General features: G+C 43.1%; 1 non-coding gene across 1 annotated transcript; it reads left to right on the plus strand.

Annotated features, from left to right (window-relative positions):
• Positions 1 to 273652: 273652 nt before the first annotated feature.
• Positions 273653 to 273836, plus strand: LOC130344159 (U2 spliceosomal RNA). The gene has a single exon (XR_008883209.1). It is a non-coding gene; the product is annotated as a U2 spliceosomal RNA (small nuclear RNA).
• The last annotated feature ends 302880 nt before the right edge of the window (positions 273837 to 576716 follow it).

The following is a 576716-nucleotide window of genomic DNA, read 5'->3' on the forward strand; positions in this document are numbered from 1 at the left end:
CTTCCTCAAGTCAATACGGTTTAGGTTTAAGGCACGTGTTTGCATCTTCTCTTGTCCCAATTTTTTCTATATACGTTTATTAAAAACTGTTATTGACATTTTTGGCAACAATATAGTGCATATCCTTATGAATTTGGTAGGTTTGGCCTTGTTTTCTCTACTATGAATGGGGTGTTAAGATAACATGACTTACTATGAAATCTATATACGAAATGAAAACAATTGTCTAGGCCTAAGCAAACAGGAAAGCCTGCCAAAAAGCACTAGTGGATGCAAAAATTCTGTAGACCTGTGAGGTTCAGGGGCTGGATAGGTTTGTCTAGTTTGGGTAAACAGTGCATTTTTACTTTAACGAAAAGCTTTACAATTTTTTTTTCATATTGTGCAAAGTCTTTTGGTTTGCCAAAGCCATTAATTTTATTCCTCTTGTTTAATATTTTGAACATGTTTTGTGTGTCAGCACTACTTCTGAAAATATCCACTCTTCTCACTCTACTGGTAGTCTTGAGTATCACATGACAAGTTATACAAGGACAAATGTTACCCTACAAGGATGTTATACCGGCTATCTTTCTAAAGATTATCACCTATTATAGCTGGTGGACATTGTTGTCTGTGAGGAATTATTCTTAGATTATGTATCCTAAAGAGTAAGTAACTAATTCCTCTTTTAATAGTGTTTGTTTGGCTATTGATCCTTTCTGTTAGTGCCTGGAAACAATCTACTATCAGTGTAATGCAGTAAAACTATGGTATATATATATGTATATGTAGCAAGATATACGATGCTTATAAGGAAAGTAATTTACACAAGTTCCTATGGTGCCCAGATATAGCATTGCCAGAAGCTTTGATAAATTGAACGCAGAGGGAGGCTGATTTGACTTGTAAGAATGTCAGACAATTGGAATTTATCAAGATATTCTCGTCAGCCACCACTAAGATTAGAATTAATCAACAAAGTATTGCCAAGAGCTCTGTAATTCCCCATGATACTAACCACAAATAGTCATGTTTTCCTTCTTCCACTCTTGGGTTTTTCTAACTTAAAATTAATGACTAGAATGGGCAAGGAAACCATTTATTCGTAATAATACTTTAAAAAGTACATTAGAGAAGTTATGGAACTTATGAATTAGAAACTTTTATTTATCATATGTAATAATAGTTGGTAGTTAAATTGAAATACAATGGGATTATATTTATAGGTGAGTAAGCGGCAAACTCAGTCTTGCTCAGAACTTGGTGTGACAATGACTCGCCGATCTTTCAAACTTTACCAGGCTTCGCTCATGCAAGCCTGACAGCAGCGATAATGATAGGAGAAGAGATGAGGAAACACATGGGGTTTTGGCAGCTGAAATAATCGAGGAACTGATGGAAACACTGAAATAACGTCGGGGTAGCCCAGCATACCTTGCAGCTATCAGGAAGATCACATGGCTCCAGGTTAGCCAATCATTATTTGCATTAGAGTATGTGATATGGCTCCCAGGTCAATCAGGAAAGAGCATAGGGTTGGGTTTAAAGGGGCACTCCTATGAAAATTTTTTTTTTCTAATTAACCATTGCCAGAAAATAAAACAGATTTGTAAATTACTTCTATTTAAAAATCTTAATCCTTCACGGGAAGTTGTGTAGCTTAGTTTGACACAGTGCTCTCTGCTGACATCTCTTTCTATGTCAGAAACTGTCCAAAGCAGGAGAGGTTTGCTATGTGGATTTGTTTGTACTGGAGATATCAGCAGAGAGCACTGTGGTCAGACTGAAAATAACTACACAACTTCCTCTGGAGCATACAGCAGCTGATAAGTACTGGAAGGATTAAGATTTTTAAATAGAAGTAATTTACAAATCTGTATAACTTTCTGGCACCAGTTGATTTGAAGAAAATTATTTTCCACTAGAGTACTCTTTTAAAAGGCTGATAAACTTCACAAATAATTGAACAGTGGACTGACCTTAGACAGTGAACTGTCACCTGCATTACTGTATCTAGTCTGATGAGGTGGCAAGAAAAGGGTGCATTTCCTTGGCTAACCCTGGAGAATCTCACCTGCTTCTTAATTAATGAGGCAGCAGGGAAGGGAGGTGTGTATATAAGATGGAGAGTCAGTCTAATCTGTGCTCTTCCAAGGAGACAGCAATTGGGCTGTAGGGGAGAGACAGAGCCTGCTGAGGAGTACACAGCCCAAGCTATGAGTGGCTCAAAGAGTGACATGAATTGTGAGTAGAAGGTTGCAGGGGACACATGTTTAACCGGCTGAGGGAAGCTCAGTGGTTGTTAGTCAGGACAAGCTGATCTGTTTAGTCAGTGACCAGAAGGTCTAGGATTTTGTTTGTTCCTGCTTTTTGTTTATTTTTTTCCCCTGCAACCTGTCTAATAAAACTGGCAAGGTGCCAGATTTGCATTATAAACATTTGTTTGCTGGTTTATTGAGAAGAAACGCATCCTGTGGCGAAGTCCAGGACGATCCCAGAGTGAATCCCCGAGGACGGTTCCTTACACTAGTGTGAGCAATACAAACTCCAGCAGTGTCACTGCAGAAAGAGCACATCAAAGTTATCACATTACAAAACAAAGCAAGCTGATTCAAGCATTCAGCAGTGGGCTGATTTCAAAAAGTGATCCATCACTTGCATTACTGTGTCCAGTTGGTGCACTACAAATCTCAGCAGTGTCACTGCAGACAGAGTGATCACATTACAATACTTAGTAATTTGAGCAAAGCAGTGGGCTTTCCCGTACTATACACAATAAAAGTGTTGAGATTAAACATGGAATAACCATCTAAGGTCAAGTTGCACATATTTTCTGGGTTTAATCAAACATATAGCTTTAACATAAATATGCATTGAAAGTGTTGAGAGTAAAAGATGACTGACAGATTCTCCACCACTTGACTAGTAGGTGAGTGACAAATCAACCCAAAGACGTAAAAATAAAATAATGAACAAAAATAAACTATTGATAAATACTCTGATAAACTATTTTTGGACAAGGACAGGGTAGAGGACAGAATACTGCAGCTCCATTTATTCATGGGGCAATGTACCTTTGTTCTCAGGAGCAGTGTTGGACCACCAATCAACTTGTTATGCCTTATCCTGGAGCTTTTCATATTGAAAATATTCTTTTAAGTAACCGAAAAATTTTTTCCTCAAGGGCTCAAGTAGAATAATTCATAAATAAGGGGGGGGGGGGTTAATTATTCACTGAAAGAGCAACTGAAATAAAAACATACAATTGTGAATATACCCCAGTTAGAAATAATTTGTAACAAATTTAATCATGTATAAAAATTATTTTATTATAATATATCTGTTTAAAAAAAAAATCATGTATATATATATATATATATATATATATATATATATATATATGTAGAAAACACAGAATCAATTCATAAAAGGAAATATCAGAATAAAAATACATATGTATAAAAAAGAATAAAAAAAGAATAAAATGTAAGGTGGATACTGGGGTGAGAAAAGCCTGTATGCCAATAGAAAAATTGAAGGATAAAAAATAATAATAATAAAATATAAATATAAAAAGTGCTTAGAGAGTCACAGAGCTGATAGTGAGCTGCAATTCATACATATAAATAAGTTAATATACACGGGGTTTTGCATGCACAAGATAAGGGAAAAGGGAAGGGGCGGGGCGTTGTGCAGGGTATACACAAGGAAAATGTGCAATACGTGTGGGAATCTAAATATCGCACAGTGGCCAATGAAAACAGAAAAAATGTGATATAAAATAAATATATATGTGTGAACCTTAATAACCAAGACGAGAACAAATCAAGTACAGCACTCAAGTGAGTTAAAAAATGCAAAGAATATATATATATATATATATATATATATATATATATATATATATATATATATAAATTGTGCAAGTGAATGGGCAAGGACATAAACATGCACCCCACAGGGAAAGAGGATATGTATATATGTATACTGCCTGGGTCACACAATATGGTACTAATAATAGACAGTGACAAACAACAGGCAGGTAGCAGCAATAGTATAGACAGCAAGAGTTGAATAGCAGCAAAGATAAACAGTGACTAGTAGCAAAAAGTAATATCCATAAAAGGAACGTTTAGGCTGGCACAGGACTCACCCCAGTCCACCTCCACAACTCCGACGCATTTCGCCGGAAGCGGCTTTCTCAATATTGTCAATATTCTTTTAAATAGAATTCAAGTAGAGAAAACAGACATGGTCGTATATCTATATTTTGTACTTTGATCTAATAGCTTCTCAGCATAAATTCAAAAACTAACAGGTTGTTGGTATACAAGCCCACTCGCCACATCAAAGCCACCTATTTAAAGTGGGTCCCTAACGTCCCCGTGCCAGAAATGAAAGGGCCCTGTGTAGCTACCTGCTACTATCTATAGGGTTGGGCTGAGGAGGTGGGGCAGAGTGCAGACCAAGTGAAAGCAACAAAAAAAGGAGGGGATAGAAAACACTATGTGAATTCAAATAGAGAAAACAGACATGGTCATACATCTACATTTTGTACTTTGATCTAACGGCTTCCCAGCATAAATTCAAAAACTAACCGGTTGTTAGCATACATTTTGATCAAAAGGTACAAGCCCACTTGCCACGTCAAGGCCACTGTAACACTCACTTTTCTGAAGACGGGAACCCCGGTGGATGTGGATCCGCTTGACCAGTGGATAGATGACTCGGACCATACCAGGGAGCGGAGTCTAAGGTGCCGCTGATTTTCACCAGAGCCCGCAGCAAAGCAGGAAGGACTTGCTGCGGCAGGCTGCAGCCAGGTCTCTACCCCTGGCACGGCTCGACCACACAGGCAGCTGAGGAGATGCAAGGCACAGGAGGGATAAGACAGCTCGTAGTCTGGATAGCAGAAGGTCAGGGCAGGTGGCAAGACAGCATAGTCAAATTGATGCAGGAGCTCAGTAGGCAGGTGACAGAGGAGCAAGGTCAAGTCACAAGAGCAAGAGATCTGATAAACGGCAAGGCAATACAGAGGAACGCTTTATCAAAGGCACAAGGCAACAAAGATTAGGCAGGGAACTCAGGAGGGTGGAGGAATTTATAAATGAGCCACAGGTGGATTACACTAATGAGCATACTGGCTCTTTAAATCTTAAAGCTCCGGCGCACGCGCGTCCTAGGGGACAGGGACTCGCATGCCGGAGCAGAGAGGTGGGAGAAACACCTGGAGAGTGACGGACTGGGGCTTGCATGCGGGTGCGTCCCGCAATGCGAGTCCCAGCCCCGTCTTCAGCAAAAGGTAAGGGGACCATGCGCTCACGGCCAGCGTGTGTGGCCAGGGCGCATAACGTAACAGCAACCTATTTAGAGTGGGTCCCTAACATCCCTGGCATAAAATAGCATAGCACTGGGCGGCGACACCAGTCGACCGCAACACCAGTGGCAACAGGGGAAACGACCCACTGACAGAGCGGCCCCAATGCCACTCAAACCAGTCCCTGGGCCGCATCTCCCCACAGACACAGTGCCACGGAAGCAATGGACGCCGCACAGCACTCTGCCCCACCCCCTCAGCCCAATCCTATATAAATTAGCAGGTAGCTACACAAGGCCCTTCCATTTTTGGCAGCCTCCCAGTCTGACTGGGAGCAGATGGTAAGTGAGCTTTTACACTTTGTTCACACTGGGGTGGTACTGTGCGGCGTCTGTTGCTGCCATGGCACTGTGTTTGTGGGGAGGTGCGGCTCAGGGACTGGTTTGAGTGACATTGGGGCCACTCTGCCAGTAGGTCGTTCCCCCTGTGGGCACTGGTGTTGCGGCGGTGGTGGTCGCCGCCCAGTGCTACGCCATTTTATGCTAGGGACGTAAGGGACCCACTCTAAATAGGTGGCCTCGCGTGGTGAGTGGGCTTGCACCTTTTGATCAAAATGTATACTAAAAACCTGTTAGTTTTTGAATTTATGCTGAGAAGTAATTAGATCAAAATACAAAATGTGGATGTCCGACCATGTCTGTTTTCTCTACTTGAATGCACATTCTTTGAAATAGCTCAAGAGCTCTTCCCTTTCTTCAATGCTCTTCTCAAGATGACTAGTTTAGAATAAAAACATGGTTTTGTTGGGAAATGTCTAATGTCTATAGGTCTATATATGTTCACCATTTGGTGTGAATTGTGGCCTGTTAAAGGTTTTGATTACAAAAAAGAGCGCATGCTAAATTCAGCAGATGCAGTTTAAAAGGACTTTTATTCACCTTGTGCAAACATTGTGCATAGGTGTAACTATGAAGGACGTTACTAATCCAGATGTTCAAGGGAAATATGTAAGGTTTTTAGTCAGAATTCAAGAAACAACATATTTGCCAAGTAATAATTTATTATAAAAACTGAAAATTATTGTACATATGTGGTAGATCAAACTCTACATACCAGGTAGATAATGTGAACATAACAAACAGCTATTGTACATATATACAAGGTGGACCAACAACCTTGGTACATGGGCTGAGAGGGTTTTGTAGAAGTAAGACAGTCCTACTCTTGCCCTCACTAAATATAGAGCCTGCCAAGTAACTGGGTGTCCCCTGCCCTTGTGACAGGAGCCTGCACTGGAACCTCCTGTCTGTGCCCTGGTGCTACGGGAGTCAGGTTAGTGGTTATGATGTTACACGTTACACCAAAGTTTCCTTTGTTTGGTAAAGACAGTAAGGCAGTTGAAGATCACACAATATTGTATCCCACACAATTAGATACTTGTAACAGACAAGATTGTCAACCAATTTACATGCAGTATACCATAGCGTTGGCTATAAAAGAGTATCCCAAAAAAGATTATAAGTCAACATCCACATAGGCCCAGAGGATCCACCACCTGCCGTGACCCGTTACATTCACATTATCTACCTGGTATGTAAAGTTTGATCTACCACATATGTACAATAATTTTGTGTGTTTATAATAAATTATCATTTGGCAAATATTCTTGTGCAAACATTACAAGAATCTAAAGACAGTCTTAACATGGGCACGTTTCTGGTGCCTAGGCACCTTTAGTCATAATAAGATATAGAGGTGGATGATTTACCAATTAAGATTTTAGGAAGGATTTCCATCACATCTCTCCATTCATCTTCTTTGGCTATACCTAAAGTAGGTCCACTTACCATTTGTTACTTATTAACAAAGTAGACATTCCTAATTTTAAGATATCTTATATATTAAATAAATGTGTAACATTTTACTTTAAATCAATGACTTTCATTTGGCCCCATCTACATCTCATCCTAGATTTTTGACCCCTTAGTTGCCACAATTAAATCCACATCTAAGTGGCTAGACACAGGGCTGTCTCTGTCATCTCATTGACTTTTATGCTATATCATTTTGGGGTGCAGATGGGTTTTTATTGCAACCAGTTCCAGAATGAAAGCCCCAGTATATTGCTGTGTATAGAGGGAAATATATTGTCCTGATTTACACTGACAGGCATAATTCACTTCCATGTTTTTATGAATAATAAAAAACATTCAATTAATTACATGGTCAAAAAGTTGGCAAAATGTTTAAGAAAATATTTAATCATAACAAAAAATACCCCAGTGGAGAAATGGGTAAGTTTTCAACTATAAACAACACAAAATCCCTAACCAGGGATGATTAATACCCATTCTTTATGTCCCCACCCTAAAACATAACTTTTATTTGTGTTTTAGAAAAAAGTACTGGTAGAATAATAATAATAATAATTTATTTATATAGCCCCTACAGATTCTGCAGTTGAACCAACAATAAAAAATAAAAAATAAAACAATAACTGTGGAATATCACTGCATTTTCTATCCTTTTTCATAAGAAAATGAAAAGGAAAAGGGAATAAAATATGAAGAGGGAAGGAAAAAAATGGAAAAATGAAGAACATATGAAAAAGAGAAAGGTAGAGAATAAAATGAAAAGGAAGAGTTAGGGGAAGAAGGGGAAATAAAGGAGGTAAATATGGAGAGAAACATGGTAGAAATACATAGTGAAGGGAAGAGAAAGAAAGAGAAGGTAAAAGATGAATAATATGAGGAAGAATAGAGAGAAAAAAGAAAAGGAGAGGAGGAGGCATGAGAAGGGGTGAAGTGGAATGGGGAAAAGTTAATGGAAAATAGAAGCATCAAAGGGAAGTAGAAAAAAATGGAAAAAGAGAGAAGAGGAATTAAAGGAATAATAAAAAGAAGAAACAGTTATTGTGAAAAAAAACATAGTAAAAAAAAAGGCAAAGAAGGTAAGAAGAAAATTAAATAAATGGAGCATAAAGTATGAGAAGGGTAGAAGGGGAAGTGATTTGGAAGAAGAAAGAAGAAGAGGAAGACGTGGAATAGGGACAAGAAAAATGAGAGGGAAGAAAAGATGGAGAGGGAATGGAAAAACTAAAAAAAAAAGATGGGAAACAAAGAGCAAAGGGGAAGACGAGAAAGATAAGATAAGAAATGTAAAGTAAAATATCTGGAGAGAAACAGAGTAGAAAAAGAAAATAAGAGAAAAAAGAGAAGAGTAGAAGAAGAGGAGGAGGACGAAGGGGTATAAAAAAAAAAGCCAAAGAAAAGAAAATGGAGAGAGAAAAGAAGATTAACAGTGAGGGGAGGTAAGAGACGATGAGAGATTGTATGGGGACAAGTGGATGGGGATTGAAAGCATCACAGGTGCCCTCTGACATGTCCAACAATCTGGTGTAAAAATTTAAACACTGGATAATTGTGAACTGTCTGATTCAAATGATTGGGATCAGGTCTAGCATCGGTGCACGCCAGAGGAACTCTATGCCGCATGCCAGACACATGTGAACACAGCCTTAGAAATAGATAAAAATAGTAGGAGAAAGTTCAGTAAGAAGAATTGCAAAGAAGGGAAGAAGAAGATAAAGGAAAAGGAAGGTAAAGTATGAAAAGAAGGCAAAAAAGGGAAGAGACTTGGAAGAATACAGAGTGGAAGGAAAACAGAGAGGGAGAGAAGAAAATGAGAAAGAAAAACAAAAAGCTAACATTATTTCCAGCAATACAAACTGTACAAGGAGATAAAGTATCCACTAACAAAAAAATATCTACAACAAATTTTTAATAGCGTTCTACTCATTGTTATCAATATGTAAAACAATTGTTCCATATAACTTTTTACTTTACCTTTTTCAGGCTTTCTGTCTATAAAAGATTAAATAGCATTATTTTAAAATCATCATTTTTTTTTTTTCCATCCCAATAATATATATTTATCACAAAGATCCCACAGTGTTTACAGCACTAGAAAGGAAGGCATTTATGTTATCTTATAACTTCAAACATTCTATGAATTTGAAAAAAGGTTGCGCACGGTAAAGGCAAATACTTGAAGGACATATTCAAACAGAACACCCAGCAAAGAGTTTTATTTGGCTATTTTATCTGGCAATGTGGACACACACAAAAAAATGTTAATTTACAAGGTAGTTCACCCACAACATTTAATTCTGGCAGGCTGCATGCAGAATCCATTAAAACTGTCATTCCTTTTGAAGGTAGCGCTCCATGAAAGACTTTGGAAAGTTTGTTTGTTTGCCACGTCCAGGTGCTATTTGCTGGCTTCAAACTCTGCCGAACGTGCTTGCAAAAGTAAATCATTTTGGGGCTGAAATAAGCTATTCCGTCGGGAAGGGGACTGAAAATTGTTTTCATTTGCATACATTGTATATACTTCTGGTACAGCATGCCAGTATATATTTTTTACATTATATAAGTGTTTTCCAACCCGAGTACCTCCAGCTGTTGCAGAACTACAACTAACGGACAGCCTTTGTTTATATGGACAAGAGATGACCATTAAAGGGGTACTCTACCCCCAGACATTTTATCCCATATCCAAAGGATAGGGGATAAGATGTCTGATCACAAGGGTCCCGGTGCTGGGAACCCCCGCAATCTCGCTTCGGCACCGCAGACATCCAGTGCACAGAGTGAACTTTGCTCCATGCCAGATGATTGGTGTTGCGGGATGGAGGCTCATGACATAAAAATAGGCTTGATTGTCTCCATTTGTAAGCAATCTGACTGTGATTGGTCTCTTTAGAGATGGTTTTGCAACTTTTTCCAACAACTCTTTTTGCTGAGGTTCTCAGAATTCTCCTTTGTACATGCCATGATACACGACCATGAATGTGTTGTTAATAGCAGACTTTGATAGATCCATCTCCTTTAATCCCTTAACCCCTTAAGGACTCAGGGTTTTTCCGTTTTTGCACTTTCGTTTTTTCCTCCTTACCTTTTAAAAATCATAACCCTTTCAATTTTCCACCTAAAAATCCATATTATGGCTTATTTTTTGCGTCGCCAATTCTACTTTGCAGTGACATTAGTCATTTTACCCAAAAATGCACGGCGAAACGGAAAAAAAAATCATTGTGCGACAAAATCGAAAAAAAAACGCCATTTTGTAACTTTTGGGGGCTTTCGTTTCTACGCAGTGCATATTTCGGTAAAAATTACACCTTATCTTTATTCTGTAGGTCCATACGGTTAAAATGATACCCTACTTATATAGGTTTGATTTTGTCGTACTTCTGGAAAAAATCATAACTACATGCAGGAAAATTTATACGTTTAAAAATGTCATCTTCCGACCCCTATAACTTTTTTATTTTTCCACGTACGGGGCGGTATGAGGGCTCATTTTTTGCGCCGTGATCTGAAGTTTTTATCGGTATGATTTTTGTTTTGATCGGACTTTTTGATCACTTTTTATTCATTTTTTAATGATATAAAAAGTGACCAAAATACGCTTTTTTGGACTTTGGAATTTTTTTGCGCGTACGCCATTGACCGTACGGCTTAATTAATGATATATTTTTATAGTTTGGACATTTACGCACGCGGCGATACCACATATGTTTATTTTTTATTTTTTTTACACTGTTTTATTTTTTTTATGGGAAAAGGGGGGTGATTCAAACTTTTATTAGGGAAGGGGTTAAATGACCTTTATTAACACTTTTTTTTTACATTTTTTTTGCAGTGTTATAGGTCCCATAGGGACCTATAACACTGCACACACTGATCTCTAATGCTGATCACTGGCGTGCATTAACACGCCTGTGATCAGCATTATCGGCGCTTGACTGCTCCTGCCTGGATCTCAGGCACGGAGCAGTCATTCGTCGATCGGACACCGGGGAGGCAGGTAAGAGCCCTCCCGGTGTCCGATCAGCTGTTCGGGACGCCGCGATTTCACCGCGGCGGTCCCGAACAGCCCGACTGAGCAGCCGGGTCACTTTCACTTTCACTTTAGAAGCGGCGGTCAGCTTTGACCGCCGCTTCTAAAGGGTTAATACCGCACATCGCCGCGATCGGCGATGTGTGGTATTAGCCGCGGGTCCCGGCCGTTGATTAGCGCCGGGACCGACGCGATATGATGCGGGATCGCGGCGCGATCCCGCTTCATATCGCAGGAGCCGGCGCAGGACGTAAATATACGTCCTGCGTCGTTAAGGGGTTAAAGGGGTCCTCCGGTGGAAAACTTTTTTTTTTTAAATCAACCAGTGCCAGAAAGTTAAACAGATTTGTAAATTACTTCTATTAAAAAATCTTAATCCTTCCAGAATGTATTAGCTGCTGAATACTACAGAGGAAATTGTTTTCTTTTTGGAACACAGTGATCTCTGCTGCCATTATGACCAGCCATTATGACCACAGTGCTCTCTGCTGACATCTCTGTCCATTTTAGGAACTGTCCAGAGCAGCATATGTTTTATGTGGGGATTTTCTCCTACTCTTGACAGTTCTTAAAATGTACACGGGTGTCAGCAGAGAGCACTGTGGTCATGATGTCAGCAGAGAGCTCTGTGTTCCAAAAATATTTCCTCTAGTATTCAGCAGCTAATAAGTACTGGAAGGATTAAGATTTTTTAGTAGAAGTAATTTACAAATCTGTTTAACTTTCTGGCACCAGTTGATAAAAAAAAAAAAAAGTTTTCCACCGAAGTACCCCTTTAAGGACACTGCTCATTTTGGCCTTAAAAGGTCACTCCGCCCTTAGTCATCTTATCCCCTATCCAAAGGGCATAAGATATCTGATCATGGGGACCCCCCGCGATCTCCATGCCCACACCTGGTGTTTTAAATAGTATGTTGAGGACACTGTGTTTGAGCGGCTGTGGTTGTGAAGTCACACCTTGACCCCTCCATTCAGTTACGACGGACATAACGCCCACTCCCATAAACATGAATGGGAGGAAGGGCATAGTGTGATATCACTAGGGGGCGTGACTTCATGACCACAGACATATTATGCCCTATCCTTTTGATAAGATGTCTAGGGGATAACATGTCGCAGGACAGAGCCAATTTTATTTTTACATTTTCGTTTTTCCCTCCTTTCTAAGAGCCATAACTTTTTTATATTTCCATCCACAGACTCAAATGAGGGCTTGTTTTTTTGCACGAACAATTGTAATTTGTAAAGACATCACTCATTTTATCATAAAATGTATGGCAAAACCAAAAAAATAAAATTTTGGAAATGTTTCCTTTTCACCTTGTACACTTTACGGTAAAAAAAAATGACGTTTTCTTTATTCTGTAGGTCAAAGGTTTATATACTTTCCTATAATTGTACTGCTTTTTTTTTTTTTTTTTTACAAAAAAAGCATGGTTGACATTGCCCTACTGTAACCCCTATAATGTGGTACCACTTTTGCGTATATGTGATTCTTTAATCGCTTTTTAAAAAATTTTTGGGGACTGTGACAAAAATACAGCAATTTTGTTTATGTCTTTTTTTTTTTTTTTTTATAAGTTTACGCTGTTCACCATACTGGACATTAACATTTTATTTTGATAGTTCAGACATTTAAGCATGCGCAATACCAGATATGTGTATAACATTTTTACGCATTTTGATGAAAATGAGAAAAAGGGGCCATTTAAATTTTTATTAAGGGAGGGTCTAATTTTAACCTTTTTTTTTTACTTTTTTTTTTTTTTAACACTTTTATGTCCCCACAGCAATCCATAAATTCCTAATACTATTCAGTGTTATGCATATGCATAACACCAATCTGTATTAAACGGTGATCTACTTCTATGCTCTACAGGCAGCAGAGAGTAGTTTAGCTCACTGTCGCTTAGTATGTGCCCAAGGTTACTGGTGTTGCATAAAACCCCAGTTTGGCCAAGGAATAATTTGAAAATTAGTGTATAATCAGATTATACACTATTTTTTGAATTACTTCTATGTTCTGCTGGAAGGCTCTGTGAGAGAAGTGGAGGCAGCCATCTGCTATCCTGGATGATTGGATCCACGCAGCCATGCCATGATCAATATAGCAGCCGGGATCTTCTGTGCATTAAGCAAGCACTGCTCTGGTGCTCTTGTCATGTGCAGGATGTAAATATACATCCTAGAGTGTTAAGTACCAGGACACCAGGATGTATATTTACGTCCTGTGTTGTTAAGTGGTTACATAAAACAGATCCTTCACTCATACCTGATCCTAAAGGTTCACATACTTTTGCAACTCACAGATATGTCACATTGGATAATTGTCAGCAATATAGAAATTACCAAGTGTAATATTTTTGACTCATCTGTTTGATTAGATTTTCATTATTTACTACCAAAGTCTTGAGGGAGACTACAGACTGGCCCCATATGTGGAGAAGCTAGAGGAAGATAGAGCTTTGCTATCATGTCTATCTTTTTGCCTATCTTTGGCTACAGTTTCATGGTTGTTTTAAATAAAATAAATATTAAACGGGGGGTGGCTTGGCACACTGGAGTCCGGACTTGCACTGTAGGTGCTCCTGCCTTGGCCGGCTGATTTTGGGCTGATTCACAGGACATGAGAGGCAGATACAAGTCCAAAAAGCTACAGCCGGCTCCTACACACCCTACGGAACACTCTGGCCCGATCCGGAATTTCTTGGTGCCGCTCAATGACGCCTACGGCCCCGCTCCTCTCGCCCTGCGGCTTACAACAACAGTGAGTCCGCAACTGCACAGCGCGCCGGCTAATAACAGCAGTGCTGCCTGGCCGTCTGCTTCTGAGACCAACCGCAACACACCTGCTCGTCTGCTGCATCCAGCTGTGGAGGTTCCCGTGTGGAGGTAGCTGTCGGCCTGCTCTCACACCCAGCCCCCGGCATCTTCTCTCCCTACCAGACCAGCAGGAATGCTTGTCAGACTTCCCTGCCCTACCACTGCCGGGAGCGCAGGAGAGTGCAGAAAGTGATCGGCACCCAACGCAGCACAGACACCACGGTGCTCACGCTGCACAGAATAATCCCAACCTGCCCACCATGTCTGCTCCGCAATCCTATGCCTCAGCAGCATCTGCAGCAGTGGTGATGGAGGTTTGTGACCCACTAGCTCTGCTACATTCCACATTGCCCTCAATGACACAGCACAGATTGGTCCTGACAGCTCCTCCTTCCATCCCATCCCGCTCCTCTTTCCACACCTTTAAAACATGCCCCCTTAGGACTATTCCTCTTCTGATGACTTGTGTGACTCTGCTGCGGGTGCTCCCCGCAGCTCTACTGCTTTAAAACCTCGTGGTGCAACTGACCATCCTCATGGTTTCACCCTGAATGCAGTTCAAGGAAGGCCACCTCCCAAAAATTAACACTAGATATTACTCGCAATGGCTACACTGTGTTAATCCGGAAGCCAGGACAAAAGGGGTCTCCCTAGCGTTCCACAGATCCCTCCCCATAACAATCCTCTCCTCCTCTTTTGACCCACACGCTAGGTTTGTGTTTGCTGATTGCGAACTGTCTGGCCATGCACTCATAGTAGCCTCTATTTATGCCCCCAATCACTGCCAGGTTCCCTTTCTACATAAGATGTTAGACACCTTTGCCTCCTTCGTAACAGATCCAATTTGGTTGTGCAGTGATTTTAACTTACCCCAATTCCCACTGCTTATACATCCCATGGACGATCCCATATCTCACACGCCAAATTACATTCCCTATGACTGAAATTGCACTCCCTCCAGCTCAGCGACGTATGGGGGCACACCATCCCCAAGGCCGCGACTATATGTTCTACTCGAACCCACGCCAGTCATTTAGACTATATTTTTTGCACGCACGGCCTCCTACCTTCGGTCCCATCTACGGAAATAGGAATCATGAACTTGTCCGGCCGTGGCCCTGTCAGCTGCTCTTTTTCACTTCCCTCTTTTGCCAAGCCATTCGATGTGGAAGTTAAATGATTCTCTATTGGATTCTGTCTGTCTACAAGACCTGAAAGACACCGTCTCTCAGTTTGTGGAAGACCACGTCTCTGACACCTCCTCCCGCCTAACCAAATGGGAAGCCCTGAAATGTGTGCTTCGGGGAGTTCTGATCAAACATGGGGCTCGTCTGAAGAGGGCAGCTACAACCAAAACAAATACTCTTCTCCTTAACCAAACACAAACACACCCAACAAGAGTCTGTATATTGGGATCTAATTAAAACACGCCATGATCGCACTTGGGGCTCTAGTACTGCCATTGTGTCTAGTAGTTTTCATATTACTCTCTCACAATTGTTGGTACCGATCCGGGGGTAGACTGTGCTGACTCGGCCTATGGGGTAAGTAATTGCACACGGAACCTGTTCTTGCTTTATCCTCTTCTCCCTTCTCTCAACCTGTCTTTCCCCACTTTTCTCTCTCTTTCTGCTCCAAGGTTTTCAGCCCACCGTATCTCTCCTCCCGTCGGTGCAACAAACCGGACACCTAGCTCTTCCACTGTACTCTATTAGGATAACAATTGTATATTCTGTTGACTCCCTTCCCCCTGTGATATATATACCTGGGTCCCCGATCCCCTTATCTTACAGTTGAGATCTTTGTTGCATTCTAAATGTAGATGTCCTACAAATGCCTAATAGGTTTTGTTCTGTTGTTTGCAGTGCAGGGCTGTGATCACATTATGCAGAGTCTATTTTCCTGTTGTTACTTGATATCTGTTACTGTATGTACCGTTTGTGAATTTTCACCTGTTTTCTGATGGAAAAACAATAAAAAACGTTATTTTGAAAAAAAAAAAAAAAAAAAACACGCCATGATCTTTTAGAATTCATGAACAAATGCCACCGCCATTAGAGACAGGTGACGTGGAGGTTGTTCTATGAATGGGGTAACAAGTCAGGCTGTTTTTTAGTGTCCGCACTTAGAGACAAGAAGTCCTTGCTATTTATCCCTTCTATCCGCTCCCCATCGGGAGTAATATCTCATCTCACTTCTGAAATCTTAGCTGTGTTCTGAAAATACTACTCAGATTTATATAATTTGCCCAGACCTCAGGCCCTATCTACTACCGGCTCGCCCATGCCCTCCCTATAAAGTTATATCACTGATACGGCGCTTCCCTGTCTCTCCTCTAAAGTTATACAAAATTTGGAGTCTTCATCGAGGAACTGGGAACTGCCATCTCTGCTATGCCATCTGGTAAGAGCCCCAGGCCTGATGGCTACAACTTTAGGCCCTGATTTGTCCCCTGTGTTGCTCACGGCTTTTAATTCAATCTCTTCTGAATCCCCCCCCCCCCCAGCCTTTTTGCGTCCTTTTATTACAGAAATTCCGAAAGAGGGAAAAGATCCTATGCTCTGCCCTAGCTACCTCCCGATTTTCCTGATTAATAATGATGCCAAGCTCTTTGCCAAACTCATAGTTAATAGATTGGCGACACACATGCCAAATAGGATTGGGTACTGTAATGAAGTCACGCATAATGGCTCTATACTCCCATCCTCAAGCCCAGATCCGCCTAAATGGCCAATTATCCTCCCCCTATGAAATCAGTAATGGCACGAGGCAAGGGTGCCCTCTCTACCCCCCCTCCTCTATGTGCTCTGCATGGAACATCTCCTCGTAGACATATGCCGTAACCCAAATATACAAGGTTTATCCTTGCCCTCTGGCAATTACAAATGTTTGGCTTAAGCAGTGTCACGATTCGGCTAGCTGGAGGTGGATCCTCTGTGCCAGAGAGGGATTGGCGTGGACCGTGTCGGTGGACCGGTTCTAAGTTGCTACTGGTATTCACCAGAGCCCGCCGCAAAGCGGGATGGTCTTGCAGCGGCGGTAGCAACCAGGTCGTATCCACCGGCAACGGCTCAACCTCTCTGACTGCTGAGATAAGCGCGGTACAAGGGAGTAGACAAAAGCAAGGTCGGACGTAGCAGAAGGTCAGGGCAGGCAGCAAGGATCGTAGTCAGGGGCAACTGCAGGAGGTCTGGAACAAAGGCTAGGAACACACAAGGAAACGCTTTCACTGGCACAATGGCAACAAGATCCGGCAAGGAAGTGCAGGGGAAGTGAGGTATAAGTAGGGAGTGCACAGGTGAGGATACTGATTAGGCCTGCTGCGCCAATCAGTGGCGCAGTGGCCGTTTAAATCGAAGAGACCCGGCGCGCGCGCGCCCTAAGGAGCGGGGCCGCGCGCACCAAGACAACACAGACGGGGAACGGGTCAGGTACGGGAACCGAGATGTGCATCGCGAGCGGGCGCGTCCCGCATCGCAAATCGCATCCCGGCTGGGAGTAATATCGCAGCGCACCCGGTCAGCAGGTCTGACCGGGGCGCTGCGAATGAGAGAACGCTGCGAGCGCTCCGGGGAGGAGCGGGGACCCGGAGCGCTCGGCGTAACAAGCAGATGACCTACTCCTTTTTCTTTCTTCTCTGATCACCTCCCTTTCACCCCTTGCCTCTTTTCCGCCTACAGCATTTATAAATTAAATCGCTCTAAGACTGAAGCTCTCAACATAACTTTACCGGACCAAGTAATGCAGACACTCTAGGCCTCTTACCCCTTCAAATGGCAATCAAAATCATTAAAATATCTGGAAGTCCTGGTTCCTGTGGACCCTGCAGACTCTTATCGAGTAAATTTTCCCCTACTACTCCAAACCTTTGGATCAGATCTGGATAGGTGGGAGCATGGAGATTTTTCCTGGTTGGACCCTCCTCACTAGGGTCCTAGACAGTTTCCACCATGGTCAAGATAAGCAATGGGTGTTTCTTGAAAGGAACATGACCGGCATAGTTCCCAGATCACTACTCCGGGTGCCCAATAATGCTCTTGCCTCCCGTAACTCCCTCCCCCAATAATGAATTCCATTTCCCAAGCCTGATTGATTTATTTAAACTGCTCATCCTTGTTCTTGTCTGATCTTCTTACCTGCATATACCTCTTCTTCTTTTCTTCCTTTTACCCGAACTGAAGGGACCTTATATCAGCACATTATTTGCACTTGTGCTGGATGATTTCTCCTCTCACCCTCTTCCTGTCCGCTCCTCCTGGGAAAGGGAATCAGGATGTTCTCTTCCAGATGAGGACTGTAAATGAGCCCTTTTTATGTGTCACCAGATGTCAATATCATGCAAAGCCCAGTAAACCAATTATAAAATACTGACAAGATGGTATAGGGTCCTGGCTTTATTGTCCCGCATCTTTCCAATGGTCCCGGATTTATGTTGGAGATGTGGAAACCCTGGTGGTATCATGCTCCACATCTGGCTGCACTTGACTTGTTCTGGTCCTGCACGCTTGATGTCATGTCCCGTCTAGTTTCCCACATAGTCCTGAAGACTCCTGAATTGATTCTCCTCTCCATCTTCCCTTCCCCGATCCTTAAACAACTCTCCCGAATGCTCTGCTTTCTTCTGAAGGTGGCCAGGTCGGTAATCCCCAGGTTATGGAAGTCCTCCTGCCCACCCACTGTCTTGTCCTGGCTTCGGGAGGTATCGCACTTACGTAGAATGGAACTCGAAACGCCAACTGGACAAAAATCAGGCTAATTGGGCTCCCTTGTTGGCTTTTGTACGTTTACACTCTGGGGTGTAGTTTACTTGAGCATATTCCTCCTCTCCCCAAGTCAATCTTTCCTGTGCTGCAGCTTGAGCCTGAGGGTCCCCAGACTGTGCTTACTCTGCAAGGTATGTTTACACTCCTCCTTCGCACATCTGCATTTCTCTACTTCCTTCCCTACATGCTCCCTTTTTTCTTTCCAACCCCTCCATCCTATCCTCCTTTCCTCCCTTCCCTCATATCCCTTCTCCCTCTTCTCTTAGTTTATATTCTCCCATCCGTTATAGGGGTTCTACCACATTCTAACTGCATATACTGCATAGTGATATTGTGGTTGTTTGTTTCTCCATTGCATTTGGCTTATGCTCCTCACTTGAATTGTGGTTTTTAGTTATGTACCTCTCTTTGATCCATACATTGCTGTAACCCTTTAACATTAATGGAGAAGAGCGTGTCTTGCTTTTTACATTGTGTTTATATCTGCATCTTGTAACGTATTTATGAATATTAATAAATACTTACTTTGAAAAAAAAATTAAACATCAGGCTTGAAAAAGACCAGGAGAGCTGGTTGAAATGTCGCTGTAACATTCACCTGTTTATGGAATACATTTTTTCATTTTTCCGCTTTAAATGGACTTGTGTGCTGCGGATTTATTCTAATTTGTTAGATAGATAGATAGATACAGCACAGGAGAAAGTAGAGCAGCACGTCCCACAATAATATGATAGCGGTGCAAGCAGCGAGTGGAGCCCCGGTCAAGGCAATTCAGACATCTAGGAAGGATGCCGCAGCACACTGAAGGTTCAAAAGTGTAAACAGTGGTTTATTCCATGATAATACAAGTTAGGCTAACTTGTATTATCATGGAATAAACCACTGTTTACAATTTTGAACCTTCCGTGTGCTGCGGCATCCTTCCTAGATAGATAGATAGATTTGAGATAAATAGATATGAGATAGATAGATAGATATGAGATAAATAGACATGAGATAGATGGATAAATAAATAGAAAAATACATATTAGATAGATAGATAGATAGGCATGAGGTATGTAGATATTATATATATATATATATATATATATATATATATATATATATATTTATATAGATAGATATGAGATAGATAGATTGATATGAGGTAGATAAATAGATAGATAGATAGATAAAAAATCGAAAAAAATGCAGCACACAAAGTAACTTCATTGCAAAAAAAGTAACTTGTTTATTCCATCATGAGCAAGAAAAGGTCCAACGTTTCAGTAATCTCACATTACCATCCTCAGGCATGCCCCCTCCATGCCCCCTCCCCATACAGTTATATGGGAGAGGCGGCAAGAAACGAACGCTGCCTCCCCACCTCTCCCATAGAACTATATGGAGAAGGCATGTTGGCCGCAACGTCATGCTGCAGCCGGCTCGCCTCCTGCTCTGGAGAACTGCTGCAGAGCCGTGGTCCTGTGCAGGAGATCGCAGGGGTGCCAGCATTCGGACCCTCCCACGATCAAACCCTTATTCCCTATCCTGCAGATAGGGAATAAATTGTTTTTCGGCCGCAGATGGCCTTTAATGCCCTGAGTCAATTGCAACTCAGGTGTGGTTATTTTAACCCGAGCTGTCCTGCACTCTGTGCTGGTTATTTGTGCATTAGTGCTACTCTGACTATTACTGTTTTAGACTGTCTGTTCAAGGGGTATTCCACGAAAAAAACTTTTTTATATATATATCAACTGGTTCCAGAAAGTTAAACAGATTTGTAAATTACTTCTATTAACTTACTTACTAACTTATTAACTAACTTATGAGATTCTGAAGTTAAGGTTGTTCTTTTCTGTCTAAATCCTCTCTGAAGACACCTGTCTCGGGAAACCCCCAGTTTAGAAGCAAATCCCCATAGCAAACCTCTTCTAAACTGGGCGTTTCCCGAGACAGGTGTCATCAGAGAGGATTTAGACAAAAAAGAACAACCTAAACTTCAGAAGCTCATAAGTACTGAACGGATTAAGATTTTTTAATAGAAGTAATTTACACACACACGCATATATATATATATATATATATATATATATATATATATATATATATTATAAATATATAAAAAAGTTTTTTCCTGGAATACCCCTTTAATATCTGAGTTTTACCATGGTTTAATATTCCTGCTTGATATAGATTTTAGTCTGCTTGTTTTTTAGGACATTTGTTGGTTTTTAGGATTATGTATGTCCGTTCTGCTTTACCTTCATATATCTTTGTCTGTGTTCACACAGAGTTGTGTACTAGAATTCCTGTTTAGAGTCCTGATCTGTATTCCTCTGAATTTGGCTTTTGTTCAGACTTATCCGGTTCTCTGTCTAGTGTTCTGTGTATTATATTTCTGTTTCCTACTAGGCCAGTATAATGATCACACGGTGGAGTATGCCCGCTGGCTAGTAGTCTATTTGGAGTTATTACGCTGTCTACTCCTTTTGTGGGGTATCCAGTTTGTTTCTGTTCTGTGTCCCAGTGTGAATAGTGTTCTATGTTCCTGATCAGTTTGGTGTTTAGCATTCAGTTCTTCCATTCATCCCCTGCATCTCCTGGATTCTGCTGTATATTTGCTCCATACCTATTCTAGTTCATTTATTCATATCTGCTGTTTATCTGGATTCCGGTTTCTCAACTACTAGTACACTGTATTCTGCTCGGTTTGCCTGTATATATTCTGTCTTGTATATCTGCTTGTTTGGTAGTGTCCCGTTATGTTTCTGGCCTGTGACCGACTATGTATATTATTTGTTTTTATGCCCACTGCTCTTTAACGCATGGAGGGATCGGCTCCAAGTTGTCAATCCACCGTTTAGGGTGGATGTTCAAGTAGGCAAGGAGAGTTTTACTAGGGTCAGTTTAGGGCTCACTCTCCCTGTCCATTGCCTGGTCATGACAAAAAGGTAATTTATTAATACCTTTTCCCCACAAAATAAATCACCAGATTTGCTTTGTTTTGTGTGTTGTTATCCTCTTACCAAAAACAAAATGTTATATATATATATATATATATATATATCATCTGAGTTCCTTTCGCCTCCAGCAATGAGGAGCTGTAATATTTCCATTAAACAATGCCTTTTGTAGCTCCTTGTTTTTGGAGAAGTGAATAACTATTAATTGTGTTTCATAAAGGAAGAAATCTGACTATTTAGAATGTAAAATTTGTACTGGATGAAAGCAACACTTAGCATATTCTCATAATCCTCCCAGCCTAGCAACAGCCATAGAGGAAGGTGTGAGGAGCATGCAATATTCATGAAATTAAGGAGACTTGAGATGAAAGGGAGTTCCATTAGAGAGACCAAGTGTGACAATATGACACATATTTGCATATTTTACACTTTAAATCTTTTCAGCACATCCAACTTGATATATGGATGTAAACATGTATTGCCAGTTTTTTAGCATATTATAAGCCCTCAAGACTTTGCATGCATTTTAATATGTTTCATTATTGCTGTGGATTTTATTTTCCAACCAGCAGACGCTTTGATGGAGGAAATCTGGAAGAAAAAGCATCTGGCCTGTGCTCCAGGCAAGCTAAGTCTTTTTTTTTTTTTTCCCTTGAATACTTTAGTGAAAAGTAGCCTAGTCATTCTCCGTGGAAAATTCAATATAGGAAAATACATTTGTTTTTACAGATACTGATTAAGAATTCATTTTCTTGACCTTGGAAAAAAGGTTTCAATTAAATCAAAGCGAGTCTAATAATTCATAAAGCAATATAAGAGGTGGAGGTAAAACTTAAAGAGTGTTGTTATATTTCTCTTATAAATTCATTTTCAGCTTTATTTATTATGCTGGTTATTTTTGTTGTTTATTTTTTTCTTTTAATCATCATTAAGCGGTGTTTATCACATTTTAGCCTTCTGTCAGAGGTATCTGTATCAGTAAAATTGCTCACATACTTTTTATTTTTTTTGCATGGCCTTAAAGGAAGAACATAGCAACTTTGATAAATGATAGTTTTGGATGAACTTACAGTAACATATAATGATGGAGAATGCCGGGCTGTGCTGAAATGTTTAATGGAAGTGTAAATGTTTGACATTCAGAAATCTGAATATATATATATATATATATATATATATATATATATATATATATATGTATATATATATATATATATATATATGTGTATATATATATATATATATATATATATATATATATATATATACATATGTATATATATATATATATATATATATATATATATATATATATACAGCAACAGGAGAATACAGCAGCACACTGCTAGCACGAAGATAAAGATAAAACATGAGACATGAGTATATAGATGAAACATGAGTTTATACATGAAACATGAAAAGCTATACAGCTGTAATGCAGTAAATGAAAATATGAAATTATGAAACAGTGAAGTACTTAGCTTGCAAATTTGGCGGCCAAATAGCTTGGACCGTCCCACCACAGTAAGGTGACCTCATTCTGGGATGGACCCTACACTGTGAATATTCCTCTGTGTGAACAGCTCAGCAGGCATTGCAGGCACTGAAACATCCAAGGCACCTTATATACACCTAATAGAGGTGGGTGGGGTGAAAGAGCCAACATGGAGGTAGCCACTCCCCCGTATATGTGTAATACAACCAAAGAATCAGTTGGCCAGCATTAATGATTCCAGACTATTATATGGACCTGGCTTACAGGTGCAGGCTGCTGGGCTAAATATACAGCACCAGGAGAATACCACCTCTATCAGGTGTATATAAGGTGCCTTGGATGTTTCAGATCCTGCAATGCCTGCTGAGCTGTTCACACAGAGGCATATTCATAGTGTGGGGTCCGTCCCAAAATGAGGTCACCTTACCGTGGTAGGACGGTCCAAGCTATTTGCCCGCCAAATTTGCAAGCTAAGTACCTCACTGTTTCATAATTTCATAATTTCATATTTTCATTTATTGCACTACAGCTGTATAGCTTTTCATGTTTTATCTGTATACTCAGGTTTTATCTATATCTTTGTGCTATATAACGATATATAAAGTCATTATGTATATGAGATAGATAGATAGACAGATATGAGATAGATAGATAGATGATAGATAGATATAAGATAGATAGATAGATAAATTAGTAGAAGTCCGCAGCACACAATCCAAATGAGTGAAAAAAAGTGAAATTTATTCCATAATCAGGTGAAAGTTACAGCGACGTTTCAACCAGCTCTCCTTGTCTTTCTCAAGCATCATGGTTGAGAAAGACCAGGAGAGCTGGTTGAAACATCGCTGTAACTTTCACCTGATTATGGAATAAATTTCACTTTTTTTCACTCATTTGGATTGTGTGCTGCGGACTTCTACTAATTTATATTACATATGGACCATTGACCGGGGTCCGGCTCTACGTGCACCGCTACATTTTTTTGGGGTGCTGCTTTCCTTGGATTACTGTTGTAGATAGATAGATAGATATGAGATAGATGGATAGATAGACATTAGATAGATATGAGATAGATAGATAGATAGATTAGAGATGACAGATAGATAGATATGAGATCGATAGATAGATATGAGATAGATAGATATATATGATATAGATAGATAGATATGAGATACATAGATAGACAGATAGATATGAGATAGATGACAGATAGATAGATATGAGATAGATAGATAGATATGATATAGATAGATAGATATGAGATACATAGATAGACAGATAGATATGAGATAGACAGATAGATATGAGATAGATATATAGATAGATATGAGATAGATAGATAGATAGATAGATACGAGATAGGTATATATGAGATAGATATATATTAGATAGATAGATATGAGATAGATAGATATGAGATAGATAGATAGATAAATAGATATGAGATAGATATGAGATAGATAGATAGATATGAGATAGATAGATAGATAGATAGATAGATATGAGATAGATAGATAGATATCAGATAGATAGACACCCTTTGCCTAGGGTAATAATGTTGAGGGGGGCAGCATTTCAGTGAGTAAAAATAAATAAATTATTAATACTATTGATGAAGCTACTGCCGCCATGCTATGACCCGGCTTAAAAAAAATGTATTTTCCGATTTTAAGGAATCCACATTGGTCAGAACTGCTGAAAATTGTACAAACAGATTTGCAGCCGCTAAGTATTATATTGTGGGTTTGTGAGTGATTTTATCCCTTTCTGTGTATAGAAGGCGAGGTCCCCGGCAATTCTGTAACAAAATCTGCATTTAACACATGCGGTTTTTGCTGCACATATGTGACAGATCTGCATGCAAAAAGTCTGACGAATGTGAAATCGCCCCAATGGGTTTTATTTAGTCAAAATTCCTCGGGCAGTACATTGTGTAAATACAGTCCTGCTGTCATGTAGTACTACAAATCCACACACCAAAGAGAAATATCTGCCTTGCCACATCTTCACATGTATTTTCATGGGGGACCATGTTAAAACCCTTTAGGTGGCTGAGTTTGGCCACCAAGCAGTATGGCCGCTTGAACAGAAAGCTCCTGCTGTAACACCCTGTTATATCGGCTTATTGCCGTCCAGCAGCTCCGGGTTTAATGATTTTTCTTTGACTTTATTATCATACTATGACTGAGAACAGTGGCCTCTGTGTAACATCACACACTGTAGTTTCCAATGGCCACACATGTTCCCTATGCCTTTTTCGGGCATATTCTTTCTTTCATTATGCTGCTATAATGGACAGCTTCTATATATTACTCCTTTGCATCTTAATTTATGCTATATGGCTGTTTCCATTTCTTTATGTGCTTTGTACCCAATTTCTGTATTTTATATGTTATGTGGCCATTTCTATTTGCCACATATTCTCATTTATGGTTCAGTCTCCCCTTGTTATTTTTTTTTGGCCACCGTTTTTTTTTGGTTTGTCTTACACTGTTGCCATTTTTATGCACATTTGGTCCCTGTGGACCAATTATGAACATGGTTTCATCTCCTTACCTCTAATGCTGCTATGAGCCTTGGATAACTTTAGTCTGACTTTTGGCACTCATGCACTTTATCTTGTGTGTTCTGACATATTTTCTCATAAGTCCTATTGCAATATTCAGAATGTTCTATTGCATCATTCTAACATACCACTGGTACTCTCACACTCCATTTCACATTTTTTACATCCATTTGTAACACAATTTTTCTTTAATTTCTCCTTATTGTTGCTTGATTATTTTTCTTTTTCTCTCTCTCATGCACACCACTCCTATTCACATAGATATTTTTTCATACACACTTCTCACATAAATCATTCTTCTGCACGCATTGTCCTTTATAATAGTTATTTGTAGTTTTTTCCATCACTTCCATATTTGTATCATTATGATTTTTTCCTTTGGTGGTGGTCTTCATTGTGTTCTGGGGCACAACACTTAGGGGGTTAATGTTGTGCACTTGTGTGTCACTGGGTGTCTTGTCATGTGTTTTTGTTTGTCTGTTCTTGTTTACATATACTTTGGTTGCCAATAGATACTCCTGGGAGGCCTCCTGAACATGTGGTTCTAATTGCATATAGGTACATTTGCCCCCCACTAATAGGCTCGGCTGCAATATCTCCTTCAGTATTCGGGATGGAGCCGATGCGGCCCCGCTCTCTAACGTGACCCCTACCTGGTCATCTGATTCAGTCAGATGACCGTCGGGGCGTTCTCCGCCCCCTGTCATTGCGTACCAGCTCCAATACAGATACTAATTCTCCCGTCATATCCGGAAGCGACGGGCGCTCCTGCATTACGTCACATGCCGGCATTTGGCACATGCGATAGACAGGGTACACACCTGATTATCATTATGATCTCAGTCCAGACTTTACCTTACTGTGACTGGAGGAACTGACTGTCAATGTGATGTGAGTGAGATTCTGATTGGCTGATGCTGGATATATATACCCACCTGTAAGGGGGTTTAGTCACGTCCCCTGATGAAGCACAACACGAAATGTTCGTTGGGGTTGGAGCTGGTAGGTGGCAACTTGCATGGCGGGTAGTTTCATATCTGTATGGCTGTTTTTTTTCAGTTTTTTGTTCCAGTCCTTAATGTCTACTATACTCCTTATGGTATAGACATCTCTCTGTTGTATTAGGTGGAATTATCCACATTCATGTCCAATATTTGTTAAGAGAGTCACCTTTTCTGCATTCATGACTCCCCCTGTATTCCATGTATTGCTGTGTCACCTGCATCATCTCCAGTCATCTGTTCTTGTCACCTTCAGTGCCTGTATTTTAATATTTCTCTTCATTTTTAAATGTATGTCTTTTTTATATATGTTCAATAAAATCTAATATTTTACACAACTGGTTCTTCTGTTGGTGTTAATTGGTTAAGTGGTGAACCAATTGTGGTTACACTATAGTGTCCAGCACTCTGTTGGTAGTATAGCTACTTCTAAAAGCCCTTGCAGACATCATGGCTACTTACGGAATTTTAGGAACTGTCCAGAGCAGCATATGTTTGCTATGGGGATTTTCTCCTACTTTGGACAGTTTAAAAGTGTAAAATGGACAGAGATGTCAGCAGAGAGCACTGTGCTCATGATGTCAACAGAGAGCTCTATGTTCCAAAAAGAGAATAATTTCCTCTGTAGTATTCAGCAGATAATAAGTACTGGAAGGAATCAGATTTTTAAATAGAAGTAATTTACAAATATATTTAACTTTCTGGCACCAGTTGATTTAAAGAAAAAAGTTTTCCACTGGAGTACCCATTTAACTTCATCAGTACGAGATGTGGAACGTAGAATGACCCATACTGAAACTAAAATTGTGTCATAATGAACTGGTTGATGCTCACAATAACCTGGAAGATAAAATGTGTTGCAGGCTAAGCTAATTGATTCAGAAGACAGGAATTGCCGCAACAATGTTAAGTCTAGAGGCATTTTAGAATCCGTTGCCGGTTCACGGCTTCTTACATATGGGAAGCAAATGACGCAAATGCCCCTTCCTGATCTTGAGCCATATGAGTATTGCATTGATTGAGCTCACCGGGTTAAGAAACTGAAGTCATTAACTGAGAATTTGCCACATGATGTTCTGGCGAGATTTACTTTCTTCCAAACGAAAGACAAACTCAGTATTCTCTGAAACATAATTTTCTACCCCAGCCATATGCTGATGTGAAGCTATTCTCAGCCATGTCTCTTCAAGCCAGATGCTCCTTTAACGAGTTAACAGGACTGCTCCGTGAACTAACTAACCCGTACAGATGGGTTTTCCAGCGAAGATCCTTATTCAGTGCCACGGAAAATTGTGCGCTCTCCTAACAGTTTATGAGGGTATGGAGCTTATTGAAAGTTGGGGCTGCCTAGATGACTCTCCTGCAAACTCTACTTTGCCTGATGACCCACAGCGAGGACCGTTACTGACCAGTGATCCTGCTCTCCCTGATGGCTGACTCCCAGGACCATCATCCGGTGTTATACGGCACTGAACTGTTCACTTAACTACCTGAGTTTCGGTGCGCCTAATTGTCTACGGTACACCGACTAGTTGAACTTTGATTATACTAGTTTATTGTATTTAGTTTTCTCTCCCTTGTATCCTTTTTTCTCTTATATTTTATTTGCTTTTGGTTGTGTGACATCCTCTTCTGGTGCCTTTCGGCATCAGTCAAGTTTTTAATTATCAGGGTACACTTGATATTACTTCTGCTGACACTCCCTGCAGTCCTACTCCCCTGGACACTGAGCCGTTTACAGTAAGGGGAGATGTTCTAAAGGCCTTGCAAGTGGCTGATGTGACTCTCACTGACACTGCAATGAAGGAGATAATTCTAGTGCAACGCAGATCCCTTCTTACAGACATCCAATCCCTCCTTCACCCCCTCCAGACGGAGCAAGGGGACTTGGGCTACAGAGTAGATCACCTGGAACACAAGTTTGAGGACTTTGCTAGTTCCCACAACGAACTGATTGATGCCCACACTAATTTGGAGGAAGATGTTTCCATGATAAAAGCAAAATTGGCTGACCTGGAGGACAGAGGGAGGAGAAATAATGTGAAGCTCGGGGGTATCCCGGAATCTGTGCTTCACAGGGAAATTCCACAATATCTCCAGGCCCTCCTTAAAGCAGCCTTGCCTGATTTACCTGCCTCTGATTTGGAAATCGACAGGGCGCATCGAGTTCCTAGACCTAAGCACCTGGCAGACACAACGCCGAGAGATGTGCTAGCCCGCATACACTTCTTTCGGGTGAAGGAACTTCTTATGTCAAGCTCACGGAAAAATGGGGGCCTACCAGCTCCGTTTCACAGGGTCCTTTTATTTGTGGACCTGTCCGCTGCCACCCTTCAACTGAGGAGAGCCTTATCCCCTATCACCTCAGCACTCCATCAAGCTGACATGCCATACCGCTGGGGATTCCCCGTCTGCTTACTGGTGTGACACGAAGATGACACACATGTGATCACGACTGTTGAAGAAGGCACGCTTCTACTGAAAAGATGGAACATTTCTATCCCTGAACCCTCGACTGCAGCTCCGGTGAAAACCCGGAATGAATGGTCCACACATCGCTGACGGCTGAATGAAGTATAGAGACTTACCTGATACGGGATGCCTTTTGTTGCTGTGTCGCTATGTTGTATGCGGGGAGAGGCTGCAGATGGGACTCTGACCTCTCATTGGTTGATGGATCTCCATCTATCGTTCCTAGATTGTGTATCCTTTACACTGTGTTTAGTTCTTGTTATCTGCTGTTTAACTTTCAAATCCATGCTAGCCGTCCTTGTTTTCTTGTACTGCACCTAAACTGTGTTGATGCTGGAGGGGAGCCCTCGCTGGGAGGCGACCCCTCTTCCTGCTGACATAGCATGAAAAAAACAAAAGGTATCTTTTTTTTATTAGTATATAATGGTCCTTAAAATTATTAGTATGAATGCCAATGGCCTTAACAGCCCGATGAGATGCTCCCATATGTGGAAACAAGCCATTGCCCTAGGGGGGGATATTCTTTGTATACAGGAGACCCATTTGCTTCCTAGGGACGCTCCTAGATTGTCCCACAGATTGTATCCCCATGTCTTCCACTCCCATTTTCATGCCAAGATGAGAGGCGTAGCGATAGCGGTTAGAGATACAGTGGCCCTCTCCATTACCAAACCAATTGATGACCCTTGGGTAGATTTGTCGAACTGGTATGCTTCCTGAATGATGTCCCATACACGTTAGTATCTCTTTATGCTCCTAACACCTTCCAACTACGTTTTTTGCGCTCCCTCATGTGTAAAATTCAATCTGTAAGAGAGGGCAAGTTGATTCTTTGCGGAGACTTCAATATCACGGTGGACCCTCATATTGACACTACATCTCCTCTCACCAGATCATCATCCTCCCTCACTAGCTGATCTCCTTTGGAGAGAAGACCTCTATGATATATGGCCAGCACATCATGCACTTGAGCGTGACTATACCTTTCACTCTGGGGTTCATAATGTGTACTCCAGAATAGACATGTTCCTTATAGACAGGGAAGTGCTCCCCTTAGCTGTCTCCTCCTCTGAAGTTATTCAATGGTCCGACCATGCAGCTATCACTCTCACGCTAGATGAACATTTGAGCTCCCCCCCCTACCTTCATATGGCATAGTAATCCTTTTCTCCTTTCCCACCCCCTTCCCAATCCCAAATTAAGAAAGGTCTATCTGAATACCTCACACTGAACGAATCCTCCCCAGTACCCCCGAGTATAGTGTGGAATGCACATAAGGCGTGCGTCAGGGGCTCATTCATCAAAAAGGGGGCTTTATTGAAAAAACAGAGAACTGACCAGTTGACAGCGACGCTCCTTACACTGCGCCAGGTAGAGAGGGACAACATGACTAACCCCTCTCCCAACTTAGCGGCACGACTGCAGTCCCTTAGACAGGACCTGAGAACCCTCCTTTTAGTTTCCTACGAGAAGTCACTTCGTAGAACCAAATCGACCTACTACTCACAGAGCAATAAGGCAGGGAAACTGCCGACAGCGTGCCTGAAAGCGCAACACACTAAATCCAGGATCCCTTCCATCTTCCATCCACGAACGGGTGCTAAACTGTATACTCCCTCTGACATTACGCTCTGATTTAGAGATTTCTACGCTAATTTATACAATTTACGTGACTCTGTCCCAACCCCTTCTAATATTGTGGACTTGACTGAAAATTTCCTGTCTTCCTTACACCTCCCTTCCCTGTCCTCTCCACAACTTCTCACCCTCAATGCTCCTATAACCCCTCCAGAAATATCTTTAGTGATTAAAAAACTCCCCAAAGATAAGGCCCCCGGACCAGATGGTTTTGCTAGCCATTATGATAAACAATTTAACAATGTTCTAGCCCCCCATCTCTGTAGAATTTTCCAGGAGGTACTAGATTCTGGTGCCTTTCCCGAGGAAAACATGCAAGCACTTATAGTTACCATCCCTAAACCAGGCAAACCCCCTACCTGCCCACAAAATTTTCGGCCCATCTCCCTTCTTAATTTGGACATAAAAATATTTGCTAAAATGATTGCCAATCGCATAGCTTTCCTGTTGCCCTCTCTGATCGCAGCAGATCAGGTTGGCTTTGTACCTAATAGACAAGCATATTATAATACCAGACAAGTGTTGGGTATTCTACACCATGCGGTTGCCCGGCACCTTCCAGTTCTAGCCCTCGCCCTTGACGACGAGAAGGCGTTCAATCGCCTTCGGTGGTCGTTCGCCTTCACGGTTTTGGAAAAAATGGGATTCGGCGGTCCAATCCTCACTGCAATTGCTGCCCTCTACAACAATCCCTCTGCCAAGACATATGTTAATGGAGCCCTCTCCCCTAGTTTCGCTCTCACTAATGGCATGAGACAGGTCTGCCCCTTGTCCCCCCTTATATTTATTTTAGCATTGGAGCCTTTAGCCCAGGCTATTCGGGAACACCCCCATATTACTGGAGTGGAGATAGGGGGGAAGCCCCACGTTATATCCCTTTATGCGGATGACGTATTCCTCATGCTCACCAACCCAGACCGTTCCTTACCGGCTGTAATGTCCACGCTTGAAAACTTTGGCATGCTCTCATACTACTATTTAAATTCTTCTAAGACCCAAACTCTTCCGATTAATATCTCTCCTGCATTGCTTTCCACACTGAAATCCACCTACACATTTGACTGTCAATCCAAGGGAATTCAATACTTAGGCATCACTTTAGCCCGCTCTCTCACTGTCCTGTGCAAATCCTTTCCGCTACACATACGGAACTAACCCGACTGATCAAACACGACATCTCCTTGACAGGACGGATAGCTACCTTTAAAATGCTACTGCTACCCAAATTTTTGTATATCTTTCGCACCCTGCCATTGCGTATACCTGATGACTATTTTTGCCACGCCCACTCTATGCTTACGAGCTTTTTTTGGGATCATGGGAAACCAAGGGTTGCCCGCAACATTATAACTAGAGACAGAGGGGTGGGGGGCTTAGCTTTACCTGACTTGAAATCGTATTATCCATCTACACTGGTGTCTTCCCTTTCAGGATGGTTCATGTTAACTGATTCTACCCTCTGGGTTCAGATAGAGAAATCCATGTCCTACCCATTTTCTTTACCTGATTTACCCCTAACACCATTCTGGAGCATACCGGTCCCTTTACACTTGGGCCCTGTAGTTTCAGCTTCCCTGGGTGCCTGGTCACTATTTCACTGCACTGCGGACTCTAATGTTTCCCATTTAAAACAAGCTTTGCCCTTCACTCTTTTACAAGCTATGTTGCCTGACACTGATCTTAGCCTTTGGGTAAACAAGAATGTATCCACAGTGGGGGACCTGATGGACTCCAATAATTTTCAGACTTTTCCCCATCTACTCTACACCTATTGCCTCCCCCTTCTGATTTTTTTAAATACCTACAACTCAGACACTTGGTAGCTTCTCTGACACACTCATCTCTGTGTAGGGACCCAATCACCTATTTACATGTCTCTAGAGGTAGGAAAGGTTTGAAACCCCTCTACAACATTCTCCAACAAACTGCACAATTTCGCAAATTTCATCTACTGAGGAGCTGGGAGAGAGACCTAGGATGTACCTTCATGTAGGAGGAGTGGTTGTTGACATTTAGAATGGCTAGGAAATATCTTAAATGCACTAATCATATTGAAGCTATCACAAAAACGACGCTCTGGTGGTACTACACGCCAGATAGGCTAGCCCATATATACCCCTTGACTTCTAGCGACTGTTTGGTGACAGAGGCACATTGTTTCACATACTGTGGTCGTGCCCCATGGTTCAGGTGCTCCTTCTGATGGGTATTGATCGGCTTCCACACAAGATCAGGGGTCTCCTATGCATTTTGTGTGCCATAACTAAGACTGTGTTAGTACGAGATTGGAAGTCCACAAAGGTCCCCACAATATTAGATGTAATAGCAGCCACCAATCTCACATGCTCCTACGAAAGAATAATTTCCCTTGGCAATTCCTCCTACAGACATTTTGAGTTTAAATGGTCCTCCTGGATATCCTCTCGGTTTTTCCACACCCCTTGACCCTTCTCCCCCTCTCTACCCCTCCCCCTCTTCTCTTTTAACCCTCCCTCCCTTCCCATCCCCCCTGCCTTCCACCCCTCCTCCTCCTACTAACGTCCTGCTCCAAATACTACCCCCTCTCCCCAACCACTCCATGACTCCCACTGACCCGTATCAAGTTTTGCTACATTGGCCTTGGACCCATTGGCTCTCAACTTTCATTTTTGTCCTACTATATGCATCATGCCTTGCATATTCTTTGCTTATTCACAGGTTGTGGACTTTGAGCACTATATGTCTATATCTTTCCAAAGGATGGATACCATGAGATGTTTCGGTATCAAGTTGTTTATTTGTTGTTTGTTTACTTTCTTATTTGTGTTTGACTTCTACCGGGTATGCCCGGTTTTATTTGTATTGTGAAACCCAATAAAAATTATTCTTGAAAAAAAAAAAAATAGACTACTATATGGCTTGCATACTTGATCAAACGAAACATTGGTGGACACAAAATCCAGACAAATTGTGGGTAGCTCTTGAGACCGCATGCACTGCTCCTCTCTCGCTGCACTCTCACATGATTCTTCCTCTTTGGGGAACTCGTCCACCCACTTCTTGCCTATCTGCTGTTAATGTCACTGACAGGACCTGGTCTCATGTCCATTGAAATACATTCCATTAGACTATGTTGAAAATCATATTGATGTGGATCTATCCTCCTGAAGATCCAAAGATATCCCCAATTTCAAAGACCTAATTAGCTCAGAAGGTGATGTTCACTTTCCCTCCCTTAGATTTAAATATGCCCTCCCACATTAAGACTTTTACAAAAGTCTACAAACCAGGAGTCAACTCACCACTGACTTTAGACTGAGTCATCAAATCTCTAAGGCTTTTCTCATATTCCTGAACAATACAGCTAATACATCTGGTGGCATAACTGTATTCTACAACTTGTTGGGGACAGGGGAAATCCTATTACACACCATTTTATGTCTAAATGGGAAGAGGACCTCAAGATTACTATTCCTATACCCAAATGGATTAAAGTGTTTTCTTACATAAGGTAACTTTTTAGATCAATCAACCATCAAGAGGTTATTGCTAAAACAATTTACAGATGGTTTTTTACTCCATCCAGATTACATTTTATAGATTATTCTATTTCTAACCAGTGTTGGAGGAATTGTGGCAATGTGGGCTCACTGCTTCATACCCTATGGGAATGTCCACTCATTCAACCTCTTTGGAAAGGTGTACAGAGGATAATTCAAAACCTTTCTAAATCTACTGTAATACACCCCAGAAACCTCACTCCTACTTATTGACATAGACCAATTCCCTCCAAAAGTGAGAACTCCTATTGCCCACCTTTTAATGTCAGCAAAGTTACTCTTGACCAGGAAGTGGAAGATGAAAGTGATCCCCTCTCTTTGTGAAGTAGTTAACTTGACCTGTGACTACGAAGAAGCTTACTCATTGGCACATCATACTCCCACCAAATACTTGCTGTCTTGGGAAACATGGATTGCAAGCCCACACTACCCCCATTGCATGCTCCTGCCATTCCTGCTCTGCTTGTTGCATGGGGATGTCTCGCGTATGTCCATGAATATGGAATAAAGATCAAAGCAAGAAATCCATGGTGAGCGCTCCAATTCTTTATTTTCTTTTGAAACTTTGCACTTTTGAATGTGATACCTCTTTAACTTTCTCATGGTTCTTCAACATAAAACATCCGATTTGGGCCAAACGCTGATGGAAGAATAAATAATATAATTCATACAGAAACACTTGTGTTTCCACAAAGCTAATTAAACCATATAAGAAGAATGATAAACAAAATAGACATAAAAGACATGAAACAATTCACATCCTAGTTTATACACTATCACTTCAATTTGTAGCTCAACCTAATATTGTTTATAGACAGATTATACCACGGGGCACTTACTTAGTTAATACAGGTCTAGAACTTTGAGCTTAATGAAAAATGTGCTTTTGAGAGTTTTGGCAGCAGCGTTGACAATTAAATTGTGTTAGCACACAAAACAGTATTAAAAATATATAAGCAAAACTTAATCCTTATATATTTCTCCTTTATTCACAACATTCCATCTGGCACAACATATTTTCAGTGCAGGTGGCAATTTAATAGGCTTAATCTCATAATCCCCCCTATGAAGCACAGAAACGTTGTGTGCACTGAAAAAAAAAAGTTATTTTTGATCTTTCTTAAAAACGCTTCCTCTGAAACATCTTGGCGCTTCAGAGATGTAAAACTGCAGACATTTTATTTGCCTTTTATCCCTAAAAACAGAATGATCTGGCATTGTAAGAGCAGATATCTTAACATGAAACATAACAAAAGACTGGTGAAACATTTTATACAACTATGTATATACAACTACTACTACTACTACTACTACTACTACTACTACTACTACTACTACTGCTACTGCTACTGCTGCTACTGCTACTGCTACTGCTGCTACTACTACTACTACTACTGCTACTACTTCTACTACTGCTACTACTACTTCTACTATTACTACTACTACTACTACTACTGCTACTACTACTGCTGCTACTACTACTGCTGCTTCTGCTGCTGCTACTACTCTTTCTACTGCTGCTGCTACTACTACCACTACAACTACTACTCCTACTCTTACTACTGCAGCTTCTACTGTTGCAACTTCTACTACTACTACTACTACTACTACTACTACTACTACTACTACTACACAACTACACAGCTGCATATCTTCTGCCTTGTTCATCATGTTCCATATTGTACTACTGGTTCTACTACTTTCACTACCACTAATACAAATACTCTTGCTGCTGCTACTACTACTACTATTACTACTACAGGGTGGGCCAATTATATAGATATACCTTAATAAAATGGGAATGGTTGGTGATATTAACTTCCTGTTTGTGGCACATTAGTATATGTGAGGGGGGAAACTTTTCAAGATGGGTGGTGACCATGGCGACCATTTTGAAGTCGGACATTTTTAATCCAACTTTTGTTTTTTCAATAGGAAGAGGGTCATGGGGCACATCAAACTAAGAATATGTAATTCAGTCCTAACTTCAGTACCTGAGGAAAGGGATTTAGGGGTCATTATTTAAGAAGACCTAAAGGAAGGCAGACAATGCCACAGAGCAGCAAGAAATTCTTGCAGATTGCTTGAGTGTATAGGGAGAAGTATTAGCAGTAAAAAGCGGGAAGTGCTCATGGGTGTAATAGGGACAGGTATTAGCTAGAGAGGAGAGAATCGAAGCCTACGAATCCGTATTTGTTACAAATTTCGTGAAAAATTCAATTTGCAATTAATGCAAATATCGCCGCGATTGTATAACGCAAATCGCTTTATTAAACTCCATTTAGTGCAGTCCAGGCTCCAGAGCATCTAAAATGTCAGACCCACATGTTAGGACATGGGGCAAGGTACTCTGGGAAGGCCGTAACAACGGTAGGCGGGATGACCCTGAATTACATGCAGGATGCAGCCTATCAGCAGCCAGTCACCCCTGTGATGTCACAGTCCTATATAATCGACAGCCATATTCCGGCTAGTAACTTCATTCATTACACTGCAGAGAGATAGAACGGACAGCCTGTGTGTATGTGTTATACAGAAAAGCTTTTTCCAACAGCGTTTCACCTCCTAGTCACATGAGTATTTTGGTAGACAGAGAGCAGTGCTTTTTTTCACTGAAAAGGATTTTTACTGAAGCCACTAACCTCCCAGTCACTTTCTACAGCAGTGTATAACAGAGAGGGGCAGAAAGCTGTGTGTTGCCTCATACATTTCAACAAGCTGCCTCAACTTCATAAACCTTATCAGAGGAGGCAGGAATACTTTTTCAGTGCAATTCTGTTTTTGTTCCACAACAAATCATCTGTTGGTTACACTAGTCTGTAGATGGTATAATACCCAGCAGTCTATTCCTAATAGTCTTTGACAGAGTGCAATTTTGGGTTTAGTACATAGCTTTTGTGTGCTGCAGCACTGTTGTGTACTGCTGGTGTACTCATAAGTGCACACCACATATCTACATCGAAGTAGTGTACTATTTTGTAGCTGTTAAAGGGGTACTCCGGTGAAAACCTTTTTTCTTTTAAATCAACTGGTGGCAGAAAGTTAAACATATTTGTAAATTGCTTCTATTAAAAAATCTTAATCCTTCCTGTACTTATTAGCTGCTTAATACTACAGAGGAAATTATTTTCTTTTTAGAATGCTCTCTGATGACATCACAAGCACCGTTCTCTCTGCTGACGTTATTATAATAATAATTACGCTTTATTTATTGTTGTCCTTAGTGGGATTTGAACCCAAGTCCCCAGCACTGCAAGGCAGCAGTGCTAACTACTGAGCCACCATGCTGCCCTTAGCATACATCTGCTATGCATGGTTGCTAAAATGGACAGAGATGTCAGCAGAGAGCACTGTGTTCGTGATGTCATCAGTGTTCCAAAAATAAAGGAATTTCCTCTGTAGCATTCAGCAGCTAATAAGTACTGGAAGGATTAAGATTTTTTAATAGAAGTAATTTACAAATATGTTTAACTTTCTGCCACCAGTTGATTTAAAAGAAAAAAGGTTTTCACCGGAGTACCCCTTTAATCTATCAAGGGCCTAGATACTGTGAAAGTCCAGGCAAAAGTAATCATCGGATGGTGTTTTACTCCAATACGTTTTTTTCAAGTGTACTGTAGCGCATTTTTCTGCCCTCTTTGTTCCACAACAAATGGTCTGCCGGTTATACTAGTCTGTAGACGGTATAATACATACCCAGCAGTCCATTCCTATTAGTCTGTGAGAGTGCAATTTTGGTCTTTGTATTGCATAAATACCTGGTGGTATTGGTGGTGCATGGTAATTTTTGCACACCTTTTCTCTTGTTAAATTAAAAAAAAAAAAATTTGGACTCCATATATTTTATCCTAAGAAAAGTTACATTTTATATAATGCATATCCTTAATACTTACTTGTGCAAACCAATACTTTGACAAAAAAGACAGTTTTCTTCTGCCTACCTTTCTGAGCTACTATTCTGATCCTTCCACCCGCCTGATGCCACACATCTGATGCCAAGTTTTCCTTCTTTAACCCACCGGGTACTAGTATTGCCACCCACCACACCACTCTGTCACCGGGTCACTTTCAGGACTCCTGATGCTGCTGCTGCCACATGCCAAGTCTCATTCAGCCACTATATGGTCTCCTTGCTTCAGCCACCTCCAAGCTGTGCCATTCAGCCACTATATGGTCTCCTCCTGCTTCAGCTACCTCCAGGCTGTGCCATTCAGCCACTATATGGTCTCCTTATGCTTCACGACCTCCAGGCTGTGCCATTCAGCCACTATAAGGTCTCCTCATGATTCAGCCAACTCTAGGCTGTGCCATTCAGCCATTATATGGTCTCCTCATGCGGCCACAAACTCCAGGCTGTGCCATTCATCCACTACATGTTCTACTCATGCTGCTGCCAAATCAAGGCTGTGCCATTCAGCCACTATATGGTCTCCTAATGCTTCACCACCTCCAGGCTGTGCAATTCAGCCACTATATGGTCTCCTCATGATTCAATCAACTCCTGGCTGTGCCATTCAGCTATTATATGGTCTCTTCATGCTGCCACAAACTCCAGGCTGTGCCATTCAGCCACTATATGTTCTACTCATGTTGACGCCAACTCCAGGTTGTGCCATTCGGCCACTATATGGTCTCTTCATGCTTCAGTAAACTTCAGGCTGTGCCATTCAGCCACTATATGGTCTCATCATGCTTCAGCCACCTCCAGGTTGTGCCATTCAGCCACTATAGGGTCTCCTTATGCTTCACCACCTCCATGCTGTGCCATTCAGCCTCTATTTGGTCTGCTCATGATTTACCCAACTCCAGGCTGTGCCATTCAGCCACTATATGGTTTCCTCATGCTGCCACAAACTTCAGGCTGTACCATTCAGCCACTATATGGTCTCCTCATGCTTAACACACTCCAGGCTGTGCCATTTGGCCACTATATGGTCTCTCCATGTTTCACCACCCCTTGGCTGTGCCATTCTGCTACAATATGGTCTCATCATGCTGCCACAAACTCCAGACTGTGCCATTCAGCCACTACATATTCTACTCATGCTGCCGCCAACTCCAGGCTGTGCCATTCAGACACTAAATGGTCTCCTCATGTTTCAGCCACTACCAGGCTGTGTCATTCAGACACTTTATGGTCTCCTCATGCTGCCACAAACTCCAGGCTGTGACATTCAGTTCCTATATGTTCTACTCATGCTGCTGCCAACTCCAGGCAGTGCAATTCAGCCACTATATGGTCTCCTCATGCTTCAACACACTCCAGGCTGTGCCATTAAGCCACTATATGGTCTCTCCATGCTTTACCACCCCTTGGCTATGCCATTTAGCCACAATATGGTCTCCTCATGCTGCCACAGACTCCAGAGGGTCATTCAGCCACTATATAGTCTCCTCATACTGATGCCACCTCCAGGCTGTGTCATTGTGCCACCATGTTACATGTGACTCCTTGTTAGATTTGGTCCTTTGTAACTACACACTGGGGCCTGGGACATTAAAACTTTTGAGTGTAAGCTTACATTTCAATTTCAAAATCTTAAATTTCAATTTCAAAATCTTTTTAAAAAAATCGATGTAATCTTTTTAAGACTGAAGCCCTAAGGTCGTTGGCATCATATAGTAGCTGTGGAATTACCCCAAGAACCCAATAAAACAGATTGGAGCGATCACAATGAACCATTACTGATTAAATGAAACGTTTGCAGTTCCACAAAAGAGTAAGACAGGTGGAGGTTGGGGGGCGGGGGCGGTGAGAGGCATGGGCTGGAACAGGTGATAGCTCACCTCGCGGCGAACCACTAGCTGGATGCCCACCAGAATGGGTACTCAAAAAATGTTAAATAAATTCAAAATAAATTAAATAAAAATTACATAAAAAATCTATTTACTTTCTTCAATTTTGATGCCATATGGTCTCCCTGCTGCCAAATTCAGATGCTCTGCCGCAGTGATTCTAATAGTGATGCCTGTAATCTGCATGTCATACTGAATAACAGTATTATTTCACTAACAACGCACACTCCCTATGCGTGTTAGAACAAAGCAAACTGTTCTACACCCCTATTGAGGCTCCCTTTAGGCCAGAAATGACAATTTTTAATACAGATTCACTGCAAATACATTTGGACCTAACCACATTTTTTTCAGAAAATTCAGCGAATCAGTTGAATCGAATTTTTCTAAAGTTCGCTCATCTCTAGTATTAGCACTAGAAAGAGGGAAGTGTTCATGCCGGTGTACAGAACATTGGTGAGACCTCACTTGGAGTATTGTGTGTAAAATTGGAGACCATATCTCCAGAAGGATATAAATATTTTAGAGAGAGTTCAGAGAAGAACCACTAAATTAGTACATGAGTTGCAGGGATATGATAGAAACTCTTAAATACATAAAGAAAATCAACACAGTAAAGGAAGAGAGGAGATTTAAAAGAAGAAAGACTACCAAAAGAGGACATCATTTAATATTAGAGGGGACATTTTTAAAAGTAATATCAGGAAGCATTACTTTACTGAGAGTGTAGTGGATGCATGGAATAGCCTTCCCATAGAAAAGGTAGCTTCAAATACAGTGAAGAAGTTTAAGCATGCATGGGATAGAGATAAGGCTTTCCATCATATAAGATAGAATCAGGGACTATTTATAGCATTCACAATATAGGGCAGACCAGATGGGCCAAATGGTTCTTTTATGCTGACACATTCTATGTTTCTATGCTTCTATGTCAAATATTGCAGGTACAAAGCCTAAGCTTTTCCCACCTTTTCTACACATAGCAGGGGATAAGTCTCACCTCCACTTCCTGTCTTCTATATTTGTCTCTCTGCTGCTAGAGACAGAATTCCCCTAACAACAGGAAGTGAACAGCAGATTTCAGAGAAGGGAGACACCTAGTGGCCAAGAGTTTAGAGCTTGTTTTATTGGCTGAGAAGTCCTTTTTAATAACTAAATCCATTTATACATATGTTACAACTTGCATATGCTATCAAATGTAGTAAAGTGGTTCAAAAAGACAGCGACAATTTAAAATCTTTAATTTTTTTATCTCCCTGCCATTTTTCAAAACGCTAAACATTTTAAAATAACATAAACAAAAAAATAAGTATATAATTATAATAAAAATAATATACTTCTGCTACTGCTACTAATGATGATAATAATAAGGTACTAATAATAATAAAAAAAATTATCAATATTATCGTAATCGTCACCTCCACATTTATAATTATCCGCCTGAAGCTAGGAAAGGAAATGAAAAACCTGCACAGTTCACAGCAAAATTGAAATTATCCCTGATCAGCTTTGAAAGAGTTTAATAATGTCACTATCCAAAAGCATGGGATATGTAATTAACGTATATTATATTACAGTAATGGTAATCTAATTATTTAAAGAGAACATTAATATAAACATGATATATGTCCTTTTCAATAAAGAATGCTACAATGCATTTAGATTCCTCTGCTGGAAATATTCTATCCCTCTTTATTAGATTCCTTATAACATAGGAGTCATATTCGACCGTTTAAGATAATTACATTTAATCAAAAAGAAAATATGTTAGATAAAAACAGGAAAGGGCAAGCGGAAGCTTATGGATATTGCAAATAGTAAGTTGAGTAGGAAAACAATTTTTACAATCCCTTTAAAATGTGCAACATGAAATCTTATTAAATATTAAGGAGAAATCTGGCTACAACATGAAATCTTTCTTGCCAATTTCCTGATGTTTCCTCATTAAAAATAGAAATGTAAAAATATGTGATAAATGGTTTAAAAAAAAAAAAAGTTACACACAGTAATTCAAATAATTTACATTGTAATTCTTTTAAACTCACCCTGTATACAGTGGTCCCTCAACATACGATGGTAATCCGTTCCAAATGGACCATCATTCGTTGAAACCATCGCATGTTGAGGGATCCGTGCAATGTAATGTATAGGACAGTGGTCTACAACCTGCGGACCTTCAGATGTTGCAAAACTACAACACCCAGCATGCCCGGACAGCCGTTGGCTGTCCGGGCATGCTGGGTGTTGTAGTTTTCCAACATCTAGATGTCCGCAGGTTGTAGACCACTATTAGAGGAAGTTGTACTCACGTGTCCCCGCCGCTCCGGACCGTCACCGCTGCCCGGGATATCGCCGTCCACCGCTGTCGCCGCATCCCTGAGGTGTCCCCGGCGCTCCGGCAAGGCCTCTGCTTCCCCAGCATCCGCGCTCTCCGTCACCGCCATCACATCGCTATGCACGCCGCTCCTATTGGATGACGGGACGGCGTGCGCAGCGACATGATGATGTCGATGGAGAGCGCCGACGATGCAGGGGATCCCGAAGAGGACGCGCCGGAGCCCTGAGGACAGGTAAGTGATCGTCAGCGGACCACACGGGGCACCGTAATCGGCTATCCGGCAGCGCAGACTGCTTCAGCTGCCGCCGGATAGCCGTTTAGCCGTTTATGCGATAGCCCCGACATACAAAACTATCGTATGTTGATGCTGCCTTCAACATGTGATGGCCTCTGAGAGGCCATCGCATGTTGAAATTATCGTATGTCGGGACCATCGTAGGTCGAGGGGTCACTGTAGTAGCAAAGTTTTTTTTTTTTATTGAGAAGATTTATCCCCATCTGAATCTTTTATGGCCTTTCCATAGGAAATATCATTAATGTCTGATAGATTCTATTCCCACTGCTGGGACCCACACCAATCTCCAGTAGAGGATTCTCCTGACCTCAGTCTGCAGGATAGGGGATAAGTGTCTGATTGTGGGGGGTCTGACTGCTGAGACCCCCCACAATCTCCTGTATGGGCCCCGGCTCTGCTCCCGGAAGTAACGTTTCGCACCCAGCACTGATGCTTGTCGAAACACGCCCCATCCATTCATTTCTATGGGAGAGGCGGAGACATGCGAACGCTGTGTCTCCGCCTCTCCCATAGAAATGAATGGTGTTCACCTGCACTATAACCCTGTGTATGGGGTTTAGAGGGGGTAAACCTGCTGTCAGATTTCCTTCCAACTGGAATCCTTAAAGAAGCACTCTGGCATGCTTATAGTACAGAATATAATGCAGTATAGGCTATTATTAGAGAATAATGTAGAGGTTCTTGTGTATGCCTTGTGATTCAATATTCTGAACATATAAAAACCTGTAATTCCACCTTTTACCTTTTGTTGGAGAATGACTTCACATTTCACATTTACTCATGGATGTAATTAATAAAGCTTTGCACACACATTTTCTGAGTGCACCTTCTCATGTTGAATTAGATTGGAAACACATGTCATTATGCTATGGCAATTATAAGAGAAGAAGGATCATGGAATGTGTAATGTCCCAGAACTTGTACAGTCAGGGAACTGCAAGAGGCAATACAATGAACATAGACAACAATGACATCCTTAGAAAGCAGAGCTCCCTTTAATCTGGGCTTTGATGCTGCACTTTACACCTGAGACAGCTGATCTTCCACGTCTGCTCAAGTGGTTAGCAGTCTATCACTAAGGTGCGAGAGATCCTGTGATACAATGATGTATTAACATAGGATAATCTCTTTATTTCTATTCTGACATTGATTGCCTAAAGCCTGAGACTGCACTACTAAGAGGAACCTCTTCTGATGTGTCTCGGAATCCTTATGTACAAGCAACTCACCAAATTGAACAATAACTGTATGCCAGCAAATTAACTCCTGGTGGAGAAAAATCCAACACTCCAGTAGGGAAAATGGTAAATGTTTCAACTTTATTATAAAAGGGGTTATCCAGCATAATGTGATTTTAGTACGTACTTGGCAGGCAGTAATGGACATGCTTAGGAATGATCTGCGCTTGTCTTGGGCTAAATGGCTATGCTGTGAGATTACCATAATACTGTGGCTAGCTTTTTGTGAACATGTATTTCCTGTTTTCAGTTTTCTTGTTTGCCTACAAATCCCATGATTCCATTTTCCTCCTTCCCACACATCAGCCACCCCACCCATTGAAACATAAATGAGCTGTAGAACTGTGGTTTTCAATCAGGGTGCCTCCAGCTGTTGCATTACATGCAGATTGCTCTCTCCACCCATTGAAGCAGACAGGCTCCCTGTCATCAGCTGACTAGTGAGTCAGGTCTCGACCGCATTGCAAGCTGGGAAAAATCTGAGACAGCAGTCATTATGTATGCTGTTAAAAATAAATAATGGGTTTAAAATCACATAAGAATTGTGAGCAAACTGTCACGCACAGGTAAAGACACTATATTATGAACTACACTAACTAAATCCTGGAATACCCCTTTAATTACAAATAGCAATTAAAACTAATGCATTTTTAGACATCTGGAAACTCAAGCCCTCCCCATACTCCCTTAACCTCTTAGGAACAAAGGGCGTACCTGTACGCCCTTAGCCCCCTCCCTTTCTATAATGCGGGGCCATGCTGTGGCCCCACGTCATAGTGGTTCGGGACTGGCCTCTAACAATGGCCAGAACCCGTGGCTAACGGCACACAGCACTGATCGCGGTGCCGTGCACTTTAACTCTATAGCCGCGGAGTTCAAAGCTGATCGCCACGGCTAAAGCAAAATTAAAATGCTCCCGGCAGCTCAGTCGGGCTGATCGGGACCATCGCAATGAAATTGAGAAGTCCCGATCAGCTAGGACGCAGCAGGAGGGCGCGTTACCTTCCTCCTGCGCGTCCAATCGCCGAATTACTTCTCCGTGCCTGAGATCCAGGCAGGAGCAGTCAAGCGCTGATAACACTGATCAATGCTATAACACTGCAAAAAAAATGTGAAAAAAAGTTAATAAAGATCATTTATCCCCTTCCTTAATAAAAGTTTGAATCACCCCCCTTGTAAATAAAAATAAACATATGTGGTATTGCTGCATGCGGAAATGTCTGAATTATAAAAATATATTGTTAGTTAATTCGCACGATCAATGGCATATGCGCAAAAAAATGCCAAAGTCCAAAATAGCGTATTTTTGGTCACTTTTTATATCATGAAAAAATTTATAAAGAGCGATCAAAAAGTCTGATCAATACAAAAATGGTACCGCAAAAAACTTCAGATCACGGTGCAAAAAATTAGCCCTCACACCGCCCTATATGCGGAAAAATAAAAAAGTTATAGGGGTCAGAAAAGGACCATTTTAAACATTAAAATTTTCGTGCATGTAGTTATGATTTTTTCCAGAAGTATGACAAAATCAAACCTATATAAGTAGGATATCATTTTGAACTTATGGGCCTACAGGATAAAGATAAGGTGTCATTTTTACCAAATGTACTACGTAGAAACGGAAGCCTCCAAAAGTTATAAAATGCATTTTTTTCTTAAATTTTGTTGCACAATGATTTTTTTTTTCGTTTTTTCGTAGATTTTCGGGTAAAATGACTGATGTCATTACAAAATAGAATTGGTGGTGCAAAAAAGGCCATCATATGGATTTTTAGGTGCAAAATCAAAAGGGTTATGATTTTTAAAAGATGAGAAGGAAAAAACGAAAGTGCAAAAATGGAAAAACCCTTGGTCCCCAAGGGGTTAAAGGGGGTACTCCACTTGCCAGTGTTCAGAACATTTAGTTCCGAACGTTGTGTGCGAGCTGCAGGGGCCGCCCCCCCTTGTGATGTCAGACCACGCCTCCTCAATGCAAGTCTATGGGAGAGGGCGTGACGGTCAGCACGCCCCCTCCCATAGACTTGCATTGAGGGGGCATTGCCTGATGTCATGAGGGGGCCTTGGCCGACTCCCGCAGTGCGCACACAGCATTCAGAACTAAATGTTCCAAACGCTGGCCAGTGGAGTACCCCCTTTAACCCCTTAAGGACCAGGCCCATTTTGGCCTTATGGACCAGGCCAATTTTATTTTAGCATTTTAGTTTTTTCCTCCTAACCTTCTAAAAATCATAACTCTTTCATATTTTCATACACAGACATATATGAAGGCTTCTTTTTTTGGTCAGCAATTTTAATTTGCAATGACATCACTCATTTAACCATAAAATGTATGCCACAAGCAAAAAAACATTATTTATGTAGGAAAATTGAAAAGAAAACCACTATTTATGAAATTTTGGAATGTTTTGTTTTCACGCTGTACACTTTACAGTAACAATTACATGTTTTCTTTATTTTGTGGGTCAATATGATTAAAATGATACCCATATTATATGCTTTTCGATTGTTGTACCACTTTAAAAAAATATCAAACTATTTTAACAAAATTTGTATGTATAAAATTGCCCCATTTTGACCTATAGCATTCTCATTTTTAAGAATATGGGGCGGTTTGAGGTCTAATTTTTGATCTTTACTTTTTATTAGTACCACTTTTGCTTATATTTTACTTTTTAATCACTTTTAATAAAACATTTTTGGAATAAAATGTGACAAAAAAGCAGCAATTTGGGGCTTTTTTTTCTCTTACATTTACGTTGTTCACCACACGGTATAATTAACATTATATTCTGATAGCTCGGACAGTTATGCACAAGGCAATACCAAATATGTTTATTTTAAAAAATTACTCTTTTTGGGGGTAAAATGGAAAAAGGGATGATTTAAATTTTTATTGGGAGAGGGGATTTTTTACTTTTTTTTATTTTTTACTTTTTTTTTTAATGTTTATGTCCCCATAGGGGACTATTTATAGCAATCAGTTGACTGCTAATACTGTTCAGTGATATGCATAGTCTAATCAATCTCACACCAGAGCAGAAGACCCCTGGAGACGGCCAGAGGCAGGTGAGGGGACCTCTGGCCGCCATGTTCGACGATCAGATCCCCGCGGCAGCGCTATGGGCAATCCGATCATCCATTTTAAGTTCTGCACTGCTGCAGATGCCTTGATCTGTATTGATCATGGCATCTGAGGGGTTAATGGCGGACATCAGCACGATCACTGATGTCCACCATTACCGGTTGGTCACTAGTTGCTGATAGCAGCTGGGACCTGCCGTGCATGATGCGAGCACCGGTGCCCGTGGTCATTACGGAGCGTAAATGTACATCATGGTGTAAATGTACATCATAGGTCAATGTGATTAAAAGATACTCAATTCATAGAGTTTTTTCCATTACTGTACTACTTAAAAAAAATTAAAAAGTCAAAATTTCCCTCTTGACGCCTCTAACTTTTTGATTTTTCCATATACGGGACTGTATGAGGGCTTTTTTTTTTTGCAGCGGGGGGGGGGGTTCATATAATTTTAAAAACAGTTTTTTTATTTACTGTGTATAGCATGTTCTAGCTTGGTAGACCCTGTTACCATTTGGTGGGAGTTTGACAAGCCTGACAGAGCTAGCTGGGATGTAAAACCTGAAACTTTAGACGCTGTGATGGTCATGATGTCTAAAGGGTTAATGATGGGCACCAGTGATTGGTGACCGTAATCAGTGGTAAGTGTCTGGCTACTGATGGCAGCTGACACTCACCACTCTGGTGCATGAAGTCCCGGGTGGCAAGCGCATAAATTTAAGCCCTGCATCCTTAACAGGTTAATTAAACCTCACCATGCCATAAAAAATAAATAGTGATAAAAATGTTCCCTCTAAACATATATGGTATAGATAAAAACTGCAGATCAGGGCACAAAAAATGAGCACTCATTCAGGCCCATTTACAAAAAAATTATAATATAATAGCTAAACGCTTAAAAAGAGAACATTTTTAAGCAGACTCATTTTCTTGCAAAAAGACAATAAAACAAATTATACATGAATTGGGAATCATATCACTTGTATTGACTTACAGAATAACAACGCCATATAATTTTAACTGTAAAGCGCACTGTGAAGAAACAAAAAAACTTTTTTGGGTTTTTGGGCTTTAATGTAGATTTTGTGTAAAATGAGTGATGCCATTACAAAGTACACTGGGTCCTGCATAAAACAAATCCTCATATGGCAATGGTAGGTGGAAAATCAGAAGATTTATGGCTATAAAAAGTAAATAAAATACAAAAGTGTAAAACAGTAGAATAAGGGGGGATGAGGAGCAACATGGAAAAATATTATTTTCTAAAAGAATAGTAGATAAAAGAAAAACTTCTAGTAGATGTGGTTGGTAAATCCACAGTAAGTGAATGCAAGTCTGTCTGGGATTAACCTACATCTACCCTAAGTTAAAAATATTTGGAAATAATAAAAGGGCAGCCTAAATGGACCAGGTGGGCTTTTTCTGCCAACTATTTTGTATGCTTCTAAAGTGAGTAGATTATTTTTGGTACTTTGATACATGATAGCAGATAGTTTAAAGGGGTACTCTGCCCCTAGACATCTTATCCTCTATCCAAAGCATAGTGGATAAGATGTCTGATCGCGGGTGTCACACCTCTGGGGACCCCCCGCAATCTCAGCTGTGGCACCCCAGAGATCCCTGTTGGATGACTGGCGATGTGGGGTGGAGGCTCGTGACATCACGGCCATGCCCCGCTCCTGACGTCACGGCCATGCCCCCTCAATGCAAGCCTATGGGAAGGGGCATGATGTTCATCACGCCCCCTCCCATAGACTTGCATTGAGGGGGCATGGCCATGACATCACGATCGGGGCATGGACGGGACACCACGAGCCTCAGGCGCTGCACCCGATGCTCTAAACGAACGCTGGGTGAAGCAGGGAGATTGCGGGGTCCCCAGCGGCATGAACCCCCGCGATCAGACATCTTACCCTCTATCCTTTGGATAGAGGATAAGATGTCTAGGGGTGGAGTACCCCTTTATTACCTCTTTAATGCTGTAACAGTCCAAAAATGATATTAAGAAGTCTGTGCCTTTAAATAAGTTTGGCTCAAATGTCTCTTTTTTAATTGGCCTTATTATACCACATTGGTAATAAATGTGAGCCATAGTGTTGTTGGTCCCTTAAAACACATTTCATTCATTTGTAAGGCTGGATGCTACTATGGAAAGACAAGGTTGGAGATAAATTCTCATCATGATGTTAGAATGTGTGTGTGGTCTTGAACATGAAATGAACGTTTCTCTGCCGCCTTTTGTTAGTGTGAACATTTGATTATTCCTTTGGGAAGATACAGAAAAGAACACATTATAAACCCTGTAATAGGAATACTATTGTTAATGGCTAGCTATTCAAATATCTCAATATAATCACCTTTCCCAATGTCTCCCCGTTGCCTACTTGCCGGAAGAACTCATCGCTCTGCCCTTATTTTATTGTAACAAATTTATTTTGCATTTGCTTAGTGAGAAATTAAGACCAGCAAGGTGATTCATGGGCGACCGCAACGTTTAAACTCACAAAGTTTGGGAAGACTACTGTATTGCATTTACAGGCCAGTAAAAAGGCTGATATTCAAGCAAGACAGTTTAAAGCATGAATTTCAGCAGAAAAACAAAAAAATCTTGGTATTTGCATATGGGACCATCGTTACCCTTTTGTAAATTTTGTTAAGGACAAGTTCAACATATCACCCCAACATGCTAGTAAAAATTCACATGACAACCACTGAGTGGATACATATTACATAAGCATCGCCTGACAGATTAAAGGAGTAAAAAAAAATTCAAATAAACTTGTGCCAAAAAGTTATACAGATTGGTAAATTACTTAAATAAAAAATAAAAAAAATCCCTTCCAGTACTTATTAGCTGCTGTATGCTCCAGAGGAAGTTGAGTAGTTCTTTCGAGTCCGGCCACAAAGCTCTCTGCTGACACCTCTGTCTGTGCCAGGAACTGTCCAGAGCTGGAAAGATCTGCTATAGGGATTTGCTTCTTCTCTGGACAGTTTCTGACATGGACAGAGGTGGCCGCAGAGAGCACTGTGGTCAGACTGCAAAGAAACTAAACAACTTCCTCTTCCTCTTCCCCCTCTTCCCCCTAGCTGATAAGCACTGGAAGGCTAACTATTTTTAAATAGAAGTAATTTACAAATCTGTTTAATTTTCTGGTACCAGTTTATTTAAAAGACATTTTTTCCACTTGTTTTGCTCTGGAGTACTCCTTTAAGTGGCATTACACATGATACACTTCAGGAATTGACAGGAGAGCAGACAAACCCTTTGGCAATTGAGGTCTGAGCATCTTAATGGTCCAACACATGTCTACAGCCCTACTACATTTACAGGTAAGAACATATATATAATTAGAATGATGGTAAATTGAAAAAGAAAATTTACAGGAAGTGACCAGTGTGGTCATATCACATGGGTTCTCCTATAGGTGTTAAAAAGGAGGGCATGTTCAGTTCACCATCACCCCAGACAAAGACAGACGTGACGAAATGTTGGATGTCGTAGTGTCCCTTTGATCCACTTGGTAAGATGTGTTATTCTATTGTACACATTGTGAGTATAAGTTTTTCAATGCGGTTGGACCAGTGATACTTTGTTGTATATAGGTTGCTCAGTTTTTTAACATATTGGTCTTCTCTGACTGATATATGATTGTTTGCTGACAATGCATTGCCTGACAGCTAAGGATATCCATGTAATTGGATTGTCACTAATCTCTCTCATTTTATGCAAACATTGAGTGCCCAGTTGCTGTGGATCTTTACCCCATAACTTCCACATCCTGGTCATTTATACATTATTGAGTAGATAGGGAGCCCACCAAGAGCCTACAGAGCATGATTACAAGCAAAATGCTTGTGCCCCAGTGTTACGGGCAGCTCAGGGACTCGCTGTGCGGGACGCTCCCACATGCGAGTTCCGTGTGTTGCTATGGGCTATGCTCCGGCCACTCATTCCAGCCGTGAGCGCTCCTCTCCTCTTGTTTCCAGCGGCTCCAGGACACGCTCTGCGAGACGTGCCCACATGCGAGTCCTGGGCTGCCCCTTGCTCCTTTCTGTATGTGTATCGCTGGTGCGTGCATTGTCGTTCCTTAGGGTGCGCGCGCTGGCACTATGTGATTTTAAGGGCCAGTGCACTCTTAATTATTCTGCTGTTGGGCAGACCTTATATAAGTCCTGTACCTCCCTATTCTTGTGCCAGATCTTGTGCCTTGAGCCTCTGAGAAAGCGTTACTTGTGTCTTGCCTAACATGTTCCAGACCTCCTTGCTAGTGACCTGACCTTGCTCCTTTGCTGCCTGCCTTCTGACATTTTCTTCGTCCTGACTATGCCTATTACCTTCAGTGCTGAATTACATCTGGGCAAACTGTGGGGACGGATCGTGCCAGGGGTAGTGACCTGGGTGCCGCCAGCCACAGCAAGACCATCTCGCTAAGTGGCGGGCTCTGGTGAAAACCAGCGGCACCTTAGACTCTGCTCCCTGGTACGGTTAAGTCATTGTCCACATAGGCCAGTGGATCCACTATCATCTGCGGCTTACAGTCGCATTACAGTAAGAGTCGGCCATGGATCCAGCACAAGTTCCTCTGCCAAGTGTCTCCAACCTCTCTTCCATTGTTGCGTGGCAGTCTGCGCAGATCGAACGACAAGCTCAGCAGTTGTTGCAGCTTTCTGTGCTTATGCAGCAGCTCCTTGCTGCAAAACGGCCTCAACCTTCACAGATGGGAAACTTCAGTGTCTTCTGGTCCTGTGGCTTCTGGTGGCTCCAAGATTTGCCTGTCTCTTCCCTCCAAGTATGATGGAGAACTGAAGTGGTGTAGAGGCTTCATGACTCAGTGTTCTATGCACCTTGAACTTCAAGCGGACCAGTTTCCTACAGAACGAGCTAAAGTGGTTTGCTAAAGTGGCTTTTATCATAAGTCTCCTGATGCTATCCCTTTGAGGGACCACAATGACCTGTTGTTTTCTAATCTTTGGACATTTCTTGCTAAATTCCGAAATGTTTTTGAAGAACCTGCAAGGGCTTCTTTGGCGGAGACAGCCTTACTGAATCTCTGTCAAGGAGACTCTTCCGTGGGTGAATACGTGGTACAGTTACGCATCCTAGCCTCTGAGCTAGCCTGGAACAACGATGCCTTGTGTGCAACTTTCAAAAAGGGTCTCTCAATTGGAATCAAGGATGCCTTGGCTGCACGAGATATTCCGTCCTTCCTGACTGACCTCATCAATTTAGTCACCCAAATTGATGTGCGGTTTTCTGAGAGACAGGAGGAGAGAGAGTCTGTCAGGCCACGGCGATTTCCTCGATTGGCTCTAGTGTTCCAACGTCCACCACAACCATCTCCAATTCCACCTGTTGAGGAGCCCACGCAGGTGGATCGCACTAGACATTCTTCACAAGAAAGAATCCATCGACACAATGAGAATTTGTGCCTCTATTGTGCTAGTTCGGAGTACTTTATCAAATACTTTACCTTACGTCCACAGCGTTCGGGAAACGCATGCACCTATGGCACGTAGGAGAGGCATCCCTGGGTGAGAATAGTACCTCTCCATGTTTGACCATACCTGTTCAAATCCATACCTCTACGAAAACTTCTTTCTCTGCCTTTGCCTTCTTGGATTCCGGCTCTGCAGGGACCTTGTTCACCTTGGTCCGAAAGCATCATCTCCCTGTGTCTTGGCTAGTCAAGCCTATATATATTTCTTCAGTCAAGGGAGAGAACTTGAATGGTATGGTCCTTTTCTGCAGTGAACCCCTCCTCATGCAAGTGGGAGTGTTAAATTAGGAGAAGATAGAATTCTTTGTACTTCCTCATTGTACCTCTGAACTTCTTCTTGGTCTGCCTTGGCTTCAGCGTCACTCTCTGCAACTTAACTGGAACACTGGAGAGGTTTCCCATTGGGAAACCTTCTGTCAAGGTCACTGTCTGGAGTCCACTCAGCCTAAGATAGTCCCTTCACCTCCTATCAAGTCGGGCCTACTTCCCCTTTTCGAAAATTTTCTGATGTTTTCTGCGAGAAACAGGCAGATATTCTTCCACCACATCGTCCTTATGATTGCCTCATTGATCTCCAACCTTGAACTACACCTCCCCGGGGAAGAATTTACCCACTGTCTGTACGTGAGACGCAAACTATGGCTAAATATATCCTGGAAAATCTATAAAAGGGTTTAATTCGGAAGTCCACTTCTCCAGCCGGGGCTGGATTCTTCTTTGTAGGAAAGAAGTAGAGATGAGCGAATTTTTGAAAAAATTCACAAAATAATTTGACTCGGGTTGAATTTATTTGCGGCAAATCTATATTAAAAACTGCTATTTCTGGCCTATAGAGAGCCTAAGAAGGGGTGTAGAACACTTTGCTTAGTTCTAACACGCATATGGATGGTGTGCTGAGGTAGTGAAATAATACTGTTATTCAGCATGACATGCAGATTACTGGCATCGCCATTAGAATCACTTCCAAAGAGCAGCACAATGACAGAGCCTAGAGGTGGCATCAGTTTGAGAAGACCAAAAAGTTTCTGAATGACAGAGCCTAGAGGTGGCATCAGTATGAGAAGACCAAAGAGTGGCAGAATGACACAGCGTAGATGCGTATGAAGCATGAGGAGACCATAAAGTGGCTAAATGACATAGCGTGGAGGTGTTGGCAGCATGAGGAGACCATAGAGTGGCTAAATGACACAGCGTGGAGGTGTTGGAAGCATGAGGAGACCATATAGTGGCTGAATGACTCAACGGGGAGGTGTTGGCAGCACGTGGAGACCATATAGTGGCTGAATGAACAGCTTGGAGGTGGCTGAAGCATGAGGAGACCATATAGTGGCTGAATGACAAAGCGTGGAGATGTTGGCAGCATGAGGAGACCATATAGTGGCTGAATGAACAGCTTGGAGGTGGCTGAAGCATGAGGAGACCATATAGTGGCTGAATGACACAGTGTGGGGGAGTTGGCAGCATGAGGAGACCATATAGTCGCTGAATGACACAGCTTGGATGTGGCTGAAGCATGAGGAGACCATATAGTGGATGAATGACACAGCGTGGAGGTGTTGGCAGCATGAGTAGACCATATAGTGGCTGAATGAAACAGCGTGGAGGTGTTGGCAGCATCAGGAGACCTTATAGTGGCTGAATGACACAGCTTGGATGTGGCTGAAGCATGAGGAGACCAAATAGTGGCTGAATGACACAGCGTGGAGGTGTTGGAAGCATGAGGAGACCATATAGTGGCTGAATGACAGTGTGGGGGTGTTGGCAGCATGAAGAGACCATATAGTGGCTAAATGATACAGCGTGGAGGTGTTGGCAGCATGAGGAGACCATATAGTGAATGAATGACACAGCGTGGAGGAGTTGGCAGCATCAGGAGACCTTATAGTGGCTGAATGACACAGCTTGGTTCACAATCCCTAAGATTAAAAGATGAATTTTGAATTTTTTTTCCAAGTGCTACTATAAATGTTTTTTAGGCCCAGGCCCAGCAACATCAGTAAACCATATATTGGCTGAATGACACAGCCTGGAGGTGGCTGAATCATGAGGAGACCCTATAGTGGCTTAATGGTACAGTCTAGAGGTGACTGAAGCATGAGGAGACTATAAAGTGGCAGAATGGCACAGCCTGGAGTGTGCTGAAGCATGAGGAGACCATACAGTGGCTGAATGGCACAGCCTGGAGTTTGTGGCAGCATGAGGAGACCATATAGTGTCTGAATGGCACAGCCTGGAGATGGCTGAAGCATGAGGATACCAAAATATTGGATGAATGGCACAGCCTGGAGGTGGTGAAGCAGACCATATAGTGGCTGAATGGCACAGCTTGTAGGTGGCAACTGCAGCATCAGGAGTCCTGAAAGTGACTCGTTGATAGAGTGGTGTGGTGGGTGGCAATACCAGTACTCGGTGACGAAGGTGCGTGAAAAAAGATACGGAGGAATGTTTGTTACTGGGGAGCAGCACCTTAAATCTGTTTGCCATTATCCATATTTGTGAAGTATTGGTGTGGCACCATGGTCAATCTACTCTGATGCATCAGGTATTGGTGGGTGGAAATCCTGGCTGATCCATGCCTCATTCATCTTAACAAAGGTCAGTCTCTCCACATTTTTTGTGGACAGACAAGTTCTGCTTGCAGTGATAATGGCCCCTGCCACACTAAACACCTGCTCTGATGACACACTACTGGCCGGGCTGGACTGCTTTTCCAGGGCAAACTCTGCTAGTTGAGGCCACAAATCAAGCTTGGCTGCCCGACCTGCCGATAAGAATATCAGAGCCAATGCACTTTCCAGGTCTTCAGATGTGGTTGGGCAAGATTCCGCTCCCCGTCATATTGTTCCTCCTGAGTGTTTGGTTCCAGTAGTATCTGCAGTCCTCTAGCAAGCTCCTTCTGGGAGATCTTTCGTACCACCCCAAATGAGACGCAGAGTGCTGAGCTGGGGTCATTCCTCTCTGGTGGCAGGCCATTCTGGTGAACAGAAGTCTTTTCAATTAATTTCTGTGCATAATTGGTGGCCATCCCTCAAACGGGATGTCATTGACTTTGTCAGTTCCTGTGTCATCTGTGCTCGTTACAGTCTCTTCCTATTCCGGATGCTCCTTGGTCACAAATTGCTATAGATTTATTCACCGATCTTCCCCCATCCAATAACAATACGGTCATCTGGGTGGTTGTTGATCGATTTTCCAAAATGGCTCATTTAATTTTTTTTGCCCAGTTTACCATCTGCTCCGCAACTGGATAAACTTCCTTCAGCATACCTTCTGCTTACATGGTCTTTCGTCTCACATCGTCTCGGATTGTGGGGTGCAATTTGTTTCTAGGTTCTGGCGAGATTTATGCACTCTTTTTAAGATCAAGTGGATTTCTCATCCTCCTATCACCTGCAATTTAATGGGCAAGTGGAGAGAGTAAATCAAGCTTTGGGAGAATATGTTCGTCATGTTGTTTCGGCCCAACAAGATGACTGGGTTGATCTTTTACCTTGGCCGGAGTTCTCCTACAACCATGGAGACTCTGTGCCACAAAGTATTCTCCTTTTTTTGTTGTATACGGTCTCCATCCTCGTCCCCCTCTTCCACTTCCATTCTCCTTGTGCGTGCCAGCCGTTGACGAACAATTTTGGGATGTCACCCCCATCTGGCAGCAGACTCGGCTCTCTCTGTTTCAAACCTCCTCTCGTATGAAATCTGAGGCGGATAAGAAGAAAAAACTTCCCCCGTCCTTCTTTCCCGGAGATAAGGTTTGGTTATCCTCCAAATATATTTGATTCAAGAATCCCAGTTACAAGTTGGGTCCTCGTTTCCTGGGACCATTTGAGGTGTTGCAAAGGATTAGTCTCCGATAAACTGTGTCTGCCTTCTTCACTAAGCATTCCTAATTCTTTCCATGTCTCTCTTCTCAAGCCTGTTGTGATCAATCAGTTATTTCCACACCAGTTTCTGGTTCTTCTGACGTCTTTGAGGTCAAAGAGATCTTAGCTACGAAAACTGTGAGAGGGAGATGGTAGACTGGACAGGATTCGGTCCAGAGGAGAGATCTTAGAAGTCAGAGGAGAATATCCTGGACCATGACTTGCTCCGGAACTTTTTAAGAGGGGGATACTGTTACAGGTGGCTCCAGGAGTCGCTGTGCGGGACGTGCCAACATGCGAGTTCTGGGCGTTGCTATGGGCTATGCTCCAGCCACTCATTCTGGCCGTGAGCGTTCCTCTCGTCTTGTCTCTGGCAGCTCTGGCACTCGCTCTGTGGGATGTGCCCACATGCGAGTCCCAGGCATCTCCTTACCTCTTGCTGCCCCTGGCTTCTCTCTGTATGCGCATCGCCATCCCTTAGGGCACACGCGCGCCAGTGCTATAGGATTTTAAGGGCCAGTGCACTCTTAATTGGTCTGCTGCTGGGCGGACCTTATATAAGTCCTGTACATTACTATTCTTGTGCCGGATCTTTGTGCCTTGAGCCTCTGAGAAAACATTACTTGTGTTTTGCCTACCATGTTCCTGACCTCCTTGCGATATTCGCAATTAAAATTCAAATTGTGAATATTCGCGAGCAACACTAATAAAGAGTTCCTGATTGTTTTTGCTGTGCAATTTGGGGTGAGTGGCTCCCTCTGTGGCCATGCATCCCCTCCCCTATTTCACAGGAGGTGGTTTTGGGTTGTTAGTGGATCCAGCATGTTACCCAGCCTGAGGTGAGTGAATTTTTAAGGTCCCATCCGATATGAGGCCACCTCCGCGTGATGGATGGGAGGGACACGTTTTGTTCAAAAAGTGCGCTAAGAGCCTCCATTTTGTTGACCAAGTGTGCTGCTGCCATTTTCTTTTTTTTTAAACATGTTTTGTACTTGCCACAGCAGCGTGCACCCGTGTGTTGGGTTAGGTGCTGGCTACATTTTTGTCTTTTTTTGTTTTTGCTATGCAATTTGGGGGGAGTGGCTCCCTCTGTAGCCATGTATCCCCTCCCTTATTTCACAGGAGGTGGTTTTGGGTTGTTAGTGGATCCAGCATGTCACCCAGCCTGAGGTGAGTGAATGTTAGGGTCCCATCCGATATGAGGCCACCTCCGCGGGGTGGATGGGTGGGCGTGTTTTGATGCTAAGCGCCTCCATTTTGTTGACCAAGTGTGCTGCTGCCATTTTCTTTTTTTTTTTTTTTTCAAAATAACTATAACATAATTCTTACCTCTTTCTATGTTCATTTACAGCACTAATCCCTTATAATATTTTCATTAGAGTTTGGAAACATGATATCACTTCTTGGAAGTCTTGGATAATTTTAGATATAGGTAAACAGATGTAGACTCCATTAACTTCAAGTAATTAAGCTCAAATAAATTCATCCCATCAAGTGTTCTTCAATGTGATTTCAGCAGATGGCTTAAGTTTCCAACTTTACAAGTGCCTTCACCTGCCAAATCTCTACCATCTTGAGATATCTTCTGCACAACTTAAAGCCCAAATAAACATTACTGAACTCTAACGCAATTTACTTTTTTAGAAACCCACATTTGCCAAGAGATTTCTAAAAGTAACTAATACATAATATTAGATGTCTTAAAAACAAATATGCAAATTAGCTTTTCCCTGAAGAAAGAAAAATATCTCATATTAGCTAAACCAGAGTCTCATCCCATGGAGTTTTCTTCCCTCTGGAGGGGCTTACTTGCATATTTTGTTCTCATTGTACACTTCCTAAAAAAAAAATCTCTATATACCAACTAAGTATCTTTAATGAAAAACAGTAACCCCTCCCCCAAAGTTTAGATAAATTCACAGTCCCGTTCCCTGTGTGCAGAGCTGTGATAAAGGCCCTATGGTAAGTGTTCTAAATATAATATGCATGCCATATTAATTTTATTATATTGTGTAGTATTATACAGACATTATACTTTACATAGTGCAGTAGATTATATTAAAGTAAATCTATCACTTATTCTATTTACGTACGTTTATTTTTACTGATTAGAGACAGGTACTAAAACATTATTTTTTCTAATCTGTTTCTATTTTCTCATTACAAATGTTTTATATAATTTATTGTGCATTATTAGGCATCTATCTTGCCTGTACTGTTTTTAGCATTACTTAGAAATTTGTTTTACTGCATAGGAATAATAGTCAGAAACAGATACCTGTTACTACAATTGGAGAGTTTTCTATTCAGTTTAAAGGGGTACTCCGGTTGAAAAAAATGTTTTGGCTCCAGAACGTTAAACAGATTTGTAAATTACTTCTATTCAAAAATCTTAATCCTTCTAGTACTTTTCAGCTGCTGTATGCTCCAGAGGAAGTTGTATAGTTCTTTTCTGTCCGACCACAGTGCTCTCTGCTTCCACCTCTGTCTGTGTCAGGAACTATCTAGAGTAGGAGCAAATCTCCATAGCAAACCTCTCCTTTTTTGGACAGTTGCTGACATGGTCAGAGATGTCATCAGAGAGAACTGTGGTTAGACAGAAAATAACAACTCAACTTCCTCTGTAGTATACAGCAGCTGCAAAGTACTGGAAGGATTACTATGTTTTAATAGAACTAATGTACAAATCTGTTTAACTTTCTTGCAGCAGGTAATAAAAAAAAAAAATATATGTTTTTTTACCCGAGTACCCTTATAAGGTCACAGCCAGTATGCAGTACCCAAGGAGGGACATGGAGAAGCAGACAATATTTGAAGACCAACTGCCGGGTAACAAGGGATACTTACAGGCGATGAGCAGGAGTATGATGGACCTGATGAAGAAGATAGGTCTTCTATGAAATGTGTTGTCCTATCAGTTCCTGATTTCTTTTATTATTTGATGTGCCTTTGACTTCTATTTGAATTCAGCACCTGCAAGTATCACTGCTGCATCTCATAGTTGGTCTTCAAATATTGTATTGTTGACAATTGCAGTACTGGTGGGTATGTGCACCTATAACTCTTTGTCCACTCTCTGAGTGTGAAACTTAAAGGGGCACTCAGCCCCTGGACATCTTATGATGTCTGAACTTCGCTCCCTGCAGGATGACTGGCAATGTGGGATGGAGGCTCGTGATGTCACGGTCATAGAAACATACAATGTGTTGACAGATAAGAACCATTCGGCCCATCTAGTCTGCCCAATAATCTGAATCCTATCAATAGTCCCTGGCCCTAACTTATATGAAGGATAGCCTTATGCTTATCCCATGCATGTTTAAACTCCTCCATTGTATTTGCAGCTACCACTTCTACAGAAAGGCTATTCCATGCATCCACTACTCTCTCAGTAAAGTAATACTTCCTGATATTACTGCAGAAACTTTTGCCCCTCCTCTAATTTAAATACGCTCACCTCCTTTACCGTGTTGATTCCTTTTATGTATTTAAAAGTTTCTATCATATCTCTTCTGTCTCTTCTTTCTTCCAATCTATACATGTTAAGGTCCTTTAACCTTTCCTGGTAAGTTTTATCCTGCAGTCCATGTACTAGTTTAGTGTCTTCTCTGAACTCTCTCTAGAGTATCTATATCCTTCTGGAGATATGGCTTCCAGTACTGCGCTCAATACTCCAAGTGAGGTCTCACCAGTGTTCTGTACAGCGGCATGAGCACTTCTCTTTTTCTACTGCTTATACCTCTCCCTATACATCCAAATTGTCTTCCTACCTTTAAGTCTTCTGAAATCATTACTCCTAAATCCCTTTCCTCAGATTCGGAGGTCAGGACTGTGTCAAATAGTCTATATTTTTCCCGAGGGTTTTTACACGTGTCATGCCCCCTCCCATATACTTGCATTGAGGGGGCACGGCAATGACATCACAAACCTCTGGCGCTGCACCCGACGCTCTAAACGAACGCTGGGTGCAGCAGGGAGATCGTAGGGGTCACGCCGTTGATGCACCCAGCATTCATTTGGATAGGGGATAAGATGTCTAGGGGCAGAGTACCCCTTTAAAGTAATATGAGCCATGATAGTAGCTACAACCATGACAATCTGACATGGCACTGGAGTTAGGTGACATATTTTTTGTAGAATACTGTTGGACATGATTTGACTCTTTGACCATAATTGTCATTGTACTGATGGAAGAAACAAAGGAAACCTATAACTAACTCGGATTTGCACCACTGAAGCTCCACTCTGCTACATCTGTATTGTAGTAATTAAAGGGGTTATCCACCATAAGGTGATTTTTATATGTACCTGGCAGACAGTAATGAGATTACCATAACACTGTGGCTAGCTTTTTGCGAACTTGTATTTCCTGTTTGACTGTTCTTTTTTTTACTACAAATCCCGCAATTCTATTTTCCTCCTTCCCACACATCAGCCACCCCATCCATTGAAACATAAATGAGCTGCAGACCTGTGGTTTTCAATCAGGGTACCTCCAGCTGTTGCATTAGTTGCAGATTGATCCCTCCACCCATTGAAGCAGACAGGCTTCCTGTCATCAGCTGACTAGTGAGCCAGGTCTTGGCCGCATTGCAAGCTGGGAAAAATCTGAGACAACAGTCATTTTGTATGCTGTTAAAAATAAATAGCGGGGTGAAAATCACATAAGAATTGTGAGAAAACCGTCACACACAGGTACAGACACTATATTATGAATTACACTAACTTTACAGCCCCTGTAGCATAGTCAAATAAAAATCCCGGAATACCCCTTTAATGTTAATACTAGTAGGAGTCTGGTAAATTTCCAATAACCCAGCATATTGAAGTCCCTAAATCTTTACCATTGTGTGTATTCAGTATGAATGTGATTCGAAAGCAGCTCAGGTGATATTTTCCTTCTCAGCATCCCCCTCACTCTGTCATGAATATGAGCTGCCCTTTTCAGGATCACTAAAAGAAGATGCTGTCAACATTATGTAATAAACATGGAGCACAAGATTAAAAATGTGACTGACAAAATTACAGTAGGTTGATGGATTTCACATTTCCTATTTAAATTTCTGAATTATGATATTCACGACACATGTGCTGCCAATGTTCAGCGCTGCCAATGGAACATCAAAAGGGCAGAAGCTCCGAGAAATATTATCAAAAAGACAACATTCACCTCCATTTTCATTTAATAACCTTATAAAGGCTTAACCCTATAAAGGGCTGTTTACAAGATGACAAACAAAAATGTGTGTTAAAGTTAAAGAAAATACACAGTAAAATGCACTCATTAAGATATCCTGGGCTGCATGGTTATGAGGATTCCTAACCTCTCCAGTGGATGGGGAGAGGGGTTGAGCATATGCTTCCTTCAACACCCATCTCAGTACATAGATGGAGAGAGCGAATGGGCATGTGTGCCCTCCAACACTCAGCTCAGTAGCTGGATGGGAAGACTGGCTGAACATGTGTGTCTTCCATCACTCAACTAAGCAGGTGAATGGGGAGAGTGTACAAGCATGTGTGCCCTCTAGCACTCAGCTCAGTACGTAGATGGGGAGAGTAGATGAGTATGTGTCCTCCAATATTCAGCTCCGTAGATGGATAGGGAGAGTAAATGAGGATGTGTGCTCTCCAACACTCAGCTCAGTAGGTGGATGGGAAGACTGGCTGAGCATGTGTGTCTTCCATCGCTCAACTAAGTATGTGGATGGGGAGAGTGCATGAGCATGTGTGCCCTCCATCACTCAGCTCAGTACGTAGATGGGGAGAGTAGCTGAGCATGTGTGTCCTCCAATATTCAGCTCATAAGGTGGATAGGTAGAATAGCTGAGCATGTGTACCCTCCAACACTCAGCTCGGTAGATGAATGGGGAGAGTGAATGACCATGTGTGCTCTCCAACACTCAGTTCAGTAGGTGGATGGGTAGAGCAGCCGAGCATGTGTGTCCTCCAACACTCAGCTAATTAGGTGGATGGGGAGGCTGAATGATAATATGTGTCTTTCAGCATTCAGCTCAGTACATGGATGTAGTGAGTAAATGAGCATATGTACCTCCAACATTAAGCTTAGTTGGTGGATGGGAAGAGTAACTGAGCATGTGTATCTTCCAGCATTCAGCTCATAAGGTGGATGGGGAGAGTAGATGACCATGTGTACTCTCCAGCACTCCTCCATACTATTTAAATAAATTTCATAACACTGGATAATTTCTTAACATAAGTCAATTGTTAAGTGTTAGGTAGCACTATACTCATGGGGCATAGTATGTGCCAGTACATTATTTATGGGGCACAGGATGTGGTAGTACAATACACAGGGGAAACATGATGTAGTACAATATTCAGGGAGCACTGTATGTGGTAGTACAATATTCAAAGGGGACAGTATGTGGTAGCACAATATTCAGGGAGCACAGTATGTGGTAGTACATTATTCAGGGGGCACAGGATGTGGTAGTACAATACTCAGGGGAAACAGGATGTAGTACAATATTCAGGGAGCACAGAATGTGGTAGTACAATATTCAGAGGGCACAGTATGTTGTAGTAAAATATTCAGGGGGCACAGTATGTGGTAGTACAATATTCAGGAGGCACAAGATGTGGTAGTACAATATTCAGGGGGCACAGTATGTGGTAGTACAATATTTAGAGGTTACAGTATGTGGTAGTACAATATTCAGAGGGCACAGTATGTGGTAGTACAATATTGGGGGGGCAAAGAATGTGGTAGTACAATATTCAAGGGGCACAGGATGTGGTAGCTCAATATTCAGAGGGCAAAGTATGTGGTAGTATAATATTCAGGTGGCACAGTATGTGGTAGTACAATAATCAGAGGGCACAGTATGTGGTAGTACAATATTCAGGGAGCACAGTATGTGGTAGTACAATATTCAGCGGACACAGGATGTGGCAGTACAATATTTAAGGGGCACAGTATGTGATAGTACTGTATTTATGATTTTTTTTTATTGCAGAAAGTGAGCCTCTACTGCAAATATGAGGTGACATTAGACAGCAATTTCTGCAGATTTAGCTGGAAGATATCATCATGGCAGTCTTCCTTGAACAGAAAGAAAATAGGGAAGAGAATGCCTACAACCATCAGCAGTGAATATATATATTCTTCCTGTGATTGTTTCTCATTAATACTGTATTTAGTACCATGGTATACAGAGAGTTCATGGGTGATAGCATTCTTCACCACATAGTAGGGGTAAAGATGAGAAAACCTCCAAAACATTAAATTGGGAGATTTCCCTTTAATCAGCCCCCAAGTTACTTTTGGATTCAACAGCTTGATCTGGTGCAAAATTCCCAGCCGATAAAATGTAAGGTGTTAAGTGGTGGTGTACAAACAGTAAGCAGGGATACACAGAGTGTTTCTGCTTACCATACAGGAGCCAAAACTTCTATGCTAGGGCCACAGTGGAAAATTATGGTCCAGGGCTTGTGTAAAGAAAGGGTTGGGTAGCAGTTGATCACTTTTAGGCTAGGTTCAGACTGAGGAACCTCCGAGCATAATTCCACTTGGAAATTTTGGTGCAGGAGAATCCCATTGCGGTCAATACACACTGCACATTCATTGCACAGTCCACACTACAGACTGTAATTCCGAACTTTCGCCACTGAAAGACTGATCTTGCTCATTCATTCGGTGGAATCTGTGCAGAATACATTGCGTCTATGAAAACAGCAATGACCTGGCTGTCCTATCACCGACTTATGCAGTCGGTGCAGGGTGTCCACAAACTCTATGGGCAGAATATTTCAGCAGGATAATCCACAATGTGAACCCAGCCTTACACTAATCATTTGTCAAGGGGCTGCTATGTATGCCTGGCTAATAGTTAAGTATGGAAACAGGGTATTCTGTCTTTGACAGGAGTCCATGCTCCTGTACCAGATATGCACAAAGTGAACCACACGAAAAAAATAATTTTCAAATGAGCCTAAGTGTCCTCCAACCACTTTAAATGCCACTTCCAGCTTCCTTTTAGGGTATTCCTAGTTCATTTCTCAACTCATAATTACTAGAGGGTTATAAAAATACATTACTGGGTACTTTAAAAAATATGTTATTGGAGAGCAAGTGGTCCACATACTGTTCTTGAGCCAGGGACCTTTACTGTCTGCGTCTATTCATTTCCAGATGTTAATCCATACACATTTCTATTTTAAATGAAATAATAGAATAAAAAAAAAAAAAAAAACATAAAAACTACTGTACGTATTTCCCTTGAAATATCATTAACCAGATTCCATGTATTTAACTCTAGTACAAACATACAATAGGCGATAGAATGCAGATATAGAAATATAATGACTTTTAGTTAATTATCTCTCTGCAAAATCAAAGGAATTCAAGGAAATCTTAATGTTTGGCACTTTACTTTTACAAGTTTGTGTTGATCATAGCCATTAGAAATTGGCCACATACTCCGTTGTTAATTAGATCTTAGTCTATTAGAGGGAATGTACATGCTGTGTAAGTTCATATCATTAATGCTTAAAAAATGCAATCTCATTATGTTTTAATGTTCAGCCATTTTTTTCTTGGGAAAACATGACTAAACTTACAAGTTTGACGAAAAAAAAGCCACTTGTAATGTGTTTGCTAATTTTGCCGTAAGCTCTTTTATTACAGTGATGTACGTAAGCTAAACACTTCCCATCAAGAGATAGAGAATTATGCTCCTAAAACCATTTTATAATGCCAATTGCAGCTATTTAACATTGGAGCAAATGAAGCTGATAAAAGCCGAGAATTGGTTAGTTTAAAGAAAACCTACCATTACAATTTCCTCTGAAGAAACCCGCGGCATAAATGATTCGGAGCACTGTTCTAAAATACTAGACATGGCTGCAGCGCTCAGGTCCCATAGAACAGAGTGCTTTTATGTTATTCTTACATACACATGCAAGAATAGCAGCTGTCTATTGCTGAACCTAGGGGTTTCAGCTGTATGAGATCTTTTCTGAGGTGAATAGGAGTATACAAATTGCTCCCGTAAAGGGGTACTCTGCCGCTAGACATGCTATCTCATAACATGTCTGATCGTGGGGTCTGGCCACTGGGGACCCGGAAAATCTCCACCACAGCACCCCAGTCATCTGGCACATCGATCGAACTCCACTCCGTGCCGGATGATTAGCGATCACAGCTGCCACGCCCCCTCCATTCATGTCTATGGGAGGAGGTGTGACGGCTGTATACTAGCTGTCACGCCTCCTCCCATAGACATGAATGGAGGGGGCATGGCATGACTTCACGATCACGGAAACTCCAGGCTCCGTGACCATAATTCCGCATCGCCGGAATAAAATGTCTAGAGGCAGTGTACCCCTTTAACAATAGTGACAAAAAGCTAACAGAGAGAGAGAGAAAGTCTGCTTGCTTAAGATGATCTGCATTTCTCAAAGGTAAATCAAGACTTCCCTCTCAGCTCTGATTCCCTGCAAATCTCAGGCATTTATTCCTTATGTAAATAGTGGTGTATCTACTGTTGTATGTCCACAGTGGTGCAGTGGTATCACTGTCTTGCCCTTTACTTTTAGTTTTTCATTATAAGTAGCTTTCCTTTCTGCTTACATAACATCTTGCAAACCCAGTGTAACAGTAACCCCATCTATCACCACATGCTACATTGTACTGTACTATGTGCAGTCTGTTCTGTCAGTGCACTTTCTATAGCACGTCATCATGGCATAGTAGAGAGTACACATCTGATTTTATTGCCACATAGAAGTCCATCTATGTAAATTACTAGCAAACAACCTAGTTCTGGTCATTCTACCTGTAAAAGAGAGAAAGAGCTCTTCACCATGGAGGGGACTCTCATAGTCTCAATAACAGCAGTGATGGCACAAAAAAAACCTATATAATATAAAATCTATTTTAAAATTACATAGTATAATTAGAAGAAAGGTGAGCTACAATTCCAGTAAATTTGTGAAACTGAGTAAATGCCTAAGCATTTTAATGAAAATTACTAAAAAAAAGAAAGCCTTTTTGTTGCATGTCAGGGACCGACCGGGAGGATGAGGAGAGTGAGCCCTAAACTGACCCTAAAACAACTCTCCCTGCCTACATGCCCATCCACCCTAAACTGGGGATCGACAGCTGGGTGCCGGTCCCTCTATGAGCTAAAGTGCAGTGGCCTTAAAAACACATACAAATAAATAGTTGGTCACAAGCCAGAAACATTACAGGAACATAGAAATCTATATTATTAAGTTCAGAGGACACTATAGACCAATGGTAAAGCACAGAGGAAAACACTAGCTTAGTGATCATGTACTCTATGATCAGTGCATGTACAAAAATGCCAAGGATCTGAAATCAAGAACTAATAAACAAACAGAGTTCAAAACACCAGATAAGGAAATGGATGAGTCAACATAGACTCCAGAAACAAACCAGGAATAGACAATCCCCCCGAAAACCTCCAGTAGGCATAGGAATGTCTTAGAAACACCTTTGACCCTGGAGAGCCCAAGGTCACTGATACCCTTATTAAATCCCACCCCTTGTGGAGTGGAGGTGGGGCGGTCCGAGAGGGGGTCACCAGATGGAGATATACTACACCTAAGGGAGGAAACAGTTGTAAGATTATTAAACCTAGGGATAAATATACTTTTTATCTAATATGACTGATCATCTATATATATGACTAAGAGCATGCCCCAATCGAATCCCCCTGGAATGTCACCTGGGGTGCACAGTGCTGTGATTGAGGCCATACCATGGTTAACATGTGGGTACACTGTGTACATGTGAGGGGAGGTACATGTAACATTTGTGGTTATTCACCTATCAATATAGATATCAGATATGATGGTAAACCTATACTAATAGATCTCATAAATACAACTGGGAATACCATATAATATTATTTCAATCTGGGCATTCTACAAATGATAGAGTCCTGAATATCCCTATGGTGAACATCTAATCCATCACCATCAAAATATCCCAACTCTAGATAATGGTCAGGTACCAATAAATGTGAAGAAGAGTGGCTCTGAAGTTGGATTAACATTGGAGTATGCGCAGTACCATCTGTGAATATCCGACTAACTCCTGCAAACAGGCTGATGCGCAGCCGCAGCCCCCGGGCATGCGCAGTGAACCATCGCGCCGATGTGGAGCGCAAACAATGGACGCATGGAACGCAAAGGAACTGTGACTGGCTGCCAGTAAACAGGTGACACTGACGTCATCGCCCGGCGCTCAGCGCTGAGTCGGCGAGGATGACGAGGCGGCGTTCCAGGATGGTGATAGGATGTACGGCGGCACAGGTAATATTGGTGAATAGGACCTGATTGGTCCAAATATTGGGCACACAGGTGCATTGCAACCTGTGAAGCCATGATAGGTGGAATGATATAAGTAGGTGGTCCTAATAGGTATAAATACTGAGATGGTGGATCAGAAAGTTGATGCCCATTTTCCCTCCTGAAGACGCTACAGATGTAGTGAAACATGTAGAGGGGGCATTTACAGCATTTTAACCAGCGGGAGTTGGTGTGCTATCTATGGTGGTACTGCAGCCCACCTGGGGTATTTGATACATACACAGTGGTGAACTGGATAAAATCTAAATACTATTATAAAGCACACCAACCCGTGTTTTTAAGTGAATACACTCATCATTTAATTAACATTTATTAATTATTAATTCTAATCTGAACACAAATAAAAGTTAAGTTTTAGGGGTGGGATTTAATAAGGGTATCAGTGACCCTGGGCTCTCCAGGGTCAAAGGTGTTTCTTGGTTATAATTACCCTGACCCACCCTGGGGTCGTTTTTGTTGTTCATAGGAATGTCTTGACACTAAAATTCAATCTCCCAGAGTCCAAGATGTAGCACGGAGATATCTTGTATAAATTCTCAATTCCCAGAGCCCCCATGGATAGGTAAACGGAATCTATTGCTAAACATGAATAATCACAATTCCTCATAAAACCTCCAGTAAGCACAGCAACATCCCCATGGAGCGGTAACAGGGATTCCTAGTTACAACTCAGAAAAACAGATACAACAGGAAATAATTATAGAACACTGTTCGCACTGAACGCAAGACAGGATATAATTATAGAACACTGTTCACACTGAACACAAGACAGGATATAATTATAGAACACTGTTCACACTGAACACCAGACAGGAAAACGGATGAGTCTGAACAGAATCCAGGAACAGACAGGAATATAGCATAATCCCCTAGAACCGACCATACAAACACAGTTTAAAATCTACTATGAGCATGCTACCTAACCATGGGTAAAATCCCAGAACATATCAAAGATAATGCAAGGTGCATGCTAAAACAGAGATAATAGATTAAAAGCTCAAACAAGGAGTGTTTCACCCAAAAGCGCTATAGCAGCATGTCAAGCATGTTAGCAGCAAGACAGGATGTCAGGAAGTCAAAATGTAATTACCAGCTCAGAGGCTAAACTGACCTGATCTTAAGTAACCACACCCTAAGAGCTATTGGATAGAAAGCCAAAGGCATTAACTATTCCCTGACCGGGAGACATAAAACTGTTAAAACACAATCAAATCCAATAGCTGTGTGTGAACACAGACCAAGACAGACATGACATCACAAATAAAAAAATGAAGAAAAAAAACACACATTTTTTTTAACTAAATAAACAGGTAATAGCAATAACTAGCATGCAGTACAATCAGCCAGACCTGAACCAGCTGAAGGATATTTGAACATCTTGCATTATCAATTTGCTTTTAACTCTATTCCTTTTATATATTTTTTATCCGTCGGAATTATAAGAAAAAAATAAATAAATATATATATATATATATATATATATATATATATATATATATATAAAATAGTTCTTACACATCCTTTATTCTTAATTTTTTTAATTAAAATTGACAAATCCACAATCTTTGTAGTGTCCTCCTCTATCGTTCCAAGCCTAGACTGGGTAATCATTTCTTTGCCTAGCCGCCCACTTTGATTTCTCGTCCTTTTAAATCTGTTGATTTCATCCAGCATGAAGCTGCCACAAATGATTACCTATGTGACAACAGCGACAACTGCAATGAATTATGTATTAAGGAGACTGATATCAAAAACATAAACTTCTGTATTTGGAAATAAAATGTGATTCAGAAAAAAAGAGTAAATAATTAATGATTGAATTATATTAGAAGTTGATAATAAAATAGTAGTTATTTTGTATATTTTGTTTAGAACAATAAAATGTGTAAGTTAAACAGTTGTAGAGTACCTGTCATGACCTTGTTAAATTTTATCATCATCATCCCAGTTCACTACCCCCATGATGATAAACCAACCCTAGCTTTATTATTATTATTTTTTCATTTTCTACCTTGATATTGCTCTGTATTTCCTGCTCATTCTCAGTCAGATTCACAGATCGGGAAGGGGTGTCACCCAGCAGGCGTGACATTATCCAAAGCCATACAGGGGAGAACTTCCTCCCTCACTCTGCTACACACAGCCCAGAGCAGTTCAGTGTAGGATGAGCTATGCACCTCCCCCCCCCCCCTCAGCACTCCAGATTGCATTTCCTGATTTTGGACTTCTGCCAAGCCAGCAGGAGTCCAAAGTCTGTGCAAGAGATAGGGGGAAATGTGCTCTGGACAAGTATGGTTACACCTAGTGGCAGCTTTTTTAAACACAAATAAAACAGAAAACTTCACAGGTCAAGAAAGTTCTGACCATCTTTTTCTAGGTTGAAATTTCCAGCCATTTTTTTCACAGGTTTTGGTCAGCTTGTGAGAACATACCTGTTACGCCGAGCGCTCCGGGTCCCTGTTCCTCCCCGGAGCGCTCACGGCGTCTCTCTCCCTGCAGCGCCCCGGTCAGACCCGCTGACCGGGAGCGCTGCACTGACATTGCCGGCGGGGATGCGATTCGCATAGCGGGACGCGCCCGCTCGCGAATCGCATCCCAAGTCACTTACCCGTCCCGGTCCCCGACTGTCATGTGCTGGTGCGCTCGGCTCCGCTCTCTAGGGCGCGCGCGCGCCAGCTCTCTAAGATTTAAATGGCCAGTGCACCAATGATTGGTGCCTGGCCCAATTAGCTTAATTAGCTTCCACCTGCTCCCTGGCTATATCTACTCACTTCCCCTGCACTCCCTTGCCGGATCTTGTTGCCTTGTGCCAGTGAAAGCGTTTAGTGTTGTCCAAGCCTGTGTTACCTGATCTCCTGCTATCCATATTGACTACGAACCTTGCCGCCTGCCCCGACCTTCTGCTACGTCTGACCTTGCCTCTGCCTAGTCCTTCTGTCCCACGCCTTCTCAGCAGTCAGCGAGGTTGAGCCGTTGCTAGTGGATACGACCTGGTTGCTACCGCCGCAGCAGGACCATCCCGCTTTGCGGCGGGTTCTGGTGAACACCAGTAGCCACTTAGAACCGGTCCACCAGCACGGTCCACGCCAATCCCTCGCTGACACAGTGGATCCACAACCTGTAGGCCGAATCGTGACAATGCCCCTTTTGGAGCAGACCATACCCCTTTTCGGGCAGTCAAGCCCTTTTTATCTGTAGTTTTATTTTGTTAAAATACGCCAAAATATCTGGCGCAGTCACAATTTGTGGTGCATTTCCCCAAATTGTAACGCACTGCGCCACATTTTGCCACACAACCTTACAAAAGCGGGTCAGGTTTACAATAGTAAATCAGAGTCAGTGTGTCACAAACGTACCCCATCCAGTTCCAACCCCATCTCCGGTCCTCCCGCAACTGACCCATACTTACTGATGGCCCTGTAGAGCCATTTGCAGAGCCATTTGTTACTGTGCCCAGATAATGAAGAGGTTTAAAGGGATACCCCAGTGGACCCCAGGGGATATGATAGAGACTTTTAAATACATAAAGGGAATCAACATGGTAAAGGAGGAGAGCATATTTAAAAGAAGAAAAACTACCACAAGAGGACATAGTTTTAAATTAGAGTGGAAAAGGTTTAAAAGTAATATCAAGAAGTATTACTTTACTGAGAGAGTAGTGGATGCAAGGAATAGCCTTCCTGCAGAGATGATCGCAGCAAATACAGTGAAGGAGATTATGCATGCATGGGATAAGCATAAGGCTATCTTACATATAAGATAGGACCAGGGACTATTGATAGGATTCTGATTATTGGGCAGACTAGATGGGCCAAATGGTTCTTATCTGCCGACACATTCTATGTTTCTATGTTTCTAAATCAACTGTTGCTGGAAAGTTAAACGAATTTGTAAATTACTTTTTGATCAAAAATGTATACTAACAACCTGTTAGTTTTTGATATTATGCTGAGAAGCAATCAGATCATTATGCAAGATTGTAGATGTGCACCATGTCTGTTTTTCTACCCGAATTCACACTGTGATTTCTATCCCCTCCTTTTTTTTTTGTTTTGTTTGAACATGTGCTGCACTCTTCCCCACCCCCTCAGCCCAAACCTATATAAGTAGTAGTTAGCTACACCTGGGCCATTTCTTTCCTAGCAGCCTCCCAGTCTGACTGGGAGAGCATGGTAAGTGAGCTATTACACCTTGTTCACACTGGTGTGGTGCTGTGCGGTGCCCGTTGCTGCCGTGGCGCCGTGTCTGCCGGGGGGTGCGGCCCATAGACTGGTTTGAGTGGCATTGGTGCCGCTCTGCCGGTGGGTCGTTCTCCCCTGTGGGCACTGGTGTCGCGGCGGTGGTGGTCGTCGCCCGGTGCTGCGCCATTTTATGCTAGGGACGTTAGGGACCCACTCTGGATAGGTGGCATTGACGTGGCGAGTGGGCTTGTACTTTTTGATCAAAAATGTATACTAACAACCTGTTAGTTTTTGATATTATGCTGAGAAGCAATCAGATCATTATGCAAGATTGTAGATGTGCACCATGTCTGTTTTTCTACCCGAATTCACACTGTGATTTCTATCCCCTCCTTTTTTTTTTGTTTTGTTTGAACATGTGCTGCACTCTTCCCCACCCCCTCAGCCCAAACCTATATAAGTAGTAGTTAGCTACACCTGGGCCATTTCTTTCCTAGCAGCCTCCCAGTCTGACTGGGAGAGCATGGTAAGTGAGCTATTACACCTTGTTCACACTGGTGTGGTGCTGTGCGGTGCCCGTTGCTGCCGTGGCGCCGTGTCTGCGGGGGGGGGGGGGTGCGGACCATAGACTGGTTTGAGTGGCATTGGGGCCGCTCTGCCGGTGGGTCGTTCCCCCCTGTGGGCACTGGTGTCGCGGCGGTGGTGGTCGCCGCCCGGTGCTGCGCCATTTTATGCTAGGGACGTTAGGGACCCACTCTGGATAGGTGGCCTTGACGTGGCGAGTGGGCTTGTACTTTTTGATCAAAAATGTATACTAACAACCTGTTAGTTTTTGATATTATGCTGAGAAGCAATCAGATCATTATGCAAGATTGTAGATGTGCACCATGTCTGTTTTTCTACCCGAATTCGAATTTGTAAATTACTTCTATTAAAAAAATCTTAAACCTTCCAGTACTTATCAACTTCTGTATGCTCCACAGGAAATTGTGTAGTTGTTTTCAGTCTGACTACAGTGCCCACTGCTGACACCTCTGCCCACAACAGGCACTGTTCAGAGTAGATGAGGTTTGCTATGGGCATTTGCTTCTACTCTGGACAGTGCCTGACACAGACAGAGGTGTCAGCAGAGAGCTGATAAGTATTGAAAGGATCAAGATTTTTTAATGGAAGTAATTTACAAATCTAGTGGAAAGGTTGGAGAGGCTCTTAGCACACTAATTACCTGCGACCTGAGCTACCCAAATGACACTTGTTTAGATCCATTATTAGGTATGGAGTCAACTGTCTCTTTAATAATACAGGAGCCAGGTTTGGCACGTACATCAGCGAGGATTTATTATAGAGATCTATGACATTGTAACCAACTAACATAAACCGGATACAAATTTGACACCATCAGCGTTGTAATGTCTATTATTGGATCTAAACAAATTTTGGTCAAGTCACCCATATTTTATATATTTTTATTGTGCTATTTTATTGTGGTTATTTCACGAATGCATATTCTATATTCCATCTACTATATTGATTTTTAATGCTATATATATTTTAAAATTTTTACACATAATATCTGTGGTATAGTTGACCTACAAGGGCCCTGTAGGTCACATACCACTAATTGTATTTTTATTGTTGAATAATCAATACATTTATATCCAGTATTCATTGACCTTGAGCCCCAATTTCTTTATTATTTAATTTGCAAATCTGTTTAACTTTCTGGCACCAATTGATATGAAGAAAAAAAAATTCACTCGAGTACCCCTTTAAGCATCAGATCACTCAGTTGCAGTGCCAGTACACATGCCTCCCAATGCTTACACTGCCCTATATGTACAGCCTGTGCCCATGTCAGTGTTTTGGACCACTGTATTCTCTGTATTTCTGATCTGAAATTATCTGCTGTGATCTGACCTCTGCTTGTGACCTGACCCTGCCTTGGCCCTTTTGATTTCTGGTCCTTGGTTTGATTCTTGATTGTTCTCACTCTGATTTCGGTTCTGATTCCATACCTAGCTTCCCTCCTGGATTTGACTTTCTTTCTTGTCCATAGTTAACCTCTAATTTGTGAATGTTCTGCATGTGCATTGTTGACCTGGTATATCTGTCTCCTGTATAAGCCTAGAATGACTGTTGGTATATAGAATGTCTGTACAAAGGGGGCTAGTTGTATCACTTTATATGTATTCTCTTTGTCCTTCCTCTGTGGCACAAAACTCGCATGGTCAGAATTTACCTAGACACTAAGGGGGACATTTATCAAAGCATTTAGTAGATTTGTTTGCTTAAAATTGTCCCAAAAAAAGTTGCAAGTGCGACTACTCTCTTTTTTCTGCTACTTTTTGATTGCGCAGTGCCCTAAGCAAAAAAAAAAGTGATTTTTGACTTGCAGTGGTTTCTCAAGTGCAGGAGATTTCTCAAGTGCGAAAGTCGCAAAAAAGTCGCATTACATGAAAAAAACTACTAAATTTACTCCAGCTCAGACATGGAGCAGAAAAAGCCACTACCAAAGCAAAAAAAATAATTGCTTAAGTAAAAGAAATTTGTCAACAGGCTGAAACCAGTTGATAAATACGTCGCACATAAGCAAAAAAATTGTAAGAAAAAAATAACTAAAAAAAGGAATACATAAGCAAACATTGATAAATGTCCCTCTAAAAGTTTAGCGAATAGTTTGAAGTCTGCATTATAGGGGTATTCTGGTTTATGCATCTTATCCCCTATACAAAGGATAGGGGATAAGATGTATGATCGCACGGGTCCCACCACTGGGGACCCCTGCGATCTCGGTGCAGCCCCTGACATTCTGTGAGGGGCACTGCCTCCGAGATGTGGATGTGATCTCACGGCCATGCCCCCTAGTGATGTCACGCCATGCCCCCTCAATTCATGTCCATGGGAGGGGGTTTGATGGCCGTCACACCCCCTCCCATAGGCATGAATTGAGGGGGCATGGCCATTTATCTCTGTATTGTAAGTCAGAAGTTTACCTGCCATTTTATATGTGTTAGACAGTCATTTTGGCTTTATCTATCTTCTTATTGTTTGCTACATTTATGCAGCCTGAGTTCCAGTGTTTGTGCGTCTTCTCCATGCATACTTTCCAGTATGTGTTCTGGTATTTTTTTATTTTATTTGTATTCTTATTTTTGATATATGTCTAATAAAGGTATATTGTGTTTATTTCAGTTGTGATTGTGCACTTATTTATGCTCTTTTGATGTTTTAATATTTTTAGTGTGCATATTGACCTACTGTCAATGGCAGTGTTGTTTTTTTGATGATGGTTTGTCATTATGCACATAGCATTAATATTGGGAAGAAAGACCAATTTTTGCCAAAATTAATTGAAATTCTTCAAGCTGTTGAGTAGTGGCTTCAGAGAATTCACTGATCCCTGTTTAAAGGGGTACTCCGCTGATAGACATTTTATTCCCTATCCAAAGGGCATCCAAAGGGCATAAAATGTCTGATCACAGGGGTCCCGCTTCTGGCCCCCAAGCTCTACATGTCCATCACAGCTCTACACTTTTATTTTTCCTACCCAATGCCATGGTCAGGATTGGCTACAGAATTTAGTGGATCTATGATTGGCAGCTTTGACGGCAGCACTAGAGATGAGCGAATTTCTGAACTTTTGTTTAATTCAGCAACTGACAGATCCCTTTCAGAGGCAGATTCAGAAGTGGCTTGGTTGTCCTGTGAATGACCATGCAAAGTATGTACAGGAGGAGGGACTCATGTCGAAAGCAGGAGTCCTTGCATCTATACAGCACATTGAGCACCTAGATCAGGTAAAGAGATCTTGGACCAGCAAATCTAGTAAGTTGGAGTTCCTATGTATCCAACATGGATGCCTACTTCCGAGTTGCTTAGTGTTCAGGAGCAGGGACAAAACAAATCCAAAATAAATAACAAAAAGTTTAAATTCTGAAGCTAATTTGTAAAAACAAAACAAAAAACTAACTATCTTATTTGTGTGGAACTGATTCGCTCATTTTTAGTCAGAACAATACTGGAGTGCTGCTTTGCTGGACCTCGCACCAATGATGCTGCATTTTGTTAACGCTATGCGCAAATATGTTGTGTATACTTTGAATTTTTACTGCCATTTTTTTTTATACTTGACTATTATTTAAAAAAAAAAAAAAAAAAAAAAGTATTTACGGGTTTCCTGAAAATAATGTATTACAATATGATGGTGGTTATAAATCATGTTCCTGAGAAACCACATAGAGGCAACGTTGGGAAATAACTCTATAACAACATATTTTACCTTTGAATGATCACCACAGAACATTAATCAAGCTGGCTATAGCTATACATTGTGTACTTTACTACAGAAATTAGTTTCCCACTGATACAGAAAAGATTCCTTAAGGATATTGACAAGGCTTTTCAGCATCTGTTTTAAACAATTCTACATCTGTATTTGATTTTTAGTGTTTGACAAACTATAGCTCCAAGGTTTATTTTAGATTTTAGAATGAATGTGTTAGCATTTGAATATGTGAGGAGGGGATGGGGATTCTAACAAGGCCGCCGCACATCGTTGTGAGCCCTTTTTTTTTTTAATCTTGCTTTAACCAAACTAATGTCATGTCCATATCTGCTGGGAGCCTCCATTGCAGAATCCATTAAATGGGCACTGTCAAAAATCAACATTTTTTTAAATATGTTTTTACATCTTGCCAAGACATTAAAGAGGTTATCTACCATAGGGTAATACTAATACTTAGGAAAGATCTGCGCTTGTCTTGAGGCTAAATGGCTATGTTGTGAAATTACCATAATGCTGTGGCTAGCTTTCTGTAAACTGGGTATTTCCTGTTGGAGTTTGTTCTTTTATACTACAAGTCCCATGATTTCTTGATTGTAATTGTGAGGTCACTTTTCTAAATCCCACACATCAGCCACACATCCTACACATTGAAGCACAGGTGAGCTGACTTCCGTGCTTTGCTGTAATCAATAGACCAGTCTTTTCTGATCAGGGTGCCTCCAGCTGTTGCAAAACTAAAATTCACTTCATAACGATCACCTACCCACCCATTGTTCGCTCCACCCATTGAAGCAGACTGGCTTCCTGATATCACCTGACTAGTGATGTATTGTCTCAGGCCGCACTGCAACCTGGGAAAACCTGATACAACAGTCATTTTGTATGCTGTTAAAAACTAATGATTTGTGGCAAAGATCACAGAAGAATTGCAAGACCACCATGAAACACAGGTGCAGACACTATATTAGGATCTACACTAACTTTAAAGCCCCCGTAGCACAGTCAAATAAAAAAAAAATCCTGAAATACCCCTTTAACCATTTTTGTGGATCTCCCTTGAATGTTAAATGTTGAATGTTGGTTCCTCCAGCCATCCCTGGCAAACAAACTTTTTTACAATGTGCTATGTCTATGGTTGTTTAATTTCCTCAGCACTGGTTTTGATGAATCTCCCCAATATCCCCAATGGGTGGAAAGTTGAAGCTAATTTGCATGTCCTTTTTATCACTGAAGCATAAATACCCTTTGTTGTTGTGCAACGCCGGAGGCTCGTGACATCACGGCCATGCCCCCTCAATGCAAGGGAGGGGGCGTCACGAGCCTCTGCCCTGCATCGTCAGCCATCAGGCACAGAGCAAAGTTCGCTCTGTGCACCGGATGTCTGGGGGTCCCCAGCAGCAGATAGGGGATAAGATGTCTAGGGGCGGAGGACCCCTTTAAGTCTACACATACCTATTGGAACTCTTTAAAAAAAAATCCTTATTGGGCAAGTAAGGTCAGAAATCCACCACCCCCCTGTTCAAAATTGTGCATTTGCTCCTGGGCACATGAAATGTTTGGTAGTTGGGTATTTATTTTTATTTTTCACAGTCCTGGCCATTGTCATTTGTTAACTGCACTAAACTGCAAGCCAATTCAAATAAACTGTAATATTCAACTATGATGCCATAAGATTACCTCAAGTTATAAAAAAAAAAAAAATAACATACATTTTCTTTGACGATAATGGAATAGAGAGATAGAGAGAATGGACAAATGTATAAGGCTTTGTGAATCAGAGTTTGCTGTAGGGACATTCATGTAAACACTTGAACTCTTTATATTCTAAGTAGAGATTCAGGTCACACATTGGATAAATGTAACCAGTTTTATATTGCAGCAGATGAAAGTCTAATCCCACCTGAATGATGGAACTGGTGGAGCATTACATGGGATTAAGCCTGAAAGAATGTATCCTGTAACAACGGCTCATGTCAACAATATAAGGTTGGATTTCAAGAGATTACCAATTTTGGAGGGTGCTGAATAAAATTTGAGGAATAACAGTTTTAGGTTTAAAAAACTTACAAACAGTTATACATGGTTACATTAATACTTATGTATTACAGGAGAATCAGCACCTTTCATGAGCAGTTCACATTGGCATCTCACACAGTTTATCTGTAGATGAGGATAAAGAACTACTGTCTACAGAATGATGTCTCTGGTTTGGCAGATTCAAGGCCCTTTATGGGTCCAACTTTGATTGATTTATAGAGTAGTCACCTGTAGATGGCAACAGATAAGTTTCTTTGTGTTCTTTTTGGTGGGTTCTTATCTCTTTTTCTCGGGGCAGATCCCCAGAAGATCTCTGCTTTTAAAAATGTCTATGTCTAAAGGACTCTCTAATCCCATAATGTCATCTTGTAGGCTGTAGACTGCTTTAGATCAGATTAGTTGTGTGACTCTGTCTTACGCAGCCTGGATCAGGTCCCTGGTTGGACTGGGTGGACGTATGTCTTTTTTCAACCATACTAACTAAGTAACTATATTCAGATGTGATTTAAGATATTACTATGTGTGGAGCATAACAAGACCATAATACTTGGTGGCCTGTAAGATAATACATATTTTTAAATATTAAGGGTCCAAAGGGGATAGGTTTCTCCTTGAGGTGAGATTCATAACAATGTGTGGAAACGTTGCTGTCAATGCTCTACTGGGAATTCTGGAAAAATATATATATTCAAACTGACTCTATCATGCCTTCTTTGTATGCAGCTTTTCCTTAAAGTGTTACTGTCATTAGTAAGAAAATTTAAAACAAAATGCTCAAGTCATTGCAGTAATGTGCCCTAAGACTTGTATGCATAATAATATGCATGTTTTGCATGTTATATGCACTGTACAGTATATGCAAAATACCTTTTGATCTATGAATTAGTATGCTCACTCTGCTTGCAGACCTCATGGAGGCTGGAGGGGCCCTTTCTTCAGAACCATGACAAACTTGCTCCTTTCCTCCCCCACATGAGGTCTACATGAACATTTGTATATTTGCAAAAGCTTTGTGCCCAAAGTGCATGCTCTATATAACTCTAATGCAGACATGTGGAACGTATATGGTGCAGGTACACAAGAAATAAGTTCATATAATGAACAAAATCATTTTGCATATAAAAAATTATTTAGCACCTTGTATTTCTTGTGAGTGTGCATGGAAATGATCCTCTTCTAAAAAGACTGCAAACTGTCTGGATCTGACAGGTGTTTAGCTCATACTGGTGAAAGCTGGATTATACACTGCACTGAGGCACAGCAGAGAAATAACCAAACCCCTCTCCCCTCCCCTCAGAAAAAATGATCCATAAGAGCTAGTTGATGGACCAAAAAAAAAAAAAGCTTGGTTTCCAGGGTACATTTGCAAAATTGAAGAGACAGAGACCCCTAGTGGCTGGTTTTTTTAAACCATTTTTTCACATCTTTAGCAATTACATTTCCATTAAGTTTTAATGAAGTATATTAGGCAAATATTTAGTTTTTAAGGAAGTATTACATTAAAAAAAGTTGGTTCTAACGACAGTAAAGCTCTAAAGTCTCTTAGATGTGTAAGACAGTGGACCATTAGGTGGTTGTTTTTTAGATTAAAATGTATTAGAATTTCATATAGCCATATAATTATCTAAGGTTTATGTCTTCTTTGTTTCATATCAATATATAGATATAGCAGAGTTGGCCGGTCACAATATGTTATCTGTGTCTTCCATAGGATATATCTTTGTGATTTATCACAAGGCACCCAAGAAACAAATTCAGGTCTGGTACATTTATGTTTTATACAGGCATTTTTTAAGATCGTCTAGGATCAATTTCTACTATAACTGAATTGGAGGAGAAGGTGGAAAGTGCCAAATAAAATATTTTACACAACATATTCTTCCTGTTCATAAATTAGGTTTGGTTTGAGCCCCAGTTGAATGTTCTTTCAAAACCTTCCATCTACAACGGGAGCATTAAATAATTTTATGAAACATTTCCATAAACTTTACTAGTAACTATTATTACAGCATTGCCCTGGCATCATTGAACTTTTAAACTGTAGCTGAAATTATTTTATTCTTTTTTATTCTTTTTTTTTTTTTCAAATTCACAAAAATAAAATAAAATAAAAAAATATATAGTAAAAGAACAGCTGTGAAGTGTGAGCTGGATTAACATGAAATCCCTCTGGGAAAATCTGAAACATGAAATGAAGGATCGTAAGTGACAAGATCTTTTCAGTATGCATTACAATTCAATAGCACTGTACATTTGGTGCAGCCTTTCCAGAACATCATATTCAAGATGTAGTTAGATTGTGTCAAATAGAAACATGGCTGTAATATGGAGATATCCACAAACTTTGAAAGCACGTCTAATTTCCAATAAGAAAAAAAGGCCGCATTGAAACAAGGGTGAATGTATTTTAACTGATTCATTGCCACACATTTTTATTTGTTCCAGCTCTAGGCAAAAGAAATAAAGCAATCACAATAGTGAAATATACAATGTAAAAAATAAATAAATACTTTTGTAATGAATTCTGGTTCACTTAAAGAAATTGTATTACAGATAGAGAGCAACTCCTGAGGCTGGAAAAGGATACAAGTTTTTTTATTTATTTGTATTGTTTCTTATTTTTTAAGGATGGCAAAAACATTCAATATATTTTTAAGGCGTAAAAATGTTAACATTATTACATTTTTAAATGTTCTTAATTGCCATTGACTAAATGTTAAAAGAGGATAATAGTGGATCTTAGGTCCAGATTTATTGTTGTTGTTTTTTTACATTTTCATTTTTTTTGCCTTTTCATTTTATTTCACAGATTATTATCTATTGGCATAATAATAATAATAATAATAATAATAATAATAATATTAACAACAAAAACTACTACTACTACTTTTATTACTACACCTACTATTATTATTATTATTATTATTATTATTATTTGGTAATAGATGTATCATAAGTATTATTATTAGTATTCAGTCTTAACCACTCCACGGCAAGATCAGGTGAATCTCCGATTGTATTTAATTAACCCTTTGATTGCCAGTCAAGAGTAACTGAAGCATCAAAGAAGACTGAAAACCCCTATGCAGGCATTCCTGTGGAATAAAGAAAGGACACCAGAGCTGTTTGCACACTTTTCAGATGTTGCTGTTTAGTTATGCAATCCAGCTGCACACGCTGGGCGTGAGCGCATGGTCCCGTTACCTGCTGCTTCTGGCGGGGCTGGGATTCGCATCGTGGGATGCCCCCACATGCGAATCCCAGCCCGTCACTCACCTGGTGCTTCTCCTGCCCCCGCCTCTGCCTCTCTGCTCCGGCGCACGTGTCCCCGTCCCCTAGGGCAAGTGCGAGCCAGAGCTTTAAGATTTAAAGGGCCAGTGCGCCCATTAGTGAAGTAACACCTGTGGCTCATTGATAAATTCCTCCACCTCCCACATTTCCCTGCTGGATCTTTGTTGTCCTAGTGTCTGAGAGTAAGTGTTTCTGAGAGTTGCCTTGCCATGTATCATACCCTTTGCTTGGTGGCCTGAACTTGCTCCTTTGCCGCCTGCCTACTGACCACATCCTGACCCCGAGTTGCCTTATCCCACATGTGCCTCGAATCTCCTCAGCCACCTGTGTGGTCGAGCTGTGTTAGGGGTAGAGACCTGGGTGCCGCGTGCCGCAGCAAGTCCATCCTGCTATGCAGCGGGATCTGGTGAAAACCAGCGGCAAACCAGCGACTCCGCTCCCTGGTACGGTCCAAGTCATCTACCACACAGGTCCAGCGGATCTACTATCATCAGTGTTCCAGTCTACTGAAACATGAGTGCTGCAGTTGCCTTGGTCTAAATGACATAAAGAGAATCATATTTACCACACAGAGGTATGGTATCACAACAGACATTTAAGGTAGAACAAGTGTATTGCAATGTAAGTCTAAGGGGCTTCTGGTAATTTGGTGGACTGCTCTCTTTAGCAGCAGACTACAGAGTTGCCTGAGCTAAATTCAGCTGATTACAACATTTTTTTAAATTTAATGTAATGAGATATATGGATTTAACTTTTTGTTCATTTTTCACTAAATAATTAAATAGGCGAGATCTTTATTTTAAAAAGGGGCATAAAAAAATTATGTGACAATTATATGTAAATGTTCCTTTGTTATATGTCTGGAAATAGTCCGAGCAGAGACAGGGGTGTATAATGAAGGTGCCACCTGTGTCTGGATGGTGGACAAGAAAACTGTGAGAGTGCCCTCACATAACCACTGTTGAAACAGACCTTCTTACATCTTGCTCAGAACAGCCTAGATGGTGGCAATTCATGCAGACTACCATTGTACTTCTCTCAGTTCAATGTTGTGCCTCTTATCAAAGTCTTTCAGCTGGGCAAAAGTATTTGAGTGCATTGTAGTGGCATGTCTAGCAGTCACCGTTCTCTTTTTCACCTTCTTGTGGCAAAACCCAGTGCCTAATTGGACCATATCTGCAATGATTTACATTTCTGCCCAAGACATACTGTAACTGTATGGCAAGTTTTTCCTCAATCCGATATTTTTGTCTGGGTGTGTTATTTTTATCTTGTTGTTGTTAAAGGGGTACTCCAGTGGATTTTATTTTTAAATCAACTGATGCCAGAAAGTACTTCTATTTAAAAATCTTAATCTTCCAGTACATATCAGCTGCTGTATACTACAGAGGAAGTTCTTTTCTTTTTGGATTTCTTTTCTGTCTGACCACAATGCTCTCTGCTGGCACCTCTGTCCATTTCAGAATCTGTCCAGTGCAGGAACAAATCTCCATAGTAAACCTACTCTGCTCTGGACAGTTCCTGACATGGACAGAGGTGTCAACAGAGAGCACTGTGATCAGACAGAAAATAAATTCGAAAATAACTTTCTCTGAAGTATTCAGCAGCTGATAAATTACAGTAAATAGAAGTAATTTACAAATCTGTTCAACTTTCTGGCACCAGTTGATATTTCTTTTCCCACTGGAGTACCCCTTTAATGAGTGTATATGCTGTTTTGTGAAGTTGTGATAATATATTTTTTTCTTATGGGGTGGGGTCTTGGTGGGTGCTAAATAGACCAATCCCAAACTGGGCACTAGCTTAAGTAATATATATGAAAGTGTGCGATTTCCCCCTAAATGAATTTGTTTGTATCAGCAAAAGCTTTCTTGTTTAGGACTCTTTTGTATGGCAGTGTAATGAACAGACCCCTTAAGCCCATATATATTCACTCTGTAGTTATTTGGCAGCAGGAGTCATTTCTGTTTTAGATAAGCCAGCTGTCTGCACTGAAGATTCAAAGTTTTATTAATGACACTTTTCTGCCTTTTCATTTTATTTTCACAGATTGAGGGCTTTTTATTTTAGGCACACCATTGAATCTATCGACCAAGAACTATACCAGTAATTTTGTGAGTCATTTATAATTTGCGCAGTTACAGAGAGGTCTATTTAGAAGACAATTAAGAATACATAAAATTGCTCCTAAGATGGAGCAGAGCTTTGGAGTATTTTCTTTTCTCCAGGCACAGTGAAAAGCTGTAAATACTTTATTTGATGGAGGTAGTTTAGTTGCTTATTTAAACTTTTTTTTTCTTTTTTCAATACAGAAAAATACCATTTCATGTTGTTTAGTTAATCCAAGCGTAAGCCTATTCAGGGTCATCTGATGATCAGGTGATCTGAATAGGAAATATACCCAAAACATGTTATTTTTGTGAACGTATTCTCCACTTGGAATTATCAACATTCAGTACTTTACTTAAAGAGGTATTCCAGGAAAAAAACTTTTTTTTATATCAACTTCCTCCAGAAAGTTAAACAGATTTGTAAATTACTTTTATTAAAAAAAATCTTAACCCTTACAATAATTATCAGCTGCTGAAGTTGAGTTGTTCTTTTCTGTCTTGCAACAGTGCTCTCTGCTGACATCTCTGCTTGTCTCACAAACTGCACAGAGTAGAAGATGTTTGCTATTGGAATTTGCTTTAACTCTGGACTTTTCTCGAGACAAGTTCCATCAGAGAGCACTTAGACAGAAAAGAAAACTCAACTTTGAAATTATTAAGATTTTTTAATAGAATTCATTTACAAATTTGTTTAACTTTTATATATATCGTTTTTTTTTTTTTTTTGTTTTTTTTTTACTGGATAACCCCTCTAAGTATTTATCCCCTTTGGACTTTTCTGCCTTTTGTCATGGTATAAGCACATATTTCAATTTTTTTAATTTTCTATTTTATTTAATAGACCAACAATAGAAAAGTGTTGCATGCATTTGTATTTAACCCCTTTACTGTGAAACCCTTAAGCAAGATCTGGTGAGACCAATTGCCTTCACATAATAAGTAAATAGGGTCCACCTGTCTGCAATGTAAACTCAGTACACATCCACCTGTAAAGGCCTCAGAGTTTGTTAGAGAGCATTACTGAACATGCAGCAGAATGAAGACCAAGGAGCTCACCAAAAAGATCAGGGAAAAACTTGTAGAAAAGTACAAAGCCTGGTTGAGCTATATAAAAAAGTACGATAAAATCCATGATCAGAAAATCTATAAATTATGGCACAACCACAAACCTACCAAATATATAAGCACATGTTTAAATGTATTTTATTTTCAATTTTATTTAATAGACCAACACAAAATAGTCCATTACTTGAAAATGGGGGAGAAATATTACATGGATTTCAAAATGATTTAGAAATAAAATTCTGAAAAGTGTTGCATGCATTTGTGTTTAACCCCTTTACTGTGAAACCCTTAAGCAAGATCTGGAGCGACCAATTGCCTTCACATAATAAGTAAATAGGGTCCACCTGTCTGCAATGTAAACTCAGTACACATCCACCTGTAAAGGCCTCAGAGTGTGTTAGAGAGCATTACTGAACATGCAGCAGAATGAAGACCAAGGAGCTCACCAAACAGATCAGGGACTATATAAAAAAAAAGTACCATACAATCCATAATCAGAAAATCAACAAATTATGGCACAGACACAAACCTACAATATATATATATATATATATATATATATATATATACACAAGCAGTGGAAACTTCATCTCAACCACACAAGGTGAGCACTATATTTTGTATATACAGTCCAGTTATAATTGGCTTACCCTATGTTGGTTTTTTGTTTGGTTGTTTGTCAGTACATTTCTTAATTTTTAATTATTAAAAAAAAGTGCTGTGCTAAACATATAATAGACTTTTGGAATAGGAAATTAATAGGTGATAACCACATTTCCCTTTAGACAGTTTAGTGTTTTACTTTAATATACAACGTATTTTGTATTGCCTGAAAGTCTTCTCATGCTTTAGAATGAATAAACTAACAATCCAGATGTGGCTTAATGTACGCTGATATTAGAAGTGTAAAACTCTGTTCTGCATCATTGCTTTTGTTTGCAGCATAAGGAACAATACTCTAACAGGTATATGTTGTTTTGACAGGAATGCTGCATACAGCTCCATCTTTTTTGCTGTCAAATATGATGTAATCTGCAAAGGAAGTACCTAATATTTCCACCAAAATCATGACCAAGCCAGACAGGGCTGCATTTGCCAAGAGGCAATATGAATATCTCGACTCAGTAGATAACATAGGTTCTAAGGGGGGAAATCTGGCCCCCTCTGCATAGTGACATCAGGACAGCTATCATGAAGATGAGTACCATCAGCCCTCTGCTCCATGACTTTCACTTTTTGGCCACAGGCTGGTGGCCTACAAGGGATCTGGAGCAGCTGTTGATGACTGCAGTAGGCAGCTTACAGAAGAAGACACAAGAGTGTAAGAGCAATATAAAATGGCACTGCTATAGGACGCCAAATATAATGGAAGTGTTAGAAGATCAATTATTGAAGCAAATAAGCAAGGCAGTAAATCACAATGATTCGGATTCGACCTGTACTTTCGGATTTCTCTGGCTTGGTGAACACTTGAGCTTTCACCGGTTTGGCTCCCGTGAGTCGGTAAAAAGCGAAAGCAGCAGATCACATGATAACCCAGGTCTATCATGTGATTTGCTTCTCACTGAGTCAATCAAGCACAAAGGCCAATAGGACACAGCCAGATACACAGATAAAAGGGCAGTTACGCCACCCACAGTGTTCAGAGCGCTCAGAACTTCTGTAGAGAGGAGACAGAGACAGGGGAGGGAGGGAGAGAGCCAGACATAGGTACAGTTAGAGGTTAGAAAGGTAGAGATACAGATTAGAGAGAGAGAAATATAGATACAAATTAGAAAGAGAAACCTTGTGTGTGCGTGAACAGTAGTCAAATCCATACAAGATATCTATAGGGGCTCTTGTAGAGCAGATAAGGTGACATCCTTCTCACAGCCTCTGAAGGGCTCATCTTTTGCTAACACAAATTCAAAGCCTTTCTCAAGGCTCATACCTGCACATACCTGAATTGAATAGTGTTCTTCAACCAGCTACAGTAGCCAGTAAAGTGCAGTGATCTGTATCTAAACTACACAAAAGAAATGTGGTCTCAAATGGCAGTAAATCTCAACCCCAAATGCAGTTGTGCATTTATGCTGGCGGAGCAGATCCTGTGCTTGTGGTCCGTTGCTAAGGGCAATCCCCAGCATAAAATGCATACAATGGGGGATGACAGCAGCAGACCACAAGTGCCACAATGGCATCCTACACCTGATGAAAAGTTTTGATGTGTAACATAGAATAATACATAAATTTAGGTGCACTACTGTGATAGATGTAGAAAGTAACATATGACTAACCCTCAAAATTATGTAAAAATTGAGACATTAGCCAGTATATCCTTAGATGAAGGACATACCTGAGCCCGCACACCAACGCCAAGGTTTCTCAAGTGGCACGGAACCTAACACTAAACCTACCTGTGCCATATGGGCAATACCAGGGGCCAGTGGGCAATTACAGTGGCATTAGGTCCGACTCACAGCCTGCACCCAGTTCACGCCAGTGTGGCTAAGCACACATACAATGGGAGGAAGGCTATGAGACCCACCCAAGTTGGCTCATATGTTGCCAGCCTCACAGGTGCACCAAACTGCTGCTGTAAAGACTCATGGCAGATGGCAGGAAACTCAGGAGGTAGTGGATCTGCTGGACCTGTGTGGCAGATAACGTGGGCCGTGCAAGGGAGCGGAGTCTAAGGTGCCGCTGATTTTCACCAGAGCCAGCCGCAAAGCGAGATGGTCTTGCTGCGGCAGGCGGCACCCAGGTCGCTACCCCTGGCATGACTCAACCACATGGGAGGCTGAGGTGATGCAAGGCACAGGAGGGATAGGCAAGGCGTGGTCTGGATAGCAGGAGGTCAGGGCATGGCGGCACAAGTGCGTAGTCATGGACTTAGCAGGAGGTCAATAGGCAGGCGGCAAGGAGCAAGGTCAGGTCACAGAATGCAAGGGTCTTAAACACGGCAAGGCTAAACAACAAACGCTTTCCTTTGGTCTCCCCCTCTTTTTTTTTACGGTTCAAAAAGTTCCTGAGAAGGTCACGGTCCAGGATATTTTCCTCCGCCTCCCAAGATCTTTCCTCTGGACCATAACTTTCCCAGTCAACCAGGAAGAATTGTCTCCCTCTCATGGTCTAAGAGATAAGCGAAGCGAATCTGATGAATCCGAATTTGTTAAAAATTTCATGAAAAATTAGATTTGCAACAAATGCGAATATCGCCGCGATTCTATCTCACGACTCCATTTAGTGCGATCCAGGGCATTTAAAATGGGGCAAGGAACTCTGGGAAGGCAGAAATGAGGGTAGGCGGGAAAACCCTGCAGCCAATCAGCAGCCAGTCACCCCCGTGACGTCACAGCCCTATATAATCGGCAGCCATATTCCGGCTAGTCACTTCATCCTTTCACTGCAGAGAGATAGGACAATGCTGTGTGTGTTACACAGACAAGCTTTTTCCAGTAGCATTTCACCTCATAGTCACGTCAGCGTTTTGGTGGACAGATATCAGTGCATTTTTTCACAGACATTTTTTTTTTATTGTAGCCATTAACCTCCCAGTCACTTCCTACAGCAGTGTATTACAGAGAGGGGCAGACAGCTGTGTATTGTATCATACATTTGAACAAGCTGGGTCAGCATGAGAAACAGCAGAGGATGAAGGAATATTTTTTCCTAGCAACTCTGTGTCTTTGCTCAACAACAAATGGTCTGCTGGTTACACTTGTCTGTAAACGGAATAATACCCAGCAGTCCATTCCCAATAGTTTTTGAAATTTTGGGTTTAGTACACAGCGACTGTGTACTGCAGCACTGTTGTGTACTACTGGTGTTGTGCAAAAATAAGTTTTTTAAGCATAGTGTAGTGAATTTTTCTGCACTCATTTAAGTAGTGTACTATTTTGTACCTGTTAACCTGTCAAGGGCCTAGATACTGTGAAAGGCCAGGCAGAAGTAATCACCGGCTGGTGTTTTGCTCCAATATGGTTTTAATCATACTGTAGCATTTTTCTGACCTCTTTGTTCCACAACAAATGGTCTGCTGGTTATACTAGTCTGTAGATGGTATAATACACACCCAGCAGTCCATTCCTGATAGTCTGTGAGAGAGTGCAATTTTGGGTTTAGTACACAGCAACTGTGTGCTGTAGCACTGTTGTGTACTGCTGGTGTTGTGCAAAAAAATTTTTTTTAAGTGTACTGTAGCACATTTTTCTGCCCTCATAAATGCATACCACATACGTACATCTAAGTAGTGTATGATTTCGTACCTGTTAATATGTCAAGGGCTTAGATACTGTGAAAGGCCAGACAAAACTAATCACCAGCTGGTGTTTTACTCCAATACATTTTTTTTGCGTACTGTAGCAAATTTTTCTGCCTCATCAAGAGGAGAGAGCTGCAGTTGGCCCGTGAGGCAACAGCTGAGCCAGCAAGGTGGTAGCATAGTCAGTACGGTGGCAGAAGTGGAAATTCTGGAGACAAACGTGCCTGGTGGAGACACCAGCTTGCTTTCCGGGAGGTAGTGGAACAGGGTTTCCTGGAGACAGCGGCAGTAGCAGTCAATTAGTGCAGACTGTTTTTGGGAAAATCAGCTACTCGGCGGTGTGGCAGTTATTCATCAAGCATCCGGAGAAGGTTAACATAGCCACATCCAAGATGTGTTGGCAGAAGATGAAGCGTGGCAGGAGTCTCAATGTTGGCACCACAGCCCTGCATCAACATATGCTGTGCCCCCATAAAGGTGCCTGGGAGAACCGTGACTCCAATGTATTGGTCCAACCTGCTGCAGTAGCCAGTGGCACGCTGCTCCCTCTTTCAGCAAGCCGAAGGGAGCTGTGTGTCATACCCTCTTTTTCTCGCTCCAGATGCTCATGCTCCTCCTACTTTTAGTCAGTCATACCGCTAACAATCGATCAGCTAAGACATGTCCAAGAGACAACAGTATGCGCCCACTCATTCAACGGCATAGAAGCTGATTGTGCTCCTGTCCAAGTTGCTGGTGCTGCAGTCCCTCCCTTTTCAAATGGTTGACTCTGCACCTTTCAGAGAACTGATGGCTTGTGCTGCGCCGAGGTGGAGAGTGCCAAGACGTAATTTTTTTGCGAAGAAGGCAGTACCAGCCCTGCACAATTTTGTGAAAGAGAAGGTGTACCAATCCAGTCCAAAGTTCACGGCAGTGCCTGCGTCTGGAGCTGTAACTATGGTCAGGGACAATACATGTCCTTTACGGCCCCCACTGGGTGAATGTGGTTCCCGCACAGCCACAAAACCAACTTGGACAGATCACGCCATTTCCTCCTCCATGCTTTCAGGCCGTTGGTCCTGTGACAGTGTGCGACTCCGCCTCCTCATCCTCCACCGTGTCCTAGGGCTCCACTGCACAGACAAGTCTCAGTGCCCCTTCAGCATACCATGTGTGCAGAGCACGGCGGTGTGGAACTGTTCTTCACATGGGTTTGCCTTGGCGAATGGAGTCACACAGGGGAGGAACTTCTAAAAGTAATTCATAAAGAAATTGGAGCATGGCTTACTCCATGAAAACTGGAAGTGGGAACCATGGTGACTGACAACGGGAAGGACATCTTGTCTGCGCTGCAACAAGGAAGGCTGTGCCATGCACCCTGTACGGCACACTTGTTCAATCTGGTTGTCAAGCTGTTCCTGAGGTGTTCCCTCTACATTGAAGACATACTAACAATGTGAAGGAAACTTTGCATGCACTTCAGCCACTAGTACACCGCAAAGCACACCCTCCTTGAGCTGCAGCATCAGAACGGTATCCCCCAACATAGTCTTATTTGCGACGTTGCCACACGTCGGAATTCCACCCTCCATATGTTGGGCTGTCTATACGAACAGAGAAAATCCATCACCGATTTCTTAATGATCCAAGCGGATAGGGGGACTCCCCTGTGTAACTTCAATGTGAACCAGTGGCAGCTCATACGTGACACCTGCCGTTTGCTCAGGTGATTTGAGGAAGCCACATTATTACTAAGTCTCTGGGATTACGGGATGAACTACGTCATTCCACTGCTTTGTTTCCTACAACACATGTTGGAAACGATGGATGGTAAGAGCAATGGAGACGTGGCGCCTACATTTCACGGCCATCCTCTGGGGGCTGAATTGGAGGAGGAGGGGGAGGAGCACAGTGGAGCACAGTTTAGGTTTGGCAAAATGGGCAGTTTTTCTAGTCATCTGACAGGAGAGGAGAAGTAGGAGCAGCCAGAGGAGCCGAGACAGAGGACCCAGACACACTGTGGCAGTATGCAGTGGAGATGGAATCAGGGAGTCCCTCCGAGTTGCTTGCACAAATTGCACAATGCATGCTCACTTGCTTGTGTAGTGACCACTGAATTGTCACCATTCGGCAGTGGGATGACTTCTGGCTCTCCACCCTCGCTACCGCCACAAAATGGGGGCCTTTTTTTTACATCCACTGAGAGGGGGAGACAAACTGACCTACTACAGAGACATCCTACATAGTCAGTTGGCCGATGCCTATCGATGCTAACGTCCATCCTCTTTCAGGTGTAACTCAGGGGCCCCCTGCGCTCACCTTCCATTGCCATGGCTGCTGGGGGGGGGGGTTGTCAGGAGCAGTACCAGCTCCATCAGCAGCAGCCTGAGTCTACAGTCGCTGATGAGTACCATTCTTCACTCGCATAGTGAAGCAACTCATCAGAAGCAGGTAATCCTGGAGCAGGACCTGAACCAGCAGGTGGTGGCATACCTTGACATGCCCATGCCAACACACCTTGAAGATCCGCTGGACTTCTGGACAGCCAAACTTGATTTGTGGCCGCAACTAGCAGAGTTTGCCCTGGAAAAGCTGTCCTGCCCAGCCAGTAGTGTGCCATCTGAGCGGGTGTTTAGTGTGGCGGGGGCTATAGTCCCCATAAGGAAAACTCGTCTGTCCACAAAAAATGTGGAGAGACTGACCTTTGTGAAAATGAATCAGGCATGGATCATCCAGGATTTCCCCCCACAAATACCTGATCATCAGAGTAGATTGACCATGGTGCCAAACAAATATGGATAGTGCCAAACAGATTTAAGGTGCTGCTCCCCAGTTACAAACATTACTCTGCATCAGACCTTTTTTCACTCACCTTCGTCACCTGGTACTGGTATTGCCACCCACTGCACCACTCTGTCACCGGGTCACTTTCAGAACTCCTGATGCTGCCACCTCCAGGCTGTCTCATTCTGCCACCATATGGTCTCCACATGCTTACCCCAACTCCAGACTGTGACATTCAGCCACTTTATGTTCTACTCATGCTGCCGCCAACTCCAGCCTGTAACATTCAGCCACTATATGGTCTACTCATCTGCCGCCAACTTCCGGCTGTACCATTCAGCCACTATATGTTGTACTCTTGCTGCCGCCAACTCCAGCCTGTACCATTCAGCTACTATATGTTTTACTCATGCTGCTGCCAACTCCAGGCTGTGCAATTCAGCCACTATATGTTCTACTCATGCTGCCGCCAACTCCAGGCTGTGCCATTCAGCCACTATATGTGAGGCCCTATGGTTGTCACTGTCATATTACCTGTGGAATTATCAAAAGAATCCAATTAAACAGCTTGGAGGGATAACAATGAACCATAACTGATTAAATGAAACATTTGCACTTTCACAGTCAGGGGGTCGCTGAGAGGCAGGGGTTGGAACAGGAGGCATCTCGCCTCGCGGAGGACCGCCAGCTCGATTTTAATATACAAGTACGAGCTTTTTCACTGCAGCCACTTCTAGTTTTATGCACCAATTTATCCAAGTGCACAGAAGCTGAATGTGCTCCTGTCCAAGTTGCTGGTACTGCAGTCCCTCCCTTTTAAAGTGGACACTCAGAGTATGGGGGTGCACTCGGAGGCAGGGGCTGGAACAGATGGTAGCTCACCTCGCGGTGCATCTCCAGCTCGATGCTCACCAGAATGGGTAATCAAAAAATGTAAATAAATTCAAATAAAATAAAAATTACATAAAAAACTGCCACATCCAGACGCTCTGCGGCAGTGATTCTAATAGTGTTGTCTGTAATCTGCATGTCATACTGAATAACAGTATTATTTCACTAAGACAGCACACTCCCTATACGTGTTAGGACAAAGCAAAATGTTCTACACCCCTATTGAGGCTCTCTGTAGGCCAGAAATAGCCGTTTTTAATAGTGATTCATCGAACAAATAGAGATAGAGCTGTGGTGGAAGTCCTCAATAGGAGCTTTTTCACCTTATTCACACTGGTGTGGTGCTGTGCGTCGTCCATTGCTGCCTTGGCACCGTGTCTGTGGGGAAGTGCGGCCCAGGGACTGGTTTGAGTGGCATTGGGGCTGTTCTGAAAGTGGTTTGTTCCCCTTGTGGGCACTGGTGTTGGGGCGTCATGGTCGCTGCCCAGTGCTATGCCATTTTAGGCTAGGGACGTTAGGGAACTACTCTAAATAGGTGGCCTTGTCGTGGCGAGTGGGCTTGTACCTTTTGATCAAATTGTATACTAACAACCTGTTAGTTTTTGAATTTATGCTGAGAAGCAATTAGATCAAAATACAAAATGTACATGTGCGACCATGTCTGTTTTCTCTACTTGAATGCACAAAGTCCTCAATAGGAAGTCCTTATAGATAGGGCCCTCTCCCCCTTTGTGTCAGTTGGCAAGTAAATCTGTAATGCTCAACGTTAGTGTTATGTACTGTTACCGTTATCATATGTATAGTGCCCTGGAACCAAGGGCGCTATATAAATAAATAAATAAATAAATAAATGAATGAATAAATAATAATAATAATGATAAATGGCTCAATTGATGGGAAAAAATACATTCAATTATGTTTATTTATTTATTTTTTTTTTTTTAAAGAGGAGGAAAAAACTAACATAAAAATTGTTTTGGTCCTAAAATAGCTAATTATTATTATTATTATTATTATTATTATTAGTAGTAGTAGTAGTAGTAGTAGTAGTAAAAGTGTGAAATTATTGTTATCATTAATAGTAGTAATTCGAAATGGGCGAAGTTACAGTGATTAGTCACGAACCTCGTGGCTCGGCAGTTGCTGACTTTAGCCTGCATAAATTAATTCAGCTTTCAGGTGCTCCGGTGGGCTGGAGACTCTCTCCTAGGACTGTATCCACCTTTTCCAGCCCTCCGGAGCACCTGAAAGCTGAACTAATTTATGCAGGCTAAAGTCAGCAACCACCAAGCCGAGAAGTTTGTGATGAATTGAATTACTGTAACTTCGCTCATTTCTAGTAGTAGTAGTGGTAGTAGTGAAAGTGTGAAATTATTAATATTATATTATTATTATTATTATTATTATTAATAGCAATAATTATAGGAGATGCTTTACTTTAGGACTATTATTCCTGCCATGATTTTTTTTTGTTTTCAACTATTAAAATGTATTTTCATGCACACAATTTATTTTGTTCCGATCAAGCCACATAACCAGTTTCCGCTTATCTCCTGACAAGACTTGTTTTGTGAGTGTGTAGAAAATGAACTGTTATATTTATCACATTTATGTGAATTATTCCGCATAAATAGTAAAAATACAATTTACGTGGAACAAAACTGAATTAGTTATAAGGACGATAGCAATGATTAAAAACCGCAGAGAGACCAATGTTCTGCATAAATTACCTTACAGGATACGTTTATTAAATTATGATAAAACATCATAAAGATGTTTAAAACTGCCCATGTTCATTACTTAATACACATTCCAAGTGCAGAGAGAAATAACTTTCTGCAAAAATAACATTTATATATAGTATTGTCTGATATTTTTTTACATAATTATGCAAACTATTTTTCTCCATTTTTTAGTTAAGTCTATTTGAAAAAAAAATTAAAAAAATAAACAACAACACCAACAAAAAATTATACTTTTCATATGCCTGTTGTAAAATAGCATTTGTATCTAAAGTACATATTCACAGGTTGACATTAGTTTAATCCCTATTTTTAATGGGAATATGTTGGCTTTATTTGCTGCTGTAATAGCTGCAGACACTATTGGATAGCTGTTAGGGTGCAAACTGTACATTTCTAGGAGTTGATGGTGGTTACCAAACGTTAAAAAAAAATGCATTTTTCTTTCTCAGCCAAGTGTCAAGGAGACAGAGCCGAGCTTCTTAAAGGGGTACTCCAGTGGAATAAAAACAAAAAAAATTAAATCAACTGGTGCCACATTTGTAAATTAATTCCATTTAAAAATCTTAAGCCTTTCAGTATTTATCAGCTGCTGTATACTCCACAGGAAGTTGTATTTCTTTCTGGAGTTCTTTTTAGTCTGACCACAGTGCTCTCTGCTGACACCTCTGTCTGTATCAGGAACTGTCCAGAGCAGTAGAGGTTTGCTATGGGGATTTGCTTCTACTTTGGACAGTTCCTGACATAGACAGAGGTGTCAGCAGAGAGCTCTGTGGTCTGATTGAAAATAATTCCAAAAAGAAGTGCAACTTTCTATGGAGCATACAGCAGCTGATTAACACAGGAAGGGTTAAGATTTTTAAATGGAAGTCATTTACAATTCTGTTTAGCTTTCTGGCACCTGTTGATGTTAAAAAAAAACAAACATTCCCACCGAAGTACCCATTTAAGGGCCATAGTTGGGCATGCCTCCTTACCCGCCCCTCACCTGCCAGCACCTCTTTTACTAAAGTGCAGGGCTCTATACATTAATCCAAGGAGACATGCCAGGCTGTGGCACTTGAATTCCGCCTCCATGACACCTGGCTAAGAAATAAAAACCACTATCAGCTCCAGGAAAGGTACAGTTTCATTTTTTACCCAGATATCTATCTGACAATAGCAAAGTTCACAGACACTTGTCCAGCTCACCAAAACCCCTCCAATGTGCACCAGAAAATTTCAACAAGAACTAAGTAAATTATTGGATGAAGGTGTAGCACTGGGTGTTATTTCAGAGAGGGATAGAGATTATTTATATGTAGATCAGCCAATCATCCCAGTATTATATACTCTCCCCAAAACCCAAAAGGGTGTTATTCCTCCACCCATGAGACCGATCGTGTCGGGCAATGGTTCATTACTGGAGCGATTGTCCACATGGGTGGATCGATTATTGCAACCTTTAGTTCAAAGAGTCCCAGGTTATTTAAAGGATTCCAGAGACGTTCTAAATGCATTTGAAAATATCAGGTGGGATCCGGGATTCGCGTGGCTTTCCTGTGATGTGGTGTCTTTATACACCTGCATCCCATGGACCGTTGCCATGCGTGCCTTGGATTACCACTTGATTACATATAGTGATTATTCTTTGGATTTATGTGAATACATCAAAATGGTCATTTGGTTTCTTATGTCCAGGAATTACTTCATTTTTGACAAGACCTTTTTTGTACAGGTCAGTGGTGTTTCCATGGGGGCGAGGCACTCACCTTCCCTAGCTAATTTAACCATGTCGTTCTGGGAGTCACAATTCATTTACAATACTGAGAATCCTTTTAGGGAAAACATACAGTGGTACGGTCGATTCATTGATGACCTCCTCCTAATTTGGAGGGGGAGCGTCATGGCCGTACCACTGTTTGTAGATTACCTGAATAATAATATGTTTAATCTTAAATTTACCTACCATGTGGATTCCACTAACATTACATTTTTAGACGTAGAGTTGAGTGGCTCCAGGGACCGAATAATTGAGACTTCAACATACAGAAAACCCATATCGGGTAATACGTTCCTAAGAGCCAATAGCAATCATCCCAGACATACCGTACAAGCGATTCCAGTAGGAGAACTAACTAGGTTAAAACGGAACTGCACAGATCCCGTAGTGTACAATACTCAAGCTGGTGAGTTAAAACAAAGATTAAAACAGAGAGGATATTCCTCGTACACTATCAAGAAAGCAGAACAGAAAGTGTCCAAAAAAGAAAGAAGTAACTTATTAAATCCAACACGTCAGGCGGTAACCCAAAATAAAACACCCGTACTAGCCATTACCTACTCACCATATTTCGGCCAGATTAAAAACATAGTGCAGAGACACATGCAATATCTAAGGCAGGATGAAACTCTGGCTGAAATATTAGGTGGAGGATGTCAGATAGTTTCTAAGCGGGCACCCACACTTGGTGATAAGTTATCCCCCAGTGTGGTTGTTTCACAAAAAAGAAATAATCAAAATTGGATAGAGAGAAAAGGTTTTTTCAAATGTGGGAATAAAGTATGCCGCACATGTCAGTATGTGAAACAGACCACCCAGTTTGAGAACTTTGATGGTACTAAAAAATATTCTATCTATAATTACATTAACTGTAATTACAGTAATGTGATTTATATGATAGAATGTACAGAGTGTAATTTAGAATATGTAGGATATACCACACGAAAACTGAAAACCAGAGCACTCGAACATCTAAATGATAGTACACTCACTGCGGTGAGACAACGATCTGCGGCATCTGTGCATTTTCGTTCTGTACACGCTGGTAAATTAAATTCTTTCAAAATCTTTGCCATTGAGCATGTGAAAATGGGAACAAGAGGTGGTTGTATTAGAAAAAAACTTGCAGATCGTGAGGCTTATTGGCAGTTCACATTGGGGACTCGTTCCCCGATGGGACTTAATGTCCGTCATGAACTGTTGTTCCAATATTAATATTCAATATTTAACATTATATATAGCATAAATTGCTAGGTAAAACATTACCAATTATAATTATAGTATTCTTATAAACCTCTTATTCCCATTTCTTTGATCCCACAATTGTATGAACAATATGGCAATATTTATTGCATGCATGTTCTTTATAGATTTTATATATCTTAAATCAATGTTTGTTTTTACTAATGTGAATTGTGTCACAGGTTCCCAGTGAGAGGTGGGGCTAGGAGTAAGTTCTTTCCCCCTCCCTAAGATGGAAAGGTATTTAACCTCACCTGGATTTACCTATGACAACACCGAAAAAGAGCGCATGCGCTCGAAACGCGTTTGATGTATTGGCTGATTTTATCTGAGCGCTGTGTTACAATAAAGCTGCTAAGAATAGTGCTGGATCTACTGCTTCTTTGTTCATCTATCTGACAATGTCTGCAGCTCTTAGCACTCCAATAATTTGGACCAGGGATTTTTGGTGCCATAAGACTTTATAAGGGTTAACAGGGCTTAGAGATCTTGTCATACTGGTGGAGGGGTGTATGGTGGTCCTTGTGGCTTTGGCACTGTGTTGGTGGGGAGAAATGGCCCAGGGCCAGGGTACTAGGTCTAGCAGTAGTGGGCATTGGGCACTGGCATTCGTGTTGCAGCAGCGACCCAGTGCCATGCCATTTAAGTTAGGTACTCTTTTAAGTCAGGTGGCCATGAAGTGGCAGTAAGCTTATACAGGTTGATTAAAATATATAATAACTACCTGATGTTAGTTGTTGAAATTGTGCTGAGAAGCAATAGATTAACATATAACATGTGGATGTGTGTTTATGTTTTTCTTTCAAATTTTGTAGTAAGGTTTGCTTTTATACCTTAACAGCTATCTAACTGTGTCTGCAGCTGTTAGCAGCATAAATACAGCTGATTCCCTTTAAAAGGGTTGTGCCACCAAGAACAGTTATGCTCTATCCCCAGGATATAGGGATTAATGTATGATCACTGGGGACCCAACTTCTGGAACCCCATTGATTTTGCTAGTGGGGTCCTGAGTCTCCAATTGAAATGGAGTGATGTTCAAGGGTGATCACTGCAGCCCCAGCAGTGTAAATACAATGCCAATGCTCATGTGTTACAATGGCTCCAAAGAGACAATCGGGTCCCAGTGGTAGGATCACCAGCAATTATACACTGACAACCTATCCTGAGGCTAGGAGATAGGTGTCTTTGGTGGCACAGCCCCTGTTAATGGTACACAACCCCATCAATGCAGGTATAATGGGGCCATTCAATGAAGCAGGATGGGGATTGCTGTGGACTGTCTTTTCCAGACTGCTTCTGCAGCTTTGCTGTATTTACTTTTATATTGTATCCATCATTCAAGCTGTTCTTTTGATGACATTTTCCAGTTCTTCACTGTGCTCTGCTCATTTCCTTCTATCTATTTGAGTTGAGCAGTTTTTAAACAAGCATGTTTTGACTCTGAAGAAAGCAGTGAGCACATTTAATTGGAAAAAGTACTCTTCTCTGCCTCTGGAGGGAGCAGTTTTTGCTTTTATCTGGATGCAGTACTCATCTCTACCTCTGGAGAAAACAGTGATCACTTTTGATTGGTTGATGTACTCCTGTCTACCTCTAGGGCTAGAGGGAGCAGTTATTGCTTTTGATTAGATGCAGTACTCCTCTCTGCCTCTGGAGGGACCAGTGTTCTCTTCTGATAGGATGCTGATTTTTTTTTTCTTCAGTGATCCTTTAAATTGATTTTATTCTGTGTTCTACAGGATGTATGTATGATCATTCACAATACAAAATGTGTCTTATTGGCAGCCCTATGTGGATTCCAGAGATTCCAATTTTTTGTTGCAAATTTTCTGATTTGAAGTCTTATTTAGTTTATAGTTCAGTTAATGGCTTATTTTGTTATTGCTACTACTGTTGCTATGTAATGTGTGAAATCCATGGTGCTTTAAAAACTAAAGCTAAATCTCTATATGTATTATGATTTCAGATCAACCAGTAGCAGAGGCATATAGTCTAAAAGAATGGCCACCTTCAAAATCAAAAATATATATCTGGTTTCTATGTTTTTTTAAATTACAGAAAAACGCAGCCTGTCAAAATTTTAAAAGCTTACTGCATTTTAATTTATTAAGTTATTTTTTGTTGTCACTGATGTTTGGTTATTTTTATGATTGTAAAACCAAAATGACATTAGTGTTGCTGAATTGGCTCTAGTTTTTGAGACACCCTTCAGCAAGTAACAATTATACCCCAATTTACCCAAACTGTTGTCACCTCAGTAATGTAATTGTGGTGTGCTTAATTGTTGTCATGGCAGCCAGAGGCCTTCTGAAGGTCTCCATGGCTGTCATGGTAGATCTACTAATACAGCCAGTGATAGGCAGATTTTACAGAATATTATCAGTCTTTTAATTGTGTATACAGTACACTGCAGTGATTTAGTATTGCAGTATACTGTATAAACAATTAAAAATAAGTAAAAAAAATAAATAATTATAAAATAAATCAGTCTATTAAGTCTATTAAAATATTATTTTATTGATCCTGCTCGATGAACACTGTAACTGAAAAAAAAAAAAAAAACACACACACCAGTTGGCAGAACTGAGGATTTTTGGTCACATCAAAATCCAGAAAAAAATGGAATAGGAAGCAATCAAAAAGTCCCATCTACCCCATAATGGTACTGATGAAAATTCAAGACCATGGGGCAAAAAACAAAAACCCAGTACTGATATATAAAAAAAAGGAAAAATAAAAGTTATACGGGGTCACAATGTATTTATGAATGTTTTTTTGTTAGTGAAACAAAGCCTCTGGACCTCAGTTTTTTTCTTTTTTTCTTTTTTTTTAATGGTGTTTAAAGGGGTACTACAGTGGAAAACATTTTTTCTTCATATCCACTGGTGCCAGAAAGTTAAACAGATTTGTAAATTGCTTCTATTAAAAAATCCTACCGCTTCCAGTACTTATCAGCTGCTGCTCCAGAGGAAGTTGAGGTGTTCTTTTCTGACTGACCACAGTGCTCTCTGCGGACTCCTCTGTCTGTGCAAGGAACTGTCCAAGGCAGAAGCAAATACCCATAGCAAACCTTTCCTGCTCTGGACAGTTCCTGACACAGATAGAGGTGGCAGCAGAGAGCACTGTTGTCAGACAGAAAAGAACTTTACAACTTCCTCTGGAGCATACAGCAGCTGATAAGTACAGGAAAGATTACAATTTTTAAATTGTCCTAAATAAGGAGTTGTCCTAATATAAGGAAATCTGTAAATCAGCTAATCAAATTTTCATATATTACTTATGTGCAGTTGAGAGTCCTCTGTAGCATAGGATTAATTCTGTTCTTTCCCCTTTTGGCTACTTTCTATTAGCATACTCTAGAGGAAGAAGTAAGACAGAATATATAGGGCCACACTGGATAAAGTACAGATAATGGATCATACTATAGTAACAGGAATATTCAAAAACATAGGAGAGATACATAAAAGGACCAACAATAAACTACTATCACTATTCTGTGACCCCCTGGTGCCCACACACAATATATCACTGACATGTTAGCATTTGATTAATAATCCCCTTATAATATCCCCCATTTTCCCATAAATTTGTTTTAGAATCAGAAGTAGTCTACTACTGGCGATGGTGAAGGGTCACATTATTAGTTATTTTATCTGAAATAAATATAAATTCATGTGGTTCTGCCTGATATAGAGCTGAGGCAGATAAAGTTTATGGAAGAACCAAAGGATGAGGCAACTATAAATCAAATGTAGACAATAAAGTACTGTACATTTACACTCACAGGGACTGGGGACTTTACGTGTGATGTATTAGCACAGTGTCCATCCATGTAGAAGGGATGTTATCTCACTTTTAGTGAAGTTTGACATATTGAGATCTCATAGTACCATTAAGTCAAAGTCAAAAGCTAAAGTGTAAAGTTAAACACCATGGTAAAGGCATTTTCTGAGTCCAGGGGGACATTTGACAAATCGTTTAATATAGTAGATATGGGGAAATGTACAGTTATGAAAAACACAGCTTTTAGCACAAAAGTTTGCTATTTTAGCCACTGCCAAACCCCTAGGTTGTTAAGTATGGTGCATTGTGATATCTCATTCTTATGGTGGCTTATCCTGATTTAAAGGGGTATTCCACTGCCCCAGTGTTCGGAACATTTTGTTCCGAACACTTGAAGCAGGCGGCAGGGGTCGTGATGTAACGTAATATCACTCGTCACATCACACCACGCCCCCCTTAATGCAAGTCTATGGGAGGGGGCATGGCACGTGACGTCACGACCACCGCTGCCTTGTCCTCAAATCGTGTCCCCATACCCCATCCCCATATCCCATCCTCATATCCTGTCCTCATATCTCATCCTCAAATCCCGTCCTCATATCCCGACCACATATCCCATCCTCATATCCCGTCTTAATATCCCAACTTCATATCCCAACTTCATGTCCCATCCTCATATCCTGTCCTTATATCCCAACCTCATATCCTGTCTTCATATCCTGTCCTCATATCCCGACCTCATATCGCGTCCTCATATCCCATCCTCATATCCTGACCCCATATGCCGTCCTCATATCCCCTCCTCATATCCTGTTCTCATATCCCAAACTTATATCCTGACCTTATATCCCGTCCTCATATCCTGTCCCCATATCCCATCCTCATATCCTGTCCTCCTATCTCGTCCTCATATCCCGTCCTCATATCCCGACCCCATATCCCGTCCTCATATCTCGTCCTCATATCTCGTCTTAACATCCCAACTTCATATCCCAACTTCATATCCCATCCTCCTATCCTGTCCTCATATCCCGATCTCATATCCTGTCTTCATATCCCGTCCTCATATCCCGACCTCATATCCCGTCCTCATATCCCATCCTCATATCCTGACTCCATATGCCGTCCTCATATCCCCTCCTCATATCCTGTTCTCATATCCCAAACTTATATCCTGACCTCATATCTCATCCTCATATCCCATCATCATGTCCCGTCCTCATATCTAATCCTCATTTCTAATCCTCATATCCTGTCCTCAGGTAGGGATGCGTTGTGGTAAAGATATTGTAAGCTGAAAATAAAAGGGGAGTTGTTTAAAAGGTGGGCGTGTCTTTGCAAGATGTGGCATGGAACGGGGGGAGGGTGTGGCTTGCCAGCTGGACTGACACATTCATTTGGAAATGCAGAGCAGAGTTTGTGGAGTAAGGCACCAAAAGTCCTATATACTTGCATGGGACTTAAAACAAAAACACCATCCTTCACATATGGGGGTTGGTTAGGGGTTAATTTAACTTTTATATATTTTTGTTTGACATGTAAGTAACATGTGACCAGGTATTATCAAAATATCTCCAGACGGACAAAAGCTATGCTGGCACATGCCAAAACCCCGACCCTTGCAAATAGAGGTGGGTAAGGTTTAAATTACCTATACTATGTTTGTTGTTGACATATAAGTAACATTTGTACCAAGTTTCATGTTACTATCTGGAACTGATGCTAGAACATACACACACACTGGAAGTGATGCTGGAACATACACACACGCACACACACACATACTAAACATACTAAACATACACACACACACATTGAGTTTGATTTATATAGATTACTATTCAGATAAAAGCTATGTCTTTATGGATTAGGGTTTTTTGAGGCTTTAGTGCCTTAGGGTACTTTGCTGACTAGAGGAGTGAGGACCCTATTCACAAGAGCATACAATCTATGAGGAATGAGGAGGACACAAGAGGAGTGAGAAACCCGATCACAAGAGTTTAAAGTCTATAAGGAAATAGGAGGAGACTAGAGAAGTGAGGACCCTGATCACAAGTAATAAGTGAAACAAGAAACAAAAATTAGCAGTTTTGTACAATTATTCAGATCTCTGAATATAAGGATCAGGTTAGATTAGGAAATATCACAGGCCTGCCTATAGAGAAAAGCAGGGACTCAAAGGACTGTCAAAGCTGAGAGGCATATGACATTGCCACTTATCTCAGTGTACAGGAGCAGGCAGTTCTGACATATAAATTAATCATCAGTAAAAAATCACAGATTCTAATACATCCAAATTATTTGTTAGGTTTGAACTAAATCAATTTGATCATCTCTTTATGGATGTTGGGAATGAGCTTGATATCTGGGATATTGCATCCTAGTGAACTGCTGCAGCACAAGAAAAATCTTACAGATGGGAATAAGAGGTTTAAATTATGGAGCATGTTAGTCTTAGATCATTGCAGAATCTAAAGATTGAGAAGGGTTATAGAGACAGAAGAGGGAGGAGACATAGTGAGGTGCAGCACTGGGGAGAGCTTTGTGGGTGACAGTGATGAGTGTAGATTGTATTCTATAGAGAATGGGCAGCTAATGGAGTTGTTTTTGCAGATGACATGAAGGTGTAATCGACTAAATATAGGGAGTGAAAAACAAATCTGACTCTAATACCTTCCCAAGACAGTGAGCATACTTCCTGAAAGTTATGTCACAGGCAGGCAGGGAATATGGTAGTCCTGAACTCAGCCACTTTCCCTGCCTACTTGATGATCTGCCCAAAATGACAGACCTTCAGCTGGATGGCGGTCCCTACTGAGAGTAAGGTGCAGGGCATAGCAATGGCAAAAACTGTTAAACGAACACAGTGCTGAAGTCAGGGAGAAGGTCAGGAGACAATGGGTAATACAGAGAACAAGAAGTAATCACAAAACACAGGGAACAAAATCAGGAAGACAGGCAGAACACAAACAAATATGCAGACGAGTCAAGGTCAAAACCAAGAGTGGTACAAGGTACTGAACAGCAGGCAAAGATTAGTCAATGTCACATAATACAAACAGGCAGGAACAAATGCTAGTAAAGAGGTATGGTATGCAATCACGAGAACGCCAGCGAAACAGCTGATTGGCCCAGTGCCTGCACTTCCTGAATGGCCAGAGTGCAGCATATGATGCCTATCCAGGTGCATTCCTTATAGCTTCTTTAAGAGGCCCCATTATAAGTCAATGGGACCATCCATAGAAGCTAGACATAGACTGAAGCAAACCCAGGAGTGAAGTGTTACTGCACGCTTCTCTCTGCTTGTTCTCTTGATCTTTGGGGGTCTTAACACCGAACTTTTGACATGTCTGTGGGAAAAAGTCAAACCAGCAAATGATCAACTGAAGGACCAGTCACATACATAGTAAGAAACACTTTTGCATGGAAATGTGTCCCCTCAAATTGTCAGGCTCTTAGCAACTGCCATGGCTGTTACCCTGATAGTGATTCCCATGCTGCCTCTCCAGGGCTTACTTCAGGTGGGCAGACTTCAGGGGGTTAAACACAGCTCTGACGTATCACAGAGTGTAATTTCATCAGCTATGTTCTTTTCTAATACATGCAGCTTGCCAACTTCATTTAGTTAAACCTTGTATCCAAATTAAAAAAAAAACACAGTAACTGTATTCTTTTGGTAATTAGATACCCTGTGCCGGTGAATATGGGAGAAATGAAAGCAGCTAATAAGTACCAGCCTTGTGTTTTTACCTCCTCTCTTTGTCCAGCAAAATGCAGTTTATTGATCACATGTCACTGAGGAACTTTCATCCCTGGCCACGAGAAGGGACAATAACATGAAAATACAATTACAAATTCAATTCTAATATTATGAGGAATGTTGTGAAATAAACTTTAGTTGTGCATCTTTGAAAAAAAAAATGTCCAGTATAAATGTATATATAAAATGTTATGATGATTTGCTTTCTAAAGAAATTCTGGTCATTGTCATCTTCGATTTAAAGGGCAGTGGTGCCACACAGCAGAAGAAAGTGGAACTGCAACTACAAAAATGCACCATGCAATGTATGAGCTCTGGAAGGTAAATTTCAGGCTGGAAATTATTCTATATTATGACAGAGCAAGGATGTTATTTTTGTAGATAACGAATAAATAAAAAATATATTTTTTGTTTATTTTATTCATTTATATAGCACTAACATATTTCACATATTTCAGATTTTTATGTCTCATATTTTTTCCTGCCCCACTTGGGCTCACAATCAAAATCCCAGTATAATCTATCAGTATGTTTATGCAAGGTGGGAGAAAGCCAAAGTACCCACAAGAAACACATGCAAACACTGGGACAACATAGAAACTCTTGAAGATGTTGCTTTTGGTCAGAATCAAATCCCGAACCCCAGTGCTACAAGGCAACAGTGCTAACCGCTGAGCCACTGTGCTGCCCTATGGCGCATCTTCCGGTCAATAAGACAACATAGTGTTCCAGACACCTCAAGCCACTGTCCAGCCCATACCAGACCCTACATTTACCGTAAGTTCCTAAGATGTTTATTTTGCCTAAATTACATGGAGAGTGCAGCTGCTGCCGAAAGACAAACTTTCAGAAGAAGGAATTAAGAAGCGTTGAAGGGGCTGTTCCATCAGAGGCATACTCTTTCTCAATGCGACCTAACAAATGGCAATCCATGTAATTCAAAGATGGCTAGATCAGGAGCCACTTATATAGTGCAGCTCTCTATTCTGAATCATTGGGGGAAGGGTTCTGAGCTAAGTGCCCAGCTCTGGAATGTCAATATGCCTTTTTCCTTATGAGACACCCTCTGTAACAGGGACAACATGTTTTGGAGTCTTCATATATTATATTAAGTCACATAGCTGATTTTCTATGCTAGGAACACACAATTCTAACAAAAGCCTAGATGGAATAAAGTATTGAGCGTTTTGCTATAGATTAGTTCACTATCAAGGAAAAGACTTATATCCCAGCAGTAAATCTTTTACTCTTTTCTCAAGTCAAAGGGAGGGGGGGGGGGGGGATAGGACATATAAGAGAATAATGGTTTTATTTTCACGAATTAATTGTAGACCATTACATTTAAATGGTGCTGTATTACAAATCATTATAACATAGATTTGTACTATAGCGTGTGTCTAAGCCATTTGTCCTCCATTTTCTTACACTGTTATGGAATTTAAACTTGTGTATATGTTTGTAAAAGATGAATAACACATAGTAAAAGAGTTTTAAAGAGTATAGGTGCACTATCATGCTGGCTTGGTCTTACCATCTGGGTTTCGGACAGTGAACCAATTCCATTGCTGTTTTATTGTCATCCATCAGATGCCAGCTAGAGAAGTGTGATCCGTCACTCCCCAGAACATGTGTCTGTCCAGTGATGGTGGCTTTATAACACTCCATCCGATGCTTGGAAAAGTCAGGCTTGTATGAAACTGCTTGTTCATGGAAACCCATGCCATGAAGCTCCTGGTATAATTTTTTGTACTGCTTTTAATGTCAGATAAGGTTTTGCAAATGCAGGTAGTAGATTGTTTGAGATTTTATGTGCTTGTGCCTCCAAGGCACGGATATGTCAGCAAAAAGCTCAAAATCAGCCACCAACATTTTTGTGCTTGGATCACCACAGGTCCTATTCAATTCAATAAACCAAACATAGTCAGCTAGTGACTGCTTTCAGGGTCAATTCCTGAGCACATACACGTTTTGGCTACAGGTACATTTGAGTGTCCAGTGGTAGGTTTTCAATCTCTCTATTTCAGTTTCAATTACATTTTTCCTTTTTTTTTTCTCATTCAAAGTTTTATTACATTTTTTGGCAATAAAATGGGATGGGTGAAAGAGAGTACAAAAAGGAAAAATGGGAGAAAGAGGAAACAGGATACAACAAAACAGTGAGGACCAGTACCTCAACAAAAACATCAGGGTCACAACAGTACTAAAGCGACATTAATGGTATCTACCCCAAACAAACAAATGTAATCATGTCAATCAAACATTAGCACAGTACGGTCCACCCGGCAATCCAAAATGTGGTTGGGAGAAAAGGTATGAAGTCAGAAAGCCAACAAATCCACCACAACACCTTGTACAATAAAGCCCGGGGGGGGGGGGGGTGGAGAGTATCGCAGAGCAGGGAAGGCCCCGGTTAGAAAGAAGACAACGTCCTGTATGAATCATAGTCAGTGAAATCAATTAAAGGTTTCCAGAGAAGCTCGTGCTGCACCAAGCATTTGTGGAAGTGTGTAAAAGTCTCTCCATGCAATATAATTGAGTTATAATCCCCACAAGTCACTCTGTGATACAGTGAGAATGTGTGTTCCTCCACAAGTGGGGTATCACCTGCCTAGTGGTCAGCAAAATAAACCAATACAATGACTAAGCAAAATATATTTTTCCTTTTTTAATAATGACACCACTTCCATGACAAAGTGAGATCAGTGGTGGAAAGTCTTCCCAGATAAAAGGAGGCAATGTACATATTAATATTCAAGGTTTTGGGTCTCCACATACTTTCGGCCATAGACCTAGGCAAAATACTAATATGTCAATGGAACATATAAGTAATATGCTAAAAAGCTCAGAAATCATTGCCAATAAATATAAGAACACCCAGTGTTTATTGAGTTGAGTTTGAACATATTGCTAATTTTTCTCTTTCGTTTTTTAAATCTGTTCCAGAGGAAACATGATGTCCTTCATTTCAGCTCAGTTTGCCATGGATAATTTATTTTAAGCTACTCAAGTGAATGACATGACAACATTTGCACAAATCTGTCATAATTATGCTGTCAATCATGAGGACGTTGTCAGCACGATGAAGGCAATTTAAGGATCTCTCATCCTGTAAGAAACACAGTAAGTATGGATCTGTCTCCTTCATTAATCCTGCCAGGAGAAATTTTTGTAGAAGCCATTATGAAAATAAATTGTATGAGAGACATTGTGAGCTAACAAGAATTTAGAGATATTTTTCATGTCAATTACTCGTAATTAACATAAGAAAAGAAACATATTTATAAATTAGAATTTGGTGTATTTCTTCCACTTCATAATATTTTCCCTAGGATAGGTCATGTATATTAGCTCGGTGAGATCTATCTCCCGTTAGTCCTTCTGATCAGCTGTTTTATCTAATAAAAGTTTGAAGCTGAACCTTATAACCAATGAAACAGGTTGGCAATTATTAGGCTGCCAATAGCCGAAAAAAATGGCTCTTGCTACCCTGGAAACACAAGGGTGCTTTTGTTTTTGTTTTGTATGTAGATTATTATGTAAAATAGGAGGGGGAACCCATTTTTTTCATAAAAAAATATAACTATAAATAAAAATTGATTATTTATGAAAAATGTTTATATAAAAAAAACTTATTTAGCATAACTAGCTTGGTGAGAAACCAGGCAGTAGCAGCTTGACATTACCAGGACCATTTATTTTGACTGCATTTTCTTGCAAATATACAGCTTGCTCATGTCTTGGGGCATCATTTTTTTGATGTTCTAGCTCTGAAGGTACCAGGCTCTTCCTAGTACTCCTGGAGCTGGTGGGTACCATGGTCATAATGGTGGATTAGTGCTAATGCTATGTTCCGGCTTAGTAATGGATGCCATCTGTTTGATGGCTTCCACGGTTAACACAAAAATAAGTACAAAAAAGTCACATATTGAAAGAAAAATAGTGTTTGTTCCTTGATCTGCTGTACTCGCTGCTCTATAAAATCGACTCTGCTGTATCCGTTCTATACAGTTGTAGCCAACTATATATGTCTACTTCATAAAAGAGTTATAAATGTATTTATTTATTTATTTTAATCTGTTGTCTGTGTCTTTTTTTGTACTTACTTTTGCCTCAGTAGAGAAAGCCGTTTGATAGACAGAATCCATTACTAAGCCTGGCCTGTAAAACTGATAGCACTAACCACCTATTATTACCCCAGTACCCATCTGCACCAGGGGTACCAGGAAGAACTGGGTACGGTCAGCCCAAGAATATTAAAATGAAAAAACAAACAAACAAACAAAATGCTTCAGGACTAGGCAGTATCAAGCTGATATTATAAGGCTGGCAATGGACAAGATAAACAGCTCTTGCCACCCTAGTAATATCAGGCCGCTACTGCTCGGTTTTGTAACTGGCTATGGAAAATAGGGGAGTGGCCACTCTGTAGTACAAGGGAATTGTCAGGATCTGGACTAGCGGCTGGTGAGGACACTGGAGATGGATCCTCTGTGCCAGAGAGGCGATGGCGCGGGTCGTACTGGGGGATCGGTTCTAAGTAGTTACTGGTCTTCACCAAAGCCCGCCGCAAAGCGGGATGGATTTGCTGCGGCGGTAACTACCAGGTCGTGTCCCCCAGTAGCGACTCGACCTCTCTGGCCGCTGAGACAGGCGTGGTACAAAGGACAAGGCAAAGGCAAGGTCAGACGTAGCAGAAGGTCGGGGCAGGCGGCAAGGGTTCGTAGTCAGGGGCAACATAAGAAGGTCAGAAACAAAGGCTAGGCAATACACAAAATGCTTTCTCAGGACACAAGGCAACAAGATCCGGCAAGGGGAGGAAGAGGAAGTGGGTATTTATGCATTTAAACTTGATTGGGCCAGGCACCAATTAATGGTGCACTGGCCCTTTAAATTTCAGTGAGTCAATGCGCGCGCCCTAGGGAGCGGGGCCGCGCTCGCCGGGAGGAAGACACAGCTGGACCCGACTGGTAGGTGACTTGGGATGCGACCCGCGGGCGGGGACGTCCTGCCACGCGGATCGCATCCCCGCCGCAGGCAGGGGGACAGCGCTCCCGGTCAGGGACAGTGACCGGAGCGCTGCTACAAGCAGAAGGGAAGCCGCGGGACCCGGAGCGCTCGGCGTTACAGTACCCCCCCTTAGGTCTCCCCCTCTTTTTGGAGCCCAGGAACCTATGGATGAGCTCCTTGTCAAGGATATTGTCCTCGGGCTCCCAAGACCTCTCTTTGAGGCCACAATTCTCCCAGTCAACAGCAGGCCTCTGGCGAGGAGTTTTGTCACGTGCACAGACAGTACAGGACCGTACGAACTCATTCACTTCTTTTTCAAAGGCAGGCCACCAATAGTGTCTGGCAATCAACTGAATGGATTTTTTTATTCCAGCGTGACCCGCCAAGTGGGAGGAATAACCCCATTTGAGAGTCCGGAGGCGAAGACGTGGAGGGACATAAGTTTTTCCTGGAGGAACTGACACCAGAGAAGCAGGAGCAGCAGAGATCAGACACTCAGAAGGGATGATGTGTTGAGGAGAGGCTTCAGCTTATGTGGCATCGGTGGAACGTGATAGGGCATCCGCCCTGACATTCTTGTCTGCAGGACGAAAATGGATCTGGAAATTGAAGCGGGCAAAGAACAACGACCACCTGGCCTGGCGAGGATTTAAGCGCTGGGCGGACTGTAGGTAGGACAGATTTTTGTGGTCAATGTAGATGGTGATAGGGTGAAGGGATCCACTCCTCTAGTGCCAACTTAATGGCCAACAATTCACGGTCACCGATAGCGTAGTTCCTTTCAGAAGGAGAAAAAGTTTTAGAGAAAAAAACACAAGTGACGTTTTTTCCTTTAGCGGTTTTTTGAAGAAGGAAGAGGCGTCTACCTCAAGGAAGAATGGTTTCAGAGGATCGGGCCTTAAGGCGAGTAAAAGCTTCTTCCGCTTGGGGAGGCCAGGATCTCGGATTCGCATCTTTCTTTGTTAGTGCCACAATAGGAGCCACGATAGTGGAGAAGTGGGCAATGAACTGACGGTAGTAATTAGCAAATCCAAGGAAACGCTGGATAGAGCGAAGTCCCGAGGGGCGTGGCCAATCTAAGAACGCGGAGAGCTTGTCGGGATCCATTTGAAGACCTTGTCCTTAGACCAGGTATCCCAGGAAAGGAAGACAGCTACGTTCAAAGAGGCACTTTTCAATTTTGGCGTAGAGATGGTTAACACAGAGGCGCTGGAGCACTTGACAAACATGGAGGCGGTGTTCCTCTAGGTTGGAAGAGAAGATTAGTATGTCATCAAGATAGACCACTACGCAGGTATACAATAAGTCCCGGAAGATTTCATTGACAAAGTCTTGAAAAATTGCAAAGACCAAATGGCATGACGAGGTATACGAAGTGGCCATCTCTGGTGTTAAAAGCAGCTTTCCACTCATCTCCTTCACGAATTCTGATGAGGTTATACGCGCCCCTGAGGTCAAGCTTAGTAAAAATCTTTGCTCCACACAGACGGCCAAAGAGTTCCGAGATGAGAGGCAGAGGGTAGCGGTTCTTTACAGTGATTTTATTGAGGTAGTCAATACAAGGGCGTAGTGACCCGTCCTTCTTGGCAACAAAGAAGAATCCTGCTCCGGCAAGAGAAGAAGACTTCCTGATGAAACCTTTCTTGAGGTTCTCCTGAATGTACTACTTCATGGCCTTAGTTTCTGGAGCGGAGAGAGGGTATATCCTGCCACGGGGAGGTGTGGTACCAGGGAGCAAGTCAATAGGACAGTCGTAGGGCCTATGTGGTGGTAAGGCCTCGGCCTGCTTCTTGCAAAAGACGTCAGAAAAGTCCTGATAGGCCTTCGGAAGGCAGAGCAATGGAGAAGTGATGGAGACTTGGCTAGTAGGTACCGACTTAAGGCAACGTGTGTGGCAGGAAGAGCCCCAGGATTTAATGTCCCCAGTGGTCCAGTCGAGGATAGGAGAGTGACGCTGGAGCCAGGGCAAGCCTAGAAGGATGTCAGAGGTGCAGTTTGGCAGAACAAAAAATTCAATCGTTTCTTGATGGAGAACCCCCATGGTCATGTGCACGGGTTCTGTGCGGTAACGTACGGTGCAATTCAGGTTTTCTCCTTTAACCGAAGAAATGAAGAATGGCTTGACGAGACGAATAACAGGGATGTTAAACCGGTTGATGAAGGAGGCTTTAATGAAGTTTCCTGCTGAACCAGAGTCCAAGAAGGCCTCCGCAGAGAAGGAGGCTTCAGTGGCTGGAGAAATCCCTACTGGAATAGTCAGGCGTGGAGAGGAAGAATTTACACCCAGTGACGCCTCTCCCACGTTCACTAGGTGCGAGTGTTTCCCTGATGCTGAGGACAAAGAGGACAGTCCTTTAAGAAATGTTCAGAGCTCGCACATTATAAGCATAAGTTCTCGTTCCTCCGGCGAGTCCTCTCTTGCTGGGTCAAGGGAGACCGTTCCACTTGCATGGCCTCCTCAGCGGAAGGCACAGTAACAGGCTGCAATGGATGCTGGAAGAGAGGAGCCAGGCGTGGGTTTCGCCTGGTGCGAACAAGATCTTTCTCCTGGCGGAGCTCCTAACGTCTTTCAATGTAGCGCATATCAATGCGGGTAGCCAAATGGATAAGTTCAGTCAGGGAGGAGGGTATCTCTCGTGCGGCCAGACAATCCTTAATGTGGCTGGATAAACCTTTTTTAAAGGTCGCGCAGAGAGCCTCATTGTTCCAGGACAACTCAGAGGCCAAAGTACAGAACTGTATGGCATATTCACCCACTGTAGAGTCTCCTTGGACAAGGTTCAACAAGGCTGTCTCCGCGGATGAGGCACGGGCAGGTTCCTCAAAGACACTGCGGACTTCAGAAAAGAAGGACAGGACGGAGGCAGTGGCAGGATCGTTGCGGTCCCAGAGCGGCGTGGCCCAGGCCAAGGCCTTCCCAGATAGAAAACTGACCACGAAAGCCACCTTAGACCGTTCTGTGGGGAACTGGTCCGACAACATCTCCAGGTACAGGGAACATTGGGACAGGAATCCCCGGCACCTCTTAGAGTCCCCGTCAAACTTACCCGGGAGAGACAAGCGGCAGCTCGGAGAGGAGGGGAAGCTGGAGCTGGCGGAGGAGATGGTTGAGGCTGTGGAGGCAGAAGCTGTTGAATCATGGCGGTCAACTGCGACAGCTGTTGTCCTTGTTGGGCAATCTGCTGGGACTGCTGGGCGACCACGGAAGTGAGGTCAGCGAGGCTTGGCAGTGGCACTTCAGCGGGATCCATGGCCGGATCTATTGTCAGGATTCGGACTAGCGGCTGGAGAGGACACTGGAGGTGGATCCTCTGTGCCAGAGAGGCGATGGCGCGGGTCGTACTGGGGGATCGGTTCTAAGTAGTTACTGGTCTTCACCAGAGCCTGCCGCAAAGCGGAATGGATTTGCTGCGGCGGTAACTACCAGGTTGAGTCCCCCAGTAGCGGCTCGACCTCTCTGGCCGCTGAGTCAGGCATGGTATAAAGGACAAGGCAAAGGCAAGGTCAGACGTAGCAGAAGGTCGGGGCAGGCGGTAAGGGTTCGTAATCAGGGGAAACGGAAGAAGGTCAGAAAAACAGGCTAGGCAATACACAAAACGCTTTCTCAGGGCACAAGGCAACAAGATCCGGCAAGGGGAGGAAGAGGAAGTGAGTATTTATGCATTTAAACTTGATTGGGCCAGGCACCAATTAGTGGTGCACTGGCCCTTTAAACTTCAGTGAGTCGGCGCGCGCGCCCTAGGGAGCGGGGCCGCGCACGCCGGGAGGAAGTCACAGCCGGACCCGACTGGTAGGTGACTTGGGATGCGACCCGCGGGCAGGGACGCCCCGCCACGCGGATCGCATCCCCGCCGCAGGCAGGGGAACAGTGCTCCCGGTCAGGGACAGTGACCGGAGCGCTGCTACAAGCCAAACGCCGCGAGCACTCTGGGGAAGCCACGGGACCCGGAGCGCTCGGTGTTACAGGAATATTGAGTACAATGCACCTGATTTAGAGAATTTTTTACAAGAATGCATAAAACACAGACCAAGGTTTGCTTTTGCAATGATGCCAGCACTTCCTTATGTTCTCACCGAGTTAATTTTGCTTTACATAAAGGCTATCAATAAAATTTAATAAATCACTTGAAACAAGTTCAAACTAAAGTTAGAAATATAGTGCACACTATATTGAAGGGGGTTGCCCAACTGGTTTACCAAGTGGTAAGAACCTACCAGAAGTGTTACAAGGAAGGACAACTGGTGAACCAATCACAAGGGTGCCCAAGGCTCATTGATGTCTGGAGAGGAGAGACTTGTCTGTCTGGTCCAATGCCACAGAAGAGCTGTTGTAGAGAAAATTGCTGAAAAAGTTCCTGTCAATATTATAGGAAGGTGTCAGGACATAGGAGCTTTGTAGTCACAGAGCAATCAAAGTGCCAATGTTGATCACTGTCCATCACTGAGAGCATCTACAATGGGCTTGTGAGCATCAGAACTGGATCATGAAGAAATGGAAATAGGTGGAATGATAAATCATGGTTTCTTTTTCAACACAATCACTTTTTCTGCTATTACCACCATTTATTCAAGAAAGAGCACCAGAAACATACCCACCATGCCTTGTAGATAAGAAGGATGCCATTAACACCAGTGCTGTGCCTACCATATAGTCATCTAAAGGAAATAACAAAGTCTATGAGTAAATACATTTAGGATTTCAGTTTCTGAGCTGAATTCTCATAGAGACAGTCAAACTTTTAGCTTACAAAGTAAAGCTATGGAATGAATATGATTAACTTAATACCTTATGCAAAGAATATAACCTAAAAGTCTCAGTTTCTAGTGAACGGCACCATCAAAAGAGATAATGAGACCTTTTCATGATAAATTTAACAAAGCGGAATCTAAGATGAGGGCACCAAACCTAATACAGGGTGTACCAGATATAAAAAAAAAAAAATTAAAAAAAAATAATATATATATTCTATGTCTGGGAGAAACTATAGGGGAGATAACATAATTTAACAATGTAGACACTGAAAAAATAGATTCATATATGTTAAAACTAGCTGGAGAAGCCCAGTCTTCCTACCTAAATCTTGTGGGAGAAGGAAAACAGAAATTAGGCTTTCGTCCTAATATCCTTTCCACCTATCCCATTTTCATATCCCAACTTACATCCGTATTTACATTCCATCCTTGTATGCCGACTTCATATCTCACCCTCATATCACATCTTCATATCTTGTTCTCATATCTCATATATTCTCACTAACTTTTCTCTAGTGATGCTTAACCCCTTCCCGCAAAAAGACGTGTATACACGTCCATTTTTTCTGTGACTTAACGCAAATGGACGTGTATACACGTCCAATACATTTTCTATCACCATGTGCGTTGGCATGGTGATAGAAACGTCATTTCAGCTGTCCTGGACAGCTGACCGATGACACTGTGCAGCAGGGGACCAATCAGACTGGTTTTGCAACATCTGGAGGCCCGCAGTTTGAAGACCACTGTGCAGTGGTGTCCAAACTGTGCTCTTACAGATGTTGCAAAACTACAACTCCCAGCATGCCCAGACAGTCCAGGAATGCTGGGAGTTGTAGTTCTGTAACATGTGGCCCTTCAGATGTTGCAGAACTACAACTCCAAGCATGCCTGGACAGTCTGGGCATGCTTGGAGTTGAAGTTTTGCAACATCTGGAGGGCTACAGCTTGGACACCACTGCACAGTGGTCACCAAACTGTGACCCTCCAGATATTGCAAAACTAACTCCCAACATGTCTTTCGGCGGTCTGGGCATGCAGGGAGTTGTAATTTTTCAACAGCTGGAGACACCCTTTTTGGGAAACACTGAGTTAAGTAACAAACTCAGTGTTTTGCAACTAGTGTGCCTCCAGCTGTTGCATAACTACAACCCCCAGCATGCACGGACAGCCAAAGGGCATGCTGGGAGTGTTAGTAGTATGCCTCCAGCTGTTGCATAACTACAAGTCCCCTGCATGCTGAGAGTTGTAGTTTTGCAACGGGTGAAGGCACACTGGTTGTGAAGTTTGTTACCTAACACAGTGTTTCGCAACCAGTGTGCCTCCAGCTGTTGCAAACTACAACTCCCAGCATGCACTGATAGACTGTACATGCAGGGAGTTGTAGTTTTGCAACAGCTGCAGGCACACTGGTTGCGAAACACTGAGTTAAGTAACAAATTCTGTGTTTTGCAACCAGTGTGCCTCCAGCTGTTGCATAACTTCAAACACCAGCATGCACAAACAGCCAAAGGGCATGCTGGTAGTGGTAGTTTAGCAACAGCTGGAGGTTTGCACCCCTCCCCCCCATGTGAATGTACGGGGTACATTCACACGGCCGGGGTCTACAGCGAGCTTCTTGCTACAAGTTTGAGATGCAGCAAGTTTTCCACCGCAGCTCAAACTCCCAGCGGGAAGCTCGCTGTAGACCCCGGCCGTATGAGTGTACCCTAAAAACACTACACTATACTACAATACACAAAAAATGTATGTGCTACATACACATACCCCTACAAAGACCCCCCTCCCCCCCTAAATAAAAAAAAGTCTCATATGACACTGTTTTCAAAACGGAGCCTCCAGCTGTTGCAAGACAACTCCCAGTATTGCCGACCAGCGATTGACTTTCCAGGCATGCTGGAAGTTTTGCAACAGGTGGAGGCACCCTGTTTGGGAAACACTGCCATAGGGTATTTTTGGTATCGGAGGCAAGTGTCATTCTTGCATCCAGTTCCGTCCTTATGTAAATCCCTTATTTAGTCCTCAAATGCACATGGTGCTCTCTCACTTCAGAGCCCTGTCGTATTTCAAGGCAACAGTTTAGGGCCACATATGGGGTATTTTCGTACTCAGGAGAAATTGCGTAACAAATTTTGGGGGGCTTTTTCTCCTATTACCCCTTGTAAAAATTTACACATCCAACTTTAACGAGAAGTCGTCAAAAACCTGTGGGGTGTTAAGGCTCACTGTACCCCTTGTTACCTTCCTTGAGGGGTGTAGTTGCCATAATAGTATGCCACACTGATTTTTTTTTGCTGTTCTGGCACCATAGGGGCTTCCTAAATTTGATATGCCCCCCAAAAACCATTTCAGAAAAATTCACTCTCCAAAATCCCATTGTCGCTCCTTCCCTTCTGAGCCCTATACTGCGTCTGCCGAACACTTGACATACACATATGAGGTAATTCCTTACTCAAGAGAAATTGGGTTAGAAATTTTGGGGGGATTTCTCTTCTTTTACCCCTTATAAAAATACAAAAACTGGGTCTACAAGAACATGCGAGTGTAAAAAATGCAGATTTTGAATTTTCTCCTTCACTTTCCTACTATTCCTGTGAAACACCTAAAGGGTAAGCACACTTACTGAATGTCATTTTGAATACGTTGAGGGGTGCAGTTTTTATAATGGGGTCATTTGTGGGGTATTTCTAATAGGAAGGCCCTTCAAATCCACTTCCAACCTGAACTGGTCCCTGAAAAATTCAGATTTAGAAAATTTTGTGAAAAATTTGAAAATTGCTGCTGAACTTTGAAGCCCTCTGATGTCTTCCAAAAGTAAAAACATGTCAACTTTATCATGCAAATATAAAGTAGATATGTTGTATATTTGAATCAGTATATGATTTATTTGGTATGTCTATGTTCCTTACAAGCAGAATGCTTCAAAGTTCGAAAATTGCAACATTTTCTAATTTTTTAAGAAATTTTTGAATTTTTCACCAAGAAAGGAAGCAAGTATCGTCGAAATTTTACTGCTATGTTAAAGTAGAATATGTCATGAAAAAACAATCTCAGAATCAAATCCATAAGTAAAAGCATCCCAGAGTTATTAATGCTTAAAGTGACAGTGGTCAGATGTGCAAAAAACGCTCTGGTCCTTAAGGTGAAAATGGGCTTGGTCCTTAAGGGGTTAAAAGTCCTGGGCAATCCCATAGACTTGCATGGGACTTCATAGAAAACTCTCCACCCTCACAGAAACTAGGGGGTATGTTAATTTAACTTGCTACAGCTTGTGTAGGCACTATAAGGCATACATTACATTGTTTATCCTGTACTAATCCCAAGTTACATCCTGTATTATACTCCAGAGCTGCATTCACTATACTGCTGGTGGATTTACTGTATACCTTCATCCTAATAAATGGTTGCACTGTATCAGCTACAATTAGTATCTTCTATCTGTACTGTGTGGTGCAGCCTGCACCATGGAGACTCACCGGAGGATGCAGGTCTTAAGCGGGCACAGGGACAGCGACAGCTTGGGGCTGTTGTTGTAGATGTCGCACACCTGCTCTAGGATGAACACATTACTGCGGATGCACACTGAGAAACAGCCTCACTGCCGGCTCCTACTTGGTGACCATAAGACAGAAGCTTGGATGCAGCTTCTGCTCTGCAAACTGTGGTTGCTGGGCTTCTTACATCTTCTCATGTTATTGACTTTACAGGGAGATGTCGTTAGAGTGCACCAAAAATACAGACAGATACTGCTCCTTTCCTGCCTCTGGATGAGAGGTGGATCCAGAGTCCCCCATGCCACTCTCTTTCATCCAGACCCCCTGTCCACAGACGCCTCTCATCAAGACCCCTGCATACAGACCCCTCTCCTCCAGACCCCTGCATACAGACCACTCTCCTGCAGACCCCTCTTTTCCAGATCCCTGCCTACAGACCACTCACCTATAGACCCCTCTGATCAAGAGAGGAACAAAACCACACCCAACCTGGAGACACATGTGGTGCAGTTTTTTGGAAAAAAAAAAGTGCTCTGGCTTTCTTATCCTGGATAACCCCTTTAACATGATTTTCAGACCCTTTGCAATAAAATTTAGCTCTGGGGGACCTACCATTTCTCTTTATCTGTGGTAAATTCAGGTGACAGGATGTATTTTGGAAAGACATATTCCTGTCTGTATCTCAAAGCTGGCAATGCATGTAAGAGCAATAACCAAGCCATGAGGCAAAAAAGAACTGCCTGTAGAGCACAAAACAAACCAAAAATTCCTATCTGCACTAAGGAACGCTCTTAATTTTTCAGATAGTATACTCTCAGATAGTATTCTGTGGAGGTCCAGATCTGTAAAAGGGCACCAAAAATTCTGTTGTACTGAAAATTACCAAAAGCACAGTGGCCTCCATAAGTCGTAAATGGAAGACGTTTGCAACAAACAGAACTCATCCTACAGCAAACCACCTTATCAAACTAAAAAATCAAGTTAGAAGGGCTTTGGTAAGAGAAGTGACCAAAATCCCAATGGTTACTCTGTCTGAGCTTTAAAGATTCAGTGGGCAGATGGGAGAAACTTCCAAAAGGTCAAATGTGACCACAGCCTCTACAGTCTGGGCACTGAGCGAGAAAGGAGATATTCTGAACACCTGATCCAGAGTACTCTGGATCTTGGATTGGACTGAAGGTTCACCTTCCAACAAGACAATGACCTTAAGCACATAGTCAAGACAACACAGGAGAAGCTTAGGGGAACTCTGTGAATGTCCTTGAGTGGTCCAGTCAAAACAGGGACTTGAACACAATCGAAAATCTCTGAAGAGACCTTAAAATGGCTTCCTTCGATGATCACATCCAAACTGACAGAGCTTCTGTAGAAAGGAATGGCAGAAAAATCCCCCAAAAATCCCCAAATACGGGTGTGAAAACATTGTGGCATCATCCCTGAGAAAACTGGATCACTGACAAAGAGGCTTTAAGTCCCAAAGGGTGTGAATACTTTTGTCACTGCAAGATTTAAGTTTTTCATTTTTCGTTAATTAACAACAATTTATAACATTCTGTTTTTAACTTTGTGATTATGGGGTAATAACTGAAGAATAATGGAGGAAACTTTATTTTTATTTTCAGCACAAGGAGCAACATGACAAAATGTGAAAAAAATGTAAGGGTTGAGGATTTTCTGAATGCAATAAATACACACATACACACATTGAGTTCGGGTGCTCAGCTCCAGGGTCCGACTCAGACACCACGTGAATTCAATAATAGAACAAAGAGAGCAGCACTCCAGTCTAGGTGAGGGTGTTTTATTCACACATCTGCAAAAGGCGCGACATTTCGGTTCATCTATAGAGCTTGAGAAAGGTTCTATTGATGAACCGAAACGTTGCGCCTTTTGCAGATGTGTGAATAAAAGACCCTCACTGAGTTTCACCTAGACTGGAGTGCCGCTCTCTTTGTTCTATTTGTTATATATATATATATATATATATATATATATATATATATATATATATATATAGCAACAGCAACTTATTCTTTGTCTATATATATATATATATATATATATATATATATATATATATATTGAATCTTTCTTGTTGGGGAGGAAAATCAACAAAGGAGGAAGCTTTTGACTTCATATCCCATCCCCATATATTGTTGTCATATCCCAACCCCATATCCCGTCCTCATACCCCGACCTCCTATCCCGTCCTCATATCCCCTCCTCCAATCCAGTCCTCCTATCTCATCCTCCTATACCATCCTATCTCGACCTCCTATCCTGACCTCCTATCCCAACCTCCCATCCCGTCTTCCTTTCCCGTCCTCCTATCCCGTCCTCCTATCCCGTCCTCCTATCTTGACCTCCTATCTTGACCTCCTATCCCGACCTCCTATCCCTTCCTCATAGCCCATCCTCCTATCTTGACCTCCTATCTCAACCTCCTATTTCAACCTCCTATCCCGACCTCCTATCCCATCCTCCTATCTTGACCTCCTATCTCGACCTCCTATTTCAACCTCCTATCCCGTCCTCCTATCCTGTCCTCCTATCTTGACCTCCTATCTCAACCTCCTATCCCATCCTCATATCTCGTCTTCCTATCCCGACCTCCTAACTCAACCTCCTATTTCGACCTCCTATCTCGACCTCCTATCCCGACCTCCTATCCCGACCTCCCATCCCGTCCTCATATCCCGACCCGTAATATGTGTACCGGGTATTGAAATATCTCAAGCCGCACAGAAGTTATGTGAGAACATACATTTCCCATTGATTTGCATGGGACTTTAAACAAATACCCTGACCCTCACAAATGTAGGTAGGTAGTTAAGGGTTAAATTAACTATCCTATATTTTAAGTGGACATATAAGTAACATTTGAAATGTCTTCTCATATTGAAATGTCTCCAGCCATTTGGAAGTTATGCAGTAACATATATTTCCCATAGACTTGTATGGGACTTTAAACAAAAACCCTGACCCTGGCAAATGGGGGTGAGCAAGAGTTAAATTATCTCTCCTATGTTTGTTGTTGACATATAAGTAACATGTGTGCCAAGTTTCATGTTAATATCTTTAGCCGTTTGGACGTTATTGTGGAAAATACATGCACACATACACACATTAGGGGGAATTTATCATTGTACTAGCTGTGTACCCGGCATTGCTCGTTTTTTCCTTCCTCATCCATGTTGGGGAGGAAAATCAACAAAGGAGGAAACTTTTGACTTCAAATCCCATCCCATATATTGTTGTCATATCCCAACCCCATATCCCATTCTCATACTCCGACCTCCTATCCCGACCTCCTATCCAGTCCTCCTATCCAGTCCTCCTATCCTGTCCTCCTATCCCATCCTCCTATCCCGTCCTCCTATCCCGACCTCCTATCTCGACCTCCTATCCTGATCCCCTATCCAGTCCTCCTATCCCGTCCTCCTATCCTGTCCTCCTATCTCATCCTCCTCTCTTGTCCTCCTATCCTGACCTCCTATCTTGACCTCCTATCTCATCCTCCTATCCCATCCTCCTATCTCGACCTCCTATCCCGACCTCCTATCCCGACCTCCTATCCCATCCTCCTATCTCGACCTATCTCAACCTCCTATCTCGACCTCCTATCCCATCCTTCTATCCCGTCCTCCTATTCCGTCCTCCTATCCCATACTCCTATCTCCACCTCCTATCCCGTCCTCATATCCCGACCTCCTAACTCGACCTCCTATCCCGACCATCCCGTCCTCCTATCTTGACCTGCTATCCCGACCATCCCATCCTCCTATTCCGACCTGTAATATGTGTACCAGGTATTGAAATATCTCTAGCCGTACTGAAGTTATGTGAAAACATACATTTCCCATTGATTTTCATGGGACTTTAAGCAAAAACCCTGACCCTCACAAATGGGGCTAGTTAAGGGTTAAATTAACTATCCTATATTTTAAGTGGACATGTAAGTAACATGTGACCAAGTATTATCGAAATATCTCCAGCCGTTTGGAAGTTATGCAGTAACATATACTTTCCATAGACTTGTAGGGGACTTTAAACATAAACACCGCCCCTGGCAAATGGGGGTGAGTAAGGGTTAAATCCCCTATCCTATGTTTGTTGTTGACATATAAGTAACATGTGTGCCAAGTTTCATGTTAATATCTTTAGCCGTTTGGAAGTTTTTGTGGTACATACACACATACACACACACACACACGTTGAGTTTTACATATAAGACTAGCTGAGTACCCGGCATTACCCGGTTTTTCCTTCCTAATCCTTGTTGGGGAGGAAAATAAACAAAGGAGGAAGCTTTTGACTTCATATCCCATCCTCATATATTGTTGTCATATCCCAACCCCATATCCCGTCCTCATATGCCGACCTCCTATCCCGACCTCCTATCCCGTCCTCCTATCCTGTCCTTCTATCCCGACCTCCTATCCCGTCCTCCTATCCCGCCCTCCCATCTCAACCTCCTATCCCGTCCTCCTATCCCGTCCTCCTATCCCGTCCTCCTATCCTGACCTCCTATCCTGACCTCCTATCCCGACCTCCTATCCCGACCTCCTATCCCGTCCTCCGATCCCGTCCTCCTATCCCGCCCTCCCATCTCAACCTTCTATCCCGTCCTCCTATCCCGACCTCCTATCCCATCCTCCTATCCAGACCTCCTATCCTGACCTCCTATCCCGTCCTCCTATCCCGACCTCCTATCCTGACCTCCTATCCCGTACTCCTATCCCGCCCTCCCATCTCGACCTCTTATCCCGACCTCCTATCCTGTCCTCCTATCCCATCCCCCTATCCCGTCCTTCTATCCCGCCCTCCCATCTCAACCTCCTATCCTGACCTCCTATCCCGACCTCCTATCCCGACCTCCTATCCCGTCCTCCGATCCCGTCCTCCTATCCCGCCCTCCCATCTAGACCTCCTATCCCGTCCTCCTATCCCGACCTCCTATCCCATCCTCCTATCCAGACCTCCTATCCTGACCTCCTATCCCGTCCTCCTATCCCGCCCTCCCTGACCTCCTATCCCGACCTCCTATCCCGCCCTCCCATCTATTCCATCCTCCTATCCTGTCCTCCTATCCCGACCTCCTATCCCGACCTTCTATCTTGACCTCCTATCCCAACCTCATATGCCATCCCGTAATATGTGTACCAGGTATTGAAATATCTCCAGCCGTACGGAAGTTATGTGGGAACATATATTTCCCATTGATTTGCATGGGACTTTAAACAAAAACCCCGACCCTCACAAATGGGGGTAGTTAAGGGTTAAATTAACTATCCTATATTTTAAGTGGACATATAAGTAACATGTGACCAAGTTTTATGGAAATATCTCCAGCCATTTGGAAGTTATGCTGTAACATGTATTTCCCATTGACTTGTATGGGACTTTAAACATAAACCCTGCCCCTGGCAAATGGGGGTGAGTAAGGGTTAAATCACCTATCCTATGTTTGATGTTGACATATAAGTAACATGTTAATATCTTAAGCCGTTTGGACTTGATGCTGGAACATACACACATACATACATACACACACGTTGAGTTTTATATATATAGATATAGAGCTGTTTTGTGTCTATTTTTTGCGCAAAAATGTGTGCAAGTGTTTTTTTTGCGCAAATTTAGAATTTTTCATCCCCTTGTCTACGGTTAAATTTACCATAGAGCACTTTCTACTGTAGAATCGAATTTACTAACTGCATATTTTTTGGGCGCCAAAAAAATGTGCAAACAGCATTTTCTTGCGCAAATATACACCACCTCGGAGGACACATACCAAAGTGTCTATTTTGACACAGTAAGGACTGCTACTCCCATCATGGACAGACTTTGCCCATGATGGGAGTTGTAGTCCAGGGGCTGAGGTGCAGATCGCAGTAGGTCATTATTCAGAGACATGCTGTGATCCGCATTTAATAACTGTAAAAGGTACGATATGGCAGTACATGCAGCTACACTGCGCTGCACGGTGCTCCTGTATACACTAATTCATAATCGCCGCCGCCGGAATACGGGAGCTCTGATTGGTGGATATCTATTGACCAATCAGAGCTCCCCTCTCCCAGCGGGGATTATGAATTATAAGAACTGTATATAGAAGCTGGCGGGCAGCGCAGTGTAGACGCATGTACCGCTGGCTTGTTTAGCTAAGAAATGCAGATAGCAGGAGAGTGATCTGTCCCTCTGCCTATGGACTACTACTCCTATCATGGGACAGAGTCTGTCCCATGATGGGAGTAGTTGTAGTACTGCAGCGCTGCTGAGGGATGGCACTTGCACATCTCCCGGCTGCGGGACATTTAGGACTACTACTCCCATCATTGACAGACTCTGTCCATGATGGTAGTTATAGTCCAGGGGCTGAGGTGCAGATCACACCGGGTCATTCTGCAGAGACCAGGTGCGATCCGCATTTATGAAGAAAACAAGCCGGCGGTACATGCGACAACACTGCGCTGCCAACGGCTTCTATATACACTGTAATAATTCATAATCGCCGCCGGGAGAGGAGAGCTCTGATTGGTCAGTAGCTATCCACCAATTAGAGCTTCTGTGTTCCGGTGGCGGCGATTATGAATTATGTCAGTGTATATAGGAGCACAGGATCGCATTGTAGCTGCATGTACCGCTGGCTTTTTAACTTAAATGTGGATTGCAGCAGATCATTCTCTGGAGATCTGTTGCGATCCGCATTTATTAACTATACAAGCTGGTCTCCACTGTGCTGCCGTCGGCTTCTTAATACACTGTAATAATTCATAATCCCCGCTCCCGGTGGCGATTATGAATTATTACAGTGTATATAGAAGTCGGGGGCAGCGCAGTGTAGACGAATGTACCGCCGGCTTCTTATCTTAATAAATGTGGATCGCACCTGGTCTCGGCAGAATGACCCGGTGCGATCTGCACTTCAGTCCCTGGACGATAACTCTCATCATGGGCAGAGTCTGTTAATGATGGGAGTAGTAGTCCTAAAAGTCCCGCAGCAGGGGGATGTGCAAGTGCCATCCCTCAGCAGCGCTGTGGTACTACAACTACTCCCATCATGGGTAAGACCCTGTCCCATGATAGGAGTAGTAATCCAAGGGCAGAGGGACAGATCTCTGTTCACATTAGGTGTTTTGCATAATGGGAACAGAGCCTTTCTGGCAGTGTGTTCCCAAACAGGGAGACTCCAGCTGTTGCTTAACTAGAGTTGATGGGAGTTGTAGCTTAGCAACAATTGGAGGCTCCCTGTTTGGGAACACGCTGCATTATGTGCGCTCTTCCCAGGGGAGAGCAAAAAAAAATTTACTAACCCATATTTCTTGTTTTTCTTTTTCTACTCATTTCAGATACGTGAATGCGGAAGACTACGTCAGATTTGGTGTACTGCGACGATGACCAGCGTTTTTTTATTTTATTTCAATAAAATGGTTAACGAGGGCTGTGGGGGAGTATTTCTTTTAATAATTTTTTTTTCAGTGTGTCTTGTTTTTTTATAATTGAATTTTCTGGGTTAGTAGTGGAAGCTGTTTCATAGACGGAATCCATTACTAAGCCGGGGCATAGTGCTAGCCACAAAATCAGCTAGCGATAACCTCCAGTTATTACCCCGGTACCCACCGCCACAGGGGTGCCGGGAAGAGCCGGTACCAACAGACCCGGAGCATCGAAAATGACGTTCCTGGGCCTAGGCGGCAACAGGCTGGCGTTATTTAGGCTGGGAAGGGCCAGTAACAATGGTCCTTTCCCACCCTGGTAACGTCAGGCTGTTGCTGCTTGGTTGGTATCTGGCTGATACTAAAAATAGGGGGAACCGTATGCGTTTTTTTTTTTTTTTTTTATAAATAAATAAAAAAAGTGTGTGTTTTTTTTCTTTCATCTTTTCAGTATCAGCCAGATACCAACCAAACAGCAGCAGCCTGACGTTACCAGAGTGGGCGAGGATCATTGTTACTTGCCCTCCCCAGCCTAAATAACGCCAGCCTGTTACTGCCTAGGCCCAGGAGCGCCATTTTTGATGCTCCGGGCCTGTTGGTACTGGCTCATGCCGGAACCCCTGTGGCAGTGGGTACGGGGGTAATAATTGGGGGTTAGCGCTAGCTGATTTGGGGGCTAACGTTAAGCCCCAGCTTAGTAATGGATTCTGTTTACATGACGCCTTCCACTACTAAGCCTGAAAATTCAATTATAAAAAAAACACAACACATTGAAAAAAACATTTTTATTTAAAAAACACTTGTTAAAAACAGCCCTCGCAAACCATTTTATTGGCATTTAAAAAAAAACGCTGTTCATCATCGCAATCCACCAAATCTGACATAGCCCTCCGCATTCACGTATCTAAATTTCAAAGAAAAAAAACAACTAAAAGTTTAGTACATTTTTTTATTTCCATACATCAGCAAAAACGCAAGAAAAAAATGCAAAAAAAACCTGACAAACGCAGGAAAAAGCTGGGACAGCTTTTCTGGCGTTTTTTATGATGAACAAAAAACCTCAATGGAATCCTGACCTCAAAGCAATAAAACAAAATCCTTATGTCCACTTTTCCTGTGAGGTAGAGTGTACGGTAGAGCGAGGGGGGGCGTTTCTATATTTGCACAAGATTTATCAAAGGACATGCACAGCCTTAGTAAAATTCTGAGCAAGAGTGTACAATAGACAAGAAGTAAGGCTGGGTTCACACTATGATTTGTAACTATGGTTCCCGTATACGGCTGGGAGGAGGGAGGCGGGGCTTAATCGCAGCGCCCGCACTCAGCTGTATACGGGAACCATATTTAATGCATGTCTATGAGCCGACCGGAGTGAACCGCAGCCTCCGGTCAGCTGCGTTTTCGGCCGTATGCGGTTTCCCGACCGCAGGAAAAAACGTGGTCGACCCTTAACTACCCCCATGTGTGAGGGTCAGGGTTTTTGTTTAAAGTCCCATGCAAAAACAACTTCTGTACAGCTGGAGATATTTCAATAATACCTGGTACACATGCTACTTATATATCAAATAAAAAAATATGATAGTTATATTAACCCTTACCTACACCCTTATATAAAAGATGGGTTTTTGTTTCAAGTCCCATGCAAGTTAATGGGACTTCCAGTACCTTACTCCACAAGCTCTGCTCTGCATCTCCTGGTGAATGTGTCAGTCCAGCTTGCAAGCCACACCCCATCCCACAAAAGCACGCCCACATTTTAAGCCCCGCCCTTTTTATTATCTACCCTTTTTTTTTGCATCGGTCTGGCTTGCAAATCACGCCCAGTCCCACAAAGCCATGTCCCCTTCTATTTTCAGCTCACAATATCTTCATCACAAATCAGTCTCACCTGAGGACAGGACATGAGGATGGGACATAAGGACGGGATATGAGGTCGGGATATCAGGACGGGATATGATGACCGGATATGAAGACGAGATGTGAGGACGGGATATGAAGACGAGATGTGAGGACAGGATATGAAGACGGGATATGAGGATGGGATATGAGGTCGAGATATGAGGATGGGATATGATGTTGACATGAGGACGAGATAGAAGGTCGGGATAGGAGGTCATGATAGGAGGACGGGATATGAGGTCAAGATAGGAGGACGGGATAGGAGGTCATGATATGAGGTTGAGATATGAGGACGGGATATGAGGAAGGGATATGAAGTTTAGATATGAGGACAGGATATGACAACAATATATGAGAATGGGATATGAAGTCAAAAGCTTCCTCCCTTGTTGATTTTCCTCCACAACAAGGTTTAGTACTCAGCTAATATATAGTACAGACCAAAAGTTTGGACACACCTTCTCATTCAAAGAGTTTTCTTTATTTTCATGACTATGAAAATTGTAGATTCACACTGAAGGCATCAAAACTATGAATTAACACATGTGGAATTATAGACATAACAAAAAAGTGTGAAACAACTGAAAATATGTCATATTCTAGGTTCTTCAAAGTAGTCACCTTTTGCTTTGATTACTGCTTTGCACACTCTTGGCATTCTCTTGATGAGCTTCAAGAGGTAGTCACCTGAAATGGTCTTCCAACAGTCTTGAAGGAGTTCCCAGAGATGCTTAGCACTTGTTGGCCCTTTTTGCCTTCACTCTGCTGTCCAGCTCACCCCAAACCATCTTGATTGGGTTCAGGTCCGGTGACTGTGGAGACCAGGTCATCTGGCGCAGCACTCCATCACTCTCCTTCTTGGTCAAATAGCCCTTACACAGCCTGGAGGTGTGTTTGGGGTCATTGTCCTGTTGAAAAATAAATGATGGTCCAACTAAACGCAAACGGGATGGAATAGCATGCCGCTGCAACATGCTGTGGTAGCCATGCTGGTTCAGTATGCCATTAATTTTGAATAAATCCCCAACAGTGTCACCAGCAAAGCACCCCCACACCATCACACTTCCTCCTCCATACTTCACCATGGGAACCAGGCATGTAGAGTCCATCCGTTCACCTTTTCTGCTTTGCACATATAACCAAACCCCATACCTGGGAGTGACTCCAGGTGGGGTGCAATACCCCATATGAAACACCCTCCCTTTAAAACTTAACTTTTATTACTTGTATTTATACTTAAGACTTATGAAAACCTAATAGTCAAAAACCCAGCAAGCAAGTAGTAGCCACATTAGTATTTGTATGTGCTCTCAACGGAGAGCATGTTATTGCCCTGTGCCTGCAGAACTACAGGGTCTGTTGAGTGGCTTTATAGCTGACTTTAAAAACACTGTAGCATAGTCTCCCCTACATGTTTTGTGCCACGTCATCAGGGGTATCTGAGGCATACTGTGATGTTCTGTAAGATGAGTGGGTGAAAATGTCACATGATCCTCCATTTGATGTGTCAATACGTCATTGGCCCTATCTTCTTAACAACAAATGCACATGACTTAAGTGTCATACTGTTACGCCTAGCGCTCCGGGTCCCCGCTCCTCCCCGGAGCGCTCACGGCGTCTTTTTCCCTGCAGCTCCCCGGTCAGTCCCGCTGACCGGGAGCGCTGCTCTGTCACGGCCGTTGGGGATGCGATTCGCACTGCGGGACGCGCCCGCTCGCGAATCGCATCCCAGGTCACTTACCCGTTCCCGTCTCCTGCTGTCATGTGCTGGCGCGCGCGGCTCCGCTCTCTAGGGCGCGCGCGCGCCAGCTCCCTGAGACTTAAAGGGCCAGTGCACCAATGATTGGTGCCTGGCCCAATTAGCTTAATTGGCTCCCACCTGTTCCCTGGCTATATCTGAGCTCCTCCCTTGCACTCCCCTGCCGGATCTTGTTGCCCTTGTGCCTAGTGAAAGCGTTTTGTGTGTTTATAGCCTGTGTACCAGAACTTCTGCTATCTCCCCTGACTACGAACCTTGCCGCCTGCCCCCGACCTTCTGCTACGTCCGACTTTGCTTCTGCCTACTCCCTTGTACCTCGCCTATCTTCAGCAGTCAGAGAGGTGAGCTGTTGCTAGTGGATACGACCTGGTCACTACCGCCGCAGCAAGACCATCCCGCTTTGCGGCGGGCTCTGGTGAAAACCTGTAGTGGCTTAGAACCGGTCCACTAGCGCGGTCCTCCCCATCCCTCTCTGGCACAGAGGATCCACTACCTGCCAGCCGGCATCGTGACAGTAGATCCGGCCATGGATCCCGCTGAGGTCCCTCTGCCTTATATCTCGGATATCACCACGGTGATCGCCCAGCAATCCCGACAGATCGCCCATCTAACCCACCAGCTGTCGGAAATGTCCACCATTGTGCGCCAACTTCAGTCGCAACTTCAGCAGCAATCATCTCCTCCGCCAGCTCCTGCACCCCCTCCGCAGCGAGTGGCCACTCCTAGCCTCCGCCTGTCCTTGCCGGACAAATTTAATGGGGACTCTAAGTTTTGCCTTGGCTTTCTTTCGCAATGTTCCCTGCACATGGAGATGATGTCGGACCAGTTTCCTACTGAAAGGTCTAAGGTGGCTTTCGTAGTCAGCCTTCTGTCTGGAAAAGCCCTGTCATGGGCCACACCGCTCTGGGACCGCAATGACCCCGTCACTGCCTCTGTACACTCCTTCTTCTCGGAAATTCGAAGTGTCTTTGAGGAACCTGCCCGAGCCTCTTCTGCTGAGACTGCCCTGCTGAACCTGGTCCAGGGTAATTCCTCCGTTGGCGAGTACGCCATACAATTCCGTACCCTTGCTTCTGAACTTTCCTGGAATAATGAGGCTCTCTGCGCGACCTTTAAAAAAGGCCTATCCAGCAACATTAAAGATGTTCTGGCCGCACGAGAGACTCCAGCTAACCTGCATGAACTCATTCATCTAGCCACTCGCATTGACATGCGTTTTTCTGAGAGGCATCAAGAGCTCCGCCAGGAAAAAGACTTAGATTTCTGGACACCTCTCCCACAGTCTCCATTGCAATCTGCGCCTAGGCCTCCCGCCGAGGAGGCCATGCAAGTGGATCGGTCTCGCCTGACCCTGGAAGAGAGGAATCGCCGTAAGGAAGAGAATCTTTGTCTGTACTGTGCCAGTACCGAGCATTTCTTGGTGGATTGCCCTATCCGTCCTCCACGCCTGGGAAACGCACGCACGCACCCAGCTCACGTGGGTGTGGCGTCTCTTGGTTCCAAGTCTGCTCCTCCACGTCTCACGGTACCCGTGCGGATTTCTACTTCAGCCAGCTCTTCCCTCTCAGCCGTGGCCTGCCTGGACTCTGGTGCCTCTGGGAATTTTGTTCGGGAGTCCTTAGTGAATAAATTCCGCATTCCGGTGACCCGTCTTGTCAAGCCACTCCACATTTCCGCGGTCAACGGAGCCAGGTTGGATTGCACCGTGCGTTTCCGCACGCAGCCCCTCCTAATGTGCATCGGACCTCATCAGGAGAAAATCGAATTTTTGGTCCTTCCCAATTGCACTTCTGAAATTCTCCTTGGACTTCCCTGGCTTCTACACCATTCCCCAACCCTGGACTGGTCCACTGGGGAGATCAAGAGTTGGGGTCCCTCTTGTTCCAAGGACTGCCTTCAACCGGTTCCCAGTAATCCCTGCCGTGACCCTGTGGTTCCTCCTGTATCCGGTCCCCCTAAGGTCATTAAGGACTCTGCCTGCCACAGGAAATGCCTCTCCCCCCCTCCCAGTCCCATCAGGCAAGCCTCTGTGTCCCCTCATGGCTCCCGTCCTTGTGTCTTCCTGCCCCGTGCCAAGCTTCACCCTCTGCCCTCCCTCCCCATTCCTACTCCTGCTGTACTGCCTGCCATTGAGGAAACCATCCATTCCTTCCCGGTGTCCTCATCCCAGGGGAGGCAGCCACCGGACAAAAAAAAGGGGAGACCTAAGGGGGGGGGTACTGTTACGCCTAGCGCTCCGGGTCCCCGCTCCTCCCCGGAGCGCTCACGGCGTCTTTTTCCCTGCAGCTCCCCGGTCAGTCCCGCTGACCGGGAGCGCTGCTCTGTCACGGCCGTTGGGGATGCGATTCGCACTGCGGGACGCGCCCGCTCGCGAATCGCATCCCAGGTCACTTACCCGTTCCCGTCTCCTGCTGTCATGTGCTGGCGCGCGCGGCTCCGCTCTCTAGGGCGCGCGCGCGCCAGCTCCCTGAGACTTAAAGGGCCAGTGCACCAATGATTGGTGCCTGGCCCAATTAGCTTAATTGGCTCCCACCTGTTCCCTGGCTATATCTGAGCTCCTCCCTTGCACTCCCCTGCCGGATCTTGTTGCCCTTGTGCCTAGTGAAAGCGTTTTGTGTGTTTATAGCCTGTGTACCAGAACTTCTGCTATCTCCCCTGACTACGAACCTTGCCGCCTGCCCCCGACCTTCTGCTACGTCCGACTTTGCTTCTGCCTACTCCCTTGTACCTCGCCTATCTTCAGCAGTCAGAGAGGTGAGCCGTTGCTAGTGGATACGACCTGGTCACTACCGCCGCAGCAAGACCATCCCGCTTTGCGGCGGGCTCTGGTGAAAACCTGTAGTGGCTTAGAACCGGTCCACTAGCGCGGTCCTCCCCATCCCTCTCTGGCACAGAGGATCCACTACCTGCCAGCCGGCATCGTGACACATACACAGTTCACACATGCGTGCAAACTTAGAAAATTGAGGATAGAGCATTCTCTATTTTATAAAGCCCCATTTCTTCAGCCAATGCTAAGAAGATTTTGCCATATAAGTTTCTTTATTTGTCTTATAATGTGACTATGTGATATATATTAGACTATGATGTTAGAATAAATGTCATATCCGAGATCATATATATATATATATATATATATATATATATATATATATATATATATATATATGCAGTTCAAAACGCTATTACACCAGATTTTTCCAGCGAAAAAAACACCTTCTTAATTAAATTGTTGACTCTTGTACTTGAAAATAATAATTTTACATTTAACGATCAAATGTATGCCCAGATCGCTGGAACTGCGATGGGCATGAACGTGGCGCCCACGTATGCAAATATTTACGTGGGCGCCATGGAGGAGACATCTATTTATTGCCCCACTTCGACCATGTGTTGAAGTGGTGACGGTACATAGATGATGTTTTCCTCATTTGGAGTGGCAATGAATCAGAACTACACATATTCCATAATTTCCTTAACTCCATCATTCCATGTATACACTTCACATTGGAGTACTCACAAGAATCAGTAAATTTTTTAGATACTACGGTATCCATCATTGACAACAATATCCATACTGACTTGTACACAAAAAGTACAGACAGCAATTCTGTTTTGAAATAAAATAGTCACCACCCAAGACACGTTGTTCGTTCCCTGCCGACTAGTCAGATGATGGGCGCTCTGCGCATAGTCAGCAGAGAACCCAACGTGCTACCAGTGTTAGATACTATGGCCAACAACTTTAAAAGTAGGGAATACCCTGCCTGTCTTGTGGAACAGAGCAAAACAGCCGTTTAGGACAGAGAGACTCTCCTACACTCAACAACACCCACTAAAACTATGACACCTATACCTTTTGTAACTACATACAATTGCAGTTCCAACAAACTGACAAAGACCATTCGAAAATATTGGCATGTCATCTAGAACAGTTACCCCGAAATAGAAGACTTCCAGACACCACCTCTAATGTCTTTTCATAGACCTCCATCTTTACGCAACAAACTAGTCAAAGCCGACATCTCTTCAAAGACATCCAGCAAACAATCTTTTTTGACTGTACACTCAAAGGGTTCCTATCAATGCAGAATTTGCATCAACTATCCCTACATGATTAAAGGGGTACTCTGCCCCTAGACATCTTATCCCCTATCCAAAGGATAGGGGATAAGATGTCAGATCGCCACGGTCCCACTGCTGGGGAGCCCCGGGATCCCCGCCGCGGCACTGCGCTATCATTATAGCACAGAGCGAGTTCGCTCTGTGCGTAATGACAGGCGATACAGGGGACGGAGCAGCGTGACTTCATGACTCCGCACCTCGTGACATCACGGCCCGTCCCCTTAATGCAAGTCTATGACGTGTATTGAAAGGGGTGGGCCATGACATCACGAGGGGTGGAGCCATGACGTAACAATGCTCCGGCCCCTGTATTGCCCGTCATTACGTGCAGAGCAAACTCGCTCTGTGCTGTAATGATAGCGCAGTGCCACAGCGGGGATCCCGGGGATCCCCAGCAGCGGGACCACGGCGATCTGAAATCTTATCCCCTATCCTTTGGATAGAGGATAAGATGTCTAGGGGCGGAGTACCCCTTTAAGGGACAGATATTCAAACATCTAGGGACAGGACAAGAATATGACATTCAATTCTATTTAACTTGTACTATGGACCATGTCATTTATGTACTCAGTTGCCCCTGCAACTTAATTTATGTCGGCGAAACCACTTTAATGTTTAAAAACCGCATCAATCAACATTGTTACTCGATACGCAAAAAACGCCCAGATTTGCCGGTCTCTAAGCATTTTCTGGAGGCCGGCCATACTGAGCGTGATCTAAAATTTACACTTTAGATCATATTCCCCCTCTTAAGTATGGGGGTGACCGTACCAGCATGTTAAAAAAATGAGAACTCCTTGAACTGACTTCGCCCACATGGGCTCAATGTAGAATTTACAGTCACCCCCAGTATTTTAAATGTATCTGGCTGAGTTTTCAATAGTATCTGTTACCTGTTTTAAACATCTAGTGGTATAATGTTTAACATCCTACAAGCCGATTTTAATCATGTTTTAATTTTTTTTCACTTTCACAGAATTACCTTCATGAGGAGGCAACATACAACTACCGGAAAGTAACGACAGACATCAAAGAAAAGGACGGTCTCTCACGTACAAGTATGTACATACATAACATAATTGACGCTATCCTGTTTTGGAAGCAGTCCCCCAGGTCATCTTGGGGTTCCGCTCCATCCAGGAGTGGGACTGCCTGTGTGCGATTTGCACATAGTGCAGACTCAGGCGCCGACTGGTTTCGCTTCACAGTGCTGCAACATATGGGCCATGTTCTAGCTACTTGCATTATATGCCAGTAAGTAAAATGGGGTCCGTGCCAGCAGACAACATGAGCGCATGCGCACAGATACCTCTGAGAGCCGTCTCTATGGCGACTGTGATGCCAGCTGACGATTGGCTCAGGTATCTGGTACGTCACAGGCGCTCAGACGCACTGACATACAGAATGGCGTGCACGCCGTGGAGCCCACAGCGGTATCGCACGCCATTACAGTGAACTGTCTTACCCGGGAAAAGTAAAGTATGTATGCTCCGCCTACCTCTTCACTATGAATATTCGTAATTATGCTATTTTATGTATTATTGTGCACTTTGAATCAGGGCATCCCACAATGTATGCACCTTATGTGCACCGACTGCCCTGATACGTCACCTGTATATGTTTACAGCACCTATGCACTTTATGATGTAAAGATTTTTATGTTAATTATGGACACTGATTTTATGTAATTAATTATCTCACTGCTGTTCAACCAATGTATAAATACTTTGTCAGTACCACTTATGTTAAGCTTGAGAAAGGCTGCAAGCGGGCAAAACTCAAAGTGGTATTTATTCACCCATGTGCAACGTTTCAATCCTCTCAGTGGGATCTTTCTCAAGCATATCACAAAGTATTCACACACAATATATATATGGTATTCAATTACAAAAAACAAGCCCGTTTGTGGGTGGTAACAGTGACATCATGTGTCAAAGCAAACATTATAAAGTGCATTTATAAAGAGATCAATCCAAGATCATAAACATACAGTGTACATTATACAAAGTGACAAAGTGCAATAATACAGTACGCGATTCTGAATATATATAAATGTAAACCTTATCATGAATCATACATATATAAAGGTAATTGGTAGGAGTTACCTAAAGTGCATGTCACTGCCTATATCACTCTTCACATGGATCCCCCGGCGTTTGTAAATAGACCCGGTGCGCAGGAGCGGAACTGCCCACTTCACCTGACCCCTCATGTGATGCGGCTATGTCCCCTGGGATACTTACGTAACGGACATACGCATAGTGAGTAGGATTAGTCTCGCTTACTTCCATACTGGCGTACCAGGCCGTTCAATTCACTTCCGGACCTGCGCACCCGGTCGCCGAATCCATACCTCACGGACCTGCGCTGTCAGTTACTAAGAATCCCGTGCGGCAATCTTATTTAAGGGCAACCTGCCCATAAGTAAGCTGCAACAGAATTCCACTTACATTAGTTAAATACGCCATTTTATAGAATGCGGCCATAATGTTGAAGACATGAGATTCAGTATAATTGACTCTATTTCACGTGCGAGGAGGGGAGGTGATAGAGAAAGAGCTCTGAGACAAAGAGAGACCGTGTGGATAAAGAGACTTAATACATTACAACCACACTGGTTGAATATAGATCTCTCATTCAGAGCCTTTCTCTAATTTTAAATTTACCACTTGAGTCCTCATAGTAAAGTATTTTATTATATTTTTTAATATATCTATAGCACAAGCACTTGGGTCACTTTATTGATTTTTTGCAATACAGACACATTAACACTTTAGAATTATAAACAGTACTATAAATAAACGGAAACATATGATGGGTTGCAATATTTTGTATATATGTATACTAATTTATTTTTATCTTGTCTTTCTAGATACTTACCTTTAAATGCATGGATACACTGCCGACATGGATCCAATTTTTTTACTGGTGGATGGGAGCGGTGGATGCCTTTTATTTCTTATGGTTTTTTTTTGTATAAACCTGAACACTGTGTAGTATGTGGTATATGTCCTACTGGGAAATTGATTAAAGTATTAAAATGATATAGTAATAGAGGTGTTTTTTTTTTACATTTACACTGGGGGACTTTTTCTGTGATGGTAGACAGTTATAGAGAGGATAGTGGGGCTATTTGGGAACTAGGGAGGTGTTATATACACCTGTTGGTCTCTGGCCCAATACTGTCCGTTGCCCTAGTCATATCACCGCTGCGATCTGCGGGGGTGTAAGAAATGACATGCTATAGAATACTGTCCGTCACTCTGGCTATATTTTACCCCCATAAGAGTGTTTGATTCAGAGATGGAAACATAATATGCCTTCTCTATAATAATTAAACCACCTTATTTAACTAATGTAAGTGGAATTCTGTTGCAGCCTACTTATGGGCAGGTTGCCCTTAAATAAGATGGCTGTGAGGTATGGATTCGGCGACCGGGTGCGCAGGTCCGGAAGTGAATTGAACAGCCTGGTATGCCAGTATGGAAGTAAGCGAGACTAATCCTACTCACTATGCGTATATCCGTTAAGTATCCCAGGGGACATAGCCGCATCACATGATGGGTCAGGTGACGTGGGCAGTTCCGCTCCTGCGCACCGGGTCTGTTTACAAATGCCGGGGGATCCATGTGAAGAGTGATATGGGCAGTGACATGCAACTCCTACCAATTACCTTTATATATGTATGATTCATAATAAGGTTTACATTTATATATATATTCAGAATTGCGTACTGTATTATTGCACTTTGTCACTTTGTATAATGTACACTGTATGTTTATGATCTTGGATTGATCTCTTTATAAATGCACTTTATAATGTTTGTTTTGACACATGATGTCACTGTTACCACCCACAAAGGGGCTTGTTTTTTGTAATTGAATACCATATACATATTGTGTGTGAATACTTTGTGATATGCTTGAGAAAGATCCCATTGAGAGGATTGAAACGTTGCACATGGGTGAATAAATACCACTTTGAGTTTTTCTACAAGCTGGAGTGCCGCCTGGTTGTCTTTTTCTTGGTTGGAGTTACAAGGTCTTTTGTCCGGACTCGGGCTACGGCTGAGCACCCGCACTTTAAATTTATTGGAATCTGTTATGGAATCTGTTATCCAAATAACCTTATATACACCTGATAGAGGTGGGTGGGTGCAAGAACCAACATGGAGGTAGCCACTCCTCCATATGTGTGATACAAACAAAGAATACGTTGGCCAGCACTATTGATTCCAAACTATTATACGGACCTGGCTTACAGGTGCAGGCTGCTGGGCTAAATAAACAGCAACTGGAGAATACAGCAGCACACTGCTAGCACTAAGATATAGATAAAACATGAATATATAGATACAACATGAGAAGCTATTCAGCTATGGTGCATTAATGAAATAGTGAGATACTTAGCTTGTAATTTGGTGGCCAAATAGCTTGCTGAATAGCTTCCAGATCCTGCAATGCCTGCTGATCTATTCACACAGAGGCATATTCATAGTGTAGGGTCCGTCCCAATGAGATCACCTTACCGTGGTGGTACGGTCCAAGCCATTTGGCCACCAAATTGCAAGCTAAGTATCTCACTATTTCATTACTGCACCATAGCTGAATAGCTTCTCATGTTGTATCTATATATTCATGTTTTATCTATATCTTAGTGCTAGCAGTGTGTTGCTGTATTCTCCTGTTGCTGTATATATATATATATATATATATATATATATATATATATATGACAATTAATAGTGGTACTGTCCATATGCCAGGGTGAGGTCTCCCACAATTATTGAAAAAATATATGAACAATAGGGAACCTTTAAAACATATTGATTTACTTTTAAAAAAATTGTAGAAAATTTTGTTTTATAAAGATAAATATAAATTTAACAATGACCTCCACCAGTGCTACGGAGTATACAACTCCACTGTCTTTTTAGTCAGTTACTTCCAACATTGTCCATAGATAGTCCACACATTGTGTTCCGTGCATGCTTGATGGTGTTGTCTAGGTAGAAAATTGAGTTAGCACACTATTCACATTGGTCCTTTGACTCATAGATAGCGTCCTCGATGCTCAGTGTTCAACATATTGTGGGATTACATCCAGATGGATACTTCTATATTGAGCAATGTCCTGGATTACTACATATTCTATCCTGGTCAGTCCATGTTAGGTTATGCAGCTGTTGCCAGTATAGATAGATTAAAGTAGAAAGAGTTAATGATTACATTTCTCATAGTGTCATGTTAACATGAGTTGTATTTTTCCTAGTCCTTGCTAGCAGTATTAGACGAGTTAATCAACACCTTTGTGCAATTTCTTCTAATGTTGGCACTGTGGTGCGTTTTTGTGTGCAATTTCACATTATATGCTTATTTGACATACACCATTGTTCAACATATTTTGTACCATCAAATAGTGAGTCTGCAGTCACACAACAATCTAGGCATCAGTGTAGACTATTTTTGCATTGTTATAGCATATTTAAATTGATAATTTACATAGCAGCCTTTTTGCTCTATTGGGGCTATATCATTTACATTCACGTAACCATGTATTCATTCACATACTGGAATGATTAAAGATTAAGTGGCACTGATCATGGTATAGAAACATTTGTATCATATCCACTGAACAGTGTCGCTGGTACTACTTAGATATTTTGGATTCTTAATGTAGCTGTATATAACCCTTTTATCAGCATTGATAACCGCTGTATCCTGGTATTATTATACACTATCAAGTAATTTTTGGCAAGCACTTACTCGTGCCTAGTTAACACATTCACTCAAGGTTGCCACAAATGTATCTAGTAATTATATTAGCATGATATTAATTTTAGATTAGGCTCCACCGTGAGGATTAAAATAGCCCCCAAGGTATTAGGGCTGTATTCAGATACCGATGTGTTTTATGTTATGTGTCGTGTTGTAGTCACTGACATTATATGGAATTTAGACAAATATATTGGACATTTATGGGATCCAGAGGTTGTTTAAACGATCCTCATTGAGTAACAGTAATACACAGTTGTCCCCTTTCTTGATCCCAACATATAATTTTCTGCGCTTGCTATGGGCATGTAAGATTACGTGCAGTGACCTGCTGCATCTCCACATTTAGGTCATACAGTGGTCCCTCAACATACGATGGTAATTCGTTCCAAACGAGCCATCGTTTATCGAATCCATCGTATGTTGAGGGATTCGTGCAATGTAAAGTATAGGAAGCTGTACTCACCTGTCCCCGTTGCTCGCGATGGTGTCCCCGCCGCTCCCGATGGTGACCCCGGGCCTCTGCTGGGCTCTCCACTGTCTTCTCCAGTCCTCTGCTGTCTTCTCCGGTCCTCTGCTGTCTTCCGCAAGGCCTTACTGGGCCTGGTAGCGACGTCTTTACGCCGCTGCGTACGCCATTCCTATTGGGTGACGTGCGCAGCAGCGTATTGACGTCATCGGAGAGGGCCGAGAAGACACCGGAAGATCAGCGCTGGACCCGGAGGGCACCCCAGAGCATCGTGGAGGGGTAAGTAATACTTACTGCACCACACGGGGAACATTAAGCTGCTATCCTGCAGCAGCTTAAGCATTTTGCGCTGCCGGATAGCACTTAATGCGATGGCCCCGACATAAAAAAGCATCGTATGTCAATGCTGACATCGACATGCGATGGCCTCTGAGAGGCCATCGTATGTCGATTTGATCATATGTCGGGGCCATCGTAGGTCCGGGGATCACTGTATACACAGGGAACTACAAGATTATTTAAGAATGGATGTAAGTCTTAAATCCACAATATATGGTCAAAAACACTGTGTTAATTGCTGAATCCCATTTTATTACCATATAGGATGCTGCATAGTTAATTCAAGTCCAACATTTTGGCACATTATGCGATTGTCATCATAATTTTTTGAAACTGAACCTGATATCGATCCCAGCTGAGTAATGGATCCTCTTTGTATTCTGGTTCAGATGGATGTTAGATCACTTTGTATATTCCTGTTCAACGTGTTTCCTTAGCCAGATCCTCAGGAACCATTTCCAGGCTGATGTTTAGGGATCTATTGAAGTTGATGTCCGACACTGATGGCGGTCAGCATCAAATGAACTCACTCCTACTTCCTTTTGAAGGACGCCTACCCAACCCTTACTGCAACTTCCACTGGCTCTCCCAATCCTACAGCTATACGTCAGTACTCTGACGCTCCCTTTCACAGGTATCAGGTTCCTTCTAGCTCAGGTGCTACTAAGTGGGCGGATGCAAAAATTTGACAGGAGAGGTAACTACGTTCTGTCTAGTCACTACAGGGAATTATATTTACAAGATATTTTAAACCTTAATTTGATGGTTAAACATATGTGGATTATTTAAGATACTAAAACAATTCTGGGGTATTAGCCTTATTCTATTATTAACAGTGGATATACAGACTACTAAGACTATTCCCTAGTTTAGAACGGGAATTCAATAATTGAAAGATACAGGAACCTATTTTTAGGAATTTAAAGGGATATGTCCGAAATGCACATTACGAAGCAGAGACCTAGTTTATAACATTTCCTCTTATTGTATGGATAACCTATACAATTAGTATAAGATAAAGCTGGAATAAGCAATAAATTCATTTATGCCTTTGGGTTTAACAGAGTCAATATAGAAAGTCCACCTTGCTTCTGTTTGCAAGAGTATTTTATCCCAGTTTCCACCTCTAATGGGTGGGGGGCCACTTCCAGACTTTGAGTCCTTCTGGGGTCCCTTCATGATGTTGGGAAAAGTGGTTACCCACTGGGGTGTCTCTTTGATGCCTAATGTCTGCAAAATGCTCCTGTATGCGATTCTTCAATGTTCTGTAAGTCTTACCGACATAGTTTACCGAGCAAGGGCACTTCAGCATGTAAACTACCCCCCTCGTGTTGCAATTGGAGAAATGTTTTACTGGAAAACTCTCTCCTGTACTTGCACTTACGGCAAACTGTCCCTTTTCAACAAATGGACATATGGAACATCTCCCACAGGGATAAGTTCCTTTAAGTCCCGTCCTGAGCCATGTATCTTGACTTTTTAGTGGCTCAAAATAGCTCTTAGCTAGTCTATCCTTAAGGTTCTTCCCCCTACGATAGGTTATTTGAGGGTTATTGATAAGATTGGAGATATTGTTTTATCTGCTTGCAAAATCGCCCAGTACTTTTGCAAGATATCTCTAACCTGGCTGGATTTCTCATCGAAGTTGCCTATGATACGGATGACTTCATCCTCCTCTGCTTTTAGTTTAGGCCTAAGTAGTTGGTCTCTTGAGCTTTGGAGGGCCCTATGGTACGCTCTTTTTAATACCTCGTTAGGGTACCCCCTTTCTCTCAGTCTCCCTCTAAGATCCTGTGCTTTTTCTTAAAACTCAGATAGGGTGGAACAGTTACGCCTCACCCTAAGATATTGGATAATACCTCTCCCACTGAAGAAGGGCATTTGTTGCCGTTTCTTTCCTATGCAGGGTGGTTTGGATTGTATAATCTGGCATCAATCTCACCTTGATGTCCAAAAACTCAATTTCCTGTGGATTGATGGTGTGTGTAAATTTCAGATTAAGAGTGTTATTGTTCAGAATGTTTACAAATTGTTCAAACCTTGCTTTGGACGATGTCCAAATAAGCAGGACATCGTCTATGTATCTGACCCAAAGACTAATGTACTGTGTCCATTCCATCATTTCATCAGTGAATACGGGTTGGTCCTCCCACCAGCCTAGATATAAATTAGCGTAACTGGGGGCACATGGGCTCCCCATGGCTGTTCCGCGCTGCTGGTGGAAGGACCTGCCCTCAAAGTCGAAAGGATTTCTGGTAAGGACAAAAGATAACAGATGAATAACAAATTTGTTATGTGCGCTATATTGCACCCCCTAGTTCTCAGGAAGTATTCCGTTGCTTTAAGCCCTAGATCGTGTGGGATACTAGAATATAGGGCCACCACGTCTAATGACGCCAAAAAGGAGCCTTCATCTAGTCTTAGATCTTCTAGTCTCCTAAGAACATCCATTGTATCCCTCACAAATGAGGGCAATGAATATGCAATGGGCCTCAAGACCTGATCCACATATTGGCTAGGGGCTTGTGTTAAATTGTCCACCCCTGAGACAATTGGGCGACCTTTTAATGGGGATTACCCCTTGTGCATCTTGGGGATAGCGTAAAAGCAAGCTGTCTTAGGCACATCAGGTTTAAGATATTCAAACTCAGCAAGGTTTATCAGTTTAGCACTTTTTGCCTCATTCAAAATGTGTAACAATTCTGCGCTATATTGTTTTCTAGGGTTCTCTACCATTTTTTGTAACACTCTGTGTCATCTAGCAGACGTATGCACATTTTCTTGTATTCCTCCCTGGCCATCAAAACAATGTTACCCCCTTTATCGGAGGGTTTGATGACCAGGGAGGAATCCTTTTCCAGGGATGTCAAGGCCTTACTTTCTGCTGCAGATACATTTTGTGGTTCTTGTATTGTAGTACTCAAGGACCTCAATTCTTTAGTAACTACCTCCAGGAATATATCAATATTGTTATAATCACTTATAGGGGCTGGCCTTGTACTTTTTTGTGTAGTTTTATAAAAGGACCTTGCCCTTCCGATATTTCAGCCTCTTCAGTCAGACCAACCATGTCATGGAACAATGAGATGTCCTCTGTGTCCAGACCCATTTCTCTAATTTGTCTCTCATCCTTCAATAGGAAGTATTTTTTCAATTTCAACTTCCTGGCGAAGACATCCTTGACCCATAGACATGGATTGAATCTAACTGTGGGAACAAATGTCAATCCGTTAAACCAGGATAGAATATATAGTAATCCAGGACATTGCTCAATATAGAAGTATCCATCTGGATGTAATCCCACAATATGTTGAACTCTGAGCATTGAGGACGCTATCTATGAGTCAAAGGACCAATGTGAATAGTGTGCTAACTCAATTTTCTACCTAGACAACACCATCAAGCACGCACGGAACACAATGTGTGGACTATCTATGGACAATGTTGGAAGTAACTGACTAAAAAGACAGTGGAGTTGTATACTCCGTAGCACTTGTGGCGGTCATTGTTAAATTTATATTTATCTTTATAAAACAAATTTTTCTACAATTTTTTTAAAGGAGCACATTCAGCTTCTGCGCAGTTGGATGAGTGGGCGCATACTGTTGTCTTTTGGACATGACTTTCCCCATGAATTGTTGGTAGAATGGCTGACTAAAAGATGGAGGAGGGTATGACACACAGCTCCCTTCGGCTGAGGGGGTGGAGCCTTGGCTGGCTGAAAGAGGGAGCGGCATGCCATTGGGTGATGCAGCAGGCTGGACCACTACATCAGAGCCACGGTTCTCCAAGACAGCTTTGTGGTGGCAAAGCATATGTTGATGCAGGACCGTGGTGCTATCATTGGGACCCTGTCCTGTCCATGCTTCACCTACTGCCGACATATCTTGCATGTGGCTATGTAAAACTCCTCCGGATGCCTGATGAAAAACTGCCACACCGCCGAGTAGCTGATTTTCCCACCAACAGTCCACACTAATTGACTGCTACTGTGGCCGTCTATATAGGTCAGTGTTTCCCACCCAGGGGGTACCTCCAGCTGTTGTTAACTACAACACCCATGATGGAGGAACATAACGTAGTATATAGTATAGATCAGTGTTTCCAACCAAAGAGATTTCTCCCACCATGTTGGACTAAAGTTTAAAAACTACTCCAGAGCACATGTCTGATTAGCAATAGTTAATAACAGCCATTTAATAAATTTACCTCACAAATCAGGACATTAAGATCCACCTGCATTTTCTTAGATGTTTTCTTTTTGGATATTTTGCACCATATTTCATTTGGAAATTTCACACAAAATCCGTGAGAATTTTGTGCGCATTCCGCGCATATTCCGCACACATTGCACGAAAATTCCACGTTCAAAGAAAAATCAATTCACGCATGGATTTTTTTCAGCGTACATTCCTCGTGAATTACCTTTATACGGAAAAATAAAAATGTTATAGGGGTCAGAAGAGGACAATTTTAAACATAATAATTTTGGTGCATGTAATTACAATTTTTTAAAAGTAGTAAAATAAAGAAAAACCTAAAATAAATTGGGTATCATTGTAACCATATGGACCTACAGAATAAATATATGGTGTCTTTTTTACTGAAAAGTAAGCCCCCAAAAGTTACAAAATGGTGTTTGTTTTCCAATTTTGGCCCACGAATATTTTTTTTTCTGGGTTCGCCGTCAATTTTGTGGTGAAATGATCAATGTAATTACAAAGTACAATTGGTGGTACAAAAAATAAGCCCTCACATGAGTCTGTAGGTGCAAAATTGAAAGCATCAGGATTTTTAAAAGGTGATGAGGAAAAAACGAAAGTGCAAAAACAGAAAAACCCATGGTCCTTAAGGGGTTAAGTTTTCCTTACCTATAGAAGAGGAGCAGGACCACTCGGAATTTCTTTATAAGAGCCCCATAGCAGCTACATAGCTTGACAAACTTGATATTATATATATGTTATTATCAATATATCTTTATATAACAAATAATAACCAAGAAATGTAGATTGTTCAATTATTATTTGTCTTCATTTATTTTTATTATTATTATCATTTTTTCTTTTTTATATATTTAGAATATTAGTATTTTATATCATTTTTATAGCTGAAAATATAAAAGTTGCAATAAATACTTCAGTGTATTCAATAAGTCACAAGTTCAAATGTATTAAACTAAATATTTACTAATGTTTAACTTTATACGGTAAATACTTATACGGTGTAAGTTTATACCTAAAAGAAGGTGACATACTCAGTAATGAGGTAGAAGGCAAAGCTTGTAATGAAACATAATTAGTGTTTTTTTTCTCCGACAAATCTTTATGGTTTGGATCGTACCCAGAAAGATAAGAAAATATTGTTTTTCAAACAATTAAATACTGCATCAGTCTTTGGTATAGTTAATTAGAATTTACATGGGAATACAAATGAACTGTACCCGTTCGCATAATAAGAGCCTCTTTTGCATTAAAGTATAAACATGTGTCAGTCAAATTAATGTATTCCATTTATATTCATTTTGTTTTTTTTAATTGATTCTGTGAAAAAAAAAATCTGAAAATACATTTTGGGTTTAATGGATAATAACCAAATTAGGTGAAGTTATGAACATTAGTACAGAGACATTTATTAACAAAAAGCTTTGTAGCGTTCCATATTTAAACCAAGAAAGAAATGTAAAAACAATTTATGTTTTCCTATTATTTGGAGTTTACCTGAATTAACCTAAACTAGAAAGCCTTTTATATGACACTGAAGAAAATTATTCGTATAAAGCTCTGTTCACATGTTAACAGCCTCTGTTTGACATATACAGTATCTCCTATAAGCATGTCCACCCCTCACATTATTTACAATATCTCCCATAAGTGAGTCCACCCCTCACATTATTTACAATATCTCTCATAAGTGAGTCCACCCCTCACATTATATATACAATATCTCTCATAAGTGAGTCCACCCCTCACATTATATATACAATATCTCTCATAAGTGAGTCCACCCCTCACATTATATATACAATATCTCTCATAAGTGAGTCCACCCCTCACATTATTTACAATATCTCCCATAAGTAAGTCCACCCCTCACATTATATATACAGTATCTCCCATAAGTGAGTCCACCCCTAACATTATATACAGTATCTCCCATAAGTGAGTCCACCCCTCACATTATATACAGTATCTCCCATACGTGAGTCCACCCCTCACATTATATACAGTATCTCCCATAAGTGAGTCCTCACCTCACATTATATACAGTATATCCCATAAGTGATTCCACCCCTCACATTATATACAGTATCTCCCATAAGTGAGTCCACCCCTCACATTATATATAATATCTCCCATAAGTGATTCCACCCCTCACATTATATATACAGTATCTCCTATAAGTGAGTACATCCCTCACATTATATACAGTATCTCCGATAAGTGAGTCCTCACCTCACATTATATATACAGTATCTCCCATAAGTGAGTCCACCCCTCACATTATATACAGTATCTCCCATACGTGAGTCCACCCCTCACATTATATACAGTATCTCCCATAAGTGAGTCCTCACCTCACATTATATACAGTATATCCCATAAGTGATTCCACCCCTCACATTATATACAGTATCTCCCATAAGTGAGTCCACCCCTCACATTATATATAATATCTCCCATAAGTGATTCCACCCCTCACATTATATATACAGTATCTCCTATAAGTGAGTACATCCCTCACATTATATACAGTATCTCCGATAAGTGAGTCCTCACCTCACATTATATATACAGTATCTCCCATAAGTGAGTCCACCCCTCACATTATATACAGTATCTCAGATAAGTGAGTCCACCCCTCACATTATATATACAGTATTTCCCATAAGTGAGTCCTCCCCTCACATTAGATACAGTATCTCCCATGCGTGAGTCCACCCCTCACATTATATACAGTATCTCCCATAAGTGAGTCCACCCCTCACATTATATATACAGTATCTCCCATAAGTGAGTCCTCCCCTCACATTATATACAGTATCTCCAATAAGTGAGTCCACCCCTCACATTATATATACAGTATCTCCCATAAGTGAGTCCACCCCTCACATTATATACAGTATCTCCCATAAGTGAGTCCACCCCTCACATTATATATAGTATCTCCCATAAGGGAGTCCACCCCTCACATTATATATACAGTATCTCCCATAAGTGAGTCCACCCCTCACATTATATACAGTATCCCCATAAGTGTGTCCACCCCTCACATTATATACCGTATCTTACATAAGTGAGTCAACCCCTCACATTATATACAGTATCTCCAATAAGTGAGTCCACTCCTCACATTATATACAGTATCTCCCATAAGTGAGTCCACCCCTCAAATTATTTACAGTATCTCCCATAAGTGAGTCCACCCCTCACATTATATATACAGTATCTCCCATAAGTGAGTCCACCCCCCACATTATATACAGTATCTCCCATAAGTGAGTCCACCCCTCACATTATATATACAGTATATCCCATGAGTCTTCCCCTCACATTATATATACAGTATCTCCCATAAGTGAGTCCACCCCTCACATTATATATACAGTATCTCCCATAAGTGAGTCCACCCTTCACATTATATACAGTACCTCCCATAATTGAGTCCACCCCTCACATTATATACAGTATCCCCATAAGTGAGTCCACCCCTCACATTATATACCGTATCTTACATAAGTGAGTCAACCCCTCACATTATATTCAGTATCTCCCATAAGTGAGTCCACCCCTCACATTATATACCGTATCTTCGATAAGTGAGTCCACCCCTCACATTATATACTGTGTCTCCCATAGGTGAGTCCACCCCTCACATTATATACAGTGTCTCCCATAAGTGAGTCCACCCCCCACATTATATACAGTATCTCCCATAAGTGAGTCCACCCCTCACTTTATATACAGTATCTCCCATAAGTGAGTTCACCCCCCATCTTATATATAGTATCTCCCATAACTGAGTCCACCCCTCACATTATATACAGTATCTCCCAGAAGTGAGTCCACCCCTCATATTGTATATAATATCTCCCATAAGTGAGTCCACCCCTCACATTATATACAGTATCTCCCATAAGTGAGTCCAACCCTCACATTATATCCAGTATCTTCGAAAAGTAAGTCAATCCCTCACATTATAAATACAGTATCTCATATAAGTAAGTCCACCCCTCACATTATATACAGTATCTCCTATTTGTGAGTCCACCCCTCAAATTATATATACAGTATCTCCCATGAGTCCAACCCTCACAATATATATATACAGTATCTCATATAAGTGAGTCCACCCCCCCAAATTATATACAGTATCTCCCATAAGTGAGTCCACCCCTCACATTATATACAGTATCTCCCATAAGTGAGTCCAACCCTCACATTATATCCAGTATCTTCGAAAAGTGAGTCAATCCCTCACATTATATATACAGTATCTCCTATAAGTAAGTCCACCCCTCACATTATATACAGTATCTCCTATTTGTGAGTCCACCCCTCAAATTATACATACAGTATCTCCCATGAGTCCAACCCTCACATTATATATACAGTTTCTCATATAAGTGAGTCCACCCCCCCCCAAATTATATACAGTATCTCCCATAATTGAGTCCAACCCTCACATTATATACATTGTCTTCGATTAGTGAGTCAACCCCTCACATTACTTATACAGTATCTCCTATAAGTAAGTCCACCCCTCACATTATATACAGTATCTCCTATTTGTGAGTCCAATCCTCACATTATATATACACTATCTCCCATAAGTGAATCCACCCCCCAAATTATATACAGTTTCTCCCATAAGTGAGTCCACCCCTCAAGTTATATATACAGTATCTCCCATAAGTGAGTCCACCCCCCAGATTATATACAGTATCTCCCATAAGTGAGTCCAACCCTCACATTATATATACAGTATCTCCCATATGTGAGGTCACCCCTCACATTATATATACAGTATAAGTGAGTCCACCCCTCACATTATATACAGTATCTCCTATGAGTGAGTCCACCCCTCACATTATATATAGTATCTCCGATAAGTGAGTCCACCCCTCACATTATATACAGTATCTCCCATAAGTGAGTCCACCGCTCACATGATATACAGAATCTCCCATAAGTGAGTCCAACCCTCACATTATATATACAGTATCTCCCATAAGTGAGTCCACCCCTTACATTATATATACAGTATCTCCCATAAATAAGTCCACCCCTCACATTATATACAGTATCTCCCATAAGTGAGTCCACCCCTCACATTATATATACAGTATCTCCCATAAGTGAGTCCACTCCTCACATTATATATACAGTATCTCCCATAAGTGAGTCCACCCCTCACATTATATATACAGTATCTCCCATAAGTGAGTCCACCCCTTACATTATATACAGTATCTCCCACAAGTGAGTCAATCCCTCACATTATATATACAGTATCTCCCATAAGTGAGTCCACCCCTCACATTATATATACGGTATCAACCATAAGTGAGTCCACCCCTCACATTATATACAGTATCTCCCATAAGTGAGTCCACCCCTTACATTATATACAGTATCTCCCACAAGTGAGTCCATCCCTGACATTATATATACAGTATCTCTCATAAGTGAGTTCACCCCTCACATTATATATACAGTATCTCCCACCCCTCACATTTTTTTTAATATTTTCTTCTATCTTTTGATGTGACAACACTGAAGAAATGATCCTTTGCTACAATGTAAAGTAGTGAGTCAGGGCTGGACTGGGAACAAAAATAGGCCCGGGCATTTTAGACTAACCAGCCCACTTTTGCCATGGGTGTGGCTATGTGAGAGTGGAGCCACAAAGGAGGAGGGGTCAAATGTTAGTTATAGTTGGGAATAATAGGGTATATATATACAGTAGGTAAGACAATTATCCATGATAAACACATGTACCTCTAAATAAATCATACAGTTACCAGATAAAACTGGTATATAAGGCGTATTATCACCAGTTATGTACAGTTATGGACCACATCCTGTAAACTAAGACCAATATTGCCAATAATACCAGTATACAAGGAGGAAATATTATCATCATACATATTACCATCATATTGTTACTGACCAAATCCTGTATACTGAGACCAATATTACAAATAACCAGTATTTACACCCCCAAGTGACAATATAGTGGTGACCCCTGCTCTACACAGGCTCCGCAGATTATTTAAGTAATTACATAAGTAATTAAATACAGTTACATCATTCACAGGTGACATCTTCTCTGAAAAGAGTCATTCATTTTCCTTTTTCTTCTCCATCTGACCCAGGCCAACATGACGATTTCTTTCAGACACATCTTGTCTCCGTACAACCTACCAGACAAACATTTTAGTGAAAAGGAAGAAAGAAAGGAAGACATGCACAGTGAAGTATTGTAAAACAGTTGGAGTAAAAAGGAAACAAGAATTCCACTGACCATATAGTGTTGCGCTGAGCGCACAACACATATATTCACCTGTAGAGTGGATATCAACGGTCCTGCAGCTTGCAATCCTTCCGATCACTGTCCTCAGTCATCAGTGGTAAATAGATGCAATGGGTAAAAAGGGGATATTTTCTGCAGCGCTGGACCAAGTGGATTAAAATAGACTAAGCTCTAATACATGGATAAAATGGCATTTATTTGGAGCACATACAATGCGTTTCTGGCCCAAATTGGGCCCTTCATCAGGATCAGCACCTTGTCCTGACGAAGGGCCCATTTCGTACCAGAAACGCATTGTATGTGCTACAAATAAATGCCATTTTATCCATGTATTAGAGATTAGTCTCTTTTAATCCACTTGGTCCAGCGCTGCAGAAAATATCAGTGATGTAACGTGATTGCATGTGCTGCCTCCCGGCAGCCTCAAATGTTTTAAAGTGGCTGTGGGTACATAGTGGAATGACCAGGACATCGCTGTGTCCTGAAAAGATCTTTCAGGACACAAGGATGTCCCTAGTGGGCGGCAAGGGACGGTGTCCCTACAGACACAACACACATACTGTGCACATTACGAACATGCATGCATCATACACACAACACACATACTGTAAATACATGCATTATACACACAACAAACATACTGTACACATTGGCCCTGGTTTATTTATTGCAAACCTGACATGTTTTGTTAGGCTGCGTGCCAGATTCTGGCACATTGTGCCAGAATTGAAAAGACCCGACTAACTCTCCATTTTACTGAGAAAACCCGAAAAAGAGGCTTAGTCAGTGGAAAAAGTAGGCGTGGCTGCCAAAAAAGGTGCGTGTCCCCGATATTTTCACAAAACAACAACATATTTACAAAGGTTTCCACATAAAATGTGGTGGATTTAAGCTGAGGAAAACCCGACAGATCAGAGCATGTGTAAAAAAAAGCAAAATGTAGGGAAAGGTGCAAAATGTAGGGAAACCTTAGTAAATACCGTGGAAAATAATGGAGGGAATTAAAACCCACAAAGAAAACTCCACTCCACTACATTCTTAGTAAAACATGCATGCATCATACACACAACCCACATACTGTACACATTACATAGTGTACATGCATGCATCATATACACACAACCCACATACTGTACACATTACATAGTGTACATGCATGCATCATATACACACCCAACACATACCTCGCCAAAGAAAGACAGTGCTAAGCATATAATATACGGTGAACTCCAAACTAAATGCAAAACCGAAAAAAACTAATGGAGTCACTTAGATCATAATATAAACAATATTTTTATTGGTATACATTAAAAACCAAATCACATGATAAAAAGGAGGGAATAAAATTTAAAAAAATGCGGCATCACTGGACACACTGCATAGGCATGATAGTAATATAGGGGTAATGGTTATGCTGCTATGATAGTTTAAGTAAACACAGTACACGGCATGTATAGAGCATAAATATATATCAATGCAGACAAGTAGAGCTGGGTGAATTTTTCAAAAATTCAATTCAGCCGATTCACAGAATTTTCCAAATTTTTTTTTCGATCCGAATATATTCGCTATTAAAAATGGCACTATTAAAAATGTCCAGGCTACAAAGAGTCTCAATAGGGGTGTAGAGCACTTTGCCTTGCCGTAACAAGCATAGGAAGTGTGCTGCGGTAGTGAAATAATACTGTTATTCAGTATGACATGCAGATTACAGACATTGCTATTAGAATCATTGCTGCAGAGCGGCACAATGACAGAGTCTGGATGTGGCAGCAGGGTCAGGAGAACATATGGTGGCACAATTGAAGAGATTTTTGAAATGTCCATTGAAGAGTTTAAAGAAATTAATGAGTGTTTAATGTGCCACCATCAGCATGAGATCATATGGCGTCACAATGACTCAGTCTGGAGGTGGCGGCAGCCTATGTAGGCCACAGAGCGGCACAATGACAGAGTAGTGTGTCAGTTTGTCCTCTCTCTCAGTGGTGCAGGCCTGACCCGGGAGGGCTACGTGGTAGGTCCTGCCAGTATCATATGCTTGTCTAAAATATTAAGCCATGCATGTGTAAGTAAACACGGCTGGTACAGTGAAACTGAATATGAAACAGCAAATGTGTCATTTAATCAATTATGGTTTATTTTTATCGCTCCAACCTGTTTCCTTGGATTCTTGTGATAATTCCAGAGCTAATATATGACAACGAGCATCTTAAGGAGGGTGTGCTTTGCGGTGTACCAGTGGCTGAAGTGCATGCAAAGTTTCCTGTCCATTTTTAGGATGTCTTGCAGATGAGTGGAAGACTTAAAGGGGTACTCTGCCCCTAGACATCTTATCCCCTATCAAAGGATAGGGGATAAGATGTCAGATCACCGCGGTCCTGCTGCTGGGGAGCCCCGGGATCCCCGCTGCGGCAAAGCGCTATCATTACAGCACAGAGCGATTTCGCTCTGCACGTAATGACGGGCAATACAGGGGCCGGAGCATCGTTACGTCACGGCTCCGCCCCTCGTGATGTCACGGCCCGCCCCTTTCAATACAAGTCTATGGGAGGGGGCGTGGCGGTCGTCACACCCCTTCCCATTGACTTGCATTAAGGGGACGGGCCGTGATGTCACGAGTGGCGGAGCCATGATGTCACGCTGCTCCGTCCCCTGTATCGCCCGTCATTATGCACAGAGCGAACTCTCTCTGTGCTGTAATGATAGCGGGGTGCCGCAGCGGGACCGCGGTGACCTGACATCTTATCCCCTATCCTTTGGATAGGGGATAAGATGTCTAGGGGCGGAGTACCCCTTTAAGGAACCGCTTGACAACCAGATTGAGCATGTGTGCGTTGTTATGGTTTATTTTTATCGTTCCAACCCGTTTGCTTGGAGCCATATTGTGGCAGCTGCCTGACGAGACCATAGGGCCTCACAATTGAAATGATTAAAGAGATTTTTAAATGTCAATTGAAGATTTTGAAGAGATTAACAAGTTTAATGTGCCAGCAGCATAAGGAGATCCCATGGCGGCACAATGACACCGCCTGGAGGTGGCAGTAGCCTATGTGGGCCGCAGAGAGGCACAAGAGCTTGAATGTGGCAGCAGCATGACAAGACCATAGGGCGGCACAATAACAGAGCCTGGAGTTGGCAACAGCATGAGGAGAGGTGGCACGTTTGGCTCCAGACTTCCCACTGCTGCTACCCTGCTGACTCCCAACCATGCTACCACCTTGCTTGCTCAGCTGCTGCCTCAAGGGCAACCTGCAACCATCAACCATATATATATATATCCCTGCTTTTACACTAACAGGCCACTTAAGAAAGAGAAATAGAAACACAAATATGCACACATACATCTATATTCACACACAGATATATATATATATATATATATATATATATATATATATAGGGACAGTTACTTAAAAAAAAAAAAAACTCTCTTTTCAGTCACCATGCTGTAAAGCCTTTGCAGGGCTTTCCCCTGCTTACAGTCACAGGCAGCACTGTGCTCTCTCCTCACCCCTCCCTTTCACACGGCAGCGGCCTGAGAGAAGAGTCCGGGGCAGAGGGAAGATACCAAATGCAGGGGGTCCTGGTAATCATAGTGTGGTAAAAATAATGCCCTTGCTGTCTTGCAAGGGGCCCATTCATTTTACCACAGAAAGCTGCAGGTAGTGCAGTGGGCGGACCCTATTTAGGAGTATTAAAAGAAAAGCAAGTAGCACGGCCAGCCACATCACATGGGGCACATCACCTGCAGCAGCCAGCTAGGGCAAATGGCCCAGCCCATATGACGGCCCACCAGGCAAATGCCAGTATGCACGATGGCCAGTCCAGCCCTGAAGTGAGTGCACAGCCAGTATAACAGTGTTTAATGTTGTGTCCCCTCAAAATAACTCATCGCACAGCCATAAATGTCTAAACTTTGGCAACAAAAGTGAGTACACCCGTAAGGCAAAATTTCCAAATTGGGCCCAAAGTGTCAACATTTTGTGTGGCCACAATTATTTTCCAGCACTGCCATAGCTTTACAGATTGCCAGTGGAGTCCTCTTCTACTCCGCTATGATGACATCACAAAGCTGGTGGATGTTTGACACCAAACCCTCCATTTGAGGATGCTCCAAAGATGCTCAATAGGGTTTAGATCTGGAGAAATGCTTGGCCAGCCCATAACTTTTACCCCAGCTTCTTATGCAAGGCAGTGATCAACTTGGAGGTGTGTCATGCTGAAATAATGTCCTGCGGCCCAGTCTCCAGAAGGAGGAGATCATGCTCTGTTTCAATATGTCACAGTACATGTTGACATTCATGGTTCCCTCAATGAACTGTAGCTCCTCTACCAACACCACCTATGAAGGCCCAGACATTGACACTTCACCACCATGCTTAAAGGGGTATTCCAGGCAAAAACTTTTTTTATATATATCAACTGGCTCCGGAAAGTTAAACAGATTAGTAAATTACAAAGTTAGACGAAGAGGAAAGAAGTCGCACTCACCACTGGAAGCAGTATAAAAAGTCTTGTCCTTTATTCACACCGGCAGAGTGGAAAGGTAAAATGCGGTCACACACGCGGGGAGTGAGAGCAGCCGCTCTCAAGATGTGGGGGCACACCACCAACGGCAACTAGTTTCGCGTCACAGACCTGACGCTTCTTCCGGCCAAACAAGGTGTACGCCTACCTGTCCAGGTGGGAAAGTATTTAAGCAGCTTACAATGGGGGATAGGATAGGGGAGATTTATTGGCCCCGAAAAAACAAGGGAAAACAAACAAGCACTATAGAAATAAAAATAATAAATGCATTGTTTTTTCTTTTGCTAACTCGCCAATTAATCAAGTTATAAAGAAGAGCATTTTTGATGATTGGTTTTATTTTGATAACGACGGAGAAATGGAAGAGGAAGCAAAAGAAAAACCCATTGTAACTTTTAGGAAATCTACCACCATTGGAGATTTAAATAAAAAATCTAAAAACAAGTCTCAGGTTGGAAGTGGCCACTGGTTGAATAAAATGACACCGAAGGGAAATTTTCCATGCAGGAACTGCAAGTTTTGCAAGTTTAATCTGTCCAAAAGAAATTTTTCTGTTGGAGGGGTCAATATATTTGTGAACCAGTTGATCACATGTCAATCAACTCACATCGTGTATTGCCTTATCTGTCCATGTAAAAGATACTATGTGGGCAAAACCAAGCGCAAATTAAATGTACGAGTGAGAGAGCACCTCTATTCTCTGCGATCGGGCAAGGGGTCTCCTCGCTTCACCGCTCATATGAATGAGTGTCATGGCGGTGCAAACGAGGGTCTCCGTTTTGCCGGAATCGAAAGAATAGAAGTTGTCCCCGTTGGTATTGATAAGCACTCCTTCCTCCTACGTCGGGAGGCGTTTTGGATTATTAGGTTGAAAGCCATGGGACCCACGGGGATGAATGACAAGCAAGATCTGTCAGCTTTTTTGTGAATCCTCTACCTTTGTTAGGTGGAGTTGTTTTAAGTACTATGTATGTTTGACATATTTTTACAATGGTCTGTGGTTTTTTTCTGTTTCACCTTTTTGTTATGTGTTACGGTCACCACGCCCCCTCCCCTCCCCCATTGTAAGCTGCTTAAATACTTACCCACCTGGACAGGTAGGCGTACACCTTGTTTGGCCGGAAGAAGCGTCAGGTCTGTGACGCGAAACTAGTTGCCGTTGGTGGTGTGCCCCCGCATCTTGAGAGCGGCTGCTCTCACTCCCCGCATGTGTGGCCGCATTTTACCTTTCCACTCTGCCGGTGTGAATAAAGGACAAGACTTTTTATATTGCTTCCAGTGGTGAGTGCGACTTCTTTCCTCTTTGTCTAACTTTGTTATTTGAACTACCTACCTGTTTGGTCTGCACCTCCACGTAGCTAGGAAGATCTGCCTTGAAGGTCACAGCAGTGCTTTTCACCCCATGCATTGAGGCTGTTATATTGGATTAGCAGTGCCTGGTGATATACTTGTTCTTGCAAACTTCACAGATTTGTAAATTACTTCTATTAAAAAATCTTAATCCTTCCAATAGTTATTAGCTTCTGAAGTCGAGGTGTTGTTTTCTGTCTAACTGCTCAATGATGACTCACGTCCCGGGAGCTGTGCAGTTCCTATGGGGAAATTTTCCCATCATGCACAGCTCCCGGGACGTGAAATCATCATAGAGCAGTTAGACAGAAAACTTCAGAAGCTAATAACTATTGGAAGGATTAAGATTTTTAATAGAAGTAATTTCCAAATCTGTTTAACTTTATGGAGCCAGTTGATATATATATATAAAAAAGTTTTTGCCTGGAATACCCCTTTAACTGTATGCAACGCATACTAGTCTTTCTACTCCTTACCTGCGTCACACCATTTGAACAAAATAACTTTATCTTGGTCTCATTGGACCACAGGAAATTGTTTTAGTAATCCATACCCTTAGTCTACTTGTCTTCAGCAAACTGTTTGTGGGGTATCTTGTGCTTCATCTTTAGAAAAGTCTTCCTCCGATGCCAGATCCATTTGATGCAGTGTGCAGAGTACGGTATAAGCACTGACAGGCTGACCCTCCATCCCTTCAAGCTCTGCAGCAATGCCGGCAGCACTCCATTTCCCCAAAACAACCTCTGGATATGAAAGTGAGTGTGTACACTCAACTTCTTTGGTCGACCATGCCAAGGCCTGTTCTGACAGGGATCTGTCCTGTGAAGACACTGTATGGTCTTGCCCACCGTGCCACAGCTCAGATTCAGGTTCTTGGCAATTATCTAATAGGCTAGAGAGCAATATTTCTTTTTTTCAGATCCTTAGAGAGTTCTTTGCCATGAGGTGCCGTGCTGGAGTTCCAGTGACAGATGTTAGAGAATGTGGGAGTGATAACACCAAATGTATGACACCTGCTCCCCGTTCAAACCTGAGAACTTGTAACATTAATGAGTCACATGAAACCAGGGAGGAAAAATGGCTAATTGGTCCCAATTTGGACATTTATCCTTGAGGGGTATACACCCTTTTATTGCCAAGGTTTGATATAATGGCTGTGTGTTGAGTTATTTTAAGGGGACACAGCATTAAACACTGTTATACATGCTGTTATACATGCTGTTCACTCATTACTTTGTAGCAGAGTGTCATTTCTTCAGTGTTGTCACATGAAAAGATATAAAATATTTAGTAAAATGTGAGGGGTGGGCTTATTTATGTGAAATACAGTCTGATACTCTTTTGGTCTCTGCCCAGACTAATGGTGTCCTATCAATACATTTAGGCTAGGTACACACTATAAAAGTTCTGAGGAATTCTGTTTTGAAAGTCCACTTGTAAATTCCAGTACAGTAAAGTCCCCATGCAGTCAATGGGATTAAATACACAGTGTACACTATGAAATTTCAGCAGTGGAGTTGAGGCCGTTGAAATTCCGCCACCGAAAGAATGTACTTGCTCATTATTTTGGCACTGTCCCACAATTTGCCAATTGATCTAATCCTTCTGGTAGCCCTTAAAGGGGTACTCAGGCCTGTAGACATCTTGTCCCCTATCCAAAGGATAGGGGATAAGATGTCTGATCGCAGGTGTCCCGCCGCTGGGAACCCCCGCTATCTTGCATGCAGCACCCACCACTGGGAGCTGTACACAGAGCTGCAGCCTCGGAGTGTCACGTCTACGGGGCCGGAGTATTGTGATGTCACGACTCCGCTCCATGTGACATCACGCCCCGCCCACGCAATGCAAGCCTATGGGAGGGGGCGTGAAGGAAATGTGTTTGGAGGTTTTGGGCCAAAATGCTTGAAGCTATTGGGCCCAAATGCAAAATTTCTTACAGCTGCCTCAGCTACTATGTACTGTTCATGACCCTGGTGTTTTCCAATTCAACTGAGGAGACTTTTGGCTCCCTCAGATACCAAGACCTATGGTCATCTGGTACCTCTGCATAATATATTTTTACATTCAATTCATAAAATAAGATGTGCTTTTGTTTTGCCCCTCTGATCAATATTTGTTTCTTAGCATATTTATATTCAGCTATAATGCATTGAAATAGTTATGTATTATGTATGCTTGTCTATGCCAACAAAAATTACATAAAAGTTATGTAATAGGCTATGTCCACACAATGTATTTTTAGGGTGTATTTTAATATTTTTTTAAAGTTTCTGTAAAAATGTTAAACCTTTGCATCCATTTTTTATTTCATTTTTACAAAATTTTGTGTGCTCTAGGTACTGTATGTATATGGGAAAGTGGTTGTGGATCTGCAGGCGTATTTTTTACATATGTAAAAATAAGCGACCAATGGGCCTCATTAACTAAGCTGAAACCAACCAGTTTTTGTGGTTCATTTTGGCGCAGAGTGTCTGCGACATGTCTACGCCAGTCTGCAGCAATGTGCGCCAGGAAAATCGGACATTGCACTGCGAAAAGCCAAAAAAAGGGCGTAGTCTGTCGCAAAGGGGATGTGGTCGGCCCAAAAAGGGGCATGGTTTCACAACCCAACCTATTTACTATTGAATTCACGGAAAATCCTGTGGATAAATGGCTGAAAATTTCCACCGAAAAAAAGCTGGTCAGAAAATGTCCCGTCTTGTAAATCTGTGATCCCCATAGTAAATAAGTTGGAATCCCGCAAGTATGAAACACTCTTAGTAAATCAGGCCCAGTATGTCTTTTTTTTCCAACTTTTTAGGTAGAAGATAGTGTCCAAAATTTTTATGAATGAGTTATGCTCAGTAAGTCTTGCCAATTTTCTCCAACAACAAAACACACAAAGTTTAACTATGCTGAGACATCAGTACAATGTGTCGCATAGTTTATTTTAAAAAATGAACCCATAGACACATCAGACTTGTCCTCAAGTTATTTGCCCTATAGCATTCACTACTGTATATATAATTGCATATCTCTGCATAATATCTATTTGTGCAGTTTTCACACCCTTCACGACTCATAGACTGTAGGCTTGACGTGTTTGTGTGGTGAAACAGTTGGATGACAGCTCTCTACTCAACCATAGTACTCAACTGTATCTGCATCCTCAGGACACATATGCAGTTGACAGTTTTATTTGCTCAGAGATAGGGACATTGGACCATAAATCTATGGTTTGCGTCCATTATGTTTGGTGCTAGCAATGCCCCTGTCATACATAAAGAAACATTGACCTCTGGCAGTGAATTAAGTGAATTTAATACATATCGATCCATGCAGCTTCTGAAAATTTCTATGAACTGAGAACCCTCTAGTGGCATCTAAAGAAAAATGCTTTATCCATCCATGTTTATGATGGTGTTCTTGAAGCCAACCTAAGTTTTAACATCCTAGAAGAAGTTCAATGTCAATGTCATTTACACCCATACACTATGGTTAGTGTACGATGGGCAGCTGCTTCTTTTTGAAGAAAAAATATGTTCATTACTTTCTGTCAATTCAGGTTACATTAGAGTCAAGTAACAAAAAAAATAAACAACCACAACAAAAAAATAGCCTTAAGGTTTAGAGCTTTAGCTGTAAAAAGGTGCAAAGCTGAATCAACAGCTTTGACTGAGCATCTGTTTTTACACATAAAATCTCTTTGCTGGAGCAGCATATGTTTATGTACTTTATGCAAATAGAGATTGACATATTCCATTTGCGGCTCTACCAGTGTACTGCTTTGGCAGCAGATTTTGAATGAACATGAGCTGGTCCACTGCTATAACTTCCTACATTTCACACATTGATGAAGGATTCTATTTCCAGGTTAGCTTGACTTCAATATGTACTCTTTAGAAAAGGAAAATGTGTTATATTTTAATGAACATTGTTTTCAGATACAATGCACCCACCATACCTTGTGTTTGCCCCTTCATAGAAACAGAATAATAATTTTACAATGAAACATTCTTCCATTTCCTTTTTAAAGTATTTTGAATTATGTTTTTTTACAGATGTAATCTGGTCAAAAGTGGCCAAAAAAAAAAAAATATATATATATATATATATTCACCCATCTGGTCAATACAAAGGTACAACGTGTCAACCTACTCAATGAGGTCTTTTTCAAAAAATACTTTTTTGAAAAAGACCTCATTGAGTATTTGAAACGTTGCATGCTTGTATTGACTGGATGGGTAAATAAATTCACATTTTTACATTTGGATCGCTGGAGTGCCCCCTGTTACTTTTGTTGGACATTGGAAATTTGGGGGGACCAATGGTCAGATCCTTTGAATGGCTGAGAACCTGCACTTGATCCTGGGGTCTGGAACCTGTCACTGTGCCACTTTCTTCGCTATATATATTACCATGACTCCACAAGGCATCCCAGTTGATTTGCTTTAAAATCAGCCCCCAATAGCTCCCATAAACAGCCTTTAACCCCTTAAGGACATAGCATTTTTCCGTTTTTGCACTTTCTTTTTTTCCTCCTTACCTTTTAAAAATCATAACTCTTTCAATTTTGCACCTAAAAATCCATATGATGGCTTATTTTTTGCTCCACCAATTCTACTTTGTAATGACATCAGTCATTTAACCCAAAAGCGAAATGGAAAAAAAAATAATTGTGCGACAAAATGGAAGAAAAAAGCCATTTTGTAAATTTTGGGGGCTTCTGTTTCTACGCAGTACGTTTTTCATTAAAAATGACACCTTATCTTTATTCTGTAGGTCCATACGATTAAAATGATACCCTACTTATATAGGTTTGATATTTTATTACTTCAGAAAAAAATGATAACTAGATGCAGGAAAATGTATATGTTTAAAATTGTCATCTTCTGACCCCATTAACTTTTTTATTGTTCCATGTATGGGGCGGTATCAGAGCTCATTTTTTGCGCCATAATCTGAAGTTTTTATTGGTACCATTTTTGTTTTGATCAGACTTTTTGATCACTTTTTATTCATTTTTTATGTTATACAAAGTGACCAAAAATATGCCATTTTGGAATTATATATTTTTATAGTTCGGGCATTTACGCACGCGGCAATACCACATATGTTTATTTTTATTGCCTCTGAGCACCCCATGCTGTCTTGAATTCCCTACCGGAGGAGCGGCCTGAGATGGGAGCCGAATAACCAGATTTTACGCGGTGAGTGCAGGACGCCTGTCCTTTTCTACCGTTTTCACATGTTTATTTTTATGTAAACATTTTTTTTTTTATGGGAAAAGGGGAGTGATTCAAACTTTTATTAGGGAAGGGGTTAAATTATCTTTATTAACTTTTTTTGTTCACTTTTTTTTTGCAGTGTTATAGCTCCCATAGGGGACTATAACACTGCACACACTGATCTTTTACACAGATCACTGCAAAGCCATAGTTTTGCATTGTTCAGTGTTATCGGCGGTTGATTGCTTAAGCCTGCATTTCAGGCTTGCAGCAATCAATCGCCATTCGGATGCGCAGAAGGCAGGCAAGGCACCCTCCTGCTGCATCCTAGCTGATTGGGACATTGTGATTTTATCGCGATGTCCCGATCAGCCCGACTGAGCTGCCGGGATGCTTTTACTTTCACTTTTAGATGCGGCAATCAACTTTGATCCCAGGGTCTAAATAGTTAATGCTGGACATCTGCCGGAACGGCGATGTCCGGCATTAGCCAAGGGTCCTGGCTGCTGATAGCAGCCGGGATCATGCGGGTTTGATGCAAGCTCAGCTCCTGAGCTTGCTTCATAACCCTCCCGTGCCGCAGCGACGGGTATACCCGTCGTTCTGCGGCAAGGGGTTAAAAAAAAAACATGTACTTCCTGGTTTATGCAGGGAGCTGGGACTTGCAGAAATCTACATTGAACATCAGCCCCTCCGCTTGGGCAAACTGCGGGAGGATCTGCCTTCAGAGAGCTGAGCAGGTCACATGGTTAGAAAAGCAGTGAATATAGATGAGGCGGTGTGTGAGCCTCAGCCAGTCAGGGACAATCTCACACTAAAGTGCTCTGTGTGGCAATGCAAAGTGACGTGTCATCATGTGTGATAAGAACTACTGGACTTTCTGCCTGGAGAAAAATCTGAGAGAAACAGGGTGTGTGCTCAGCAAAGATTACACGTGTACATTACAATGTTATATGACTTTAAAGGGGTATTCCGGCCATAGAAATCTTATCCCCTAGGGACCCCCGCGATCTCGGTGCAGCAGATGTCCGCGATCAGACATCTTATCCCCTATCCTTTGGATGGGGATAAGATGTCTACAGACAGAATACCCCTTTAACATGTGCAGCTATATAAAGGTAATTTTATTAGGCTGGAGTTTGGTGCCAGGGAGGTACAACTACAACCAACTACCTTGATAATTATGGTATTAAGGGGGTTTTCTATTTTGGACAATCCATGCTTGTTAGAAGGGGCTCTTGAAAATAAGCTGAGCACAAAGTGTCACCCTGTCGGGATCTGTGTAATTCAAATGTATTGTAATCTCTTAGGAAATTAGGTAATGCATGTTAATTTTATCTGCAGTGCCACCACAGGAGTAATAAATCATTACAGAATAATATCCTAAATAGAGGGCCTCCATTTAAAGGGGTTCTCCGGTGCTTACACATCTTATCCCCTATCCAAAGGATAGGGGATAAGATGCCTGATCGCGGGAGTCCCGCCGCTGGGTACACCCGTGATATTGCACGCAGCACCCCGTTTGTAATCAGTCCCCATGACGTGTTTGCTCCGGGTCTGATTACGGGCGACCACCGGGCTGGCGACGTGTGATGTCATGCCTCCGCCCCCGTGTGACATCACGCTCCGCCCCTCAAGCTATCACACCCCCTCCCGTAGGCTTGCATTGAGGGGCGGAGCGTGATGTCACACGCCACCGGCCCGGTGGTCGCCCGTAATCAGACCCGGAGCAAACATGCTCCGGGGACTGATTACAAATGGGGTGCCGCGTGCATGATCACGGGCGTCCTTTGGATAGGGGATAAGATGTGTAAGCACCGGAGTACCCCTTTAACCCCTTCCCGACCTATGACATACCTGTACGTCATGGGTGGCAAGGTGTTCCCGACCCATGACATACAGGTACGTCATGGACATTACTGCCGCTACTCGCGGCATCCCGCAGCGCCCGGAAAGATGGTGGCTATCACTGATAGCCAGCCATCTTACCGTGCGACCACGGGGGGTTTCGTCCCCCACCCCCCCCCCAGCGATCGCTGCTATCAGCTGGTCAAATCTGACTAGCTGATAGCAGCGTTTCGCTATCAGAATACTTAGCAGCGCGGTGTGTGAGTCCCGATCACGGGGATCGGGACACACACCGCTCTGCTAAGTGTCCCTGTCCCGTCCCCCGGCGTCACTTACCCGTCGGAGCGGTGTCCCGAGCGGTCCCGGCGTCCTCCGTGCGGTCCCGGCGTCCTCCGTGCGGTCCCGGCTGCGCTGCGTCCCGGAGGTGAGTTTCCGGCAGCAGTGCAGCATCTTCATTGGCAGCAGTGAGATCGCCGTAAAGCGATCTCACTGCTGCCTCTGAGAGTTTCAAAACTGCAACTCCCAGCATGCCCAGACAGCCTTTGGCTTTCTGGGCATGCTGGGAGTTGTAGTTTTGCAACATCTGGAGGTCCACAGTTTGGAGACCACTGTATAATGGTCTCCAATCTGTGCTCTTCCAGATGTTGCAAAACTACAAATCTCAGCATGCTCAGTCTGTCCAGGCATGCTGGAAGTTGTAGTTCTCTAACATCTGGAAGAGCACAGATTGGAGACCATTATACAGTGGTCTCCAAACTGTGGACCTCCAGATGTTGCAAAACTACAACTCCCAGCATGCCCAGACTGCCCAGGCATGCTGGAAGTTGTAGTTCGGCAACATCTGATCCTTCAGATATTGCCGAACTACAACTTCCAGCATGCCTTGGCAGTCTGGGCATGCTGGGAGTTGTAGTTTTGCAACAACTGGAGGCACACTAGTTGGGAAACATTGTCCGTTTCCTACCTCAGTGCCTCCAGCTGTTGCAATTGTTGCTAAACTATAACTCCCAGCATGCACTGACAGACCATGCATGCTGGGAGTTGTAGTTTTGCAACAGCTGGAGGCACACTGGTTTGGAAACACTAAGTTTGGTTGCAAAACACTTGAAAGTTTATTACTTAACTTAGTGTTTCCAAACCAGTGTTCCTCCAGCTGTTGCAAAACTACAACTCCCAGCATGCACGGACAGCCAAAGGGCATGCTCGGAGTTTGCAACAGCTGGATGTTTGCCCCCTCCCCCCAATGTGAATGTACAGGGTACACTCACATGAGCGGAGGTTTACAGGGAGTGCTGCAAGTTTGAGATGGCGCAAATTTTGCGCTGCAGCTCAAACTTCCAGCGGCAAACTTGCTGTGAACCTCTGCCCATGTGACTGTACCCTAAAAACACTACACTACACTGACACTAACCTAAAATAAAAAGTAAAAAACACTACATATACACATACCCCTACACAGCCCCCCTCCCCCCAAAAAATGAAAAACGTCTGGTACGCTACTGTTTCCAAAACGGAGCCTCCAGCTGTTGCAAAATAATAACTCCCAGTATTGCCGGACAGCCATTGACTGTCCAGGCATGCTGGGAGTTTTGCAACAGCTGGAGGCACCCTGTTTGGGAATCACTGGCGTAGAATACCCCTATGTCCACCCCTATGCAAATCCCTAATTCAGGCCTCAAATGCGCATGGCGCTCTCTCACTTTGGAGCCCTGTCGTATTTCAGGGCAACAGTTTTGGGACACATATGGGGTATCGCCGTACTCGGGAGAAATTGCCTTACAAATTTTGGGGGGTATTTTCTTCTTTAACCCCTTATGAAAAGGTGAAGTTGGGGTCTACACCAGCATGTTAGTGTAAAAAAATAAATTTTTTACACTGACATGCTGGTGTTGCCCTATACTTTTCATTTTCACAAGAGGTAAAAGGGAAAAAAGACCCTCTAAATTTGTAACGCAATTTCTCCCGACTACGGAGATACCCCATATGTGGGCGCAAAGTGCTCTGGGGGCGCACAACAAGGCCCAGAAGGGAGAGTGCACCATGTGCATTTGAGGCGATTTGCACAGGGGTGGCTGATTGTTACAGCAGTTCTGACAAACGCAAAACAATAAATATCCATATGTGACCCCATTTTGGAAACTACACCCCTCACGGAATGTAATAAGGGGTGCAGTGAGCATTTACACCCCACTGGCGTATGACAGATTTTTGGAACAGTGGTCTGTGAAAATGAAAAATAAAATTTTTGATTTGCACAGTCCACCGTTTCAAATATCTGTCAAACGCCAGTGGGGTGTAAATGCTCACTGCACCCCTTATTACATTCCATGAGGGGTATAGTTTCCAAAATGGGGTCACATGTGGGGGGGTCCACTGTTCTGGCACCATAGGGGCTTCCTAAATGGGACATGCCCCCCAAAAACCCTTTCAGAAAAACTCACTCTCCAAAATCCCATTGTCGCTCCTTCCCTTCTGAGCCCTCTACTGCGCCCGCCGAACACTTTACATACGCATATGAGGTATTTCCTTACTCTAGAGAAATTGGGTTACAAATTTTAGGGTGATTTCTCTCCTTTTACCCCTTGTAAAAATAAAAAAATTGGGTCTACAAGAAAATGCGAGTGTAAAAAATGAAGATTTAGAATTTTCTCCTTCACTTTGCTGCTATTCCTGTGAAACACCTAAAGGGTTAAAACACTTACTGAATGTCATTTTGAATACTTTGGTGGGTGCAGTTTTTATAATGGGGTCATTTATGGGGTATTTCTAATATGAAGATCCTTAAAATCCACTTCCAACCTGAACTGGGCCCTGAAAAATTAAGATTTTGAAAATCTTGAGAAAAATTGGAAAATTGCTGCGGAACTTTGAAGCCCTCTGATGTCTTCCAAAAGTAAAAACTTGTAAATTTTTTAATGCAAACACAAAGTAGACATATTTTATATGTGAATCAATATGTAATTTATTTGGAATATCCATTTTCCTTTCAAGCAGAGACTTTCAAAGTTAGAAAAATGCAAAATTTTCAAAATTTTCATGAAATTTTTAGATTTTTTACCAAGAAAGGATACAAATATCAGTGAAATTTTACCGATAAAATAAAGTAGAATATGTCACGAAAAAACAATCTCGGAATCAGAATGATAAGTAAAAGCATTCCAAAGTTATTAATGTTTAAAGTGACAGTGGTCAGATTTTCAAAAAATGCCCAGGTCATGAAGGTGAAAATGGGCTAGGTCATGAAGGGGTTAAATCAATGGAATGATTTGGTGATGCAGGACAGGACAGGTCCTCTAAAGTGAGAGATACTTTTGTATCCACTTTCCCCTCTTTTCAACGAGGAAGATGAGAAAGCCCAATAAGGGACTGCATCCTATTCACTTAAAATTCCATAATCTTGTGTAATGAAAATACACTGCTCAAAAAAATAAAGGGAACATTAAGGTAACACATCCTAGATCTGAATGAATTAACTAATCGTGTGAAATAATTTTGTCTTTACATTTACACTTTAAAAGTGCTGACAACAGAAATCACACAAAAATTATAAATGGAATCAAATGTATCAACCCATGGAGGTCTGGATATGGAGTCACACTCAAAATCAAAGTGGAAAACCACACTACAGGCTGATCCAACTTTGATGTAAAGTCCTTAAAACAAGTAAAAAGGAGGCTCAGTAGTGTGTGTGGCCTCCACGTGCCCGTATGACCTCCCTACAACGCCTGGGCATGCTCCTGATGAGGTGGCGGATGGTCTCCTGAGGGATGTCCTCCGAGACCTGGACTAAAGCATCCGTCAAGTCCTGGACAGTCTGTGGTGTAATGTGGCGTCAGTGGATGGAGCGAGACATGATGTCCCAGATGTGCTCAATAGGATTTAGGTCTGGGGAGCGGGCACGCCGGTCCATAGCATCAATGCCTTCCTCTTGCAGAAACTGCTGACACACTCCAGCCACATGAGGTCTAGTACTGTCTTGCATTAGGTGGAATACAGGGCCAAGCGCACTAGCATATGGTCTCACAAGGGGTCTGAGGATTTCATCTTGGTACGTAATGGCAGTCAGGCTACCTCTGGCAAGCACATGGAGGGCTGTGCTGCCCCCCTAGAATGCCACCCACACCATTACTGACCCACCGCCAAACCGGTCATGTTGGAGAATGTTGCAGGCAGCAGAATGTTCTCCGCGGCATCTCCAGACTCTGTCAAGTCTGTGACATATGCTCAGTGTGAACCTGCTTTCACACTGAGCACAGGGCGCCAGTGGTAAATTTGCCAATCTTGGTGTTCCCTGGCCAATGCCAAACATCCTGCACAGTGTTGGGCTGTAAGCACAACCCCCACCTGTGGACGTCGGGCCCTCATACCACCCTCATGGAGTCTGTTTCTGACTGTTTGAGCAGACACATGCACATTTGTGGCCTGCAGGAGGTAATTTTGCAGGGCTCTGGCAGTGCTCCTTCTTGCACAAAGGCGGGGGTAGCGGTTATGCTGCTGGGTTGTTGCCCTCATACAGCCTCCTCCACATCTCCTGATGTACTGGCATGTCTCCTGGTAGCGCCTGCATGCTCTGGACAATACGCTGACAGACAGCAAACCTTCTAGCTACAGCTCGCAGGGAGATCGCAGGGGTCCCCAGCCGTGGGCCCCTTGCGATCAGGCATCTTATCCCCTATCCTTTGGATACAATATATCCTACAAGTACAATATACATAGTACAGTACAAAAAAAAAAAAAAACAATGTAGTTACATTGTTATAAAAGCACAAATCCGTATTCTAGTACAATAAAACATTTCTGCATATTCACTTAAATAAATAGTTGATCCAACCCTACCCTCACCCACCCTCCACACCTTAAAGAGCAGAAAAAGAAGAAAAGAATATATATATATATATATATATATATATATATATATATATATATATATTATAAGGATTCCTCCTAGGGGATTAGCTCCGAGATCGTCCTGGACACTGCCACGGGACATGTTTCCACTCAATAAACCCGCAGACAACGGTTATTCATGCAAGCCTGGCACCTTGCCAGCTTTATTTAGACAGGTTGCAGGTAAAACAAAACATAACTCAGGAACAAACCAAAGTCCTAGACCGTCTGGTCACTGACTACACATATCAGCATGCCCTGACTACTAACTGGTGAGCTACCCTCAGCCAGCATAAAACATGTGCCCCTGCAACCTGTTACTCACAGTTCACACCACTTCTTCACTTCTTGGACCGCTCACAGTTCGCTGTGTGTTTCCTCAACAGGGTCCGTGTGTCTCCCCCTACAGCGACATGCTGTTACCCAGGGAGAGCCCCAACTATTCTGTTTCTTTTCCTTTTAAAAACACTTTCCCTTCCTGATACCTCATTAATCAGGCCACAGGTGGAGCATTCAGCAGAGTTAGCAAGGGAAATACACCCTTTCCCTGCCACACTGCCACAATATATATATATATATATATATATATATATATATACACACATTTTTATAAATGATTTTAACTACCATTCTCTCCATATGTCACAATACTTCTTAAAGGGGTACCATGCCCCTAGACATAGCACCAGAATGTCATTACCATAGACTTGTAGGGGGCAGGACGTGACGGCACGAGGGGCCGGAGCCATGAAGTCACGGTGCTCCGGCCCCTGTATCGCCCCATCATCACGCACAGAGACTTTCCTCTGTGCTGTGATGATGGCAGGATGCCTCTACTGAGAATGTGGGGGTCCCCAGAGGCAGGACACCCGCGATCAGACATCTTATCCCCTATCCTTTGGATAGGGGATAAAATGTCTAGGGGTGGAGAACCCCTTTAAAGGGGTATTCCGCCCCTAGACATCTTATCCCCTATCCAAAGGATAGGGGACAAGATGTCAGATCGCCGCGGTCCCGCTGCTGGGGACCCCCGGGATCCCCGCTGCGGCACCTCGCTCTAATTACAGCACAGAGCGAGTTCGCTCTGCACGTAATGATGGGCGGTACAAGGGCCGGAGCATCGTTACTTCACGGCTCCGCCCCTCGTGATGTCACGGCCCGCCCCTTTCAATACAAGTCTATGGGAGGGGGCGTGGCGTTCGTCACACCCCCTCCCATATACTTGCATTAAGGGGACGGGCCGTGATGTCACGAGGGGCGGCGCCATGATGTCACGCTGCTCCGTCCCCCGTATCGCCCGTCATTACGCACAGCAGCGGGGGTCCCCAGCAGCGGGACTGCGACGATCTGACATCTTATCCCCTATCCTTTGGATAGGGGATAAGATGTCTAGGGGCGGAATACCCCTTTAATGCCTTTTTTAGATCCTGAGACCGAAATATATACATATTTCTTTATATTTCCCATTATTTGTACCTGTGCTAAGTGGTCCGGAACAGTCTCTCCAATTCACTTGCGCAATATTAAAAGCTTGGCATAAAAAAAAAAGATTTGTAAAATCTGAAAACAAAGGGTTAACGTGTGAGGTTCCCCGAATGACCAGATTTAGAAATAGCTAAATGAGTCCAAATCTGATGCGTTATAAATACTAGTTTCAGGTACAGGACAAGTTCACTTGGTCCTTGGGTTTTGGATTTATTCCTTCCTAGGTCCCTAAAGTTTATTATAATAGTTGTCAGTCAAATGTTCTTTAACTTGCCCCCATGGGTCCTACTTTCCCTACTGATCCCTAACAATCTAATGTTTTTCATATATTATGTCTCCTACTGACACTTTATTCAGCAGCCATTTCAGCCCACTCTTTATACCAGGAACATAGGTCATTTTCTTCTTAAAAGACATTGTCCTGATATTCCATACGTGTTGTAGAGTACCTACTTCGGCCTTACCTCCACCAGCCCAATAAGTAATCCAACACTTTCCTGGGTTTTAAGAGTCTAAGGTGATCCCTATGATTCTTGCCACAAGGCAAAACGGATATGGCTTCAATGGAACAAGGTTGCAGCAAAAGGGGGCATAGATGTAGGTTGGAGGGGTGAAACCTACACAAGAACCCTCTAGGGAACAAAGGGGAAGTGCAGAGTCAACTAGATCAAAAACAGAGAGGTATGTCAGGTAAAGGGATTAAAGCTAAAAGTCCTGCCACTAGGTCAAAAGCCAGGTGGTTATGTCATGGACAAAGTCAGATACAAAGAGCAGTCGTAAGTACATTCCAAGATCTGAGGTCAGGAGGGAACATTAATAACAAGCCAAGGGTCCAGTATCTGAATATTCAAACAACAAGGAATGTGAGAGAGGCCTACAGAAGATATTAATGATAGGCATCTATGGTCAGTAGATGCCTTTTTAAATCTTGTGTGCTTTAGAATGCTTGGGACTAGAGATGAGCGAACTTTTGAAAAATTTGATTCAGCCAATTTGCCAATTCGAAAAATTTCTGTTCGATACAAATTTATTCGCAGCAAAACTATATTAAAAAACGCTATTTCTGGACTACAGAGAGCCTCAATAGGGATGTAGAACACTTTGCTTTGTTCTAACACGCATATGGAGTGTGCTGGGGTAGTGAAATAATACTGTTATTCAGTATGACATGCAGATTACAGGCATTGCTTTTAGAATCACTGCAGCAGAGCCTGGAGATGGCATCAGTATGAGGAGACCATATAGTGGCTGAATGACACAGCGTGGAGGAGTTGGCAGCATGAGGAGACCATATAGGGGCTAAATGACACAGTGTGGAGGTGTTAGCAGTATGAGGAGACCATATAGTAGCTGAATGACAAAGCTAGGATGTGGCTGAAGCATAAGGAGACCATATATTGGCTGAATGACACAGCGTGGAGGTGTTGGCAGCATGAGGAGACCATAGAGTGGCTGAATGACACAGAGTGGAAGTGTTGGCAGCATGAGGAGATCATATAGTTGCTGAATGACATAGCCTTGAGCTGGGAGCAGCATGAGTAGACACTAGGGCTTCACAATCCCTAAGATTAAAAGATTAATTTTGAAATTTTAATTGAAGATTTATGGCAGCTACTGCTAACATAAATTTTTTTTAGGCCCAGGCCCAGCAGCATCAGTAAACCATATATTGACTGAAGGATACAGCCTCGAGGTGGCAGAAGCATGAGGAGACTATATAGTGTCTGAATGGCACAGCCTGGAGGTGTTGGCAGCATGAGGAGACCATATAGTGGCTTAATGACACAGCTTGGATGTAGCTGAAGCATAAGGAGACCATATAGTGGCTGAATGACACAGTGTGGAGGTGTTGGCAGCATGAGGAGACCATATAGTGGCTGAATGACACAGAATGGGGGTATTGGCAGCATGAGGAGACCATATAGTTGCTTAATGACACAGCCTGGAGTTGGCAGCAGCATGAGTAGGCACTAGGGCTTCTCAATCCCTAAGATTAAAAGATGAATTTTGAAATTTAAATTGAAGATTCATGGAAGCTAGTGCTAACATAAATTTTTTTTGGCCCAGGCCCAGCTGCCTCCCTATACCATATACTGGATGAATGATACAGCCTGAAGGTGGCTGAAGCATGAAGAGACTATATAGTGTCTGAATGGCACAGCCTGGAGGTAGCTGAAGCATGAGGAGACCATAGAGTGTCTGAATGGCACAGCTTGGAGGTGGCTGAAGCATGAGGAGACCATATAGTGGCTGAATGGCACAGCCTGGAGTTTGTGGCCGCATGAAGAGACCATATAGTGGCTGAATGACACAGAGTAGAACTGGCAGCTGCATGAGGAGACAATAGGGCCTCACAATCTCTAAGAATAAAATATGAATTTTGAAATTTCCATTGAAGATGTATGGTAACTAGTGCTACCATAAACATATAAAGGTAATGTCCTAGGCCCAGCAGCATCACTAAAGCATGTAGTTGCTGAATGAAACAGACTGGAACTGGCTGAAGCATCAGTAAACCATATATTGGATGAATGGCACAGCCTGGAGGTGGCTGAAGCATCAGTAAAACATATATTGTATAAATGGCACAGCCTGGAGGTGGCTGAAGCATCTGTAAACCTTATATTGGATTAATGGCACAGCCTGGAGGTGGCAGAATAATCTGTTAATCATATATTGGATGAATGGCACAGCCTGGAGGTGGCTGAAGCATTAGTAAACCATATATTGGATGAATGACACAGCTTGGAGGTGTTGGCAGCATGAGTAGACACAAGGGCTTCACAATCCCTAAGATTTAAAGATGAATTTTGAAATTTAAATTGAAGATTTATGATAGCTAGTAGAGATGAGCGAACTTTTCAAAAATTTGATTCGGCTGATTCGCCGAATTTTCCCGAAAAGTTTGTTTCGATCCGAATTTATTTGCGGCGAATCGATGTTAAAAAAGGCTATTTCTAGCCTACATACAGCCTCTATAGGGGTATAGAACACTTTGCTGTGTCCTAAAATGCATATGGAGTGTGCTGGGGTAGTGAAATAATACTGTTATTCAGAATAGCATGCAGATTACCTGCATCGCTCTTAGAATCACTGTTGCACAGCAGCACAATGACAGAGCCTGGTGGTGGCATCAGTGTCAGGAGACCATATAGTGACTGAATGACATAGCGTGGACATAGCGTGGCAAGAGGAGACCATTTAGTGGCTGAATGGCACAGAGTGGAGTTGGCTGATGCACTAGTACACTACACACCAGGGCTTCACAATCCCCCCCCAAAAAACAACACAATATATTACATTTTTTACAAAGATTTCTCATTGGTAGCACCCGCTATCCAAAAATTAGAAATTTCCAGACCCAGGCCCCACCTCTGCGGCATCAGTAACCCATATATTGCCTGTAGGACACAGAGTGGAGTTGGCTGATGCACCAGTACACACAAGGGCTTCACAATCCCCCCTCCAAAATCAACACAATGAGAAATTTTTGTCAAAGATTTCTCATTGGTAGCACCCGCTATCCAAAAATTTGAAATTTCCAGAACCAGGTCCCACCCCTGTGGCATCAGTAACCCATATATTGCCTGCATGACACAGCCTGGAGTTGGCTGATGCAAGAGTACACACCAGGGCTTCACAATTCCCCCCCCCCCCCCCCTAAAAAAAAAACCAACACAATATATGACATTTTTGTCAAAGATTTCTCATTGGTAGCACCCGCTATCCAAACATTTTAAATTTCCAGAACCAGGCCCCACCCCTGCGGCATCACTAACCCATATATTGCCTGCATAACACAGCCTGGAGTTGGCTGATGCAAGAGTACACACCAGGGCTTCACAATCCCCCCCAAAAACCAACACAATATATGACATTTTTGTCAAAGATTTCTCATTGGTAGCACCCGCTATCCAAAAATGTGAATTTTCAAGACCCAGGCCCCACCTCTGCGGCATCAGGAACCCATATATTGCCTGAAGGACACAGCCTGGAGTTGGCTGATGCACCAGTACACACCCGGGCTTCACAATCCCCTCAAAAAAACAACAACATTTTAGAAAAAATTTTAAGAAATACCTTTGTGTAAGAACAAGCACATATCCAACAGTTCACAAGACTCTATAATGCAGGACGGTGGACCACCCAAAGACATTCTTCTCAAAAATAATAAACCACACAATGTTTGAATTTTTTTTACAAAAACTAATTCAATATGTGTGTAAGCGCATCTGTCTCCAAAAGATCAGATCACCAAAGGACTTTTTGCGCCCAAAATGATGAAGCAGAGTTAATCCCTGTCCGTATTTTTTATTTATTTTTTCATTAAAAAATCACACGCAACAAGCGTTCCGTTGTGTAACGATTAGCATTCTGGAAAATTAAATTTTATTACTGATAAAATTATCAGTAAATAAAAAAAAAAAAAACACTACCCAAGAGTGTTTAATTACCCCATACATTGCACCAGGAGCAGTCAAGAGTAGGCCTCAGCAGTGCCCAAGAGGCTTTAATAACCCCCTACCTTTGCACAATCAACTGTGAGATTGAGCAATACCAGGTGTGTTATGCCCTCTGATTTCCAGGGCCGCAGGCGTGCTCCACTGGACGGATTAGCGTGTCTCTATCTTTCATCGACCAGTGCTGGTAACCTGCTAACTCCCGGAAAGGTAAGCTGCCGCGAAGCAGGTGGTCTCCCCAGGGCACGTTTGGCTCCAGAATTTCCACTACTGCCACACCACGCTGACTGCCAATCGTGCTACCACCTTGCTGACTCAAGGGCAACCTGCAACTCTCTTCTCCCGATGATGAGCCCCCTTCTCCTGAGAACGAGCAATAACAGGTGTGTTATGCCCTCAGATGTCCGGGGCCGCAGGCGCGCTCCACTGAACGGATTAGGGTGTGTCCATCTTTTTTTGCAGCACCCGCAATCCAAAAATGTTAAATTCCCAGACCCAGGCCCCACCTCTGCGGCATCAGGAACCCATTTATTGCCTGAAGGACAAAGCCTGGAGTTGGCTGATGCACCAGTACACACAGGGCTTCACAATCTGCCCCAAAATCAACAAAATTGTATACATTTTTTTTTAAATTTACAACTTTGTGTAAGCACAAGCGCATATCCAACATTTCAGAAGACTCTATAAGGCAGGACGGTGGACCACCCAAAGACTTTCTTCTCAAAAATAATGAACCACACAATTGTTGAATTTTTTTTTTTTTTTTTAAATTGAAATTCCTAGACCCAGGCCCCACCTCAGCTGCATCAGTAACCCATAGATTGCCTGAAAGACACAGCCTGGAGTTGGCTGATGCATGAGTACACACCCGGGCTTCACATTCCACCCCAAAAAACCCGCACATTTTTTTGAAATTGTCTGACAAAATACCTTTTTGTTAAAACAAGTGCATATACAGCAGTTCAGAAGACTCTATAATGCAGGACGGTGGACCACCCAAAGACATTCTTCTATAATATAATAAACCACACAATATGTTCTATTTTTTTTTAAATAATTGAAATTCCAAGACCAAGGCCCCACCTCTGCTGCATCAGTAACCCATATATTGCCTAACGGACACAGACTGGAGTTGACTGATGCACGAGTACACACTACACACCCGTCACCCGGGCTTCACAATCCACCCCAAAAAAAACCAAAATGTTTTCGAAATTGTCTGACAAAATACCTTTTTGTTAAAACAAGTGCATATACAGCAGTTCAGAAGACTCTATAATGCAGGACGGTGGACCACCCAAAGACATTCTTCTATAATATAATAAACCACACAATATGTTCAAATTTTTTTAAATAATTGAAATTCCAAGACCAAGGGCCCACCTCTGCTGCATCAGTAACCCATATATTGCCTAACGGACACAGACTGGAGTTGACTGATGCACGAGTACACACTACACACCCGTTACCCAGGCTTCACAATCCCCCCCAAAAAAACGCAAAATTTTATCAAAATTGTCTGACAAAATACCTTTTTTTTTGAAAAAACAAGCGCATATACAGCAGTTTAGAAGACTCTATAATGCAGGACGGTGCACCACCCAAAGACATTCTTCTTTAATATAATAAACCACACAATATGTAAATTTTTTTTAAATAATTGAAATTCCAAGACCAAGGCCCCACCTCTGCTGCATCAGTAACCCATATATTGCCTAACGGACACAGACTGGAGTTGACTGATGCACGAGTACACACTACACACCTGTCACCTGGGCTTCACAATCCACCCCAAAAAAACACAACTTTTTATCGAAATTGTCTGACAAAATACCTTTTTTTTGAAAAAACAAGCGCATATACAGCAGTTCAGAAGACTCTATAATGCAGGACGGTGGACCACCCAAAGACATTCTTCTCAAAAGTAATAAACCACACAATGTTTGAAATTTGGTTAAAAATTTTTATTACATGTGTGTAAGTGCATCTGTCTCCAAAAAATAAGATGGCAAAAGGATTCCATTCGCCAAAAATGATTAAGCAGAGTTAATCCCTCTCCATCTATTTTTTTTTTCATTAAAAAATCACACGCAACAAGCGTTCCGTTGTGTAAGGGTTAGCATTCTGCAAAATTCTATTTTATTACTGATAAAATTACCAGTAAATTTAACAGTAACACTACCCAAGAGTGTTTAATTACCCCATACATTGCACCAGGAGCAGTCAGGAGTAGGCCTCAGCAGTATCCAAGAGGCTTTAATAACCCCTTACCTTGCCCGATCAATTGCGAGATCGAGCAATAACAGGTGTGTTATGGCCTCAGATGTCCTGGGCCGCACTAGCGCTCCACTGAACGGATTAGCGTCTCTCTATCTTTCAAGGACAGGTGCGTGCTGTAGGCTGAAACCAGTTCATGATAGGGATCTGTGATTGCAATTATTTAATCTTAAAACGAGAAATTACCAGTAAGTGAGGGTCATAAGCTGGCGTTTATTAAGTCCCTGCCCTTTGTACACACCGCCCGTCGCTATAAGCGATTGGATTAGTTAGTGAGTTGGTTAGTGAGGTCCTCGGATCGGCCCAGGCGGGGTAGGAGAAGGCCCTGGCAGAGCGCCGAGAATTTAACGATTATTGTAGAAATTTGCATTAAGTATGTATTTAGCTACTGCTAAACATCTAAAAAATGTAAGGCCAGAGGCACCAGGGAGGCAAGTCGTTCCTGAAAGACACAGAATGAGTCTGGAGCATGCATTTGCAGTACCCAAGAGGTTTTCATAACCCCTTTCATTTAAAGATCAATGTTTACATTTGCATTAAGCATGTATTTAGCTACTGCTAAACTTCAAAAAATTATAGGCCCAAGGCCTGAGGCACCAGGGAGGCAAGTAGTTTTTGAAAGACACAGAATGAGTCTGGAGCAGTCATTCGCAGCACCCAAGAGGGTTTCATAACCCCTTACATTTAAAGATCAATGTTGACATTTGCATTAAGCATGTATTTAGCTACTGCTAAACTTCAAAAAATTATAGGCCCAAGGCCAGAAGCTTCAGTTTTCCCCATATTAGGAGCATAGTTGTCCCCCAGAGTAGGCAGCATAGATGTCACCCAGATTAGGCAGCATAGATGTCCCCCAGATTAGGAGCATACTTGTCCCCCAGATTAGGCAGCATAGTTGTCCCCCAATCAGCACTGGCCGGTCAGAGCCAATCAAAGGGCCGTATGTGTCAAGCGGGCCGTACAATCCCTAGGTCTGCCCCAGAGGGTTTCATAACCAACCACAATAGAGAAAATGTTGTTGTAGGAGCATGGTCAATCTACTCAGACCCATCTGTCATTGGTGGCTGGAAATCCAGGCTGATCCATCCCTGATTCATCTTGACAAACGTCAGTCTCTCCACATTTTTAATGGATAGACGAATTCGCCTTGGGGTGACTATGGCCCCGGCGGCACTAAACACCCGCTCTGATGGCACACTACTGGCCGGGCAGGACAGCTTTTCCAGGGCAAACTCCGCTAGTTGCGGCCATAAATCGAGTTTGGCTGCCCAGAAGTCCAGTGGATCTTCAACGGTTGTTGGCAGGGTCATGTCGAGGTAAGCCATCACCCGTTGGTTCAGGTCCTGCTCCATGTCCACCTGCTGCTGATGAGTAGCTTCACTATGCGGCTGAAGGAAGCTACTCATCAGCGACTGTAGACTCAGGCTGCTGCTGATTGAGCCGGTACTGCTCCTGCCACCCCTCCCCAGCAGCTGTGGCAGTGGAAGGTGAGCGCAGAGGGCCCCCCGAGTCAGACCTGCGAGTGGATGGACCATGTGGCCAATAGGCATCGGTTAACCATCTACGTAGAAACTCCCTGAAGTAGGTCAGTTTGTCCTCCCTCTCAGTGGGTGTAAAAAAGGCCCCCATTCTGGGCCGGTAGCGAGGGTCTAATAAGGTGGAGATCCAGAAGTTATCGCGATGACGAATTTTGACAATTCGGGGGTCACTACGCAAGCAACTCAGCATGCATCGGGCCATTTGTGACAGTGACTCACTGGGACTACCTGCCTCCATCTCCACTGCATACTGCCACGGTGTGTCGGGGTCCTCTGTCTCGCCTCCCTCGTAATAACCCTCCAGCTCCTCTGGCTTCTCCTGCTTCTCCCCTCCTGTCCAATCACCAGAAACACCGGCCATCTCATCCACCGTAAACTGTGCTCTGCTCTGCCCCTCATCATCCTCCTCCAGTTCATCCCCCACAGGACTCATGTAGCCTTCTGATGTAGGCGCAACATCTCCATTGCCGTGACCAGCCATGTTTTCAATCATTTTTGGGAGTAAATGTAGGAGTGGAATTACGTCGTTCATGGCGTAATTCGAGCGACTAACAAAAAATATGGCTTCCTCAAAGGGCCTCAGCAAACGGCAGATGTCATGTATGAGCTGCCACTCGTTCACATTGAAGTTACACAGGGGAGTACTCCTATCTTCTTGTATCATCAAAAAATCTGTGATGGCTTTTCTTTGTTCGTATAGTCTGTCCAACATATGGAGGGTGGAATTCAAACGTGTGGCAACGTCACAAATGAGACTATGTTGTGGGATACCGTTCTGATGCTGCAGCTCAAGCAAAGTGTGCTTGGCGGTGTACGAGTGGCTGAAGTGCATGCACAGTTTCCTTGCCATTGTCAGGAAGTCTTGCAAATGGGGTGAAGACTTGATGAACTTCTTGACAAACAGATTCAACACATGTGCCATGCAGGGCGAATGGTTCACACTTCCTTGTCGCAGCGCGGCCACAATGTTCTTCCCATTGTCGGTCACCATGGTTCCCATTTAAAGATTTCGTGGAGTAAGCCATACTCGGATTTCTTCCCTAATGAACTTCAGCAGTTCCTCCCCAGGACCAACTGCCTGGGAGCGAGAGGAGGAAGCGGTGTGACCTGTCCAAGTTGTTGCTGTGGCTGTGCAGGAACAACATTTACCCAGTGGGCCGTAAAAGACATGTAGCAGGAGCGCAAGAAGGATAGTTTGACACAATGCTCCCTTCAGCTGAGGTGGTGGAGCCTTGGCTGGATGACGGAGGGAGCGGATGGCCACCTGGTGATGCGGCAGGCTGGACCACTACTTAGGAGCCACGGTTATCCCAGGCCGCTTTATAGTGGCGAATCATGTGTTGACGCAGGGCCGTGGTGCCGAGATTGGGACCCTGGCCAAGCTTCACTTTCTGCCCACAGATTTTGCATGTGACTACGCTAAGGTCCTCCGGATTCTTTATAAAGAACAACCACACCGCAGAGTAGCTGATTTTCCCACCCATAGTTCGCACTATTTCACTGCTATTGGCGCTGTCTCCAGGAACCCCTCCCTGAATGGTAGCTTGCCGCGAAGCAGGTGGTCTCCCCCTGGCACGTTTGGTTCCTGAATTTCCACTACTGCCACCACCACGCTGATTGCCAACCGTGCTACCGCCTTGCTACCTCATAGACAAATAGCAAATCTCTTCTCCTGATGATGATGAAGCCCCAGCTACTGCACCCGGCTCCCAATTGCGATCGGCTTCATCATCATCAAAACATGTGTGCACGTCACTGATGTCCTCCTCGTGTTCCACAACAGTGTCTGCCTCAGGACCCTGAGCAATTGAAACACCGCCTCCCACGCCACTCTCCGCATCACTACTTGGCAGCCTTGCGGAGCAAGGGACGCATGTCTCCTCACATTCTTGGCTGCCCATTAGATGCTGACTGTCCTCTATTACATCGTCCTCGCTAAATAGTGGAGCTGAACCCAAAGCATGAGATACTCCTTTGGGAGAGGGAACAGCATAGGACAAAGGCAATGGGATTACAGGGACTGCTCCAGGGCCATGCCAACTGAGGGTTGTGTCTGAGGAACCCACCGACTCTTGACTGGGGTTGTCACATGTCGCTTGTGATGATGGGGATGAGTGTGCAAACCAATTGACGAGGAGAGATGGGTCGACGACACGACCGCTGGGTGTTAACGGGAGCTCAGGCCCAGTGCTGCGACTCCTGCTGCCACTCGCCCCAAGTCTGCTGCCAACTCTGCCTGACGTATGTAGGCCTCTGCCCCTTCTCTGTGCACGTCCTGGCACTTCCCTGCCTGACATACTTAGTGCATTTATGAGGGTATAGAACAGCAACAGGCGATTACTTACGGCTGTCCTTTCAAAGTATATAGGCCCTAGACAGAATAACAGTTACTAAATAGTACACTCCTTTGTTGTATGTATGCCCTTTGCAATGATGAGCGCACTGTTAAGCATATTTATACGCAGAAAAAAACTATTTTTTTGTTGTATACACCAGCCAGTGTATACTAATGTATGGAATAGCACTGAATTTTGCACGGAGACAGAAATACAGGTACTAAATAGTACACTACTTGGTTGCATGTATGCCCTTTGCAATGATGAGCGCACTGTTAAGCGTATTTGTACGCAGGAATAACTTTTTTTTTCTTTAATACACCGGCAGGTGTATAACGTGTGGTATAACACTTAATTTAGCACAGAGACAGAAAAAAAGGTGGTATATGGTACACTATTTGCTTGTATGTAGGCCCTTTGCAATGATAAGGCCACTTTTAAGCGTATTTTTACGCAGGAAAACCTTTTTTTTCTTTAATACACCGACAGGTATATAACGTGTGGTATAACACTTAATTTAGCACAGAGACAGAAAAAAGGTAGTATATGGTACGCTATTTGCTTGTATTTAGGCCCTTTGCAATGATAAGGCCACTGTAAAGCGTATTTGTACTCAGGAAAAAAAATGTTTTTCTTTAATACACCGGTAGGTGTATAACGTGTGGTATAACACTGAATTTAGCACAGAGACAGAAAAAAAGGTGGTATATGGTACGCTATTTGCTTGTATGTAGGCCCTTTGCAATGATAAGGCCACTGAAAAAGCGTATTTGTACTCAGGAAAAACTTTTTTCTCTTTAATACACGGCAGGTGTATAATGTGTGGTATAACACTTAATTTAGCACAGAGACAGAAAAAAAGGTGGTATATGGTACGCTATTTGCTTGTATTTAGGCCCTTTGCAATGATAATGCCACTGTTAAGCGTATTTGTACTCAGGAAAAAAAAAATTTATTTTATACACCGCCAGGTGTATAACGTGTGGCATAACACTGAATTTAGCACAGAGACAGAGTAACAGGTGAAAAATGGTAAAAAGGCACTAAAGTCCACACTAATATGACTTATTTCTGAACAGCAGCAGGACCCAACAGTGCAGCACCACCAAAAAAAAAAAAAAATCCAGGGATTAAACCCTAAATTGCACTCTGTCACACAATTCTGAGCAGCAGAAGATTTGTGGAGAAAAAAAAACTCAATAGAGCTGAAAAATGAGGAGATAAGATGCTTCAGAAAGTTCAGGCAGCTTGGAGATCTGTATGATGCAGCTGACAGCTATCTGCCCCTCTCTGCTGCAATGCTCAATAACGTGAATAGGAGGTTTAGCTATCAATGATCCTTCTCAGTGTAACAGCACCGCACTCTGCACTCCTGTCTTTCCCTAATGCTGATGTGACTAGCAGTTGCAGTGTAACGCTGTGGTATAAGCTATTCACACACACACAGTCCCGTCCTCTCCATCTGAGTGCATAGATGAAATGAAGTGAGGCAAGATGGCCGCCGATTATGTAGGGGCTGTGACATCACAGGGGTCAGTGAACACTGATAGGCTGCATCTCACATGTGGTTCAGGGTCAGCCCGCCTACCTTTATTCCCACCACTGTTTCCCGCCCTCCCATAATCCCCTGCCCCATGTACTCACATGTGGATCCGCCATCTTAGCTCTACAATAGCCTGGAACGCTGTAAAATGGAGTTTAATGAAGCGATTCGTGCGATACAATCGCGGCAAAATTCGTATTCGTTGCAAATCGAATTTTTCATGAAATTTGTAACGAATTCCGGTTCGTCAAGTTCGATTCGCTCATCTCTAGTAGCTAGTGCTAACACAAACATTATTAGGGGGGGAGGCATGGCTAGGTGTGCTGGTGGGAAGACGTGCATAGAGTGAGCACCTGCTCAGGCCGGGTCTACACAGGCATTTTCTGTGCTATGGGAGGCAAAGACAATCCCAAGAAAACCCTCCCTGCTTTCACTAACTCCAGGGAATCTGCAGGCTCCCTTACAAGCTTCCTGGTGCTGCTACAACCTGCTGACAACACTCCCGCTGCAGCGCTGCAGTACCCAGACACGGGCCCACAGGACCTCTTGGAGACCTGCACGCACGCTACCCCGAGCTCCTCTTCTGAACAGTCTGCTTCGGAACCGAGGTGAGCAGGGAACGCCAGGAGGTCTCCCCCTCTGCTACAGAGTGGCGGCTCAGTGCTGCTGATTTCCCTGCCCTTCAGCCTTTATCCGCACAGATAAGCCCTACGGCCTCAAGTGTGCACACCACTGAATAAAGGACCCAGCAGGCTCAACCCTAGTTCAGTAGCTGTGCTATCCACAATGGCTGCTCCTAATTAATCTGTTGATACAGCTTCCCCCGTTGAGCACATGGACTCACACAATGCTAATCCTACTGCCACCCTGCATGACCCTCTATTAATAAGCCCCGCTACTTCTTCTGGGGCTGAACCCCAGACTTCCTCCCCTACCCTTCATTTAAAGGGACCAACCAGCCCAACTCCATGGCAACCTCTCAGGGACTAAATAATTCTTTTAACCACCGGGGTCCCTTTACCCACATCGCTAACCCTGCTTTGGCGAACCCTCCTCACCACCCTGCTCCCGTGTCTCGACCCCCTTCCCAAGACATCACAAACTGGGTGCCGACTAGAGACCCTGATGGTCGCCACTCCACTGCAGAGTCATATACATTATAAAGTTAACTTCCCGCCTCTGCTCCACACCCTAAAAACAAATCTAGCCAGATGGGAGCGGACAGACTTCTCGTTGCTGGGTAGGATCAACATCTTTAAGATGAACGTTCTCCCACGTCTCTTATACCTCTTTGCGGGTGTCCTAAGCACACCTGCCACGCTCCTTCTTCCGAGAGATCGCGAAACTCCAATTTGACTTTGTCTCGGCACGTAAAAAACCTTGCCTCGCTAGACACGTCCTACTGAGAAAGAAACGAGACGGTGGACTGCCTCTCCCTGACCCTCTTAATTATTTCTAGACTGCTTCCACCATAACAAAAAATAAACAATGGGTGGCCTTTGAAAGTGTTATGGCGGACCTGGACCCGAGGTCGATACTCTGGACTCCGCTACGCTCTCCTAACTCGAAGACCTTTGGCGCTCTCCCACTGATTATTCGCTCAATAGCCCACACCCGCTATAAATACCTTAAAGCGTACCCGTCAGATCTAACAAAAAAACATTTTTTTAAATATATCACTCGGTACCTAATCCTGACCATGTACATCTAATTTTTATGTGTCTATTTTTTTATTACACTTTTAATTTAGCTCACTAGTCTGAATTCCTCTCAAAGGGAGGGGGTGTGGTCTCACTGTGCAGGTCTCCGCCCCCTTCCTCAGTATGCTATCTGCTCACATCTCCCCTAGCATTAGCAAAACTACAACTCCCAGCTTGTCCTCACTGACAGTAGCGGGACACAAGCTGACAGTGGGAGGATGTTTCCTCCAGCAGTGAGCCCTGCGCTCACAGCTGTCAATCAAGGAAGTGTGCCCATGATATAGGTGATGACGCATGGACACAGCAGGACTAGTATGAGTCCAAGCAGGCAGGGGAGCAGCTGTTTGACTGGATTTTTCAGTGTGAAATACTAAAAACTTTCTAATGAAAGCAATTACAAAACCTATTGGTTTTACATGCTTTACAACATATCAAAAGTTTTTGTATCTGACAGTACCCATTTAAACGATCCAATTTTTTCTCCGCTGTTGGTCCACTAACCCCCCTTTTCAGTAACATGGCATTCCCTCCTGCCTTACATACTCCTACCTTTCTTTTGTTTTCACGCTGCGAGGGCACCACACTTCGCTTTGTGCTGACCGCGACTGACCTGAAACCCCTGCTAGACCTTTTGGGTGGGGCCTCTCCTTCTCTAACACACCTCTTCCAATACTCACAATTTCAACACTTCTATTACACTCACAAACAGAGGTCACTATTCCACTCATCCCAATTTGAACGCCTCAGTATTTCCCCCTCGTCCCTCTCTCACACGGTAGGCACCATATATTCTCTCTTAATTACAGATCTCTCCTCCCGCCCCCTGCCTTTTTGCTCTGTCTGGGAAAAAGAATTAGGTCACCTCCTCTCAGATGAAGACTGGAACAAAGCCCTCTGTTTGTGCCATCGCATATCCATGTCCTGCAAGGCACAGGAGACAAATTATTAAATTCTCACTAGGTGGTACAGGGTTCCCGCCCAGCTGGCACGCCTGTACCAAGCAGTACCAAATACCTGTTGGAGATGCGTTGAGGATACTGGCACCATACTACATATTTGGTTGACTTGCCCATCTCTTGATCGCTTTTGGTCACAAGTACTGGACATTGCCTCAAGCCTTGTCTCCTTTCCATCCTCCCCCCTCGATCCCGAAAAATCTGTCCAAACTTCTCCACTTCCTTCTCATAGCAGCTAGGACAGTAATCCTGCGGTTGTGGAACTCAAACTCACCCCCTTCTATCTCATCCTGGTTTCAGGAGGTTTCACATATTTACAGAATGGAGGAATTGTTTCATAGCATCTGGGGCTCTTGGTTACATTTTTTATTGTCGCCAGTCTTCACGATCCTACACACATCCAGCTGTTAACAAGGCTTGACAGCCATTGCTCATTTGTTCTTTGTCAGACTGGGGTCTGGAGGTACCGGGGGTCGACGGTAGATGTCCTGTTCACGAGGTAAGCCTCTCCTCACTTAGCCTGCTACCGCTAAGTTTCCTTCCTTCTTACTTTCTTCTCTTTCCCCTTGCTCTGTTGCTCCATCTTTCAGTTATTCCCTTATTACTCTTTCCCTTTCTTTCTACTGTTCCGTATCTCATCCCGCATCGTTCCACTGATCAATGCCTATATAAGTTATGTATAAGACTTCCTATTTTGTTTCCGATTACGTACTTTTGACACTCCATCTTCAGATTTGACTGCCGATTTTCCCCCATGATTCTTGCAAGATATTGAAGGGTGGTCTGGTTACGTACCTTCTTGTCATTTACTAGATATAAATGAGTACAGAGTGATTTTGTGGTCTTTGTATTGTTGTGCTATTCGCAAAATTTCTCTGAATATGTTTATAAAACCCAATAAACTTTACTTTGAAAAAAAAAAAAAAGTAGGCCAAGCAGCATTAGTAAACCATATATTGGCTGAATGACACAGCCTGGAGGTGGATGAAGCATGAGGAGACCATATAGTGGCTGAATGAGACAGCCTGGAGGTGACAGCAGCAGCATCAGGAGTCCTGAAAGTGACACGATGACAGAGTGGTGCGGTAGGTGGCAATACTAGTACCCGTGACAAAGGTGGGTGAAAAAAGGTCTGATGCGGAGGAATGTTTGTAACTGGGGAGCAGGGCCTTAAATCTGTTTGTCACTATCCATATTTGTGAAGTGTTATTGTGGCACCATGGTCAATCTACTTTCATGTATCAGGCATTTTTGGTTGGAAATCCTGGCTGATCCATGCCTGATTCATCTTCACAAAGGTCAGTCTCTCTACATTTTTTCGTGGACAGACGAACGCCGTACACCCGCTCTGATGGCACACTACTGGCCTGGAAGGACAGCTTTTACAGGGAAAACTCTGCTAGTTGCGGCCACAAATCAAGTTTAGCTTCCCAGAAGTCCAGCGGATCTTCAAGGTGTGTTGGCATGGGCATGTCAAGGTATGCCACCACCTGCTGGTTGAGGTCTTGCTCCAGGCCTTCCTGCTGCTGATGAGTTGCTTCACTATACGGGTGAAGAAAACTGCTCATCAGCGACTGTAGACTCAGGCTGCTGCTGATGGAGCTGTTACTGCTTTTGCCACCCCACCCCTCCTCAGCAGCCATGACAGTGGAAGGTGAGTGCAGGGGGCCCCCCCAATTCAGACCTGCAAGAGGATGGACGATGGTGCCGATAGGCATCGGCCAACTGACTACATAGGATACCTCTGTAGTAGGTCACTTTGTCCTCCCTCTCAGTGGGTGTAAAAAAGGCCCCTATTTTGTGGCGGTAGCGAGGGTCCAATTAGGTGGAGATCCAGAAGTCATCCCGCTGCTGAATGGTGACAATTCGGCTGTCACTATGGAAGCAAGTGAGCATGCATTGTGCCATTTGTGCAAGTGACTCCCTGCCTCTATCTCTACTGCATACTGCCACGGTGTGTCTGGGTCCTCTGTCTCACCTTCCTCATAACCCTCTAGCTCCTCTGGCTGCTCCTGCTCCTCCACTTCTGTCAGATTACTCGAAAAAGCTCCCATTTGTCGAAACCTAAACTGTGCTCCACTGTGCCCCTCCCCTCCTCCTTCTCCTCCAGTTCAGCCCCCACAGGGCTCATGTGGCCGTGAGATGTAGGCGCCATGTCTCCAGTGCCCTGACCAGCCATCGTTTCCAAAACGTGTTGTAAGAAATGAAACGGTGGAATGACGTTGTTCATCCCATTATCCTGGTGAGTGACTAATAATGTGGCTTCCTCAAAGGGCCTGAGCAAACGGCAGATGTCACATATGAGCTGCCACTGGTTCGCATTGAAGTTACACAGGGGAGTACCCCTATACACTTGGATCATTAAGAAATCGGTGATGGCTTTCCTCTGTTCGCACAGTCGGTCCGACATATGGAGGGTGGAATTCCAATGTGTGGCTACATCACAAATCAGACTATGTTGGGGGATACCGTTCTGATGCTGCAGCTCAAGGAGCGTGTGCTTAGCGGTGTACAAGTGGCTGAAGTGCTTGCAAATTTTCCTTCCCATTTTTATGATGTCTTGAAAATGGGGGGAACACTTCATTAACTGCTTCACAACCAGATTGAACATGTGTGCCATGCAAGGCGCATGGCTCAGCCTTCCCAGTCGGAGCACATGCAAGATGTTCTTCCCGTTGTCAGTCACCATGGTTCCCATTTCCGGTTTTCGTGGAGTAAGCCATGCTCCGATTTCTTTACGAATGACTTTTAGCAGTTCCTCCCCTGTGTGACTCCGTTCATCAAGGCAAACCATGTGAAGAACATTGTGACATCGCCGTGCCCTGCACACATGGAATGCTGAAGGGCCACTGAGACTTGCCTGGGCAGTGGAGGCTGAGGACATGGTGGAGAGGATGAGGAGGCGGAGTCGCACATTGCCACAGGACCAACAGCCTGAGAGCGTGGAGGAGGAAGCGACATGACCTGTCCAAGTTGGTGTTGTGGCTGTGCAGGAACCACATTCACCCAGTGAGCCGTAAAGGACATGTATTGTCCCTGACCATAGTTACAGCTCCAGACATCGGCACTGCCATGCACTTTAGCACACACCGACAGGCTCAAGGACTGGACTACCTTCTCTTCCACAAAATTGTGCAGGGCTGGTACTGCCTTCTTTGCAAAGAAATGACAGCTTGGCACTCTCCACCTCAGCTTGGCACAAGCCATCAGTTCTCTGAAAGGTGCAGAGTCCCCCACTTGAATAGGGAGGGACTGCAGCAACAGCAACTTGGAAAGGAGCACATTCAGCTTTTGTGCCATTGGATGAGTGGGCGCATACTGTTGTCTCTTGGACATGGCTTAGCCAAGGGATTGTTGGTGGAATGGCTGACTAAAAGTAGGAGGAGCAGGAACATCTGGAGCGACAGAAGGAGAGTATGACATACAGCTCCCTTCGGCTGGGGTGGTGGAGCCTTGGCTGGCTGAAAGAGGGGTGCTACTCACAGCAAAAATGGAAGCAAATACTATATACCAGAGAAAAAGTTAACTGCATATAGTGCACACCCAAAACACGTATGAATTATAAATAGGCTTTATTATGGAAACCACATATAAACAAGGGAGACACATACATCTAAAAGCATTTAAAAAGGCTCAATCATGAGCCTAACACAACCACTAGGGGAGGGGCCATGAACCCCCTAACCCCAACCCTGCCCTAAGTACAATAGAATAATAAAGCTGTTGCTCCAGAGATGTAGAAAAATGAACCACATGCAGCAATGATAATAATAGTCAGTGGAAAAATGTGCCATTCAAATAATACATTGTTAATACAAATAATAGAATAGACAAGCAAACCACAGACGGAGGAGCAATGGTGAAGATAACAAGAGGGCAGGGAGATCGGAACCCCACGTGTTCCGTCACTTTCAGGTGACTTCCTCAGGGGTGATGTGCGAAAGATTCCAAGTCTCCCTCTATATATACAGCACATTCTGCAATAATACCTGACAGGTGTGATGTCCATGCCTGTGCACGCTTGGCGCCGGGCGCACGCCACCTCACGGTGTGAACTTACGCCTCTGTGTGCGGACACTTCCACTCAGCCCATATGTGACATTAGATACATCACTGAGGTATGGATGTGCGAGTGCGCTGCTACTGACGTTCTTGGTGCTGCCAGCGCATGCGCACATCACATATGGGCTGAGCGGAAGTGTTCGCACACAGAGGCGGAAGTTCACGCCGTGAGGCGGCGTGCGCCCGGTGCCAAGCGTGCACAGGCATGGACATAACACCTGTCAGGTATTATTGCTGTTTATACAGAGGGAGACTTGGAATCTTTTGCACATCACCCCTGAGGAAGTCCCTTGAGAGTAACGGAACGCATGGGTTTTCGGTCTCCCTGCCCTCTTGCTATCTTCACCATTGCTCCTCTGTCTGTGGTTTGCTTGTCTATTCTATTATTTGTATTAACAATGTATCATTTGAATGGCACATTTTTCCACTGACTTATTATCATTGCTGCATTTGGTTCATTTTTCTACATCTCTGGAGCAACAGCTTTATTACTGTATTGTACTTAGGGCAGGGCTGGGGTTAGGGTGTTCATGGCCCCTCCCCTAGTGGTTGTGTTAGGCTCATGATTTTCCTTTAGATGTATATGATAACAGCGCTAGAGGTGCTGAAGGTGTATCTGGTTTATGATAGTTTGTAACAATGTCAAATAACTCTGTATTGACTCCTCGCTGATGCGTGTGTTGATCTTGGCTCCTATGGCAAGGAGCCTGCTGCAGGAGACTCGGCCGTCTCACAGTGGAGCGGCAGTGAATGTAATTCGGTAGACACAAAATGCAATACCAGAGTAAGCAAATAATCAAATAGAGTACATTACCGATAAGCACTGGTCTCGGTGAGGTCTCGGCTCCCTGGGCGGGGAGCGTGCCTCAGGTATACTGCAGCAGTGGTGGGCTCACTCGGGGTGGACTGCAGCGCTTCTTCTGTGAATGTTTAGATGGACAGGCAGTGTCCTTGTGGCAGGGTAATGAGCACCTGTCCCATATGAAACAGTTGTGGTAAAGGTTAGAAACGCTGTATCCTATGAAAAGGAACTTGGTATTGTGGTACTTGTGGTTATGGCTGTGGCTAGACGCGTTTCAGGTCCCCCATAGGATCTTACCTCACTTGAAGCTAGATCATGTCTAGCTGCTGAGGAAAGGTCCTATGGGGGACCTGAAACACGTCCAGCCACAGCCATAACCACAAGTACCACAATCCAAATTTATTTTCATAGGATACAGCGCTTCTAACCTTTACCACAGCTGTTTCAAATGGGACAGGTGCTCATTACCCTGCCACGAGGATGCTGCCTGTCCATAAAAACATCCACAGAAGAAGTGCTGCAGTCCACCCCGGGTGATCTCACCACTGCCGCAGTATACCTGAGACGGCTGAGTCTCTAGCGGCACACTCCCCAACTCAGGGAGCCGAGACCTCACCGAGACTTACCAGTAATATACTCTATTTGATTATTTGTTACTCCGGTATTGCATTTTGTGTCTACCGAATTCCGTTGACTGCTGCTCCACTGTGAGACGGCCGAGTCTCCTGCAGCAGGCTCCTTGCCATAGGAGCCAGGATCAACACACGCATTAGAAAGGAGTCAATAAAGAGTTATTTGACATTGTTACAAACTATCATAAGTCGGATTCACCTTCGGCACCTCTAGCGCTGTTATCATATACATCTAAAGGGAAAGTTTATTTTTTACCTGCATTACAATATACTCAGAACAGTTACCTAATACTGTCAGTTGCTTAATACTGTCAGATCAGTATCTATCTGAACATTTCTTCACATATCCAGGCTACCTAATTTTTTATTGTGGTTATTTCTTATCAAATTTATCTTCTATATGTCATTTTATTAATTATATCGATTTTTTAATTATTCATTGCTTTTATATACATATTATCTGTGGTACAGCTGATCTACAATGGCCCTGTAGGTCGCACACCACTATTTGCATTTTTTTTTATTGTTGATCATTCATTAAATAAATACATTTATCCAATATTCATCGACCTTGAGCCCCAATTTCTTTACTATTGCATTAATTGTTTGACACCGTAGGTATAGATGTTATTTGGGTAGCTCAGATCGCAGGTAACCAGTGTGGTAAGAGCCTCTCCAATCTTTTCACTTAACACAAAATCAAACCTATATAAGTAGGGTATCATTTTAATCGTATCTACCTACAGAATAAAGATAAGGTTTATTTTTTACCAAAAAATGTACCGCGTAGAAATGGAAGACCCCAAAAATTACATAATGGCGTTTTTTCTTCCATTTTGTCGCACAATGATTTTTTTTTCTGTTTCGCCATAGATTTTTGGGTAAAATGACTGATGTCATTACAAAGTAGAATTGGTGGCACAAAAAATAAGCCATCATATGGATTTTTAGGTGCAAAATTGTAAGGGTTATGATTTTTAAAAGGTAAGGAGGAAAAAAACGAAAGTGCAAAAATGGAAAAACGCTATGTCCTTAAGGGGTTAATAAATACCACCTTGAAGTGTCTTACTTTTACAAGCAATTTGACATTTGTCCAGGGTTTCTTATTGAGGCTATGGATTGAGGATACTGCATAAGAATCTGTGCGATGTAAATAGAGATCAAAGGAACATATATACATATTCTATGTCTGTACAAAATATTGAGCCGCATAAAAGAAAGCATAAAAAGTGTTCCACTAAACAATAGTATAAAAAAGCTCACCAGCCCAGACTCATCCCATCAAACATCTTTACGGCACAGCCTTAACGCACTCACTATTGATTCAGGGCATGTGCTATCACGGGAGTAAAAGGTTGCTCAAATTTACACCTTTGTTACTTTCTTCTCAAGACAGACATTATTCAGTGTAAAGTTCCCCTCAATGCAATGAAATGAATGTTGTTTCTAATACTGGTTTTATAGTCATTGATCTAAGTGATGAGGCCAAGAAACATTGGCTTTGAGTTTGACTGGAAGCCTGGCATACATTTTTTTGGCCATCTTCTAAAGACAAACAAATGGAACAGTGCCATAACCTTATCTAGACCTAACACAATACTAGTAACATATGGCTTTATGTATGGATATTTATATTACTTTAGGAAGTTAAAGGGGTACTCCAGTGGAAAACAGTATATTTTTTTTTTTTTATTAACTGGTGCTAGAAAGTTAAACAGATTTGTAAATAACTTCCATTAAAAAAATCTTAATCCCTTCAGTACTTAGCTGCTGTATGTGCCAGAGGAAGTTCTTTTCTTTCTGAATTTATTTTCTTTCTGACCACAGTGCTCTCTGCTGACACCTCTGTCCATGTCAGGAATAGTGTTGCTCGCGAATATATTTTATTCGCGAATATCGCATATTCGCGAATTCGCGAATATTCGCGAATATAGCACTATATATTCGTAATTACGAATATTCATATATATTTTTTTTTTCACAGTACACATCACAGTGATCACCCCTCTCTGCTTCCAGCTTTTGTGGTGTAAAGAAGGCTCTAATACTACTGTGTGAGACTGGCGTGCAAATTTTCGCATATGCGAATTTTCACTTATGCTAATTTTTGTATATGCTAATTTCCGCATATGTTAATTTTCGCATACGCGAATTTTCGCATATGCGAAAATAAAACGAGAATATTACGAATATGCAAATTTAGCGAATATATGACGAATATTAGTCCATATATTCGCGAATATTCACAAATTCGAATATGGCCTATGCCGCTCAACACTAGTTAGGAACTGTCCAGAGCAGGAGGAAATCTCCATAGCAGACCTTTCTTGCTCTGGACAGTTCCTGACATAGACAGAGGTGTTAGCAGACAGCACTGTGGTCCGAAAGAAAATAAATTCATGAAGAAAAGAACTTCCTGTGGAACATACAGCAGCTGATAAGTTCTAGAAGGATTAAGATTTTTAAAAGAATGAATTTACAAATTTGTTTAACTTTACCAGTTGATAAAAAAATAACAATTGTTTTCCACCGGAGTACCCCTTTAAGAGGTTTTCCGAGGTACCATTCTCACCTTTTAAAATGCCTATTAGGTCTGCATTACATGTTTCTAATCTTCCACTTTCCTTTCTTTATGTGCATGAGAAGATGACATCACTTTTCTGCACCAATGTTTCAGCACCTTCTGTATTACCACTCAGAGGGCTAGACATACAGTAGGCTATAAGATTTTGTGTAGGAGAGAAGAAACTCTACCATGGCATAAAAGTAACTAAGAACATGTGAGCACCAGAAAAACATGGCATTAGCATAATACGCTTTAAAAAAAATGTTTTACATGTCAGGCAGACAAGTCAAAAGTTTAGATATGTCGATGTCTCAGTGCTGAGACCCCCTCTGATCTCTAGGTGTATCCAGAGAAGTACGCAATAGTGCATTTCACTGCCCAACCCCTTCTCCATCTCATTGCAGGAGTCAGGCTCCATTATAAGGGCCCATTCACATTACGGAATTTATGAACTGAGAAATTCAGCAAAAAAACTTCCACAACGAAAATTCAACAGGATGCACACCCTTCGCCACCTACAGAAAAGACCGTCTACCTCTGTGCATGGAACGGCATTTTGGGAGCGTCGGAGATATACCAGTGCTGTACTTGGGTATTTCAGGTACTCCCATTGGCCAACACCACTCCATGCATAGAGGAGACAGGATCCTATTCTGGAGGGGTTCTGCAGGAGTCTAGGCAGTTAAGCTCCCCTATCTGCAGGATACATTTTAAAGTTCTGGAGTATCCCTTTAAAGTTAATTTAAATGGGCCCTGTCAAATACAAAAAGGTTTTATATTTTGTACATCTTGGCAAAAAAAAACTTTTCAAATATACTTCATGATAATATTTTATTTCTTTTTTATAGAAATCATGGCTCATAAAATCATGGCTTTGTCCAAGCTGAAGCACAGGCATGGACAAAGTCTAGGAAGTGAGGGTGGGGTAGCACTGCTCTATGCCTGATAGGAAAGGAGACAGGGAAGCACAGATGAGTACTATCAGACAGGAGAGAACACAGAGGAGTGCTATCAGACAGGATATAGCACAGAGGAGTGCTGTCAGACAGGAGAGTGCACATAGGAGTACTATCAGAAAGGAGAGAGCACAGAGGAGTACTATCAGACAGGAGAGAACACAGAGGAGTGCTATCAGACAGGATAGAGCACAGAGGAGTACTATTAGACAGGAGTGAGCACAGATGAGTACTATCAGACAGGGAGAGCACAGATGAGTACTATCAGACAGAAGAGAGCACAGAGGAGTACTATCAGACAGAAGAGAGCACAGAGGAGTGCTATCAGACAGGAGAGAGCACAGAGAAGTCCTATTAGACAGAAGAGAGCATAGAGAAGTCCTATCAGACAGGAGAGAGCACAGAGAAGTCCTATCCGACAGAAGAGATCACAGAGAAGTCCTATCAGACAGGAGAGAGCACAGAGAAGTCCTATCAGACAGGAGAGAGTACAGAGGAGTACTGTCAGACAGGAGAGAGCACAGATGAGTTCTATCAGACAGGAGAGAGCACAGAGGAGTAGTATCAGACAAGAGGGAGCACAGGGGAGTGCTATCGGACAAGAAAGAGCACAGAGGAGTCCTATGAGACAGGAGAGAGCACAGAGGAATGCTATCAGACAGGAGAGAGCACAGAGGTGTGCTATTAGACCGGATAGAACACAGAGAAGTCCTATCAGACAGGAGAGCACACAGAAGAATAGTATTAGACAGGAGAGAGCACAGAGGAATACTATCAGACAGGAGACAGCGCAGAGGAGTACTATCAGACAGGAGAGCGCACAGAGAAGTTCTATTAGACAGGAGAGAGCACAGATGAGTACTATCAGACAGGGAGAGCACAGATGAATACTATCAGACAGGAGAGAGCACAGAGGAGTACTATCAGATAGGAGAGAGCACAGAGAAGTCCTATCAGACAGAAGAAAGCACAGAGAAGTCCTATCAGACAGGAAAGAACACAAAGAAATCCTATCAGACAGGAGAGAGCACAGAGGTGTCCTATCAGACAGGAGAGAGCACAGATGTGTGTTCTCAGACAGGACAGAGCACAGAGGAGTACTATCAGACAGGAGAGAGCACAGAGGGGTACTATCAGACAGGAGAGAGCACAGAGGAGTACTATCAGACAGGAAAGAGCACAGAGTACTATCAGACAGGAAAGAGCACAGAGGAGTAGTATCAGACAGTAGGGAGCACAGAGGAGTATTTTCATACAGAAGAGAGCACAGAGGTGTCCTATCAGACAGGAGAGAGCACAGATGTGTGCTATCAGACAGGAGAGAGCACAGAGGAGTACTATCAGACAGGAGAGAGCACATAGGAGTACTATCAGACAGGAAAGAGCACCGAGGAGTAGTATCAGACAGGAGGGAGCACAGAGGAGTGCTATCAGACAAGAGAGGGCACGGAGGAGTGCTAGCCCACCCTCACTTACTTGACTTTGTCCATGCCTGTGCTTCACAAAGCCATGATTTTATAAGCCAGGATTCCTATAGAAAGGAAATACAATTTTCTTATAAAGTATATAAGAAAGGTTAATGTTTTTCCAAGATGTACAACTTATAAAAAGTTTTCGAATCCAACAGTGCCCATGTAAAGCTTTGGTGTTGTTCTATATGCAAAGAAGAAGAAAAAGCATACTCTGTCTGGATATGCAAGATTCCTTTATGTAAATAAACACATGACTAGAGATGTCGCGAATTGTTCACCGGCGAACAGTTCCCGGCGGATTTCGCATGTTCGCGTTTGCATCGCTGGGCGAACATATGTGAAGTTCGATCCGCCCCCTATACTTTAACATTGCAGTAAACTTTGACCCTGTGAGTCAGAGTCAGCAGACACATTACAGTCAATCAGCAGCAGTCCCTCCCTTCCAGACCCTCCTACCTCTTGCACGAACGCCATTTTAGCCTCATTCAGCATGCTGCAGGCTTAGGAAGTGGAGGGTCAGAGAAGCTGCTCCTGCTGTATAGGGAAAGCGATAGCTAGGTTGCTGCTAGGTGGTGTATTCAGGGAACAGTTTACTCCTAAAGCACTAGTGTAACATCTGCTTTAAGGACAGCACCCAAAAATGTCCTTTTTAGGGCTGAAAGATATCAGTCCTGGTTGGGAGGGAACCGCTTGTTAAAAGGGTTACTCCAGAATCAAACTTAAGTTCCTTCAAGCAACTATCTACTACAGTATTCAAAGGGCTGAAATATATCAGTCCGTGTGTTTTGCAACAGCTGGAGGCACCCTGGTTGGGGACCACTGCATAAATGGGGAACTCCGCTGGCAAAATTTTTGCTCATTGTCACACTAGTGCAAATCACATTAGGTGTGACAGTTGCGCAAATTTTAAAAAAATACCTTTTTGGCTGTTCAATAAAATCAGCCATCACTGTTAGTTCACGTCACAGTTGCCATTTTTCCTGCCTGCAGGGCAAATTGTGTCACCCTAGTGCAAATCACATAAGGTGCAACAGTTGCGCAAATTAAAAAAAAAAAAACCTTTTTTGGCTGTTAAATAAAATCAGCCTTCATTGTTAGTTCATGTCACAGTTGCCATTTTTCTTGCCTGCAGGGCAAATTGTGTCACCCTAGTGCAAATCACATTAGGTGTGACACTTGTGTAAATTTAACCAAAAAAATGACAGGCAGAGGAAGGCTACCCCACAGGGGCCGTCGTGGTGCTGGGATTCCCTTTGGCCCTAGAATGGCCAGTGTTCAGAGGCCACGTACACTGAACCCCCAAAGTTCTGAGGACTTAGTTGACTGGCTATCACAAGACACCCAATCTACTACTAAAGCTTCCGCTCGGAACCTTGACGCACCGTCCTTCCCCTTCTCTAGCTTAGCTTCGGGCACCTCTCATGCTACCACTTTCCCGCCTGCCGCCACCACCAACACTAGCACCACAGCAGCTTTACTTGATCCTTCAGAGGAGTTATTTACACATCAGTTTGAAGACATGAGTGATGCGCAACCATTATTGCCAGAGGATGTAGTTAACAGGGATATGTCTCAGTCAGGCAGCATTACACACATGGGCGTACGGTGTGATGATGATGTTGTACCCACTGCTGCTTCCTTTCTTGAGGTGTCAGATAGCGGTGAAGGTGTTGATGATGACAATGTGTCCGTGGATGTCACGTGGGTGCCCGCTAGAAGAGAAAAAGAGGGGGAAAGTTCAGATGGGGAGACAGAGAGGAGGAGGAGACGAGTTGGAAGCAGGGGGAGGTCGTCGCAAGTGGAACAGTCAGACAGCATGCATCTGCACCCGGGGTCAGCAAGACCGGACGCCAATCAACACATGTTGTTGCCACCACCAGAATGCCATTGCAGAGCTAAGCAGTGTGTCATTTTTTGTGTGTGTCTGCCTCTGACAACAGCGAGGCCATTTGCAACCTGTGCCAGAAGAAACTGAGTCGTGGGAAGTCCAACACCCACCTAGGCACAACTGCTTTGCAAAGGCACATGATGTCACATCACAAACGCCTATGGGATCCACACGTCAGTACAAGCAGCACACAAAGTCAAAGCCGCCATCCTCCTCCTGGTCCAGCATCTTCAGCCAGGTCAACCACTGCTGCCCTCCTTGCCCCCTCTCAACCATCCGCCTCCCTGTCTCTCGCCTTGAACAGTGTCTGTCAAGGAGATGTTTGAGCGCAAGAAGACAATGTCTCAAAGTCACCCCTTAGCCCGGCATCTGACAGCTGGCTTGTCGGAACTGCTAGCCCGCCAGCTTTTACCATACAAGCTGGTGGAGTCTGAGGCCTTTAAAAAATTTGTAGCCATTGGGACACCGCAGTGGAAGGTACCCGGATGAAATTTTTTTACACAAAAGGCAATCCCCAACCTTTACTCCATTGTGCAAAAGGAAATTATGGCATGTCTGGCACACAGTGTAGGGGCAAGGGTCCATCTGACCACTGATACCTGGTCTGCAAAGCATGGTCAGGGCAGGTATATCACCTACACTGCTCATTGGGTAAACCTGGTGACGGCTGCCAAGCATGGAATGCGTGGCTCTGCAGAGGAGTTGGTGACACCGCCACGACTTGCAGGCAGGCCTGCTGCCACCTCCTCTACTCCTCCTACTCCATCCTCTTCCATAGCATCCTCGGCCGAGTCCTGTTCCACTGCTGCGTCTTGCTCCACATCACCGGCACCCCCCAGCTCCCCAGGTGCTATTCCACATCCCGGATACGGCAGTGTCACGCCATCTTGGGGTTGACTTGCCTCAAAGCGGAGAGGCACACCGCACCAGTGCTCCCTGAACGCACAGGTGGACCAGTGGCTGACTCCGCACCAATTGGAGATCGGCAAGGTGGTTTGTGACAACAGAACAAATTTGTTGGCGGCATTGAGGCTGGGCAAGTTGACACATGTGCCGTGCATGGCACGTGTGTAATCTGATTGCACAACGCTTTGTGTTCAAGTACCCACTCTTACAGGATGTCCTGAAGCAGTCCAGGAAGGTGTATGGCCATTTCAGGCATTCCTACACGGCCATGGCACACTTGTCAGATATCCAGCGGCGAAACAACATGCCAGTGAGGCGCTTGATTTGCTACAGCCTGACAGGTTGGAATTCAACACTCCTAATGTTCGACCGCCCGCTCCAACAAGAAAAAGCTGTCAACGAATATTTGTATGACCGGGGTGCTAGGACATCATCTGCGGAGCTGGGAATTTTTTTGCCACATTACTGGAGGCTCATGCGCAATGCCTGTAGGCTCATGAGTCCTTTTGAGGAGGTGACAAACCTGGTCAGTCGCACCAAAGGCACCATCAGCGACATCATACCGTTTGTTTTCTTCCTGGAGCGTGCCCTGCGAAGAGTGCTGGATCAGGCAGTAGATGAGCGTGAAGAGGAAGAGTTGTGGACACCATCACCACCAGAAACAGCCTTATCAGCATCGCTTGCTGGACCTGCGGCAACGCTGGAAGAGGATTGTGAGGAAGAGGAGTCACAGGAGGAATGTGGCTTTGAAGAGGAGGAGGAAGACCAACCACAGCAGGCATCCCAGGGTGCTCCTTGTCACCTATCTGGTTCCCGTGGTGTTGTACGTGGCTGGGGGGAAGAAGATTATACCTTCCCTGACATCACTGAGGATGAGGAACAGGACATGAGTAGCTCGGCATCCGTCCTTGTACAAATTAGGTCTTTCATGCTGTTGTGCCTGTTGAAGGACCCTCGTATAAAAAGGATGAAGGAGAACGACCTGTACCCGGATGTCCACGCTACTAGACCCCCAGTATAAACATAAAGTGCCTGACATGTTACCGCATTAAAGCGGAAAGGATTCAGCAGGTCCAAAATAAATTAAGAAGTATGCTGTACACAGCGTATAAGGGTCATGTCACAGCACAACAGGGATCTAACAGGGGAAGAGGTGAAAGTAATCCTCCTCCCACGAACACGCCGGCAAGGACAGGAAGCTATACAGACATGCTGTTGATGGAGGACATGCAGAGCTTTTTAAGTCCTACGCATCGCCACAGCCCTTCGGGGTCCAACATCAGAGAATGACTTGACCGTCATGTAGCAGACTACCTGGACTTAACCGCAGATATCGACACTCTGAGGAGCAATGAACCCATTGACTACTGGGTGTGCCGGCTTGACCTGTGGCCTGAGCTATCCCAATTTGTGCTCAAACTTCTGGCCTGTCCCGCTTCAAGTGTCCTGTCAGAAAGGACCTTCAGTGCAGGAGGAGGTATTGTCACTGAGAAGAGGAGTCGCCTTGGTCAAAAAAGTCTGGATTACCTCACCTTTCTTAAGATGAATGAGGGATGGATCCCAAAGGGACTGACACTGGGCGATACATTTGACTGAACAAGGCCTGATCAGATGAGCAGCCTTGGCCTAAAAATGGTCCACACGCTGCTGTATTTGAACTCTGAATGCCGGATGACTTACGTGACTTATCCGCCACCAACTAGGGTTCAAGCTGCAATGTTTTAGGGCACTTTCTGCCTGGCAAAACAAACAGAAATTTTTCAGCAGCGGCTGCGACAATACCAAATTTTCCAGCCAGGTGTACATGCCTAATTTTCTGGCCTCTGCTGCTGCACTTGTTATGGTGCTGCAATTTTTCTGGCCGCTGCTACAGCTGCGGCTGCGACAATACCCAATTTTTCATCCATGTGTACATGCCTAATTTTTCTGGCCTCCGCTGCTGCACTTGTTATGGTGTTGCAATTTTTATGGCCGCTGCTACAGCTGCAACAATACCAAATTTTCCAGCCAGGTGTACACGCCTAATTTTTATGGCCTCTGCTACTGCACTTTTTCTGGTGCTGCAATTTTTCTGACTGCTGCTACAGATGCGGCTGTGACAATACCCAATTTTTCATCCATGTGTACACGCCTAATTTTTCTGGCCTCTGCTGCTGCAATTGTTATGGTGCTGCAATTTTTATGGCAGCTGCTACAGAAGCGGCTGCAACAATACCACATTTTTCAGGCATGTGTACATGCCTAATTTTTCAGGTACTCTCTGCTGATATCTCTGTCCATTTTTGCAACCATGGATATTAGATGTATGCTAAGGGTAGCATGGTGGCTCAGAGGTTAGCACTGCTGCCTTGCAGCGCTGGGGCCTTGTGTTCAAATCCCACTATGTGCTGCCTAATATGGGGGAATCTTATGTGCTGCCTAAAGGGGAAATCTAACTATGTGATGCCTAAAGGGGGGATCTAACTATGTGCTGCCTAAAGGGAGGCTCTATCTATGTGCTGCCTAATATGGGGGAACCTATGTGCTGTCTAAAGGGGGGAATCTAAATATGGGATGCCTAAAGGGGGCTAAAGCACGTTATTCCAAACCATTTAGGAATAATAGGTGATTTATGCCCTTTATGGATTAAAACCAGACTCTGCATCAAATATGTAATTTTTCATGGCAGTTTTGCCATGGATCCCACTCCTGCACGCCACAGTCCAGGTGTTAGTCCCCTTGAAACAACTTTTAAATCACTATTGTGGCCAGAAAGAGTCCCTGTGGGTTTTAAAATTCACCTGCCCATTGAAGTCAATGGCGGTTTGCCGGTTCGCAAACTTTTATGTTCGCGACATCACTAGTTATATACTATGATGTAAAATGCTCAGCACAAACTACAGTGGTTCTTTTTGTACCTCGTACATGGTGTTTTAATTATTGTGTCAATAAAATAATGTAGTTTTATACGAGTAGTTTAGCTTTTGGCTCTTTAGACTTTATTCTTTTTGACTATACAATGTTTGCAGAGTTTCCCTGCTGGTATTTAGGTCTGAGGATGATGGACATAGTATTTGTACAATGAAGCAGACATTATTTGGAGTAAAAGTGAATCTGGTGGGAATTTTTATTGTAACAGGCTACAGCTGCGCTCTAAAATAAAAACAATTATTATATGTTAATAAAAATGGAATTTCAGTGCTTCCTCGGCTGACTTGTTTCTAGAATAGTGCTCTCATCATGTAGTTAAAAACTATATATATATATATATATATATATATATATATATATATATACACTATTTTCTTACTGTGTTGAGTATTATGGTAAAAATAATTCTTTATTTCTTTATTGGTTTATTATTATTATTATTATCCTTTATTATTTCCACACAATAAAATAGGGATGTATTTTTTGTAGGTTGGGGAGTGAATTTTTCATTAAAGGGGTATTTCAGGAAAATTTAGATCAACTGGCTCCAGAAATTTTAACAGATTTGTAAATTACTTCATTACTTCTAATAAAAAAAATCGTAATCCTTTCAGTAGTTATCAGCTGCTGAAGTTGAGTTGTTCTTTTCAGTCTGACAACAGTGCTCTTTGCTGACACCTCTGTCTGTCTCAGGAACTGTCTGGAGCATAAAAGGTTTTCTATGGGAATTCGCTCCTACTATGGACAGCTCCTGAGACAGGTGTCATCAGAAAGCAGTTAGACAGAAAAGAACAACTCAACTTCAGCAGCTCATAAGTACTGGAAGGATTAAGATTTTTTAATAGAAGTAATTTACAAATCTGTTTAACTCTCTGGAGCCAGTTGATATAATTTTTTTTTTCCTGGAATACCCCTTTAAGTTTTTTTTGGTTTCTTTTTAATTTTTAATTTTTTTTTGTCTCATCTGACCACTAGTCAAAAGTACTATTGCCTATTTCATAATATATTGGACCATGCCAGATGCCTAAGGCAGACCGGGGGAGGGCATTTTAGACCCTTCTGACATGAAAACTTATCACTACCTTTCAATAACATTGCAGGGCTGCTGATGGGCTTAAAGACCCCCAACCCGCCCCCATATCAAGCACCCTAGATACCCTGATTTTGAATGCGACTACAGCGACTGAATTAGTCAATGCTAAGATCGCGTGTACATTGCCAATACCATAGATAGCAATGTATTACAGGGTATGTCGACAAAAAAAAATTAGAAAGATCATTCTTTCGGCAGTGAAATTTCAGAAGTGGAACATCCACTGCTGAAATGTCTTAGTGTGCACCATGCAGTAGAATCCCATTGCCAGCAATGGGATTCTGTATCACTGGAATTTCAGGTGGAATATGAAAGTTGAATTCCACTTGGAAATTCAGTAGTGTGAACCTAGCCTTAGCCTTTAAACCAGCCAGGCTCAGTATGGCCTCTTGGCTTGACAAATCCCCAAATGACCAGCTTTCACAATCATAACTTTGAGATACTCTGTCGAGTAATGTTTATGCCTTGCGTGTCCATATGCCAACCAATAGTTGTGAATTGTAGCCAGGTGAGGGTTTTGCTAGCTTCATATGACAAATAAGATTTTAACAATATTTGTGGAAAGATAAAGGTGGACAAATCAGTACCTAATGGATATTTACAGCCGTTTTCCATGACATGCATTTACACCAGGGTACACCTTGGGGCTAATATATCAAGGTAATATAAAATATTGTTTGAATTAACACACTAAGGAATTCATTTTAGGAATAGAACAGAAAAAACAGATTTTATTGCAGAGTTAAAAAAAAAAAAAAGAACATAAATAAAAAAGAAACGAGGAAGTTGCTGGTAGCACATAAAAATGAAAACCAACAAAGTAACAGCAAAAACTCTAAAAATTCATTTTTTTACTTTTTTCTTCTTGTCAACAGTATCCCTACCCAAAGGAAGAAAACTTCTAAGTATCTGCAACTTAACGGAACTTACAACATCAATTATTCATGGTGTGAAATCATGACTGACAATAACAGGCTCAGAAACAGCAAAAGGTACACATCAGCCATAAAATGTACTTGTATTCCAGAGTACAGCCTGTTACTAAATAATACAAAGAATCTGCCGGATACTGCTCGCACCTTTATAACAGAACACTGCATAGTACAAGAAGCAATAGATATGTAATTGCATGACCCCATACATTATAAACTGAAACCACCAGAAACTATACATAAGAGAAATATATATATATATATATATATATATATATATATATATATATATATATATATATATGTATATATATATACACACATTTTAATGATATAATAATAATAATAATAATAATAATAATAATGCATCTTAGGTAAATAAAAAAAATATTGGATTATATTAAAATGTACAAAACATTTGCTATATGTATTGTTTGTTTGATCTGTTGGAAGTTTGGGGTGCATAGTACTCATTGATAAATTCAGAGATTCTCCCATTTATATATAACCCATTCATTTTTTTCAATTATTTCATTTCTTTATACTTTAATTTATTTTTATTTTTTATTTTTTATTTCTTTATTTTATTTTTTTATTTATTCTTATTTTTCTATTTTCATCATTTGATTCTTATATATATATTTTCATTTTTTATAACTTTATTTTTTCAATTTTTAAATTTTTTTATTTTCTGCTGTTGCCAACAGCAACGGAGTGGGTCCCGGGTGGACGCAGTTCCACTAGGAGCATGTGAATAGTCCTTGCTTGAGCCTAAGACATAACAGGGAAGGTGCAATTGGGAGCTGGTGAAAGTGATGACCTCAGACCATGGTTGCCACTGGATACCGTGCTCCAGCAGATCTGGATCCGGACACGTCATTGTGTCCGTGATCTGGAACTGTAATAGCACGACTCCATGATAATATGTGACTTTGACTAAATCATGCCAGACTGGACCATTCCAGATGAACACTTTATTATTATTTTTGTATTTTTTATTTATTTTACTTTATTTACTTTATTTTTACACCATCTTTATGTTCCTTTAGTTAGGTCATGTGACATTATGCCATGGTGATTTGGAAACTCGGTAGCCTCAGAATGAGGCTTGGAGCGCAAACAGTATGTGTAGGTCCGGGGATGAGAGTGAGGCTTGGAACGCTGCGCGCGTGCGCAGAAGTATTGACACTCTTACCTTGTGTACTATCACCATGACTACAGGTCCTATGCGCCCTCAGACTTCCGTTACAGATCCCTGGCGCACATGCGCAGTTTGAATCTACCCACGCTTGCATTCTCCATTACTGTGGTGAGTTTTTCCCATTAGCGTTACTGCAGGTATCTTGTTTTTAATATTTTAATTCACATGTACACATCTGTTCTGAGTAATCATCAGGACCCTATTAGGGATTACTTAATAATTTTGGGATTGCACATATATATGATTCTGTGGAAACTTTTTGATATATTTGCATTTATACACTGTGCACTATCTGTTTAGTTTGGAGTGATATATACTTTGTTATACTATGATTTTGTACACTTTTGTATTAATTGTATTTGTAATTGTGTGGCCTATAAGAATGATGGCTTTATTCACTTGTGTTATGCTTGAGAAAGACCAGGAGAGCTGGTTGAAACGTCGCTGTAACTTTCACCAAGATATGGAATAAATTTCTTTTTTTGCACTTTTCATCATTTTGTGTGCTGCGGATTTTTACTAATTTATATATATATATATATATATATATATATATATATATATATATATATTATTTATCACCCCTACATTTAGTTCTAAAGTGCAATTTCTATTTTATAAAAGCTCCTATTTATATTCTCCACAACATATATTGTTTATTATTATTATTTATTTTTTTATTTTTTTTTGTGAATGGAAATTTTGTTTCAAAATTTCCAACCTGAAGAATGGCGTTGGTCATTCTTCAGGCGGAGCTACTTGCGAAACATATTGCAGTCTATTGGAGACTGCAGTGTCCGTGCAGTCCTAGCGCCGACTGATTCAGTCGGCGTTGGCCGCACTCGGAATCTCCGGGTGGAAATTTTCTGCCCAGAGATTATGTAGTGTGAACCTAGCCTTAGGGTCTATTCACACAGTAGAATTTCCTCCAGCGGAATTCCGCTTCAGGAATTCCTCCTCAAATGAAAGCCAGTCTGGCAGAATGACACAGCCTGGAGTTAGCGGCACCAAGAGGAGACCATATAGTGGCTGAATGACACATCCTGGAGTTGGCAGCAGCATGTGGAGACCATATAGTGGCTAAATGGCACAGCCTGGAGTTGGTGGCAGCATGTGGAGACCATATAGTGGCTGAATGACACAGCCTGGAGGTGGCATCAGCATGAGGAGAACGTATGGTGGCAGTATGAGACGACCTGCAGCTGGCATCAGCATAAGAAGAACATATGGTGGCAGAATGAGACAGCCTGGAGCTGGCATCAGCATGAATAGAACATATGGTGGCAGTATGAGACAGCCTGGAGCTGGCATCAGCATGAGGAGAACATATAGTGTCAGAATGAGACAGCAAGGAGCTGGCATTAGCATGAGGAGAACATATGGTGCCATAATGACACAGGCTGGAGCTGGCATCAGCATGAGAATATATGGTGGCAGAATGAGACAGCATAGAGTTGGCATCAGCATGAGTAGAACATATGGTGGCAGAATGAGACAGCCTGGAGCTGGCATCACCAGCATCAGGAGTCCTGAAAGTGACCCGGTGACAGACTGGGTAGTGGGTGGCAATACCAGTACCCAGTGATGAAGGTGGGTGAAAAAAGGAGAACTTGGCATCAGATGTGTGGCATCAGGCTGGTGGCAGGATCAGAATAGTAGCTTAGACAGGTAGGCAGAAGAAAACGGTTTCTTTTGTAAAAGTGTTAGTGTGCACAAGTAAGTATTGGGGATATGCATTACGTAAAACTTAACTTTTAATAATATTCTTTAAAAAAATATATGTACCCCAAAGTTTTATTTTTATTTAACAAATGGAAAGGTGTGCAAAAAACATCATGTGCCACCTACACCACCAAGTATTGATGTGATGCAAAGATCTCTAAAAAGGTGAAAGGGAACAACGTATGGTGGGGGTCAAAACTTCCCCTGTAAGGCCCTACTCTCGCCCTATTAATTCCCTTCTTGGCAAGTGTTACTAGCTCTAAAAAGGGCGGCCCCACACAGGAAACTCTCCCTATTTCCAGCTAAAAACCCTGGGAAATGGCAGTGTTTGTGGGTGGAAATAGGGAGAGGTTCCTGTGTGGGGCTGCCCTTTTTAGAGTGAGTAACACTTGCCAATAAGGGAATTAATAATGCGAGAGTAGGGCCTTACAGGGGAAGTTTTTATCAGGAGAAAGGCCAGTACATCCGGAGATGTGGAGAAGGCCATAGGAGAGCAACAACCCAGCAGCAGGACTGCTACCTCTGCCTTTGTGTAAGGAGGAGCAGGAGGAGCACTGCCAAAGCCCTGCAACATGAACTCCAGCAGGCCACAAATGTGCATGTGTCTACTCAAACAGTCAGAAACTGACTCCATGAGGGTGGTATGAGGGTCCGACGTCCACAGGTGGGGGTTGTGATTACAGCCCAACACCGTTCAGGAAGTTTGGCATTTGCCAGAGAACACCAAGATTGGCAAATTTGTCACTGGCTCCCAGTAATCTTTACAGATGAAAGCAGGTTCACACTAAGCACATGTGACAGACGTGACAGAGTCTGGAGATGCCGTGTAGAACTTTCTGCTGTTTGCAACATCCTCCAGCATGACATGACCGGTTTGGCGGTGGGTCAGTAATGGCATGGGGTGGCATTTCTTTGGAGGGCCTCACAGCCTTCCATGTGCTTGCCAGAGGTAGCATGACTGCCATTAGGTACTGAGATGAGATCCTTAGACCCCTAGTGAGATCATATGCTGGTGTGGTTTGCCCTGGGTTCCTCCTAATGCAAGACAATGCTAGACCTCATGTGGCTGGATTGTGTCAGAAGTTCCTGCAAGAGGAAGGCATTGATGCTGTGGACTGGCCCACCAGTTCCCCAGATCTGAATCCGATTGAGCACATCTGGGACATCATGTCTCACTCCATCCACCAATGCCACGTTGCACCACAGACTGTCCAGGAGTTGGCAGATGCTTCAGTCCAGGTCTGGGAGGACATTCCTCAGGAGACCATCCACCACCTCATCAGGAGCATGCCCAGGCATTCTAGGGAGGTCATATGGGCATGTGGAGGCCACCCACACTACTGAGCCTCATTTTGACTTGTTTTAAGGACATTACATCAAAAATGGATCAGCCTGTAGTTTAGTTTTCCACTTTGATGTTTAGTGTGATTCCATATCCAGACCTCCATGGGTTGATAAATTTGATTTCCATTGATAATTTTTGTGTGATTTTGTTGTCAGCACATTCAACAATCTAAAGACGAAAGTATTTGAAATGATTAGTTCATTCATTCAGATCTAGGATGTGCTTAGTGCTTACAGTTCCCTGTATTTTTTTAAGCAGTGTATTTTCTAAATTTAAGAAAAGTTAAGTTTTAGCTAATGCATATCCTCAATACATATTTGTGGTCTGATGTGGAGGAATTTCTGTAACTGGGGAGCAGCACTTTATATAAGTTTTGCACTATCCATATTTGTGAAGTGTTGGTGTGGCACCATGATCAATCTACTCTGATGCATCGGGTATCATTGGTGGGTGGAAATCCTGGCTGATCCATTTCTGATTCAAGACAAAGATCAGTCTCTCCACATTTTTCATGGACAGACGAGTTCTCCTTGGGGTTACTAAAGCCCCTGCCGCACTATACACCTACTCTGATGGCACACTACTGGCCGGGTAGGACAGCTTTTCCAGGGCAAACTATGCTAGTTGTTGTCACGATACCGGCTGGCAGGTAGTGGATCCTCTGTGCCAGAGAGGGATTGGCGAGGACCGCGCTAGTGGACCGGTTCTAAGTCACTACTGGTTTTCACCAGAGCCCGCCGCAAAGCGGGATGGTCTTGCTGCGGCGGTAGTGACCAGGTCGTATCCACTAGCAACGGCTCACCTCTCTGACTGCTGAAGATAGGCGTGGTACAAGGGAGTAGACAGAAGCAAGGTCGGACGTAGCAGAAGGTCGGGGCAGGCAGCAAGGATCGTAGTCAGGGGCAACGGCAGAAGGTCTGGAACACGGGCTAGGAACAAACAAGGGAACGCTTTCACTAGGCACAAGTGCAACAAGATCCGGCAAGGGAGTGCAAGGGAAGTGAGGTATAAGTAGGGAGTGCACAGGAGGAAACTAATCAAGGTAATTGGGAAGATTGGGCCAGGCACCATCATTGGTGCACTGGCCCTTTAAATCGCAGAGACCCGGCGCGCGCGCGCCCTAGGGAGCGGGGCCGCGCGCGCCGGGACAGGACCGATGGAGAGCGAGTCAGGTACGGGGACCGGGGTGCGCATCGCGAGCGGGCGCCACCCGCATCGCGAATCGCATCCCGGCTGGAGGCGGTACCGCAGCGCACCCGGTCAGTGGATCTGACCGGGGCGCTGCAGCAACGAGGATGAGGCGAGCGCTCCGGGGAGGAACGGGGACCCGGAGCGCTCGGCGTAACAGTACCCCCCCCCTTGGGTCTCCCCCTCTTCTTGGGGCCAAAGAACCTGAGGAAAAAAAACTCAATTTTTCCGTGATGAGGTCCGATGCACATTAGGAGGGGTTCTGTGCGGAAACGCACGAGACAGTCCAATCTTTTATTGTTAAAACAATAGATGTAGAGGGGTCTGGCGAGACTGGTCACAGGGACGTAGAACCTGTTGATAAGAAAGGCCAAAAAAAATTTTCCTGCAGATCCGGAATCCAAGAAGACCATAGTAGAGAAGGAGAAGGTAGAGGCAGATATCCGCACAGGCACAGTAAGGCGTGGAGAAGCAGAGTTGACCTCAAGAACTGTGTCACCTTTGTGCGGAGTCAGCGTACGTCTTTCCAGGCGGGGAGGACGGATAGGACAATCCTTCAGGAAGTGTTCGGTATCGGCATAGTACAGGCAAAGATTCTCCATGCGGCGTCGTGTCCTCTCTTGAGGTGTCAAGCAAGACCGGTCAACTTGCATAGCCTCCGCGGCGGGAAGCACAGGAACGGATTGCAGAGGACCAGAGGAGAGAGGAGCCGGGGAGAAAAAACGCCTCGTGCGAACAAAGTCCATATCCAGGCGGAGCTCCAGACGCCATCCGGAAGAACGCATGTCAATGCGAGTGGCAAGATGAATGAGTTCATGTAGGTCAGCAGGAGTCTCTCGTGCGGCCAGAACATCTTTAATGTTGCTGGATAGGCCTTTTTTAAAGGTCGCGCAGAGAACCTCACTATTCCAGGACAACTCGTAAGCAAGAGCACGGAACTGAATGGCGTACTCGCCAACGGAAGAAACACCCTGGGCCAGGTTCAGCAGGGCAATCTCGGCAGAAGAAGCTCGGGCAGGCTCCTCGAAGACACCACGGACCTCAGCGAAGAAGGACTGGACTGTGGCTGTGGCAGGATCATTGCGGTCCCCATCAAATTTGTCCGGCAGGGACAAGCAGGGGTTAAGAACGGCCGGTTGCTGCGGAGGAGTTGCAGGAGCCGGCGGAGGAGATGGTTGTTGCAGCTGTAGCTGTGACTGAAGTTGCTGTATCTGCGGCTGCAGCTGCTGTATCTGTGACTGAAGACGCAGTGTCTCGGAGGTCAAGTATGCCAGCTGTTGATCTCGTTGGGCGATCTTTACGCCAAATTTGTCCGGCAGGGACAAGCAGGGGTTAGGAACGGCCGGTTGCTGCGGAGGAGTTGCAGGAGCCGGCGGAGGAGATGGTTGTTGCAGCTGTAGCTGTGACTGAAGTTGCTGTATCTGCGGCTGCAGCTGCTGTATCTGTGACTGAAGACGCAGTGTCTCGGAGGTCAAGTATGCCAGCTGTTGATCTCGTTGGGCGATCTTTAGGGCTAGCTGGGCGACCAGTGTAGGATCTTCAGCGGGATCCATGGCCGGATCTACTGTCACGATACCGGCTGGCAGGTAGTGGATCCTCTGTGCCAGAGAGGGATTGGCGAGGACCGCGCTAGTGGACCGGTTCTAAGTCACTACTGGTTTTCACCAGAGCCCGCCGCAAAGCGGGATGGTCTTGCTGCGGCGGTAGTGACCAGGTCGTATCCACTAGCAACGGCTCACCTCTCTGACTGCTGAAGATAGGCGTGGTACAAGGGAGTAGACAGAAGCAAGGTCGGACGTAGCAGAAGGTCGGGGCAGGCAGCAAGGATCGTAGTCAGGGGCAACGGCAGAAGGTCTGGAACACGGGCTAGGAACAAACAAGGGAACGCTTTCACTAGGCACAAGTGCAACAAGATCCGGCAAGGGAGTGCAAGGGAAGTGAGGTATAAGTAGGGAGTGCACAGGAGGAAACTAATCAAGGTAATTGGGAAGATTGGGCCAGGCACCATCATTGGTGCACTGGCCCTTTAAATCGCAGAGACCCGGCGCGCGCGCGCCCTAGGGAGCGGGGCCGCGCGCGCCGGGACAGGACCGATGGAGAGCGAGTCAGGTACGGGGACCGGGGTGCGCATCGCGAGCGGGCGCCACCCGCATCGCGAATCGCATCCCGGCTGGAGGCGGTACCGCAGCGCACCCGGTCAGTGGATCTGACCGGGGCGCTGCAGCAACGAGGATGAGGCGAGCGCTCCGGGGAGGAACGGGGACCCGGAGCGCTCGGCGTAACAGTACCCCCCCCCTTGGGTCTCCCCCTCTTCTTGGGGCCAAAGAACCTGAGGAAAAAAAACTCAATTTTTCCGTGATGAGGTCCGATGCACATTAGGAGGGGTTCTGTGCGGAAACGCACGAGACAGTCCAATCTTTTATTGTTAAAACAATAGATGTAGAGGGGTCTGGCGAGACTGGTCACAGGGACGTAGAACCTGTTGATAAGAAAGGCCAAAAAAAATTTTCCTGCAGATCCGGAATCCAAGAAGACCATAGTAGAGAAGGAGAAGGTAGAGGCAGATATCCGCACAGGCACAGTAAGGCGTGGAGAAGCAGAGTTGACCTCAAGAACTGTGTCACCTTTGTGCGGAGTCAGCGTACGTCTTTCCAGGCGGGGAGGACGGATAGGACAATCCTTCAGGAAGTGTTCGGTATCGGCATAGTACAGGCAAAGATTCTCCATGCGGCGTCGTGTCCTCTCTTGAGGTGTCAAGCAAGACCGGTCAACTTGCATAGCCTCCGCGGCGGGAAGCACAGGAACGGATTGCAGAGGACCAGAGGAGAGAGGAGCCGGGGAGAAAAAACGCCTCGTGCGAACAAAGTCCATATCCAGGCGGAGCTCCAGACGCCATCCGGAAGAACGCATGTCAATGCGAGTGGCAAGATGAATGAGTTCATGTAGGTCAGCAGGAGTCTCTCGTGCGGCCAGAACATCTTTAATGTTGCTGGATAGGCCTTTTTTAAAGGTCGCGCAGAGAACCTCACTATTCCAGGACAACTCGTAAGCAAGAGCACGGAACTGAATGGCGTACTCGCCAACGGAAGAAACACCCTGGGCCAGGTTCAGCAGGGCAATCTCGGCAGAAGAAGCTCGGGCAGGCTCCTCGAAGACACCACGGACCTCAGCGAAGAAGGACTGGACTGTGGCTGTGGCAGGATCATTGCGGTCCCCATCAAATTTGTCCGGCAGGGACAAGCAGGGGTTAAGAACGGCCGGTTGCTGCGGAGGAGTTGCAGGAGCCGGCGGAGGAGATGGTTGTTGCAGCTGTAGCTGTGACTGAAGTTGCTGTATCTGCGGCTGCAGCTGCTGTATCTGTGACTGAAGACGCAGTGTCTCGGAGGTCAAGTATGCCAGCTGTTGATCTCGTTGGGCGATCTTTACGCCAAATTTGTCCGGCAGGGACAAGCAGGGGTTAGGAACGGCCGGTTGCTGCGGAGGAGTTGCAGGAGCCGGCGGAGGAGATGGTTGTTGCAGCTGTAGCTGTGACTGAAGTTGCTGTATCTGCGGCTGCAGCTGCTGTATCTGTGACTGAAGACGCAGTGTCTCGGAGGTCAAGTATGCCAGCTGTTGATCTCGTTGGGCGATCTTTAGGGCTAGCTGGGCGACCAGTGTAGGATCTTCAGCGGGATCCATGGCCGGATCTACTGTCACGATACCGGCTGGCAGGTAGTGGATCCTCTGTGCCAGAGAGGGATTGGCGAGGACCGCGCTAGTGGACCGGTTCTAAGTCACTACTGGTTTTCACCAGAGCCCGCCGCAAAGCGGGATGGTCTTGCTGCGGCGGTAGTGACCAGGTCGTATCCACTAGCAACGGCTCACCTCTCTGACTGCTGAAGATAGGCGTGGTACAAGGGAGTAGACAGAAGCAAGGTCGGACGTAGCAGAAGGTCGGGGCAGGCAGCAAGGATCGTAGTCAGGGGCAACGGCAGAAGGTCTGGAACACGGGCTAGGAACAAACAAGGGAACGCTTTCACTAGGCACAAGTGCAACAAGATCCGGCAAGGGAGTGCAAGGGAAGTGAGGTATAAGTAGGGAGTGCACAGGAGGAAACTAATCAAGGTAATTGGGAAGATTGGGCCAGGCACCATCATTGGTGCACTGGCCCTTTAAATCGCAGAGACCCGGCGCGCGCGCGCCCTAGGGAGCGGGGCCGCGCGCGCCGGGACAGGACCGACGGAGAGCGAGTCAGGTACGGGGACCGGGGTGCGCATCGCGAGCGGGCGCCACCCGCATCGCGAATCGCATCCCGGCTGGAGGCGGTACCGCAGCGCACCCGGTCAGTGGATCTGACCGGGGCGCTGCAGCAACGAGGATGAGGCGAGCGCTCCGGGGAGGAACGGGGACCCGGAGCGCTCGGCGTAACAGTACCCCCCCCCTTGGGTCTCCCCCTCTTCTTGGGGCCAAAGAACCTGAGGAAAAAAAACTCAATTTTTCCGTGATGAGGTCCGATGCACATTAGGAGGGGTTCTGTGCGGAAACGCACGAGACAGTCCAATCTTTTATTGTTAAAACAATAGATGTAGAGGGGTCTGGCGAGACTGGTCACAGGGACGTAGAACCTGTTGATAAGAAAGGCCAAAAAAAATTTTCCTGCAGATCCGGAATCCAAGAAGACCATAGTAGAGAAGGAGAAGGTAGAGGCAGATATCCGCACAGGCACAGTAAGGCGTGGAGAAGCAGAGTTGACCTCAAGAACTGTGTCACCTTTGTGCGGAGTCAGCGTACGTCTTTCCAGGCGGGGAGGACGGATAGGACAATCCTTCAGGAAGTGTTCGGTATCGGCATAGTACAGGCAAAGATTCTCCATGCGGCGTCGTGTCCTCTCTTGAGGTGTCAAGCAAGACCGGTCAACTTGCATAGCCTCCGCGGCGGGAAGCACAGGAACGGATTGCAGAGGACCAGAGGAGAGAGGAGCCGGGGAGAAAAAACGCCTCGTGCGAACAAAGTCCATATCCAGGCGGAGCTCCAGACGCCATCCGGAAGAACGCATGTCAATGCGAGTGGCAAGATGAATGAGTTCATGTAGGTCAGCAGGAGTCTCTCGTGCGGCCAGAACATCTTTAATGTTGCTGGATAGGCCTTTTTTAAAGGTCGCGCAGAGAACCTCACTATTCCAGGACAACTCGTAAGCAAGAGCACGGAACTGAATGGCGTACTCGCCAACGGAAGAAACACCCTGGGCCAGGTTCAGCAGGGCAATCTCGGCAGAAGAAGCTCGGGCAGGCTCCTCGAAGACACCACGGACCTCAGCGAAGAAGGACTGGACTGTGGCTGTGGCAGGATCATTGCGGTCCCCATCAAATTTGTCCGGCAGGGACAAGCAGGGGTTAAGAACGGCCGGTTGCTGCGGAGGAGTTGCAGGAGCCGGCGGAGGAGATGGTTGTTGCAGCTGTAGCTGTGACTGAAGTTGCTGTATCTGCGGCTGCAGCTGCTGTATCTGTGACTGAAGACGCAGTGTCTCGGAGGTCAAGTATGCCAGCTGTTGATCTCGTTGGGCGATCTTTACGCCAAATTTGTCCGGCAGGGACAAGCAGGGGTTAGGAACGGCCGGTTGCTGCGGAGGAGTTGCAGGAGCCGGCGGAGGAGATGGTTGTTGCAGCTGTAGCTGTGACTGAAGTTGCTGTATCTGCGGCTGCAGCTGCTGTATCTGTGACTGAAGACGCAGTGTCTCGGAGGTCAAGTATGCCAGCTGTTGATCTCGTTGGGCGATCTTTAGGGCTAGCTGGGCGACCAGTGTAGGATCTTCAGCGGGATCCATGGCCGGATCTACTGTCACGATACCGGCTGGCAGGTAGTGGATCCTCTGTGCCAGAGAGGGATTGGCGAGGACCGCGCTAGTGGACCGGTTCTAAGTCACTACTGGTTTTCACCAGAGCCCGCCGCAAAGCGGGATGGTCTTGCTGCGGCGGTAGTGACCAGGTCGTATCCACTAGCAACGGCTCACCTCTCTGACTGCTGAAGATAGGCGTGGTACAAGGGAGTAGACAGAAGCAAGGTCGGACGTAGCAGAAGGTCGGGGCAGGCAGCAAGGATCGTAGTCAGGGGCAACGGCAGAAGGTCTGGAACACGGGCTAGGAACAAACAAGGGAACGCTTTCACTAGGCACAAGTGCAACAAGATCCGGCAAGGGAGTGCAAGGGAAGTGAGGTATAAGTAGGGAGTGCACAGGAGGAAACTAATCAAGGTAATTGGGAAGATTGGGCCAGGCACCATCATTGGTGCACTGGCCCTTTAAATCGCAGAGACCCGGCGCGCGCGCGCCCTAGGGAGCGGGGCCGCGCGCGCCGGGACAGGACCGACGGAGAGCGAGTCAGGTACGGGGACCGGGGTGCGCATCGCGAGCGGGCGCCACCCGCATCGCGAATCGCATCCCGGCTGGAGGCGGTACCGCAGCGCACCCGGTCAGTGGATCTGACCGGGGCGCTGCAGCAACGAGGATGAGGCGAGCGCTCCGGGGAGGAACGGGGACCCGGAGCGCTCGGCGTAACAGTTGTGGTCACAAATCAAGTTTGGCTGCTCAGAAGTCCAGCAGATCTTCAAGGTGTATTGGCATGGGCATGTCAAGGTATGCCACCACCTGCTGGTTCAGGTCCTGCTCCAGGTCTACCTGCTGCTGATGAGTTGCTTCACTATGCGGGTGAAGAAAGCTACTCATCAGCTACTGTAGACTCAGGCTGCTGCTCATGGAGCTGGTATTGCTCCTGCCACCCCACCCCTCCCCAGCATCCATGACAGTGGAAGGGGAGTGCAGAGGGCCCCCCGAGTCAGACCTGCGAGAGGATGGACGATGGCACAGATAGGCATTGGCCAACTGACTACGTAGGATGTGTCTGTAGTAGATCAGCTTGTCCTCCCTCTCAGTGAGTGTAAAAATGACCCCCATTTTGTGCCGGTAGCGAGGGTCCAATAAGATGGAGAGCCAGAAGTCCTCCCGCTTCCGAATGGTGAATATTCGCGGTCACTACGCAAGCAAGTGAGCATGCATCGTGCCATTTGTGCAAGTGACTTGGAGGGGTCCCTGCCTCCATCTCCAATGAATACTGCCACGGTGTGTCTGGGTCCTCTGTCTCATCTTCCTCATAACGCTCTTTGCTCCACTGTCCCCCTCCTCTTCCAGTTCAGCCAGAACAGGGCTCATGTGGCCTTGAGATGCAGGCGCCACGTCTCCAGTGCCCTGACCAGCCATTGTTTCCAACACATGTTGTAGGAAATGAAGCAGTGGTATGACATTGTTCTTCCTGTAATCCTGGCGACTGACTAATAATGTGGCTTCCTCAAAGGGCCTGAGCAAATGGCAGGTGTCACGTATGAGCTGCCACTGGGTGACATAGAAGTTACACAGGGAAGTCCCCCTATCCGCTTGGATCATTAAGAAATCGTGATGGCTCAAGGAGGGTGTGCTTTGTGTACGAGTGGATGAAGTGCATGCAAAGTTACCTTCCCATTGTTATGATGTCTTGCAGATGGGGGAACACCACAGGAACCACTTGACAACCAGATTGAACACATGTGCCATGCAGGCCGCACGACTTAGGCTTCCTTGTCACAGCACAGAAAAGATGTTCTTCCCGTTTTCAGTCACCATGGTTCACATTTCCAGTTTTCGTGGCGTAAGCCATGATTCGATTTCTTGATGAATGACTTTTAGCAGTTCCTCCCCTGTGGGACTCAGTTCGCCAAGGCAAACCATGTGAAGAAAAGCGTGACATCGCCATGACATGGTATGCTGGAGGGGCACTGAGACTTGTCTGTACAGTGGAGGCTGGGGACACAGTGGAGGATGAGGAGGCGGAATCGCACACTGTCACAGGATCAACAGCCTGAGAGTGTGGAGGCAGATGTAGCGTGACCTGTCCAAATTGCTGTTGTGGCTGTGCAGAAACCACATTTACCCAGTGGGCCGTAAAGGACATGTATTGACCCTGACCATAGTTACAGCTCCCCACGTCGGCACTGCCGTGCACTTTGGTGCACACTGACAGGCTCAAGGACTGCAGCACCAGTAACTTGGACAGGATCACATTCAGCTTCTGCGCCGTTGGATGAGTGGACGCACACTGTTGTCTCTTGGACATGGCTTCGCCGAAGGATTTCTGGCAGAATGACTGACTCGAAGTAGGAGGTGCAGGAGCACCTGGAGCGACAGAAGAAGGGTATGACAGACAGCTCCCTTCGGATGAGGTGGTGGAGCCTTGGTTGGCTGAAACAGGGAGTGGTGTGCCACTGGATGATGCAGCAGGCTGGACCACTGCATTGGAGCCACGGTTCTCCCAGGCTGCTTTATGGTGATGCTACATATGCTGACGCAGGGCCGTGGTGCCAACATTGGGACCCTGGCCACGCTTCACCTTCTGCCAATATAATTTGCATGTGGCCAGTTCAACATCCTCCGGATGCTTGAAAAAAAACTGCCACACCGACGAGTAGCTGATTTTCCCACCAACAGTTCGCACTGATTGACTGCTACTGCCACTGACTCCAGGAACCCTTGTTCCACTACCTCCAGAGAAGGTAGGCTGCCGCAAAGCAGGTGGTCTCCCCTGGGCACGTTTGGCTCCGGACTTCCCACTTCTGCCACAATGCTGACTGCCAACCATGCTACCACCTTGCTGGCTCAGCTGCTGCCTCACAGGCAACCTGCAACTCTCTTCTTCTGATGATTATGAAGCCCCTTCTGCACCCGGCTATCAAGTGCTATCGGCTTCATCATCGAGTTGTGTCTGGATGTCACTGATGTCCTCCTCAGGTTCCTCAGCAGTCTCTGCTTCAGGAGCCTGCACACTCACAACACCACCTCCCACGCCATTCTCCTCATCACTACTTGTCCGAATAGCGGAGGAAGCGGCCGATGTCTCTTCCACTTCTTGGCTGGGCAGTAGCTGCTGACTGTTCTCTAGATTTGGGAAAATCCTGCGATTACCTGTCCGGTGACTGCGGCAGGGGCTTCCGTGGCAGCAGCGGCGGCGACTTCAGCGGAGGACCAGCATGGCTGTCGGGGCAGCTGTGCAGCGGGTGTATGAAGGTGTATGTAGGCTAATGCCGGACATCGACGATCAGCGTGATGTTAAGCATTAACCTTTTAGGCGCCACGATCAAAGTTAATTGTGGCGGCTGAAAATGCCTAAAACTAGTGCCAGTAGCTCAGTGGAGCTGATCGGTACACTCGCAGCAATACCCGCAGGGTCTCCATCAGTTGAGAGGATGGAGGTTCCCTTCCTTCGTCCGAATTGTCCGACCAGCGCTCCAATAATGCAGGCCCAGCAGCCTGTAGTAATGGAGCGCCGTTAACACTGATCAATGCTGTGCTATAGCACACCGTTGATTAGTGTCTGCAAGTAGTAGTACTCATAGAGCAGTATGTTCCAAACAGGGTGCCTCCAGTTGTTGTAGGCTTTGGCTGTCCGGGCATGCTTGGAGTTGTAGTTTTGCAAAAACTGGAGAGACACTGTTTAGAAAACATTGCCCTATGGGGAATAAAAATGAAAAAAAAAAAAAAAGTGAAACAAAAAGGTAATAAATGCATTATTATTAGCCCCTCCCCTAATACAAGTTTAAAGGTTTAAATCACCCTCTTTTACCCCATTTTTTAAATGTGTAAACAAAACAAAAAAACTAAAGAATACATGGCATCGCCACATGCTTAAATGTCTGGACTATTAAAGTAATTTTAATAAAGCCACTCGGTCAATGGCGGAAACATTAAAAAAAAAAAACAATAGCAAATTTTTAGACATGTGCAGAACCAAAAATGTTGTTTCTTTTCGTTTCGTTCGTTTTCGTTTTCAAAAATTTTCGGTTCTGTGAATATTCGGAATACTGTTAATTCATATATTCGGTTTTCGGATGCATAGGAATTTTTTTTTTGTTTTCGGATGTATTCGTTAATAACATTGAATGCATTCGTTAATTCGGATCTTTTGTTATATCTGTAAAATTCGTCAAATTTAGCATTCGTTACTAAACGAAATGCACATTAGTTTCACTTGCTGATCCTCTTTTGTAATAAATAGCAGGTGTTACCTTAGGATTCTTGTTGTTTTCACCTTTTTTTGCAGTTTTCTCTGTGTAGGAAAGTTTTCCTCAGGTAAACCCAATGAAAAAAATCTAATTAATCCCTTACATTCGGTTTACTGATAACGGATGCATTCCTTATTCGTTAACATGCATTATTCGTTATGTGTTATTTAACGAATGCATTCCATAACTGTATATTCATATTCGTATTCTTTTTCGGAAATATTCAATATTTTTTTCCGTTCATTCGGATTGTAACGAACACCCGAAAACGGGAAAATTCGTTAAGTTTAGTATCCGTTCCGAAACGAATTGCACATGTCTACAAATTTTTGGTCACTTCATATACCAGAAAAATTTTTATAACAAGTATACAAAAAGTCCCATCAAAACAAGAAGGAACCAATAAAAACTACAGATCACGGCGCACTGCACAATAGAGAAATACAACAACGCCAAAGAATGTGGAGACTATGCTATACCAGGCCAGGTACATTCGGAGGAGGAGGAATTAAAGGGGTACAGCCATCACGCCCCCTACCATAGACTTGCATTGAGGGGATGGGGTGTGAAGTGGTTCTTTGCGCCCTCGTAGATCCATGCGTCCGCTCCTCCCCCAGCTCTCCGAACATTTCCGAAGCTAGAGCTGGGGTAGGGCAGAGCAAGGGGAGGGAGGAGGTTCACGCCCCCTCCCTCCAGTATGTCCCCCTTAACACATAGAGCTCATTGGGAGCACTGCTCTAGGTCCTCAGGGAGGGGAGATGAGGGAGGGGACCTGCCGTGGAGATTTACGTCCTCAGGGAGGGGAGATGAGGGAGGGACCTGCCGTGGAGATCTATGTCCTCAGGGAGGGGGCGTGCCATGGAGATCTATGTCCTCAGGGAGGGGGCGTGCCATAGAGATCTGCGTCCAGCCGAGCTCAGGGAGGGGAGATGAGGGAGGGGGCGTGAACCTCCTCCCTCCCCTTGCTCTGCCCTCCCCCAGTTCTAGCTTCGGAAATGTTCGGAGAGCTGGGGGAGGAGCCGACGCATGGATCTACGGGGGCGCAAAAAAACACCTCACACCGGCTCCAGCGTTCAGAACAGTTTGTTCCAAACGCTGAGCAGCGGAGTACCCCTTTAAGCTAAATTCTCCCCATTTCATATCCAATCCCCTCCATTTAATGTTTAGTCAATGAACATGAAATTTGGGGGGTTTGGCTATATGAAATAATGATATTGGACATGAAATACAGGGATTTCACTATCTGCTTATAATATTGCAAATGCATATCGAAATCGCAATATTTACCTCCATAATCGCAATTGCACATTTTCCCCAGTCCTCCCAGCAGGTGAAAGTAAGACAGCAGTGATAGTGTATGTATCGCCTCTCCCAAGGTAGGATGAAAGGGGATTTTCTCAAGGATTAGGGTTTACTAGCATAAATCAATACCTCCATATCAAAAAGACATGTTACTACTACAGTAAAAAATAACAACAACTATACACAAGGTGGATACAGTCCTACGAGACTCTTTCCTAGGACTGTATCCACCTTTTCCAGCCCACCGGAGCACCTGAAAGCTGAACTAATTTATGCAGGAAAAGTCATCAACTGCCGAGCCGATAAGTTTGTGACGAATCAAATTTACTATAAGTTCACTCATCTCTAACCACCACTAAACAAGTGATGGCCCAAATAGAGTGATTTTTCTATAACGACCAATCACAGCTCAGCTTTCACTTTACCAGAGCTTGTTAGCTGAGCTGTGATTGGTTGCTGGGGGAAATTATCCACTCGATTTTTTTCTCTCACACAGTTTGATAAATCTGGGCCACTATGACCACTACAATTACCACCATATAGTGACAGGAAAATACTAACACACTGATGCTGAATAAAAGTACTATATACAGACCAATATCCCACATGCAGATCCTATATTAGTGTTTCCCAAGCAGGGTGACTGCAGCTGTTGCAAAACTACAACTCCCAGCATTCCCAGACAGCAAGCTGTGGTTTTGCAACAATTTGAGGCACCTCGGTTGGAAAACACTGGTCCATACAATGGTGACCCCAGGTCTACACAGGCTCTGCAGGTTTCTGGCTAGGTGCCTAACATTTTACTAGATAAAATAGCTCTGTATGCAGTGATGGAGGCCCTCAATGCAAGTGTAAACCCAGCCTGGCAATTATAGTACCATGGATGCCCAAATGACAAATACAGTGATCCCCCAATCTACAATGGCCCCGGCATACGATCATTTTAACATACGATGTTTTTATATGTCGGGGCCATCACATAAATGGCTATCCGGCAGCTCAGACTGCTTCAGCTGCTGCCGGATAACCGTTTAATGTGCCCTGTGTGCTCAAGTGAGTGTCACTCACCTGTCCCCGACATTCCGGACCATCCTCTTCATGCTCCGCTGCATGGCCGTCGCTCTCCTTCATCGTCATCACGTCGCCGTGCGCGCCGTCCAGTCATCCAATAGGAGTGGCGTGTGATGATGGCGATGAAGAGCGACGATCCCGGGCAGCGGCATTGGTCCGGAGCGGCAGGGACAACCCGGGGACGTGATGACGGCAATGGGGAGCGACAATCCAGGGCAGTGGTGACGGGCCGGAGCGATGGACACACGTGAGTATAGCATTCTATATTACTATTGCACGGATCTCTCAACATACGATGGATTCAAGTAACAATGGTTCATTGAAAGAATTACCATTGTATGTTGAGGGATCACTGTACATACACACTCAAAGACTCACACATCCACATATACAGTATAGATATACACACACATACACAAATATACACACACACAGATTCATCAATCTATATAGAGTAATTTAGGTGTATTTTCTTGCGCAAAATCTTGCGCAAGGATATTTCCTGCATTCTTTTTGTGCATCTTTTTTGGTGGAACTTTTTCTAAAGATGTCACCGTTCAGGTGTACCGTAGAGCCGTTTTGCCTGTAGACATGAATTTTCTAACTGGGTCTTTTTTTTTTGGCGCACAAAAAGAACGCAAGTGTCATTTTTTTGCGCAAATATACACCAGCTCCGAGCACACGTACAAGTCTGCCTTATATTTTTTTCAAGAGCTGAGATGGGCTGGATTCTATTACCGCACATGATTCACAAAGACCCGTGAGCAAGTTTAGCAAGTTTTGCGCCGCTAAATGACAAATACACGCAGCAGAAAGGCGTAAAAAAAAAGCTCTACCATACACTGATGTTGATGAATTCCCCCCACTAACTATAGACAACAGCACATACCCTAACTTTCAGTGATATATACAGGATCCTCACATGGCTTCTCCCTCTATCCTAGACAACAGTGCTGGAGGTCGGGAGTCAAGACCTCTGACCTCAGAATTGTTGCTGAGTCATGTTCTCTCACTTTTCATGGCTGCCGGATGCCTGCTCTGAGGATCCTCCCCCACCTTCAGGACCCACAGCAGGATGGTACTTAGTGGAGCATGTGCAGAGAAGTAATGCTGTGATTCCTATAGTGTGTGCGCTTTACCAGACAGCCAGAAAGCACTGACAATGGGGGAGATTTAGCAAAACCTGTGCAACCAATCAGATTGCTTATTTCATTTTGCAGAGGCCTTGTTAAAAATGAAAGAAGCGAGCTGATTGGTTGCTATGGGCAACTGGGCAACTTTTCCTCTGCACAGGTTTTGATAAATCTCCCCCATTGTGAGCAGTGTTACTATGTGCCCCCATCCACCCTCCTAGTTACGTTACACTGAGGCCTTCTACTGCACCAGTTCTTCTTGCTCCTTGCTCCTGCAGCCGCTCATCCAGTGAAAGGAGCAGAGCCAAGTAGCCAGAGCATGGTGGCCACAGTTCTTCAGGGCTCCTTCTGTGCGATGTACAGGAGCGCACAGTACAGGAACAGTTATTACCTGATGGTAGATTGGTACTGAACCTAAGAGTCTGCGAGGGTGGGGGCCTGAGTGAGGCCCCAATCAGCGCAAGGCCTTAGGCAGCGGCCTATGTCACCTAATAGAAGGGGAAAATATACAGATGCAAAAATGAAAAATGCTTTTAGAAAATTAGGGCCATTTTTTTCTCGTAATGCATCATTGACGTTTCAAATCTCTTTTCACTAATGTATTATGTCTTTGACTTTTTAGCATGGTTATCCAGAAAAAAACTTTTTTATATGTATCAACTGGCTCCAGAAAGTTAAACAGATTTGTAAATTATTCACATAGGAGGTAGTGCGACACTGCGTGAGTGTGCTGGATTAGGAATGGCAGGTGGGAGTTGGTGTAGCTGTAATGCCTCAGGTGGTGCTCAGATAATATAAGCAAAGCTCATGATATCCATGAAGAGAAATGAAAATATCGGCACTCACCAGTGTGGCTGCAGGGTCTTCTTTATTGAGACATACTCACATGCGGGGTACAGAAGAGAGGGGAGTGGGGGGACAAGTGGTGGCGACCGAGCTCTAGTTTCGCACACTTGGTGTGCTTCGTCCAGCCATGACCCATACTGCCTATGACTGCCTTATATACAAGTGAACCTAGTGTTTCACCTATCACGCACCTGAACATCTCTCACATGATCAGGTGACGTGGTAGGGGGGAGGTGTGTTAAAAGCAAAGATAGTTAGAAGCATGCTGAGAGTTCCGAGTTCAGCGACTGAGTTTTTGTCTCAATACTTAGACTGGGTTCTTACCCCATTACAAACATCTATATTGTCACATGTAAAGGACACTAAGCATCTTCTTCAAATTCTAAAAGAAGTTCATGTAGAAGGAGGGAGTAGTCTATGTTCGATAGATTTCACTAGCCTGTATACCCGTATCCCCCATGAGGCGGGTATACAGGCAGTGAAAGAGTCTCTCACACAAGCTAATGTTTCCGAGAATATGATTGAATTTGTGACAGAGGGCCTTGATTTTGTACTTCACAATAACACCTTCATGCATGGCGAACAATGGTACAAACAGAAGACCGGCACCCCTATGAGGACACCGGTCTCCTGTGCCTATGCAAATTTATTTTTGAGTAGTTTTGAAAATCGGTTTATATACAGTACCACTAATCTATATCTCCCTTTCATAAAAATGTATTATCGCTATGTTGACGATATCATCCTAATATGGACCGGGACGCAAGCTTTATTTAATGAGTTTACAACATACTTGAATAACAATAGCGAAAATACGCATTTCACCAATAACTATGGAGGCAAGACTTTAGAGTTTCTGGATCTAAAACTCCTTATTGAAGGGAACTGTATAGTTACTGAAAATTACAGGAAAACAGTAGCTAAAAACACACTGCTACATTTTAATAGCTCCCACAGATTTATGACAAAAAAGAACATTCCATATGGGCAATTTATTCGCCTAAAAAGAAATAACAGTAAAAATGATACTTATGTAATACAGGCTAATGAGTTAGCAACAAGGTAAAAAAAACGCAACTATCCTGATGATGTAATAAATTATGGTAGAAAAAAAGCAGAGATAACTAATAGGGAAGATCTACTTAAAAATAAAAATCCACTTAATAAATTGGAAAATCTAAAAGAAAGATTTACCTTTGTATTCCAAAACACTCCTATGAATCCAGTGATAGAGCGAGCTATACGTAGAAACTGGTTTCTATTGGAAGCCGATGAGGATTTGAAAAAAAGAGCAGAAAACAAACCATGTATAACATACAGAAAGGACCTCACCATAGGAGACAAATTAAGAAATAAATCTAAGAGTAGCATTACATCAGCGAAAAAAGAAACCTGGCTTAGTGACATTACACCTAAAGGTACCTACCAGTGTAAAAACTGCAACCAATGCAGATATTGCTGGGAAACTAAACACGTAAGGCTAGGAGCAGTCTTTCATACTATTAAAGAGTTAATTACCTGTCGCACGAAAAATGTTGTCTATGCTATAACATGTCCCTGTTGCTTCTTCTACATAGGCCAGATGAAACGCCAGCTCCAGATGCGTATTAGGGAACATTTTATACCATACGCGCTGGAAAGCCAGGAGCGTCCCGTCTGCAGGCCCACGTGAGAGAAGCCCATAACAATAACCCTGATGTACTACGCTTTGTAGGCTTAGAAAAAGTGTCATGTAATAAGTATGAACGAATAGAATCAAAATTATTACGAGTGGAGACACTATGGATCATTAAAACTAATGCCACAGGCAACATAGGATTAAATGACAAAACGGAACTCTCAGCATGCTTCTAACTATTTTTGCTTTTAACACACCTCCCCCCTACCACGTCACCTGATCATGTGATAGATGTTCAGGTGCGTGATAGGTGAAGCACTAGGTTCACTTGTATATAAGGCAGTCATAGGCAGTATGGGTCATGGCCGGACGAAGCACACCAAGTGTGCGAAACTAGAGCTCGGTCGCCACCACTTGTCCCCCCACTCCCTTCTCTTCTGTAACCCGCATGTGAGTGTATCTCAATAAAGAAGACCCTGCAGCCACACTGGTCAGTGCCGATATTTTAATTTCTCTTCACGGATATCATGAACTTTGCTTATATTATCTGAGCACCACCTGAGGCATTACAGCTACACCAACTCCCACCTGCCATTCCTAATCCAGCACACTCACGCAGTGCCGCACTACCTCCTATGTGAATTGCTACCTATCTAGATCTCTAACAGTGCAGAGCGCGCACAGCAGACTTGCCAGTCAGCAAGAGTGTGACACACCTGGAAATCATGGAAATAGATGAGCAGGCTATGTTGGAGCAATTAGACGCAGAGATACTCACAGGAAGAGAGGATGTGGGGGGATATTTCCTTGACTGCAATCTCAAGGAAGAAGTAGAAGTTATCAGTCTGAAGACCCTTGAACATCGTATTACTACATTATCAGAGAAGGAAATTGCATCCTTCTGGACAATTCATTCATTACAATCATATGAGCAATGTGACAGAGCTCCTAGAGGCTTACGTATGTATAAGCAACCGGCAATTTTCCAGGATGATGCTATTTTTACTCAAACATGGATCCAAGCTCATCACGAACACGCTATGAAGCTGCTGCATATAGTCCTCACACGTAATCACATAGAGCACGAAAAAATCACAGAACATCTACAGGAAGCAAAATTGGAATACATCAAAAGATCATCACCCGATCAAACCAACCTATTCTTAGAGAAATTAAAAGATAGATTGCTACCACTACAGGAAGATTTGAAAATTAAGAAGCGCGATAAATTTGTCAGAGATAAAAGGGACTATGATAAGAATCAGGAATTTATCTGGCAGAACAAAAATCCTGCGAATAAACCTGAAAATAAAAAAGCCAGAAACTACAAACCCAAAACAGATAAATATTATAACAATCCAACCACAAGCCACCATAGCACAACGGAGAAAAAAACGCATAAGGAAACGCCACTACAATCTGAACAAACATATACTAATAAAAATTAAGCCATCCCTTTAGAGAAAGAAAAAGAATTAGAAGAGGAAGACAAAAGGCAAAGAAAAACCGACCAAGACCCATCAATGCAAGAACCAAAGAAGAAGAGGACTGCAACATGGAGGAACAAAACCTAAATTCCAACGTTATAAATCTTACCACCGACCCATTGGACTCAGCCACTATATCCCTCCTCACGAAAGGACTTAATTATGGACTTTCAGAATGTTTCAATGAGACTACCTTCGAAATAGACCTAGCAAGGGCCACTCGAGAAATCAGTTTACATAAATTTTTCTCAAATAAACCTATATCTAGTCAGCAGATATGTGAGAGTGACAATCGTATATGTATAGGTCCCCTAGGGTTCTTCCCTCCCGATACTGATGATACAGACAGAGAATGCATAGCTATGTTAGCTACAGGATTCGAGCATGATAGGAAGTCTACTGACAACCCTGGTAAGGAGAGTAGTTTTTTCAATAAAGGGAAAAAATCGAAATTTAATCCACCAGTTACACAAGGCAGTAGAATAGACTCCTTTGTCAAAGCCGTCACAAGAGACGTAAAAGCTATGATATACCCGAATCCTACCATGAATCTCTCCAGTCAAGAACTACAGGCACTAAAACAATTAGAAAAAAGGGAGGATATTACTGTAATTCGTGCCGACAAGGGGGGGAGTGTCGTAGTGCAATATACATCAGAGTATATGGAGGAAGCTGTCAGACAGCTGGCTGACACTGAGACATACACCCCCTTGTCGGCCGACCCAACCCCCAAGATTCTCAATAATCTGAAGTCATTCTTGCATAAATATGTTACTAGAAAGGTCATATCAGAAAAAAATGCTGAAAAATTATTACCTGATATTGCAAAACCAGCACGATGGTACCACTTGCCAAAAGTCCACAAATCGCTGAGCCGACCCCCAGGCAGGCCAATAGTAGCCGGGATCGGCTCAGCGACTGATTTTTTGTCTCAATACTTAGACTGGGTTCTTACCCCATTACAAACATCTATATTGTCACATGTAAAGGACACTAAACATCTTCTTCAAATTCTAAAAGAAGTTCATGTAGAAGGAGGGAGTAGTCTATGTTCGATAGATTTCACTAGCCTGTATACCCGTATCCCCCATGAGGCGGGTATACAGGCAGTGAAAGAGTCTCTCACACAAGCTAATGTTTCTGAGAATATGATTGAATTCGTGACAGAGGGCCTTGATTTTGTACTTCACAATAACACCTTCATGCATGGCGAACAATGGTACAAACAGAAGACCGGCACCCCTATGGGGACACCGGTCTCCTGTGCCTATGCAAATTTATTTTTGAGTAGTTTTGAAAATCGGTTTATATACAGTACCACTAATCCATATCTCCCTTTCATAAAAATGTATTATCGCTATGTTGACGATATCATCCTAATATGGACCGGGACGCAAGCTTTATTTAATGAGTTTACAACATACTTGAATAACAATAGCGAAAATATGCATTTCACCAATAACAATTTAGGCAAGACTTTAGAGTTTCTGGATCTAAAACTCCTTATTGAAGGGAACTGTATAGTTACTGAAAATTACAGGAAAACAGTAGCTAAAAACACACTGCTACATTTTTATAGCTCCCACAGATTTATGACAAAAAAGAACATTCCATATGGACAATTTATTCGCCTAAAAAGAAATAACAGTAAAAATGATACTTATGTAATACAGGCTAATGAGTTAGCAACAAGGTTAAAAAAAACGCAACTATCCTGATGATGTAATAAATTATGGTAGAAAAAAAGCAGAGATAACTAATAGGGAAGATCTACTTAAAAATAAAAATCCACTTAATAAATTGGAAAATCTAAAAGAAAGATTTACCTTTGTATTCCAAAACACTCCTATGAATCCAGTGATAGAGCGAGCTATACGTAGAAACTGGTTTCTATTGGAAGCCGATGAGGATTTGAAAAAAAGAGCAGAAAACAAACCATGTATAACATACAGAAAGGACCTCACCATAGAAGACAAATTAAAAAATAAATCTAAGAGTAGCATTACATCAGCGAAAAAAGAAACCTGGCTTAGTGACATCACACCTAAAGGTACCCACCAGTGTAAAAACTGCAACCAATGCAGATATTGCTGGGAAACTAAACACGTAAGGCTAGGAGCAGTCTTTCATACTATTAAAGAGTTAATTACCTGTCGCACGAAAAATGTTGTCTATGCTATAACATGTCCCTGTGGCTTCTTCTACATAGGCCAGACGAAACGCCAGCTCCAGATGCGTATTAGGGAACATTTTTATACCATACGCGCTGGAGCGTCCCGTCTGCAGGTCCACGTGAGAGAAGCCCATAACAATAACCCTGATGTACTACGCTTTGTAGGCTTAGCAAAAGTGTCATGTAACAAGTATGAACGAATAGAATCAAAATTATTACGAGTGGAGACACTATGGATCATTAAAACTAATGCCACAGGCAACATAGGGTTAAACGACAAAACGGAACTCTCAGCATGCTTCTAACTATCTTTGCTTTTAACACACCTCCCCCCTACCACGTCACCTGATCATGTGAGAGATGTTCAGGTGCGTGATAGGTGAAGCACTAGGTTCACTTGTATATAAGGCAGTCATAGGTAGTATGGGTCATGGCCGGACGAAGCACACCAAGTGTGCAAAACTAGAGCTCGGTCGCCACCACTTTTCCCCCCACTCCCCTCTCTTCTGTACCCCGCATGTAAGTATGTCTCAATAAAGAAGACCCTGCAGCCACACTGGTGAGTGCCGATATTTTCATTTCTCTTCACGGATCTCATGAGATTTGTAAATTACTTGTAAAATATTAATCTTTTCAGTACTTATGAGCTGCTGAAGTTCAGTTGTTCTTGTCTGTCTAAGTTTTTACTGATGACACCTGTCTCAGGAACTGTCCAGAGTAGAAGCAAATCCCCATAGCAAACCTCTTCTACTCTGTGCAGTTTCCGAGACAAGCAGAGATGTCAGCAGAGAGCACTGTTGCTAGATAGAAAAGAACAACTCAACTTGAGCAGCCTATAATTATTGGAAGGATTGAGATTTTTTAATAGAAGTAATTTACAAATCTGTTTAACTTTCTGGAGCCAGTTTTCCTTGAATACCCCTTTAAGTTTGTCAAAATGTTACATTAGACATACATTCATGAAAGAATATTCTATCAAACTTTTTATCTAGATATCTAACCATATTAGTGGATTATAAAAAAAATTCCAGCTAATACTAGTAGATTTATTGATTTAATCTTTACTACAACCAGAATTCAGGAGTTGGAAAACAATCATTTTTGTCACATGTGTATGTAACATAGAAGACTTATTTCTATTTTTTCTTTCTTTCTTTCTTTCTTTCTTTGAAAATTCAATAAAAAAAAATATTTCAAAGATTATCAGTGAAGTATAGAATCGCTCTGACCTGCATGTATAGTGTCGGATGCGGTGAGTCAGACATGCATATGTTCTGCATGGATTGATGACGGCTCTCAGCACCACTCCCTCTGGTGGGACCGATCCAGCGTCGCTCCGATACCTGACGTGCTGACAGAGCTTCTATTTTTACATGTTTTCTTATTGATGTGGTTTGATAAGACTGTGATTACAAATAATTTCCATATGTATATACATATTTCTACCAAACATATCAGAGAAAGGTTTTTCTCATTTGATTGTATTAATTGTATAAAAGTCAAATAAAATAAATACATAAAGAAAGGGTTGTGTGCTGCAAATCTCCCCAATCTACAGGTTTGTCGGTACACAAATCCTTTATGCTGTCACTGTTAAGTACCGCAGGGCAGATCTGAGAGGCACGGAGCCAGTGGGGAGCGCATGTAGCTGTCTTCACTTACCATTCAGTATTGTGAGGACTCGGGAGGCCGCAATGTATTGTAAACAAAATAAAATAAATTACCGGGGCATTGAAACCTGGGAAATAAGAACAGTGGCTGCTACATTTCCCTTCTTTGTAAAACAAATCAGAGTTTTCTGTCTGCGGCTCATGTGTATAGTAATTACAGATTAAACTGTGTTTGAGGCTGTGACAGGTATCATTGCGAAACCTACTGTGTATGGTATAATGTATTGCTATTCACACGGACATTAGTGTTGAGCCCTAATATTCAAAATGTGAATTTTTACCGCGAAAATTGTCACTTCGCGATTTCGCAAATATTTAGAATAGTGATATATATATATATATATATATATATATATATATATACATATATATATTCGTAATGACGAATATTCGTTTTTTGTTTTTTTATGCAATTTTCTATGTGAATTTATGCGAATATCGGCACTTCCAAACTAGACACTGACCCCTCCCTTCTTTTAGGTGAAAGATATAATTGCGCATGCAGACTTTGCAAATTTCATTACGAATTTTTGCATGAAAAAAAAAGTAAACGAACATAGTGAATTTGCGAATTTCGCGAACATAGGACAAATATTCGGCCATAGATTCATGAAATATCGCAAATTCAAATATGGCCCCTGTCGCTCATCACTAACGGACACATGTACAGGCATAGAACAACCATCAAATCCATAATATCATAGGATGTTGAATCCAGTGATACCTCTGCTGTTGTGTTGGAACTGTGTTGCATTGTGGTTCCTTCTGGTTGTCTTATACTTGTAGGATGGCCATTGGAGGAAAGCCATAGAGCCCCTCTTATTGAGGAATGTCTAAAAGGAGAAAAACACATAATACGGTTGCATTGCGGCTATGTTGCATTGCAGTTGGCTATATTCAATAGGTGCTTCCAAAATGCTGCTGCAGGGATGCGGAATTCCTATCTCCCGACGCCCGGGTCATGCAAATCTGGGTGCCATGCAGGTGAATTCGGGCGCCACGCAGGTGAATTTTTTCGTCCCTCAGTCCTGACGAGTGCGGCAGTACTCAGCAGTCTGTATGGAGGGGGCTCCCGACTCCTGCCCGCTCCGTACTCTTCAGCCCCCGGCTGTTCTCGGTAGCCGGGGGCCACCACTAATAGCCAGCATGCTGCGATCGCCTGTGGCTGGCTATTAAACCTGTAGATCGCCGCTGTCAAAGCTGACAGCGGCGTCTTAAGGGACATTTGAATGCACCCTAGTGGGCTGGCGGGGTGGATCCCCCCGCAGCGCGATCGGGGGGGGGGGGGGAGATTAATTATAGAGATAGCCAGAGGGCTTACCTCAGCTTCCCTGGTGTCTGTGGCTCTGTCATTGATAGAGCCTGACTGGAGTAGGCTCTATCAATGGATCGCAGGGCACACAGGTCAATGGAGTTCAATAGAACTCTATTGATCTGTATGAGGAATCTAGTGATTCCACCTAAAAGTCTAATAAAGTGTAAGAAAAAAACAAAGTTTTCATAAAAGTTTAAAAGACATACATTAACACCTTCCATGTTATAAGTTCAAATCACCCCCTTTTCCTATATAAAAACATGTGAGCATAATAAAAATAAACATATTTAGTATCGCTGTGTGCGTAAATTGTAAGAACTATTAAAATATAACATTATGTAGCCCATACGGTAAATGACGTAAATGTTAAAAAAAATTATCAAACCACAGAATTGCAATTTTTATAATGTCCCTGAAAAAAAAAAGGTACAGGGGTCAAAAAATGGCAATTAAAAAAAATTCTAAAAAGTTCAGAGTTTTTTTTTTATTAGTAAAACATGATGGAAACTATACATATCTGGTATTGCTGTAATTAGATCGGCCTAAAGTATCAAAACAACATGTTAGCTCAACCACAAGGTAAATGGCGTAGAAAATGGAGTGTAAAAGCGAAAATTGGTCTGGACAAGTGGATCGTCATGAGGGACAAATAGATTTTGCTCCGTTTTAGTTCCGTGGACAAGTAGTTTTTTATTAAATTTCCACACCCCTGTGCTGTTTACTAGTGTATTCTTAATACTATGATTTTTAATACTGTCATATATTCTAGGGGAAGTAATAATCTGCAGCATCATATATACTATGGTGAGTAATAACCTGCAGCATAATTTGTCCTAAGAGGAGTAATAACCTGCAGCATCATATGTCCTAGGGAAATAGTAACCTACATGCATATGTCCTAGGGAGAGTACCGTAATAACTTGCAGCATTATATGTCTTAGAGTACCGTATATACTCGAGTATAAGCCGAGATTTTCAGCACGATTTTTCGTGCTGAAAACACCCCCCTCGGCTTATACTCGAGTGAACTCTCCACCCACAGTGGTCTTCAACCTGCGGACCTCCAGAGGTTTCAAAACTACAACTCCCAGCAAGCCCGGGCAGCCATCGGCCACTGCGGCCTTCGACATCATCCAGCCCCCTCTCACCCCCTTTAGTTCTGTACTCGCCTCCGCTCGGCGCTGGTCCGGTGCTGCAGGACTGTCCGGTGAGGAGGTCGTCCAGTGGGATAGTGGTTCCGGGCTGCTATCTTCACCGGGGAGGCCTCTTCTAAGCGCTTCGGGCCCGGCCCCAGAATAGTCACATTGCCTTGACAACGACACAGAGGTACGTTCATTACCAACGTACTTCTGCATCATCGTCAAGGCAACGCCTCTATTCTGGGCCCGAAGCGCGGAGAAGAGGCGCCCCCCGGTGAAGATAGCAGCCCGGAACCACTATCCCACCAGACGACCTCCTCACCGGACAGTCCTGCAGCACCGGACCAGCGCCGAGCGGAGGCGAGTACTGTACAGAACTAAAGGGGGGTGAGAGGGGGCTGGATGATGTCGAAGGCCGCAGTGGCCGCAGCCGATGGCTGCCCGGGCTTGCTGGGAGTTGTAGTTTTGAAACCTCTGGAGGTCCGCAGGTTGAAGACCACTGAGGGCGGATGATAAGAGCATGATGAAGGGGGTGTGGGATGATGACAAGAGGATGATGAAGGGGGGTGGGGATGATGACAAGGGGATGATGAAGGGGGTGTGTGGGATGATTACAAGGGGATGATGAAGGGGGGTGGGGATGATGACAAGCGGATGATGAAGGGGGGGGTGTGGGATGATGACAAGGGGATGATGACAGGTGATGATGATGAGGATCTGGATGATGACAGGCGGTGATGATGATGAGGATTTTAATGACGAGGGTCTGGATGATGACAGGGGGGATGATGTATTTCCCACCCTAGGCTTTTACTCGAGTCAATAACTTTTCCTGGGATTTTGGGTTGAAATTAGGGGCCTCGGCTTATACTCTGGTCGGCTTATACTCGAGTATATACGGTAAGTAAAATGTTAATATAGTTAAGATAGTTTTCCCTTTAAAATATTGCCAGTATACAAATTGAAATATTATAACCATACATATTACCATCATTCTGATACTGACCAAATCCTGTATACTGAGACTAATATTACCAATAATACCAGTATACAAGGAGAAATATTATCATCCAACATATTACCATCATACTGTTATTGACCAAATCCTGTATACTGAGACTAATCTTACCCATAATACCAGTATATAAGCAGGAATATTACTACCATACATATTACTACCATACTGTTACTGACCAAATCCAGAGTACTGGGGCCAATGTTACCATAATAACAGTATACATGGAACAAATTATACCACCGCACAGAGACTGGATAATACCACCATACTGGGTAAAATCCACTATACACAAACTAATACTAAACCACTGTACACAGACTGGTATTCCCCTATACAGTGCCCATATAGAGGTAGATAACAGCTGTGCACAGGATCTGTATACCATGTAAGTAATTATATAAAGGACCATATAGAGGTGGATACCAGATGTACACAAGATTTGTATACCATATACTGTGATCCTTACACTTACAATGGACTCAAAATACAATATTTTCAACATACAGTGGTCTTTTCTGGACCATTGTAACTTTAACCCCTTAAGGACCCAGCCATTTTACACCTTAGGACCCGGCCATTTTTTGAACATCTGACCACTGTCACTTTAAACATTAATAACTCTGGAATGCTTTTACTTATCAATCTGATTCCGAGATTGTTTTTTCGTGACATATTCTACTTTAACATAGTGGTAAAATTTTGTGGTAACTTGCATCCTTTCTTGGTGAAAAATCTCAAAATTTGATGAAAAATTTGAAAATTTAGCATTTTTCTAACTTTGAAGCTCTCTGCTTGTAAGGAAAATGGATATTCCAAATATTTATTTTATTTTATTCACAAATACAATATGTCCACTTTATGTTTGCATCATAAAATTGATGAGTTTTTACTTTTGGAAGACACCTGAGGGCTTCAAAGTTCAGCAGCAATTTTCCAATTTTTCACAAAATTTTCAAACTCACTATTTTTCAGGGACCAGTTCAGGTTTGAAGTGGATTTGAAGGGTCTTCATATTAGAAATACCCCACAAATGACCCCATTATAAAAACCGCACCCCCCAAAGTATTCAAAATGACATTCAGTCAGCGTTTTAACCCTTTAGGTGTTTCACAGGAATAGCAGCAAAGTGAAGGAGAAAATTCACAATCTTCATTTTTTACACTTGCGTTTTCTTGTAGACCCAATTTTTGAATTTTTACAAGGGGTAAAAGGAGAAAATTTATACTTGTATTTGTAGCCCAATTTCTCTCGAGTAAGCACATACCTCATATGTCTATGTAAAGTGTTCGGCGGGCGCAGTAGAGGGCTCAGAAGGGAAGGAGCGACAAGGGGATTTTGGAGAGTACGTTTTTCAGAAATGGTTTTTGGGGGGCATGTTGCATTTAGGAAGCCCCTATGGTGCCAGAACAGCAAAAAAAAAAACACATGCCATACCATTTTGGAAACTAGACCCCATGAGGAACGTAACAAGGAATTAAGTGAGCCTTAATACCCCACAGGTGTTTCACGACTTTTGCATATGTAAAAAAATAAAAATAAATTTTCACTAAAATGTGTGTTTCCCCCCAAATTTCACATTTTTGCAAGGGTTAATAGCAGAAAATACCCCCCAAAATTTGTAACCCCATCTCTTCCGAGTATGGAGGTACCCCATAAGTTGGCATGAAGTGCATTACGGGCGAACTACAATGCTCAGAAGAGAAGGAGTCATATTTGGGTTTTTGAGAGCAAATTTTGCTCGGGGGCATGTCGCATTTAGGAAGCCCCTATGGTGCCAGGACAGCAAAATAACCCCCACATGGCATACCATTTTGGAAACTAGACCCCTTGAGGAATGTAACAAGGGGTACAGTGAGCATTTACCCCCCACTGGTGTCTGTCAGATCTTTGGAACAGTGGGCTGTACAACATTTTTTATTTGCACAGCCCATTGTTCCAAAGATCTGTCAGACACCTGTGGGGTGTAAATTCTCACTGCACCCCTCATTACATTCCGTGAGGAGTGTAGTTTCCGAAATGGGGTCACATGTGTTTTTTTTTTCTTTTTTGCGTTTGTCAAAACCGCTGTAACAATCAGCCACCCCTGTGCAAATCACCTCAAATGTACATGGCGCACTCTCCCTTCTGAGCCTTGTTGTGCGCCCCCAGAGCACTTTGCGCCCACATATGGGGTATCTCCGTACTCGGGAGAAATTGCATTACAAATTTTGGGGGGCTTTTTTCCCCTTTACCTCTTGTGAAAATGAAAAGCAACACCAGCATGTTAGTGTAAAAAATATTTTTTTTTTACACCAACATGCTGGTGTAGACCCCAACTTCCCCTTTTCATAAGGGGTGAAAGGAGAAAAAGCCCCCCAAAATTTGTTAGGCAATTTCTCCCGAGTACGGCGATACCCCATATGTGACCCTAAACTGTTTCCTTGAAATACGACAGGGCTCCGAAGTGAGAGCGCCATGCGCATTTGAGGCCTGAATTAGGGATTTGCATAGGGGTGGACATAGGGGTATTCTACGCCAGTGATTCCCAAACAGGGTGCCTCCAGCTGTTGCAAAACTCCCAGCATGCTTGGACAGTCAACGGCTGTCCGGCAATACTGGGAGTTGTTGTTTTGCAACAGCTGGAGGCTCCATTTTGGAAACAGTGGCGTACCAGACGTTTTTCATTTTTATTGGGGAGGGGAGGGGGCTGTGTAGGGGTATGTGTATATGTAGTGTTTTTTACTTTTTATTTTATTTTGTGTTAGTGTAGTGTAGTGTTTTTAGGAGACAGTCACGCGGGCGGGGGGTTACAGCGAGTTTCCCGCTACGAGTTTGAGCTGCCGCGCAAAATTTGCTGCATCGCAAACTTGCAGCCTGATACTCACTGTAAGCCCCTGCCCATGTGAATGTACCCTGTACATTCACAGGGGGGGGGGACCTCCAGCTGGTGCAAAACTACAACTCCCAGCATGCACAGTCTATCAGTGCATGCTGGCAGTTATAGTTTTGCAACAGCTGGAGGCACACGGGTTGGGAAACACTGAGTTAGGAAACAGACAATGTTTCCCAACCAGTGTGCCTCCAGTTGTTGCAAAACCACAACTCCCAGCATGCCCAGGCAGCCGAAGGGCATATTGGGAGTAGTGGTTACGTAACAGCTGGAGGAGAACAGTTTGGGGACCACTGTGTAGTGGTGTCCAAGCTGCAGCCCTCCAGATGTTGCAAAACTACAACTCCCAGTATGCCAAAACTGTCCAGGCATGCTGGGAGTTGTAGTTCTGCAACATCTGAAGGGCCAGATGTTACAGAACTACAACTCCCAGCATGCCTGGACAGTAAGGGCATGCTGAGGATGTGTAGTTTTGCAACATCTGGAAGGGCACAGTGGTCTCCAAACTGTGGACCTCCAGATGTTGCAAAACTGCAACTCCCAGCATGCCCAGACGCCAAGGGCTGTCTGGGCATGCTGGGAGTTGTAGTTTACAGGGTCCCATTACAGCAATGCACGTCGCTTTACGGCGACGTGCATTGCTGTAAAGGGCCCGACCGCGGCTGAAGAGGAACTCACCTGTCGCCGCCGCCGCCTTCTTCCTCGCCGGGATCCGGGTCTTCAGGGACGAGGTAAGTACCGGGGCCGGTCCCCAGCACTCCCCCGTCCCCCGCCGCGTCCTCCGGTCTTCCTCCCGTCCTCTCCGGACTTCAAGGGGCCGGGCAGGACGGGAGGAAGTAACCGCCCCCCCTCCTGCGATTGGTCGGTTAGTTAACCGACAGATCGCAGGGTATAGGAGGAGGTGGCAGGTTTGCCACCTCGCTCCTATACGTTAGCATGGTCCTGGCTGTCTGTGACAGCCGGGATCATGCGAAATTACCGGGCGGTCGGGTCCCAGAGACCCGATCAGCCCGGTTTCGCCGCAGATCGCAAGGGCGATTTCCCTTGCGATTTGCGGCGATCGCCGACATGGGGGGCCTACATGGCCCCCCTCGGCGTTTGCCCTGGATGCCTGCTGAAGCATTTCAGCAGGCATCCGCTTCCGATCTCTGCCCGGGGCGCGGCAGAGACCGGAGAAACACCAGGACGTACTAGTACGTCCTGGGTCCTTAAAGCCCAGGGTGCCAGGACGTTCTAGTACGTCCTGGGTCCTTAAGGGGTTAAACCAGACTCAACATACAATGCTACGGACAGTCCACATCTGCGAAACATGTCAATACCCGGAAGAACTAACCAATCAGAATGGACATTTCACTGATAAAGTGCATGCACTGAGTGGCTGTCTGGTAGTGCCCCCTACAGTACATGGAGGTACTCCATGTTCTGTACTACTCTTTACCTATGGCGGGGATAGCTGCTCCAGGTGAGGGCAGCTCCATGTTACTTTTTTTGGGACACTGTGTGTACTGTATAGTGATGAGCGGCATTGGCCATATTTGAATTCGCAATATTTCGCGAATATATAGATGAATATTCGTCCTATATTCACGAATTTTGCGTATTCGTTATATTCACATATTCGCAAATGTGAATATCCGCATATTCGCGTATTTGAGGAAGAAAACAGTGAGGGGGTGGGCAACTTTACTATTGGTTGTTAGGGATGTTGTAGGAAGGAATATGTGAATATTCACATATGCGAATATGTGCATATACAAACATTCGCATATGCGAATATGCGGAAAAAAAGTGAATATTCGTCATTTCAAATATATAGCGAATATATTTACAATATTCCCAAATTTGCGATAAAAATATGAAATGCGAATATTCGCGCCCAACGCTAGTACTGTACAGGACCCTGAAGAAGCCCCTGTCCTCTACATAGACAGTGATTACAGCTCCCAGGAGCTCTTTCTTACTGTTATATGGGAGGACTTGCTTTATTTGTATTAGTTATCTACTTATTTTCTTTAATCCTCACATTTTCCTATTTTTGGATGACATTTTGGTGGCTTCAGAACCAATTACCAGGTTTCCATAGAGTTATGGTCTCAACATACAATGGTTTCAACATAAAATGGTCGTCCTGGAACCAATTAATATTGTAATTTGAGGGACCACTGTAAGTGATTATATACAGGACCATATAGAAGTGGATACTAGATATTCACAAGATTCGTATACCATATAAGTGATTATAGTTATATCTAGGGACTCACAGAAGACGTCTTCTCTGATCGCAGTGGTCTTCTCTCCTTTTCTTCCCCACAGCTTAGGACTGTCTACACTATAAAATTTACTGTCTACACTATAAAATAGTCCTGAAATTCTTAGAAATCTTGCAGTTTTCATTCTGGCTCTGCTAAGCATTATAATAATGTGACACTTCCTGTTCTTTGGAGAAAACTTCAGCAATCTCCCAGCTATAATCCCAGATAGGTTTACAATGAAAGGGGACACCCATTTACAGATAACAGAGGATTCTCTATTTACAAAAGGTGACATTAACACCCCCCCCCCCCCCGTCCCTGCACAAAGACCTCCGAATAGGTCACACAGCATGCCTAGAAAAATCTCCCATAGATGTCAGTGGGTCCCCTACAAAGTCCTTTTGCCTGTCTATGGGGCTTGTTGTAAATTAGAACTCTAAATATTGGGCCAGCAGCACACTTCTAGCATTACAATACATGAATAGAGGTTCTTAGCATACTGTTTAGCTAAATAGTGTGATTAGGTCACCATCCCACCACAGTATGGTGAACTTATCATATTGTACAAAAAAAAATAAAAAATTAAATGCCCCAGATCTCAGTCCAATCGATCATTTGCGGAATGTGCTGTAAAAATGAATCCGACCCAAGAAGGACACACAGCACACCTTACAGGACTTACAGGATCTGCAGAGGTCTGGCGGAGTCTATGCCTTTATGGGTCAAATCTGTTTTGACAGAATGAGGCGGCCCTTCATAATATAAGGCAGGTGATTTTATTGTTATGGCTGATCAGTGCACACACACATACTTCCAGTCTCTTGAATCCCTTGGATAAAAAATGTTCAGCTTGAAAATCATTTGTCCTATTTAGGAGAATATTTCAGAAAGATAGGGAAAGATAGAGGCCGAAGCGATAGAATCCTTCACACAAAGCACAAGGGAATGAGATACCGATACATATTCTCTACATGACACGAGGCCTTGATAACACAAATTCAACTATTTTTCTAGCATAATACTTTGATAAGCCACACAGTACATACATAGAGAAATTACAGAGTTTATGCTTTCAGTCAGCTGTAATTCCAGGACTTATCTCTATTTAACAGTCTGTGATATTGCTAATATAGTGTTAGGGAACAGATTACATAAATCACCCTGAAAGATAAACATGTCAACTCTTACGCATGTGACTGCTACTTTCTCTTCTCCTCAGTTGGGAGATATAAGTTTTTGGTTTTATTGCAGACATTGTGTTTTATTGTTTTAGGACTATACAGCCTAGCAGAACAAGATGTATTATTTTAACTTTATATCTCAATATATCTAAGTTTTAAAGAGGAAACTGTGGCAGAAACCATAGTGTCCATTGTGAGTCCATTGTGAATAACCACCTATGACCATGAGTCATGTGAGGTTAAAGAGGTTAAAGGGACTTTATAAAAAAAAAGTGTCCCCTATGCAAAGAATGGGGATAAGTGTCTGATCGTGGGGAGGTCGGACCCCTGGCATCCCTTAGCAATCTCCTGTACGTGGCCCGGCTCTCACCTTTGAATGCTCGTATGATGCTTCTCCCCAGCTTGCTCTGGCCCCCACCTTTGGAGATGCACTGGTGCTGAACAGAAGTGACATCCCACTCAGCCGATCACTGTACGAGATGGGACCCCCATCTCCACTGGTGATTGGCTGTGCAGGCCATCGCTTCTTTTTAGCAAAAGCGCATCTCCAAAGGTGGGGGCCAGAACGAGCTGGTGAGAAGCGTCGGATGAGCATTCAGAGGTAAGAGCCGAGCCACATACAGGAGATCGCTAGAGGTCTCGGGTCATAGTCCCTCTCTGCACGATCAGACACTTAGCCGATATTCTATAGATGCATCCTATAGGTTAATGGCCCCCTTACTGCCACCTGTTGTAGGTTTTTGAATGATAATATTTCAGATTGGTGGACTGTTGCCATACAACAATCTACTAACTCACAAAGGGTATAATAGGTCTTTCTTATGTGAGTTTAATTTAGACACAGGAAACACTCTGAACATCATGATGGGTTGTGTGGTAGCCCTTGGGGGGTGTATGGTAGTGGTGGTATGGTATCGGTATATGAGGGGTTAATGTTAACCCTATAGTTTGTGATGCCAGGCTGAGGGCTGATGTGCTGAGGTAATGCTTCGGCCTTTTGCCGCCCTTCCCAGTAACGATAGGTGCATGAAATGACTGAAGGTCCACAAGGAGATTGAACTTGAACAACTTTATTTAAGTGCTTGCGTTACATCCAAGGCACAGTAACAGTCTCATACAAACAGTCCTTATATCACTCAGTGACTGTTGTTGCGGACCTTGAGTTATTTAGAAAGTCTCTGAATTTAGGGTAGATATTTGCAGATCCGTCTGGATTTAGGGGTTATATTAGGTCCGGTGATGCTACAGAGTGTCTGGGGATTGATACACTCTCTATTCTGAATTACTCAGCCTTTGCCGCAAGGCTCGGGCCTAACTCACTGTGATAGTTGCTGCGCAGATCCTTCTCGTTTGACAGCCCAGGAACAAGAGAGAGAAAACATGGCCGCCGCTCCCTTATATGGGCAGGGGGCGGGGTGAATCCGATTGGTCAGAACATATGTCATTCACCATTACACAGAGTAATGGGATTGCTTACGTCACAGGGCCTCCAAAGGTCCGTAAGCAGAATACGTGACCCGCAGGTCCTGCAACGCTATGAAACCGGTAATTAACCATTTATTTACATATATTACTGTATTTACATCACCCTTACATAAATTACTAGGCTATTAGTTGGAATAGAGGCAACAAGGGGTAGGCTACACAACAGGGATCCCTACTTCCTAGGGACTCTGGCTATGGGGACCCACACATACATAGGTATCATATAAGATGCGGTACTGGGATACCACAGTTGTTTTCACAAATAGTCTTTTAGAACATGTAATTTTTTTTTTTTTTGTTTGGCCAATGGCTAAGGCCTGTTGAGGCTCAAAATGTCAATCATGTCTTTTCAGTGGAATTATGTATTTTAATATGAGAAATAAAGGATGAGCTTCTTATGAATACCTGTGCTGGACTTCCATTTTTCATTCCATGTTGGGGCTGTGGCTTGGCTCCCGCTTGTGTGTTTTATCAATATACTAATATACTGGATGAGATCTAAAAATGCCTGTAGCTAAAAAACGGTAAATATAACCAACAGTACAAGATGAAGGAGAGTTAGAGTATAAACTGTGTGGTATGTAGAGGTTAAAGCAATCAGGTCTAAGAGCTGTTAATGTGGAAAGTCACAGGTATATTGCTTAATCTTTACATACTAAATGGCTCCTAGATCTGAATTCTAGGGATACTCCGGTGGAAAACAATTATTATTATTTTTTTTTTTTAATCAACTGATGCCAAAAAATTAAACAGATTTGTATATTACTTCTATTTAAAAATCTTAATTCTTCCAGTACTTATCAGCTGCTTTATGCTCCACAGGAAGTTGAGTAATTATTTTCTTCCTGACCACAGTGCTCTCTGCTGTCCGGAACTGTCCAGAGTAGGAGAGGTTTGCCAAGTGGAATTTGCTCCTATTCTGGACAGTTTCTGACATGGACAGAGGTGTCAGGAGAGAGCACTGTGGTCAGGCAGAAAATAATTATACAACTTCCTCTGGAGCATACAGCAACTGATAAGGATTAAGATTTTTAAATTAAAGTAATTTACAAATCTCTTTGACTTTTTTGCACCAGTTGATTTGAAAAAAAAATTAAATAATCCACCGGAGTACCCCTTTAACCTCTACAAACAACACAATGTATATTCTCATTCTCCCCAAATTTGCACTGTAGGAACTTACATAGGGTAGGGTCACAAACAGTGCTTTGCGCATTTAACGCTTCTGATGTGCTGCCAGCAGTCACAGAGAGACGGCAAAGTGAGCTCCCAGCTGCGACCAGGTAGCTTTGTGCGTCCGAATGTAGCTCCAGTAGATGAAATATACATTTCTATAACTACCGTATATACTCGAGTATAAGCCGAGTTTTTCAGCACGATTTTTCGTGCTGAAAACACCCCCCTCGGCTTATACTCGAGTGAACTCCCCCACCCGCAGTGGTCTTCAACCTGCGGACCTCCAGAGGTTTCAAAACTACAACTCCCAGCAAGCCCGGGCAGCCATCGGCTGTCCGGGCTTGCTGGGAGTTGTAGTTTTGAAACCTCCGGAGGTCCGCAGGTTGAAGACCACTGCGGCCTTCAACATCATCCAGCCCCCTCTCACCCCCTTTAGTTCTGAGTACTCGCCTCCGCTCGGCGCTGGTCCGGTCCTGCAGGACTGTCCGGTGAGGAGGTGGTCCGGTGGGATAGTGGTTCCGGGCTGCTATCTTCACCGGGGAGGCCTCTTCTAAGCGCTTCGGGCCCGGCCTCAGAATAGTCACGTTGCCGTGACAACGACGCAGAGGTGCGTTCATTGCCAACGTAATTTTGCGTCATTGTCAAGGCAACGGCTCTATTCCGGGCCGGAAGCGCAGAGAAGAGGCGCCCCTAGTGAAGATAGCAGCCCGGACCACCTCCTCACCGGACCACCTCCTCACCGGACAGCCCTGCAGGACCGGACCAGCGCCGAGCGGAGGTGAGTACTCAGAACTAAAGGGGGTGAGAGGGGGCTGGATGAAGTTGAAGGCCGCAGTGGTCTTCAACCTGCGGACCTCCGGAGGTTTCAAAACTACAACTCCCAGCAAGCCCGGACAGCCGATGGCTGCCCGGGCTTGCTGGGAGTTGTAGTTTTGAAACCTCTGGAGGTCCGCAGGTTGAAGACCACTGAGGGCGAATGATGAGAAGAGGATGATGAAGGGGGGGGGTGTGGGGATGATGAAGGGGGGTGGGGATGATGAAGGGGGGGGTGTGGGATGATTACAAGGGGATGATGAAGGGGGGATGTGTGGGATGATTACAAGGGGATGATGAAGGGGGGATGTGTGGGATGATAAGGGGATGATGAAGGGGGGATGTGTGGGATGATAAGGGGATGATGAAGGGGGGATGTGCGGGATGATAAGGGGATGATGAAGGGGGATGTGTGGGATGATAAGGGGATGATGAAGGGGGGATGTGTGGGATGATGACAAGGGGATGATGATGATGAGGATGTTAATGACGGGTCTGGATGATGACAGGGGGGGATGAGGTATTTCCCACCCTAGGCTTATACTCGAGTCAATAACTTTTCCTGGGATTTTGGGTTGAAATTAGGGGTCTCGGCTTATACTCGGGTCGGCTTATACTCGAGTATATACGGTAGTTTATTATACATTGTGGTACCCTAAAATGATAGTTACAAAATGTTGGAAATCTTTATTAATTTATGAAAAAAAATATTGCGTTGACATAAATATTCAGATCCCTTAGTTTTTATTTTACATGGTAAAGCAGTCTGAATTGGTCACTATACATATTAGTCACTCTCACTTACATCTCCCTATCCCCTCTTTGTGTCCCTGTCATTGACATGGGACATGTATAGCACTTATAGTGTCACTGAGTTGTTTTAAAACTAAAGATTTAGCTTTTAACCTCTGCCTGTTAATAAAAGTATTTTCTCTCAGTAGCTTTTTTTCATATTTTGAGCCTGACTATAACCTTTTTCCACAGGATGTTGGCTGTTTTACTCCTTGTCACCTGAAACCTCCTGGTTTTGATCACTGGTTCCTCTTCTACTGGTTTTCTTCAACTCAACCTGATATTTTTAACTCAACCTCGGGCTTGTCACATCCTGAATGGCCGTCCAGGTGATGACCTCTAGTTTTATTCCCCATTTCCCTAGCAATATATATTGATAAGTGTGTATTGGTCTTAAAGTGATCACTGTAATCACCATTATTAAAGGAGAACTGTGCTGAAATGTTTTCCATTACCTCTGTGCCTGGGCTGCAAAAACAAAAAAGAAAAAACAACTTTAACTTACCTTCCGATGTTCCACCCTTGCGCTGATATCTGTGTCGCTGTCCTCTGGTGCTGGTCTTCTTCCTGCTTCCTGGGGATGGTGAGTCATACTGTGCTCAGCATATCGCCGGCTGTAGCGCTGTCCCGCATTGGCCGGTGATAAGCTGAGCGCAGTGTCCTGTAACGAGCCCAGGCAGCAGGTAGAATGCGGGGCCCAGGCTCCTTAAATGACAGTGCGCTCAGCCTATTGCTGGCCAAGACGGGACATCACTTCAGCAGGCAATATGCTGAGCGCAGTATGACTCACTGTCTCCTGGAAGCAGGAAGAAGAACAGCACCAGAGAACCAGGACAGGGAACATTGGAAGGTGAGTTAATGTTTGATTTTTAAGTTTTTGCAGCCCAGGCACAGGGGTAATGGAAAAATGTTCCGTACAGTTCTCCTTTAGAGTCTATTCACACGTATAGTATTCTGCGTAGATTTGATTTCAAGCGGATTTCAAGCTGTGTTCAGTTTACATTGAAATCTGCAGCAGAAAATGCTGTGCATCAAATCTGTGCGTGAAATCTGCATAGAATACTGTACGTGTGAATAGATCATTAATGATTATCTTTGGAAATGTAGCCTGAGGCTGAGGATCCTACTAGGAAGGTATTTATTGTTTTGATGGGGTTTAGTGGGGTTAAAGGGTATTCCGCCCCTAGACATCTTATCCCCAATCGGTCATTCGCTGTGGTCCCAATGGCCGAACCCCCCACAATCAGACATCCTATCCCCTATCCTTTGCATAGGGGATAAGATGTCTAGGAGCGGAGAACCCCTTTAAGTGTAGAATGAGGGGAGTATTAAGACAGCACCTCATGGATCAAGGATCCACTTTGTTTATAAGAACAATTAGGCTATGATGCCATGAAAGTGGAAATTTCAGGCATTTCTCTGATCCTTCTTTTTGGATTTGGGCAGTTTTTTGTCCCTTCTTTTAAAACTATTTACTTTTGCCCATGTTTTCAGCCAAAGCCCCAAAAATATGGCTTTGAGTCATTTTTAGGAATATTGCCTTTGTCTGTGCACAAATTCACTAGAATTCAATGAGAAGAATATGCCATTTTTTTCCAAGTAGTTTTTCCTTTGTAAATGTTTTGGAGCTTTTTTGATGTCCAAAAAAAAACTTGCCCAACAACATAGTGAGAATATTGCCTTAGATTTAAAAAGTTGCTACTGGCCCAAAGCCTTTGTCAATGATCTGCATTTTCATCTGTGTCCTACATTCTCATACTTTCTATGCTGATGGCATTTTGTGCACATCTTATTTACAGACGCTTCTTTATTTCTGTAGCTCATATTATTTAGCAAACAAGTCCTCTCCACATTAAACCCAATCTACTCTTCTGCAAATAACTTTGGAAGGTCCGTAAAAAAAAAAGTCCCATGGAAACCGTCATGACATAAAGTGACAGCGCTGCAATGCAGAACACTGACATAGTGTGATTATTGCATCGCTCCGGCTTCAAAGTAACACTTCGCTATTGAAATATACTGCCTAAAAGTTTATTTACAGCTAACCGGGATACCTGCTTCCTTTCCCAATTCCCTTAATAAAAGAGACACATTGTCATAAACCTTATTTCCCGAGTCCCAGTTAATAATATGCTTCCAGGCCAGCATTTTGCTTGGCGTATCCCATTTGTCTTGGTTTCAGCCCTCAATACAATCACGTCAGGAACAAGAAAACTAACAATCAACTTCTCATTGCTCTTAGGACTTGAACGTGTCAAAAGGCATAAAATACAATCTTTAAGTGACTGGCCCTCCTTAGGTTCCTTTGGCACTCCCGGCCCGCTCTCCTCTTCTTTTAATGCGGATATTCATGATGTTGCTGGGCATTGGTGTTTCTCTCCTCAATTTTTATGCTTAATGAGGCTGAGCTGAGTTAATAATGGGTGTAATAGGTAATGACTCATTGTTTTGGGGCCGACGTCTCTGTGTGCAACAGAATAGAGGAAGCAGGGGCTCCAGTGCTATCTGTTCAGGCCTGTCACTTGCAGCTAAGCAGTGCCACTCATCAATAAAAGGCAAGATGACGGATGAGTTCATTTAATACTATTCCTCTGAGTGAGCGGCTGTCTTTGCCTTTCAATGGACTCGGAGCTTCGGCGTCTCTAGCAGGACAGTTGGGAAGCATGGTTGGATGAGGAGATGACCATTTGTGCCAGAAGCTCCTTCTGCCACAAACAACTGCTCGCCTAAATCAAATTATAAGCTTAGTGCAGGGAGATTAGATGGATATGTCCTGACAGCGCCCTCCCAGGGGCATTATATGCATCCGCGGTTTAGATGTGTTAACTGCATCATAATTAATGGGACATTATATACCACAATATTTATTTGTTTACAAAAATTTTTAGAATAGATAAATAAGTTGTGCATAAGATTTCATGATGAATTCAGGAATATTTATTTTACTTTAACCCCTTCATGACGCAAATGTATGTCCTGGTGTGGTGGTACTTAACGCGCCAGGAAGTACATTTACATCCTGTACATGACCGCGACCATTGGACTGATGCTTAAGTCATGTGCGACAGATCCTGGGTGCTATCAGCAGCCAGGGACTCGTCGGTAACGGTGCACATCAGCAATCGGCTGATGTGTGCCATTAACCCCTCAGATATTGTGATCAATACAGATCATGGCATCTGCGGCAGTGCGGTAATTAAAATGATTGATCGGATTGCCCGCAGCTCTGCTGCGGGGATCCGATTATCCTCCAACATGGCGGCTGGAGGTTCCTTCACCTGCCCCCATCTGTCTCCAGGGGTCTTCTGCTCTGGTCTGAGATTGAGGAGACCAGAGCATAGCACTGGACAGCACCAGTTCATTTAAAAAAAAAGTTTTCCACCGGAGTAACCTTTTAAGGCCAAAATGGGCTGAGTCCTTAAGGGATTGAATAGCTTCTGCTTTGTCAAGTCAGGCAGGGAAATTGCTGTTGGAAGTCATAGCTAAGACTAGATCACAGCACAGAGGTGATGACAAAATGCCACAATAGGGGCTTATACACCCTCACCTTTCTGTAAATTTTGATAAAGACCATGCTTATCACATTACAAATTAAATACATTATTGTGATGTTTTGGCAAAACCTGGACAGGCTGCAGATGATATCACAAATAGAGATGAGCGAATCCAAGTTGACGAACCCAAATTCGTTACGAATTTCATGAAAAATTTGATTCGCTACGAATATCGCCACGATCCTATTGCACAAATCGCTTCATTAAACTCCATTTTAAAGCGTTCCAGGCTATTGGAGAGCTAAGATGGCGGATCCACATGTGAGTACATGGGGCAGGGGATTATGGGAGGGCGGGAAACAGCGGCGAGAATGAAGGTAGGCGGGCTGACCCTGAACCACATGTGAGATGCAGCCTATCAGTGTTCACTGACCCCTGTGATGTCACAGCCCCTATATAATCGGCGGCCATCTTGCCTCTCTTCATTTCATCTATGCACTCAGATAGAGAGGACGGGACTGCGTGTGTGTGAATAGCTCATACCACAGCTTTACACTGCAACTGATAGTCACATCAACATTAGGGAAAGACAGGAGTGCAGAGTGCTGTGCTGTTACACTGAGAAGGATCATTGATTGCTAAACCTCCTATTCACGTTATTGAGCATTGCAGCAGAGAGGGGCAGATAGCTGTCAGCTGCCTCATACCTCCAAGCTGCCTAAACTTTTTGAAGCATCTTATCTCCTCATTTTTCAGCCCAATTGAGTTTTTTTTTTTGCTCCACAAAACTTCTGCTGCTCAGAATCGTGTGACAGAGTGAAATTTAGGGTTTAATCCTTGGATTTTTTATTTGTGGTGCTGCACTGTTGGATCCTGCTGCTGTTCAGAAATAAGTCATATTAGTGTGGACTTTAGTGCCTTTTTACCATTTTTCACCTGTTACTCCGTCTCTGTGCTATATTCAGTGTTATACCACACGTTATACACCTGCTGGTGTATTAAAGAAAAAAAAGTTTTTTCCTGAGTACAAATACGCTTTTTCAGTGGCCTTATCATTGCAAAGGGCCTAAATTCAAGCAAATAGCGTACCATATACTACCTTTTTTTTCTGCCCCTGTGCTAAATTAAGCGTTGTACCACACGTTATATACCTGCTGGTGTATTAAAGAAAAAAAAGTTTTTTCCTGAGTACAAATACGCTTTTTCAGTGGCCTTATCATTGCAAAGGGCCTAAATTCAAGCAAATAGCGTACCATATACTACCTTTTTTTTCTGCCCCTGTGCTAAATTAAGCGTTGTACCACACGTTATATACCTGCCGGTGTATTAAAGAAAAAAAAGGTTTTCCTGCGTACAAATACGCTTTTTCAGTGGCCTTATCATTGCAACGGGCCTAAATTCAAGCAAATAGCGTACCATATACCACCTTTTTTTCTGTCTCTGTACTAAATTAAGTGTTATACCACACCTTATACACCTGCGGGTGTATTAAAGAAAAAAAAAAGTTTTTCCTGCATACAAATACGCTTAACAGTGCGCTCATCATTGCAAAGGGCATACATACAACCAAGTAGTGTACTATTTACTACCTGTTATTCTGTCTCTGTGCTAAATTCAGTGCTATTCCACACATTAGTATACACCCGCTGGTGTATTTAAAAAAAAAGTGTCTTTTTCTGCGTAGAAATACGCATACCAGTGCGCTCATCATTGCAAAGGGCATACATACAACAAAGGAGTGTACTATTTAGTAACTGTTATTCTGTCTAGGGCCCATATACTTTGAAAGGACAGCCGTAAGTAATCGCCTGCTGCTGTTCTATACCCTCATAAACGCACTAAGTATGTCAGGCAGGGAAGTGCCAGGATGTGCACAGAGAAGGGGCAGAGGCCTACATACGTCAGGCAGAGTTGGCAGCAGACTTGGGGCAAGTGGCAGCAGGAGTCGCATCAATTGGCCTGAGCTCCCGTTAACACCCAGCGGTCGTGTCGTCGACCCATCTCTCCTCGTCAATTGGTTTGCACACTCATCCCCATCATCAAAAGTGACATCTGACATCCCCAGTCAAGAGTCGGTGGGTTTCTCAGACACAACCCTCAGTTGTCATGGTCCGGGAACAGTCCCCGTAATTCCATTGCCTTTGTCCTATGCTGTTCCCTCTTCCAATGAAGTATCTCATGCTTTGGGTTCAGCTCCACTATTTAGTGAGGACAATGTAATAGAGGACAGTCAGCATCTAATGGGCAGCCAAGAATGTGAGGAGACATGCGTCCCTTGCTCCGCAAAGTGGGCAAGTATTGATGCGGAGAGTGACGTGGGAGGCGGTGTTTCAATTGTTCAGGGTCCAGAGGCAGACACTGTTGCGGTACACGAGGAGGACATCAGTGATGTGCACACATCTTTTGATGATGATGAAGCCGATCGCAATTGGGAGCCTGGTGCAGAAGCCGGGGCTTCATCATCATCAGGAGAAGAGATCCTAATCTGGGGGACATCTATGCTGCCTAATCTGGGGGACAAGTATGTCCTAATCTGGGGGACATCTATGCTGCCTACGCTGGGGGACAAGTATGCTCCAAATGTGGGGGACATCTATGCTGCCTAATCTGGGTGACATCTATGCTGCCTAATCTGGGGGACAACTATGCTCCTTATCTGGGGGACAACTATGCTGCCTAATCTGGGGGACAACTAAACTCCTAATCTGGGGGACATCTATGCTGCCTAATCTGGGGGACAAGTATGCTCCTAATCTGGGGGACATCTATACTGCCTACTCTGGGGGACAAATATGCTCCTAATGTGGGGGACATCTATGCTGCCTAATCTGGGAGGCATCTATGCTGCCTAATCTGGGGGACAACTTTGCTCCTAATAACACACTTGTTATTGCTCGATCTCGCAATTGATCGGGCAAGGTAAGGGGTTATTAAAGCCTCTTGGGTACTGCTGAGGCCTAGGTGTGTATTGGTGCATCAACCAACTCCAGGCTGTGTCCTTCAGGCAATATATGGGTTCCTGATGCCGCAGAGGTGGGGCCTGGGTCTGGAAATTTCTAATTTTTGGATAGCAGGTGCTACCTATGAGAAATCTTTGTCAAAAATGTCATATATTGTGTTGTTGTTTTTTTGGTAGGGGGGGATTGTGAAGCCCTGGTGTGTAGTGTACTAGTGCATCAGCCGACTCCACGCTGTGCCATTCAGCCACTAAATGGTCTCCTCTTGCTGCCAACATGTCCTTGCTGTGTCATTCAACCCCTATATGGTGTCTTCATGCTGCCAACACCTCCATGCTGTGCCATTCAGCCACTATATGGTGTCCTCATGCTGCCAACACCTCCACGCTGTGCCATTCAGCCACTATATGGTGTCCTCATGCTGCCAACACATACATGCTGTGAAATCTTTGTCAAAAATGTCATATATTGTGTTGTTGTTTTTTTGGGAGGGGGGGATTGTGAAGCCCTGGTGTGTCGTGTACTAGTGCATCAGCCGACTCTACGCTGTGCCATTCAGCCACTAAATGGTCTCCTCTTGCTGCCAACATGTCCATGCTGTGTCATTCAGCCACTATATGGTGTCTTCATGCTGCCAACACCTCCACGCTGTGCCATTCAGCCGCTATATGGTGTCCTCATGCTGCCAACACCACCACGCTGTGCCATTCAGCCACTATATGGTGTCCTCATGCTGTCAACACCTCCACGCTATGCCATTCAGCCACTATATGGTGTCCTCATGTTGCGAACACCTCCACGCTGTGCCATACAGCCACTATATGGTGTCCTCATGTTGCCAACACCTCCACGCTGTGCCATTCAGCCACTATATGGTGTCCTCATGCTGCCAACACCTCCACGCTGTGCCATTCAGCCACTATATGGTGTCCTCATGCTGCCAACACCTCCACGCTGTGCCATTCAGCCACTATATGGTGTCCTCTTGCTGCCAACACATCCATGCTGTGCCATTCAGCCACTATATGGTGTCCTCATGTTGCCAACACATCCACGCTGTGTCATTCAGCCACTATATGGTCTCTTCATGCTCCAACACCTCCACGCTGTGCCATTCAGCCACTATATGGTGTCCTCATGCTGCCAACACCTCCAGGCTATGTCATTCAGCCACTATATGGTCTCCTGACACTAATGCCACCACCAGGCTCTGTCATTGTGCTGCTGTGCGGCAGTGATTCTAAGAGCGATGCCGGTAATCTGCATGCTATTCTGAATAACAATATTATTTCACTACCCCAGCACACTCCATATGCGTTTTAGGACACAGCAAAGTGTTCTATACCCCTATAGAGGCTGTATGTAGGCTAGAAATAGCCTTTTTTAATATTGAATTGCCGCGAACAAATTCGGATCGAAAAAAACTTTTCGGGAAAATTCGCCGAATCGGCCGAATTGAACTTTTGCAAAGTTCGCTCATCTCTACTCCTGATCTCTGCCACAGCACCCCCGTTTTTCAGCTGCACAGAGCGGGGATCGCTCTGTGGCTGATGACAGGCGGTGCAGGGGATGGAGTATCGTGATGGAACAGTTCCACCCCCTCAATGCAAGTCTATGGGAGGGGGTGTAGTGGCTATCACGCCCCCTCCCTCGTTCGGTGCAGCTGAAAAATGGGGTTGCTGCAGGAGAGATCGCAGGGGTCCCCAGCGGCGGGATCCCAGCGATTTAACATCTTATCCCCTATCTATTTGACAGGGGATAAGATGTTTAGCACCGGAGTACCCCTTTAAGAATACACTTTATCCTTTAGTCCCAGCTCAGGAAAGAAACATGATTTAAAAATATTCTGTTAGGAGTTGTTCATGTAACATGTGTTTCCATATGAACACCCAGTGGTTGTGATGTGATTAATGTATTGAAATATATCCAGACAGTTCTGTAAATTAAGTGTTATCACTAAAACCCTCTAAAATATTTAAATTGCATCTATCATGATGGGCAGGAAATAGTGCTGCCCTGAGCTCACCCAGAACCCCTTTCCCGGCCTACTTGCATATCCACAACTGGGCGCAAGTCCCTCTGTTGGACTAAAGTGCAAGGATGACACAAGTCAAAATAATAAATAAAACTGTATGGAGGTCAGAGAGGTTTAACAAGCTATGACAAATAGACAGCAAACTAATATAACAAATGACGGCAAGAATGCAAAGTAGCAACAAGCATAAATCAGGGAGATATAGCAGCAGGTATGTAGCATACTGACTAACAGCCTTAGAATAATTACAAAACAGGTTACCAAGCAATATAGTAGCAGGATTAACAATATATTGAGGTGAGTTCACGGGTAACTGAAGTAAGGACACCATACAGATCAGGGTACACCAGTACAGGATAACAAGAGACTTAACACAGCAACTACACAAGGTTTAGAGGCACAGCCAAAAGTCATGGATTAAGACCCATACTGAGTTCTAAATACAAACAGATCAGAATACAAGTAAGGATGCAGGTTCAGGTTCTAACAAGGATAAGAAGAAATACTACTAATACCAGGCATAGAGGCAAAGCAAAAAAGGCAAAGCAGAAGCAATGGATCAAGAACCATACCATGGAGGAATACAAAACACAAATAGATCAGAATACAAGTCAGTATACAGATTACAGGCTAAACGGGATTAAACCGACCTTAAGGTCTAGGCTAAAAGCTACACAAATGGGTCAGGACTAAAAAGCCATGGCTATAATAAAGTGACAAGTCTGAACAGACACAGACAGGATTTAAAACTCATGAGAACAAAACTGAAATCAAGTGCCCAGCTAATAGGCTGAGGTGGAAACTAATACGCCTCCTCAGCTGCTGATAGGCAAAGGGCTGTAACTGTTCACTGACCAGAACACAACATGCACAGCTTGACCAGGTGCAATCATTACAGCTGTGCTGTATTCATACACCCATTATGGTGGCACATAAAATCAATATAGCTCTATATTAGGCTATGTGCTACCACAAGGCAATCTTTTTTCTTAGATTATTCAAGGGAATGAAACATTTGTAATAAGGCATCATAAAGCATGCCAGAATCTGTGGAAAAAAAAAAAACCTCATGTATAAAATCAAAGGCATACGCTGGTTTAGTATGAGATTGTAGCAGGATACAATAGAAATACATAATATTCTGTGCACATAAAGTCTGATAGTGAACTTGTGATAAACTCTAATAAATTACCAAAAATTTTCCAATTTTGTCATATTTTATTTCTTTTGAATTTGCTAATTTACAAAACTTACTACGACGTTTTGCATAATGTATTCTCCATTATTTGGAAATGTAAAAAAAAAAAAAAAATTCTAGGATGTAATAATAATTTGCTTAATTTAAGCAAACTACCTACAGACTAGAATATCAAAGCAGTTGCTCCATTAACACTGTTTCGCTCCAGACTGTTGTCGTAAATGTTCCCTTCTATAATTAAAATAATTAGAATAAAATCACAAAATAAGCACAAAAACTAATATTGAGCAAAATGAGCGAAGTATGAATAATTGGAAAACAAGCGGCTAATAATGTTGGATTAAATTACTGTGGTTTACAGAGGTGTAAATATTTGCAATATGAAATGTCAGCAGAAAAGCTTTTTAGGGGAACTTTTTGTAGGAGATTCATTGTGTTACCAAAACCAGCTCTCCAGACACTGTAGAAGTAGGAATTTTCTAAATAATAAAGCTCATAAGTATACAACATTATGCATTAAAGTGTACATAATGCATTTTGAAGCTGCCATGGCTTCTTTCTTACTAGCAGTTTGCTGCTAATGAGGAAGGGGCCAAGGTAGATCTAAAACAGGCTTAGCAAATAAACATTATTGGAGTACATTGTAAATTAGCCAGGAAAACTATTGGCACATACACTATAGTAATGGATCCCAGATCTTAAAGATGTATTTTAGGGAAGTAAAAATATATAAAAAAAGAAGTTCCAAAGCCACTATACTACCTGAAGAGGTTCCCTGTAAATTATCCTGCCTGATGTGAAAGGCTCCTGTGGCCCCTGTGGTCTTTTCTGGCTGCTTGATATTTTTTGCTCCCTCCTTTCCTCCCCTTGCCGCATAGATACTACATGTCCCAAGAATCACTGCAACTCTGCAGTGGACAAAGACACAGAGGATGGCTGGATCGTGTATTTTCCTCACTACCTACATATGTGACATCTGAAAAAGGGGAAACTTCTGTATATAGGTAATTAATCATGTTTAGGCAATTATATAGGTTTATCAGAGGGAAAGGATGGGCTATGGGTTTAGGTCCCCTGAGTACCCCTTTAATTTCTAAATCCATGTGTTTCCTTTAGTGCCATTGCCCAATGTGTATACCCCAACCAATGCAGACAACATTACAGACATATGTAAAACAAAGGGGCATTCTGAAGAGCTTACAGAATTCCAACACAGTGCTGTTATAGGAGCCACCACTGCAACCAAACAGTTTGGAAAATGTCTTCCCTCCTAGATCTTCTGCCATCAGCTGTGAGCAGCATTATTGAGAAGTAAATGTACTAAGAACCACAACAACTGATGTAACCAGGGCCGGACTGGGACCAAAAATAGGCCCGAGCATTTTAGAATTAGCAGCTCACTTTAGTCATGGGTGGGTGTGGCTATGTGGAGGCGGAGCCACAAATGTGAGGGGCCAAATGTTAATCATAGTTGGGTATAATAGGGTACATAATGGGGGAAAAAACACACACACACATATACACACATATATATATATATATATATATATATATATATATATAATATATATGCACGTGCTATGGTCACACAGTGTATTTCAGGCATATTTCATTTTAAAAAATTGTGGAAAGATTGCGTTTGTATTTTTATTATAAATGTGCTCAATGTAAGTGTCTGGAGAAGTAAATGTCTGTGCACACAATACGTGTATGGCCCCTTTCATACTGCGGTTAGTGCACGGCAGTGTGACGGAAGAAAAATGACAGCATGTGTTGTTTAATAATAGTAAATAAGAGACACCGGGACCCGTTGTTTTGCTTTGCACCCCGTTATAAGAACAGCCATTAAAGTCATGAAAAAAAAAAAACTTTGACGGCCGTTCGCAACTGGGAGCAACGGCAGTGTGAAAAGTGCCTAAATAAGTCACATTTCGAGGATGCTAAAATGTGTTCCTTTTTTTTTTTTTTAAAGGGAAAATCTCATGTTAAAAAATGTATGCCCGCCCGAAGCGCCTAAAACTCTATAGGAGAAATAAAGATTGCCGAACGGCTCTCCCATAGAACTATATGGAGGGGGTCGTGAAGTGCTCCTGTGGTACAGCACAGGGGCTCCAAACAGAAGATTGCAGGGACCCCAGCCTTCGGACTCCCTGCAATCTACTGTAAAACTTATCCCCTATCCTTCGGATAAGGGATACGTTTTCTAACATGAGATTTGTCCTTTAATTAACATATTGTGTGCAAAACAACTGTTTTCCCATAGACTTACATAGAGCACATTAATGTTAAAAATACTGCCACAATCGTTCTGTGATTTTGTGGATGCATTTTTGATAATGAAATGTGCCTGAAAATACATCACCTCACCAGCAGAATAGTGAGTACAACTCTGGAGTATAAAACAGGATTTAACTAAGGATCAGTACAGGATAAGTAATGTATGTACACAGTGACCTCACCAGCAGAATAGTGAGTACAACTCTGGAGTATAATACAGGATATAACTAAGGATCAGTACAGGATAAGTAATGTATGTACACAGTGACCTCACCAGCAGAATAGTGAGTACAACTCTGGAGTATAATACAGGATATAACTCAGGATCAGTACAGGATAAGTAATGTAATATATGTAGACAGTGACCCCTCCAGCTGGAGTACAGGGGGTTCAGGGATGGACAGATGGGTCTGGAGGAATACAGAGGGGTCTGGTGGAATACTGAGGGGTCTGGTGGAATATAGAGGAGTAAGGGATGGACAGAGGGGTCTGGTGGAGAACAGAGGGGAAAGGGACGGACAGAGGGGTCTGGTGGAATACAAAGGGGTCAGAGATGGACAAAGGGGTCTGTGGAGTACAGAGGGGTAAGGGACGGACAGAGGGGTCTGGTGGAGAACAGAGGAGTCAGGGACAGACAGAGGGGTCTGTTGGAGTACAGAGGGGTCAGATATGGACAGAGGGGTCTGATGGAATACAGAGGGGTCAGGGATGGACAGAGTGGTCTGGTGGAATACAGAGGGGTCAGGGATGGACAGAGGGGTCTGGTGGAGAACAGAGGGTCTGGTGGAGTACAGAGTAAGAGACAGACAGAGTGGTCTGGTGGAGTACAGAGGTTCTGGTGGAGTACAGAGGAGTAAGGGACAGACAGAGGGGTCTGTTGGAGTACAGAGGGGTCAGATATGGACAGAGGGGTCTGATGGAATACAGAGGGGTCAGGGATGGACAGAGTGGTCTGGTGGAATACAGAGGGGTCAGGGATGGACAGAGGGGTCTGCTGGAGAACAGAGGGTCTGGTGGAGTACAGAGTAAGAGACAGACAGAGGGGTCTGGTGGAGTACAGGGGGTCTGGTGGAATACAGAGCGGTCAGGGATGGACAGAGGGGTCTGTTGGAGTACAGAGGGGTCAGATATGGACAGAGGGGTCAGGGATGGACAGAGGGGTCTGGTGAAATACAGAGGGGCCAGGAATGGACAGAGGGGTCTGGTGGAATACACAGGGGTCTGGTGAAATACAGAGGGGTCAGGGATGGACAGAGGGTTCTGTTGGAATACAGAGGGGTCTGGTGGAATAAAGACAGGTCTGGTGGAGTACAGATGGGTCAGGGATGGTCAGAGGGGTCTGGTGAAGTACAGAGGGGTCTGGTGGAGTACAGAGCAGTCAGGGAAGGACAGAGGGGTCTGGTGGAGGACAGAAGGGTCAGGGACGGACAGATGGGTCTGGTGGAGTACAGAGGGGTCTGGTGAAGTACAGGGGGGTCAGGTATGGACAGAGGGGTCTGGTGGAGTACAGAGGGGTCAGGGATGGATAGAGAAGTCTGGTGGAATACAGAGGGATCAGGGATGGACAGAGGGATCTGGTGAAGTACAGAGGGGTCAGAGATGGACAAAGGGGTCTGTGGAGTACAGAGGGGTAAGGGACGGACAGAGGGGTCTGGTGGAGAACAGAGGAGTCAGGGACAGACAGAGGGGTCTGTTGGAGTACAGAGGGGTCAGATATGGACAGAGGGGTCTGATGGAATACAGAGGGGTCAGGGATGGACAGAGTGGTCTGGTGGAATACAGAGGGGTCAGGGATGGACAGAGGGGTCTGGTGGAGAACAGAGGGGAAAGGGACGGACAGAGGGGTCTGGTGGAATACAAAGGGGTCAGAGATGGACAAAGGGGTCTGTGGAGTACAGAGGGGTAAGGGACGGACAGAGGGGTCTGGTGGAGAACAGAGGAGTCAGGGACAGACAGAGGGGTCTGTTGGAGTACAGAGGGGTCAGATATGGACAGAGGGGTCTGATGGAATACAGAGGGGTCAGGGATGGACAGAGTGGTCTGGTGGAATACAGAGGGGTCAGGGATGGACAGAGGGGTCTGGTGGAGAACAGAGGGTCTGGTGGAGTACAGAGTAAGAGACAGACAGAGTGGTCTGGTGGAGTACAGAGGTTCTGGTGGAGTACAGAGGAGTAAGGGACAGACAGAGGGGTCTGTTGGAGTACAGAGGGGTCAGATATGGACAGAGGGGTCTGATGGAATACAGAGGGGTCAGGGATGGACAGAGTGGTCTGGTGGAATACAGAGGGGTCAGGGATGGACAGAGGGGTCTGGTGGAGAACAGAGGGTCTGGTGGAGTACAGAGTAAGAGACAGACAGAGGGGTCTGGTGGAGTACAGGGGGGTCTGGTGGAATACAGAGCGGTCAGGGATGGACAGAGGGGTCTGTTGGAGTACAGAGGGGTCAGGTATGGACAGAGGGGTCAGGGATGGACAGAGGGGTCTGGTGAAATACAGAGGGGCCAGGAATGGACAGAGGGGTCTGGTGGAATACAGAGGGGTCTGGTGAAATACAGAGGGGTCAGGGATGGACAGAGGGTTCTGTTGGAATACAGAGGGGTCTGGTGGAATAAAGACAGGTCTGGTGGAGTACAGATGGGTCAGGGATGGTCAGAGGGGTCTGGTGAAGTACAGAGGGGTCTGGTGGAGTACAGAGCAGTCAGGGAAGGACAGAGGGGTCTGGTGGAGGACAGAAGGGTCAGGGACGGACAGATGGGTCTGGTGGAGTACAGAGGGGTCTGGTGAAGTACAGGGGGGTCAGGTATGGACAGAGGGGTCTGGTGGAGTACAGAGGGGTCAGGGATGGATAGAGAAGTCTGGTGGAATACAGAGGGGTCAGGGATGGACAGAGGGATCTGGTGAAGTACAGAGGGGTCTGGTGAAGTACAGAGGGGTCAGGGATGGTCAGGGAGATATGGTGGAATACAGAGCGGTCAGGGACGGGCAGAGGGGTTTAGTGGAGTACAGAGGAGTAAGGGACAGACAGAGGGGTGTGGTGGAATACAGAGCGGTCAGGGACGGACAGAGGGGTCTGATGGAATACAGAGGGGTCAGATGGACAGAGGGGTCAGGGATGGACAGAGGGGTCTGGTGGAGTACAGAGGGATAAGGGACAGACAGAGGGGTCTGGTGGAGAACAAAGAGGTCAGGGACAGACAGAGGGGTCTGGTGAGAGTACAGAGGAGTAAGGGACGGGCAGAGGGGTCTGGTGGAGTATAGAGGGGTCAGGGATGGACAAAGGGGTCGGGAATTGACAGAGGGGTCTGGTGGAGTTCGGAGTGGGCTGGTGGAGTACATAGGTTTCTGGTGGAGTACAGGGGGACAAAGATGGACAGAGGGGTCTGGTGAAGTACAGAGGAATACATGGCTTGGGGAGGTTAACAACATGGTTTAGAATGGCCATTATTCCTGTCATATAAATAATACTGTAAGTTTCTCTACTTTCTGGCTGCCCCTGTTATGCTATGTAAGGGTTAAACCAGCTGAAACAAACCTTCTAGATAAGAACACAGGGGCAGACAGGGAGATCCACATCCTTGGCTGATGGTGAATTTACCCCCCAGCCCCTGGCCAGGATTACAAGAAGACTTCCTTCATGAAGATAGATTAGATAACTCACAATGTTCAGGTCTGCTGCTTACTCAGCGGCGGGCTCCCTCAGCTCCCTCAGCTCCATGCTCACTGACAAGGGGCCGGCCTCCTCCTTCACTGTACAGTGCGGCCACAACTCTTAAAGTGGCAGTCACAGCTCTAAAAGCTGTGACTGCAAGTTGCGGCTCCAGCGTATTCAGTGCAAGCAGAGCAGCGTGAGTTACGTTAGGCTGAGACTCCACTGCTCTTAAAGCGGCACCACCGGCCACCATTCTGTGCTTGCAGCCGGATGGCCTGTGCTGCAGGCCAGCACACAAAGGATCCCCTGTCTGTCACACTGACAGCTACCTTATATGGTGGTGTGATGAGAAACTTACTTTGCATACTTCTTACCCAGAAAGCCAGCAGAGTGCTAATGGCCTTTTTGAATCCCCGTTTTACACCGGAAGTGGTGCCTCTCCCTGAGGAAAATACTCGTCCCTTTTAGCTATTCGCTACAGGTCTCTCATCCTCAGCCAAGCCAGAACACCCTGCTCTGTACTGACAAGGGGTAAGCACCCCGAAACAGCTATCTGCAGATTGGTTCTCTTCCCTTCTGGGGAGAATTCTGACTTGGCATTAATCCCAATCAGCTTCTGAGATTTTGTAGCCAGAGCCAGAGCTGATCGGAGGGCATGCTACCTTATATGGTGGTGTGATGAAAAACTTACTTTGCATACTTCTTACCCAGAAAGCCCGCGGAGTGCTAATGGCCTTTCTGAATCTCCGTTTTACATCGGAGCCTCTCCCTGAGGAAAATAATTATTTTTATTCTCATTTTCAATCACATAATTTCCCAGTCCTATATATTCATTATTATGATTGTCATTTTATTTAACATGATTACATTTAACACTTATTCGTTATTTCAGAACTACACTTATCTAACAACCCACTACACTGCATTCATTTAAGGTATATTTTCATATATTGATAGATAGAAAGATAGATAGACAGACACATGGTCTAACCTGGTTTTCTATTTACCAAGAAACTTCTGTTCCTGACCAGCAAGTTCCAGGTCAGACATTCAATTTCCCAACAGAGGTGTGCCAATTAAGGGGCACAGTATATAAGTCCACCATGTCCAAGGCAGTCCTATTAAGCCATTGATAAAGGGGGACATCCCTGAAACACGTCTGGCATTATCCACCCTATTACTTTGACCAGTATTGTCACCTTTCTGCATTTACATGCCTCTGAGTCCATCCCTTGCAAGCGTTGCAGTCTCCCCAAACCGGGTCCACCGCCGTGTGTGTTTGAGCTCCTCAAGCTCTACTGCCGCATGAGGATGCCTGGATCATCAGTGCCAGCACTATCTCAGCTGCCCCACTTCTGTCCCCTCGATCCGTGCCAGAGAGCAGCAGAGAAAGCCGGCACTTCCACACTGCACTTACAACCAGCGCAAACCAGCGCAACCTATCCATTGCTAGCAACGATCCCCAATATCGCTGATTCTTACCAACGATCCCTGCTGACCTTCTGAAACCACAGGTATTACGTTTCCGGGGGGCTACCCATGCCAACCTGTGGGAACCCACAGCATGGACACCAGTTTTATATCTCAGTGGCATTTCTGTTACTAAGACTTATTCTTTGGATCTATTACATAGATACAATCTAAGACTGTTACTATTGAGATATTCATTATGCAACCTTATTAGTCACACTGCCTGCTTTCATTCTGATGCAATTTTAATTTAGACTAACTGACTCTTAGTCCAGTAAGTTGGCATTTCACACTGTTCAATTATTTCTATTATCTTATATGTTGTGACCAATTTTATCATTCTATTGCACATATATAATTTGAATATGTAGCAAGGGCCCTGCTTGGATTCCAGCTTTTGATATATGCTTTTTATATGATTCCTATCATTAATAAAAAAAAAAACATGTGATTATAGAGAAACCAGCTACATCCTAATTTTCTATATGTTATAGTTTGAATGTGTTAATTCTGTCTGCACCTTGAGATCTGAATTTCAGCAATTTTTTGTTTGCACAAGTCTATTTGACTATTTGGTATAGTGTAACCCAGTATCTCAGTACAAACACAAATGTTATCCATTTTAGTGTGTAGCAACTCAATCTCTTTATATTTGAGTACCATACTTACTGCACAAAAATCATCAATAGAGCTGATCAAACTTTTAAAAAGTTGCGAGTTTGATTTTGCTCAGTTCGACTTGACTAGTTTTAAAGTGTTTCTAAAGGGGTTACCCAGGAATAGAAAAGCAGAGGTAATTTCTTTCCAAAACCACTCTGTCTCCAGGTTGGGTGTGGTTCTGCAGCTCAGTTCTATTGAAGTGAATGGAGCCAAGTTGTAATACCACGACCAACCTGGAGACAAACATGGAGCAGTTTTTGAAAAAAATTACCTCTGCTTTTCTATTCCTGGAAAACTCCTTTAACCCCTTAAGGACCAAGGACATACCTGTACGTCCTTGGTCCTGCTCTCCTGATATAACGAGGGGTTATTCAGTAACCCCGCATCATATCACGGCGGGCCCGGCATCATAGTGATGCCAGGACCCGCCTCTAATAGCGTGCAGCTCCGATCGCTGCGCCGCGTGCTATTAACCCTTTAGCCGCGCACTCAGAGCTGAGCCGCGTGGCTAAAACCGAAAGCGAAAGTTGCCGGCTAGCTCAGTGGGCTGTTCGGGATAGCCGCGGCGAAATCGCAGCATCCCGAACAGCTTACAGGACATCCCGAACAGCTTACCTGCCTCCTCGCTGTCCGATCGCCGAATGACTGCTCAGTGCCTGAGATCCAGGCATGAGCAGTCATGCGGCAGAATCGTCGATCACTGGTTTCCTATGAGAAACCAGTGATCAATGATGAAGATCAGTGTGTGCAGTGTTATAGGTCCCTATGTGACCTATAACACTGCAAAAAAAAAAGTGAATAAAGATCATTTAACTCCTCCCCTATTAAAAGTTTGAATCACCCCCCTTTTCCAATAAAAAAAAAAAACACAGTGTAAATAAAAATAAAAATAAACATATATGGTATCACCGCGTGCGGAAATGTCCGAATTATAAAAATATATCATTAATTAAACCGCTCGGTCAATGGCATGCGGGCAAAAAAATTCCAAAGTCCAAAATAGTGCATTTTTGGTCACTTTTTATATCATTTAAAAAAAGCGATCAATAAGTCATATCAATGCAAAAATGGTACCTTTAAAAACTTCAGATTACTGCGTAAAAAATGAGCCCTCATACCGCCCCATACACGGAAAAATAAAAAAGTTATAGGGGTCAGAAGAGGACAATTTTAAACGTATTAATTTTCCTGCATGTAGTTATGATTTTTTCCAGAAGTCCGACAAAATCAAACCTATATAATTGGGTATCATTTTAATCGTTTGGACCTACATAATAAAGATAAGGTGTCATTTTTACAGAAAAATGTACTACATAGAAACGGAAGCCCCCAAAAGTTACAAAAAGGCATTTTTTTTTTCAATTTTGTCGCACAATGATTTTTTTTTCCGTTTCACCGTAGATTTTTGGGCAAAATGACTGACGTCATTGCAAAGTAGAATTGGTGGCGCAAAAAATAAGCCATCATATGGATTTTTAGGTGCAAAATTGAAAGAGTTATGATTTTTTAAAGGCAAGGAGCAAAAAACGAAAATGCTAAACCGGAAAACCCCCCGGTCCTTAAGGGGTTAAAGCTCAATTATGGCGACATGCGGTAACCAATGGTAAATATTACAGCTCGCCCCTTTTTTTGGCTTATTATCACCAAACTAAAGCAGCATATATTATCCCTGATTGTTGGTAGATGCCTGCCAGTGTTTATATGCACATGGAGGCATGGGAAGACACCGTGGCTTTATCCCAGCGTGCCGAAAATTATCCCATTTTTGGGAGTATTAACAGAATTGGCGTTTAAAAATATTGAAGACTAAAGAAGAAATAGCCCTTGTCGGGACCGACCGGGGAAACAGGAAGAGTGAGCCCTAAACTGACTCTAAAAACACTCTCCCTGCCTACTTGCCCATCCATCCTTACCAATGTATCGACAACTGGGCGCCGTTCCCTCCCTGCGCTAAAGTGCAGTGGCCTAAAAACACATATAATAAAACATAGTTGGTCACAGGCCAGAAACGGAAAACTTCTAGACAACCAAATATACCAGACAAGATATAATTACTAACAGGGCAGAATATAAACAGGAAAACTGATGTAGAACATAGATCAGAACAACCAAACAGGATATAAATATAGAACACTGTTCACACTGGATACATAACTAACAAACAGATTAGGTCCAGAACACAAGACTGGGAAACGGATGAGTCAGCATACCTCCAGCATACATAGGAATGTTTTGATACTAAAACTCAATCTCCCCGAGTTCAGAATGGAGCACTGAGATATATTGTATTAAATATCTATTCCCCAGAGTCCCCATGAAAAGGTAACAGGGATTTCTTGTTATAAAAACATAGAAAACGGATACAAGAAAACACACACTGTGAACAGCTACATAGCAGAAAGGACATACAATCCTAAAAACCCGACTTATGTAACACAGACTAAAATCTAAGAACCATGCTATATAACCATAGGTAAAAACCCAGAACATCTCAAAGATAAATACAAAGTGCATGCTTAGGCATAAATAGTCGCACAAACAGACAAAGAGTTTTAAACCAACAACTTCATAGCAGCATGTCAATCATCAGCTCAGAAGCTAGATTGAGCTGGAGATTTCAAGATACACCCGCACAGCCATTGGGTGAAAGGAAAAAGCATTAACTATTCCCTAGCCAGGAAACATAAACCTGTTCAGAGACAAACCAAAATCCAATAGCAGTGTCTAAACAGAAACCAAGACAGACATTACAGCTTCTGTATGAAAATCCCAAAAAATCATCCCTTTTCTAGGGATGATGGGTTGTGTATGTGTAGGCCTGGCTGGAAGTAGGGTGATGGTGGATTGGTGTTACTAGTAATAGTCTGCGTACAGCAGGTGGTGGCTGACTGATGTTCATAGCGTACAGCATGAGATGAAAGACAGATGTTTATAGTGTACAACACAAGATGGCAGACTGATGTCACCAGCATGCAACATGAGATAGGGTACTGATAATGGCAGGAAGGTAATGGGCTGGTGGCTAACTGATGTTACTATTGTACAGCATGAGGTGGACTGATGTCACTAGTGTACAGCATGAGATGGCATACTGGTAGTGGCAGGAAGGTGGTGGGCTGGTGGCTAACTGATGTTACTGTTGTACAGCATGAGATGGTAGACTGATGTCACTAGCATACAGCATGAGAGGGGGGCTGATGTCACCAGTGTACAGCATGAGATGGCAGACAGATGTCACTAGCGTACAGCATGAGATGGGGGACTGATGTCACTAGCATTCAGCAGGGGTGGTGGTAGTATTGCCTAATCAGTGGCATCTGGCACAGGAGGTTTAAATTCCTCACTGATCCATGCCTGATTCATTTTAGTAAAAGTCAGTATTTCCACGCTGTTGGCTGACAATCTGCCACCTGCTGCGCTGGACACTTAGTCTGAAGCCACACTAGAGGTTGGACAGGACAGAACACTCATGACAAACTGGTCAAAGTTGTGGCCAATGGTCTAATCTGGTTAGCTAGAAGTTCATGGGGTCTAAGCTCATGGTGTCTGTCAGAGAAAGGGCACTGCTGAGGTAGACCTCAATCTGGTTGTTATGGTGGTTAAGGTTTTACATCCCTTTAATAATTCATGTCAGGGTAGCATACAGGTGTTTGTTGAACAATATAAAATGCAACAGACCTGTATTACTACTACAGACTACATATGTATAATTTCAACTCGCTTTTTGACTGGCAGAGATGACAGCACAATGAGTACTGATGTTGTTTGCAGAACAATATGAAATGCAACAGAACCGTATAACACTACAGACTAGGTATGTGTAACTTCAACACACCTTTTAAGTGGCAGAGGAGACAGCACATTGAACACTGAAGGTGTTTGCAGAACAATATTAAATGCACCAGAACTGTATAACATTACAGGCTAGATACATGTAACTTACACATGCTTTTTGGGTGGCAGGGAGGACAGCACAATGTGTACTGAAGGTGTTTGTGGAAATCTATTATATTCACTACTGTCTTGACAGGCCCTATAGGTATATAGGTGCCACTTGAATATGCTTTTAGGTGGGTGGCACAGATCAATGCACCTCACTATAGCTGGTTTAGGAACACTATTCAATTGAGGTATATGCAGGTATGAGCCTTGAAAAAGGCTGTGGATTTGTGATAGCAAAAGAAGAGCCCTTCCTTCAGAGGCTGTGATTAAGATGCCCACTTATATGCGGTTTTGGTGTTTAGAAGCCCCAATAAAATTCTTGTTGTATGGAGATCGAATCCTGTCCACACACACACGTACACACATACACACGAGGTCTCTGCCAGAAATTCTGCCGCGTGAATAGATCTTAAAGCTAGGCTCACACTGCAGAAAATTTCCGCCCGGAGATTCTGAGTGCGGCCAGCGCCAACTGAATCAGTCGGTGCTAGGATACTGCAGTCTCCAATAGACTGCACTGTGTTCTGCGAGTATTTCCGCCTGAAGAATGAGCAGCACCATTCTTCACGCGGAAATTTTAAAGCAGATTTTCTGTTCACAAATTCCGCTTCACAAGTTTCAAAGTGTTAATTTGTGAACGGAAACCCATTAACTATACTATACATTTTAGTAAGCAGAATTTCTACCTGCAATTTCAAAGCGGAATTGCAGGTGGAAATTCCGTAGTCTGAAACTAGCCTAAGCCTGCAACTCACAACTCAGCATGCCAATCGATGGATGGCTAAAGTTTGCTAAGTGGCACAGCATATCTAGTTACACTGATGATAGACACTATGTATATGTATGTATATATATATATATATATATATATATGTGACAATTGTGTACCAAGCTCTCCTCTGGACCCCCCCTTTTCAGGAAAATGGGGGTCCCTTAAATGTTCATAATTCATCTGATCCATCCAAGTTAGAGATGTAGCCAATGTCCTATGGACTTCTGGAGAGCATTGTACACCTACTTTTCCTATTTCCTATACTAGAGGAACAGAGGGGTTCCAGTTCCCAGATGTGGCATGGGTGCCACCATCAAATGAATTTTCCATTTTGTTTGATGTTATAGAGTAAAACCACAACTGAGATATGTTTTAGTAAGAATAGAAGTATTTGTAAGGCTATCACATAAAACATTGGAGACATATTCTTTATACAGACTTTGATGGCTGCTGTTAGATCCAGGGGCCGGACTATTGGATGCAGAAGTAACAGCCACATTTGTGCCCTATTGTCTTGAAGGGCCCCAAAAGTTTCCAGGGACAGTTAAAGACACCAGTATTATAAATGGCACATTTTAGGTGGGGGTCCCATTACAGATCTGATCTGAAATAAAGATATATATCACAATATAAGTCCTGCAAAGTACCTGCTAAGACTTATAGTTGTCAGGGTACACAGAGATGAGACCTGGGGGGTAATTTTTTTTATTTTTCACGCTACAGAAGACACTGACATTGTTCAATGTGAAGCTCAGCATTTCTATGCCCGCCACAAGTCGAAGAGACAGCACTGATAATTTGCTATACACTCCTGTCAATATTGCCTTCTGCGATAAAGCTGATTTTCTGTCCTTCAGCTAAATTGTCTGTTTATTTACTTTTGATTCGGTAGATAGCAGCCGGTGAATTAGAATCGGCCAACCATTGTACTTCCCAATTGTTTTCTCTCAAATGTCCACCTTTTATTGGAAGATAAAATCAATGTGACATTTTCAGGAAAACGATAACTGACAATTGCCATCTTTCTCTAAATGCATAGAGCTTGTTGGGTAAATATTCTCTGTTAACTCTACAATATTTATTTATTAGAGGAAAAACTTGATAGAAAACTACACGTGTAGCACTTGTCATTTAACTCTATGAGGCTGCAAAGCTTCTGAATCATGGAGGACACTTTAGGCAAAACTGACACATTGGGGGAGATAATAAAAAAATAGAACGTTTAAAGGGGGAAAACAAATGTTTTCAAATCAACTGATGCCAGAAAGTTATACATATTGTAAATTCCTTCTGTTTAAAAATATTAATCCTAAATCGTATCAGCTGCTGTATGCTCCAGAGGAAGTTGTGTAGTTCTTTCCAGTCTGACCACAGTGCTCTCTGCAGACACCTCTGTCCATGTATGGAACAGTCCAGAGTAGAAGCAAATCCCCATAGCAAACCTCTACTGTTCTGGACAGTTCCTAACATGGACAGAGGTGTCAGCAGAGAGCACTGTGGTCAGACTAGAAATAACTACACAACTTCCTCTGGAACATACTACAGCTGATAAGTACTGGAAGGATTAAGATTCTTATATAGAAATACTTTACAAATCAGTTTTTTTTTTTTGTCCACCGGAGTACCCCTTTAAGTCTAAGGCGTGTACTAGATTTTAAACACTAGGAGGGAGGCTATACTAAAGCATTTGCACCTGTACACATTGTGCAAATAGGCAATGTAGACAGAGAATCTGCATTTGTTGCATTCATTTTGCAGCCGCACAAGCCATTTGCGTCATCTGCACAAAAGGGCTTGTGTTTTAATCAGAGTGGGCAGTGATTTGCATGGCTAATCTTTTATTGCTGAATTTATCATCTGGGACTTTTGAAAAGTCACATAAAATTGCCCAAATCCACTCCACCCCTGACTACCTGTACCTAACTGCACAATTTTTGCTTTAAAGCAAAGAACCCTGTCATTAAAGAGAATCTGTGAATTTTGGTTTAAATTGTAAACATTATCTATCATTGACTATTGCATATGGCTATGTGGTGAGCTTTGGGGATGTAGGGTGAACAGGGGTGTTGCGGAGTAGTGTTGCAGGGTGTAGCATTAACCCTTGATTGTCGTGACGCCAGGGTGAGGGCTTCCTCTAGATATATAAATGTCCTACCGCCACCTGTCCCAAGAAAGGGAGGAATTAAGGATTGTCCACAGCAGAAGTAGTAATAAACTGGAAGTAACTTTACTGCAGATTTTATGCAGAGGATGATAACAAACAGTCTTGTGCAAGAGGACCGGGACTTAGGCTCCTCACAGGTTGGCTGTGACTTTGAGGTAAAATAAGCCTTGATTTTTACTGTACGCTGTTCCACTGAATTTAGAGGTATATTTAGGTTCAGTAATCACGTAAGATTGGTGAGATTTGAGTCGGATTAACTCACGGTTTAGAATTCGCTGAAGTGGAAGGCTTCAGGCCTAGCTTGTCTTGTAGCTGTGATCACAGATCTGCTCAGTCCGGGAGATTATTGGTTGTAGCACCCTTATATACCGAAGGGGCAGGATCAAAGCTTATTGGTCCCCAAACCTGTCAGTTCTAAACCAAGACATTATGGTTACATCACATGACTTATCACATGACCCAAAGGTCCTTGAACCTTAGCATAGCACAATTATTAATGATCACATGACCTAAGGTCCTGTACATGTATTTACACCATAGAAAATTACATAAAATATATACACTTCTTAATAGAACTATGAGGCGACTAGGGGTAACCCACCAGAAAAGCCCTACCAGCATGGAGGAACTCTGACTGTGGGGACTTACGATAAAGGTACGGGACCAAGTCCAGTACTGGTACACCACATCTGTGAATCTAGATTTAATTTGCGACTTTACCATTCATTGAATGGTCCGTAGATTTGAGACTTTATTTAAAAGGGTTATTATCCACAGAAAAGAGAATAAGTTCTGAAAGCATACTTGTCATTTGCAAAAACCTTTGTAGATAATAACATTATATGTATATTTTTATTATACAAAAGTGTATATTTTACGGTGAAACAATGCTGTCTTGTCCCTGCAGCTATTGCTTGTGTGCGGAGACAAAATACAGAAAGTATGGGCAGACACGCAGGTCTCTGTGCAGGCTTCTGGCTTGTCAGCCAGCCTGCTATCTTAGCCAGGGATGTGTTATAGAGCCTCACTGCTTGTCCTCAGTGTACAGAGCCCTGCTTATCCTCAGTGCACAGAGCCCTGCTTGTCCTCAGTGTACAGAGCCCTGCTTATCCTCAGTGCACAGAGCCCTGCTTGTCCTTAGTGTACAGAGCCCTACTTGTCCTCAGTATACAGAGCCCTGCTTGTCCTCAGTGTACAGAGCCCTTCTTATCCTCAGTTCACAGAACCCTGCTTGTCCTCAGCATACAGAGCCCTGCTTGTCCTCAGTGCACAGGGCCCTGCTTGTCTTTAGTGTACAGAGCCCTGCTTGTCCTCAGAGCACAGAGCCATGTTTGTCCTCAGTTTACAGAGCCCTGCTTGTCCTCAGTGCACATAGCCCTGCTTATCATCAGTATACAGAGCACTGCTTGTCCTCAGTGTACAGAGCCCTGCTTGTCCTCAGTGTACAGATCCCTGCTTGTCATCAGTGTACAGAGCCCTGCTTGTCCTCAGTGTACAGAGCACTGATTGTCCTCAGTGTACAGAGCCCTGATTGTCCTCAGTATACAGTTCCCTGCTTGTCCTCAGTGCACAGAGCCCTGCTTGTCCTCAGTGCACAGAGCCCTGCTTATCACCAGTGTACAGAGCCCTGCTTGTCCTCAGTGCACAGAGCCCTCCTTGTCCTCAGTGCACAGAGACCTGCTTGTCCTCAGTGTACAGATCCCTGCTTGTCCTCAGTGTACAGAGACCTGCTTGTCCTCAGTGCACAGAGCCCTGCTTGTCCTCAGTGCACAGAGCCCTGCTTGTCCTCAGTGTACAGATCCCTGCTTGTCCTCAGTGTACAGATACCTGTTTGTCCTCAGTGTACAGCGCTTTTCATGTCCTCAGTGCACAGAGCCCTGCTTGTCATCAGTGTACAAAGCCCTGCTTGTCCTCAGTGCACAGGGCCCTACTTGTCCTCAGTATACAGAGCTGTGCTTGTCCTCAGTGTACAGAGCCCTGCTTGTCCTCAGTGCACAGAGCCCTGCTTGTCCTCAGTGAACAGAGCCCTGTTTGTCCTTAGTGCACAAAGCCGTGCTTTTCCTCAGTATACAGAGCCCTGCTTGTCCTCAGTGCACATGGCCCTGCTTGTCCTTAGTGTACAGAGCCCTGCTTGTCCTCACTGCACAGAGCCCTGCTTGTCCTCAGTGCACATAGCCCTGCTTATCATCAGTATACAGAGCACTGCTTGTCCTCAGTGTACAGAGCCCTGCTTGTCCTCAGTGTACAGATCCCTGCTTGTCATCAGTGTACAGAGCCCTGCTTGTCCTCAGTGTACAAAGCACTGATTGTCCTCAGTGTACAGAGCCCTGATTGTCCTCAGTATACAGTTCCCTGCTTGTCCTCAGTGCACAGAGCCCTGCTTGTCCTCAGTGCACAGAGCCCTGCTTATCACCAGTGTACAGAGCCCTGCTTGTCCTCAGTGCACAGAGCCCTGCTTGTCCTCAGTGCACAGAGCCCTCCTTGTCCTCAGTGCACAGAGACCTGCTTGTCCTCAGTGTACAGATCCCTGCTTGTCCTCAGTGTACAGATCCCTGCTTGTCCTCAGTGCACAGAGCCCTGCTTGTCCTCAGTGCACAGAGCCCTGCTTGTCCTCAGTGTACAGATCCCTGCTTGTCCTCAGTGTACAGATACCTGCTTGTCCTCAGTGTACAGCGCTTTTCATGTCCTCAGTGCACAGAGCCCTGCTTGTCATCAGTGTACAAAGCCCTGCTTGTCCTCAGTGCACAGGGCCCTACTTGTCCTCAGTATACAGAGCTGTGCTTGTCCTCAGTGTACAGAGCCCTGCTTGTCCTCAGTGCACAGAGCCCTGCTTGTCCTCAGTGAACAGAGCCCTGTTTGTCCTTAGTGCACAAAGCCGTGCTTTTCCTCAGTATACAGAGCCCTGCTTGTCCTCAGTGCACATGGCCCTGCTTGTCCTTAGTGTACAGAGCCCTGCTTGTCCTCACTGCACAGAGCCCTGCTTGTCCTCAGTGCACAAAGCCCTGCTTTTCCTCAGTATACAGAGCCCTGCTTGTCCTCAGTGCACAGAGCACTGATTGTCCTCAGTGTACAGAGCCCTGCTTGTCCTCAGTGTACAGATGCCTGCTTGTCCTCTGTATACAGAGCCCTGCTTGTCCTCAGTGCACAGAGCCCTGTTTGTCCTCAGTGTACAGATCCCTGCTTTTCCCCAGTATACAGAGCCCTGCTTGTCCTCAGTGTACAGAGCCCTGCTTGTCCTCAGTGTACAGAGCCCTGCTTGTCCTCAGTATACAGAGCCCTGCTTGTCCTCAGTATACAGAGCCCTGCTTGTCCTCATTGTATAGAGCTCTGCTTGTCCTCAGTGCACAGAGCCCTAATTGTCCTCAGTATACAGAGCTGTGCTTGTCCTAAGTGTACAGATCCCTGCTTGTCATCAGTGTACAGAGCCCTGCTTGTCCTCAGTGTACAGAGCACTGATTGTCCTCAGTGTACAGAGCCCTGATTGTCCTCAGTATACAGGTCCCTGCTTGTCCTCAGTGCACAGAGCCCTGCTTGTCCTCAGTGTACAGAGCCCTGCTTGTCCTCAGTGCACAGAGCCCTCCTTGTCCTCAGTGCACAGAGACCTGCTTGTCCTCAGTGTACAGATCCCTGCTTGTCCTCAGTGTACAGATACCTGCTTGTCCTCAGTGTACAGATCCCTGCTTGTCCTCAGTGTACAGAGACCTGCTTGTCCTCAGTGCACAGAGCCCTGCTTGTCCTCAGTGTACAGATCCCTCCTTGTCCTCAGTGCACAGAGACCTGCTTGTCCTCAGTGTACAGATCCCTGCTTGTCCTCAGTGTACAGAGACCTGCTTGTCCTCAGTGCACAGAGCCCTGCTTGTCCTCAGTGTACAGATCCCTGCTTGTCCTCAGTGTACAGATACCTGCTTGTCCTCAGTGTATAGAGCTTTTCATGTCCTCAGTGCACAGAGCCCTGCTTGTCATCAGTGTACAAAGCCCTGCTTGTCCTCAGTGCACAGGGCCCTACTTGTCCTCAGTATACAGAGCTGTGCTTGTCCTCAGTGTACAGAGCCCTGCTTGTCCTCAGTGCACAGAGCCCTGCTTGTCCTCAGTGAACAGAGCCCTGTTTGTCCTCAGTGCACAAAGCCATGCTTTTCCTCAGTATACAGAGCCCTGCTTGTCCTCAGTGCACATGGCCCTGCTGGTCCTCAGTGTACATAGCCCTGCTTGTCCTCACTGCACAGAGCCCTGCTTGTCCTCAGTGCACAAAGCCCTGCTTTTCCTCAGTATACAGAGCCCTGCTTGTCCTCAGTGCACAGAGCACTGATTGTCCTCAATGTACAGAGCCCTGCTTGTCCTCAGTGTACAGATGCCTGCTTGTCCTCTGTATACAGAGCCCTGCTTGTCCTCAGTGCACAGAGCCCTGTTTGTCCTCAGTGCACAGAGCCCTGCTCATCATCAGTTTACAGAGCCCTGCTTGTCCTCAGTGCACAGAGCCCTGCTTGCCCTCAGTGCACAGAACCCTGCTTGCCCTCAGTGCACAGCGCCCTGCTTGTCCTCAGTGTACAGAGACCTGCTTGTCCTCAGTGTACAGAGCCCTGCTTGTCCTCAGTGTACAGAGCTTTTCATGTCCTCAGTGCACAGAGCCCTGCTTGTCATCAGTGTACAGAGCCCTGCTTGTCCTCAGTGTACAGAGCCCTGCTTGTCCTCAGTATACAGAGCCCTGCTTGTCCTCAGTATACAGAGCCCTGCTTGTCCTCATTGTATAGAGCTCTGCTTGTCCTCAGTGCACAGAGCCCTAATTGTCCTCAGTATACAGAGCTGTGCTTGTCCTAAGTGTACAGAGCTCTGCTTGTCCTCAGTGCACAGAGCCCTGCTTGTCCTCAGTGAACAGAGCCCTGTTTGTCTTCAGTGAACAGAGCCCTGCTTGTCCTCAGTGCACAGAGCCCTGCTTGTCCTCAGTGTACAGAGCCCTGCTTGTCCTCAGTGTACACAGCCCTGCTTGTCTTCAGTGTTGTTGTAGTGGTTTGGAAACTTGACTCAAAATCACAACATAAATTGGGTAAAAAAATCTGGCCAATGTTTTTCGCCCAAAGCCCTCTTCTTGGAAAGTGTAACATTCATGTCAGGTGCACAGTTTTGTGCATCAAAAGGCAACGTAATGTTGTACTATATGATTAAGCCCCTTAATTTTAGGTAAGTCCCTCTCTCGCTTCTCTGCTTTTTGGCTAAGATCAAGTGTAGCATCTGTTCTTATCAGGTAGTCCACTGGTGGGAATGGATGGCTACATGGAGGAGCAGGTGTACCAGGGCATTCAGGGGCTGGTGCCCCGAACCCTGCTCAATGGGTGCCCTGATGTGACCTGTTTCCTCTGGGTCCCTCCTTAAGGCCGAAAGAGTCTAGAGCCTAGGTACATTAGTGCCTTGGGAGTTGTGACCCCAAGGTGCCAAAACTCACTGGGTGTATTGGCTCACTGAGTTGAAGCACTGGCATCATGATCTCTTCACCTTAGTGGCACTCAACTCTTGATTACCGGCCTTCTGGCTAGGATTGGAGAAATATTTATTGATTCGGCCGGATGTCCAGGCAGTTATTTTTTTTCACTGTCACTTTTTACATGTTGTGTGTCCACAGGATTGTTGGGATGCGGTAGCCCTTCTGGGTATCCCTACTAGCAGTCTAGGGGAGGTGTGTGTGGCCATTAAGTTCCGCACCTCCCTGCAAAAACCCCGGGTACTCCTGCATGGGCAGGGTACCGACCGTTAATGGCTATGTGGGCAGATACCTTGGCTAACGCCAAGGGGGATGCCGAGAGCATTTGTGGTCCCTTAGTAGCTTCGGCGAAAAGGGATATCGAACCTGGAACCTCGGAGGTACCTTTTTATTCCAGAGGCAAAGGGTAATGCTTGTTGGGGGGCCTCTCTCCTGTCGGAGAAGGGCTTGCGAAAGACCACATCTTGTGTGAACATTTTTTTGTGTAACACCTCTGCACTTTTTCTTGAACTTTGGGTGATTCGTGAGCACGTTCCTCGGCTCTTAGAAAAAGTCACTCTCTACACCAGCAAGGCACAAAAGTGTTTAAAAAGTGTGAAAGACACATTGATAATGTGCTAAAAGTCATGTAAGCCTGTTCTTTGGTGAAAATAGTGGCAGGTTATTGGTGCAGGCAGAATTTCTGTTTCACCCAGCCTGCATTGCACTGCATCATAGCTAACTAAAGTGATTGTGCCCTTGCTGTGGTCCTCAAGTTGCTAAAACAATGACTCAAACATTTCCAAAAAATCCTCCTACTGTAGCATAACAGGTTGTATTGTAAGCACATTCACTTTCATTAACTGAGAAGCATCTTGATTGTGAGATCTCTAGCTGCGAAAACTATATTCAGAGACCAAACTCCCCATGTAGCCCTAGGCTTAGGGAGATCAATACTGTATTCATATTCTTGTGCATATATAAAATAATGTTTATTCATTTTCCTGAAATCAAAAATATTTGAATAATAACAATAAAAATAAAATAAAAAAACAAACAAACTCATCATAACACTTGATATTTTCAATAAAGTTTGCACATAAACCCCCGGAGCAATAACAGTTTAATAGTCAGGGATAACTTCTTTCTTTTTATTTATTTATTTATTTTCAAAACAAACAATAATATTAAACAATAAAACTGAAATATAACCTAAAATTACAAGTGAACCAATATACCCGTCAGACATTTCCAGTGTAGCATGGAAATAATTCTGGGTAATAAATTGATAATCAAATTCAAGAGCATTTTATAAGGTGATTGTGATTATCTGTGTTGTGCCGTTCTCTTCATTGTTATCGTTATTGCGGTGTAATTAGGGGCATTTGGTTACAACAGGTTGTTAGGAGAAGAAACATTTAATGCAGCCTGGAATAATAGAAAGAAGTCAAGAAGGCAGAACTAAAAATAAAACTCTGTACCGTGATACATTTTATGCTTTGTGCTTTGTGATATCAGAAGAAAATAATATCTGCAGTGCTTTTCGAGCCTCTACATGTCTTCTGTTTTGTCTATTTTCTTAAGGAAATGTGTTTGTTTCTATTCACCTTTTTCCTTTAAGGCTGGTCAACTCAGGCATAATACCATACACCCTACGGACCCTATTCAAGTCAATGGGATCCATCGGGACCCAGTGTTAGATGTGCTCTAACTCATTCGAAAAAAAGCCCAATGCCAGTGTGAACATACTCTTCTGCTATTTTATGAAGGCAACTGTCTTACTCGAGGTGTTAAATTTGCTTGACCACAAGTGCTTGTAGACAAGAAAATTACCCATTGACATCTATGGACAGTATAGTGAACATGCTTTTTTGAAATACTTTATGCAAAGGTCATTGTCCACAAAGGATGGGGAGTCATTTTCATTATATGTTACCATGTTATAATTCATTTTTTTTATACAATATCAGAACATGCTAGCAAATTAGGCTGCAATTCTCATTAGAACCATTGGGCAGGGGCATAACTATAAGGGGTGCAGAGATAACAGTTGCACCACAGCCCTGGGCCTTGAAGACACCCCTGCTGCATAGGAAAACACCAGTATTATAAATGGAACATGGTAGACATGGGGCTCTGTTAAAGATTTTGTATTGGGACCTAGAAGCTACAAGATACGCCTCTGCCATTGTGTGCTCAAAGTCAAAGAGAAGGAGGACAGACACATCTACAGTTATTTATTACTTCTATATATGAAATGAAGTTGCCTCCATGATAGAACTCCTTAACCACTTAAGGACTGACGGCGTACCCATACGCCCCTTTTTAGAGTCTTTAAGGACTGAAGGCGTATGGGTACGCCCATGGGAATTCCGGTCCCCGCTGCTAGCCGGTCGGGGACCGGAACAGGATGCCTGCTGAAATCATTCCGCAGGCATCCGAGGACATCACGGAGGGGAGTGCTGAGACCCTCCATGATGGCGATCGCCGCAAATCGCCGGTCAATTCAGACCGGCAATCTGCGGTGATTCCAGTTCATACGGGTCTCCGGTGACCCAGTGACCTGGAGAATAAGGGGAATCGGGAGTGTCCAATACACCCATGATCCCCCTAAAGGGATAGGAGTGAGGTGGCAGGGGTGCCACCATTCCTTTCCCTGCTATTGGTTGGTCAGAAGCAACAGACCAATAGCAGATCGAGGGCGAGGGGGTTAAAGTTTGGTTCCCCCTTTCTGCCAACCCACAGTAGTCCGGGCCGAATGGGGGAACTGTCCTGTGACCGGCGCTGGAGGTCACTTACCATCGGCGTCGGCGCCAGCGGATGGCGATGAAGCGCAGCTGGCTCCCTGGTGTGGCGTGCTGCAGACTACGGAAGCCGGTGAGTTGCCTAGCAACATCAGGAGGGCTACGGTTTGGAGATCACTATACAGTAGTCTCTAAACTGTAGCTCTCCAGATGTTGCGAAGCTACAACTCCCAGCATGCCCAGACAGCTGTTTTCTGTTTGGGCATGCTGGGATTTGTAGTTTTGCAACAGCTGGAAGGCTACAGTTTGCAGATCACTGTGCAGTGGTCTCTAAACTGTGGCCCTCTAGATTTTGCTAAACTACAACTCCCAGCATGCCTGCACAGCAGTTTGCTGTCTGGGCATGCTGGGATTTGTAGTTTTGCAACATCTGGAGGGCCACAGTTTGGAGATCACTGTGCGGTGGTTTATAAACCGTGGTCATCTAAATCTTGCAAAATTACAACTCCCAGCATGCACGAACAGCAAATGGCTGTCTTGCCATGCTGGGAGTTGTAGTTGCGTACCTCCAGCTGTTGTATAACTACATCTCCCAGCATGCCCTTCGGCGATCAGGACATGCTGGGAGTTGAAGTTTTGCAACAGCTGGAGGCACGCTGGTTGGAAAATACTGAGTTAGGTAACAGAATCTAACTGAAGGATTCCCAGCCAGTGTGCCTCCAGCTGTTGCAAAATTACAACTCCCAGCATGCACGGTCTGTCAGTGCATGCTGGGAGTTGTAGTGTTGCAACAGCTGGAGGTTTACCCCCCATGTGAATGTACAGGGTACATTCACACGGGCGGGTTTACAGTAAGTTTCCTGCTTCAAGTTTGAGCTGCGGCAAATTTCCTGCTGCAGCTCAAACTCCTAGCGGGAAACTCACCGTACACCCCCGCCTGTGTGAATGTACCCTAAAAACACTGCACTACAGTACACTATCACAAAATAAAGGCTAAAACACAACATATACGCCCCCTTACATGCCCCCTCCCCCCCAATAAAAATGAAAAATGTATCGTACGGTAGTGTTTCCAAAACAGAGCCTCCAGCTATTGCAAAACAACAACTCCCAGCATTTCCGGACAGCCCCTGACTGTCCAGGCATGCTGGGAGTTTAGCAACAGCTGAAGGCATTCTGTTTGGGAATCACTGGCATAGAATGCCCCTATGTCCACCTCTATGCAATCTCTAATTTAGTCCTCAAATGTGCACGGCGCTCTCTTATTTCGGAGTATTTTGGGTATTTCTGTACTTGGGAGCAATTGCGTTACAAATTTTGGAAGGGCTTTTTCTCCTTTTACCCCTTATGAAAAGGAAAAGTTGGGGTCTACATCAGCATGTTAGTGTAAAAAAATAGAAAACATTTACACTAACATGCTGGTGTTGCCACATATATAGGTAAAAGGAAAAAAAAAGACCCCCAAAATTTGTTACACAATTTTTCCTAAGGAAATACCCCATATGTGGGCGTAAAATGCTCTGCAAGCGCACAACAAGGCTCAGGAGTGAGAGTGCACTATGTACATTTGAGGCCTAAATTGGTGATTTGCACAGGGGTGGCTGATTTTAAAGTGGTTCTGACATAAACACAAATAAATAAATACCCACACGTACCCCATTTTGGAAACTACACCCCTCACGGAACATACCAAGGGGTATAGTGAGCCTTAACACCCCACAGGTGTTTGATGAATTTTCGTTAAATTTGGATGGGAAAATAAAAATAACTTTTTTGTTTAACTAAAATGCTGGTGTTACTCTTAATTTTTCATTTTCACAAGGAAAAATAGGAAAAAAAAATTGTAACCCCATTTCTTCTGAGTAAGACCATATCCCATATGTGGATGTAAAGGGCTCTACGGGCAAAATACAATGCTCAGAAGAGAAGGAGCACCACTGGGCTTTTGGAGAGAAAATGTGTCTGGAATGTAAGGCCATATGTGTTTACAAAGTCCCCATGGTGCCAGAACAATGGAACCCCCCCACATGTGACCCCATTTTTTAAACTATACCTCTCACGGAATGTAATAAGGGGTGCAGTGAGCATTTACTCCCCACAGGTGTCTGACAGATTTTTTGAACAGTAGTCCGTGAAAATGAAAAATAAAATTTGTCATTTGCACAGCCCACTGTTCCAAAGATCTGTCAAATTCCAGGGGGGTGTAAATGCTCACTGCATTATTATTATTAAATTCTGTGAGGGGTGTAGTTTCCAAAATGGGGTCACATGTGGGGGGGGGGTCCACTGTTCTGGTACCACAGGGGGCTTTGTAAATGCTCATGGCCCCCAAGTTCCATTCCAAACAAATTCTCTCTCAAAAGCCCAATGGTGCGCCTTCTCTTCTGAGCGTGGTAGTGCGGCAGCAGAGCACTTGACGTCCACACATGGGGTATTTCCATACTCAGAAAAAATGGGATTACAAATTTTGGGGGGTATTTTCTCCTATTACCGCTTGTAAAAATGTTGTCAAACACCTGTGGGGTATTAAGGCTCATTGTACCCCTTTTTACGTTCCTTGAGGGGTATAGTTTCCAAAATAGTATGCCATGTTTTTTTTTTTGTTTTTTTTTAGTGTTCTGGCACCATAGGGGCTTCCTAAATGCGAAATGCCCCCCGAAAACATTTTCAGCAAAATTAATTCTCCAAAATATCATTGTCACTCCTTTATTTCTGAGCCCTCTAGTGCACCCACAGAGCACTTTACATCCACATATGAGATATTTCCTTACTTGAGAGAAATGGGGTTACACATTTTGTGGGGATTTTTCTCCTTTTATCCCTTGTATTCAAAATTCAAATGAAAAAAAAAAATGGCTCTACAAGAACATGCGAGTGTAAAAAATGAAGATTTAGAATTTTCTCTTTCACTTTATTGCTATTCTTGTGAAACACCTAAAGGGTTAACAAACATTCTGAATGTCATTTTGAATACTTTGAGGGGTGCACTTTTTAAAACGGGGTAATTTCTGGGGTATTTCTAACATGAAAGCCCCTCAAATCCACTTCAAAGTGAACTGGTCACTGAAAAATTCTGATTGTGAAATTTTCGTGAAAAATTGGAAAATTGCTGTTGAACTTTGAAGCCCTCTAATGTCTTCCAAAAGTAAAAACATGTCAACTTTATGATGCCAACATAAAGTAGACATATCGTATATGTGAATCAACATAATTACATAATTTATTTTGAATATTCATTTTCCTTACAAGCAGAGAGTTTCAAAGTTAGAAAAATGCTAAATTTTCCAAATTTTCATGAAATTTTGGGATTTTTCACCAAGAAAGGATGCAAGTAATGACGAAAATTTACCACTATGTTAAAGTAGAATATGTCATGAAAAAAACATCTTGGAATCAGAATAAACAGTAAAAGCATCCCAGAGTTATTAATGCATAAAGTGACAGTGGTCAGAATTGCAAAACAGGGCTCAGTCCTTAAGGGTTTAAAGGAAAATGGTTACTCGTTCACCTGCACTATAACCTGATACACCGGGTTATAGTGCGGGTGAACAGGAAACCGATGCAGGGTCTCGGACTACTATACCTACCTGCAGTCCGGAACCCTGATCCTCCAAATATCCCCCTCTTTGAGCACTGACTTGCGCTCTGGAGGCAGGCCGCCAGCTGGATTTAAATATTCATAAGCACTGGTCACGTGACCAACACTTATGAATATTTAAATACAGCTGGCGGGCCCGTCTCCAGAGCGCAAGTCAATGCTGAAAGAGGGAGACCTTTGGAGGATCGGGGTTTCTGACTGGAGGTAGGTATAGTAGTCCGAGACCCTGCATCAGTCTCCTGTTCACCTGCACTATAACTTGGTGTATCGGGTTATAGTGCAGGTGAATGGGTGACCATTTTCCTTTAAAGAGAACCTGTGACCAACTCCTAAAATTTTAATTTTACCAATTAAATATTTTTTTTTTACAGTTTCTCGATACACAGAGTGAGGCCATGTTCACACGTCAGTATTTCCATGCAGAATTTCGCTTGGTATGTCCACACGGAAATTCCACTGCAGCAGAGTCCTTTTGAATTCAACAGTATTCTGCTGCGCTGTGCACACTGCAGAATTTCTGTGCAAGATGTTTCCGCCAAAACCTGTTCATACATTCTGGGAACACCGCATGTAAGAGCTGTCTATGAGACAGGGCATTTTTGTGTGGTCCGCAGGAAGATTTTCCAATTTCCATGTACACTGAATTCTACATGGAATTCTGCATGAAAATTCTACATAAATTTATAGCCAATTAACTTCAATGAAGTTCCTGAAGTAAAAATTCTGCAGCAGAAATTCATGCAGAATTTTCATGCAGAATTCAGTGCAGAAATTTTGCCTGGTTCACATGGCAGAATTTCCGCCCATCTGCATCAATGCTGAATCTGCATTAGTTTTTTCTTGCAAAATTCTGCAATGTTAAGACATTTGCAGAATTGGTGCAGAAATGTATGCAGAATTTCAGCGTGAATTCCACATGATTCGGCAGTATACTAGAAAGGTAGGGTTTATACTATTGAACAGTTTCATTTTGTGTGAATTCCGCATAAATTCAGAAGAAATTAAAGCCCCTTTGACTTCAATGGGATTCCGCAACTGAGGGCTGGAGCGTGGAATGGGGAATTTCCGCATCAAACATTCCGCAGCAGACATTCTGCTGTGTGAATGACCTTGTAGAATGAACAATACATTTAGGCAGAATTCCATGTGGAAAAATCATGCAGAATTTCTGCTGTGAAAATGCGGCCTTAGGGTATGTTCACACGTCAGGAAACTGTCCAAAAAGTCCAGCCAAAAAAACAGGCCGACATTCCGCACATTTGCCTGATCTGGCGGGCGCTAGGACCTCTTGGAAATGTGCTGTCTTATAGATGGCAATGCATTTTTTTGCGGAGTCCACAGAAAGAATAGACATGTTTATTCCTTCTGCAGAGGCTGTTTACAGAAGTTCTGTGGCAGAAATATCTGGCATGGAAAGTCTGCCTTGGGAACAGTGCAGCAGAATCCCATTGAAATCAATGGGACTCTGCTGCAGTGGAATGTCCATAAATAATAGTTTTTATGTGGACATCCCACACAAATTCCGCAATGTGAACCTGGCCTTACAGATTCTTACAGCCATTCAGCAGCAGCGGGTGGGAAATTTAAATCCATTCTTAAGCCTTCAGCCTGGCAGCCGACTAATCGCTCCTGCCTATGTCTCTGCACACTTTTGTTAGCTATTGATTTCTGTCATGTTTGGCTCTGAGTTTGCTCTGTTCCCAGTTACTCTGTGATAGTTGGATTTTGCCTATATTACTTGTATATGTTATGTGAACCTTTGTGTTGTCCTGTAACCAGTTCTGTGTCATGGTTAGTGTTCACACCTGTTTCAGTGTATCCTGAACCTTAACCCGTGTTTAGATGTGTTGATGTTTTTCGTATTCCTCCAAGGATAAATCCTGTCCCACATAGTTGTTTGCCCCTAATTTGGAGTCTGTTTGGATTTTGTTATCCTCCATGATTGGAGTCAGGTTTTGTAGTTGATCTGGTTCGTTCTATTGGTTAGGTCTGTTTCTGAGCTTTGCTACTTCCCTTTCATGGGAGTCAGTTTCATTTATTTTTCCAGTGTGTATTAGTTCTAGTGAATCCTCCTGCTCTGTTTAGTATCTTGAACCATGTTCAGACCTGTTCCTGTGCTTATGCTTTGTGCGTTTTTGTATTTTGTCTTGTTATCCAGTATCTGAACAGGATCACTCATGTATAGTGTCCTCTGTACATGATCACTAATCTATAGTGTCCTCTGTACATGATCACTAATCTATAGTGCCCTCTGTACATGATCACTCATCTATAATGTCCTCTGTACATGATCACTAATCTATAGTGTCCTATGTACATGATCACTAATCTATAGTGCCCTCTGTACATGATCACTCATCTATAGTGTCATCTGTACATGATCATTCATCTATAGTGTCCTCTGTACATGATCACTCATCTATAGTGTCCTCTGTACATGATCACTCATCTATAGTGTCCTATGTACATGATCACTCATCTATAGTGTCATATGTACGTAATCACTCACCTATAGTGCCCTCTGTACATGATCACTCATCTATAGTGTTCTCTTTACATGATAACTCATCTATAGTGTCCTATGTACATGATCACTCATCTATAGTGTCCTATGTACGTAATCACTCACCTATAGTGTCCTCTGTACATGATCACTCATCTATAGTGTCCTCTGTACATGATGACTCAACTATTGTGTCCTCTGTACATGATCACTAATCTGTAGTGTCCTCTGTACATGATCATTCATCTATAGTGTCCTCTGTACATGATCACTCATCTATAGTGTCCTCTGTACATGATCATTCATCTATAGTGCCCTCTGTACATGATCACTCATCTATAGTGTCCTCTGTACATGATCATTCATCTATAGTGTACTCTGTACATGATCATTCATCTATAGTGTCCTCTGTACATGATCACTCATCTATAGTGTCATCTGTACATGATCATTCATCTATAGTGTCATCTGTACATGTGCATTAATCTATAGTGTCATCTGTACATGATCATTCATCTATAGTGTCATCTGTACATGATCACTCATCTATAGTGTCCTCTGTACATGATCACTCATCTATAGTGTCTTCTGTACATGATCACTCATCTATAGTGTCCTCTGTACATGATCACTCATATATAGTGTCCTCTGTACATGATCACTCATTTATAGTGTCCTCTGTACATGATCACTCATCTATAGTGCCCTCTGTACATGATCACTCATCTATAGTGTCTTCTGTACATGATCACTCATCTATAGTGCCCTCTGTACATGATCACTCATATATAATATCCTCTGTACATGATCACTCATCTATAGTGTCCTCTGTACATGATCATTCATTTATAGTGTCCTCTGTACATGATCACTCATCTATAGTGTCCTCTGTACATGATCATTCATCTATAGTGCCCTCTGTACATGATCACTCATCTATAGTGTCCTCTGTACATGATCACTCATCTATAGTGTCATCTGTACATAATCACTCATTTATAGTGTCATCTGTACATGATCATTCATCTATAGTGTCTTCTGTACATGATCACTCATCTATAGTGTCCTCTGTACATGATCACTCATATATAGTGTCCTTTGTACATGATCACTCATCTATAGTGTCCTCTGTACATGATCATTCATCTATAGTGTATTCTGTACATGATCGTTCATCTATAGTGTCCTCTGTACATGATCATTCATCTATAGTGTCTTCTGTACATGATCACTCATCTATAGTGTCCTCTGTACATGATCACTGATATATAATGTCCTCTGTACATGATCATTCATCTATAGGGTCCTCTGTACATGATCACTCATATATAGTGTCATCTGTACATGATCACTCATCTATAGTGTCCTCTGTACATGATCACTCATCTATAGTGTCCTCTGTACATGATCACTGATATATAGTGTCCTCTGTAAATGATCACTAAACTATAGTGTCATCTGTACATGATCACTCATATATTGTCATCTGTACATGATCACTCATCTATAGTGTCCTCTGTACATGATCACTCATCTATAGTGTCCTCTGTACATGATCACTGATATATAGTGTCCTCTGTACATGATCACTCATCTATAGTGTCCTCTGTACATGATCACTGATATATAGTGCCCTCTGTACATGATCACTCATCTATAGTGTCATCTGTACATGATCATTCATCTATAGGGTCCTCTGTACATGATCACTCATCTATAGTGTCATCTGTACATGATCACTCATCTATAGTGTCCTCTAGACATGACCACTCATATATAGTGTCCTCTGTACATGATCACTCATTTATAGTGTCCTCTGTACATGATCATTCATCTATAGTGTCCTCTGTACACGATCACTGATATATAGTGTCATCTGTACATGATCACTCATCTATAGTGTCCTCTAGACATGACCACTCATATATAGTGTCCTCTGTACATGATCACTCATTTATAGTGTCCTCTGTACATGATCATTCATCTATAGTGTCCTCTGTACACGATCACTGATATATAGTGTCCTCTGTACATGATCACTCATCTATAGTGTCCTCTGTACATGATCACTGATATATAGTGCCCTCTGTACATGATCACTCATCTATAGTGTCATCTGTACATGATCATTCATCTTTAGGGTCCTCTGTACATGATCACTCATATATAGTGTCATCTGTACATGATCACTCATCTATAGTGTCCTCTGTACATGATCACTCATCTATAGTGTCCTCTGTACATGATCACTCATCTATAGTGTCCTCTGTACATGATCACTGATATATAGTGTCCTCTGTACATGATCACTCATCTATAGTGTTATCTGTACATGATCATTCATCTATATTTTTCTCTGTACATGATCACTCATATATTGTCATCTGTACATGATCACTCATCTATAGTGTCCTCTGTACATGATCATTCATCTATAGTGTCTTCTGTACACGATCATCTATAGTGTCCTCTGTACATGATCACTCATATATAGTGTCCTTTGCACATGATCACTCATCTATAGTGTCCTCTGTACATGATCATTCATCTATAGTGTCTTCTGTACATGAACACTCATTTATAGTGTCCTCTGTACAGGATCACTCATCTATAGTGCCCTCTGTACATGATCATTAATCTATAGTGTCTTTTGTACATGATCACTCATCTATAGTGTCCTCTGTACATGATCACTCATCTATAGTGTCCTCTGTACATGATCACTCATCTATAGTGTCCTCTGTACATGATCACTGATATATAGTGTCCTCTGTACATGATCACTCATCTATAGTGTCCTCTGTACATTATCACTGATATATAGTGCCCTCTGTACATGATCACTCATCTATAGTGTCATCTGTACATGATCATTCATCTATAGGGTCCTCTGTACATGATCACTCATCTATAGTGTCATCTGTACATGATCACTCATCTATAGTGTCCTCTAGACATGACCACTCATATATAGTGTCCTCTGTACATGATCACTCATTTATAGTGTCCTCTGTACATGATCATTCATCTATAGTGTCCTCTGTACACGATCACTGATATATAGTGTCCTCTGTACATGATCATTCATCTATAGTGTCCTCTGTACACGATCACTGATATATAGTGTCCTCTGTACATGATCACTCATCTATAGTGTCCTCTGTACATGATCACTCATCTATAGTGTCATCTGTACATGATCATTCATCTATAGGGTCCTCTGTACATGATCACTCATATATAGTGTCATCTGTACATGATCACTCATCTATATTGTCCTCTGTACATGATCACTCATCTAAAGTGTCATCTGTACATGATCATTCATCTATATTTTCCTCTGTACATGATCACTCATATATTGTCATCTGTACATGATCACTCATCTATAGTGTCCTCTGTACATGATCATTCATCTATAGTGTCTTCTGTACATGATCATCTATAGTGTCCTCTGTACATGATCACTCATATATAGTGTCCTTTGCACATGATCACTCATCTATAGTGTCCTCTGTACATGATTATTCATCTATAGTGTACTCTGTACATGATCACTTATATATAGTGTCACCTGTACATGATCACTCATCTATAGTGTCTTCTGTACATGATCATTCATCTATAGTGTCTTCTGTACATGATCACTCATCTTTAGTGTCCTCTGTACATGATCACTCATTTATGGTGTCCTCTGTACATGAGCACTCATATATGGAGTCCTCTGTACATGATCACTCACATATAGTGTCATCTGTACATGATCACTCATCTATAGTGCCCTCTGTACATGATCATTCATCTATAGTGTCTTCTGTACATGAACACTCATTTTTAGTGTCCTCTGTACAGGATCACTCATCTATAGTGCCCTCTGTACATGATCATTAATCTATAGTGTCTTTTGTACATGATCACTCATCTATAGTGTCCTCTGTACATGAACACTCATCTGTAGTGTCCTCTGTACATGATCACTCATCTATAGTGTCCTCTGTACATGATCTTTCATCTATAGTGTCCTCTGTACATGATCAGTCATCTATAGTGCCCTCTGTACATGATCACTCATCTATAGTGTCCTCTGTACATGATCACTCTTCTATAGTGTCCTCTGTACATGATCACTCATATATGGTGTCCTCTGTACATGATCACTCATCTATAGTGTACTATGTACATGATCACTCCTATATGGTGTCCTCTGTACATGATCACTCATCTGTAGTGCCCTTTGTACATGATCACTCATCTATAGTGTCCTCTGTACATGATCACTCATCTATAGTATCCTCTGTACATGATCATTCATCTATAGTGTCTTCTGTACATGATCACTCATCTTGAGTGTCCTCTGTACATTGTCACTCATATATGGTGTCCTCTGTACATGATCACTCATCTATAGTGCCCTCTGTACATGATCATTAATCTATAGTGTCTTCTGTACATGAACACTCATCTATAGTGTTTAGTATCTTGAACCATTTTCAGACCTGTTCTAGTGCTTATGCTTTGTGTGTTTATGTATTTTGTCTTGTTATCCAGTATCTGAACAGGATCACTCATCTATAGAGCCCTTTGTACATGATCACTAATCTATAGTGTCCTCTGTACAGGATCACTCATCTATAGTGTCCTCTGTACATGATCACATATCTATAGTGTCCTCTGTACATAATCATTCATCTACAGTGTCCTCTTTATATGATCACTCATATTTACTGTCCTCCGTCCATGATCACTCATCTATATTGTCCTCTGTACATGGTCACTCATCTATAGTGTCCTCTGTGCATGATCTTTCATCTATAGTGTGCTCTGTACATGATCACTTTACATCACTGTACATGATCTTTAGTGTCCTCTTTCGTCCATGATCACTAATCTATAGTGTCCTCTGTACATGATCACTCATCTATAGAGTCATCTGTACATGATCACTCATCTCTAGTGCCCTCTGTACATAATCACTAATATATAGTGTCCTCTTTACATGATCACTCATCTATAGTGCCCTCTGTACATGATCACTCATCTATAGTGTCCTCTGCACATGAACATTCATCTATAGTGTCCTCTTTACATGATCACTCATCTTTAGTGTCCTCTGTACATGATCACTCATCTATAGTGTCCTCTGTACATGATCACTCATCTATAGTATCCTCTGTACACCATCACTCATCTATAGTGCCCTCTGTACATGTTCACTTATCTATAATGTCCTCTGTACATGATCACTCATCTATAGTGTCTCATGTACATGATCATTCATCTATAGTGTCCTCTGTATATGATCACTCATCTATAGTGTCCTCTGTACATGATCACTCATCTATAGTGCCCTCTGTACATGATCACTCATCTATAGTGTCCTCTTTACATGATCACTAATCTATAGTGTCCTCTGTACATGACCATTCATCTATAGTGCCCTCTGTACATGATCACCCATCTATAGTGTCTTCTGTACATGATCACTCATCTATAGTGTCCTCTCTACTTGACCAATCATCTTTAGTGTCCTCTGTACGTGATCACACATCTATTGTTTCCCCTGTATTTTCATATCATTTTTCTATATAGTGTCTGACTTCAAGTATCCTTTTCCTACCCTGCATTCCTGGTCATTCTTGCCATTCTATTTCCTAGTTATCCTGTCTTGTTCAGATTATCATATCTGTCATTTATTTTCTCTAGTTTCTAGGCTATTGTCTGTACACTTTATACCTGCTGCCATGCAGGCCCGTCGCTACAGGACAGGCAAACAAAGTAGTTGCTTGGGGCCCCAAGCTGGCCCGGGGTCCTGAGCAGAGCCGGTGCTTGTCCTGCCAGGCCATCCTCTTGCCCCTTTCCCGGTACAGCAGCTCGGGCCAGCAGTGCTAGAGCCTGGAGCGGGATGGGAGGCAGATACTAAAGCCACTCCTATCCTGTAGCATGGTGGAGCGGGAGCTGTCCGCTGTCCCGCTCCACCATTCTCTCACCTTTCTCACACACTTCTCAGTTCACGCAGTGTGAGCCGCGGGCAATGATGTCACACCATCGCACCGGCGCCCGGAGATTACATCTCCGTGACTCACACTGCAAGAACGGAGCAGCGTGTGAGAAAGGTGAGAGCTGCTCGGGCACTATTGGACAGGGGATTATTTGTGAGGGGCACAGTATTATATGTGGGGGGCACAGGACAGGGTGGCATGATATGTGAGGGGCACATGACAGGGTCCCCCCTGTCATTTGCCCATATAATGCCCCCCTGACATGTGCCCCTCACATATAATGCCCCTCTGACATGTGCCCCTCCCTTATGATAATCCATGTCCTGTGTCCCTCACATATAATGCCCCATGTCCTGTGCTCCTCACGTATAATGCCCGCTGAGGGGGCAGAGGATATAGGGCATTATATGTGGGGGGCACAGGACAGGAGTTATTATATATGAGGGGTACAACACAGGGGGGCATTATATGTGAGGGCCACATGACAGGGGTTATTATAAGTGAGGGGCATATGTCAAGGGGGCATATGTGGGGGGCACAGGACAGGGGGTATTATATATGAGGGGCACATGATAGGGGGCATTATATGTGAGGGGCACATGACAGCCCCCCCCCTGTAATGTGCCCATATAATGCCCCCCTGACATGTGCCCTTGACTTATAATGCCCCCCTGTCATGTGTCCCTGACTTATAATTCCCCCTGTCATGTGCCCCTCACATTTAATAACCCCTGTCATGTGCCCCTCACATGTAATGCCCCATGTCTTGTGCCCCCTCACCTATAATGCCCCCTGAGGGGGCAGGACAGGGGGCATTATATGTGAGGGGAACATGACAGGGGCATTATATGTGAGGGGCACAGGACATAGGGCATTATATGTGGGGGACAAAGGACAGGGCGTATTATATATGAGGGACACAGCACAGGGGGGCATTATATGTGGGGGGCACAGGACAGGGGGAATTATATATGAGGGGCATATTATAAGGGGCATTATATGTGAGGGGCACATGACAGGCCCCCTCCCTGTGATGTGCCCATATAATGCCCCCCTGACATTTTCCCCTGACTTATAATGCCCCCCTGTCGTGTGCCCCTTACATATAATGCCCCCCTGACATGTGCCCCTCACTTATAAAAACCCCTGTCCTGTGCCCCTCACATATAATGCCCCCTGTGGGGAGGGGGGGGCCTCCATGTCTATTTTGCTTGGGGCCCCCAAATTCCTTCAATCGGCCCTGCTGCCATGTTTCCCTAATATATTTTTTTACTACATTTCTGCCGTTAGTCAGTATTCTTGTTTATTGATTTGATCATGACCCCCCCCCCCTCCTGCACTTTAGTTCATGTATGACCTGTCTCCCACTTTTAGAGCCACCATTTAAGGGTGGCTATGCCCGTAGGCAGTGATAGAGGTTCAGGGTTAGCTTGTGTGCTCTATTGCCTGGCAACTGCAAGGTTCAGAAAGGAAGCCAGGAAGTGATCAGATTCATGGGGGAGAAGAACAGTGCAGGGATTGAGATCATTTTACCTTAAAAAAAAAAGAAAAGATCACAAAAATAACATATGTATATGGTACATGTCTGATGTTACTAACTTTACTATCAACTTTGTTTCATGGGTGAACCCCTTTAATGATCACCATAAAAACCATCACTGATTTAAGAGGTTAAAAAAAATAATGTTCGTACCTTGACAGAAATTCTACATCAACTAAATTTTTCCAGATAAATGCGGTAATTTGTCAGTCTCGTGAAATGCATATTTTATGGATTCTGCCACATGTGGATCGAGGTATTGCCCAGAGAGTACATTGTAATATCTGCCTACAATGAAACCAAATTTTTTTGCATATGTAAACAGGAACAAAGAAATAATTGACATACAATAATATATCTCTAACATTTACATATGTATGCAAATTATCGACTCATAAAAACAAATCCCATATGGCATTCCTGAACATTGTGCTTACTATTGAAAAAAAAGGAGACGCTAACAGATTTGTGGAATGCACCAACAGAAGCTCATCTTTATTTAAAGTGGACAACTTGCATCCTAAATATATCAGGCCCAACATAATTTATAGCCCTGGACTCGAAACTTCATCTCCCGAAAGCTATGCTGACAATTGCTATAATGTTTTGCGCCACAACCCTGGATTTTATTCGTTCATATGGTGCTAATATGTTCCATACCATTTTTTGGACCATTCACACTGCAGATCATCAGCCTGGAAATATTGGGCACAGTGAAAGGAGCCGAAATCCATTGGCACTAGAATCATATGGATATGCAGTCCATGCTAAATTTGGCCGAAATAATTAGCATGTTTCATACCAATTAGAAACATTTTCACTGCAGAATCTCCACCTGGAAATATTCGGGGAGGAGATTCCATCTGCAGTGTGCGGCACCAAAATTAATTGGCACAAGGACTGCTTGAAATTCATACAAAAGAATGAAAATGTTAAATTTTTTGGGAGGAGCCTGGGAAATTCTGTAGTATGCATGGTGCATCAGAATCCCCTTCAAAACAATGGAGGCTGCTGCATCAGAAATTCCAAGCAGAATTTCTCCATTTGGAAATTTTATAGTGTGAATTGTCCCTTACGGTTAAAATATGTTGGAGTGAAGAAAAGTTCACTTGAGTTCTTTAAGAGAACAAAATTGAAGACACAACAAAAATATAGCCTAGACGGTCCAAGTGGTCATAAAAAGATAGACAGCATAAAATCAACCAAAAGAGTAGGAGAAAACTGGGATAGCATCCTCCATTGACCTCAAATAGGCAAAGTACATTCCATTGATCAATATCAGAGCGGCATAATGAAGCACTGTTAGGCTGTGTTCACACGGCTCATTTTACCACTATTTTCCAAAATCATGAATAGCATTATCTTACCATGCCTATGCAAATTGCTGTAAAATTAAGGAGTTTTTGGAGATTTTGAAAAATAGTGGTATAATTGTTACATTTTTTTTTTAGAGATTTTGGAAAATAGCAGTGAAAACAGCACTGGTAATTAGTGGCAGTAAATGCCCCATGTGAACACAGCCTAACATTGCTTCGGTATGACAGTCTGATATTGATCAATGGGATACAGGGACGTGCACACATAGGCCCACATTTATCATTGCAGTGCAAGTGAAGCATTTTTTACACCTTTTTTTGTGTGCTGATAATGTGTAGGAGCACCAAATTTATTAAAAGGTAAAAGAGCTTTGATAAATTTTGTGCAGGTCACATTTTCTGAAATTTCTGTCTACACATACACCAAAAAGCTACTCCATGTCTGGGCTGGTGTAGTTTTAGAGACTTTTCAGTGGCTCTGCACCTTTTTTTGCTCCTTTTTACAAAAAGGGGCAATGATAAATCCCTTCCATATCATGTCTATTGCCAAAATCAGTGGATTGTAACTCAAAATCAGTGGATTGCAACTCAAAATCATCAGAAATGCGTAAACAATAAGAGGCAAAAAAAGGCACAAAAAACCCTGCTTGCGTCTTTTTTGCCCCTTTTTTAGACACAAAAAACAGTCTAAAGACAATGATAAATGTGGGCCATAGACTCAAAAGGGGGCTTGAGCCCCTGCCCTGTTAATTCACCGGCTCTACGATGCCCTCACTGACATGACTGTAAGAGGTTCCTTATCACAGGAATTGTGTCCATTGCAGCAGATTTCTATTGAAGGATTGGGAAGATTTTAAAAAAAAAAAAAAAGGCAAAAAAATTAGCAAGAAAATGCCAATGAAGAGTGCAGAAATGGCAAAGGACAAAGAGCCAGGTGGGTTTTGTATTTCATATTTTCATATTGACTCCCAGATAACATTTAAACCAGTGGTCTCAAACTGTAAACCTCCAGATGTTGCAAAACTTCAACTCCCAGCACGCCCGGTCAGCCGTTGGTTATCAGGGCATGCTGGCAAATGGAGTTTTGCAACATCTAGAGGTCAACAGTTTGAGACCACTGATCTAGATGGTGGTGTTTTTTTTTTTTTGTATTTTAGCATTAAGGGTAGGTTCACACTGAGTGGATACGCAGCATATTTGACACTTTGAGAAATCTGCCAAGCAGCAGGAAATATGCTGCGTATCTGCTCTGTGTGACCCTACTCTTAATGCTAAAATACACGGAGATAAAAAAAAAACATAAACAAAAAAAAAGAACATAACAAGTGGAAACACAGCCTGAGGCTATATTCACACAGCAGAAAGTCTGTCCAGGAAAATTTCTGGGCAGACATTCTGCAGACAGTGGGTGCAGGCAGAACATGCGGGTGCAAGGACCGCTCAGAAATGGGAAGTCTCTATACATGTCTATTCTTTCTGTGGAGGCTAGATTCGAAAAATTCCGTAGCAGGTGTTTGACAGAAATAATTTTTCTGCCGGATTCCCCTTGGTAATTCCGCCATGTGAACAAGGCCTGAGAGTTTCCATAATTGCCTTAAAAAAACAGACTGTCACATATAAAGAATATAGTGCAAACAGTGAAACCTGATGTTTGAGCCTGATACCCTTCGTCACACATGACACCTTCTGGGGGGCAGCAACCTATTAAAAATTATTTGTAAACCAGAAATTCTTATTTCCAGGCTTTGAGGTTAAAGGAGATCTGCAGCCCTAGACACTTATCCCCTATCCACAGAATAGGGGATAAGTGTCTGATCGCAGGGGGCCTGAACACTGGGACCCACAGCAATCTAATGTACGGGGCCCCGACCCTGCATTGGTGCATTCCTGCCTCTCCCATAGAGCTGTATGGATGGGGGGGGGCGTGTCGCCGACTTCAATGGGGTCGACAAAATGCGCATTAGCTGCTCAGAGCCTCGTTAATGCCGGGTCCGCCTACGGGAGATTACGGGGGTCCTAGCTGTCAGACCCCCATGATCAGACACTTATCTCCTATCCTGCAGATAGTGGATAAGTGTCTAACATTACAGTACACCTTTAAACACTAATAAGGCCTATAGTGCGCCCCCCCTCCCCCCGTGTGATTTTATACAATAATCCGTCATTCCTAAATGTTAATCATTCACAGGGAAACAAATGAATTGTCTGTCCCGATACAGGTCACAGGTAACTTCATTACCAGCGCCGAGCATTATTTAGTAAATGGCACAGCATTTAATATTTTTGGACACAGAAATGTTTGTCAAGTTTCGAGCTCTTGGGGTGAGGACCTGTAATAATTGCCTCATTAGCACTTGAAACACCATTACCCCGCTATCGTTTTATCTCATCAACGCAGACAAAGACATTGCCATGGTAATATTGTTAAAATAACTGATGCTAGCATTTTGGCCTGGCTGTAATTATCACAGGTCATGGCAATATGATCCGGGCCTTTATTTATTTTTTTATTTTATTTATTTATTTATTGAAATTAAGCTTTACGCCATGGAAAAAGTTTATACAGTAAATTTGAAAAACATGTATAGCAGGGGAGGAAAAATATGATCTCATTAGTTAATTTTATGCAATGAATAGTGATTACTGTATATACAATATTGATATTATAAGTACAAAAAGGTAAACAGTTTTTTTTACAGCCTTTCAGTTCTTTCGCCCCTAATCAGTGGTGTTGCGACCCGGGTGCGAGGGATGCGGCCCGCACCGGGTGACACCAACCTAATGGGGTGACACCAAGACGCTCCGCAGCAACCACCCCTCCTCCCCAGCTACACCGACACCCTCCATTTGTGCCCGACCGGCCTCCTGTCCGTCAGCACCCCCCCCCCCCTGCGCTGTGCGGTGCGCCCATCCATCAGCACCCCCCCGGCCTTCACCTGAGCTGTGTGTGCGGTGCGCCCGTCCGTCAGCACCCCCCTTCCCGGCCTTCATCCCCACTGTGTGCCTGTCTGTCAGCACCCCCCTTTTTTTGTGGGGGGGGGGGGTTGAACCAGCGATCTAATGTGGGGAGACTTTGACCCATTGTCGGGAACCTGCAAGGAAACCTGCGGCCTAATGTGGGGAAACTACTACCACATGTGCAGCGTCTATGCTACCTAATGTGGGGAGTCTATGCTACCTAATGTGGGGAAACTGCTACCTAATGTGGGGAATCTGTGCTACCAAATGTGGGGAGTCTATGCTACTTAATGTGGGGAATCTGTGCTACCAAATGTAGGGAATCTATGCTACCTAATGTGGGGAAACTGCTACCTACCTAAAGTGGGGGGGGGAACTGCTGTCTACCTAATTCCCCCCCCCCCCAGCAGTAGCACCTCCATCAGCAGATCCTGATGGTGGATGATGGCGGTGCTCCTGCCAGGAGGATGATCCTGCCGATGGATGATGGGGGTGATACTGCCAGGGGGGATGGCCAGTAGCACCCTCATCATCCTCCAGCAACACCCCCCCAGTAGTAGCACCCCCATAAACCACTAGCAACACCACCAATACCCCCCTCCCATAGTAATAGCATCAGCTAACGGATATTGAGGAGTGTTACTGCGGTTGTGGTATTATATTCAGAGGGTGCACTGTATGGCAACGTAATATTCAGAGGGCGCAGTTTGTGGTAGTATTATATTCAGAGGGTGCAGTGGGTGGTAGTATTATATTCAGAGTGTACAGTATGTGTTGGTATTATATTCAGAGGGTACAGTATGTGGTAGTATTATATTCAGTGGGTACAGTGTGTGGCTGTATTATATTCAGGGGTACAGTATGTGGCAGATTTATATTCAGAGTGTACAGTATCTGTTGGCATTATATTCAGAATGTACAGTGTGTGGTAGTATTATATTCAGTTTGTATGGTGTATGGAAGGTTTATAATCAAAGACTGTAGTGTATAGTAGTATTATATTTAGAGGATACAGTGTCTGGCAGGTTTATAATAATACTTGTTTTCATATAGAGGATGAGAATGCGCTGACATAGTGAGGAGATGTCTGGGCGTCACATTCTGCAGAGAGAAGTTTTAGCTGGAACAAGTCCTGGCGGTATGTACAATCTGAATTAGATAAAGGAAGACTATAGAGAAGACATCACCTGTAGTCACTGATATCATTGTACATTCTCCTCTCTATGTTCTATCAGAGCTGTAGTCACTTGTCAGTTCTACAGTTATGGTGAGTGAAACTACAACTCCCAGCATAACCTCACCACTGCTCAAAGGGGTACTCTACTGGAAAACATGTTTTTTATGCAACTGGTGATACAAAGTTAAACAGATTTGTAAATTACTTCTATTTAAAAATCTTAATTCTTCCAGTACTTATAAGCTGCTGTATAAGCGATTCACTCGAAGTTCTTTTCTTTTTTAATTTCTTTTCTGTTTGACCACAGTGCTCTGTGCTGACACCTCTGTCCATGTCAAGAACTGTCCATAGTAGGAGCAAATCCCCATAGAAAACCTATCCTGCTCTGGACAGTTCCTGACATGGACAGAGGTGTCAGCAAATAGCACTGTGGTCAGACTGGAAAGAACTACACAACTTCCTGTGGAGCATACACCAGCTAATAAGTACTATAAGGATTAAGATTTGAAATAGAAGTAATTTAAAAATCTAAAAAAATGCAAATGAGTGTGCAGCTCACAAACCAAAAATCCGAGGATATAACTGGTTATATGCCGAAACCCAACGGCCAGAGGTAAAATATGTAAGAAAAAATTGTATAACCAATCCTTCAAGGACTTTACCCCAAATACTTCAATTATGGTTAATTATTTTTATTATTAAAAATGAATAAAACAATATAATAACAGTACTAATATTATCCTGGCACAGGTATATAAAAAAAGGTGAGAAACCACTGGGCCCTAGTGGTATTAATCACCAAAAACTTTGTATTCAGGCAACCATATAATATATAATAAATATTGCTGGATATCCCAGTCTGGAAAAAGATATTTTAAGTCCTCTTCAATGTAGCTGATGCAATAGATGTTGCAGCAAATAAAGTCTTTGTAGTAGATGTTTTAATAAATAATGTAACATATGTGGACTTGTTACAGTCTTTTGACTGTTATAGTCTTTTATCTGAGCCGTATAGAACACTGCTGGTACAAAAATATCTCACCCGCTCCTGACAGATGTTGTCCTCTCCGCTCTCCACACGCCGACAGCGTTGGCACAGGGCTGGCACTGATGTAAGGATGAACCTGTGCAGGGGTGCATTTGGCACAACGTCCCCAGTAGCCTTCGTACTGCTCCTGTGTTGTTGCTTACAGGGCGGGCACAGCGTTGGCGTTCCTCGTGGTGGATGTAATGGAGTCTCAGGGCGGATGGATAGATGGATCTCTCCCGGCAGGTTCTGGCTGAGGCAAAACACAATGAAGATCCGGACCAGACCGTGGCTGCAGTGGTTGCCGATTTTAATGGATCATAAGTGTCGGTGCCAGGTTCACACCATAAGCATATTGCAAGGTGCGATAGTGGATATAACTCTTCATAGACGCGTTTCAGGGTTCTTCTGCTATATATCGCACGACCCTTTCTTCAGTAGGAATTCAGGCAAATGTATATTGAAGCCTATCCTATAGGTCACTTTTATACGATGGTTCACATTTGAATCCAATTCATTAAGAGACAGAGCTAATATCTGGCCTGGATTACACATCTAGATTGCATTACATTATATTCTTATGACAATATCCATAGTCCAATTCACATTGGGCCATAGCGTTTTTATATCCTAGTTGATATATACATATATACATATCGGAGAGAGCAGTTTAACAGCAGCCTATACTAGATATATATAAATTCGAACACTAAAATATGATAAAAATAAAATACATTGCAAAATATATTTAAATTAAAATATACCCTAGGTAGAATTAAATTGGATGATCATATATTTACACGTATAATTTCCATTATAGGAAAATCATATCTATATAAATGAATGTAGAAACTGCATAATTGCAAAAAAGTACATTAAATATATGTAAAAATAAAAATAAAGATAAAAATAAGTATAAACAATTGTAAATGCATTATAAATATAAAAATGAAAATAAAATAAAAATAATGATGAAAATAATGATAAAAATAAAAATAAATAAAAATGAAAAATAAAAATAGTAGCAAAGTGGACAATGTACACCGTATTGGGGATGGAGACAACTTGATTGTGGGAATGAGAGGGGTTGAGTCGCCGCCAATGGGCGCCTCACCATAATATACAAAGGGGCGCAATGGTCGTGAAGCAAACCCCCTCAAAGGAAACCAAATAATTCTAGACTGGAATTTAGACCATTAGGTTCCAAAGTGCCAAACTCAAATATCTTCATGCTTTCAGCTTTTGACATTTGAATCATATAGCTTCCACCTCTCCAATTGGGTTTGACAGTTTGGAAACCTATGTATGTTAAACTTGATGGATCTTTTTTATGGAATTTAGTAAAGTGTACTGATAAGGGATGTTTTTGATCTCCTCCTTTGATGTTATTAATATGCTCCGTAATTCTCATTTTTAATGGTCTTTTTGTTCTACCAACATATTGTTTATTGCAACCGCATTTAAGTATATATAATACACATTTTGAGGTGCAATTGATATATTCATTTATAACCGATTTAAAATCACTACTTGAAGATGTTATTTCAGAGGTTTTTCTGGGTCCTGTAGGGTTTTTACAGTTGTTACACTGTCCACAACGATTAAAGCCTTTTGTGGCCAACCATGTCTCACTTGTTTTTTGTTTTACAGGGGTTTTTATAGAGAGTGCTATTAACCCCTTAACGACGCAGGACGTAAATGTGTGTCCTGGTGACGTGGTACTTAACGCACCAGGACGTACATTTACGTCCTCAGCATAACCGCGGGCATCGGAGCTATGCCGGCATCATGCGCGGCAGGTCCCGGCTGTGGATTGCAGCCAGGGACCCGCCAGTAATGGCGGGCACCCGCGATCCCGTGGATGTCCGCCATTAACCTCTCAGATGCCGTGATCAATACCGATTACGGCATCTGCAGCATCGCAGTCACTTAACAGGATGATCGGATCGCCCACAGCGCTGCCGCGGCGATCCAATCATCCTGCACGGCAGACGGAGGTCCCCTCACCTGCCTCCACTGTCTTCCGGGAGTCTTCTGCTCTGATCTGCCTTCCCGCAGACCAGAGCAGAAGATCACCAATAACCCTGATCAGTGCTATGTCCTATACATAGCACTGAACAGGATTAGCAATCAAGTGATTGCTTTAAATAGTCCCCTATGGGGACTATTAAAGTGTAAAAATAAAAGTAAAAAAATAAAGTAAAAAAAAATTTGAAAAACCTCCTCCACCAATAAAAATGTAAATTGTCTCATTTTCCCTTTTTTACCCCCAAAAAGTGTAAAAATTATTATTTTATATACATATGTGGTATTACCGCGTGCATAAATATCCGAACTATTAAAATAAAATGTAAATGATCCCGTACGGTGAATGGCGTGAACATAGAAAAAAAAAAAAAAGGCCAAAATAGCTGCTTTCTTATAACATTTTATTAAAAAAAAAATAATAAAAATTTTTCTAAAGGTTTTGTATAAGCAAATATGGTATTAATAAAAAGTACAGATCACAGCGCAAAAAATGAGCCCTCATACCACCACTTATAAAAAAATGAAAAAGTTATAGGTCTTCAAAATAGGGTGATTTTAAACGTACCAATTTGGTTAAAAAGTTTGCGATTTTTTTTTAAGCACAACAGTAATTGAAAAGTGTATAATCATGGGTATCATTTTAATCATATTGACCCAGAGAATAAACAACACATGTCATTTTTACCATAAATTGTACAGCGTGAAAACAAAACCTTCCAAAATTTGCAAAATTGCGGTTTTCTTTTTAATTTCCCCACAAAAATAGTATTTTTTTGGTTGCGCCATACATTTTATGATAAAGTGAGTGATGGCATTACAACGGACAACTGGCCATGCAAAAAACAACCCCTCAAACTAGTCTGTGGATGAAAATATAAAAGAGTTCAAATTTTTTGATGGGGAGGAGGAAAAAACGAAAACGTAAAAATAAAATTGTCTGAGTCCTTAAGGTCCAAATGGGCTGAATCCTTAAGGGGTTAATAACCCTAGATTGGGTGCTTTTTTTATAAACTACTGCTGGGTGCTCTGATACAAGAGTTCCAATTGTTTTATCTTCTTTTATAATTTCCCAGTGTTTGTAAATAATATTTTCTACTTTTTTATAATGTCCATTGAAGGGTAAGATTATCTTCAAATTTGAGACATAATTTTTATCTTTTTGTGGATATGGTTCAAAATACTTTTTTCTATCCATTTGTTTTACCTTTTCCAATGAAGTTTCTAATGTTTTATCAGAATAACTTTTTTCTTTGAATTGAAAATCAATGTGGGTGCTATTTATAGTGGATGTGAAAGACAAGTTGTGATCATTCATGTTTAAATTGTGAATAAAGGAGTGTAAATCGTTATAAGACCCATCCCAAATAAAATAAAAAATGTAATCTATATACCTCCGCCAGAGCACCAGACCCGCGCCAAGTTTGGGGATAATGGTGTCCTCTTCCCATGCCGCCATAAATAGGTTGGCATAACTTGGTGCGAATCTGGTGCCCATAGCAGAAGCATTGAGCCCAGAGCATCAAAATATTTGAGTTTGGCACTTTGGAACCTAATGGTCTTAATTCCAGTATAGAATTATTTGGTTTCCTTTGAGGGGGTTTGCTTCGCGACCATTGCGCGCCTCTGTATACTATGGTGAGGCGCCCATTGGCGGCGACTCAACCCCTCATTCCCACAATAAAGTTGTCTCCATCCCCAATACGGTGTACATTGTCCACTTTGCTACTATTTTTATTTTTAATTTTAATTTATTTTTATTTTTATCATTATTTTCATCATTATTTTTATTTTATTTTCATTTTTATTTTTATATTTATAATGCATTTACAATTGTTTATACTTATTTTTATCTTTCTTTTTATTCGTACATATATTTAATGTACTTTTTTGCAATTATGCAGTTTCTACATTAATTTATATAGATATGATTTTTCTATAATGGAAATTACACGGGTAAATATATGATCGTCCAATTTAATTCTACCTAGGGTATATTTTAATTTAAATATATTTTGCAATGTATTTTATTTTTATCATATTTTAGTGTTCGAATTTATATATATCTAGTATAGGCTGCTGTTAAACTGCTCTCTCCGATATGTATATATGTATATATCAACTTGGATATAAAAACGCTATGGCCCAATGTGAATTGGACCATGGATATTGTCATAAGAATATAATGTAATGCAATCTAGATGTGTAATCCAGGCCAGATATTAGCTCTGACTCTTAATGAATTGGATTCAAATGTGAACCATCGTATAAAAGTGACCTATAGAATAAGCTTCAATATACATTTGCCTGAATTCCTATTGAAGAAAGGGTCGTGCGATATATAGCAGAAGAACCCTGAAACGCGTCTATGAAGAGTTATATCCACTATCGCACCTTGCAATATGCTTATGGTGTGAACCTGGCACCGACACTTATGATCCATTAAAATCGGCAACCACTGCAGCCACGGTCTGGTCCGGATCTTCTTTGTGTTTTGCCTCAACCAGAACCTGCCGGGAGAGATCCATCTATCCATCCGCCCTGAGACTCCATTACATCCACCGCGAGGAATGCCAACGCTGTGCCCGCCCTGTAAGCAACAACACAGGAGCAGTACGAAGGCTACTGGGGACGTTGTGCCAAATGCACCCCTGCACAGGTTCATCCTTACATCAGTGCCAGCCCTGTGCCAACGCTGTCGGCGTGTGGAGAGCGGAGAGGACAACATCTGTCCGGAGCGGGTGAGATATTTTTGTACCAGCAGTGTTCTATACGGCTCAGATAAAAGACTATAACAGTCAAAAGACTGTAACAAGTCCACATATGTTACATTATTTATTAAAACATCTACTACAAAGACTTTATTTGCCACAACATCTATTGCATCAGCTACATTGAAGACGACTTAAAATATATTTTTCCAGACTGGGATATGCAGCAATATTTATTATATATTATATATTATTATATCATATGGTTGCCTGAATACAAAGTTTTTGGTGATTAATACCACTAGGGCCCAGTGGATTCTCACCTTTTTTTTATATACCTGTGCCAGGATAATATTAGTACTGTTATTATATTTAATTTTTAATAATACAAATAATTAACCATAATTGAAGTATTCCTAAATTGAATATCATTGTGTACCTATTTTGGGGTAAAATCCTTGAATGATTGGTTATACAATTTTTTCTTACATAATTTAAAAATCTGTTTTACTTTCTGGCAACAGTTGATATCAAAGTAAATGTTTTGCAGTGGAGTACCCCTTTAAGTAATTCTGGGAGCTGCATATTTAAATGATGAAAACTTCTTTAACACTTTCCTATTCTGTGGCAGCTGGTATATCTGATTATTATACTGGAATTTCTCACAATGCGCTACAACAGTGGTGTCTGTCACAACAGGCTAAACACTTTCTGGGGGGAGTGTTTTGCCTCACACTATTTTCTACCGCAGCGGGGGACACCAACCCTAGCAACGCCACTGCCCCTAATATTGTGTTTTTTGGTTGAAACCCATGTATTATAGCTGCTGCAGTTACTATTATGCTCTCGTGACCCTAGGGAGGTTACAATTATAAACAGCAGTGGACATCCTGCTATTCTGTCTAGTACCTGACGTTTGCAAAAAACAGTTTTATATAGGTGATATACATTCATAAACATTTTTATATATATTTTTAGGTGAAAAAATGTTGTCCCTGCTACTACTGCCTGTGTGTTGCTTTTCAGAGACAAAATACAGGTAGTGAGGGCAGGCAAGCAGGACTCTTGTCCTCAGTGTATAGAGCCTGCTTGTCCTCAGTGCACAGAGCCCTGCTTGTCCTTAGTGTTGCTCGCGAATATTCGCAATTCGAATATTCGTTGCATATTCGCGAATTCGCGAATATTACGAATTTCGCGATTAAAATTTGCTATTACGAATATTCGTCTTTTTTTCACATTGTAGGGATCTCCTTCGACTGATAAATGCAATGCTTGTATCATTTCATTAAAGACCCAGGGATGAGACTGTGAGGCGAAAGGTTTATGCATGCGAATATTCGCATTGTGAATATTCGCAATACGAATATTCGCAATGTGAATATTTGTGGAAATTCCGCCCTACTTATGCCTGTGAGCCAATGAGAGTTCTGCAAACACAGTTGTCAGAGCTTAGCAACATCCCTAGCAATGTCCCTCGCATGATGTTATAGCGTGCATGCGCAGACGAGCGAAATTTCGCTATTAATTTTGCATTTGCAATAGCGAAATTTCGCAATTCAAAAAAACGTCACGAATATAACGAATATTCGAATTTCACGAATATGGGACGAATATTCGTCCTCATATTCGTGAAATATTGCGAATTTGAATATGGCATATGCCACTAATCACTACTTGTCCTCAGTGTACAGAGCCCTGCTTGTCCTCACTGCACAGAGCCCTGCTTGTCCTCAGTGCACAGAGCCCTGATTGTCCTCAGTGTACAGAGCCCTTCTTGTCCTCAGTGCACAGAGCCCTGCTTGTCCTCAGTGTACAGAGCCCTGCTTGTCCTCAGTGCACAGAGCCCTGCTGGTCCTCAGTGTACAGAGCCCTGCTTGTTCTCAGTGCACAGCGCCCTGCTTGTTCTCAGTGTACAGAGCCCTGCTTGTCCTCAGTGTATAGAGCCCTTCTTGTCCCTAGTGCCCAGAGCCCTGCTTGTCCTCAATGTACAGAGGCCTGCTTGTCTTCAGTGTATAGAGCCCTGCTCGTTCTCAATATACAGAGCCTTGCTTGTCCTAAGTGTACAGAGCCCTGCTTGTCCCCAGTGTACAGAGCCCTGCTCATCCTCAAGACACAGAGCTTTGCTTGTCCTCAGTGTACAGAACCCTGTTTGTCCTCAGTGCACAGATCCCTGCTTGTCCTCAGTGCACAGAGCCCTGCTTTTCCTCAGCGTACAGAGCCCTGCTTGTCCTCAGTGTATAGAGCCCTTCTTGTCCTTAGTGCACAGAGCCCTGCTTGTCTTCAGTGTAAAGAGCCCTGCTTGTCCTCAATGTACAGAGCCCTGCTTGTCTTCAGTGTATAGAGCCCTGCTCATTCTCAATATACAGAGCCTTGCTTGTCCTCAGTGTAAAAAGCCCTGCTTGTCCTCAAGACATAGAGCCTTGCTTGTCCTCAGTGTACAGAGCCATGCTTGTCCTAAGTGTACAGAGCCCTGCTTGTCCTCAGTGTACAGAGCCCTGCTTATCCTCAGTGCACACATCCCCACTTGTCTTCAGTGTACAGAGCCCTGCTTGTTCTCAGTGTACAGAGCCCTGCTTGTCCTCAGTGTACAGAGCCCTGCTTGTGTGTCTCTCCACAGCGACAGACAGGCAATAGCTAAAGAGACAAAACAGGATTTTTTCAACAAAAAATATACCCATTTTTTAACCAATTTATATTACAAATATACCTATGGGCCTTCATTTACTAAGCTAAAAACAGCTAGTTTTTGTCATGTTATTGCAAGTTATTTTGGCTTATAATGTCTGCATAGTTTCTGTGCCATTGTGTGACACTGTGCGCAAAGAAAATCCGACAAACCCGACATTGCATTTTGAAAAAAAGCCGAAAAGGGGGTGTTGTCTGTCACAAAGGGCGTGATTGGCCCGGAAATGGGGTTTCAAAACCTGACCGATTTACTATTGAATTCACAGAAAATCATGTGAATAAATGACTTGAAATTTCTACCTAGAAAAAGCTGGTCAGAAAATTTTCCCGACTTGAAAATGTGTAAATCCCCATAGTAAATAGAGGGAATCCTGCAAATCTGAAACAACATTTCACACTAGTAAAAACCCCACACTCTTAGTAAATGATGGCCATTATGTTATTATCTACATTATGTGAAAAGTTTTTGCAAATTACAGGTATACTTTAACCCTTTTTCCTGGCATTTAATTTCGTTTTATTATGAAGGCTTTATATACAAACATAATAAAGAAACATAAAAAAGACCTAAAACTTTTTTGGTTTTTCACCTAGATTGTTTTTTTATGGTGAAACTTATGGTTCCTATTGGTACCATTTTAACGGATATATGACTTTGTGATAGATTATTATTATTATTTATTTTTTTTTTTGGTGTTGTTGTTCAGGAATTATGGACTTTTTAAAGGGGTACTCCGGTGGAAAACTTTTTTTTTTTTTTAATCAACTTGTGCCAGAAAGTTAAACAGATTTGTAATTTACTTATTTTAAAAAAAGCTTAATCATTCCAATACTTATTAGGTGCTGAATACTACAGAGGAAATTATTTTCTTGCTGGAACACAGAGCTCTCTGCTGAATCATGACCACACTGCTCTCTGCTGACATCTCTGTCCATTTTAAGAACTGTCCAGAGTAGGAGTAAATCCCCATAGCAAACATATGCTGCTCTGAACAGTTCCTAAAATGGACAGAGATGTCAGCAGAGAGCACTGTGTCCCAAAAAGAAAATAATTTCCTCTCTAGTATTCAGCAGCTAATAAGTGCTGGAAGGATTAAGATTTTTTAATAGAAGTAATTTACAAATCTGTTTAACTTTCTGGCACCAGTTGATTTAAAACAAAAAAAAAAAAAGTTTTCTACCGGAGTACCCCTTTAACCCCTTCACGACGAGCGACGTACATGTACGGCGCCGCGAAGTGTCACTTGGCGCGCGGCGACGTACATGTACGTTGCGGGGTTCCGGGAGCGCCGCGTCACCGGTAGCGGTGATCGGGCCGGGATGACTGCTGTTATCTAACAGCAGGCATCCCGGCACATCGCCGAGGGGGGTCCTGAGACCCCCCCATGACCGCGATGCGCGCAAATCGCAGGTCAATTCAGACCTGCGATCTGCGCGATTCTGGGTCATACGGGTCACTGGTGACCCGGTGACCCGGAAAATAAGGGGGATCGTAGGTGTCCGAGACACCCTAGATCCCCCTAAAGGGATAGGAGTTTGGTGGCAGTTGTGCCACCCCTCCTATCCCTGCTATTGGTCGGCCGAGCGACCGACCGATATCAGACCGGGGGAGGGGGGGTTAAAGTTCGGTTCCCCCGCTTTGCCCACCTATCGGTGTCCGGGCAAAACGGGGGAACCGTCCAGGGAGGGTCGGCGCCGAAGGTCCCTACCTGGATCCCGGATCGCGATCCTCCATGCGGGGATCCCCCACGTGCGGCGGCGGCAGCGGCTTCCGGGTCCTGCTAGGTGAGTTGTTGCCTAGCAACATCCGGAGGGTCACAGTTTACAGTGGTCTCTAAACCGTGGCCCTCCAGATGTTGCAAAACTACAACTCCCAGCATGCCCAGACAGCTGTTTGCTGTGTGGGCATGCTGGGACTTGTAGTTTTGCAATATTTAGAGGGGTTCAGGTTGTAGATCACTAAGTGGTCTCAAACTGTAGCCCTCCAGATGTTGCAAAACTACAACTCTCAGCATGCCCAGACAGCAGTTTGCTGGCTGGGCATGCTGAGAGTTGTAGTTTTGCAACATCTGGAGGGCCACAGTTTTGAGACCACTGGACAGTGATTTACAACTTGAACCCCTCTAAATCTTGCAAAACTACAACTCCCAGCATTCAGGAACAGCATAAGGCTGTCTTGGCATGCTGGGAGTTGTACTTGCGTGCCTCCAGCCATTGCATAACTACATCTCCCAGCACGCCCTTCCGCAATCAATACATGCTGGGAGTTGCAGTTTTGCAACAGCTGGAGGCACACTGGTTGGAAAATACTGAGTTAGGTCATAGAACTTAACTCAAGGTTTTCCAGCCAGTGTGCCTCCAGCTGTTGCAATACTACAACTCCCAGCATGCATGGTCTGTCAGTGCATGCTGGGAGTTGTAGTTTTGACCCCCCTCCCGTGTGAATGTACAGGCTACATTCACACTGGCGGCAGATTACAGCGAGTTCCCCGCTGCAAATTTGAGATGCGGCAAATTTACCGCCGCAGCTCAAACTCCTAGCAGGAGACTCAGTGTAATCTGCTGCCAGTGTGAATGTAACCTAAAAACACTACACTACACTACCATAAAATAAAGAGTAAAACACTACATATACACACGTACACTGCCCCCCCCCCCACCCCCCTTCTCCAATAAAAATGAAAAACGTATTGTACGGCGGTGTTTCTAAAATGGAGCCTCCAGCTGTTGCAAAACAAAAACTCCCAGCATTTCTGGACAGCAATTGACTGTCCAAGCATGCTGGGAGTTTAGCAACAGCTGGAGGCATCCTGTTTGGGAATCACTGGCTTAGAATACCCCTATGTCCACCCCTATGCAAGTCCCTAATTCAGGCCTCAAATACACATGGCGCTCTCACTTTGGAGCCCTGTCGTATTTCAAGGCAACAGAATAGGGCCACATATGGGGTATCTCCGTACTCGGGAGAAATTGCCTAACAAATTTTGGGGGGCTTTTTCTCCTTTTACCCCTTATGAAAAGGAACAGTTGGGGTCTACACCAGCATGTTAGTGTAAAAAAATAAACATTTTTACACTAACATGCTGGTGTTGCCCTATACTTTTCATTTTGACAAAAGGTAAAAGGGAAAAACGCCCCCCAAAATTTGTAACACAATTTCTCCCGAGTACGGAGATACCCCATATGTGGGCGCAAAGTGCTCTTGGGGCGCACAACAAGGCCCAGAAGGGAGAGTGCGCCATGTACATTTGAGGTGATTTGCACAGAGGTGGCTGATTGTTACAGCGGTTCTGACAAACGCAAAAAAAAAAAAAACAACATGTGACCCCATTTTGAAAACTACACCCCTCACGGAATGTAATAAGGGGTGCAGTGAGAATTTACACCCCACAGGTGTCTGACGGATCTTTGGAACAGTGGTCCGTGAAAATGAAAAATTTTGCACAGCCCACTGTTCCAAAGATCTGTCAGACACCAGTGGGGGGTAAATGCTCACTGTACCCCTCATTACATTCTGTGAGGGGTCTAGTTTCCAAAATGGTATGCCATGTGGGGGTTATTTTGCTGTTCTGGCACCATAGGGGCTTCCTAAATGCGACATGCCCCCCGAGCAAAATTTGCTCTCAAAAAGCCAAATATGACGCCTTCCCTTCTGAGCATTGTAGTTCGCCCGTAGTGCACTTCAGGTCCACTTATGGGGTACCTCCATACTCAGAAGAGATGGGGTTACAAATTTTGGGGGGTCTTTTCTGCTATTAACCCTTGCAAAAATTTGAAATTTGGGGGGAAACCCACATTTTAGTGAAATTTTTTTTTTTTTTTTTTTTACATATGCAAAAGTCGTGAAACACCTGTGGGGTATTAAGGCTCACTTTATCCCTTGTTACATTCCTCAAGGGGTCTAGTTTCCAAAATGGTATGCCATGTGTTTTTTTTTTGCTGTTCTGGCACCATAGGGGCTTCCTGAAGGTGACATGCCCCCCAAAAACCATTTCAGAAAAACGTACTCTCTAAAATCCCCTTGTCGCTCCTTCGCTTCTGAGCCCTCTACTGCGCCCGCCGAACACTTTACATAGACATATGAGGTCAGTGCTTACTCGAGAGAAATTGGGCTACAAATATAAGTATACATTTTCTCCTTTTACCCCTTGTAAAAATTCAAAAATTGGGTCTACAAGAACATGCGAGTGTAAAAAATGAAGATTTTGAATTTTCTCCTTCACTTTGCTGCTTTTCCTGTGAAACACCTAAAGGGTTAAAACGCTGACTGAATGTCATTTTGAATACTTTGGGGGGTGCAGTTTTTATAATGGGGTCTTTTATGGGGTATTTCTAATATGAAGACCCTTAAAATCCACTTCAAACCTGAACTGGTCCCTGAAAAATTGCGAGTTTGAAAATTTTGTGAAAAATTGGAAAATTGCTGCTGAACTTTGAAGCCCTCTGGTGTCTTCCAAAAGTAAAAACTTGTCAATTTTATGATGCAAACATAAAGTAGACATATTGTATATGTGAATCCAAAAAAAAATTATTTGGAATATCCATTTTCCTTACAAGCAGAGAGCTTCAAAGTTAGAAAAATGCAAAATTTTTAATTTTTTCATCAAATTTTGGAATTTTTCACCACGAAAGGATGCAAGTTACCACAAAATTTTACCACTATGTTAAAGTAGAATATGTCACAAAAAAAAACAATCTCAGAATCAGATTGATAACTAAAAGCATTCCAGAGTTATTAATGTTTAAAGTGACAGTGGTCAGATTTGCAAAAAAGGGCTTCGTCCTAGAGGTGAAAATGGGCTCCGTCCTTAAGGGGTTAAAACAATGTCTGCATTGATGGCCACTTTTACTTAGATTTTGTAACACATTATTAGATACACAGAGACCTCACTTGTAGAATACTAAGTACTGTTCTGGAGTATAATACAGGATATAACTCAGGATCAGTACAGGATGAGTAATGTAATGTGCGTACAGAATGACTCCACCAGCAGAATAGTGAGTACAGCTTTGCAGTATAATACAGGATATAACTCAGGATCAGTACAGGATAAGTAATGTAATGTATGTACACAGTGACCTCACCAGCAGAATAGTGAGTGCCGCTCTGGAGAATAATACAGGATATAACTCAGGATCAGTACAGGATAAGTAATGTAATATATGTATACACTGACACCACCAGAAGAATAATGAATACAGCTCTGCAGTATAATACAGGATATAACTCAGGATCAGTACAGGATAAGTAATGTAATGTATATACACAGTGACCTCACCAGCAGAATAGTGAGTACAGCTCTGGAGTATAATACAGGATATAACTCAGGATCAGTACAGGATAAGTAATGTAATGTACGTACAGAATGACTCCACCAGCAGAATAGTGAGTACAGCTTTGCAGTGTAATACAGGATATAACTCAGGATCAGTACAGGATAAGTAATGTAATATATGTATACACTGACACCACCAGCAGAATAATGAATATAGCTCTTCAGTATAATACAGGATATAACTCAGGATCAGTACAGGATAAGTAATGCAATATATGTATACACTTACACCACCAGCAGAATAGTGAGTACAGCTCTGCAGTATAATACAGGATATAACTCAGTATCAGTACAGGATAAGTAATATAATGTATGTGCACAGTGACCTCACCAGCAGAATATTGAGTACAGCTCTGAACTATAGGACAGGATTCATAATGCAGTGTACTTAATGCAGTCAACAGTTTATGTACAGATGTGCCAGCTTCATCTTGAACCCTGGGGTGTTAAGATATGTACTAATACCAAAAGATGTTTCACAAAACATTTACTGGCTTCTTTGCTGGTGCAGTAGGATATCCTAATACAACGCATTGCTATGTTGGGCTTACACACTAAAGATAACCAAGGCTACATTTGTACATATTACAATGAAACAGGGGCGGATCCAGAGCCTAGTCTCGGGAGGGGCACTATTAGAGAATTTTGTGTTGGCGGACAGAAAATAAGGTGTTGCTTAAAGAACTTACAATGTTATTAAATGTATCCAGTATAATAATCAAATATACCAATTGCCACAGAATGGGAAAGCACTAAATAAGTTGTTACCATTTAAAACTACAGCTCCCAGTATGACCTAAGTAGTGGTGAGGAGATTCTGGGAGTTGTTGTTTCACCCATCATAACTGCAAAACTTACAAGTGACTACCGCTCTGATGGGACAGTCAGGATAATACACAATTATATCAGTGACTACAGATGACGTCTTCTCTATAGTCTTTCCTTATCTAATTCAGATGGTACATACCGCCAGGTCTAGCTAAATGTTCTCGTTGCATAACTTGACGCCCAGACGGCTCCTCACTATTTCAGCGGATTCTGATCCTCTATATGAAAAAGTATTATTATAATACTGCCAAACACCATATCCTTTGAATATAATTCTGACACACAGTACCCTCCGAATATACTACAACTCTCTTTACCCTTTGAATATAATACTGCTACACACTGTACCAACTGAATATAATACTGCCACACATTGTACCCACTGAATAATACTGCCACACATTGTACCCACTGAATAATACTGCCACACATTGTACCAACTGAATATAATATTGCCACACATTGTACCCACTGAATATAATACTGCCACACACTGTACCCACTGAATATAATACTGCCCACACACTGTACCCAATGAATATAATACTGCCACACACTGTACCCACTGAATATAATACTGCCCACACACTGTACCCAATGAATATAATACTGCCACACACTGTACCCACTGAATAATACTGCCACACACTGTACCAACTGAATATAATACTGCCACACACTGTACCCTCAGAATATAATAATGCCCCACATTGTACCCAATGAATATAATACTGCCACACACTGTAACCTCAGAATATAATAATGCCACACACTGTACCCTCAGAATATAATACTGCCACACACTGTACCCCAGAATATAATACTGCCACACACTGTACCCCTGAATATAATACTGCCCACACACTGTACCTTCAGAATATAATACTGCCACACACTGTACCCTCTGAATATAATACTACCACACACTGTACGCTCTAAATATCCCTCTGAATACAATATCGTGATGTATTGTGCCTAATGAAAACCGTACTACCCCAGAAATTCCTTATACTCTGTGCCCCTCATATATAGTAGTAATAAGATATGAGATAGATAGATAGATAGATAGATATGAGATAGATAGATATGATATAGATATATGAGATAGATAGAGAGATAGATATGAGATAGATAGATAGATAGATATGAGATAGATAGAGAGATATATATGAGATAGATAGATAGATATGAGATAGATAGATATGAGATAGATAGATTTGAGATAGATAGATATGAGAGATAGATAGATAGATAGATGTGAGATAGATAGATATGAGATAGATAGATACATAGATACATAGATAGGAGATACATAGATTGGTTTGAGATAGATAGATAGGTGATAGGTAGATTGATATGATATAGATAGATAGATAGATATGATATAGATAGATATGAGATAGATAGATAGATGATATATAGATATGAGATAGATAGATAGATAGATAGATATGAGATAGATAGATACATAGATATGAGAGATAGATAGGAGATAGAAAGATAGATAGATCAGTGTTCTCCAACCAGGGTGCATCCAGCTGTTGTAAAACTACAATGCCCACAAAGCCAAATACATACTGGGAGTTGTAGTTTTACTATAGTTAGAGGCCTCTGCTGGGAAACAGTGATAAGAGTTCCCTTTAACCTGTCTCCCGAGCCTGGGCGCCCCCCCCCCCCAAAGTTACTTACCATGAAGGGCAGCATCAGGGTGGGCAGGGCTGTCTGGAGGCATTGGGTGGGTGTCCGGGCCTGTGGTGGAGGGCGGTAAGCTGAGCCCAGCCTGCAGGAAATACAGAGGAGTGAGAGGGGGAGGAGCTTATCTCTTCCCAGCCCCTGCACAGTGTAATGGCTGCAGATTGAATGATGCTGAGACCGGAGCATTCTCAGCATTGACAGGCAGCCCGCGCGGCCTGCAGAGAATGGTGTCCTGCAGAGAATGGTGTCCTGCAGAGAAGGGTGTCCTGCAGAGAATGGTGTCCTGCAGAGAATGGTGTCCCCAGCGGTTCACACGCTGCAGGTGAGGGGACAGTGCAGCCGGGGCTGACAGCTCCTGCTCATCACTAATATAGTATCGGGAGGGGCAGCAATCTCGGGGGGGGGGGCGCAATTGCCCCATTGCCCCCCCCCCCTGGATCCGCCACTGCAATGAATACAGTATATACTTTCATTTGATGGATATACTCTTTATTTGATAGATATCAAAATGCTAGGGCCAATATGCCGACCGCTATCTCTTGGGATGGAAATACCAATCAAATGGTGTCTGGAGATCTTATCTATAGGTTTTTGACATTAAAAAGTCCCAATTCACCTTTAAGAACCACTTGGACCGTGTGGTGACAGAGCAAATAAAAGACGTAATGAAAGCTTTTACCTTGAAACATTCTACATTCGATGCTCCGGCGGCGACCAAATGTTAATTGCACCATTGTGTATATCAACAATATGTATTCTGCCAAGTTCTAAAGAGTCAGTGAAATGAAAGGGTCTTCTTTTAATTCCTATCATCGGTAGACTTTGAAAGAGAACATGACATCTTCTGCATCAGATCTTTTAAATGCTTCGATGGCAGATACACAATACTCAGCACTCGGCTACCTAAATAATTGAGGCTTTGATCCATCAAAGTTTGACATCTTCAAACACTCAAGTAGTTTTATTGGAAAGCTTTTTTGACAACAGAAGCCTAACCCTGCCATTTCACATCAATGATGGGGAGGGGGTTTGTCATTATTGTTTTTTAAACTGCGGCCAAGGCCAAGCTGAAAATAAGTTTGGTATTAACCAACAATTACGGAACAGGTGCAGAGAATAATTTATTATACACATTACACCTTGGCATCCTCAGAAAACAACTTGCCTAAAAGAGCGTTTTGTATCTCATCCCAAACAGTTTTTCTCCATAATTTTGGGTCTCTGTCGATCAAAAACATCAGTCAAAATTGTTAAATCATTAAGATTTCCTCACTACAAATAAAAAAGCTTTCATAATTTATAGTCGGTATTCAGTAAACATCTAGTTTCAGCATTTCTTTTGCAAAATAAATAAATATTTTAATAAATCAAATAAAAAATTAAAACAATATTAATGAATATGGAAACTGGTGGTAAAACATTTAAAAACAGACATTTTAAACCACAGGAAAGGCTGCCTTTACACATGGCAGTTTTTACTTTTATTTTTCACTAGCTGAACACCTGATGTTGGCCGGTTTTTCCTGCCTAATCCTTGAGGTGGAGAAAAAGCAACGAAGGACGAGGCTTTGTCCTCTTTTTGTCCTGATATCCTATCCTTATATCCTGACCCCATGTCCCGACCCCATATCCCATACTCATATCCTGTCCTCATATCCCATTCTCATATCCCATCCTTTTATCCCATCCTTATATCCCGACCTCATATCCCATCCCCATATCTCATCCTCCTAGGCCATCCTGGCATGGCTTTGTGGGAGTGGGAGTATATAGACTAGCTGAGTACACAGCGTTGCCCAGTTTTTCCTTTCTAATCCTTGTTGGGGAGGAAAAGCTACAAAGGAGGAAGCTTTTGACCCTGTATCCCATCCTCATATATTGTCCTCATATCTCGTCCTCATATTCCGACCTCATATTCCAACCTCATATCCCCACTTTATATTCCGAACTCATATCTTGTCCTTATATAATGTCCACATATTTTGTCCTCATATCCCATCCTCAAGTGGGGCTGAGTTGTGATGAAGACACTGTAAGCCAAAAATAGAAGGAGACATAGCTTTGTGGGAGTGGGTGTGATTTGCAAGCCAGACCCATGTACAAAAAAGGTGCATATAGGGGTAGGTTAGGGTTAAATTAACAATCCTATATTTTAAGTGGACATATAAGTAACATGTGACTGAGTATTATTGAAATATCTTCAGCCATTTGGAAGTTATGTAGTAACATATATTTCCCATAGACTTGTATTGGATTTTAAACAAAAACCCTGACTCTCGCAAATGGATGTGTGTAAGGGTTAAATTATCTATCCTATGTTTGTTGTTGACATATAAGTTACAGGTGTACCAATTTCATGTTAATATCTTTAGCCATTTGGAAGTGATGCTGGAACATACACACATTGGGGGAGATTTATCAAAGGATTTAGACTGTTTTTCCTGTCTAAATTTGTCGCACAGAAAGTTGCAGTCTAAATATGTGCGACTTTTCTGCGACTTTTGCTTTAGAGGATTTTTCGAACATGATGCATTCTAGTCTATTTTAGACAGAAAAATGCATTGGTGCTGAATTTATCAAAAGTGATTTTTCAGCGACAAGTCGCATCGACTGAAAGTACACCAAAATGTCAGACCATACTGAAGCAGGTTTAAATACAGTCTAAAGTATAGGGAGTATAAGGTAACTCAGCTCACCCTTCCAGCCAGACGCCTGCCGCACGGCACCGTGTGAACCGACACCAAGTTAGCAATGAAGAAATAGATGGTCCAGCGCAGGATAACGTGCAATAAAAACCCAAATTTATTGTAGATTCAAGCCATAGGATAGCAGGACACAGGGTTACGCGTTTCAGCCGGAAAAAACAGCCTTACTCATACAAAGATACAAAAGAAATGGCCATTCCTTTATGGGAAGTGGTGGAAGGAAACACCCAGGTGAACACCTGGTGTAATCACCCCCACCAGATCCCACAGTGGAAGTACAAAAACATGTGTATACATTCAGAAATAGACACAATATAAAATACCAATATAGTTACAAATTTTTTTTTTAGAATATAACTATAAAAGTTAATATAATAGTAATGGTAGTGGCCTGGACTGGTTAGGGGTATATGTACACATATATGACAAAGGGTATGAATACCAAAGTAAGACAAATTAATTATATATTAATAATTAATTAAATTAATTATTTATGGTTATTGTAACACATATTTATATACCTCTGTGTATATATATATATATATATATATATATATATATATATAATTTGTCTTACTTTGGTATTTATATAATATTTATAGGAATATTTATAGGAATATTGCACATGTAGATATCAAACATAGCCAATACGTAGAATATCACCAATTATAGTCATCAGATAGTGGAATTAGACACAGCAGCCTATGATAGCTGAGCTGGTCTTATACGGAATGACTGGAGTAACTTTTATGCTTCCACAATAATGTGCATAACTCCAGATAATTGTATTATATCCAAGTAAATGTCTGTAACAGTTCCAGGCTTGGAAATAAGGTGCAATGAGTCTCTATTTATATTTTATCCTTATATCGCACATTCCGGCACAGATAAATATCCAAACAGACAAGGTGTTCTACACTTTCCTTGCATTTTTACACCATGGGTATAGGTGTTGGGTTACTCAGTCTAGCCAATGCCATTTAGTATTATCCGTTTTTTACAATTTTTTGCCTTGTATATTTATTTTACTTTTCTACATGCTTTTTTGCTGAAATTTTTTTAACTCAATCGAAGCCTAAGAATATTTTTAGACCACCGCTCTTGCCACAGATTAGTCTAATTTTGTAACCTGCTGTGTAAGGGTATGTTCACACATTGCAGAATTCCGCAGAAGAATTCCAACCGAAATTCCCCCATAATTTGATGTATATTTATTTGAATGGGATTTCCATTCAGACAGCAGAATTTCCTCTTTCCGCATTCTGCGGAAATTTCAGCCTGCTGTCCTGTATTTCCCAAAACTGAATTCCACTTGGAAAACACATGGGGTGAATGGGCCCTAACTGTGCACCGGAGGAAGGTTTACACTCATTCTACAGTACATGCCACAAGGAATGCCATCTTCCTTCCTGTCTCTGACTATTTAAAGCCCACACCGTTTTTCCTAAAGACAGTTCAAGTATAAGTGAACTATAGAGCAGTTTACCTTAGCAACCAATCAGATTCCAGATATAAATCTTTAACCCCTTAAGGACCAGGCCCATTTTGGCCTTAAGGACCAGACCAATTTTATTTTTGCATTTTCGCTTTTTCCTCCTCGCCTTCTAAAAATCATAACTCTCATATATTTCAATCCACAGACCCATATGAGGGCTTGTTTTTTGCGTCACCAATTGTACTTTGTAATTACATCACTTATTTTACCATAAAATGTACGGCGCAACCAAACAAATATTATTTATGTGGGAAAATTGAAAAGAAACCCGCAATTTAGCAAATTTTGGAAGGTTTTGTTTTCACGCTGTACATTTTCCGGTACAAATGACACGTTTTCTTTATTCTGTGGGTCAATATGATTAAAATGATACCCATGATTATATTCTTTTCCATAATTGTAATGCTTAAAAAAAAAATCTCAAACCATTTTAACAAAATTAGTATGTTTGAAATTGCCCTATTTTGACTACCTATAACTTTCTCATTTTTCTGTATATGGGGCGATATGAGGGCTCATTTTTTGCGCCATGATCTGTAGTTTTTATCAGTATCATTTTTCTTAGGTTTTGACTACCTATGACTACCTATAACTTTACTTTTTATAAATTTTTTATTATTATTTTTTAAATAAAATTTTATTTTTTTACGTTTACGCCGTTCACCGTACGGGATGATTAATAATAAATTTTATTAGTTCAGACTTTTATGCATGCGGCGATACCAAATATGTGTATTAATTTTTTTTTGTACGCTTTTTTGGGGGTAAAATGGGAAAAAACGGATGTTTAACTTTTTTAATGGGGGAGGGGATTTTTCACATTTTTTTACTTTTTATTTTAAATTTTTTTTAAATTTTTTTTTACACTTTTTATGTCCCCATAGGGGACTATTCATTGCAATCAGTTGATTGCTAATACTGTGCAGTGCTATGTATAGGACACAGCACTGCTCAGTATTATCGGTGATCTTCTGCTCTGGTCTGCTCGATCTCAGACCAGAGCAGACGACCCCAGGAGACGGCCGGAGCAAGGTGAGGGGACCTCCGGCCACCATGCTGGATGATCGGATCCCCGCGGCAGCACCGCAGGCGACCCGATCATCCGTTCAAAGTACCGGAATGCCTAAGATGCCGTGATCTGTATTGATCACGGCATCGGAGGGGTTAATGGCGGACATCGTGATCGCGGATGTCCGCCATTACCGGCGGGTCCCTGGCTGCTGATAGCAGCTGGGACCTGCCGGGCATGACGGGAGCACCGCTCTGGTGCTCGCGATCATGTCGGCACGTAAATGTACGTCATGGTGCGTTAAGTACCACATCATCATGACGTACATTTACGTACATTGTCGTTAAGGGGTTAAAAAGCCTTTAAAAAATACAAGCTAATTGGTTGCTATGGGCAACTCCTCTTAGATAAATCTCCCCTAATGCTCAGAAGTACAAGGGACACCTTCCTCAACTAGCCTAACAACTTCAGGAATTAGAGTCTATTCACACAGCAGAATTTCTGCTCATCTGCCCCAATTCCACTTCCGCTTGTGTGGATTTTGTGCTGAATTGGTGCGGGATAGGTGCGGAATCCAAGCGGAAATTCTGAACAAGTGTGAATGGAAGTGTGGACTACCAAAGAAGTTTATTGGGCTTTCATTTGAGGAAATTCTGCCGTGTGAATAGACCCTTAGACTGAGTCCACACTGCAGAATCTCCAGGCAGAATTTCTGCTGGAGATCGAGTCGGTTGCACTAGGACCACGCGGACTGCATTGCAGTCCCCATAGATGGCAATGCATTCTGAGCAAGTATCCTAAAAGATCTACTCAGAAATGTATTGCCGTCCATGGGGACAGAAACGCAGTCTGCTCGGTCCTAGCGCCACCCAGCGGGTCACCTGCAAAAATTCCGCCCAGAAATTATGCAGAGTGAACCTGGCCTTACGGTCTATTCACACGGCGAAGTTTCCACCTCAAATGAAAGCTCAATACACTTCTATGGGATTCCACACTCCCATTGACACTTCAGTTGAGAATTTCTGTTTGCGGAATTCCACAAGCGGAGTGCGGAATTCCATAGAAGTGTATTGGGCTTTCATTTGAGGTGGCATTTGAGGTGGCTAGCGAAAACAGCAATTAATCAAACAAAATCTGGAGTTTGCTGAAGAAAAACAAAGAAAAAAAAATTGTTAAAAAAAATAAATAATCATAAATACCCCTCTCAACTTACAAATAATTATTTGGGACATTTTAAATAAATAAATAAATCCATGACTGAAATAACCCCTCTTCTTTTCATCAACTCAAAATGCCTTCTATTCATGGAGCCGGTTTCTTAATCTTTTGACCATTAACTTTTTGTACCACAGCCTCCAGACACTGTCCTTCACCATCACTGCAGTGAGCAAAAGTAATGTTTTAATACAATACTCATCCCCATTCACAGGCACCAGTTTGTGCAACATAATGTGGCACTTAGTTCACAGAACTGGTGTGCCCTACATCTGTGCGGTCACCGTGCCAGGCCCCCTTTAGTTAAACATTCTGTCGCATATGGCAGAGAATGGTACAAATCTGAGCTCACCCTGAACCCCTTTCCAGCCTACTTAAGTATCTGACCTAAATAGTGAATCCACAACTAGATGCCAGTCCCTTCATTTGACTAAAGTGCAGGGGTGTCATAAATCAAAATAATAAACAGAACTAAGGTTGGTAAAACAGATCAGGATACGAAGGGTTAACAGGCAAAAGACTAAAGACAGAATACAGACAGGGAATGCACAAACAAACGTAAAATCGGAGTCAACAAGCCAGAGAGAGCAACACAGTGCCGATATGGAGGACAGGAGAATAGTCAAGAGACAAAAGCCAAGGGTCAAATAAACACACCATAGCAAAGCAGGAGCAAAGCAAGAGCAACAAATAAAGGGCTGACTAGAGATTTATATGTACCTTAAGAGGGTGTGGACAAAGAGAGCTGATGTGGCACCAAGTCCAAGCACCCCTATAAGACCGGTTGTTGCCACAAATAAACATGATGTTAGCCAAATAACTTACAATTTAACCCCTTAAGGACATAGCTTATTTTCACCTTAACCCCTTAACGACGCAGTACGTATATATACGTCCTGCGCCGGCTCCCGCGATATGAAGCGGGGTCGCGCTGCGACCCCGCATCACATCGCGTCGGTCCCAGCGTTCATCAACAGCCGGGACACGCGGCTAATACCACACATCGACGATCGCGGCAATGTGCGGTATTAACCCTTTAGAAGCGGCGGATAAAGATGACCGCCGCTTCTAAAGCGAAAGTGAAAGTATCCCGGCTAGTCAGTCGGGCTGTTCGGGACCGCTGCGGTGAAATCGGAGGGCCCTTACCTGCCTCCTCGGTGTCCGATCGACGAATGACTGCTCCGCAGGAGCAGTCAAGCGCCGATAACACTGATCAAAGGGGCGTTAATACACGCCAATGATCAGCATAGGAGATCGATGTGTGCAGTGGTATAGGTCCCTATGGGATCTATAACACTGCAAAAAAAAAGTTAAAAAAAAGTGTTAATAAAGGTCATTTAACCCCTTCCCTAATAAAAGTTTGAATCACCCCCCTTTTCCATAAAAAAAATAAAACAGTGTAAATAAAAAAAAAAATAAACATGTGGTATCGCCGCGTGTGTAAATGTCCGAACTATAAAAATATATCGCTAATTAAACCGCACAGTCAATGGCGTACGCAAAAAAAAATTCCAAAGTCCAAAAAAGCGTATTTTGGTCACTTTTTATACCATTAAAAAAATTAATAAAAAGTGATCAAAAAGTCCGATCAAAACAAAAATCATACCGTTTAAAACTTCAGATCACGGCGCAAAAAATGAGCCCTCATACCGCCCTGTACGTGGAAAAATAAAAAGTTATAGGGGTCAGAAGATTTTTGATTTTTTCCAGAAGTAAGACAATATCCAACCTATATAAGAAGGGTATCATTTTAACCGTATGGACCTACAGAATAATGATAAGGTGTCATTTTTACCGAAATATGCACTGCGTAGAAACGGAAGCCCCAAAAGTTACAAAATGGCGTTTTTAATTCGATTTTTTTTCAATTATTTTTTTCTCCGTTTCACTGTGAACTTTTGGGTAAAATGACTAATGTCACTGGAAAGTAGAATTGGTGATGCAAAAAATAAGCCATAAGATGGTGTTACCCCAAATTTTTCATTTTCACAAGGGGTAATAGGAAAAAATGGACCCCAGAATTTGAAGCCCAATTTCTCCCATTTAAGAAAACGCCCCATATGTAGACATTAAGTGCTCTGCTGGTGCACTACAATGCTCAGAAGAGAAGGAGCAAAATTTGTTGTTTTTTTTAAGATAATTTTGCTGAAATGGTTTTGGTATGTTGCATTTAGAATGTCCCCAGGGTGCCAGAACAGCAAAAAAAAAAAAAAACACATGGCATACTAATTTAGAAACTAAGCCCCTCAAGGAACATAACAAGGGGTATAGTGAGCCTTAACACCTCAGGTGTTTGACGACTTTGCGTTTAATTTGGACGTGAAAATTGAAAATGTGATTTTTAACACTAAATTGACGGTGTTATCCCAAATTTTTCTTTTTTTACAAGGGGTAATTGGAGAAAATGGACCACAAAATTTGAAGCCCAATTCCTCCCGATTAGGAAAATGCCCCATATGTGGATGTTAAGTGCTCTGCTGGCACACTACAGGTCTCAGAACAGAAGGAGCGCCACTGGTCTTTTGAAGAGAGAATTTTGCTGAAATTGAAGTCGGAAGTCATGTACATTTTCAAACCTCTCATGATGCCAGAACAGCAGAAACCCCCCACATGTGACACCATTTTGGAAACTAGACCCCTACAGGAACGTAACAAGGGTTACAGTGAGTACTTACACCTCACAGGTTATTTGAACAGTGGGCGTAAAAGTGAAAAATTTGATTTTGAATACTAAATTGCAGGTATTAACCAAACATTTTTTAGTTTCACAAGTAGTTAGAGAAAAAAGCTCCACAAAATTTGTAGCCCAATTTCTCCAGAATAAGAATATACCCCATATATGGAGGTAAAGCACTATGCGGGTGCAAAACAGGGCTAAGGAGTGAGACAGCACCGATGAGATTAGAGGCCTAAAGTGGTGCTTTGCACTGCAATGGTTGAGGTTCTGACATAACATCTAAAAAAAAAAAAAACCCGGCAAGTGACCACAATTTTGAAACTACACCCCTCAAGGAAGGCAACAAGAGGTACAGTGAGTACTTATACATCACAGGTTTTTTGAATATTGGGCTGTAAAATTAGATTTTTTTTACACTAAAATGCTGGGGTTACCCATTTTTTTACATTTTCACAAGGGGTAATTGAAGTAATTGGGTTACAAATTTTGGGGGGCTTTTTCTCCTGACTATGGAAATACATCCACATTTGGGGTAACATGTTGGGCAGGTGTACAACAAGGCTCAGAAGTCATAAAGGTCATTTTGCATTTTAGGCCTATGGCACATCAGTAGCTGACAGTTACATACATTCAGAGGAAAATACAAAATGAAACACCCACATGTGACGCCATTACAGAAAGTACCCACCCTGAGGAATGGGTATAGGGGTAAAGAGGACATTTTGAACGCACGGGTGTTTCCTAAATTTATTTTCCAGGAATGGATGAAGGTTAGCTTTTGAAAATTGCAATTTTCAACCTATGCTCTGCTTCATATTTCTGGGAACAACCAACATGTGACTCCGAATTGTCGCCTGAAAATACGACAGAGCTCATGAGCAAGAACTCCGCATTTGAGGCCGCTGTTTCTTACGGACTTAACAGTCACATACATTCAGAGGAAAATACAAGAAAAGAACACCCACATGTTATTACAAACAGTACACCCCCTAGGGAAGGTGTATAGGGGTGAAGTGGAGATTTGGAACAGAGTGGTGTTCCCTATATTTATTTTCCAGGAATGGCTGAAGTGTACTATGGGGGGGGGGGGGGATGAATATTTTAATACTGATATGCCAATTCCCAGTATGATCACCCAGAGTATAATCGAAAGTAAAAACTATGCCCGCCCCAAACCCTTTGCTCTGAATCATCATTCTTGGAATGTGATGTGTATGGCCGTCCCTATTCTGTTACCTCAAATGTGCACCCCAGGTGGGGAGAGAGCGCTGCACATTTAAAGCAACTGCAAATCCCCATTGCTGTTGACTCTGTTTCCCATGACCCATTTTTTGGGGGGAAAAAAAGATATCAGGGGTATTGGGTATTTTTTTTTTTGGGGTGGGGGTTTGGTTTTAAAATTTGGAAGAAAATGTATTCTGGACTGGTACATTGGAGTCGAATTCTGGGGAATGAAAATCAGGTGAAAGGATAAAAAATGTAGTACTCCATGGATGTGTGATACTCCCTGAAGCAATCCTTAATTCAGAGGCCCGGATGATCGGGGCAAGTATCGCACTGAGTGGTGGTGTCCTTACGAATCCCCCTCTTGCTCTGCATTTTCTGGGATTGTTCCTTCTTTCAAGTGTGGGGGACCTCACCTGGAAAGTGTTGGCTGGGGACGATCTGAGGGCCCACAGTTCCAGAGATGCTCTGAACCGCTCTTTGGTGGTCACCAAAGATGAGGGTCTTTAGAACTTCCTCTTGAAACTGCAGGTATGTCCCTGTGTTGCCATCATACTGGGACAGTACAAAAGAGTTATACATGGCAACCTGTTCCATGTAGACCACAACTTTTTTGTACCATACCTGTGTTTTCTGCACGGCATTATCTGGCTTGAGGACTTGATCAGAAAGATCAACTCCCTCCATATACCGATTGTAGTCCAGAATACAATCGGGCTTAAGGACCGGTCCCACGGTACCTCGCACAGGGACAGGGGTGCTGCCGTTGTGGTGAGCATAAGGACATCCCTCTTGTCCTTATACCTGACCAGCAACAGGTTTTCATGGGTAAGGGCACGGGACTCACCCCGGGGGATAGGAATTTGGAGAGCATAGGAAGGAAAGTCTCTTTGATTCTTCTGGACTGTGCCACAAGCGAGCGTGGATCTGGTGGCGAGGGATGTGAAGAGAGGGATACTAGTATAAAAGTTATCCACGTAAAGGTGGTAACCTTAATCTAGCAATGGGTGCAAAAGGCCCCAAACGATTTTCCCGCTAACACCCAGAGTGGGGGGACATTCTGGGGGTTCAATACAAGAATCTCGTCCCTCATACACTTGCAAGTGTACCCTGAGGTACTCTCGCAAAGTTTATAAATCTTCACGCCATACCGCGCTCGCTTGGCAGGGATGTATTGCCGGAAGCTGAGTCTCCCCTTAAAGCTGATGAGAGACTCATCAATAGCGACCTTCCTTCCAGGGACATAGGCCTCCCAAAATTTGGCCCCGAAGTGATTGATGACAGGCCTGATTTTATACAGGCAGTCATACGCGGGATCAGTTTGGGGGGACATGCCGCATTATCAGTAGAGATGAGCGAACTTACAGTAAATTCGATTCGTCACGAACTTCTTGGCTCGGCAGTCGATGACTTTTCCTGCATAAATTAGTTCAGCTTTCAGGTGCTCCCGTGGGCTGGAAAAGGTGGATACAGTCCTAGGAGACTCTTTCCTAGGACTGTATCCACCTTTTCCAGCCCACCGGAGCACCGGAAAGCTGAACTAATTTATGCAGGAAAAGTCAGCAACCGCCGAGCCGAGAAGTTCGTGACGAATCGAATTTACTGTAAGTTCGCTCATCTCTAATTATCAGCATAATGCAAACATTTCCAAATGGTCTCGAACCGGGGACGTGCCATGGCCATATTGTAGAGCAGGGTCTGGTAAATGACGTCCCCCCCTCCAATATTGCCAGACACTGGGTTTTTTAACTAGACCCATATGTCCTCATTTCAGCTGCATCGACTGGGAACCAGCCATTGGGCCTAGCCAAGAGTGAGCCCGGGTGTGCGGCGACGAACTGTTGGGCGTACAGATTCCTCTGCTCAACCATCAGATTGACAAAGTCATCACTGAAAAAAAAAACTGAAATAGTCCATTTCAGTGAACCCGGCGATGTCAATCTTGATTCCTGAGTCGCCAACAAACTCAGGAATCACGGGCTCATGGTCCACTGGCTCAGTCCAGACAAGTTCTCCGGTATGGGGCACCAGTGAACTTGGCTGGGGGGCTTGACTAGTATGAGCACCAGGGGGACTCATACTAGCATGGGGCACAGGATCAGGAGCAGAGGAGGTTTGCGGACCTGCTTGGCGGCGACTCCGCCTCCTTGGTGGCTCATCATCAGAACTAGATGATGAGGAGGACGAGGAAATGAGGAAGGGGGGGGGGGTCTTCCTCGTCCCCTGAGGCGCTTTCAGTGTGGGAGGCCAGTATGACATATGCCTCCTCTGCTGAAAACGCACTGACGGCCATTTCCCTACTCCAATGGGGGGTGAAATATATATATGTGGGGGGAAAACTTTATTTGTGTTTGTGCTGCATGTGGTGTGGTGCGATAATACCTCCCTTACTCACCCTAACAAAAAAATATATAAACTAAAAAGGGAAAAACTTTTTTTTTTTAAAGGACTTCTAGCGCAAAAAAAGCCCTGTGCAAAAAAAAGCGTGTACCTAATCAGTGGTGTGCGCACAGATTAGCACTTGGTAGCAGCAGGGAGTGCAGAAGTCAGTGAGGGGTCCGGCCACTCAGCCCAGAACAGTGGCTGGTGGGACTCACACAGAACCACACACAAAATACCCAAAAACTTTAATAATAAAACGCTTAACCCCAAAAAAATGCACCCGACTGAACCCCCCAAAAAATGCTGATCAGTGATAAATCACTGACAGGGGTGGGGCAGGCCGCACACAGAGGTATGGTCCATCCACACAGCACAGGCCTCTTATTGGTGGCACGGACCGCCTATAAGTGCAAAACATAAAAATAAAAAAGCAGCTATAACTCGAAAAGTGCCTGCACCACGAAAAAAAAAAAAACGCTGATAAGTACTACGGGACTGATCAGCGGCTGGTGGGCTTTAGCTAACGGTGGCGGACAGCTCTTTTATACTTTTATAGCTAAGAGGGTCCAGCCACAAGTTAAGCAAAAAAAAAAAAAAAGAGATCTGCGCCCAAAAAAAAAACTGTGGGTGGCGGACCGCAGCAACCCAGTAGGGCCGGGGTCACGCAGCTAAAGGTGCTACACACCCGCGGATACCTACGGATACTAACCGTCCCTACCTAATCTAAAGCTTACCCTTACTGCTTTCTGTGCCAAGGGGCCGCAGAAAGGGGGTACTTTTTTTGGACTTTTTTCTTTATGAGTGGGGAGATGGCAGCACGGGACTCCGTCCTGCACACCAGATCTCACAGTAATGGTGGGCAGAACAGAGCAGCGTGGCCAGTAACAATGGTTTTCTCCCAACCTGGTAACGTTAAGCTGTTGCTGTTTGGTTGGTATTTGTCTGAGAACAAAAATATGGGGAACCCCCACGCATATTTTGCATAAATGATAAAAAAAATTAAAAAACACAAAAAACGCATGGGTTTCCCATATTTTTATTCTCAGCCAAATACCAACCAAGCAGCAACAGCCTGACGTTACCGGGTTGGGCGACAACCATTGTTACTGGCCCTCCCCAACCTAAATAATGCCAGTCTGTTACTGCCTAGGCCCAGGAACACCATTTTTTCATGCTCCCAACCTGTTGGTACCAGCTCTTCCCGGCACCCCTGTGGCGGTGGCTACCGGGGTAATAATTGGAGGTTAGCGCTAGCTGTTTTTGTGGCTAATGCTAAGCCCGGCTTAGTATATTCCCCAAAAAAACACTCCCTCACAAGCCCTCGTTAACCATTTTATTAACTTTAAACAAAAAAAACGCTGGTCATCGATGTAGTCCACCGGTTCTGAAGAAGTCCTTTGCATATAAAGGAAAACAACACGGACAATTAGTACGTTTATGGTGCTCTCCCTTAGTGAAAACGCCCATAAACCAGCATTTACAAACAGGGAGCCTCCTGTTGTTGCTAAACCACAACTCCCCCCATTTCCAGACAGCCTTTGGCCCCTCTCCACTCATCTCCCCCCTCTCCACTCATGCCCCTGCTGCTCGCCCCCCCCCCCTCCGCTAATGTCACCCCCTCCGCTCATGTCCCTTGCCACTCTCCCTCCCCCTCCGCTCATGTCCCCCTCAGCTCTCAATATCTCCCAACCTCCGGCTACCTGAGCTGTTAAAGGACTACAACTCCCAGCATGCCCTTTCAGTGAGGACATGCTGGGAGTTGTTGTTGCAACAACTGGTAGTTGAGGACGGGAGGGTGGCTGAGGAGAAAAGCCAGCCATCTCCCAGATTTATGAAACTACACTGTAATATAATTTTTCCCGGCCTGGGCTGTGATTGGCAGGTCGGTCTTGGCCAATCCAGCCCAGGCCGGGAAATATGAAATTACACTGTAGTTTCATATTTCTGGGAGCCTGTTTGCTCCACTGCCCCAGCCTGGGAGATGAGTGGCGGCAGGGGGAGATGAGCGGCTGCAGGGAGATGAACAGCGGTAGTGGTGGGGGTGAGATGAGTGGCGGTGGTGGAGGAGAGATGGGCGGCGGCAGGGGGGAGATGAGCAGCGGCGACTTTTAAAATTTTCTCATGTACAGGAGTTTTGTACTCAGACCTGAAGCAGACTTAGGACTTTTTGAAGGGGTTTGCGACTTTTTTCTGCCTATGTGTGACTTTCGCACATCATAAATACCTGACCACTGCAAAGTGAAAACTGAAATATGCTTAGGTAAGGCTGTTTGTAACTTTTTGCTTACCCACAAAAGTCACACAAAAAAGTGCTTAGGTGCATGTGCGACTTTTTGTGCGACTTTTGTAAGCAACAAAAGGTTCTAAACACCTTGATTAATGTCCCCCTATTCCTCTTAATTTTACTACCGCAAAACAAAAGTATTATTGGCATTTTGCAGCACAAAAAATGGGTAAAAAATGATGTCTGTGAACATAGGCCTAAACTAAAAAAAACATATTAAAATTGTTAACAGCATTTACCTTTGGATACACAAGCCAAAGCACATTAGAGGTGAATATGTTTTCCAATCTTTTCTATGAGATTCCTGGAAAGCCTATGCAGAGCTTCATTGTCATTTATGTGTTATAGATGTTCCAATCCTTGGTTCCATCTGGATAATTTTTCTCCTCTTCCTTCTGTAGCCTGCAGGTTGTGATTAATCTCTGCAGTTAATGCATATCCAAATATGTGCTGCTTGTGTTTAGCTAGGCATATTTCCTTCAGAGAACATGTGTATTTTTCTCTGTCATTGTTAATAGAACAGCAGCGAAGAAAATGATAACCATGTTTAGGGAGAACACATGCTAAACAACCTATAGACACATAACTAGAAAGATGTATGGAAAATAAAGGAAGCAAATTCTACTCAATCTACAATGATGTTTTTCATATTTGACATACCGTATGTACTCGAGTATAAGCCGACCCGAATATAAGCCAAGGCATCTAATTTCACCCCAAAAACCCAGGAAAAGATATTGACTCAACTATAAGCCTAGGGTGGGAAAAACATCATCCCCCCATGTCATCATCCCCCCCTGTCATCATCCAGACCCCCGTCATTAACACCCCCGTCATCATCACCCTGTCATCATCCCCCCCTTCATCATCCCCCCTTCATCATCGCCGCCTGTCATCATCCCCCCGTCATCATCACCGCCTGTCATCATCCCCCCCTTCATCATCACAGCCTGTCATCCCCCCTGTCATCATCACTGCCTGTCATCATCCCCCTTCATCATCACCACCTGTCATCATCCCTCTGTCATCATCCCACACACCCCAGTCATCATCACCGCCTGTCATCATCCCCCCCTTCATCATCACCGCCTGTCATTATCCCCCTGTCATCATCCCACCCCGCCTTCATCATCACCGCCTGTCAATCCAGTGGTCTTCAATCTGCGGACCTCCAGATGTTGCAAAACTACAACTCCCAGCATGCCCGGACAGCCGTTGGCTGTCCGGGCATGCTGGGAGTTGTAGTTTTGAAACATCTGGAGGTCCACAGGTTGAAGACCAACGCGGCCTTCGTCATCATCCAGACCCCCCCCCCCTTTAGTTTTCTACTCACCTCCCCTCGGTGGGAAGGAAGGGTGAGCTGGTCCGGGCCCATCTATGCTGCAGGGACCGTCTGGTGGGGATGGTTAGTCGTTCCGGGCTGTCCATCTTCACCAGGGGGTCCCTCTTCTCCGCTCCGGGCCCGGCCCCGGACTAGTGACGTTGCCTTGACGATGACACACAGGGACGTTGATGCGCAGGGACGTCGTCAAGGCAACGTGTGTTGTCGTCGTCAAGGCAACGTCACTAGTCAGGGGCTGGGCCCGGAGCTGAGAAGAGGGCCCTCCCGGTGAAGATGGACAGGCCAGAACTGCTATCCCCCCCACCGGACGGTCCCCGGACTAGCTCACCCTTCCTTCCCACCGAGGGGAGGTGAGTAGAAAACTAAAGGGGGGGGGGGGTCTGGATGTTGACGAAGGCCGCAGTGGTCTTCAACCTGCAGACCTCCAGATGTTTCAAAACTAGTTTTGCAACATCTGGAGGTCCGCAGGTTGAAGACCACTGAACAGGCGGAGAGTTCACTGGAGTATAAGCTGAGGGGGGTGTTTTCAGCACAAAAAAATGTGCTGAAATCTCGGCTTATACTTGAGTATATTCATGCCAATATTTTAAAATTTAACATGAAATTTCTCACTTGACTGGAAAGAAAGTTTATAGTCGGATTTTGTCAATTGACAATTTTAATATAAAATCACTAAAGCAAAAACATTTTTTATGATGAAAATGTTAAGAACTAAAACAATACAAGCCTCTGTTTGTAACAGTTAGTCTAGGTTTCCACTTGTTTTTTTTTTTTTTTTTTTGGCAGTTTTTGGAAAACTGCCACTGCAGTTTTTGAGCCAAAGTCAGAAGTGGATCCATGAGGGAGGAGAAGTGTAAATCCTTCCTTTATATTTCCCATTCCTTTTGAATACATTTCTGGCTTTGGCTCAAAAACTGCAGTGGCAGATATCCAAAAACTGCCAGAAAAAAAAACAAGTGGAAACCTAGCCTTAACCCATCAAGGAAATATGCTGGATTGGGTTAAGTTTCCATATAACTTATTTTTACATATGTTTTAACCTTAGAAAAAAAACTGCAAAAAAATGTGCCCTCTCATTTTGCACTTTTGTGTATTTTTTTTTTTTTTTGCCATTTTATCCTCTGCATTTTTCTCATGACATGTCATGGGATTCTTTAATCATGAGACTAAAGGATTTCTATAAAGAATGTTAAACCCACGTTGCTTTTTTCTTGGAGTTTTTTTTCCCTTCTCATAGTCATACATAATTCTGTAGAAAAAAAATTGCGATTTTTGTTACTGCCACTGAGGCAAAAATGCCAATGAAGAGTGGAAAAAAAAACACCAAAGGAAAAAGCACCACATGGGTTTGGCGTTTCTACTGATTTCCTGCTAACATCTGAGCATGGTGTTTTTGCCTCCAAAAAGCCAAGCGGCAAATTTGTCTTTTCTGGCATATTTGCACAGCCTCAACTGTTTTTTGCTCCTCCTGAATCTAAGAGACAATTGCAGAGCTGCGCTGGGTGGCCGGACGTAACTGGAAGCTTGAAGATCAGGAAAAAATCCTTTGCACTGGCGCTGCTCTCAGGCGATCACTTTTAGACATCAGACCAGTATTAAGTATCAAATGTTTTTATTGACCCATTAAAATCAATAAAATATAACAGACAGTGAGGGAAGACGCATTTCGGGAGTAAGTTCTCCCTTTTTCAATTGCAAGAAAGAGCTGTTTTCATTACCGGACTTCTCGCTGCCAGGAGGAATACCGGTCCGAAAATTTGCAGGCTGCAGCTCGAGATCCCACGTCTGTACCCCATACGGAGGGGTTTTATGCATGAACCTGAGGGTTATCTCAGATGAGCACCACACCTCACAAGGGTACCGGGGGACCGATACCTCACAGAATTACGCAAGGCGCTTTTTCTTTCACCTCTTTTTTTCTTTTTTTCCACATTCATTTATAACTGGAAGCTGGCAGAACAGGAGCGCAATGGGGGTCCGAAATGGGGGAAGAAGGGAGGTAAGTATGCATTGTGTCACTATTTTACTGAACAGGAAGGCAGTGCATGAAGTTATCTATTTGCCTAGAAATACCCTTCAATATATTGAAGTTTGATATCTGAAAAAATACTTTTGCAGCCTGTAATAGCAGAAGATTCATGGCAGCCACATAATATAATAGTACAATGCTATCAGTTGAATTTCCTATAAGGTTCTATTCTCAATATGTTTATAGCCCATATCAAAGGTAGGAAGATTTTCTGCAATATATGCCAAAACTGTGTTTAAAGTTAATTCCATGTCCCTGTTTTTGCCTGCTGTTTGCTGCTATTCACCTGGCTCTATGGAGCTAATCTCCTACAACAGGAATGCATAGTAGACCTTGCTATATAGTGAAAAAAGGTATGCTGCATATTGGTCTGATTGAGAAAACAATGACACTTGTTGGCCTCTGTTGTGTAAAGGGAACCCCATGGCTACATTTTAATAGAGGCTTAACTCTTAAAATTCAAATAAAACTTTGTAACATTTAAAAATTATTTAAATGTAATACAAATTTGGTGATCAGCTATTTGAAATACTGTGGAGCTCTTGCAAGCACTGCAGACTCTTCTTCATCATGCTATTAGTAGAGGCAGAGAAACTGTCCGTCATCTGGCTACTGGTGGGTTGTATAGACATTAACAGAGCTCACCCAGCTGGGGTGTAAAACGCATGGTAAACTGGCTGTTTCTTGTTATTCTTGGGGGTCTTATTTCTGAGACCCATGTTCATCAAATCTTTTGACATAGCTAAATATAATGCGTCATTTTATCAAGATTTGATTTCTTCAAACTGGCTAGTGCTAATAGTCCTAATGCATACCAGTGATTACAGGTAACTTTTCAAAATAAGCTGTTTTGAGTGAGTACATGCATAGCACTAAAAATAGCACTGTTCTGGTCATTCTATCACTTACATATGAAATTTTTCAGAAGATTTCTGCCCTGCAGGTTCAATCTAAATTTTAAATTATCTCTACGATGTTGAGTGAAGCTTAGTCTTTACATCTCCTATACACTCACAAAAAGATGGTCACGCTATTTTATCATCATTATAGTAAACCCAAAGAAAAAGCAGCAATAAAGACATTACAGAGCAGTAGTGATCAGCCTAATCTGTAAATCAATTCCTAGGGTGAAATGTATTACTTACAGTTAGTAGTCTCTTTGCAATCTCTGGGTGCTATCTGCTTCTGCTCTCTCAACTCACTTTACTATTTTAATCTCACTTCTCACCCTTCCCCTCTCTGTATACCTGTATGTACAACATGTTATCTGATCTCACAGTGACCTAGTCTGACTTGCAAACAAAGGATAACATTTTAAGCTGTTTTTTTTTTTAATAAGATACAGCTGGTGAAATAAGTGTTGAACATATCACTATTTTTCTCACTAAATACTGTTTCTTTGAGGTAACAAGAGAGTTAATTGGAACATTTAGAAGCTTAGAAATGCCCCTGTAACAATGCCATAGTTATGTTATACAACAATTAGGTTGTGAAGGTCTTGAGACAGCTCTTTGCTTTTACCAATCATGAGATGTGTCTTGTGTGACACCTTGGCAACAAGACATTTTTGTAGCCATTAGTTGGGGCTGAACCAGTTGATATTTACTTGCAGTGACAAGGGGCTGGATAGATTTCTAATTACTGATAGATTTTAGCTGTTGTCTTGGCTTTCCATGCCTTTTTGCACCTCCCTTTCATCATGGGTTTAATAATTTTTCCCTGTGTCATTATTACATATGACTTAAAGGGGTACTCCACCCCTAGACATCTTATTCCGTATCCAAATGATCGAGGATAACATGTCTGATCGCGGTGGGCCCACCGCTGGGACCACCTGTGATCTCTGCTCCGGCACCACAGTCATCCAGTGCACAGAGCGAACTTTGCTCCGTGACTGATGACTAGAAATGCATGGCTGATGTCACAGCCACACCCCTCTCATGGCGGCAACCAGGCCCCCTCCCATAAACTGTAATTGAGTGGGTGTGGTTTTGATGTCATGAGGGGGCGTGGTTGGTGCCGCAGCCGGGGGTCCCTGCAGCTGGACCCCTGCAATCAGAAATCTTTTTATTTTTCTGCATGCAGGGTTTATGAGAGCTCATTTTTTGCACCATGATATGTAGTTTTTATCAGTACCATTTTTATTTTGATAGTGAAGAGGTACCTGGTTGGAGGGTAGCCTGGCATGGCTAGCCTCACTGGCAGGTGACAAATCCGACTTGGATGCTTGCCAGCACAAACCCACGGAGTCTTAATGTATTTTTCATTATTGTCTTTATTAACAGCATAAAGGCAGTACAGTTTAGGGCAATGCGTTTCGGAGGTGTGTCCTCCTTCCTCAGGTCCATTACAGTGGTGCAGTACAACAGCTGTATTAATACAACATAGTGAATTAAAGTTTTGGAGTGAGGGTCACAGGGTCAGGTGTGGCTTAATCCCGCCCCGTGGATCACACACTACCGCTGTGTGCATAGCTTGTTGAAGGTTACTTTAACATCAAAAGATTTTCGCTGATTGAAACCAATAGGCTCACTGTAGCCTATGGCAAGGGAAGGTGATAGTGCTGAAGCTGAGCAGAAATGTGTGAGGCTGGATTTTGTATGGGAGACCCCAGGGCTCTTGTATATGAGCAAGCAGATGTGATTAGCAGATCTTTAGTCTGTTTACAAAAAAGTAGGTCACTGGGTCAATGAGGTGACCATATATGGATATGTAGGTTAATTGAGATTGACATATCTGTGTTAATTTATGTGAGAATGTAAACAGAGGCATGGGAACTAGTACTTTTTTGTGCGTGGGTGAAAGACTGACTTGGTTGTAATACTACAGTACGACAGTAGAAGGCCGCAGTAGCAAACATATGGAAGGATTGTAATGTATCCATTGTGTAGAAATTGATGATGAATAGTTGGTGATTAGAGGGACCTTATTGTGGCTGATAGGGGACAGTGTGAATAGTTGGTGATACATGGTTGTAATTGGAGGGTCCCTATTTTGGCTTATAGGGGACAGTGTGAAGGGATGGCGTAGAGGAGTTTATTAAAGATAGGGTCGATGCTGCTGGATATTGGTAGATGTTGTGGTTGTATTTGTATTGGGGTGAGCAGTGTGGACAAAAAATGGACTGGTTATTTTATGGGCTCAGTGGCTTCATAAAGCCCATGAGGCTGGAGGGTACCGACTTTAAAGATCCAGTACATTTCTCTTTTTACCAGTGTTTGAAATCTGTCCGGATTGTGGTCACGGATATCATTGATAGGACACATGGTAATCGGATTTTTATTGTCTGGGTGTTTTTACGTACAATGTTTTGACAGACCATGTAGGAGGAATCCATGTTTGATATTGTTTCTGTGTTTGTTCAGTCTTAGGTGGAGTTCTTGGGTGGTCCTACCTACATATTGGCTACCGCAGATACATGTAATCACATAGATGACAAATGTAGACTTGCAGGTTAAATGGTATTTTATAGGGAATGTTTCACCTGTGAGGGGGTTATTAAAGTACATTTCCTGTGTGAAATGGTGTGGCAGCACAGGCACTTTTTAGTGCCTCACTTGAATGCCCCTTTAGGTGCGACAGAGTTCATTGTGGTTTTTGATGTCTTCTTTCTATATCTTCATAGTCGGCTGGGGCCCACAATACTCCTTAAAGTGGGTGCTCTGCGATAGGTGATGTTTGGTTTCATGGGGAGTGTGGCTTGGGGTCAGCGAGTAGTATGTGCCAATCTTTCTCCAAGGCTACATGGATGTGGTTATGGGCAAAATTGTAAGTATTAATGAAGTTATTGTTAATTTTTGGCTCATCTTTGCTTGTTTCTTCACTGTGGTTCACTGTGTTTGGGTTTCAGGCAATCCTCCTGTGTTAAGTTTTTTTGTTGTCTTGTATGCTTCTTGTAGGAGTGGCTTTGGGTATCCTTTCTCACTGAAGCGGTTATGTAGGATTCTGGTTTGGTTGTAGAAATCTGTTTGTTCTGTGCAATTTTTTCTAATCCTTTTGTACTGACTATATGGTATATTGGTTTTCCATTTTTTTTTTTTTTTTTGGGACCACTGTTGAAATAGCTATTAGAATCGACTTTTTTTAAATTGGTGATGGCATTGATTTCTCTGTTCTTGTGTAGTATTTCCAGATCCAGGAATTCTATTTTGTCGGATGAGTGGTGAGAGGTGAGCTGATCCCCCAATTGTTTGTGTTGATTTTGTTTATGAATTCATTGATGAGTTCCAGAGGCCTATCCCACAACAGAAACAGGTCATCAATATATCGGACATATAGTATATCATGCTGTTTAACAGGTTTTGAAAGGTGATGTATAGCTCTTCAAATTTTCCCATAGCCAGATTGGTGTACGACGGTGCCACGCTTGTGCCCATCACGGTGCCTCGCGCCTGATGGTATGTGGCACCGTCATACTGGAAGTAATTGATTGTGAGTACTAGATCAAGATAGTCCATGATAAATTGTTTCTGTAGTGGAGGAATGGTGGGATCTTCTACTAGGACAGATTTTATACAGTTGTGGCCGATGTCATGTTGGAAGTTAAAGTAAAGGTCAGTGACGTCCATAGTGATGAAGATGCAGGTGTCTTACCAGTTGATCGGTCTCAGTAGAGTGATAAGGTCATCAGAAATTTTCAAATAGCTGTGGAGTTCTTGTACTTTGTCTTGTAAGATGAGGTCGAGGTAGTGGGACAGTTGGGACGTGTGGCTATTGATCCCAGATATTATTGGTCTGCCAGGAGGTTTCTCTGTATTCTTGTGAATTTTTGGTAGATGGTAGTAATATGGGGTTGCTGAGTTTTTAACTTGTAGGAATTTCCTTTCACTTTTTGTAATAATGTTCTGTTCCAGTGCATCATCCAGTAGTTGAATGATTCTGTTCTGCAGTTCTGGGAAGAGGTTATTTGTTAGTTTATTGTAGTAGTTGGTATTATCCAGAATGATTATTGCTTTTTGGTGGTATTCTTTATAATTTTGTAGTACTATACTGCTCCCTTTGTCTGCTGGACGTATTATGATGTCTTCATTTATTTTTCGGTTCTTCAGAGATTTTATTTCATCTCTTTTGAGGGAGCCTTCTTTTTTATGTGGTGGTGTTTTCTAGAGAGGTGTTTTAGTTCTTCAACCACCAATTCATGGAAAGTTTTGATGTGGTGATCTTGGCTGTAAGTGGGGTAAAAATGTGACTTCTTTTTGATAGGGTGATGCTTGCCCACTAGTGGTGTGGGGTCCGGTATGATGTTATCATCTTTGGTTTGGTTAGGTAGCAGAAAATGCCTTTGAAGTGTTAGTTTCCTTGTAAATTGATATAGGTCCAGAAAGATGTCAAAGTCCTCTGGGTTGTTTCTGGGGCAAAAAGATAAGCCCTTTTTGAGGAGACTTGTTTCATATGGGTTCAGTTGTATGAAGATAATTTGAAAATTTTCATTGTAGTTTCCTCCTTTTCTGTCTTGTGCTTTATCTTTGATCCTCCTGAATCTTCCTTTCCTTTGTTCTTGTTCTTCCTCTCCTGGTTTCTCGTCTTTGCTTTTTCTTTTTTAAGGTGTTAGTGGTAGAAAAAAAATGCTATATTTTCTTCTTGATATGTGGATTGGGGCCTAATTCTAAAAAATGCTCTGCCTTCTGTGGTTGGGAGTTGGTTGGGTTGGTGGGTTTGCACGGTTGCAGGAAGGGAACAGAGTTTGATCCAAAAGATTGGTGTTATCGATAGTTATGTTGTGGCTGGAGAGTCCATTTGTGGCATTTGGCAGGTTAGAGGAATACCGGTAGTTCAGATTCCTCTGGTGTCTGATCTTTCTCATATAGTGTGGGTTGGTCATGGACAGTAAGTAGAGACATTTGAGAGAGGCTGTTCTGATTGTCACCCTGGGTGGTATTTCGGCTGGGTGATTTGTGGATGTGTTTTTTTAGTTTCTCAATGGTGATCATGATGTCTTGGATCTTTGCTTTCCTGGGGGTAGGTGGTTCTTGTCCAGTGGGGGGGCTGGGGATGTATGGAGTATGATGTGTTATAGGGTGGTGACTTTGTCTTGGCAGGTGGGCTGGTGGATGCCACTGGAGGGGGCATGTGGGTGGGAAGTAGTGTGGTCGGTTGGGTGCGTGTTGTTTTGTGTGTGAGTCGGGTTTTGGTGGATGTTGGTGTGTGAATGAGTGGTTTTGGTGTGAATGATTTGGAGTACATTCTGGTTTTGAACGTGGGTAACGGATGTGGATCTGGGGGATATGTGTGTGTCCAGTGGGAGCGTCTAGGTGATGAGGTGTTGGGTCTGGTTGGGAATTGAGTGTTTTTTTATTCCAATTTCTGTTAGACTGATCTGTGCGGTCTTGTTGGAGTTTGTGGGCTTTTTTAGCAATAAGTTCCTGTTTAGTGTTGCTCGCGAATATTCGCAATTCGAATATTTGCGAATATCGCATATTCGCGAATTTGCGAATTTCGCGAATATAGCGCTATATATTCGTAATTACGAATATTAGTTTTTTGTTTCTTTTCTTCACAGTACACATCACAGTGATCACCCCTCTCTGCTTCCAGCTTGTGTGGTGTAAAGAAGGCTCTAATACTACTGTGTGAGACTGGCGTGCGAAAATTTGCATATGCTAATTTTCGCATATGTGGATTTTCGCGTATGCTAATTTTGTATATGCTAATTTTCACATATGTTAATTTTCGCATGCGCGAATTTTCGTATATGCGAAAATAAAACGAGAATATAACGAATATGCGAATATTCGCGAATATATGACAAATATTCGTCCATATATTCGCGAATATTCGCGAATTCGAATATGGCCTATGCCGCTCAACACTATTCCTGTTGCATTGTGTTAACCCTGCTTTACAGAGCTATGTCTAATCTGGTTAATTCAGGGTGAAGTACAAAGTTATTTAGTTCAGTAATAACAAGTTGAATATCGCTAGTGAATTGTTCGCGCAATGCAATTCTTTTTTGGCGATATGGTTCATCATTAAATTAGCACATTCATTAAGTAAAGCATCCTATTCGATACAATAGGTATTATCATTCTTAAACGTGAATTAATTTGTTAGTCTAAGCCCTCTGGGGGCGAGGTTTTCACCAATATATAGATTCAGAAAGTCAATATCTATTCTGTGTCTCAGTTCGTCGAGCATCAAGTCCTCAAGTTTAAGAAATAATTTAGTTAAAGCCGTGGTGTCAGGCATTTTTTCCTGCACTGCGGTACCTATATGTCCGGTGTCCTATTCTTTGATGCCCGTCATCTGGGTGATTGTTTTTCCATGAATTGGTGACGGAAGAACTAAAACTCCTCCTGAAAAAAGCACCACCATTAAAAAAGAAGGCTTCCTCACCTGAGATTAAATAAAGGCTCTGAAGAACCTAAACAAAAATGAAGACATCGTAATAAATCCAGCTGACAAAGGGGGTGGTATAGTAATACAAAATTGTGAAGAATATCACCAAGAAGCACTAAACATCCTGGATAATACCAACTACTACAATAAACTAACCAATAACCCCTTCCCAGAACTGCAGAACAGAATCATTCAACTACTGGACGATGCACTGGGACAGAACATTATTACAAAAAACTGAAAGGAAATTTCTACAAGTTAAAAACCCAGCAACCCCATATTACTACCATCTACCAAAAAGAATACAGAAAAACCTCCTGGACGACCAATAATATCATCAATAGCCACACGTCCCAATTGTCCTACTACCTTGACCTCATCTTACAAGACAAAGTACAAGCAATCCCCAGCTATTTGAAAATTTCCAATGACCTTATCACTCTACTGAGACCGATCAACTGATAAGACACCTACATCTTCACCACTATGGACGTCACCGCTCTTTAACATCCAACATGACATCGGCCACAACTGTATAAAATCTATCCTAGTAGAAGATTCCCCCATTCCTCCACTACGGAAACAATTTCTCATGGATTGTCTTGACCTAGTACTCACAAACAGTTAATTCCAGTATGACGGTGTTACATACCATTAGATGCGTGGCACCGTGATGGGCACCCGGGTGCTACCATCGTACACCAATCTGGCTATGGGAAATTTTGAAGAGCTATATACATCACCTCTCAGCTATTTGCCTTTCAACAATAGTCACCATATAAAATGGAAAACCAATATACCATATAGTCAGTACAAAAGGATTACAAAAAATTGCACAGAACAAACAGATTTCTACAACCAAGCCAGAATCCTAAACAACAGCTGTCACGATGCCGGCTGGCAGGTAGTGGATCCTCTGTGCCAGAGAGGGATTGGCGTGGACCGTGCTAGTGGACCGGTTCTAAGCCACTACTGGTTTTCACCAGAGCCCGCCGCAAAGCGGGATGGTCTTGCTGCGGCGGTAGTGACCAGGTCGTATCCACTAGCAACGGCTCACCTCTCTGGCTGCTGAAGATAGGCGCGGTACAAGGGAGTAGGCAAAAGCAAGGTCGGACGTAGCAGAAGGTCGGGGCAGGCAGCAAGGATCGTAGTCAGGGGCAACGGCAGAAGGTCTGGAAACACAGGCAAGGAACACACAAGGAACGCTTTCACTGGCACTAAGGCAACAAGATCCGGCGAGGGAGTGAAGGGGAAGTGAGGTGATATAGGGAAGTGCACAGGTGCAAACACTAATTGGAACCACTGCGCCAATCAGCGGCGCAGTGGCCCTTTAAATCGCAGAGACCCGGCGCGCGCGCGCCCTAGGGAGCAGGGCCGCGCGCGCCGGGACAGAACAGACGGAGAGCGAGTCAGGTAGGGGAGCCGGGGTGCGCATCGCGAGCGGGCGCTACCCGCATCGCGAATCGCATCCCGGCTAGCAGCGGAATCGCAGCGCCCCGGGTCAGAGGACGTGACCGGAGCGCTGCCGCGGGGAGAGTGAAGCGAGCGCTCCGGGGAGGAGCGGGGACCCGGAGCGCTCAGCGTAACAGTACCCCCCCCCTTGGGTCTCCCCCTCTTCTTAGAGCCTGAGAACCTGAGGAGCAGACTTTTGTCTAGGATGTTGTCCTCAGGTTCCCAGGATCTCTCTTCAGGACCACAACCCTCCCAGTCCACTAAAAAAAAATTTTTCCCTCTGACCTTTTTGGCAGCTAAAATTTCTTTGACCGAGAAGATGTCCGAGGAGCCGGAAACAGGAGTGGGAGGAACAGATTTGGGAGAAAAACGGTTGAGGATGAGTGGTTTGAGAAGAGAGACGTGAAAGGCATTAGGGATACGAAGAGAGGGAGGAAGAAGAAGTTTATAAGAGACAGGATTAATTTGACACAAAATTTTGAAAGGACCAAGATAGCGTGGTCCCAACTTGTAGCTAGGGACACGGAAGCGGACATATTTAGCGGAGAGCCATACCTTGTCTCCAGGGGAAAAAACGGGGGGAGCTCTTCTTTTCTTATCCGCGAACTTCTTCATGCGTGATGAAGCCTGTAAGAGAGAATTTTGGGTCTCTCTCCATATGATGGAAAGGTCACGAGAAATTTCATCCACAGCGGGCAGACCAGAGGGCAAGGGAGTAGGGAGGGGGGGAAGAGGGTGACGGCCGTACACCACGAAAAATGGGGATTTGGAGGAAGACTCAGAGACCCTGAAGTTATACGAGAATTCGGCCCATGGGAGGAGATCTGCCCAGTCATCCTGGCGGGAGGAAACAAAATGTCGCAAATAATCACCCAAGATCTGGTTAATCCTTTCTACTTGTCCATTGGACTGGGGATGATATGCAGAAGAAAAATTTAATTTAATCTTGAGTTGCTTACAGAGAGCCCTCCAGAATTTAGACACGAATTGGACGCCTCTATCCGAGACAATCTGCGTAGGCAACCCGTGAAGACGAAAAATGTGTACAAAAAATTGTTTAGCCAACTGAGGCGCAGAAGGAAGACCAGGAAGAGGGATGAAATGTGCCATTTTGGAGAATCGATCAACGACCACCCAAATAACAGTGTTGCCACGGGAAGGGGGTAAATCAGTAATAAAATCCATACCAATCAGAGACCAAGGCTGTTCGGGGACAGGCAGAGGATGAAGAAAACCAGCGGGCTTCTGGCGAGGAGTCTTATCCCGGGCACAGATAGTGCAGGCTCGCACAAAGTCCACAACATTCGTCTCCAGAGTCGGCCACCAATAGAAGCGGGAGATGAGTTGCACAGATTTCTTGATACCCGCATGACCTGCGAGATGGGAGGAGTGACCCCATTTGAGGATTCCGAGGCGTTGGCGAGGAGAAACAAAGGTCTTTCCTGGAGGAGTCTGCCTGATGGAGGCAGGAGAAGTGGAGATCAGGCAGTCAGGTGGAATGATGTGTTGCGGAGAGAGTTCAACTTCTGAGGCATCCGAGGAACGAGAGAGAGCATCGGCCCTAATGTTCTTATCGGCAGGACGAAAGTGAATCTCAAAATTAAATCGGGCAAAGAACAGAGACCACCGGGCCTGGCGAGGATTCAGCCGTTGGGCAGACTGGAGGTAGGAGAGGTTCTTGTGGTCGGTGTAGATAATAACAGGAGAACTTGATCCCTCCAGCAGATGCCTCCATTCCTCAAGTGCTAATTTAATGGCTAGAAGCTCTCGATCCCCAATGGAGTAGTTCCTCTCCGCTGGAGAGAAGGTCCTAGAGAAAAAACCACAAGTGACAGCATGCCCGGAAGAATTTTTTTGTAGAAGAACAGCTCCAGCTCCCACTGAGGAGGCATCAACCTCCAATAGGAAGGGTTTGGAAGGGTCAGGTCTGGAGAGGACGGGAGCCGAAGAAAAGGCAGACTTGAGTCGTTTAAAGGCGTCTTCTGCTTGAGGAGGCCAGGACTTGGGATCAGCATTTTTTTTGGTTAAAGCCACGATAGGAGCCACAATGGTAGAAAAATGTGGAATAAATTGCCTGTAATAATTGGCGAACCCCAAAAAGCGTTGGATAGCACGGAGTCCGGAGGGGCGTGGCCAATCTAAGACGGCAGAGAGTTTGTCTGGATCCATCTGTAGTCCCTGGCCAGAGACCAAATATCCTAGAAAAGGAAGAGATTGGCATTCAAACAGACATTTCTCAATCTTGGCATAGAGTTGGTTGTCACGAAGTCTCTGAAGAACCATACGGACATGCTGGCGGTGTTCTTCTAGATTGGCAGAAAAAATTAGGATATCGTCCAGATATACAACAACACAGGAGTATAACAGATCACGAAAAATTTCATTGACAAAGTCTTGGAAGACGGCAGGGGCGTTGCACAGTCCAAAGGGCATGACCAGATACTCAAAGTGTCCATCTCTGGTGTTAAATGCCGTTTTCCACTCGTCCCCCTCTCTGATGCGGATGAGGTTATAGGCGCCTCTTAAGTCCAATTTAGTGAAGATGTGGGCACCTTGGAGGCGATCAAAGAGTTCAGAGATGAGGGGTAAGGGGTAGCGGTTCTTAACCGTGATTTTATTAAGACCGCGGTAGTCAATGCAAGGACGTAGGGAGCCATCCTTTTTGGACACAAAGAAAAATCCGGCTCCGGCAGGAGAGGAGGATTTACGGATAAAGCCCTTTTTTAGATTCTCCTGGACGTATTCGGACATGGCAAGAGTCTCTGGGGCAGAGAGAGGATAAATTCTGCCCCGGGGTGGAGTAGTGCCCGGGAGGAGGTCGATAGGGCAATCATAAGGCCTGTGAGGAGGTAGAGTCTCAGCTTGTTTTTTGCAGAAAACATCCGCGAAGTCCATATAGGCCTTAGGGAGACCGGTTACTGGAGGAACCACAGAGTTACGGCAAGGGTTACTGGGAACCGGTTTTAGACAGTTCTTGGAACAAGAGGACCCCCAACTCTTGATCTCCCCAGTGGACCAATCCAGGGTAGGGGAATGAAGTTGAAGCCAGGGAAGTCCAAGGAGAATTTCCGAGGTGCAATTGGGGAGGACCAAAAGTTCAATCCTCTCATGATGAGATCCGATGCTCATAAGAAGGGGCTCCGTGCGGAAACGTATGGTACAGTCCAATCTTTCATTATTTACACAATTGATGTAGAGGGGTCTGGCGAGACTGGTCACCGGGATGTTGAACCTGTTGACGAGAGAGGCCAAAATAAAATTTCCTGCAGATCCAGAGTCCAAGAAGGCCACTGTAGAGAAGGAGAAGGCAGAGGCAGACATCCGCACAGGCACAGTAAGACGTGGAGAAGCAGAGTAGACATCAAGGCCTGTCTCACTTTTGTGCGGAGTCAGCGTACGTCTTTCCAGGCGGGGAGGACGGATAGGACAATCTCTCAGGAAGTGTTCGGTACTAGCACAGTACAGGCAGAGGTTCTCCATACGGCGTCGTGTCCTCTCTTGAGGTGTCAGGCGAGACCGGTCGACCTGCATAGCCTCCACGGCGGGAGGCACAGGAACAGATTGCAGGGGACCAGAGGAGAGAGGAGCCGAGGAGAAGAAACGCCTCGTGCGAACAGAGTCCATATCTTGGCGGAGTTCCTGACGCCTTTCGGAAAAACGCATGTCAATGCGAGTGGCTAGGTGAATAAGTTCATGTAGATTAGCAGGAATTTCTCGTGCGGCCAGAACATCTTTAATGTTGCTGGATAGGCCTTTTTTGAAGGTCGCGCAGAGGGCCTCATTATTCCAGGACAATTCTGAAGCAAGAGTACGGAATTGTACGGCATACTCGCCAACGGAAGAATTACCCTGGACCAGGTTCAACAGGGCAGTCTCAGCAGAAGAGGCTCGGGCAGGTTCCTCAAAGACACTTCGGATTTCCGAGAAGAAGGAGTGTACAGAGGCAGTGACGGGGTCATTGCGGTCCCAGAGCGGTGTGGCCCATGACAGGGCTTTTCCGGACAGAAGGCTGACTACGAAAGCCACCTTAGACCTTTCAGTGGGAAACAGGTCCGACATCATCTCCAGATGCAGGGAACATTGGGAAAGAAAGCCACGGCAAAACTTAGAGTCCCCATCAAATTTATCCGGCAAGGATAAGCGTATCCCAGGAGCGGCCACTCGCTGCGGAGGAGGTGCAGGAGCTGGCGGAGGAGATGACTGCTGAAGCTGTGGTAGTAACTGTTGTAGCATAACGGTCAGTTGAGACAGCTGTTGGCCTTGTTGCGCTATCTGTTGTGACTGCTGGGCGACCACCGTGGTGAGGTCAGCGACAACTGGCAGAGGAACTTCAGCGGGATCCATGGCCGGATCTACTGTCACGATGCCGGCTGGCAGGTAGTGGATCCTCTGTGCCAGAGAGGGATTGGCGTGGACCGTGCTAGTGGACCGGTTCTAAGCCACTACTGGTTTTCACCAGAGCCCGCCGCAAAGCGGGATGGTCTTGCTGCGGCGGTAGTGACCAGGTCGTATCCACTAGCAACGGCTCACCTCTCTGGCTGCTGAAGATAGGCGCGGTACAAGGGAGTAGGCAAAAGCAAGGTCGGACGTAGCAGAAGGTCGGGGCAGGCAGCAAGGATCGTAGTCAGGGGCAACGGCAGAAGGTCTGGAAACACAGGCAAGGAACACACAAGGAACGCTTTCACTGGCACTAAGGCAACAAGATCCGGCGAGGGAGTGAAGGGGAAGTGAGGTGATATAGGGAAGTGCACAGGTGCAAACACTAATTGGAACCACTGCGCCAATCAGCGGCGCAGTGGCCCTTTAAATCGCAGAGACCCGGCGCGCGCGCGCCCTAGGGAGCGGGGCCGCGCGCGCCGGGACAGAACAGACGGAGAGCGAGTCAGGTAGGGGAGCCGGGGTGCGCATCGCGAGCGGGCGCTACCCGCATCGCGAATCGCATCCCGGCTAGCAGCGGAATCGCAGCGCCCCGGGTCAGAGGACGTGACCGGAGCGCTGCCGCGGGGAGAGTGAAGCGAGCGCTCCGGGGAGGAGCGGGGACCCGGAGCGCTCGGCGTAACAACAGCTTTAGTGAGAAAGGATACCCAAAGCCACTCCTACAAGAAGCATACAAGAAACGAAAAACTTAACACAGGAGGATTGCCTGAAACCCAAACACAGTGAAAAACCAGAAGAAGAAACAAGCAAAGATGAGCCAAAAAAGAATAACTTCATTACTACTTACAATTTCACCCATAACCACATCCATGTAGCCTTGGAGAAACATTGGCACATACTACTCGCTGACCCCATTTTAATAGCCACACTCCCCATGAAACCAAAAATCACCTATCGCAGAGCACCCACCTTAAGAAGTATTCTGGCCCCCATCCAACTATGAAGACATAGAAAGAAGACATCAAAAACCACAATGAACTCTGTCGCACCTAAAGGGGCATTCAAGTGGGGCACTAAAAAGTGCCTGTGCTGCCACACCATTTCACAAAGGAAATGTACTTTAATAACCCCCTCACCGGTGAAACATTCCCTATAAAAATACCATTTAACCTGCAAGTCCACATTTGTCATCTATGTGATCAAATGTATCTGCGGTAGCCAATATGTAGGTAGGACCACCAAAGAACTCCCCCTAAGACTGAACAAACACAGAAACAATATCAAACATGGATTTCTCCTACATGGTCTGTCAAAACATTGTACGTAAAAACCCAGACAATAAAAATCCGATTACCATCCGTCCGAACAGATTTCAAACACTGGTAAAAAGAGAAATGTTCTGGATCTTTAAACTCGGTACCCTCCAGCCTCATGGGCTTAATGAAGCCACTGAGCCCATAAAATAACCTCTCCATTTTTTGTCCACTCTGCTCACCCCCAATACAAATACAACCACAACACCATGGCTACATTACAACCCTTCCATATGTTTGCTACTGCTGCCATCTGCTGCTGTACTGTAGTATTGCAACCAAGTCAGCCTTTTACCCATGCCCAAAAAAGTACTAGTTCCCATGCCTCTGTTTACATTCCCACATCAATTAACACAAATGTCAGTCTCAATTAACCTAGATATCCTTATATGGTCACCTCATTGGCCCAGTGACCTACTTTTGTGTACAAAACAACAACATACAACATCCAGCCTCACACACTCCTGCTCAGATTCAGTACTATCACCTTCCCTTACCATAGGCTACACGGAGCCTATTGGTTTTAATGGGCGAAAATCATTTGATGTTAAAGTTACTTTCTACAAGCTATGCACACAATGGCAGGGTGCGAGCCACGGGGCGGGACGAAGCCACACCTGACCCTATGACCCGCACTCCGGCCAAAATTTTAATTTACTATGTTGTATTAATACAGCTGTTGTACTGCACCCCTGTAATGAACCTGAGGAAGGAGGACACAGCTTCGAAACGCTTTGTCCTAAACTGTACTGCCTTTGTGCTGTTAATAAAGACAATACTGAAAAATACATCAAGACTCTGTGGGTTTGCACCGGCAAGCATTCAAGCCGGGTTTTTACAGCTTCCAGTGAGGCTAGCCATCCCAGGCTACCCTCCAACCATGTACCTCTTCCCTGTCTCTATACTGCCTCGTCAGTGGGACCAACGGCTGGCTGCCCCCCGACATCTACTATAAGAAAGCGCTTTCCAGTGTTGTGCCTGCCCCCACAACCAATCGCAGGCATTGAGCCTTCAATACCTTCTCTTTATATCCAGCTGTTTCTAACCCCTGGATTTACCGCACTAGATGAGCGCCACTCTTCTTCTCTTTTCTTCCTCTCTTTATATTTTTATTTTGATGGGACTTTTTGATACCTTTTATAATTTTTTTTATTGAATATGAAGTGACCAAAAATCCTCAGTTTTTGACTCTGGTGTTTTATTTTTTTACATGTATGCCATTGACCGTCAACAACAAAAACTTGTGCTGATCGGAGGGAACTCCATAAGACTTAACTTTTAATGAGTATGCTTTAAAAGCCACCAGAGTAACCAAAAAGTGCTCATAAATAAATCCAGCACCAAACAATAATGAAAGTGTGAAAAGATTACCACATAACAATGTGGATTTATCAAGAAATATTGCAAACTCATGCTATCAGCATCAGCATAGACCCAACGTGTTTCAAGCAAAAGTTCCTGGTGTAAAGGCTATTGTACTAAGCCCACCAAGCATTAGAGTTATTGCATACATAAGAAAAAGCTATAAAAGCTGAGAACCATGGTTACATATATGAGGAGAACACCCGATACATAGTGTACCCCATGCAAGGCTTCAGGACAGTTTATTACAGGTCAACAGGGTTACAGTCATCAGAGGATCTGTGAAGAAAAACACACAGAAATAGAGGGTTTCAATAAACATTCCTCCTAAGTACTAATAATTTCCGCTGATGTGGTCACTCACATGTCCCTGTAAAGTATGTGGATACCTATAAGGAAATAAGATGTAGTCCTTATAAGTAAATCGCTTGTGTGTACCTGAAAAGCAAATGGTGCATAAAGCACCAGCTTGTGTATTCACAATTAAGTCGCCTTGCTTTCGGTAATGGTTCGCAGTGCAGCGCTCCTACCCGCAGTGGCGGGGAGCCGTCTGTTACTATCGGCTGCTGAGCGCTCACTGAGACCATGCCGTCGTCTGACGTCATGTCTGCCGCCGACCAGAAGCTGCGTCCTAGCGCACACCCCTCAATGACACGGGCAGAGGGTGTCTTAAAACATTCTTCAGCTGGGCACGGATATTGATGACAGAATACAGTACTGAAAAAGACATTGCCTCAATGTACCCAATGAACAATTAGCAATTAGTAAGGTGAGAACACAGCTTGGAGCTCCTTGGTTCCACATTTTTTGAAAACTCAAAAAGCAACCAATCAGATTGCTCCTCTTATGTTTCTGAGGCCTTTTCAGAAATGAAAGCAACGATCTGATTAGTTGCTATGGGCAACTCAGCAACTTTTCCTCTAGACAGGTTTTGGTGAATATCCCCCAATGTTTTGTATATTTACTTGTAATTTATAATGTTGCGCTAAGGGGGAAAAAAAAAGAAATCAAAATCATAAATAAATAAACTTTGCATAATGAGTGCAATTTTCAAACAAAAACTACATATAACCTCATTTACAAATCAAAATATTTTTTCCGGAATGTTGTTAAAAATGCATTAATGGAAAAGAATAGTTTGTTGTAACAGCTTCTGAAATATACAGATTTTTTTTCTTTCTTTCTTTTTTTTTTGTGCCATAAGAATTTGAAACTGAAACTGTGATTCTCCAGAAATAACTGAACAAGGACCAGGTGGCATATAAATTACAACAAGTATTAGATGAAATGAGAATGGAACAGTGACAAAATGACTCTCCAAGGATATTCCAGGCAGATGGTCCAACACAGACAAATTATAAAATATCTAGCCAGGGACATATAAAAAAAGAGGCAGACCACCGTACGGAGCAGAGACGAGGCCGGGAATGATGGTAGCCGAATTACAGAATAATGGGATTAATAGTATTATCTGGGGGCACTAACTTTAATAATTAAGGGCATGAAGAGCTAAATCCCAAAAGGCCACTGTCATAGGTCATTAATGAAATGATGGCATGGTAGGTCAGACACTATCTATATACAGTACAACGGAGGGATAAATTATGGAGACACAGAAATACAGTGTAACATGATAAAACAGTGGGGCAGGGAAGGAAAAAGTCTGCAACTTTTTAAACAAGTTAATACTTAGGTAAAACCAATTTTTTTATACCTGTGAACTACCAGAAAATTTGAATAAAAAAATAAATGAATAAATAAATAATATATTTATCCAGCATATTGTAATTCAGAAAAGTTTGCAAGAGTTTGGCTTGAAGGTTCTATTGTATATTGTTTTCTATAAATTTTTTTTTTTATAATCTGGCATCCATGTTTCTCTTTAGACATAAGCCAAGCCCCGCGAAAGGTATCAATCCAAATTATGGATATAGGGGTGACCCCAGCTCTTAAACACTGTCGCTATAATAACATAAAAGATAGGGAACATATGGCATTTTGGCACCCACATGAAAGGAGGAAGTACTGGGGCAGGGATGACATCAGGGTAGAGCAGCATACCTTGCAACTATCACATGACTTCAGATTAATACAATGATTTGCTGGTTTATGTGTCAATCAGCTCCCAGGCCAATAGGACACAGCCTAATAGACACAGATAAAGCTCTGTGTACTCTGTGTGGCCACCATTTTGAAGAGAGAGAGCTAAGAGGAAGCAAGCATTGCTAAGAGCCTTCACAAACCCTAATCTATACATTTCCACAGCAAGCTGAGCTCAGCATTAATCTGTGGGCTGATCTCATATAGGGGCCTCCTGTCCTGTCAGTACCTGCAGAGCAGAAGTGTTTTTGCACTACAAATCCCAGCAAGCAGTGATGCAGGCAGAAAAGCTATCATATACAACATCAAGCCAACTGAGCAAAGGAGTGGGCTGATTTGTATTTTAACGATACATATTAAATGCATTGTGAATGCAGCATAGCCGTCTCAGTTTCAGTAATTCATCATGAGCAAGTCCTTCTCTGTTATGCAAATCTCAACTGACTTAAAATTGTTAAAAATTTAAATTTTTCTCAAAGTTTTCGAAAAAGGTTTTCAATGTTTCTTTTTTTTTTTTTTTTCAAGCTTGCAGCCCAGGCACACCACTTCATCAAGGCTTTCTCTTGTGTTCAGAACTGAAGCAACAATGTTGAAATGTTTTTAATTGATTTTCAAAAAAAGTTTTCAATATGTATGCAGCAGACTTCTCCACTTCCTGCTGAATCAATGCTCCACTGCCTCTGCCATATCTACCCTTTCAAGAGGCAGCAGCAGAACTTTCACATTGAAGTTCACATTCACGTCCTGAAAAAACAGGTTGATGCATACCTGAGCTCTTCCCTTTCTTTACCAGACACCATCAGTACAGCCCCTGTGAACTTCTGGTTTACCACACCAGACTTCTTAGACCATTGGCCAGAACTTGCCCAGTTTGCCATGGGTGTTCTGTCTTGTCCACTCTACAGTGTAGAGCCAGGAAGAGTGTTCAGCGCAGGAGGCGGCATCACCCCTAAGTAAACAAGATTGTCAGCCAGCAACGTTGAAAAACTCTTGTTTGTTTAAATGAACCAGGCAGTGTGCCATCTACTGCTGTTTACTGCATGCTACAACTCTCACCAGTCAATCACTACCTGCTGTCTGTTGACTACTACAACTCCAACCAGTCCACCACCTCCTGCTGTCTGTTGACTACTACAACTCCAACCAGTCCACCACCTCCTGCTGTACACTGGTGACTACAATTCCCACCAGTCCATCATTGTTACAGTCAATCACTATCTGCTGTAAGCTGACTACTACAACTCCAACCAGTCTACCACCTCCTGCTGTATGCTGGACACTACAACTCTTATCAGTCCACCATCTCCTGCTGTATGCTGGTTACTACGACAACCACCAGTCCACCATCTCCTACTGTATGTTGGCTACTATACCTTCACTAATTCACCATCTCCTGCTGTACGCTGGCTACTGCAACTACCACCAGTCCATTACCCTTGCTGCCGCTACAACCAGCAAGGCTTACATGTACACAACCCATGATCCCCAAAAAAGGGATAATTTTATTCGGATTTTCATACAAAAGCTATGTCTTCTTCACTATATTGTGACACCAATCCTGTTGTTACTCCAAAAAAATTAGAATTTTTTAACGATTAGAAATTGCCAATGTTTCCGGTACCTCTATGTGCATTTTAACACTAGCAGCAATCTACCAACAGCCAGGGATACCTTATGAAGCTTTATTTTAGTGTTAATAGGCATACAAAATCTCCAAGCTGTTAGTTACCATGGGTTGCCGTAACTTAGCCTTTAAACCTTAGCAGTTAGCCTTAGCAGTTATTTTCTATGTTCTTTTCCTGATGTCCATAGGATTAATAAGTTTTTTTTTTTTTTTTAAAGAAAGTTTAAACTTTAATCTGGCATCAACGGAATTGCTTTTTGGCTCAATTACTACACTGCTCAATAAATAAAGGGAACACTAAAATAACACATCCTAGATCTGAATGAATGAACAAATGGTATGATATACTTTTTTCTTTACATAGTTGAATGTGCTGACAACAAAATCACACACAAATTATCAATGGAAATCAAATTTATCAACCCATGGAGGTCCGGATATGGAGTCACACTCAAAATCACAGTGGAAAACCACACTACAGGCTGATCCAACTTTGATGTAATGTCCTTAAAACAAGTCAAAATGAGGCTCAGTAGTGTGTGTCCTCCACGTGCCCGTATGACCTCACTACAATGCCTGGGCATGCTCCTGATTAGGTGACGTATGGTCTCCTGAGGGATGTCCTCCCAGACCTGGACTAAAGCATCCGCCAACTCCTGGACAGTCTGTGGTGCAACGTGGCGTTGGTGGATAGAACGAGACATGATGTCCCAGATGTGCTGAATTCAGGTCTGGCGAATGGACGGGCCAGACCATAGCATCAATGCCTTCCTCTTGCAGGAACTGCTGACACACTCCATCCACATGAGGTCTATCATTGTCTTGCATTAGGACGAACCCAGGGTCAACCGCATCAGCATATGGTCTCACAAGGGGTCTGAGGTTCTCATCTCGGTACCTAATGGCAGTCAGGCTACCTCTGGCAAGCACATGGAGGGCTGTGCGGCCCCCAAAGAAATGCTACCCCACACCATTACTGACCCACCGCCAAACTGGTCATGCTGGAGGATGTTGCAGTCAACAGAATGTTCTCCACAGCATCTCCAGTCTCTGTCATGTCTGTCACATGTGCTTTCTCCTGGTAGCGCCTCCATGCTCTGGACACTATGCTGGCAGACACAGCAAACCTTCTTGCCACAGCTCGCATTGATGTGCCATCCTGGATGAGCTGCACTACCTGAGCCACTTGTGTGGGTTGTAGACTTCGTCTCATGCTACCACTAGAGTGAAAGCACTGCCAGCAGTCAAAAGTTACCAAAACATCAGACAGGAAGCATATGAACTGAGAAGTGGTCTGTGGACACCACCTGCAAAACCACTCCTTTATTGGGGATGTCTTGCTAATTGCCTATAATTTCCACCTGTTTTCTGTTCCATTCGCACAACAGCATGTGAAATTGATTGTCAATCAGTGTTGCTTCCTGAATGGACAGAGTGATTTCACAGAAGTGTGATTGACTTGGATTTTCATTGTGTTGTTTAAGTGTTCCCTTTATTTTTTTGACAGTGTATATAAAAGATTCTGGAACAGAGGTCCCCAACCCAGACTTGAAGGCCCACTCTGTTCTATTCCAATGGAGTATCTGAAAAGAAAAAACGGAATGTTGGTGGGCCTTGAGCACTGGGTTTGGGACCACTGTCCAGGAACTTCAATTGCATTTTGTAAGAGGCAAGTGGCAAAAAAGAAGATTGCCACCATATGTACGCTTGGCTGTATATTACCTTTGTGCAGTATTGCTCCTATCTATATAGTCTGTCTGTACAGTCAATGTTTCCCAACCATAGTGCCTCCAGCTGTTGCATAACTACAACTCCCAGCATGCCTTGACAGCCGAAACAGAAAAACAAATCATTATGAGACAAAATTGAAAAAGAAAACGCTATTTTGTAACTTTTGGGAACTTCTGTTTCTACGCAGTAAATTTTTCGGTAAAAAAGACACATTCTCTTTATTTTGTAGGTCCATACGATTAAAATGATATCCTACTTCTATAGGTTGGATATTGTCGTACTTCTGAAAAAAATCATAACTACATGCAGGAAAATGTATACGTTTAAAATTGTCATCTTCTGACCCCTATAACTTTTTTATTTTTCTGGGTATGGGGCGGTATGAGGGCTCATTTTTTGCGCCGTGTTTTGAAGGTTTTATCGGTATTGATCAGTCTTATTGATCGCTTTTTATTCATTTTTTCATGATATAAAAAGTGACCAAAAATACACTATTTTAGACTTTGGAATTTTTTTGTGCGTACGTCATTGACCGTGCGGTTTAATTAACAATATATTTTTATAATTCGGACATTTATGCACGTGGCAATACCACATATGTTTATTTTATTTTTATTTACCCAGTTTTTTTTTTTTTTATTGGGAAGTGGAGGGTGATTCAAACTTTTATTAGGGGAGGGGTTAAATGATCTTTATTCGTTATTTTTTTCACTTTTTTTTTTGCAATGTTATAGCTCCCATAGGGGGCTATAACACTGCACACACTGATCTCTTACAGTGTTCAATGGTTTCTCATAGGAAACAATGGATCAATGATTCTGCCGCTTGACTGCTCATGCCTGGATCTCAGGCACTGAGCAGTCATTCGGTGATAGGACACCAGGAGGCATGTAGGGACCCTCTTCGTGACCCAGAGCTGTTCGGGATGCCGCAATTTTGCACAGCCCCCTGAGCTAACCAGCAGTGATTTACTTTCACTTTAGACGTGGCGTTCAACTTTGAACGCCGCGTCTAAAGGGTTACTAGCGCACGGCACCGCGATCAGTGCTGCGTGCTATTAGCTACGAGTTCCACGCCGTGGCCCCGCGTTATAGAAAGGGAAAGGACTCAGGACGTAAGAGGTTAAGCACGATAGAAAAGTTACCAATCTGTTCCTATTAGTAGCAAAAAGAAAAACAGGCGCTCCCTTGTGAAGAACCAACGGGATCACAGGTGTGTGGGAGGGGAGGCAAAAAGTGAAGGCTCACCCTGCCAGGTTGTGTGCACTCCCACACAACCAAGATGTGCGTTTGATATAATGATCCCGGTCAGCAGCCTTCCCAGAAATAGCGGAGAGATATAAAGCGAACTTCAGAAGAAATGGGAATACCGGCGCTGACCAAGGAGAAGACAATAGAGCCAGGTGTGTAGGGAACAGATTTAATCCAATGCGACGCGTTTCACTGCGCTTGCGCGGTTTCATCAGGCATTATGCCTGATGAAACCGCGCAAGCGCGGTGAAACGCGTCGCATTTGATTAAATCTGTTCGCTACACACCTGGCTCTATTGTCTTCTCCTTGGTCAGCGCTGGTATTCCCATCCCTATTAGTAGCAGGAAAAGAAAACTTGATAAAAATTATAATACAAAAAACTTCTCACCACAAAGTTTAGGTGAGTCTGTGCGCCTCTACTTTCCATGTGGTTCCTCGGAGCAAGGAGCTGATCACAGCAATGTATGAACTTCATCTCTAACATAATTATCTGCAATTTTCCTACAATTATCTTTTTTTTCTTCCATAGTAATAGGAGAAATGATCCTCATGGTAACATGTCGATTCTAGGCCGCTGTTCACTCAATTCTATGCAGACACTTTAATCATGGTATAATACATGACCTCCTTCATATCTGTATAGGCCTTTTACTGGCTTTGATAGTGATAATGATTGAGAACATTTCATAGCACATGGGAAAAGCATCTTTCCTGGAAATAAATTAGAAATAATTGCTGTATTATTTTAAATAATAATATACTGTATCTTGACAACAATCATTCGGGGACTATGGGGGAGAATCTCAAAAACTGCTGTCATTTCTATTCCAGCGATATTACAGTATTCACACCCTTATTTTTTATTTTTCCTCCTCACAATTTAAAAGGTATTTTGTGCTGCTTTGAAAATATGAAAATATGTGAAAATTCATGTTGGATTTCTTTTCCACTAAAATTGCACAATTAGGCACCAAAATTGCCGATATTTGCTCCTAATTTTGCATCCCAGAAAAATCTGCCGGAAACATCTCACGAAATATTCCATGGTTACTAGTGCCCAGACAAATGATAACTGTATAAATAAAACATTTCTGAGCTTAAATGTGAGTGCAGGAGCAGTGACATATATATATTTTTTTTTTATAAAAATTTTCAATAATAATTATTTCTTTTTTTAATAATTACTTAACCCCTTAAGGACACATGACGTTCTCATACATCTCCATTTCCGAGTCCTTAAGGACACATGACGTATGAGAACGTCATGTGCTTTCCCGGCCCCCCGCAGCCATCTGGAGCGGAGCCGGTGCCCGATGCCTGCTGAAATCGTTCAGCAGGCATTGCGGCATATCGCCCAGGGGGGTCATGATGACCCCCCATGTCGGCGATGGCCGCAGGTCGCTGGACAATTCAGTCCAGCAATCTGCTGCGGATTCCGGGTCAATCGGGTCTCCAGTGACCCGGTGACCCGGAATTACTGGCTGATCGGGACCGTCTCTGACGGCCCCGAACAGCCATCGCCAGCCGGGGTGAGCTGGCACTGGTGCCACCTCACGATTGCCCTGATTCGTCGGCCGGTTTACCGGCCGACCAATCAGGGCACCTGCTGCAGGTGTTACTCCCGCAACCCGCTCCGCCCCTCTTCCGGAGGACGTGAGCAGGTGCTGGAAGAAGACCCCGGGAGCTGGGGACCCCAATCCCCGGAGTCAATGTTGGGATTGGGGCCCCAGGAGCAGCGGAGGCGGCAGCGAGGGACTGACCTGCAGCAGGGATCAGCAGTTGGGTGAGTGACAGCCTCTTGCTGTTGCTTAGCAACAGCTCCCAGCATGCAAAAAGGGCATGCTGGGAGCTGTAGTTATGCAACAGCACTAGGCAGACCACCACAACTCCCAGCATTCCCTTATGGGCATGCTGGGACTTATAGTTTTGCAACAGCTGGAGGCACATTTTTTCTATGGAAAAGTGTACCTTCAGCTGTTGTATAACTACAACTTCCAGCTTGCACAATCAGCTAAAGTGCATGCTGGGAGTTGTAGTGGTGCACCTGCTGGTTGCATAACTACAACTCCCAGCATGCCCGTTGGCTGTCGGTGACTGCTGAGAGTTGTAGTTTTGCAACAGCTGAAGGCACACTGGTTGTGAAACACAGAGTTTTTTTTTTACTTAACTCAGTGTTTCACGACCGGTGTGCCTCCAGCTGTTGCAAACTACAACTCCCAGCATGCACCGGACATGCTGGGAGTTGTAGTTTTGCAACAGCTGGAGGCACACTGGTTGTGAAACACTGAGTTAAGAAGCAAACCAGTGTGTCTCTAGCTGCTGCATAACTACAATCCCCAGCATTCCCAGCCAAAGTAGTATGCCTCCAGCGGGTGCAAAACTACAACTCCCAGCATGCACTGATAGACTGTACATGCTGGGAGTTGTAGTTTTGCAACAGCTAGATGTACCCCCCTCCCCAATGTGAATGTACAGGGTACACTCACATGGGCAGAGGTTTACAGTAAGTATCCGGCTGCAAGTTTGAGCTGCGGCAAATTTTCTGCCGCAGCTCAAACTGCCAGCGAGAAACTACTGTGAACCCCCGCCCGTGCGACTGTACCCTAAAAACACTACACTACACTACACTAACACAAAATAAAATAAAAAGTAAAAAAACACTACATATACACATACCCCTACACAGCCCCCCTCCCATCCCCAATAAAAATGAAAAATGTCTGGTACGCCACTGTTTCCAAAATGGAGCCTCCAGCTGTTGCAAAACAACTACTCCCAGTATTGCCAGACAGCCACTGACTGTCCAGGCATGCTGGGAGTTTTACAACAGCTGGAGGCACCCTGTTTGGGAATCACTGGCATAGAATACCCATATGTCCACCCCTATGCAAGTCCCTAATTTAGGCCTCAAATGCGCATGGCACTCTCACTTTGGAGCCCTGTCGTATTTCAAGGCAACAGTTTAGGGTCACATATGGGGTATCGCCGTACTCAGGAGAAATTGTGTTACAAATTTTGGGGGGTATTTTCTGCTATTACCTTTTTAAAAATGTAAAATTTTTGGGAAACCAAGCATTTTAGGTAATCTTTTTATTTTTTATTTTTTACATATGCAAAAGTCGTGAAACCCCTGTGGGGTATTAAGATTCACTTTACCCCTTGTTATCATCCCTGAGGGGTCTAGTTTCCAAAATGGTATGCCATGTGTTTTTTTTTTTTTGCTGTTCTGGCACCATAGGGGCTTCCTAAATGTGGCATGCTCCCAGAGCAAAATTTGCTTTCAAAAAGCTAAATGTGACTAACAAGCATTTTGGGAATTTTTTTTTTTTACATATGCAAAAGTCGTGAAACACCTGTGGGGTATTAAGGTTCACTTTACCCCTTGTTACCATCCCCAAGGGGTCTAGTTTCTAAAATGGTATGCCATGTGTTTTTTTTTTTTTTTTTGCTGTTCTGGCACCATAAGGGCTTCCTAAATGCGGTATGCCCCCAGAGCAAAATTTGCTTTCAAAAAGCCAAATGTGACTCCTTCTCTTCTGAGACCTGTAGTGCGCCAGCAGAGAACTTTTCAGCCCCTTATGGGGTGTTTTCTGAATCGGGAGAAATTGGGCTTCAAATTTTGGGAGTTATTTTCTGCTATTACCCTTTTTAAAAAAATAAAATTTTTGGGAAACCAAGCATTTTAGGTAAAAAAATTTTGATTTTTTTTTTACATATGCAAAAGTCGTGAATCACCTGTGAGGTATTAAGGTTCACTTTACCCCTTGTTATGTTCCCCGAGGGGTCTAGTTTCCAAAATGGTATGCCATGTTTTTTTTTTTTTTTTTTTTTGCTGTTCTGGCACCATAGGGGCTTCCTAAAGGTGACATGCCCCCCAAAAACCATTTCTCACTTCTTCCCTTCTGTGCCCTCTACTGCGCCCGCCGAACAATTAACATAGACATGTGAGGTATGTGTTTACTCGAGAGAAATTGGGTTTCAAATACAAGTAAAAATTTTCTCCTTTTTACCCCTTGCAAAAATTCAAAAATTGGGTCTACAAGAACATGCAAGTGTAAAAAATTAAGATTTTGAATTTTCTCCTTCACTTTGCTGTTATTCCTGTGAAACACCTAAAGGGTTAAAACACTTACTGAATGTCATTTTGAATACTTTGGAGGGTGCAGTTTTTATAATGGGGTCATTTGTAGGTATTTCTAATATGAAGATGCTTCAAATCAACTTCAAACCTGAACTGATCCCTGAAAAATAGTGAGTTTGAAAATTTTGTGAACAATTTGAAAATTGCTGCTGAACTTTGAAGCCCTCTGATGTCTTCCAAAAGTAAAAACTCATAAATTTTATGATGCAAACATAAAGTAGACGCATCTTATTTGTGAATAAAAATAAAATTTATTTGGAATATCCATTTTTCTTACAAGCAGAGAGCTTCAAAGTTAGAAAAATGCGAAATTTTCAATTTTTTCATCAAATTTGGGGATTTTTCACCAAGAAAGGATGCAATTTACCACAAAAATGTTAAAGTAGAATATGTCACGAAAAAATTACCTCAGAATCACAATGAGAACTAAAAGCATTCCAGAGTTATTAATGTGACAGTGGTCAGATGTTCAAAAAACGCTCTGGTCCTAAGGTGTAAACTGGCCTGGCCCTTAAGGGGTTAAAGGAGTTCTCCAAGCTAAAACTTTTAACCCCCACTGTGCCCGGACTGTAAAACTATACATAATAAACTTTCACTTACCTGCCTACAATCCCCCGTTGTTCCGATATCGCCGTCCCGTTCTCCGGTCCCAGTCTCTTCCACTTCCTGCTGGTCGGTGACTTCACTCTACGCTCAGCCTATCAGAGGCTGCAGCAATATACCGTTGCAGCCGCCCCCTCCCTTAGACTTGCATTGAGGGGCTGTGGCCATGAGTCACGAGCGGGGTGCAGTCGTCACAACATGAGCCTCCAGCGCTGCACCCGACGCTTTAAACGAATGCCGGGTGCAGCAGGGAAAACCCAGGAGCCCCGCAATCAGACATCTTATGCCCTATATGCCCCTTTAACCCCCACAAGATCACTTGGGGTACACCAGCCCCTGTGAAGTAAAGACCCTACATTACCCAATGACATACATAAGACCTTTTAGGGCATTGGGCAGGGCCTAGAGACTTTGTGGCTGTTAAGCTTCACATTTATCAAGAACCTGAACTGTTCAGTGGGCATTGTAGCTTCCTTCTTTGAGTCCTACTATTGTCCTGGATTTCGCTGGGAGCCAACCCTTGCTATGTGTATATGAGTGCTTTACATAAAGACAATCAACCCACTAGAGGATTCCACTGCTGGCTTAGTATATGGTTGGTAGACCTTTTGGATTAGCAATTGAAGTGCTGCACCATTGCTTAAAATTTACTAAGGACTGTGATAGAGTCTGGGATGCTGGCATCATCCTTCTGACTATGTATATATATATATATATATATATATATATATATATATATATATTTAGTATTGTGTGTGGGTGCCTGAGACAAAGAGAAAGTCAACACTCTGATTATTGAAAGCTTTTAATAGGATTGTCCTGATGGAGTCAATAGGACAAAGATTAATCGCCATAAGGCCCGGACTTTGAAAAGAAACAAACATTTTATGGCACAAGTTTTATTTTTGTTTTATGCAATGGTTGTTAAATTAGGTAAATTTGGCCAAAACAACGTTTCTCTGTAGAATTACTCTACAAGGCTAAAATACAGTGTAAGACAAAAGTACTCTATTTTCATATTTCCTATCCGAAAGTGTTTTGAAGGATCTAAAACTGTGAAATATAGGAATTACATTTTAAGATGTGACATTGAAAGACACTTAAATATGCACAAAACGAGAAGAGCTAACAATAAACGTTGAATAGGAGGAACAAACCAATAAATATGCTTTTAGGCCTCGTAACTTGTGAAGCTTCAAAACTTTCTCTTATCTGAGGAGGAATAGTGTGCGGTTTCTTCTGCATTGGAAACTTTCTTTATCTTTCCTCAGCCCTGAGGCGTAGACAATTAATAAACAAACGTCCTCACCTTTTTTTTTGTATATTTTGATAGTGTGTAATAATCAATAAACTGTATTGTAATCACACAGATAAATCCTGCAGACAAGGTAATACATTAGGTAGATAAAGCATGACACATTAAGTTATATAGAAATTGAACATATTTGTCTGCTACGCCGAGGACAGAAAAATCACATCTAAAGTGGAATGACAAAGTAAAGTTTTTGTTAATCTCGGCTGCTCTTCATATGATGGAAATCAACTTACTTATCGGAGAAGTTTAGAAAGATGATGAGTAATTACACAATTAGTTTATACAAGGTATGATGTATAATGTGCTTTTCCTCCATCACTCTTCTCTCCTTCTATCTGTTTTCTCACTTCCATGGGAATAACTACAGTCACAGCAGCTTATATGGGGCCGTGAAGCTTTGGGTTTAGTCATCTGCAGAAATGATGCTGCTCAGTCAAAAGCAGCCATATGGCAATAGAAAGAAAAATAATTGTAAACAATGTTGGTGAAGATACATACTTCCCTGTGTTGTTCTGTAAAAGATGTAAGTACAGATAGCACTGCCTGCCTGTCTCATCATGTAAATGATGTAAGTACAGATAGTAGTACTGCCTGTCTCCTTATGTAAATGATGTAAGTACAGAAAACACTGCCTGACTGTCTCATTATGTAAATGATGTAAGTACAGATAGTACTGCCTGCCAGTCTCATCATGTAAATGATGTAAGTATAGATAGTAGTGTACCTGTCTCATCATCTAAATGATGTAAGCACATATAGTACTACCTGCCTGTCTCATGATGTAAATGATGTAAGTACAGATAGTACTGCCTACCTGTCTCATCATGTAAATGATGTAAGTACAGATAGTAGTGTCTACCTGTCTCATCATGTAAATGATGTAAGTACATATAGTACTGTCTGCCTGTCTGCTTATGCAAACGATGTAAGTACAGATAGTAGTGCCTGCCTGTCTCATCATGTAAATGATGTAAGTACAAATAGTAGTACTGCCTGTCTCCTTATGTAAACGATGTAAGAAAAGACTGCCTAACTGTCTCATTATGTAAAATATGTAAGTACAGATTGTAGTACTGCCTGTCTCCTTATGTAAATGATGTAAGTACAGATAGTACTGCCTACCTGTCTCATCATGTAAATGATGTAAGTACAGATAGTAGTGTCGACCTGTCTCATCATGTAAATGGTGTAAGTACATATAGTACTGTCTGCCTGTCTCCTTATGCAAACGATGTAAGTACAGATAGTACTGCCTGCCTGTCTCATCATGTAAATGATGTAAGTACAGATAGTAGTACTGCCTGTCTCCTTATGTAAACGATGTAAGTAAAGAAAAGACTGCCTAACTGTCTCATTATGTAAAATATGTAAATACAGATTGTAGTACTGCCTGTCTCCTTATGTAAATGATGTAAGTACAGATAGTACTGCCTGCCTGTCTCATCATGTAAATGATGTAAGTACAGATAGTAGTACTGCCTGTCTCCTTATGTAAACGATGTAAGTACAGAAAAGACTGCCTGACTGTCTCATTATGCAAAATATGTAAGTACAGATTGTAGTACTGCCTGTCTCCTTATGTAAATGATGTAAGTACAGATAGTACTGCCTGCCTGTCTCATCATGTAAATGATGTAAGTACAGGTAGTACTGCCTACCTGTCTCATCATGTAAATGATGTAAGTACAGATAGTAGTACTGCCTGTCTCCTTATGTAAACGATGTAAGTAAAGAAAAGACTGCCTAACTGTCTCATTATGTAAAATATGTTAGTACAGATTGTAGTAATGCCTGTCTCCTTATGTAAATGATGTAAGTACAGATAGTACTGCCTGCCTGTCTGATCATGTAAATGATGTAAGTACAGATAGTAGTACTGCCTGTCTCCTTATGTAAACGATGTAAGTACAGAAAAGACTGCCTTACTGTCTCATTATGTAAAATATGTAAGTACAGATTGTAGTATTGCCTGTCTCCTTATGTAAATGATGTAAGTACAGATAGTATTGCCTGCCTGTCTCATCATATAAATGATGTAAGTACAGATAGTACTGCCTACCTGTCTCATCATGTAAATTATGTAAGTACAGATAGTACTGCCTACCTGTCTCATTGTGTAATTGATGTAAGTACAGATAAAATTGCCAGCCCGAATCTCTTCATGTAAAAGATGTTAGTACAGATAGTACTGCCTTTCAGATTATTCCTGTAAATGATGTAAATACATATAGTACTGCCTTCCAGTTTACTCCTAAGTACCGATAGTAAAAACGTCTTAACTTTTCTTGTAAATATACAATTAGTACTGCCCTTTTATCTCTCCCTGTAAATGATGTAGGCACAGATAGTATTTTTTCAATATCTTGGCTTATGAATTATGTAAAGATATAGCAGGTACAACTGTATGGATGGCACACTACTCTATTTGATCGATGCATCACAACACACTGCATTTGATGCATGGCTCAACAGCTTGCTGGCCCTAATGGAAATAATGGTGCCCCACAAATGATACCCCACAAAGGAATAGTTCCCCTCTTTGTGCCCCACAAGGAAAGAGTGCAAAACATTAATAGTGTCCACACCAATAGTTCCCTATTAGTGCTTTTTACAGAGTAATACCCTATTCTTGCTCCGTATAGTAATGTTCCTCCTTTGTGCCCCAATACAGTTACATACAGGGCCTGCATGCCAGAGTTTTGTGCCCTCAATAGGTTGATAGGCACCCCTAATATTTTACATTTATAGTAGACCACCATTAATTAGGCAGGTAGTTAGACCCTTTTATTGTTCTTTTTGTACCACTAATTCTCTCATTACTTTGGTCCATATGTTTTGTTTATATTTTTTAGTACATTGTGTAGAAAGACCCCCACATTTCATAGGTAGCCCCCCCATTAAAGGGGTTTTCAAATAAAAAAAGACCTGTCTATAGTGTCAAAATGTATAATAAAGCAAATTACTAATGTAATGTTATTACAGATCTGCACAGATCTTCCATTATCAGCTGAGCTCTCTCTCTCTCTCGCAGCTGTGACTAGAGTTGAGCCGTGGCCCCCGAACCCGGAATCAAACTTCTTAACGTCGTCATGTTCGACTAGCCTATAGCAGGCAGGCCAGCAAGATGTTACAGTAAACCAGCAGATTCACTGGTTTACTGTGACAAAACAGTTAAGATGCACCACAAACCGAACACTTTCCAAAAGTTTGCGAACTCATCTAAGACACTCCCTGATGAAGCAGGTAGCGAAACAGCGTAGGGGTAGTGCGTGACCAGAATTATGTGAGTACAACAGCAGGTCCCTGACATTGGTGTGGGATAGTCTGGTGGGATGGGGATGGTAGTTGTTTCAGCTATTTCCTCCTCAACACCTCTTGCCCCCATTTTCTAGCTTCCCGTACCAAACCATTATCAGTTGATGTATCACATTTTGTATCTCCTGTTGTTTTCATATTTTTCTGTGCTGCTTTTGTGGGATTATAGGTCATTACCTATATCTTTACACATATATTGTACCCACAAGGTCACATATTTTTGTAACCTTATGGAGAAGAGTATATATCTGATGTCTGCACTATTTTCTGACTGCTGCTAATCTTTGTAATTATGTTTTATATAAATATGTGCTAAATAAAGATTTTCTATTTTCAATATTTCACATGTTTGGTGATGTTGTGATAGGTCATTATTAACGTGCCATGCACTGAACACCCATTGCTTTTTTTTGCAACTATTTTGGCCCTACTATTGGTTTATATAAGTTTGAGATGCAGCTCAAACTCCCAGCGGGAAACTCACTGTAAACTTGACCGTGTGAATGTAACCTAAAAACACTACACTGCGCTACACAAAATAAATAGTAAAACACTACATACACACTAAGGATGAGCAAATCGAATCTGACAAATCCAAATTCGTTACGAATTTCAGGAAAAATTCCCTTTGCAACAAATGCGAATATCGCTGAGATTTGATCGCGCATATCCCTTCATTAAACTCCATTTAGTACGCTCCAGGCTCCAGGGTATCTAAGATGGTGGCTCCACATTTCAGGACATGGGGAAAGGAATGCTGGGAAGGCGGGAACAAGAGTAGGCGGAATGACCCTAAATCAATTGCAGCATGCAGCCTATCAGCAGTCAGCCACTCCTGTGATGTCACAGCCCTATATAATCAGCAGCCATCTTGCGGCAACTCACATCAGCGTTCTATTGCAGAGAGAAAGGGACAGAGAGCAGTGTGTGTTGCACAGATAAGCATTTTTACAGCAGCGATTCACCTCAAGCCCAAATCCAGCCTTGAAGCACTGATAGGGAAGGGAGAGAGATTGAAAGAGAAAGTGCAGTTGTGGGTGTATTACAGCAGTGATTCATCTCAAGCCCAAATCCAGCCTAGAAGCACTGACAGGGAAGGGAGAGAGATTGAGAAAGAGAGTGCAATTGTGGGTGTCGTACACAGCGACTGTGTGCTGCAGCACTAGTGTGTACGACAACTGAAAAGCTTATAGTAGCCAGCCAGTTAGGGTGAGCAGAGCACTAAAAGCCATAACCACCTGCTATTAGTGCCTAATACTGGTTGAGTAGTGGAGCATATTGTCCTCTATTAAGTGTAACCTGTGCATATATAGGTGGTGTACCATTTTGTTCCTGTTAAAGTCTTAAGGGCCTAATTACTGTGAAAGGCCAGGCTAAAGTACACACCTGCTGGTGTTCTAGACAAATACTGTTTTAAGTGTAGTGGAGCACATTGTACTCCCCTCATAAGAGCATACAATGTACTTATATCTAAGTGGTGTACCATTTTGTTCCTGTTAAAGTCTTATGGTCCTAGTTACTGTAAAAGGCAAGGAAAAAGTACACACCTGCTGCTGTTGTAGACAAAACCTGTTTTAAGCGTTCCGGAGCACATTGTACTCCCCTCATACGTGCATACCACGTACGTACATCTAAGTGGTGTACCATTTTGTTCCTGTTAAAATCCTAAGGGCCTAGTTACTGTGAAAGGCCAGCCAAAAGTGCACAACGGCTGCTGTTGTACACAAATATTGTTTTAAGCATAGTGGAGCGTATTGTCCTCCCCTCATATATGCACTAAGTATGTCAGGCAGAGAAGTGCCAGGATGTGCACAGAGGAGTGGCAGAGGCCTAAATTCATCAGGTGCAGGCAGAGGTCGCTGCAGACTAGGGGCGAGTGGCAGTCTGAGTCGCAGCGAGAGGCCTTAGCTCCCGATGTCAGATAGGAGCCGTGTCTCGAACAGCAACCCATCTGCCGTCATCTATTGGTTAACATGGTCATCCACTTCATCACAAGTGACATCTCAAAACCCCACTCAACAGTTGGTGGGTTCTTCAGACACAACCCTCAGTTGGCATGGCACGGGAGCAGTCCTTGTCCTCCTATTGCCTCGGTCCTATGCTGTTCCCTCCCCTACAGAAGTATCTTATGCTGTGGATTCAGCTCCAATAATTAGTGAGGATGTTCTACTAGAGGACAGTCAGCAGCTACTGCCCAGCCAAGAAGTGGAGGAGACATCCACCGCTTCCTCCACTAGGTGGGCAAGTAGTGGTGAGGAGAGTGGCATGGGAGGTGGTGTTGCAAGCGTTCAGGCTCCTGAAGCAGACACTGTTGGGGAACCTAGGAGGACAGGTTTCCTGTGAGACAGCAGTTGAGCCAGCAAGGTGGTAGCATGGTTGGCAAGCAACATGGTGGCAGAAGTGGAAAGTCTGGAGCCAAACGTGCCCGGGATAGACCACCTGCTTCACGGCAGCCTACCTTCCCGGGAGGTAGCGGAACGGGGGTTCCTGGAGTCGGTGGCAGTAGCAGTCAATCAGTGCGGATTGTTGGTGGGAAAATCACCTACTCAGCGGTGTGGCAGTTTTTCATCAAGCATCCGGAGGAGGTAAACTTGGCCACATGCAAGATGTGTCGGCAGAAGGTGAAGCGTGTCCAGGGTCCCAATGTTGGCACCACGGCCCTGTATGAACATATGCAGCGTCACCATTAAGCGGCCTGGGAGAACCGTGGCTCCGATGTGGTGGTCCAGCCTGCTGCATCACCCAGTGGCACGCTGCTCCCTCTTTCAGCCAGCTAAGGCTTCACTACGTCAACCGAACAGAGCTGTGTGTCATACCCGATGAGTTTCAAGCCTCCTGGGGCTCTTAAATCCATATAGATGAGCTTTATTACACGGTCTTAGTCTACTCACATAGAGACTGGGAGGCTGGGTAGACAGCTATCTACATCCACTAATACTGGTGACCCTTACGTATCTATAAGATACGAAACATGTTTTACAGGTCATGGATCAGTTTTCCTGGGACAGCAATTACAGTTGGGTGACATGAATGTTGTTTCTCGCTACCCTTCCATACCATGGCTACAAGGGCTTTGTGCCCTTTCTAATCATCTAGACGCCCACAGCAATTACTCCCCTGATCTGAAGGCATTTCTATTATGCGCCACTAAGTTTCTTTATTTTTAATGGCGAGTCTTTCCTCCAGATCAGGGGAGCTTCCATGAGTGCTAAATATTCCCCTGGAGTTAGCAAATATATTTATGATAGATTGGTAGGAAATGTTCCTTTTCACACCTGCCAATCATGCCAATTCTAAAGTTTTAAGGTTAGTAGTGACATAAATAAAAATTATTAAAGCATATATATATATATATATATATATATATATATATATATATATATCTCAGACGGTGGGATGATCACTCCAACAATCTATAATACATTTTTCCTCCAACGCTGTGAAATAGTGAATCAGAAGGGGATACACCTTTTCTCTGTTATTATAGTTTCTTTGATTCTTTAATACTTTATTTGTTGTTATTTGTCCTATTTGTTATAACATTCTGGAAAACCCAATAAAAACTTTCTAAACACAAACCTGCCAATCCATTTGTTCAATCCATAAAGTGGATTGCCAGGTGTCTAGATGATATTGTTATGGTATGGAGGGATTCAGAAAACGCATTTCAAGATTTTGTGCAAAACGTCAAATGCAATGAAAAAAACAGCCACATGTGAGCCCATTTTGCAAACCTAACCCCTCACGGAACGTAACAATGGGTATAGTGAGCCTTAACACCCCACAGGTGTTTGACAAATTTTCATTAAAGTTGGACTGAAAATTAACAATTAGATATTTTTCACTAAAATGCTGGTGTTACCGCAAATTTTTCATTTTCACAAGGGGTAATAGGAGAAAAAGCCCCCCAAAATTAGTAACACCATTTCTTCTGAGTAAGGAAATACCCCATATGTGGACGTAAATTGCTCTGCGGGCGCACTACAGGGCTCAGAAGAGAAGGCGCTCCATTTGGCTTTTGGAGAGAGAATTTGGCTGAATTGAAGGCCATGTGTGTTAACAAAGCCCCCATGGTGCCAGAACAGTACCCCCCCCCCCCGCATGTGACCCCATTTTGGAAACAAGGGGAGAAGTGAGCATTTATACCCTACAGGTGTCTGACATATTTTTTGAACAGTGGTCCATGAAAATTTAAATGTTTTATTTGTATAGCCCACTGTTCTAAAGTTGTGTCAAACGCCAGTGGGGTTTCAATACTCACTGCATCCCTTGTTACATTCTGTGAGGGATTAGTTTCCGAAAGATTTCCGTATTTTTGGGGGGGAAATTTGGGGATTTTTCACCAAGGAAGGATGCAAGTAACGACAAAAATTTCAAACTATGTTAAAGTAGAATATGTCACGAAAAAAACTCTCTCGGAATCAGAATGAAAAGTAAAAGCATTCCAGAGTTATTAATGCATAAAGTGACAGTGGTCAGATTTGCAAGAAAAGGCTGGTATTCCAATAATTTTTTTTTTATTTGACTATGCTACAGGAGCTATAAAGCTAGTGTAATACATAATATAGTGTCTGTACCTGTGTGTGGCGGTTTTCACACAATTCTTATGTGATTTTCACCCCAATATTTATTTTTAACAGAATACAAAATGACTGTTGTCTCAGATTTTTCCCAGGTTGCAATGCTGCTGAGACCTGACTAACTAGTCAGCTGATGACAGGGAGCCTGTCTGCTTCAATGGGTGGAGTGATCGCTTGGTGGGAGAGAGATCAATCTGTAACTAATGCAACAGCTGTAGGCACCCTGATTGAAAACCACAGATCTTTTTGAATTGATGCAGCTCGTTTATGTTTCAATGGGTGGGTGGCTGATGTGTGGGAGGGAGGAAAATAGAATTGTGGGATTTGTAGTCAAAAAAAGAAAAGTCAAACATGAAATACCACTTCACAAAAAGCTAGCCACAGTGTTATGGCATCTCACGGGACGTGAGTAGGTAGTGAGTCTGGAAGTCAGTGTGATGAGTTGTGCTATAGCCAATTTAATTTCTTTAGCATTAAAGTGTACCTGTCATATCACAGAGAAAAAAAAAATGTTTCTACTTGTTACTCACTAGGTCATGCAGATGCCTTACATGTCTTTATGTGTCTATCTTTTGTACTTGTAAATGTAGGGGGAGAAAAAAAGACAGATGTGGTGTTAATATATGTGGCGCTAATATAATAAAGAGAGACAAGAGCCTGCTCACCTTTAAGTGTTGCACTAGTCTCATGCACAACACTAATGAAAGCTTTGAGCAGGTGTCTTTTTGCAGGTACGCCGGGAGCAGCTGGCCGTCGGTCCCGTCGGAGACGGTGGGTAGGATAGTGTTGCAGATGTGGGAGGTGGGAATCCCGGCACGGGTTTCCTATTACCTTCCCGTGGATGACGACTTTGGCGCTGAAGCGCTACACCGGTGGGGTTTTCATTAAATATTTATGAAAAGTATTGGTGCTCAGTTGGAGAACGTGTTTCAGAGGGGCTCCCTCCTTTGTCAGGTCCGCAATGCGGACCTGACGTGATGAAGGAGGGAGCCCTCCAAAAACGTCTGGCTTCCGGAATCCCAACACGATCACGTGACCACGGTCACATGATCGTGTTGGGATTCCGGAAGCCAGACAACATGAGCTGATGACGCATGCTCAGTAGTTTTGTTTACAAGCCGGCGTCTCCATATTGGATGACAGAGCGGGTTAGCAATTTCTGATAATTACGTGTAATATTGACTACATATAAGTGCACCTGTGCTTATTTGCTATCAATTAGAATGGAGCAGTATATTTCAGGCCTCATTGTTTTTAATGTACACATGTAACTATTGCTATGCACTTTATCATGTACGGCTGCACTTTGAATTCACTTTTATATATTATGATGATGTTTTTTACACTTTTTGATTTGATTACTGGAATTGATTGCACAGGGGATAAAAACCCCATTGGTTTGTTGTATCACTATGCTTGAAAAGTTCCATGGAGGAGCTGAAACGTTGCTTGTTTTGACATGTGGGAATAAACCCACCATTTTTTGCATTTTATTGAGTGCTGCGCCAGTTTTCTTCTATTGTTGGACTGTGATCTGGTCGAGGCGCTGGCATTTGGACTTTAGGGTGAAGTAGTGCTGCATTGAATTTGTTGAAATATATATATATATATATATATATATATATAGTGAAGTACTGTATATTTAAAAAGGGTTAAAGTTTTATCAAGATGTTCAACATATAAAATGTTTTTGAATCTGGCAGTGCCCATATAAGCAATGATGAAAGTAAGATTTGTTTTATATTCTAGAAAAGAGGAAGACTATGGCTTCAGGTCTCAAGAAATTGCAAAATTGTCATTTCTAAAATAACATGACATCATCCTGTATATCAATATGTCACGTAATGAGAAAGGATTTTTAAATAACTGAAACAGATCAATTATAAATATCTGAGGAATAAGAATGATGACTATTAACCATCTGAACAAGGAAGTAAAAGAAGTTTCTGTTCTTAAATGTCTTCAAGGAGATTTCCATATAGTTTAATCCTGTTTGCGGCCCATGCAATGTCTTAATGATTTTTCAAAGTTCACTATATCTTATTTGGCAACCAATTTTCCATCCTTCTCATTTATGTTATTAGGAAATGCTTTTAGGTTTAATCTTTTAATGTAGAAAAATCGATTTATCCACTTATTGTTTATTAATCATACGTAGATTGAATGTAAAGTGATCGTAACAAGAAGTAATTTATCACTATGGATGGCAGTGCTCTTTCTAATTTCTATAGTGATAAAATAGGAACACCCTTGAGTTGTTTTTTATTTATTTATTTTTAATTATATGTGGTCATTAGGGATGAGCGAATCAAATCTGATGAATCCAAATTCGTAACGAACTTCAGGAAAAATTTGATTCGTAGCGAATGTGAATATTGCCACGATTTGATCACGTAAATTGCTTCATTAAACTTTATTCATTGCGGTCGAGGCTCCAGGGCATCAAAAATGGCGGATCCACATGTGAGGACATGGGGCAAGGAATCCTAGGTAGGCAGGAACAAGGGTAGGCGTGATGACCCTGAATCACATGCAGCATGCGGCTCCATCAGTAGTCAGCTACCCCTGTGATGTCACAGCCCTATAAAATCGGCAGCCATCTTGCATCCACTCACATCAGAGTTCTATTGCAAAGCGAGAGGGACAGAGAGCAGAGTGTTGTGCAGAAAAGCTTTGTTACAGCAGCGATTCACCTCAAGCCCAAATCCAGCCTAGAAGCACTGATAGGGAAGGGAGGGAGATTGAGAGAAAAAGTGAAATTTTGGGCGGAGTACACAGTGACTGTGTGCTGCAGCACTGGTGTGTACAATAACTGAAAAGCTGATAGTAGCCAGCCAGTTAGGGTGAGCAGAGCACTAAAAGCATATTGTTCTGTATTAAGTGTAAACTGTGCGTACATCTAAGGGCCTAGATACTGTGAAAGGCCAGGCAAAAGTACACACCTGCTGCTGTTGTAGACAAATACTGTTTTAAGCATAGTGGTGCATATTGTACTCCCCTCATATATGCACTAAGTCAGTCAGAGAAGTGCCAGGACCTGCACAGTGCAGTGGCAGAGGCCTAAATTCATCAGACAGAGGTTGCAGCAGACTAGGGGCGAGTGGCAGCAGGAGTCACAGCGAGAGGCCTGAGCTCCCGGTATCAGCTAGCGGTCATGTCTCGACCAGCAACCCATCTGCTGTCATCGATTGGTTAACAGGGTCATCCACTTCATCACAAGTGACATCTGACACCCCCATTCAACAGTCGGTGGGTTCCTAAGCCACAACCCTCAGTTGGCATGGCATGGGAGCATTCCCTGTCCTCCCATTGCTTCTGTTCTATGCTGTTCCCTCCCCTACAGAAGTATCTTCAGCTCCACTTTAGCTCCACTTTTTAGTGAGGACGATCTACTAGAGAACAGTCAGCAACTACTGTCCAGCCAAGAAGTGGAGGAGGCATCAGCAGCTTCCTCCACTAGGCGGGCAACTAGTGATGAGGAGAGTGGCGTGAGAGGTGGTGTTATGAGCGTTCAGGCTCCTGAAGCAGACACTGTTGAGGAACCTGAGGAGGACATGAGTGACGTGCAGACACAAATTGATGATGATGAAGCCGATCGCATTTGGGAGCTAGGTGCAGAAGGGGCTTTATCATCATCAGGAGAAAAGGGTTGCAGGTTGCCTGTGAGATAGCAGCTGAGCCAGCTGGTAGCATGGTTGGCAGTCAGCATGGTGGCAGAAGGGGAAAGTCTGGAGCCAAACGTGCCTGGGGTAGACCACCTGCTTTGCGACAGCCTACCTTCCCGGGAAGTAGTGGATCAGGGGTTCCTGGAGTAGGCGGCAGTAGCAGTCAATCAGTGCGGATTGTTGGTGGGAAAATAAGCTACTTGGCGGTGTAACAGTTTTTCATCAAGTATCCGGAGGAGTTTAACTTGGCCACATGCAAGATGTGTCAGCAGAAGGTGAAGCGTGGCCAGGGTCCCAATATTGGCATCCCGGCCTTGCGTCAACATATGAAGTGTCACCATAAAGCAGCCTGGGATAACCGTAGCTCCGATGTGGTAGTCCAGCCTGCTCCATCACCCAGTGGCGCGCTTCTCCCTGTTTCAACCAGCCAAGGCTCCACCGCCTCAGCCAAAGGGAGCTGTGTGTCATACCGATCTTCTGTCGCTCCAGATGCGACAAAATCTCCTGCTCCTCCTATTTCGAGTCAGTCATTTTGCCAGCAATCCATCGAAGCCATGTCCAAGGGACAACAGTATGCGCCCACCGGTGCAGAAGCTGAATGTGCTCCTGTCCAAGTTGCTGGTGATGCAGTCCATTCCTTTTCAAGCAGTGGACTCTGCACCTTTCAGAGAACTGATGGCTTGTTCCAAGCCTAGGTGTATAGTTCCAAGCCGTCCTTTCTTTGCGAAGAAGGCAGTTCCAGCCCAGCACAATTTTGTTGAACAGAAGGTGGGCCAGTCCTTGAGCCTGTCAGTGTGTACCAAAGTGCATGGCAGCACCGACATGTGGAGCTGTAACTGCGGTCAGGGACAATACATGTCCTTTATGGCCCAATGGGTGAATGTGGTTCCTGCACAGCCACAACAGCAACTTGGACAGGTCACGCCGCTTCTGCCCTCACACTCTCAGGTTGTTGGTCCTGTGACAGTGTGCTACTCCGCCTCCTCATTCTTCACCATGTCCTCAGCCTCCACTGCACGGACAAGTCTCAGTGCACCTCCTGCATACCATGTTTGCAGGGCACAGCGGTTTCACGCTGTTCTTCACATGGTTTGCCTTGGTGAATGGAGTCACACAGGGGAGGAACTTCTAAAAGTAATTCATCAAGAAATCGAATAATGGCTTACTCCACTAAAACTAGAAATGGGAACAACATTAAAAGAACATCTTGTCTGCGCTGCGACAAGGAAGCCTGAGACATGTGCCCTGGTTGTCAAGCAGTCCCTGATGTGTCCCCCCCACACTGCAAGACATGTCTGCAAGGCATCCTAACAATGGGAAGGAAACTGTGCATGGACTTCAGCCACTCGTACGCCGCAAAGCACACACTCCTTGAGCTGGAGCGTCAGAACAGTATCCCAGAACATAGTCTGATTTGCGACATTTCCACATGTTGGAATTTCACCCTCCATATGTTTGACCTACCATACCAACAGAGAAAAGCCATCACCAATTTCTTGATGATCCAAGTGGATATGGGGAATCCCCTGTGTAACTTCAATGTGAAACAGTGGCAGCTCATACATGACACCTGCCGTTTGCTCAGGCCCTTTGAGGAAGCCACATTATTAGTCAGTCACCAGGATTACAGGATGAACAACATTCCACTGCTTTATTTACTATATCACTTGTTGGAAACAATGGCTGGTCAGGGCACTGGAGACATGGCATCTCACGACCACATAAGCACTGCGGGGGCTAAACTGGAGGAGGAGGGGAAGGGGCACAGTCGAGCACAGTTTAGGTTTCGCAAGATGGGCAGTTTTTCTAGTCATCTGATAGGAGAAGAGGAGCAGGAGCAGCTAGAGGGTTATGAGGAAGGCGAGACAGAGGACCCAGACACACTGTGGCAGAATGCAGTAGAGATGAATTCAGGAAGTCCCTCCGAGTTATTTGCACAAATGGCACGATGCATGCTCACTTGCTTGCATAGTGACAGCCGAATTGACATCATTCAGCAACTGGATCACTTTTGGCTCTCCACTTTATTGGACCCTCGCTACCGGAACAAAATGGGGGCCTTTTTTACACAGACTGAGAGGGAGGACAAACTGACCTACTACAGAGACATCCTACGTAGTCAGTTGGCCGATGCCTATCTGTGCCATCGACCATCCTCTCACAGGTCTGACTCGGGGGGCCCTCTACACTCACTTTCCACTGCCATGGCTGCTGGGGAGGGGATGGGTGGGGTGGAACGAGCAGTACCAGCTCTATCAGCAGCAGTCTGAGTCTACAGTTGCTGATGAGTACCTTTCTTCACTCGCATAGTGAAGCAACTAATCAGCAGCAGGTAGACCTGAACCAGCAGGTGGTGGCATACCTTGACATGCCCATGCCAACACACCTCCCCTGGTCTTCTGGGCAGCCAAACTTGATTTGTGGCTGCAACTAGCCCTGGAAAAGCTGTCCTGCCGAGCCAGTAGTGTGCCATCAGAGCGGGTGTTTAGTGCGGCGGGGGCCATTGTAACACCAAGGAGAACTTGTCTGTCCACCAAAAATGTGAAGAGACTGACCTTTGTGAAGATGAATCAGGCATGGATCAGCCAGGATTACCACCCACCAATGCCTGATGCATCAGAGTAGATTGACCATGGTGCCACACCAATACTTCACAAATATGGATAGTGCAAAAAATATTTAAGGTGCTGCTCCCCAGTTACAGACATTCCTATTTCTTAGGATAAAATATATGGGCCCAACATTTTTTTTTTAAATCAAACAAAAGGAAAGGTGTGCAAAAAACACCATGTGCCACCTACACCACCAAGTATTGATGTGATGCAAAGACTTCTAAAAGGTGGAAGTGAACAACGTATGGTCCATTGTAACCAGTAAGGGTATCTAAAAAGGGCTGCCCCACACAGAAACTTCTCCCCATTTCTATCTACAAATACTGCGATTTCACAGGGTTTTTAGGTGGAAATAGGGAGAGGTTCCTGTGTGGGGCCATCCTTTTTAGGGCGAGTAACACTTGCCAAGAACGGAATTAATAGGGCCTTACAGGTGAATTTTTTTACCCCCACCTGCTACAATGGACAATACGTTGTTCCCTACCACCTTTTTGAGGAAAGTGTTACTCGCTCAGAGGCGACTGCCGGAAATTTCGCGCACAATAGCGCTTCTTCTGGCGTAAAATTGCCGGCAGTCGCCTCTGAGCGCCCCATGCCAACCTAGTCTGCCAGTCGGATGCTGTCCGTTTTGAGATGAGCTGAACATACAGTACCTGGGCGGTGAGTGCAGGATTGTCTTTGTTGTTATATGATAATTTCGGATTGAATCAGGGTTCGGCTCGCTGAACTCTAATCAGTGCAAGATTACAATTTATCCATTAACACCTTGGAGAACTTTAGGATAATAAAAACAATGGCCCAGATTTACTAAAACTATTATTAGAAAGTGTACACATAGTCTAAAACAGTGTTTCCCAACTAGTGTGCACAAACTACTACTCATGGCATGCCAGGACCGCCTAAGGCATACTGGGAATTGTAGTTATACAAGAGCTGAAGGCACTCTGGTTGGAAAACACTGGTCCAGACAGTCTAAGAGTGTATTGGATTTATCAGACAGTATTATATTGTTAGGCTATGTTCACACGTCAGAATTTCCGCATGCGGATTCCGCATCAAATTAAAGTCCAATAGACTTCAATAGGAATGAATGAATGCAGACATGGAATTGGTGCGGATGTGCGGAAATACCTGATGTGTAAACACATCCTTAAACCAGTTACCTTAAAAAAAAAGTAATTGAATACAAATAATTTTCTCAGTGTTTACCATACTGTAAATAAGCCATGCTATATTTATTCCACAGGTAAGAATAATTCCAACTAATTTGGATGAATTTTGTTTTGCTTTACTATAAAAAATAATATAACATTTCCATGTTTGTGCAGTTTTTACTTTTTGATCACTTTTTCTTTCAATTTTTTTTTAAATAATTTGTTACACTAATTTAGCCCTTTGAGGGGCCTTTTATTAGCAATCATTCAATTGCTTATATAGATAAAATCCATACATTGACCTATTTAATTGGTGCTCAATTGGCTAATAGGAAGACTGTAGAAATTGGCAGGCCTAGTACAGGCCTCAGGCTGCCTTGCCAACCCTTCTGCTACATCGCAGGGATATCAATCAAACTACAAGACTTTGGGAATGTGTGGAAAAAACAGTTTGAATGCCATAATTACTATAGATTGCAGTATTTAAACTGTTAAATTACCGGCACTGAAATGATCTTTGATGCCGATCATTAACAGCTCCTGATAACAGCCAACACTCGCCGTGGACCCAGCTCCTGTATCCCAAGAGCTCAACCTGCTCCCTCATAACTCTTGCATTTATAGATTGTCTAATCGACATTTATTTATTTTTTACTTTTTTTTTATTACATTTTGTCAAGCTTGCACTTGAAAAATGTATCAAATTCTTGCATGATGAATGATGAATTTGCTAAAAAAGAGTTTCATCCCGCAGCAAGACTACTGGACCATTGCTGATTGTTGAGCTAATGCCCTATTTGTTAGTGTATTAGGGAGTGGTGCAAAACGTTTACAGAATGGCTGCAAGTTTACAGGAAATCCATAGCAGAATCTAAATGTATTACACTATTTTAGCCCTTTGCCTTGTGAAATATGGGATAACATACTGTAGACTTGGAAAAAAATAGATTTTGAGTAGAAATCCTGTTTAAAAAAGACCCTGTTAGTTCTCCTGTCATGTCTATTTTATATACTCTCAAAATGATAACAGTATTAGGGAATCTTTTTTCTAAGCTCTGAGATCGGCAAATTTGTGTGAATGCTGTTAATTGAGGTGAGCAGTAGACAGGATGGGAAAAAAAAACCTCAAAACTTGCTTATTTGATAACTATTGCAATTTGTATTATTAGGGATGCACCGATATATGGGCAGCCGATACATATCGGCCGAAAATAGATATTTCAGGGAAATCCCGAAACATCAAAAAATGTGCCGATAATGACCCACCTCCCCTGCCCGCCCACAGCACAAGTTACAAACACTGCCAGTGCCAGAGGCGTAGCGTGGGGGGGTGCAGGGGGGGCGGCCACACCGGGCGCAACATCTGGGGAGGCGCGCTCTCCGGGATAGGAATACTTCTTTTTATGTGCCCGGGCCGGCTCCCGTGTGTGGCTGCAGGCGGGGGCCGGTCAGAGCATATAAAAACTAATACTGTATACTAAAAACCAGGGGGCCTCCAGCTGTTGTGAAACTACAACTCCCAGCATGCCTGGACCGGCAAAGTCTGTCCGGGCATGCTGGGAGTTGTAGTTTCACAACAGCTGGAGGCCCCCTGGTTTTTAGTATACAGTATTCGTTTTTATATGCATTGGTCGGCCCCCGCCTGCAGCCACACACGGGAGCCGGCCCGGGCACATAAAAAGAAGTATTCCTATCCCGGACATCCCTGTGTCCCGAAAAATCTTTTCAGGACATAAGGATGTCCGCCGGTCACTCACCATTCCCCGGCGTCCTCCGGCGATCCTCCTTCGGTCCCTTGCTTCTTCGCCTCTATGGTCATATGCACGGGACGTCACTGACATCCCATGCGTACAACCATAGAGACGCAGGAGGACCGCAGGATCGTCGCAGGAAAACGCGCGCTGGCCGGGGCCTGGTAAGTGACCGGCGGCACGTCATCTTCTTCAGTGTTCCTGTCACCGCTCCCCCGGTCCCGGCACCTACTGCTATGGTCCATAGGCCATAGCAGTAGATGTGACCACGGGCCGGAGGAGCGGTAACTAATATTGTGGGGGGGGGGAGCTGCCTACAAATGTGGGGGGAGGTGCCTAATATTGTTGGGGGGAGCTGCCTAATATTGTGGGGGGACTGCCTACTATTGTGGGGGGGTAGCTGCCTACAAATGTGGGGGGAGCTGCCTAATATTGTTGGGGGGAGCTGCCTAAAATTGTGGGGGAGCTGCCTACTATTGTGGGGAACCTGCCTACTATTGTGGGGGAACTGCTGACCTAATGTGGGGGGGAGCTGCCTAATATTGTTGGGGGGAGCTGCCTAATATTGTTGGGGGGAGCTGCCTAATATTGTGGGGGGGAGCTGCCTAATATTGTTGGGGGGGTGCTGCCTAATATTGTTGGGGGGAGCTGCCTAATATTGTGGGGGAACTGCCTACTATTGTGGGGAAAATGCTGACCTAATGTGGGGGAGCTGCCTACTATTAAGGGGGAGCTGCCTACTATTGTGGGGGAGCTGCCTACTATTGTGGGGGAGCTGCCTATTAATGTGGGGGAGCTGCCTACTATTGTTGGGGAGCTGCCTATTAATGTGGGGAGACTCCCGACCTAATGTGGGGGAGCTGGCAATCTAATGTGGGGGAATCTAATCTAATCTAATGAGCGGAGCGCTGCATTTTACCAGAAGACGGGGAGAAATAATTTTCGGTTTCGGTATCGGTTTCGGCCGGACATTTTTATTTATTTCGGTTTTGTTTCGTTCTGAAATTTCCATTTCAGTGCACCTCTATGTATTATGGATATTTAGTTAACCTCTTAATGACCACCAACATGCTTTCACTGTGGCCATTAAAGATACCTACTCTAGCCAGAATAAGGCAGCGTGGCTCTTCCGTCCAGGGATTGGGGGAGCTCAGCCATCAGTTTTATAACTGGAGTTTGATGCCGTAACTACCAGGAGTGGAGAAAACTTAGCTCTGGGTAGTTTAACCATTCACATGCCAAATTCAAATCATGACCACGGCATGTAAAATTGTCGCTTACCTGCAGGAGCATCACGGGCCCCTGCGATCCTCTTCTTTTGTTTTCATGGCAGACAGGGGTCATGTGAATACCCCAGGCTTGTCATGGGTGCAGTATGGCCGGGTATATTGCCTAGCGCTATGCTGACAGGCCGAATAGACAACACCAGTATACTAGTGCAGTATATTATAGATCATTGTTAGTCATTGTTATAGACCATTGTGAGAGTAGTAAAAAGTTATTTATTTTTTTTAAGTAAGAATAAATGTACATAAAATAAGCTCAAAAGGCATGCCAGAGGAAGGGGATATTAATAATAATAATAATAATAATAGGGTTAATAATTGTATTAATAATACAAAGATTGTTATATTATATTTTTTTTATTGCACGAATAGATTCTGCACCACTTTATAATTTTGGGGGTACAAATAAAGACAAGTATCAGACATTACAATATTACACATGCAATATTTAAAGGGGTACTCCTGTTGAAAACACCTTTTTTTTTAAATAAATTGGTGCCAAAGTTAAACAGATTTGTAAAATACTTCTATTTTAAAATCTTAATCCTTCCAGTACTTATCAGCTGCTGTATGCTACAGGGCTAGTTGTGTAGTTATTTTCTGTCTGACCACAGTGCTCTCTGCTGCCACCTCTGTTCGTGTCAGGAACTGTCCAGAGCAGGAACAAATCCCCATAACAAACCTCTCCTCCTCTGGACAGTTCCTGACACAGACAAAGGTGTCAGCAGAGAGCACTGTGGTAAGAAAAAAAGGACTATACAACTGCATCTAGAGCATACATCAGCTGATAAGTACTGGAAGGATTAAGATTTTTAAAAAGAAGTATTTTACAAATCCGTATAACTTTCTGGCACCAGTTGATTAGAAAAAAAAAAATGCTTTCCACCGGAGTACCCCTTTAACCCCTTAAGGACTCATTTTCACATTAAGGATCCAGCCAATTTTATTTTTGCGTTTTAGTATTTTCCACCTCATAACTCTTTTGTATTTCCATTCCCAGACCCATATGAGGATTTTTTTTTTGTGCGACCAGTTGAACTTTGCAATGACATCAGTCATTTTACCCTAAAATGTATGATAATTAAGGAAATTTAAACGAAAATCATAATTTTGGAAATTTGGAGGGTTTCGTTTTCACGCTGTACACTTTACGGTAAAAAATACATGTTTTATTTATTCTCTGAGTCAATACGATTAAAACCATATCCATGGTTACATACATTTCTATTATTGTGCTGCTTTTAAAAAATCTCAAACTTTTTTTTACCAAATCAGTATGTTTAAAATTACCCTATTTTGACCACCTGTAACTTTCTTATTTTTCTTTATTCAGGGATGTGTGAGGGCAATTTTTTTCCATGATCTTTAGTTTGTTTTGGTGCCAGATTTGCATATATGTGACTTTTTGATCGCTTTTTATAATAATTTTTTGCAGTTTGATGTGACAAAAAAGCTAAAATTTTTGACCTTTTTTTTTCTTTACGTTTACACCGTTCGCCTTAGGGGATTACTAACATTATCTTTTTATAGTTTTTTAAACTTTTTATTGGGGAGGGGATTTTTCCCATTTTTTTAAACTTGTTTTTAAAACTTTTTTTTACATTTATTATATACTTTTTTAGTCCCCATGGGGGACTATTTATAGCAATCATTAGATTGCTAATACTGTTCAGTTCTATGCATTGGGCATAGCACTGATCAGTATTATCAGCGATCTTCTGCTCTGGTCTGCTGGAAGGCAGATCAGTGCAGAAGACCCCGGGAGATGGACGGAGGCAGGTGAGCGGACCTCCGTCCACCATCTTGGCTGATCTTTTCCCTGCGGCAGTGCGATCGCTGATGTCCGCCATTACCGGTGGGTCCGCGGCTGCTAACAGCTGCTGGGACCCGCCGAGAATGAAGCGAATGTAGCTTCTGCACTTGTATCACAGCTGCGCCATAAATGTACGGCGCTGTGAGCTAAGTGGTGCTATGCAGTGCCATACATTTACAGCACATGTCCTTAAGGGGTTAAACAGGATGAGTAAGTGCCCTACTTGCTAGAGTTTACCATCTATGAGGAATGGGGTTGAGCCAAAAGGCAGAAATGCTTTACTGTAACAATGGTCCAGCCATGTTTTATAAATAGGATAGGTTACCTAAAGGTAGAGGAACTAGTTGCTAACGAATCTCTGAATGTCTAAAGTGCATAGACCATGGCAGATTTTTGTGCAGAATAAGCAGAAGTCTCAGGATATGATGTATATCTATTAATAGAATAAATAACTAATCTCTAGGAAGCACCATGGACAGCTTTAGCATGAAATTAAACTCATAAAATACTGAGTTAATGGGGATCTCTTTTTCAAGACCATAATTTATTAACCCGAATATCTACAGAGAACATCTCTTGGGAGGACCAAAATGCCCATGTGTTAAACAGACAGCCCAATTATTTAAATGAGTACTGTGTAATGCTTAAGTTCCCCTGTGGTGGCGCTGCAGTGGAATTAACACCTTCTGTCAGGTTCTGCCTCAGTTGATCGCTGAGGATCTCTCTACAGCCAGACTCCACTTAATGTTCCCTAACAAGAAGGAATTGAACATAGCATGATGAGTAAGTATTGGATTTGAATGCATGATTTATTTCATTGCCTATTTTTAATGACAATTATACAATCAAAACAATGGTAAAAACCAAGAGAAAGTTTTAAAGTGCCATAAGTTCATAAGATGCTTTTTTTTTCCATTTGGGCAGCATTCAAGCTAATATCCAATAAGCTCTCGACCACATGCCACTGTGCCATCCGATCCCCTATTCACCCGTCGACTGCAAATGCTATCGTTTTGCTACTAATTTACTTGCTAAGGTTGGGCCATTAGTCATTCCCAATCTCCTCAATCTGCAGGTAATTTTCCACATTATTAGTTACCCACCTGTCTTATTAGACTGGACTTTGTGATGCCCTACGTGTGTCAACAATTCAAGTCCTTTTCATCGAGCGCACGATTTGTACCTTAACAAAAAAAAGGCAACTTAATGGAGATATTATAGATGGCTCCAACCTTTAATAACTATAGCAGCTGGTTTCTTTTCTGAAATATAGGTGATAAATTTAGTGTTTTGTAAAGTGAAAGAAAAAGACCTGCACAGGAAAGCAAAAACATTTTCTTTTTTTTTTCTCGAGTCGACGCCAGGTTAAATATAGACAGGCAGAAGGTAGGCTTCTGCTCTCCTCCACTAATGGAACTCAACCTTGAGCCGGCGGGACCAATCTTTAGCACATTAAGCTGAAGAGCTAGTCTTTGCCTGTTTAAAACTTGGCTTCTCTTTATAGAAGATTGCCAAAAATGTTGCATTATACGGAAAGTCTTGCATTTCTTCAGATGCTCTTTATTATTGATTATAGCTGATCTGAGACCTCTAAACTCATTTTCGATACAACCTCCTTGCTGCCATCTGCATGGCTGAAAAAGTTTTGCTTTGGCCTGGGGAGACTGGGAATAGTGTAATCATTTGGTGAACTGTTATGTCAAAGAAAACCCGATGGCATAGAATCTTAGGGTAGGCAAAATTAGAAAATAAAGGATTTGATTTTAAAAGAGCATTGGCTAGTAAAATAAATCTTTTATTTTTGTTTTAAAGGGCACCGGTAAAAAAAAAACAATGATGCTTATACACGTTACTCACTAGGGCAGGCAAATGCTTTACAAGCCTTTTTTATTCGTTTATCTTTTTTGGCTTAAAAATCCCTCTCTTCTGCTGCTTACTCATTCTGACATTCACTGGTCATGAAGGGGTGTATGCGAGACAAGCACTAAGCCCGCCCTCACTCACCATGCATTCACTTCCTCCCTGAGTCTGCTGTGTTGTGCTGGGTCTCTTCATCCAATCACTGAAAGCTACTCTCTAACCCTCTTCTCTCTGTTTTCATGCTGAAGTCTGATAGGACAAAAGCAAGCATAGAGGAGTGCTAGTCCCACCCGCACTTCCTAGACTTTGTCCCTTCTTGTGCACCAGCTTGGACAAAGTGGTCATGTTTTCTATAAAAAGAAGAAAACATTGTTATGAAGTATATTAGCCAAGATGTACAACATATAAAACGTTTTTGATTCTGATAGTGCCCATTTAAAAGCCTTGAGCACTTTTTATTATTGCTAATTTGTTTCCTAAATGCAAAATAAGGCAACTTTTCCTGTTATTTAGCTGTCACGTACAAAAAATATATATACATCTGACAGAACGACTTTCTGCTCTCTCAGTGTTAGAGATAGTAGAAGGGAGGGGGTTACACACCAGTTTAAATAGTAGACAGGGAGAAGAGAAACTTTGAAGGGCATAGGCTGCAGAGAGAGAGGAGTACAGATGCAAGGCAGTCTGCAAGGGAGACTTATATAGGCAGTTTACAAATGTAGAGAGACAATAGCTCATACAGCACACTGTATGATTTTTAATAAAGGCTTATTGAACAATTTTTTTTGCACCAAAAAAGTACAAACAAGAAAAACAAGGAAGGCTTTCAAAGGTATCAATAGCATTTAGGTCTTGATCAAATCGATTTAGCAAATTTTATGTGTAATAATACTAGTGGATAGCTAGGCTGCAAAACAAGACTAATAATCCAGACCATACTCAGAGGCCCCCATTTCTTAATTGTAGAACAGAAAAGGAAGAACCATCAGTAATGTAATGGTTGGAGTAGTGGATCCGCTGTACCACTGGAGAAAGCCGCACCAGGCAGCGGATTCTAAGGAGCCGCTCTTTTTTTTACTAGAGCCAACCGCAAAGTGGGATGGACTTGCTGCGGCAGGCAAACTCCCAGGTCGCTATCCCTGGTACAACTAACCCACAGTGGTGACCGAGGTGAAGCATGATACAATTAATAAGGAAACTCAGAGACAGGGACTGGCAGGAAGGTCAGGGCTGGCGACAAGGTACGTGGTCAGGAAATGTAGAAAAATGATACTAGTCTAATCTACTGGTAATAGATTAAACAGGTATGCGCATGCCGGCAGTCGGAGGAAGCAGAGAAGCCAATGAGGTAAGTAACCGCCAGCTAACTGAGTGCGACCATAGCCGGTCATGCTGGCCGCGGCACTGCCCGTCCCTGAAGCAGTACAGGGAGATGGGCTGTGAGTACGCCCGTGGCCAGCATGACTGTCTCAGGCGCGACTCATGATAGGTAATTACACAATAAATAATTAAAAGCCTGATAGGAGCACTAGTACCTACAGGATAGTTAAGCAATTTCTCTGCAGCAGACAGTAGCAATGAACTAACAGTATAAGTGTGTGAGCAACCACAATAATTATTGCAAATGAGAGGAGAAGTAGTACACACAAACCAATACATACACACAGCTAAGAGGCAGGAACCACATATGTTGCCCAAAACAATTTAAGGGTGGGTTCACACTGTGTTTCTTACATACGGTCACCTTATATACGGACCCAGCTTGTATGTCATTAAATTGAATGAGCCTACTGGAGTCAGATAGTGTCCTAGTGGTCCCCATGCATGAAGCAGCCATCCCCCACGATCAGACAATTATCCCCTATCCTCTGAATAGGGAATACATTGCAAATTACCGGAGTCCTACCGGAAAACACAGGTGGACATTCCGCAAACATATTCATTGTTTCAGAGAACAACAAAATTGGGATTTTGGGAGGTTTCGCTGTGTTCATGATGCAGCAGAATCCCATTGAAATTAATGAGACTCTGCTGCAGTGGAATTCACGAGCTGTATATTTCCGTAGAATTCCACTATGAAATTTCGCTGTGTGAACATATTCTCACTCTCCAAGTTAACAGATGCTAGTAGTTGTCTATTACCCACATTTAACAGACCATGATGGATAGCTACATCACTATTTTCCTGTCATAGGGTGGGATTTCACAAAACCTGTGTGGAGGAAAAAGGGTTCAGTTGATCCTGCCAACAAATCAGATTGCTTCTTTCATTTTTCACAGGCCTCTTTAAAAATGAAAGAAGCAATCTGCTTTGTAGCTGTTTGTAGTTGCTATAGGCAACTACACCGCTCTTCCTCTACACAGATTTTGAGAAATCTGCCCCATACTCCTCTCGTGAATTTGGAAGATTAAAATGGAGAGTACTTGTCTAGCTCCTGTGACTTTCAAGAAGTGACAAACTGCTCAAAGGATCAGCCAACAACACCCTCCTCGACCGCAGCCGAACTGTTGTACAGGGCGACAGATTTTGCCCTACAATGTATCATAATGAGCTGTTCTATGTTTTGTGGCTTATCTATAAAACCTCGTTTTCCCTTTTGCATGCCAAAAGATGATTTTATTCCTTCTTTGCTTTTTGATCTAGAATTTGAATAGCTCCTCTATCCTATAATCTACTATGATGCTTATAATGTGTTCAACCTCCTGAAAAAAAAAATGAGTAATGAGGCGTGAAGTAAAGAAAATAACTTTCAACCCGAGAGAAATATTCATTTTCAGAAACTGTAATTGATTTTAAATTATTGTTGATTATGTGCAGGGTGTGAAGAAGGTATTTTTAGTAATATCAGAAGATGTCTGCAATGACAGAAGATTTATTGAGTTTGAACAGTGACGCTTCGGGGGATCTGTGGAATCTTGTTGCTGATCTGACCTCACATCCCACAGACCCACCTATCAGACTGAAATAGCTCATGCCTAATACAACACATTCGGAACATTTTCACCATTTCACATTTGGTTATTTTGTGGCCTTGAGCTAAAATAAAATAAAAAATGTAAGGTTTTCCCATCAACAGGCCTTCAATATTCCATAAGTGAAAACATGTCGGGAGAGGATCCGCATAGTGTGCTCTTTTCTCAGTTCGTTCTAGTGATCGGTCAGAGTCTGGACACATACCTCGACCGATCTGAACTTTTGACATGGCACAACAATGTCAAAGGTATTTTAAGTGATGGTGCCCATTTAACGTAAAAACTTAATTTAAACAATAGGTTGTTCTCTAATGACACATTCCCTTTAACCCCATAGAGGACACAGGGCGTGAATGTAAGCCCAAGAGTTTTTGGCAGCCATCACTCACCACCTATGAAGGTGCTACGCTTGCTTCATAGGTGGTGAGTGATGGCTGCTATTATTGTCTCGTCTCATCTGGACAATTAGGCAAAATTCACACTGCAGAATCTCCAGACGGAATTTCCCCCAGAGATCTCGGGGGCATCGCTAGGAACGCACAGACTGCATTGCTGTCCCCATAGAGCGGATGCGTCAAAAGATCTGCTTAGAAATGCATTGCCGGTGAAAATTCCTTTAGGATATTCTGCACTACTCAGCCGTAGTGCCATTTTTAGCCAGATGTATCTCTGTCCACTCTCTGAGTGAACGTCCCTATAAGGCCAGGTTTACACAAGTGCATTACTGATGCTTCTGCAGTACTGCATCAACACCAGACCTGACACCTGACCACAGATCTGAGGGTCCTAAGATGACAAAAGGGGTCATCAGACCCATGGCCTGGCGTAGGTTTGTAACCGTAATAGGAAAATGTATCCATCTTTATCTTGTGTGAAAACACCCTAAGGGAAATTTAGATTTACAACAGTGGTGATCATTTCTTTGACAGAACAATGAATTGATGATAACTGGCAGTGTTATTATATGATTCACATAAACAGCCAATATCAACAAGCCATTGTAATATAAACGGGTAATATGAACAGGCTAAATAGTGCCACCCTATGCCACCAATTTTTGTTTAATTAAAAAAAAATATGTTCAAAGTAAACTAAAATGGAAAATGAAGCAACTTTGCAATAGGCCTTAATAAAATGTGTTTTTTTTTTTAATAAATAAAGTAAAATTCTCTCATTTTGTTCCTACAGCTTCTATGCATACCTTTTTTTATCTCCAGGAGAGGGGGAAGGTGGGGAGCTGCTAAGACAGCCCCACACTGACAATGAAAGGACTACACAATTTCAGGGGGAATCATGCAAAAGCATTCTAAAGCTAGTACAGTTTGTGATAACACTATAATAGTAAGTCATATGTATTGCGGTCATAGTCTTAATTTAATATAATTTTGGGTTACCTAAACAGTGGTTATTCAGTAGTTAAGAAAAAGAAAAGAAAAAAACAGCTTTCTTCCCAAAACAGTGCAACACCTGTCCTGGGGCTGTGTGTGTGTTATTACAGCTCTGTTTCAGTCGCAATACCACACACAAACTGAAGACAAGAGTGGAACTTTTTCTAGAAAAAAAAAGCCGCTCTGTTTTTGTAATCCTGAATACTCTTTAAGGCTAAGTTTCCATTACAATTTTTAATGCATCTTTGGCATTTTTTCAGGCATTTTTACTTTTGTGTCATTTCAGTGATGCAGTAGGGATGCCTGAATTTGTAGGGAACAAATTTCAAATGTTTTAAAATTAAATTATTTTTTATGTGAAAGCAGGGACCAATTATAGGAAGCAAGGCAAGGTACTGATAGCCGGCCGATATTAACATTGCAAGCTAGCTAAGCTAATGTATGAATGGAAGTGATAGATTATCACAGCCCTGTGTAATCAGCAGCCATATTGCGGCTAGTCACTTCATCCTTAGATTGCAGAGAGATACATAGGGACAGACAGCCCTGTGTGTGTTACACAGAAAAGCTTTATCCAGCAGCAATTTACCTCCTAGTCAAGTCAGCGTTCTGTTAGACAGAGAGCAATTTGCTTGTCACAGAAAAACATGCTTACTGCAACAATCCACCTCCCAGTCAATGTCTACAGCATTCTATTATAGAGAGGATCAGAGAGCAGTGTATTGCACAGAAGAACAGCAGCGATTCAGCTCAAGCACAAATCCTGGCTAGAAGCACAGATAGGGAAGGGAGTGAAATTGAGAAAGTTCAATTTTGGCTGTAGTACACAGCGACTGTTTGCTGCAGCACTGGTGTCCACTGCTGGTGTTGTGCACAAAAACTTTTTTAAGCGTACTGTAGCGCCTTTTTCTGCCTTCATAAGTGCATACCACATATGTACATGAAAATGTTGTTCCATTTTTTTCCTGATAAAGACTCAAGGGCCTAGATACTGTGAAAGGGCAGCAAAAAGTACTCTCCGGCTGGTGTTGTACACAAAAACTTTTTTAAGAATACTGTAACACATGTTTTAGCCCTCAGGAGTGCATGCCACATACTACCACATACGTACATCAAAGTGTTGTACCATTTTGTACCTGATAAAGTCTTAAGGGCATAGATACTGTAAAAGGCCAGCCAAAAGTACACACCTGCTGCTGTTCTAGACATTACTGTTTTAAGCATAGTGAAGTGTATTGTACTCCCCTCATATACGCACTAAGTAGCGCAGAGTAGTGCCAAGACATGCACAGAGGAGTGGAAGAGGCCGAAATTCATCAGGCAGAGGTCGCAGCAGCTAGGGGCGAGTGGCAGCAGGAATCGCAGCGAGAGGCCTGATCTCCCGGTATCAGCTAGCGGTCATGTCTCGACCAGCAACCCATCTGCTGTCATCGATTGGTTTACACGATCATCCCCTTCATCACCAGTCAACAGTCGGTGGCTTCCTCAGAAACAACCCTAAGTTGCCATGGCCTGAGAGTAATCCCTGTCCTCCCATTGCCTCTGCCCTATGCTGTTCCCTCCGCTACAGAAGTATCTTCTGCTGTGGGTTCAGCTCCACTATTCAGTGAGGACAATCTAATAGAGGACAGTCAGCAGCTACTGCCCAGCCAAGAAGTGGAGGAGACATCCACCGCTTTCTCCGCTAGGCGGGCAGGTAGGGACGAGGAAAGTGACGTATGAGGTGGTGTTGCCAGCGTTCAGGGTCCTGAAGCAGACACTGTTGAGGAACCTGAGGAGGACATGAGTGACGTGCAGACACTTGTTGGTGATTATGAAGCCGAGCGCAATTGGGAGCAGAAGGGGCTTCATCATCATCAGGAGAAGAGGGATGCAGGTCGCACATGAGGCAGCAGCTGAGCCACCTCCAGGCTGTGTCATTCAGCCACTATATGGTCTCCTCATGCTGCCGCCAACTCCAGGCTGTGACATTCAGCATGGTGGCAGAAGTGGAAATTCTGGACCTAAACATGCTCGGGGAAGACCACCGGCTTCACGGAAACCTACCTTCAGGAGAGGTAGTGGAACAGGGGTTCGTGGAGACAACAGCAGTAGCAGTCAATTAGTGCAGACTGCTGGAGGGAAAATCAGCTACTCTGCTGTGTGGCAGTTTTTCATCAACCATCCAGAGGAGGTTAACACAGCCACATGCAAGATGTGTCGGTGGAAGGTGAAGCGTGGCCAGGGTCCCAATGTTAGTAACAAGAAAAAAGCAAAGTTGGGCCCTTGGTGGCGCTGGTCCTGATGTAAAGAAAGCTCTGTCGACCCTTCTCAGTGTCTAAACGTGGTTTTATTAGCACAGAAAGTGATGCACACTGCCAGACGAAGGGTCCAGTTCGGACCAGAAACGCGTTGCTTTCTGTGCTAATAAAACCACGTTTAGACACTGAGAAGGGTCGACAGAGCTTTCTTTACATTAGGACCAGCGCCACCAACGGCCCAACTTTGCTTTTTTCTTGTTACTTACACTGCTGGGACATCACCTTTGCTCCAGAGGACTGTGGCTGCAGACCTGAGACATCACCTAAGGCTATCACAGATGTTGTGCTCTCAGCACAACGAAAATAGGTGAGTGTTACAACTTAACCTGTTTTCATCTCACCTATAAACATCCTTCACTAGCGGCGCATATCCCAGTTTTTTTCTTCTATCTTTTCTATAGGGTCCCAATGTTGGCACCACGGCCCTGCGTCAACATATGCTGCACCACCATAAAGTGGCCTGGAAAAAACATGGCTCTGCCAACTCACGGCTGTGCCAATCAGCCACTATATGGTCTCCTCATGTTGCCGCTAACTCCAGGCTGTGCCATTCAGCCACAATATGGCCTCCACATGCTTCCACCTCCACCAGGCTGTGTCATTCAGCCACTATATGGTCTCCTCATGCTGCCGCCGACTCCAGGCTGTGACATTCAGCCACTATATGCTATATGGTCTCCTCATGCTTCCGCCACCTCCAGGCTGTGTCATTAAGCCACTATAGGTCTCCTCGTGCTGCCGCCGACTCCAGGCTGTGACATTCAGCCACTATAAGGTCTCCCCATGCTTCCGCCACCTCCAGGCTGTGTCATTCAACAACTATATTGTTAACTGATGCTGCTGGGCCTGGGACATTACCTAAAAAAATTTATGGTAGCACTAGATAGGTAATATGACGTGGATGACCATAGGGCCTCAGTCTTGAAAAGATTACATCATTTTTTTAAATTTAAATTTAAGATTTATATAAGATTCCCAAGTTTAATGTCCCGGTGTTTACTTTGTATTTATTTATTTATTTATTTATATAGCGCCTACAGATTCCGCAGCGCTTACAATTATGGGGTACAAACAAAGACAAGTATCAGACATAAAATTACACAATAACTATTCAAACAAGAGGTGTGGGGATATATTGAGGATATGTTGGGGATATGTTGGGGATATGTTGAGGATATGTTGGGGATATGTTGAGGATATGTTGGGGATATGTTGGGGATATGTTGAGGATATGTTGAGGCCAATTAGAGACTGTTATAGGCCTGTCTGAAGAGATGGGTTTTTAGGCCACGTTTGAAACTATGGATGTTGTTGTTGAGTCTGAGGGATTGAGGGATAGCCTTCCAGAAAACCGGTGCAGCACGAGTGAAGTCTTGGAGACGGGAGTGAGAAGTTCAGATTATAGAAGATGTTAGTGTGAGGTTATTAGCAGATCGGAGAGAACGTGTAGGATGGTAGACAGAGATGAGAGAGGAGATGTAGGGAGGTGCAGCATTGTGGAGAGCTTTGTGTGGGAGACTGAGGATTTTGTACTGTATTCTGGACTGAATTGGTAACCAGTGTAGTGACTGGCACAGGGAGGAGGCGTCGGTGTAGCAGCTGGAGAGGAAGATGAGTCTGGCTGTGGCATTAATGATGGACTGGAGAGAGTTTGGAGAAAGGAAGGCCTATTAGTAAAGAGTTACAGTAGTCGAGGCGGGAGTGAATCAAAGCAATAATGAGAGTTTTAGCAGTTACAGTAGTGAGAAACGTGCAGATTCTTGAAATGTTTTTGAGATGCAGGTGACAAGAACGTGAAAAAGACTGAATATGAGGAGTGAAAGACAGATCAGAGTCAAGTATAACTCCAAGACAGCGAGCCTGCTGACTGGGAGTTATGGTAGTACCACATACCGAGATGGAAATGTCAGGGTTAGGTACAGTATCAGTTGATGGAGAAAAGACAAGAAGTTCTGTTTTAGAAAGATTTAGTTTCAGATATAAAGAGGACATGATGTCTGAGACGGCAGAGAGACAGTCACTGGTATTCTGTAGGAGTGCAGGGGTGATGTTGGCGGAGGAGGTATAGAGTTGGGTGTCATCAGCATAGAGGTGGTACTGGAAACCAAATCTACTGATTGTTTTTCCAATGGGGGATGTGTAGAGTGAAAAGAGTAGAGGACCCAGGACCGATCCCTGGGGAACCCCGACAGCAAGGGGAAGAGGAGAAGAAGTAGAGCCAGAAAACTAGACGCTAAAGAAGCGGCCAGAGAGATAGGAGGAAAACCAGGCGTTAGCAGAGTCCTTGAGACCGATGGTGCGGAGACTACTGAGGAGGAGTTGGTGATCCACAGTGTCAAAAGCCGCAGACAGGTCCAAGAGAAAGGAGGAGCATCTGGAGTGACAGAAGGAGGGTATGACACACAGATCCCTTTGGCTGAGGTGATGGAGCCTTGGCTTGCTGAAAGAGGGAGCGGATGGCCACTGAGATGTAGCAGGCTGGACCACCACATCGGAGCCATGACAAGAACGTGAAAGAGACTGAATATGAGGAGTGAAAGACAGATCAGAGTCAAGTATAACTCCAAGACAGCGAGCCTGCTGACCGGGAGTTATGGTAGTACCACATACCGAGATGGAAATGTCAGGGTTAGGTACAGTATCAGTTGATGGAGAAAAGACAAGAAGTTCTGTTTTAGAAAGATTTAGTTTCAGATATAAAGAGGACATGATGTCTGAGACAGCAGAGAGACAGTCACTGGTATTCTGTAGGAGTGCAGGGGTGATGTTGGCGGAGGAGGTATAGAGTTGGGTGTCATCAGCATAGAGGTGGTACTGGAAACCAAATCTACTGATTGTTTTTCCAATGTGGGATGTGTAGAGTGAAAAGAGTAGAGGACCCAGGACCGATCCCTGGGGAACCCCGACAGCAAGGGGAAGAGGAGAAGAAGTAGAGCCAGAAAACTAGACGCTAAAGAAGCTGCCAGAGAGATAGGAGGAAAACCAGGCGAGAGCAGAGTCCTTGAGACCGATGGAGCGGAGACTACTGAGGAGGAGTTGGTGATCCACAGTGTCAAAAGCCGCAGACAGGTCCAAGAGAAAGGAGGAGCATCTGGAGTGACAGAAGGAGGGTATGACACACAGATCCCTTTGGCTGAGGTGATGGAGCCTTGGCTTGCTGAAAGAGGGAGCGGATGGCCACTGAGATGTAGCAGGCTGGACCACTACATCGGAGCCATCGTTCTCCCAAGCAGCTTTATGGTAATGCAGCATATGTTGACACAGGGCCGTGGTGCCAACTTTGGGACCCTGGCCACGGTTCACCTTCTGTTGACACATATTGCATGTGGCTATGTTAACCTCCTCCAGATGCTTGATGAAAACCTGGCACACCGATTTTCCCACCAACAATCCGCACTAATTGACTGCTACTGCCGCCATCTTCAGTAACCCCTGTTCCACTACCTCCAGGGAAGGTAGGCTGCTGCAAAGATGGTGGTCTCATGGGCAACCTAGAACCCTCTTCTCCTGATGATGATGAAGCCCCTTCTGCACCCGGCTCCCAAGTGCGATCGACTTCATCATCATCCACAAATGTCTGCATGTCACTGATGTCCTCCTCAGGTTCCTCAACAGTGTCTGCTTCAGGACCCTGAACACTGGCAACACCACCTCCCACGTCACTCTCCTCTTCACTACTTTCCCACCTACAGAAGGAAGCGGCGGATGTCTCCTACACTTCTTGGCTGGGCAGTAGCTGCTGACTGTCTATTAGATTGCCCTCAGTGAATAGTGGAGCTGAACCTAAAGCAGAAGATACTTCTGTAGGGGGGGGGGGTCAGCATAGGACAGAGCCAATGGGAGGACAAAGACTGCTCCCGGGCCATGCCAACTGAGGGTTGTTTCTGAGGAACCCACGGACTGTTGACTGGGGGTATCAGATTTCACTTGTGATGAAGTGGGTGTTAACCAATCGATGATGGTAGATGGGTTGCTGGTCGAGACACGACCGCTAGCTGACATCGGGAGCTTAGGCCTCTTGCTGCGACTCCTGCTGCCACTCGTCCCTGGTCTGTTGTGACCCCTGCCTGCGCCTGATGAATCTAGGCCTCTGCCACTCCTCTGTGTGTGCTTGACATACTTAGTGCTTATACGAGGGGAGTACAATATGCTTCACTACGCTTAAAACAGTATTTGTCTAGAACAGCAGCAGGTGTGTACTTTTGGCTTTCCTTTCACAGTATCTAGGCCCTTGTCAGAATAACAGGTACAAAATAGTACACTACTTAGATGTACGTATGTGGTATGCACTTATGAGGGCATAAAAATGCGCTATAGTGCGCTTAAAAAAGTATTTGAGTACAACACCAGCCGGTGATTACTTTTTCTTGGCCTTTCACAGTATCTAGGCCCTTGTCATATTAACAGGTACAAAATAGTACACCACTTAGATGTAGGTATGTGGTATGCACTTATGAGGGCAGAAAAATTAGCTACAGTACACTTAAAAAATTATCAGAGTACACCAGCCAGTGAGTACTTTTGCTTGGACTTTCACATCTAGTATCTAGGCCCTGGACAGATTAACAGGTACAAAACAGTATACTACTAAGATGTAGGGGTGTGGTATGCACTTATGAGGGCAGAAAAATGTGCTATAGTATGCTTTAAAAAACGTATTGGAGTAAAACACGTGCCAGTGATTACTTTTGCCTGGACTTTCACAGTGTCTAGGCCCTTGACAGATTAACAGGTACAAAATAGTACATTACTTAGATGTACGTATGTGGTATGCACTTATGAGGGCAGAAAAATGTACTACAGCATGCTTAAAAAAAGTATCTGAGCACAACACCAGCCGGTGAGTACTTTTGCCTGGCCTTTCACAGTATCTAGGCCCTTGAGAATTTAACAGGTAGAAAAAAGTACACTAATTAGATGTAGGTATGTGGTATGCACTAATGAGGGCCGAAAAATGCACTACAGTATGCTTAAAAATTCGTATTTTTGCACAACACCAGCAGTACACAACAGTGATGCAGCACACAGTCACTGTGTACTAAACCCAAAATTGCACTCTCTCACAGACTATTAGGAATGGACTGCTGGGTATATATTATACCGTCTACAGACTAGTATAACCAGCAGACCATTTGTTGTGGAACAAAGAGTGCAGAAAAACGAGCTACAGTACACAAAAATTGGAGTAAAACCCCAGCTGGTGATTAATTTTGGCTCTCTTTTCACAGTATCTAGGCCCTTGACAGAATAACAGGTACAAAATAGTACACTACTTACATGTAAGTATGTGGTATGCTCTTATTAGGGCAGACAAATGCGTTACAGTATGGTTAACCCCTTAAGGACCGGGGTTTTTTCCGTTTTTGCATTTTCGTTTTTTGCTCCTTGCCTTTAAAAAATCATAACTCTTTCAATTTTGCACCTAAAAATCCATATGATGGCTTATTTTTTGCACCATAAATTCTACTTTGTAATGACGTCAGTCATTTTGCCCAAAAATCTACGGTGAAACGGGAAAAAAAATCATTATGCGACAAAATTTTAAAAAAAACGCTGTTTTGTACATTTTGGGGGCTTCCGTTTCTACGTAGTAAATTTTTAGGTATAAATGACACCTTATATTTATTCTGTAGGTCCATACGATTAAAATGATATCCTACTTATATAGGTTTGATTTTGTCGGACTTCTGGAAAAAATCATAACTACATGCAGGAAAATTAATACGTTTAAAATTGTCATCTTCTGACCCATATAACTTTTTTATTTTTCCGTGTATGGGGCGGTATGATCTGAAGTTTTTAACGGTACAATTTTTGCATTGAAAGGACTTATTGATCATTTTTAAATGATATAAAAAGTGACCAAAAATGCACTATTTTGGACTTTGGAATTTTTTTGCGCGCACGCCATTGACCGAGCGGTTTAATTAATGATATATTTTTATAATTCGGACATTTCCGCACGCGGTGATACCATATTTGTTTATTTTTATTTTTATTTACACTGTGTTTTTTTTTATTGGAAAAGGGGTGTGATTCAAACTTTTAATAGGGGAGGAGTTAAATGATCTTTATAAAAAAAAAAATTCACATTTTTTTTGCAGTGTTATAGGTCCCATAGGGACCTATAACACTGCACACACTGATCTCCTATGCTGATCACTGGTTTCTCATAAGAAACCAGTGATCAACGATTCTGCCACATGACTGCTCAGGCCTGGATCTCAGGCACTGAGCAGTCATTCGGCGATCGGACAGCGAGGAGGCAGGAAGGGGCCCTCCCGCTGTCCTGTCAGCTGTTCGGGATGCCGCGATTAGCCGCGGCTATCCCAAACAGCCCGACTGAGCTAGCCGGGAACTTTCACTTTCACTTTTAGCCGCGCGGCTCAGCTCTGAGCGCGCGGCTAAAGGGTTAATAGCGCGCGGCGCCGTCATCGGCACTGCACGCTATTAGAGGCAGGTCCCGGCTACACTATGACGCCGGGCCCGCCGTGATATGATGCGGGGTTACTGTGTAACCCAGCGTTATATCAGAAGAGCAGGACCAAGGACGTACCGGTACGTCCTTGGTCCTTAAGGGGTTAAAAGAATGGATTGGAGTAAAACACCAGTCGGTGATTACTTTTTCCTGGAATTTTTACAGTATCTAGGCCCTTTATAGATTAACAGCTACAAAATTGTACACTACTTAGATGTACAGTACATACCAAAAGTTTGGAAACACCTTCTCATTCAGAGTTTTCTTTATTTTCATGACTATGAAAATTGTAGATTCACACTGAAGGCATCAAAACTATGAATTACCACATGTGGAATTATAGACATAACAAAAAAGTGTGAAACAACTGAAATTATATCATATTCTTCAAAGTAGCCACCTTTTGCTTTGATTACTGCTTTGCACACTCATTCTCTTGATGAGCTTCAAGAGCTAGTTACCTGAATTGGTCTTCCAACAGTCTTGAAGGAGTTCTCAGAGATGCTTAGTACTTGTTGGCGCTTTTGCCTTCACTCTGCGGTCCAGCTCACCCCAAGCCATCTCGATTGGGTTCAGGTCCGGTGACTGTGGAGGCCAGGTCATCTGGCACAGCACCCCATCACTCTCCTTCTTGGTCAAATAGCCCTTACACATCCTGGAGGGGGGTTTGGGGTCATTGTCCTGTTGAAAAATAAATCATGGTCCAACTAAACGCAAACTGGATGGAAAAGCATGCCGCTGCAAGATGCTGTGGTAGACATGCAGTTCAGTATGCCTTCAGTTTTGAATAAATACCCAACAGTGTCACCAGTAAAGCACCCTCACACCATCACACCTCCTCCTCCACACCAGCACACCTGTGAAGTGAAAACCATTTCAGGTGACTACCTCTTGAAGCTCAACAAGAGAATGCCAAGAGTGTGCAAAGCAGTAATCAAAGCAAAAGGTGGCTACTTTGAAGAACCTAGAATATGACATATTTTCTGTTGTTCCACACTTTTTTGTTATGTATATAATTCCACATGTGTTAATTCGTAGTTTTGATGCATTCAGTGTTAATCTCCAATTTTCGTAGTCATGAAAATAAAGAAAACTCTGAATGAGAAGGTGTGTCCAAACTTTTGGTCTGTACTGTAGGTATGTGGTATGGACTTATGAGGGCAGAAAGATGCGCTAGAGTACGCCTAAATAAAACTTATTTTTGCACAACACAAGCAGTACACAACAGTGCTGGAGCACACAAAAGCTGTGTACTAAACCCAAAATGTCACTATTAGGAATAGACTGCATGGTATTATACCGTCTACAGACTAGTATAACCATCAGATGCTTTGTTGTGGAACAAAGACACAGAATTGTGCTATAAAATTATTCCTGCCTCCTCTGCTAAGGTTATGAAGTTGAGACAGCTTTTTGAAATGTATGAGGCAACACACAGCTCTCTGCCCCTCTCTGTAATACAGTGCTGTAGAAAGTGACTTGGAGGTGACTGGCTGCAGTAAAAATCCTTTTCTGTGAAAAAAGCACTGCTCTCTGTCTCGCTGATGTGACTAGGAGGGGAAAAGCTGCTGGGAAAAGCTTTTCTGTGTAACACACACACAGGCTGTCCGTCCTATCTCTCTGCAGTGTAATGAATGAAGTGACTTGCCGCAATATGGCTGCCGATTACATAGGGCTGTGACATCATAGGGGTGACTGGCTGCTGTTAGGCTGCATCCTGCATGTGATTCAGGTTCATCCCACCTACCGTTGTTTCCACCATCCCAGAGTTCCTTGCCCCATGTCCTCACATGTGGATCCGCCATTTTAGATGCCCTGGAGCCTGGGCTGCACTAAATGAAGTTTAATGAAATTCAAAACGAATTCGGATTTGTGAGCTTCGATTCGCTCATCTCTAGCCGGGACATTAAATTTGGGAATCTAATTTAAATCTTAAATAAAAAATATGTAATCTTTTCAAGACTGAAGCTCTATGGTCGTCAATGTCATATTAGGCTTCTTTCACACTATAAAATTCATCCGTTTTAAAGATCCGTTTGATGTTCCGTTATGAAAACCCTGAAAATCGGCCATTAAACATCTGTTAGAAAATCCCATACGTCCGTTAGAAAATCCCATTTATAGTCTATGGGATTTTTATATTATCCGTTTTAATCCGTTATAGTCCGTTATTAATAACGGACGTTATTTTGTGACGGAAGATAGTAACGGAAGAAATAGTGCATGCACTATTTCTTCCGTTCACTCTCCTGTCACAAAATATGTGTGCAGGACAAGGCAAAGTGTTCTACACCCCTATTGAGCCTCTCTGTAGGCCAGAAATAGCTGTTTTTAATAGCGATTGAATCCAATTTTTCAGAAATTTGCACATCTCTAACTATAACTTGAATGAATGATGACTGAGGAATTTTTATTTTATTTGTTCTTAGTATGTGTATATTTTCCCTCAGCACTGTGGTTCTCCCATCATGGAACAGACTCTGATTGGTCAGTACCAATTGACTAATCAAGGCTTCTAGCAGGGAATATGAAGATACAGAGCAGTACTTTGATATTCTTCACATCCCTGGCCAGCTTGGGAACTGAGCGGCATGCTGCCCAGTGAGACCCAGTGTGATCGGTTCCTGTACTTTAACTCCCATCATGGAAGTGGTACTCCCATCATGGAGTCTGTTCCATGATGGGAGTACCACAGTAATGAGGGAAAATATACTCCAACTAACAAAAAATTTTATAAAAATTGTAAACATCATTATCACACATAATTAATTAATTAATTCATTATTCCTACCTCATTCATCATTCATTCATCCATATGATAATCCATCACTTCCGTTTGTACATACGCTTACCTTGCTTGCAATGTTAATATTGGCCGGCTATCACTTCCCTGCCCTACTCCTGATAATTGGTCCCTGCTTTCAAATAAAAAGGAATTTTATCTTAAAACATATCCCTTCAAATTAAGGCAAACCTACTGCATCACTCCAGTTTTTTTGTTTTTTTTCATAGTTCCCTAGGAAATTCAATAAAAAAAAGGATGTCCATCCCTAGAAGTCCAAAAAAAAGAATGAAAAGCGCCTGTAAAAAGAAAACGGCTCAATGATAAAAACCCACATGGTGTTTTTTATGGCCTTTGTACATTCCCATAAACTTCTATTGGAGAAAAACGCCACAATTTACCCAAAAAAACACCATACTCTCAATATGCTGACAATTGTGAAAATCGTCCACTGAGTCAAAAAAAGTCAAACAAAAAAAAAAGCCAAGTGGATATAGCATTTTGCAAATCCCTATTGAATTGCAGCTAACATTTGGCCACAGCATTTTTTCGCAAAAAATATTTACGACATGTGGCAGAAAGAAAAAAAAAGTTAAAACAACAATTAACAATTATAATTTTCTCTCTTTTTTTCCTTATACAAAGATCACAATCAGTTCCATTCCCTGTATAGTACAATGTGACTGCTAAAAATAAATACGTAAATAATCAATCTATAACATTCCATTCCCAGTGCAGCTGCATTTCAGATTGTATAGCAGGTTATTTAAAGTTGATCCTGAGGTGTCATTAGGAGTAAATCCAACATGTGTGTGGGGGGGGGGGGGTGACATTAGAGCTGCGCCTATTCTGGGGTTTCTTTCTCCTCTTTGGACCACTTCATCTTTGTCAAAAACCCTTATGGATTTTTTTGTTTTGTTAAAGCAGCAGCAAACATCCCTCCAGAGAGCACCGTAAAATCAATAGTAGTTATTTACAACATTTTTGTCTTTCTTCACTCAATTACATTATTGACTGACATATGCATACATTACCTAGAAATAAAAATTAAAAAAAAAAAAACTATTGTAATTGTGTGTGAGTCCAGCGTAGTCACAGGGGGACCACGGCAGTGACACAATGAGGATGATGTTATGCTAGTTGTTTTTTTAGATTTTTTTTAAAAGAAATGTTATTGGTGGAGTCCTTGTGCCTGAGCCATACAATAAAGCCATGACATCACGAGCGGGGCGTGACTGTGACGTCACGAGCCTCCGTCCCGCATCTACTTCTGAAGACTTCACTGGGAGCAGTGACCTGGAGATTCCTTGTAGAAAAGTCCACACATCCTTGTTGGGGTTAACTGACTTGTCAAGGTTACAAAACCCATGATCACATAACAAAATTCAGAGTTAATGTGGGGTGTTTTTTTTTTTTTTCATGACCCTTATATCAAGCAGCATCTCTCTCCTTTGAGGACATGTCTTCTCCCACTATATGCAGCCAGCCATTAGTTGTGTGGAAGCTGTGCAATGCTCCATTTCCCCTGTGGTGGTGCTGCAGGAAAATGGAACACTTGCTGACAGATTTTATTACAGATTCCAGCTGATTTTTGAAGGTTCCAACAAGGAGATTGTTATAATCAACTTACTGTCAAAGCATCATATATGATTTGCCCAACTTCAAAGGTAAATAAGACATAATCCATTAGGGAACACTTCCTCCCTGGCATAGCCCTATATCAAATATGACAATACTCTTCAGATTCACCACCACTGCCAGGTAAACCTTGTGACTATGCCACAGGTAAGTAAATGATGGCCTCAGTTAGTTGAAAATATTCTAGCAGAGGAAGATATCTGTTGGCTGAATACACAGAACACGCTTTAGCTAAGATTGTGTGTGATATGTGTTTTTAACACTAACTATGGTGAAAAAACAATTTTGTGTATTAGATCTACAGACAAAGTGTAGAGTGTGTGGGCACTCAAGCAAGTAGATGACTCCGGTTGGGTCCATATAGCTCTATGGGAGAGCCAAAGAAAGCCAAAAAGATCTCCCATAAAGATATATAAGATATATGGAGGGGGTGTGGCAGCTTCTGCTTAGTTCATGGGTTGTGAAGTGCCACTCCCAGCTGAGGCCCTGTGTACAGGAGATTGCGGGGGGTCCAAGCGGTCGGGCCCCGGCAAACTAAAATTTATCCTTAGGGCCTAAGTTTTTTGTCATGGGACTTTTCCTTTAAAATATTCAATGAGTTATTGTGCAGCCATCGGTCGGGGGGGGGGGGGTGCTTAGGGGCAAAAATGCAACAGCCAGATGTTAGCTGGAAGTCCTTGGGGAAATACATACATGATGTTTTGTTTGTGACAATGTTTCCTTGCCTCAGTGCCAATTTTTGGAAATCACAGCATGTTAGGGCTTTTACACAATTTTGTGGATTTTTTTCTCCCATCAACTCCTTTAGCTTGGAAAAATATAAAAAAAAAATGCAGAAATTATGCATGTGTACATGTTGGTGCTTGTGTTTTCTCTGGTGTTTTTGTTCCTTATTTTTCAATAGAGATTATTGAATGACATGATAAATGAATCACATGACTTGTAATGAGTAAAACCCAGAAGGAAAATGTTATTTTTATGACAGGTTTTTTTATGGCTTTTTTTTATTATGCCAAAAAAATGCGAAAAACAAACTTCGTGTCATAAAGGAGATATGACATTGGATGCTTTCACACTGCCGTTGTGCCCCGTCTAAGCGGCTGTTAGGCTTTTTTTTTCAGCCTTTAATGGCCATTATCGGGGCAGAGCACAACGGGCCTCGATGGGTCTCGATAGATCCCTTTTACTATATTGGGGTATTTTGGGAGCTGTTATTTTATAGTGGGAGTAGCAGGAATAAAAGACGGTGCAAGCAGTATTTTTTCTCTTGCTATTCCCCCGGGCTCCCCCGATAGCTGCCACACTGTGAAGACCCAATGTGAAGACCCTCCCCCCCCCCCGAGCGGAGGCCGCCATGCCCCCTCCATAAATCTCTATGTGAAAGCCATTTGGCTATCTTCAGCTTTCCCATAGAGATATATCGAAGGAGCGTTGGTAGCCCCTGCTTCGGGCGAGAGTTGTGATGCACCACTTCCGGGGAGAGCTGTACAGGAGATCGCAGGGGTCCCAACTGCTGATAAAACTTAATCTTATTTTATCTTCTCCTTTAAAGGGAACCAATTATCAGATTTTACCCGATATAACGCTTGGCAGGGACGCTCCTGCTTGCGGGGATGGTGAGGATATTAACTTATAAACTGCTCCCTGCCACACCCGTAAGTAGTCCCCTTGGCAGGGAGTTCCTCTCACCTAGTCCTGTGCCTTCAGCTGGCAGCGACACCCCCTCCGCTTGATTGACGGGCCACATCATTGCTCTGCTCCGTCTGTTCAGTGAGCAGAGTGATGATGCGGGCCGTCAATCAAGTGGAGGGGGTGTCACTGCAGGCTGAAGACACAGGACTAGGTGAGAGGAGCTCTCCGCCCAGGGGACTACTTACGGGTGAGGCAGGGAGCAGTTTATAAGTTCACATCCTCACCGTCCCCACAGGCAGGAACGTCCCCCGGGGATAGTGAGAATAAAGATTTTACCCTATGTAATGCTTTGCCAAGTGTTATATAGGGAAAAATCTGATGATTCAAAGTCCAAAGGAGTGCAACTCCACTCTGGCCACTCAGACACACCTGTGCAGAAGACCCCCCCCCGACACCGTCACAGCTTTCAGTAAGCACATCCAACCAAAAGAAACCAATGTCCAGCACTAGGTGATCCGATTAAAATCTTGCTTTCATTGGAGATTCCCAAAATTACAGGATAAGACACAGGTACATGGAAACCTCTGACACGTTTCACGCAGTATTGCGCTTAGTCATAGAATCATTTCTAGATTCTATGACTAAGTGCAATACTGCGTGAAACGCGTCAGAAGTTTCTATGAACCTGTGTCTTATCCTGTAATTTTGTGAATCTCCAATAAAATAAATATTTTAATCGGATCACCTAGTGCTGGACATCATTTTTTTTTTAAATCTGATGATTGGTTCCCTTTAAGGAAATCATAGGCACAGTTACAAATTGTAACCACATTCTGCACCATAACATACAAACCTGGACAAAGATCATCAGCTGCTTTTACTTTATAGCAGTAGAGAAAAATATTTTAGCTCAAGAAAAGATTTGAAAAGTAACCTGAAATGTAGGCTGTTTGTCCAGGCCTTTAAATGGATATATAGTGGGTCTTGTCATGGCGCAGAATGGGGTTACAATTTGTTTATAAATGGACTGTGTGTGAGCAAAAGTCTCTACCAAGACTGGTAAGGTTTTTCTAAACTCTATAAATTCCAAATGGCAATGTCTGTGTATTGTGATGAGGACATTTTGATCCATATTTTAAGTCTTGATGACTGAAGGACACAAGGTGAAATCCTGCTGCCGGGCAGAAAGCGAACATATACCGGAGATATAATTTACTGGGACAATCAGTGAGATGTGATGATGATGAAGTTGAATAGGAACATGAAATGCTGAGTAATTTGCTCTTAGCATGCCAGCCAGGTCCGCAAAAGGTTAAAGAACAAAGGTCTATAGCTCCTGGGAGGTTTCTTTCATTTGCTCATCAGCCAAGAGTTAATGGCCATTAAACTGTTGTTTTCCTAATGGACAGAACTGAATTGATTTAGTAAATAAAAGTGACAGAGTCAGATCCCACAGAGATATCAGGAAATCAGGCCGCACCTGTTATTTGCAAATCATTAGCTGCCGTGTCATCAGCCATCTTTACTTCATAGCCGCAGAGAAAAATATTGTAGCGTTAAAATAAATAGATTGTATTGAGTCTACAAAGATCCATCACATGAAAAGATTTATAAAGTATCCAGGAATTTTAGCTCCTTGTCCGGGTTTTTCAATGCATATACAGTGCCTTGCATTAGTACCCCCCTCCTCCACATTTGGACTTTTCTATATGGTTGTGGTATAACCCCAGGTTAATATTTATGGTTTTAATTGGTATTTTATGTAATGGAGTGACATAAAATCGTCCATCACTTGGACATAAGGGAAGATGTTACATGGATTTCAAAATAATTTACAAATAAACATCTGAAAAGTGTTGCATTCATGTATATTCACCCTGTTAACTGTGAAACACCTAACAGAGATCTGGTGTGACCAATTGCCTTTCAAGTAACACAATTAGTAAATGGGGTCCACCTCTCTGCAAATAATATATGTACAAATACCCCAGTTCTGTGAAGGCTTTAGAGTTTGTAAGAGAGTGATATTGAACAAACAGTAGCATGGAGACCAACGAGCTCACCGAACAGGTCAGGTATAAAGTTGTGGAGAAGTACAAAGCAGTTTTACATAGTAGCATAGTTCATAAGGTTGAAAAAAGACCAAAGTCCTCCAAGTTCAACCTATAACCCTAATGAGTCCCTACTGAGTTGATCCAGAGGAAGGCAAAATAACCCTCATACTAGAGGTAAAAATTCCTTCCCAGCTCCAAATATGGCATCAGAATAAATCCCTGGATCAACGTTCTGTCCCTATAAATCTAGTATACATAACCAGTAATGTTATTACTCTCCAAAAATGCATCCAGACCCCTTTTGAACTTTTTTAAATAGTTCACCATGACCTCCTCCGGGAGAGAATTCCACAGTCTCACTGCTCTTACAGTAAAGAAACCCCATTTGTGCTTGTGGTGAGCTTGTGGGGATGTAGGGTAGGAAGGGTGCAGCTGTGCAGTGAGGGATCTCTGTACTGCCCCCTGACATATTTATACATAGTTATTATGTCTCCCCTAAGCCTTCTTTATTCTAAACTAAATAACCCCAATTCAGATAATCTTTCTGGGTACTGTAGTCCTCCCATTCCCCATATTACTCTGGTTGCCCGTCTTTGAACTGCCTTTTAATGCTTCTTTACTGCTGTTTTAGTAGTTTATGTAGTTTAAAAGTTTTAGTAGTTTAAATGCTTTATTTTTGTCATTTATTGCCCCCTTAACATTTTTATTCATCCACATTGGTTTTCTTTTATTCCTGACCCTATTATTCCCATAAGGTATGTACCTCTTACAGTGAGAATTTAAAATATTCTTAAAAGTCTCTCATTTATTGTCAGTATTCTTGTTTTTGAGGACATTATCACATTTTATATTGTTAAGGGCTTCTCTGAGTTGATCAAACTTTGCCTTCCTAAAGTTCATTGTTTTTGTGTCCCCTTGCGAGGTTCCCTTATTGAAGAACAAGTTATCATGTATTATATTATGATCACTATTCCCTAGGTGTCCTTCTACTTGCACATGAGTTAATCTGTCAGATCTGTTGGTTAATATTAAGTCTAGTAGGGCGCCCCCTCTGGCCGGGCCCTGCACTATTAGGGATAGATAATTGTCTTTAGCTATAATCAGAAACCTGTTTCCTTTATGAGAGTCATAGGTCTCAGTCTTCCAGCTTATATAAGGATAGTTAAAGTCCCCCATTATTATCACCTCATTCTGATTTGCTGCCTTGTTTATTTGCCTCAGCAATTGATCTTCTGCCTCTTCCATTATATTTGGTGGCTTATAGCAAACTCCGATCCGATTTTTTTTTAATCTCCATATGTTTCTACCAATAATAACTCTACATTATCGTTTCCCTCCCATAGATCCTTATGCAGTTCGGCCTTCAGACTGGACTTTACATAAAAACAAACTCCTCCCCCTTTCCGTTTTGTCCATTCCTTCCTGAATAGACTATAACCTTGTATGTTGATCGCCCAGTCATAGCTATCATCCAAACAAATCTCTGTTATACCCACAATGTCATAATTCTCCTCAGACATTATCAATTCCAGTTCGTCAGTTTTATTGGTCAGACTTTTGGCATTAGTCAACATGCAATTCAATGGTATATGTTTTTTTCCCCTATGAAGCCTATCTCTATTAACTATTCTAACCCCTCCCTCCGCTCCACCCCCAGGTGCATTAATAAGTCCCCCCTCTCTGTCTACACTATCTTCCCCCTCTATGTTGTAGGTTTCCCCCAGTCCCTAGTTTAAACACTCTTCCACCCTTCTAGCCATCTTCTCCCCAAGCACAGCTGCATCCTCCCCATTAAGGTGCAGCCCATCCCTACGGTAGAGCTGGAATCTGACAGAGAAGTCAGCCCAGTTCTCCATGACCCCTAACCCCTCCTTCCTACACCAGCTTCTGAGCCACTTGTTTACCTTTCTGATCTCCTGCTGCCTCTCTGGTGTATGGTACAGGTAATATTTCAGAAAATATTACCTTGGAGGTCCTTGACTTAAGCTTGGGGCCTAAATCCCTGAAATCATTTTTAAGGACACTCCACCTACCTCTTACTTTGTCATTGGTGCTGATATGTACCATAACCGCTGGGTCTTCTCCAGCCCCACCCACCAACCTGTCAACCCGATCCGCAATGTGCCGAACTTGAGCACCAGGTAGACAACACACTGTTCGGCGATCTTGGTCATTGTGACAGATTGCCCTGTCTGTCCCCCTAATAATAGAATCCCCCAGTACCTGTCTAGCCATCCCTGCACTCCTCCTTCCCTCCTTACTGGAGCAGACACCCCCCTGGCAGTTAGAGGCAGTATCTTGCTGCAGTACCGCTAGCTATGAAATGGCATCCCCCTCATCTACCAACCGGGCAAACTTGTTGGGGTGTGCCAGTTCAGGACTAGCCTCCCTGACACTTTTCCCTCTACCCCGTTTTCTAACTGTAACCCAGATAACTGCCTGACTGTCCTGCACCTCCGTCCCACTATCCTCCACCACCTCTATTCCAGAGAGTACTTGCTCAGTGAGCAGGAGACTCCTCTCCAAGTTGTCAATGCATCTCAGTGTTGCCACTTGGTCCTCTAGATCCAGGATCTGGGCTTCCAAATTAACAATTCTCACACATCTCGCACAACAATATGCACCCTCAAACTGCTGTTCAAGGATTGCATACATCACGCAAGATGTACACCAGACTGCATTTTCCAACATGAGGCCATCTCGTTTTGGGGATTTCACAGATTAACAGACAAAAACAGACAGTAAATATTACAATTAAATTCTCAGTAGACCTTGTGAGTTAAACTCCCTACAGTGTAAGGAAAGTGACACTCACAGCGATCTCAAACTCCTGCTTTACAACTCTCTTTCAGCTGCCTCAATTCCAAAGCAACACTCATTTCACTGCACTTGCGCGGTTTCATCAGGCATGGCATACACTTCTCAGGGAGGGGGTTTATAAAAATGCAGGTATTAACCCCTGCCCGACCAAGTAAAATTAACAAAAATTATAATATAATAAAAAAAGCAAATGTGTACAGAAAACACATAAAATATTTTTTTTTTCCTGTTTCCCCTTCCCTTGTCCATATAATAAGACACACAGCGGTTCTAGCAATTTTATTATAATTCCCCCCCCCCCTTTTTTTTCTTTTTTCTCCTTACTGGATATGTTTGAATGTTGCTCGTTCGGACTGCTGAGGTTAATTAGTATTTTGTTACTTTTGGCATGTGTTCACATGGTCCGTTTTTCTATATAGAACTTATAGAGATTACAATGTTCATATATATATATATATATATATATATATATATATATATATATATATATATAGTCTTTTTTTTGGGTGTACTATATAAACCCAATATTTATATTCTAACATTACATTTTCTATATTATATGTCTTTTTTGTCTCTGTGGGACGAATAATTATAGTTTTAAACATAACATTGTATGCTAATGTATTTTCTAAATCGTGCAACAGTGCATTTCTTACCCCTCACTCTGCTGAATGTTGAGACAGGGGTAGGTTAATGCGGTATGTGGTGGTATTATTAGTCTTCTGTGTCTATGCATAATACACACTGTGCGATACCGCATACCCCATGCCGAGCTACATTTATCTTTGTAGCACCAGGTGTTTGATGTTATCCTGTGACCCGCAGTATATGATTCTAACTGGCTGTATACTTGCATATATATTAAGAAGACTTTCTTAAAATTTTATTACTGTTTTTTAATGTAGTATTTGATCATGTTAAATTTAATATTTTATGTGTTTTTTTTTATATTATAATTTTTGTTAATTTTACTTGGTCGGGCAGGGGTTAACCCCTTAAGGACTGTTTTTTTTTCCGTTTTTGCATTTTGTTTTTTGCTCCTTGCCTTTAAAAAATCATAACTCTTTCAATTTTGCACCTAAAAATCCATATGATGGCTTATTTTTTGCGCCACCAATTCTACTTTGTAATGACGTCAGTCATTTTGCCCAAAAATCTACGGTGAAACGGAAAAGAAAATCATTGTGCGGCAAAATTGATTTTGTAAATTTTGGGGGCTTCCGTTTCTACGCAGTACATTTTTCGGTAAAAATGACACCTTATCTTTATTCTGTAGGTCCATATGATTAAAATGATACCCTACTTATATAGGTTTGATTTTGTCGGACTTCTGGAAAAATCATAACTACATGCAGGAAAATTAATATGTTTAAAATTGTCATCTTCTGACCCCTATAACTTTTTTATTTTTCCATGTATGGGGCGGTATGAGGGCTCATTTTTTGCGCCGTGATCTGAAGTTTTTAACGGTACCATTTTTGCATTGATAGGACTTATTAATCGCTTTTTATTAATTTTTAAATGATATAAAAAGTGACCAAAAATGCACTATTTTGGACTTTGGAATTTTTTTGCGCGTACGCCATTGACCGAGCGGTTTAATTAATGATATATTTTTATAATTCGGACATTTCCGCACGCGGTGATGCCATATATGTTTATTTTTATTTTTATTTACACTGTGTTTTTTTTTTTTTTTATTGGAAAAGGGGGGTGATTCAAACTTTTAATAGGGGAGGAGTGAAATGATCTTTATTCACTTTTTTTTTTCACTTTTTTTTGCAGTGTTATAGGTCTCAGGCACTGAGCAGTCATTTGGCGATCGGACAGCGAGGAGGCAGGTAGGGGCCCTCCCGCTGTCCTGTAAGCTGTTCGGGATGCCGCGATTAGCGCGCGGCTAAAGGGTTAATAGCGCGCGGCGCCACGATCGGCGTTGCGCGCTATTAGAGGCGGGTCCCGGCTTCACTATGACGCCTGGCCCGCCATGATATGACGCGGCGTTACTGTGTAACCCCGCGTTATATCAGGAGAGCAGGACCAAGGACGTACCTGTATGCCCTTGGTCCTTAAGGGGTTAATACCTGCGTGTATATAAACCCCTCCCTGAGAAGTGTATGCCATGCCTGATGAAACCGCGCAAGCGCGGTGAAACACGTCGCATTGGATTAAAGCTGTTCGTTACCTACCTGGCTTCCTTGGTTACCTTCTTGGTCAGCGCCTATATTTCTGTACCCTTTAAGCTTGCTACATATATTCCTATTATCTTCGGGAAGGCTGCAGACCGATATCACTATGTCAAAACGCATATCCTTGTTGTGTGGGAATTTGCACAACTCGGCAGGGTGAGCCTTCAATTTACCCTTCCTCCCCACACACCTGTGATCTTGTTGATTCTCCACAAGGGAGCGCCTGTTCTTCTTTTGTTTTACAAAGCAACACTCAGACAGAGCACGCTCAGCAACGGAGTCCCAGACTAAGATTTAAGCACCTGTGACCAATCTACCCCTCCCCCTAGAGGCAGAGTAGAGAAAAAAGTAAAAAGGCTGTTTAATATTCTATCAGTGATCCCTCTATGTTCAAATGTAAGTACACACACAAGTCACTCCAGCCCCACAGATTCACTCCACACAGTAGATGTCTCCTGTTTTACAACTCTCTTTTAGCTGCTTCTCTTCCAAAGCAACACTCAGACATAGCAAGCTGTCTGAGTGTTAGGTAATTTAAAAAAAAAAAAAAAAAAAAAAAACTTTGACAGTCTCACCGAGCACCAGAAATGACATCATCAGAGAAAGGAAATAATATGGCACAACTGCAAACTAACAAGCTGAGCTTGAAGAAATTTTGTCAGAGAAGCAACCAAGAGGCCCATGATGACTTTAGAAGAGCTGCTAAGAACAATGTCTGAGGTGGGAAAATCTTTCCACATGGCAACTATTAGTCGTGCACTCCTCAAGTTTGGCTTTTATGGAAGAGTGGCAAGAAAAAAATCTAAGTTAAAGTGTGCCTCTATGTTAAAAGTGTGCAAAACACTGTGTGTGTGTGTGTGTGTGTGTGGTGAACCCTAATACTGCCCATCACCCCTTGGACACTCCCAGCTGTGAGACATGGTGGTAGAAGTATCAGGCTGTGGAGATGCTTCTCTTCAGCAGGTACAGGGAAACTGGTCAGAATTTATGCAACCAAATATGGATGGAGCCAAATACAGGGAAATCATTACAGAAAACCTGATGCAGTCTGTAAGAGACTTGAGACTGGGATGGAGATTCATCTTTCAACAGGACAATGACCTAAAAGTGCATCTGTTGTTTCAGGTGACTATTCAGGATAAGCTTTCCTGTGTGTGTGTCCATAAGATGCAGTGCAATTTCTGGCCATTATATAACTTGTATATGGAATTTGCCAGCAGATCTCTGCTCTACATGGTTTATCTGTAACTTGAGCCTAACACCAATACACTGCACACCCTGTACAATGTCTCCCCACACAGACTATACAACCTGGAAGGCATGAAAAACTGTGTATGGAACCCGGGGGAGAGATCTCTTACTTACAGAGCTGCATGTACTGTATCTCTTCCCCCTACCATTGGGTCTCCAGGGGATCTAGGGCCATTGGATGTGCATTGAATCGAGCATGGGTAGGACATACCAACAGCATTAAAGATATTCTTTTTGGGGGGGTGTAATATGCTGGATAACCTCTTTAAAGGGGTACTCTGCCCCTAGACATCTTATCCCCTATCCGGCACCTCAGAGATCTGGGGCACAGTACGAACTTCGCTCTGTGCCAGATGACTGGCAAAGCGGGGCAGAGGCTCGTGACATAACGGCCACGCCCTGCTTGTGACATCACGGCTATGCCCCCTCAATGCAAGTCTATGGGAGGGGGCGTGACGGCCATCACTCCCCCTCCCATAGACTTGCATTGAGGGGGCATGGTTGTGACATCACGAGCCTCCGGCGCTTCACCCGATGCTCTAAACAAATGCTGGGTGCAGAAGGGAGATCACAGAGGTCCCCAGTGGCAGCCCCCTATGAATAGGGGATAAGATGGCTATGGGCAGAGTACCTCTTTAATGTAGAGTGTAGAACAATAGGTATTGTGAACAGCTCCTATAAAGACTTTCTATACAACTACAAACATATCTTCTATGGAATGAAGCAGTTTTCCCACGCTTCTATTATCTGAAAGTTTGCTTACAAGTTGTTATTTTTTTCTTTTTTGCATTACACATTGCCCATTTTTAATCAATGTGGTATCTGTGCATGTTGAATGGTTAAATATAATTTTTTTATTTTTTTATTTAGAAGTTGGCTAAAATTTTTACATTTACATTTTTACATGCTAACTATTTTTTCCAGCTTTCGGATAATCTAGTTAAGACTATGACATTTTTTAATTCTAAGTAATTTCCCTGTTCCTCATAAATAGGGTAACAAAATTCAAGTATTCTTGGTAGTAAAATGTCAAAAAAATTTAAAAACATCTATAAAAGAAAAAAAATAGTTGAACTAAACAATGATTCTTCCCAGAGAGGAACTGTGCCATAAGGTATAGAATAATAAAATACCAAGAAATATGATGACTGGCTTGCAATTTGTTGTCATTTCCTCTCTTGAGGCTTCAGCCACAACTAGAGATGAGCGAACTTACAGTAAATTCGATTCGTCACGAACTTCTCGGCAGTTGATGACTTATCCTGCGTAAATTAGTCCAGCCTTCAGGTGCTCCGGTGGGCTGGAAAAGGTGGATACATTCCTAGGAAAGAGTCTCCTAGGAATGTATCCACCTTTTCCAGCCCACTGGAGCACCTGAAAGCTGAACTAATTTATGCAGGATAAGTCATCAACTGCCGAGCCGAGAAGTTTTTTGACGAATTCAATTTACTGTAAGTTCGCTCATCTCTAGCCACAATTATCAACCAAGGCAGCAATGTTGAGCACCTGCCATTCAATTAGTCTAAAACGTCAATATATCTTCCATTACAGCTTCCACACTTTCATCAAGTTCAACTTCAGGAAAGGTGGAAGGAATCTGCCTGCATCTAAAAAATGTTGTTATAAAGGGGTTGGCTGGTTTTGAAAAACAATCTTTTAACACTGTTAGGGCATTCTTTTTTAGGATCCTTATACTGCTGTTCTTTGTTTATAGAGAACTCAAAATTACTTGGATAAGATGATATTTACAAGTCAACTTTAACTGCTGAAATTTGTTACAAGTTAAACTTTTTACCGTTTACACATTTTTTTAAAACTATCTTCATATAGTGACTATAACTACCACAATAAATAAATGAATAATAATAGTAATAACAATAATAATAATAATGCTAATATTACTAGTATTGAGTTTGAATATTGCAAATGCAAATTTCTACCGCGAATATCGTCACTTTGCGATTTCGCGAATATTTAGAATATAGTAATATATATTCGTAATGTTTTTATGCAAATATTTATGCGGATTATGGCACTTCCAGACTGGACACTGATCCCTCTCTTATTTTAGGTAAAAGATATGCGAATTTCATTACAAATTTTCGTATGAAAAAAAAAAAAAGAGAACGAACATAGCGAATATGCGAATTTCCCGAACATAGGATGAATTGAATATTCATCCGTATATATTCACGAAATAATGCGAATTTGAATATGGCACCTGCCGCTCATCACTAACTGCTACTACTACTACTACTACTACTACTACTACTAATAATAATAATAATAATAATAATAATAATAATAATAAAAAGCAACAATACTATTATTATTATTATTATAAATTATATTATTATTATTATTATTATTATTATTAAAGCAACAATACAACTACTAATAATAATGCTAAAAATTATAATAATAATAATAATAATAATAATAATAACAATAATAATGATAATAATAATATAGTTCAACAATACAGTAAGGAAAAATCAAATAACAAATTATTATCTTATTTAATTACAAGGTTATGTTGTAAAATGTTAACATATTTTGTATTTAAATGCAAATTATAATTTTTGAATTGGAAGGGAATGTGTAATAGTAATATATAAATTTAGCTCGGTAGACAGAAATACCGTTTTCATGAATCCCTTCAAAAGCCAAAGTTGCTTAAAATGTCACAAATGTCGTTAGTTTGCTGTTTAAGTGGCTTTTTATCCACATAATTGATGTTTCCAGACTCTTTTTTTTGTCTTGTAAAAGGTAGACTATTTTATCTGCCAGTTTTGTTCCTTAGTGAGCTCCTTTTGTTTATAATGTCATCTACGTAGAAAAAAAATCTGATTTCTCCCCCTGACATTCAAAATTCTGAGAACGAGCAATTTAAATTTCTCTTTCTTGCCATTATTTCCATTAGCTTTCTGTCATTCAAATCTATATAATAAAAAATAAAGCAACAACCTAAATGAAAGAAGATTCCAAAATACCAGTTTCTCTTCTTGATGCTTCCTTCAGTCTAGGTGTAGAAGTTATAATGAAAATCAGTTCAGCATACTGAGCTTATGCTTATACATGAGGCCAAACAAAACCGGCAGATGTTGTAATGACCGGGCCAGGCATCACATGCTGCATTCTGGCCACTTAGGTGCGGCAGGCGCCGGGCAAATTGGCTCCGGACATAGCGCCTACACCCTCCTTAGTTGGTCTATATCAGGCTGCAGTCTGCTTTTAATAATTGTATGTGTAAAAGGATTATTTCCTGATGCCTGGCTCTCTTTTGCTATATCCTATGGGGGAGATTCATCAAAACTTGTGTAGAGAAAGAGCAGTTGCCCATAGCAACCAATCTGATTGCTTCTTTTATCTTTCACAGGCCTTTTCAAAAATGATAGAATCAATCTGATTGGCTGCTATGGGAAACTCAGCAACTTTTTCTCTGGACAGGTTTTGATAAATCCCCCCCTACTGTATATCTTTATATTGCATTGGCTTGTTCTCTGAGTACTCTTATGCTTATTTTATCTGTACTGTGATGCTCTCACGAGTATTTACTTTGCTTGGTCAACTTTGATTTTATGTTTATATGTGTATTCCCTTATTAGTTAACCTTTTTGTACCCTGACTTTTTTCCTGACTTTTGTACTGTGTTTGTTTATTACTTTGACTTTGCTACATCCTGAGTTAGGTCAGACATTGTGGTTGGGGCCACCTTATTAAGGAGGTAAGCATCTCAATAGTTCAGGGCTGCATATATTCCTGTCACATGTGACAGATATACAGTGTAAACATGCATTTGGTGAGTCTCTGGAGAGTAACTTATGATTCACTGAGACCAGTGAAAATAATGAACCTTATGTTCTCCAATTAGTCAATCTATTTAATACAGTTGTAATTGCATGAGACAGGTAAACTAGAACTACTCTTTGTGACCTAATGGCAGCCTGTATAATAGGAACAGCAGGGATTAGAGATGAGCAAATCAAATCGGAAGAATTTTTATTTGTTAGGAATCCGAATTTCATTGCTTCATACATTCCATTTTGTGCGGGCTGGGGGCTAAAATGGCAGCTACACGTGTGAGGACATGGGGCAAGGAATTCTGGGAAGGTGGGTAGCAGGGATCACCCTGAATCACATGGTGGCATGCAGCCTATCAGCAGCCAACCAGCCCTGTGATGTCACAGCTCTATACATTCGCCAGCCATTGATTACGCCAGCGATTACGTAGCATGGCGTAGGGTTCAACTGCACTGATCGGAACAGGCACAGCAGGTAAGGTAAGAATGATTTATTGGGTAAGAATGCAACACGTTTCATAGCGATTGCACGGTTTCATCAGGCATGATAAAAAGGGATGAGGAGGAGTCTCATATACAAGTTATATGAACCGATCAAAACGAGAAACATAAAAATCACAATATGGTAATGTCTATTGAGTGTGAATATGTACATACAGGATAACAGTCACCCATGTATGTAACAACTTTGATCCCAAAAAGTTTTTGGTGAAATATTTGATCATTACAAAACAGGAGAAAAGGGGCATATATCCACATGCATCTCACTTATACTCATCTCCATAGATTCTAACACACACACACACACACACACACACATATATATATATATATATATATATATATATATATATATATACACACCATTCATGTATATCATTATTTAACATACATTTTCAGTCGTTTCATTAAGTCCCTGATGGACTAATGTGACCAGTTTGTGAATCCAGAAGCATTCACAATTAATTTATTGTTGAAATCAATTCTGATGATATTCTGGGATTTTTTCAAGACTGGTTAGACACAAGAAATCAGTATCATTTTTATGCATACTGAAAAAAATTTGTGATACGCTATGTAAATTTTTTTTTCTTTATATTTGATCGGTGTTTGCACATGCGGGAATGCACCGTCTGCAGGATGTGTCCCACATATTTTAAATGACAGCTGCAGGATAAGAGATAGATTGCGTAATGTGTGCCGCAATCCACTCTATCCCTGATTACAAATATTTATTTTGGTTTGGATTCAAACTCCTTGATCCTGGTCTCATAGATCATACTACAACAATGACAGCGGTTTTTACTGTACGGAACGCAACCTGTCTCTACTGATTCACCACCTGCTCTGGAGGGTAGATTATCTTTGAGTCTACATGGCGCTAGTAGGTTTTTAAAGTACTTTGCTCATCTGAATGTTATATTGGGAGTCTTTGGAACTATTTCTTTCAAAATGGGATCAACTTAAATGATCAGCCAATTTTTCCTGATTATTTTTTTTTTATGTCTACTGCGCTATTGTTTTAACGGGTAATGAAGTTTAGTTTAAATGTATTCTCTTAATTCTTTGGACTCATTTTACTTTGATCTTTCCTTTCCATCAAGTCTTACTATCTTTATTAGTCTCTCTAATTTTGGATTTTCTTTAACATTTTTGGTGGACATAAAATCAGATTGTTTTTTTAGTTTTTACTCTGTTATAGGCTGCGAACAATAATTTTTTAAGGTAGCCCTTGTCTTGGAAGCGTTCTCTGAGTACAGCGGATTGGAATTTGAAGTCAGCATCAGTAGTACAATTCTTCCTGATATGGACATATTGTCAATAAGGGACATTTCTTAATGTCCAAATTTCATTTGGAATGAGTATACTGAATTATATTCTCGGGGTTTAATGACCTGGCTGCTGGCTAAGTGACAGTCTGCAGCAACGTCATCCACCATGTGAGCACATAATATCTAAAAATCTCTATTGGTTTTTAGCCATAGCTCTGAATATAGAAAATTGGACAGTGCAATTTATAACCATTTACACAAACTAGAGATTGACAAGATAAACAAAAAAGTGCATAAGTTCAATCGTGACAAGCAGGACTATTTGTGTGGTCAGATTCATAAGTGGCCTAGGTTCACAATAATTCGGCTGGTTATAACAATAATAATAAAAATGTATACAAAAATAATTATGATTACAACACACAAAAAAACTCCCAACATCTACGGCACCTCTTTAGAATGAAAAGAGACATTCTAGACTAAAAAGGTATATACAAACGGGCAGTGGCGTTGCTAGGGTTGGTGTCACCCGGTGCGGTAGAAAATGGTGTCACCCCCATACCTCCCACCCCCCTCAGCACGTTTTTAGCCTGTTGTGACAGACACCACTGTTGTAGCGCATTGTGAGAAATTCCAGTATAATAATCAGATATACCAGTTGCCACAGAATAGGAAAGTGTTAAAGAAGTTTTCACGATTTAAATACACAGCTCCGAGAATTACTTAAAGGGGTACTCCACTGGAAAACATTTACTTTTATATCGAATGGTGCCAGAAAGTTAAACAGATTTTTAAATTACTTCTATTTAAAATCTTAATTCTTACAGTACTTATCAGCTGCTGTATGCTCCACAGGAAGTTGTGTAGTTCTTTCCAGTCTTACCACAGTGCTCTCTGCTGACACCTCTGTCCATGTGAGAAACTGTCCAGAGCAGGATAGGTTTGCTATGGGGATTTGCTCCTACTATGGACAGTTCTTGACATGGACAAAGGTGTCAGCACAGAGCACTGTGGTCAGACAAAAAATAAATTAAAAAAGAAAAGAATTTCCTGTGAATCACTTATACAGCAGCTAATAAGTACTTGAAGGATTAAGATTTTTAAATAGAAGTAATTTACAAATCTGTTTAACTTTGTAGCACCAATTGATAAAAAAAAAAAAGGTTTTCCAGTAGAGTACCCCTTTGAGCAGTGGTGAGGTTATGCTGGGAGTTGTAGTTTCACTCACCATAACTGTAGAACTGACAAGTGACTACAGCTCTGATAGGACACAGAGAGGAAAATGTACAATGATATCAGTGACTACATGTGACGTCTTCTCTATAGTGAGGAGAATACACAATGATATCAGTGACTACAGGTGACGTCTTCTTTATAGTGAGGAGAATACACAATGATATCAGTGATTACAGGTGACGTCTTCTCTATAGTGATGAGAATATACAATGATATCAGTGATTACAGGTGACGTCTTCTCTATAGTGAGGAGAATACACAATGATATCAGTGATTACAGGTGACATCTTCTCTATAGTGAGGAGAATACACAATGATATCAGTGACTACAGGTGACGTCTTCTTTATAGTGAGGCGAATACACAATGATATCAGTGACTACAGGTGACGTCTTCTCTATAGTGATGAGAATACACAATGATATCAGTGACTACAGGTGACGTCTTCTCTATAGTGAGGAGAATACACAAAGATATCAGTGACTACAGGTGACGTCTTCTCTATAGTGAGGAGAATACACAATGATATCAGTGACTACAGGTGACGTCTTCTTTATAGTGAGGAGAATACACAATGATATCAGTGATTACAGGTGACGTCTTCTCTATAGTGAGGAGAATACACAATGATATCAGTGGTTACAGGTGACGTCTTCTCTATAGTGAGGAGAATACACAATGATATCAGTGACTACAGGTGACGTCTTCTCTATAGTGAGGAGAATACACAATGATATCAGTGACTACAGGTGACGTCTTCTCTATAGTCTTCCCTTATCTAATTGAGATGGTACATACCGCCGGGTTCAGCTAAAACTTCTCTCTGCAGAATGTGACGCCCAGATGTCTCCTTACTATGTCAGCACATTCTCATCCTCTATATGAAAACAAGTATTATTATAAACCTGACAGACACTGTATCCTCTAAATATAATACTGCTATACACTACACTCTTTGATTATAAACCTTCCATACACCATACCCACTGAATATAATACTACCACACACTGTACATTCTGAATATAATACCAACACATACTGTACACTTTGAATATAAGTCTGCCACATACTGTACCCCTGAATATAATACCGCCACATACTGTACCCCTGAATATAATACCGCCACACACTGTACCCTCTGAATATAATACTACCACACACTGTACATTCTGAATATAATACCATCACATACTGTACCCTCTGAATATAAATCTACCACATACAGTACCCCTGAATATAATACCGCCACACACTGTACCCCTGAATATAATACTACCACCCACTGTACCCTCTGAATATAATGCTACCACAAACTGTGCCCTCTGAATATAACGTTGCCATACAGTGCACCCTCTGAATATAATACCACAACCGCAGTAACACCCCTCAACCTCCGTTAGCTGATGCTATTACCACGGGAGGGGGTTTTTGGTGGTGTTGCTAGTGGATGATGGGGGTGCTACTACTGGGGGGGTGTTGCTGGAGGATGATGGGGGTGCAACTGGCCATCCCACCCTGGCAGTATCACCCCCATCATCCATCCGCAGGATCATCCTCCTGGCAGGAGCACCGCCATCATCCACCATCAGGATCTGCTGATGGAGGTGCTACTGCTGGGGGTGGGGGGTGTTGCTGGTGGATGATGAGGGTGCTACTGCCAGGGGTGAGAATTAGGTAGGTAGCAGTTCCCCCACTTTAGGTAGACAGCAGTTCCCCCACATTAGGTAGCATATTTTCCCCACATTAGGCAGCATAGACACCCCACATTTGGCAGCACAGATTCCCCACATTAGGTAGCAGTTTCCCGACATTAGGTAGCATAGACTCCCCACATTAGGTAGCATAGAATCCCCACATTAGGTAGCATAGACTCTGCACATTTGGTAGTAGTTACCCCACATTACCCCGCAGGTTCCTTTACAGGTTCCCCACAATGGGTCAAAGTCTCCCCACATTAGATTGCTGTTTAACCCCCCCCCCACAAAAAAAAACACATACAACACAGAGAGACACACACAAACACACACACAGTCAGAGAGACACACTCACAGACAGACACACACACAGAGTCACAGTCACACACACAGTCACACACACACACACACACACACAGAGTCACACACACACACAGAGTCACACACACACACAGAAAATAAGGCATACTTGGCACACCAGAAGGCCTCCTACATAATTCCAATACAAGAAATGATTGTGGGCAGGGGTGTAGCGCTCCTGGGTCCCCATGCAACACACACACAGTCACATACACACACACACAGAGTCACACACAGTCACATACATACACACACATACACAGAGTCACACACAGACAGTCACACACATACAGAGATAGCGACAGACAGAGAGACAGACACACACACACTCACCCATCCAGCGCAGCGCTCTTTCTCTCCGGGCACCTTGCGAGTGACGTCACTGACGTCCCATGCGGTGGTGCTGACAGACTGGCGCACAGCGGCGATGAAGGCCGGGGGGGCAGCTAACGGACGGGCGCACGATGAAGGGCGGGGGGTGCTGACGGGCGCACAGCGCAGGTGAATGCCGGGGGGGTGCTGTTGGACGGGCGCACAGCGCAGGTGATTGCCGGGGGGGGGGCTGCTGTTGGACGGGCGCACAGCGCTGGTGAATGCCGGGGGGGGGTGCTGTTGGACGGGCGCACAGCGCAGGTCGGGTACTGACGGGGGTGTCGGTGTAGCTGGGGAGGAGGGGTGCTGTGGAGCGTCTTGGTGTCACCCCATTAGGTTGGTGTCACCCGGTGCGGGCCGCACCCCCCGCACCCGGGTCGCAACGCCACTGCAAACGGGGATTGACAACATTACTCATAATGCCAAAACCAATAAATCTGAATTTGGTCGAACGATCATTAATTTAGCATATGCTGGAAACCACATACACAGTTCCAGCTCTAAGAATCCAGTTGGAAATAATCCACGGTTCAGAAGGGATGATCATCCTCGAAATGGAGGATTGGTCGTTCATTCTGACACCAAGTCCAATTTATCAATCATGGCACCTCCTCCTGCCCATCCATTGTGTCACCTTATCACACCATCCACTCAGGTGAACCTACTGCCACTCAACACAGGTTCTTCAGTTCAGTTGTCGTTATATGATACCCCAACATCTGATCTTCCCTTTGCACAGTGTGGGATGATACAGTCCCATCTGGACACATAGGACGATTCCATCAACATATCTTCACTCACTGAACACAATTCCACATCCTCTTTTTTAGATTTCCGTCCCATTCATGCACACACTGTACCTCTTCAGACACCCATCATCCAACCCACACCACATTGGATCACACATTACATCCCTGAACTCCCTGGCCCCATGACCAATACTCTAAAAAGAAAAGGAAACCCTGAGGTTGCCGAGGAGGGGCATTCAAAAAATCCCAAAAAAAACAACAACCTCACCATCCAATCTCAACATACAGATCCTCCCTCCCCCCCCCAAAAAAAAAAAGACTGTAAAGTTATTTAATTTATTTTTGTATCTATTCTCTGAAAGTTAGATTGGGCTATATGGCAAGGGATTATCATTCTGTCTCTCGTCCAATCCCAATGACTTTCAGTTATTTCTTGATCTTAATCAGTATATTAGGAAGCTCACGTTAAATCGCCATTTCAGGATAATCAATAGAACTTCACCTATGGATACACTTCCCAGTAGTGTCATTGATAATTCTGTTGCTGTTGGCCCTGAAACAACACATGTTCTTGTTAGACCTACGTCTTCATTCTACCCAATTCATCATAGAGGTAACCATTTGGATACCTTCTACTCAGTAGTACAAAAAGAATTCAATCAATTGTTTGAACGGTCGATTTCTGCTATCAATATAGATAACCTCACCCCTGCAGAGAGAGCAGCGATAAAATCTAAATAATACAAATGTCAAAACACAAATGTCAAAACATGCCATAGGCAGACTTATTATACTAATAATTATCTTACAGTAACTCCGATTGTAGTCATACATTTATACCGAGTATACTCACAGTAATGGACCAGTATATAGGCGCTGCAGTGGCAGCGTTCCTGCAGTGTTGCCGGGACTGCGCGATAATGAGAACGCCGGTGTGCTTTTCATCACGTGAACACTCCGATACCCGCCTACGGCTCCGCCCCTCGTGACACCACAAGAGGAGACAGAGCCTTCTCTCGGAGTGAGGACACCCCCCTGTTTAACTAATTGTAGGCATGAGTACGTGACTGGTACAATTAGATATACTGTACAGTAACCCCCCCGACCTACGATGGCCCTGACATATGATAAAATCGACATACGATGGCCTCTCAGAGGCCATCGCATGTCGATGTCAGCATCGACATACGATGCTTTTATCGTCGGGGCCATCGCCGGGGCCATCATCGGGGCCATCGCATTAACTGCTATCCGACAGCGCAAAATGCTTAAGCTGCTGTCGGATAGCAGTTTAAGCATCCCTGGCAGGTTCACTTACCTATTCCCGCTGCTCCGGGTCCACTTCGCGATCCTCCGGTGTCTTGCGCATCTTCTCCAGGGTCCGGGCCTTGCTTTCCGGCGTCGTTATTACGTCACTACGCATGCCGTGCCGGTGCAGCAGCGTAATAACGTCACCAGAAAGCGAGGCCCGGACCCTGCAGAAGATCCGCAAGACACCGGAGGATCGCGAAGGAGACACCGGAGCAGCGGGACAGCATCGGGAGCCCCTGGAACAGCAGCGGGAGCGGTGAGGACCTGGTGCGGAGTGGCGGGGACAGGTAAGTACAGCTTCCTATACTTTACATTGCACGGATCCCTCAACATACAATGGATTCGACAAACGATGGGTTGTTTGGAACGAATTACCATCGTATGTTGAGGGACCATTGTATATTTAGATAATTTTACTCGCCAAATTTTGGCAGTTTTTTTGAGTGTATATATATCCTCTCAGAACAGTGTCACATTTTACCAATCTGAGGAAGTTTGTATACCCGAAACGCGTCACTGGTTAAATAAAAAGACTTTTTTTTTTTTTTCATCTTGAAACTCCTATTGCCTGATTCCATCCAGAGAAGTTTGGTCCTAGTGGGGGATTTTTTTTTTCGTTCTTTTGCCTATAGCTATCACGCCCCCTCCCGTAGTCTTGCATTGAGGGGCGGAGCGTGACATCACACGGGGGCGGAGGCGTGACGTCACACGCCGCCGGCCCTGCGGTCGACCGTAATCAGACCCGGAGCGAACACGCTCCGGGGACTGATTACAAACGGGGTGCCGCGTGCATGATCGCGGGCGTCCACAGCTGCGGGACTCCCGCGATCAGGCATCTTATCCCCTATCCTTTGGATAGGGGATAAAATGTGTAAGCACCGGAGTACCCCTTTAATGTTCTGTTCTAGGGATATATAGATATGAGATAGATAGATATGAGATAGATATAAGATAGATACATATGAGATAGATAGATAGATGGATAGATAGATACTATAGATAGATAGATAGATATTTGCTTGTACCACCCTCCAACAACTATCAACATCCTATCAACATATGGTGGTTGTCATTTAATGGTGATTTCCTATTCTTGTATCTGTTGCTTGTTTACTTCGATACATGCTTTCTTACATTTGTTTCAGAAATTGCCTGGTTTCTCAACAACTGCAAGTTCTGGGTGTATTTAAAGATAAAACTGTCACTAAACTCCCCTCCCCCCCGCACTAACCAGAGGTATTGGCTGGTAGTGCAGGGGACGCTGATCAATATGCTGCCTACCGTTATCCTCATTATTCTGGATATGCAAATGATCTTCTAACTGGCACGGGTGGAGTTACATGCCTCCATCTGGCACTGTGACATCAGCGCCACTCGTCTGCAGCATTGCACGGCTTATGAATATTCATCCCCTCCCGACGCCTCTCCCTCTCCTTCCCGCTCTGTACACAGGTGTACACAGGAAGCGGCCTCAGCACAGTGGAGTCCTGTACAGAGCGGGGAGGAGAGAGAGGCAGAGGGGATCCTGTAAGCCCTCCGAAACGCGTCGCAATAAATCCTATCCTACTCATCCATGGGCTTTTTGGCCATTTTGTCATACTCTCCTGGAAGGGGATGATGTGAAAGGTAACTTTACCTACACATCTCCCCTAGTGAAGTAAGTTCATCTCAGTGATAATCCACTAAAATATGGTTCGACTGTTATCATGTTTTGAACTGTCTCCGAGCGCTGGTTTTTCTATTTGTCTTTTTCTTAAACACGGACCACGGTACTGTGATTCCGGCTCACCCTGCGCCCTCCCTAAGGGATGTCTATATGACGGAGATCGTTTCAGTATATAAGTGACAAAAGGACTCTAGGTGTTAGTGGGGGGTCACTGCCTTGTGACCTCCCACATACACCGGGTGAGTACATACCTCTTCTACTTCCAATTGCTTTTGGGATTCGAGCGCCGCCTTTTTCAGTTTTACCTATTGTATTGTAGGCGGAGGGGATTAAAATTCATAAGCCAGGCGGTGCTACGGACAAGCGGCGCTGACGTCACAGTACCGGATAAAGGCATGTAACCCTACCTGTGCCAGTTAGAAGATCATTTGCATGTCATAATTAATAAAGATAACAGGTGAACGGCTGGACGGATCTGGGCAAGGTAGGCAGCATATTGATCAGTGCCCCCAGCACTACCAGCTAGTACCTCTGGATAGGGCGGGGGGAGTTTAGTGACAGTTTTCCTTTAAATGGGTACTCTGGTGGGAAACATTTTTTCTTAATCAATTGGTGCCAGAAAGTTTAGCAGATTTGTAAATTGCTTCTGTTTAAAAATCGTAATCCTTCCAGTACTTATCAGCTGCTGTATACTACAGAGGAAGTTATTTTCTTTTTTTTTTCTGTCTGACCACAGTGCTCTATGCTGATACCTCGGTCCATGTCAGGAATTGAAGCAAATTCCCATAGTAAACCTATCCTGCTCTGGACAGTTCCTGACATGGACATAGGTGTCAGCAGAGAGCCCTGTGGACAGACAGAAAATAAATAAAAAAAGAAAAGAACTTCCTCTGAAGTATACAGCAGCTGATATGTACTGGAAGGATTAAGATATTTAAAAAGAAGTAATTTTAAAATCTGGCGCCAGTTGATTTAAAAAAAAAAAAGTTTTCCACTGGAGTACCCCTGGAAACTGGGAATCACTACTAGGACCCAGGAAAGGAAACTGCTATAGATGAAGTAAAGTTTGGTCCCCAGCCAGTGTCATTAGATGTCATTACACTTTTGAAACAGCTGGCTCAGTGGTTAGCACTGTTGCTTTGCAGCACTGGTCATGGGTTCAAATCCCACCAACGACAACATGTTAGTTTGTTCTCCCATGTTTGTGTGGGTTTACTCTGGGTACTCTGGTTCCCCCCACACTACAAAACATACTGATAAGTGAATTTAGATTGTGAGCCCCAAAGGGGACAGGGAACCAATTTGAGTGCACAGCGCTGCAGAATCTGCATGCACTATATAAATAAAGATGTATTAGTATACCGTATTTTTCGTCATATAAGACGCTCCGGCATATAATTTTATAGGATAAAAATCTAGAAAATAAAAATTCTGAACCAAATACAATGTAAAGTATAGGACAGTGATCTTCAACCTGCGGACCTTCAGATGTTGCAAAACTACAACTCCCAGCATGCTTGGATAGCCGTTGGCTGTCCGGGCATGCTGGGAGTTGTAGTTTTGCAACATCTGGAGGTCCGCAGGTTGAAGACCACTGGTATAGAAGTTAGTACTCACGTGTCCCCGCCGCTCCGGACCCGTCGCCGCTTGTCACCGCTGCCCTGGATGTCGCCCTCCATCGCTGTCGCCGCGTCCCCGGTGTGTCCCCGTGGCTACAGAACATCTCTGCTGCCCGGTATCCTCGCTCTCCGTCGCCGCCATGATGTCACTACGCACGCCGCTAAGCATGCCCCTCCTATTGGATGACGGGACGGTCTGCGCGATGACGTGATGACGACGAAGGAGAGCGCCGGCCATGCAGGGGATCCCGGCACAGAGCAGACACCGAGGAGGCAGGTAAGGTCCCTCCCGGTGTCCTGTAAGCTGTTCGGGACGCTGCGATTTTACCGCGGCGGTCCCGAACAGCCCGGGTTAGTGTTACTTTGGCTTCAGACGCGGAGGTCAGCTTTGATCGTCGTGTCTGAAGGGTTAATACAGGGCATCACCGCGATCGGTGATGTCCTGTATTAGCCGCGGGTCCTGGCTGTTGATGGCCGCAGGGACCGCCGCGATAGGTGTGTATTCGCCTTATAAGACGCACCAACTTCCCCCCCCCCCAGTTTTGCTGAAGAAAAAGTGCGTCTTATACAGTAACAAATTTTCTTAAATGGAAGGACAATACAGGCAAAATCCTTCAGTTCCTGTATGAGCTATGGTAGAGGAAGCAGCTACTTATCGCACAATAATTATTTACAGTGCTAAATGTAATACTGTGTATAATATGAAAAGGAACTGACACATAACTGTTTGTAACCCATTATGATAGAATTAAGTGCTCTCCAAATATGTACACCATGACATAGACCTCAGCACCCGACAGCCCATAAATCAGTAGTGAGTAACTAGGACACTAGTGCAAGGAGATTAAAAAGGGCACAGTAAACATTTGGGCATGTATAATATACAGATTAAAAATGTGTGAACACTCACATCTGCATAATATACAAATTAAAATGGGTAATAGCATAGCATTAATTAGTGACTGATCAATTCATCCTTAATTACAGGCATGCAAATGAACTTCCGAGGTCCAAAAATGAATTTGTGAGACAGTCATTAACCTTGTATCTAAACACAGTTCCGAATCAAGATAGGGGGAAAAAATCTTTCACAGTCTTTGTGTGGAAGGGTGTTTATAATTGTATGGCAGACAATTAAGTGCAACTGATCACTAGTTAACGTATATTTATGGGGCCCTTCTGTTGCTTTATGAGCGAAAAGTCCACAAGCTAATTTAGGTTTTGTAATCATAAATATTTATTTAATATTTAGATTTATGGTGTCATTGGGGCTGGAATTACCTTGTATTGATGTGAATACATACAGAAAAAAATGAAGAAAAATAAAAGGGCTTTATTAAATTCTATTATATTAATTATAAAGAAAATATATGTACAGAGTGACAATCTCCCTGATGTTTTTGTGCTATGAAGCAACAACCTGAACAGCCTCTCTTGTGAATGTGGGAAACAGGGACTTCTGGCCATGTTCACACGACAACATTTTTAAATGAAATCCAGTGGAAAAATTCTGCTTAGTAATTCCTCTCAGTAGTCCTATTGCTTTCAATGGGATTCTGCTGCACTGTGCACATGGCAGAATTTCTGTTTCAGATATTTCCACCACAGAAATTTCAGTTCTGTTCTCTGCCGAACAAATAAGCATGTGCAATCTTTTGGCGGAATCGGTCAGAAATCCATTGCCGTTTATGGAGACGCCACATTTCCGAGCAGTCCTAAGTTCATTACTCTGAACACTGTGTGCGGGCTTCCGTATTCGCGGCTGCCGGGCGTGATGTCACGCTGGGCCCCTCGTGACGTTTCGCCCGCCCCTCGTGACGTCACGCCCGTCGCCTCTACCAAAATCTATGGGAAGGGGGCGTGACAGCGGTCGCGCCCCCTTCCCATAGACTTTCGTTGAGGGGGCGGGCGAGACGTCACGAGGGGGCGGGCGTGAAAACGGGCGAGAAAATGGAAGCCCGCACACAGCGTTCGGAATAATGAGCTTCCGGACGCTGTGAGCGGAGCTCCGAAGGTCAGGGCAGCGCACAATCCCTTTAACATCACATATGGATAGGGACTTAGGGTATGCTCACATACAGAAATAAAATACACCATTTCTTTTTTTTTCGGTCATATTAACCCCTTAACCTCTTAAGGACCCAGGGCATATGGATACGCCCTCACACCCTGGACCTTAAGGACCCAGGGCGTATCCATACGCCCTGGCGTTTTCCGGTCTCTGCCGCGCGCCGGGCAGAGATCGGAACTGGATGCCTGCTGAAATCCTTCAGCAGGCATCCAGGGCAAACGCCGAGGGGGGCCATGTAGGGAAATCGCCCTTGCGATCTGCGGCGTTACCGGGCTGATCGGGTCTCTGGGACCCGGCCGCCCGGTAATTTCGCATGATCCCGACTGTCACAGACAGCCAGGACCATGCTGGAGCCTAGGAGCGAGGTGGCAAGCCTGCCACCTCCTCCTATCCCCTGCGATCCGTCAGTTAACTAACCGACCAATCGCAAGGGGGGGGGCGGTTACTTCCTCCCATCCTGCCCGGCCCCTGAAAGTCCGGAGAGAACGGGAGGAAGACCGGAGGACGCGGCGGGGGACGGGGGAGTGCTGGGGCCCGGCCCCGGTACTTACCTCGTCCCTGAAGACCCGGATCCCGGCAATGAAGACGGCGGCAGCGGCGACAGGTGAGTTGATCTTCAGCCGCGGTCGGGCCCTTTACAGCAATGCACGTCGCCGTAAAGCGACATGCATTGCTGTAATGGGACCCTGTAAACTACAACTCCCAGCAGTTGTGGTTTTGCAACAGATGGAGGCACACTGGTTGAGAAACATTGTCTGTTTCCTAACTCAGTGTTTCCCAACCCGTGTGCCTCCAGCTGTTGCAAAACTATAACTACCAGCATGCACTGATAGACTGTGCATGCTGGGAGCTGTAGTTTTGCAACAGCTGGAGGTCCCCCCCCCCCCCCTGTGAATGTACAGGATACATTCACATGGGCAGGGGGCTTACAGTGAGTATCAGGCTGCAAGTTTGCGATGCAGCAAATTTTGCGCGGCAGCTCAAACTCGCAGCGGGAAACTCACTGTAACCCCCCGCCCATGTGACTGTACCCTAAAAACACTACACTACACTACACTAACACAAAATAAAATAAAAAGTAAAAAACACTACACATTTGCATACCCCTACACAGCTCCCCTCCCCTCCCCAATAAAAATGAAAAACGTCTGGTACCCCACTGTTTCCAAAATGGAGCCTCCAGCTGTTGCAAAACAACAACTCCCAGTATTGCTGGACAGCCGTTGACTGTCCAAGCATGCTGGGAGTTTTGCAACAGCTGGAGGCACCCTGTTTGGGAATCACTGGCGTAGAATACCCCTATGTCCACCCCTATGCAAATCCCTAATTTAGGCCTCAAATGCGCATGGCGCTCTCACGTTGGAGCCCTGTCGTATTTCAAGGCAACAGTTTAGGGCCACATATGGGGTATTGCCGTACTCGGGAGAAATTGCCTAACAAATTTTGGGGGGCTTTTTCTCCTTTCACCCCTTATGAAAAGGTGAAGTTGGGGTCTACACCAGCATGTTAGTGTAAAAAAATATTTTTTTTACACTAACATGCTGGTGTTGCCCTATACTTTTCATTTTGACAAAAGGTAAAAGGGAAAAAAGCCCCCCAAAATTTGTAATGCAATTTCACCCGACTACGGATATACCCCATATGTGGGCACAAAGTGCTCTGGGGGCGCACAACAAGGCCCAGGAGGGAGAGTGCACCATGTACATTTGAGGTGATTTGCACAGGGGTGGCTGATTGTTACAGCGGTTTTGACAAACGCAAAAAAAACAAAACCCCACATGTGACCCCATTTCGGAAACTACACCCCTCACGGAATGTAATGAGGGGTGCAGTGAGAATTTACACCCCACAGGTGTCTGACAGATCTTTGGAACAGTGGGCTGTGCAAATTAAAAATGTTGTACAGACCACTGTTCCAAAGATCTGACAGACACCAGTGGGGGTAAATGCTCACTGTACCCCTTGTTACGTTCCTCAAGGGGTCTAGTTTCCAAAATGGTATGCCATGTGGGGGTTATTTTGCTGTCCTGGCACCATAGGGGCTTCCTAAATGCGACATGCCCCCCGAGCAAAATTTGCTCTCAAAAAGCCAAATATGACTCCTTCATACTCCATACCTCCATACTCCATACCTCCATACTCAGAAGAGATGGGGTTTCACATTTTGGGGGGTATTTTTTACTATTAACCCTTGCAAAAATGTGAAATTTGGGGAGTAACACATTTTAGTGATATTTTATTTTATTTTTTTACATATGCAAAAGTCGTGAAACCCCTGTGGGGTTTTAAGGCCCACTTTATTCCTTGTTACGTTCCTCAAGGGGTCTATTTTCCAAAATGGTATGCCATGTGTTTTTTTTTTGCTCTCCTGGCACCATAGGGGCTTCCTAAATGGGACATGCCCCCGAGCAAAATTTGCTCTCAAAAAGCCAAATATGACTCCTTCTCTTCTGAGCATTGTAGTTCGCCCGTAGTGCACTTCAGGTCAACTTATGGGGTACCTCCATACTCAGAAGAGATGGGGTTACAAATTTTGGGGGGTATTTTCTGCTATTAACCCTTGCAAAAATGTGAAATTTGGGGGGTAAAACATTTTAGTGATATTTTATTTTATTTTTTTACATATGCAAAAGTCGTGAAACACATGTGGGGTATTAAGGCTCACTTAATTCCTTGTTACGTTCCTCAAGTGGTCTTGTTTCCAAAATGGTATGGCATGTGTTTTTTTTTTTGCTGTTCTGGCACCATAGGGGCTTCCTAAACGCAACATGCCCCCCAAAAACCATTTCAGAAAAACGTACTCTCCAAAATCCCCTTGTCGCTCCTTCGCTTCTGAGCCCTCTACTGCGCCCACCGAACACTTTACATAGACATATGAGGTATGTGCTTACTCGAGAGAAATTGGGCTACAAATATAAGTATACATTTTCTCCTTTTACCCCTCGTAAAAATTCAAAAATTGGGTCTACAAGAACATGCGAGTGTAAAAAAATGAAGATTGTGAATTTTCTCCTTCACTTTCCTGCTATTCCTGTGAAACACCTAAAGGGTTAAAAGGCTGACCGAATATCATTTTGTATACTTTGGGGGGTGCAGTTTTTATAATGGGGCCATTTTTGGGGTATTTCTAAGATGAAGAACCTTCAAATCCACTTCAAACCGGGAACTGGTCCCTGAAAAATAGTGAGTTTGGAAATTTTGTGAAAAATTGGAAAATTGCTGCTGAACTTTGAAGCCCTCTGGTGTCTTCCAAAAGTAAAAACTTGTCAATTTAATGATTCAAACATAAAGTAGACATATTGTATGTGTGAAAAAAAAAATTAATATTTTGAATATCCATTTTTCTTACAAGCAGAGAGCTTCAAAGTTAGAAAAAAGCAAAATTTATAAATTTTTCATAAAATTTTCAAATTTTTCACCAAGAAAGGATGCAAGTTACAAATTTTTTTACCACTATGTTAAATTAGAATATGTCACGGAAAAACAATCTCGGAATCAGAATGATAACTAAAAGCATTCCAGAGTTATTAATGTTTAAAGTGACAGTGGTCAGATGTTCAAAAAATGGTCGGGTCCTAAGGTGTAAAATGGCTGGGTCCTTAAGAGGTTAACCCCTTAAGGACCCAGCCAATTTTCACTGTGGGACCCGGCCATTTTTTGAACATCTGACCACTTTCACTTTAAGCATTATTAACTCTGGGATGCTTTTACCTTTCATTCTGATTCCGAGATTGTTTTTTCGTGACATATTCTACTTTATGTTAGTGGTAACATTTTGTCGATACTTGCATCATTTCTTGGTGAAAAGTTCCCAAATTTGATGAAAAAATTTAATATTTTGCATTTTTTTTTTTACTTTGAAGCTCTCTGCTTATAAGGAAAATGAATATTCCAAATAAATTATATATTGATTTTATATATACAACATGTCTACTTTATGATTGCATCATAAAGTTGACATGTTTTTACTTTTGGAAGACATCAGAGGGCTTCAAAGTATAGCAGCAATTTTCTAATTTTTCACAAAATTTTCAAAATCGACATTTTTCAGGGACCAGTTCTGTTTTGAAGTGGATTTGAAGAGCCTTCTTATTAGAAATACCCCACAAATTACCCCATTATAAAACCTGCACCCCTCAAAGTATTCAAAATGACATTCAAAAGGTTTTTTAACCCTTTAGGTGTTTCACAGGAATAGCAGCCAATTGAAGGAGGAAATTGAAAATCTTCATTTTTTACACTGGCATGTTCTTGTAGACCCAGTTTTTGAATTTTTACAAGGGGTAAAAGGAGAGAAATCTTCCTAAAATGTGTAACCCGATTTCTCTCGAGTAAAGAAATACCTCATATGTGTATGTAAAGTGTTCGGCGGGCGCAGTAGAGGGCTCAGAAGGGAAGGAGGATTTTGGAGAGTGAGTTTTTCTTAAATGGTTTTTGGGGGGCATGTCGCATTTAGGAAGCCCCTATGGTGCCAGATCAGCAAAAAAAAACACATGACATACTATTTTGGAAACTACACCCCTCACGACACGTAACAAGGCGTCCAGTGAGCCTTAACACCCCACAGGTGTTTCACGACTTTTTGTTAAATTTGGATGTGTAAATGATTTATTTTTCACTAAAATGCTAGTTGTCCCCCAAGTTTTAATTTTTTTCAAGGGATAACAGGACAAAATTTGTAACCCCATCTCTTCTGAGTGTGGAAATACCCCATGTGTGGACGCCAAGTGCTATGCGGGCGCACTATAATGCTCAGAAAAGAAAGAGTTACATTTGGCTTTTGAAAAGCGAATTTTGCTGAAATGGTTTTTGGAAGGCATGTCGCATTTAGGAAGCCCCTATGGTGCCAGAAGAGCAAAAAAAAAAAAAACATATGGCATACCATTTTGGAAACTACACCCCTCAAGGAACGCAATAAGGGGTACAGTGAGCTTTAAAACCTCACAGGTGTTTGACGACTTTTTGTTAAAGTCGGATGTATAAATGGAAAACAAATGTTTCACTAAAATGCTGTTTTTTCCCAAAATTTTACATTTTTATAAGGGTTAATAGGAGAAAATGACCCCCAAAATTTGTAACCCCATTTCTTCTGAGTATGGAAATACCCAATGTGTGGACATCAAGTGCTCTGCATGCGCACTACAATGCTCAGAAGAGGAGGAGCGCTATTGAGCTTTTGTAGACAGAATTTGGTTGGAATAGAAGTCGAGGGCCATGTGAGTTTACAAAGCCCCCGGTGGTGCCAGAACAGTGGAACCCCCCCCCCCACATGTGACCCCCTTTCAGTGGCTGTCCGAAAATGCTGGGAGTTGTTGTTTTGCAACAGCTGGAAGCTCCATTTTGGAAACACTGCCGTACAATACGTTTTTCATTTTTATTTTGGGGGAACAGTGTAAGGGGGTGTATATGTAGTGTTTTACCATTTATTATGTGTAGTGTAGTGTAGTGTTGTGTTTTTAGGGTATATTCGCACTGGAGGAGGTTTACAGTAAGCTTCCTGCTAGAAATTTGCACCACGGCAAAAAATTTGCCGCAGCTCATGCTTGAAGCAGGAAACTTACTGTAAACCTGCCCGTGTGAATGTACCCTGTACGTTCACATGGGGGGACAAACCTCCAGCTGTTTCAAACCTACAACTCCCAGCATGTACTGACAGACTGTGCATGCTGGGAGTTGTAGTTTTGCAACAGCTGGAGGCACAATGGTTGGAAAACCTTCAGTTAGGTTCTGTTCCCTAACTCAGTATTTTCCAACCAGTGCCTATAGCTGTTGCAAAACTACAACTCCCAGTATGTACTGATGCTGGGAGATGTAGTTATGCAACAGCTGGAGGTACGCAACTACAATTCCCAGCATGCCGAGACAACTGTTTGCTTTTTGGGCATGCTGGGATTTGCAGTTTTGCAATATCTGGAGGGCTACAGTTAGAGACCACTGCACAGTGATCTCCAAACTGTGGACCTCCAGATGTTGCAAAACTACAAATCCCTCCATGCCCAGACAGCAAACAGCTGTGTGGGCATGCTAGGAGTTGTAGTTTTGCAAGATCTAGAGGGCAGTATAGAGATCACTGTGCAGTGGTCTCTAAACTGTAGACCTCCAGCTGTTGCAAAACTGCAAATCCCAGCATGCCCAAACAGCTGTCTGGGCATGCTGGGAGTTGTAGTTTTGCAACATCTGGAGGGCTACAGTGTAGAGACCACTGTTTAGTGGTCTCAGACTGTAGCCCTCTAGAAGTTGCTAGACAACTTACCGGCTTCCGTTGGATCCAGAGAGCCAGCCGCACGACATGCCGCCCGTGCCGATCACCGCAGCCGATCGCGTCCCGCAGCCTCCACCGACGGGTAAGTTGACTTCAGCACCCGATCCCCTTCGGTTTCCCTGTTCTGCCCCGCCTTTTGTGGGTGGGCAGTACGGGGAAAACGAAAGTCCCCCCCCCCCGCCCCCGATCTGCTATTGGTTGTTCCTTTTGACGATTAATAGCAGGGATAGGAGGGGTGGCACCCCTGCCACCTCACTCCTATCCCTTCAGGGGGATCGTAGGTATCATGAACAACCGCGATCCCCCTTATATTCCGGGTCACCGGGTCACCATAGACCCGTATGACCCAAAATAGGCGCAAATCGCAAGTGTGAATTTACTTGTGATTTGCGCCGATCGCCGACATAGGGGGGGTCTGATGACCCCCCTGGGCATTTGTGGGGGGTGCCTGCTGATCGATATCAGCAGTTACCCCGGTCCGGTCCCTGCCCGGGGCACGGCGGGGACCGGACTTCCCACGGGCGTACCTGTAAGCCCCGGGTCCTTAAGACCCAGGTACAGAAGGCGTATCTATACACCCTAGGTCCTGTACGGGTTAAGGACCACATGTTTTTTTTCATTTTTGCACTTTCGTTTTTTCCTCCTCACCTTCTAAAAATTAGAACACTTAAAATTTTTCACCTACAAACTAATATGAGGGCTTGTTTTTTGCAACACCAATTTTACTTTGTAATGACATCAATAATTTTACCACAAAATCTACAGCAAAACCAGAAAAAAAATATTTGTGGGACTAAATTGAAAAAGAAAAAAAAAACGGCGCTTTTTGGGGCTTTTTTTTCTAATCAGCACACTTTTCGGTAAAAATGACACCTTATCTTTATTCTGTAGGTCCATGCAATTAAAAGGATACCCAACTTATATAGGTTTGATTTCGTTTTATTTCTGTTAAAAAATTATAACTTTATGCACGAAAATTTGTAGGTTTAAAATTTCCTCTTCTGACCCCTATAACGTTTTTATTTTTCAGAATACAGGGATGTATGAGGGCTAATTTTTTGTGCCATGATCTGAAGTTTTTATCGGTACCATTTTTGTTTTAATGGAACTTTTTGATTGTTTTTTATACATTTTTTTAGAGTATACAAAGTGACCAAAAATATGCTACTTTCTACTTTGGTATTTTTGTACGTATACACCATTGACTGTGCGGTTTATTTATTGTTATGTTTTTATAGTTCGGACATCTACGCATGCGGTGATACCACATATGTTTATTTTTATTATGCTTTTATATTTTTATATAGAATTTTTAAATGTTTTAATGTTTTAAACTTTTAGGAGGAATCGTGCTGTGGGGGGGGCGATCCACTCTACTGGACCACCATGAAGTGTTTACAGGTTTCTTTAGACGCAATCTAAAGGGTTAATATGTCGGCTATTAACTCCGGCCCTCAGCTATAAGAATGAGGGCTGAGGGCATGGGCTCGAGTCGGGAGCCCGCTCCATACCCCGTTAACGGCACAAGGACGTGTATACACGTCCTTGGTCATTAACCAGTTATAGCCGATATCATGAAAATACCGTCATATTTTTTTTTCCATGTGTACACCTACTAAATGACCTTGTGGATGTACATTTTGTATAATAACTTGCACTTGATATATTTTCATTTTTGCCTTTTCATATTTTCTTTATCGACTTATATTAGCCATAAGTCTTTTGATATTATACCTACATATTAGGGCTTGTTTTATGCAGGACATCACTCTTTTTGCCACAGGATGAACAGTGAAGTGAAAAAAAAAAAAAAAAAAATAATATATATATATATATATATATATATATATATTTGTGGGGCACAGTTAAAAAAAAAATCACCCTTTATTAATTTTTCTGGTGTATGAAGTGACCAAAAATACACATTTTTGAACTTTGGTATTTTTTTTACGTTTACGCCATTTACTGTGAGGGTTTTATCCACTTATTTTTTAATAGTTCGGACATTTTTGCATGCAGTATATCAAGTATATTAAGGATAAAGGACAGTGATTTAAACTTTTATTAGGGAAGGGTCTTATTCACATTTTTTTACTTTGCTTTTAAATATTTTTCTCCATAGGGAACTATTGTATAAAAACACTAAAAACACTGAACAATGCTGTGCCATAGCATAGGATTTATCAGTCTTATCAGTCTTTTCTTGTACAGGCTGCCTGCACACTTGAGGCACAATTTTGTCACAGAGGACCCAGTCAGCTACCCTGAGCAACCGATACGTGCATTTTACTAGTTTTAGATCACATGTCATCTTAGGGTTAAATGGTAGTAATTATTTAAAGGAGTGTTCTAGCCATAAACATCTTATCCCCTATATAAAGAATATAATAAAGTAAAAAAAAACTTTGAACCTCAGAAGACCCCCTTTTTTTTAGTAGATACTACAGGATCTTTTTTTTTTTTTTTTTTTAGCTCTTTTTCTTGAATACTAACCAAAACAGGGCTGCCATGTTTGCTAGAAACTTTTTCATTCAAAAAGTCGCCCGAGGCAACATACTGAAAAACAAGAAAGGAAAGTATATAATGAACTTCAACGCTTCAGTTTAGGAAAAAAAAGATTAAAAAAAAATAAAAAATCTTCCGTGTGTCAGCTTACTGGACTGTTGGGGATTTTGTCAGCTTTAGGTTCTCAACTTTTGTTTCTGTTAAGCCTTTTGGAGCAGAAGTCGCGCTGTTATTACTGTAATCAGCTTTATACAAGTCCTTCTTCAGGCTGGTGTACAGGTAGCTAGGCAAGCAGACAGAGATCCCATTTATTTCTCAACTCTGAATGCTAACGAAGAAGAAGCCATGGATAAAGAATATGTGTGGAAAGGAATAGCATAGAATATATATTTGGTCCCAAAATCCCAAACCGATGTACATTTATTACATTGACTTGACAAAGACTCATAGACCAGTATTTAAAGTATCCTGTAAAAAAGATTGCTGTACTGTTACAAACGACAAATGTGATTGCATTTATACTTGTAGTTTACTAAACTCTTTTAATGTTTTCCCTTTGTTATTGCAGATTTTAATATTTTTGATGACATTTTTTTAACAGAGCCATAACAATTGGTATCAGCAATGTAATGTACACAGCAGGTAAGATTTTCCTTGCAGTGCTTCTAATGACCACTTGGAGTGCTGTTTCAGTGAAGCTTGGGAAACTTTGAAGCTTGAAATCTGGCCACATGTAAAATAATTGCAGTAAAGCAGTAGAGAGCGTCCTCCATCTTTTCTGTCATCATAAAAGCTGTTTTAATAGGAAGTTGTTTGGTAGAGGGTGTGATGCAGGGCAGATGGTATTACCCTAGGGGCAGATGGCATTAACCCCTTGTATTCGTGACTACAGGGCATGGTTTATCCTCTATTCCACCAGAATACCACTGGATCCTGGGCTAGGCATGGGGGAAAATAATGACTCTGATGCCAAGTTAGCTAAACGGTAGCTTTACTGAGTCAGACAGATGTAGCAGTCTATACAGTTTGGCTAGGCCCACGGAGGTGACCAGTGACTTCAGAGACCTTAGGGCTTGCTAGGACTTATAGTGGACTTGGACAATTTGCATGCAGACCACACTGACTTGAGACAGGATGACTTGGACTGAATTGACTATGACAGACTATGACTGACTTCACCCCTTCTGTAGCTTACCAGGCTTTGACTGCACCTGTAGGGCAATGGACTTGAGAATCCTAGGCTGCTGGACTGACTTTAGGCCTCTACTGGACTCCAGACACACTCTAGAAGGACTTGACCATGCTGCAACTCAGCCCATACTCTAAGAGTCAAGAGACTGAAGAGACTGCTCCCAGGGCTTATATTGGGGAGACTCTGGTGGGGTCCCATAGGTCACCCTTTGGTCACATGTCACTGGTTCCTCACTGGGTAACAATCACATGACAACTGTTTAATCACATGTCAATTGTTCTTAAAGGGGAACTCTGATGCTTACACATCTTATCCCCTATCCAAAGGATAGGGGATAGGATGCCTGAATGCGGGAGTCCCGCAGCTGGGGACGCCCGTGATCATGCACGCGGCACCCCGTTTTTAATCAGTCCCCGGAGCGTGTTCGCTCCGGGTCTGATTACGGTCGACCGCAGGGCCGGCGGCGTGTGACGTCATGCCCCCGCCCCTGTGTGACGTCATGCTCCACCCCTCAATGCAAGCCTACGGGAGGGGGCGTGATAGCAGGAGGCCCAGAGGGCACTGCAGGGAGGCTGCCTGACACGGTATCAAGGGTACAAGGGTGCAACTCTAGAGTTGTGTGACAGGTTATTTTGTTTTACACTGCATAGAGGGTTTAGTGTCACTTTTGTGCACTTTCAAGGCTGTTAGTTCTGTTACTAGACCCCAAAATGGGAATTTTTCTTCACAGCTTTTAAAAACCCATTACTTCTTTACTGTTCAGGAACAAAACCTGTTACTACTCCCAAAAAGGGATCATTTTTGGTCCACTTGGAAAAGCCATTGGGTCTTCCGACACCTCTGTGCGTTTTTAGTCAACCTGTTAGTTACCACTGGGTAAAGGACTCTGTACACCTGTGCATTGAAGCTGAATGGTTTCATAATAAATTTTTTAGAATGGTACTGTTAAGAATGTAGTATAACCGTAACTCTGCGGAGTAGACTTTTTCTAAAAATTTGGTTGAAGAACTGGTCTTCTGCACTTTTGAGCACTGTAATATAAATTTATACCTAAGAAAGGGACCAAAAATTTCCAGACAAATCAGATATGGTTCAAATTCCACCAAAAAATTGGATTTGTTAAAATCTGTTCTTTTTTTTCCGACCTTTTTCAGATTAGCTTTATCCTTAAACTGACCCACCCAGAAGTAAGTGGGGATAATGTATAGATTGCAGCTTTCACTTTCTACATTTACAGGGCCATGTACTCGGTACTCAGCCCAGCCTCCTGGTCTGATGCATAGAAGTAGGGACCCCTGCCTTTGCATAAGTCTCTGCTTCTGTACATACTTTGCCTGGGCTATTGCAAGGTTAACCGTGGGATGACCTAATTCAGGCACAAATCCGTCAGTCAAACGAATCACAGGAGAATCACTCACCTCTAGTCACTAATACACTATGTTTGGTCCATAAAGACTCAATGGACCTACTTCAAGTATGTTGCAGTATGTATTGCATAGCTTTCTGCCTCTGATGTGCTGTCTGAATCCAGTGTAAAGCCAGCCTTAGGCTAAGTTTCCGCACAGGTTTTTCCTTGCATTTTTTGGAAAACTACCACTGCAGTGTTTGAGCCAAAGTCAGAAGTAGACCCAGCAAGAATGAGGTATAAATCCTACCTTTATATGTTCTATTCCTTTTGGGTACATTTCTGGCTTTGACTCAAAAACTGCAGTGGCAGTTTTCCAAAAAACACCAAAAAAACTGTGTGGAGACTTACTGACATATGCAACTGTTGCACTAAATCAGAGGAATGAATGTTCAACTAACATTGGGGGAGATTTATCAAACCTGTCCAGAGAAGAAGTTGCCCAGTTGCCCATAGCAACCAATCAGCTCCCTTCTTTCATGTTTAACAAGGCCTCTGAAAAATGAAAGAAGCAATCTGATTGGTTGATATGGGCAACTTTCCTTGGCACAGGTTTTGATAAATCTCTCCCATTGTGTTTTTCTTGGGGGTTTCTCATCCCAGAAAAGTCTACAGGAGGAAAAAATGCCTAGATTCCAAGGAAAAAATACCATAGTCTTAGCATGCTATAATTTATGAAATTTATGAAAAAGCAACAAAGGAAATTCCTCCAAGTGGGTTTGGCAATTCATATTAACCACTTAAGGACCTAGGGCGTATGGATACGCCTTGACGTCCTGGTACTTAAGGACCCAAGGCATATCCATACGCCCGTGGGAATTTCGGTCCCCGCCGCGCGCCGGGCGGGGACCGGGCCGGGGTGACTGCTGATATCAATCAGCAGGCACCCCGTGCAAATGCCCAGGGGGGTCATCAGACCCCCCCACGTCGGCGATCGGCGCAAATCGCAAGTGAATTCACACTTGCGATTTGCGCCGATTCCGGGTCATACGGGTCTATTGTGACCCGGTGACCCGGAATAGAAGGGGGATCGCAGTTGTCTAAGACACCCACGATCCCCCTGTAGGCATAGGAGTGAGGTGGCAGGGTTGCCACCCCTCCTATCCCTGCTATTGGTCTGCTATTGATCGTCAGAGGCGACGACCAATAGCAGACCGGGGGTGGGGGGGTTAACTTTCGTTTTCCCCGTCCTGCTCTCCCACAATAGGCGGGGCAGAACGGGGAACCGAAGGGGACCGGGCGCCGACGTCCACTTACCCGTCCGGAGGCTGCGGCGACGTTGATCGGCGGGCGGCGTCACGTGCGTCTGAAGAGGATGGCTGCCGGGATCCTACGGAAGCCGGTAAGTAGATCTGGAGGGCTACAGTCTGAGACCTTGGTCTCTAACTGTAGCCCTCCAGATGTTGCAAAACTACAACTCCCAACATGCCCAGACAGCTGTTTGGGCATGCTGGAATATGTAGTTTTGCAACAGCTGGAGGGCTGCAGTTTGAGACCACTATACAGTGGTCTCTAAACTATATCCCTCCAGATGTTGCAAAACTACAACTCCTAGCATGCCCACATAGCTGTTTGTAGTCTGGACATGCTGGGAGTTGTAGTTTTGCAACATCTGGAGGTCCACAGTTTGGAGATCACTGTGCAGTGGTCTAAAAACTGTAGCTCTCCAGATGTTGCAAAACTGCAATTCCCAGCATGCCCAGAAAGCAAACAGCTGTCTCGGCATGCTGGGAGTTGTAGTTGGGTACCTCCAGCTATTGCATAACTACATCTCCCAGCATGCCTTTCGGTGATTAGTACATGCTGGGAGTTGTAGTTTTGCAACAGCTGGAGGCACACTGGTTGGAAAATATTGAGTTAGGTAACAGAACCTAACTGAAGGTTTTCCAACCAGTGTGCCTCCAGCTGTTGCAAAACTACAACTCCCAGCATGCACGGTCTGTCAGTACATGCTGGGAGTTGTAGTTTTGAAACAGCTGGAGGTTTGCCCCCCCATGTGAACGTACAGGGTACATTCACATAGGCGGGTTTACAGTAAATTTCCTGCTTCAAGTTTGGGCTGCGGCAAATTTTTTGCCGCAGCGCAAACTCCTAGCGGGAAATTCACCGTAACCCGCCAGTGTGAATGTACCCTAAAAACACTACACTACACTAACACCTAATAAAGGGTAAAACTACATATACACCCCTTACACTGTCCCCCCCAATAAACAATTTAAAACGTCTTGTACGGCAGGGTTTCCAAAACGGAGCCTCCAGCTGTTGCAAAACAACAACTCCCAGCATTTCTGGACAGCCACTGACTGTCCAGGCATGCTGGGAGTTTAGCAACAGCTGGAGGCACCCTGTTTGGGAATCACTGGCGTAGAATACCCCTATGTCCACCCCTATGCAATCCCTAATTTAGTCCTCAAATGCGCATGGTGCTCTCTTACTTCGGAGCCCTGTCGTATTTCAAGGAAACAGTTTAGGTCCCCATATGGGGTATCTCCGTACTCGGGAGAAATTACACTACAAATTTTGGGGGGCTTTTTTTTCCTTTTACCGCTTGTGAAAAGGAAAAGTTGGGGGCTACACCAGCCTGTTAGTGTAAATTTTTTTTATTTTTTTACACTAACATGCTGGTGTTGCCCCATACTTTTTATTTCCACAAGCGGTAAAAGGAAAAAAAGACCTCCAAATTTGGAACGCAATTTCTGCTGAGTACAGAAATACCCCAGATGTGGGCGTAAAATGCTCTGCGGGCACACAACAAGGCTCAGGAGTGAGAGTGCACCATGTACATTTGAGGCCTAAATTGGTGATTTGCACAGGGGTGGCTGATTTTACAGCGGTTCTGACAAACGCAAAAAAAAATAATACCCACATGTGACGCCATTTTGGAAACTACACCCCTCACCGAACGTGACAAGGGGTATAGTGAGCCTGAACACCCCACAGGTGTTTGACGAATTTTCATTAAAGTTGGATGGGAAAATGAAAAAAATTATATTTTTTCACTAAAATGCTGGTGTTACCCTAAATTTTTCATTTTCACATCGGGAAATAGGAAAAAAGCCCCCCCAAATTTGTAAACCCATCTCGTCTGAGTAAGAACATACCCCATATGTGAATTTAAAGTGCTCTGCGGGCGAACTACAATGCTCAGAAGAGAAGGAGCGCCATTGGGATTTTGTAGAGAAAATTTGTCCGGCATTGAAGGCCACATGTGTTTACAAAGCCCCCATAGTGCCAGAACAATGGACCCCCGACACATGTGACCCCATTTTGGAAACTACACCCCTCTTGTAATGTAATAAGGGGTACATTGAGAATTTACGCCCCACAGATGTCTGACAGATTTTTGGAACAGTGGTCCGTAAAAATGAAAAATAAACTTTTCATTTGCACAGCCCACTGTTCCAAAGTTCTGTGGGGTGTAAATACTCACTGCACCCCTTATTAAATTCTGTGAGGGGTGTAGTTTCCAAAATGGGGTCACATGTGGGGGTTCCACTGTTCTGGCACCACGGGGGGCTTTGTAAACGCACATGGCCCCTGACTACCATTCCAAACTAATTCTCTTTCCAAAAGCTCAATGGCGCTCCTCCTCTTCTGAGCATTGTAGTTCGCCCGCAAAGCATTTTACATCCTAACATGGGGTATTTCCATACTCAGAAGAGATGGGGTTACAAATTTGGGAGGGGCATTTTCTCCCATTACCCTTTGTAAAAATGTTAAATTTGGGGGAAAAACTGCACTTTAGTGAAAATTTTTCTTTTTTTCATTTACACATCCGACTTTAACGAAAAGTCGTCAAACACCTGTGGGGTGTTAAGGCTCACTGGACCCCTTGTTACGTGCCTTGAGGGGTCTAGTTTCCAAAATGGTATGCCATGTTGGGGTTTTCTGCTGTTCTGGCACCATAGGGGCTTCCTAAATGTGACATGCCCCCCAAAAACCATTTCAGCAAAATTCCCTCTCCAAAATCCTATTGTCGCTCCTTCCCTTCTGAGCCCTCTAGTGCACCCGCCGAACACTTGACATACACATATGAGGTATTTCCTTACTCGAGAGAAATTGGGTTACAAATTTTGGGGGGATTTTTCATCTATTACCCCTTGTAAAAATTCAAAAACTTGGTCTACAAGAACATGTGAGTGTAAAAAATGAAGATTTTGAATTTTCTCCTTCACTTTGCTGCTATTCCTGTGAAATACCTAAAGGGTTAACACACTTACTGAATGTCATTTTGAATACTTTGAGGGGTGCAGTTTTTATAATGGGGTCATTTGTGGGGTATTTCTAATATGAAGGCCCTTCAAATCCACTTCAAAACTGAACTGGTCCCTGAAAAATTCTGATTTTGAAAATTTTGTGAAAAATTGGAAAATTGCTGCTGAACTTTGAAGCCCTCTGATGTCTTCCAAAAGTAAAAACACATCAATTTTATGATGCAAACATAAAGTAGACATATTGTATATGTGAATCAATGTATAATTTATTTGGAATATCCATTTTCCTTACAAGCAGTGAGCTTCAAAGTAAAAAAAATTCAAAATTTTCAATTTTTTCATCAAATTTTGGAATTTTTCACCAAGAAATGATGCAAGTATCGACAAAATTTTACCACTAACATAAAGTAGAATATGTCACGAAAAAACAATCTCGGAATCAGAATGAAAGGTAAAAGCATCCCAGAGTTATTAATACTTAAAGTGACAGTGGTCAGATGTTCAAAAAATGGCCGGGTCCTTAAGGTATATTTGGGCTGGGTCCTTAAGGGGTTAAAGTTGTTGCACAAAAAAGCCTGTGCAGCAAATGTCACATAGGGCAGAGGTACGCTATGCCCTAGGTCACTTACAACCACTGGTCCCTTACCCCTGCCAACTTTATGATCCACCCTTTTTAAATAAGGTTTAAATAACCCCACTCAGGAGGGCATGGAAAGCAAGGCCGGATGCCAATGGCTTGCCACAGCCAAACACAAGATGGGTTAAAACAGCTGCCAGAATTAGAAGCAGACACACCTGTTACAGTGGTGTTTTTTAGGTGTGTGGAAAGCTTATTACATAACTTTTCCAACATGAAGCAATGCCTGAAAATAAGTCAAAACCAAGATAACAGCGAGGTACAGAATCAAAAAGCAAGAGGCAGGTCAGGTCACTAGCCAAGATAATCTAACCCCTAGGATAAATGTTGCATTACCCTGCTTTATCTGAAGTGTCTGGTAGATGACAGACTGCAGCAACAAATTAACGAAGCAGTGACTAAAGCTGAGAAGTGGAGATTTGTAACCATGAGGTAGCAGCCATTTTGGAACATTGTTCAGTTCCCGAGGGCCAGCAAACACAGAGGAAGCAGCTTACTAGGATCTGCCCCAAGAGTGCTGCAGCAGCTGAGAGACCTGCTGGAGTGACTGAGAGATCCAGAACTTATTCCACTACAGCCTCTGTGAGCAGTAAAAGAAATTGCAGCTGATGGACCTGATTATTGCCGGTAATGGTAAGCCTGAAACCCTTCTTGCCTGTAACACAACAGAACATCCTGTCTTCATACACAGAATAAAGGCCTTGAGGTCTGGTTGTGGACATCCCAAGTGTTCTGTCCTCCTTATGTGTGAGGGTACATAACTTGACAGACAGCTAAACCTTCCCTGGCAATGCATTGACAGTAACAGAAACACAACACACTTACTAATGCACAATGACATATGACAATGCACATAATACATTACTGTACAATGCAATGCAATGCAAATATGATCATAAAAATAATGAGGGCTGGGGGCTCACACTATATGAATTATATATATATATATATATATATATATATATATATATATATATATAGTACAGACCAAAAGTTTGGACACACCTTCTCATTCAAAGAGTTTTCTTTATTTTCATGACTATGAACATTGTAGATTCACACTGAAGGCATCAAAACTATGAATTAACACATGTGGAATTATAGATATAACAAAAAAAGTGTGAAACAACTGAAAACATGTCATATTCTAAGTTCTTCAAAGTAGCCGCCTTTTACTTTGATTACTGCTTTGCACACTCTTGGCATTCTCTTGATGAGCTTCAAGAGGTAGTCACCTGAAATGGTCTTCCAACAGTCTTGAAGGAGTTCCCAGAGATGCTTAGCACTTGTTGGCCCTTTTGCCTTCATTGGGTTCAGGTCTGGTGACTGTGGAGGCCAGGTCATCTGGTGCAGCACCCCATCACTCCCTTCTTGGTCAAATAGCCCTTACACAGCCTGGAGGTGTGTTTGGGGTCATTGTCCTGTTGAAAAATAAATGATGGTCCAACTAGACGCAAACCGGATGGAATAGCATGACACTTCAAGATGCTGTGGTAGCCATGCTGGTTCAGTATGCCTTCAATTTTGAATAAATCCCCAACAGTGTCACCAGCAAAGCACCTCCACACCATCACAACTCCTCCTCTATGCTTCACAGTGGGAACCAGGCACGTAGAGTCCATCCGTTCACCTTTTCTGCGTCTCACAAAGACATGGTGGTTGAAACCAAAGATCTCAAATTTGGACTCATCAGACCAAAGCACAGATTTTCACTGATCTAATGTCCATTCCTTGTGTTCTTTAGCCCAAACAAGTCTCTTCTGCTTGTTGTCTGTCCTTAGCAGTGGTTTCCTAGCAGATATTCTACCATGAAGGCCTGATTCACACAGTCTCCTCTTAACAGTTGTTCTAGAGATGTGTCTGCTGCTAGAACTCTGTGTGGCATTGACCTGGTCTCTAATCTGAGCTGCTGTTAACCTGCGATTTCTTATCCTCCGCAGCAGAGGTGACTCTTGGTCTTCCTTTCGTGCGGCGGTCCGCATGTGAGCCAGTTTCTTTGTAGCTCTTGGTGGTTTTTGTGACTGCACTTGGGGACACTTTCCACCTAGAATATGACATATTTTCAGTTGTTTCACACTTTATTGTTATGTCTATAATCCCACATGTGTTAATTCATCGTCAGTGTGAATCTACAATTTTCATAGTCATGAAAATAAAGAAGACTCTTTGAAGGAGAAGGTGTGTTCAAACTTTTGGTCTGTACTGTATATATATATATATATATATATATATATACATACATACATACATAAAACTCAATGTGTGTATGTGTGTGTGTGTGTGTGTATGTGTGTGTGTGCGTGTGTGTATGTATGTGTGTATGTATATATGTGTATGTATGTATGTGTGTATGTATGTTCCAGCATCACGTCCAAACCACTAAGATATTAACATGAAACTTGGCACACATGTTACTTAAATGTCAACCGAAAACATAGGATAGGTGATTTAACCCTCACCCACCCCCATTTGCCAGGGTCAAGGTTTTTATAAAGTCCCATACAATTCTATGGAAAATTTGTGTTACTGCATGATTTCCAAACAGCTGGAGATATTTCGATAATACTTGGTCACATGTTACTTATATGTCAAATAAAAATGTATAATAGTTAAATTAACCCCTAACCTGCCCCCATATGTGAAGGATGGGGTATTTATTTCAAGTCCCCTGCAAGTATATAGAACTTCTGGTGACTTACTCTACAAGCTCTGCTTTGCATCTCCTGGTGAATGTGTCAGTCTGACTGGTAAGCCACACCCCATCTCACAAAGACACGCCCATATTTAAGCCACACCCCTTTTATTTTTAGCCTACAATATCTTTACCACAACACAGCCCCACCTGAGGACGGGATATGAGGATTAGAAATGAGGATTAGCTATGGGGACGGGATATGAGGTCAGGACATGAGGATGGGATATGAGGTCGGGATATGAGGACGGGATAGGAGAACGGCATATGAGGTCGGGATATAAGGTCAGGATATGGGGATGGGATATGAGAACAAAATATGAGGGCAGGATATGAGGTCAGAATATGAGGAGGGGATTTGGGGTCGGGATATGAGGAGGGGATATGGGGTCAGGATTTGGGATGGGATATGAGGACAAAAGCTTCCTCCTTTGTTGCTCTTGCCCCACAAGAATGAGGTAGGAAAAGCCAGGCAGCGCCGGGTACTCAGCTAATATATATATATATATATATATATATATATATATATATATATATATATATATATATATTGAGGTACTTGTGCTGCACGTAACATTTCGTGTCAAATGGACTTAGCAAATACAATCATGTGCAGGACATGTAAGTTATACAAAACACTGATATATGTGATGTTGATAAACATCCATAAGAGTATACACATATATATGAGATGATGATAAGCATCCATAATATTATACACAGATATGCACAGGATCATTGTATCCTTTCTAAAAGACAAGCATAGTCCCTAGATACTAACTATAAACTGTTGTAAAAGAGTAGGTGTCACAGGAGCGCCCGCTTCCTCGGCCCCCCCTCCTCCCCTCGACCTGGTAGTTACCGCCGCAACAAATCCATCCCGCTTTGCGGCGGGCTCTGGTGAAGACCAGTAACTGCTTAGAACCGATCCCCCAGTACGACCCGGGCCATCGCCTCTCTGGTCTAGAGGATCCACTACCTGTCTTGCTGGTTCGTGACAGTAGAAAATCATGAAAACACAACAATATGCATACAGATGCAAACCATATTGTTATACAGTTGTATGATCATACCCAGGATGCTACCATAAGCTTAGATAAATAGGATGACTCAATATCTTACTAAGCCGTGTGGTTACCTCTGGAATATTGCCTGTAAAATGAGGAAATAGCTGCTATGGGCTGAGCTGATGATGTCTTCAGAGTTCATAGGTTACAGGCCATAGAAATGGAAATGGGTCAAACGTCTAAGGTGAAGAGCTGCAGTGTATTCAAACAGCCACTAGATGGTGCTGTTTTTCAATGAACAGAATTATTCACTAGAAATAAAAAGCATAGTAAACTTTACATAATTTAACATGTCACAATACTGCTGAAGGCATGACACTATGGATGCATTCACACTACCTGCAGTGAACTTTAACATCAGTGTGAATGGGTCTTCCACGAGAACAGCTCAGACTGAGCAATTTCAGCGGCAGAAAATTCCGCCACTGAAATTGTTCCATGTAAAGAATTCCGCGAGCTCTGCATAGTCGTCAATGGTGATGGTGCATTGCCGCGCAGTACTACCGCCAAAGAATTTTGGTGGTGGCTGCCAGACTGACTCTCTGCTCTATGAATTCCATGAGGGGAGATTCAACGAGATTTACGCAGTGTGAACGCACACTAAGAGTTCAGCCTACTCCAGGTGACACTGCAGCAAGACTTTGTATGGGCCCCCTCTTTTATGTGCACCAACAGCCGTTTGGGTGAAGATCAGGGTGGGTGGCAGGGGTGCTTGTTGGTGGGTAAGAGAAACCTATATCAACATTGTCTTATTTGACTATGTGAAATACTCTTATGGGTTGTGTTATGTTATGCATGGTTGATCCTTTTCTTCATAAAATATAAAGTTAAATCAAGTTAGGTTGTGTCAGTTTCAATAATGTCACAGATGTTTCCAGCGGGACCCCAAATCCATACCCCAGATTCTCCACTGGGTGGAGGCACTGTCATGGACATGTACCCCAGCTCCTAGAAAGTGGAGGCTCAGGATCGGCCTGGGCGAGCATGGGGAAGTAAAAAGGATAAGATACCCCAAGGATACAGATGGTCACCCACAAAATCATGTCACAGTTTTTTGTGTGTGTGTGTTTGCCAAAAAAAAGAAAAAAAAAAGAAAAATAAGTGGAATACAGCCTAATACTTGCCAAAAGAAAGACCCATCTCATAGTAAACTGGTTGGAGGTTATTTTTTTATCCTTGGTCTTATGCTTTGAAGGAGACTCTGGTTTGACTAGTATAAGAAAGTTTTTTTTTCCCCTTTGGAGAAAAGCTTATTACATAATTTTTCCCCTATAAAGCATATCCCAAAAATAAGTCTACATTGAACAAAAAACAGTATCCCTCCCTGATTTCCTTTATTTGCTATTACACAATGAGAGCCATTCTAAGCATTGTTTGTCCAATCACTAAGAACAATGTATCATCTTTTCATGACCTTTAAAGGATAATAAAACTTAGTACGCTGTTAATAAAGTTTGGAAGGACACTTTCCTAACAACATAAAAATCTGTAAATGAATCACATCTTCTTGTCATTCTCCACATTATTAATGCATCTTTTGATAGTTATGGGAAACTTTCTCCAGATTATATAAGTATATAAGTGTCAGGCGTCGTTCCCTTGAGTTTCTTCACCATTAGGAAACATTAGGTGAGAACAGGATTTGAGGAACAGTCGGGGGGTAGGTGAAATATTTCACAGCAGTAAAGGACGAGGTCTAACATTTTGATATGTGAATCAAATTATAGTTTTATAATATCTTCCTGTGATTGGAAACGCTCTTCAGCTTATTAAATCAATAGAAATGTTAAAGCCTGGTGGAACCCCAATTATGGTTTGAAGCTGGAAGGTTAGCAACCGGGTCGTCACGAGACAGGAACTATTTCTTTTTTCCCCCTAGCTTTTTGACAAGTAAATGTCAGCATGCAACATCTTCTGCTCGTTGCTGGCATAGGGCACCTGTAATAGAAAGAATATTAGTCCTGCATGTGTCGGAATCTTTATCATCTCGGATTTGATACTGAATTACTTTTGCTTTATGCATCCATTAACCTTGAACCGTCAGCACATGTTTTATGATCTAATGTTAGAGGAATTCTTTTAATGTACTTAAGGATTCGGTGTTAAAAGTCTTCTGATGACAAGAATTTATTTGACCAAAGTTATTGGAGGAATAAAAATGTATATATTAGGGATAAAACAGAGCCCCATTCATTGTGTAATTCAGGGACAATGTGACTTCTGTAACACCGTAGACATTTTTATTGCGTAATGCCCTGGGCCCTGATGTGGCAAAATCCATGATCATGGTAAAACACTGGACTGCTACACTTCTGGTCCACAAAAGTTGCGGCTACTGCACAGGCACAAGCACATACCGCTGTGCCTGCATAGGTCTATGAATGCCCAGATGAAGTAAATTTTTCCTGTGCCTGCTTGGCTCTTCTCACACACTTGTAGGACAAAGCAATAAGAGTAATACGTTACAGTTTAAGTGTAGGGTCACACGTAGCACATTTTTATTTGTCATGTTAGGGTATATAGATGTTATTGATGGTTGCTAGAGCATAGAGCTCAGTCAGTTTTAGGAACTCCAGCAGAGCGAACGCAAGAACCAGGAGATGCGCATTATTGTGTGAAAGGAACGAAACCAATGGCGGAGCATTATCATTGCCACTTCGTCCACAGCATCATGCGCTCGCTAAGAGGTCTGCACCGGCAGCTTGCATCTTACATAGCCGGCAGCAAGAAGCAGGGGATCTGCGCCAGTCGGGTGAGCGGTACATCTTACCATTTATTTCTGTACACATAAAACTGTGTTTAAGACTTGCGGTTACACTCAATATCTTCAATTTACTCCTGTCAAGAGATTGTTGTGGATCAAGTTTGGATTTAGCTTAGGACTTTTCAAGAGAACTTTTATCAATATTTACTTATAATAATTTTGTGTCTAATTAGTTGCACATATGTCTAATTAGTTGCATTTTATCCCATAAGAGTATGTAACCTTGTTCTTCAACAGCAAGTGCAATGCTGACAGAGACTTTTACTTTAAATAAATTATATTTTATATATCTAGATCAACTGTATCGGGCCATATGTCATAGACCTTGAGGATTCTAATTCCTCACTACACAAACTCAATAGAATGCTGCAACATAGTAGAAAAACCTTCATTGTGGTGAGGTGAGACAACCTATTTTTGAGATTTTTATGACTCTTATAGCACCTTCTTTCATAATACTCAATGGACTATTGTGGTGCTATAATACACTATGAGTCATGACAAATCTGCTTACTAGACCTTGCCCACTCACCGACATGCAGTGAAATAAAGGATTATCCACTAAGAACAATCCCTATTAGATAGTTGGGTCACTTCACAGTTAGATGATGCCACAGTGCTTCCATGTTGGTACCACCCAGTAATCAGCAGTTATCCTTAGGGAAGTATAAGTGTACAGTTTTCTTGCATTTAACATTACATGGTGCCTAATTAAAATAGTGGGCTGTAAATGTAATACAAGACTAGACAGGTCTTCACGAGCAAGTCATAATCTTATAAACTGCTCTCCATTCTGACAAAGAAATGAGGATCCCTAATAAATGAGGTTATTTATACTGGAGAACTCCTTTAAAGGGGTAACCAGTGGGAAACAAATATTTTCAAATCAACTGGTGGCAGAAAGTTACCATATTTATCAGCGTATAACATGCACTCTCATTTTCACTGGAAAATTTGAGGAAAAAAAATACATGTAAAATAAATGACTTGGAAGCTCTTAACTATATGCCTCATCATCCCCCCCAACTTTGATTGCCCATGCTCCTCAGTTCGCCCCCCCTCCCCGTGTTACATCATTCCTCCCCTTTTATCAGCCCCTGTGCCACATTTACCTCCCCTCTGATCCCCTGTGTGTCTCCTTTTCCCTGTGATTCCCCCTGCTCATCATTCCCCCCAGCGCATCATTACCCCCCTCTGACTCATCATTACCCCCTCTGACTCATCATTACCACCATCTGACTCATCATTCTCCCCCTTGCTCATCATTACCCCTCTCTGACTCATCATTCTCCCCCTGCTCATAATCCCCCTGCTCATCATCACCCCCCTCTGCCTCATCATCCTCCCCCCTGCTCATCTCCCCCCTCACTTATTATTTTCCCCTTGCTCATAATCCTCCCCTGCTCATTGTTCCCCCCTCCCCCCCCTCCCCCCCTGCTTTTTCTATTTTTCATATTTCCTTACCTGGCTGCGCTCCGGCAGGCTCAGGTAATGCGGCTGGTCTTGTGGGCTGTGCAGATAGTAAGGTATGATGAGTGATGTCTCCTGATGGCTCCTCTGCACGTAGTCAAGGATGTCACTCCTCATTCTCTGCAGCCGCCGTTGGTCAGTGTGGTAACAGTGCCGGCTGCTTGTTTAAGTTTAACAGCCCGGCTGCGGTCACTTTAGAACAGTCACCCGCGGCAGCTGCAGGAAATGAGGAATGACATCCCTGAGCCATCAGGAGACGTCACTCGTCATACCAACCTATACACACAGCCCACAAGACCCACCGCATTACCAGAGCCTGCCGGAGCACGGCCAGGTGAGGAAATATGAAAAATATTTAAATCAGGAGGAGAAGTGTTGTCCCGCAGGAACCGCCGCTGTTCACTTTTTTAAAGTTGCCGCAGCCTGGCTGCTGATCTTTAACAAGCAGCCGGTGCTGCGGCCACTTTAAATCAGTGACCAGAACATTTATTGGGGTATAACACGCAGGCAGGCTTTTTGCCCTAAATTTAGGTTTTAAAAGTGTGTGTTATACGCCGAGAAATACGGTATACCGATTTGTAAATTACTTCTATTTAAAAGTCTTTATCCTTCCAGTACTTCTCAATTGCTGTATGCTCCACAGGAAGTTGAATTGTTATTTTCTGTCTGACCACAGTGATTTCTGCTTCCACCTCTGTCCATGTCAGGAACTGTCCAGAGGAGGAGCAAATCTCCACAGCAAATCTCTTCTGCTTCAGACAGTTCCTGTCACAGACAGAGGTGTCATCAGAGATCACTGTGGTCAGACAGAAAAGAACAACTCAACTTCCTGTGGAGCATACAGCAGCTGATAAGTACTGGAAGGATTAAGATTTTGTAATATAATTATTTTACAAATCTGTATAACTTTCTGCACTAGTTGATCTGAAAACATTTTTCCACCAACAATTGTAATAGGAATAAACTTGTAAGGTTGCACATAAACTATTTTAACAGTAATCACTCGTATGCTGTTATTTGTACCAAAAAATAAAAAATAAAAAAGAAGCCACCTATACACATCCAATTTCTTATAAGCCTTTTTAAGAGTCTTAAAGACCATAATACCACTGACAAAAATCGGATGTCTTGTTAAGCCCTGGTAAATCTCAAATGGAGCTAAAATAAATTGCTGGTAGTCGGGATTAATTTGATAACATCTGACTATTAAAAAAAGAGCAACAAGACGCACAAAGAGGCCAACGACTATGGGGAAGGATCTGTGTCAGGGCTATTCCACTGTTTTAATTTAAAACTGGATTATGGCAAAGTTTTTCAGTAAGAGGAAAATGACAATCATCTTAGTAAACAAAACACTGCGTGAAGGCAGAAAAGCTATTATACATCTGAACAAAAGGACAGAGGAAGTAATCTCTGTATTATTATATTATACCGAAACCTTCACAGAGCAATTTTGCTATTTAATTGATAAAAAAAAAAGTCAATTTTAACAGTTTACAGCAAATTTCCTAACAAACCAATCCCCTATGACCCATTCTAAAATATTATTTCATTAATTCTAGTAAGAAACCATGTTGTTACACTTAGCTTCCTATTTCAATGTCTTATTATCACTGGCTGATAAATGAAATTGTTGGAGCAGACACCCACTGGGGTGCCCAAAAAATTATCTACGACAAAAAAATAGCTATTGTTATCTTTATAGTCTTTAAGCATTCTTTTTAAACAAAAGTAGTAATATGACTGGCGCCACATTGCATTTGATGTTGTGTCTTTTATCATGAAATTTACAGCGCAAAAAGATAAAGCTGATGACGGGATAACACTTGTACCTATAATTTTGTATCTTGTTATGGTCCTTACCATCAAATTTTTTTTACATTTTTAAAGTTTTTATTTTTTATTTTTAGATGCACATTAGAGATGAACAAGCTGATCGCGGCGAATACGGATTCAACCCGAATTTCACAGAACTCTTGAAAAAAGCATGGCAATTTGGTACAGAAAGGAAGTGGAAGAACCAGGGGACAGAGAGAGATAGGGATAGTAATAGAACATAGATAGGGAACAAAGAATAACAAACAGTGTGTAGGTGTGTGTGTGTGTGTGTGTTTGTGTTTGATTCACAATTGTCATCCAGGAGCCACAATTCATTCCTGATCTACAGGGGCTATACAAGGATCCACAGTTGTGCAATAGCAGCAAAGTTAAAAGGGTATGCATTTGACAGGGATGAGCCCTGTGAACAAATTTTTTGTAAAAATTGGTTTTATTAAACAAAATCTTTAACAATAGCCAAAAAATATGTTTGGTCAAGGAATTATTGTTGGACCTAGATTCTCTGTTTCCTTATCTCTGTCTTGGCTTCCCCCTTACTGCGGTGCAGATGGATAGCACAAGCCATGAGGAGGAATAGTGTCATGGTCAGCATTTGGAGCGTGTTGCTGAGGTGGTGGAGGGGGATGCAGTGGCCGTGCATAGCACTAGTGAGACTGGTAGTGGTAGGTATCATGGTGGATATGCTGGGGGGGGGGGGGGGGAAATAGGCCACGATCACACATCAGAAGTTCTTACTGAGTGGTGGGGATGATATCAACAGGCCTTTTGGTCTGAACAGCTCAGGAGCAAGTGGTGGTGACCCTGGTGCTGGTCTGAAGGCTTGAGGAAAAAACTTTCTAGAAGAGGGGCACAGTCAGGTGGTGACGTACCCAGCTATTTACGGTATCCTGCCGTGTGGAAATTCTTTACTATGTTACCAAATGCAGGAAAGCAGGCAAACTGTCGTATCTGCAGAGAGAAAGTAAGGCACAGGCAGGGTCCAAATTTAGGAATTTGGCCTCTACATCAGCACATGGAGAGGCATCACCAAGCCTGGCTAGAAGTATACCTAGTCCACCAATGCCTGCTGTCTGGTGGCTTCAGCTAATTGTACCTCATCACTGCCTGCTGTCTGCTAGTTACAGTTATGATTAGTCCCCGCTGTGCACAATCATGTGGCACAGGGGGTAGGTCATTCCATGCAGTTGCTGGAAAAAATTTGAATAAAAAACAAATTTGTCTTAACCTCCTGCTGTACACAGGCTAGTACAACTTCCTCCAGTAAACCATTATGCCATGATGTTTGCTGGTGCAACCTCAAGCTGGCTGGGGCAAAATTTGAAAACATTTTCTTCTTTAAAATCCTGTTATCCGCAGTCTATTACAGCTCACTCTAGTCAACCACTATTCCACCACCATCAGTCTCAGTGATGTGCAGGAAAGTGTGTGCTCGGTTTAGCCGTTTGCATGCTTTTAAACATGCCTTCCTTAAAGGGGTACTCCGCCCCTAGACATCTTATCCCCTATCCGAAGGATAGGGGATAAGATGTCAGATTGCCACGGTCCCGCTGCTGGGGAGCCCTGGGATCTCCGCTGCGGCACCGCGCTCTCATTACAGCACAGAGAGAGTTCGCTCTGTGCGTAATGATGGGCGATATGGGGGACGGAGCAGCGTGACGTCATGGCCCGTCCCCTTAATGCAAGTCTATGGGAGGGGGCGTGAGGACCGCCACGCCCCCTCCCATAGACGTGTATTGAAAGGGGTGGGCCGTGACATCACGAGGGGCGGAGCCGTGACGTAACGATGCTCCGGCCCCTGTACTGCCCGTCATTACGTGCAGAGCGAACTCGCTCTGTGCTGTAATGATAGCGCGTGCCGCAGCGGGGATCCCAGGGCTCCCCAGCAGCGGGACCACGGCGATCTGACATCTTATCCCCTATCCTTTGGATAGGGGATAAGATGTCTAGGGGCAGAGTACCCCTTTAAAAGGGTACTCTGCTGCACACATCTTATCCCCTATGCAGGAGCGGGATCCCCGCGATCTCCAGCCCAGCAGCTGCAGCATCTGGAACACAGAAGCTTGCAGCTTCCGCGTTTGTGATGTCGCGACATACCCCCTCTATTCATGTCTATTTTAACACTGGCAGGCATCTACCGACAACCAGCTTTATTTTGGTGTGATTAAGTCTTAAGAATTGGCAATCTGTAATAGTTACCATGTGTTACCATAACTCAAACTTAAAACTACTTTTAAACTACTTGAATAGATTCCTAGCAGTTTTACAGAGGGCTGAATTGAACCGATGATTTTGAAAAAGTTCGGCGAAACCAGTGAGTCAAACTTTTAAAAAGTTCACTCATCTATAATACACAGCCTATCTCTTATAAAAAAAAAGTACTTTACTTACCTTCTACGGTCATCTGATGCCTCCATTATCACTGCACAGTGCGATGTGTCATCTCTGGCAGTAATTGGCTGAGCGGCAAGCGATTCCTGGCACCAGGGTGGAGAGGAGCACCAGGGACTGGAGCAGCAATATCAGAGGCATGGGTGGGGAGTAAAGTTTTTTTGTTTTTATTTTATAAGGAACAAGTTGGACATTTTAAAAAGCAAACACCCTAGCACCAGAGTAAACTGTTAAGTCAAATTGCTTAAAAAAAATTATAAAGGAGAAGTCAGGTTACTAACCAGCTGCTAAACAAGATCTTATCTAAATTATATAGATAGAGCACATAAGAACCAAATGACCACATGCAAAATGTTACTATATTACTATGTTACCAATAAAAGGTCTTCAAAGGTGTAATCTAGTATCCTAAAACTCTTCATATGTCGCTGTACTGGGAGGAAGGAGACGTGGATAAAAAATAAAAATAAATTATAATTACCTACCTTTGTCCCACAAAACTCTTGCTAAAGAAACTTCCAATCCCCTGCTTGTCACTGCTGAGTGTTTCCTTGAACCCATGTTTTTATTTGTTTTTACGTTTGTATATACATGTTGTATTGTGTTTCAATACAAAAGGTGATTTCTTTTGTCCTATATACTCTTAATTTCTCTTTTTTTTGTGGCTGTTTTCTACTTTTTGGTTAGGGTCCTTCTAATTCTAGCTTCATTGATTGGTACCCAGTACATGGTTGCAGCACTGTTTATATTGTAGGAGCCCCATTTTAGGCAGTGGTAGCCCCTTTTTAGGTATTGTCAGCCCCCTTTTAGGCAGTAACAATACCCCATTAGGTTGTATTAGCCCCCTTTATGTAGTAGCCCCTTTGTAGTTAGTAGCAGGCCCCTGTATGTTGTAGTACTAGCACTACTTTTTCTTTTAAACTTATTAGGAAAACCCTTCCTACAACCAGCTTGTTTAGAACATTATATATAAGTGATGGAAAACAAATGGAAATAAAAAAAAAAAGAATACAATTTGTGTAAAAAGCAATTAAAACTCAGCGTGGTTCATACACGGCAAGGATAAAGCAATAAACACAGCAGTATGGAATGAGGAATTACTCCATAATTAAATGTATGAACTGGAGCATCATGTATCACTGCATACAGCTGATGGTTTCCAAGTCGCAATGGCACAAGTCTGCTTTATTTTACCTGGGACTGGGTCAAACCATGGCTGTGCCTCAATAAATTAAAATGATTTCCCTCTAAATACTCTTTACTGTTTATATATAATCTACCAAAAAGTTGAATCACATTACTTATCTGTATTATACTCCAGAACTGCATGCATAATTCTTCTACTTGTTACAATAGCTTACCATAACATCTTAGATGAGCTCCAAGATTTGGTATTGTTTCTTACATAGAAAGTTTAAAGAGGCTTGAAGACCACCAGGATAGGAGTCAGGAGTGTTTATAATGATCACAATGTTCGCTTGAAACTTTTATTAATTCACCTTCAAAACTTGCCAATGCCCCAGAATCTAATGTCCCAGTTTTGGACCCTGGAGAAAGCCCAGTGATGCAGATGCACGTACCATCATTTCGGACCTAGCATTGGTATATTAAAGGGGTATTCCAGGAAAAAACTTTTTTTGATATATCAACTGGCTCCAGAAAGTTAAACAGATTTGTAAATTACTTCTATTAAAAAATCTTAATCCTTTCAGAACTTATGAGCTTCTGAAGTTAAGGTTGTTCTTTTCTGTCTAAGTGCTCTTTGATTACAAGTGTCTCGGGAAACGCCCAGTTTAGAAGAGGTTTGCTATGGGGATTTGCTTCTAAACTGGGCATTTCCCGAGACAGGTGTCATCAAAGAGTACTTAGACAGAAAAGAACAACCATAACTTCAGAAGCTCATAAGAACTGAAAGGATTAAGATTTTTTAATAGAAGTAATTTACAAATCTCAATATGAATTCGAGTAGAATACAGACATAGCGCACATCTACAATCTTGTATAATGATCTGATTGCTTCTCAGCACAATATCAAAAACTAACAGGTTGTTAGTATACATTTTTGATCAAAAAGTACAAGCCCACTCGCCACGTCAAGGCCACCTATTCAGAGTGGGTCCCTAACGTCCCTAGCATAAAATGGCGTAGCACCGGGCGGCGACCACCACTGCCGCGACACAGGTGCCCACGGGGGGGAGCGACCCACTGGCAGAGCAGCCCCAATGCCTCTCAAACCAGTCTATAGGCCGCACCCGCCCGCAGACACAGCGCCACGGCAGCAACAGACACCGCCCTGCACCGCACCAGTGTGAACAAGGTGTAATGGCTCACTTACCTTGCTCTCCCAGTCAGACTGGGAGGCAGCTAGGAATGAAATGGCCCTAGTGTGGCTAATTACCACCTATATAGGTTTGGGCTGAGGGGGTGGGGAAGAGTGCAGCACATGTTCAAAAAAAAAAAAGGGGGAAGATAGAAATCACAATATGAATTCGAGTAGAATACAGACATAGCACACATCTACAATCTTGTATAATGATCTGATTGCTTCTCAGCACAATATCAAAAACTAACAGGTTGTTAGTATACATTTTTGATCAAAAAGTACAAGCCCACTCGCCACGTCAAGGCCACCTATTCAGAGTGGGTCCCTAACGTCCCTAGCATAAAATGGCGTAGCACCGGGCGGCGACCACCACCGCCGCGACACAGGTGCCCACGGGGGGAGCGACCCACTGGCAGAGCGGCCCCAATGCCTCTCAAACCAGTCTGTAGGCCGCACCCGCCCGCAGACACAGCGCCATGGCAGCAACAGACGCCGCACCGCACCACACCAGTGTGAACAAGGTGTAATGGCTCACTTACCTTGCTCTCCCAGTCAGACTGGGAGGCAGCTAGGAGTGAAATGGCCTTAGTGTGGCTAATTACCACCTATATAGGTTTGGGCTGAGGGGGTGGGGAAGAGTGCAGCACATGTTCAAAAAAAAAAAAAAAAAAAAGGGGGGAAGATAGAAATCACAATATGAATTTGAGTGGAATACAGACATAGCGCACATCTACAATCTTGTATAATGATCTGATTGCTTCTCAGCACAATATCAAAAACTAACAGGTTGTTAGTATACATTTTTGATCAAAAAGTACAAGCCCACTCGCCACGTCAAGGCCACCTATTCAGAGTGGGTCCCTAACGTCTCTAGCATAAAATGGCATAGCACCGGGTGGCGACCACCACCGCCGCGACACAGGTGCCCACAGGGGGGAGCGACCCACTGGCAGAGCGGCCCCAATGCCTCTCAAACCAGTCTATAGGCCGCACCCGCCCACAGACACAGCGCCACGGCAGCAACAGACGCCGCCCGCACCACACCAGTGTGAACAAGGTGTGATGGCTCACTTACCTTGCTCTCCCAGTCAGACTGGGAGGCAGCTAGGAGTGAAATGGCCCTAGTGTGGCTAATTACCACCTATATAGGTTTGGGCTGAGGGGGTGGGGAAGAGTGCAGCACATGTTCAAAAAAAAAAAAAAAAAAAGGGGGAAGATAAAAATCACAATATGAATTCGAGTAGAATACAGACATAGCGCACATCTACAATCTTGTATAATGATCTGATTGCTTCTCAGCACAATATCAAAAACTAACAGGTTGTTAGTATACATTTTTGATCAAAAAGTACAAGCCCACTCGCCACGTCAAGGCCACCTATTCAGAGTGGGTCCCTAACGTCCCTAGCATAAAATGGCGTAGCACCGGGCGGCGACCACCACCGCCGCGACACAGGTGCCCACGGGGGGGAGCGACCCACTGGCAGAGCGGCCCCAATGCCTCTCAAACCAGTCTAATTTACAAATCTGTTTAACTTTCTGGAGCCAGTTGATATATATATATATATATATATATATATATATATATATGATAGAGAAACAACAGTGCTTCAGCTCACCCCAGGTGCGCACGGACAGGGCGCGGACCTCGCCCAAATGAACAATATATATATATATATATATATATATATAATATATATACAATATATATATATATATATATATATATATATATATATATAAAGTTTTTTCTGGATAACCCCTTTAAGTTTATCCTACCTCTGTGGGTCCCAGGGTAAATTTTGGATCATATTAATTAAAGGGGAACTCCGGTACAGCATAAGGGATAAGTGCCAAATCACAGGGGGTCGTGTGTGGATCGATCTCTGCTCCATGTAAGGAGACTGTCGACCACCGCACAAAGCTGTGGTCAACATGTCCCCTCCATGCTTCCCTATGGGAGAACCATAGATACACGAGTGCTGTATCTCCGGAGGGAAATGCATGGAGGGAGTGGGTTGGCCACAACTGCTCCGAGCAAGAGAAAAGTTGGTGTTCCAAATACAAATGGGGCACCGGGCAGGAGATCACAAGAGGTTCCAGTGGTCTGACCCCCGAGATCAGACACTTATCCTTTATCCTCTGGATATACAAGAGTTCTAACAGTTAACTAAACATAGACTACATGGTCTAAAAATGTTCCAGATTAATCTTAGTTAAGACTGTTTCAATTTGACACATTTTTAAACTGTCTTGACCAGTGTTTCCCAACCAGTATGACTCCAGCTGTTGCAAAACTACAACTCCCAGCATGCCGGGCAGCCATCGGCCGGGCATGCTGAGGGTTGCAGTTTTGCAACAGCTTGTGGCACACTGGTTGAAAAACACTGGTCTAGTGTGAAGGTGGGAAGGAGGAGGAAGAGTCTGGCAATAGGTCATTGAAATGATCTATATGGAGTATAGGTGGACTACTGTGGTAGATGTATACAATGACATTAGCTATCCCTCAAAACTGATATTAAAATTGAGACATTCGCCAGTATATCCTTAGATGAAGGACATACCTTAGTCCGCACCCCAACGCCAAGGTTTCTCAAGTGGCACGGGACCTAACACTAAACCTACCTGTGCCGTATGGGCAATACCAGGGGTCAGTGGGCAATTACAGCGGCATTAGGTCCGACTCACAGCCTGTTTCCAGTTCAATCCAGTGTGACTAAGCACACATACAGTGGGAGGAGGAAGGAAGGCTATGAGCCCCACCCAAGTAGGCTGATATGTTGCCGGCCTCACAGGTGCACCAAAATGCATTAGGTGCATTAGATTCGGAGTTTACACACCTCCAAGTACAAGATTTGAACAATAAGAAAAAGATGTGGTTTCAAATGGCAGGAAAAGGAAAAATGCAGTTGGAGTGGGGCTCATAGCCTTCCTCTCTCCATCCACTGTATGTGTGCTTAGCCACACTGGAGTGAACTGGGAACAGGCTGTGAGTCGGACCTAATGCAGCTGTAATTGCCCACTGGCCCCTGGTATTGCCCATATGGCACAGATAGGTTCAGTGTTAGGTCCCGTGCCACTTGAGAAACCTTGGCGTTGGTGTGCAGGCTCAGGTATGTCCTTCATATAAGGATATACTGGCTAATGTCTCAATTTTAACATAATTTTGAGGGTTGGTCATATGTTACTATTTACATCTACCACAGTAGTGCACCTAAATGTATGTATTATGCCAATGTCTACAGTAAACTGTCCACCATGAATATTAGCTGTGCCAAGTACCTGTGAGCCTAACTTGATTCTACGTAAAAGAGGGAAGTGTTATAATAGTAAAATATAAAAGTGATTACTTAGTGTGGTCTTAAAAATATCACTAATGGCCAATATCTGTTATGTAAGTTTATGTTTACTTGATGGAAAAAAGAAAAGGCAACGCAAGGTCAGTACTGTGGAATGAATAGGAAGTCCATTGGGAGACAACATCAAGGTCGAAATCTCATAAATACGTTTAGCTTATCATACACCCAAATGTGATTTAGACAGATTAATTTGATTAAAAAAATATCAGTGCTTAAAAAAAAAAAAAATATTAGTCCTCCAGTTTATTCTATTTTGCTACTTTTTCACATTTAAATGTTTCAGTTTTTATATAAGATTAGGGCAACACACAAAAACACAAAATGCAGCCCTTAGACAATTAAGGACCAGAATCCAAGAACATAGGAAAATATTAAAAGGGTAATCCATCATCAGAAAAAAAGGTTTGTTTAAAAAAATAAAAACCCTGAACCCCATTTGTCTGCAGGTCGGGTGTGGTTTTGCAGTTTCTTTCAAGTGAATGGAAACAAGGTGTAATACCACACACAACCTGCAGACAGGAGTGGTGCATTTTTGGAAGAAATGAACTCTGGTTTTCTCTCTCTATTTAGAAAAACATATGGGAACTTCAAAATTCAAGATATTTTGGAAGATAGAGGAGAATAGATGACAGTGGTGGGACATAGACTTAGTATTCCATCAAAAACTTTGTCCCTAGGTACCTTATAATCTTGTCCCCGTAGCCTCCGTTATCTATGTTCCCAGTCTCTGCTACACTCCACTCCTATGTACTGCGGGCCTATATATCAGTGCATAACTCAACAGATCACTGAGAGAAGCAGCACACCCCTTTGGCTAATGATTGGTTGAGTGGCAATATGACCTAATATGGTCCCAATATGTCACAATGATGCTCAGTCAATCACTGGTTGCAGTGGTGACCAGCCTAAGCCATTATCTGGCTGAGTTGTGCACATTTACTTATCAGACCAAGCACCAGAAAGTGGAGCATGGAAGAGAGCAGGAACAATGATACTAGAAACTAGAGGAGAACTTCACCGACCAAGGGCTACAAAAATAGGAGTAGTCCAATATTTCACTGATGGGAGTCACGAGGAAAATATGACAAGAACATCACTGAAAAAATCCTCCTGATCTATAATGTTGGGAATTAAAACATAACCTTTATTATCATGTACTACAAATACCATATGACAAAACTACCTGTCCCTGCTTTTTGAGGGACCCACCTCCTTAACAGGCTGGCCTCAACCACGGTGCCGGTCCCTGCACTACCTACCGTATTTTTCGCCGTATAAGACACACTTTTTCTTCCCCAAAGCTGGGGGGGGGGGAAAGTCGGTGTGTCTTATACGGCGAATACACCCCTATCGCAGCGGTCCCTGCGGCCATCAACGGCCGGGACCCGCAGCTAATACAGGACATCACCGATCGCGGTGATGCCCTGTATTAACCCTTCAGACGCGGCGATCAAAGCTGACTGCGATTTCACCGCAGCCCGAAATAGACAGCACTCACCGCTCTTCAGGTAATCTTTATTTCTTCATATCCGGAGCTGCAGGCAGGTGGAACTCAGCGGTCGGCAGGGGGACGTGTATGTGGGACGTTTCGTGCGTGACGCACTTCCTCAGCCAACGCAAGAGCGTTGGCTGAGGAAGTGCGTCACGCACGAAACGTCCCACATACACGTCCCCCTGCCGACCGCTGTGTTCCACCTGCCTGCGGCTCCGGTTATGAATAAATAAAGATTACCTGAAGAGCGGTGAGTGCCGTCTATTTATTTTCTTCTGTGCATTGTGATCACGTCCGTGGTTGACTGAGCACCACCTCAAGGTTTTCGGAGTCTGGAGGGTCCCGCTATTAGGAGTCTATTGGACACTAGTGACTGTCAGCCCGCATAGCAGTGCCGGCTCCACTTCCGGGTTTTTATAATTTGCAAGTTTATTAGTTCATTTTTAAATACATTCTTGATATATATATCAGATCAAGTTATCCTTCTATAGGGATACAATAAGCTATATCACTCAACATATGTGAAAAGCGGTTTTCTTTATTCTGTACCTATAAATAATCCTTTTCAGTATGACAAATGTCTTTTGATGCAGCAGTATGGACCTATTTATTATATTTAGAACTTGTATCACACAATGAATTATATCAGAAAGTGTATGGGAGAACTTGGACTTGGAAACTCTTTAGACAGGGAGGTATTACATGTTCTGTACTACTCTTTACCTGTGCCAGGTTTAGTTGCTCCTTTGGAGACCAGGTGAGGGCGGCTCCATATAACTTTTTTGGGACACTGCATGTACTGTACAGGACCCTGAAGAAGCTCCTGTCCTCTACATAGACAGCGATTTACAGCTTCCAGTGGCCCTTTCTCACTTTTCTATGTAAGGACTTGCTTTATCTGGATTAATTATCTACTTTGGATGTCATTTTTGGGCTTCAGAACCAATTACCAGGTTTATATAGAGTTATGGGATAAACACACAATAGTTACAGCATACAATGGCCGCCCTGGAACTGATCAACATAGTAACTTGAGGGACCACGGTATAAGAAACGAAGGGGGAAATGCTTTTTTTTTTATAGCACTGGAGCTAATTGCTTTCCTGGTTCACTTTAAGTAATAATTCTGATTCTTGGCTACTTTAATGAACAGTTTACAATGACTGAAATAAGTCCCGAAAGGCTTAGAAGAAGCAGTCACCTTGATGTACTTGGGATTGTATTAACAGTTTAAGGCTTTGCTAAATATTTGCATGCCTATAATTCCATGGCATGTACTCAGGCTTCTCCAATCCGAAATGCTAAATTAAACACCAAGAAGACAAGTTGAAAAGCAAATGACAAAGTTCCACCTGGATTAGAAAGAAGAAACAGCAAGAGGAAGGAGTGACCTGAATTGAAGACAACATTGCAGCCGCCATCTACAGCCGATAGGCAGCAATTTATCCATGTAGATTGGCAATAAGGCTTTTTCTTCTCCTTATTTTCCCTACAGTACTTTGAAGACAATTGACAGATGTGTTCCCACAATTAACACAGGCAAATGCTGGAATCTCATTTTTGATCCAACGTTAATAGTCAATCTGATGGAAATGCCACTGTGCCTCAGTTCTGTCTTCACGTACAAGCAAAAGACCATGTTTGACCAGTACCAAGATGGGCAGTCAAAGGAAAATCTACTGGGGAATATTATAACCTTCATGTATACAAAGCTGCAGAAAAACTCCTGCGCTGATTACAAATAATGGACGCACAATGAGCCCGCAAGTCACAATGGTCTTATATTATTAATCGGATGAACTAAAATATTTCATCCTTGATTTCTTCTGGATTGTTAATTAGGATTATTTAATAATGCACAACCAACACATCAATACTTAATGTAGCCAGTGAAGAATAAGTTTAATTGATTTATTATGTTTTACATACTGTGTGTGTGTTGTGTATATATATATATATATATATATATATATATATATATATATATGTCGCACTGACGAGAAGGTGAGGTGATATTGACTTCACTTTTATTAATTTTACAAAAACGTGAGTAAATATATTAAATAGTGAAAAATATGCAAAATTGCAAAAAATTGCAAAAAGTCACTTCGCATAGCCAGAAAGGTGTGCAGATTAATGATTCCGGCCGCCATCAATTGCAAGTTCCAGATAAGTACAATGCACCTCTTCCATATGTTATTTGAAGTGAGTCGCACATGAACACTACCGCATGTAGATAATAGCCTTATATTCACACCAGTTCAAATGATATTTAGCATCTGTTCCATTGGTGTTTTTCTAGCATGTATTCACATCACACATTGTTCCATACATGTATCTTTAATCCTAGATACATTTTTTTCACTTGTACACATTTCGGGGTACTATTTTTGCATATCACTGCTGCATGGCAGACACAGTCCCGTATCACAGTGTATTATTCCCCCTCTTTATAACTGCGTTAGTGTGTCCACAGGTGTGAACAGTGTTTAGAATCTATTGTGGTGCAACAGTATATTACTGGGTGAAAAGAAAAAGATGAACCTGCATTTCCAAACTTGCTTCACTCGTTCCTCCAAATGGATAGCAGGCCTCTCGGTGGATTAAGCAGGTCAGGTCGGGAGACCATTCCGTGCAGTGGACAGGTATCCCGACCTGACCTAAATCCACCGAGAAGACTGCTATCCATCCGGAGGAACGAGTGAAGCAAGTTTGGGAATACAGGTTCATCTTTTTCTTTTCACCCAGTAATATACTATTGCTCCACAATAGACTCTAAATACTGTTCACACCTTTGGACACACTAACGCAGTTATAACGAGGGGGAATAATACACTGTGATACGGGACTGTGTCTGCCATGCAGCAGTGATATGCAAAAATAGTACCCCGAAATGTGTACAAGTGAAAAAATGTTTCTAGGATTAAAGATACATGTGTGAAAAAGTGTAGTGTGAAAACATGGAAAAACCAATGGAACAGATGCTAAATATCATTTAACACAAACGAATGTCCAGCACCAAGTATGCGGATAAAATCTTTTCCTTTATTAGAATTTCACAGGACAAACAGGTACAAGTAGTCTTTCTACTAGAAAGACTATTTGTACCTGTTTGTCCTGTGAAATTCTAATAAATGAATAGATTTTATCCGTATACTTGGTGCTGGACATTCGTTTGTGTTGGATCTACTGTGGAAGCCAGGGCGGTGCCGGCGGGTCCGTGACACAGGTGTGCGCATAGCAGGAGTGAGCTGTTTCCCTTTGGATACTCTAAATATCGTTTGAACTGGTGTTAATATAAGGCTATTATCTACATGCGGTAGTGTTCATGTGCGACTCACTTCAAAAAACATATGGAAGAGGTGCATTGTACTTATCTGGAACTTGCAATTGAATGCGGACAGAATTATTAATCTGCACACCTTTCTGGTTATGCAAAGTGACTATTTGTGATTTTTTGCAATTTTGTATATCTTTCACTATTTAATATATTTATTAACATTTTTGTTTAATAAAAGTGAAGTCAATATCACCTCACCTTCACGTCAGTGCATTATGACTATTTAAGTGAGGAAAAACTAACACTGTGTACAGATACACAGATCAGTTAAGATTGGTATATATATATATATATATATATATATATATATATATATATACACCAATCAGTCATAACATTAAAGGGGTACTCCAGGGAACTAAACTTCTCAGACACTTAAGTGTCTGATCACAGGGCTTCCTGGCTACATACCCATCCACAGTGTGCTCTAAACTCCACCTACATGGACGAGTACACATGACAGCCCACTCACCGGCTGATTTGGAACATCAATGCAGGTAGTGTTTGGATGAGAGGGCCGTCACTGGTGGCTGTAGAGGAAGGAGGGGGCTGTAGAACACCGATGATGAGTAAGTAGATGAGGCCCCACACAGGAGATCACTAGGGGTCCCAGTGTGGATGATGGTATTTTTTTATGTAACTTCCACCTGAATGCCAGGGCTAGAATTTGCCGGACATGCAAAACTTTTCAAAAATGTTTGGTTTGCAGCAAATCGGCAATGCAGTCTCCTTCAATATTCATGTATAATATTACACTAAAGCCCTGTATATATATATATATATATATATATATATATATATATATATATATCTCCAATTTTTAGGATCATGGTGGCCTATGAATGTGTAGGCCGGCATGTAGTAGCAGCAGCAAGGGTGTTGGACTGGTAGGAGTTGTAATAGCTAGAGGACAGCAGGGGTGGTGAACTAGTGGTAGCTGTAGCCAGTGGACAGCATAGGTGGTAGCCTGACAGTAGTATCCAGTGGACAGCAGGCAATGGTGGATTGGTGGTAGTTGTAAAAGCCACCAGACTTCAGGGGTGGCGGACTAGTGCCAGTAGTAGCCAGTGGATAACAGGCAATGATAGACTCTGAGGTAAAAAATGCCCCCTATTCTGATGATTACAGAGGGTTCCATCGGTCAGACTCACAATCGGACACAATCACAATCAGACACTTTTGCCCTATTTTATACATTGGGGATACATTCAAGCTCTGTCCAGAGCAAAATAGAAGTACTGAGATGGCAGACCTGGGGGGCACAACTTCCATGACAATTTAACGGCACCTCCCAATCATACCACCAGGGAATATCACCACCCTCTATCTAACTTTACCCATTTATCTCTATGCCTTGTCCAGAGGTTTGTGGCCTAATATCAGAAAAGTAGAACCTTTGTCTGTATAAAATATTATGTAAATAATTAAGCACAGACATCTAGACCAAATAATAAGCATTGCTCTGCTATACATATTGGTATTACTCATATACAGTAGTAAGAGTTCTTCCAAATAACTTATTGACTGTGGTTGAAACACATTTTTATTAGCAATTCCTAATAAATTAGACACATTTCTTTCATGGTCGACCATAACATAATTTTTTCCCCAACTTTTCTTACAAGCACGTGCACTGGTATCCACAAGAAGATTTCTCCAGTGTTTGCCGAGATTCTCTGCTCAGTCATAGAAATGAAATCACATCCCTGGGGCATTTTCAGCACAAGTTCCAATTTATTCCTCATAAAGTGGTTAAATCTACAGTAGGATACAACAAAATGTCAAGAACACAATATTGTCTTAAGCTCATCTTATGAAATTACTCCTTCAAGAACTTCTGAAAAGACACAGATAAGAGGAGCTTTTTTTTTTTCCTCACTCATGGTCCTCAAGAATTCATTGCTCACCGAACCATAAACAATATTTAGAAGGTGCACAAAGGAATCCTGATGAACTGGATACAAAATGCGCAATTCTTTCTACATAGCAACACACAAACACAATGGTTGCCTTCCTATACAGCTGTCGTTATCAGAACCTGTAGTTCTGTAGTTCTATGTAGTTCTATTTTTTGAACATAGTAAACAAATAAAAATAAATGAAAATTTTAAATGAAAAAATACATATTATATATAATTCTATCATGTTAGACACAAAATTTAAATGCTTTGCATTTACGAATGGTTAGTCATAATCTGAACTTTGTGTTGGTCAGAATGTGAACTTTTTGTGATTAATTGTAGATTCATTTCATCCATGCCCCAGAATCAAGCAATGATTCTGTATGCATTGCGGCTTCCATTTACTACACTCATTCTGTACCCGGGTCAGTCACTCAGTGTACCATACAGGAGCAGGGACTCCTTCCCTTGAAAGAAGTCCCTACTCTTGTACATACGTTGTGTTGGCAACCGCAGAGCAATAGGGACTTTTCCAAATCCAAATAGGGATCCAAATCCCCAGCCCCCCCCCACCGAAAAAAAAAAAACTGCAGTTAGATTTGACAAATCAGACCGAAATTAATCTCGGAAGATTTTGTTTAAAGAGTATCTCTCATGATCGTGTTAAATTTTATAATCCTCCCAGTTCACTGCCCCATCATGATAAACCGCCCCCTGCCTTTATTTTTATTATTTTATAGTTTTCTACCTTGATATTGCTCTGTATTTTCTGCTGTGTCTCAGGCAGATATACAGAATGGGAAGGGACGTTACCCAGCAGGCGTTACATCATCTGAAGCCATACAAGAGAGAACTTCCTCCCTCACTCTGCTACACACAGCTCAGAGCAGTTCAGTGTGTGAGATGAGCTCTGATTGGCTAAGGCTGCACACAACCCCCTCAGCACTCCAGACTTCATTTCCTGATTTTGGACTTCTGCCAGGCTAGCAGGAGTCCAAAATCTGTGCAAGAGATAGGGGGAAATGTTCTCTGGACAAGTAGGGAGACTACTATACACTGTTAAAGTATGTCTACACGTTGATAAACTCACCGTTGATAAACTCAAGTTTCTCTATGGAATGGCAGATTTACAGATTGCCGGCGGACCCATTAGAGTGCATGATAATGAAACTCACAGTGGAGTTATCAATGTGTGAACATACCCTAAGGCAGTATTTGGGATATCCATATTACTATTTTTAGCAGTATTATTTGGCTGTTGAATGGCAGTATTAGACTGGGTTCACGTATGTCCGGCATCGGCATAGGTGAACTCAGCCTAGATCTTGACGCAACTGATGCCGAAACTGATAACAAGGTACATCTTGTTGTATGGCATCTGACGTCCATTGTCTCTGGCGGGCGGACAAGGGAATGCAGTAAGCTGCATTCCCCTGTCCGGTGCAGTCCAACGTGTCCAATTATCCGGTGTCAAAGTTGATGCACTGGATCATTGTGAACTGTTCCATTTAAATGAATGGGATCAGATCTAGCATCATTTTCCCTCCGGTACACGCCGGAGGGTAACTTGCCAGACGTTGGACATATGTGAACCCAGCCTTATTTGAACACTTTAAAGCACTAGTGTTGTCTGAACAGGCAGCTTTTTAAAGGGGTTATTCAGGGAATAAAAATGATCCCCCATCCACAGGACAGGGCTCATCTCTGACCTAGGACACTCAGCCCCACCTTCCAAGACAGACTGGTCTCAGCAGGGATGGACTGCTCCGCCAATCACCAGCTGAGGTGGGAGAACATTGCTGCCAGTTTTTGGCAGAGCATTCCTGAAACCAATTTGTCTTGGAAGGTGGGGGCCAGAGGGCTTCCTGATAGGAGACAAGCCCCGTTCTTAAAATACTGTGGATAGGGGATATGTTTTATTTCCCCCATAACCCCTTTAATGATTTTGAATTGTTTTCTATAGTTTTGAAGGTTGTGACTATATGAAGGTCAAGGCACCAATATAATAAATATGTCTTAATGTACAAAAGTCATACAAATAATAATGTATTGTGTAAACTGGTTCATTGTACGATTCCTTTAATTAATGATTTATTTAATGATAAAGTATCAAATAATTTCATTAAACTAGAAAAAAAAATATCCCTTGTATACAATGTAGCCAGGCATATTTCTTACTTCAATGTCAAAATTCAGGGTTGAGTTCTTCTTGAAAATTAATAATGATTTACAAGTAAATACGGCAAATATTTGAGTGATTTATTAACTTTCCTTAGCAACAAGAAAACGGACCGCACTTAACTGACAGCTGCATTCCCATTAAGTATAGTGTCATTCACAGTCCACATGATAACATTATTATTAATATCTCTATGGTGAAGAATAAAAATGCCTGATCTGACTGGCATAGGATGGTAAGTGCTTTGAAAGTCATTATCTGAACTACAAAAAGCTTTTCAATAATCCTTCAAAATGTCACCGCATATATCATAGCCCGTAACATCACAAAATGAATTTTGGGTAAAATAAAAATTTAGGAAGCAAAAATATGGCATTTCTAAAAAGTAATCTAAATGGATGTTTATTAGAATAATATAACATTTACTGAAACATTGCCTTTTTTTATTAATAAGGTTCTACATATTTGATCTACAATTATTAACCGCAGATTTAGAAAGTATGGCCACACATTTACATGTTAATCTATTGCTTTTTGATCAAACTGAACTTTATAAGTCTATTGCCACTTCATGGCCACCTGGTTCAAGAGGGTCCCTAACTTAAATGGTATGGACACCAACCTTCATCATCACAAAACTAGCCATCATAGGAGGAGGGTCTTCGTGGTCCGGCAACCTTACTACTTCCAGAATAAGTTTACTATCCTCCAGCCACCCTACACCACAGCAACAATGGCCACCCTCCAGCGTGAACTGATCACAAAGCTGACCTTTCACAATGATTAACATTCCTAGATACATAATGGACCACATTTACTGATCTCCCGTGTGTCTTATACGGATTGCGATACTTTGTAGATGGCTCACTTGCCATAACATCTGCCAGGAGTTACCAAAATGAACATTTTGCAGCTATGGCTACTTTTTCTGAGGGAGCTAAACATTCCTACAGTATAAAACATGGCCAATATTGAAACTCTTGTCCATGAGCCGTGTCTGGGTTTTACAGGTTAGCCCTATTCAGTTGACAGCCATATTGAACAGGGCTTTTTGTCATCCAATCACCAACTAATCAGATGTAAGTATAGTAATAATAACTAATAATTCTTTATTTATTTATATAGCACACTGATTCCACAGGACTGTACATTCAATTTGGTCCTGCCTTCATTTGGGCTTACAATCTAAATTCCCTTATCAGTATTAGTATTCATGGGGTCGGGTCCTGGCAGCTGTTTCCCACCCTGCAGGCCTGAGTGATGTTTCCTTCCCTGTGTGTGTATAGACAAATATGCATCATTAGAGCAGCCACTAGGACATGCCCAAGGGACTAGTTACCTGGGCATTTTTAACCTATTATAACTCAGAAACAAACAAGTGTATCCTAATAATTCTTAGTGCCCCAGCATTTGGTCCCAGTTTAGTGTCTCTCCGTTTGGGGAGCCTAAAACTAATGACAGGTTACCTTTAAAACCCATCTTCCTGTTTAGTTTTCTTTTTGCTTTTTTTTTCCCATTTGACTATTACAAACAATGCTTTTGTTTATTTATTTTTATTTGACTCATGGTCATAGCATTGATGGCATATTAGTCTTCATCTTATACCAACTTTATAGCAGAGCCCTGTGCAGGACTGTTTTCTCATTTTTGCTCCTGTCTGCTCGCGCTGAATTTTCTGGCCATTACCGCCCACTCCTGCAAGGCGTCTGTTCCTCTCCTGCTTCCGCAACATGTGTGTCCAATGTTATGTCACCTGCATTTGCAAACATTTTGTCACAGCTTTTAGAGATAGATAGCCACCACTCCCTGTGCAATTTCATTACCTCTGTGCCATTTCATTACTGCCTTGTGCCATTTCATCAGCCCCCCTTGTGTTATTTTAGAGATGCGCAGGACCTGCTGTATGTTCTGTGACCAGCCGCTTCAGCTGCAATTGTGAACTAATAACCAGGGAAGCAGACAGCATTATGCTCCACTCCCGGGCCGGCCGAGAGAGATGTACATTTCTCGACATAGGGAGTGTAGCGCAATGCCGCCGGCTTCCCTGGCTAATAACTCACAATTGCAGCGGGCCTTAGCAGTGAGACCCTGTGCAATCAACAACTTTTGACATGTCTGATTGGTTGTGAGCAACCATGAAACACATTAAGCTAACCATGGCTTGTGTGTATTACCTGTAATAGACCTGTTTTAATGGATGAAATAAAGTCAAGAAAGTAGACTGGACTCCTTTTTTGGGGCGATTTCTATAACCACATCACTGGAGGATATCTGTGTGCCTGTTCATCCCTTGCCATTTTGGCGAGCTGATTATCTTGCTTTGTAATAAAAGAAATAATAGGTTTATAGTTATAAAGGCACATACTACTCATGAAGTGTCATGGGGGCGGACTCAAACGTCAGTGTTATTCAATCCTGGAATTACAATCCAGTTCCAATGGCATATGCCAAGTGTAGCGAGTTATACTGGCCACAGCATCATATTTCAACCAATGGTTGGTCTCTGTCTACATGGGTTAACCCCTTGAGGACTCAGACCATTTGGACCTTAAGGACTAAGACAATTTTATTTTTACGTTTTCGTTTTTTCCTCCTCCCCTTCAAAAAATTATAACTCTTTTATATTTTCATCCACAGACTAATATGAGGGCTTGTTTTTTGCGTAACCAGTTTTCCGTTGTAATGCCATCACTCACTTTACCATAAAATGTATGGCACAACCAAAAAAATACTATTTGTGTGGGGAAATTAAAAAGAAAACCGCAATTTTGCAAATTTTGGAAGGTTTTGTTTTCACGCCATACAATTTATGGTAAACATGTCATGTGTTGTTTATTCTCTGGGTCAATATGATTAAAATGATACCCATGATTATACACTTTTCTATTACTGTTGCGCTTAAAAAAAATCGCAAACTTTTTATCCAAATTAGTACGTTTAAAATCCTCCTATTTTGAAGACCTATAACTTTTTCATTTTTCCGTATAAGCGGTGGTATGAGGGCTCATTTTTTGCGCCGTGATCTGTAATTTTTATCAATACCATATTTGCTTATACAAAACTTTTATTACATTTTTTATTCTTTTTTTTTTTTTGGAATAAAATGTTATAAAAAAGCAGCTTTTTTGGACTTTTTTTTTTTTTTTTTTACGTTCACGCCGCTCACTGTACGGGATCATTTTCATTTTTTTTTAATAGTTCGGATATTTATGCATGTGGCGATACCAAATATGTGTATAAAATATTTTTTTTACACTTTTTGGGGGTAAAATAGGGAAAATGGGACAATTTACGTTTTTATTGGGGGAGGGGGGTTTTCACATTTTTTTTTTAACTTTCTTTTTTAACTTTTTTTTACTTTTATTTTTACACTCTTATAGTCCCAATAGGGGACTATTTATAGCAACCATTCGATTGCCAATGCTGTTCAGTGCTATGTATAGGACACAGCACTGATCAGCATTATCGGTGATCTTCTGCTCTGGTCTGCGGGAAGGCAGATCAGAGCAGAAGACTCCCGGAAGGCAGCGGAGCCAGGTGAGGGGACCTCCGTCTGCCGTACAGGATGATCGGATCGCTGCGGCAGCGCTGCGGGCGATCCGATCATCCTGTTAAGTGACCGCGATGCTGCAGATGCCGTGATCTGTATTGATCACGGCATCTGAGGGGTTAATGGCGGACATCCGCGGGATCGCGGGTGTCCGCCATTACCGGTGGGTCCCTGGCTGCGATCCACAGCCGGGACCTGCCGCGCATGATGCCGGCATCGCTCCGATGCCCACGGCTATGCTCAGGGCGTAAATGTACGTCCTGGTGCTTTAAGTACCACATCACCGGGACGTACATTTACGTCCTGCGTCGTTAAGGGGTTAATAATATTTAATAATTATTGTTGTGATTATTATTATTACAACAATATCTTTATTTCGCACACGTCAACATTTTTCTCCTTTGCCCTTATAAACATTACTGCCTGCCAAGAGCATGTTTATAAATCAACGCAATAAATATATTCAACAGTCGTACACATTGCTAAGTGCTAAAAACTAAAATGTCCCAGTTGACATCATGTAAAGTTGTTTTCCTTCTCTGACAATTCCCTGATAAATTTATCAGGTTGATATTTTGACACAAATTACCAGCTATGATGTGATGCATTATCAAGACAAAACATTGAACTCCGTTTTCCCTGGGATAAAAGACACCGAAGGAGATGAAAACGTGGCTTTATAAATAAATATGTTGCCATTTTAGACACATAATGGAGATTTTTGGCCCAGTTGAGATGCATCCAAATACGGTCCAGAGTGCAATCATTAACTTAAGAAGCCATGGGAAGTTGAGAGCCGTCCGAACTAGTTATTGATCATGTTGTCCTAGATAGAAAGTTACCAACTTACAAACTGAGTTCAATCATTCTAGAAAAACTGTGGAATAATATAAAACTGCCTTAAGTCCTATGTGCAGTGCCCAGAGGATATATTTATATACCTATCATTGTCGCACATCTGGACATTTTGGGGGCACAATGAAGAAATGTTACATGGGCTTTAATGTTTCCCTGTTGTCATAATACTATATAGTGCATAGTAATGTATTCTCATTCTGTAGCTCTACCATTTGGAAAAGATTGTATGGAATTTGATATTCCGTAGTTTCACCTAATTAAAATGATACCCAGTTTGTATAGGTTTTGTTTTATTTTACTACTTTTAAAATGTATAAATTTTTATTCAAAAATAAGTATGCTTAAAATTGAGGGGTCATTTTTTGTGCCGTGATCTTTATTTTCTATCAGTCCAATTTTTTATTGCTTTTTATTCAAGTTTTTCTGATATTCCGTATTTTTCACCCTATCGGACGTACCGGCGTATAAAACGCACCCTATTTTTAGGTGCAAAATCTAAAAATGTAAAGATTTTGAACCCAATAGTGGTCTTCAACCTGCGGACCTCCAGATGTTGCAAAACTACAACTCCCAGCATGCCTGTACAGCCAACGTCTGGAGGTCTGCAGATTGAAGACCACTGCATAGGAGGTAATACTCACGTGTCCCCGGCGCTCCGTACCCGTCACCGCTGCCCTGGATGTCGCTCCATCGCCGTCGCCGTGTCCCCGTCGCTCTGCTGCCGGCCTGCTGCTGAACGTCTCTGCTGCCGGCTGGGTATCCGCGCTCTACGTCACCGTCATCACGTCGTTACGCACGCGACGCACGTACGCGACGACGTGATGACGAAGAAGGAGAGCGCCGGCCATACAGGGGATCCCTGAATGGAGAAGACACCGAGAAGGCAGGTAAGGTCCCTCCCGGTGTCCTGTAAGCACTAACCCGGCTATTAAGTCGGGCTGTTCGGGACCGCCGCGGTGAAATCGCGGTGGTCCCGAACAACCTGACTGAACAGCCGGGTTAGTGTCACTTTCCCTTCAGACGCGGCGGTCAGCTTTGATCGCCGCGTCTGAAGCGTTAATACAGGGCATCACCGCGATCGGTGATGTCCTGTATTAGCCGCGGGTCCCGGCCGTTGATGGCCGCAGGGACCGCCGCGATAGGGGTGTATTCGCCGCATAAGACGCACCGACTTTTTCCCCCCAGTATTGGGGAAGAAAAAGTGCATCTTATATGGCGAAAAATACGGTAAGTGATTCTGATTGTGACCAAAAATATACAATGCGGAACTTTGGTATTTTTTACATGTAAGATATTGACCATGCGATTTAATTAACATTACATTTATGCGCACAACAATACCAAATATGATGTTTATTTTTGTTTACATTATTTTATTTAAAAATGGGAAAAGGGGGCGGTGATTAAAACTTATTAGGGAAGGGAAGGGGCTTATTCAAATTTATCAACTATATATGTTTTACATTTTTTTACCCTTGTTTTTAGCTGTAGCACATTGATCAGTGATATTGGCGCTCCTGGAGCTCCATTGATCAGTGAGGCCATGGCTTCCTAGAGCATTGGAGCACTGCTCGGACAGAGAGGAGCCAGATAAATGACCTCCCGCATTCCCCTCAGCTTATTGCGACCCTGCAATTTTGTCACGGTGGTCCCAATCAGCCCACTGAGCTGGCCAAGATAATTTTTTTCCTGTTTAAGATGCCACAATAAACTTTGATTGCGGCACCTAAATGCCTGATTGGCAATGTCCGGCAGTAGCTATAGGTCCCGGTGGTTAAATGCATCCAACACCCACTGGCTATAAGGTGTGCTCAGCTCCGAAGCACGCTTCATACGGCGGGAGCCGACAATGGACATAAATGTACATACCTTGTTGTTAAGGAGCTAAAGAGGTATTCCAGCCATAAACATCTTATCCCCTATCGAAAGTATAGGGGATAAGATGTCTGATCGTGGGGGGCCCGCGATGTGGATAAGATGTCTATGGCCGGAATACTCCTTTAAAGCGCAACTGTCATGGATATTATACCCCCCAGACTAATAACATGATAGTATAGATGATGACACTTGTAATGCAGTTATACTTTTGGCTGCTCTTTATCACACTTTATCAGCAGCAAAAAAGTTTTATAGTGCGGTCAGCAACTGTCCGATAGGCGTGGCCAGGGAAAGTAATGCCCCAACTCCACCATGCCTATCCCCTGTAAGTGAGCGTTGGGACCACTGTGTGATTGACAGACAGGTCCCCACCCCCTATATCCATGATGTGTGGTCCAGCGTGACTCCCCTGAGCCTATACATATTATGTGCACCTTTATGATATATGAAATACAGTGCCCGTTCTCCTCTTCTTTCTTCTCCTGGTGCCGGAGACACGCTGCTTCTGCTTTCACTAGAGGCAGAGAGAAAGCGCTCACTCCCGTTGTCTGCCACCAGCTCAGTGCGTCTGTGCAGTGCTAGAGACAGGGAGCGAGCTCTCTGCCTCTAATGAAAGCAGAAGCAGCGCGTCTCCAGCAGAACGGGAACTGTATTTCATATATAATAAAGGTGCACATAATATGTATAGGCTCAGTGGAGTCACGCCGGACCGCACATCATGGACATCGGGGGTGGGGACCTGTGTGTCAATCACACAGTGGTCCCAGCACTCACTTACAGGGGATAGGCGTGGTGGAGGCGATCACCGGCCACGCCTATCCGACAGTTGCTGACCGCACGATAAAACTATTTTCCTGCTGATAAAGTGTGATAAAGGGCAGCCAAAAGTATAGCTGCATTACAAGTGTCATCATCTATACTGTCATGTTATTAGTCTGGGGGGTATAATATCCATGACAGTTGTGCTTTAATGTTGTGTCCCCTCAAAACAACTCAACACACAGGCATTATTGTCTAAACCTTGACAAAAAAAATTAGCACATTAAGTGGAAAGGTTAAAATTTTCTAAGAATATAAAATAAACAAAGAAGAACAGAAATGCCACAATAATATAATACAATGGCCTTATACTGCTTAAGAGATATTGTCAAAACAAAAACTAGACCCAATATTGAAGACTTAAATATTCATCTCTTCCCTTTTATTGTCTCCTAATTAAAAGTTTCTTCTTTTTCAAAACGAGTTAATGAGAAATGGCAGAACACTCACCGATAGAAATCTATAGACTACAAAAAAGAAACTATGAAAATTATAAAAACCAATCTGTTGGATGAATAAGCATGAAACACAATGTCTAATTAAAATTTACTGAGGTTGCTGTCAAGTCTGTTTTCCCATATGTTGTACATGTAAAATAGGTTATTGTTCTGAAGTAACACATGAGAAAAGTTTAGTATAATTTTTTTAAGGCTAAAATATCCATAAAATTGCTTAAGACCTCTCAGTGATCCTTCTAATAATATAATTAAAAGTCTTCGAAAGGGATTGTATTGTCTTAGATATCAAGTTATAAAATATAGATGAAGCTGAATAAAACACATCCGTCAACAACCACTGTAAATATTTTAATAGTTATGGTTGTATATTACCATGTGTGCTAAGGTGTAGCTCTCATTTCATATTCCTGTATGCTGCAATGTCCTGAAGAGTTTCAAGTGGGATTGTAAGAAGATAACAAAAGCAACAGCTATAGAAAAGAATGTAACTACTAAAATGCTGCCTCCTATGCACAGTACTATAACTACTATAATACTGCCTCCTATGTATAAGAATATAACTACCATAATACTGCTCCTATGTACAAGAATATAACTACTATAATACTGCCTCCTATATACAAGAATATAACTACTATAATATTGCTCCTATGTACAAGAATATAACTACTATAATACTGCCTCCTATATACAAGAATATAACTACTGTCACGATGCCGGCTGGCAGGTAGTGGATCCTCTGTGCCAGAGAGGGATTGGCGTGGACCGTGCTAGTGGACCGGTTCTAAGCCACTACTGGTTTTCACCAGAGCCCGCCGCAAAGCGGGATGGTCTTGCTGCGGCGGTAGTGACCAGGTCGTATCCACTAGCAACGGCTCACCTCTCTGGCTGCTGAAGATAGGCGCGGTACAAGGGAGTAGGCAAAAGCAAGGTCGGACGTAGCAGAAGGTCGGGGCAGGCAGCAAGGATCGTAGTCAGGGGCAACGGCAGAAGGTCTGGAATCACAGGCAAGGAACACACAAGGAACGCTTTCACTGGCACTAAGGCAACAAGATCCGGCGAGGGAGTGAAGGGGAAGTGAGGTGATATAGGGGAGTGCACAGGTGTAAAGACTAATTGGAACCACTGCGCCAATCAGCGGCGCAGTGGCCCTTTAAATCGCAGAGACCCGGCGCGCGCGCGCCCTAGGGAGCGGGGCCGCGCGCGCCGGGACAGAACAGACGGAGAGCGAGTCAGGTAGGGGAGCCGGGGTGCGCATCGCGAGCGGGCGCTACCCGCATCGCGAATCGCATCCCGGCTGGCAGCGGAATCGCAGCGCCCCGGGTCAGAGGACGTGACCGGAGCGCTGCCGCGGGGAGAGTGAAGCGAGCGCTCCGGGGAGGAGCGGGGACCCGGAGCGCTCGGCGTAACAGTACCCCCCCCCTTGGGTCTCCCCCTCTTCTTAGAGCCTGAGAACCTGAGGAGCAGACTTTTGTCTAGGATGTTGTCCTCAGGTTCCCAGGATCTCTCTTCAGGACCACAACCCTCCCAGTCCACTAAAAAAAAATTTTTCCCTCTGACCTTTTTGGCAGCTAAAATTTCTTTGACCGAGAAGATGTCCGAGGAGCCGGAAACAGGAGTGGGAGGAACAGATTTGGGAGAAAAACGGTTGAGGATGAGTGGTTTGAGAAGAGAGACGTGAAAGGCATTAGGGATACGAAGAGAGGGAGGAAGAAGAAGTTTATAAGAGACAGGATTAATTTGACACAAAATTTTGAAAGGACCAAGATAGCGTGGTCCCAACTTGTAGCTAGGGACACGGAAGCGGACATATTTAGCGGAGAGCCATACCTTGTCTCCAGGGGAAAAAACGGGGGGAGCTCTTCTTTTCTTATCCGCGAACTTCTTCATGCGTGATGAAGCCTGTAAGAGAGAATTTTGGGTCTCTCTCCATATGATGGAAAGGTCACGAGAAATTTCATCCACAGCGGGCAGACCAGAGGGCAAGGGAGTAGGGAGGGGGGGAAGAGGGTGACGGCCGTACACCACGAAAAATGGGGATTTGGAGGAAGACTCAGAGACCCTGAAGTTATACGAGAATTCGGCCCATGGGAGGAGATCTGCCCAGTCATCCTGGCGGGAGGAAACAAAATGTCGCAAATAATCACCCAAGATCTGGTTAATCCTTTCTACTTGTCCATTGGACTGGGGATGATATGCAGAAGAAAAATTTAATTTAATCTTGAGTTGTTTACAGAGAGCCCTCCAGAATTTAGACACGAATTGGACGCCTCTATCCGAGACAATCTGCGTAGGCAATCCGTGAAGACGAAAAATGTGTACAAAAAATTGTTTAGCCAACTGAGGCGCAGAAGGAAGACCAGGAAGAGGGATGAAATGTGCCATTTTGGAGAATCGATCAACGACCACCCAAATAACAGTGTTGCCACGGGAAGGGGGTAAATCAGTAATAAAATCCATACCAATCAGAGACCAAGGCTGTTCGGGGACAGGCAGAGGATGAAGAAAACCAGCGGGCTTCTGGCGAGGAGTCTTATCCCGGGCACAGATAGTGCAGGCTCGCACAAAGTCCACAACATCCGTCTCCAGAGTCGGCCACCAATAGAAGCGGGAGATGAGTTGCACAGATTTCTTGATACCCGCATGACCTGCGAGATGGGAGGAGTGACCCCATTTGAGGATTCCGAGGCGTTGGCGAGGAGAAACAAAGGTCTTTCCTGGAGGAGTCTGCCTGATGGAGGCAGGAGAAGTGGAGATCAGGCAGTCAGGTGGAATGATGTGTTGCGGAGAGAGTTCAACTTCTGAGGCATCCGAGGAACGAGAGAGAGCATCGGCCCTAATGTTCTTATCGGCAGGACGAAAGTGAATCTCAAAATTAAATCGGGCAAAGAACAGAGACCACCGGGCCTGGCGAGGATTCAGCCGTTGGGCAGACTGGAGGTAGGAGAGGTTCTTGTGGTCGGTGTAGATAATAACAGGAGAACTTGATCCCTCCAGCAGATGCCTCCATTCCTCAAGTGCTAATTTAATGGCTAGAAGCTCTCGATCCCCGATGGAGTAGTTCCTCTCCGCTGGAGAGAAGGTCCTAGAGAAAAAACCACAAGTGACAGCATGCCCGGAAGAATTTTTTTGTAGAAGAACAGCTCCAGCTCCCACTGAGGAGGCATCAACCTCCAATAGGAAGGGTTTGGAAGGGTCAGGTCTGGAGAGGACGGGAGCCGAAGAAAAGGCAGACTTGAGTCGTTTAAAGGCGTCTTCTGCTTGAGGAGGCCAGGACTTGGGATCAGCATTTTTTTTGGTTAAAGCCACGATAGGAGCCACAATGGTAGAAAAATGTGGAATAAATTGCCTGTAATAATTGGCGAACCCCAAAAAGCGTTGGATAGCACGGAGTCCGGAGGGGCGTGGCCAATCTAAGACGGCAGAGAGTTTGTCTGGATCCATCTGTAGTCCCTGGCCAGAGACCAAATATCCTAGAAAAGGAAGAGATTGGCATTCAAACAGACATTTCTCAATTTTGGCATAGAGTTGGTTGTCACGAAGTCTCTGAAGAACCATACGGACATGCTGGCGGTGTTCTTCTAGATTGGCAGAAAAAATTAGGATATCGTCCAGATATACAACAACACAGGAGTATAACAGATCACGAAAAATTTCATTGACAAAGTCTTGGAAGACGGCAGGGGCGTTGCACAGTCCAAAGGGCATGACCAGATACTCAAAGTGTCCATCTCTGGTGTTAAATGCCGTTTTCCACTCGTCCCCCTCTCTGATGCGGATGAGGTTATAGGCGCCTCTTAAGTCCAATTTAGTGAAGATGTGGGCACCTTGGAGGCGATCAAAGAGTTCAGAGATGAGGGGTAAGGGGTAGCGGTTCTTAACCGTGATTTTATTAAGACCGCGGTAGTCAATGCAAGGACGAAGGGAGCCATCCTTTTTGGACACAAAAAAAAAATCCGTCTCCGGCAGGAGAGGAGGATTTACGGATAAAGCCCTTTTTTAGATTCTCCTGGACGTATTCGGACATGGCAAGAGTCTCTGGGGCAGAGAGAGGATAAATTCTGCCCCGGGGTGGAGTAGTGCCCGGGAGGAGGTCGATAGGGCAATCATAAGGCCTGTGAGGAGGTAGAGTCTCAGCTTGTTTTTTGCAGAAAACATCCGCGAAGTCCATATAGGCCTTAGGGAGACCGGTTACTGGAGGAACCACAGAGTTACGGCAAGGGTTACTGGGAACCGGTTTTAGACAGTTCTTGGAACAAGAGGACCCCCAACTCTTGATCTCCCCAGTGGACCAATCCAGGGTAGGGGAATGAAGTTGAAGCCAGGGAAGACCAAGGAGAATTTCCGAGGTGCAATTGGGGAGGACCAAAAGTTCAATCCTCTCATGATGAGATCCGATGCTCATAAGAAGGGGCTCCGTGCGGAAACGTATGGTACAGTCCAATCTTTCATTATTTACACAATTGATGTAGAGGGGTCTGGCGAGACTGGTCACCGGGATGTTGAACCTGTTGACGAGAGAGGCCAAAATAAAATTTCCTGCAGATCCAGAGTCCAAGAAGGCCACTGTAGAGAAGGAGAAGGCAGAGGCAGACATCCGCACAGGCACAGTAAGACGTGGAGAAGCAGAGTAGACATCAAGGACTGTCTCACTTTTGTGCGGAGTCAGCGTACGTCTTTCCAGGCGGGGAGGACGGATAGGACAATCTCTCAGGAAGTGTTCGGTACTAGCACAGTACAGGCAGAGGTTCTCCATACGGCGTCGTGTCCTCTCTTGAGGTGTCAGGCGAGACCGGTCGACCTGCATAGCCTCCACGGCGGGAGGCACAGGAACAGATTGCAGGGGACCAGAGGAGAGAGGAGCTGAGGAGGAGAAACGCCTCGTGCGAACAGAGTCCATATCTTGGCGGAGTTCCTGACGCCTTTCGGAAAAACGCATGTCAATGCGAGTGGCTAGGTGAATAAGTTCATGTAGATTAGCAGGAATTTCTCGTGCGGCCAGAACATCTTTAATGTTGCTGGATAGGCCTTTTTTGAAGGTCGCGCAGAGGGCCTCATTATTCCAGGACAATTCTGAAGCAAGAGTACGGAATTGTACGGCATACTCGCCAACGGAAGAATTACCCTGGACCAGGTTCAACAGGGCAGTCTCAGCAGAAGAGGCTCGGGCAGGTTCCTCAAAGACACTTCGGATTTCCGAGAAGAAGGAGTGTACAGAGGCAGTGACGGGGTCATTGCGGTCCCAGAGCGGTGTGGCCCATGACAGGGCTTTTCCGGACAGAAGGCTGACTACGTAAGCCACCTTAGACCTTTCAGTGGGAAACAGGTCCGACATCATCTCTAGATGCAGGGAACATTGGGAAAGAAAGCCACGGCAAAACTTAGAGTCCCCATCAAATTTATCCGGCAAGGATAAGCGTATCCCAGGAGCGGCCACTCGCTGCGGAGGAGGTGCAGGAGCTGGCGGAGGAGATGACTGCTGAAGCTGTGGTAGTAACTGTTGTAGCATAACGGTCAGTTGAGACAGCTGTTGGCCTTGTTGCGCTATCTGTTGTGACTGCTGGGCGACCACCGTGGTGAGGTCAGCGACAACTGGCAGAGGAACTTCAGCGGGATCCATGGCCGGATCTACTGTCACGATGCCGGCTGGCAGGTAGTGGATCCTCTGTGCCAGAGAGGGATTGGCGTGGACCGTGCTAGTGGACCGGTTCTAAGCCACTACTGGTTTTCACCAGAGCCCGCCGCAAAGCGGGATGGTCTTGCTGCGGCGGTAGTGACCAGGTCGTATCCACTAGCAACGGCTCACCTCTCTGGCTGCTGAAGATAGGCGCGGTACAAGGGAGTAGGCAAAAGCAAGGTCGGACGTAGCAGAAGGTCGGGGCAGGCAGCAAGGATCGTAGTCAGGGGCAACGGCAGAAGGTCTGGAATCACAGGCAAGGAACACACAAGGAACGCTTTCACTGGCACTAAGGCAACAAGATCCGGCGAGGGAGTGAAGGGGAAGTGAGGTGATATAGGGGAGTGCACAGGTGTAAAGACTAATTGGAACCACTGCGCCAATCAGCGGCGCAGTGGCCCTTTAAATCGCAGAGACCCGGCGCGCGCGCGCCCTAGGGAGCGGGGCCGCGCGCGCCGGGACAGAACAGACGGAGAGCGAGTCAGGTAGGGGAGCCGGGGTGCGCATCGCGAGCGGGCGCTACCCGCATCGCGAATCGCATCCCGGCTGGCAGCGGAATCGCAGCGCCCCGGGTCAGAGGACGTGACCGGAGCGCTGCCGCGGGGAGAGTGAAGCGAGCGCTCCGGGGAGGAGCGGGGACCCGGAGCGCTCGGCGTAACAACTACTATAATACTGTCCCCTATATACAAGGATATAACTACTATAATACTGCTCCTATGTACAAGAATATAACTACTATAATGGCATACAAGGAGATTTACACCAGGCACTGCCTACTCGCTAATTCTTGCTGCTCCGGACTGTCGGAATGATGAACTGCTCTAGTGTGTACACCTCGCGGGGAGCGTCTACGTCTGACAGGCAAACAGTTCCTTATGATATTCATCAAAGAGAAAAAGAATAGACGGACGACTCACCCAGGTGCAGTAAAAAATTCTTCTTTATTTTCATGAAGTGTTCATATATCCACGGCAGAGCAGTACAGGGGGGTTATCGGAGGGATGCAGGGTATGCGGGTGTGCAACAATTGTATCGCTCGTTCGTGAAACGAGCGATACAATTGTTGCACACCCGCATACCCTGCATCCCTCTGATAACCCCCCTGTACTGCTCTGCCGTGGATATATGAACGCTTCATGAAAATAAAGAAGATTTTTTTACTGCACCTGGGTGAGTCGTCCGTCTATTCTTTTTCTCTTTGATGAATATCATAACTACTATAATACTGCCTCCTATATACAAGGATATAACTACTATAATACTGCCTCTATGTACAAGAATATAACTACTATAATACTGCCCCTAACATGCAAGAATATAACTATAACTAACTATAATGCAAAAACTGGAAAGAAGAGTGGCACTGTTAATGTATATCTTATAGCATGTGGCAGCTGAAGTTGAAAAATGACTCGGGCTTTCAGAAGTAACCGCAGTGTAGCAAAACCTGAGGATGTGGGCAGTACAAAAGACTAGCATATAAGTCCACGATGAGTGAAAAGGAAAGAATTCTGCACTCACCCACTGTAGTTGCATGCAGAGGTCGTTTATTTTCAGATCATATAGGTGACCCAACAGGTATAGGACATGGAGGAGAAAAACACAAGCGACTAGTTTTGCGCCTTGAGGCGCTTTCTCTGGCTTGACCACATAACTACTATAATACTGCTCTTTGATACAATTATAGTAGATATATTCTTGTACATAAGAGAAAGAGTAGTCAGCACTGGTATTTGTTCACCTGTGCCCCAATGCACCGGGGTCATGTTGGGGAGTACAGTCCAGAAAATAAATGAATTAATTAGGGTGCTCAATCCTTATAGTAGCGTGAAAGTGCAGAATTAACGTTGAAGCAGGGATGTCCGAGGCCCTCACCAAATAAAGGTAAAATTCTGTACTTTATTCAACGAAGAACATAAAAACAGTAGGTAAGCAACGTGGGACACCAACAGTAGGTGTGATAGCTACTTTGCGCTAACAGCACTTGTTCAGACCACTCTGTTAGCACAAAATAGCTATCACACCTCCTGTTGGTGTCCCACGTTGTTCACTTGCTGTTTTGATGTTCTTCGTTGAATAAAGTACAGAATTTTACCTTTATTTGGTGAGTGCCTCCGACACTCTTCTTCAACGTTGATAACTACTATAATACTGTTTCCTATATACAAGAATATAACTACTATAAAATTGATCTCTATAAACAAGAATATAACTACTATATTACTGCTCCTATGTACAAGAATATAACTATAAATATAACTCTTCCCCACCCCCTCAGCCCAACCCTATATAAGTAGTAGTTAGCTACACATGGGCCATTTCTTTCCTAGCAGCCTCCCAGTCTCACTGGGAGAGCTTGGTAAGTGAGCTATTACACCTTGTTCACACTGGTGTGGTGCTGTGCGGTGTCCGTTACTGCCGTGGCGCCGTGTCTGCGGGGGGGGTGCGGCCCTTAGACTGGTTTGAGTGGCATTGGGGACGCTCTGCCGGTGGTTCGTTCCCCCCTGTGGGCATTGGTGTCGCGGCGGTGGTGGTCGCCGCCCAGTGCTGCGCCATTTTATGCTAGGAACGTTAGGGACCCACTCTGGATAGGTGGCCTTGACGTGGCGAGTGGGCTTGTACTTTTTGATCAAAAATGTATACTAACAACCTGTTAGTTTTTGATATTATGCTGAGAAGCAATCAGATCATTATACAAGATTGTAGATTTGCACCATGTCTGTTTTTCTACCCGAAATTATAACTAGTATAATACTGCCCCCTATATACAAGAATATAACTACTTTCCTCATCGTCCCTACAGCAGCACAGAAGGGATATATCAGATCCCGCTCTCATGTCAGGACCGTCCCCTTGAACTTAATTAATAATTAACACTTAATTAGTAACGGGGCGGGCCGGACCCCCATAAAGGCCCCTTTCACCAATGCCACACTGTGTTTTTTTCAGTCCTCACCTGCAGGATCGTCCATCCATCCATCCTAGCCTTGCGGGGTCCGGGCTACCACGGTCCAAGCCATTGTGGGGTCTCTGGCAGGTACCTATGGGGTATATGGAAGGGTAAGTACCGTTGCTGGGCATCGGTCGGCATGTAACCTATGGAAACTTTGGTCCGGTGCGGGGTCCCGGCATTAAAGATGTACCTAGACATGGCTGGTGCGGAGTCCCGGCAAAATCTATGTGTTTCCAGACATGGCCATGCGGGGTTTCGGAATTCTATGTGTCCAGACATGACTGGTGCGGGCTCCCGGCATTTACTGTGTGGCTGGTGCGGGGTCCCGGCTTGCTATGGTCAGCCGGTACAAAATACCGGCAGTAGCATATGTTATACCTGATGTGCAGTGCGGGGTCACCGCTTAGAATATGGCTGCCAAATTATATGAGCCGATGCAAGGTCTGGCTATGTATTGCTGCCGCCTTATGTATTGTCCGGCGACAGAAGCTGCAGAATGTTCGGGGCTCTGTCTTTCTGCTCCGCTTGGAAATAGAAGTTTCCTGTCACGTTATACTTACTTGGTGCACGATATTGCTGCGCTCCTGCTGTTTTGCTTCTCACAGCCGGCGTTCAGCACTACAGGCACGTGGTTCATGCGCGCGTCCTCCAGTTGTTTGTGTGCTGGGAGGGTGCGCGCTTCTGACGTCACCCGGGATGCCTGCTCCACGGGGGGCCGGCGGAAGAGGCCTTATTAGACCGGGAGCTCGGTGTTGCCGCTCTCTCTCTGAGCTGGGCAGCTGGGTTCTGGGTCTGATAAGGTTAGTTGCCAGTGGTTGCCCTGAGCAACTATCTCTGGCCTGGTTATTATGTTATATATATTTATTACAATAAATATGTGTTGCAGATGTCTTCTGAGGCGAGTTCTGGGAAGAAGAAATCAAAGGCTAAGCACAGACTATATGTGTCTTGTGAGCAGCCCCGGCCAGATGAGTGCCCATATGAGTATTGTGATAATTGTGCAAAGAAAAAAGAGGTTGCAGCATCTGTAGAAGCAAGGAGATGTATTAGCTGTCTGCAGACGCTTATGGAGGAGTGGCCGTCTAATATATGTAAGAACTGTTCGCCCCCCGGAGCAGATTTAGCCACGGAAGCAAAAACCTTTTTTTTTCTGGTTCAGAGACAAATTCTCTCAGGATAAAGATGGGGGAAAGAGGCTAAAGAAGCTTTCAAGGAAGCGTAATGTTTCAGCTGCCAGCAGTTCCTCCTCTGACCGGGTTAATAAGAAAGGGAGAAAGACAGCGGTGGTTTCTAGTTCAAGTTCCACATCTTCTCACGCTTCTTCCTCTGTAGGGCCTTCCAGTAGGAAGAGAAAGAAGCACCATAAGAAGCAGAGTTATTCTTCCTCAAGTTCTTCCTCTTCTAGCTCTTCCTCGGGGGCGAAACAGGTGACTGAGGACTTTTACCTTTTTAAGAAAGAGACGGCAGAAGGCCTGATCAAAAAGGTCAAGCGTTGTGTGGAATCTGGCAAGCATGAGCGCTCCAGACAAAATAAAGAAGCCTTATTCTATTTTCCTAAGAAAAAGTCCAGGGTGCTGCCTGGACACCAGGTCCTTATGAATATAATGGAGAAAGAATGGGAGAAGCCGGATAAGCGGCTAGATCTTGGATCACGCTTCCGTATGATGTACAGGTTGGATCCGTCGGCCTCTGAACTTTGGGATCAGCCTGCAGCAGTGGACCCAGCAGTAGCTGGGCTATCTAAAAAGTCTCTTTCCAGCTGACGAATCTACACTACTGAGAGACCCCTTGGACAGAAAGGCGGATACCCTTTTGAAAAGAGCCCATCTTATTCTTGCTTCACTCAGCAAGGCAGCACTGTCGTCAGTGCCAGTCTCCAGGGCCCTTAGACTGTGGCTCGGTAATCTATCCCAGGATATAGAGGCAGGAGTCTCTAGGCATGAGCTGTCCCGACAGTTATCCTCGCTCAAGTCAGCGGATGATTATTTATGTGACTTTTCCATTGATGTTCTTAAAATTGTGGCCAAAAGTATGGCAGTGGCAAACTTCAACTCGTAGGGCGATATGGCTGAAGCCCTGGGCAGTTGATGCGTCATCTAAAGGGCATTTCTGTACTCTACTCTTTGAGCCGGGTAAGCTTATTGGAAAAAAGCTTGACAAAGTGTTAAAGCAAAAGAAGAAGGATAAGGAATTGGATGTCCTGCAGTCCTTTCGGAAGCCTTTTAAGAGCTTCTGTGCCCAGAGAAATAAAGGTGGCAACCCATAAACGCCCTTTCCAGCAGAGGGAAAGAAAGTACCAACCTAGATACCAGGATAGAAAGAAGAAGAAGTCAGGTCCGGCCAATCCCAAGACTGACTTCTGACGCCAGGCGCAATGGCCCGGTGGGCGCAAGACTGCTGAAGTTTCTTCCAGAATGGCAGTCAGTCACCTCTGAACCCTGGGTTCTAAGAATTATTCAGGAGGGTTATGCTCTAGAATTTGTGCACCGGCCAAGAGACCATTTTATTCTCAACCAAGACAAAGATTTCAGAGTCCGGTCGCTCCTGTCGGAGTTCCTGCAGAGAGGGGTACTGGAGTCTGTCCCCAGTGGGTAGGAGTTTCAAGGAGTATACTTACATGTGTTCCCAGTACCAAAGCCAGACCGGAAATGGTGCTTAATCATAGATCTGAGATACCTCAACAAGTACTTGAAGAAGGTGAAATTCAAGATGGACAATATAAGATCCCTATACAGCATTGCCAGTCCTGGGGATGTCATGGTCTGCCTGGATCTGAAGGACGCGTACCTCTATGTACCTATCAAAAAGGAGGACAGAAAATTTTTGAGAATAGCTGTCCAAGGAAAAGATCAAGTCCCTAATTTTCAGTTCAGGGCGCTGCCCTTTGGGTTGTCACCCGCACCCAGGATTTTTACCAAGCTGGTCATTGTCCTGGTAGCAGCACTGCGCCTGCAGGAAATAAAGATTGTACCATACCTCGACGACTGGCTAATCATTGCCAGCAATACGGAAACTTTGAGGAACCAGCTTCAAATTTGCCTCGCTATGCTGCAGATGGTGGGGTTCATGGTGAACCATGAGAAATCCAAGTTAACTCCCTCCTCTCGGGTTCAATTCCTGGGGCTCCTGGTGGATTTGCAGCAGATGAAGATTTTTCTTCCAGAGGAGAAAATAGTTTGCATAAGGGAGAAAATCATGAAGCTCCAGCGTTGCCCAAGAATTTCTATCAGGGAGGCAATGAGTACGCTGGGATTAATAACAGCCTCCATATAGGCAGTGCCATGGGCAAAAGCCATCTAAGAAGCTTCCAGCAAGAAATTTTGAAGGCATGGAACAGGAGCCTGGCACATCTGAACTCCTTCATCAAAATCTCCCGTGTTGTCAGAGGGGACTTTCTGTGGTGGACCATCAGGTCGAATGTGAGTTAAGGGAAGAGCTTTGTTACCGAGCATCGAACTGTCATCACTACGGATGCCTCGGCCGCAGGTTGGGGTGCACACCTCGGCGATCACTGGACCCAAGGTACTTGGTCTGCGAAGATGAGATTAAGATCCTCCAACTATCGTGAGTTAAAGGCCATCCATATTGCCCTGCTCCACTTCAAGTCTTATGTCTGTAAGAGATCTGTTCTGTTGCGAACAGACAACGCCACAGCGGCATATTATTTAAACAAACAGGGCGGCACTCGGTGTGCGACACTGCAACATCTGTGTGCTCAGATCATGCACTGGGCGGAACAAGTTATCACAGATTTGAAGGCAATACACATCAGATGAACTTTGAATCAGCAAGTGGACCTCCTGAGCAGGCAGGCCCTACTTCCTACAGAGTGGTCTCTCAGCATGAAGCATCTCAGACCAATATTCCTCAGATGGGGGTTTCCGGAAATCGACCTTATGGCAACCAAAGAGAACACCAGGTTGAAGAAGTTCGGGTCTCTGAATGCATGGGAACATCTGAAAGTCCTGGATGCTTTCTCCATCCCTTGGAACAAGAAGTTTATCTGTTTCCCCCACTGCCTCTACTGCCAAGAGTCTTGGGCAAGATCCTGAAGGAAGGACCATCGGCCATCCTAGTAGCACCATTCTGGCCTCGCAGAGTGTAGTTCCCGCTACTGCTCCAGTTAGCGGAGGGGAGATTCTTCAGGTTTCCTGCAGCAGTGGACCTTCTAATGCAGAAAGGGTTCTTACATCCACAACCAGGCAGACTACATCTAACTGCCTGGTTTCTGAGAGGGAGAGACTGATGAACCTGGGTCTCTCTGAATTATAAATACTTTGCTGCCATCCAGGAGGCCATCAACTAACTTTGTATATACGAAATTGTGGAAAAATTCTAACCTGCAGTTTTCAGTGGAAGCCGTTCTTCAATTTCTGCAAGAGGGTGTCGACAAAGGGCTTAAACCTAATACCCCAAGGGTTCACATGACATCTATTAATGCTATGTCTTATGGAAAATTTGCAAACCACCCTCTTATTTCCCGATTTATTAAAGCCCTGAGAAAATTGAGACCGACAGTGAAGCCTCCAGTTGCACTTTGGGATCTGACTCTGGTTTTGAATGCCCTCACAAAAGAACCGTTTGAACCTATTGTGGAAGTGGATCTAAAATGGCTCACCATGAAGCTTCTCTTTCTCATTGCCATTACATCAGCTAAGAGAGTAGGGGAGCTACAAGCTCTCTCTTCAAAGGAACCATTCCTGAAGATCCTTCCAGAGGGTGTGAGACTTCGCACTGTTCCTTCTTTTATACCTAAGGTAGCATCAGTGGCAAACATTAACAGAGAGGTGTTTCTACCAGTGTTTTGCCTCAACCCTGTGTCGGAGGAGCAGGAGAAGTTCCATCGGCTTGATGTCAAGCGTTCCTTGGTCTCTTATTTAGGTCGAGTCCAGCACTTCCGGAAGGAGGATAATCTTTTTGCTCTTCCTGCAGGAGCTAGAATGGGCCACAAAGCTTCTAAGGATACGTTGGCCAGATGGATCCGGTCTACTATTGTGGAAGCCTACCAGAAAGATGGAAGGGATCCTCCACATCCTTTAAAAGCCCATTCAACCAGAGCTACTTCTACATCTTGGGCAGAGAGGGAGCAAGTCTCCTTACTGGAAATCTGCAATGCAGCACCATGGTCGTCTACATCTACCTTTGCCCGTCATTACAGGCTGGATCTACAGACCCAGAGCCCAGCCTTTGGTACCGGAGTGTTGTCTGCTGTTGACAAGAATTAAACCCCCCCCCCTTTGTTATCTTTGGTAGATCCCTTCTGTGCTGCTGTAGGGACAATGAGGAAAGTCGGTATTTACTTACCATAATTCTTCTTTCCTCGAGTCCCGAAGGCAGCACAATACCCACCCAAATAAAATTATTTTTTTTGCATCAGTTTGGTCTTAATTATTACACAGTGTGGCATTGGTGAAAGGGGCCTTTATGTGGGTCCGGCCCGCCCCGTTACTAATTAAGTGTTAATTATTAATTAAGTTCTAGAGGACGGTCCTGACATGAGAGCAGAATCTGATATATCCCTTCTGTGCTGCCTTCGGGACTCGAGGAAAGAAGAATTACGGTAAGTAAATATCGACTATAATACTCCTCCTATGTACAAGAATATAACTACTATAATACTGCTTCCTATGTACAAGATTATAACTACTATAGTACTGCCCCCTATATACAAGAATATAACTACTATAATACTCCTCCTATGTACAAGAATATAACTACTATAAATCTGCTCCTATATACAAGAATATAACTACTATAATGCTGCTCCTATATACAAGAATATAACTACTATAATACTGCCTCCTATATACTGTACAATGGACATTATTTATATGTACAAAAATATATCTACTCCAATATGGCCCCCTTTGCACAGAAAAACAACTACATTAATACTGACGCACACACGCACACATATCTATCTATTTTTCTATCTACATATCTCTCTCTTTCTATCTATCTATCTATCTCTATATATATATATATATATATATATATATATATATATATATGTGGTGCCTTGGGGGGTGTATGGCAGTTGGGGTGTTGCTATGCGGTATATCAAGGATGTAATTAACTCTTGTCAGTTAATTACAACTGACGCCAGGGTGAGGGTTAATACTGTACAGCTTGGCCTATCGCCACCCTTCCCAAAAGTGATAGGGAGATATAGAATAACGGAATGTCCACAACCAGAGCTTTGCTGAAAACTATTATTTTCTGTAACATGGGATAACAGAAACAGTCCTTATAACAATGTCTATGTACAGCTTAGCAGAGATTGACGTATGGTTGGGACTTTTGTAAGTTCTTTAGCTTAGTAGGATTTTGTTAAGCACAGATCCCCTGGATTTAGGGGTTTGTTTAGGTCCAGTGATCCTGCTAGCATTAGCGGGAAAGTTTTAAGAACTTACTGTTTAATTCAGGCCGAGGGAAAAAAAGAGAAATTATTGGACGCAGCTCCCTTATATGGGCAGGGGCTCGCCGTTTTAGGATTGGTCCATACCATCCGTCATTCACAGTTACAAAGTGTTATGGGTAATCACATGACCCATGAGCCACCAAAGGTCCTTTTACCTACCATAGAGTTCTGAAGCCCCGTCACATGACCCGAAGGCCCTGCGACGCTTTTCAGGTGATAACATATTATATACAGTATTTACACACTTAATTTAACACCATATTAACTAGATGAGGGGTGACTAGGGGATGACTAGGGAAGCGGACCCCCACAGTTCCTAGGAACTCTGACTTTGGGGACCCCCAACCAAGGTACGGTATGCAATACGGTACCGGGACACCATATATATATATATATATATATATATATATATATATATATATATATATATATTGTATAATGCTGTCGCAGATAGCCTTTAGAGTCAATATCACATGCAATCATTCTTTTTGGTATCTGATATGGTGTTTTGCTTCTTTCCATTGCAGCATTTCTTGCACCTTCTATGCACTTGTAGCACTTTATTTATATATGAATTCGGGTAGAAAATAGACATGGTGCACATCTACAATCTTGTATAATGATCTGATTGCTTCTCAGCATAATATCAAAAACTAACAGGTTGTTAGTATACATTTTTGATCAAAAAGTACAAGCCCACTCGCCACGTCAAGGCCACCTATTTAGAGTTGGTCCCTAACGTCCCTAGCATAAAATGACGTAGCACTGGGCGGCGACCACCACCGCCACGACACCAGTGCCCACGGGGGGGAAACAACCCAATGGCAGAGCGGCCCCAATGCCAATCAAACCAGTCTATGGGTCGCACCCCCCCGCAGACACGGCACCACGGCAGCAACGGACGGCGCACAGCACCACACCAGTGTGAACAAGGTGTAATAGCTCACTTACCATGCTCTCCCAGTCAGACTGGGAGGCTGCTAGGAAAGAAATGGCCCTTGTGTAGCTAACTACTACTTATATAGGGTTGGGCTGAGGGGGTGGGGAAGAGTGCAGCACATGTTCAAAATTTTTTTTATTATTATTTATATATAACATTGATTGTTATCTTTTTGCACATAGCACATAGCCTAAGTCCATTTATTTACATATACACCTATGGTGCAATACATGCTGCCTTAGCCCCACATATATTTTATACATTTCTATACCAACCGCATCTTTGATGTACTTACCATATCTATATAGCACATGCATATATGAATTGTCCCAGGCTGCCGCCTCTATGACATTTTTACTTTTATGTATGTTCCCATTATGTGTTATAAAATTTGTCTATTTTTGCATAAGTTTTGTGTATGAATAGCTCCTTTGTTTTCTTTTTTTGGGTTTAATTCCCTTTAGAGTCAAGCACACTTTACAAAAGTTCAGTTTACTAATTATTTCAAAAACATTACGTGAACTGGCAATGAAATAAACCTCAAAATATGTGGAGAACATTGCCTGAGAGCTCCAAAGCCCCTTATAACACTGCTAGGGTCACCTAAGAATGTATTCAAGTAGTTTAAGGCTAAGGTAATGTTAAAGTTATGGCGACATGCGGTAGCCCATGGTTACTAATAGCTTGTTTAAAAACACATTGCGCTAGCGGAATTTGTATGCTTTATAATATAAACTATCCCTGGTTATTTTTCAGATGCCTGTCATTGTTAAAATGTACATAGACATATTGGAGGAGGCAATAGCTGACTATCCCTCCCCGCACAACTTCTTGTGGCTAATGCTATCCTTCTCTATGCCATCAGGGGGGGGAGTAAACAGAGAAATGAGGGACCAGACAGACCATCTAAGACGGACATTTCCACCCAGCGATGTAACTGTAGATGATGAGGAATCCACTTAAACCTGGCTTTTCCCGTATATTGTCTCCTCCTGAGATGACTTAGATTGAGTTAACCATCCACAAGGACCATACTACCACCCTAAACCACACAATTCCTGGAAGACAGTGACACATTTTCCTTACTGCTGATGTTGCTGCTGTTACTATCACGAGGCACTGGGCTGCTGCTGCTACCTGTACTAGTCCCGTGTGTCGGAGCTCTGTTTCTTAAAGGGCCAGTGCCCAATTAATTAAAGTGCCTACACCTGTCCCCTGGTCCATATATTCCTGCTCCTCCCTTGCTTCCCTTCCGGATCTTTGGTTGTTCATGCCATAGTGAAGTCCTGTGTCTTGCTACTGTGTACCAGTTCCCTGTTTTCCTACCTGTACCTGTGTACCTGCTTGACCTTCTGCCATACCGCCATGTCCTGCCAGCCACGTCCTGCCAGTCTTTGTCTGTGTCACACCACCCCCCAGTTACCTGTGTGGACGAGTCGTGCTAGGGGTAGCTACCTGGGTGCCATCTGCCGCAACAAGACCAATCTGCTTTGAAGCGGGCTCTGGTGAAAACCAGTGGCACCTTAGACCCCGCTCCATGGCACGGCTCAAGTCTCCATCCACACAGGCCCAGAGGATCCACCACCTGCTGTCCACCTGCCGTGATTCCTAACAGTAAGATCCGGCCATGGATCCCGCTGGGGTGCCTTTGCCAGATGTCTCGGATCTTCCCTCCGTCATGGCCCAGCAGTCGCAGCAGTTAGCCTGTCAGACGAAACAACTGAACTTACTTAAAGCCATGATGCAACAGCTCCTTGCTGCACAGCAGCAACAACAACAGCAGCCACCTTTTCCTGAGCCTCCTCCTGTGCCTGCAGCTTCTCCTGGGACTCCGCTCCATTTGTCCTTGCCTTCTAAGTATGACGGAGACCCAAAGCTGTGTAGAGGCTTTGTGACACAGCGTTCTGTCCATATTGAACTCATGGCGGATCTGTTCCTGACGGAGCGTGCTAAAGTGGTGTTTGTCTTCAGTCTGCTGTCCGGAAAAGCCCAGGCCTGGGCTACTCCTCTCTGGGATCGTAGAGATCCAGTCTCCTTGAACCTGTACGCATTCCTTACAGAATTTCGCAAAGTTTTTGAAGAACCCACACGAGCCTCCTCTGCCGAGACGGCTCTACTGAACCTCCCCCGTTGGCGACTACGCGGTTCAGTTCCGCACTCTTGCCTCAGAACTTTCCTGGAACGACGAGGCCTTGTGTGCTACCTTTAAAAAAGGACTTTCCCCTCGAATCAAGGATGCTCTAGCAGCACCAGATTCTCCGAATAACCTGAGAGAACTTATCCATTTGGCCGCCCGTATTGATGTGCGTTTTGCCAATAGGCATGAAGAACTTCTCTTGGAAGGAAAACCTGCCCGAACATGGCGATATACCCCTACTGGCACCTGTGTTCCAACATCCATCTCTACTATCTACTTTGCCTCCAGCCAAAGAGGCTATGGAAGTGGATCGTTTTCGCTTAATGCCACAGGAAAGATTCCGTGAACACAATGAAAATTTGTGCCTATATTGTGCCAGTCCGCAGGAACTCCGGCTAGGACTACACATATTTATAATTGTGGACCTGAGGAAGGCGCCAGCGAGCGCCGAAACGCGTTGTCCTGTTTTACTGTCTAGACTTCTTTTTTCAATAAAAGTTAGTCCTGCATAAGTGCTGGCTCATACCGTCTCAACATATCCCCATTTTTACTCCTCCTACTTTGCATGTTTGTCCGTCCTCCTTGAAAAGACGGAATAATAAGGGGTGAGAGCAGCAGACTGTCACCTTTTCCTTCCCACCACCATTGTGTACTATCGACTCAAGGTCAGTACGTTACCATAGGTGTTGGTGACGGGTATTTCCATTTTTTGCTTTTCCACAAAATACCACACAGGGAGCGCCCCACTCTTTTTCTCCTCCTCTCTATGTTAGTTTGCTATATCCTGTCCTGTTTGTGAGTTTATATTCTGTCTGGTATATCTGGTTGTCTGGTAGTTTTCCCATTTCTGTTTCTGGCCTGTGACCGACTATGTATATTATTTGTTTTTACGCCACTTCCCTTTAGCGCAGGGAGGGACAAGGCTCGAATTGTCGATTCACCGTTTAGGGTGGATGGGCAAATTGGCAGGGAGAGTGTTACTCGGGACAGCTTAGGGCTCACCCTCCCTGCCCCCCCCCCAGTTGGTCGTGACAGTTTGATGTGTATTTATGTTACAATATTGATCAGCCCACTGCTTTGGTTAGCTTGTTTTCTATGGTAATGTGATAGCTTTTATGAGATTATTCTACGGTGACACTGCTGGAAACTATAGTTCATCAACTGGATACAGTAATGCAGGTGACAGGAGTCCACTGTCTGAGGTCAATCCATTAATCAATTATTTAGTCAGCTTGCTTTCTTGATTTGTGATAGCTTTTTGGCATACCGTGTATAGGCTTTAATCAGCTTCTTAAACACACCCTTATGCTGTCTCCTGATTGGCTTGGGAGCTGCATGTCACCTAATGCAAGTAATGATTGCCTAACCTTGGGTCATGTGATCATGCTATGTGATAGTTGATTAAACCCTCATGTACAAGAATACAACTTCTATAATACTTGTACAACCTATGTGCAAGAAAATAACTACCTATGTACAAGAATATAACTACTATAATACTGCTCCTATGTACAAGAATATAACTACTATAATACTGGCTCATATGTACAAGAATATAACTACTATAATACCGCTTCTATGTACAAGAATATAACTACTATAATACTGACCCCTATATACAAGAATATAACTACTATAATACTGGCTCCTATGTACAAGAATATAACTACTATAATGCAACAACAGTGAGAAATGAAATAAGACGGACGACTCACCCGTGCAGCAAAATTCTTCTTTATTCAATGCTAGCAGCATGAAATGATAGCAGGTACAGGGGGGATCTTTCAGCAGGAACGCAGGGCTGTGGAGTGCAATCACAGTACTCCACAGCCCTGCGTTTCTGCTGAAAGATCCCCCCTGTACCTGCTATCATTTCATGCTGCTAGCATTGAATAAAGAAGAATTTTGCTGCATGGGTGAGTCGTCCGTCTGTTTTCATTTCTCACTGTTGTTGCATGAAAGACTTTGCTCTATATCAGACGTAGACGCTCCCCACAGCACTTTATCAAGCAGGCTACATATACATCCGATAGTCCAGACAGGAGAACATAGCCAGCAGACGAGTAGACAGTGCCTGGTGCTTTCTTTTCACTCACACTTATAACTACTATAATACTGCTCCTATGTAGTGTTGAGCGGCATAGGCCATATTTGAATTCGCGAATATATGAACGAATATTCGTCATATTCGTAATATTCTCATTTTATTTTCGCATACCCGAAAATTTGCGTATGCGAAAACCACCATATACAAAATTAGCATAAGCAAAAATTTGCATATGCGAAAATTAGCATATGCAAACTTTTCGCATATGCGAAAATTTGCACACCAGTCTCACACAGTAGTATTAGAGCCTGCTTTACACCACACAAGCTGGAAGCAGAGAGGGGTGATCACTGTGATGTGTACTGTGAAAAAAAAAAAAAAAAAAGAATATTCGTAATTACGAATATATAGCGCTATATTCGCAAATATTCGCGAATATGCGATATTCGCGAATAAAATTCGCATTGCAAATATTCGCGAGCAACACTACTCCTATGTACAATAATATAACTACTATAATATTGCCTCCTATGTACAAGAATATAACTACTATAATACTGCTCCAATGTACAAGAATATAACTACTATAATACTGCCTCCTATATACAAGAATATAACTATTATAATACTGCTCCTATGTACAAGAATATATCTACTATAATACTGCCTCCTGTATACAAGAATATAACTGCTATAATACTGCTCCTATGTACAAGAATATAACTACTATAATACTGCCTCCTATGTACAAGAATATAACTACTATAATACTGCTCCAATGTACAAGAATATAACTACTATAATACTGCTCCTATGTACAAGAATATAACTATTATAATACTGATCCTATGTCGAAGAATATAACTACTATAATACTGCCTCCTGTATACAAGAATATAACTGCTATAATACTGCTCCTATGTACAAGAATATAGCTACTATAATACTGCTCCTATGTACAAGTCATCTAGTCATAACTAAAAGTAACCTATAACAAATATAAACCAAAATAATATGAAGGCTTTGCTTTTTAATATGATTTTGAGTTTTGCAATTTTGTTTTGCTAAATATCAATAAGTTTCTAGTTATGAATTGTTCGTGTATTATCTTGCTTACCTGTGTGACAGGTTGATGAATTTCCTCTGAAATGTGTGTAGATCCTCTGCTTATTGTAGTCCTTGTCTCCTACTCATGTGTTCTGTTATTTCCTCACCTCCTCCTTCTCTCTAAATACTAATGGTACATATCATCAGGCACACGTCTTACATTCAAATTCTTTATAAGCGCCTATGTAAACCTTTATATATGGACTTGTTCACCAGATATTTAGGAGCATTTTGAATACGTCACCACTGATATTGTTGGATAGGATATGTGATAGCAATGAAGCAACACTTAATTTTTATTACTGGCAAAACCTCAGGTTTAAATAAAGATTCTACAACCTTTAGTTATGCTGTTTGACAACTCACATCTGTAAAGCTTGAATGTATATGAATCTATAATACTGCCTCCTATGGACAATAATTTAACTACTATAATACTGCTTCTATGTACAAGAATATAACTACTATAATAAAACAAGAAAGAAACAATGCGGGGCACTCACGTTTAAGGTGATCAGGTAGGCTTCTTTATATAACTACTATAATGCTGCTTCTACGTACAAGAATATAACTACTATAATACTGCTTCTATGTACAAGAATATGACTGCTATAATACTGCCCCTGTGCAAACAAATTTCACTACTATAATATATATATATATATATATATATATATATATATATATATATATATATATAGAAGAATATAACTCCTAAAATCCTGCCCCCTATGTACAAGAATGTAACTCCTGTAGTACAACCTCCTATGTACAAGAATATAACTTTTATAATACAGCCTCCTATATACAAAAATATAAATACTATAATACTACCTCCTATATACAAGAATATAACTACTATAATACTGCCTCTATGTACAAGAATATAACTACTATAATACTGCCTCCTATATACAAGAATATAACTACTATAATACTGTCCCCTATATACAAGCATATAACTACTATAATACTGTCTCCTATATACAAGAATATAACTACTATAATACTGTCCCCTATACACAAGAATATATCTACTATAATACTGTCCCTATGTACAAGAATATAACTACAATAATACTGCTCCTATATACAAGAATATAACTACTATAATATTGCCTCCTATGTACAAGAATAAAACTACTATAATACTGCTCCTATGTACAAGAATGTAACTCCTGTAATACAACCTCCTATGTACAAGAATATAACTTCTATAATAAAGCCTGCTATATACAAGAATATAACTACTATCATACTGACCCTATATACAAGAATATAACTACTATCATACTGCCTCCTATATACAAGAATATAACTACTATCTACTGTCCCTATATACAAGAATATAACCACTAGAATAAAGTCCCCTATGAACAATAATATAACTACTATAATACTTGTATGGAGAGTAACGTCAGGCACAACTTCACTGTTAGTTATAGTGGCGTTTAGTTTATGCTGATTTTCTGCACAAGCTTAGGCAAATGTCTGCTTGGTGCGGCTGGGCAGTTCTCTACGTCCTGAAGACTTTCAGCTTAATAAACAAATGCATGAAGATAGGAATGGACGGATCACTCACCACTGTGCCGGTATAAAAACTTTCTTTATTTTTCAACCTTAAAAATCATCTCATGTCGAGCTAGTAGACGCAGACAGGTGGGGGGTGATGCAGAGACGCCGGCTCCATTTCGTTCCCATAGGAACTTCTTCCAGTCTCCTCTTAACTACTATAATACTGTCCCTTTGTACAAGAATATAAAAAATAGAGAAAAATGAAAATATTGGACTCACTCACAAAACCGGTCGCAAAACCGGTCGCTTGTCTTTCTCTCCTCCACGCCACGTGCCTGTATTCGTCCAGATGTACATCTTGGAATAAAAACATTTTATCATCACTTATAGTATTATTAGAGAAAATAATATAATTGCTGTAATACTACTAAAGTTTAGCACATGATTGAATCTTGGATTTACAAAAAATAAAAATGTAAAAGGAAGGTATATTCCACGTCCCTGCGATCACCTCCTGAAGGTGATCGCAGGGACGTGGAATTTACCTTCCTTTTACATGTGGGGTCAAGTATATATATTCTGTCACCTTTACTCTCAGCACTTTATTTGTCTTGTTCTTTTTGCACTGACTTGTTGTATTTATATTACACATTTGCTGCTGTGTATCACTATTTTGTATTAATATATAAATTTTTTTGTTGCACATTGCACCTTATATACACTTGTGTTTGATATACATTTCACACTGTTATATACCGTATTTATCGGGGTATACCATGCACCGGCCTATAACACGCACCCTCATTTTACCAAGGATATTTGGGTAAAAAAAAGTTTTTTACCCAAATATCCATGATAAAATGAGGGTGCGTGTGTGCGCGTGTATACCCCGATATACCCCCAGGAAAGGCAGGGGGAGAGAGGCCGTCGCTGCCCGCTTCTCTCCCCCTGCCTTTCCTGGGGTCTAGAGCGCTGCTGTCGGCCCTTTTCCCCCCCTGGTTATCGCCGACAGCCAGGGGGAGAGAAGGGGCAGGTGCACCCATTGCCGGCGCCGCTGCCCCGTTGCCTCCCCCCATCCCCGGTGGCATAATTACCTGAGTCGGGTCCGCGCTGCTCCAGGCCTCCGTCGTGCGCCCCCAGCGTCGTTGCTATGCACGGTGCGGCGCTCTGACGTCATGCACCGCGCCGTTCAACGCATAGCAATGACGCCGGGGACGCACGACGGAGGCTTGGAGCAGCGCGGACCCGACTCAGGTAATTATGCCACCGGGGATGGGTGGAAGCAACGAGGCAGCGGCGCCGGCAATGGGTGCCGCTGCCCCTTCTCTCCCCCTGGCTGTCGGCGCCGGCACCGATAGTCAGGGGGACAGAACGGGCAGCGGCGCCGATAACCAGGGGGTGAAAAGGGCCGACAGCAGCGCTCTAGGCAGGGGGAGAGAAGCGGGCAGCGACGGCCTCTCTCCCCCTGCCTTTCCTGGGGGTGTATCGGCGTATAACAAGCACACAGACTTTAGGCTAAAAATTTTTGCCTAAAAGTGCGTGTTATACGCCGATAAATACGGTACTTTTTATGTTATATTTATTGTTACTATCCGCACATATTTTATAGCAATAGGTGTTTTTTTTATGATCCATTGGTGATCAATTGACCCCCACATTTACACTCTCTTGTTTTTATCTTTTTTTCCCATCCTTGTCATCTTTTGCATTTTTTATGCATTTTTTTTGCATTTTTATGCTTATATATTATATTTTATTTTTAATTATATATCAGACAGGAGGCTCATATCTTATGCATTATTCTTTCTTTAATAATGCCCATAGCAGAACTATTCAGTAATCAATTTAAAACAGAAAAAACTTCAACTCCCAGCAGTCCTAGGACCACAGAAGCCACTCCTCGTCTGTAGCCACTATATAAGGACTGCCCACATATAGAATCCTCCTCTTTCTTTCTGCTCATAGCAGACCTAAGATAAGTATACTCTATGTGTTGTTTAACTCTGTTTCACTTATATGGCGATTTTTTATTACTGTATTTTATTACTGTATTTTACCTTTGAGACCTAGTGTGGTACTATCCCATAGTTGATTGAGTACTCACAGAGCAAGATTTTCTGTCCCCCCCCCCCCCCCTTTTTCCCTGTATTCTACTGCTGTGAGAGCCGGAAATCTTCCGGTCCGGTTTCTCTCCTCTATCGCCGCTTTGTCCGCTCCGTATCTACCTTCCCCTCCCCCTCCTTCCCTGCGCCATTTTACTTGTAACTTCTTCTCCGTCCGAGTTCGCGCGCGCGAACTAGGGCGGAGCCCTTTCCCCTGATTGGTCCGTTTTCTCATTGCGGCCCGCGCTCGGGAAGGGGCGGCGTTCGGCGTGTAGTTAGTTGACAGACGCTTCTGCGACCTCCAATCAGGACCCAGAGGGACGTAGTCTCGCGAGACTTCGTCCCCTGGGCTCATATACTCCGGGCTTACCTCACACCACAGCGCCAGTGCAACGCTAATCGGTGTGGAGGTCGGAGCCTGTTCTGTCAGTAGGTTGTAGTACTTTATACCAGATCTAACGGAATTTATTCCACCTTATTAGATTTTTAACTGTGCCTGGGTCAGTTATTTTATTTTTATCCCACTTATCAGTCTGAATTATTTTATCCATATACTTTAAAGTTAATATGGCTGAGGAACCCTCATCTGTCCCCCTCAGAGGGGAGGGTCCTTCCCTGGATGCAGCACAATTTATGACTGCCACCCAGATCCAGGACTTAATTAATAAGTCAGTCCAAGCGGCCCTGGCCTCATCCATAATGCCCTCTGGCCTGCAACAACAGGTTTCCAATATCTCGGCTCCCCTTCATGGCGGAGATCCACATGTAAAAAAGGGCAAGGCTTCCCATAAAAGGAAGCACATCTCTGACTCCCCGGCAGGGGAAGATAATAACATGCTCCAGACAGTCCCTACCCCGGTCTGTCAACCCCAGCATCCCTCTGACTCCGCTCGACCCCTGGGCCTCGGGGAGTTACATGGCAAGAGGCGTAAGTCCGCTAAGCGCACGAAACCCGACTCCTATGTAGACTCCTCTACTGAGGACTCTTCGGGTTCCTCTAATGAGTCTGAGGACTACGAGTCAGACCACAATATTGAACAGGATGCTGGGGATACGGCGCTCGACTCCGACGCCAACCCTGCCACGCAGGGCAAGGTTATCCTGGATTCCCTAGGTGAACCCCTTTTTCACCCAGACGCGATCTCCCATCCGAGATCAGGCGACTGGTCTCCACTCCCCCACGTGGCCCAATATGTAGAGCTTTGGGCTCGTAAATCTCTGGATAGGTCCAGCCGTAATAAGCTGAGGGCGGAATGCCCTAGACCCTTTATCCCCAATAAGGTGGTGGCTACCCCGGAGGTGGACCCCATCCTGATGAAATACTTATTAAAATCCGGTAAATTTCCTAAGAAGGGAATAGAACGTTCCTTCAAAACCATACAGGAGCGTATCCTGGATTTAATGGGGCCTCTCACTAAGATCCTGAATTTAGCCGAGCATGCTGCGGCGTCGGGGGAACCCGTGGACGTCCGTCAGCTCCGCGGCTGGGCCCAGAGAGCCATTTGCCTGGCAGGTACTGCCAACACCACCTGCTCAGTCGAGAGACGCCGGTCGATCCTGATGCGCCTCGACCCGCAACTATCCCATTTGGCCGAGACCGAACCCGGTCCCTCGGCAGCAGGCATGCTTTTTGGAGATAGTTTGATGAAGGATGTCAACAGATTTGTCGGCCTTTTTACCGGCTTAGATAAGGCCCAAACTTCCCTAAAAAAATCGGGGTCCAGTAAAATTTTTCCCCGGGCCGGCAGAAGTAGAGGCCAATCTGCCGGCCGTTCTGCTCCCTACAGGCCACAGGGCAGACCAGTTGCCCAATACCATTACTCCCAGGCTCCTCCTTCCTACACCGTTCCAGTGGTCCAACCATCCCCATTCTTCCCTCCTCGCGGTCGACCCTGGAGAAGTCGTGGCGGACGTGGATACCCCCGCTCCCGTCCTTCTACCGGTGAGTGTACCATACAATCCACTTTCTCATATACCCGTGGGGGGGCGACTGATGTATTTTACCCACGCCTGGTCTGCGATTACGGCAGACGTGTGGGTCCTTCAGACAGTGGCGGGGTTTCACCTAGAACTCCAGTCCTTACCGGTTCTGGGTGTAATTCCAACCCTTATCCGGTTCTCGGAGCAAAACGCGAGCCTCATAGACAACGAGGTGCGAGATCTCCTGTCCAAACATGCGATCATGGAGTCCGACCCATCTTCCCTAGGGTTCATAAGCAATCTCTTCCTAGTGAAGAAGAAAGGGGGCGGCTACCGCCCGGTCATAAACCTGAGAGACCTAAACCAACATGTCATGTATCGCCATTTCAAAATGGAGGGAATTCATTCACTCCGGGATCTTTTGCTGCCAGGAGACTGGCTGGTGAAGGTGGACTTGAAGGACGCCTACCTTACCGTTCCCATACACCCGGAGTCACAACAGTTCCTCCGTTTTCTTTGGAGGGGCAGATTGTGGCAGTTTACGTGCCTTCCGTTCGGCCTATCATCCGCCCCGTGGTGCTTCACCAAACTGATGAAACCGGTGGTGGCGGCTCTGAGGAGCAGGGGGGTTCGATGATCATTTATTTAGACGACCTTCTTATCATGGCCCGATCCAAATCTCAGGCCTCTCTTCACATGTCGTGGACAATATCGTTACTACATACTCTAGGCTTCGTGGTCAACCGAGAAAAGTCGGTTCTCGTCCCGGCTCAGGAAATGGAGTTCCTGGGTTTCTTGGTGGACACCAATCGCGCACTACTGCGGCTCCCCAAGTCCAAATTAGCCCTGATCCGCAAAGAAATCAGGGCGGTTTTGCGCAAAGGATGCTTGTCATTAAGGATTCTGGCGCGCCTGGTGGGGCTCCTGGCGGCTTCCATCCAGGCCATCTTTCCGGCCCCCCTGCACTACCGAGCCCTTCAGAGGCTCAAGATCTTGCATCTGCGCCAGGGCCTCAGGTACGCAGACAAAGTACCCCTCTGTCCGGCGGCCACCGAGGAGTTACATTGGTGGCTTCGTCATGCTGTCGAGTGGAATGGCAAAGCCATTTTCAACCCGCGTCCAGACGTCATCATAGAGTCGGACGCGAGCCGTCTTGGCTGGGGCGCTCGATGCGGGGAGATTTCCACAGGAGGGACTTGGTCCGCCTCGGAAGTCGACCTGCATATCAATGCATTGGAGCTTCTGGCGGCTTTCTTTGCCGTCAAGAGCTTCATGCCTCGTTCGTCCAACTGTTGTGTGTTATTACGCATGGACAACGTGGCGGCGGTCCAGTACGTCAACCGCTTAGGGGGTACCAGATCCAAGATCCTGGCAGACCTGGCCAAGGAATTCTGGCACTTTTGCCTAGCTCGCAACATTATCCCGGTAGCGGAGTACATTCCAGGGGTCTCCAACACGGTGGCCGATTGGAATTCTCGCTACCTCCTCGATTCCAGCGACTGGCGCCTGGATCGTTCAATTTTTCTGCAGTTGCTTCACCTTTGGGGCCCGTTATCCGTGGACCTTTTCGCTTCTCGCCTCAATCACCAACTGCCTCAATTCTTCAGCTGGAGACCGGATCCAGAAGCGTCTGCGGTAGACGCTCTCCGCCTCCTCTGGCCGAGGGGAACTCACTATGCCTTCCCTCCTTTCCAGTTGATCCCCAGGGTCCTCTTGCATACGTCGAACCAGAGGGCAACAGTTGTGCTGATCACACCCTGGTGGCCGACACAACCATGGTTTCCTCTTCTTTTGGGGATGATCGCGGATTATCCCCGACTGTTACCCCAAGTTCCTCACCTTCTCACCAACCCGGCCGGGAGTCTCCATCCTCTGGTGATGGAGGGCAACCTGCCTCTCCTAGTGTGGTTGGTTTCGGGATCTCAGACACGGATCAAGACCTTTCAAGATCAGCTAGGGATCTCCTCGCCCTGGCCTGGGCCCCCGGGACTAGATCGGCATATCGATCAGCCTGGAGACTCTGGGTTCGTTGGTGTGATCAACGGCAGGTTGATCCCGTACATGCACCTGTGTCTGTAGTAGTAAACTTTCTGGCAGATTCTTTTGAGGCTGGCAAATCCTATAGCTCCATTAATGTATACCGATCGGCTATTGCGGCTTACCACTGCCCGGTGGACTCTTTGCCGATTGGCAAACACCCACTGATTTGTAGACTTTTACGCGGTATTAAATTTAAACGTCCCCCTCGGCCTAGGTATCAATCGACCTGGGATGTCTCCAGGTTGCTCGATATGTTTGCCTCATGGGTGGACAATGACGACCTTTCCCTGAAACTGTTGTCTTATAAACTGACAGTCCTTCTTTGTTTGGTGTCCATCAAGAGTGTCTCAGACGTGAAGGCTTTGGACACCTCTAGGCGACAATTTTCGCCTCAGGGAGTAAAATTCTCGGTGGTCCGTAGGACCAAAACAGGTATTCACTCGGTTTTTTACCCATTTTTTCCCGCGCATCCACGGCTTTGCGTGGTTCGTTGTTTACAGGCGTACGAGTCACAGACGGCGGATCTGCGCTCTCCGGATTTCTCTCAGCTCCTGGTCTCATATGTCAGACCACATCATCCAGTTACCTCCGCTACTCTAGCACGCTGGGTACGTTCTGCCATGGAGATGGCAGGTATAGATGTGTCTCTGTTTGGAGCTCACTCTTCCAGGGGCGCTATGGCTACGAAAATCGTCACATCAGGGGGCTCCCTCGCTGACTTATTGATGGCGGCTGATTGGTCTTCGGAGACCACCTTTCGCCATTTCTACTTCAGGCCGGAGGACCACGTGTCTATGTCAGTCTTGTAAATACTCTGGTCGTTATTGTTCTTACTGTCATTGTTGGTTGTTAGCTTTGAACTTGCATAAGATATGAGCCTCCTGTCTGATATATAAATCGAGATTTTCCTAGCTTGTGACGGAAAATATTAGTTATATGAAGACAGGAGGCGAGTATCTTCCCTCCCTACCCACCCTATTACGATTCTTTGTTCTCTTTGCAGGATATTGAAAGCAGAGGCGGTTTTCCTGAGTTCGGATGACCTGTTTGGTTCCTGTTGTTGGTTCCTCTATAGTCCCCGTTGGGACGAAGCTGAAGTTCCCTTTGCTACGGGTTTCTGCTGTTCCGGGCTAAAAGACCGAGGGTTGCTGTTCGTCGAGGATACCGGTCTGGAGTTCTGCCTTCTGTGCGGTTCTGGTTCGCATCAAGAAAGAGGAGGATTCTATATGTGGGCAGTCCTTATATAGTGGCTACAGACGAGGAGTGGCTTCTGTGGTCCTAGGACTGCTGGGAGTTGAAGTTTTTTCTGTTTTAAATTGATTACTGAATAGTTCTGCTATGGGCATTATTAAAGAAAGAATAATGCATAAGATACTCGCCTCCTGTCTTCATATAACTAATATTTTCCGTCACAAGCTAGGAAAATCTCGATTTATACACATTATCAAATTGTGCTATTGATTATTATTATTTTTATGTATGCTATATAGCTATATGCTATCTCTTCATTTGTGTATGATATATGTACTCCTTTTTTGTAATCTAAATAAAAATTATACATTTTCTTAATTCGATGTTTATCGGTTTTATTAGATTTTTTATTTATTAATTTTATGACATATATTTTTATTTTTAGTGGGTTTACCCTATACGCTGTAGTGGCGTATTTGTAGGTTATATAGTTGTTGTTTTGGGTTACTCCAATTTTACTTATACCACAGTATACAGGACTTTTTTAGGTTGTTGATAGAATAGGGAATTGCAATATTACTGTTTTTTTTTTTTTAAATAATTAAATTGCCTAAATGGGCACTGTCAGATATAAAAGCTTTTATATGTTGTACATCTTGGCAAAACAATAATTTTTCTAATATACTTCTTTAAAAACTGTTTACAGTTATAAGAGAAAACTGCATCTGAAAAACCCACCACTAGGGGTCCCCATACCTCCTGGGACACTAATGAGTCCCACAGCAGCATGAATGTGTCCAAGGGTCATGTACAAGAGATGGCTGATTGACAAGACTGCAGAAGGAACACAGCCTGCTGCAACACTACTGTAACACAGAGTTTTACCAATCAAGTGCCTCCAATTGTTCCAAAACTACAAATCCAAGCATGCCTGGACCGTCAAAGGATGTCTGGGCATGCTGGGAGATGTAGTTTTGCAAAAGCTGTAGGCACACAGCTGAAGGCAACACTGCTGTAAAAAAGTTATCCAAACACTGTACCTCCAACTATTCCAAAACTATAAGTCCCAGCATTACAGGACTACCTGAGGATAACACACATGAATGGCATAGGCAACAGACAACACAAAAAGTATGCATAAAAATCTACTGTACTTTTAGCACTAAACCTTTTCAGTAACTTAAGAAGATGTAAGTTGTACACTCACCATTTTGTCTTTGGTGGTAGATTCCAGGCAATCTCCAATAATCATTGTGTGTGTGTGTGTGTGTGTGTGTGTGTGTACAGCATAACACCAGAGAAGAAAGGATTACAGAACAGGACTGCTAGGCTCCTCCAAGAGCAGGGAGTCAGCAGAGCAAGGGAAGGGGAGGAGTTATCACAGTGCAGGCAACTTAGGGACACGCCCACTCCCTCTTGAAAGAAGAAAAAGACATTGAGCAGCTGTAATAAGTCTGGGCATGTTTGTGTTAAAAAGCTTACTGCCAGAGTACTCCTTCAGAACTAATAGAGTGGAACATTTTGAGTAAGAGTTAGTGAACTACAAAGCAGAAAGATAAAAAGAATCAATGGAGGTAGTATAGTCTTAATATGAGAACAATAATAATTTAACAAAATTATCTATAGAATTATAAACTATAAGAATAATAAATATGATAAAATGTAAAAATATTATAAAAGCAATCCTAAAGAAAGTTTTATCTCTGTCTAAATATAGCACACCAAAAAAGTAAAATACACTAACTACAAAATGAAAACACAATAATCTTATTGACATAATTACACCATAAATATACAAGATGACATTAAAGTAATAACATGAAATGCACAAGAGAACAAAAAACTGTTTGGAAAGACACATAAAAGGCATATCTATACCATGTGAAGGCCAGACCATGCATTCCTACCCCCAACATGCGTTTCGCTGTTGAGCACTTCATCAAGGGGTCTAAACATCCATCATTAAAGGGGTACGCCAGTGAAATTATTTTTTTAAATCAACTGGCACCAGAAAGTTAAACAGATTTGTAAATTACTTCTATTAGAAAAAATCTTAATCCTGCCAATACTTGTCAGCTGCTGTATACTACAGAGGAAGTTGTATAGTTATTTTCTGTCTGACCACAGTGCTCTCTGCTGACACCTCTGTCCATGTCAGGAACTGTCCAGCGCAGGAGAGGTTTTCTATGGAGATTTGCGTCTACTCTGGACAGTTCCTGACATGGACAGAGGTGTCAGCAGAGAGCACTGTGATCAGACAGAAAAAAACAACTCAACTTCCCCTGTAGTTTACAGCAGCTTATAAGTACTGGAAGGATTAAAAATGTTTGTACAAGTAATTTACAAATCTGTTTAACTTTCTGGAGCTAGTTGATATGGAAAAAAATAGTTTTCCACTGGAGTACCCCATTAAGTTGTTTCCACTATCATCTGAAAACGAAAAACTTTTCTAGTTGTGTAAAAGCATAGAATATTACTTTAAGTTAATTACATTTTCTTTGCTAAATTCCCAAGTTTCTTTTATTTATTTATTTTCATCACCCAGCTCCTAGGCATTTCCTTTTTTTGTGCAGAATAAGGTCTGTTTATTAGCTCAATATCTCCTTCACTTTCCCAGCATCCAAATTCTATCTCCAGTTTTCAATCATTTTCAGCAGGTAAGCTCTGTTATTCCATCAAAGATAAATTGTAGAATCCTTCTGGAATTGCAGCAAATGAAAGTTCCTCTTGGCAGCTCTCCGCTGTCTTTGTTTATAGAACTAATGAATACTAGAGGTATAAAGTTTATCTGTCAGTGCTAAGTGCACCGGCACGTTTCATGTAGCGTATGAAAGATGGAGTTGATATATTTCTGATGCACTTTGATAATATACATTTCTGATCTTCCGCTATTCAGTCAGGCTATTTGAGGGAGAAAAAAAAAATCATTGAGACAGAACTTTAAAGTCTTTCTTTTATTAGAAGTTGCTTTGTAAAAATGAGAGTATCAAGTAATATATTTCATTGTAAAGTATTCATGTACTTTTCACTAGTTGCTTGTACTAAGCTATTTGGTTCTGGATAATGCAATGCATAATGTAACAAGTCTCGGCGTTCAAGGAATTGATGCCCAACTTGATACAACTCATCAAAATGTCTTCTTTTTTATTGCATAATTCTTTCCATCACTTTACATATCTTTTCCGCTGTCACCAAATTACGTGTCATCTAAAGAAGAACAATGCCGTGTTCAGTGGGGGGGGGGGGGGGGGTAGAATCCGGTACGGGAGACGACTCCAACGTATTTTGTGAAAAGATTTATGGCCTACAACAAATATTTTTTATTTTATTTTTTGTATCTTTCTTGAAATGGGATGTGTGTTATCTGTGATAAATAATAAATTATTCACAAATTTTCTTATTTGTGTTTTTGCCTTCTCTTGATGTGCACGCTGATAGAAGCAGATATAACAATTGATCAGAATCTTCAAGTAGTGGAATTGTATCTAGCACACAAAAGGAACTTTATGGAAGAATTGGTCTTTATTTACAAACATTTGGAATGATAAACTAATAATATGGAGCGCAATACATGGGCCTGGCAGCTACATGGGCCAAATGTACCCATTTACCACCTTGTTAGTCAATAGAGCTGATGATTACCTTAAAAAGTAATCCAGCTACACTGACTGCATTGTCTTTTCAAATGACATTGGTTGTCTTATTGCAGTCATTATTTTTTTGCGTATATAGTGCAGCAGAGGTTATTATTACAGAATAACGTAAAGGTTCTTGTGTATGCATAACTGTTTTAGTTGAGGTGGCAGGCTTGAGATTTAAGACATGTTGTTTGTGATTCAAAGCAAAACTTGGGTTTGCCATGCTGTCTATATTTCCCCTGAATCCTCTGGCTTTGCAAAGAAAGGGGTGCTCAAATCTCTAATGAGGCCAACCTATTCACCTGCTAGACTGCAGCCACCAGAAGACTCATAAGTAGTGTGGCAGTGTGGCAAGGAAAGGGTGCATTTCCTTGGCTCACCCTGCAGAAGCTCTCACCTGCTTCTTAAGTAATGAGGCAGGAGGGAAGGGAGGTGTGTATATGAGATGGAGACTCAGTCTAATGTGGGCTCTTCCTAGGAGACAGCATGTGGGCTGTAGGGAAGAGACAGAGCCTGCTGAGGAGTACACAGCCCGAGCTATGAGGGGCTCAAAGAAAGTGATAAGAAATGTGAGTAGAAGGTTGCAGGGGACATATGTTTAACTGGCTGAGGGAAGCTCAGCGGTTGTTAGTCAGGACAAGCTGATCTGTTTAGTCAGTGACCAAACGGTCTAGGATTTTGTTTTGTTCTGTTCCTGCTTTTTGTTTATTTATTTCCCTGCAACCTGTCTAATAAAACTGGCAAGGTGCCAGATTTGCATTATAAACGTTTGTTTGCTGGTTTATTGAGAAGAAACGCATCCTGTGGCGTAGTCCAGGACAATCCCAGAGCTAATCCCCAAGACGGATCGTCACATTTTGGTGGAGGATGCGGGCACGCCATTGCTAAGGGCAACCAACAAGCGAGTTGGAGAGGAGCTGTTGCTAGGAGAAACCCCCTGCAAGATTGAAAGTCGGAGGAGCCCAGCAGAGGAGTTCAAGCACAGTTTGGTGTCTGTGGAGGAGCGTTGCTAGGGGCAACGGATCGAGAATTTTTTCAAGAAAATGGGACAACCTCGAAAGGCTGTTGCTGGGAGCAACCGACGTGGGCCACAAGCTGTGGTCGCCAAAACGAAGCCGAGGTCCCGTGAGTTGTCGGTGGGCGGAATCCCACTTTGGGTGGACTTGGATTGTTGCCAGACTGTATCTCTGATTATGCCAGAAATAATTCCATTTGTGAAGTCCCGCCCGGAGCCCGGTAAGACTGTTCAAATTTCCTTTGATACATGTTTTGGGACAGTAAGCCATATAATGGAGGTTTGTGCGGAACTTACAGTGGAAATTGTACTGGGCAGTGACTTTCCGTATTTCTGGCAGCTGTGGGATGCTGAGAGTGCACCTGAGAGTTCGCAACCAAAGGTTCCGGAAGTAGTGAGGACTGGGGGGGTCTCTACTGGACTGTGTGAATGGTGCTGTATATTGTGAACCCATGCAGGCTGATAATGTTTTTCTTGAAACACTTATGTTAATGTGTTCTGATGTAAAGAGTTCTATTCCCACCGCTTGCAGGACAAAAGAAAACCTGTGTAAGCTGGAAATAGAAGGTAAAAAGATGATGGTTTTGTTAGATCCAAAATGTGTAATAAGTCTGGTAAAGACCAGCTGCAGAAAGCCGGACCCCGCTATAGTGTCTATACAAGCCGGTATTTGGGGTTATAAAACAGTTAATGTGTGTATTTCTACTCCCTATGGTACCATAAGTCACAAGGTTGCAATAGAGCCTACCTTAGAGTATGAAGTAGTGCTGGGGAAGGATTTTCCGTTTTTTCAGCAGTTGTGGGAAGATAGTCAGGTGACTAGAGCAGGAACACCTGATAGGCTCACAACACTTGGTTTTCACCACATAGCAGGGGACAGTAACTCAGCAGAGGACGGGGAGTGTCAGCAGACCCTAGGTATATGTCAGGTGGGAGTGTGCCAGACCACTAGGGGAGCTGAAGAACAGTCTGCGAGTCAAGTTAAAGTGGTGACTGGAATAGAAGCTCCAGAGATGGCTGTGGAAAATCTATCAATGAGTTAGTGAAGTCCAAGAAACAGTTGCTGGACAGTGAGAAGGTGATCTCCGCACAACTCAAGATTGAGCAGCTGAGATATATAAAGCTGGAAGATGACATGAAGATCTTAAAAGAGAGCCTGGAAGCGCAGAACGAAACGCGCAGAAGGTCCCACGTAGCTGCCTTGGTTTTGCTGGGAGCGCAACTCTACGAGAAGGTGGCTGTGCTGGCGGACAATGAACAATTGAGGAAACAATTGCTGTCTTCGGAAGATACTGTCAGGGACTTGACAGAGTTACTTGACAGGGAGAGGATGAAGTCCGCTAAGCTCCAGTGTAAGCTGCGAAAATGTGAGAAAAAGGAAGAGGACCAGGAAGTCCTAAAAGTGAGCAGAGACCAAGATATGGCGGAATTGGCTCAAGAAAGGCTTCTGGGGCCGAAGTTACAGGATACAGTTATGCTTTCTCTGATTGCGAAAAAGTCCTCTAAAGCTAAGATTGAGGTGAAGTCCTGTAAGAAGTCTCCTGAAGCTAGGACTGAGCTGAAACCTGGTGGGAAATCCTCTGAAGTGAAGACTAAGGAGAAGAGAGGTGGGAAATCCTCTGAACCTGAGCAGACCAAAAATTCTGAAGGTAATGCTGAGGCAGAGAAATCCTCTGAAGCAGAAGCTAAACCAGAGTCAACCTCAAAAGCTGTGAGTAAAGAGAATGGCACAACTGAAGCTACAGGTGAAGAGAAGAGTAAGCCTGAAGAAGCTGCAGTAGTAGAAGCTGATTCTACACAAGAATCTGAAGGAGCCAAAGACTCTGAAGCCAAACCTGAGGAAGCTGGTGCCCCAGAAGAGAAAGCTGGATGGGATGAGGTGAAACCATGTGAGAAATCCACTGAAGATAAGACTGAGGTGAAACCAGGTGGGAAGTCCTCTAAAGTTGAAACTGAGATGGACCCATGTCAGAGGTCCTCTGACGGTACAGAGAACAAGACAGTGGTTGGTGAAGCCACTGAGGCCGAAAGATTCTCTAAAGCAGAGGCAGAGGTCCGGCAAGCAAGAAGAAGACAAAGGTTAGAAGCATCGGTCCTCTCACTCCTTAATTTCAAGAACCCTGCCCACACCAGGGTGAAGAACCTGGTACTGGAGAGGTGTGACCGAGAGACTTGCAATTGGTGGCTGGTAAAAGTCCGGAAGAAAAAAGTCAAGGGCTTCAGAGACTGTGGGACAAAAGTTGTCCAAGAGAAGGGAAAGGCAGATGGTTTCTGCCTTTCAAATACATGTGCTCCTTCCCGGTGGTCTGAGCAAAGGGGGGGGATATATGGCAGTGTGGCAAGGAAAGGGTGCATTTCCTTGGCTCACCCTGCAGAAGCTCTCACCTGCTTCTTAAGTAATGAGGCAGGAGGGAAGGGAGGTGTGTATATGAGATGGAGACTCAGTCTAATGTGGGCTCTTCCTAGGAGACAGCATGTGGGCTGTAGGGAAGAGACAGAGGCTGCTGAGGAGTACACAGCCCGAGCTATGAGGGGCTCAAAGAAAGTGATAAGAAATGTGAGTAGAAGGTTGCAGGGGACATATGTTTAACCGGCTGAGGGAAGCTCAGCGGTTGTTAGTCAGGACAAGCTGATCTGTTTAGTCAGTGACCAGACGGTCTAGGATTTTGTTTTGTTCCTGCTTTTTGTTTATTTCTTTCCCTGCAACCTGTCTAATAAAACTGGCAAGGTGCCAGATTTGCATTATAAACGTTTGTTTGCTGGTTTATTGAGAAGAAACGCATCCTGTGGCGTAGTACAGGACGATCCCAGAGTTAATCCCCAAGACGGATCGTCACAGTAGGTTGGGGTCAGTTCACACTAAATGTAATTTTGATGCATTTTCCTTTTTTCATTTTCTTTTTTTTTTTTTTGCCAATTTGTTTGCCAATTTTTCAATTAAGTTTTTTTGCTATGAAGCTAAAGTGATTTTTTCATTAATCACAATTGAGGTGTTTTATGAAGATCCAAAGTCTTTTAGACTTAAGACTGTTTAATTGTTACTGCTTCTTTCACATTTGTACTGCATTTTGCCAGTTTCTGCTGCAATTTTCTAAAATCATGGCAAAGTGTGTCATTTTTAGCATGATTTGCACAATTGTTAAAAAAAAACCTTTTCCCATGAAAAATTGCAGCCAAAAAAACATAAAAAATGCAGCAAAGAATGCCTCAGTGGAGATTTAAACTTTAAAATGTCCTGATCCCATAGAGATAGCAGTGGTATACAGATAGAACTGGGAGGGGAGGTGTATAACTACTATATATCCTAATCCCATAGATATAGCAGCAGCAGTATACAGATAGAGCTGTAGGGGAGGTGTATAACTACTAAATATCCTGATCCCATAGAGATAGCAGCAGCAGTATACAGATAGAACTGGGAGGGGAGGTGTATAACTACTAAATATCCTGATCCCATAGAGATAGCAGCAGCAGTATACAGATAGAGCTGTAGGGGAGGTGTATAACTACTATATATTCTTGTCTCATAGAGACAGCAGATGGAGCTGAAATGTAAGGGGTATGGGAGCTAGTAGGAGGGCTCAGGTAGGTGAAAGGTAGTCAGAAACCAGAACTGACATTTTGCTCTTACACATTATGTACTAGAAGGTTTGGAAACTCAGGCTAGAGATCACGTGACTCAGTTACTGTAATTAAACAAAAGATACAGCTGTGCTGGAATAAAACAAAAAGCACTGTTGGACTAGTTATGATGAGTGTACATAAAATATGACAAAAAAAAAGAAATCAGGGTGCTTTCTACCTAAAAACAGATGTCTAGCGCAAATGTGCTTTTACCTGGATTAATACAGCAGAATTGGTTTGGTTCAAGGGGAACTCCGGTGGAAATAAGTAGAAAACAAATGTTTTCAAATCAACTGCTGCCTGAAAGTTAAAAAGATTTGTAAATTACTTTTATTTAAAAAAAAAAAAAAAATGTAATCCTTCCAGTACTTAGCAGGTGTATAAAACAGAGAAATTTATGAATTTCTTTCCAGCTTTTTGCCGACACCTCTGTCCGTGTCAGGAACTGTACAGATTACAATCAAATCCCCATAGAAAACCTCTCCTTCTCTGGACAGTACCTGACAAGGACAGAGGTGTCAGCAGAGAGCACGGGTGTCACACTGGAAAGAACTTCACAAATTTCTCTGAAGTATATCTGTAGTATACAGCAGCTGATAAGTACTAGAAGTGTTAAGATTTTTAAATAGAAGAGATTAACATATCTGTTTAGCTTTCTTGCAGCAGTTTTTTTTACACCGGAGTTCCCCTTTAACTCCTTAAGGACCCAGCCATTTTACACCTTAGGAACTGGCCATTTTTAGCACATCTGATCACTGTCATTTTAACATTAATAACTCTGGAATGCTTTTAGTTATCATTCTGATTCCGAGAGTTTTTTCATGACATATTCTACTTTAACATAGTGGTAACATTTTTTGGTAACTTGCATCCTTTCTTGGTGAAAAATCCCAAAATTTGATGAAAAATTTGAAAATGTTGCATTTTTTCTAACTTTGAAGCTCTCTGCTTGTAAGGAAAATGGATATTTCAAATATTTTTTTTATTCACATATACAATATGTCCACTTGTTTGCATCATAAAATTGACAAGTTTTTACTTTTGGAAGACACCAGAGGGCTTCAAAGTTCAGCAGCAATTTTCCAATTTTTTACAAAATTTCCAAAATTACAATTTTTCAGGGACCAGTTCTGGTTTGAAGTGGATTCGAAGGGTCTTAATCTTAGAAATACCCCACAAATGACCCCATTATAAGAAACTGCACCCCCAAAGTATTGTAAATGACATTCAGTCAGTGTTTTAACCCTTTAGGTGTTTCACAGGAATAGCAGCAAAGTGAAGGAGAAAATTCACAATCTTCATATTTTACACTCGCATGTTCTTGTAGACCCAATTTTTGAATCTTTACAAGGGATAAAAGGTGAAAATGTATACTTATATTTGTAGCCCAATTTCTCTCGAGTAAGCACATACCTCATATGTCTATATAAAGTGTTCGGCGGGCACAGTAGAGTTCTCAGAAGGGAAGAGTACGTTTTTCTGAAATGGTTTTTGGGGGGCATGTTGCATTTAGGAAGCCCGTATGGTGCCAGAACAGCAAAAAAAAAGCACATGGCATACCATTTTGGAAACTAGACCCCTTGAGGAACGTAACAAGGAATAAAGTGAGCCTTAGTACCCCACAGGTGTTTCACGACTTTTGCATATGTAAAAAAAAAATTTTTTAAATTCACTAAAATGTGTTTCCCCCAAATTTCACATTTTTGCAAGGGTTAATAGCAGAAAATACCCCCCAAAATTTGTAACCACATCTCTTCTGAGTATGGAGGTACCCCATAAGTTGACCTGAAGTGCACTACGGGCAAACTACAATGCTCAGAAGAGAAGGAGTCATATTTGGCTTTTTGAGAGCAAATTTTGCTCGGGGGCGTGTCGCATTTAGGAAGCCCCTATGGTGCCAGGACAGCAAAATAACCCCCACATGGCATACCATTTTGGAAACTAGACCCCTTGAGGAACATAACAAGGGGTACAGTGAGCATTTACCCCCCCACTGGTGTCTGTCAGATCTTTGGAACAGTGGGCTGTACAAAATTTTTAACTTGCACAGCCCACTGTTCCAAAGATCTGTCAGACACCAGTGGGGTGTAAATTCTCACTGCACCCCTCATTACATTCCGTGAGGGGTGTAGTTTCCGAAATGGGGTCACATGTGGGGTTTTGTTTTTTTTGCGTTTGTCAAAACCGCTGTAACAATCAGCCACCCCTGTGCAAATCACCTCAAATGTACATGGTGCACTCTCCCTTCTGGGCTCTTGTTGTGCGCCCCCAGAGCACTTTGTGCCCACATATGGGGTATCTCCGTAGTCGGGAGAAATTGCATTATGAATTTTGGGGGGCTTTTTTCCCTTTTATCTCTTGTCAAAATGAAAAGTATAGGGCAACACCAGCATGTTAGTGTAAAAAATTTATTTTTTTACACTAACATGCTGGTGTAGACCCCAACTTCACCTTTTCATAAGGGGTGAAAGGAGAAAAAGCCCCCCAAAATTTGTTAGGCAATTTCTTCCGAGTACGGCGATACCCCATATGTGGCCCTAAACTGTTGCCTTGAAATACGACAGGGCTCCGAAGTGAGAGCGCATTTGAGGCCTGAATTAGGGATTTGCATAGGGGTGGACATAGGGGTATTCTACGCCAGTGATTCCCAAACAGGGTGCCTCCAGCTGTTGCAAAACTCCCAGCATGCTTGGACAGACAACGGTTGTCCGGCAATACTGGGAGTTGTTGTTTTGCAACAGCTGGAGGCTCCATTTTGAAAACAGTGGCATACCAGACGTTTTTCATTTTTATTGGGTGGGGGCGGGAGGGGGGCTGTGTAGGGGTATGTGTATGTGTAGTGTTTTTTACTTTTTATTTTATTTTGTGTTAGTGTAGTGTAGTGTTTTGTAGGGTACAGTCACATGGGCGGGGAATTACAGCGAGTTTCCCGCTGCGAGTTTGAGCTGCCGAGCAAAATTTGCCGAATCGCAAACTTGCACCCTGATACTCACTGTAATCCCCTGCCCATGTGAATGTACCCTGCATTCACAGGGGGGGGGGGGAATCTCCAGCTGTTGCAAAACTACAACTCCCAGCATGCACAGTCTATCAGTGCATGCTGGTAGTTATAGTTTTGCAACAGCTGGAGGCACACGGGTTGGGAAACACTGAGTTAGGAAACAGACAATGTTTCCCAACCAGTGTGCCTCCAGTTGTTGCAAAACCACAACTCCCAAACATTCTCAGGCATGCTGGAAGTAGTAGTTCGGCAACATCTTTAGAGCCAGATGTTGCCGAACTACAACTCCCAGCATGCTTGGAGTTGTAGTTTTGCAACATCTGGAGGACTACAATTTGCAGACCACTAATACAGTGGTTCCCAATCTGTGCCCTTCCAGATGTTGCAAAACTACAACTCCCAGTATGCCAAAACTGTCCAGGCATGCTGGGAGTTGTGGTTCTGCAACATCTGAAGGGCCAGATGTTACAGAACTACAACTCCCAGCATGCCTGGACAGTAAGGGCATGCTGAGGATGTGTAGTTTTGCAACATCAGGGCACAGTGGTCCCAAAACTGTGGACTTCCAGATGTTGCAAAACTGCAACTCCCAGCATGCTCAGACGCCAAGAGCTGTCTGTGCATGCTGGGAGTTGTAGTATACAGGGTCCCAATACAGCAATGCATGTCGCTTTACGGCGACGTGCATTGCTGTAAAGGGCCCGACCACGGCTGAAGAGGAACTCACCTGTCGCCGCTGCCGTCCTCATCACTGGGATCCGGGTCTTCAAGGACGAGGTAAGTACCGGGGCCGGGCCCCAGCACTCCCCCGTCCCCCGCCGCGTCCTCCGGTCTTCCTCCCGTCCTCTCCGGACTTCCAGGGGGCGGGCAGGGCGGGAGGAAGTAACCCCCCCCTGCGATTAGTCGGTTAGCTAACCGACGGATCGCAGGGGATAGGAGGAGGTGGCAGGCTTGCCACCTCGCTCCTAGCCTCCAGCATGGTCCTGGCTGTCTGTGACAACGGGATAATGCAAAATTACCGGGCGGTCGGGTCCCAGAGACCCGATCAGCCCGGTATCGCCACAGATCGCAGGGGCGATTTACCTCGTGATTTGCGACGATCGCCGACATGGGGGGCCTACATGGCCCCCCTAGGCGTTTGCCCTGGATGCCTGCTGAAGCATTTCAGCAGGCATCTGCTTCCGATCTCTGCCCGGCGAGCGGCAGGGACTGGAATACGCCAGGACGTCACAGGATGTCCTGGGTCCTTAAGGCCCAGGGTGCCAGGATGTCCCCCGACGTCCTGGGTCCTTAAGGGGTTAATGTAATTGTACATTTGTAATATAATTTTCTATAATTTTTGATATATCTATTATTGTGCAACAGAAGCAGCTGGATTTCTGCTATGTTGATGCTACTTCTCAGGTACTTCCAAGGTTTAAATATATAACATTAAAGGGGTACTCCAGTGGATTTTTTATTTTTTTAAATCACCTGGTGCCAGAAAGTAAAACAGATTTGTAAATAACTTCTATTTAAGTACTGGAAATATTGAGGTTTTTATCAGCTCCTTTATACTACAGAAGAAGTTGTGTAGTTCTTTTCTGTCTGACCACAGTGCTCTTTGCTGACACCTCTGTCTCGAGTAGGAGCAAATCCCCATAGCAAACCTCTCCTGCGCTGGACAGTTCCTGACATGGACAGGGGTGTCAGCAGAGGGCACTGTGGTCAGACAGAAAAGAAGTTCAAAAAGAAAAGAACTTTCTGTGGAACATACAGCAGCTGATAAGTATTGGAAGGATTACAAATTTGAAATAGAAGTAATTTACAAATCTGTTTAACTTTCTGACACCAGTTGATTTAATAAAAAAAAATTTCCACTGGAGTACCCCTTTAAAGGAGAAGTCTGATGCATAAAAACTTATCCCCTATCAGCAGGATAGGGGATAAGTTTTAGATCATGGGAGGTCTGACCACTGGGGCCCCCCATGATCTCCTGTATGGGCCCCCGGCTCTGCCCGGGAGCAGCGCATCAGGATCTTCATCCAAAGTGGGGGTTACCATGCCCACTCCATATATCTCTATGAAGGAGCCGAAGATTGCAGAACAACTCCCCCATAGACATATATCGTCATGACACACCCCTCCCGGTGAGAGCTAGGGCTCTGTACAGAAGATTGCTGGGGGACCCAGCGGTCAGATCCCCCATGATCTAAAACTTATCCGGATAGGGAATAAGCTTTTTAGTATGAGATAAATCCTTTAATAACAATGAAAATAACCAAATGCAATAAAGTTGAGTCGAGTGACAGACAGGTATACAAAGAGACAAGCTCTGTCCGGAAAGATTACACTATATACATGTAGTCGTTGTACTACAGAGGGAAAGAGGGATCTAGGCTGACTGTGTAGTCAGTCTTTACATCATCCTAATGCGTGGGATGCATGGCAAAGTGACATCAATGGTTCGGAAGAGAAGAGTCTGGATTTAGGAAGACCTCGGCCAAGATTGGGACTAGTACAGGAAACATTTGATTGCAAGTACACAAAGCAATTGGTAGGAACATGTCACTGGAACAAGGTTAGTACCAGAAGGAAGGAGGCCAAGATAAAGGAAAATTAAAGGAGGAAAAGAGCAAAAAAAAAAAAATAGGAGGAATTAAAAAATATAAAAAGTAAAAGACAGGAGGAAGGAATAAAAATAGACGCATGGCAACACATAGCGAAGAGAATGGGAATACATGCAGAAATAAATAATAGATCAATACATTTTCTTACTGTACAATTAAGGCTAAAATTACAACATATCTGGATAAAATATGTAAAATGTGAAAGAACCCTTGATAACATATTGATTTTTTTTTACTAATGCAGTTATTAATTTGCTTGTTCATCCTTTATTTATTAGTTCCGCCAGTCATTCATATCCTGTGACAATTTGTAGTTGTATGGTCTAAATTTGAAGGACCACATAAAGATTTTTAATGTAATAGTCCGTAAGTATTATTTTTTTATTGCTAATCAAACATTACTGAATATTTATTTTTGTATTTTGTAACAGCATTATTTATGGTATGGTTAGTTTACCTCCAACATCATGTCTAGTTATTGTGTACATACATTACTTATCCTGTATTATACTCCAGAGCTGTACTCTACTACTACTATTCTGCTGGTGGGGTCACTGTGTACATACATTACATTACTTATCTTGTACTGACCCTGAGTTATATCCTGTAAATCTTTTATTAAAATTTTAAATATAACAATAAAAAATTACAGAAATAAACAAATCATATCTGACAGAACATATTAATATAATGAATCATAAAACCAACACCATAGCATTGAATACAACACAGGTCCACCCCACACTTATTCATCCACACAAACAAATATATACAATATTTACAAGACATTTTACTATAATAACCATAGCACACTAATAAACTATGTACACTAATATTAAATGTGAATTCCCTGGCCCAGTTGCAATATCAAAAATCAAAAACCCAATACCAAAAAGAAAAATTATAACAATAATACATAACAATAATACAAACCAAGAAACTAAATAACACCATTTTTTTTTCTTGCCCTAAGCTGTTCCCGCATCCCATGCATGTTACCAAACGTCCATGAACCAGTTAAGGATTTTCTGTATGTATATATATATATATATGTCCCATAGAAACCCCCTCCCCCTTTTAACCCACCACCCAACCTAAACTAAACCCAAACCCAAGGTGGCATCACACAATATATACAATATATACAGTACATGAAGTATACATAGACTAACAATATATGCAGCACATAAATATACACATAGACTACAAAAATAAATATAATAACAAAATACATATAACACTATAACACGAAAAACAAAGAGGCTTTTCAGACACACAAACCCATAAAGCTCAAGTTCAGTGCCTGCAAGCCCTATATTACCATATACCTACAGCACAAAACAAAAAGACTAATGTGCCAGCATCAGCCCACCACCAGGGGGAGACGACAGGCTAAGGCACTTTAAAGGCAGAGCCTCTCCACAGATGAGAGGCCCTGCCAGCACCCAGCCTCTCATACTCAGAGAACGCACGTTCACCAGGTCATCCAGTATAATCCTAACCACCTCATCCACAGGGAAGATTTTACACTGCGTCGACACTAAACACCGTGCGTTTCACGTGTAGTACCTGACTACTGAGCTGACTAGGAATAAAGTGCTCCGGTCCCATTCTCCAAGGTTTCTGAATGCCCCATAGGCCCATTCCGCATATAAAAGCCTGGCTTGCCTAGGCCAACCAATGGAAGCGCCCACCCAGTTGTAAACCTCTGTGTTAAAGGGACAATGAAGCAAATAATGCTCCATGCTTCCCAACATGCCTCCACACTCCTCGTGGGGACATCCCCGGTCCTCAGAGCTCCTGCACTTCAGATTGTCCCTCATACACAGTTTCCCATGGAAGCAGTGCTAAGTCAAGTCCCAAAACTTGGGCAATCCTTGAGCGCAAATGGCCTGTGGAAATGAGAAAACAGGACCCTCTTGTCAAGGAATTTCCTTGACAGAGTCCTAATCTCCCACCACCGACTAATAACCTTCAGAACCGGGGTAGCATAAGCCAGAAGATGCCTGTGTGGTGTGCGAAGATCCTTCACTTGCCCTCCTGTATCCCATTCCTGGAAGAAAGGCTGAAACCATCCCCTACAGGAGGATACCCACAGAGGAGCCCTCTCTTTTCAGAGGTTTGATATATTGATGTTAAGAAAGGTATTCACCAGGAATACCACTGGGTTGACCATACACAACAACCCCTAGTATTCTTGTACGGTAAGTAACCTCCCTCTTCTCTAGGGTACCTGCAACTACCCCTATAATAGGTGGATCCCACCTGGCCTGGGGTGTGCTGGATGTGGACATCCACCAGGCGAGCCTCAATCGCTATGCTATTAAGGGTGATTCTAACACAGCTATCAGCTTGTCTCTGGAACCTCCCCTGTCTTGGGGCCTAGTGACAGCATTAAAGTCCCTTCCAAAGACCACCTGCCGACTTGAAAAAAGATAAGACTTGATCCTCATAAAGAGACACTTCCGGTCCCACTTAGATTGTGGGCCGTAGAGGTCAATAAGGCAAAGTTCTTCTCCCTTCAAGAAGACATCTAAAATCAGGCACCTCCCCATTTTGCATTCTACCGCTGTGGTAAAAAGGACCGCCACTCCGCTATACGCAGCTCAGCCGCAAGAGACCCATAGGAGGGCCCAATCCTCCACTCTCTTTTAGCCTTATATTTAGATGACATGTCTGTTAGCCTGGTCCCCCCCCCCCCCCCCCCGCCCCAACGCAACATCCAGAACCTCTTGGAGAGACCAATCAGAGGGAGGTCAGTTGTACCTTCCTTTGGCATCTGGAAGATGGGAGAGGATATTAAATCTCCCTTTTTCTTATTCTTATTTGTTTCTGCCCATCTCCCACTGTCCTCATTCGTACTTTCACAATGGGAGGAAAGTGAGGAGACAGCATCCTCATCTTTGTGGATACTCCCAATCTCCTCATCCAGTTCCCTATCCCCCAGGGTCTCAGCAGTAAGATTGGCCACAGGGAAAGGATCAGAAGCCACCTCCGTTGGTTGACGCTCCTGTGACTCCCGAATTTCCTTATCCCTTGGCGCTTCTTGAGACACCTCAGTTGGGCATGCATCTTTTGCTTATTTTTCTTCCCTGGCCCTTGCACCCCTTCATCCCTGCCATCAGAATCCACCTCATGGCTTACTCCTACCAGGGCAACAATTGCGTTGACGAAGGCAGCAACTGAATAGGTGGCCTAAGTCACCACACAGGTGACACCTAATCTCCGCACAAGATTCAGCGAGATTGCCTATTTATCCACACAGAGTGCCCTTCTGCACAGTGCAACTGGCACTAAAATGTTTGGGGTCACCACATCTGTGACAGAGCTTTGGTTGACCCTGGTAGAAGATCTGGATACGATCCCGTCCGAGGAAGGTCGCAGATGGTGTATGAGTAACGGTGTGCCCTGAATGCCATATTCACCCCTGTTCTTTTTTTGGGACCTCCACCACCTCTCCATACCGACCTAGCCACGTCATGATGTCAATACAAGAGAGTGATTAGTTACGGGTTAAAACGGTCACTTGACATTGTTTTGGTGATCACCACCTGAATGGCAAAGTCTCACCAGCCGGGTTCATTCTTTACCAGCTCATAATTTGACCAATAGAGCTCAAGCCCCTCTGGCCGAACAAAGCTGATATCGAACTTAGGGGTACCATAAGGATGTATCAAGGCGTAGATGTCAGCTGTCTTAAAGCCCAACTTTAGCAGAAGCTTAACAACTTTATCACTACCTCTCCCTCTCAGCCGGACCACATTCCTTCAGAGACCACCTGGCCTGGCTGTTGGGAGGGACCACACAGTACCCCCCCCCCCCCATGTCTTTCCTCTCGGAAGGCTGAAAGACTGTGCCTCTCTATCCAGAAAGATAGATCAACCTCCCTACCCTCTATTTTGATTGATCTCTCCCCTCTCCTTAACGCCCCCAGGAGACGCTGCTGCAAATTGTTCTTCCCAGAGCCAGAGGACAAGGAAGGTGGCCCCTTTCTACTGGTGCAACCGCTGGGGGTGCAACTGGACCAGGCCCTACATCCCCACCACAAATTTGTACCCATTCACCACCCTCCTCCACATAATCCATAACTAAACCATTGTCGCCTATTTTAGCTGATATGCCCCCCATACCTCCACCCGTTCTATGGCCCATACAATTATTTAAAGACTCAGACAGATTTTTATTGGCAGATGCATTCACTCCTTCATTCACTCCAACATTAACTTGCTCATTCATACTGGCTGAACCGGTGTGTTCTGGTGCAGATATTGTACCATCAGCATTGACTATCAGAGCTGGAGCCACTGCCACAGGACAGGGAGCCCACTGTATGCGGTCAGATGTTGCAGACCCCCTGGTAGATTCAGCTCAAAATGATCAGCCTCCGCAGCTTCTCCTTCCTCCTCCACCAGTGGCTAAAGCCCCCTCAGCTGTCTCTGCTATTATTTCAAAGTGATAGTCATTTAAAAGTTTTTCTTTAAATGACCCACTGTTCTCTAAAATAAACGTTTTCCTTTTCTCCAGTTTTCTGATTTCCGTTTTCAGCTGTTTAACCCCAGAAAGTTAAACAGATTTGTAAATGACTTCCATTAAAAAATCTTAATCCTTTCAGTACTTTTGAGCTTCTGAAGTTAAGGTTGTTCTTTTCTGTCTAAATCCTCTCTGATGACACCTTTCTCGGGAAACGCCCAGTTTAGAAGAGGTTTGCTATGGGGATTTGCTTCTAAACTGGGCGTTTTCCGAGACAGGTGTCATCAGAGAGGATTTAGACAGAAAAGAGCAACCTTAATTTCAGAAGCTCATAAGTACTGAAAGGATTAAGATTTTTTTTAATAGAAGTCATTTACAAATCTGTTTAACTTTCTGGAGCCAGTTGATATATAAAAAAAAAAGTTTTTGCCTGGTATACCCCTTTAAGGACTCAGGGTTTTTCCATTTTTGCACTTTTGTTTTTTCCTCCTTACCTTTAAGAAATCATAACCCTTTCAATTTTGCACCTAAAAATCCATATGATGGCTTATTTTTTGTGCCACTAATTCTACTTTGTAATGACATCAGTCATTTTACATAGTACATTTTTTGGTAAAAATGACACCTTCTCTTTATTCTGTAGGTCCATATGATTAAAATGATACCCTACTTATGTAGGTTTGATTTTGTTGTACTTCTGAAAAGAATCATAACTTCATGCAGGAAAATTTACACATTTAACCCCTTAAGGACTGAGCCCTTTTTCACCTTAAGGACTCGGCCATTTTTTTGCAAATCTGACCACTGTCACTTTAAACATTAATAACTCTGGGATGCTTTTAGTTATCATTCTGATTCCGAGATTGTTTTTTCGTGACATATTCTACTTTAACGTAGTGGTAAAATTTTTTGGTAACTTGCATCCTTTCTTGGTGAAAAATCCAAAAATTTGATGAAAAATTTGAAAATTTAGCATTTTTCTAACTTTGAAGCACTCTGCCTGTAAGGAAAATGGATATTCCAAATAATTTTTTTTTTATTCACATATACAATATGTCTACTTTATATTTGCGTCATAAAATTGATGAGTTTTTACTTTTGGAAGACACCAGAGGGCTTCAAAGTTCCGCAGCAATTTTCCAATTTTTCACAAAATTTTGAAACTCGCTTTTTTTCAGGGACCAGTTCAGGTTTCAAGTGGATTTGAAGGGTCTTCATATTAGAAATACCCCATAAATGACCCCATTATAAAAACTGCACCCCCGAAAGTATTCAAAATGACATATAGTAAGCGTTTTAACCCTTTACGGGTTTCACAGCAATAGCAGCAAAGTGAAGGAGAAAATTCACAATCTTCATTTTTTACACTCGCATGTTCTTGTAGACCCAATTTTTGAATTTTTGCAAGGGGTAAAAAGGAGAAAATTTTTACTTGCATTTGAAACCCAATTTCTCTCGAGTAAGCACATACCTCATATGTCTATGTAAAGTGTTTGGCGGGCGCAGTAGAGGGCTCAGAAGGGAAGGAGCGTCAAATGGTTTTTGGGGGGCCTGTCACCTTTAGGAAGCCCCTATGGTGCCAGAACAGCAAAAAAAAAACACATGGCATACCATTTTGGAAACTAGACCCCTCGGGGAACGTAACAAGGGGTAATGTGAACCTTAATACCCCACAGGTGATTCACGACTTTTGCATATGTAAAAAAATATATATATTTTTTTACCTAAAATGCTTGGTTTCCCTAAAGTTTTACATTTTTAAAAAGGGTAATAGCAGAAAATACCCCCCAAAATTTGAAGCCCAATTTCTCCCGATTCAGAAAACACCCCATGTGGGGGTGAAAAGTGCTCTGCTGGCGCACTACAGGTCTCAGAAGAGAAGGAGTCACATTTGGCTTTTTTGAAGGAAATTTTGCTCTGGGGGCATGCCGCATTTAGGAAGCCCCTATGGTGCCAGGACAGCAAAAAAAAACACATGGCATACCATTTTGGAAACTAGACCCCTCGGGGAACGTAACAAGGGGTAAAGTGAACCTTAATACCCTACAGGTGTTTCACGACTTTTGCATATGTAAAAAAAAAAAAAAATTACCTAAAATGCTTGGCTTCCCAAACAATTTACATTTATACAAAGGGTTAAAGCAGAAAATACCCCCCAAAATTTGAAGCCCAATTTCTCCCGATTCAGAAAACACCCCATATGGGGGTGAAAAGTGCTCTGTTGGTGCACTACAGGTCTCAGAAGAGAAGGAGTCACATTTGGCTTTTTGAAAGCAAATTTTGCTCTGGGGGCATGCCGCATTTAGGAAGCCCCTATGGTGCCAGGACCGCAAAAAAACCCCACATGGCATACCATTTTGGAAACTAGAGCCCTCGGGGAATGTAACAAGGGGTTAAGTGAACCTTAATACTCCACAGGCGTTTCACGACTATTGCATATATAAAAAAAATTAAATTACCTAAAATGCTTCTTTTCCCAAAAACTTTACATTTTTAAAAAGGGTAAAAGCAGAAAATACCCCCCAAAATTTGAAGCCCAATTTCTCCCGAGTACGGCGATACCCCATATGTGACCCTTAACTGTTGCCTTTAAATACGACAGGGCTCCAAAGTGAGAGCGCCATGCGCATTTGAGGCCTAAATTAGGGATTGCATAGGGGTGGACATAGGGGTATTCTACGCCAGTGATTCCCAAACAGGGGGCCTCCAGCTGTTGCAAAACTCCCAGCATGCCTGGACAGTCAACGGCTGTCCGACAATACTGGGAGTTGTTGTTTTGCAACAGCTGGAGGCTCCGTTTTGGAAACCGTGGCGTACCAGACATTTTTCATTTTTATTGGGGAGGGGAGGGGGGCTGTGTAGGGGTATGTGTATATGTAGTGTTTTTTACTTTTTATTTTATTTTTTGTGGTAGTGTAGTGTAGTGTTTTTAGGGTACAGTCGCACGGGCGGGGGTTCACAGTAGTTTCTCGCTGGCAGTTTGAGCTGTTGCAGAAAATTTGCTGCAGCTCAAACTTGCAGCCCGATACTTACTGTAAGCCTCCGCCCATGTGAGTGTACCCTGTACATTCACATTGGGGGGGACATCCAGCTGTTGCAAAACTACAACTCCCAGCATGCGCTGACAGACTGTACATGCTGAGAGTTTTAGTTTTGCAACAGCTGTAGGCACACTGGTTATGTATCACAGAGTTTGTGACCTTACTCAGTGTTTCACAACCAGTGTGCCTTCAGCTGTTGCAAAACTACAACTCTCAGCAGTTACCGACAGCCAACGGGCATGCTGGGAGTTGTAGTTATGCAACCAGCAGATGCACCACTACAACTCCCAGCATGCACTTTAGCTGTTTGTGCAAGCTGGGAGTTGTAGTTATACAACAGCTGAAGGTACACTTTTCCATAGAAAAAATGTGCCTCCAGCTGTTGCAAAACCATAAGTCCCAGCATGCCCATAAGGGAATGCTGGGAGTTGTGGTGGTCTGCCTCCTGCTGTTGCATAACTACAGCTCCCAGCATGCCCTTTTTGCATGCTGGGAGCTGTTGCTAAGCAACAGCAGGAGGCTGTCACTCACCTCCTGCTGCTTCTCCATCGCAGGCTGTCCCTCGCCGCCGCCGTCGCTCCTGGGGCCCCGATCCCAACATTGACGCCGGGGATCGGGGTCCCCAGCACCCGGGGTCGTCTTCCCGCACCCGCTCACGCCCTCCGGAAGATGGGCGGAGCGGGTGCGGGAGTGACGCCCGCAGCAGGCGCCCTGATTGGTCGGCCGGTAATCCGGCCGACGAATCAGGGCGATCGTGAGGTGGCACCAGTGCCACCTCACCCCTGCAGGCTCTGGCTGTTCGGGGCCATCAGAGACGGCCCCGAACAGCCAGTAATTCCGGGTCACCGAGTCACTGGAGACCCAATTGACCCGGAATCGCCGCAGATCGCTGGACTGAATTGTCCAGCGATCTGCGGCGATCGCTCACATGGGGGGGCATAATGACCCCCCTGGGCGATATGCCGGGATGCCTGCTGAACGATTTCAGCAGGCATCCGGCTCCGGTCCCCAACCGGCTAGCGGTGGGGACTGGAATTCCCACGGGCGTATGGATACGCCCTGCGTCCTTAAGGACTCGGGATGCAGGGCGTATCCATACGCCCTGCGTCCTTAAGAGGTTAAAATTGTCATTTTCTGACCCCTATAACTTTTTTAATTTTCCGCCTATGGGGTGGTATGAGGGCTCATTTTTTGCGGAGTGATCTGAAGTTTTTAACTGTACAATTTTTGTATTGATCGGACTTACTGGTCGCTTTTTATTAATTTTTTCAAGAATGACCGTGCGGTTTAATTAATGATATATTTTTATAATTCGGACGTTTCTGCATGTGGCGATACCATATATGTTTATTTTTATTTACACAGTTTTTTTTATGGGAAAAGGGGGTGATTCAAACTTTTACGTTCAATACTTTTTTATTATTAAGAAGTTTTCATTCAAGTGACACAAAATAAGTATCGAGATAAACAAGCATCGAGACAGGCGCAGCTGTCTTATAGATAACGGCAGAAATTAAACAGTGGGACAGGCGCAGCTGTCATAGAAAAATGATAACATAGAACTCAACAAAATCAATGGGGTAAACCAAAGGGAGGACAAGTAGGTGTTGTGCAATATAAAAATCAAGTGTGCAATACCTGTACTAATGGAAATGAGTGTAGGTCTGGAATGGTGTACTTACGGAGAACGGTCTTGTGCCCATATAAAGATGTAATCAGATGGGGAATGTTAATGAGTTGGTATGATGAGGAGCTTTATTAAATGAAGTATGGGTATTGATTCATCGTCAAATCAAATATCCTTGCAATGTGTGGATGTAAGCCAGACTGCCCATCTAGCAGAGAAGTGATTCAAACTTTTATCAGGGAAGGGGTTACATGATCTTTATGAACTTTTTTTTCACTTTTTTTTTTGCAATGTTATAGCTCCCATAGGGGACTATGACAATGCACACACTGATCTTTTACATTGATCAATGGTTTCTCATAGGAAACCATTGATAAATGATTTTGCCGCTTGACTGCTCATGCCTGGATCTCAGGCACTAAGCAGTCATTCGGCGATCGGACAACAGGAGGCAGAGTAAGGGGCACTCCTGCTGTCCTAGAGCTGTTCAGGATGCCGCGATTTCGCGAACAGCCCCCTGAGCTAACCGGCAATGTTTTACTTTCCCTTTAGATGCGGCGTTCAACTTTGAACGCTGCGTCTAAAGGGTTAATAGCGAGCGGCACCACGATCAGAGCCGCGCGCTATTAGCCACGGGTCCCAGCCGTTGTACGAGGCCCTGCATTATAGATCAGGAGCGGACTCAGGAGTTAATCCTGGCTGACAGCTCAGCCTTCTGGCATCGGGACGCAGTATCCATCAAGGCTTTTGCCTCCCGTTCTTCCTCCTGGAGCCTATGCAAGCTGCTCCTTGCTTCCTCATAACCATTGAGGTATTGAGCCACCCGGGAGCTATAGGTGACTCCAGGCTCCCGGGCTCTAGGCATTCCCCAATCTTCCTCTACACCTCCATGGGCATTTAACTTAGCTCCCGGAGGATTATCACAGTCCACATTTTCAGGCCTTGTTGTCACAGAGCCTGCACTTCCAGAATTTCATGTACTTGTAGTCCCACAACTTGCAGGGCCAGCATTGTGGCTGCTCTTTGTCTCTACGGGTTCAGAGGAGGTTAGAGATGCATCGCTGCACCTCCCGGCAGAACGCCTCAACCCAGAGACCTCTGATGTACTTCCTGAAGCTGGTCCCTCCACAACTGGTCACTGGCTCCCCCTGTCCCCCGCGGACCTTATTTAAGGGGGCAGGTGTTGGGGTTCTCTCCTCTCCACTCATACCAGTAAACATACTTATCTTCTGGGGAAAGAAAAGACGCTCTTGGGAGAAGATGTCAATTCCCTCCAAACAATGCATGCACCAAACGACCTTTCAAACACAGCAAAAAGATGCTTCCTCTAGTAGTCCGACTCCAGAGCTGTACTCACTAGTCTGCTGATGGAGTCACTGTGTACATACATTACTTATCCTGTACTGATCCTGAGTTACTGTATATCCTGTTTTATACTCCAGAGCTGTACTCACTATTTTGCTGTTGAGGTTACTGTGTACATACATTAAAAACTTATCTGGTACTGAGTTATTCCCTGTATTATATTCCAGAACTGCACTCCTTGGATCTGCTGTGTTCTGATCCTTGCCTCCTTCCTGGTTTTCTGCTTCTGGTTCTCATTCTAGTTCTAATGGTTCATCATGTTTCTGACTTTGTTTCTGGCATCTGAGTTAACCCCTGATAGAGGATAAGAAGTACAATGTTTGACTACCCCTTTAATGCAGCTCTCCAGTATAATACTAGCTGTATCTCAAAATCAGAACAATGTAAATAATATAAGGTATTTACAAAGGCATGTAGTATATTATGTTGTATAATTCTGTTGGTTTTAGAAGGTGATAAATACCAGCAAGTCTGTTGTGTGCAGGATGATCCTTCCCTTTATAAATGTGACTAATATATTTTCCATTCTGCTTGTTACTTTAATGCTCGCAGTTATATTGCTGCAGGTTTCAAATGCTTAAAAACCAACTTGCATCTCGGTTTCTTTGGTCTTTTTATCATATCAAAAATTGCAGAGAAGCCAAAAAAATTCATGTGATTCTCTTCCAATGTATTTAACCGCCAATATAGAATTTTAAGTCTCATACATAGGCAATGATTTTTTTAATCTCTGATATAATCCAAGATGAATAAAATTTACAAGCTATTGGGCAACAAGCATTTTAAACACTAAACCAAATTTTACATAAATATATGCAGATATGCAGCATTTCACTCCAGCTCTTAAATATAATTTCCTGCAGATTTTTTTTCTTTATTCCCATGAGATAAAATCGCAAATTTAAATAACATAAGATTTAAGGGAGCAATACATCTCTGAGGAAACTCAGGGCTCTGTGCACTGTGAACATGTAGGGCTCTGTGCACTGAGGACAAGCAGGGCTCTGTACACTGAGGACAAGCAGGGCTCTGTACACTGAGGATAATCAGGGCTCTGTACACCGGGGACAAGCAGGGTTCTGTGCACTGAGGACAAGCTGGGCACTGTACAATGAGGACAAGTAGGGCTCTGTACACTGAGGACAAGCAGGGCTCAGTACAATGAGGACGAGTAGGACTCTCTGCACTGAGGACAAGCAGAACTCTGTACACTGAGGACAAGCAGGTTTCTTTGCACTGAGGACAAGCAGGGCTCTGTACACTGAGGCCAAGCAGGGCTCTGTACACTGAGGACAAGCAGGGCTCTGTGCACTGAGGGCAGCAGGGCTCTGTACACTGAGGACAAGCAAGGCTCTGTGCACTGAGGACAAGCAGGGATCTGTGTACAGAGGACAAGCATTGCTCTGTACACTGAGGACAAGCAGGGCTCTGTACACTGAGGACAAGCAGGGCTCAGTACAATGAGAACAAGAAGGGCTCTCTGCACTGAGGACAAGCAGAACTCTGTACACTGAGGACAAGCAGGGCTTTGTACACCGAGGACAAGCAGGGTTCTTTGCACCGAGGACAAGCAGGGTTCTTTGCACTGAGGACAAGCAGGGCTCTGTGCACTGAGGACAAGCAGGGCTCTGTGCACTGAGGGCAGCAGGGCTCTGTACACTGAGGACAAGCAAGGCTCTGTGCACTGAGGACAAACAGGGATCTGTGTACATAGGACAAGCATGGCTCTGTGCACTGCGGACAAGCAGGGCTCTGTGCACTGAGGACAAGCAGGGCTCAGTACAATGAGAACAAGAAGGGCTCTCTGCACTGAGGAAAAGCAGAACTCTGTACACTGAGGACAAGCAGGGCTTTGTACACCGAGGACAAGCAGGGTTCTTTGCACCGAGGACAAGCAGGGCTCTGTACACTGAGGACAAGCAGGGCTCTGTACACTGAGGATAATCAGGGCTCTGTACACCGGGGACAAGCAGGGTTCTGTGCACTGAGGACGAGCTGGGCACTGTACAATGAGGACAAGTAGGGCTCTGTACACTGAGGACAAGCAGGGCTCAGTACAATGAGGACAAGTAGGACTCTCTGCACTGAGGACAAGCAGAACTCTGTACACTGAGGACAAGCAAGGCTCTGTGCACTGAGGACAAACAGGGATCTGTGTACATAGGACAAGCATGGCTCTGTGCACTGCGGACAAGCAGGGCTCTGTGTACAGAGGACAAGCAGGGCTCTGTGTACAGAGGACAAGTAGGGCTCTGTGCACTGAGGACAAGCAGAACTCTGTACACTGAGGACAAGCAGGGCTCAGTACAATGAGAACAAAAAGGGCTCTGTACACTGAGGACAAGCAGAACTCTGTACACAGAGGACAAGCAGGGTTCTGTGCTCTGAGGACAAGTCAGGGTCTGTACACTGAGGACAAGCAGGGCTCTGTACACTGAGGACAAGCAGGGCTCTGTACATTGAGGACAAGCAGGGCTCTGTGCATTGAGGCTCTCTGACATGTCCCTCGCTCACAAATCAGGATGATTGACAAGCCAGTAGTCTGCACAGAGCCATGCTTGTCCTGCCCTCAGTTCCTGTATTTGGTCCCCTCATAGAGACACACAGGCAATATCTGCAAGGGCAACATTTTTTCACCCAAAAATATACACATTATTTAACCAATGTATATTAAAAAATATACATATAATGGTATTATCTACATTATAGAAAAAGGTTTTTTGTTAACGACAGGTACACTTTAATCATAGAGTCACAATACAGTTGCCTTTACATACATATGTGAAAGAATGGGTCATTCTATATAGGTCACTGAATTTCAGTGTGGTACTGTAATGGAAGCCACCGGTGCAAAAGTCAGTTCTTGAAATTCCTTCCCTCCTAGACCGTCCACCATCACATCATCCACTAGTGTTATTATTAGAAGTGGGAGCTTTTAGGAATCAAAACAACCTAGCTACAAATTGGAGACCACGTAAAGTCACCAAGTGCTAAGGCGTATAGTGCATAAAAGTCACTGTTGCTTCTCTGTTTTTAATAACTGCAGAGACCAAACCTTATCTGGTATTAAAATCCGCACAAATACTGTGCCCCATTGGGAGCTTTAAGGCATGGGTTTCCATTGTTGAGCATCTGCATGCCAGCCTAACATCACCAAGCACAATGCCAAGGATCCGATGAAGTGGTGTAAAGCCACCAACACTACATTATGGAGCAGTGAGAATGTGTTCTGTGACGTGATGGATCAAACTTCTCTATCTGGCGTCTAATGGAAAAAAAATGGGTTGTTTGATGAATGCCAGGAGAACGTTACCTGTCTGACTGCATTGTGCCAGATGTAAAGCTTGGGGGAGGAGAGATAATGATATGGGGTTGTTCCTCAGGGGTGGGAAATTTTAGACAACTGTATGTTTTTTGCAATTTATATCTCATAGTTAACCAATAAAGGTATTATTGCTACTACATTTATTTCCCACTTTGGGAACCCTTTGGGTTTGATCCTTTACTGCTCCACCATGACTGAGCCCCAGTGCACACAGCAAGACCCAAAAAGACATAGGGGGGCATTTATCAACGTCTTTAGTCATGTTTTTTCTGCTAAGTTTGTCTCATAATTGTCGCAGTTACTCCTGCGCGATTATTCGTGTGACTTTTTTTTACAGACAGTGAGAAAAGCAAATTTTCTTTCCCGCCTTTTTTTTTGTAGAAAAAAGAAATTGACTTGCAGTGGTCAGAAATTTATGAAGTGTGACAGTCGCAAAAAAGTCGCATTGCATGAAAAAACCTACTAAATTTACTCCAGCTCAGACATGGAGCAGAAAAAGCCACTACCAAAGCAAAAAAAAATTAAAAATTGCTTAAGTGAAAGAAATTTATCAACAGGCTGAAACCAGTTGATAAATACATTGCACAAAAGCAAAATAATTGTAAGAAAAAAATTGCTAAAAAAAGGAATACATAAGCAAACATTGATAAATGTCCCCCATGGAGAGGAAGTCTGGTGTGGTAAAACATTACTGGCTGCACAGAGCCTTGACCGTAATTCCATTTAACACATTTGGGATGAACTAGAACAGAGATTAAGAGATTAAGACTCTTTCCTCCAACATCAGCGCGTGACCACCCAAATGCTCTTCTGGGTGAATGGGGAAAATTACATCCAAAATCTTGTGAAAGAGTGGAATCTGTTATAACTGAAAAGGGTAGGTGAAGAGGGGACCATAAATGGATTTAGAATAGGATGACTTCAAAATTCCCGACGAAGACGTTGCCGTACATTTGTCCACATAATGTAGATGTGTACAGTAAGTAACAAAAATTTAAAAAAATATATAAGGAAGGACTTAGATCTTGCATTTTACCTATAGGACTACCTTTTTGGGTGCTTTGGTGCTGGCCTAGGTTCATGGATTTCTGGCATGTATTTTGCTGTGGGTTATTCTATTGGAATAATATACCATGTACATGGTAATTCTTTACCTCAGATGAAATCTGCAACACTTCTCTGCCTGGCTTAGTGGCCGTACACACCCACATGCCCTCCAATGTAAACACAACTTCCCCTCTATTGTCTCTTTAGATTTATGGGGCTGCTGTCCACCTATGAAACACAAAGCCTGTTGGGCCCCCCAAGAATTAGGACACAAGATACACTGTAACCTCTACAACCCATAGTTATAAACAGAATTATGAAGAAAGTAATGGGGGTCTCTAAGATTAATAACCATTGCTGGGTTGCCACAAGGTAGGTTTCTTACATTTGAGATATATCTCTAAACCGTCTTGTCTCCGCTATTCATAGCTTATGGCGTAATACAAGATAAAACATTTTTTCCTTGTTGGTTTCGAATTAAGAATAGATAGATGAAGAACTTACAAAATAATCGCCTGTGGTGATTCTTTGAACGCGTACATTAGAAATACCATCATGATATCTCAGTGTCAAAGCGTCCCAGAATCATTTGTTTACATGTGGAATCTACATTGATTAATATTGTGTATGGCGTGAATGATATGTGTGCTCCGAGCTAGAGGGAAATCAGCAATAAATGCAACAAAATGAGATCTCTACATTCTAAGCAGCATCTGATATATTGAGTACGATGATATCAATATAGAACACTGGTTTGAAAAATTTATTCGAACAAAAATATATATTGTTATGTGCAAGAAAAATGAAGAAATGATGAAGATGCCAAAATCTAAATAGTGGTGCGTTACAACCTGTGGCCTATTACTGGCCACAGCAGTCACATGATGTACTTACTACTAAGGGGATGTTTCTTCCTGAGGACTGTGGTATACTGGCATGTGGAATATTGTAGGGTATCTAATGCTCCACTGGGGAAAAATAGGCAAATTACAAGAGCTCCTTCCCTAAAAATAAAGAAAGCTTACTCTCTGGTGCCACCTATTAGATGTAGCCTCCATGCAAATAAATCATCCAAAAGAAACTGTCAGTCAGCACAGCAATCAAGACCAGTCAGGGACACTGGAGCATATATCTTTGCACCACAGCAAGTATTGGTCACTAGAAATTTTAAAACATTACACAGATTTCCCAGAGTGCTTTGTAGCATACAAACAGTCCATATTGTAGAATCAAGTAGGCGACACTTAACCCTCTTCAGGACGTGGGGCGTCTGCATCCGCCCTGCATCCCGAGTCCTTAAGGAAGTAGGGCGTATGCATACGCCCGTGGGAATTCGGGTCCCTGCCGCTAGCCGGTTGGGGACCGGACCGGGATGCCTGCTGGAATCATTCAGCAGGCATACCGTCACATCGCCCATGTCAGCGATCGCAGAAAATCGCATGTCAATTCAGACATGCGATTTTCTGCTACTCGGGGCTGAACGGGTCTCTGGTGACCCAATCACCTGGAAAATAGGGATGATCGGAGCTGTCAGTGACAGTCCCGATCATCCTGAGGGATAGGAGCGAGGTCGCAGTGCTGCGATCTCCTCCTATCCCCTGCCATTAATCAGAACTGAATTCTGACCAATGGCAGCGCAGGACAGTGGGTTACCATGGCAACCCCCCATTCTGCCCACCCCTGGATGCCGGGCAGAACGGGGAAGAAGATGGAGGCCTGTATCTGGAGAAGATGCGTGGGGACCTCCGATCGCCGCTGGAGACTGCAGAGATCACGGCGCAGGTAGGGAAACGACGTTGGGGGGGGGAGGAAGGGGGCATTAATGTGATCTTTACTGCTGCCCTTCTAGTGGGTGCCAAACTACAACTCCCAGCATGCCCAGACAGCCAAAGGCTGTCTGGGCATGCTGGGAGTTGTAGTTTTGCAACATCTGGAGGGTCACAGTTTGGAGACCACTGTTACAGTGGTGCCCAAATGGTAGCCCTCCAGATGTTGCTAAACTACAACTCTCAGCATGCCTAGACTACCCAGGCATGCTGGGAGTTGTAGTTCTGTAACATCTGTCCCTTCAGATTTTGTAATTTTCATGATATTTTTGAAAATTTCTGCTCTACTTTGAAGCCCTCTAATTTTTTCAAAAAGTAAAAATATGTCCATTTTATGATGACAACATAAAGTGGACATATTGTATTTTTGAATAAAAATAAAATTTATTTGGAATATCAATTTTCCTTACAAGAAGAGAGCTTCAAAGTTAGAGAAATGCAACATTTTCAAAATTTTCATGAAATTTGGGGATTTTTCACCAAAAAAAGATGCAAGTAACGACGAAAATTTTCCACCAAAATAAAGTAGAATATGTCACGAAAAAACATTCTCAGAATCAGAATATTCGGTAAAAGCGTTTTAGAGTTATTAATGCATAAGATGACGGTGGTCAGAATTGCGAAAAATGGCTCAGTCCTTAAAGTGAAAAAGGGCTGCGTCCTTAAGGGGTTAAAATACTGTGCCACTCACAACATCTTCATACGGGCTGGGAGGTTTACCTGGCCGGCATGTTCACAAGTAGTACAATTAGTGGCAGCTGTTTCATGCAAAGTGTGAAACAGCAGTCACTTATTGTACCACTTGTCAACATGCTGGCCAGGTAAACCTTCCAGCCCATATGAAGATGGTTAATTCCTTTAAAGGGGTATTCCACGTTATTTCAACTTTTAAGTTATATTCCCCTGATGCCAACTTATGTTTGTTTTAAAATAACTTGTATTACCTGTCTGGGGTGGATGAACTTTTTTTTTCTATTTCTTATGCCCCCAGAAGTTTAGCATTCCTCTGCACTATGAATTAATGTCATCTCGAGCCTTTCCTACAGGAAAATCATCATCTCTCAAGAGACCATCCGGGATTCATATATCAAGTAGATTTATTCTGTATCGATAAAAATAGGCTAGGCAGTTTACAGGATATGATGAGAGAAATTGTGAGCTCCCACAAGCATGGGGAACACTTTTTTATAACAACGTATTGTGGTAAGCACTTCTGCATTATCTGAGTTAAACATCTACACAGACACCCTGTTTCCAACTGTTTATTTGCAGGAGACTGTGCGTTACCATATAATGCAAGGTACTGATAACTTAAAGGGGTATTCCAGGAATTTTTCTTTTTTTTGACTATGCTACAGGGGCTGTAAAGTTAGTGTAGTTCATAATATAGTGTCTGTACCTGTGTGTGATGGTTTCTTCCCAATTCTTCAGTGATTTTAACCCCAATATTTTTTTTAAGAGCATACAAAATGACATGTGTCTCTGATTTTTCCCAGGTTGCAATACGGCCAAGACCTGACCTCACTAGTCAGCTGATGACGGGGAGCCTGTCTGCTTCAATGGATGGAGCGATTGCTTGGTGGGAGAGAGATCAATCTGCAACTAATGCAACAGCTGTTGGCACCCTGATTGAAAAACATAGGTCTTTTGAATCAATGCAGCTCATTTATTTCAATGAGTGGGGTGGCTGATGTGTGGGAGGAAACAAAATGGAATTATGGGATTTGTAGGCAAAAAAGAAAACTGAAACAAGAAATACCAGTTCACAAAATGCTAGCCACAGAGTTATGGTAATCTCACAATATAGCCATTTAGCCCCAAGACAGGCACAGATCCTTCCTAAGCATTTCCATTACCATCTGGCAGGTACGCATTAAAATCACCTTATGGTGGATAACCCCTTTAAGTAGTTATATTTGTGCATTATAAGCCAAAGCTAATACATTAACCATTGCAATTCTGAATACATTTGTGTAGCAAATCTATTTTATAAAATTGATTACACAAATTTTTTCCGAATGGGAGCATTGCTTGACGTGCTGGCTGCTGTCCGCACATAGAGATAGCTCCTGCCTGGACCTGAGCTGAAGGAGGCTGTAAATTCTCTAATGGGAGGCAGAAACAAGTATAAAAAGCAGGAGGGAACCTCTCTGAACCCACCGGAGGCATCGCAGCCGATAACTGCTTATTCTCGGCCACACACACAGCCCGTGGCACCTACATCTCAGTCGCAGCCTCGGCCTGACTATCCCGCAGCACCAGAAGCCCTGCGCTCATCCCCTGCTCCTACAGCGCGCAGCACTTGTGATTCCGCACATCCAGCCTGGGGCCCGGCCGAAAACAGCCTCCGACACTGACCTACCTGCGCCAAAAGTAAGTGGAACCTGGGCGGAATACCTTCCCTTGCATTCTAGGTAGTCCCTTAGCCCTGCTGCCTCCATCAGTGCCGCACCCGCACATCTTCACTCCCTGACAACAATGGCGGCCCCCTCTACAGAACAGGGTCTCATTCACTCCCTCCCTCCCTGAATCCTGGCAATCACACTCTTATCGTTTCCCAATCTCCACAAATGACAGGACATTCACCTACAACATGCTGCTACACTGACTGCCAATCCCCCTGCCATTAACCCCACTTATCACAGGCAACTATCTCTCTCACAAACTAAGTCCCATCATATGGACTCTGATACATCTCACTCTGAAGACGACTCTCCTGACCACAGTGATGTTCCAGAGTACTGGGGGGACAGCCCCCCAGCAAAGAAAGAACTATTCAAAACATCTTTGAAAGCTCACTTGTTGACAAACAGCCATACAGACCACTCTTCTTCTGATGACTCAAGAAGATACCCTAGAAACCGGGACTCCAGGCCCCAGGCGCATTTCCCCAGAAAACATTCTCAACTTATCGCTGTACAATCATCTCATGCTAGTGGAGCTCTGGCTTTTCCAAGTCCAGAGGCAGCTGCTGACACTCTTAAAAATCATATGGAATTGCAAGCTCTCCTAGCGCTACTCCCACCGAAAATGGACGTGCTATCTCTAGATAGATGAAAACTGCTTTGCGTCAAGATCTGGCCACAGTTAAAGCAGACGTGGCCCATCTGACACACGTGTAACAGAATTAGAGACATTTTGTGCTTCTGTTGCCTCTGAAGTCCACACCTTGAGAGCTGCTACTACCTCTCTTTTGTCACAACCGTCCCAGATCATCGATCATGTGGATGACTTAGACAACAGAAACAGGCACAACAATATTCGCATCAAATGCCTTCCTGAATCTGTTGTCCCTCAAGTTTTGTCCTCAACCCTTATAAACAACTTTAACGATATCCTTCAAAGTCCAGCTGACTCCCCTCTGGAGCTGGAACAAGCTCATAGAGCCCTAAGAGCTAAGAATCCTGATCCATTAAAACCCAGAGATGTCATCTGCAGGGTCCACCACTATGTTCTGAAAAAAGGACATTATGCGTAGGACCTGCAGCCTATACAGTTCCAGGGGACTGAAATAAGTCTCTTCCCTGATTTGTCCTTACACATTCTACGCCTCAGACTAACCCTGAAACCTCTCCTGACAATGCTCCAGAATGCAAAAATCCTATGCCGCTGGGGCTACCCGTTCTCTCTCACTGCACATCACGGGTCCACGGTTACCCCCCCTATGACACCCTGAGGACCTACTGGAGTTCCCGGACGCCTTCAAGCTACCACCATTACCCTTGCCTGACTGGGAACTGCTCTTTTCTCCAGGAATCCTGTCACCCGTCATCCTACAGATATCCGTCTGTCCATGAGAAGATCCATAAAGGAGACAGTTCCTGATCCCCTGGCACAAAGATGTGGATGCAAAACCTGAGCGGGTTTTATTTTGTGTATCTTTTGTCTCACCTAATTGCCCTGGTCTTTAGCCATAGTTCTGTGGTTCTCTATACTGTTCCTAACTGTTGAAGGTTAATCTTCATAGACATGTTATCATCTGATAATGTCCCTTATGGGTCCAAAGTTATAGTCCTGTTGTTCCCACTCCCCCTTTGACCCCTCCCACTTCACCCTGTATTGCTGTGCACAATCTATGTCACCCTTGAAATTCCACCTCCTGGTTTTACTTACCAAAATACCTGTATATATAGACTAATAGTTTGTCAGCAGGGTTGGAGCAGCAGGAGATTTAAAAAGTAAGCGTCACAGTGTGGCAGCCAAGCAGGATGTAGCGACCGATGACCTGCCTCAGTGCTTACATTTGTTGGCATTTGCCCACCTTAACCTGACTAATCATCATGGCATCCAGGAGGAAGGTTAAATCATCAGCAAAGTCTTAGAAGCTGTAAGATTTCTACCTCACAGAAAGCAAATGCTCAATCATAGATAATGCTGCTTCTCCTCTTACGATCCTGCTGTACCATGATGTCCGTGATCTTATTCCATTCATAACCAGGAAGCGCTTCGCTTCACCAGAATAAATCAGGCACATATTTCTCACTTTTCCTTGTCTGAGAAATCTCAGAAAATGCATTTCTGGATAATCCTGAAGGCTCCTTTTAAATTCCTCCATGGCAGTAGTGGGATCCATCTGCATCTGCACCATCCTCCCCAGCCTCAGGCAGCCCAGCTAAACAGAGAAAAACTCTCAATTTCCTTAGCTAGGCAACCCTGATAATCTTAAAAACTTATTTTTTTTATCTTTATGAAAAGGTTTTAATTAGTCAAAAATTGTCAAAAACAAAAAATGTGATGTGTATTAAAAATGCAAACATTGGATCAGTAAAGGGTTAAGTATTGATACTCATTCCTATTTGCAAATTATATTATATTATGGTTGGATGTGTAACAGGATGTCCCTTTTAATTCCGTTCAGGATATTTCTAATTACATCCAACCATAATGTTTATTTGACATTGCTGATCCTAATGCTGCTGTTTAAAACATCACGCACTGACACCCCCCCCCCCCCCCCCCCCGATGTTTCGTCAGCCGTAACCGGCTTTATCAAGGGTCGAGGTGCTATTAAACAGAGAGCAAGACTCTATCCACTGGAGGACTTTGCAGCTTACGTGGCACATCCCTTTCAAACTTCAGCCACAGGTGAGGACTTTTTGGAATATCTACCATTCTCTACCATCTGCTGTGCCCGTAATAGAGATCACTGTGAACAAGATGTTGAAAGCTTTATTCAGTTCCATACTATTTTTATCCCAAACACTTCAGCCTAAATATATAATATGAAGAGGAGAAAACACTAAGCCAAAAATAAAATGAAGAGTTTTTACATCCTCATATAATGACCTTATTGACACTCACTGCAGTCTTAAAGGGTAGCTCCCATCATCCTAGCCCGTTCCCTCCTCCCCCCCCCGCCCCGCATACCCCGTTCCCTCATTACACTTGCAGTTACTGCAGAGTCCGGCAGCGGGCATGCAGGGACAGCAGCGGCAACGAGGCGGCGGCGGCGATGTGCAGGAGGAGTGACCTCCCAGCCAGTGGCCGGGGAGCCAATGCGCTCGCTCCCGCCTGTCTGATTGACAGGCAGGGAGCGAGTGCAGCCTAACTGAAAAAGGACTGATTGCCACTCCAAAATCAGTCCTTTTTCAGTGGCCGGTTTTTAAATGTAAATTAAACCTTTTTAATGAAAAAAATAATAATAAATGTATATTAGAGATATGTTGTAGTACATAAGTACTACAACATTTTAAAAAATAAAGTTGGTGACAGTGCCCATTTAAAGTTGATTTACAGGAGCTGAAATCTAAAGTTGCAGACATACAAGACACTGAAAATTGCAGGGTATATCCAAAGCTGTAGCTTCCAAAGATCTTACTGGGTACAGTGTATTCAAGAGTTTATCAAAACCATGTTAGGCTGAGTTCACACTACGTTTTGACGATATGGTCACCGGACCCGCGCAGCTTCTCATTCACTTGAATGGGCCAACTGGAGTCAGATAGTGACTCAGGTCAGCTCAATTTTGCCCTGTATCCGGTTTTGTGACTGGACCTAAAACTGTGGTATGCCGCGGTGATCGTATCGTCAAAATGTAGTATGAACCCAGCCTTACCTGACTTGCCTTACTGGGATTTGATCAATATTAACATTGCTCACAGAGTGCCTTATTTTAAGCATTTCTCTAAAGATGTCTGTCACGATGCCGGCTGGCAGGAGGTGGATCCTCTGTGCCAGAGAGGGATTGGCGTGGACCGTGCTAGTGGACCGGTTCTAAGTCACTACTGGTGTTCACCAGAGCCCGCCGCAAAGCGGGATGGTCTTGCTGCGGCGGTAGTGACCAGCTCGTATCCACTAGCAACGGCTCAACCTCTCTGACTGCTGAAGATAGGCGCGGTACAAGGGGGTAGACAGAAGCAAGGTCGGACGTAGCAGAAGGTCGGGGCAGGCAGCAAGAATCGTAGTCAATAAGGCAATAGCAGGAGGTCAAGTACACAGTATGGACAAACACAGTAACGCTTTCACTAGGCTCTAAGGCAACAAGATCCGGCAGGGGAGTGCAGGGGCAGTGATCAGATATAGTCTGGGAGCAGGTGGAAGCCAATTAAGCTAATTGGGCCAGGCACCAATCATTGGTGCACTGGCCCTTTAAGTCTCAGGGAGCTGGCGCGCGCGCGCCCTAGAGAGCGGAGCCGCGCGCGCCAGCACATGACAGCAGGGGACCGGGACGGGTAAGTGACCTGGGATGCGATTCGCGAGCGGGCGCGTCCCGCTGTGCGAATCGCATCCCCGACGGCCATGACAGTGCAGCGCTCCCGGTCAGCGGGACCGACCGGGGCGCTGCGGAGAGAGAGACGCCGTAAGCGCTCCGGGGAGGAGCGGGGACCCGGAGCGCTAGGCGTAACAATGTCCCTAGGTATGTTTTAGTGAGCATACTTCATTTTCATATTAAAGAAAAAGGACGTTTATGTGCAGTACAATAAAATAATATAAGGGTCAATAACGCGATTCGAGGTGCAGATTTACCAGATAAGTATCTGATCATGGCGGGTCCGACCACTCAGAGGATCTTCTGTACTGGGCCCAACATCTCTAAGGGTGAGGGCAGGAATCGCTGAGGATGGGTGAGTAGCTAGGCCGGACCCCTCGTCTCAGCAGTCGGAACCCCCCCCCCCCCCCCCTCGTGATCAGATACTCATCTGGTCATTCTGAGGTTAGAGCGAGTGCACCCCCACTGTAGTGAGATTTTTGTGAATCCAAAAATGTTGATTTAGTTTTAAGATGGTCACCAATTTAGCAATCAGAATAAGGGTTAAGGTTTGAATAAAAGATTCTAACCCTAAATTGGTGCTAGGGTAATGGTTGGTAAGGTAAGAGAGTGGGATTAGGGTTAGGCCTTTGCTGTCTTGGTGTTAAAAATCTTGGATAAAGAGTGTCCTACATGACTTTCAGGGGTTTTTCTAATTTGAACCCAGTTAGATTTCAACAGACCATAAAAAATTTTCAGACCCTCATAACATTTTCAGGAAATCTGTACAGGGGTATAATTTTCTTGCTCAACAGGTTGGATGATATTTTACCACAAAATGGTGTCATTGGACAAAACAGAAGCCACCATAATGTGCTAGATCAAGCACCACCGACGTATAAAACATACAAAATCACCATCTCCTCTAGACATAGTCACATGAATTGCTGTATAGAGAATATTAGAATATATAAACACTTAGTTATGTCCTATGTTTATTAGTCTAGCACTGTGGTCTCAAACCTGTCATTCTCTCCTCTGTTCCAAAACTAGAACTCCCAGCCTTGGGCCATCAGGGAGTTGTAGTTCTGTAAGAACTGGAGAAGCCGGAAGACAATTTTAATCAAAATATATCAGAATCAAACAATTTAATGCCCTCGATTAAACCTATTTCTGTGTAAAGTTCTTGCCTGAGTATAAAACTTGAGTCTGCGCTGACATTTATTTACATATTTTTATGATAGGTTTTTATGCTTTTTTTTTTATATTCCTGCATGTCAACAGAAGACACTAATTTACATAATGGGAGAAACGTTTATTATATTTTATTTCATTGCAACATGGAGTGTCAGTCTATTTTCCGGCGAAGATTAGAGCTAATAAATACCTACATTTATCAAAGGCACAGTGTTTGCCGTAATAAAAAAAAGGGTGAAAAAAAAGAAGAAAAAAAAGCTCAGATGCTTAGCAAAATGGCTGTATCCTGGTAAATTGATAATTGTTAGCAGCGTGTAATATAACCTATTATGCCTCAAGAGCTGAAAACATTCAATGTGTTCTTGGAACTATTTGCATAATTGGTATTTTTAGAATAGATGGTTGCTGCCAGTTCGTTGTCTCTCACACTTCCATTCTGTCTTTTTGCCTGACATATCTCTACAGAAGAAATGCGAGTAAAAATCCTCAGGGGAGCAGAGTGTGAAAGGGGACGTAATTTATCTGAGATTTGCTCTGTATTTGCTCCAGCAGAAGAGACAGTACACTGAGCGCGCTTAGATCATTGACAAGACTTGACAAATTCGTTTGTTAAGGAAAAAAACAACAAAATACATCACTTTGGAATCAAAACAATAACGCAATCGCAAAGAAAATAAAAAATAAAAAAAATATAAAAAATAAAAAATTGCATGTTCCAATTTTTTATTTGAGGGAATGGGAATCATCAGAATGCCGATGTTGCTATTTCATTTAGAGTGATAAATGAGCAATCTCCTTTGCATAATCGGTTCCACGTGTTAACGTTTATTTAATGAACATTAAGCAAAGTGGATTACAACTCGCCACCCGGGTGGGAAAACGCTGCATCTCGACAGATTCACCATCCAAGGTGGTAATTTACCCTGTTATGCATAATTTATCATGTTGCTGTAATTAAATAAGGTATATCATACCTCCATAGTGAGGGACATCTTGGAACATTGGTATCTACAGAGAGAAGACTGAGGGTATTAGAATTGTTGAAGAGATTTATACTGTGTAGAAGGAGCAGAGTTTAATTTGTCACTGAACAGTTTGTTGTCTTTTTTTTTTAAGATGAGTTAAAAGAGAACTCCAGCCAAATGAAATTGCCTTTATATAGATGCACATTTTAAAGTTATACAACTTTGAAGTGTGAGGTGTAATGTACAAGTGTAATCTTTGCTGAGCACATACCCTGATTCTTTCAGCTTTTACTCCTGACAGAAAGTCCAGTAGATCTTATCAAACATGTTGACTAGCGTCTACAGTACACATCACATCACACTCTCTTCTCCTCAGCTCAGAAAACCGTGCTTCAGTGTGCCATGTGTGATTTCACTGATTGGCTGAGGCTCACACACTTCCCTCATCCTCCTAACATATTTAAGGATTATTTTTACCACTTTTTGGCTGGATATCTACTTTAAGAGGAGTTTGTAGTTAGGTTAAATACACTATGTCTGTTATGCATATTGAGTGCATACATAGGAAACATTTAACATGTATACACCGTGGAGTGAGGACTCTACTCACAAGAGCTTACAATCTATAAGAAATAGTTCACACACAACTTTTTTGAGGCAGTTTTTGTTTTTATCTTTTGAACCATGGAGTGGATTCAAAGGAATGGGAAATATAAATAAAAGACGTATACTTCTATTTCTTTCTGGATCCAATTCTGGCTTCAGATGGCAGGGTATTTGGTGTATACAACATGAAAACACGGATACAGGCTGATGGTCGCAGTGGAATAGTGTGAGCGACATTTTCTTTTACATTTTCTTAGTACCAATTGAACATAGTATAACAATGACAGCCTACCTGAGTATTGTTGCTGACCATGTCCATCCCTTTATGACCACAGTGGACCCCTCTTCTGATGATACTTGCAGCAGGATAATGCCCCATGTCACATGACATCATATCATACATGACAATGAGGTCGCTAGACTCTAATGGCCTCCACAATCACCAGATCCTATAGATCACCACTGGGATGTGGTGGAATGGGAGATTCTCATCATGAATATGCAGCTGAAAAATCTGCAGCAACTGTGTGATGTCATCATGTCCATATGAAGGGAAATCTCTGAGGAATGTGTCCAGCACCTTGTAGAAAATATACCACCAATAATAAAGATAAAAAAGGCTTCAACCCAGTGCTAGAAAAATGTACCTAATAAAGTGGCCAGTGAGCATATATTCCATTCTAGAAAAAAAGTTAGTTTTTTTTAGCTCATATTGGTATATTTATTTATTTGTATCATATACCTGTGCCAAATGTTTTAAAAGGCACACACCTATTAACACATTTGGCTAATCCTTAGGTGTTAAATGGGCACTGTCAGATTCAAAAACTCTTTATATGCTGTGCATCTTGGCAAAGCATTAACCTTTCTGATATACTTCATAAGAAAATTCTATTTTTATTGTTTATAAAAATCATGGCATTTAAAAGAGACCAGTAAGGGTCCTCATATCATCCAGAGCATAATCCTGTCCGGCTGCAGCATCAACTTTGTCCCAGCTGAAGCACAGACCGAGAAAAAGTACAGGAAGTAAGGGTGGGGCTAGCACTGCTCTGTTCTCACTCCTATCCTATCGGACTGCAGCATTAAAACAGGGAGGAGGGGTTACAGAGCAGCCTGCAGTGATTGGAAGAGATCCAGCACAGCACAGTAGACTCAGGGAGGAAGATGAATCATGCAGAGTGAGAACAAGAGACAGACATGCCCCTTCCAGAAAACCCAATTGAATAACAAATAGAAGGTTTTTGTGAGAGAACTATAGATGCTAGACACATAAAAAGTAGATGTACAAGATCAGAATTAGGTACTGAGTAACATAAAAAAAATTGTGGGATATGACTGGTACTCTTTAAATTAAAGTCTATGGAAAAGTGAATGTCAGCACACACATTCTCAATGTCAGAATTATGGCTGTTTTTTTTTTTTTTTTTTTTTTTTTTTAATTCAATGCACGTCTTTTGTGACCTGTATGAGTAACACATTTGTTGTCTACTTTGTTGGATGGCTGGTAGTAAGCCACATGTATATACAGTGAAGAGATATGTATAGTTAGTGCTGGAAAAGCAGGAATTCATTTTATGTATGTGCCTGATAGAGAAGGCTGTATCTGTTTTGTTGCTGAAAAAGACAAAAGAAATGTAAATGTTGCTTCCAAGTCCCTGCCTCTGGTTGCTATTTTGCTGCTATTTGACTGGTTCTGTGTAGTTAACTTCCCACAATGGGTTAAATGGAAAATGTAAGATATTTTAACTGGAGAACCCATATACCAAGCCAACTACTCCTGCAACCTACTTCTATTCATAATCAATAACTATTTCATAATTAACCTTTGTTCTGGATCCTTCTCTTAGAAGTGAATGGAGGCAGCAAAACTTTGTGATTAGTAAAACTTGACCTATTTTTGGAGTAGTAAATGGCAATGGAAATGTCACGGGTCACCTCCTACAAAAACAATAACTGGGCCACTTAAACTTCTCACCTCTGCAAGATTAAAAATGAGATGGTCTCATATGTCTTTACGAATCTTTCTATCAAACATGTGGGCAATTTGTGTAATACCAATATATAATAATAGATTCATCATAACACAGACAACAGAAGAGATACAGTAGGTGCCCCCTCCAATGTCCTCCTTGGCTTATAATGAGAATAAATGGAAGTGACCTTCTGCCCAGGACACTCAAGCTAGTGTTTTAATACAAATTCCATTACGCTGCAAGTCTACCAGGGTATTTTATAACAGATCTATAAAACCTTTGTGAAGTCAAAATAGGATAAAAAAAAAACAATTGTCGTTACCCATTAATGGAATAATTGAACCCATGGATCTTTTATCACAATATGGTAAATTAAGAGACTACAATTAGCTTTTTTTCTATCATTAATATAACTTGTGCTTGGAAGAAACAGTAGATGGGCTCATTTTAATTTGCCCTCTTTTTGCCAAGAACAATGTAAGATCCAGTCTGGTGTTTTTTTCATGCTCCATAGGCGTTATTAGATTAAAACCAGGATCTGTAGATGGAATATTAGAAGACCTCACTGCAGCCAGTGTTTGGTTGAGTGGTGGCAATTAACATATTGGGCACTGACCCCCGGGAGAGGAGAGCACCAGAGACCAAGAGCAGTGTTACCGGAGGCACAAAAGGTATGTATAGCTTTGGGCGGGGGGGGGGGGGGGGGGGGGTTATTATTACAGACAGCCTGGGCATCTTTAGGAAAACAAAAACACTTTTGACTAGATAACCATTTTTAATCCATTGTGGCACTCACCAAAATCAGCATCCCTTTTTGTAGGGACTCAAAAATATCTAGAAAAGTTCACTAGGAAATCCCTAAAATCTGACTTCTCAAAATGTAGAAATGTAGACCACATACTAAAGTTCACAACCTGTTCTCATTAGTCAGTTAAAAAGGGTTATCTGGTTATTAAAAATGTATCCTCTGTCTACTGGGTAGGGGATGAGTGGATGCAGGGGACCACTGTGACCCCCACGATGTCCAGAACTGGGCTCAGCTATCCCTGCTAACCTCTTCATTCCCCACCTTCCAAGATGTACTAGACTACTAATATGGGACATCGTTGTGGCTTGTGATTGGCTGAGCATTCCATCAGTGCTGTAGCGAGTACAGCTCAAAAGGTGGAGGGCTCAGGGGGTCTCAGCGGTGGGACTTTTCACAATGATACACTTTTCCCCGATACTGTGCACAGGAGATACGTTTTTAAGTAAACTATCATAGTACATTTTTTTTATATCTATGCAGTCTACATCAAGATACTGTATCAGCACCTGAGTCCTACATCTGTCCTCATCCCTCATGTCCAACTCCTTAAGACTTTTTGATATGAACAACAACTTAAAAAAAAAAAAAAGGAGTCTATTGCTGGATTCTATTTATAGGGTATTACCAGGCAGATCTGCTGGCGCCAGGAAAATTAACCGAGAAAAGTTGTCAAGTGAAAAACATTATTGTTTACCAACAGATCCATCAAATTGTGACTACTGTGAATTGCGCTTTCCTCTATATTGCATTTATCTACAGTGACAGATGCTTTCAATACAAGCCATGTTTTATTACAAGGGTGCGCCGTGCCAGTCACAAGATGAGTCAAATAATATTAAATCATTATTTCTGTTTTCATATCCAGCTTTTAAAACTTGCAAACATTTAGCTTTTCTTTTATAGAGTTCAATCATCTGATCGCGAGTACTAATAGAGACCCACCGAGGACCGGCAACATAGTTCCAGTATGGTGGGTTGAAGGCAAAAATATGATGTAAGTGTATATTCCTAAAGAAATTTTATTTGAAATTAAAGTTCATTAACCTCTTCATCACCAATATTTTTTATGCCTTATTGACTTTACTGCAATACCTTTATATTCATACAAAAGACATTTTTAGCATTGTATGGAGTAAAGCATGTCCCGAAAATCTAGTACTATGGGGGAATGTATCCTTTTGTCTCCAAACCGTGGACCTCACAGTGTTACAAAACTACAACTCCCAGCATGATGGGGGTGCTGGAAATTGTAGTTTAGCTGGGAGTTGTAGTTTTGCAACATGTTGAGGTCCACAGTTTAAATACCACAGCCTTAAGCCAATATCAAAGGACTCACATTTATCATTTTTCACATTTGTACTCCACCCATCGAGTGGAATAGGATTGTGCAAAATATATCTAAACCACACAACAAACCCTGGGAGGTAACAGGGTAATATACACAGGACACAACCACTTTAGGGGAGACACCCAAAAAGGGGTACCCTAAACTAGAAACCCCCAAAGAAAATATTATTAAAATGTAACCTTTATTAAAGGAGTACTATGGCACTCCGTGTGCGGGCTGCAAAATGAAACAAAACAAACTTTAACTCACCTGCCTACATTCCCCCGATGTCGATGTCCCGTTCTGCGGTCCCTGTCTTCTTCCTTCTCCTGCGGGTCTGTGAGTCACACTGCTCTCAGCGTATCACCGGCCGCAGCAATGTCCCGCTGAGGCTGGATATATGCTGAGAGCAGCGTGACAATGAAAGGTGAGGTATATTTCATTGTACAACACTAGGTGGCGATTATTGCAAAGGGCCCTCAAGAAATATTGGTCTGTGCTGACTATGGATCCAACACTTACACCATATGTCTCAAAACAACTGTCAATAACATATCGGCGAGCTAAGAATCTGAGAGATAAACTTGTACACAGTCACCACAGGGGTCAACTGAAGACAGGGCTCTTTGGTTCTAAGGGGCCGAAGTGGGGGTGTAGACCATGCGGTGGATGTGTGGCGTGCCCCAATGTTGAGAAGGCTGAGAATTTTGTTAATTCCTCCAGTGATCAGAAATTCAGAATCACACACTCCATCAATTGTTGCACTTCAGGCGTTATTTATTACGCAACTTGCCCCTGCCACCTAATTTATATTGGTTTAACTTCTAGAGAACTGAGGAGGAGAGTGCGAGAACATGTCTTAGGAATCGAGGCTGCTAAAGATGTTGAAAATATGAATATGCTCAAGACAATACCCCGCCATTTTTGGGAACATCATCAGTCGGACAGTAAACTTTTAAAGTAAGAGGAATTGGCAGGATTTTGATTGGCCCCAGAGGGGGGAATTGGTGTAAGACCTTGGCCCAAAGAGAATCTAGATGGATTTTTACTTTGAAAACCGTGACCCCTTTTGAACTTAATGAACACAATAGTTTTGCACCATTTATTTAGATTGCCCCCATATCTTCCATTCATTTAATGTTACTTGGTCCTGGTTTTTTTCTTTTCTGTTGCTTATGGTTTTAATAGTTTTTAATTGCATATTCATATAGGGGGACATTCATAAAAACTTGCTTATGTATGTATTTTTTTAGTCGTTTTATTTTGCTTAATGTTTTGCTTACGTGCAACAAATTTATAACAAGTCACACAGCCTTTTAACATTTGTCTCACTTAAGCAAATCAGCTTCTTTCCTCCATTCTGTTTTTCATTTTGAGATTTTGCTCATGTAAGCAAAATCTGTAAGCCAGGGTTGAGCTAAATATGTGGCATTTTTTGATGGTGTGTGACTTTTTTGTGACAGTTGCACGTTATAAATCTCTGACTACTGCAATTCCATTTTCAAAACTTGGTTACATAAGCCAAACTGAAAAAACTTGCTCTTCTCGCTCTGCAGGCATAAAGTCGCACAAAAAACAGTGCAGTCGCTAAGGAGACATTTGAGAGACAATTGAAAACAAGAAAAAGGGAGTAAATGCTTTTATAAATGTCCCCCATAGTTTTTTTGTCTTTTCTTCTTGCTTTTCTTTGTTTTCTGTTGTTTTGTTTTTTAGTTGTATTCCGTCTTCTCTTTCTTTCTTCATCCTTTCCTTCTTCTTCTTCTTCTTTCCCTTTCTTTCTCCTTTTCCCTTCTTTCCCTTCCCCCCTCCCCTTCCCCCCCTTCTCCTCTTTCTTTCCCTTTTTTCCTTTCCCTTTTCCCTTCCCTTTCCACTTCCCCCCCTTCCCCCTTTTCCTTTTTCTCCCATTTTCCTTTCACTTATCTGTTTTGTTTGTCTCTGTTTTTTTTTGTTTTTGTCTTTTGTCCCTTCTTTTTGCAGTACCTGGCTTGAGAAAATGGATGAAGATGTGTTGTCTTTTTTATTCATATATATTTTCCATATATATATATATATATATATATATATATATTTTTTTTTTTTTTTTTTATCCACCTTTTTAATATTTCATTATTAATATTTTTTGCACAGCATTGCACTTTTATTATGTCCTAGTCTGCACTACCTAGTCTATCTTGGTTGTGCTTTCCACAATTATTTTTTCTAAATACCTTTTTTTGTGTATATTTATTACTTATTGTATCACATTTTCAATGTGGTCACACCTTTACACACACATTCCATTTGTACCCATGTGGTTCCCTGTGTCCGAATCCCATGGCTTCCTTACTTTTTTACATCCCATTCTTTTTGTTTACATTCATTTATGTACCTCACTGCATGGCACGCGTGTAAACTTTCACTTATTTTTTTTCTGCACTTATATGTAAGCATTTATGTATGGGCAAAATGCTCAGTCATTTGTTCCCCTTTTCCTTGATTTAAGATGACCGTCTTGCGCGTCCGGGTGAAATGCGCATGTGCACGATCACCCGGATCATCGCAATTCTATGTGCGCTTCATGCCGGTCTCTGTTCTGCACAGTATATTCCTTGGGCGTGATGACGTAGCGGACGTGCTACATCATCTTTACGCCAGACATGCGCAGCTGATACCAACATGGCACCCGGACGCTACATTGCTCCGATATATACTCAGTTTCAGGTGCATTCTTTATCTTTGTTTGTTTTCTCATTTGTTATCTCACTATATAAATATCAGAATTCTACTTACCTGCCATACCTTCCCTGAAGAAGCCTCTGGGCGAAACGACGTTGGGGTGGTGTCCTGTACCGGGGTAAGACGTCCGTGCGGTTCACTTTGTATATGCTGCTGATTTGATTGTTTTGGAGACTTTTATGCATATGACTGGTAGGATGACTATCTGTTTATACGGTGCTTCAGCCACATATTCCTGTGTGCCTCTTATGATTTAATGAGCACTCTATAAACTGAACCTTTGCCTTTTTCTTCATGCAGGCCTCTGTTTACATTTGGGCTAGTGTGCAATTCCCCTCTTTGCTGTATATACAGTTATATTCATAATATTTTCAGTGCTAGTATAATTTTTGTACAGCCATCACTTTTTTATGTATGTATACATTCTGTGGGCATCTATGCTGAGTCCTCATACATGTGATTTTTGCACTTTACTACCTTTTCTACTCATGTACCCGGACACCTCAGTAGTCTGTCTTCTCCTGTTCCCTTTTTACATTGTTTTATCATTCACTAATAAAGAAATGACACTTTTTATAATTTGGTTCTCAGTGTATCTTTTTGGATAGCTCTTGGGATAATAGAATGTAGATAAATTGCACTCAACCTCTTTAGTCCCAGTGAAGAAAAGAAATGTTATTCCATAAGCATGTGCTTGGAAATAACAGGCATTAGACATGGAGGAGTCTAGGACAAACAACTAGCTTAACACCGGATGGCACTTCCTCTGGCATGTGGAAATTGTCTGGGAGGAAGGGGCAGGATATGTATTCCCAGCGTTGGATGACATAACCAATGCAAGTTAAAGAGACTGCAACACACATATAAGCTATACAAAAAAGTTAGTGCTCTACCATTAGACATTATGTTAAAAAAAAAAATGATTAGAAAAAAAAGAAAAAAGAGAAAAAAATAAGAAAAAAGATGGAAAAAATAAGAATAAATAAAAAATCACGGAACAGGCAAAAAAGAGAAAAAATAAGGAAGTGATATAGGAACACGCTCAGATCTTGTCGGTCATTAAGACCCAGTTTGTCCATAGCTCTAGTACGCATTATCCATTTTTCTTCACAACGGAGGAGCGTTTTATGGCAGTCAATCCCCAGTGAGTGTTCTTTTATTCTTTGGATACCATAGAAGGTTAGAGTCTCTGCATTACTTCCATGTTCAGATCTGACATGCTTGATTAGTAAAGCACACCCTTGACCAGTGTGAATGCACCTCTGGTGTTCCCGGAACCTGACTCACAGTGGTCTTCTAGTGGAGCCGATTTAAAATCTTCTGCAGGGACAGACGTGGCATACACTAACGATTCAGTTCAACAACATATGAAATCCTTGACTACTATGTCAGTTCCCCCAAGCTGGAAGTTCTTGCCTGGGGTAAACAATCTGCAATGTGGGCAGTTTGCACAGTGATTCCCAAACGGGCTGGTGGTAAGTAGCCAATTTTTTTCGTCTTTTTTGGGGTAGGGAGGAAAAGTACTGCGTACCAGTAGATTGCTAATGCTTTTACTTTTTCAAAAAGACACCATAGGTTTTTCTACTCCTGCAGCTTTACAAAATTGATCGTTGTCAATTATGAACCAGTTGTTTTTTATAACCTTTTTTACTGTATCACCCATTATATTATATTGAAAAAAGTAAATTAAACGAGGACCATTTTTGCCACCGGTTTTTCTTTTTCTATTTCTTTTTTTGTATTATTTTGTGATCAAATCATGCCGGGGGATTTTTCTTGCTTTCTCCAAAGCTAGCTATAACTTGTGCATGGGGTAGCCTCTCTTACAAAAACGCTGTACAAGATCATTAGCTTGAATTTCAAAGTCGATATCTTGTTTATTTATTTTGAGTCTTAAAAATTGACTATATGGAAGGGCTTGTTTAGTGTGATGTGTGTGGAAACTATCTTGGTGTAGCAGATTACTGGAGGCGGTAGGTTTGCAGTAACCTTTTGTGTAAAATTGGCCATTTTCTATTACCAACAAAAAATTTAGGAATTCCATAGATGTATTACTTATTTTCTTGGTAAATTTCATATTCATTTCATCATGACTTATGAATTCCACAAAATCGTCAAACTTCTTAGACATACTGTTCTAAATAATTAAAACATTGTTCACATAGCAATAGTATTGGACGATATATGCGGAGAATGGGTTCTTTTTGTTTAGGATATACATTTTTTCAAAAACTGCCAAAAAAAGGATAGCAAAAGAGCATGCCACTGGTGTGTCCATGGCAGTACCCGTGCATTGGGCATACCATTTTTTCTGGAGGGTAAAACAGTTGTTTTGCAAGAAGTTGCAGAGCTTCACCATCGAAAGATATAAAAATGTCATCTTTACTGGCATTTTCTAAAAATTCCTTTACTGCTTGCATGCCCAATTCTTGTGGGATTTTCGTGTATAAATTTTCAACATCTCTTGACGTCAAGTAATAGGAATCATGCTATTCCAACATCTCGAGGGACAAAAGGAGATGATCTGCATCTTTAACGCGTGAAGTTATTCCTGCTAGCAAAGTATGCAGTAATCACTCCACATATTGAGATAGTGGTTCTGTGACCCCTCCAATTCAGGCCACTATCGGTCTTCCCAGTGGTCGCTCAGTGCTCTTGTGTACCAGAAAGTGCCATTAGATGAAGGCAATAACATGTTCTGGTCCTGATTTGCTCTGAACATCGTGCTGTACCTCATCCTAGAGATGCTCTCTTGGGTTAAGATCTGTGACTTGTATAAGGGTGCATTCACAATGCATGTTAGGGTGCATGTTTTCTGCTGCAGATCAGCTGCAGATTTGCTGTAGCAGATTTTGCTACCCATTGAAGTCAATGGGCAACAAAATTTGCAGCAGCAAATCTGCAGCAGATCTGTAGCAAAAATACGCATGTATGAACGCACCCTTAGAGTACGTTCACACGAGCGGATCCCAAGTATACTTTAAGCTGCAGATCTGCCACTAAAGGACCGCTGTATGGTGCCTTTACATATGTCTGCTCAGAGCGGCAATACGGGAGCGGCCGCGAAGTGTGCGAGTACACCGCAAATGCGTGGTGCTTCAGTATATCTGCTCATAGCGGCGTATTGCCGCTCCGAGCTGGCACATGTAAAGGCACCATACCGCAGTACTTCAGTGGTAGATCCGCAGTGTAAAATACGCTGGGGATCCGCTTGTGGGAACGTACCCTATGGGTGCGTTCACACATGCATATTTTTGTTACAGATATGCTGCAAATTTGCTGCTGCAGATTTTGTTGCCCATTGATTTCAATGGGTAGCAAAATCTGCTACAGCAGATCTGCAGCAGAAAATGTGTGAACATAGCCTTATACGGGTCAAAGATCTTAACCCAAGAGCATCTCTAGGATGAGGTACAGCGGCCTGTTCAGAGCAAGTCAGGACCAGAACATGTTATTGCCTTCATCTAAATGTGCGGTAACTACAAGAAGTGATCCTGTCCACATGGGCCAATATTCCTTAATAATGATTCCCTGACACAACGAATTGCTGCAGTTCTGAAGGCTAGAAGGTTATAATTGTAATTCATAAGGCTTTCCAAGGCAAACATGAACATCATAATGGCTGATATTATAGTAGTTATTGCTATGACATTCACCATGAAGTCTAAATAAATTCAGACCCCAGACCACCTCGCCGGACGGGAAGCCCTCATTTAATTCATACTCCATAATAGAATTTCTAAAAATATTAGACCCAGACCAAGCCTAAATTAGTTTAGATTCCAGACCAGATCCCTCAATAACTTCTATCTTGTAAAGTTATCCCCTATACACAGGATGAGGATAACTATCTGATCATGGAGGCTACGGCCGCTGGACCAATCTGAACTTGAGAACGGGGACCATAGTCACATCCAGTCCATAGTCACATCCAGTTACAATAGAGTAGTGGGTCCCACATGTACACTACCACACCATTCATTTTCTATGGGAGCCGCGGAAACAGGTGAATTTTGCACTTGGCTGTCTCTGGCATCTCACATCGACCCACTGCTTCATTCTAGCAGGAGACTTGGGTCCCTGTTCTCAAGATCACAGAAGGACTCCAGCATGGCCCCCATGATAAGATAGTTATCCCCTATCCTGTGACAACTAAATAGTTGTTATCACAATGGAAACATCATCATAGTTAAATACAGTGGTTGATCCTCGGGTAGAAAGGAGATGCTCCTCGACACCGCCAGTGGTCATCCGCCAGAGCGACAAAGTACTTCCCTCGTTACAGACACTGACAGGTCCAATTGATGCTTGGCATCTTCTCACATGCTCAGGAATCCTGGTCCCGCATTAACTATTTTCTGATCAGTCCCCAGCTTGGCGCTCATTTAAGTGCGGTGGACATTTAGGACCTAGTTATTTTGGACCATGCACCGGTGGTTTTAGAACTCCTGCCCTCCTACCCCAGGGGGGTCTGACTATCTTTGGCGCTTTCCCTCCTACCTGACTAAAGATGAGTCCTTTTTGATCCTTCTGAGGGGATGGTGGCTGGAGTTTGAAACTGACACTGCAGAACATAAACACAACCCAATGCTTTATTGGGAGACGGCCAAGGTAGTTCTTAGGGGTAAGATTTTAGCATATAGCAGCTCCCTCAGGAGCAAAACTTAGGAAGATCATGCAAATGCTAGTGCAGCCCTAGCAGACACTTATTCTCGCTTTATTGACTCCCCCACTCCATCATATAAACACTGCTGGCAGGAGGCTAGGTCCTCTTATGAAGTGTGGCTGAATAGGAGGGAAAGTGTATATCGGTCATACTTTGAAGCGGACATGCTTTGTCACGGAAACAAAATGGGCGGGTACTGGCACGATAAGCGAAGGGGGCTTATGGGCCTGCGCATGCACTAGCTTTAAGAGACTCTGGGGGCCATGTTAAAACTGACCCGCATTCGATAAAAACGCAATATTGGGTTCCTTTTATATTGACCTTTACTCTGCGTCTCTTTCATACGGGACTTATATGATGGCCTCACGGCCAGGGTATACACCCCAGGCATTTTGTCACCACCCATAACCATATTAAAGGGTATGCACCAGGGGTGTCCTCTATCACCTTGCTGTTTGATCTAGTGATTGAACTGGTGCGCTCTCATATCTCATCGTCCATGTATAGGGGTATCTTGGTGGGCTCCCCAGAACTTAAGCTATCTATCTTCGCGGACAATGTCCTACTCTATTTAAGAAAACCAGGAGGGGATGTCCCCAAAATTCTAGAGTTTCTCTCCTCAGTCGAGCGGTTTACAGAATATAAAATCAATGCAACTAAGAGCAAGTTACTGTCCCTGGGGGAGGAGCCTGCTGTGGACTTAGGTGATGGAGGAAGTAGCCACCGCCACCCCTATCTGTGGATTAACATTGGGAAGACACCAGCCACGCTTAATTCCCTCAATTATGCTTCCTTTTTAAGGTTATATTTGCAGCATTGAAGAGGTGGGAAAATTTGCTGCTTTCTTTTTTTGGCATGCTTCTTAAAATGATTAGGTTTCCCCGCTTATAATACCCTTTACAGACCCTCCCATTGCTGCTAAAACATGATGACGTTCGACGCCTTAACTCATTTTTTACGTGTTTTTTGTGGCAGGGTAAGCATCCACGCATCGGTCTACTGAAATTAATGCTGAGTAAGGCAGAGGGGGGACTCAACTTTCCGAATGTCCAGGGCTATAACCTGGCGTGTTTATTTCGTCATGCGATGGACTGGATACATGGGCTCCACTTTTTTCTCTAATCTGAGAGTGGAGAGAGCGTTAGCCGCACCTTGGGTCTCTTCTGGTTCTACTAAACACTTCCTATGCTAAGCTGCCAGCGGAGGTCAAGGGCTCGATGCTCCTTAATGGGGTATTTCAGGATTTTTTTTTATTGGACTATGCTACAGAGGCTGTAAAGTTAGTGTAGTTCATAATATAGTGTCTGTACCTGTGGGCGATGGTTTTCTCACAAATCTTCTGTGATTTTCACCCCACTATTGATTTTTAACAACATACAAAATGATTTTTCCCAGCTTGCAATGCAGCCAAGACCTGACTCACTAGTCAGCTGATGACAGGGAGCCTGTATGCTTCAATGGGTGGAGCAATCGCTTGGTGGGAGAGGGATCAATCTGCAACTAATGCAACAGCTGTAGGCACCCTGATTGAAAACCACAGGTCTTTTGATGGATGCAGCTCATTTATGTTTCAATGGGTGGGTGGCTGATGTGTGGGAGGAAATGAAAATGGAATTGTGGGATTTTTAGTCAAAAAAAGAAAAGTCAAACAGGAAATATAAGTTCACAAAATGCTAGCCACAGTGTTATGGTAATCTCATGACATAACCATTTAGCCCAAAGACAAGCGCAGATCCTTCCTAAGCATGCCCATTACTGTCTGCCAGCTATGTACTAAAATCACCTTATGGTGGAGAACCCCTTTAAAGACATAATTATCTCCTGGAAGGAAGTGTGAAAGGCTTTCGGCCTTCCTTTACTTGTCTCTAAACGGATGCCTTTATGTGACCATCCAGAGTTCCTTAGGGTTATTCCTCCTCCTGGCTGGGTAACCACGGTACGAACTCTTATACATAGGATGAGTGTAGAGGGTTAGCAGCGAAGGAGATTCTAAGCTCCTTTGATCTTCCCCAATTTCACCTCCTGTATGCCAACCAGGTGTTCACTTTTTGCTCCTCTAGACTTCAAGATCTTACTTGGGAGGCCACTACACACTCCTTACATAATATCATTGGTATGGAGTCACAGAGAGCTTCAATTTTAATGCTCTACCTGGCCTTCTGTAACCGTTTTCTCAAATTGGACCTTGACAAACTGTTCGCCACATGGGAACAATGGATGGGGACACTTCTATCGCTGATACTATTCTGGCGGGATGGGGGGTGGTTCAAGACCATTGGAAAGTGAGACTTCTGTTTACTCCTCAGTCTTTCCTATTTCATCAACTACGCCCACCTGAGGGGGCTATGGGGGGAGGGGAGGTTACCGTCCTTTATACATGTAATACTCTTAGTGGCGCTGAGATGTCTCTTTGCCAAATGGTTAGAAGTGATACCCCCTGATTTACCAATGTTGGTGTCTCAGTTAAAAATCTTCCTGGGGGTAGACAGACTGGATGTCAAGTGGCACAGAGACTTGGGCACAAAGAAATTCTTTAACAAGTGGATAACTTTTGTCGTGACCCACTTCGACTCTCTGGATTGCTGATATTGTTAGACATTTCAAACATACCACGTGGCATAATATGGAGTCCCTACAGGGTACTCTGGGTGCGCTGCGATTACTGGATGATTAAGCATTGTTTCCTTTACACCGTTGTTTTTCATTTTATATCCTCTGGGAGTCGAAAGGGGCGGCCCCTAGGGGGGGGACTCTTGTTTTTATTTTATGTATTGTGGGGAACGGTTTGCTGGGGGGAGGGGAGAGGTGAGAGGAATCTTTAGTTTTCTTTTATTTGATGGTCTGCTCTATCATATTTGTTTTTCCCTTTTTCTATGTTCCATTTTGCATATACTTACAAAATTGTTTAGTAAAAAAATATATAAATAAATATATATATATATATATATATATATATATATATATATATATATAATAAAAAAAACATCATAGAAGTTGATTTGGAAATTAGATTGTGAATCTCATTGGGGACAGCGACCAATGTTGGATATATATACTATCTCCGATTGCAGATGTTACTATGTGTGCTCGACTCATATGTACTATGTTTTTTGAGTGTTTCAAGTATTATTCAGCATTTCTCATCATAATATGAATATTAGTATTAACCCCCTTCCTGTCCCAGGATATATGGGTACACCCTGGGGTGGGTAATGGTGTTTGGGTGGCTCCAGGCATTTATCAATAGCCAGGGGCCACTGTTAGTAGCCTGCAGTGGTGATCCCATGATCAAAGTGGACTCCCAGACGAAGGTGACATACCGAAATGTACGTTGGAGTGGTGCTATCTGGGTCTCTGCCATATCTTTCAAGAACTGCTGTATTGGTCTGTATCCCGCTACTGTGTTTTCTTTTGTCTGCGTTTACATGCACCTAGCACTTTTGTCTAAACTAGCACTTTAACCTCACTTGAGGTCTTTTTGATATGATTATATTTCAAATATATATCATATATATATATATATATATATATATATATATCTTTTCGATATGATTATATATAAGTTTATATACATTATTTTGTGCTACTAATGTGCAGAGTCTGTGATATCACCGTTTTGTTGCTGTATTCCTCTCCTCATTATATGTCTTTTATTTAATCTTTTTTCTACGGAATTAATGAATTTGGTGTCTATGTGACGCAATATTTGTTTATTTAGTGACTCTGGTTTTCTTTCTTTTTTGGTGTTATTATTTTTTTTTATACATAGCCCCAACATATTCTACTTTTCTGTACTGTAGAGAGCTTGTCATCACTTAAATTGGCCCCTGTCCACATTGGGGCCCACTATTTAATTATTATTTTTTTTTTCAATAGTAAAGTTTATTAAAGATTTTAAACATACAAAGTAGTAAATGTGCAAGTGACCAAGGGGCCAAAATATGTGGTGCACATGCGCCCAAAAGAAATTGACAGGTAGTATGGCAAACAAGTCATATTAGGAGCAGTAACACTAGTCTTTTAGGACTACAACATCTAATTTTATTTATTTTATTTATTTTTTTAAATTTTGACTTTAACCAAATCAATTAGCTCATCTAAAGCAGCATTTCCAAACCAGGGTGCCTCCAGCTGTAGCAAAACTAAAACTAGCAGCATGCTCGCACAGCCTTTGACTGTTCGGGCATGCTGATAGTTGTAACGTTGCTTTAGCTGGAGGCACCCTGGTTGGGAAACACTGATCTATAGTGACAATGGTTAGGTTACAGGTGTCATCGTAAAGCTTACATTAGAAAGGTTACCATAGCAGTTCATTCGACTAACATGACTATAATAATAGCATTATAATGGTAACTATGACAATCTAATGGTTGTCAAGACAACTTTGTCTTTGTGAAGATCATATTGTCATATGGTTACCTCACATAACTAGTCGTAACTTAATAACTTTTTAAGAAGATATCTGGAATATCTAGGCATCCATTGGAGGGGGGGGGGGGTCAGGGGAATCTCCATTGCTAAACAAAATAATATGGAAATATGGTTTACTGGGTGCCGCTTCTGTCAGCTAAGAACAGGAAACTGAGGCTACAATTCACACAGGCACCAAAATTGAACAATGGAAGATGGAAGAGTGTTGCCTGGTCTGATGAGTCTCGATTCCAGCTGTAATATTCAGATGACAGCGTCAAAATTTGGTGTAAACAACATAAAGCATGGATCCATCCTGCCTTGTATCAGCGGTTCAGGTTGGTGGTGGTGTAATGGTGTGGAGGACATTTCCTTTGCACAGGGACGTGCACAGACATTTTTTGGGGGTAGGGGGGCAGGGGTTCAGGTAGAAAAAAAAAGAGAACAACTTCTAATTTAAAAATGTTTGTAAAAACCTTACATATGTTAACACAACACATTTCCTGAGGTAAGGGACCTCTGGCAGTCATGTCAGCTGAATAGGACCAATGTAGGTCCCAATCAGTAAGGGCATTATAGAACAGGTGCATTAAAAAGGGCAGGTGCTCAAGCCCCCTTTTGAGTCTATGTGTGCACGTCCCTGCCTTTGCACACCTTGGACCCCTTAGTACCAGTTGATTATGCCATAAACACAACAGCCTACCTCAGTACTGTTGCTGACCATGTCCATCCCTTTATGACCACAGTGGACCCATCTTCTGATGATACTTCCGGCAGGATAATTCACCATGTCCCATGACATCATCTCATACATGACAATGAGGTCACTGGACTCCAATGACCTACACAGTCACCAGATCTCATCCTATAGATCACCGCTAAAATGTGATAGAACAGGAGATTCTCATCATGGAAGTCCAGCCGACAAATCTGCAGCAACTGTGTGATGTCATCATGTCCGTATGGAGGAACTGTGTGATGTCATCATGTCCATATGGAGGAACTGTGTGATGTCATCATATCCATATGGAGGAAGTGTGTGATGTCATCATGTCAATATGGAGGAACTGTGTGATGTCATCATGTCCATATGGAGGAACTGTGTGATGTCATCATGTCCATATAGAGGAACTGTGGGATGTCATCATGTCCACATGGAGGAACTGTGTGATGTCATCATATCCATATGGAGGAACTGTGTGATGTCATCATGTCCATATGGAGGGAAATCTCTGATGAATGTTCCAAGCAGCTTGTAGAAAGTATACAACAAAGAATGAATGAAAAAGGGGACCCTACCTGGTACTAGTACTGTACCTAATAAAGTAGCCAGTGAATGTATATACAGATTACAAAGATGCCCCCTGTATATTGCCACATCCAAAAAGCTTCCTCAGGAAGGCCTAAGTCATAGCTAGGCCTTCCTTTACCTTGAGAAACCATCTATATGACTGCACAACCCTTGTATCTAAATGTCCCACTGGTACCCAACACTTGGCACATGTCTTGCCAGTCCGATCCTATGCCACCTCCCTTTAGGATAACCACTGGGCCATCCTGTTCAGATATGGTGGCATTTGGTATCATGAACTAGATTTAAGGGGTTCCTAGTGCACTTTGGTATCTGCATGCTGCTGATCATATCCTATATTGTTATATTATAGAATTTACAATAATACTTTAGGATCGGTTTCCAGCTGCCTTTGCCTCTTTACTATATTATAAAGAAAACCATGGCATCTACTGTATCAAGCAAACAGAATCAGACAAATATCTCGAGAGCTAACACTAGAAACTCAGACATCTCATGCTATCTCTTGCAAGGCTATAATTCAGCCCTTGTCCTCTTCTCCCTGTGTTACATTTGTGTCTATTCTGTCAACAATTATCCTGACAACTACCCTCATTTTCTCCTTTTAGTGTACTAACAATATACTAAAAGTCATATTATTACACAAGGTGTCAAATAAGAGAAGACATTCTGCTATTTTCTGATTTCAGGAGGCACAGTAATCCAAAGCTATGTCAATGCTGCCATCTGTTGTCACCTCTGGATGGTTGCATTGTCTGTCTCGTTGATGATGATTGAAAACACCGGGGCTGTCATCATTTATTGTGCGTTCAACTTTACCGAAACGGAAAAAAAACAAAGGAGAAGAAGAAGCGGCCTAAGAACTTAAAAGTTGTTATTATTTTGTGTGAGCCGATTGCAGAGATAGAAAGTAATTGTGGATTCAATTCATTAAGAAGAGCCCATTGGACATGGTTAATTGAAGCCTAATTCTTGTCATTGCGGTTTTTATATCCCTTCTTATCAAAACCGAATAACATGCACATTATAGAATACAAACACTTTATAAAGACCATTCTAGTGAATAGAGTTGAATCCGCTCCATTGCACAAACAGAGCATGAATGCCTTTTGTTTATTTTTCAGTACTGCATGTAAATTACCAGCTCTCGAGAACATGGCCCAGTGATGTTGTGCCTAACTATACAGCAGTGATCTTAACCTACGGCACACTGGCTACAGGCTCATAGGGCATGCTGGGAGATAGCTTAGGAACAGCTTGAGTGTTGCTAGTGGTAAAAAGCAATCTTTCCACATTAAAAGGACCTGTGACCTCTTCAAGAAACATCAGCTGCCACCATGCTTGCCTAGTCCCACTTCACAGCTCTGAAATGGCAGCAAAGGATAAGAGCTGCTCGCCACCAGGGCTCCCATAGGTGGGTCGGTGGCAGGAGATATAGTGTAAATCCTGTAGCTGGGGTGGCTGTACCGAGTCCCAAATATGCAGTAACAGAAACACTATGTGGGAGAATGATAAGAGACGTAGGTAGCACTCACCCTTCAAACGGTGCAAAAAACCAAGATCCTTTACTGGGTGTCCATCAGTACAGGTACAGGCAGGGACGAAGAGAAGAAAACAACATGGGCTCCTCTGAGCTCAGAGGATCGTCGACGGCTCCGTTTCGCGGCTAAACCCTCTTGGTCACACCTCCGTAGAAACAGAGCCGTTGCCACTCCTCTGAGCTCAGAGGAGCCTATGTTGTTTTCTGTTCTTCGTCCCTGCCTGTACTGATGAATACCCAATAAAGGATCTTCATATTTTGCACCGTTTGAAGGGTGAGTGCTACGTCTCTTATCATTCTCCCACAAAGTACCACTTCACAGCTCCACACTGTGCTTTTTTTTTTCTTTCTTCTAGCCCCCATATATTAGCTATTAGTTCTATCAATTTCTTAGTTTTAATTCCTAATTGGGTCTAGACTGCCAACTGGGCAGTCACCAGTCATCACCGCTCAAGTTCCATTGGGGAGAAAGCTTGGGTTCTAATCCCACTGATATCAAAGCAATGGTGATCACTTTGACAGTATATAGCATAATCCTATGGACTGTCAAGGTAGTTGTCATCACTGCCCAGCTGTCTACAAGGCTTGAACCTTAGTGCTCTCCACACTGAACAGTGTTGACTATTAAAAGCCCAGTTGACAGTCAAGACTCCATTAGCATATTGGGGGCCAAAATTAACAGCACTAATAGATGGTGAACAAGGATGGGGCTAATTAGGGCAAAAAGTACACAACAATATGGCATCACCTGGAAGTAACAAACCACCTTGCAACCATTGCAGATGATCAGACATATAGAAACATTGAAGACATGTTATCGCCATAACTTTAACTTTTGCATCTCCTGGGGATCCCAATATTACTATGGAGTTCTAGCCCAAAATTTATACTGGACAATTTTTGCCTAGACTACATCATTCAGTATGACCACCTTGCTAAATGCACTCTACTTCAACCTGACTGCAAATTTGCATGGATTTGGGGGGGGGGGATGCAGTATAGAATCTGGCATGGTAGTCAGGTTGCTGAGACAACCATATAATGTGCTAAGCTGTGTCTGCACCACACAGGGAGGTCCAGTTGACAATGCTTTGATGAATAACTATTGCTATCCTATGATTTCAACAAAACAAAACTCTCTGCAATGCTGCATCTACTGCCACCAATTGCAAATTTTGGAGGGTGAGTGACAGAGTCACTAAGGAGATGCAGCAGGGTCCTTGGACACTTCTTCCTATAAAATGCCTGTGAACTGTAATATGGAGGACGATTCCCAAGCACTGTACTCAGCCAACTTCGTCCAGCCCATAGAGTTCATTTGATTGGTAGATCACGGCCACTCTGTTCAACCAGGGAGAACATGTTACCCCTCTTATCATGATCATTGGGTCCTTTTGGTTGAATCTTCACTGATTAGACAATCATCTGCAATCCTCCACTAAGGTATTTTCCTTGGTTAAAAGTGAACTCAAGGCCCCAGTGCAGCATTACCAACCACCTAGCCATTCCGCTAAAGGGAATCTGTCATTACTTTCATGCTGCCTGAACCACAATCCATGAGGAAGATCCCTAGTGGATTTTTCCCCACTTGTCTTTATTGATCGATTTCTTCCTGTTTGGGTTTAAGGAGAAATCTATCAATCAAGGCGGAAGGACCAGAAGAAGCCACGAGCACCCACCCCCATGACTCATGGTTCAGGCAGCATGGAATTGATGTAAGGTTCCCTTTAAAGATTGAGGTCCTTTTTTGGGCTAAGCTATTAGTTGGCAGAGAAACACACTGCAAACATTAAGATGTGTCTGCCACATTAAGGGCCCATTCACACTATATAATTTCTGAGCATAATTCCACTTGGAAATCTCCCTCTTAACTTGCCATCACCCGCTACAGATGAAATCTCTGCCCAGAATATCTCCAGTTGGAGATTCTAAAGTGTCAATGCACCCTAACAGTAGAATGCCCTATTATCATCTGAGTGGAGATTCTGTAGTGGGAATGCACCCTAAAAGTATGATAATCCATTATCATCTGAGTGGATATTCTATAGTGTTAATGTACCCTAACAGTACAATACTCCATAAACTAGTTGAAGTGCAACCCTTCAAATACAGTATAAAAAAAAATATTTTAATAAAAAGTAAAAAAAAAAACACTTACTGCTGCTGGTGCTATTATGTTGCATTCATAGCAGTTGTCACCCCAGGAGGCTTTTCTGATATATAATCATGTATTTGAATCAACAATATGAGCAACCATACCTGAAGACTTAACCTAAATAAAATGTGCAAATTCAAAAAAGATGATGCCCTGGTTGGGTTCAAACCCAACACGACAATGACCATCATGCCACCTACCATTGTCCCTGATTTTTTTTTTTTACTATAATTCCATTTTTTTTCTTCTATACGATTGTACATCCCTGAAAAAATTACTTTATATACACCTATTTCCATTTATATACTGTATGTAATTTATCTATTTGTTTATATTTATTTATTTTTGTATTCATTTATGTTTGTTACATATAAAGGATTCCCCCTCTTCTGTTCAGAATCCATCTGCAGGCACATGAAAAGTCAAGGAGTATTATTCCAGTAATGATTTAAGCCAGTCTTACACCCCATTAGGAAGACACACAATTATTTTACGTCAAATAAATAACAATTCGCAACAAGGGTCAGAGAGCTATCACTCAGCACATAGTGAACATCTCCACCGAATGGCTTTTCTGCTGTGGGGGTAATTTATCACGTCTGATAATAATCCCAGTGATTTTATGGAATTTTACGAGAGCTTATGATGCACTTCATGCTGGTGGCCATAAATGTAGGAACCTGAACATTGGTTTGAATTAAGTCAGCAGACAATATTATAATTGGGAAAAGTACTCGGGATGAAATATTCATTCTGTATAGAATTTGATAAGCATAAGGTATGCCATGTGATTTTAGTTCAATAATATTATCTATCTCATATCTATCTATCTATCTATCTATCTCTCATAGATATCGACATTAGTGGCCACTGTTATCAGGGATGGTTCTGCCTATAGGCAAAATAGGCAGCCACATAGGGTGTCCTCTTGAAGGGGCGCCACTCTGTACGCTGCAAGAAAGTTAGTAGCCAACTATTATCCGAAGCCCCGCCCAGCCAGCACCACCGTGTCACCCCAGTACTAAGGTAATTATTACATGAGTAGGAAGTTGTTACAATGTGTCACCACCGTAGTAAGGTAATTACATATTAATTAGGTTTGTTACAGTGTGTCACCACAGTAGTAAGGTGATTACATGATGATGAGGTTTGCTACAGTATGTCACCCTAGTAGTAAGGTAGGGAATGTCAAAGGGCGGAGCCATTTGGCAGGGTCAAGTACCCTTTGGCTGTCCGGGCATGCTGGGAGTTGTAATTTTGCAACAGCTGAAGGTACCCTGGTTGGAAAAAACTAGTATAGACAGTGCAGCAGGGTATTCACATTGTGGGGTATCTAATTATTTTTTTGTTTGTTTGTTTGTTTTTTCCTTAATTAAGCTTATTTTTTTCCTGTTTAGACAATACATATGACATTTATTCTATCTTTAGGTCAACAAAATAAAAAAGTAAAAAAAATTGTTGACTTACCAAGATGGGGATTGTTTGAAAAGGAGCTGCCAGCTGCGCATGCGTCCAGCCACTCTATTCATCTTTTATGGAGCTGCCAGAGATAGCCAAATATATTGTGTGGCTATTTTCATAATCTCCATAGACAATCAATAGACAAATGACGAGCATGATCTTGAGATGAGGATTGCACATGCGCCCTGCCAATCAAATTATTGTTAATAAAGCTGTCGTAGATACCCGAATACACTGTACACCTATCTTCAGCACCTTCATAGACAATGAATAGAACAGTGTTGAGCACGCGCGACTCCATGCTCTATGGAGGTGTTGAATATAGGTGTACGCTGTACTCAGGTATCTTCGGTAGCGCCATAAAAAATAGAGGGCAAGGGCGCATGCGCAACTCCTTTTCAATTCAAAGTCCCATCTGGAGTTCATGCTCACGGTGCTCTATTAATTGTCTATGGAGTTGCTCTACTGTAAGCAATATTTTTATTGCTTCCATTGTATAAGGCCATGCCATGCACCATGATATCGGTGCTCTACTGATACATTCTGCCTAAGGCAGACTCTATCACAAGAGTGGTTATTGGTGGCATGGAGGAAAGAGACCTCTTGCCGCCATCTTGACCGATCGGATCCCCATCATGCACTAAACTTTACTATGAATGCAACAATCTGACTACATCCAGTATCTCCTAATTTTAGTAGATTCATGCTATGTATACGTATATATGAAATTACCCGATTGAAATTTACAGCAAAAAAGCTGTAGAGCAAAGAATGTTTCATGAAGGAAGAAATATGACTTATTTAATAGTGCTGGGCCAAGGAGCTTGACTTGAAATAGATTCAGGCAATGTGGTATGACTGTGGTATGAATCTGTCTTGTATTATGACCTCGCTTGTGCAGTCCTACTGTAAAGTCACCCATGGTCACCTCATCAATTGTTGCTGAAACGGCAACCTCATAGTTACGTCTTTCATCCTCAACTCTTTATGTTTCAATGTCAGCATGTCAGCAGGGCATCATGTAGTACACTTTCCTTTGTCTCTAGGCTTTTATCTCTTTAATGTTTTACAACTACAGAGAGGCCGTCATGCTGAGGATAGTTAATACTCGGAATTGCAATCATTATACCTAGCTAGCCTTGTCATTTCCAGGTCCTGTGCTTCATGCCCTTGTAAATAAGTTTTGTGCATTTTAACATATGTGATACCAAGTGGTCTTCTGTTATCATGAAAGCCCTATCCAATCTACTGGAGTTATGCTATAGGGCAAGAGCTTAGTAGATTAAAGTACAGTTTAATTGAAAGATTGTCACTCAGGAAAGGGAATTGTGTGTCCCGGAACTCACCAAGAATCACTTTCCCTTCCTACTTGTGTATCCGCCCTAAATAGCCGATCCACCACTGGTTGACAAGTGTGACACAATAACCAGAACTGTACAAAGGTCAGGGAAACAAGGCTGGGATATGAAAGGTACAGGCAAAAAGCAAAAGTAAAAGGACAGACAGGAAATGCACAAACATAAAATCAAAGTCAACAGGCCAGGCCTTTATCAAAGAGAGCAATGCAGTACTGATATGGAAGACAGGAAAATAGTCAGGAGACAATATCCAATGGTCAAAAATACACAGTATAGCAAAGCAGGAGCAAGACAAGAGAAAGTGCTGATAGAGACAAACAAACAAGCAATAAATGAAAGGCTAGCTGGAGATAGCTGATAGCTTAGGACTGGGCATTGCCACAGCTATGGGTGGGGTGGCTGTGAGGGGTGGGGGTGATGGGAAGTTTGAGCTTTCTCTATTCTGGCAACATTAACCATTTCAGATCAAAGTGTGAGTCTGACAGCCTCCAAACAGTGGTGACAGTGTCAGATTGTGTCAAAACATGACCCACATTTAATGACCTAGTTGGCCATTTAGTCATACACTGATGGGAGGAGTAACAAAGGAATACAGTGTAACATTTTAAGAAAAACTCAGACATTGTTACTCTATATGAAATACAAGTGATTTCTAAAACAGACATGTAAGTAGAGCAGGCAGAAGGGTGTTGATCTTCTTAATGGGGGTGTGGCCACTTTGTTCTTGTAGTTAGTGTGGGTCCAGAAAGTCAGATATCAATAGTTGTTTATGATATTGATGTTACCACCCATTGGCTATAATGTGATTTGCAACTTTTGGTTGAGGGATTAGACACGCAATAATGCACCAAAATGTAATCATAGGTGTTTTTTTTTTTTTTTATGTAAATGTTAGACAAGTCTAAATCTTAAATCAGACAGGATGTGCCAAATTTCCCAAACAACCTGAGCTACTGTTATCCATCATCCATAACCTTAGACTGTCTAGGTTGAGTTTACTCTGTGTAGCTGTTGGACAGTGTTGATTAATCTTTTCCACCAACTAAGAATTTTTGAAGACTTTGAAACATTTAAGTATTTATGCTATGGTATTACAGATTTCACAGCATTGTGATTTTTAACTAAATTTCAATGCTTCAGACAGGGTCACATCTGCCATGAGGTGAGATGAGCATCTCACCTAATGGCAGATTCTTGGGTCCCTGAGGGGACAGTAACTTCTGCTCTGTCATTTCAGTTAAAGAGGTTATCCACCATAAGTCGATTTTAGTACTTACCGGCCAGACAGTAATGGACATACTTAGCAAGGATATGTGCTTGTCTTGGGGCTTAATGGCTATGTTGTGAGAATGCCATAAAGCTGAGGCTATCTTTTTGTGATCTGGGATTTTTCTGTTGGAGTTTGTTCCCTTAACCCCTTGGGGACGGAGCCCATTTTGAGCCTAAGGATGGGAGCATTTTTTGCAAATCTGACCTCTCTCACATTATGCATTAATAACTCTGGGATGCTTTTACTTATGAATTTGATTCCGAGATAGTTTATTCATGACATATTCTACTTTAAGATAGTGGTAAATTTTCATCGATACTTGCATAATTTCGTGGTGAAAAATCCCAAAATTTTATGAAAATTTAGAAAATTTAGCATTTTTCTAACTTTGAAACTCTCTGCTTTTAAGGAAAATAGATTAGATATGCCAAATAAATTATATATTAATTCACATATACAATATGTCTACTTTATATTGGCATCATAAAGTTGACATGTTTTTACTTTTTGAAGATATTAGAGGGCTTCAAAGTATAGCAACAATTTTCTCATTTTTAAAGAAAATTTCTAAAAAGGAATTTTTCAGGGACCAGTTCAGTTTTGAAGTGAATTTTAGGGTCTTTATGTTAGAAAACCCCCATAATGGACCCCATTATGAAAACTGCACCCCTCAAAGTATTCAATATGACATTCAGAAAGTTTGTTAACCCTTTAGGTGTTTTTACAGGAATAGCAGCAAAGTGGAGGAGAAAATAAAAAATGTTTTGGATAGCAAATTTTGCTGAAAAAGTTTTTGGGGGGAATGTCTCATTTAGGAAGCCCCCATGGTGCCAGAACAGCAAACGCCCCCACATGGCACACTATTTGGGAAAGTACACCCCTCAAGGAACATAAGGGGTACATTAGCCTTAACACCCCACAGGTGGTTGAAGAACTTTCATTAAAGAGGGATGTGAAGATGAAAAAAATCGATTTTTTTTAACTAAAATGCTGGTGTTATCCCACATTTTTCATTTTCACAACGTGTGATAGGAGAAAATGTCCCCCAAAATTTGTAACCCCATTTTTCTTGCTCTGTGGGCACAGTAGGGGGTTCAGAAAGGAAGGAGCCACATTGGGCTTTTGGAGAGCGAATTTTGCTGAAATGATTTTTTGGGGGTGCATGTCGCATTTAGGAAGCCCCTATGGTGCCAGAACAGCAAACCCCCCTCCCACATGGCATACTATTTGGGAAACTACACCCCTCAAGGAATGCAACAAGGGGTACAGTGAGCCTTAACATCCCAGAGGAGATTGATGAGTTGTCGTTTAAGTGGGATGTGAAAATAAAGAAAATAAAAAAAATCACTAAAATGCTGGTGTTACCCCAAATTTTTCATTTTCATAAGGGCTAAGAGGACAAAAAGCCCCCCAAAATTTGTGTCCCAATTTCTTCTGAGTATGGAAATAACCCATATGTGGATGTAAAGTGCTCTGCGGGCAAACTACAATGCTCAGAAGAGAAGGCGTCACATTAAGCTTTTGGAGACAAAATTTGGTTGGAATGGAAGTCGGGGGCCATGTACGTTCACAAAGCCCCCCATGCTGCCAGAACAGTGGACCCCCCCCCACACACACACCTTATTACGAAATGTAATAAATGTAATAAGGGGTGCAGTGAGCATTTACACCCCACTGGTGTTTGACAGCTCTTTGGAATAGTGGGCTGTGCAAAGGGAAAATTTAATTTAAATTCTCTCTAAAAAAAAAATGTAGCTCCTTCTCTTCTGAGCCCTATAATGCACCAGCAGAGAACTTTACATCCACATATGGGGTATTTACATACTCAGAAGGAATGGGGCTACAAATTTTGGTGGTCTTTTTCTTTTTTTACCCTTTGTGAAAATGAAAAATTTGGGGAAACACCAGCATTTTAGTGAAAAAAAATCTAATTTGTCATTTTCGCATCCAACTTTAACCCCTTAAGGACTCAGCCCATTTTGGCCTTAAGGACTCAGACAATTTAATTTTTACGTTTTCATTTTTTCCTCCTCGCCTTCTAAAAATCATAACTCTTTTATATTTTCATCCACAGACTAGTATGAGGGCTTGTTTTTTGCGTGACCAGTTGTCCTTTGTAATGACATCACTCATTATACCATAAAATGTATGGCGCAACCAAAAAACACTATTTTTGTGGGGAAATTAAAACGAAAAACGCAATTTTGCTAATTTTGGAAGGTTTTGTTTTCACGCCGTACAATTTATGGAAAAAATTACATGTGTTCTTTATTCTTAGGGTCAATACGATTAAAATGATACCCATTATTATATACTTTTATATTATTGTTGCGCTTAAAAAAAATCACAAACTTTTTAACCAAATTAGTACGTTTATAATCCCTTTATTTTGATGACCTCTAACTTTTTTATTTTTCCGTATAAGCGGCGGTATGGGGGCTCATTTTTTGCGCCATGATCTGTACTTTTTTTTGATACCACATTTGCATATAAAAAACTTTTAATACACTTTTTATAATTTTTTTAAATAAAATGTATTAAAAAAGTAGGAATTTTGGACTTTTTTTATTTTTTTTCGTTCACGCCGTTCACCGTACGGGATCATTAACATTTTATTTTATTAGTTCGGACATTTACGCACGCGGCGATACCAAATATGTCTATAAAAAATGTTTTTTACGCTTTTTGGGGGTAAAATAGGAAAAAACGGACGTTTTACTTTTTTATTGGGGGAGGGGATTTTTCACTTTTTTTTTACTTTTACTTTTACATTTTTTTACATTTTTTTTACACTTGAATAGTCCCCATAGGGGACTATTCATAGCAATACCATGATTGCTAATACTGATCTGTTCTATGTATAGGACATAGAACAGATCAGTATTATCGGTCATCTCCTGCTCTGGTCTGCTCGATCACAGACCAGAGCAGGAGACGCCGGGAGCCGCACGGAGGAAGGTGAGGGGACCTCCGTGCGGCGTTATGAATGATCGGATCCCCGCAGCAGCGCTGCGGGCGATCCGATCGTTCATTTAAATCGCGAACTCCCGCAGATGCTGGGATCTGTATTGATGCCGGCACCTGAGGGGTTAATGGCGGACGCCCGCGAGATCGCGGGCGTCGGCCATTGCCGGCGGGTCCCTGGCTGCGATCAGCAGCCGGGATCAGCCGCGCATGACACGGGCATCGCTCCGATGCCCGCGGTTATGCTTAGGACATAAATGTACGTCCTGGTGCGTTAAGTACCACCTCACCAGGACGTACATTTACGTCCTGCGTCCTTAAGGGGTTAAAGGGATACTCCGGTAAAAAACCTTTTTTATTTTATATCAACTGGTGGCAGAAAGTTAAACATATTTGTAAATTACTTCTATTAAAAAATCTTAACCCTTCCTGTATTTATTAGCTGCTAAATACTAAAGATTTTTTAATAGAAGTAATTTACAAATATGTTTAACTTTCTGCCACCAGTTGATTAAAAGAAAAAAGGTTTTCACCGGAGTACCCCTTTAAAGACAAATTGTCAATCGCCTGTGGGGTGTAAATGTTCACTGTAACCCTTATTACGTTCTTGAGGGGTGTAGTTTCCAAAATGGAATGCATTTATGTCAGAACTGCTGTAAAATCAGCCACCCCTCTGCTAATCCCCAATTTAGAGCTCAAATGTTCATGGTGTTCTCTCACTCCTGAGCCCTGTTGTGTGCTCGCAGAGCATTTTACGTCCACATATTGGGTAATTCCGTACTCAGCAGAAATTGGGGGTCTTTTTCTCCTTTTACCTCTTGTGAGAATGAAAAGTAAGGGGCAAAACCAGCATGTTAGTGTAAAAAAGAAAAAAAATTACACTAACATGCTGGCGTAGACCCCAACTTTTTATTTTCAGAAGGGGTAAAAGAAGAAAATGCCCCCCAAAATTTGTAACACAATTTCTCCCGAGTACGGGTGCCTCAACTGTTGCCTTGAAATACGACAGGGCTCTGGAGTGAGAGAGTGCCACACACACTTGAGGCCTAAATTAGGGATTTGCAATAGGGGCCGACCCGGATGTAAGAATTACACTTGCCTTCACCACGAATACCCTACGCCAGTGTTTACCAAACAGGGTGCCTCCAGTTGTTGCAAAACTGCCAGCATGCCTGGACAGTCAATGGCTGTCTGGCAATACTGGGAGTTGTTGTCTTGCAACAGCTGGAGGCTCGGTTTTGAAAACTGTGCTGTACTTGATATTTATCATTTTTATTGGTGGTGGGGGGGTGTCACTGTGTAAGGATGTGTATATGCAGTGTTTTACTCTTAAATTTTTGTAGGTTTAGTGTAGTAAGTTTAGGGTACATTCACACGGGCGGGGGTTCACAGCGAGTTTTCCGCTGGGAGTTTGAGCTGCGGCGGAATATTTGCTGCATCTCTAGCTTGCAGCGGGAAACTCACTGTAAACCCGCCCGCAAAACTACAACTCCCAGAACGCACTGACCATGCATGCTGGGAGTTGTAGTTTTGCAACAGCTGAAGGAACACGGGTTCTCAGTATTTTCCCACTAGTGGGCCGCCATCTGTTGCAAAACTGCAACTCCCAGCATGCACTGACAGCCGAAGGGCATGCTGAGAGTTGTCGTTTTGTAACATCTGGAAGGCCACAGTGTGCACCCGCACCGCTGCCTGACCTGATCGCCACATGCCTCCTGCCGCCATTGATTGCAGCATGCCTCCTGCTGCCACTGATCGATGCATGCCTCCTGCCGCCACTGATTTCTCCCGCCGCCTACCACAGCTCCTTTACCGGTTCCCCCAGCTCTGCCTGGACCACCATTGGTGGGCAGAGCGGGGGAGCTTACCTTTGAACCCTCCGCCCCCATCGGCTATTGGTCGGTCACTTGCGACCGACCAATTGCAGGAGATAGGAGGAGGTGGCACCCCTGCCACCTCACTACTATCCTTCAGAATGGTCGGGGCTGTCTCTGACAGCCCCAATCATCTATATTTTCTGGGCGATCGGGTCACCAGAGACACAATCAGCCCCGAAAAACCATGATAACGGCGATCGCCATTATGGCGGGGGGGGATTAATGACCTCCCCCTAGGCATTGCGACGGGATACCTGCTGAATGATTTCAGCAGGCATCCCGTTCTGATCACCGCCTTGCAAGCAGCGGTGATTTGAAATATTGAGGGCATACAGGTACGCCCTCCATCCTTAAGTTTTGGGACGCGAGGGTGTATGTGTATGCCCTCCGTCCGACAGGTTAAACTACAAATCCCATCATTTTTTGCTTGTAAGTGTGAGGTCACTTTTTCCCTTCCCACATATGAGCCACCCACTGAAACACACGTGTAATCTCTCCAATGCAACAGACTAGTGTTTTCTAACCAGAGTGCCTCCAGCTGTTGCAAAAACAGAATAATCTTCCTCCCACTCAGCGGTCTATCCACCCATTAAAGTAGACAGGTTCTCTGATCCCCTGACTGGTGATGTAATGTCTCAAGCTGCACTGCAACCCGGGACAACACTCATTTTGTATACTGTTAAAATTAAACCTTGGGGCAAAAATCACTGAAAAATTGCAAGCCCCCCATGAAACATAGAGACTATATTATGAACTGCAAAAACTTTACAGCCCCTGTGGCATAGTTAAAGGGGTACTTTGGTGCTTAGACATCTTATCCCCTATCCAAAGGACGCTGGGGACCCCCGTGATCTTGCACGCGGCACCCCGTTTGTAATCAGTCCCCGAAGCGTGTTCGCTCCGGGTCTGATTACGGGTGATCACAGGGCGGGCGACGTGTGACGTCACGCCTGCGCCCCCGTGTGATGTCACGCT

Source organism: Hyla sarda, chromosome 1, assembly GCF_029499605.1.
Source record: "Hyla sarda isolate aHylSar1 chromosome 1, aHylSar1.hap1, whole genome shotgun sequence".
Lineage (NCBI taxonomy): Eukaryota > Metazoa > Chordata > Amphibia > Anura > Hylidae > Hyla > Hyla sarda.